This window comes from Lepisma saccharinum, chromosome 13, assembly GCF_977018435.1.
Source record: "Lepisma saccharinum chromosome 13, izLepSacc3.1, whole genome shotgun sequence".
NCBI classification, from domain to species: Eukaryota; Metazoa; Arthropoda; class Insecta; order Zygentoma; family Lepismatidae; genus Lepisma; species Lepisma saccharinum.
The window spans coordinates 23,877,147-24,403,082 of NC_139241.1; the positions used below are offsets into that span (position 1 = coordinate 23,877,147).

Genomic DNA, 525,936 nt, shown 5'->3' on the forward strand with positions numbered 1-525,936 from the left:
ACTATCGTAACATAAAGTTATTAACCTGGAATAATTATTTTTTTTAAATGGGGAGTAACGCTGTGTTTCGAAAGAGTATAGGAAATAAGTTTAGGTATTCATTCATGCCTCTCTCTAGAATAGTCTTCTTATTTTGACTTAATACACGCTTATCAACGTTTCTAATTGAAATATTTTATTCCAAGCAAACAAGTATTTGCAACTGATTAAAAATTTTGCTTTTATTTTTTCGAGACATTCGAGACGAGACGAGACTTTTCAAGAGCCGTCCCGTCCCGTCTCGTGTCCCGTCCCGTGAGCAACACTAGTTCCACTGCAGGACCGGAACCTTTTTCTCCGCACAATTTAACTTCGGTACAAGTTGGCAATTATTTCATTGGGTAAAGTTCCTGGACCGTATTTAAATTGACTTGGAAAGAATGGTTCCTGGACCAAATTGAAATACTTTACAGAAAAAAAAATGTTATTTACGGTCCAGAACCCATTTACGCTTGCTGATTTTCTCTCCTGGATCGGACTTGAATTTATTTTAAAATCCTGGACCTTCAACAACCCTGCCACGGAGCCGGTTGAACAGGTTGAAAAAAAAATCCCGGTTCGAACCTGGTTCTCTCGCGTGGTAGTCAGACGCCATAACGACTGAGCTACCGCGGCTCTTAATTATTATGTAATTTGTACAAAACAGTATTTGATGCAGTCTTACAAACTGATGCCTCATAGGGGACGGAACGTGTCACGTGATCAACCTTCGATCTCGTCAGTGAAGCTACAGGGTTCAAGTCTAGGGTGTTCACTATGAGTGTTCTTTCATCGACTCTCAGCTAATTAGTGATTCATCAACACACTCCATGAGCTCTCGAGGCTAAATTTGTCACATTCTACTTTATCTCATACATAACCAAAGTCCTCTTTTCACATTAGTCAATGGAACTTTGAAACCGATCTTTCCCTGACCTTCACTTTACACAGCTGACGGAACAACTACACTCTTTCAAGTCATGATGACAGTTGAAATGCAATGCCATGGATGTATCACTTATATAACCTTGAAATACATCCGTTTGCGTTAATCAATATGCATCTATACTGTTACTGTTCATAAACCGTGTTTGTCAAGTACCTAACTTCTTGCATAATAATCAGTAGCAACTGAAATGTTGAGTTTTTTGTACAGTGTGATCCATGAGTATTACAGTACAAATTGTCCATCACCAAGTCCGTGCACTTTATATGACCAAATAAGAACTTCAAGTATTAAATGAAAACTCAAAATCAGCTGTTGACAACTTATACATCACCATACATAATAATCTATCGCTTAAAAACACATAGGATGTAAGAGAATAATTAATGAAAATAGTCATGGACAATTTGCGCAGTAATACTCATGGATCTCACTGTACACCTGGTTTAGGGAGAATATAAACTGTTCAGTTTTCTCAAGCCAAAACGTCAGTGGTGTATTCTGAAAATTTGACCTGATTTACCGCAACAGTTCTTATTTATTGTATATTTTTATTACACACCTCATCTAGATTAATTAGATGTAATAGCAATAAAATACCAATTCAGGCATGCAACTAAAACAAAAAACAGAAGTCCAACAATTTCAAATTTTCGGTAATTTCTATACTTTTCATTAAACCTTCATATTTACCTAAAATTGGACCTAGATGTTCCTGCACAAATGGAAATTTTCCATCGTGTAGCAACACTGCCTCTGCCGAGCGCGACACAGAAATCAAAGGAACAAGCCGTTTTCTCCTGCCAACACTGTTTCGAGATCGTCAGAAGGGTGCGATGGAGAACTATCAGTGGCGTACATGAACCAGCCTTCACGTTCTTTAAATAATGCACTTAAATTCTGGTTTGGAAACTTGTTTTAATAGTTTGCATAATGAGCAATTACGCATATATTAAAACTCAATATATAAAAATACATGAAAAAATGTTTTTTTCCGGCTGTAAACGAGCTGACGTGGAGAATATGCCACTGAGTGTCTTCTTCTAAAGGTTTCTAATGCAATTGTGTCATTTTGACAGCAGAAGTGTCGGTGTTTTCATTTTCTTGTTGTTGTCGAGTAGCCAGACCCTGTGGCTGAGTGATTAGCACATCGCGCTGCGACACCAGGGGTCCCGGGTTTGAATCCCGCTCGGGCTTGGTTGTTTGTGAATGTCCATTCATCGATTTCATCATTTCATCACTCCTCCCCATCTTCGCAAATTAGCCAAGAGGCACAAAACGCGAAGTGAAATAAAATAAATCAATCAATCAATTGTTGTCGAGTAGTTGATATCAAGCTATTATTTTTATGAGTAATCTCTCTTTGAATACTACCAGAAGATAAAAGTTCGTTGAGAGGGAATTCCAAATAATAAAAATTAAGCTGCAACAAATTAAAAAAATGTGTGCCTTTGCATAGACAGTCACTTATCCACGTGAGATGTCGATCTTAGAGCTGAAAATATCATTTTACAATCAGAGCCAGAGTGGCCCACCGGAACCAGCGCACCCTATCTTGTAGACTCGCATAAATATTAGCAACCTACTAAATTAATATTGCTGTCCACTTGGAAACAAACACATTTAGTAAATTAATTTTGTTGGTCGCTGAACTGGCAATGCAACAGTTTATGTAAGTTAAATGAAGTTTATGTGGGCTTTTTACTTTTAAAAAAGACTAAGTTTCTGACCAAGGCAGTTTGTTAAGATAAAAAACACTTAAAAGGTAACGTATCTTAACTTAGTGTTTTTAATATGGAAACAAGGCTTAATTATATTACAATTTAAAAAAAAATAAATTATTGTATATGTGTAAGTATCTATACATTTTATAATACATAAAACGAAATTATCATATCAACTGACGACCAAATGTAAATGTTTACCAATCGCAGCCATTCATTCAATTGAAGAACTATAATACACGCACATACCTCGCTCGTGTATAACTGGCGTAACTAAGACCGAAAAAAGTTGTTACCTTCATTAAAAAGTAGGAATTAGGTGAGGTGTTGACTATATTTTGAAAGAAATAGAAAAATCAAATTTAGTTAATCTTTATTCACAAATAGCTATATACACATTAACAATGATCGTTTGCCGAATAGCACTCAATCTGTGATGCAAGCATTCTTACTTCTCATTCGCCCGAGGCCAATATCCTGAAATAATGATAGTAACACAATACTACATGATACGTACTTGGTGCATGAACAAGAAATATAGTATATAGTGATTGATTGATCGATTAAATTCATTTATTTTACTTTGCTCTTGTGTCACTTCTGGCTAATTTGCGAAAACGGTGATGAGTGATGATGTGATGAAATTGATGAATGGACACTCACAAACATCCATGCCCATGCTGGGATTCGAACCCGGGACCTTTAGCGTCGTAGCGGGATGTACAAACCACTCCGCCACGGATATATATATATATATGTATAGATATACTATGGTGTAAATATAAAAATAATGAAACAAGGTAGAAGATGCTTCCAGAACATAATTTTCATAACGAGAGTTTGTCTATAAACTGATATCAAAGGATACGAATTTTTTTCTTAAAAGGTTTCAAAAAGTAACATTCTTAATGGGAAACGCTTGAATACATCAATATTAATTCATACACTGCACCTGTACAAGAAGCGATTTAAAATTTAATCTCTCACACTGCAACACACATGCTTATCTATTTTTCTTGCTGTTTGCGAGGATAAACAAAAAACCTTGAATGTCCTATCTAAGAGAAATACTTTCAAAAGGATGTGCAATTTTTTTTTCTAGCTGAATAGAAACTGTATTCAAATACTACGACGCAACCTACATACTTATTTTCTGATTTTTTCTTTCTTTCTCATTTCATTTTTATGTATTTGTATTTTCACCATTTTTATTTTTATAATTTCATTTATATAATACGAATTCAAATTATTTGGTCAATAGAAGTAATCTGGAGGTGAATAGTAAACGTTATACTATATATGGTGTTAATGGGTTCTTGTAACAGCGTTTCAGAAACGTAAGTTTAAGTGAATTCCATGGCTCGCATTAGATGGCAGAACTGCCTCGGGGCTGAGCCTCGCCCATGTAAACAGATAATTTGAACTTGAATTTGTCTGGAATACCTACATTTTGATTGAAATTCTTTTTAACCTAATATTTCTACATGTCATTTTTCCACCAGTTGCCATATATCTTTGTGCAAAACAACATTTTTCATGCAGCTATCAACGAATTATCTGTCCCTAAAAGTATATTATAAAATATTATTTACACTATGCAGGAAGACGGATGCACGTGTATATCTGAGAAACAAGGATATACGCTGGTGGTTCCTTCAGAAACACGACGTAACATTTTATTTGAGAACATAGAATGGTTTCTAACATCCACTGCCTTTAAAAGTTCTACATCGTTAGAGGATATGTAATGAAAAATCCAGTGCAGTGAGTGGTAGTTGCAACTGGTGTCACATAAAATGCATTAAGTGAAAGGAATGCGATACGAAAGGATACGCGAACTTGTTATGCTCCCGCCTAATTCAGAAATACGATATTAAAAATGTTAAATTTAAGAACAAATACTTTGATCATAATATAAAGTCAATTCTGTAATCATAACAAATGCTTACTGACTAAACTGTAAGTTTCCTTCCGGTTGCTGAATGTTAGTTATTTATAGATATTATGCTGCATACTAATAAACATATACTAATTGTTTCTGTTTTGTGCACTGTGGCAAGTATAATTGGAGTTGGATTTTTCGAGATGAATATTGTTATTACATGATTGAGTGTTTTCATTTAAGTGTAGATTTGTATGAAACTATTATCAGTAGAAGCTATATGTACGAGCTAGTGTGAATGCTTATGTACAGGGTTATTCAAAAATAAATTAATTGACACTTTGAAATGATTGTAACTTGTGTTGTTATTGGGACGTCCTAATATGTTATGTATGTATGTATGAAAATACTAACTAAAAGTTTTATTTCAGTGACGACCTGCAAGCGTAGTGCCTGCCAATGACACCACGTGACCACTTTTCAAAAAATGGCTGCTTCCCCGACGGAGAAGGTCTTTTGTGTTATGGAGTTTTGCAAGTCCGAGTACGTTACCGCAGCGCGTCGCAAATTTAGGACCGAATTTGAAATGGTTCTAAAGAGCACGCAATCAATCTAAGACGATTGGATAAGAACATTTAAAGAGACAGGATGTCTCTGTAAAGCTGAAACCAGTGGGAGGCCATTAACATCGGAAGAACGGGTAGAAGAGATCCGGGAAGCATTCCTCCGAAGTTCAAGAAAATCAACATCTCGTGCCATGCCAAGCTGAAGACCGCTAGGTGGAGCCTTTTTCAATTCGGTCCTGAATTTGTGACGAGCTGTGGTAGCGAACTGAGACTTGCCAAAATCCATAACACAAAAGGCCTTTTCTGTCGGGAAAGCAGACATTTTGGGAAAAGTGGGCACGTGGCGTCATTGACAGATACTACATTTGCAAGCGGTCACTGAAATAAAACTTTTTGTGTTACTATTTTCACATATAAATAAGATATTAGCACATCTCAATAACTACACAAGTTACATTCAATTCAAAGTGTGAATATATTTTTAATAGCGTTGTTTTTCATCCAATAACTTAAGGTTTATCCCACTTCTGAGAGGGTGTCAGAGTATGCTGGTAACCACGGCCATAAATTGGGACCTAATTTTGAGGGGGCAGAATCAGACTGGGCCTAATTTTGAGGGCGATGAAATCAAACTGGGCCTAATTTTGAGAGGGTAGAATCAGACTGGGCCTAATTTTGGGGGGGTAGAATCAAACTGGGCTTGATTTTGAGGGGGTACAATCAGACTGGTCCGAATTTTGAGGGGCTAGAATCAAACTGGGCCTAATTTTGAGGTGGGTAGAATCAAACTGGGCCTAATTTTGAGGGGGTAGAATCAAACTGGGCCTAATTTTGAGACGGTAAAATCAGACTGGTCCGAATTTTGAGGGTGTAGAATCAAACTGGGCCTAATTTTGAGGTGGGTAGAATCAAACTGGGCCTAATTTTGAGGGGGTAGAATCAAACTGGGCCTAATTTTGAGATGGGTAGAATCAAACTGGGCCTAATTCTGAGGTGGGTAGAATCAAACTGGGCCTAATTTTGGGGGGGTAGAATCAAACTGGGATTAATTTTGAGGGGGTAGAATCAAACTGGGCCTAATTTTGGGGGGGTAGAATCAAACTGGGCCTAATTTTGAGAGGGTAAAATCAGACTGGGCCTAATTTTGAGGGGGTAGAATCAAACCTGGGGCTGAAGTTTGGGGAAAGAGAATCGAAAAGTTTTCCATCCAATGAAAACAACATTCAGGATTATTTGCTAAATTACTGTGACGTTTGCGAAATCAGAAATATTATTCACTATTACTTTGTTCCTCAGGTCCCATAACTTTTAAATTTTAATAAACAAACCTGAAATTTTGGGGGGGCAAGTGCCTCCCCCTTGCCCCCGCCAAGTTACGCCTATGCTGGTAACGTCTTGTTGTTCTTGACAGGGAAGAGGCTGATAAAATCAAGTAACGAAACAAACTGTAAACGCATGAAAAGAGAAGTAGTATTTCACTCTTGCAAAGCCTGGAAGAATCCGTTGGGAAGGTACAGTCACCGCCAATAATATTGAGACACATAGATCCTGGCCTTCCTGCAATGCGTATGTGTGTATGTAGGGAATAGCAGAACTTTATATTGAAAAGTATCTTTTGAAGCCGGCTGATCGCCGTCGAATTGTGCAACACACACGCATTGCAGGGAAGCCAGTATTTTAGGATCTCTGTGTCCCATTTCTATTGCCTGTGACTGTACACCCGCCTATTTTGAATTATTACAAGGACTGAATTGATTGATTGATTGATTTAGTTTATTTTACTTCGCGTTTTGTGCCTCTTGGCTAATTTGCGAAGATGGGGATGAGTGATGAAATGATGAAATTGATGAATGGAGATTCACAAACAACCTAGCCCGAGCGGGATTCGAACCCGGAACCCTTGGCGTCGAAGAAGGACTGAAAAGAAGGAGTAAAGACATAGAGGAGCAGAATAACAAAACCTAATCTGAACTGAAAAAATCTTTGCATCTTGCTCGCGAAAATACTAACCTCATTAAAAAGCAGACAAGAAGTGTAGCAGCTTATCTTGGGGCAGATTACGCCTATTACTTGGACCTAGGATCGCGCGAATTTGAAGCGAAAATTTGCTCTTCCGTGCAGTGTGATCATGAAGTTTCCTCTCGCTTATTATATTATCACTTCAATTTATTATTACGTATATTCAACTAATAATAGCTACAAGCGGCTGTAAGTAGGCTATGATTCAAACCAAAGATTAGCCTCACGAATTGAAACCATCGCGTTCTTTAGAATGAAAAATATCTACTCTACATCTTATCTAATATCTAAACGTGAATCAAAAGCACGTGATCATCTCCGCTCCTCGCGGTGACAGCTTCAAGTCTGCATACTGCTACAATGCCGTACCGTACCGTTACCCATGAATAAACCTCGGATTTCAGATTTTTAACCTATTTTATTCCTTTGCAGATAAATAAGAAATGACAAGTTATGTCAGGGTTTCATTAAAAAACGTAACAACTGACGAAGATTTATTGTGTTTAAAGCAACCTATTTTGCTTGTCAGAACCTATTTTAGGTTTATGTGCCTAACTTAATACTTTTTAAATGTTTTTTATGTACTTTTTAAGATTTTATAGGATTTTTATATCTGACAGAGGCATTTACTCGTTTTGGTGACGAGACAATTCAATGACTGGTGTGTTTGGAACACGTTTTCTGTCGATTACTCCCCACCCCCTTACAAGTCAATGCTGTATCTTCAAAGCTCTAAACAAAGCAAAATGGCTGGCACCACTGTTATCTGCACACAGTGGCGGCGATTAGATGGGCCAGTACACCCCCCTATTGTTAGTAAACTGTCCTTGTCCCCCATCCTCCTTTACCAGTTTTGGCACCCAATCGCCTCTACTGCCTGCACAGTCCAAAGTGCAAACTTCTTATACGTATCGTCTTCCTCGCTTTCGCGTCAGTTCGGTCCTTTTGTGGTATTCACGCCCTGCGAAATAACGTTTCAGCATTAAATTTGCATCACTAACTATGTTTCTGTTGAAAGATAATTTTCATCATGTAAAATGATCCTCACACGCAAAAGGTGGAGTTTGACTATGATTCAGGGTGGACAATAGGACCATTATAAAATTCAAGAATATCTAATTCAAGGCGTACTTTTAAAAAATGCAAAGGTGCAGATGTTTTCTCTATACCGACCTTAGGTACGACTGACTCTCACCACCCACACACACAAATATTTATCAATATAAAGGGTATGTGTGATTCCAATGCACCCCAAAATGTACCTAATCAACTTCAAGATATCTAACAGCACTTTGTAATAATCTTTCTGTCAGATAGATTTTTCTGCAAAAGACACTGACAAAGTAAACGGATTGAGAGAATTCTGTTTTATTTTCCATGCAACTTTCTTTTTCAGCCTCGATATAAAATAAAAATGAAACCTAAACTGAGAGAAACTTGCCTCAGGGCATTTGTAAATATTTATACATTTATTGCGATTTGTATTAATTAATAACAAATTGGAATAGATGAAACATCTGCTTGTACCTTGTTTTCATTTTTATCAAAATTCACACATAATTCCCAGAACCAATAAATAATTCTTACATAATTCCAGGAGCCAGCAATTCACGTATATTTCCCAGAATTCAATGAATCCCAAGTGATATTGTGAAGCAAATTATACACACACAATTCGTTTTTCTTATCAACAAGTAACTTCTGCTAACAGCACAAGTATAGTATTACAATAATTTGTGGATAATTTTGAAAATGATGCAAAGAAAATGAAAATTTGGTTGTGCTAAAACTTCTTACGATTCTTTTGATTTTTTTAACGATTGTATCTAACAGTATTTTTCAGCAATCTTGTACCATTTAAGTTTTTTGGAATCTACTTTAGGATTTTTCGAGCTTAATTTATTATTTTTAGAATCTATTTCAGAATTTTTTTAAACATGTTTTACGATTTTTGAAGCCTATTTTAGGAACCTTAAAGCACACTTTTTAGAACCTTAAAATCCAAGGTCTACTCATGAATCAGATGTTGAGAGGCTTCCCCATTGCACGAACGCGACCGCCGAATCCTCCTTCCTCGCTCACTCCCACCTTTCCGTCACTCTCACAACGCTACAGTACCGCTGCTCGCTTTGCAGTTCACATGTGCATTCGGAAGCGCTGTTTCGCATGCACTGCTGGTTCATCAGACCTGACCAGGCTGAAGTATTTCTTACACTCTCTGTCCCTGGGGTGACCCTTTTCGAAGACACCTAAAGACCTCCCGTCCACGTAATACAACCTGGACTGCATTTTGCAGCCTAGCGAGGCTCTGGCGTCTGGACTCACTGGCAGTGTGTTTGTGTTTGTTCTTTCATCCATCTTATGTTATCATTCATGCTCATGTTCGCGATTAGCCAAGAGTGGCAGAAAAAGCGAAGCAAAATAAATAAAAATCATTCAATCAGCTCTCTCCTGAAAACACTTACAATATACATGCATGCCACAAGGAGGGATGCTTTCATCCCGATGGACAGGTCTTTGGAGAATTTGATGCTGAAGATGTCGCTGAGGGCCAGTGACTCGAACCTCCAGATCGCCTCTCCCACTGAAGTCTTGCTGTTTCTTGCGTAAATCTGCAAAGAGATATTCTTATAAGTAAGGATATTTCGTATAGATTTGTCGTCGTGATTTGGATTTAGGGGTTGTAGGATGGGGTTCGGTTTTGAAAACTCACATTACATACACTATCTGCGAGTATCATCCAGAAAATAACTAACATTTTTAAGTAAAACACAAACGACAAATAATGTGTGGAGGTGAATCCTTGGGTAATTACTTAATAATAAAAGCAAATCTTACAAACAGCAACAATAAAATATGTGAGGAAACTAGGAGTGACAAAGTCAGAAATCAAACAATTAGAGTAACGTTAAATACAAAACTAATGCATGACTCAGATGGTTTGGACACCAAGGCACAATATCAGAACGTCGAATACCTAAACAGGTATGGGAGGCAAGAATGGATATGAAGAGACCGAAAGGAAGACCACGTAGGACATGTAATGGGGATGTGAAAGATATCCTAAACAGGAGGAACATCTCTTGCAGTGAAGGAAGAAAGTCGGCATAATGTGATAACAGATGGTGAGCTCTCTGTAAAACCTCGATACCAATAAGCAGAAGAGGATTGGAATACAGTAAAACCTCGTTAATCCGGACTAATGGTTTGCCGGTTTAACGAAAGTCAGGACTAACTGAAATAACCTAAAACAATGCATTAAAACTCCGTTTATAGCAACAAAACACGTTTATTATGGTGTATTTAAAGGGCATAGGCTCAAATACACTATACAGTACAGTAAAATGTAAAGCAATACTGTAGTAGATACAATGCGGTACGTACAGTGGGATCCACTAGTAATTTTTGTCAAATTGTCCATGACTATTTTTATTAATTTTTCTCTAACATCCTATGTGTTTTTAAGCGATGGATTTTTATGTACGCTGGTGCAGAAGTTGCCAACAGCTTGTTTTGAGTTTCCTTTTAATTCTTGAAGCTCTTATTGGATCAAATAAAGTGCACGAACATGGTGATGGACAATTTGCACTGTAATCAGGGATGGCGCCACAAAAATTTCTGTGGCCACCCGATTGCCCACCCAATCAAATTCAATAAGTAGAGTGGGATCCATGAGTATTACCGTGAAAATTGTCCATGACTATTTTCATTACTTTTTCTCTTACATCCTGTGTGTTTTTAAGCGTTGGATTTTTATGTATGCTGGTGCAGAAGTTGTCAACAGCTTGTTTTGAGTTTTATTTTTAATTCTTGAAGCTCTTATTTGGTCAAATAAAGTGCACGAACATGGTGATGGACAATTTGCACGGTAATACTCATGGATCCCACTGTACATATACTTGGAGATATGTGAATAATTCGATAAATAAGTGTATTCTGGTGTTCATAACATGTATATTTTACTGTGAATATTATCTATGCTAGAAATATTCACATATTATCAACCCATAAAAAGCCAATTTTGTCATTAGAAAGTGAAAGTAAATACTAGAGCTATTGAAACAAAAACTGTGATCAAATGAAATGAATACTTCCATGATTAAAAGCAGTTAGTAGGCTTAGGAAAATTATGCAGGGTATGATCAAGATTAGGCTATATCAGAATTTAGGTCGAACTTGAGGACTGCAGCTCCGGGCCTCCACATACGTATATAAATCTCGGCCTGGGTATGGTTAAAATAATCTCTAAGTAAACAAATAAAATCATCATCTTAGCGTTACTTCCTCCGGCAACACAATACATTATTTTGACTTTTTAATTATTATTATTAGAATAATTTAATCAAGAAGACTTAGATGGGCAGGCCATGTGACACGAATGGCAGAGGAAAAAAAATAGTTTATAAGATTCTTGTTTGGAAACCTGATCGTAAGAGACCACCAGTAGGAAGGCCAAGATGAGGATGGAGGGATAACGTTGAGATGGACCTATAAGAAATCGGCAAGGATCGAAAACATTGGATTGAACTAGCCCCGAATAGGGACAGATGGAAGCAGTGGCGTACGCAAGGGGGGGTTACCGGGTTTAAACCCCCCCCCTTGAGCTCTTGAAATATTATGGAAAATGCTGTAGAAAAAATTAAAAATGGCTAATTTATCACAGTCAAAGATCTGCGACAGTAATAATAATAATAATAATAATAATAATAATAATTTGGATTATTATTCCCATGCAGCATGAAGAAAAACACAACATTCCAAACACAATCTAAGCGGCCGCAAAGTTCAATTTTGCAATTTTCTTTTGCAAAAAGTCGCGCAGTGACTCTTGCGAGAATTGTGAAAATTCCTTGCTTCGTCCTTATTGCAAACGTTCTTCCCGGTAATGATTTCACATCCCCTTGTGAACTCTCAAGTGATGCTGAGTTTACATCCACATCATTAAATAATGTCGAAGAAGTCTTTTGTGAATCACCTAGAAGGGATAAATGTGTTGGAATGTCTATAAACTTACTTTACAACGAAAACATAGACTCAGTGGAATTTAGCAACATGTATTCTCGCACTTCATCACCACCCTGGGTGAGTTCCATAGGTAAAGGTAATGTAAATTCCCCCGTGTATATAGCACCGTGCCATGAAGTCACACATAGTGGTGTGGTGGGCCCCAAAGATTCTTGATCTCGAACTATTTTGCAGGTGATGTGATCAGCACCATGCTCCGGCAGCCTTCATCCCCCAAGGTTGCTCTCAGATACCCATAGGCTGGGTGCGGAGACAAGGCTGGATAAATTCCAACCAATTCCGGGAATCGAACCCGGATATCCCACGAAGTTGTCAGACTAGACCAGCGCGGCTCCTTGAATTAGTTTCATATTTCGATTATTTCAATAAATTTAATATATTTGCTTGTTTTTATGGATTTTCTTCACACTTAAAATGTCTCACTTATCATATACAAATAACCGTTGACTAGACAATTATTTTGAAACAAAAGAATTGTAATTTTGTTCTATTTCTTTCATAAATAGCAGCTGCATTAGTAGTAATTAAACTAATTAATTAATTATAAGAATTATTAATTAATTTATTATTATTATTAATTATTTAAAGTATAATAAAACAATGGTAATGTGAATTTGTGGAAAGTTTTCGAGATAACACCCCCCTTGATGAAATCCTGCGTACGCTACTGGATGGAAGGCTTCTGTTGCTGAAGTCATAAACCATCGGGTTTAATTATGCTAGAGAGTATAATATAGTTTTAAATTAGCTCTGCATTAAAATTCCAGAAGTGTCCGTTTTTATTTCATTACAATTTTTATATACTTGTAATCTTCAAATATCAATATGGTATTCGAAATATCAACTTTATATTCATTTTACTAATAAGAAGGAATCATAATAATCATTACAATACTGAAGTGAATAAATTTTAATAAACCAGTTATGTATGGAAAAAGCCACAGAATTATTCAATTGCTAATGAGTGGCTCATCCAATTTAGAAATCCTCGTTCCATACATAAATTTTGCCACATGAATCAGCCGAAAATGTCAACAGAATCTGTAGATGCAGCTGAAGTAAAGAAAAAAGTTATGTCACGAAGTATCCAGAAGACGATTTTATTAGTTTGTTTTTAAATCCACTTTTATGCTCAGATAGGCTAATCGGGACTAAACCTACAGTTTAACATGGAACCAGTGTGCATTGTGCTTCCACCAGAGGAGGGTGGAGTCGAACACAGGACGTCTTCATTATAATGCGACAGCGTTATGCCTTTGGGGAAAAATATACAGAAAGAACTCGCACCAAACGTGGCATTTTATCACCACAGAAGGTGCGTCCATTTTAGGAGGGTGATTGCCTGAGACAAATATTTGAGACTTTCGGAAAACAACATCATTGTTCACGGAATTAGCTGCCTTGACTTGATCCACTAATGAAACGCTGTGCAATTGAAACTACCATCTCAACTTTCTAAGAGGTATGAACTAATGCAACTCCATTTTTGGAAGAGTGAGTTGTGGTTGATTTGTTATATTTAACCTTTAAACAGCCGAGCCGGTTTTCGAAAGTAACCCCTCTCTCGCCGCGGCCTTTGCGCGCTATTTTTAAATTATTACACGTATTTCAGAAAAACGTTATATCTCGGAGACTATTTGAGCAATCTACTTCCGATAACTTTTGTTTGAAAACAAAAACATCGGAGCACGCGACCGTGTACAATTTAGAAAGCCCAAGTGAGAAAAACGGGGTTGGGAGGGGCCAAGTCCCCAAATTTCAATGAAAAAATCGCGTTCGCCCCCCTCTTCTACCGTTATTTTGGAAAAAGGGTGCAAACTTTTGCATTGTTTTCAAAGAGTAGACCTTTTGCAACAAAGTGAAACTTGTTTCAAGTTCTAGTTCTCATACAAGCTGAAATATGACGCAATATGTACAATTTGCATTTTGGCTAAAAATAGCTAATTTGCATATTAGAGAAAAAGGGGGGGGGGTTCTTCCACATGGCATTTAAATGTCTTGTCTCAACATCTGTCAGCGTTTACAACCTCACATACAAGTATGAAGGTCCTAAAAGCACGTGAATGTTGTAATCGGCACCATGGGTCATATATGACCCATTGGCTGTTTAAAGGTTAAAATCATTTTTCTGCTAATTTTGATAATGACGACGATAAGGTTCAATGGTGATTAGATTAAAGTTACGAAGGGGCGAAAACAAACACAAGCTGACACTCAAAATACAAACCCTAATAAATTATTACTTTGACAGTGCTTTGACTCGTTGCCTGAAAAATCAAGTTTCCAGGGTGTGATGCACAGGATAGAGGTTGACATTCTAGTGTGTTCGAAATGGTCACGCCATGCAACCCAAGTCATTATGAAAAATAGATGAATTATTACTGGCACGGTGATCAACTTCGATGAATTCCTTGTGTCCTAAATCATTTTGTTACCTCAAAGAATATGTTCATGTAACCAACCATACGTGTATTGCTTCTCCTGCATTAGTAACATGACAGTTCAGAAAATGAATAGCAACTTAGCTAATAATCTCTTCAATTCTGAACAGATTTTTCGATCTTACCTGTTTGTGAGTGATATTCTGTCAAAATAGCCTTTCATTAGCCTAGGAATACTTCATGGACAATGAACAAAGAATTTGATTTCCGTGTGTGTTTGAAATAATTCCTAATAAGACGTTCATTTTAATACAAACACTCAGTGGCGGCGATTAGGAGGACCGGGAATTGGGGGATGCAGTTCCCTCGCCAAATTTTGCCACTTTTTGTCCCCGCACTATGGCCTCTTTATGCTAAGCCTTTTCTACCAAGAGAAAGTATATTGTCCTTGCTCATCAAATGTTGGCACCCAATCGCCGCTACTACAAACATTCAGATAGATTTCTCAGTTGTACAAACCTTGTAAGCTAAGAAAAGTGACCCCCAAGGAGTAAGAAAACTCAGTTAAAAACTCATACGATGAAAATACTATGCTCAGGAACATGCATTTAAATTACGAGAAACTTCACGATTGTTTACCATCGCACTTTCTATCATTGTCGCCGAATACATAAAATCAAATATGTGCATTGTATTTGCAACACAAGCTTAAACCTAATTCACATTTATTTCACTGTATTAACATGCATGGAAGAATGTGATTAGAATGTATGACTGGGGTATGGCTGCGCATGGGTAAACACTTCCTTGAAATAATTGTGTCCATCAGAGACAAAGCGAAAGGAAATGGAACAAGATGCGACAATGGATTAGAAAATAATAAAGAGGAAAACAAGAAAAAGAAAAGGAAAAGAAGTAAGAGGAAAATCGGGAGTGTAAGAGAGAGGGGATACATACGTCTTACATACACTTATAAACTATGTATTGTCTTACATTTATACTGCCCACCCTAATCTATCAATAAGGAGATTCTGCCCACCCTGTCGAAAATTTCTGGCGCCGCCCCTGACTGTAATACTCATGGATCCCACTGTACATACGCCATACCCATATTATGATGAATGATAATGTCATCAGTGGTTGACTGCCTTTTCTTTGGGAAGTTCTCCCATGGACGTTGGATTTTTAGCCGTTACGGAGCAATATGACGAATGCGATTGTTGACTTCTAGCCACATTTAAAACCTTACATTCTGCCTTTTTTTTTTTGTCCTTTTGCCTGTCCGAATTATCGGGGTCTGGATTAACAGGCTTTACTGTAAGTAAGTATGTTACGTTATTTTTTCTGCCAGTTTTGGTTAATCGCGAGTCTGAGTATGAGCGATTATTAGATGAAATGGAGGAAGGGACACTCCCAAAGAATGCCCATGCCTGCGCCAAGACTCGAACTTGGGATCTCTATCGCGAGATCGAAGATCGGCCACCGAAGAAAAGGTGATATGTGGCTGTTGCAAGATACTTCCTATCTCCATTTGGTATGAAATGGACTTCTTAAAATTAATATTATTAAATTAATGAAATTAAAGGACCCGTCCCAAAAATTTGTTTTATAAAAATAAACTCACATTATAAATGGCATCTTGGCAACAAAGGCAGCAGAGTGTCGCTGATTTGAGGGTGAATATCGTGTCCCCTTGCTCATTTTGAATGGTGTAGATTGGTCCCCTGATGGAGAATATGTTCTTGTTGACAACGGCCAGATGGTGTCTCGGTAAACTCTGGATCACAATTCGCTGGTGGAAGAAAACATAAACTACATTATGTTATTCGTAGATTCTCGGCTGAAAATTGAGAAATTCATAACAAATTATTTTATATATTTTTTTCACTATTTTCCTATCACAAAATACAACAATTAAGATGTGATTTTCTTTCAAATAGTAAAACAATTTAACAATATAAATTTCAATGAATCCCGTTTTTCAGAAATCAAATTGAGATGCTTGAAATTGTATTTATCTTAAAATGTTATTTAAGGTACCTTTATAAATATTAATTAATTAGTATCTGTAGAATTCAGTTCGTCTAAAGAATTCCAAAAAACATTTCAAAACCTTACAAAATGTAAAATACTACTGTTTGGTTCGAGAATTAATAAGACTTTCAACTTGCAGTCATTTCCATAAAATATTATAAATTGTGAGTTTTGCTACAGACGTATACTTGTTTGAAAAATATATTTTATCATTTATTATGAAACTTTACACTATTTGGAACATCACTGAGAATACCGGACATTGCCAGATGCCACCGTTTCTGAGATATACCACATTAAAAGTATTCAATATAGCGGACTCTTTTCTAGAAGGCCGCCGATAGCACGAAAATAGCCATTAGGTATTTCACAGAAAATATCTTAAATGGTATGAGAATTAATCCTGCCAAGTTCCCTGATTTTATCAAATGTAAATTATTCGTGACTTAGCCATCGGACTGTGATAAATACAGGCTTTTTGGGACTATCCTCCATTTGAAGACATATTTTATGCTACATATTTCATTAAAAGTAAACAAAAATTTATTTAGTTTTAAAGCTTATAAATTAGGCTACAACTTTATTCGAAACTACTTCCTGTCGCTTAATTTATTAAAAAGTTACAAGGTAAAAACTTTCCAATGCACAGAAAAATTATATTTTTTAAAGATTTTTTTGTCACGTGCCAGTTCCGACGGCACAATGAGAAATGCAAGGAATAAATGTTTCCCGAGAGCGACGATAGATGGCAGCACGCCATATAAAGAAGAGCAGAGTTCATTGTAGAAACTAGGAGCGGAGAAGATTATAGTAAATGCAAAATACATAAAGGAAGAGTATAAAAATTATAGATGGAGTGAATAAAATGTTGATGGCCAATTAAGGTAATTAAGAATATGCTCGTATATAAAACAATTATGAAAGTTAATAAGTGAGCAAATGAATTCAGAAATATATCCTTTTTTGATCCTAGTGATCAAAATTTGATTTAATACCTCTGACGAGGAGAAAATCGTCAGCTTTTGTGCTTGTCCATCCCTCGGTGGCGCTGTGTCCAATTAGACTCCCCGAAGCACTTACGGTTGCGCTCCTTATTAGACGCACTGGGCCATAGGCAGCGCTTGCTGTTAGCGATCCTGGGCTATTTCCCTTTGGTCGTTACATATTAGGTGGCGCTACTGTCAGTTTAGACGCCTCTAATTTTTCTGTAAGTATAGCTTGTGTTGTTTGTATAATGCCAAAGAAACGGGGAAAGCGAGCACACATGTGTAAAAAATAAGACTATGCTTTAAAAGGAAAGAAAATAGATTATAAGAAAGAAAATAAGAAGAAGCCTTTTCCCAAACTAGGAGAAGAAAAGAAGAAGAAGCCTTCTCTTAAATCAAAGAAAGAAAATAAATTAGAAGGAGGAAAAGAAGAAGAAGCCTTTTCCCAAAATAGAAGGAAGAAAAGAGGAAGAAACCTTTTCACTACTCAACGATAGAAAATAAGAAGAAACCTTTTCCCAAATCAAAGATAGGAAGGAAGAAGAAGCCTCTTCCCAAAATTAGGAGAAGAAAAGAAGAAGAAGCCTTTCTTATTGGAAGGATAATCTATTTCTATTTGAAGAAGATGAAAAAGAAGGTTTCCTTTCAATGATACGTATATATATACGTATATAGAAAGAATAATATAACCGATGTAATTTTTGAATCAACATATATATATTTCATTGTACAGTGTCTCTCAAAAGTTTTAGGACAACGACATTTTAAACTAGGCAACCCAATTTACACAAGCCGTTGGTGGGTTGCGTGCAGAGTTAGGCTCAATTTCAGGGTTGCCACGTGCACAATAGATATTTATAAAATACGCGAAAGAAATATAAACAATTATTATTGTATAAAATTATTAAAAATATCACTATTATATCGCAAATGACAAAATTCTTTCTGAAAGAAAAAAATAGGTTTTCTAGTATTTTATCGCTGATGAGTCTACAGTAAGGAAAAGAGGTGAGAGGAAACGAAAGGTTACAAAGGAGAGGAGAAAGAGAAAGCGAAAGGAGAAGAGGAAAAGTAGAGGAGAGAAGAAAGATAGGATAGACGAGGAGAGGAGATGTAGTGAGGAGAATGGAAAAAGATTCGAGGAGAGATGAGGAAAAAAGAACAAAGAAGAGAAAAGAGGAGAAAAACGAGAGGAGAGGAGAGGAGAGGAGGAGACGAGAAGAGGGAAGTGGAGAGTAGAGTAAAGGAGAGAAAAAGAGAAGAACGAAAAAAGAGAGTGCAGTGGAGTCGGAAATCTAAGACAGGAATGGAGATAAGAGGAGTGGAGAAGAGTGGGATGGAGATAAGATGCGAGAAAAGTAGGGAAGGCGATATGAGATAAAAGCAGAACAGAAAGAGGGGAGAGAAGAAGGAGAAGGAACTGGAGAGAAGAGGTAGTTGCAGAAAATATCGTCTGAGCGTCAAGAATGGATGCATTGGTCAAATTATCGACATGAAACATTCAATAACATTTTGAAATGTATTGCAGAATATATTAGATCGGTGCGAAATGCCTTTTGGCTGAGTTCAGAGCAAATTAAAATCTTCCATGTAATATCTTTGATTTTACCTGCGATTACACCACTAAAAAAATGAACGTAATTTTTAATATTTATAAGAATTATTCAATTTTTCTCCACTTCTCGGTTCGTTGAAATTGAGATCGTTAATTCCAAACTGAATCATTCCGTTTCACACGGCGTGGACAATGAACACAATGGGATATGTCTAAAACTTACGAAAATTTTCTGCCACCGGAAGGGTTCGAACCTACGACCATCAGATTGACAATCCTGAACGGTAGCCACTACCCTACAAGCTTCCGTTCCTTAAACCAGGTAGAAGAACCGCTACACCACGCCTTTACCTTCGAATGAAACAACAATTTTTTCTAAGTATTCTGTCCCTTTAATATTGTAAATGTCGTTTGGTATACGTGTAGTTGAACTTTTACTTTAATTTTGATTTGCTTTCTTGTAGTATAACCGATATCTTCGAGAAATAATTTTCGAAGTAATTAAAAACGAGAATATTGGTAGTTGTGAAAATGCGAGTTATTTCTTCTAACTTATTATTGTGATTAGACATTACTAATGGAAAATATCTAGAGGCTTGAACATTACAGGACGATGTTCTTTTCCTGTGATACTGTAACAGACAAAATGCTTGTTTACTGATGCAAGTCTTGTGTCCAGAACAGTCTTATGAAATGTATTTGCTGTTGCGTAAGGTAACACGAAATAATTACACCGTGTGCGAACTACCAAATCTGTGCAACGTTATACGTAAACAGGCGGAAAATTTTATTCATAAAATCATGTCAAATTTGACAGTATTAGTCAAGAGAGACTCGTGGGACACTGCCTTAAGGTGCTGGACTAAATCCTTCAAATTTTTCTTACTCGAAGAACAACAATTTCTAAGGAAGAGCAACAGTGATGATCTTTCTTATTTCTTTTAAATGCTTACACTTTCCTTTAATTGGGTTAAAAATAAATAAGAATATTGCTTGTATTTCTGTCATTGACGTAGACCAGAGAGAGAGACAGACAGACAGACAGATATTACAAAATAGTTCAAATAGTGCGAGCGCCATTAAAGAGTCATGATAATTCTATGTTGCGTACTTAGAATTATTCATACAATAAAGAACATGTCTAATTGTGAGTTAACAAGAAAACAATAATAAAGAGACGTTTTCGCATCACGATTGCAGTTCGAAAAAGTCGGGACAGGGATTGAAAGCAACGCACTGTCCTGACTAAATCGGTAAATCGGACGTCTGCTAGCCTTGCATCAATGATTATAAAACTAAAACCACCCAATATTGCAGCTTGAAGACTTTTGCGCAAGAAACAGATTCATTTATGCAAGAGCAAAATTGAAATTTTTACACATTTCAAAAATCGACGATGTTATTTTCGTATTTATTTATTTATAGGTTCACATTTAAATATTTTAGGGTTCGAGGGGGGGAGCATGGTCCACATGGACCCTCCCCTGGGTACTGACCTTACGTAGACAGTGGAAGAGAAATTTTGGAGAACCTTTCTATTAAATTTAGTATTTACATTCACCTTATGCTCAGATAGATTAAACCGTTTATTGACAATCGTGAACTTTTCGTTTAATAGATAATATTTGGTTTTAGACGACGGGAGAACATTGGTCGAATTTCCTTTCTTGCTCTTTTGAGAGAATATATACTTCTACAATAGCAATCGCGTTCGGAAACCGTTAAAAAAAATGACTTGGTTTTCAAAGGCAGACAAGCTTGGTAGTCTAGCTTGCTCGCGATCAAAGTGACTCACTCACGCTATTCAAGGCCGCTTCTTATCGCAAAACACTGTGCTTGGATGCACACTGTCTGCACCCAGCACGTTACAACTGACCAGAGTCGAATTTTAAAGAGAATCTGAAGAATGGTAGATTTCATCAGAAGCGGCTAGGTAGGCACCATCTCAACATGCAATAGTTTAAGTGATAATTCCTGACAAACAAAAAACCGTATTGAATAATTATTGGGATAGTAATACGTGTATCCGCTCCTTTTTAACAATGTAAGCTCGAAGACAATCTGTATTCCATTTGTTTATATTGGCAACTTGGTCAACCAGAGGTTATTTTATCGCCTTCGATAATCGAATTGTCTGATCGATTATTTTTTGTTTACCCAGGAACATACCCAATAGGAGATTTCATAGACCGGGTTACGCTACTCACTCGTAGCTCCCCAATTTCTTCTGGTGGGTTTCTACCGGTCCCATACACAAGCCGAGAACCTAGAGAGTGAGCATAGGCGGACTCGAATCCATGCCGTCCTGCAGTCGGAGTGCAAAGCACAGCTCCTTTGACCGCACGGTCACGGAGGAGGACTTTTCGTATCTTACCTTTGGCTAATCGCGACGATGAGGATGAATTATGAATAGAAAAATAAAGAAGGTCACGCACAAAGTAGAGGACGATCTTCAACCTCTTGGGATGACGAGTTCAAGCCCTTAATATGAGGATTTCAACCTTAGACGACCTCAATTTCAAAATTATAAACAAAATGCCTACTTACACTAAACTTCTCATCAAGGCCAAAATAGTTTGTAACTGTGAAACTACCCCTGAATACAAATTGACATTTTTTTTCCATGTGAGTAAGAATTCAATGTTTGGCATACAGACATAGATGATACCTTTTTGAGAAACAATTAACTGTACCCTGTCCCAGCATCTCTGGAGCAAAGCCGCGCATAGCGGAAGAGAAGTGGGGAGAGGGGATCGAGTGCACAGAGCGAATCAGTGCATGCTGATGGGAAGGCTGGTAACTGCAGTGGTTTTCCTCCCTCCACGCAATCCCATTCCTCTCACGTGTTCATCCCTGCTCAGATACTTTTTTTCGTTCACCTGCTCCAGAGATAAGTGGGACAGAGTGTAGTTCGCATACATGTAGCAAGTAAAGAAACTTATCCCAGAATGAAAATTCCACATAGTTTTAAAACGTTTGTTTAAGCAATGAATGACTGGAAACGGATCACACATAATTCCCTTGCCAAAATCTAGTGGTCGAAAATTAATTTCAAGACATTTCATATCTATTCACCATATTCCAAGTTATAAGGAACTATTTTGTAGATGTTCATGAAACCGTTATAAAATTACAAATAAAATATATTCACAAGCTTAGATATACTAATACCAAGAAAGAAATTCAGAGTTAAATTTCAAATGCATGTGAATAAAGTAATTCTAGAAGTACAGAGCTATATCTGAGTATTTAACTTCTTTTTTGCAGATAACGTTTACAATATTGAGGCGACAGAATAATTAGGAACTGTAGCTCCAAGAAAACAAAGGGCGTAGTGTATTGGTTAGAATTCTTGAAAACATTGCGGTCCCACGTTCGATCCTCCATACTAGATGTTCCTTAAAAAGGAATCCCTTCCATTAAACAAGAGCATGGTAACATTATTTGTAATAGCAGTATATAGTGGCTACATTGTTCTGCATATGAAATTTATAAAAAAAATAAACAAATAAATTAATTGACGCACGTTCAACGGCATATTTTTATATATAAGATCGTGAATTATGATACTCTAACGATAATTGTGTACTGCTTCAAAGACATTGACAAATATTAATGAAATAACTATTTATATGTGTGGCAATTCAGGACATGCTAATTTTACCCCTTTTCCCACTTGAGTTCAATGCAAGGATACCTCCGCAAATATCGAATGAAAAGTTCTCACCATGTGCAATTCTCCATTAAATGTTTTCGCCGAGTCGTACTACTTTCGTTTTCTTTGTTGCAAACAATACTTGTTTGCACGTTACATGCAGGAGAGTTACATCTACATTTCACATTGGTCAGCTCCTTCTACCTGGTTTAAGGAACGAAAGCTTGTAAGGTAGTGGCTACCGTTCAGGATTGTCAATCTGATGGTCGTAGGTTCGAACCCTTCCGGTGGCAGAAAATTTTCGTAAGTTTTAGACATATCCCATTGTGTTCATTGTCCACGCCGTGTGAAACGGAATGATTCAGTTTGGAATTAACGATCTCAATTTCAACGAACCGAGAAGTGGAGAAAAATTGAATAATTCTTATAAATATTAAAAATTACGTTCATTTTTTTAGTGGTGTAATCGCAGGTAAAATCAAAGATATTACATGGAAGATTTTAATTTGCTCTGAACTCAGCCAAAAGGCATTTCGCACCGATCTAATATATTCTGCAATACATTTCAAAATGTTATTGAATGTTTCATGTCGATAATTTGACCAATGCATCCATTCTTGACGCTCAGACGATATTTTCTGCAACTACCTCTTCTCTCCAGTTCCTTCTCCTTCTTCTCTCCCCTCTTTCTGTTCTGCTTTTATCTCATATCGCCTTCCCTACTTTTCTCGCATCTTATCTCCATCCCACTCTTCTCCACTCCTCTTATCTCCTTTCCTGTCTTAGATTTCCGACTCCACTGCACTCTTTTTTTTCGTTCTTCTCTTTTTCTCTCCTTTACTCTACTCTCCACTTCCCTCTTCTCGTCTCCTCCTCTCCTCTCCTCTCCTCTCGTTTTTCTCCTCTTTTCTCTTCTTTGTTCTTTTTTCCTCATCTCTCCTCGAATCTTTTTCCATTCTCCTCACTACATCTCCTCTCCTCGTCTATCCTATCTTTCTTCTCTCCTCTACTTTTCCTCTTCTCCTTTCGCTTTCTCTTTCTCCTCTCCTTTGTAACCTTTCGTTTCCTCTCACCTCTTTTCCTTACTGTAGACTCATCAGCGATAAAATACTAGAAAACCTATTTTTTTCTTTCAGAAAGAATTTTGTCATTTGCGATATAATAGTGATATTTTTAATAATTTTATACAATAATAATTGTTTATATTTCTTTCGCGTATTTTATAAATATCTATTGTGCACGTGGCAACCCTGAAATTGAGCCTAACTCTGCACGCAACCCACCAACGGCTTGTGTAAATTGGGTTGCCTAGTTTAAAATGTCGTTGTCCTAAAACTTTTGAGAGACACTGTACATACAAGCTTCGCTATATATTTTTCTCTGTATTGTGCACAGTTTTCAGAATATAGATCCGCATTTAACTATATCCTCTTGGCTATAAAACGTTTTCTATTTGGAATTCTCGTATAAAGAACTTATACCCTATGATTAAGATATTCCTATAGCCGTGGTAAATAACAATATTTAGTGCCATACCCGAGAGGGGGTAGCAATTTTTTAAATTACAGCTGCAGAACCACTGAAACTAGAGGAAAATGAAACAACCATTAGTTAGGCAGATATAGGTCAGGAACTGAGAGTCTGCGAATATTAGGTTTGGCGCGGGATGCCTAGGCTTGCGGGGGCTTCTTTTTCAATAAGCATAAGCCACACAATTTGGCTTATTCGAGTTTTAGTCTGGTTTCTTAGCCTAAACAGGGTCTTAAAACACATTATAAGCACAGAAGAAGTGCAAAAACTATGGCTGGGAAGTGCAGAGGTGCTGAGAAAAAGGGGGGGGGGGATCCTGGCACGCACCTGACCCTCAACGTAATTTAAAATTAGGACACCTTCCGTCATTTTTTTGGAGCCTGGATAAATATCACACATGGTAGTTTGGTTTAAACTTTAAAATGTAGATCCAATCCCGATTAGCCTTTCTGTGCATAAAGTGAACCGCAAAGCAAACTCGAAAGTTCTCGACAAAAGTCACCCTGCCGAGAACTATTACTGATGCAAATTAGATACTAAATATCTATTGATCGCAAGTCACTTTCAGCACACAATACCAGGACATTATTCTCTACCTATACTCTTTCCCCGGAATCTCTGTGCACGCTGCTGCAAAAGCTGGTAACTGTATTGGCTTTCATCCTCACGCGCTCATTGTTCGAGCCTTCTAAAGTCACTACTTGCGCCTGCGCGGAGACTTGCTTTCGTTCGCTAAGCTACAGAGATTCCCGGGACATAGTATATCTGTTTTATGTCTTGGCTTAATTTGCTCTCACCTCCTTGAAACACGTGACCTCTCGCCAGACCCGGAGGACTTCTCGTTCCGTCTCGTTCAGCACCCGGATGTCACTGGCGCAGCAGCAGCCGTACTCCACCTCCCCTCGGAACACTTCCTCCCCCAGCACGCTCATCACGTGGTACGTCGTCACTGCGAGAGACAACACTAACACTATTATAGTCTGCATTGCAATCGGCATTGGAGAAGGAGGGGGTCGAATCATTCCGTCGACTCCTCCATGAAATTTAATGTCGCTCATTTCAAGTTACAAAAGAAAAGAAGAAAGCTTGTCACTTTTTTAAATTTGATGTTTTATGTCCATTTATGCACAGATAGCCTAATCGGGACTGGACCTACAGTTTAAAGTAGGACACGGACCACTGTAAAATATGCCTCCAACATTTTTATTGTTAATAACAGAAATATTGCTCAATCAGTTATTCTAGTTTTTTTGGACTTTTAACCACTGTTATTTAAAAGAGATTTAACTACGTTTCGGAGGCAGATTGAGCCTCCGAAACGTAGGTACATCTCTTTTAAATAACAGTGGTTAAAAGTCCAAAAAACTAGAAGGAATAAATCACCACTGATTAGCTACAAAGAAGAATCAATCAGTTAGTATTAGAACAGAATAAAGTAAAATCTGCGTTAGACCGAAAAAAATAGTATGAAATGCATGAACCAGGTTATGTGTTTCCAATTCAACCATTTATTCCAAAGAAAAAATGCTTCCGTAACGAAGCGTAAGTCTGTACATTTTCTACAAGCTACAATCTGACCAAGGGTCGTTCACTTATTCTACTAGTCAGTTGTTCTCATTAGGCATGTCAAGAACGCAGAGTCAAATGTAAAGAGCAGTGGCGTAGCATGAGCATTTCGGGTGGAAACGCCAAGTCCGAAGGCAGGGTCGGCCCTTTTTTGCTTAATAATTTACTTATGGTATTAGTCGCCACAGGTATTGTTTATTTGAATAAAGTCATCTGGGTTTTCAATAAAACATCATCCATGCATGTTTTAGCTAGAAAATGAGATGCCTCACTATTAAGCCACAAATGTTTTGAACTCTGGTGTATTATACCTTTTTTATACCTTTCTGCATGACGCAAGTCATTAAAAACGTATCTGAATCACAAGCTCCTCTGAACAACAGTAGACGTCATTGTTGTGGGCGATCCAACTACTGATTGATTTGGATTATTTTTCTTCGCTTTTCTACCACTTTTGGTTAATCGCGAATATGAATATGAGTGATATTTATGAAGTTGATGAAGGGACACTCACAAAGAACACCCGTGCTAACGCCGGGATTCGAACCAGGCACCTCTGTCGTCTTGGCGCGCTGTGCAAAACACTCTGACACAGAGGTGGGCGGATGATCCAACTATCGTACACTCTACTGACGTAACAGTGCCGATTAGTAATTCAGACCACTGTTTATTGCATCTTGAGAATGCGGATAAACATTTTAAAATAATTTTGTCCAGACACCATTAGATGTGTGTTAAGAGTTTTCAACTGTATGCTAAACATTTCCATTGACACAATATTAAGCAGTTAGATAATAACGAAAAAATAATAATAATAAAAAGGATAGTTTTGCGGGTAAAATGGTAGAGCAGCCACAGGTTGAACTTCTACCACGAGGACTTCACCAAATTGTTTGACAAAAACTGTGTTGATGTTTTGTTTTTATGAACATCGCTGTTAGTGCGATAAATTATACAATGCAGTGGTCATTATGAAATGGTATATTTGAATTTGGCAAAGTTAAGTCAGTCAGTATTGCATATTGTAGCATCACACAGCACGAGCCCGAAGAAACGAGTAGGAATTCTGCTTCTATCGTCTGCGTCGGAAGAGGAGGAAGGGTTACATGAACCATAGAACCAATTACGTAGCTCGCTGCTACGTACGCCAGCGTCCGAGAGAGCATTGCGCGCGTGCTGTAGAGATCCAAGCCAAAAATCCTATTCTCTTTGATCCAAGCTTTCCTCCTGCGTCAGTCTAAAAATACAATGCCAAAAAATGCAAGAACTTGTATTTGTAATAATTTGATGTTTGTATTGTAGCCCCCGAAGTAAGGATTCATAGATAGTGTGTTGCAATGCAATGAAAAATAGTGGGAATGCAAAAATATGTGAAGTATTTTTCCAAATTTACTGAGTCACATGCCCTAGTTCGAACCTTCGTTAGGTATGGACATGTAATTATGTTTGTTCCATCCAATAGACCATTTCAACAGTTCTTAATTCACCCTCATTGTCGTACTTATACTCCCAGAGACCCAGAAGCAAAAAAAAGCGACAGAAAATAACCAAAATAAATAGATCTTAGGGTGAGATACAATATAACATCTGAAAATAGTAATAAAATATATTGTTAATAATAATAATAATACCCTAGCACAATTGGGTGGTGTTCTAGCATAATTTCACAGTTCGAACAGCACTTTTCGTAGTTGAGGGGTTGGCAACGCTGATTCGATTATTCCCTCCGTCCAGATAGGCAGCAAGGAATACAGTCCTTAAGCCAAACCTACCCTGCCGGCGTCCGGCCAGGAAAGGCATTGAAAAAAAATGTTAGAACGAGTGTTGTTATATGAAATTAGTCAAGTTTTACTTTATATTTACAGCATTTACACATTTTTAAAATTTTAAATCAGGGAACACCGAGCTTATGGGCGTACTATAACGCTACGCCACTGGTAAAGAGACTTCCTGGAGTGCTGGTGTAACAAACTGCTCACAGGTAAACAGGCTGTAATTTTGCTAAGATATAATAAGATATTTTTCTAAACTTGACGAATCGGCGTGGAGTAAGTATCTTTACACTTGACTCTGCATTCTTGACATGCCTTAGAAGAGCAACTGGCTGGTAGAATAAGTGAACGACCCTTGGTCAGATTGTAGCTTGTAGAAAATGTGCAGTATTACGCTTCGTTACGCGTCCCCAGTTTTAAAACTTCCAAAATATAGAGTTTTATGTGAAAGGCAAACGACATAACTGTTTAACTAAAATTTCCCCCAACTTTTAAAGCCTTTTCTTGGACAACGTATGTAAAAGTAAATTAAATACAATAACTTTAAATTTCAGGACAAAACATTTGTGCTGGATAATTCGCCAGGTGGTGGACCGAGTAGAAATGTCTCCCCAATTATATAATGCCATAATAATTACCTACATAATATTAATATTAAAAATAATAATTATTCAGAATTTGTATTATTTATTTTACAACAGTTGTTATTTTGTAAAAATCATTATTGTTATTATTTCTACTATTCAGTTTTATCAATGTTCTACAGGCTCATGGGTTCATGAAATTGCTGTCTGAATATAAGAGTTGTTTTCTTCTTGAGGTTTTTTCAAGGATATTTTCCCACTCAGACATACTTTTTGAGATATTACAAAAGAAAACCCTTGATATTGCTTACTGTGATAAAGAAATTGCAAAATTTCATCTTCTGCTTCCTTCACAACGAAATAATTTTGAAACAATATGGGAAAAGGTCAATATACAAGAGACAAATGAATTTCATAGAAAGAGGAAATGTATTGACAAATGTGAAATGAAGCGATTGTACTATGAGATTGTACGTAGATAACATATCCAATCAAATATCTGAAAGGTTTGGTTCTCTTGCTGAGCTCGAATTCATGACCCTTCTGAATGAAGAGAAATTTCCCTCATACAAATCTAGTTTTCCTGAAAATTTGTTAAATAAACTTAACGTCAGTCCATACAGCAAATTATTTGACTTTGTAAAGCTAAAGAATGAGTTGAATGCTCTCCATTCTTCCCCCGAGTTTGAAAATAAACCTCTACATGCACTAGTACCATATATGAACACGAACAATATTCATAACATTATGAGTGAAACTTGCAAGTTGGCTACACTCATTTTGTCAATACCAGCTTCAACTGCATCAGTGGAACGATCTTTTTCAACATTAAGAAGAATTAATAATTATATTAGAGCAATCCAATCGCAAGAAATATTAAGTGCTTTTGGTATATTATCCATTGAGATAGAGCTGCTTCTGAAAATTAAAGCATTGCCCTCATTTTACGAGGATGTTATAAGGGAATTTACCACTCAAAACAGAAGAGCAGAATTTACATTTAAATCGTTTTAATTGAGTCTGGTCTATTGTTCCTGAATCTCTGATTGTAATTTAGGTCTCTACTATAATGTTATTTGCATAAGCCAAACAAAACTAAATTGTGAATCTCCAATGTAAATATAAACTTTTTTTATAAATATCAAGTGATTTTATAATTTTATAAAGACTTCCACATGAGACATCAAACCTGGTGAGTTTTAAACTTTTATTATCCATATTTCATTACTTTATGCGTTATGCAATATTTAGTAATGTTAATGTGCAAATCGTCAAACATCGAACACGTAAAATGCTATCTCTCATTCCGTAATATATATGTTCTAAAAAATTTGTGTACAGCATGCCCTTTATGAAAATCCAGGATACGCCACTGATAAGATCAATATCTACAAAGAAGCCGTGCTACGATCAAGTTATGTTCATCTTGCGACCTTGTCGTATTGTTTACAGTTCCAAGGGGACACTTCCTTGCTGAACTTTGCCGGAAAGAGAATTTCGTTCGTCGTTTGTATGCAGATTTCGTTTTCGGCTCACCATAGTGGAAACAACAGATTATTTTATCTTCTACCTGGTTCAATTGTGAAATTTATGATTTTGCCATTTATTTATTGAAAAATTTTGGATACAGCACAAAGAGGATATTTTACACTAAAGTAGTCAGCAATGAAAATGTCCGCATTATAATCTACGCCAGTATTAAACGTCATAGAGTGGCTTACCTTCCATGCATTCTTCTCTCGCTTGCAATATCAACTTGTCTATGTGTTTCAGCGCCTCTAAGCCTGGCGGGGACTCAATCAGTTGCCCTTGAATAAAAAGAAACTTGAAAATTGTTTGTGTCATCGAAATGCTTGCGCACAGTATATTAGAAATTGATCTGGAAATGGAGATGCTGCTAAAATAAAGGCAAAATGATCATTCATCGAAAGTGAAAAACAGAGTTACTTGAAGCCTAAGGCTTGTTGAATAATGGAACGTGTGAAATGGACAGATAAAGTAAGAAAGAGTTGATATATTAAGAGCAATGATGGAAGTGATCAGGAAAATATTAAATTGGCTGACTAAGATATGCTGGAAAGAATGGTTAATGGGATAGTAGTCTGAGGAAGAAGAAGACATGAGCGACAGATGGTATTAAATGAAGTGTATAGTACGCCGATATAAAGCTTAGAGCGCCAAACCAGAAAGTCTGGAGGTTGCAGTGAAAAACCTGCCCCTTAGAACAGAGAACAATGAACGAAAGAGGAAACTATTTTTAAATTATTATATTTATATTATATTTATTTATTATATTTAGGGACCTTGATTTTTTGCAAACACGATAACACCAAAAAATGTTAATTACTGTAAAAAAGTGTTTATGTACGCGCAGTGGCATCTTCTAAACATATTTTTCATGCATTTGAAATCGCTAATTTCACATAAAATGCGAATTCTAGAAAAATGTAAGGGAAGGTTATCTGTTCACTCAATCAACGTTCGTTTAAATGTCGTCCACACGCTCAGCGCACGACACTTACAACACAGTTTTGGTTATTTGGACCCAAATGGAAAGGTCTGTTAGGACATCACAGGCGTTATAATCTGTGAGTAAAAGATTTGAAGCATAGTACATGGATTAGAAAGAGAGGAAAAACTAAGATTGACCTGGGCTGCTAGATACCTCAGCCGAACGAATAATCATCTGGTATTACATTTGAACAAAACTGAATAGGGGCATTCCAGCGTTACGTTTGTGACATTTTACACACAAAATTTCAGGTTCTAGACATGAGATCGTATTAAATTATTCATTATGAACTGATTTCATGATTTCACAGAATTATTAAGTACTCTGTGGTGTCTGCTAACAAATGAAAACAACTTGAGTATTATGGCAGAGGCTGAATGCACGAAAAGCATTAAAAATATGTTCGTTACTTGTGTGATGCTTTAAAAACGTAGCAAATGTTGACTTCATTTGTCTCTGAAGCATATAGGCTGCAGATGCTAGTAACTTTTATTGATGAATTATGCACATTATATGCATGCACAAACATCTAAATCGTAATGCAATTAAAAACAATAATAATTTCCATATTAATTCATGTTGATATTTACATAGAGTACAGAAGGCTGTTTCACGTTGATGGTAACGATTTCGATCACCAGCGAGCAGCACGTAGGCACAGCACAGAGCAGCCAGAGCCAGTAGGACGAAAGTACTGTGTGTTGACTTGCAAAGTCGATGGTTGGTGTGTGAGTGAGTGTTTATATGGCACCAAAAATTCCAGTCTTTTGGGAGGGGTACATCTGTGCCCTTTCCGACGTTGGTTATAGTTATAGCCAGATAATTAAACAGTGCCACATGAAAGCATTCCATGTGTCAAAAAAGGGCATCAATGCAGTGTTGAATCGCCATAAAGCTTGCACTGTACCTGTTGCTGGAACCAGTCAAAGTGGGCCTCGGACATATCGGAAGCCCAAGCGTTCCTCCGATGTTGTGCGGAAAGTGGATCCTTGGTGCGATGTGAAAACCCTGCAACGCAAAGAGTGATTGCACAGGCAGTACAATGTTTCCCTGCAACTGTAAATCGCATCATAGACCAAGATTTACAACTTGTGCGGAAGCACAAGGCTCAAGTTCACAAGTTGCGTGCCTCACATGTCCAAGAGAGGAAGACCAACAGTCGGAAGCTCTACGAACGCCATCTGGCAGGCGACCGCTGGAAGTCTGTGGTGTCCCTGGATGAAGCATGGGTGTATCCGTCGGGATGTGGTAAAAAAAAAAAAAGGGCCATCTACTATCGTCCACGTGATGCAAGAGGTTGATCTGAGTGGGTACGTGAATGTGCTGAAAGTTTTCCACGCTGGTTCATGGTTCTTGGTGGTTACTGCCATAACGGCAAACTTCCACTGCGCAGAGTGGAAAAAAGGCTAAAATAAATGCAGCCTATTACCAGACGAATATTTTGGAGCCACTTTACAGACATGATGTTCCTTCTCTCTATGGCAGCGATACATCTCGTGTTGTCATCCACCAGGACAAGGCTTCCAGTCATACGGCAAAGTCCACGCAGGCATACATGGATCGGTTGACACGTGAAACGGTCATTCATGCAATCCCCTTTACAGACATCCCTGTTAAATCCCCCGAAGCCTCTTCCATTGATTTTTGTGGGTTTCCGTTGTTGAAACGAACCTTGGGAAGCAGACGGCCCCGCACAATTGAGGGTCTTGGGAAAGCTTGTTAGGAGGAATATGATCGTTTGGACCAATGTGTTCTTCAACGCAGTCTCCTCCAATGGAAACTCCGCTGCAGGGCCATTGCTGCAAGACAGGGGTATCACGTGGAGCACCACCGCTCGTGGCGTTACGGTTTTTCTTAAGGTGAGGTGGGTTCTAACTTTGTTACCATGGACGTGAAACGACCTTCTGTAGGACCACTTTTCGTGGAATGCCAACACATTAACATATTTGAATACGTCATACTTTAAACTTACCGTATCAAAATTTTTAAAAATAGACACTGTAAAAAAGTTGGCTGGCGAAATGACGGTCTACGGGCGTCAATTTTTGCTGCCATCCAACTTAACGTAATAAAAATGATCTAGACCGTTTTTAAAGTTTTTTAACGTCCATTGCATACTCATTCAAGTTGATGCAATGGTAATGATACAGCGTTTAAAATATTATTTATATCGCGTGCAACAGTAATTTATATTCATCTGTACCTTCACGCTTGATAAAATATTCTAATTTAAATTAAAACCGGTTGCGTCCCTTTCTTGCTAATTAACAAAAAACTGATTTTTTGCTGTTAATATTTATCGATTGAAATATTGTAAATATTAGGGTATACTTGAGAGATATATTATTTACTTAATTTGCTGATTTACATCGCTTTTTAACTAGCCTTGTTCTGTAAATATTATGTTTGGAATATAATTCATAGCGTGTCATTTTCTATCATGTATTTACAAACTTATAATATAGTGAACAATAAAATTACTATTTCATGCAAAGTAGTATTATGCCAGATCCTCGTACGTAATCAAGCATTTCAAATGTCGTAAAGCTATAGAATTATCTTACCATTGAAACGTTTTAAGAAAGAATAAGAATAATCTATAATATATATATTGTTGAAGATAATACCGGTAAACGAGGAACTGTTCAAAAATATCATAGAGAAAATAAACTTCCAATTTATTATTGATACAACTAATTAAAGATTTATTAATTAAAGAATTAAATCTGTAGGTCGACCCCCTCCCCCTATAGATTGGCATTATTAATTTCAAATTACCAAAAAATATATTATTTTAATAGTCGATAGCAGAAATAGATTTCAGTTGATTAGTATTCTTGCAGAAACCCCAGGACAAACAAAAATAAAAATGTTAGCTTTAAAAATTCATTGTCAAATGCAGGTTAAAAGTTCATGTTTCATATTTTACCAATTAACCCAAAGATTTTAAGGCTCCACAAGCTTTAAAAATTGCAAGATTATACTTTTATGTGAGAGGTAACAGAATGTAAAGTTCATGATTAAAATTTCCACTCAACATAGAAAGTTCTTTTTTGAACGAAGTGTGTCAGAGTTGATAACAAAATAGCACGTCTGTGCATTTCAATATATTGGCTACGATGTGTGAAAATAAAAAGGAAAACAGCTGTGTGTATTCAATAATCTGGTTGATTGAGTAGAGAAGTCTTACCAATGACATAATAATAATAAAATTAATAATAATAATTTGGAAACATTAGTTACAGTAACTTTTAGATAATAATTATTACAATATATTTTTAATTATTATATTTTATAAACGTTTTGCCACCCACACAATATTTTCTCATACTCTAGTTAACCTTAGATTATCCAAGGGGAAAGGAGGGGTTGCTGCCAGGCTCAACACCTCTTGTTTTTCGAATTTTCAACTCTGGATATTTTTATTTAAATATTGAAAATAAATTATATTCTTTCCTAGTGTGTCCCCAATGTTTCTGTATTACTTTCGTTCATAAAATCATAATAGTAACGTTCATATGAGGCAAAAATGCATGGGGTGTGCCCATCAGCTCCCCTTTGGGATGCGTGTTCCTACACGACACTCATACCAGTAAGGGTGTGGAATTCAAGGGGTCCCGAGTTCGATGCACGGCGGAGGCACATAGTGGTTCGGATCCCACTTTTAACTATAGGTCCAGTTCCAATTAGCCTTACTGTGTATAAAGCGGACTTATATATATTAAATCAATCATAAAAGAGCGTAGAATCGTTTGATATTGATAGATTTTTTTTATTATTGTAATTACTACGTATATAACTGAACGTATACAAACAAAAAAGCATTGATGTAACATTAATAATGTTTTTCGGGGTTAAGAGAATGATCAAATATGTGCGTGACACTTATGCAATAATTGGTTCTTATCGTTTATTAATTATGGTACTTTTTGCAGTTAATATGTAACTATAACTACATAAAGAACAAAGCAAGCAGTGATTGAATTTTAGTGATAAAAGAATGTGTGGGTCTCTGAGGCTCCCCCCCCCCCCAGACAAGCAAATTTCTTACACAGAACGGGTAAGCTGAGGTTAGATAGGAAGCTTAGCACACGTCAACAAACAGTCTCAGTACTTGCCTTTGTCGACTTCATTTTGCTGTTTCATGCTTCCAAGCAAATTGTCTCCACTGAGTGTCGCATGCGTTTGAGCAGAGCTTTGTGGTGTTCGTTTCTCGACATGAGCGACCTAATTGTTTGTTGTTATCGACAGATCATTCCCTCGGTGAGTCGATAGAGTAGCCTGCGTCATGAACCAATCGTTAAAGGTACTTTCATGTGTGCGATATACGTGTGTGTATGTTTTCAACTCATATGCAGATTGGAGCAAGATGAATACGTATGCAAGCGGAAAAAACAAACCATTTAAGGCGATAAAAAGGTGAAACAGGAAATGAAGCATACAAAATTTTTAAAACATATTCGAATGAAATCAAACATTTATGTATAGTTATGAATATACGTGTAATTACACACACAGACAATATTATTTACACTTATATATACATATGGGCTTTTCCTGCGGTGTAGCGGCAACGTCGTCGGCTTGTAATCAAGAGAGTCTCGGAGTCGATACGCGATGGAGGAACATTGAACAGTGGTCAGATGCAGGGGCGGCGCCAGAAAATTTTGACCGGGTGGGCAGGATCCATATATTGATAAATTAGGGTGGGCAGATATTGATTTCGCAAACATGCCTTCTCTCTCTCTTCCCCTTTCCGATTTCGTTTGTATTTCTTTCCCAATTTCTTTTTGTTGGTGTACATTTTCTTATTCATCCATTGCATACATTTGCCCTCTGCTTTTGTTCCCCTTTCTCTCTCTCTCTCTCTCACTCACTCACACACACACACACAAATGCGCGTGTGCCCAATGCTTTCATAATTCTTCTAATCAGATTTCTCATCTGCTTTCTATCCACTCCACTCTAGAAAAGGTTAGCGAAGGGACTCGATGCCGTCACCTATTGAAAAAAAAAAATCACTTGGCACAGTCCAGGCTCGTAGCGAGGATTTTATTTCGGGGGGGCTCATCCCTCATCAGCAGCCTCCATCTAAAGTCGAAAAAGCTGGGAAGGTAGAAGCCCTGAAGATGAATTTCTCAGTATATTACAACTTATTATGCAATATGTTTAATCTTGATAAGGATGAAACGTCCCCCGGGCGTGTGTTCTTAGCCACTCTGGCTTTTGCACGTTCTCTCTGTAACCGACTACATAATGTTTACTATAATTCAGTCCAGTCTGCATAGCGGTATGCAAGAGTCGGTGTCATGAGACTAAATTGCTGTCAGGGTTCGGGTTTATGTTGCCAGATGAAATGATAGCCAAAGACTTGACCAGAGCGATACATAGGTTTGACTTTAACATATAAAATTTTATTCAACAAAAGTTCAGAAAGAAAACTTAGACTAATACAGAGAGGTTATGAGTTTAAATTAAGGTAACAGGACTTTAGACACAGAAATACAATGCATAAACTTAGTCCGTTCTCAATTTACTTTGATACATAGGGACCCAACGTTTACATATTAAACCTGTTACTAATCTATCTCCTAAAATAATATTCCTATTAGAGCATAAACTTCTACCTCGCGGTTGATAATGCGGGAAGAAAAAGGAAAGCTGATTAGTCACTTCTCTCACCTGAGGGTGGGTGGAGTGCGTTCTTAGCAGTGCCAAGTCCACTTCTCTCGTCCTAAGACGGAGCGTAACTTCTCTCATCCGAAGATGGAGCGAGGCTATCTCTCACCGGAAAGTGTAGCGGATTCTCTGACTAGTGGACAGAGTCCAACCTCTTATCTCTCGTCCGGAGACGGAGCTCAGCTTCTCTCATCCGAAGATGGAGCCCTTACTACTCTTGGTCTCTCGCTGGATATGGCGGAGTGAGTCTCCTTTGAGGTGCTTGGTCTGTCGCCGGAGCGAAGCGCACCTCCTCTCGCCCGAAAGCGGAGTCCTTCTCCCTTTTTGGTGCTTGGTCTCTCGCAGTAGCGGAGCACACCTTCTCTCGCCCGCAGGCGGAGTTTAACTAAATTGCCAGTTAAGCTTTTGCCTTTATATAGGGTCTGCGACGCTAGCGAAAACGGGTGGGGAAGAAATAAACTATTAAAAGTATATTCCTAAAGTAAGTTTTCCAAAATAGAGGTGGAACTCATTTTCTTAAATTTACACAATTCTCAATTTCTTAGATTCTTAGAAAGGTCATAAAAATAGAGGTGCGACTCGTACAATTTGTGACGAGACGGGTTCGTTACAAGGAAGTAAAATTAATTACCTATAGGCTTATTGGGGTTATTACTGAGTAAACAAAAAATAATCGATCAGACAATTCGATTATAGATGACGGGGAGAGAACTTCCGGTTTGGGCAATTTTCCAATGTAAACAAGTGGAATACAAATCGTTACCGAGCATATAAAAGATCGGATACAAAATGGATCACTTGAAATTTTTGAGTGATATAGAGAAACAAAGGTACCTAGAAAAGATTTGCAATTTCCCGGATCCTTTGGATGAAGATTTACGGAAAAATAGTAGTCTTTTCCAAGACAATGTTTATCTTCTACCAACAGTTTTTAAGTCTTCTGCAGGTTGAAATAAATCTTACATAAATTAGAAACATTGAAATACTTCAATTATACAACAGTAAAATGTATAATTTTCGACATTGTTTAATGAAACACAGCCACTTTAATTTTAGATTAATTTGATCATATGGCTTATCGAGAGCGTCGTCAGAATTTTTTTTAGGGGTAAAGGCCAGTAATAAATGTAGAATAGTAGAAATAATAATAATAATAATTACAACTGTTATAAATGTTATACAATAAATAATTACTAAACTAATGAAATAAACAAATTTTATTCGAAATTTATAATTATTATTATTATTATTATTATTATTTAATGATATTCGAGTGCATAACCAGCACAACAGTTACAATACTGAAATGCACAGTTATTGTATTTTATTATTAACTGTTGCAAGTGTCGTTCAAGAAAAGACTTTATTTTACTAATAAAGTTTGCATTGATACATTAAATTATAAAATTATAATTTTGGGAATTCTGGATGATTATAAACAGTTTCAATTTTTAAATATAGTCAACACATGTGCGTTAGACATTTATAATTTTCGAAACACGTAAAATATTTTCATTTGATTTACTTCGGTAATACAAACACACGCGTCATTCAGAGTGAATGACTTCAAAATAAACACGAATTCCTGATAATAAAATATGAGGGCACCTTTGATTTAAAAGAGAAAAAAAATGTTTTGTATCTCAACTGCATCAAATGTTTAATGCACATGTATTTTTGTGTGTGTGTGTTGGTGTGTGTGTGTGTGTGTGTGTGTGTGTGTGTGTGTGTGTGTGTGTGTGTGTCTGTGTGTGTGAACAATGAGCATTAACTAATAAAAATTCTTCATTCGTTGTAAGGCGGTAATGTATAGTTAGGCGGATAAGGATACACAGCCACCAGTCCACCTTCCCATTGCTTATAGTGGCACGTTTAAATTTCTGATTTCAAACGACAATAACGTTAACTATTGTAAAATGTTTTGTTGGTAAGAACAGCGAGACATTCCAGATGTGATTTATCGGCGATATTTATGAGGGGACAAGAGCTGAAAAATTCAAACAAATTCCGGGAATCGAACCCTGATCGCCCGCGTGGTTGTCAGACGCCCTACCAACCAGACCATCGAATCTCCTTGGATGAGTTCCATACTTTGATTACTTCAATTTATTATAATATATTTTCTTATTTTTATGGATTTTCTTCACACTTAAAATACCTCACCTCGTTGACTAGACAATTATTTCGTATCAAAGAAGCGAACGTGCTCATAGAATTTGTAAAAATCGAATGACTAGAAAGTAATTTCGTTTTATTGCTTTCATAAATACTATATTTATGTAGATCTCTACTACATAATAGTAGTAGTGGTATTAGTAGTATTATTTGTAGTAATTCAACTAATTAGTTAATTATAGTATTATTAATTAATTATGACTTTATTTATTTAATTAGAGTTTAATAAATCAACGTGAATTTGGAGAAAGCTTTAGAAATAACACTCCCCTTGATGAAATCCTGGTACGCTACTGCTTGCTTCCTAGTTAGAGTCCTGGACTCTGTAGTGTTTCTTTATCAATTTAATCTAATTATCATCCATCCTCATAGTTGCAATACATTATAATCGCGTCATGGTAAAAGCAAAACAAAATAAGAACCAAAACAATATTGTAAGATTACTGCAATGTCAGATCTACGTTGGAGAGGGATAACGTGAGCACAAAATCATTCTCAAACAGGCATTTGGGGAGAAGTGTGTAGAAAAACAACATGCTCCCGAAAGTTGCCAATCGACGTGTGGCATGACCTTCGGTACTGAAGTTGTGCGTTGAAAAAGTTTGCTTGAGGCTCTTCAAGCGTCTTACCACGAATGTCTCGGTGTAAGCAGCATTGCCAACTTATTTTCGGCTGTGCAAATTTTTTTCTACCATTACATTTGCGGCCGGGTGTACAATGGCCATTCTAGGTTAAGCACACACACTTTTGTCTGTTTTGGATGTTTATTGTTATCCTTTTTATACACGTGAATATAGGAAGGTGTCATGATTGACAAAATTGAGGCACGGAGCGTCATCAAATTCCTGCATCTCCAGGGGAAAGCAGCGAAGCAAATTCACGATGAGATGAAAGCAGTGTACAGGGAGGAAAGCCCATCCTATGAGATGGTTTCCAACCGGAAATGGCAGTTCCAAACCTGTCACATGCTAATTTCCGATGCCCCTAGGACAGGGAGACCGTGCTTCACAAATGATGCCACATTGATGGAGAAAGTGGAGAATATGATAATGGAAGATAGGAGGATCACCATTGAAAGTGGGATGGCTGTAATCGGTGTTAGTTATGGGTTCATCTGGAATATCATCCATCACCAGCTGCACCTTCATCAAGTGTCGGCACGGTGGATGCAACGATTGCTCCTCCCTCTCCAGAAGAGGACTATTGAGGAAACAGCACTAGAGATGTTAGGCCGCTGTGAGCTGGATGAAGAGTATTTTTTCAGCAGACTGGTTACAATGGACGAAAGCTGGATCTACCTTTATGACCCAGAAAGAAAGAGATGAGCAAGCAGTGGGAACACAGCTCCTCACCGCCCCTCAAAAAGGCAAGACTGCAAAGGTCAGTCGCTAAGGTGATGCTGTCCGTTTTCTGGGACTGTGAGGGAGTCATCCTGACGGACTACCTGCCACAGGGTCACACAATCACAAGTGACTATTATTGTGATCTCCTAGCTCGGTTACGTGAAGAATTGAAGGTGAAAAGGCGAAGAAAGCTCAGAAAAGGAGTGCTGCTATTGGCAGCAACGCACCAGCCCATTCTGCCCATGCATCCATTTCGAAAACAGTTCAATTAGGATACGAAATTTTGCCCCACATTCCATATTCCCCAGACCTGGCACCGAGTGACTTCTTCCTCTTTCCGGAAATGAAGCGTCCACTCAAAGGACGCCACTTTGACACGAGGGACGATGTCATTTCTGAGGTGGAACAGTGGATTCAGGCCCAAAATGCAGTGTTCTATAAAAACGGCTTACGCAAGGTGAAAGATCGCTGGCAGAAATGCATCATCGAGCATGGCGACTATGTGGAGAAGGCCTAATGCCACCATGATTTCGTACTTGTCCAAAGTTGTTTCCTTCCAGATGATTGCACGAACTTTTTTATAACCCCTCGTATATGCCATATGCATGTAAAGTATTGTTATCAATCTTGCCCCTCCCGAAATGTTTACATGAAGTTGGCACCCTCTGATTATTATCATACTATCGGAATTAAATACCCATTAACCAAAACTCTAGGATAAGAAAGCCTCGAAGTTCTTTTTCATATCATGTGGAAGCAATTTGTTTTATTTACGTGCTTGGTTCTTTTAGATATTTGTTCCATTCTGTATGATATTGTACCCCCACCTCGGAAAACGCGCACTTTGCCTATAGCCAGATATTGCACTACTTCTAAGCATAGAAGTATTAACTGGATCATGTTTTAAGTTTTAAACAAGAGATAAAATTGACAGGTATTATTCATCAAATATTTTCTAACGATTTTACTTATCTTTATCAGTAAATTAACGTAAATCTTAAAACAGCGAATGAGCGAATCTTCCTATAGGATAATTTCTAACACTTTCTAGTATCGACAATATTAATAAGAAACATGTGCACCGAATCAAGACAATCATATACCTTTTCTTATTGAAGAGTTCATATTTTCCTAAACACGTCTTGAATTTTTTCAGGTGAGCAGAGGAATTTTTGGGTGGGAGCTTCCCCTACCTCGCCCACCCGTCGCGTCGTCCCTGGTCAGATCCCACTTTAAACTATATGTCCAGTCCCAGTTAGTCTATTAGTTCATAAAGTGGACTTAAAACCACATACGCCCACACACATACACACAACAATACACAGATATTCATGCTTACATACAAACATATGGGGTGTCCTTCTGGTAAAGCTCCCAAAAGTCAACCACACTTTCGCGTAGTACGTCACTATTTATATTTTGAGCCTTGGCAACACTGATTGAAGTTAGGCGCGATTTGACGTTTGCACGGAATCGTCTGGCATTATTGACCATAACGTACTTCAAATGTTTTGTCAATAGCTTCATTTGTGTTGTTTATGTTGCCTTGGAGATTGCGCGACAACAATAAAATGGAATTAACTCGTGAACATTTTCGTGGGATGATTTTTTTACGATTTTCGACGTGGATTATCAAGACAAGAGTGCATCGATCAACTTACTTCCACATTTGGCGATGAAGCCCCATCCTTTGCCACTGTGAAACGCTGGTATAACGAATTTAATCGTGGCCGCCATTCGCTCAGAGACGAGATTCGCGAAGGTCGTCCAAAATCAGTTGTTGTTCAAGAAAACATTGATGATGTGCAAAACCTAATACTGCAAGATCGTCATGTGACATACTGTGAGATTGAGGCAACCATAGGCATTAGTTCCACCAGCATATATAAAATATTACATGATCATTTAGCTGTGAGAAAGGTATGTTCTCGTTGGATCCCACACAATTTGACAAAAACTCAAAATGACGCTCGCGTCCATTGGTGCAAACAAATGCTCAATAAATACAATCGTGGTGCTTCAAAAGATGTGTATAAGATTGTAACAGGTGACGAATCATGGATATATGCATATGAGCCGGAACGTAAACAGCAGTCGACTGTATGGGTGTTTCAAGATGAACCCAATCCAACAAAAGTTGTTCGCGCTCGAAGCACATCGAAACAAATTGTCGCTTGTTTTTTCGGGAAAACTGGTCATGTGGCAACTGTGCCTTTAGAGGAACGTAGAACGGTCAACTCTGAATGGTACACAACAATTTGTTTGCCAGAGGTCTTCGGTCAAATACGGAAAACAAACAAACGCCGTCGGATCATTCTTCATCAAGACAATGCCAGCTGTCACACATCTCGTCTAACAACCGACTTTATGAACAGTCAAAAAATCGAATTGATGGGTCATCCGCTGTACAGTCCTGATTTGGCACCCAATGACTTCTTCTTGTTCCCGAATGTCAAGAATAAATTGCGTGGACAACGATTTTCGTAGGCGAAAGACACCGTTGATGCGTTCAAAAACCATATAATGGAGGTGTCTCAAGAAGATTGGAAAAACTGCTTTGACAAATGGTTCGAACGAATGCAAAAGTGTATTGACCATAAAGGAGAATACTTCGAAAAACAATAAAGCAGTTTTCAATGCCAAATTCCTGTTTTTTCATTGTTAGGCTCAAAATATAAATAGTGACCCTCGTACACGCCGATAACTGCTTCTTGCAGGCCAACGAGGCTCTGGCGCCCCAGGATAATCCTTTGTGAAGTCGTGTCCTGTGTTTGTCCTTGTATGTGCGGAAGCCCCTCTTTACAGCCTCAGCTTTTATTAGTTGAGGATATTTTATCCTCGAAAGCAGTATAGTTATCGTCCTTTTTAAATAATGAATAAATGAGATTTATAATTGAGCAAGGAAATTTTAATGGACATCATTTATTTTCTTATCAGAGACTTGTCTTAATCAAAGGGCTTTCCCCATGCTGTGTGAAGGGCAAAAACATTATATGCGTGGATTGACATGTCAATAATATAAAACCAATCAACCAGTCAATCAATCAACATACATATGTGGCACATGTTCGAAATATTAAATCGAAATTCAGCTTGCATAAGAAGAAACAACTTGTAAACCTCTCTGTATTATCCTGGAAACTATGTTATATACAGTAGTAATGTTATTAATTATTACATGAAAATTACAACGCGAACGTCCAGCTTAGTAAACACGATACCAGATGCATTGAATAACAATGAGGCTTAAATCAATATACATTAGTAATCAAGTAAGTTCACGTTTACACATATGTACAAAACTCTTGCATACAATAAAGAGGTTCTTCATTAAATAAAAATATCCAAGCTTAGCTTTTATTAATACTTAAAATTCAATAAAAATACATTCAATACAGTGCATAATAACGTACAATTTGTATATCCCTATATTATGTTTCCCTTCTGCATTTTAATTCAAAACCTGAACATCACATTGAGGAAAATAATTTTTGAACTTTTTAAATTTGAATTTAAAATTTTGAATGCGTCAGCAGTTAGGCTATTTTGCACCCGTCACATTATACGGGACCCAGCCCCTTATCATAACAAAAATAAAATACGTTTCTGAGGATTCAAATATTCTTACCTTGGTTAATAGCTGACGCTGTAAGAAGGTACTCAGCACATATAAAGACAAAATACGGGACAACACACACACTACGAAGATTATACTGGCCGTAGGTCCAGTCGCCAGAGCCTCGTTAGTTTGCAAAATACAGTCCAGGATGTACTACGTGAAAGTGAGGTTGACAATTGGGTGTACTACATGGAAGCATCAGCCCTAACACCCCCACTGAGGAAAAGAGATTGAACAATCATAGTGATGGACAATTTGCCTCGTGGTCGAAAATCTTTTAATTTCGTAATGTGAAATTTAGTTGATAGGATGCTTCATCTAGTATTTTACGCTGATTTCAGATTTATCAAATTTATGATGAGGGCAGGGTTTTCCTTAGTACTGAACAACTATTATTATTAATCTTCTTTATATTTAGAGTCTAACATTTGTGCATAGTGGCAATGCCAACCGCCCTTTAAGGTACTACATACAATTTTTGAAACTAGGGAAAGATACTACTGCTATTTTTAAAGGAAGTTTATAACTACTATCACGATCACATTCCTCTTCTCAAACACTTCGAGTCACAGGGCTTCTTAGTGTTCCATTTATCCTTTTAAAACAGATTTTTATGTTATTGATTGTTGGATTTCTTTTGATGGAATATTTGTATGTATACTTATACATAATATTTAGAAAATAATTCAAATTATGTATTTTAAATACAAAATTATACCCGTGGTACATACGTACGTCATTGATCTAAAACTCTTAAGGCAACTAAATGTTTCTTGTCCAGCACCGTGACTGTGCCGTCTGGCGTTATTGCATTGGGCTCCGGTTACGAGACGCACGCAGGTTCGAGTCTCCTCACCAAGTACTATACCCGGGTCTCCCGAGTGGTACTCAGACTAGAAGGACTGCGCCACAGCGGCTTAAGGAAGTCGACACTGCATTCCTTCTGTGCAAATTATTTTTCAAAATATGAGAAAGAGAAAATGAGGTTCTCGGCGGACGACGCTCAGCACTCCTCCTCAAAGGCTTCCGTGGGAAGTGGTTAGTCTATTTTGAAAGATATAGCAATTAGAAAGTGAATATCCCAACTTTTTAAAAAATCGTTTCCGTTTCTTGACATAAGCCAACATTGCAAGCTGAGGCAAGAGACGACGCAGGTCTGGAACGAGCATTCTTTCACATGAGACACAGTAGCCGTCGTCTGTGCCTCTTCAGGTGCAGAACAGTTTCTGATCAAGATTCATTTGCAAATGCTGGCCGCTACTTTGGTCTTTGTAGGAATTATCTCTCCTTAGGAACCCCTGCAGTCAAAAAGGTCATTGGCAGTGCGAAAAGGACCCTGCCTGACAGCTTATTCTTATAATCTTGGAAATTCAGGTTCCTTCCCCTATTCACTTTGGGTCAGGTGCAGGGGTGCCAATCTCCCCAAATATCATGTCATGCGTCCTCCCCAAATCATATCATTCGCGCCCTCAAAACATATCGTAATCCCTACGAAGTACACAGTGTCCCACTCGTAAGGGGCCCCGGAAAAAGTGTTATAAAAATCTTAGTAAAACAGGATATGAAACCAAATTTGTACATGACATACCTTTATGGTTGAGAAATGAAGGTACATTACAAGAAGTGCTGGAATTGACCTCCCCCCACCTGTATACACAGTTCAACACGGCGCTGCATGTTCGTGAATGTTCTCACGTAACTCGCCGCTGAAAGGCCAGGGATATTGCAGTACACGTGGTACAGTGATGAAGCGTGGTTCCACTTGTCAGGATACGTGAACTCACAAAACACACACACGTTTATGGAGTAGTGACAACCAGCATGCAATCGTTGAGGAACCCCTTCATTCACAGAAGGTGGGCGTGTTCTGTTCATTATCACAGCGGCGCATCATCGGGCCAATTTTATTTGACACTACTGTCAACAGTGATGTGTACCAGTTATTGTTTCATTAATTTGTGAACCAGTTGAAGGATGAGCAACTGACACTTGGCTGGTACCAGCAAGATGGGGCAACATGCCACACGTCTCACGCGAGTATGGCTGCGGTGGAATAATTTTTCCCTGACCGAATGATTTCGAAAGGATTATGGCCCCCGAGGTCACCGGACTTGACCCCGACTGGGGTCACCTTAAAGATAGTGTGTACAAGAACAAACCACGCAACATCAACGAGTTACGTGAGAACATCCGCCGTGAAATCCAGGCAGTCACGCCGAATACTCTGGCAGCAACATTCACGAACATGCAGAGCAGTGTTGAACTGTGTATACAGGTGGGGGGAGGTCAATTCCAGCACTTCTTGTAATGTACCTTCATTTCTCAAACATAACGGTATGTCATGTACAAATTTGGTTTCATATCCTCTTTTATTAAGATTTTTATAACACTTTTTCCGGGGCCCCTTACGAGTGGGACACCCTGTATTTAATTACGACAGCGTGTCTACCGAAAGTAACTTTTTTCTTAGCTTTCTGTTACAAATGATGCACCTGCTTTAAATTAAGCAGTATACCAACACTATACATTATATATTAAGAAGTGATGTTATTAATAAATATCTTGAATATCACTTATCTATTTTAATGCAGCTATAGTATTAATCTTCACATTCACCTCAGCAAAGCGCCACACACGCATCCTCGTAATAGATTATTGCGATCGAAGCGAGAAAGAAAATTTTTACATCCATTCCTTTGCAGGCTTTCAAGAATATTAATTTCATGGGGTGTCAATACTTTCTTAGGATCCCGCGATATTTAATCTTTTCCACCTTCTCTTTTGACATGTTCAGGGTCGAAAATGTATGGATACCATATCGCTAAATACAGTCTCCAAACTTTAATGTTCGAACTCTCTCGCTGGACCCCGTGGCTGAGTGGTTAGCACATCGCGCTGCGACGCCAGGGATCCCGGGTTCGAATCCCGCTTGGGCATGGTTGTTTGTAAATGTCCATTCATCAATTTTATCATTTCATCACCTATCCCCATCTTCGCAAATTAGCCAAGAGGCACAAACCGCGAAGTAAATTAAAACAAACCAATCAATCAATCAATCGAACTCTCTCTTCACCACAGAAATCCCTTGACATTCTAAGATTTAACACTTTATCAAGAGCTTCATATCTCCCCCTTTAAATTTAATACTCAATCCTACCACCAATATTTCCATGCCAATTTTAGACTTACTGTTGATAGTGAAGAGTGGATATTGCCTCCTCCAAAAATTAATTCTCAGTCTCCACACCGGAATTCCCGCAACAGTCTAAGACAATGGTAATACGAAAGAATTGGATACATATCCTAAAATAGGTTCCAAAAACCCTAAAATAGTTTCTAAAGATCCTAAAATAGTTCCAAAAATCCTAAAATAGATGTTAAGTTAGGCTCCAAAAATCCTCAAGTAGGTTCAAAAAAACTTAAAATGGTTCAAAATTCCTGAAAAATACTGATTAGGTATAGTCACCGGCAATGAAAATGGGACACCTACATCCTGAAATATGCATAACGTTATGTGTGTTGCCTAACCCTATGCCGATGACAGAATTTACCATTGGAAATTTGCTTTGAAAATCCACTCTTCGCCGTATAGTTGGAAAACAATCGTTTTTCATGTTATCCACAGTCAAACTCCGCAATTTTATCTTTGAGCATGATCTTATATGCTGAAAATAATCTTTCAACAAAAACATAGTCATTGGTGCAAACTTCGATGCTGAAATGTTAGTTTGCAAGGAGTGAATGCCACAAGGCACTGAAGTGACGCAAAAGTGAGCAAGACCACACAGATCAGACCACTTTGGATTGTACAGGTAACAGTGGCACCAGACATTTTGTTTCGTTTAGAGCTTTGAAAATTCACCACGGAGTTGGAGGAAGGGAAATCGACAGAGAGTACGTTTCAAACACGTTCGTCATTGAATTTTGTTGTGACCAAACATATCAAATGCCTCTGTGTGACATAAAAATCCTGTAAAACCTTTAAAAATATATAAAAACCTAAAAGAAGGCTTGATTTAGGCGCATAAAGCTCAAATAGGCTCTAAAAAGCAAAATAGGCTTTTTAGGCACTATAAAACTTCATCAGTTGTGGCATTTTTCAACGAAACGCTGACATAACTTATTATTTCTTACATACCTGCAAAGGAAAAAAATAGGTTAAAACCTAAAATTCGAGGTCTAGTAATAAGGCGTGTTTTATCCAGCGTATATTGATACAATTATAGGTATAATTGTATCTTCTGCAAATATGTTGTATAAAGAAACAAACTGCCAAATTGTCCATAGTAGAATAGCTGCATTTTGAATAGCTGAAAATATAGGAAAAGTCACGTCCAAGATCACTGAAGATCTTCAGTCGCCTGATATAGAAGCAATAGACTGGTAAGTTGTACTTCTTTCCTTGCGTTTCATTGACTAATTTCTTTTGTGTGTTGAAGAACAGATAAGGATGAGACGAAGTACCGTCTCGATCAGTGGCGTAGCGGCCGCCCCCGCAATGCGGGGGCCCCGAGGTGTATGGGCCCCACAATGTGCTCCTGAAATATTATATAATAGTAGAAATTCCACAGATAGTGTCGCTTATAAAAAAAATCTATTTACGAAAGGAAACAGAAATTTGGTTCCCAGTAACATCATATGACGACGTCTGCGATAATAAGCAGTGGCGTATTGTCTCAGCCAGAGGGGTCCAGTAACTTGTAACGTGGGTACCCTCCGAAATGTAGAATTAATTTACTTGCTCCGCAGATAGCAATGGATAGGATAATATCCGTAATCGCATACCTTTATACGTAGCTACGCAGTTTGTCGTAAACGTAGTGTACTGTGTCAGTTGTCTACAGTTATGAATCCAGCAGATGGTATGAACCAGTCGATGTTTTATTACTACATAATAAGCATCAAACTTGGTAATTCATGACCCTTTACCGCTAATATTAGTTTTATACGTGATATTTAAAATGTAACTTCACACTAAATATTTTCAAGGGGGCGCAAGCCTTTTCATATTGAAATAAGAGCTGAATTGAATTTCCCACATTATCTACACCTGTTACGTTTTACTTCAAAGGTGCCCACAAACTCAATAGGAGGTCGAGTTCAGGGGCAGTTACCCCTTTACCCTAAGGACCATCCCCTACTCTGCCACGCAGGGTACACCATATGAGTTAAAGGTGGCTATTGTGTTATGTATCCAATGGGTCTGATGCGCGTGAGTGATTACGAATGTTATACAGAGATGGCAGCACAAGGTATGCAAGACAGAAGATTGCTGTAATATACATGAATGACAATGTAAATAAGCGCCAAAGTAAATTAGGAAGAATAACAATAATAGAATGTACAAGATAATAAAGAAAATGTATAAAGATGATAAATTAATAAAAATACCGGTAAAATGAAACATGTACTCATAGCTATGTAGGCTAAATATATACGAAGTTTAAAGTAGTGAAAGTACCCGATATAAATTCGAGTCTCCTAACAAATCTTGGATTTGTTGGATTACTACGATCCCCTTTGAGCAAGTTTCGATTACACCAGTGACGGCGCGTTTAAATCGTTTCCAACCAAGTCTACACTTTGTGGTATTTACCAGTGGCTGCGCGTTCTAGCCCCAGGGGAGGGGATTAGGATAATACCCAAAGCTAGAGGAAAGAGAGTGGGTGAAAAGGATAAAATAATACCTGAAACCTGCGGCGAAGACATTAATCCTCCAGCATAGCGTAACCCTCTAGAACTTGGTGTTAGTGTGAAAAAGTTAGGTGTTATAAGCTTACGAGAATCGAACTTGGTGATTACATAAGAATCAAAGCCCAGAAGGAAGTCCAGACTCAAATCCAGAACCAGAAGGAAGTCCAGAATGAAGTTAAGACCCAAATCCCGAACCAGAAGGAAGTAGGCCTACCGATCCAAAGGGAAGAAGACCATCACTGGTTGATGAAGGAAATAGAGTCATGAATCGTATAGAAAGAGATAATATATATATATATATATATATATATATATATATATATATAGCGGCTCAAGGGGTAGAGCCGCCGTGCCATGGCACTACGCTCAGAAGAAACGCATACGTCGCCAAGTAAAGTTAAATGAATACATTGATAGTTTACAGACAAGGAGATATGAATCTTGCAATCGGCCAAACTGACGTGACGACCGCCCCAACTTCCTCACTGCATCGCCAGCTGTTTCGTTCGTACCATCGCGAGGCAACAGTCCGTGCCGCCGAAGAACTGGCCTAGCCCACGGACCTAACAAAGCTGACACACGTGTAGAGGGTTGAAGAAGTCTCGGCGAGGAACATTTCCACCATGAGTCGAACAAAGTGGCAAGGGGCGGGGTTAGCCCATTAGAAACCGTGCCCGTCTTCGCCTGGCCTGGCGAGGGAACTTTCGCAGTATTGATACGACACAGTTGCCACTTTCAGAAAAAAGTCGCTAAATACGACTGGTTTGTAAGACTCGTTGGGGAAGTAATTTCTGCCTACTTTTGGAGAAACGAACCTAATACTTTTCCAAAGTTAAATGAACATTTTTGATAATAGATAGATGCACCAAGAGGGCCATCCAGACTTTTTTTAAAAATATTAAAGTAAAAAATCCTATGATGATGCGAGTTTCCTTTGGCATTTCGACAATTTCTTTTCATAACAAAGATATTTTCGACATCCAGTTAGAATACGTGTGCATGGGAGAGGAGAAGGTGATAGGATTTGTTTTTCCTTTCCTCTTGTAATTGTTATATTTTGAGGGAAGTGTCCTGTAGTGTATAAAGATAGGTTAGTGAGTGAAGATGAATCGGAATAGTACGTTATTACTTAAACACATGTTGTTTTCCACGTTACCAAACGAGGATAAACATCTTGGCCAATGGCGCAACCTCAAGGAGGGGGCGGGGACATTGCTTAGGTTTTGTTTTTCTATTTACTTGATCACGTTTGCACTACCCATAATAGTTGCCTCCGGCCGCCACTGTATATATATATATATATATATATATATATATATATATATATATGTGTGTGTGTGTGTGTGTGTGTGTGTGTGTGTGTGTGTGTCTCACCTATATATCGTTAATGTAAAGAGGTAAGATATAATATAATTTTATTAACTGTCTCCATTGGAAGGCTTGCTGTTTGGTTTCCTTTCTAAAAAGAACCCTACCCCCTGAAGATATTTAGCTGTGGTATAATATAAAAAAATGCACCCAAAGAGATGTTGCATATTAAGTCGCGCTCACAACGTTGAGCCTTACACGAATAGACGTTGCAATTATTTTGTGTAATTTTGTAAGTTCATTTTTCTTATATATTGAAATTTTGTGGACTATACCCTGTACCAGCTAACTGTAGAGCAGGTGAACGAGAACAAGTCTTTGGTCAAGTAGTGACGCGAGACGGCTCTACCAATGAACAGTGAGAGGAACGTGATTGCGTAGTGGGCGACTGGACTCTTTCTCTGCTTTGCTCTGGCTTTCACTACTCGATTTCCCTCCTTCTTCTCTGCCGTTATGCACGGCCCTGCTCTACAGTTAGTTGGGCCTGACAGGGTATAGCTAACTATTGTACGAGTACGTCCGTCCCACTCTGGCATCATACTTTTTCTGTCACTAAAGGAGCCCCCGTGTCAGCAGTAAGAATAAGCGTCAAATTTGCTCCTGCCACGTAATTCGTCTGCTAAGAGGGTGTTACAAATCTTAAGAACAGATGAAGACGAGCAAAATACAAGATTATGACTAGTGCGTATGAATGTACAAGAACTTTTTTAGAAAGCATTTACCGATATTATTTTCATGCTAACAGAACCTAACCTAACCTCGAGAGCATTTAGTTTTATTATTAGAAGAATGCAAAGGGACCTAAACCTGACTCGCGTTGAACAAAATCTTAAAACATTTTTGTGTAAGTAATCGCTAAAACTTCACAGTATGTGTTACAGACGTAATTGCATACATAGCATGATGAAATCACGATAAAACAAAGACCGAGTCTGCTGCCACGCGCAAGTATCTTTTGAGGTTACAGCAGAAAAAGAACGTGGCAGCAGACACTACCCAATAGGCCTTGCAGCCCCCCCCCCGCCCCCAGAGAACTGCGCTACGACACTGGGCTTTATATGTGTTTGTTGGATGATGTTTACGGTCCTCAGAATGCTCGTTATGTTCTAAGACCATCCACATTTAACTTTTCAGTTCTTAAAACTGGCTAAAACTTAGGTTAATTCCTACGATTACAGGACGTGAATGAACGAGAAATCACCTATGCCTAGGTCAGCGCTGGAATCTTGAACAAAAGTAACACACATACATTAAAACAAAAATAATTTTTATTAGTCAAGTCGGTATTATAAGCAGGAAAAGTTATATCATGCAGAAAAAATCACTTAAGGTGAAAATCGCCTGGGCCAAAAGACGGAGGGCGAAATGTCTGACTGGGGGCGCCCGCCCCCTGCCCCCTCTGGCGTAGTCAGTGAAGATAGTTTATTTAAATACGGCTGTAACTAAATGGGATTTTGGCCCAGCATAACATAGCATTTATTTATCTAGTTTTATTTTACTTTTTTTGCTGGGAAGTAGGATGATCGCAGTTGGGCGTCACTCTCTCCCTCCGCATGTGGTATTGTCACTGAATTTATCACAGAAAAAATGGAAGTGGGACTTCTACGTGCATATATATTTCTCTACTGAGCAGATAAGTAATGTACTGCACTTTGTCCTGTGTTAAAATTGAAAGTAATTATTCAAACAATGAGTAATCCTGTCTGTTTGTGACTCGGACGTCACCACAGCGAGCAGAGTTCACAGATGAAACTTCGAAAAATAATTTTGACATGTTCAAATAAGTTATTCTTTCGTATTTAGAGGTCAATGAATGCAACTGTGAGACTGCAGGTAAGCTTAATCTATACAGTGAGTTTGTTAATTTTCGTGTTTTGTTTTTTAATGCCTACCATTTACATATCACGCTGTATAAAAATTTGCTTCACAAAAGCTATCAGCTGTAGTGATGGGTTCAAGCCGTTCATTTGTGCGAGTCGACTCATGAGCGCTCGCTCACTGAGAAGAGTCGTTCAAATGAGTCGTTCAAAAGAGTCGCCAAGCTTATTTTTCTCGAAACACATGCCTGAAGAGGGGGAAGGGGGTAGGAGGTGTTGAAGCAGATGATTGTATTTAAGTAAACGAACACAACGTACGTCCTTCAAGATTAATAAATTGTATTGCATTTTTGTGTATATGTGTGTGCGTGTAGCCGACTAGATGGCCAAGATTCTGAAGTAATCGACATTTGATCTTGCCACAGAAGTTCCCGGGTTCTAGTCCCGGTCTGGTCAAGCCGTCAAGGATATTCTTTACGAGTGTCCCTTCATCTGTATCATCACGCATCATCCTCATCGTCGCGATTACTTAAAATTTGAAGAAAAGCGGCATAAAATAAGAAAAATACAAATACGATTCTGTATGTGTATGGATATACATATATGTGTAAACAGTAAACACACACACACACAAACAAAATTTATTGCACATACTTGTTTTCATTACTCTGCCTCATGAGTGAGATTTTCTATATTTGTATCTTGTTTCAGTTTACATTTCATGCTGCGGATAATGCAAATTATGCAGTACGATAGCATACACAGAAATGCTATATAATTATATCAACCTTTTATTAGTAATAACGTGCATTTACATATTCTTCCTTTTTTTCATTCGATCACTGGTTTTAATATCGCAACAAATGTGAGAAAGCGAGTCAACAAAATGCACTCCAGATCTGCGCTGCGACACATCATCGCTCGTTCACGACTCTTAAAACAGCACGAAGAGTCACAGCACAGTCCCACGACTCTTTCCCCATCATTCGTTCACGACTCTCGAGACGGCACGAAGAGTCATTAAGCACCTTAACGACTCGCTCGCCTTAGCGACTCTTCTGCTCACTCATCGTTCACGACTCTCGAGACGGCACGAAGAGTCGTGGAGCACCTTAACGACTCGCTCGCCTTAGCGACTCTTCTGCTCACTCATCGTTCGCTCGCGAGTCGCGAGCTCTCTTACACAAGGCGCGGCGGCGGCAGTCTCGCCAGCAGACTGGATCTACAGTTTAAAGTAGGATCCACCCGCTCGCTCTCCGCGGATGGCTAACAGCTGTGTTTAAGAAATATAAATCGCTCTTGAACATTATCCATGTCCATCCCATATCCATAGCTTTTTGTTGTTCTACAGTCATTCAATATAAGTTTCTGCCAATATCATAATGTATGATCGAATTTCTATAAAGCGGGCCAAATTATACGTATGTATTTTTTTTTAATGTTGCTTTCTACTAGTAAAACACCTTAACACGTAGGCTCACCGCAGATGGCCAACAGCTGTTTATATCACTCGTGAACATGACCCATGTCCATCTTACGTAGTTGTTCCTAATTCTGCAGTCATTCAATAAAAGCTTTTTTGCAGTATCATGTACGATGAGATTTATGATTAAACTTCTATATTTATTCTTTAATGCTGTTTTCATTAGTAAAATATTTACACGTTAATGTTAATGAAATATTTCACGTCATATGAAAACGATTTTGTCAGACAATGTTTAAAGTCCACTTTTATGCTCCAATAGGCTAATCGGGTCTCCCCGATGGCGTAGTGATAACGTCGCCGGTAATCAAGGGGTACCGTGTTCAATACAAAGTGGAGGTTCGGATCCTCCTTTAAACTGTAGGTCCAGTCCCGACTATCCTATCTGCACATAAAGGCTAATCGGAATATTGTAATCAAGAGGTCTGTGCCTAACACCTTCTCAAAATTTTTACAAGACTCCCCTAATATTTTTTACTAACATTTAATTTCTTCTAATTTTAGCGCCAATGGTTTGGCCGAACTTGAAACTACAGGACAAATTTGTTGGCTGTTCTTCGCTGCCCGTCATGGGCTGAGGTTGCGCGCTCTCTCTCTGCAAACAACACTCGCGAGTCGACTCTTTCCTTCGTTCAAAGAGTCGCTAAGGTGTGCCACGACTCTTTGAACGAAGGAAAGAGTCGACTCGCGAGCATGCTCCTTCCCCTCTCATCGTACACGGCACGTTTCAGCCAGCTTTACGGGAAAAGGAACAGAGAGGACCCCCCCCCCTCCCTCTCCTCTCCAGTCCCCATTTGCTGCCGCAGAATCGACTTGCTTTCTTTCAAAAATTTCGGCCGCCAGGCGAGTATACACTTGCGCATGCGCCTTCCTCGCAAAATTCGTGGAAAGGAGAGGGAATAATGGAATAATAGTTGCTTGGCGGGCGGAGGAGTCGTGGCACACATACGACTCTTTGAACGTGTCGTTCAATTCTGGTGAACGAGTCGTTCACCGCTCACAAGAGAGAGTCGTTACTTTTGAACGACTCGTTCACGAACGACCCATCACTAATCAGCTGATTCATTCATCAGAAACAGAATCCACATCCAACAGGTGTGTTTGTGTTAGGTTTTTAACCTGAATCACATGGTGGAGAGAAGTTGACCAGGTAAAGTGACAATGATTTATTAACAATTAATATATTTTGCTCACTGGAAAGTCTAATTAGAGTCTCACATGTGTAAAAATTACAAATTCGTCTCTTGCTGTAAGTGCAATTTTTTTTTCTACTATTGGTTGACATCTACTTACTTAGTTCGTGTTCCTAAAAAAAATTGCACTTACAGCACGTCACACGTGTCCACAAATGATATATTTTTCTCCTCTGATGAATTGTAACAAAGAAGCAGGGCATTTGGTAGACCCAACATTTCTTAAGCAATAGGGAAAATGCCATTTTCAAAGCAGTATGAATAAAAAACAATACTTTTTTAAAAAGCTTGTTCATATTATTTCGAAAATAAGAAACACACTTTTAAAATCTCGATCAACTTAGATTTAAGAACAAAAATGTAAAATTTTGAAATTTGTTTATGAATTTATTTATTTCTTTGGACAGGACATGAATTTATGGTAACAATTCGTTATATCGGAGACACATTTCTTCATTTTTTACAGAAGAAACTACAGAACGAGTTTACAATACCGGACCACTCCAATTTCTATGAAATTTCGCCTACTCAGTAATTCTGAACTCCTAATGACGAATCTGCATGTAATAATTGGCGGTCGAGTATGGAAATCGAGGAAAAAACTAAATAAACTATGTTTTCTTAACATAACGTAACCATACCATAAGAACAGGGCTCCACGGAACACGCCATTTTCCCAGAATGGGTGTCACTTATCGCACAACACTTTAGCAACAGTGTGTTCTGACATCAGGGGAGAGAGCTTCTTCATGTTAGGCAAGACAAGGTATAATTCTCTTAGCGAAAATATTAATTTTTCTTTGTATTTATGCTAATGGAACCTAACCTAACCTCGTAGGCATTCCTCGTCTGACGTCAATATTCAAGGTAGCCAGATTGTTGTGCGTAAAGGAAGACCATTAATGAATTGCGAAAGAAAGATCGTTCTGAATTGCTGTGTATGGAGAATCACTGTGGTAAATCACAAGGTTATTTTACAAGTTATACACATAAATGTATAATTTTAACAAGTGACCGCCAAATATGAACTACAGATACGTCATGAGGACACCGAAATTAGTAAGTAGGCAAAATTTTATAGAAATTGGAGAGTGGTCCGCTATTGTAAACACATGCTGAAACTACTTACGGAAATGAGTTTCTCCAATCTTTCCAACGTTCGTGGAGGTATTTTCTTTCATCCTGGAATCTATTTGACCGAGAAATATCTCACCGACGCACAATTGCCATTGCTTTCATTTGCTTCCCCTATGTGAAGGGCATGCTGCGCACGTTTGATGATGTAACCCCCCTATTAGTGTTTCCAACCCCTTTTTTTAAACCATGCTTGCATAACCTAACCGGAAATGGTTCGTGGGGCTATCCGTGAATGGTTCGTGGGACAGTCCGTGGATGGTTTGTGTTTCCAACTCCCCCTTTTTTTTTAACTATGCTTGCCTAACCTAACCATATCAGAAATGATTTGTGGGGCTATCCGTCAGCTACCCGTGCAATTAAATATTAAGTATCCCCGAAATGCCTGAAAGTCGTGCTAATAAAATATGTGATAATTCAATTTTCCTGGATAAAGACATTGACAAAATTATTCAAAGCATGAAAAACAAATGGTCCTATGGTGTGGACAAAATACGTGCTGCCATTGTAAAATGGAGTAAAATACATTTGTATGTATTGCACAACTTCATCATACACTAGAAAGTTTTCCTTTCAAAAAAGTAGTTTCTCTGTGGCTCTAAAACAAACAGAATTTAAGCCAGTGTATAAGAAAGGAACTTGTTGTCAAATTTAGCTGCTCTTTCACGTTACAAATATTGGAACGACTTAAGATGACCGGACCCCTCTCCGATTTTCTTCATATTTGGCATACTCACTAATTGAGGCCTCCTAATCACAAATCTGAAGTTAAAAGTTGTCAGAAAAGTCTAGAAATTGCAAAATAAGCTAAAATAAGGCATTACTTTTTGGAATGGAAACAGTCTATTTTTGTGAATTTTTTGTTTCGTTTCACAAGGAAATACATATATTCCTGATACTACTATGACACTAAATTTTAACTATGTTTGCCTAACCTAACCACATGTCAATGGTTTGTGGGGCTAGCACCAATGGTTCGTGGGGCTATAGCCTGACAAGTTAAGTCCCGATATGCGCAGATCGCTGCGGAGCACTTCCTATTACGTCATCCTCCCCACCCCTCTTCTACGTACTGGTCTGGCCTTGAGACTACGAGTGGTGCCAACTCAGCAAAATTAAGCTAAAACAAATATGACAAACTCTTTTTACTGTGTAAAACTCATATCAGTTTATCAGTGGTTCATTTGATTTAATCCGGTCTTTGAAAATGCGTGCAGTGCGGTGGGGGTTATTTTATTTATGGTACAACAATCACTACAAGAAGGCAATCTGATAACACGCTTGCCTGTGTTCTTTTTTAAAGCATTGAAATGTTCTTGCTCTTTACTCTTGGCTGCCGGGTCCAACGAAATCCACAATCTGCTCTGGAAAGTCCCTTAGAGGACAGGCCAGAGAAATTGTTTACAATGTTGCAACATATTTGCAAAATCAGAAGGAGTTACATAAACTTAAGTATAATGTTGTAGAGTCCACAAGTACCGGGAGTATCTAAATGGATGGTTTCTCAAGGTTTAAAAGAATTGGATTGGATTGATTTGTTGTTTTAAGTCCACTTTATGCACAGTAAGGCTAATCTGGACTGGACGTACAGTTTAAAGTGGGATCTAAACCACTATGTGCCACCACTGCACCATCGGGGAGTTCAAGTTTTAAAAGAAGAAAAAGAGTCGTTGGCGAAAGGTGAGCTGAAGTTCTGTACTCCGACAGGTAGAAAACAGCCCAGGAAAAAGCGAATACAAATTTCGTTGAAAATCCTCAGACCATTCCGCTCCCTCCAGGTTGCAACATTTTGAACCAACGTTGCTGCGGAGAATGGATTTGGGAAATGTGGTGTGAACTGCGCAACAGCTATTTGCATCGTCTTGTTTTTAAACTTGTCAAGTTATAGCGTCAATGGTTCGCAATTATTTTGCAATTTCTAGACGTTTCAGACAAATTTTAACTTCAGATTTGTCATTAGCAGGTCTCAATTAGTAAGTATGTCAAATATGAAGAAAATTGGAGAGGGGATCATCTTAAGTCATACCCAAATATTAAAGTTAGCAATTTTAGGGTCGCAAAGTAACTGAAATGTAACTGTTGAAATGTTACTTCTATTGGAAAATAGTAACTGTGTGACAGTTATAGCTACCTGATTTCAAAAGTAACTAGTTACTTCCAAACACTAATATTGGCCCAAGTTCCTTTTGTTTTATTGTGATTTCATCATGCTACGAATGTAATTTTTACATGGTTAGAGTTTGATTTATGTCTGTTAACACATACTGCGAAGTTTTAGCTATTATTTAAGATTTTGTTCAATATATGCTTTCGTAGTTAGGTTAAGCAGGACAGGTTTGGTTCTCTTAGCATTAAGACAAAAGTCCCTCCCTAAATGCATTATTCTAAGATTCTGATTTGCTTCTACATTCATTCCCACTAGTCCACGTTACTTACTATAGCTTGTCAACGGAGAATGACTTGTCCATGGGAAGCGCACATGTCTGTGTAAGGTAATTTTTAAGTTGTTTTTTTCTCCCAACATATAGCATTTTTTTTTAAATCCAAACAGTGCTCATTACTTTAAGGAAGGTTCAAATTTCATGTGACAATGATTTCCAAAATTATATGATAATTAGTCTTTCTGTTAGGAGTATTTGAAAAAAAATAATCATAAAACAATTGGAACTGTTAAGTACCCTGATGTTTTCACTGTTAACCTATGGCATATTATTTTGGGATAACTCCCCTATCAATAACTAAATATAAGTTTGGAGTCAAAATGAAATATTCTTGCAGAGCATTTTTCAGGGACAAGCATTCTGCTGTTGCCTTTCCAGGGTAAAGTGATTGATTGAATTAGGTTATCTTACATCACTTTTCTGCCACTTTTGGCCAATTGCAGCAATACAGATGAGTGATTTGATGAAAATGATGAGGGACTCTCCAAAGCAGGGACTCAAACCTGGGACCACTGGCATTGTAGCATGCTGTGCTAACCACAGAGGTTGATACCTTTCCTGGGGGGAAAAGTGTGTGTCAGAGCCTTTATGCTCCAAGTCCTGATTGTTTAATTATGGTGCACATTCATTTTTTACATGCTGTGATTTCTTATTATGTCTGTTAGCACATACTTCTATTTGATTTTTGTTTCCAAGCAGTCATTTGTGTACTGTCATCTTGGATATGAACTGCTACTGCTATCTACTTGGAAGTATTTTTCACTAAGTATGCTTTCATTGTTAGGTTAGGTGGGTAAGGTTTAGGGTTCTTAGTATTGGTGTGCGGGATCCCAAAAAGTTTCCCCTCCATCCCTACTTTTTGGGATCTTTCACAGTTGGGAAATTCAAAAATGTAAATTTTTAAAAGTTGTAAATTCTTGATGCTTTCTACATTGTAAGTGTCTGAAGCTTCTCAGAAATTGTTAGTTTTATTCCAGAAATGCAAAAACAATCACTCAAGGTAATTCAAGATTTACAGAGCATCAGGAAATTTAGAACATTTCTTTTACTGAAAATTTCCCAACTTAGTTGGGAAGTTTTCAAAATTTTCCCATCTTGAATGTCGGGATTCTAAAAATTCCCGTCTCGACGAAAAAATTTCTGTCCCGCACACCCCTAGTTCTTAGCATTAGTAAAATATCCTTAAATACTTTCATTGTTAGGTTAGGTAGGCCAAGTTTAGGGCTCTTAACATGAAATGTTACTCGATAGCTTTCTGTGTGTGTACTTGTAAGAACCCATTAATATCATTAATGTTCTGATGTTTTGTATTTACAGCCAACATAACACATTGCTCACAATGATCCTGAAGCTTTACTCATTCGCTATTCTTGTCCTGGATACAGTGAGCTGCATTGTGAGATTTATTTTTATTCTCCTTGAATCACTGTTCCGGGTTGTTCTTCCGCCAAGGGAAAAATCTCTTATAGGAGAAGTAGTATTGGTGAGTTAAGGATGTTTTTTCTTCTATAAAATTTTGTGTCTGTGAAAACTTTCCAAACTTGTATACCAGATATTATGATGTAGCAGATTTGAATCTAGGGGTTTTATTATTTTGCTCTTTTTGTTTTTGAAATTGCATGGATTATGTCAGTCAAATTGTTTGCTTACTATGAGAACTGTTGGCAGCTTTAACTGTTTTAAGCATGTACTTAATTATACTTGTTTTTTTCGTTATGAATTCTTCTAGTTTATGCTAGTAAGTATTTAATCATATGCCTCATATGAATTGAGAGCATCTCAAGATGTCAAGATGGGAACTTTTCAAGTGCAGGTTATTCAAACTTGCCGTGATGTACAAAAAAATTGTGGCTCAAGAACTAATTGTCATAGAGAGATTAAATTAGTTTTTTAGTGACAGCTTATGGCAGAGGTAAAATTTATACCTTGTACCTTCCAACAATGAAAGTCAAAGGAAGAGGAAGAACAACAACATTGAAATTTTTCCAATGGAACAAGGTGAATGATAAATGTAGTATGTAACAGTGGTACATTCCTTCAACCATGCAGAGTTTTGTTGAAAAGAGGCTGACACCTTTTGGGGAAGAAAATAGTGTAAGTGCGACTGTATTGGTACAGAAATCACTTCCAAAGTTTTGCTTCTGGTGTAAATACCACACATGACTTTCAAGAAATTACATTTTAATTGCTGCTTCTCAGCCATCCTCATCATGTTTCCACACTTTGGAAACTGGCTTCCCATTTCGCGACTAAACTTTAAACATATGTGGGTTGTAAGTTTAATAGTGGCAACACTGCTGTATATATGCCATGAAATGGAACTGGTGTTTTTTGCTTACACCACACGTTAGTTTGATACTTAACCTGCCTCCCAGTAAATGGACTCTTCCTTCCAACACTGGGCGCACGTGCCTGTGACTTGAGTTGCAAAAGAAGAGGCAACACTTTCTGCTGAATCCTCCCATCATTTTGCAGGACAATGCTCGGGTGCAATTTGTGACTTTATGTGGCTGGCAAGTGGCCTACAATCCCCCATACTTCCCGGACTCAAAACCCCTGTGACTTTGATTTGGTCCTTATGATGAAATAATCACTTGGTGGAATTCACTTCCGAACTGTTCCATAGATTTTTCAGGCAATAGATCACTCAATTCAAACCATCAACAGAACAGGCGCTGCTACAGATATATTACGACTTCCAAGTCGCTGGCAATGGTTGTACACAATGTTGGTGACTTCATCAAAGGGCTGTGAGCATATGGAAGTGTGCATGGCTTTCACTGGAAAATGAACGTGAATCAAAAACTCAGAAACTTATTTATATTATTAGAAGAGCATTGTGGGAACATGATACTTCAGGTTGAATGAGTTTTTTTTTTTTTTTTTTGTGAGTTGGGGGCCAACATGCCTGATTTGTCTCCCCTGGAAAAAATCTTGCAGATGTCGATGTAGAGGCAAGAATTAATGTCTGAATGTCTGCTGTGAAACTTTTTTTGTTGCTCTAGTATTATACGGACTACCTCATTTGTCTACGTTAAATTATATCCCCCTCGCAAACCTGAGTCATTCGGTTAGGTTAGGTTCCATAAGTGGGAACCGTATATGGCGGAATATGATTTGGAGGTAGTCCGTATTATACTAAAGTACCCTTTTTTTAAATTAGCACCCATTTTTTATTTTTTAAATTTTTTTCGTATGTAGATTTCCTAAACAAATGGATGTTATGGTTCTACTATCCCAACTGTTTATCATCCATGTTGGAAGATAATGACAGCGTCTTGAACAAATGTTTTTAGCTTTTTGAGAAGAGTGAGTCTCTTATACTGTACCTGAGGAAGTTTTTGGTTTTTCCTTTTTAATAGGTTCGTATACATCTTATTGATGTCATGGTAGACTTGTAATCAAGGGGTTCAATACCCAGTGGAAACACATTGCACAGTGGTTCAGATTCCACTTTCAACTGTAGATCCAGTCCCAATTAGCCTCTCTGTGCATAAATTTGACTTAAAAAGAACAGCAGTAGCATCTTGTGCATGTCCGTTTACAATATAAGGATTTTGGATAAGAAGATTTTCCTTGTACACTTTGAATGGCGAGAGTGGCACATGACTGCCTAGTTTAAAAACATTTTTATTCTTAAAGACTAGACCTCTCAAACAAGGAGGATTTCAAAATGTTTTAAGTCATTCTTTCCCAACACCTTTGCCTTGTTGGTGAAACAAATATGCTTGTTGAGTTGTGATGGAAGGAAACAGGGGAGGGGGTATGTGGCTGTTCTTTAAAGAGCATATCCTCCAAATAGGATTACCTAAAAAAATTTAACCATTTGTTTATTTTTGGGTAGGGGGTTAGGGGTTGTAGACAAACTGTACCCCCTCGAGAATTACATTGAATTTCTGTTTAGTTTACAGATTTTGATGTTTTACTTAATATAAAATTGGTTCCGGCATTAGGAAAACACAAATAATGGAGATATTTGATCCCACTGTATGGCCCGTGTGAGTAAAAACTTGCAATTTCAGATTATATTCACCGCTTTTTGGTAATGAAAACTGTTTGTATACACACTAAAATAGCGAAGTAACATGTCGAAAATAACTATCAGTACCAAACCTAGCAATCATAACCTAACTGCATACAATTATAGATGATGTTGTGAAATGTCATTTGTGCGAAGCCTTTGGGCTACGTGGTTACAATGACACATTTCCGAGAGCTAAAATCATCTGAAAATGTTCATAAATAACAATAAGAGGGTCAAGGGTACAGGGAGTTATTTGAAATTTGAAGTTTCATGTTTTCAAATAATAATTGTGAATAACAAACAGTGTGATTCAATTAGTGTAAGCTTACTTGAGCATTCTGCAAGGACAATTTTATTTATGTGTTTTCTTTGTTGACACTTCATACATATTGAATTGTTGGTTTATTAACCACTGTTTTGGTTTCTGTTTGTACCTATGTTTCATATACTGGTTCTGTCTCTGTCTTGAGTTGTGCATTGTCTCTAACTTGTCATCTGTATGTGCTTGGAAAGGACGTCAATATGCAGTTACAGTGTAAGTCCTTCCTCAAACACATCCTGTGTTCTGATACCACTGACAGATGGCAAGTGAGAGACAAACACCCATACACAACCCTACTGTCTGGCACCTTTATTTTCTCCAGATATGCTTTACAGTTTAGTCTTGTGAAATGATTCTTGAAGCTTTCCTGGTGGCAAATGATGATGAGGTTTTCTCAGGATCTCTACCCATTACTGCCCAAATTATTTTTTTCTTTAATTTTTCCTATTTTATTGTTTTATTCACTTGAAAAGCACTTTCATAAAATGAACAAATATGTTTTGCATTCACAGTTTTCTCATAATGTGCCATCTTCAAATGAGGATGCTGGGCGGATATGAGATAAAAATTGTCATTTAGCAGATTTTTCTAAAAATATGAGTTACAAGTATTTAATTATTTTCATTGAACTTTGCAAAAACAGTGTAGTGTTTTCATAAATTTTGTTTCACATCTTTAATGTATTATCTTCCTTCTTCTCACTTTGTTTAATTTGAATGGTACGGTACAAAACACTTTTCCACAGAGTAATATTGCACTTCTTACAATATGTATGTGGTTTGGCATTACAAACCCGGTTTGCACATCTTCTTTGCTTGCTGCGATGAGTGAATAAATGTTGCATTCCTTCTAGCCTTTATGTCTGGAATCAGCACATACGGTGGATGAAGTTAAAGCATGTCCAGGTTGTGCTCTTGAGGAATATCCTAACTTTAGGTAAGGTACCGTTATAGCTCGTCTGAATTCCAAAAGGTCCATAAATTCTCTTCCATGACCTCTTATATAAAATCCAGGCATTGACTAAAGCCATAGGCGTAGCTAGAACTTTATATTTGGGTGTGCACAAAGAAAAAAAAAAAATGAGGTCTTGTACCTTTTTAATAGCATATTTTGCAACACAATCACTTGGCTCTTTAACTGCACTGATGTTTGTAAAGGAATATAAATTCACTAAATGACAGTGTTGAAAATTTCTGAATATATGTAGTAGAAAAAATCAAATTGCATAGAAATTACACCCACTCAAAATGTTCATAAATGTTACAAACAAATACATCAAAATTCACGTCATCTATAACAAGAGATGTCTGTCAAAAGGTACAATGTTCTTATACTCATCAATAACTTCATTTACATCAATAGACTAAGCTTTTTCCTGTTCCACAAATAGCAAGAGCAGGGCTTCCAATCTATCCTGTTTCTGAGTTGCTCTTAATTTAGTTTTAACTTGGGTAAGCCTAGAGAAAGCTCTCTCACACGTGCAGCTTTTGTGACAGGTATAGAAGAAACGCGCTGCAGTACAGAGTAGAATGCAGTAAATATCTTCTTTCTCCAATGACATCAAAAAATTGAAAATCCATAGACACCCGTTTGATGAGCGATAATGCACACGTTTGTACCAAGTAATGACATTTTCAACTTCTTACAAACTGCTGCTTATTTTCTCTCTTATTGAAATATCTGTATTTAATTCTCTTTGATAAAGCAACCGATTAGGGTGTGCCTAGGCTCGGTACCCTACATTTCTCAGAAGAAGAAGTAAATCACGGCCTGTAAAGAAGTTGTCAAAATAAATACTGTGCCTAGGCACACCCGGCACACCCCGTAGCTACGCCTATGACTAAAGCCATATCATGCAGTCGAGTAAAAAGGCACCAGTACCATTTATTTCCTCTTACGCTATACTTATTGCATACTTTCCCACCAGCCAATCAGGATGTTCTACTCCACCCATGTGTGTGTTGTATGATTTCAGAACTTTCGGTTGTGTTATACCGAATTTCTGTCTCATGGCTCTGTTCCACTTTGATGGTTCAATTATGTCACAGTTGGTGGCTATGATCACACATTTGTTGTTGTTCCATCGCAGAAATAAAATTTCACCACATGTATCGAATCTGTAGTCGTAAGTTTCTTTTGAGAGTTCTTGACTTGGTGTTAGAGGACAGTCACCACATCTATTATCCCTAACTGTTCCTGTTGCTCGGTACCCTAGATTTCTCAGAAGAAGAAGTAAATCACGGCCTGTAAAGAAGTTGTCAAAGTAAATACTGTGGCTGCAGATGAGACACAATCCATCATTTGTAAAACCACACTTGACCCAAGGGCAATGTCATCTCTTCCAGTATTCATCACTTTCTTACCACAGTAGATATTAAAATTGAAACAATAACCACTTGTTCCACAGAGAGCTCAAAATTTGTACCTGAACCTTATTGGCTTTCCTCTAATAAATTGCTTCAGTCTGTTATGCCCAACGTACTTTACAATCATCTCGTCTATAGACAAGCATTCTTCAAACACACCATATTGCTGAAATACAGAATTCATCATATTAATCAATGGTCACACTTTGAATCTTGGGTCATTTTTGTTTGCTTCAGTCAAACTGTTATCTTGAAAATGAATCAGAAAAGTTCAGTTTCAGAAAAGTTTTTCTTGACATAGACTCTTTCACAACGTCAACACCTAAATCTTCTTCCTCTGACCAGTAAAATCATTCTGACGGAATCTTGTGATATCCCGAAAATAACAATATGACAATGAACACTCTCACATCATTGAACATTTTGTAAGTTCTTTTGCGACACTGCATATCTTACTGTTTCCTTCACTATATGTTCCCAAACACCTTCCATTTGCTGTTCAAAGAGTTCATTTGGTGTCAATGGCAAAACACAGTTTCTCATTTCCTGTTCAGATATATTTACTTCATTACCACGAGGTGTCAGCTTTGTGTAATTTGAATGCATTTTCTTCCAGTTACTGCTTTCTTCACAATGTTTCCTCTTCTTAGATTTACCCTGAGCTGCCTTCTTGTGACTCAACATAGCAACAGCCGAAGATTGAGTCTTTTCTCCATTCTGTGATGTTGATTGTGAAATTCCTGCGACATTACAAATCTCTTCTGCATATTCTTCCTTTGAAGTCGATGACACACATTGAATTTCTAATGATCCTGGAACATGATTTACTTCAACTTCAGCGAAGCATTCATCTGGGCCTTCTTCCTCATCAGTCAAACTGTCTACATCAGGTGGACACAAAACTTCATCAATATTATCACAATATTAATCACCAACAGTTTCTTGAAACCCAGGATCCTCAAATATAATTGCTATTTCCTTGAGTGTTAGAGCACAAACCTTCTTGCACGACATGTTGGCACAATATGACTTCACAAGGAAACAAACTCAAGTATTGGCAACAGTGTTTTAAACAGTCATTGGTATTTCAACTTGAATTCTTTATGACAATTGAAGTAGTGTCTTTGTAGTGCCGCAAAATAATACAAAGACAGAAAAGATCGATAACAATGGAAGTAAACAAATCATGCTACGCGAGGATGGAAGGAAATCTTTTGGTGTATTTTTATACCCTTTCTGCCCAGGGTCCTCATTTGAGAACACTTATTTTTAACATCATATAGAAATATAGAAATATTTTGCACCATTCAGAAAACATAGTTAAACCTAAGTTTGGGCTATTCTCTGTTAATACCGTTAGTTTTTCAATTAACAGGATTTACATGACAGAGTAAAGAAATATTATGTAATAGGTTACAAATTGATGGGTTGCCACATTCTGCTTAATATTTTATAATATTAATATTATAATATTTATAATATTATATTTATAATATAATATTTAGAAATTGAGGAATCATATATACGTACATTATACTAAGAGTGCAATTTACATTAAAAGGTAGTAATTTATGGAAAAAAATAGCATAGAAACTCGTCAACATTTTTTGATGTAAGTGTCTTCATATGAGATAGGTGGGCATTAATTGGTTAAATCCCTGAAGATGAGAGTGACATTAACTATCAAAAGCTTGGAAGCATATCTGGAAATCACCTGGTTGATAAGTTGTGAAAACCTTTCCATTTGTGTCTTGTGTCCTGCATCAAAGAGGAATTTGAGAAAAATAAATAAATGTCCTATATGTTCGCCATTGCATAATTTGCATTGACTTCTTTCAATGAAAAAAATAGATGATCTGAAAAAAAAGAGAAATACTTTGATAAAAATTGGTTCCTTGGAGAAGTATTCTTGAAAGTATGGCTCTGTTCAGTCAGTTTGGTTAGAAAACAAACTCCTGACCCTATCTTGACTTCTAGATTTTTGGCATTTGGAACAGTTGCACAATGATCAAATCATCTTGTATTAAAAGAATTGCTTAATTCTATAAAAAAAAAAATGTCAAATTTCTTGAGTGCAAGTTTCATTTGCCAGCCTTTGGAGCAGATTGGTTAGCATACCACATTATGACGTAGAGGTCCCAGGTTCAAATTCCAGCCTGGGTGTGGGTGTTGTTTGTGAGTGTCCCTTCATTATATTATCACTTATCCTAATCTTCATGATTAGCCCAAAGTGGCAGAAAAGGGATATAAATTAAACCCAATCAATGAATACAAGTTTCATTCCAGAAATTGTAAAAAGGATCACTTCAGGGATAGATAGTGTGTAGAATTGAATATATTTCTCAGTGTCTCATAATCTTCAACATTTCCTGTGTTAAAAACTTCCTGCCTTTTTACTGTACCAAACACATGGATTTTTTTTTTATTTTCAATACTAACCAAAACATTCTATTCTGCAAATTCCTACTCGAAACACTTCCATGTAGTATTGATTTTAGTTACAGTAAGAAGCTGGGTTCCATGTAATGTTATGGGTGCAAATAACTTAAGTATTGATGCCCCAAAATTTAATTTCAATCAATCAAGACATACTTGAAACGCATATCACAGTGTTATTTATTTATTGCTAATATTTAGGGGCATGCATATTTCGTTTTTGACAAAAAAACAAAATTTGAAAAAACACATTGTAGCGTTAAATTTTTCATGTTTTTGAAAGGTGTGAGATGCATTTTGTGACCATGTTTTGTCACGAAATAATGCGAAATGAACTGCAAAAAGCGAAATTAACTCTTAAACACGAAATTCAGGGTTTATTCACCGCCGCAACACCCTCTGAGGTCGGAATTATCCTGAGAGTTATGCAATTCCCGGAAAATTTGTTAATTCTGCTGTTAATATTGGAGAAGCAAAAGTGGACTCCTTTACACAGAAATAAACGTAATACTCTGATAACTACATAAATGTGCTATTAGAAGTGAAATGTTAATTCTGTGGAATAAGTATAGTTTTTAAATCAAATTTAGGATTATATTCACAATTTTAAAACCAAAATGTATTTTTATATACCACTTTTCATCCAATTTTTCACCGCTATAACACCGATATTTGATTTTATTTACCGCTTTTGAACCCGAAATTCACTCCATTTTTGTACCGAAATTTTGTTTTTTTATTTACCAAAAATATGTGCCTCTACTAATATTTCAATAATATATTATGTGTACTGTAAATGTGATTTTGTATTACATTTTGGGACATTTGTGTTCTTTAACTCCACGATTATCCTTTAGGTGACAGGAGCTGGCCATGGCATTGGCAAACAGCTGGCATTGCAGTTTGCTTCACTGGGATCAGTGGTTGTCTGTCTGGACATAAACCAACCTGAGAATGAGAGAACGGTGGAGGAAATCAAGGAAGCAGGTGGAAGAGCTTACTGCTTTAAATGTGATGTTTCAAACAGGAATGAAGTGCTTCAAGTTGCCAAGCAGATGGAGTCGTGCTGCGGTGATGTTACCATGATTGTTAACAATGCAGGGATAATGCCGTGCCACAATTTGCTTGCTCACAATTCTCAGGAAATTCAAAGAACCTTCGAAATAAATGTATTGTCACACTTTTGGGTAAGTTAAAAATAATTTCAAAGTTATTGTCATTTTACATGTGTTTTTGTGTAATAGTATTAATATATTCCACAAATATTTGTTACATTGTTAGATAAAATACACTGTTTTCTAATAGTACTCTTTGCTATTTCTGCCACAATGTTTTAACTCTTGTAACTCGTATAACCTGAGAATTTGACCTGGTTTACCACAACAATTCTTATTTATTGCATACATTTATTAGGGACGAGCTGATTGAAATTTTGGCTGATACCAATAAAGTACTGATATAAAATTTACCGATATCGATAATCTGTATTCTACTGATTCAATATAAAATTCCAAATGGTCCTTGAAGAACCTGAATGGATCATTGACCTCCTTGATAAGTGGGTGTTTTGAGGTCACTGCAGTGCAAAAGAAATTGTATATTTAGACATTTATTTTTTAAAAAAGTAGAGCATCCATAAAAATTACAACAAAATGGTTGAATTTATTAAACTAGAAGATATTTATGGATATATTGGATCAGTGAAATAATATAGGTAATTTTACTGGCATACTGATACACTCATGTGCCTATATCGGCCTGTTTCGAAAGAGTACAGATTAATCTCTCCCATCCCTAATATTTATTAACCCCTTGCCCCGATCTAAGTTATATTAGGAATTAAAACTCCAATGCAGGCATGCAAGTAAAACAAACAGGAGTCCAACAACTTCAAGTTTTCTGGATATTTCATTATTTTTTCAAAAAAATCCCTTTTCATCAATAATTGGACCTGTATTTTCCATCATTAATGGAAATTTTCCTTCATGTAGCAACACTGCCTCTGCCAAGCACAGACACAGAAAAAGACAAGCAGTGTTCTCTCACCAACGCTGTTTCCAGTGGTGGAACTGACCACGCAGGCTGCCCACTTTTTCTTCGGCTCCCTTGCCCTCCCCACGTACAATCACGGTCATCAGAAGTGTGTGATGGAGAAGGATCAGTGACATAAGTAAACAAGTCTTTGGGTGCTTTAAATAATTTACTTAAATTTGGCTTTAAAAGCTTATTTTAATGAGTGATTTCCCATATATTAAAACCAAGTGTACAAAAAATACATGAGAAAAGTTTGTTTACCTATTGTACCTGTGACATGGTTACATAGATGGTACGGAACTGTCGCATCATTTATAACTCTTTCCTTAGTAAACATTCATGTTTAGTATATTGAAACATAGCATCATCCAAATATGTTATGTGCAGCCTGCTCACTAGGTCCAGAGGGAATTTGAAGAACTTCACCTGAATTCCACATCAGACTCAGCAGAATATTTGGATTTTTTCCATAGTAGTCATGCATGTCTGATGGATTCCACCTCTTTCGATCATTTTTTTTCAATTACATAGACTTCAGAAATACATTAGTATGAAATACCTGCATTGTATTCTTTTAGAGTGAATATAATGTTATTGATAGCCAATCATCATACATGTTTTATCTTACTCTATGCTTCAGGTTTAGGAATAGAGCCAGCTTTAATAATAATAATAATATTATAAAAAGAGCTTCCTACAGTTTTTAACACACACCATGTCCTTGGAATGGAAGACTTCAGTAACTTTAAAACTCCTTGTAACTTATTTTTCTTATTTCTGCCCATCTGTACTTTACGTTCTCCTCTATGCGCTATTACTAGGGGACCTTGATTTTTTTGGCAAAGACGATATAACACCAAATGATGATAGTTGTAGCAAGAACATTGTTTATATGACAGTAGAAAACTTCTTCGGTCACGTGCTGGCAACATATTTGTTAATACATGAAAATAAAACACAAACAGCACGATGAAAAACACTTAGGAGTTCTTCCGAACTTTCAACTCCTTCACGGAGTCATCTTCAGGGCTTGTCGAGGGAAGACTGAGTATGTATGTGCAGGGACATGTTCTAAACACCTACCATCACCAAGAGCCATATCATCAGTATTTGTTGTGTGCAAAATGTTTTGAGTCATTGACCAAAGTGTTGCGGTTTTGGCAGGTATCGAGTGCTCACCTACAGTCACGTTGGAACAATATCATTGGTTATTTGTTGCACAATAAATGTTTGCTTTAACATGCAAAGTATGGTTCTGGTGGAGATCAAGTGTACACCTAGCATCACAAAAATCATTTTCTCACATGAAATAATGAAAATTGACTTCCTCAAAAATAGATTCCATGGTATTAAACATAGGTGTGCACAGACCCTCTGATTAGCGGGGTAGGGGGCAAAAAAGCCTTGATGAATTTTCAGTTGGGAAAGAGAAAACTAATTTTATTGCATTAATGCATACATACATAAACTTACATATATACATAATCAATTCATATGCCCCATAACAAACGAACAGCAAAAATGATATAAATTGTCTCTCAAATGTGCGCGAAGCGAGCAAGAAATTTTTCGAAAGGGGGTGGGGGGCAGGGGGTACACATACTTTTTTTAGTAGTCAGGCCTCATCTTGCTATCTATTCCTGCTTGAGACACTCTTTTGGGGGAGAGATACTGGATCAAAAGGAAGGGTTATGACCCCTATCACCCTCCCCACCCCCTAGGGCACGCCACTGTATCCACTTCATTAACAATTAAAATCTAACAAGGGCCAGGCAATAGCCCTTTGTTCAAAGAATAGTGGTAGAATTCATATTGGTATGTTAGAATACTTTGTTTTAAAAATTTATGTAATCTGAAAATTTCCGTAAACTATTCAGCGAAAGCTGTACCAATGTGCCAAAATTCCGCAACAAAAGAGTTAATAGAACAATAAAAGTGTGCTAGAAGAAAAAACATTTTCTTAAAAAGATATTACCGAAAATCAAGGTCTCCAGGTAGCACCACATCTGTACCATCTGTACAAGTTGCACATGCTATTAACTGATTCTGACTGTAATGAATTTGAAATAATTGCAGTATCTGGATCATAATCCTCATTTTAAGATCCTCAAGTATTTAACATGAGTACCATGAGCAACAGATGTAATAAAGTAATCTAAAATAATGTTGAAAGGCACAAATTGTGAAATTTTCACATACGGGGCATAAAAAGTTGTACAACATGTTTATTCATATTACATTTCTTCAGTCAATATTGAATACATATCAAAATGATTCTGTTTTTAAAATATATGTAAGCAAGTGAAGTAAATTTACTTATTGGCAAATATTAGCAAGAATTACATGAAAATGAAAAATAATATGGTTCTAGTGAATATATCAGGCTGTTCAGTCACATGCACTGGATTGTAGCATCCCCGTTGAAAGTCAGTTGGGTGGTTTCAAACCAGAACTACCCATGACTACAAGCACATGCAGATCTCAGAACATTTAATGTAAAGGGCAAAAACTATGATGAAACTTGTTCAGAAGAGCTTTCTTACATATCTTATGTTTTAAAAGATCAACAGTGTTATTTAGTTACATCTAAGGAAGGCAACAGCAGTATCCGAAATAACTATTTCAGCACTTAACAAAACTGTTTTTATGAAACAAACATTTATGTAATGCAAACATATTCACACAAATTATTTTATAAAGTTGTGTCTGAAATACCATATCATTTGCATAAAAAGTCAAGTTTATAAATATGAAGGAGTTGTACTTGTGATACACTGTTTCAAATTTGGGGGCTTAAAGGGGTGACCTTCTCTGCAGACCCTCAAATGTAAACCTATTTTCTACACGTTACACTCTTGGCTGAATTTTTGCAAGTTAACAGGGCTCTGGTGCATAGACCCACAGTCAGTACAATAATCTGTGGAAGTTGTGTTGTCTACATGTGTTTGTCTCTTTATCCACCTTATCATGGCACCATTCATCCCCATTTTTGCACATGGGAAACATGACAAAAAAAAGTGATGTAAAATAAGAAATGATATCAACAGTTGCAGTGCCTAGTTCCACTAGTTTCCCATATCCTTCTTCTACACTATTGTGACAATTTTTTTTATTAGTATAACGTAGGCCTCATTAAGTTCTGTGAATGATGATGTAACTATTTGGTTGCTGCGTTTATCCAGTCAACTACAAAAGAGAGTACTTTTTCAGGTTTTGGAGGCCTTCCTTCCAAAAATGATTGAACGCAACCATGGGCATGTTGTAGCCATTTCGTCTGGTGCTGGCTTATGTGGAACACCAAATCTTGTGCCGTATTCCGCTTCAAAGTATGCAGTAAGAGGTAGAGTGGATTTTTTATCTCTTGCTTCATTTTAATTAATTACACTTCTTGTGTTGTTCTTAAATATTTGAATGCATAATTGCAGTAAATGTGATTTTTGCACTTTTACAAACCTTTACATTTTTACGAAAGTAATACAGTATTTTTTTACTATTTTGTCTCTCTTTTAATTATAATGTTGTTCAGATTTTTTCAGACATATTTATTCTTTTGTATATGGTGTAGCATGTATTATATTGTATGTGTTGTATTGAAGTGTGTTATTATTTATTGGCTTTTTCTTTTTAACTGTCGGGGTGTAAGGGATGCTCCTTCCATGTAGTGCACCCAATAGTCAACCTCACTTCCACATGGTACACCCTGGACTGCAGACTAACGAGGCTCTGGCAACTGGCCCCATGGCCAGTATAATTTTGTTTGTGTTGTCCTGTTTTTTGTCCTTGTGTGCGTGTGTGTGTGCTGAGTGCCCCTTTACAGCCTCAGTTTTTAACGAAAGTCAGGAGATTTTAAGATTTTAGTTATGTAACGTTAGAGTTGTTATGTGTAACGATAAGGGGCTGGACCCTGTATAATGTGACAGGTGCAAAATAGCCTTAGTGCTGACGCACCCAAAATTTTAAATTCAAATTCAAATTTTTAACTGTCTTTATTTTCAAATTATAGAATCTTTGTTAAGTTATCCTTCAGATGAAAATGCATGGGATGCTTATGTTTCTCCCACTCATTTTATGTCTTTCAACTGATCTTTCAATTACACTACTCAATAAGCTGGAAGCCACAGAGATGGAGAACATGAATATAGACTGGAAAGATGTAAAATGCTCTTAGTTTCTTTGATGCAGGATTGGGGGAGTTAGGATGCACTGGCATTACATAATGATAAATGTGCATTCTACATCGTGGCTGTCCAGTTTAAGTCACAAACTTTGGCCTCCGGTTACAGAATGTGTGCAGGTTCGAGTCTCCTTGGGGTGGAAGCATATCCACTTTTCTTCTGAGATCTCAGCCTGTGTGGGGGACCAATGACCACCCACCGTTGTGAGGAAATGGGGAAGCTGCAAATGAGTAGAGTAACCCGGTCACAGAAATCTACAACAATGACAGAGGGTTCGTCGTTCTGACCAGACATCACCCTGTAACTGGTTGGATGGTCTCCCACCTCCAGCCAGCCCCCGTGGTGGAGTGGCTAGCACATCACGCTACGATGCTAGGGGTCCTGGGTTTGAATCCCGGCCTGGGCGTGGATGTTTGTGAGTGTCCATTCATCAATTTCATCATGTCATCACTCACCTGACATCTCCATCTTCGCAAATTAGCCAAAACTGGCACAAAAAGCGAAGCAAAATAAAGCAAATCGTCATAAAAAAAAAATCTCCCACCTCAGCAGGTGAGAAGGAGGCTAGCAGTTAGTTAATAGGCCCTGGCCCTAATATGCTATTATTATTAAGCTAAATGTGCAAGTCTTTATTTTGGGTGCATGCTTTGGCACCTCATCCACCTGACGTAAGTGAGAAGGCTGTGTCCCCACATCACTTTTTGTTCTGTTGCTCATGAAACTGTAGTGTAATTCTCAAGGCATCCAAGTGCTCAATGATCTATACTTCCCACACCACCAGTTACATATTCACTTGAATTGGAGGAGGGAATGTAGAGTGGGCTTAAAGCAAAAACTAAATGGACATCCTCATTGCTGGAGTGGTAAGAATAACATGGTATGAAACTGGAAACCCCTGGTTTAAATCCTGGCTACAGCATTAATGTATCGAGATTCACTTCATCTGTTTATTGCTCATCCTCATCATTGAATATTATTAATCATTAACCCAAGAGGTAGAAAAGTGACGTAAAATATGTGAAAACCAAAAGAAAGATGAATATCTGATATGATCTCATGCAATCTTCTTGTCAACAGTGTGAGATGTGTTTTATAAAGTTGGGGATGTTAATCAGCAAATGTTTGCCTCTGAGAAGTAAGTAAATGCAAATTACAAGCTTCTAATGGAAAATTAGTGAAGCTGTTGTGTGTGTAGTGGAAGTAATTACAACTTTAATGTAGAATTTGAATTTTACTTTGATCTTTAACAATAACATATTTTCCTGAAAGCAATGTTCTTATGTAATCATTGTATCTTTCAGGTTTGATGGAGGCTTTGTCAGAAGAATTGCGACAAGACTGTAGGAAGCTGGACATAAAATTCACTTGTGTTTTTCCATTCCTTGTGGATACCGGTTTGGTTCAAAATCCAAAGTTAAGGTATGTTATTTTTGCCTTAAAAACAAATTATTATGTACACCATGCCCATAAAGTCAGGTAATACTTTTCCTAATTCATTACACAAAGAGTACAAATGATTCAGCTTCCACATATATATTACATGAAAGATAAACTCACCATGAGTAACTCGACAAATGTCTACATGGTAATGAAACTCAATGCCATGGACTTTCCAGTATATCTTTTGTTACAATATGAACAGCTTCATGTATCCTACACTTGAGTTCCTGTACATTTTGAGGTATAAGTGGCACGAACACACAATCTTAGATGTAGCTACAGAGAAAAAGTCACAGGGAGTCAAATCTGATGACCTTGGGGGCCACCAATCCAGCATCGAAGCTTGATTGATTGATTTAGTTTATTTCACTTCACTCTTCTGTCACGTTTTGGCTTATCGTCAAGATGAGTGGTGATATGATGAAATTGATGAAGGAACACTCGCAAAGAACACCCATACCCAGCCAGAATGTGAACCTGGGAACCCTGGATTTGTAGTGCACTGTGCCATGGAGAAAAAATTCTGTTCAGGTAATGAGAAATGCCATGGAGCGCCATCCTTCAGGAAAAGGAAATTATTGGAATCTTCTTGCATATGCGGCAACAATTGTCCCTGCAACATATTCAGGTATGAATATCCAGCAACAGTCTTTTTTGGGAACGTTAATCGTCCATAAAATATTTGGTGTTGCAATGTGGAGAAAACATTCACTGCAGATGAATCTCGCTCACATTCAATGATTTCATTACGGTTTCAGTTACCCCAAATTTGACAGTCATGTCTGTTGACTACCATTTGTGTGAAATGTTGCTTAGTCACTGTAAACTAAGTGATTCACAAATCTTCTTCTTCCATCCATTGTTACACTTGCACACAAAACTGGAAATGCTTTTGTTTGTCCCATTGTTTTAACTGGTGCAACAGACACAATTTACACGGCTTTACAAAAAGTTTTTTGCACACCATCTTGCACACTGTCATTTGTGGCATTTGGAGCTCGCGGGAAGCTCTACGAACTAATTTTTTCAGGCTCCTTATGGATATGTCTCAGACTTGGTTAACATTCTCTTCACTTATGCTAGGATGGTATACTCCTTTTCTGAAGATCCAATCAACCAGTATTCACAAATTTATTACACTAGGCCTAAATGGCCTTCCCTACTTGCTGCTGCTTTAACATATTTAGCTCAGAAATTCTGTTGCACCTTTGTAGCATTTGTCTTTTTATCGGCCCTCCCCGATTGCATAGTAGTAAAGTTGTCTCCTTGTTATCAAGGGGTCCCAGGTTCAATAGCCAGTGGAGGCACATAGTGGTTTAGATCCCACTTCAAACTGTAGATACAGTCTCAAGTTGCCTTTCTGTGCATAAAGTGGACTTAAATCAACAATTCAATTTTTTTTTTATCGAATTCCACCACACTGCATTGGAGGTCACTAAATTTACAGGAATGCCAACTGTGGCAAATGGAGAAGCTGGAAGTAAAACCCAATCAGAACTATTTGAGTTTCTCTTTCATATGACATGCACATGAGAGCTGTATTGTTTGTTGTTTTTATGTGATAAACTAAGAAAACTGCCGAAGCCGAAGCATGTTTTTTCTCTTCGCGAAAGGTGTAATTGTTTTACTTTTTTTTGTTGTTTTTTTTTTGTTATATTTGTGTACTTGAACACCGTATATGTGGAGAACAGTTTTCTAGTGGGTCAGTGTTGAGTTTTGACACTCTATTTTATGGATGGAATTTAGGAAATAGGAGCTATTTATTTCCTGCAGCTAGCATTGTGCCTGGACTACCTGCAGCCATGACGCGGCCACCGACCCAAGGGGACCAACCACGAGATAAGCAAACTGTTGCAAAGCACTTTCACCTGCTCTGCCTCACGCTCATGTGCGGCGACATCCACTTGAACCCCGGCCCCTCAAAACAAAATGAAACTGCTGTCTGTGTTTATCATCAGAACATACAGAGCATAAAAAACAAGCTTTCTGATTGTGCTATTAACTTAAGTGAGTTAATTGGTAATGACTGCTTAGTATTCACTGAGATCCGGCTAAATGACTATTTAGATGACACTGAATTTCCATTCACCAAATATTTCAACATTTTTAGAAATGATCGACCAAATAAACGTGGCGGAGATTTTATGATCTGTGTAAATATGAAATAGAACAGTAAACACTGTAGTGATCTGAATCGTGTTTGCAAAATTATTTGGGTGCAGGTCAATATTCATAAAGGAAAGAAACTTCTTCTTGGTTCATATTATCACCCGCACAAAAACTCTCCCCTCCATATCCTCGAAGCTTGCAGGGATTCAGTGTTGGCATCTATGAAATGTGGAAATGTTGTGTTATGTGGCGATTTCAATCTCTCCATCGAGTGGGAAAATCCAACAACTGGAATCATAAATTGCTCAAGTGATCAGTGGTTTCTCGACACTTTCATACATGGCATGGGGTTGAAGCAGCATAATATGCACAAAATGCGTGGAGAAAGCAATTTGGACTATGTGCTGGCAACACTGTGTGAACTAGAAATAATGCCTCAAATTAATTTGCTGCCCTTGGACCATGCCTCTCTCGATGTTGCTGTGTGCCTCTCCTCCTCAGAAGGTCAAAAACCTCCCATCCCCAGAACTGTCCTCTCCGTCAGTGCAAAAACCCCCCTGGAACGACGTCCGGCGAGCATTCTATGCCTATCCCTGATTTCTGCTGGAAGGGGAAGAGGTCAACGACACCGTGGAAATGTTCCTGGAAGCCCTGCATGCTGTAATAAAGGACTTTGTGCCTACAAAGGAAGCGCGTTCTGCAAGATCCAATTTGGTTCGACAACAAGCTTATCCGTACTTTGGAAAATAAAAAGCTGGCCTGGAACTTGTAGAAGCAGTATCCAAATAAACATACCCACAAAACTTTTTGTGATATTTGGAGACATTCAAAAAACTTATTCAAGACAAGGTATACTGAATATGTAAATAACATAACAGCCGAGAGTGTTGCTGAACCGAAGAAGTTCTACTCATTATTAAATTTGAGGAAGCAAAACCCTCATGTGCCTATGGAAATTGCAAATAATTCTGACACCGCTGTGGGAGTCGAGAGAGCACAACTTTTTAACAATTTTTTTCATGAAAATTTCTCCTCGGAGACAGTTTTCGAACCTCTTCCTCATGTAAAGTCTGTTAGTTCCCACACACTCTCTTCGATTAAAACCTCCTCTCAAGAAGTCAAATCTCTCCTCACCTCTTTGCCGTTGCTCCGTTTCTTAGGCCCCGATGAAGCTCCGTTTCTTAGGCCCCGATGAAATTCGGACAATTTTCCTTCGCAACTGCTGACTCCCTGGCTCACCCTCTGTGTCTCTTACTAAACAAGTTCTTTTATGCAGGTGTGTTTCCTGAACTGTTCAAAGCGTGCCAATGTTGTACCGATCTATAAATCTGGAGACAAACATTCAGTAAAATCTTACCAACATATCTCTTTTGTCACCTCTCTCTATCATCTGTGAGAAAATAATCAAACACAGGTTGCGGAAGTTCACATCTCCCCTTATAAATACTGCTCAGCATGGTTTTCTTCCAGGCAGCTCAATCTATGGGTATTACTTTCTCATGCTACTCAGTCTATCTCAAACAATTCTCAGCTTGATGTTATATATTTGGACATATCAAAAGCCTTCGATAAAATACAATCCAGATTTCACATCCATGGCAAACTTCTATCTTTGCTAAAAGACTATCTGCATGCATGAGAGCAGCGTATTATCCTCTCTGGCTCCTCTTCCAGCTTTCTACCCATCTTGTTCCCAGGGGAGTGTCTTAGGCCCACTTTTGTTCCTTCTTTACATCGATGATCTGCCCAACAGACTGTCTTCTCTTCCCTTAAATGTACTTCTATTTGCCGATGACTGTAAACTCTTGAAAGAAATTTCATCTGAACGCGATTCACTAATCCTACAACAAGCTGTTACAGAACTACTTTTGTGGTGTCGCCAGTGGAAACTTGAATTGAATCCTCAGAAATGCTCCTGCCTCACCATTTCCTGCAAAAGGAACAAAGTGTTCTCCTTTTATACTCTCGAAAACAGTCCAATCAAAAAGGTTTCCTCTCAAAAAGATCTTGGTGTTATCATCAACGAAAAAGCTAAACTTGAATGACCACATTACATATACTACTAAACGAGCCATGCGTCTCCTTGGCATTCTGTATAGGTTCCCTGAAATCCAAAACCAATCAGCCATTAGCATATTTTTCAAATCCTTCATATCTCCCATTCTTGAATACTGCTCTCCCATCTGGATTATGTCTTCTAAAACTTATCTTTCCAGGCGTGATTCTGTCCTCAGCTTTTTTCCTTGCCATTGCTCGCCATAGAATACCTTCTCTCAGACACCTCCATAAAACAAATATTATGTCTATTTTGAACATCCAGTCACCACACACTCATCACGAACTAACAGACATGAAATTTTTGCATAAAATCATTAATGGCAAAATTAAAATCGAATTCCTTGTCAACCAATTTCATCTACCAAGTACCCGCATGGCCAACCTGCAACGTAAAGCTCTTTCACATTCCTGCTACAAGGCTCTCTCCTACAGCGGTCTCTTTACTATAGGCTCCCCCACTTATATAATAACCTGCCTGTAAATGTTGATATTTTCTTGTCAGAACACAGTTTCCGACAATCACTAAGAATGTACATGTAACAATTTATTTCTTTTCGTCTGCCATCTTGTATTGTCTTGTTTTGTTATTTTTTTCTTGTTGCTACAGTTTCTGTACAAAATGGTCTTTCAGTACTGTATCTGAAACTTGAAGTAAATAAATAAATAAATGCCATTTTATACTAATACTGATAACATTGCCAATATTTTTGCAGATTTGCACACACACTGATACTTGAAAACTGTAACAATTCAAAGTAGTTCAGAAGATTTAAAAAAATACTGAAACAGAACTGGTGAGGGTGTATTAGATGTCAATTACACGGTTGTTTATGTATGTTAAATCTCCATGTGCTCCTTTGAATTGTTTACAATTTTTAAACTTTAAATCTTAATCAGTAGTAAATTATGGATGGGTCTATATGAATTTTTTGCAGATTCCAATAAAGTACAGATACCGATAACCAATCTCATATAGAATTCCAAATGATCCTTGAAGAACCTGAATGGTTCATTGACCTCAGTGGAAAAGAAGTAGGGCATGGAGATTTTCCATAAAAATTAAACAAAAATGGCAAAATTTTGCACTAAATTATAAGATTTAATAATGATGTCATTATTATTATTATTGGTACGTTTATCTTGGTACTTGCCCCCCCTCCAACAAAAATTCATGGTTGCACCTCTGGTATTATATTTTTCCCCAAATTTTGTCTGACAAAATGGGGGGGGATGTTCTACCTTTTGGGGGCAGCGTGTCATGGGCCTTGGTGGGGGGGGGGGGATGGGCACCCCTGATTTGATTCATTCTCTTGGGAATATAAAACTTCCGATGGAATAGAAAAAGATGTCAACGGGAAGAGGGCAGGTTGAAGATGCATTTCACCAGCAGAAAAGTTGAAACTTCCATTTCATTAGTCGTAACTTGATTCCTCATAAGGAATACATGGGATTCCGAAAATTCTTATTCACCTTATTTTCCAAACATCGTATCCAGCTTAATAATCAACATAAAAAAATGTGGATACACCCAGGTTATTTTTAGTAGCAGTGCCCATTCGGCCGATATTGAAATAAATGCACATTTGGTGCATAACTGTATCTCCTCCCCTTAAAGTGTTGCTTTTTACTTGTTATTACATGTAAAATTTAAACGTGTCAAAAAAATGCAATGGTTGAGTTAGCCCTTTTTCTAATATCCCATGGTGACAGTAGGGAAACTAGACTTTTTCAAATGCCACTTATTTATAATAGTAACACTTTCAAATATGTAATACTGGCAGATGTATACTAATGACCCCCCAAAAATAAACGTTTCCTCAATGGAAATAATGGCATGGAAGATATGCATCTCCCATTTATCTGCTAAAATGTTAAAAATGTGTTTCAGCAAAGAAACAATGATTGTTAGCAAACTATAGTATTATATTCAGTTGTCTGAAACATTAACGTATGAAGCATCAAACCTTGTAAGGTGATAATTCAATATTTTGATCTACATTTCCCTTGAAGTGATTCTCATGATGTCCCTGGTACAATACTCTGTGGGGGCACATAGTGGTTCACATTGAACTTTACACTGTAGGTCCAGTCCGAATTACCCTCTTTGTGCTTCAAACAAAGACATACAGTCCATCACAAAAAATAGCACCACTGTGTTTGTACTCTGGTATGAATTATGTGATCTTCCAGCAACTGGACGATATAGAAAAAAATGTATTTTGTTCCGAGCCTGTGAACCGGACAAGAGCAAGGGTGGAGCCATGGTGCTATTTTTTGGTGACGGACTGTAAGTCTAATAGGCAAAATTATTTGAAGGAATAGTATTTCGTGTGTTGAGCAAAATTGGTTAAAGATTCATTCAGAACTGTCTACAAAAAACTCGTCATTTCTAGGGGTGGGAACAGCTGACATGTACACCAAAATTTATCAAATAAATTCTATTGAACACTACAATGTTTCTTCTTTTCTGTTATCCACACATTTAGCAGAAAGGAATTTGTATAACTTTTTCACATGCAAATACCATGTAGAAATAACAATAATAATAATAGTAACAGTCTGGCTCTATGTCCGAGCACATTAAGTTTGTTTAATGTGATTTATTTTACTTTACTTTTGGTTAATCTTGAAGAGATTATGAAGGGGACAAACACACAAGCCCCATGGAAGATTTAACATGCCTCTATTTGAAAATTGTTGAATGCCGTAAAATACATGTTTCTTCACTTGCACAGTTTTTCATGTGTCTCAGTTGCATAACAGCAGTTCATGAAAATGTGCTTGTACTGTACAGCAACTGTAATATGTTGGTATAACACATGTTTTTCACATATCAAAATATCTTTGACATGTGTTTTTTTACATATGTTCATCCAGAATTCATCCGCATGTACATACACCGTACACTTTTCTCTCCAGACCATGTACAGCCTGTGTTTGTGATTTCTAACATTGTATTTTACAGTGGAAGCCAGTAGGCCAATTTCAGTCATTTACAGATGTCTGTCTTGACATTTGACTATTTTTCCCTACTAGTGGGTCATGTCAGAGCCTCACTACTGTAAAAAATGCAGTCCAGGGTGTACTATGTGGAAGGAAGGTTGACATGTAGGCGTCTTCAAAAAAGTCTTATTTTTTAAATGCCATTTACCCCTTACACCCCAGAGCACAGTAAGTGGTTGAGTCTTGAGCTCGCCACCGAAGTTGTTTTTTTTGGGTTTTTTTTTTGCTTTGACCTGGGTTTGCCTTGCATGTCCCTTTCTCAATTTCATTGTCACAATTAGCCTAAAGTCCTCCCCAATGGTCCAGTGGTAGCGTCGTTGCCTTGTAATCAAGGGGTCCTGGGTTCAATACCCAGTGGAGGCACATAATGGTTCGGATTCCACTTTAAACTGTAGGTCCAGTCCTGATAGCCTTACTGAGCACAAAGTGGACTTAAAACACTAATTCAATCAATCAATCAACAATTAGCCTAAAGTGGCAGTAAGCAATGCTATATTACAAGTAATAATAGTAGTAATCACCACCACCACTTGATACCATCTTTAGAATTGTAGCCAGAAAGGAGATCATTTGGCAAGACTTGCAAAAATTTCCACAATCCATGAAAACCATGTCCAAATCTAGTGATTTTTTAATTTTATTTCTAGAGCAAATTAACCCCCTCGAAAAATAAATTTATCTTAAAATAATGTCCCTGTCTTTTCCATTGGTTGCATTGAATGTTCGCAACCAAATCTGCATTTGGTTCGTCACATTTTGCATCGTGTGTTTTGAACAGAATTAAATCAAATGCCGAGCTTAATTTTTCAGTTGCTCAGTTTCTCAAAATTGGAGAATAACTGGGAAAAGCCAAAGTTGCTTTTGGTCATACCTGAAAGCAATTTATAAGAATACATGCTTACTTTCCTAGAAGAATATGGTCGGGTACCCATGCTATCCCTCTTTCAATTTTTTAGCACTATTTTCGTATTGCACTCCAGCTGTTGTTCTTATTGCTCAATTAAATTTCACCCTTGTGTTAGGAGATAATTGTACTTGTATGTATTGAAGTAACTTAGTCTCACTACACTCACAGGTTTCCCAAACTGCTTGGTGCTGTCTCAGCTGAAGAAGGTGCAAGGCAGATTATAGCAGCTGTCAGAAGAAACTACAAGGAGATTAGCATTCCGTCCTTTCTGTTACCTATGTACAAATTCATCAGGTAAGCCAAGTTAATAGTGACGTAATAATAATTTAAATTATTTTTTAAATATCATGGACATTTACTAGGGCTCAGGTGATTCTTGTACCAATGGAATTTGAGGGCAACTGTTGTAATTTAGAAGAGAATCTAGCAAAGCTACTTTTAAAATGTAGCTTCATGATCACTGGAAATTGATTATTCAAATGTAGCTCGGGAAATAGTGTGTTTGTGAGTTAACCCTAGCTTACCTGAGGGTGGGGAGGCTGTAAGACCCACCACCTCTACTTTTCCTATATTTCAACTATGAAAATTTTTGTAAAAAGAAAATGAAAATAAATTACATTGTTCTCTAAAGTATTCCCAATATTTTTGTGTTACTTTTGTTCACAAAAACTTAAATATAATGTAAATAGGAGGCAAAATGCACTTGGTGGGCCTATCAGGCACCATCTTTGAATGTGTGTAATTCAAGATGCTTATGTGATTGCCAGTGTACAATTAGCTGCTAACTATGTAATTTTTGTAATTATTATAATTTATAAACAACTGCACATATATGATGAACGAAGAAACAGTGATTGAATAAGGAAATAGTTGATTGAATTTTTGTGAAAAATAAAAGTGTGGGCTATTGAGCCGTTCCCCTCAGGTAAGTAAGTTTATCATGTGGCACGGATAAGCTAGAGCTAATGCAAAAATTAATAATTTCAAAAGTGTTTGTGACCTGTGGTACCTATTTGAGTAGTTTGAACATGTAGCCATGTTTGTGCACCTTTGTGTAAAAACTATGGGTCGAGTCACCTGAGACACCTGTGCTATTTCACGGGAGCTGCACATGCCATTTTCCTACATGTACTTTAAGGTCTACTCATTCAGTTCTTCATGATGTCTATTTTGTGGCAAATTTTCCAGGTCATGATCCCTTGTTTCAGACTTTAAATACCACCAAAGTCCATTTGGAGATGTTCACATCACTGAATGCTGTACACAGTTCTATAGCAGCATTCTGCAGCTGTGCTCCAGTCTTGAATTCATAGAGCAGTATGGCTCGTTGGGAGTGTTCAATTTCCGGCAGTGTTCCATTTTCGACTGGTCATTTTTCACAAGCCTCAACGTGGAATACTATGCAGAAGGAGCCATAGGTTCCACTCCTCTCACCAAGCCCACCATGCATGTCTCAGAAGGACTCGTGGAATGTTGGATAGCTTGTTGTGTCATTACTCTCTTCCCAACATGATGGAAAACTTCCTTCGAAATGAAAGCATGGATCAAAAGCTCAATGTAGAAAACAATGCAAATTAAACAACATTAGTCTGCACTGAATTGACTACCGTATTCACCTTTAGCAGCCAGCTAGTACACATGTGTACAACTGCCAGTATTCAGCTCATGCGTCTGGTACATGTGGCAGCAAAAATAATGTGCTATTTCTTGTAAACTGCACGTAATATTTCTTTTCTGTCTTTATTGTTCATTTGTGTATATATGACGGTATCACATACTTGAATTACGAAACAGTACATACATTATTACTATAATAAGAAGCAAAGTGTGAAGGCTATAATTCCTCAACCTCTGCTTTTTGCTGATATAAAGGTTGTGTCACGGGAAACAGATGGTTTTCATATAGATCATTCGAAGCAGGGAGAGGGGGTAGAGATGGAAGTTGGATGGCATTGAACGTGCTCGGCCATGCCATTTTTGGCTAGGTCCAGATAAACTCAGCTCGGCATGGCGGAGTACGTGCAATGTCAGTTGCAATCATGGTGCTGTGGACATTTAAGCATCGTTTGTTTGCATACAACAGTTTCGTGAAAAGTGGAGAATGGATCAATGGCACTCAATATTGAAACGACACTGAAAGAGCCGTTGTGTTTCAATAATCGACTCACCACTTTTCATGAAACTGTTGTTTGTGAACACACGATTCTCTAAAGACCATGGTGCCGTGATTGTGACTGGCATTGCATGTACTGCTGCCACGCCAAGCTCAGATCAGCAGAGCCAATCTGAACAGAGCCAAAAATGGCATGGCTGAGCGAGTTCAATGCCACCCCACCCTACTTCCATCTCTACCCCCTCTCCCTAATTCGAATTTTCCATTTGAGAATCATGCATTTTCCATGATGCACCCTGTATTTCACTTTTACATGTAATAATAACAAATGAATGCCTTAAATGTTCGACAGATAGTTAAATGCAGGAGGAAATGCCCAATTTACAAAATTTCTCAAAATTTACAACATTTAAAAATATTTCACAATTTCAGTTCTTCTCAAAGAGTGGTATTTTGTAATGCTTCCCTGGAAATTTGGTCCATCCAGCATCCATAGGGCTTGATGCTAGAAATGAAATTCCAGATTTTTTCCGTTCTCATATATTATTTTTCCCCCCAACCAAGTATCAATCTATTTTCAAAGCAACTTCACTTGGTTGTAGGAATGTGCCACTGCTACATACTACAGGGTGGTCCAAAAGTATGGAGACACTCAAATAAAAGTTGAATGACATAATCTTCTGCAAAAATAACACTGTAGGTTTGTAATATGGTGGGGGAAAATATTATAGGGCATTTGATGATGACTGCTGCCATCTTGAATTCAACTCCAAAATTTTAAATGGAAACAATAGCTTGTGACACCTCAATTGAATAGGATATTTTCTTATGAGTTCAATGATATGCTTATTCTTGCTCTTGCACAAACTGTGACAAAGTTATTAACTTTTCTTTGTTGTTGTCACCCCAAAAAAGGCTAGTCATGAACTCAAGACCATTCAGGTTTAAATGATGTGTTCAATGTGCTGACCACTGACTAACAATGAACTGTTAAAGCCAGTCTCGATCCCCATTTGTGCAATTGCTTAAATTTGTCTGCAGTAATGCTGGCAAATGTGTCAATGATTCGTTGCTTAAGGTTTTCCACATCCCGAATTTTCAGTGAATATACCATGGCCTTGAAATGTCCCCACAGGTAGAAATCTAGCAGGGTGAGGTCTTGGGGAACAGGGTGGCTACTCCACAGCACCTCGCCTACCAATCCTAGTGTTGGGAAACTGCACGTGCATGCACTGACAAACACGATTGCCATAATGAGGAGGAACACTGTCATGCTGGCAAAAATCAGGGAATGACCCATCCTAAGACAACAGATATGGCAAAATATTCTCTTCTAGGATTTGACGATACTCCACCTTTAAGGGCCCATTTAAGGGCTCACAACATGGGTATCCCACACACCACACCACACCTTTCAGTGAACACATGCGTCATAGCAAGATGGGTTACTGTCCGATCAATATTGGATGTTCTGCTTGTTCACCTTGCCAGACACATAAAAGTTTGCCTCATCAGCAAAGGTAAAATGGGTTTTTTGCCATATTTGCTCCATGACCCATTCTGCAAATTCCACAAAGGCGATCAGGATCATCTTCTGATAGGTGATGGATAAGTTCCAGCTTATAGGGGTGCCACTTATGCATGCTCAAAATCTGCATAGTGGACATGAGGCTAACATTGTTTTCCTGGGCTACACTACGAGTGCTTAGTTTCGGACACTGTTGCTTCATCCGCCGACATGCATGCCCTGTCTGATTTAGGTTTATCATCCACAGACTGTGTTTTCCAAAATCTGGCAACCACCTCACTGACGGTACCATGGTGGATCAGTACGATGCATTCTGCCTGCTTCAAAGCCATGCTGTGTTTATTGTGCAACAATAAAGTAAACAAAGAAAAGTTAATAAGTTCATCACAGTTGGTGCTAGAGCAACAATAAGCATACCATTAAACTCTGGAGAAAAATTCCTATTCGATTCACAAGCCATGGTTTCCATTTAAAATTTTGAAGTTGAATTCAAGATGGTGGCCATCATCATTACATACCCTACAACATTCCTCCCCTCACTGCTATTGCAAACCTACAGTCTTAGTTTTGCGGAACAGTATGTCATTCAATTTTTAATTTGGTGTCTTCATACTTTTGGACCACTCTGTACATTTTTTTTTTTTCACTTTAGTCTATTGTGGTAGCCATAGGAACATGCTGAATTGCTCAGTAACATTTTTGTAAAAATATATTTTCTTCCTCTAACTTTCATTTCTGGGAGGTACAGTGTATGAATTTCACCTCGGCTGATAGTTCTCGACATTCATTTTTTTGTACAACACTGCAAGTTTGAAGAACACAGACTTGAATAGTTCCATCCCGAGAGGCTTATGTGGACTTACAGCTCCTGTATTCCATCAGTTTGATAATATGAAAGTAAACTGGTCAAATATGCAAACATTCTTGATTTTGCCCTAACTGGAGATATGATTACAATGATTAGAGCTCTTGCCACGAAAACAGTGAAGGTCACGCCACCCACCTACAGTGTTGCCAATAAGCAACAATTTCAACCGACAAAATCAACCTCATACGTAAACCTGCAAAGTGTCGATTGAGCAGCTTAGAACAAGTGTGGCAACCCTGGAGAGCCAGGGGGGTGGAGGAGACAAGGGGAAGCTTTAACATTGACTGGACTGTTTTTGTGGCGAGAGCTATAGCTACCTTATCCAATCATTAACTTGATAATATCCTGTACTCGCAAGAACTGGAGCTCAGGTTAAAACTGAAAATTTGCTTAGACCATGAATAGTCTAGTTCCACTTTTAGTATATATTTGTTTCACTCATATTTGCTTTTTACTTGTTTTTTTCTTTCTAGAGTGTTTCCTCACAAAACTTTGGAATTGACTGTGGATTACATGGACTCGACCATGAATAGCCATGAATGATGATTATGAACTTATTGCCAAATGTTATTGACTTTGCTCAAGGGGAAACTATAATGAGAAATTGAAAATATGTTTAATTTGAATCTTATTAACTTTTGTAATTATTTTTGTACATTTTATATAATAGTATCATGAACCAGTATATTTTTTCTATACGTTTTGATTTTTTTTTAAATAGTACTTCCTATTTTGCTATCCAAGTTTCTGTTCTTGGATGAATGAATGAATACTAGTAATGAAGGTGTTTGTGAAGAATGTTTATATGGTTCTTATTTCAAGAATAACTCATTCCAATGGCAGAATATTGTTAGTGCTATCTGTTATGATCTATTAAATGAGACTAATTTAATTAACGTGCTGAAGATAGAGCATTAGTGTAGTGTCACACAGTTTTGAGAAAAATTGTGATTATAAATCTAACTTTAAAAAGCTTTACTTTGAGATAACATAAGACTGATGTAAACTAATGTAGTGTGATGGATCGTGATATAATATACATAATGTGATTCAATTCAGTAAGGATAATGGAGATAGATATTTTGTAATGTTTATTATGTGCAATAATTTACCGACATACTGTCAATTGAACTGTCAATAGCAGGTACAGAGTATCAAATGCATCAATATTGCTATTGTATGAATGTAAATAAAAATATTCTTCTTTTGTAATTCAAATGTTGGTTATCTGAACATATGTATTCATTTTTAAGCAAATGTTTCATTTTATAGCATATTATAGCATATACAAGGGTTGGATAAAAAGTAATGGCAACACTGGTATAATTGGTACTTGACTGTATTGGCAGAGGAGCACGTGTTACATTCCTTCAAAGTAATCGCCCCTCATCTCTACGACCTTCTGTCACACGTATGGAAGGCGTCGTACACCATCAGCACGTCCATCTCTGTCGATGTCCCGCAGTGACCGCCCTATAGCACGTATGATGGCTTCGCGCGTGTCGTAGTGCTTCCCGTCCAGTGGTTCCTTCATTTTGACAAAACGGTCGTAATCACACGGTCTCATACCGGTGAATACGGCGGATGTTCCAGTACCTCCCACTACCAGTTATGCAGGAGCGCCGTCACATTGTTCACAGTGTGACACCTTGCATTGTCAAGCAGGATGATGGGACACCGTGCCGTCGCTTCCTTCTTAATGCGAGACGAAGGTGGTGTTGCAAGAAGGTGCAGAAGTAGGCTGCGTTGACCGTCTGCCTGAGAGACGTTGTTATTCTTGCCTAAACATATTGTTAGGGCGCTTGCACTCTTGTCCTCTGCTTCAGAGCACTGCTGTATTTGACTGAATAACATACAATCGCTCCCACTCACTATACTTCCTCGTCTTGACATTCCTTTATCAGCCACGAAACGCTTGTGGCGCTGTGACTCACCCCTTTCACGGGACAGCAGTGTTGCCATTACTTTTTATCCAACCCTTGTAATTATGTAACAATTCTGTGTAAAGTTGTTTTTTTTTTTTCCACCAAAGAGACATGGAATTGTTTGATTTGTGCTACTTAGCATGACTTTTCTGCCACTTTTAGCTAATCATATTGATGAGGATGAGTGATGATATGATGAAATTGATGAAGGGACGCGCTCACAAAGAACATCCATGCCTAGTCTGGGATTCGAAAGTGGGACCCCGGCATCATAGTACTTGCTAACCACTCCACCACAGAAGTCGGCATGTGGAATTGTTACACAGCATGTTCTGCTTAGAGGGATCAAGAAATAAATGCTCACCTTTTGTTAACAAAGGAAGATATGATTTTCATTTTATAAGATACAGGAGCTCTCAGAGTTTATATACCAATAGTGAATATACGTGCTTGCACATGTATGCCAACGTGTGATGTGGGAACGAGCCTGGCACTATTCAGTAGAGCAACACACAGGCGACGCTAAGAATTTGGACCATTTAGATGTCTGCAGGGCAACTCAAGGTGTACCCACAGTGTTTCATTGACCATTTTCTTAAAGTCTTAGGGTTTCTACATCAAGGTATGTAAAAAGGTGTGTTAATAAACCATTATTTAACCTTCCAATGACCAATTATTTCTCGATCCCTCTAAGTAGAACATGCTGTGTAATTGTATAAGAAGAAAATTTTATCACGGTTTTTTAAAATTGTTTCTTTCAACTTTTTGGGAACAAGAAACAGTAACATTTGAACTGGTAAAAGGCTCAGATTCATTTTGTATCAATGAGGACTACTTCCTTGCACTACCTGGTTAATAACCTGAGTAGTAGGAAGACTTCATATCATTCCTTATTGATTAACATCAAGCCATTCTATTACAAATACAACCGAAGATATGTGTCAGAAATTGATTTTTTCTTTCCATGCTTCTGTGATCTTCAAAACTTTCTAATCATTTGAAGAGGTTTTCTTGGGCAATCAACCAAGTGATTACTCTAATCTTCAGGGATTGATAAGCTCGGAAATCACCATGAAAGCTTCAAGAATTGTTTTTCATCATTTCTTATGTGGCATGATAGTGGAATATCTTGTTCAAAGTCTTATAAGAAAAAGAGAAATCATGAAATGTTCAAGTTAACCAGTGGGGCTATTGTGACTGCTAGCTTAGTAGTAGTCATTGAAATTTAGTTAGTATCAAAGTTGAACGAATTGTTGACAAAATCTATGATAAACTGAATTTCCTAGTATGGGGATAGCTAACTAGTACACAAGCCAATTGCAGCAGTGGGACCTTTTATATTTATCAGGGCAACAAGGTGAAAAAAAACTGAAAATGTAGTCCGGAAATCTTTTACAACATTTTGCTACATTCAGTCGATAAAGATTCAGTGTATAATTGGGAATATGTAAATATCGTGGTTCGCTGTGTAAACGTTTTGAAAACTAGGCTTAATCAGTAATGAATCAAGGTCTTTGGCATTCAAGTTCAATCCTTGGTTGAGCATCACATTTCACTAAGCTTTCAATAAGTTTACACAATCTAATTTGCAATATTAATTTTCGAAGTGCTTAAAATTCTTGCTTGAAAGGAAGCTGTGAATAATTTCAAGTGAGTGAAAAATATGAATTTAATTTTTTTAAATTTTACTCGAAATGCCCACAGATCCACATTGAACTGCACTTTAACTTCTTTGTATGATCTCATTGTTACAAAACACGAGATATGAAATAGTTTTTTGTGTTCTTGTATCTTTACCTTTTTTTTTGTCAAATTAAAAGAACACTGGCAGAATAATACAGTGAACCTTTGATGATTTTACGTTTTACCACATTGTCTTCATGGTTCCAATAAAGCAAAAAGTTACAAAATTTTGCAAGATGTTATAGTTTCCCTCAATTTAAAGGTTTTCACCTCCCCCCCCCCCCAAAAAAAATTGAAATAGAGGTTTCACTGTATCATGTTTTCAAGAGTTGAATTAGTACCACCAGTTTACTCAATAAATCCCACTGATCAGAGCTACCATCAGGGGTGTGCAATGCATGCTGGCATTGTGAAAGCCCAATCGCATTCGGAAAGAAAGAGGAAGGAAAAAATAATGAAGAAACATGCTTTAATGATACAGCTTCATACATTATTTGTAATAATATTCAAGTGAAGAGAAAATTTCCAGAGCACAATTGAATCACTCTTCATTTCCAATTTTTTGACAATTGGAGAACTTGGGGCAAGTTGACAAATTCCATTTTTCTTGGCAATAGTGTGCGATAGATAGGCGCAACAAAATTCCGAAGTTTGCAGATGTCATGGCAATCAGGAAAGGAAGCTCTTGATTGACTAAGTACTCAACTCCTTGCATGTAAGGAAATGTAAATTATGTATTATCTTTATCCATTTTCAGGCTATATATTTCTGGAAACATTAATGTTACACTACTAAAACAGATAAATATATTTTTCAAGCAGAACCTATTGGACCACAGTATAGGATATTGGAAAATTTAGTCTCTTGATAGATAAATGGCAATATGGTGAAAGTAGACTTTGTTGGGGAAAGATGGCAAACCAGTAATTTTTCTTCTGCATGAAGACTGTATACAGTGTTCACATTTGAATGGTGCCATGATCAGTGTTTGGGTACAAAGGTGATTTATTCATTTGTGACATGTTTTGAGCTACACGTGAATGTGTGTGTAAGACGGTGATCATATGATTGTGGTGATTTTCTGCCGCAAATAACAATTGTTATGCTTCGAAAAAACATCACAACTTCCCATTGCTTTGCCTTGCCTTAGTTGCGTATTCTGTACGTCAATCATCTAGAACTTGCGTTTTACACGTATAGATGGCAGCACCATTGCCTACGGTGCTGCAATGAACTTTTTCAAATTCAACTCAAAACAACTCTCGCTCTCTCTCTCACCAGCTGCTTTCGGCAAGAACAGAAGTACAACAAAGTCTAATTAGACACACTCATCACCTTGGTGCCCACGGACACTAAGCTTTAACTTTGTGCTAGTAATTGTTAACTCAATATGCTACGTTGTTGTTCGTAAAATGTATTTAGCGTGATCTTATGTTGCGAGAGATATTTTAAGGGTACACGTACAAGTGGAATGGCCGTTACTGCTTGTTTCGCTACACGAAGTGTGAGATGCATGAGGAGGATTGGACTACATGTTCATGTGCAGATACGGTACTGCGCTATGCTACAGTGTTAAGTACCTTCGAGCAAACAAGCCAAGTAAATTGAATTTAAGTAGAGTTCACAGTAATATGGATCAGTTAATTGTCCTACTTGAGTTTTCCTTAACGCACCCAGCACATTGGATTTGATAACGAGGATTTGACGCGGACGACCAAGAGAGGAGTAACAGGAGGTCGATAACCTTCGAACCCCTATCCATTCTCAAAACTGAGGAAGTAACTCGTGCCTCCATTCCTGACCTATTTTTCACAGATTATGCATGGGCAGAAATAACAGGTATGTGTGAAACTCTCCAATTAAATGACCACCACGCCAAAATTGCCTATACTCAAAAATGTGCTTTTGCATCAACAGATGAATAAGCTGCAACAGCAATGTAAGAATTATACTCCGTTGCAATTGGTGAATTAGATTTGCGTACAGCAGATACAAATAATTAGTATTGCAATTATAACTCTAGAACATTAAAAATTGGGCTTGGCGATGAACTAATTAGAAAAATGACATGACAAACGAGTGGTTAAAACTTGGGATAAACTATAAACATGGCCATATTTAGAGGGGGGGGGGTTCTAGGGTTCAAACTCCCCCCTTAACCTCTTAACTGGGTAATTTCCTCGTCGAAAGCCCAATCTGCCCTGGGGATTTTTGTTGATAAATTGATGAATTTCGTAAACCAATATTTGAGTTAATATTTCTGTGCTCCATGGCATACCATTTAGGTATTGTTTATTCTTTTATTGGTCCTTCTTGTACTTTTTACAATATGCGAGATTTACAACTACAATATATCTCGGATTTCCTCAGCAGGAAAAACACGCCGTCGCTTCCGATTTGCCTGAGCCATTATTGCATACGCGATAGAACTGAACGTCGGGCTGTGTTCGTTGCTTCCCGCTAACTCTAACGGTTACAACAGTCTGGAAGTCAGAGCCATCTGGTGAAACAAAGAAGAAAGTAATTGTACGAAGTATCTCGTCATACACAACAGATATCAGCAGTAAGAACATGAGAACGTAGTATCTCGTCATGCCCATTATAAATCAGTAGAGCCAGAACGGAGTATTACGTCATACCCAGTTAAGAGGTTAACTTCTGACATGTTGGATTAATGGAAGTTCAGAAACCAAAATCTGTAACAAATTTTCAATTTTTTTTTCGAAGCATCAAAAAAATACATGGAGACAATGTTGAAACGATCGAGCTAGAATTTTCATACATTTGGAATTCTGAAACTTGAGTGAAACAGGATTTATTCTCAGAATCGTAGCCCACCCGCGACCCCTCCATTATCACTTCTGCTGTCATCTTTCCAGTGTTGCTCCTGCGTCACAAGGAACATAGACTGAAGATTCCCTTATGATTGTCCCAAAATTCCCTTTTTCAGCTTTTAAATTCCCTGTCCGATAAAGTCGAAAATCCCCCTTGATAGGAGTTCAAACCTAGGATCTCCAGTTTTCTAGCACATTTAGTTCGCGATTGAGGTTACAATCCATGCACCAGGCTAAGTTTTTAAAAAGAGTAACTGGTTCCGCACTTTTCAAAATTCCAAAAAAATAATTTTAAAGTCAAACCACAAAAGCTTTATGACTAAAATTTCCATCTAACTTTTAAAGCCTTTTTCTTGAAGGTATCTAAAGTTTAATGACGAAGTATAATAATTGTGCATTTCAGTGCACACTGTATGAAACGTAAAAAAAAGAAAAGAAAAGAAACTTGTGCTGGATATTCACTCATCTGCTGGATTGAGTAAGCCCCCTCAAGAATATAACAATAATATAATAATTATTATTATTAGTATTATTATTATGGAATAAAATTGTTTTATTATTATGAAATTTTAATTATTATTGTACAATTATTGTTATTATTTCTATTATTCAAATTTCTGGCGACGCCCATGGGAACAATTATGAATGAACCCCCCGATTTTTTTTTCCTGCCTAGTGCCATGACTATAAAAGATTGATTGATTGATTTATTAGCATCCATTCAACTTTTACAAAGTTTGGAATTGTCACATTGAACATGTACAAACAGAATACATCTATAAAACTATAAGCATAATGCATAGTATAAATTACAAGAGATAAAATAGAATTTGTGTTTGTTTCATCATCTACGATATTATACAAGAGCATGAAATAGTCACCTATAATTACATCTAGATAAATGGAGCCAAATTGCAATCAAAGTTACAAAAGAAAATAAACTATAAGTACCAATTATAGTGCATTAGGTTTCATTTTATATTATTATTGTTGTTCCTGCCACGTACGGTATCGATGTACTCTTGTACTGTATAAAAACAATGTTCCCTTAGGAATATTTTTAGATTTAACTTGTACGAGGTGTGGCAATGAAGTTTCCGGACTCATGCTGTAACTCTTTTATTGAAAAAAAATCAAACAATCGAAATATTATACGAGGGTCGCTATTTATATTTTGAGCCTTGGCAACACTGATTGAAGTTAGGCGCGATTTGACGTTTGCACGGAATCGTATGGCATTATTGACCATAACGTACTTCAAATGTTTTGTCAATAGCTTGATTTGTGTTGTTTATGTTGCCTTGGAGATTGCGCGACAACAATAAAATGGAATTAACTCGTGAACATTTTCGTGGGATGATTTTTTACGATTTACAACGTGGATTATCAAGACAAGAGTGCATCGATCAACTTACTTCCACATTTGGCGATGAAGCCCCATCCTTTGCCACTGTGAAACGCTGGTATAACGAATTTAATCGTGGCCGCCATTCGCTCACCGACGAGATTCGCGAAGGTCGTCCAAAATCAGTTGTTGTTCAAGAAAACAAAACCTAATACTGCAAGATCGTCATGTGACATACTGTGAGATTGAGGCAACCATAGGCATTAGTTCCACCAGCACATATAAAATATTACATGATCATTTAGCTGTGAGAAAGGTATGTTCTCGTTGGATCCCACACAATTTGACAAAAACTCAAAAAGACGCTCTCGTCAATTGGTGCAAACAAATGCTCAATAAATACAATCGTGGTGCTTCAAAAGATGTATATAAGATTGTAACAGGTGACGAATCATGGATATATGCATATGAGCCGGAACGTAAACAGCAGTCGACTGTATGGGTGTTTCAAGATGAACCCAATCCAACAAAAGTTGTTCGCGCTCGAAGCACATCGAAACAAATGGTCGCCTGTTTTTTCGGGAAAACTGGTCATGTGGCAACTGTACCTTTAGAGGAACGTAGAATGGTCAACTCTGAATGGTACACAACAATTTGTTTGCCAGAGGTCTTCGGTCAAATACGGAAAACAAACAAACGCTGTCGGATCATTCTTCATCAAGACAATGCCAGCTGTCACACATCTCGTCTAACAACCGACTTTATGAGCAGTCAAAAAATCGAATTGATGGGTCATCTGCCGTACAGTCCTGATTTGGCACCCAATGACTTCTTCTTGTTCCCGAATGTCAAGAATAAATTGCGTGGACAACGATTTTCGTCGGCGGAAGACACCGTTGATGCATTCAAGAACCATATTATGGAGGTGTCTCAAGAAGATTGGAAAAACTGCTTTGACAAATGGTTCGAACGAATGCAAAAGTGTATTGACCATAAAGGAGAATACTTCGAAAAACAATAAAGCAGTTTTCAATGCCAAATTCCTGTTTTTTCATTGTTAGGCTCAAAATATAAATAGTGACCCTCGTACCCTTCAATGTAGTCTCCTCCGGGATCCTGCTCCACAAGGATCTCCCACTGCTAGAAGCAGTGTTGGATGTCATATTTTGATATGCAGTTCAAGAGTCCCGTCGCTTTGCCTTTCACCGCGTCCACAGACTCGAACCAATTTCCTTTTAGTGCAGACTTGACTTCTGAGAAGAGAAAAAGTCGCACGGGGCTAGGTCCGGCAAGTAGGCTGGATATTCCAACACTGGAAAGTTGTGTTTTACCAAAAACGTCTTCACAGATAGCACGTTGTGAATTGGCATGTTGTCCTGATGAAGAATGCATGAGCCATTCTTCCACATGTCTGGTCTACTTCTTCTCACATGCCACAAAGGATCCCCAAAACATTCTTACAATACAACCAACTGATTGACAGTCTGACCTTCAGGCGCCCAATGAACGACCAATTTTAGAGACCTTCTTGATACTGAATTCAGTTTTTGATGTGCAAAGGCGGGCTGATCGTGATCGTCCTCGACGCCTTCTCTACTCTTTTTTAACTTCTAAAACTACTCGATAGCTCATGTGCGAAAAAGAGTCTGAAGCACCTCCACCATGTTGTAATCCCTCTTTACCAGGGATTCTTCAATAACACATTTAGGTAGAGCTTCAATATACTTGTGGTTGAACCTGCTTCGACTGATAGAAAGGAGATATGGATGATTGAATTTAGGTTATTCACGCTTGTTCATACCTGGTAGATGAATGATGTTTCTTGTCCAGATGCTTCTTGCTGACCGTATTGTGACTGACGCCAAGGTTCGATACCGTGACCCTTGGCTAACTCTTCCGAGCAATCATGCACGAATGGCTGCGAGGCTTATGCAGCCGTAAACTTCGTACACCGTTGTTGTAGTTCAGTTCGTTGTAAAGTGAATGAGTAAAATAAGAGAAATGAGAGCGAGCTTGCTTTTATAATATTTTGCCTCGAAAGGTTATTACACCTTTCGAACACGCTGGATCAAGTTAGATCCACGTATTTACCTCTCAGTCAAAGCTCTGAGGAAAATAACGATGCGTGCACATTCTTGAGATTGCTTGGTGGTCGGACAATTCCAGTGAATGAACATGCATAAAATAATCTCTTGACGAGGTTTTCTCGTACTTTTAATCATCACATCTCTACATTCCCCTTGTTAAGTAAATCGATCCATTCTGTCGATGGTCGATCAACCATGTCAGATAGGATTAGATTTAAAATTATAATTTATTAAAATTCCAAAAAGAAGTAAAACACCAAAACACACCAAAGATATTCATATCACCAAGCACCGTTGAACAAAACACGTAGAAAAATTTAAACTGTAGGGTAAAGCCTCTCGTGTACTCAAATATGTGGAGCACTAACGAGCAAAGTTCTGAGGCATATGAATTAGTTGAGTCGTATTTATGTATGAAGTAGTTTTGAATAAAACACGAAGACACTAAAACGGCCGGAAAACACGTAACATAACACATCGAAGATAACTCTCCACAACACACGTGGGTTTGTTGATATTTTACACATTCCAAAGCATGCACTGAAAGCCAAGCCCATTGCGGGACAGAGCATCGAGCGACGGTCACTATTCGCGATTAAAATTACCACCTGAGCGCTAGTGCTGCTTCCAATATGGCCGCTCTACGTGGGATAGATCTTTGTTTACATTCAGTAGCAGTAGCCTACGTAATAGCAGCGTGCTGTCATTGCTGGTACGGAAGAAACGTTTAAATTACGCGTTATATTTAAATATTGCGAATGCGATGTGCATTCTTATTCTTATTCTTATTCTTCTTATTCTTTATTTCCGTTGACCTATGTCCATAGGTATGGAAATCGTCACATAACAATACATACAGTAATAAAATATTAATACAATTTTAGACAAGGATTACAGTAATGATTTTAAGAACTACTACATGAAGGAAATCCAAATACACTAATAAAAATATTAAAACAATTATAGACAAGAATTACAGCAATGATTTGAAGAACTTCTGCATAAGGAAATCTAAATAGAGGAAGAATACACTATTGGAGTAAAATTACATACAATATTTAAGGCGAGCACAATAATAAGCAAAGATTTTTTTTTTTAGTGTAAAAATAAGATGTAAAAGTAACTATGTAACTTATACAACATGGAAGAATGCAATATCTATACAGAACCGATTAATGATTATTTTGGCACAATAATAGCATATAGTGAATACTTCATACGTGATAATATAAATAGTATAATTCCATTTTCTGTACAACCGAACCCTCTTTGTTGACAATTTATGTAATTTAATATTTACAAATTTAGAAATTCATTTATTGAATAAAAACAATGTCGTAATAAGAATTTTGTTAATTCCCTCTTAAATTGAGTAGTTGATTCCATTGTTTTCATGTGATCAGGTAATTTATTATACAGGTGGATACCTACGAATTTAGGACCTTTTTCAAGGAGAGTGGTATTAAGAGTTTGTATAACCAGATTGTGATTTTTTCTTGTGTTGTATTGATGTACTTCCTTGATACGTTTGGAGAAACTAGACATATCTTGTTTTACATAGCACAGTAAATGTAATATATATAGGCAAGGTAATGGTAGAATGCCAAGATCCCTGAAAATTTTCCTACATGGTTCATTTATTTTCTTTCCTGCCATAATTCGTACTACTCTCTTCTGCGAAATAAAAATTTTTGCACTGTTTCTAGCATTCCCCCAAAATACAATTCCGTATGTTAGTTGTGACTGGAAAAGACTGAAATATGTTATTCTTATTGTCTCCCTGTTTATTATGTTTCTTAAGGTTCGTATACCATATATGGTTTTGCTTAATTTCCCTGCTAGGTGCTCTATATGTATGTCCCAGTTCAGATTTTCCTGTATCCAAATACCCAGGAATTTTATGGAATTTGTATATTTGACGTGTTCATTTTCTATTTTTATTACTGGTTCTTCATTGTTCTTATTTCTTGAATGATGGAATTTTATTGCTAAAGTTTTGTTTTTATTTATCCTCAACTTATTTGTGGGGAACCATTTGCAGAGTTCGTTTGAGGTGTTTTTTATATTTGAATTTAGAATTTGTTCATTTTTGCCAGTTATCACAATGCTCGTGTCATCTGCATATAAGGTAGTTTTAACTGAGGGTAAGTTTGAAGGCAGGTCATTTATGTATATGGTAAATAGTACTGGCCCTAGAATAGAGCCTTGAGGAACACCGCATGTCACTTCTTCTAACCTAGAGATATGGGAAGATGCATTGGTATTTGTCCCTTCTACATGTAAGATCTCTACAGCTTGACTGCGATTTTGCAGGTAAGATCTAAACCAGGTGTTTACTATACCCCTTATTCCATAGTGATTTAATTTTTTCAGAAGTTGGTCATGCGATACTGTGTCAAAAGCTTTTGATAAATCAAGAAAGAGACCTACACACTGTTCCCTATTGTCCAGGAGTTGTCTGACATGTTCGATGTATTCAAATATTGCTGTAGTTGTTGATTTGCCTTTACGGAAACCATGTTGTGATTTAGATATTATGTTGTTTTTATTTAAGAAGGTTGTAATTTGTTTGTTCATTGCAATTTCCATGATTTTTGAGAAGGGTGAAAGCAGAGCTATGGGCCTGTAATTATCTACACTACGCTTATCCCCTTTTTTATACACAGGTTTGATTTTTGCTTGTTTTAGTTTATCTGGGAACACACCAGTAACAAAGGATAAGTTCACTAGATAACATAATGGGTGTAGGATATGTGTGTGACATTTCTTTATAATTGAGGATGGAATTTCATCCAAGCCAGTTGACCATTTGTTCTTCATTTTTAAGATGATGTCTGTCAGTTCCTCAACAGAAACTGGGCGTAGAAACATTGATGCACTATGTGTATTCATTTTAACCTTACCAGAGTTTTGATTGGTTTTGACTTTATCCTTATTTACATTGATTAGGTATTTATTAAAAAAGTTTGCCACTACAAAAGGATCGCTTACGTTTGTGTCATTTTGATTAAGTGTGATGTTCTCTAGTTTTTTGCAATTTCCCTGCAGTTCTTTTTTTATTATGCCCCACATTGCTCTGGATTTATTTGAAGAGTCTGAAATTAGTTTCCCATTATGCCCTTTTTTTGCAGCTTGTAACACGCGTTTATATGTTGACTTGTATTTCTTGAAGTATTCTTCAAAATCAATTGTTACCGCTGTGCTTTTCCTAGCCCTGTTTAGGAATCTCATTCTATCACTAGCTATCTTTATTCCTTTAGTGATCCAAGGTTTCTCTTTCTGTGTTGCCCCTTTAACTTCCTTCTTCGGGAAGGCTACATCAAAATAGTAAGAAAATATGCAATGAAATTTGTCGAAAGCATCATTTACTGTGCTACACTCATATATATGTTTCCAATCTTCATTGCTGAGTAAGTGATTGAAGTAAGTTGTATTTTCATCATTAAAAACTCTTTCGGTAGTATAATCATTTATTTGTTTAACATTGCTATTGCTTTGTGAAAATGGCGTTGAAAGTGAGAAAGACTGTGCAAAGTGATCTGAAAATCCAGTGTCAAAAACCTCTACTGTGCATTGGTCGACTAGTGTGTTCAATAGAATTTGGTCTAGAGCACTTTTTGTATTTTTTGTTACTCTGGTAGGTACTTTAACCATTGCTTCTAGGTTGAACATGTTAAGAAGCATGTTTAATTCATGATTTACATTCTTTTTTAGAAAATCAACATTTAGATCACCTATCACTGCTACCTTTTTGTTGGACTGCTGAAAGTGATTTAGAATAACTTCCATGTTACTGACAAATATATTCAAATCACTATCTGGCGTTCTGTATACACATATGACTATATATTTTAGTTCTGGCAATTCGATAATGCATGATTCAAAGTGTTTTTCAATATTGAGGTGAGCAAACTTTTTGCATTCCTCTACTGCGATATCAATTTTACTATATATGCATGCACCACCTCTCCTGAATTTACTTCTTGAAAAGTTTGAAGTTAAAATGAAGTTTGGAAAATTTACACAACATATTTCATCATGTTTTAGCCAATGCTCAGTGAAACAGATGATGTTTTTATCTGCTAACTTATCAGCTAGGAGTGTTTCTACCATTAGTTTTTTTTCAGTGTTTAGTCCTTGGATGTTTTGATGGAATATATTCAGGGATATTGATCCTCTACCATTTCTTACCGAATTACAGTTTCTCTTAACATTCCTCTTACACATAATTTTCTTATCTACATTTGAATTTACAACTTGAAGGTTTTGGTGAGAATTATTTAAGGTTTCTGACTTCCTATAACTTACCATATTATCCATACAGCCCACTGATCCAATTACATTCCCCATAAAAAATTACTGTCATGCATTGACGGGACTTTCCTTTCCCTTGTAGATTTACGACGGGTATCTTCAATACTTCTATTTGCAATTTCACTAGTCAAACTTTCCTTTGATTCACTATCATCTTGACTGTTTTTAGCATTTTGCTTGATTTCGTTACCACTATTTACTACTTCCTGATTTACTTCTGTGATATCTTGAAGTAAGGATTGTGCCAAGGGTAAATTCTTAGTCTTCTCAGTAGGATTTGGAGCCGGAAGAACTATGGCATTTTTCCAGGAACTATTTCGAAGGTGAAGCTGTGCTGAGAGCGAAGCATTTAATTATGATAATAAAAATAACACGGAAAACGCACACGAAACTAATGTATACGCACTGGTTTTTCAAAGCAGTGCTGTTTCATCTGCACTGCACCTCGGTTGTAACTGCCTAACTGGGGCTCTCAGAAATGATTTGAAAATAAAGCAATTCACCTGTATTGCAAAGCTTGGGAGGAAATAAATGAAAACATGCTGTTTCAGTTTTTTTCCCCAAAGAGGCAGGCTGGTTTAATAACAACACCGGATAATGATAATAATAATAACAACAATTTCATTGAGGTTATTTTCAGTCTTCACTGAAAATTATCATACTGAATGAAACAGCAACATTAGCATGTCAATTATGTTTTTCTGACTTACCTTTATGATTACGGACATTAATTAATTCTCAAACTATTTTCATCTTTGCACTTAATCGACTTGCACCTGTTCCAAATTACACACATAATACATTGTTTCCGAAAAAAATGTTATATTCATAAAGAACAATTCAAAACTTACTTTCATGGCAATAAAATCATCTTTCCGAAAGATTATTTCGGAAAATGGAGTGAACAGACTCGTACATTCTTCGTAATTTCCTTGCCGCATTTCAGTTATGCCAATCTTGTCAATCAGTTGTTTTCTCTGATTTATCTAAACATTTCATTTTGTTGATTCCACGGGGTGGAAAACACATGTAAGCTTTTTACTTGTCCTGAACCACAAAACGATTTAGAGCAAAAAACATGCATTTCTCGTTTTCGTTAGTACTTGTACACTTTGGCTCGTCTTCTGCACGCGTGTGTATGTAAAGTTCTTAATACGAAAAACTAGAACTATGACAACGATAACTTGCAGCCAAATTTAAACCAGAGAAATTTAAAATATCTGCAAATTACAAACTGGAATTGCGTTTTCAAAGTCTGAAACTACTGTCTTACAAACTATTTCGTCATTCTTCCTCCAGATAAAACTTTCCAAAAAAATTTTTGCATGTGGAACTTTGATCCGTAAATTATTGTACAGTAAATATATATATGAAGAAGGTTTTGTATTCTTTCGAATTTAGAGTAAGTTTCAAATGCAGAGTAAAAGTTTATCTAAATTGTATATTGCTTCTTTCACTTGATAATTTGAAAAATAAAGTTACATTATGGAGAACGGTAAAGATTGGATTTTAAGTATATCAGTATAATTTTAATACTTTCTGATGTTATGTAAAATTTGAAATGTCCTTGGAAATGATTGCAATGTTCTGAATGAATAAGAAGGTACGATTCAGTCAGAAAACTAAATATTAGGATTTTGTACTGGGTTGTGTTAAATGTTGTAAATAGATTATACCGGACTACTATCGGATTAAAATTATGGATATTCAAGTTTGGACTTCAATTAAAAGTTAACCTGCATTAGTGATAAGAGCTTTCGAAATGATTGATTTAATAGTTAATTGGTTCTAATGTAGCCATTATGTAAAATTCATACATCCACAACCCGAAATCCGGACAGTCGGGCCGACCTGCGTGCGAAGTGATTAGCATAGCGTGCTAAAACGCCGGGTGTCCTGGGTTCGAATCCCGGCCATGGCGTAGAAGTTTTTTTGTGAGTTGCCGTTCAACAATTTCATCTAATACGCATTCTTCATTATTGTTGCAATTATCCAAGTATCAGAAAGCGACGAATAATAACAAAATTAATCAGTCAATCAACGGACACTCGGTTCTAGGATCAGATCCAGGTATCCGGTTCCGGTTAATCCGAACTATATATTGTTTGCCATCTCTAATATATACGTATGTAATCATGTATTATTTATACGCGGATCTTCCCGATGCCGTAGTGGTTACGTGCTTCTTTGAAGTTGAAGTTGAAGTTAAAATTTTGGGAGCGTCAGCACTTAGGCTATTTTGTTCCCGTCACATTATACGGGGGCCAGCCCCTTATCATCACAAATAACAACTCTAACGTTGAATAACTAAAAATCTTAAAATGTTCTGACTTATGTTAAAAGCTGAGGCTGTAAATGGGCACTCAGCACACACAAGGACAAAAAACAGGACAACACACACAAAATTATACTGGCCATAGTGCCAGTCGCCAGAGCCTCGTTAGTCTTTAGTCCAGGGTGCACTACGTGGAAGTGAGGTTGACTCTTGGGCGCCTACGTGGAAGGTACCCCTTACACCCCACGTGCTTCTTTGGTATAGCTAAATGAGCGATAGGTGATGATATGCTTTATGGAAGTTTCCTGTTGGGAATGCTTCCCTGATGGCACAGTGGAAACGTTATCACCTTGTAATCAAAGGGGCCCCAGGTTAAATACCTGGCGGAGGCACTAGTGGTTCAGATCCAGTCTGGATTAGCTTGTCTCTGTGCATAAAGTGGACTCAAAACAAAACATAGGAAAGACACCTAGTTGGGAGGATGGATTCTCCTGCTCCTCCATTCCCCACACTGCTCATCATCATCATTCACCATTCTTCCTCATTCTCACAATTAGCCAAAAGTGGCAGAAAGCGACTCTAGATAAGATAATAACAAAATAAACCATTCATCCTCATTGTCATGATTAGCAAAAGGTACAGAAAAGCGACGTAAAAGTAGAAGAATTACATACATTTGGAAACTGTATATTAACTAAAGAAAATTATCGTTTCTGTAGAAAAGTCAATATCTCGTACATACTTTTTACAATATCATAAAATATATTGAGGAAAGCGGAGTGTAAACTCGAGTGTTGTAAACGTACTGCAATTTTAAAATTTCTGAAAAAATATTATATCGAAAATAATTGTAATTCCAGGAAGTGTATTTCTATTATTCTTGTAACAATAATTTCTTGCTGGTGAGATCCTATATACTAACAATGATTAATGCTGAACCATTGATCGCTGGCACTATTGCTTTGTCATTGTAGTGGAGACTGGATCGCTCTTTTTTGCGCTGCAAGTTGTGTTTTACACAGAGATTAATGACATTTACTTGCCTCTTACACCATGGATATCAACAGGATTTGTTCCTGGGGTGGCGCAAATGAGGCCTTTTTTTAGGTCGAGGCATGTCTCTACCCAAAGTAGCGATGCAGCTAAAAAAAAATAGCCGTTAGCCAGAATATATTCACATATGCCAGTTCAGTTTAGTTATCTGGATATTAGATTTATTTTATACTAATGAAATATATTACGCAGATACCTATAATCTGCGATATCAAGATATTTATAATCTAGATTATTCGTATTTCCATGTCTTTATGAACCTCCTCCAAAGGTAAACGTTATTGTCGATTTTTTTTTTAACGCTTTGGTCACTTTCAAAAGTTTCCTCATAATGAAGAGAAGAAATGTAGCTGTAGCGAAATTTTCGCTACAACTACAGGAATTTTGTAGCTTCGCTACAGCTACAGCTACAATTTTCAAAATGTAGCGCCGCTATAGCTATCGCTACAAATTTTGTAGCTAGCTACAGTAGCGACGCTACAAGTAGCGCGCTACTTCCGACCACTACATCTACACAACTAATATAGAAGCTGCTAATTTCTATACGCACAGATTTCGACCATAAGATTAAAACCTTCCTGCACTTGCTTTCACAAAGAAGCAAGTTTTACCACCCAGCATGTGAGCACATGTTCAATGCTTTGCTCTGGCCCAACACCACATTTCTATCTTCATAATTCCTAAAAACATGATGTTTATTGTATGTTTAATACAAGCTGTTACAAAAATTCTTAACAACTTTCGTCATTTATTAACTTGGAACACTTGTGCGAATTTTACTTGCACATTTCTCGCATGCTTTGCCCTGGCCCAACACCTACATGTATGTTTACATTACTACCTGAATAATTCTGGAAGAAATGTTGTTTATTGTGTATTTAACACAACCTACATAATTTTTGAAGCAATGCTGTTTATTGTGTGTTTAACACAATCTGTTGGCAATTTTGCTACGACCTTTTGAAAAAAAGAATGAAAAAGAAAACATTCCTATTCTAGTTTTGTTCTGAATAGGTTTTGCAAAAAAAAAAAAACAATTCTGCTGTGTTATACTAATTGATGTTCCTATGAAAATCTGCAATACTTACTCAAAGAACAAGCATGCTGCATAATCTCCTCTTTCTCTCCAATTATATTACAATTGCCACACTTGAACATCACGCACGTTTCGCTTACGCTCATCCTAACAGCACAGTCACAGCATAGAAATAGAAAGCGCTTTCTGAATCAATACGTCTTCCCGCGTTTCTGCAACTAGCAGACGATTTCAACGCAACTAACTTGGCTCAGAGCTCGTGCATTTAGTGAATCTCGTTCTTGCACAAAACGCACGGAATGCGACTTTTGGGACAGCATAAAGAACCTCACGAGACGCACGGAAGCACTTATGGAACGGCCAGTTACCATAACTCGTTTAACGCGTTAGACTCTTGCGATTTTCGGAACGTTCCCATTGTTTGCTTGTTGATCGCTTAGCCGCCATATTGTATTTAAAATGGCGGAGTTCATATTTTTAAATCTCTTTTTTCTTGGATATTTCTCCACCGATTTCAATCTATCTTTTTTTGTTTGAATGCTCTAAACAAGACCTTCAATTGTTATTCTTATCATTTTTCCTTAAAATGAATAATAATACTGGAAATTTCCATAAATTTCATAAAGTGCGCAGGTTTTAAATCGCTTGTATTTTTTTTGTTTGAAGGTTGGCAACACTGTTCTCATTTTCGTTATCTATTACACTGGTCAACAAGATTTTGCTTATCATTGTTTTGTGATGAATTCTTATAGATTTCGACCCACTAAACACTAATGCGGCAACGATTTTGTCGAAATATCAACATTTTGAAAGATATTAGCATGTTTTGTTCTCTCGCATTGCTGCCTTAGCCACAGCAATATGGGTGTATTTATTCTTACAGTCGCTAGATGGAAGCACGGTTGCTGTTGATTTTAACTCGTGTAAAGGTTCGAAACTCCCCCTTCATGTCTACCCCGTCTGTGTGGTTTATCTATTTTTTTGTGTGTGTTTTTATCGGTGCGTAGTAAATTTGAAGAGTACAAGCGCTCACCTGAATTCCTACTTTGGCCTTGTGGTTGTGTGTTTCAAGGTTGTTTCTTCGCCACCATGTCTACTACTTCAGTCTGGGTGTGTGTTAATCTGCGTTAAGTTCATTTGCTTTGTTATGGAGCAGCATGTCAGCGGGTCGGAAGTGCAAATTACATGCAGACTCGTTCTGCTATGTATGTGGATAGTATATTTGGCGCAAGCAAGTTAAACATGTCATTGTACCAGGGACAAAATTTTGTGAAGCCTATAAAGAGTACTTTGGAATGGCTGTTGGTGATCTGGACAAACCATGAGCTCCACATGTTACGTGTGGTAACTGCAGGTAGACGATGGAACATTGGTTGTGTGGTAGCAGGAAAGGCATGCCATTTGCGATTCTGCGAGTGTGGAGGGAACCTACAAATCATCATGATGATTGTTACTTTTGCCACATTTCAAGAGAGGGAAGAACAGGCGTCAGCTACAGTACCTTGACATACCATCCTCCCGAGCACCTGTTCCTGACAGTGAAGATCTTCCTATACCATCGCCTCCAATCCAAACCACGTTTGCGGAAGAAGGTAGTGATTTGGACAGTTCTGGTGACCATGTTACTGATGATGAGGATAGCAAGAAACCTCATTTACTGAACCAGAAAGAGCTAGATGACCTTATTCGAGACCTGAATTTACCAAAAAATAAGTCTGAACTTTTAGCTTCACGGCTGAAGGAATGGAACTTGCTAGTTCCTTCCTGTAGAATAACAAAATTCAAAAAGAGACACCATTTTTTTTATTATTATTATTATTAAGAGTCGCTGTGCTACTGTTCTAATATAAGTGGTCTCTTTAGTGCAATTGGCTTTCAGTACGAACCAATTCCAGTCGCGTACTCCATCCGCTCGAAGGAAAGTTACTCAAGTGGGAAGTTGATGTTGGAGAAAATCCAATATGCTTAACACCAGTGGGACATAGCCTATGTGGTGATTTAAAAATAATTGGTTTTCTTCTTGGGTTACAAAGTGGGTATACAAAGTATTCTTGTTTTCTCTGTCTCTCGGACAGTACAAGCAAACTGTGTGGCCTGAAAGAACAGAGCTCATCCCAGGAAAACACAATGTGATAAGCGCAGCTTAAGTGCCCAGAGAGAAGATTCTCCTATTAACGCAACACATTAAATGGAGGTTGGCAAAACAATTTGTGACAGCATTGGATAGTGAGTCAGCTGCTCTACAGTACATAAAAAAAATCCTGTCAGAGGCAAAAATTGTGGGTGGCATTTTTACAGGACCACAGATTTGTTTTATGCTAAATAGTAATGAACTTAAACAAAATGTGACCGAGCTGGAAAGAAATGCTTGGAAGGCCTCCCACAACTTCGTGAAGGGATTTCTGGTCCACAACAGAAGTGAAGCTCTTGACGATCAAGTGAAGACACTAAATGATAGATATAGAGCACTGGGCTGTAGAATATCTGTAAAATTACACATACTTCATTCGCATCTTGATTTCTTTTGGCAGAATTTGGGAGAGATAAGCGAAGAACACGGCTAACGTTTTCATAAGAACATTCAATTCATGGAAGGCAGATACCAGGGAAGATGGGACTGTGCCATGATGGGTGATTACATTTGGGGATTAGTTCGTGACGAAGGGGAAGGGAGTGTTTCCCAAAAAAGACCACGAACAACAAATATTTACTCTTGAGCATGTTGTCACATAAGGTGTTCTAAATGAAGGGACTGATGAGTAATATTATTGTATTTTGTTCATTTCATTGTATTGCTTTAGCTATTTTTCATTGTTATACTGTTCATTATATATGTAATTTACTGGGTACTGACTGTACTGTGTTTGTAATTTTATGTTTTTCTACATAATACATATGACATATAGGCTACACGTTGCACTTTGAATAAGAAATAATAAGCGACCCATATTATCCGAAAAACTGACATTACAGCAAAACCAATGTCATATTCGTGTTCAGCGGGTCCAAATTATGAAAATAAGACTGAAAAATTTACATAAGCAGAAAGTTCATGAAAATTTGTAGACCAGTGTTATCATTCCAATCTATGAGACACTGTCAGTAACAGGTCCACCGTTGCCTCTTGTGTGGCCAGCTTTAATTCTTATTTTATTTTGAGGCATTAACCGTAGGGTAAATATGATGTAGTATAACCCATGACCAAGTCTCTAGTAACTATTTTCCCTGCATGCAAAAATGTTTGCTCGCCCCTGCTGTAAACTGTAATGGAAGTGTTGTAGTTTTTCTGATTCGATCAATGGGTTCCCTGTCACTTTTCATATATCCATTGTCTATAGTATCAAGTAACCCTTCGGTCGACAAAACTTTAATCTGTAATAGTGGAAGAGGCTCTTTTAACACGCAGTCTGAGAGAAGCGGAAGTTGGTGTGAAATTTTCTGTCGACGATTATTTTCCTGATGATACCGCTCCGCATTTGGTTCCATATTTTCTACGGGTGTGCGGGACAGAATTTTTTGGGTCGGGACGGGATCAGTAGGGGAAATTTTTTTCAATCCCGACATTCGGGACGGGAAAAATTCGCAACTTCCCGACAAAGTCGGGAAATTTTCGAGACGGGAAATGTTCGAAATTTCCTGAAGCTCTGAAAATCTCGAATTCTACACGCCATTTTCACTTTAAGTGATTGTTTTGGCATTTCTGGTACAAAAACTAACCATGTCCGACCAGTTCCAGACATTTACAATGCAAAAAACGTCGAGAATTAATGACTTTTTAAAATTACCAGTCGGTATTCCCCGACTGCTCGGGATCGGGACGGGAATTTTTTTTTCCGATCCCGGTCCCGACTTTTCGGGATCCCGCACACCCCTAATATTTTCATTCAGAGGATGACACCAGAATCGTTTGGTTTGGTTTGAGTTGGTGTTTTAAGTCCACTTTATGCACAGTAAGGCTAATCGGGACTGGACCTACAGTTTAAAGTGGGATCCGAACCACTTGTACCTCCACCGGGTATAGAACCCGGGACCCCTTGATTACAAGGCAATGACGCTACCACAGCGCCATGGGAGAGGCTCTAACACCAGAATCGTGAATTGAGAATCGTGACTTGATATTAATGAGGTTGTAACAAACTTTGGATCTGCATTTCTTTTTAAGACTTTACTTGTAGTATGGCATACTGGCAGTACATGAAAGCAGGGAGTTCAGAGGCAACATGTGCTGATAAATTCTGCATTAAAATGTGCAATGGGACGACTCTTTGGGTGTTTTCTTATCCACAGCCACCCACATCTCTTCAAACACTAGAAACATTGTATAAGGGATAGATATGAGTCACCACCACATCATTATCAGTGGGTAAATTCGTTTGACTTAAGCACTGAAATCGTGTGATGAACATGTGAAATGATTTTGTCATTAGCCTCTTCATGGTAGCTAGCGTCATCACCTTGTAATCAAGGGGTCCTGTGTTTGATACCCGGTGGAGGCACATAGTGGTTCGCATCCCACTTTAAACTGTAGGTCCAGTCCAGATTAGCCTTTCTGTGCATAAAGTGGACTTAAAACAAGAGTTCAATTCAATTCAATTCTTCATGGTAGCACTTTAAATCAGGCTACTCATTCAACACAGCTTTGCCATAACTATGCACACAAAATTCATCATTATGGTGCACGCTCAGATCAATTACTGTTCTGAACTTATGAAGTGAAAACTCTTGGAGCCATGTTTGAACATTGTGGATGCCCATATGTTGATTTTTGCTAATCGCGATGGTGAGGATGAGTGACAAGATGACGAAATTCATGAAGGAACACTCGCAAATAACATTTATACCCAGGCTGGGATTCGAACTCCTGACACTGACGTTTTAGCGTGCTTTGATAACCACTCTGCTGAGGAGGCCGTCACAGATGCACATACATGTCATGCTTACTGGAAATGGTGTTTATCATTAGGAATATTCAGATCAATAGGATCAATTTTCCCATCGCTGATCTGTCCCCTTAGTTGAGAACAAAAACCAAGTCTCTGCATATATTATGTATCAATGTATCGAAATTTCCAAAGGTGCCGAGATTATTGGATTTTTTGTTACCTTTCTATCTTGAGCATAAAGTCAACTACTACTGTAGTATCAAATACGTATGCTGAAAGGTCCATTGGAGTTTATTTACTAAGTAACATTTCATGTTCATGCACGAGGTCGGACTTAAATCAGAAAAAAAAAGTTTGTGTTAGCTCGTATGAAAGTAGGGATTAAGTGTCCCATTTCTTTAGCTATCTCTATGTCAGTCTGTGCACTGACACACTGTTTTTCTACTGCTTCCTTCCTTCTGGTGATGTCAATAAATCCTCCGTTACTTCTAGGCGGCTCATAATTTTGCTCCAGAACTTTATCCATGACCACACTACTAAAGTGTCTACCTGAAGTGGAGACAACAAACCAAACCGCAGAGTAACTATTTGTGTAACTCCAGGAAGCTTTCAGCCAACATCGAGCAATCTTGAACAAGCAAATTATCTCATCATTGAGTAGGTAATCTTGCCAAACCAATAGAAAATTGCCATTTATATTTCAACAAAACTTACATAAAGCTTCCACTTTTTATATCGTACACAGCATGTTACATCTAAACACTTGAATGAATTGATCTTGTCTTGCAGCTTACTGCAGGGGTAGCTTTTCCTGGTAAAATCTTTTATAACTTTATGCAGTTTACTTATTTGAATTAAAGTAGGGCAAGTAGCTAATTGAACACTTGGTCACGGGTTATACTACATCCTATTTACCCTACGGTTAGTGCTTCAAAATAAAATCAGCATTCAAGCAGGCCATACAAGATGCAACGGTGGGAATGTTACTAACCGCAACCCATAGATTGGGCATCCCAGGCATACAGAATATGCTCTAATCCCTTATTTTCATTTGTGCCTATATGTCCATTAGGTACGAACTGAAAGCAGCCAATTTCGGCATTGGTACCACCAAAATGGTCGAGATCCGGAATTAGAACATGCTACATTTGGAGCACCCTGCACCATAAATGGCCTTTCCCTTTAAGTTGGACAAAAATGATTTATCTGATCTAAGAGACCACATAACCTTGCAGAGCTGGTAAATTTCTCACATACTGTAAATTTTCTACAATTTATTTATTTTTCAAATTTCTACCATTATCATTGATTTTAACGAAAAAGATATGAGAATAACAATTGAAGGTGTTATTTAGAGCATTCAAACAAAAAAGATAAATTGAAATTGGTCAAGAAATAGCAGAGAAACAAGCAATTTAAAAATATGAATTTTGCAATTTTAAATCCAATGTGGCGGCTAAGCGATCAAGAAGCGAACAATGTGACCATTTTTTTTATATACTAGGACTATCTATTAAATGTTTGGGAAGTCAAACTGAGGGTACATTTCAGTGCACACGAAGCCTCCATGACTGTTATGTGCGCTGAGTGCCCCTTTACAGCCTTTGCTTTTAACACAAGTCAGAATATTTTAGTCTATCGACATTACACTTATGTTAAATTAGTTACTTTTTAATTCAGATAAGGGTGACGGGTGCTAAATAGCCGAAATGCTGATGCACCTAAATTTTTTAATTCAATATTCAAATTCAAATTTAAAAGATCCAAGTAGCAGACTACAAATTTGATTATTTGTAAGTTTCCAGGAAAACAAAATTAAAACCCCCAATCCATAATAAGACCTGTTGTTACATATGGCTGTGAATTGATTGATTTGGTGTCTTAAGTCCACTTTAGGCATAGTAAGGCTAATTGGGACTGGACCTACAGTTTAAAGTGGGATCCGAACCACTATGTGCCTCCACCGGGAATCGAACCCGGGACCCTTTGATTACAAGGCGACAACGCTAATATGGCCGTGAAACCTGAGTGTTCAAATAAGATATAATTCGGAAACTGATGATATTTGAAAGACAGATACCGAGGAAAATATATGGCCCAACAAGACAGTCTAATAACATATGGTGAATAAAAACAAATGAAGAGCTTGATATTAATAAATATAAGAAGATTTACCCAAGCTCAAAGATTGAGCTGGTTGGGTCACATTGAAAGCATGCCTCCTGAGGAAAGAATTGTAAAGCAAATTTACAACTGGAGACCTATTGCTACAAGATCCCAAGGAAGGCACAATACGAGAGGGATAGATGACGTTAGAAATGACATGAGATGCATGAAGATCCAGAACTGAAAAAAACGTGTGTTGAATAGAGGTAATTGATAAATCTACAGAGGCCTGCATCTAGTGTAGTTCATCCTGTTATGGAAGGATGTAATTGAGCAGGCAAAAGCCCGTAAAGAGATAGCACCTTAGAAGAAGAAGGAAGTTTCCTAGTGAGGAACCATGAAGATAGTTGTTTAAGACCACATTTTCCCTACAAGAGACTCCCAATTTATACATATGAATCGTTGTCTAGCAACGAAATGTGAAGTGAATTATTTGGGACTATTCGTGTCCTACCAACAGACTTTCAACTCTTTTATTTCAATCTTGTCCATGAAGATAATTGCTTAAAAACACTCGTTTCCAAGCAACACACTATCAGTTTGTTTACTTGAATTTCTCCTAGCAACAAACTATGTAGTTAATTGTAAAGACCGTTCATATCCACGTAAGAGACACCAAGTTCAATTCTTTGAACCGTTACCTACCAATGAAATGTGTCTAAGGCTACGTGCTTATCAGTAAAAGACTAACCGCTCGTTTATTTGAGTCATTTCCTAGAAATGAAGTGTACAGATAATTGTGAGACTGCTAGTCTTTTAACAGTCATTTCCTACTATCTATACGACAACTAAAACTAACCAATAAACTAACACAAATTAATCCATAACTACTATTAACAAGTTTAATTAATTATCAATCATTTAAATGCACAGTAAATTTACAAGAAATCTTAAGACTTGTTCCGGTCACCAGAACGGTCTATTAAAATAATACAAACTAAAAATTATTAAATGTAGCTATGTATAGAATCTCCATGTATTTTCTTTTCTTTTTTAGTACTTGTATTTGTATTTTATGTATGAAAATAAAGACGAGAAGAAGTAGAATAAAAAGGCGGGGGAACCGTTTAAATTCAGGAAACTGACGTCCTGGTTTATTTAAAGGTACCAGGACATTAAGAGCATACCCTCGAAAGTACGCGGGTGGAGGCGGGCTACTTCGGGAGGTTTCCCCCCTTTAGATATGTATATGTGTTTCAAAAAGTATTATTTTATACTCACTCAATATGTTCTGCACTACTGTCTCCTTCATGTTCTAATTACGTATTATATCATGATTCATTCCATGAACTAGTGTATCTTGTATATCAATCAAATTCAGAAGGAAAAGCTTTGTAATGAGATGTAGTGAAAATGTGATCCAATGAAATGTATGATAAATTTATAAATGTATACATTCTAAAGGTCAATAAATTTGTCCGTGTACTTTAAAAAAAAAAGTCTTTTACAATTGTTTTTGCAGTTTATTGTTGGGGAACGATCTAAATAAAACAAATTTAAGTCTATAGCTGGGATATAAATTCTGTTTTTATGCTCACTGGTGCACATTTTTTATTTATATTTTGGCATTATTTAGTCAATACGTCTTGACTCTTTCTAGGGAACTTTCGTACAGATAAGTTCTCGTCGTTTTAATAGAATATACAAAAAGTGTCTTAAATGTTTATATTATATCAGATTTCTGCGAACAGGTGAAACTGCACTAGAGTTTCTCAATATAGCTTTTAAGAACATGTTCTTTTTGTTAGCGCTGAGAGTTGTTCATTTGGATGATGTATTATGATGTTTGAAAACGAATAAACATTTCCAAAACAAAAAATGAGAAAAAAGGATATAATTAATAGAAGAATTAAAATTCTGTCATATATGCCTGAAAAGCAAGGGTGAGTGCTGGATTCACTCATGAGGGTCACGACTGATGAAGTGAATAAGAAATCGCTACCAGGCTGATAGCAAGGTCTTTTAGGGAGGTGTCAAATCCGAATATGTACAGGGTGACCTGTAATTATTAGATGTATTCCCAGAAAGGGGTTAAAGTAGAGGCAATTTGCAATAAATTTGACCATATGATACCCCGTCCAATAATTAGTAGTTTTTGAGATAATCGAATTTCTACTGTTTTTTTTTGAAATGACAATTTTCCACATAAAAATGCGAATTGAGAAAAAACAGCTCATTGTATGGCACATATTTCAGCGTTTTCTGATAACTAACAAATAAGTGGTTTGTTGTAAAAGGTTTGTCCCAAATAGTGTTGTGCTATGCAAACTTCCTGATGTATTCAGGATATAGGAAGTTCCATCAGCCTATGGAGTCAGCTGTTTGCAATAGAGGTAGTAAAAATCACGATTTGGCATGGAGAAAGTCTCCATGGCCTTGGTGATATAGAGGTGAGACAGACTGAGAAGGGACTGACTTTTGATTTGGATTGAGGAGAGAGAGGAGCTTAGAGAAAGGAGTTGAGGGAAAGTGAGGAGAGTCCTGGTCAATAAGAACGCAGTCTAGAGAGGACTTAGTTTATTTTATTCTTCGAATTTATCATCACTCTTTAGATAGGCAAGTAATTATCCTAACCCAGCCATGATTCAGGTTGGAAGGTTCATAAAACCCCATGAGTGACCATTGTCTTTTCTAATTGTTAAGCTGTTTAGTTTTAGTTGTGTCTTTCGCACTGCCAAGTATTTGACTTGTCATGTTAATGACGAGTGCTCTCATCATTGAGGATGAAGAATGAATAAGTTACATCACCCATTGATTCATTGTGGGAGTGACTGGTTTTGATCCCATCATTCTGTAGAATGACACGTGGTTGTGATGCGGGTCTTTTCATTTTTTCGGAAATGAAAAGAGTTGCAGTTAATTATTGGAATTTTCATCTGTGTCCGTAATGATACGTGGATGGAGATGCTTAGGGCTTTCATTGATTTCTACGGAAATGAGATGGAAAATTATTAACCAGTTTTAAATTAACCCCACCCCAAAATTTTTGCTAACTTGTTTAGTTTTTTATATTATTAGTATGTCATTGCAACAATTATTTTGAGAATACACAAGGTTTAAAGTTTTTTTATTAATGAGGGGAGAAAATTTTATATATGCCATGATAGATGTCGAGCTTTCACCTTGCTGATGAACTCGACGAAACGTTGGATCAGTTGTTAGACATAGCGCGAGGGGCTGCGAGTATTAATTTATATGTTAGCGGTCCGACTGCAAGTTCAACCCCCAAGTTAAACGTAGCCCGATTTTAACTAGAAGCCTTCAGCGACAATTATTAGAGAAACAGGAACATTAAAGGCAATTAGAGCAACAATTTCAGGATTTTAGAGATTTAGGCCCAACACAGTTTGCAGCTATGGCTCAGTCTCAGTTTGTCCCCCCAACCATTTTAGAGGGTATCCCATTTCAAGGGATAGCCGGAGAAGATGTGTCAAAATTTTTAGATAAGGTAGACAGCCTTGCCATTTTAAATGGCTGGAACAATACCTAAAAACAGGAAATGTTCCCAGGCCTTTTAGCAGGGCCAGCTTTGCGATGGTATCAAGCTTGGAGAGATGTACAAGAGAATCAAGACAGTTCTTATGAGAACTTAAGGCAAAAAATTATGGATGAATTTACAGGGTCCTTAGATCAACTCTAGATCGAGGAACAAATAAGGTATAGATTACATAAAGAAACTGAGCCGGTTACAAACTATGTTAGGGACAAGCAATTATTATTACTCAAAGCAGATCCTAAAATAGGAGTCCAACAACAGATTAAACAAATCAATTTGGGATTACATGGGGATTATATGAAAGATATTCATCATAAGGAATATGAGTCAGTACATGGGTTGCTCAAGGACTTAAAGTCATTTGAAAAGCGTCAGTTCTTGATGAGGCAGCGCAAGTTGAAAAAGCTAAAGTGCAAAGATCAAAGGGATAGTTTATTCTTTCCTTTGAACAACGCACCAACACTCTTGCAACAGCAGCAGATTTTATTACATAACAATTTGGCTACTGCTGAGTCTACACAGCTGCGACTAACTTCAGATATTGATGCAAGATTTAATGCCTTGCAGAAGGAAGTAGAACAATTGAAATTGGCTAACAGCCCTCAAAGTAACCAGGTTCAGACCCAGGCTCAGGAAAGAGGTCTGGAAGCTGGATTAGCTACTCTTACTTTTAGACAAGATAGTATTGATAATCAAAAGCAGAACCCTAGCACCGACTCATCCGGACAGAGGCAATTTTGAGAACCGTATTATAGAGGCAATTACCAGTCAGGAAATAATTTTAGAGGTTTCTACCGAGGGAATAATAGACGACCGCAGTACAATAGGGAGTATAGAAATGCACGCCCTAACAATAATTCAGATCGCAATAGGCGATATGGCAATGCCCAACAATGGCGAGGACGTGGAAACTTCCGTGGACAGAACGCGCGGGGTTCCTCATCCTCAGCAGGTCGAGGCCAGGAAAGTAGGGAAGAGCAACGGGAAAAAACACACTGCTCTATTTGTAATTATCCCATTCACTCATCAGCCACTTGTTTTCAGAACGAGGAGGCTTTAAACGAGCGGTGACTGTCCATAGAAGAGACGTATGTGTAGATTTTGTAGGGAAACAAATATCAGTCTCTACTTTCCCCTATGAGGAACATATATATATTAATACAGCTATAGGGGGACAACGTCAGAGGTTTCTTGTGGATTCCGGGAGCCAAGTATCAGTTACTAGTGATCGGGGTATTCATTCAACTGGCAAACGTTTTAAAATTCATACGGCCATAAGGGGAGTAGCAAAGGAACAAATTGAAATTTGCAATAAACGGCCGCATTTTACACACCCTTTTCGGATGATTCCAAATTTTGAACATGGGACAATCTTGGTTAATGACTTTTAAGAGCTCATAAAGCAAATTTGGATTTTGAACAGAATCGACTCACGTTGAGGAGATTTGGAACTCCTCCCCGGAACAAGTTAAGGACGGAACACAGAAAAACCTTTGACGTATCCATAAAAGTTGATAGTCTCATCAGGGATTTATTTGTGCCAGAATTTGTAACTTCCAGACAAATTAGAATGAAACCTAGGTATCATTTGTGTATTCCTGTCAAATTGACAAATTCTAGAAATCAGAATTTAACTTATTTAGAACCAGATATACAGTTTCACATGGACAAGGGCTTAATGGTACCGCGAGCCATTGTAAATCCAGAGTCATTTTTAATTTGGATTACCAACCCAAATTCTTACAAAATTAAAATTAGGAAAGGGACACGCTTAGGTACTGCAGAGGCATGGCAAAATCCAGTCCCAGCCTCGCGTCATACTGCAGATGGCGAAGGACCTAACGTTATGGTGACCAATGAAACTGACACCATGACAAAAACAGTGCACGACATTACAAAATTTGATATCAACTCAGCACTACAACCTGATCAGAAGTTGCAACTTACACGATTATTAGAGAGGTATGTAGATGTGTTTTCATGGTCTGAGCAGGACATTGGTTGTGCCACAAATTATACGCATCGTATTAAGTTAAAGGACGATTCTGAATTTCACGTCCCAGCCTACCCTATCCCTGTACACCTGCGTTCGGAAATTAACCAGCAAATTTACAACTTGCTAGACGCAGAGGGCATCAGTCCTACAAACTCTCCCTACAATTCCCCAGTCCTTCTTGTTAAGAAGAAATCAGGAGTTTACCGCATGGTGCAGGATTTTCGATTACTCAATGCAAGGTCTGTTTTCGATGCAGTTTCGATAGGAAACATTTCGGAAATTTTACACAATATGGCCGATAACAGCTACTACTGAAGTGCAGACCTTAAAAAAGGATTTTTCCAGATTTCTTTAGCGGAAGAATAAAAAATACACTGCATTCACTATACCAGCTAAGGGACAATTTGCTATGAATTTTACACCTATGGGACATGTGACATCTCCTGCGGCAATGACCCAGGAGTGTCCAGCTCGATACAGCGGGTATGAATGCTAGCAATTTTGCCTTCTATATTGACGACACGTTTATATTTGCTAATACATTTAAGGATATGCTAGTGAATTTAGAAAAAAAAATGTTTAAATGTCTACGGTCTGCCGGATCAAAATTTACTGTGCCTAAATGTTGGATACTACGAGACAATTGCTTTAGGACATAATGTGGGCAAGTATGGCTATCGCATCAGCGACAGGATACTATCATCCATTAAGAATTATAAAATTCCTACCATCACAAAAGAGGTTAGAATGTTTTTAGGTCTTTGCAGCTATGTGAGGAAGTCCGTCATTTTTTTCTGACGTTGCATCGCCATTACAAGGTTTAATCCGTAAAGGTAAGAAATTTAAATGGGCTCCTGAACAACAGTCAGAGTTTGAGAAATTAATGGAAACTCATTACTGCACCTGTTTTGTTACCTTACAATCGAGCGAAAGACACCAAGGTTTCCACCGATGCGTCATCGCACGCTTTCAGTGGCGTGTTGATGCAGCCCAAGGCAGAAGGAGCGTACTTGCGGTGTGCATATTGTAGTAGAACATTGACGGACACTGAAAAGAGATTGAGTGTAATCGAACAAGAACCAACAGCAATTTTATATGCTTTAAAATCATTTAGGTTCTTTCTTGTGAGACGTCACTTCGATTTGCATACGGACAATAAAGCAATTACATACATCAGGACATCCCGTAATTTAAGCTCAAAGCTTCTTCGATGGAGTAATCTTTTGGAGGATTTTTCATTCACTCCTATGCATGTCAAAACAACAGAGAATATTGCCGATCCCCTTGGCAGAGAATGTGGAGAAAATATAGAAGATGGCAACATTGAAGAGGACATTCTCGAACCCAGGACACTTACACTTTTGGATGCAACCACAGATGTCGCGGAACACCAGAGGCAGTATTCCTTTTTGGCCCAATTATTAAAATTTTCGAGGACTCAGACAAGGACGATGGAACGCCACCTATATCCATCCAGAGGCAGGTATATTACTATTTATTGGAGGATGGTTTATTTTATAGGCAGGAGAAATTAGGAGCCACTACCAGGAAATTTTATGCATACCAATGACGTTACGTGATTCTGTGGTTGAAACACTCCACGCATCACCCATTGGAGGCTCTCATCTTGGATTTAGAAAATGTTACAACATCGCAATGCCAAGAATTTATTTTCCGAATATGAAACTATTTGTACAAAGGAAAATAAGGGAATGCATTACGTGCCAGCAGAATAAACGCCCTCCAGGTCCACCAGTAGGAGAACTTTGTACTTCTCCCGCACAGAAGCCGTTCCAGCGGATTTGCCTAAACTTTTCAGGTCCATATCCTCCTTCGTCAAACCTTCGTCACCGATCTATAATTGCCGCAACAGATTTTCGGACGCGTTATTTAATAGCCACACCAGTTTCGGATTGTACGGCCAGTACAGCAGGTGAATTTATGTACGAAGAGATAGTGTTACGCTATGGAACACCACAAGAAATACCGATCAGGGTTCAGCTTTCAAATCTAAGCTTTTTCAGGAACTTGGCAACAATCTGGGAATAACCATCAATTATTTGCCAGTAGGTTTACATAATTCCATAGGCCTCCAAGAGAGGAATCACGGCGTATTACAGAGCATAATGAAGTGCTATGTTAATTCTAAATACACTGATTGGGTGCAGTATTTACAACTAAGTGTGTTAAGCTATAATACTACAAAGAATCAGAATTTGCGGTATTCTATTTGGTACATGGATTTCAACCTACTTTGCCCTGGGAGCTTGCATTACACACACCAAGCTGTGAAAATGTGGAGAATGATGTACTTGAAAAAGCAAGAACCAATGCTACGGATAATTTGACAAAGAGACACGTTGAACTGAAGAAATATTATGATCGGAAGAGGAAACGGATCAAATTTCAACCAGGTGATCAAGTACGTATTAATCTCGTATAATTATTTCATAACAATCAACTGTGAAGATAATTCACACAAGGTTCCCTAATTTCGGATATATAAGTCCAGTAATGCACATACAGCATAATGACCAACTGTATTCTAAGTTACTAAGTACTAAGAGCTAAGTTCTAAGTTCTAATCCTATAAGTAACTGAATGGAGATAATCTAAGGCGCCATACTATAGAAGAATATAGTAAGACCATTTTACCTAACATTGGAAGAAGCGACACCATCAGCGTCAGACAGCAATTCCCTAGGACAGGATGCTGTCTCGATACTTGACCTAACCTTCAAGCACCCTTCTATATTCCATTGGCCATTTTCGCCTAAGTACATTTCCTACTGTCTTGCCCTACAGAGGACAAGCTATCAGGGCGATCATTATCTCATGCACGTGGAGGGGATGGGTGAACACATGTGCATGTAGAGACCTTGGGTGAGGACACTAGCGATTGCTATCTGACCTAATCTCCTCTAATGACAGATTAACTCACGCTTGCGTTTGCTAGGCCACATCCTGTTATTCAACTGTGATGTTTACCAAATGAGGGAAAAATGGTATCTCTCCTTTGACTTTTCCTAGAGGAAGTATCGGACTCGCTATCTCTGTGGCTTCTTTGGTAGAAAGCCTGGACAATAGGGATTTTTACTTAATGCAACTTGATGTTTGAGACTGGTGTCACTATTGCCAATACAATAAAGAATATTGCCCGTTACATAACTCCCCACCTTAACTTAGATGGTCTCCATCTAATGCCAGTTACGTCCTAAAATTCACCTGCCCTCGTATATGGCAAAAATTTTAAAAAAGAAAATAAAAAAAATAAATTAAAAATTGAAATAATAATGAGACTGAAATAACAAAACAAAACAACTGATAATGTATAAAACATAATTAAGTAAATAATATATAAAATATCTGAAATAATAATGAACTGAATATCAATTCTAGTGAATCATATAGAGGGCATATCATTTAAATTTATACACTACATAATCCTAACTATTTTTCCTAAAGTCCTAACTAATTATGTAACTATATTTGAAAAATTTGATCCTAACTAAATACTCATTAATATGTAATGAAAATGAATTTTCATTTAATCTATCAGGATAATAAGATCCTAAGATCCTAGTTACTTAACCCAGATAGTTATGATTAATACTTTAGTGCCTGTGTATAGTTACAGTACACTTCTTGAATTCATAATAAACATCGTACGTATGTGTTTCATCCTTGTTACCATTGTTGATTATGTCTACATGACAGTAGTAAGTTTCACATCTAAGTGTGTGTACTCCTTCTTCATTGCGCATAGGAGTTAATGAGTGTTCATTCGATTCATTAAATTGATTACAAATTACTCATTTCTCATTTCTTGAAGGAGTCCGTTTTATTCCTTATTCTTATATATCAGTAAATTGTATCCTGCGTATCCCTGCATGGAAAGTTCCAACTGGAGACTGCATTCAGCGGAATTGAAATATGTTTGTGTCACACAACAGGTTGTCACTGGGGATTGAAAGTATGCCTGGGTCGATTTGAGGTTGTCTGGATAGTACTGGGGACATTGGGAGGAAAATTTCACTTCACTGGAGATAGTACTGAAGTTGATGTCACTGGATAGAGTAAGTTTTTTCTAACCGGCGTCATTGGCTGGCTGACTCTCGAATATGGCAGCATCACCCACTCAAACATTGGAATGGAAATGGAATCTGTGAGTAAGAAGAATCTATGAGCAAGTTGGTTTTCCTTAGCCTTCCAAAATACATTCGTAGTTAGGTGTGCCTTCGGGGCCTCATATGAGGGTGGTCTCATAACGGTTGCTCTCATGGCAACTGGAACATTAACATTTCTATGTTTCCTAACATTTATGCGATATACAATCCAAAGAATAAGACTTAACAATACACAAGTTATGAGGGAGAGCCATATAGAATATGTAGACAATGTGGAATGTGATTTGTTACTCTCTGGAAGTTCTATGGCAGTCGAGATTCTACAGATAGGGGTGTCTTGTATATCTAAGGTAAATTCATAGCTCGTTCGATTAGTCTGGGAGTAATCTACCCAATTAATAGGTAATATCCTTGAAATTTGTGCTTTCGTAGGATTTGGAAGTATACATGGAAATTGAGCTTGATAACATGAATTAAAGATGCAAAGATTGCACTGACATCCTAATTGGATCACCAGTATTCCAAAAAGAGATTCTTGTTGAAAACGAAAAAGAATACTCTAACATTTTACATTAACTTCAACACTAGAAGGGATCAATAAAAGATAAGTGGAACATAAACAGAGTTGGGGAAATAATCCACGGATTTTCAATGCATTTCAAGGGACAGTATTTTACTTGATTAGGCACGTTATTTTGAATATTTGAAAGTATGCATCGATTCTCTGGGGTGTACATATCTCTAAAGGGAGTTATAAAACAGAGGCTGTCTTGAGAAACATCACGAAGAGGTTTCTATAATGTTTTACCTTTTATGTCATGTATAACGTTAGAAATGGATAGAGGTGTAATGCAAGTCTTATCGTAGTATTGGAAAGGTAGCGGTCTGAAATTATATGCAATATAATTTGCAAACTTGTTTACAAGTGGTACTTTAACAGCTACTAAAGCAGTTTTGGAACTGATATGGGGAACTATGGGGATATTATAATATTGTCCTAATTTACTCACAGGAATAGCTAGAGTATAGTTATAGGTATTTGTACTTCGGATTACAGTCTTTAAGTGATCTTGAAATAATTGAAATGGAATTAATATGGGATGTGGAATTTTACTTTTACAAGAGGAGGTAAGAACATGAAATAACTCGGGTACTTCCTTCAGGGTAAATCCTTAATGGTAACCCAATTTTGAGTTGGAAAGTATTGAATACGGTCGTAAATTTCATTAATGTCTGTGTCATTTAGAAATAAAGTCCTTATATGTGTTTTAGTGGCTCTAAAATAACTCCATCCTTGTACTGCTGGGTTGGTTAAAGTGGAAGTATTTCCTAGTGAAACAGGTAAATTTTCCCAATCTAGAAAGATTGAAGTGATAGGAGTATACTGCAATCGAAATATAAAGGTAACTGAAGTTTCATATAGAATGGGAGAGTCCACTCGTTTTTTATATAGGATGGAAGATATAAAAATGCTCATGGTCAGTGCATTAGTAGTCGCGGCGAGAGACATCATAAGGAGTAAACGTATGGTCAGTCATGCTGGCAGTCGAATGTGGATAAAAAGGTTCCTGATAGAAGTTGAATAGATTGAGAACTTGTTGCTGAAAACAGAGGTGGGTGTATTATATTGCAAGTATTATTTTCCCATCCAAAAGGGACTGCCAGGAATTCTTCTAATATTACATTTTCACCAATTCTCGTAATGGGGATTTTCAGATTAATTGCCACTTGCGTTGCTGTGAATAAGCCGTGGGCCAAGGACATGGTGTAATAATACTTCATTAATTTAGAAATTGGAACTTATAACTGGTAACATTTTTTTCTTAAGGTAAATTGCAAACGTCTTAAATCTCTTCTCAAAACTTGAGGTCTGATTAAAATTAAGGGAATTTTATTAGCAAAACATGAGGTTCATATTTCCTTTAATTCCGAATTTCTGGAGTTGTTTATAATGAGTTGGTGTAAGACAACTAATTAGTTCTGAAGATACATCCATAATTCTAGTTCGTAGGAGATTTATTTGTTTTTCCATGGTTACAAGTGTATCGTTTGTCTGACTAATGGATTCACGAATCTGAGTTCTTAGGACATGTAGTTGCTGGTGTTCTCCTTTTAAGCTTGAAGTAATTTTATGAAGTTCAGAATTAAGTGTTCGTTCGTTTACTAAGAGATGTTGGAATTGTTGTTCACTGACAATTCCACAACACCAACTTGAAAAGTTTCCAATGAAATTTAGACCTAAGCCTCTTTTAACTCTTCCAAAGTCATCTGTAGGAGTGGTGAATACCAATCCTGTGGTATTTAGATGCGTTAACATTAAAGATTGATAATCACTTACCAATATATCCAGTGTTTTGAATACCTCCATATCATGATATGCGTCAACCTGATTGATCTGTACCCCTTTGGTAGGGTCCAGTATTGGTGGGTTGATAACCATAGACGGCATGAGATCTTCGATGTATGTCAGAGGGACACTACCCTCGTACAATGTGACCTGCGGGAGCTGTTTCCAGTATGCTTCAGGCATCAATTTTATGGTCGGGCTAGACCACGTCTAGTCCAAAATGAAAAGTAACAGAAGGAGTGACACGGACATTTCTGGAACTAAAAACGTACGAGTGACAAAATTTCCACTACGAATCACTCCCCTTATCAGGTATTGCTTCGTCTCGAAGCAAAAACGGTAATCCCTGAAGAAAATTGATGAACATATAACTATACAGAGAAAATAACACAAGAATTCAAATAAACAGTAACACATGTAAAATGGAATAATCAACTTAACCTAAAGAATCTACTTATAATGGAGGCATAGGAAAAAGTTTATTCCTCATAAAGGCCGAGTCGGGCCTCCAGGTATAAGGATCAAAAATGTAGAATACCATCTGTCTAATCAAAGTGTATGTGTAGGATCCATAGGTCACATTCATTCTTGATGATTCGGTGAATACTTCGTCCGATAGACTGTGTAGTCTCGAAGCCAGTCCTCTCGCAAGGAGAGAGAGAGAAGGCGTGTTAATTCAAGTCTCAAAAATATAATTAGGTCAGAAATGACAATACATAGGAGGGGTTTCCTCGAGGTAAGACTATATCTAACACATTAAAACCTTCGTGAATATAGGGGTTGCGAGGTGCAACAAACATTATGGGAAAATCAAAGACCAGAAAATTGTAGAGGAGGGCCTCTACTTTACCATCGTAGGTAGGTGGAACAAACAATAGTTGAATATTTACCGCGTCTGTCATTCGTATTTGTTGCGGGGATGAAACAATATCTGGCAGGTCAAAATCAAAATCGTAAGGCGATGAATACCTTCATCCAAGCGCACATCAATATTAAATATTTCATTCCCTACTGGAGAATGAAGAAAGGGAATCGTAGAGAGACTGGAAATACTTCATCTGCTTCATCCATGTCTACATCCATTGTGAAGCTAACCTTTTTAATAAGCAAGGAAGTCCTATGTCTTATCAGCGATACGAAAATTGCAATCAAACTTTCAGTTCAATGAGTATTTCTCATAACATGTTGCTACAAAATCACGTAACTTTAAAAACGATGAAAACAAAAAGTACTCTTTTTCTGTCAAGTTAGCGTCGCAGGCTTGGACGTATTTAATGAACAAGAAAAGTTCACTTTGAATTGCGTCTTCACATACATAAGAGGCGATACTGCCTACTTCTAGCAAAGTAAAATTATCATATCCCAACCTGGTTATCCAAATTTCTATGTTAATGGCCATTACCTGAGCAGAGGGGAATTTAGTTTCAAATACTGACACTTAAAAGGATTACTTATTGAATACAGAATCTAACGCTACAGAGGCGTTTCTCATCAAGCTAATAGCAATACACAAATATAAACTCTCTGCAGAAAATATAGGTATGCTTGGAAATTGAAAATAACTTTATGGGATGTATAGGCCTATACAAAATGGTACTCGGGGATTGTGAGAAATGGAGATCTCATTTAAGAACTAGCCCATTGCAAGAATTCATCCAGTTCTTTCAGGAACTGTATTACATCGTCGTTAGTTTTAGAGTCGTATTAATAGGAAATTGTCTGTAAATGCCTGCTTTAATGTGAATGCTCACAAAGTTTCCTACAATTTCTGTGCAATCGTCAAAAAAATTCGTTGCTGTTTGTGTTTTGTACTTAAGCAAAAAATTCTGGTTGATTTTCTTAATTTTATGGGTTTGTAGCACTTTAGAGACTGTCACATTTAATTGGGTCGCTAATTCCTCGACAACTGACTGGAATTGAGGTCTATGAGACGTAATTAGCAATGCAACATCGTCTGCAATAATTTTACCGTGAGACATAAGGAGAGTCAAAATAAGCCAAAATACATTACATCTAATTTACTAACACACAATTAGAGTATAAGAAGTAACTGAGCATAATCTCTAATCTAGTATCATACAGCACGATTTGATAATAATGGGTAAAGAAAGCGATAGTTCGTCATCTGTAGGTAGGTTAGTCGTGTCTAACGAAAATTAGAATGTAGCATGCAAGGCTATGTACTTTTATCGTGTAGCAAGGCGCCAAAATAAATCCTATCCCACGGGGAAGACTTTTAACTAAGAAAGAAGCATAGTTTATCGATGTAATTAAAAGTCCTGCTGCTAGTAGCCGATCAGGCAAATGAAAGATAAATCACATTCGTACCTTCATTTTCTAATTCCGTGTTATATAGTATATTCGAAAATGTAAGTCCTGAAATAAAAAAAGACGAGGGGGATAAAGACAATTGCATGTATTTTCGTTTGGGTGCTTTATAGCGGTGAAATTGACGAAGTCTTCACGGCTCCTGCCGGAAGCAGATAAGTTTAGCTCGGTCGCTACATTCATCCGAGCTTTTTCAAAGGCCGGAGGAAAATTAGCCTGACACTGTTGTAAGTTGAAAGATTAAACGAATGGTTTCGGGTTGGAATTTTAGCTAGTTTTGCGTTCTTACTTTTTCTCATATACAGGGCCATTCAGCGAAAGATGAACAATTTTCAAGATTTATAGATTTCGTGTTAGGTGCTTGTAATTGGAAAGTGATAACACCTACCACGTAAGCTTCAAGAATCCGATGCGTATTTACACACGTATTTACACACGTATTTAATCCTTTTATGTCATATAAACTATATCTCGTGACCAAAATTTCTTCATTCGAGCTAGATTGACTCGTAAGACCTTTTTACCTTTGACTTTCTCTACGTCGTATACATTTCTACCATTGATAAGAATTATACGGTACGGACCGTCATATTTTCGCCTTAGCTTATCTGAAATATTTTTTCGAAAGTGATCGGTGTTTTTGTCTTTGGAGTTGCATTGAGGGCAATTTCTAGAGGAAATTGGGGGTTGCGCCCTAACATAATTTCATAGGCCGAAAAACCGATTCCCTCTAATGGACTATCATTATAAGCATATACACAAAGAACTAGATATGAGACCCAATCTTTTTTTTAGGAGATATACTTACTTATCATTGGCCACAGTTTGTTTAACTTTTCTACTTTCCCGTTTGTTTGAGGGTGGTAACCACTTGTATTCAGATGTTTATTTTTTAATTCTGCCACCACATTTTCGACCGGCGAAGCTTTATATACTTATCCACGGTCAGTTAGTATGGACCGGATGGGGTCAACAACTGTAAAAGATTTGTGAACAAAGCAGTTCGCGACTAGTTTAGCAGAAATGCTTTTCAGTGGTTGGGCCACGACCCATGAAGATAAGAGATCAACACCAAATGTAATATACTTTTTTCCACAACAAGAAGTGATCGGGCCAAAAATATCAGATGACCATCCCTCACCTACATTTCCCAGGAAGAGGGTGTAAAAAACCTTGTTGTTTTCCTGTGGGCGTATTCTTTTCTTGGCAAATTGGGCAAGAACGGACGTAATGAAGTACATCTTTACGAGCAGTTTTCCAGTAATAACGCTCAAATACCTTTTGAAGACTTTTGCTCTGTCCTGTATGACCTACAGTGTATGGACTGTCATGTACGTCTGACAAAACATCTGCTATCATATTTGTGGGAATAACTAGCAATTTCCGATTCTTATTTAACCTATATAGGACTCTTTAATCTAATGTATAGTATCTAACGCTTAGGTGGTCTGGATCGCGCGGTTTGAGTGAAATGGGGGCACGAAATTCGGGATCTGCTAATTGTTTTTCCTGATTTCTTCTTGTCGCTCATTAGGTTCAGAGTTCGATGGAACAAAAATGGAATAGTTGGTTTGTTCATCATCATCAAGCAATTCTACCATGTCTCCATTATCAACGTAATCTCTTTCTTCATCAGAGAGCTCGGTCACTGGCGATCGACTGACGCAATCTGGGACGCAATGTAAACGTCCTAGTTTGTGTCTTATCTGGAATCGAAATTCGGAAAGCCGTAAAGACCAACGCGATAAGCGTCCGGTTAAGTCTCGGCTACGCTGCTGCAAACACGCACCTGAATTATCGACCACGGCGGTGAAAAATGTGTCAGTCAAATACGGACGAATATGCATAACTGAGAAAACTATACAATACACTTCTTTTTCGAATATACTGTAATTCACTTGTGCGCCTGTGAACAAACGTGAACAGTAAGAAATCGGCTATACCAAAGTCTTCAAGCTATTATTAGGGTAACGTATGGGATGACAAAGGACAGATCCAAAACCTAATTTAGATGCATCACAGTGTAATTCTATGGGAAACTGTGGGTCAAAATGACGTAACACAGGGGCGGAAGAAAAGCACTGCTTTAATTTATTAAAAGCTGCCACCTGGGTTTCACCCATGCGGAATGGGGCCCCATTTTTGGTCAGGTCAGTTAGGGGTTTAACTTTTAAACTGAGAGAGTGAACGAAACACGTGAAAAATCCACAACATCCAAGGAAGCTGCGTACCCCTTTTAACGTAGTAGGAGGTGGAAGATCTAAACCGAATAGAGAAAGCTATCCTACACCCTTTATCTGCCATCCGCATTGCTCAGTGCAGTATGAAACCTAATCATGAGTCTATATTAATGTTAAGTTAGATATTTGTACCTGGCCCGTTGAGGGCTGTCACTACCATCAATAGTAATAATCGAGAGGGGCAAGTTACAGTTGGGAGCTGACAAGACTGCGAGGCTGAGGAATGCGAAACTGACCTGCCTGTTGTCGCAGTGTGCAGCCAGCTCGTCTTCCATTCAGGGTGGCAGCGGCATAAATAAAAAAGGAATGGTACGAAAACGCATTGCAAATGAATGGAACATATTACGTAGTAACAAGTGAAAGCAATACTAATAATGGAGTAAAACTTCACAAATCAATGAAATCTACTTCCAACGTGACTAAGAAAGTAAGGGTTTGTGCGTGCTTTTTGCGTATTTCCTAGTGCTTTGTTAATGCTTCTTTCCTGGACATGGATCAATTAATTTTAACTTATGCAGAGTAGTCCATTTTCTCTCTCGTTTGTATTTACATTTTGGTATGTAGCATCGCTTTTCTGCAACTTTCGGATTAAGGAATATGAAGTTGTAATGTCTGGGCTCCAGTGATTTATCCACCAACTACGCCCTAACATCCCACACAATTTTTATAAAAGGACAAATTTATGGTTGTTTTGGCTCTAAGTATACCTATTCACACCCATAAACACAAACTTACACCCCTCAAATAAAAAAATCTGAATAAACCTTTGTTCAGCCCCGAGCCGGCTTTTCCGCTTTTCCTTACGTGTTAATTCTATTGATAGTTAACCTTCACCGACCCAGTTGACTAGATATAGTCTGCTCTATACATATACATTTACTTATACACACACGCCAGAACATTCATTCGATTTTTAAAACAAATTTATTTCCGAAAACACGGAAGAAGTGTTCCTATGCCGTTTCTGGTCTTTGAGATGTCCCGAGGCTGGAGGTTCACCAATGATTCCGAACTTTTCCGAACGACAGACTGCACCTCACACTGTAAGTCGCGATTCCATTATCAGATTCTCACCCTTTCCTACAGGGACTTCTGCATGTCTGGCATAACTGAAAAATTGAACACCAAGTCAAAGCTACTATCCCCACACTTCCTCCCCGTTCACCCCGAACCTCACCCCGCACTCGCAGTCTTCTCAGCTCCCAACTGTGCATCCCTATTTAAGATCGCCGCGTTCATGTTGAAACGATAGGTGGTGGATTGATGCCGGCCTTTTCATTATTTTTGAAATGTGAAGCGTCCTAGATTAGTTTTCTTGAACAGACATCGAAATTGCTTTGGGCTTGTAGAATTTTCAGTTACTTCACTTTGAAATAAATGAAAATTGAAATTCGTTAATGCCATGCTAGAATTGTTTCTCCGCGGAATTTTTTCTACTAACTGGGGGTTCTGCTTTTTAAAGAATGTATGTCACCATTGTTAGAAATGCTTTATGTCATTAATTGACTTAGAGGACGAGCTTGATACCACCTTAGATAGGCTCTTCATTCTACCCAATAATGCTGTTGGTACACCTTTCGATGTGGAGGGCTTACCTTGTGCCCCATCCACCCCAATCAGAAGTCCTCCATTAACTAGAAGTCGCGCACGCGCGAAGGCTAATATTCAAATTGATAATCGCCCCACAGTTCTTATCGATCCAGCCACCATGGCTCAAATACCTTTTGTTCATCCCCTCTTTTTCAAGAACATTCAGTTTCAGGGTGACTCGGGGGAGGATGTTACTTAATTCTTAGATCGTGTTGAAAGTGCGGCGATTTTGAATAATTGGGAAGAGACGAAAAAGAGACAAATGTTTCCGGCGTTGTTCAGTGGCCCAGCCCTACGCTGGTTTAATGCAATTAGCCAGCAACAAGGCGTCAATTTAGTTAGCTATGAGGACATCAAGAAAAAGCTAATTGATGAGTTCACAGGCTCCCTTGATCAGCTGCAGATCGAGGAGCAGATCAGATATCGGTTCCACAGGGACAATGAACCGGTATCATCTTACGTTAGGGATAAACAGACCCTCCTGTTTAAGATGGACCCTAACATGGCTGTGAATAAGCAGCTTAAGTATATCAACGCAGGTCTCCAACCGGAATTTATAAGAGAAATATACAAAAAAACAATATAACTCAGTCCCGGAGCTTTTGAAAGATCTTAGAGAATGTGAAAAAGCAAAGTTCCTTATGCACCGTAGAACAGTGCAAGAGCTCTTGCATACGGCTAAGAAGGAAACTCTTTTTCCGTCTCCGGCTGAGTTGCGCATTCCTCAACAAAACCCCGTAGTTAGCACTACGGCGGTTGTTCCGGAATCTACACCTAGCGCTAATCCAGAAATGACTAACCAGCTGCAAGCCTTACAAACTGAATTGGACTTTGTCAAAAGACAACAATCGTCTCTCCCTGCTTCAGAATCGTCCACTGTAGAAGCGTTGGCTAAGCAGGCCAGCAACCTAGCGTTAAAAGTCGAGGAAGTTACGCAGTCACATGATAATGACAATTTTCAAACTGTAGGCCAAAATTATTAAAGGGGTAATTTTAATCACAATCGGAGTTCAAATAACAACAGACGAGACTCTCAGGGCAGGGGAAGTAGAGGTTATCGTCCAAACAACGGCCGGTCTCAGAACCGTTCCAAATTTCAGTGTGGCCGGGGACGAAGGACACGAGCCCCCGCGGTCGTCCCGATCAAAGTTACCGGCGTGGCCCACAGCTTTGTTATAAATGTGGTTTTCCTAACCACCACCAAGAATTTTGTCTGCAAAATCCATCAGATTTAAACGCCAATTAGCCGCAAGTAATGGAGATATACCTGCGGACAGTAAAAAAATCTTAGTCTCTACTTTCCCGTCTGAAGACCTCATTTATGTAAGTGCCAATGTAAATGGGGAACGTCAAAGGTTTATTGTTGATTGTGGGTGCCAAATAAGTGTAACAAGTGACAAGGGTATTCCTGCCCATGCTAAGAGGTATAAAATCAACACTCTAGTTAAAGGTGTCACGAATAATTGTTTAACAATAAAATAAATTGTACTTTTAGATTTTTCTCTAAATGGATTTACATTTATTCACCCCTTCAGGGTGGTACAAGATTTTGGTCATCATACTATCCTTAGTAATGATTTTCTCAAAGCCCTAAATGCAAATTTACATTTTGAAAGTAATAAATTGGCTTTGAGCAGATTTGGCACTCCCCCACGCAATCGCATTCGGTTTGATTCGAAGAAAGCTTTTGATGTTTCTGTTAAATTGGCAGGATTGCTTGTACATACTATTGAACCTGAATATGTGGCATCTAAACGAATTGTTGTGAAACCAAGATCACATTTGTGCGCCCCTTTAGAATTAGTCAACACAGAATATCAGAATTTAAATTTACTAGAGCCGGATGCAAATTTTCTGGGTAAATCTGGCATAATGGTACCAAGGTCGATACTCAACTCTGCCACACAACTAATTTGGGTATCGAACCCTTTGAATTAGAGAATTGTAATTCGCAAAGGTACTCGGATCGGTGGCGCAGAGTCTTGTGAGCTGGCAAGGGTGGATCAGGAAAATAGTTCTGTAACAATCAATTTAACTAAAGAGCAACCAGAAAATAACGATATCCCACAAGTGGATATATCCAAATTTGACATTAATCCACAATTGGCGGAACATGAGAACTGTGTATGTGTCGACGGTGTCTGCTCGCTTGCACAGCACTTCCGAGTTACATAATTCAAACCTGGCGTGATTAAGGAATCAGTTGAACAGCGTAACAGATGCTGACACCTACAGCGAGTTTTAGGAAAGCAATACTACTCTAGCACAGATTTACGTTCAGGTTTTTACCAGATTCCACGAACAGAAGACAGTACACAGCGTTCTCTATTCCCAACCTAGGTCATTTTGAATTTAATGTTTTAAGTCAGGGTCATATTACATGTCCCGCAGCGATGAACAGGACAGTTCAACTCGCATGTAGCGGCATGCAAAGTGATAACTTCGCCTTTGACATGGATGATTTATTTACCTGGGGCCATACTTTTAATGAAATGTTGACAACACTCGAATAATTGTTTCACTGTCTACGAAACTCTGGATTAAAAATCTCTCCACAGAATTGCAAATTTGATTATTTTGTGATTCTCGCCCTTGGACATATGGTGGGGCGTTATGGCCTACGCTTGAGTGATCGTATTATTTCCTTTGTTAAGAATTACCTCACCCCCTCCACCACAAAACAAGCTAAACGATTTTTGGGTTTATGTTCATATGTCCATAGATACGTCCCATCTTTTTCAGAGAAGGCCCAACCTCTCCAGTCCCTCTTGGGCAAAGTCAAAAAATTTGTATGGGGGAAGACCAAGAAACAGATTTTACCAACTTAAAACACGCTTTAATAATTGCCCCCGTTTTGCTAACCTATGACCCTTCGAAAGAAACACGCGTTTACTGTGACACAAGTCTAAAAGTTCTTGGTGCTATTTTAACACAGCCAAATGCAAATAATGATTTCCTTTCTGCATCATATGCAAGTAGAACACTCAAAAAAGGAGAAGAAAAATTGTCCATCATGAAACTAGAAGTATCAGCGGTTCTGTATGCCTTCAAAACCTTTAGGTTCTATTTAATTGGTAAACACTTCGAACTTTTAACACACAATAAAGCAGTCACCTATTTGCGTACCACCCGTAACTTGAGTTCAAAGCTCTCGCGGTGGAGTACAGTGCTTGATTCATACGATTTCACGGTCATTCATTGTAGATCTACACAAAATATTTTCGACGCTATTAGCAGGGAGTGACCCAACCCTCCGAACGACGAATCGTTGAATTGGGCAAGCCTCGTATATTTCTTCTCCAGGATGAATCAATAGATGAGGGAAAACACCAGCGTGATGACTCATTTTTTTCAGGATTCATAAAAGTTTGGGAGGGTGCAGATGACCCCCAACCCCCCTTCGAAAGACAGGCTTTTTATTATGTGCTGGAAAATAGTCTTTTATACAGGAACCATCAGATGGGTGGGGAAGTGAGAAATTACTTTGTATAACTAAGTACTTACGTCATACTGCAGTAGAATAATTACATTCTCACCCGTGTGGTGGTGGTCATTTAGGGTTTACTAAAACATATTACAATGCGTTCAATCGCATATATTTTCCCTACATGAAACGCTTTATACAGGACAAATGTTGCCAGTGCTTATCTTGTCAACCAAACAATCGCCCTACAGGGTTGCCACAAGGCGAGCTAGATACCTTTTCGAGCTGTCACCCTCTTGAACGCCTAGCTATGGATTTCGTGGGTCCTTTCCCACCCAGTGGCCAAAATAAATGTAAATACATTTTATCCTACATGGACTTCGGTACCCGCTATATGCTTGCTCCTTCTGTTGTCGATACCACTACTCAAACGGCTGCTAACTTTCTCTACGAGCACATAATATTAAGATTTTGATACCCTAGAATTTTAAACTCTGATAGGGGTGGTTCATTTAATTCCTCTGTATTTAAAGAACTTAGTGCTAAACTCGGTATTCAGTTAAAGTATGTTACTGCGTATAATCACACCTTAGGCTTAGAAGAGAGAGGTCACTGGGTTATCCAGTAACCCAGTTTGTAACCCCACAACACGATGACTGGATTACCTATCTATAGCCAGCAGTGTTTACGTATAATATTACACGCGGGTATTCGAGTAGATTTGGCCCGTTTTACCTCATGCATGGGTTCGAAACCCGTCTGCCCTGGGAAAGTATGCTTCATGCAGATCCTTGCGAAAATAGTGCAAACACAGACAAACTTGAAAGGCTAAACAAGGCACGAGACGCGACTCATGAATATTTATGTAAACGATTTGAGTCCCAAAAGAAGTATTATGACAGGCGTCATCAAGCAAAAAGTTATACTCCTGATGAATTTGTTTTAATATATAACCCCACTCAGAAGGTAAATACGGCTAAGTGCTTTTCATGTGTTTATTCTGGGCCGGCGGTAATAATAAGAAAGAAAAATACCAATTCCTATTTAGTGGAATACAAAAATAAACGGAGCCAGATTGTGTCCGATTTAGTCGCGGTCCAAAGGTTAAAAGGCTATCACCGCCCTTCAGGGGGTGAGGAAGAAACGAATATTGTATCTCTTTAAGAGGAAGATTTCAAACCAGTGACCGCCCATAAGTATCCCAAAGCACATTTCGTAATTGTTTACTTTCTGTGTGGATCTTAATTTTCTCATTTTTTTATTTTATCTTATTTTTCGTTCCATCTCCCTAACGTATCAATAGGTGAATTCGTTTTCTCGCCAAAGTTATCAAACCTAATGTACGCACCATTGTTGTTTTCTTGTAGATGTAAAACTATTTTGTTAGGCAATTGCATGTTTTATATATGAAGTTATTTATAAATACGCTCTGAAATAAATACGCATTTCTTCCATCCAAGCATGAGTTATGAAAATAATTAAATATGTTGTCAGTGAGCTTATTTAGTTAATTAAAGCAACGAAAGTGCGGCACGAGCATCATCTAGTGTACATTCCTCTTTTCTTTGTGTATATTAAAACTACCGGTAGTTGTGTGAAAGACCCGTTATTATAGTTAATAACGTAAGAAATGTTAATGTCCCCATGACATTTAGTCTTAAATGTAGAAAGAAGTCTGCGTAAGCCGATTAAAATGAAGCAGAAAACCAAGTTCTCATTTAAACATGTCATTTGTGCTAGTAATAAGCAAGGTGTGAAGTTTAATGCATTTGACGAAATATATTATTTCTTGTTTATTTTCAGTTAAAATTATTCCCGGCTGACAGTTTGACTATTATCTTATTGACCCCTCCTTGAAAAGTTCCTATTTTACATTGCACTAATTTAGATGTTTCTAAAATTAAACTAGAAAACCCGAGAAATTTTAATTTAAATATATTCTCTGTAAAAAATATGTGATTTACTAAATTTATTAATTTGACATTTATTGGCCGAAAAGTAATTCATTTTTTAAAATAATGACTAAGAATAACAGTTGTGGTAATTTAAGCACGTTTAGGTTCAATAATTGCTACCTAATTAAACACGATGCAGTTCTTTCGATATTTATTACTTCTAATTTGCATGTCAAACCTCTAATCCGTTAAAGTTAGATGCTAAAACCTCATCTTGCTCTGTTCAAACTAATCCTGTTAAAGTAAAGACAGTTAAAGAAGTTACGGTGAAAACGCAAAACGTACTTGTGTCTCGAACCGAGGACCCCCAACCCCATTCTGAACCAATTGTCCCCTTCATTCAAAACATGTTTTATGACGACATATAATCAAGCTGCTTTTCCACGCACTCCCTATGCAGTTATGCAACCAAGTTCGTAGCAGCTTGGGGCGCAGAGCTAACTTACGCCCTTTTTTCTCTTTTCTCTCCTCTTTTACGTCTCTCGGAAATCAAGTTACATCAAGAAACAAAAGTTCATGAAAGGTACTCTCTTCCTCTTCTTATTTGCTCCTTGGCACCGCCTCCCTCGTTACCTGTCCTACGTTTCTATCGTCGTGTTCCTCGCAGAGGAAGAAAACGTTCCTGCTATTGGTCATCACTCACAGGAGCTCTGTCCATCCAGAACGGCCGCCATATACCTTCCCCCCCTTTCCCTCCGATTCAGATGAAACTTCCAGCAGAATTGAAAGATGTTTTTTTAGCTACAGTTCTCGAGTTAAAATTTTATGCTGAATTCACTTCTCTCGCAGTTCTCATCATCGAGGCCACTTCGGTGCTCAGTTTATGCTTCAGCTTCGCGCTAGCGGAAGAAGCATATCCTATTTCAGTCTCCGAGAGAGAGAATTTGATGACATCGTTCCTTTCATCAAGTGTCGGGATGGATGCGGAATTTGCTGCAGATGAACTTTAAACACAGGTGGCTTCGACACTAAATTTCTAGCCTCAAACCGAGGCGTTAATAAGAGCCTCTTCGAGGGCGCTTATTTATGCGATTTTTTCTCGTTCCTTCAGATTTTTCAAAAGTTTCACGAATGAAATTAATTACGTCTTACAGATTAATTCCGTGTTAATTTTTCGTAAAGTAGGTAATAGCGAGTTATTATGTCTATATTTTAATCTCCCACATGTCATAGAATCTAGTGGAAGCATATCATACGAGAGGAACGTGTGTGATAAGGAAATCGTCGCACAACATCAACCCGGCTGATTGTGACTGCCCACGCCAAATCCTATACATTTTCTACCGGACCGGTGTCATTATGTTTCGTTTACGGTTCCGTTTATATATTTTTTTGAATTCCCAATGCAACCATAGAGAGTAGTATTTTTTTGTTTACCCTGTTAGGCTAAAAACTCAAAGAACAGGATCTAGATGACTACAGTTGTCATGGGTTAAGTGTAATATCTTACGCCGCGAGCATTTATGCTAAGTGAAAAGAAAATACACGGCGGGTTTTAGCATGACGTAGAGTAGTTTTTTTCTCTTTTTTCTGTTTAACGGAATGCCTTAAATTTTTGTTTCGTTTTGTTCTCAGATCCGTAAATTATTTCAAAGATAACCACGAAATGTTTTCTAAATCAATAACCCAGATTAGTTTCACCTTTGAATTTACATTTTACATAAGAGAGACAAATGCGCACCCCTATTTTGCCAACGGTTTTATGGTAACCGATTTATCAATGAATAAACTATCTTATCATATGATTTCTCCCGATTGGCTCCGTGTTTTTCTGTGTCTTCATTCTGATTTTAAGGACACCTTATATATGACGGATCTTTGTCTCTTTTACGCTTTGACCAATGTCTACCTTGTTAATTATGATAATTATGATTTATCCACTCATTCCTTTCATATTTTGTTAGAAACTCCAAATTTACCTCTTACCGCTATTTCTCCCGTTTTTCGGACTATCAATGTTGGAACTTTTGTTGATAATAAATGGCTTCGGGTTAAGGTTCCCCAATAATCGTATAAAATAGAACATAATGGTCAACTCATCGTAGAAATTCTTGATAGTCATTGTAAATTTAATTCCTTTATTTACGTTTGTATTTATACGGAGCTCTCAATTCACGATAATATTAAATGCTTAACAAATATTGTATTTCATAATTCCACCATTTCCTGTTTAACCGAAATAAAATCCAACGTCGGGGGCCACCTCACGAAAGTTCGAACTCGAACAGGAGTGCTAGTTTCCGGAACAGGAAAATTCCTCCAAACACAAACTTTAAATGGCAATTGAAATACACACAGTACAATAACAGGGTCTGAAGGAACATCTTTTCTCTGTAATTATAACAATTTTGATCAATTGATTTTTGATGATAAAATCCGTTCAATTTCTCCCCTTTTTAATACCTCTGTTAATTTTTCAAATGTAATTCTTCCTGATTGGACTGACCTTCGTCTGGCCACGGAAAAATTGAATCAGTCAATCGCGAACGAACCAAAATTTCATGAAATATTTTTGTCCCATTTTCCCGTTACTGTTATCATATTACTAATTTGAAACTTAATTTTAACCGTTTATTTATGCTATACGTCAGGAGTATGCAGGCACAAATCAACCTTGACTCGTGAGAGTTGAACATGCGTCACTATGTTGCCTTGATCCATTCATCCATTTTATTATGTATATTTCGTTAATAATGATCCTACAACCTTAGTGACAATGAAGTTCGACCAGTCACAAATATAGGAGTGCGTTGTGAAAGAAGGAGAACACATGCATATCCTGAACATATTTTATTCAGCAGGCTACATGGAACAAAGGAAAACATAAATTTCCGCTGCAACGCAGCAATGTATGGTGTCCACACAAAATAAAACATTTTCGTCCATCTACACGTGACATTGAAGTTCGACCACTGTTAGAGGGAATCCTGTTTACCATGGTGTGATGCCGCCCCGTCGGCGAATAACTGTGGCAATGCGTCGGAGCATGCTGCGGACGAGTCGTTCAAGGTATTCCACATCGATGCGGTGCCATTCCTCCTGCAGGCAGGCGATAAGAGCAGCCACTGTCGTGGGTCCCCTCTGTTGCACACGTCGCTTAAGAACACGCCACACATTCTCAATGGGCGAGAGGTCGGGACTCGATGGTGGCCATGGCAGAGTTCGCACATGATGACGAGTCAACCATTCTCTTGTCAGCCGCGCTGTATGAGACCTGGCATTGTCGTGTTGAAAGATGAGACGCCGCCTGTGGAACAGGTGCCTTCGCACTGTGGGAAGATGCCGCTCCAGTATGCGTGTATAGGCGTGTGCATTCACAATGCCCCAACAGACGTGTAGTGGGCCAACCCCAGATGCCGTCATGCATCCCAATACCATCACTGACGCAGGTTTCTGTACCCGACGTGCATAACATTTTGCTTCATTCTGTTCCTCCTTCCGACAAATGACTGTTTTCCGTATTTTCCCGTACACAACATTGAAAATGGATTCGTCCGTCCACAAAACCCTGTTCCACTGCCGAAATGTCCATCCCCGGTACATTCGTGCCCACCGTAGTCGATTGCCTTTGTTCAACATGGAAAGGAAGGGTTTACGTTTTGCCTTGTACACTCGGTAACCGCATCGCTGTAGGTAACGGCGAATGGTTCTGGTTGACACTTCAATGTGAAAGCGTTCTCGAGTCCACAGTCGTAATTCGGCCACAGAAACATGATTGTTGGTCTGGATATAGCGCCTAAATATCCGTAGGTCACGCACGCTCAGCAGGCGTTTTCGACCGGGGGCCTTACCTGGCTCTGTAGTACCCGTATTTTGGTGGTGTTTGATGATGCAGTGGACGGTTGACTTGGGTAAGTTCAGTTGGCGCCCTATTTCCCGTTCACTGAGTCCATCCCGTTGCAACTCCACCTCTCTTCTCCTCACGGAGTTGTCAATAGGTTTGCCCCTGGCCATGGTGATGATGCACTGCGGTTCCTCGGTGCACAGCACGCGCTTATATACGGCGGACTCCCTTATCGTGTCCGTAATGTCATTCTTCCGTCGAATGCGCCACTATCTGGAATATCCGTATGGGTCTGGTACCTGGTCGAAGTTCAATGTCACGCGTATAGTTCCCCGTTTTCGTTCTTTACGTGACCTTGGGTGCAACATGCTGGGATCACGATTCTTGTCTGCTCACACGCCTCCTCTTACACACATGCGTCACTTCTGCGGGTCACCCATTCCACCGCCTATGCCTCTGTGCATTTAATCACGTATTCCTTTCTGGTCGAACTTCATTGTCACCAAGGTTGTAACTTCATTGGAACCATGTCATCTACTATTTACAATATCTTAAGAATCCAGAACTTACTTTTTGGCTTGGTCCGTTTTAACCGTTGTGACGTTACCAAATTTTGGGTTAATTATTTTCTTTTTCAGTTCCTTATTTTTACAATGCTTTGAATTTTCTCACATGACGTGTTACTGTTCTGATACCACGGGATATATTTTATACCATCCATATATAACTTTCTACACTGAGGTGCAAAAAAACGCAACACCTCAAAAATATTGATAAATATGATGACATATCAATTTTAACCGTTACTTTGTGCTTCTATGTAGGTTTTTATAACTTTAATTGACAACAATGTATACAAAGACAACTTAGCAGCAGAATAAGCTCAACAATGGCCAACAATGGTAACAAAGTGTATACGCAACCACAATGACATACACGATAAGCTGAATTCTTGTGCAATAAAATTTGTTCGTTTCAACAACAAAAGCAAATAAGCCATTATTGCCACTCACTGATTGTGTCTTCTTTCTTTGCATGTGAAATCCATCACTTGAAGTAAGTAAGATGCCATTAAGTACGGAGGACGCTACCAAAGCAGTTGCATTGGTAGAGGCTGGGCGCAGTTTGCGTTATGTTGGTCAAGTGTTGCGTACCACACCGTCCACAATTTCACGTACCATCCAGAGATACAGAGAACTTGGTACATACTCTAGACGACCGGATTCTGGACGGCGGCGGTCAACATCTGCAAGAGATGACCAGTTTTTGCGCCTTAAGGTTGTCCGTAAACGCCACATTACAGCAGTTGAAGTCAGAAATCAGTTTGAACAAGTGAGAGGTATGAATGTCAGCAAGTGGACTGTAAGAAGAAGGTTACATGATGCCAAACTCTTATCCAGGAGACCTGCTGCTGGCCCAGAACTGACAAGAAAACATCGAAAGAATCGCTTGCGTTTTGCAAGACACCATAGTGAATGACGAGCAGTGGGGAGCAGTTCTCTTCTCTGATGAGTCTCGATTTAGCCTTAGATCTCCAGATGGAAGAGAAAATGTTTGGAGAAGGACAGGAGAAAGGTATTTACCGTGCACATTTTCGTCAAGGACAGCATTCAACAGTGGCTTTGTGATGGTTTGGGCAGGGATATGCTTGACTGCACGAACAGACCTGGTTCTTGTGGTTGGTGGATCACTCACGGCACACTGCTACATTCAAGAAATCCTTGGAGATCATGTTATTCCCATTGCTCACTACATTGGTGAGAATTTCATGCTTATGCATGACAATGCTTGTCCTCATGTAGCACAATGTGTCAATTGTTACCTGAATGATGTTGGAATTGAAGTTATTGAGTCGCCGGCACGTAGTCCAGATCTCAACCCTATCGAGCACGTTTGGGACATTTTAGGGAGAAATCGTGCCCCAGAGACCCTGCAAGAGCTGCGAGAAGTCCTCAGACAGGAATGGGAGCGAATCAACCAGCAGGACATCGCTACCATCATAAGGAGTATGCCTCACAGGATGCATGCTGTAATTGATGGCAGAGGGGACAACACACGTTATTAAATATGATCGGAATAGTAAAAAAAATCTCGTGAAGTGGTACAGGGAGTCAGAATAATATGTTTGAGATCAAAGTGGAAGATAAATTTCCCAAAATCATGGGAAATGTTCAGTGTGCAAAATGACTGTACAGTTTACGTTACGTTACATTACGTTATTAATGGCGAGTTGGTTAAAGAAATTACTTTCTCTGTTAGAAATATAGTAGCAAGAAGAAAATACACAATTTTCTGAAAAACTTATAATTACAAGCATGTCATAAAGAGTTTGTATTAAATATATCACCTTGGCTGTAAAATTTTCAAGTGTTGCGTTTTTTTTGCACCTCAGTGTATATATTTATCAATATTAGTAGTGCTAACTTATCGTTTCTAAGTAGTACTTTGTAGGTATCCTCTTTTTTTATCAATTGAAAATCAGTTTTTGACATATTTTGACAATTTTTTGTCGATGTTTTAGCGTTTAGCGATGTTTTAGTACAAGTTTCAATGCACGACTTTTTTTTCCCACCTCGTACTTGTAGGTATATCACGATCTTACGTGATATAACTTAACCTATCCTTTTTTCTTACGATTTTTTTTTTTATTTTTACGATCTTCAGTGATATAACTTAACCTAAACTGCTTCCACTTACCGGCAGTTATTGCAGAAGTAAAGTTTTGCCGTTTACTCGTAATGCTACTGTTCGCTCGGAAAAAGCTTCTCTTCTGGTGGTGGCTAGCATCGAAAACGTGAGAGACAGCAAGTGATTTTCTACTCAAAACATTTTCAGTTTTTTTTTGTAGTGAGATTTGACCCAAATAACGAAATTGCGATGCACGGAAAAAAAATGACCACAATATATAGACGATAGCCCCGCCTGCTGAATGCAGTATTCAACAAACAATAGAAAAACGGTAAGACAAATCCAAACTTAGTTTTCTGCCGTCAAACAACGGCAGAGGGAAAAAAGGCTTGCTCTGCATGTGTTTTCTGGGTCGCGATAATTTTTCGCACCGACAAAGCATCCCGAGGAGAGTCGGTTCAACACGAATGAGCTTCGAGTCCGAGGGGAAGCCGATCCCAAACTCGACCGGCAAACGACAGCTCTAGCTGCTGCCGAAATATCCTATCATCTCCGCTCTCCACCCAGCACACATACGAGCTTCCGCGGTGATGTTTTCTAGGTCGAAGCAAATTTCTGCGCCGCGAGAGTTCCACGCGGATGAGCTTCGAGTCCGAGAGGAAGCCGCGACCGGAGAACGAGGCTTCAACTGCCGCCGATTGGACTCCCTCGCACTTTCTCTCTCTGCCTCCCGACCAGCAAAGCAGAGCCAGCAAGCAGCTTCCTCTCCTTTTCCAGTTTTTCTAGGTCGAGACAGAACAGCGGTCGGGGACGACATAAATACCGGCAGGCGACAGCACGAACCGCCGCCAATAGATCCCATGAATCTCTCGCACTTTCTGCATCGTGCTTGTTTCTCTGCGACCCAGTGAAACATTTGCACCGACGTGCGCAGTCGAGTCTCGATTGGTGTCAAGTGGATGAGCATCTCGAGCCCAACGCGGGGGAAAAAACAACACCGGCGGATGACAGCACGAACCGCCGCCGATAGATCCCATGATTCTCTCGCACTTTCTCTCCGACTCCAAACCTAAGCGCGCGGTGGAAAAATAAGTAACTGCAGAATTTTAGCTACGCTGATGAGTTGAAAGTAGGGAAGCTGATCCCAAAGGAGATCGGTGGACGGCGGCTCGGGTTGCCGGCGAAATAAACTTTTGATCCCCCCCGTACTTTCTTTTTTCCAGCTACCGTAGTTTGTTGCATATGGTGGATAAGACTAGAGGGTAGATGCGAGTCTGAGTGCAAGTTTCTCGGACCGTTTCTCGAATTGTCTCTCGGTTTGAAGTTCAAAAATAACCCTCGGCAGTGCACACAAGCTTTCCACCACAAATCAAGAACGTCAAGGGCGTAAACACCTACGGAAGCACCGGGGCCTTGTCGGAGAAGAAGTTAATGATGCACGTCATTTGGATGCCGCTGTTTATCCCGCCTCCACCTCGTTTTCGCGGACCATAGGCGGGGAGATAGCTTAGTAATAACAGTCATTTGCGGCAACCCTCTTTTTCCTTTAGCCGCCGCAGTTTTTTTTTTCACGCTCGGAGGGGAAAAGTTAGTTTCTTGTTACCGCCTCCGGGGCTGCAATCAAGAGATATTATATCTCTCTTAATCTCTTAATGAGGAAAATTGCAGGCACTGTGCCTGCTGTGTTTTTCTTCAAAAAAAAAATAATAGAGGGAATGGAGTTACCTTGAGCATACTATACGAATTTCTTTTTTTTATGCTGTATACTCAGAATACAGAGGCTATGCATAAAAGTAGTTTCAAATGCAATGCAAGCATGGAGAGAAAAAGAGCGTGAGTGGCGTGTATCTGTTAATATTATATTTTTTTAATGAAGGGGGGAGAGGATCGAAAAGAACTATACGACGATCCCCGATGCATACACACGCATATATGATATACGTACAATAACTGTAATATGAAAGCCTTTTTTTTCCCTTGATAATGACAATATTTAACCCCACTTTTCCACGCTTAGTCTGGTGTTCTCTCCCTCGAGTTCCCATACTACGTTTGCGGTTGCGACATGTATAGGACTTAATTTGAAATACCTGCACTCTGTATTGCCTCTTCCCCCAGCGTGTAATATACTATATGGTTGGAAATCAAATGTTATGTAGTGCATACCACACAAAAATAAATCAATATATCTAACAACTGCAATAACGAGGAGGGGCAAGGGAAGTGGGACTCTTTCTCCCGTTCATTTCGTCTTCGATGCGCAGTCGTTTCCACGTTCATACAACTGGAGAAGAAGGGCCGTGCGTGCAGTGTGGGGGGATTTGTCCCATAAGGTTTTTTTGAACAGCGATCGGAAAATAGTCGGGATTCCCTAGGGCGTATGTTTTTGAAGCGCAAACGCATGTCGGTCAAGCGATGGTACCTGAGATCCTTCGGGTAGAAAGAGATCACCAAGCAGGAGTAAGCGTTCGCCAAGTCCACGATGTCTTGATACCCCGAGAAATTCTATATAAAATAACATACCTGGAAATTATATTCACGTTAAGTTGAATTTTGATTTTTGTAATCACCCCGAGAAATTCTATATAAAATAACATACCTGAAAATTGTATTCACAGTAGATTGAATTCTTGAGTTTTGTATTCGCACCCAAGAAATTCTATATAAAATAACATACCTGAAAATTGTATCGCTATATATACTAGACTTTTTGATTTCTGTGATTTTGGAGAAAGCAATGGCATCCACCACCAGTTTCAATCGTAAAAATGATAAAACTGAATGTGTTACTTGTGGGAAGCTAATCTCAAGGAACAATTTATCGGTACACAGGGCAAGATGTAGCGAAACAGGTTCGAGAATTAATCGTTCGTTACCTTCTAAACCTTGTGCTCGATGCGAAAAGATGATTAGCATCACAAATTTAAGTAAACACCTCAAAATTTGCAAACCGGACCGGACAAGCATCGAAAAGGAAAATCGATAATTCAGAAACGGAAGCTTCCACTTCCAAGCAAACTAAATTATCTAATGAACGCAAACCAATTAGATCATTAAAAAAATTAAACCATTCAACAACCAACTCCAGGATTTTTCAATTAAGTCAGAACCAGGTCGTGACATCCTTAGTTTCTTGGATGAAACGAAAACATCTGTACTAAATATTTTAAAAGATAAACTTGAAAACAACTCTATAAAAGTATACGTTGTTCTGTATTCTGAATACGAGAAAGTTGATGGCACAACGAGTATTTTTTATCATCGTACAAAAAACCAGACTCTTTATTTTGCTGACGTCGAAAATTTAGACAACTTCTATTATAAAGTTACCAACGAGCTGGTTAAGAAACATGACGATTTCGAGGCTAAAGGGTCGGGATGGTCTCTGTGTGGAAGTCCTCACACGTTAACTGTTTACGTGAACCAATTCTCGCCTCTTCGTACATCCTGCTACGTTCCTCTTCCAGTGGATATTAAAAATAAAAAAGCTGTGCTGAACATTCAAAATATAGATGATAAATGTTTTCTTTGGTGTGTGTTGGCGGAACTTCACCCGATTCATTGGTCAAATAATCCAGAACAGGTTTATCATTACAAGCAGCATGAATCTGAACTGGAAAATGCAATGGCTGGCATCGAATACCCGGTGACCATTTCTGATATATCAAAATTCGAAACACGAGCACGAGATGCAGAAGGAAAACGCTTAATCATCAACGTGTATTCCTATACGTTGGATAAACATGTCGTGCATCCCGTCAGGATAAGCGATGTCGACGATGATGATGCTCGTGTGATTAATCTTCTTCTAATTATAAACCACAGTGTTCACCACTACACGCTAATTGTTCACTATCACGCTTGGTCAGAAGTCAATCAAGCAAATATGCACACCACATCGAAGTTTGCCCAAGGTGTTTGACCACGTTCGACGATAAAAAACAAGTCGATTATCGAAATTACACCGGACGTCAGATTGCTATCGATAAACTTGCCGAACATAAAATTTACTGCGGTGACAACAGACCGACTCGCATGTTGATGCCGAAATCAAAAGAGGTCGAAGAATTTAGGATGCATAAGGCATTGTTCGAACATCCCGCAATCATCGTTGCTGATTTTGAGTCTTTTCTCAAACCGTTGTCGTACTGTGAACCAGACCCCGAACTTTCTTCCACAACACCGTATCAGTTGCACGAAGCCTCGAGTTTCGGATATGTTGTTGTGCGACAGGATAGGATAGATGAACCGTATGTTTACCGAGGACCAGACGTAATCAAACATTTTTTTGAAAAGATGGTTGAAGAGGTTGAGACCATTGGCAGCCTCTTACGCGAATCGAAACCAATGCTTCCATTATCCAGCGATGAACTTCAATCTCACAATAACATTGAAACGTGTCCGGTGTGCGATCAACGTTTCAGCGACGAGAACCGGAAAGTATTTCACCATAATCACTTCACCGAAAACTACATCGGTGGAATCTGTAACACGTGTAATCTAAAGATCCAAAAACCTACGTTTGTCCCCATATACCTTCATAATGGCAGCGGTTACGACTTCCATCTCTTAATTCGGAATCTTGGATATGATAGACAACAATAAATATTCTAGCAGAGAATGAAGAAAGGTACATCAGTGTCAGCAAGCGAGTATTGATTCCGGGAACAAACGAAACTGTGGAGATGAGATTTTTAGATTCTTACAGATTTTTATCTGCGAGCTTGGACGCTCTTGCAAGCAAACTTTCGGCTGAACAATTTAGAATAACGAGAGCTAATTTTCCCACCGTAGACATAGAAATGATTAGACGTAAAGGTATTTATCCATAGGAATATGTTAGTGATAATTCTAAATTTAACGACGACACTCTTCCACCTCAAAAAGAATTTTACAGTCGACTCAGAGAGAAAGGAATCACGGACGATGAATACGAACACGCGCAACGGATGTGGGACAAATTAGGATGTAGGACACTCGGCGATTATCACGATGCCTACTTAAAACTGGACGTGACAATACTCGCGGATGTTTTTCAAGCATTCAGGAAAACGTCGGCGAATATTTACAAATTAGATCCTGCATATTTTTACGGTCTCTCGGGCTTAGCGTGGTCTGCCATGTTATTACAGACTAAAATAAAACTCGAATTGATACCGGACGTGGACATGTTATATTTTATCGAGAGGGGGATACGAGGTGGAATGGTGCAATGCGTACAGAGACATGCAAAAGCAAATAACGTTCACATGACAGAAGAATACGATCCTAATGAACAATCGAAATACCTATTTTATGTGGATGCAAATAATTTATACGGACATGCTATGATACAAAAACTTCCTTACGGCGGGTTCGAATGGGTGGATACCACTTCCATTAACATTAATAATTTCAACGACTGTGAATTTGGCTTGTTTTTTAGAGGTGGACCTCGAATTCCCCGACCATCTACACGATTTCTTCAAAGATCTACCTCCTGCACCCGAACTAAAATGTTCGCCTGATTCCAATCAACGTAAGCTTCTGTTAACATTGGATAGGAAAGAGAGATACGTTCTCCATTACAAAAATGTTCAATTCTTAATTGAGAAGGGAGTTCAAGTAATAAATGTGAGAAGAATAATGAAATTCAAACATTCCGAGTGGTTAAAACCTTACATTGAAAAAAATACGTATCATAGAACACGCGCCACGTCAGATTTAGATAAAGAATTTTTTAAACTCATGAATAATGCTGTTTACGGAAAAACAATGGAGAATGTCAGGAAGCACGTGGACGTGCGATTAGTTCCCGATTCAAATAAATGTAGAAAATTGATTGCATCGCCGACATTCAAATCACGAAATATATATGATGAAAACCTGACCCTGTTTGTGATGGATAAAAAAATAATCAAGTTCAACAAACCAATCTACGTGGGGGCGACGGTTTTGGATTTATCTAAACTGCATATGTTTGAATTTCATTATGACGTGATGAAACCCTTCTTCAATGATAAGATATCACTTTTGTACACGGACACCGACAGCTTCATTTACAGCATACAAACACCTAACCTCTATGAAGACATAAAAAATCCTTCCATGCTTGAGTATTTCGATACTTCTGCATATCCTCAACCAAACAGATTTGATCTCCCTTCCCGCAATAAAAAAGTGCTTGGTAAAATGAAGGATGAATGCAACGGAGAAATCATTCTGGAGTTCGCTCGCTTACGTTCCAAAATGTATGTGGTGAAAACAGAAACCAGCATCACCAAAAAAGCCAAAGGTGTTGGTAAAAATACCGTAAAAAACAAGCTTGTGTTCGAGGATTACATCAATTGCCTCTATTCACAGTCGAGGATTCTACGTTTGGAGACAAGGATACAAAGCGTAGACCACGTGCTTACCACAAACAAAGTTAAGAAAATTGCGCTGGATCCCGCTGACGATAAGAGGTATATCCTCGAGTGTGGGATCCATACTTTACCCTGGGGGCACTGCAGTAAAAGCGAGAAATGTGACGTGTGTGCACTCTAACCGCATAGCCATGAAGTTCGCTGCCTTTTTCCGTCTTGCCTTCTCCACAAACATAGAGAGGAGAAGAGGAAGCCCTCAGGCGATGAAAAAGTGGAAGTCGTTATTATCTCATTACGCTCGCTCCAACTCTTACCTTTTTTTCTACTTTTTTTCTTCATCATGATCTAATGACATAATTACATGTTCGAGTTTTGTGAATTGCATCGCTGAACTGTGGCACGCCATAGAAATTTTATTTAAAATAACTAGCAAAGAACAATGAATCTTTTTGGTTTCAAAAAACAGATCATCATGGAAACTGTACACCGCACGACAGATCATGAATTTCTACCTTCCATGTTATCTAAACTCAACGGCCTGTCGATCGTTCACCTCAACAGCATTTGGACGAAATTGGACGAGGACGTGGGCAAGATGTTTTACGTCTTCAACAACAATTTACATTTTTACGAAATTCCGATCGGTGGGAAACTTCAAATCATCGTGAATCCGCAGAACGCAGGCGAAATCAAAATTTCTACCGGCAAGAACATTTTTCGAATGAAGCACGACAAGGTACTTTCTAACATGGCGTACGATGTTTCAGCAGGAGATTGTTTATACGTGGAACTCCTCGGAGATTACGACAAACTCATTCCTCTCTTCGTACAATTACGAATCGTCTATCCTATTATTATTAACCGTTAACAAAATGCCTAACGACATTTTCGGCAACACCAAGCGTGTAGACCACGCAGAAGAGATTCTCATGCTGGACATTCGAGTTAAAAAGTTGAGGAGCGATTTGATCGCTTTGCAGGAGACCTTAAACAAAAGTTTAGAGTCGGAGATCGCTACGCTCCAAACGCAATGTCTCGATCCTATTCTGAAAATCGATTCCGAACTGAAAACGCTCATAAAAAATTATGTTGACGTACCTTCTTACGACAACGTTCAAAATATACAGTTGAGCGTGGATTCGCTTCAAAATGAATTGACCAAATTACAGCAATTTCAATCGAAAGATTTGGAAAAATTGAAACTTGAAATCGAAGAACGAACTTCCGCAATTGAAAAGAATTTCTCTGAACTTCAAACCGTCGTGAATGATATCGATGCAGAACGCTTGCATGTCGTCGTTTCCAAATTACAAGAAGAATTCACCAGCACGTTGGAAGAAATTAAATCCAAGTTACAAACTTTGGAAGATACCATGACGAACCTACCATCGTCAGACGAACTGCAGGTCATCAGTAAAGGCGTTGCGAACATAAAAATTCAATTGGAGGCTTATCAAGATTTCGAACACATTCAAACCACCATCGCTACGCTTCAGGCATCTCTGGAGTTGATCAACGAAGAAATTAAAAATATTCACGCTGAAGCAAGCGCGTTGACGAGTAGTCAAGACACGTTAAGCACGGTTCAGCAGAAGATCGAATATTTAGAAAATTTGAACGTCGAATCGAGCCTTGCTCATTTTCATCACGTACTCGACAACATACAGGGTGACTTGGAATCGTTACGGACGAGCGTGCCTTCGAAGGAAGATTTGGAAAAATTTAAAACGGCGGTGACGGCATTATCCGATTCGAGCGACATCAAAAGTTCATTGAGCGATCTCGAAAGTACGGTGGCCACCTCCTCACCTCCAAAGAATTACACGCTTTGAAAAGGAACATATCTCGAATGCTGAAACGACTAGAAACGGAAACGGCAAACGTGGAACAGATTCGAGATGAAATTACTTCGCTGGTGTCGACCTTGCCCACTTCGCAGAGCGTCACGGACCTTCACACGCAGTTTACAGAGATGCGAAGCATCGTGAACGATCTTACCGAGAAAAGCTCGAAATTGAATCAAGTTGAGAACCTTCAGAACATTGTCGTCAACATCAGAGATCAAGTTGGAGTGCTGGAATCCACGCAGGAATCGACGCTGGCCTCTTTCGGTGCCAAGTTGCAAGAACTGAACGAAAACTACAAGCAGTTGAACGTGGAAGTGAAAATCAAACCGTCAGTTTCTGCCGTAACGGATACCATAGTCGAGCATTTGTTGCCCATTGAAAATAAACTTGGACACGTTCACAGTAATTTGCTCAGCGTCGATACTAAAATCGCCAAATTGTTCACCTTGCAAGCCATCGAAATCAACAGCGTACCCAATCAACAGAGAATCTCCACGTTCGTCCAAGGTAACAAACTGTACATGTTACATCCTTATCATCCGTATTACAAGTTTCTCCTCGATGGCACGATTCAGATAAACGAATTTTCGTACTGGTCTCACGGCAGAAAAGCTAGCGTTCCCACCATGACGTTGATATAGAATCGTGGTGTCCAGAAAGCAGGAAACATTTCTCTGGCACGTTGGAACGAAACGCACAACATATATGAAATACACGAAGACGAAGATCTTACCGTTTTCGACGTGAGTGCCGGCGATAAGCTGATTATTCAAAACACGAGCGAGGTGCCACCCTCTTTGAATCCCATCACGCTCGTGCTTCTCTTCAAACGTAATCTCTAAAAATGTCTAGGCAAGCCATCGTCCAAGAATTGCATAAACCTGCACGCCGCAACTACGATCGTTTAGCGGTGGTAACAAAGGACATCGATGACCTCTGGCAAAGTGACCTCGTGGAGATGAGCAGCGGAAACTTAAAAAATGTACATAAATTGAACAAGGGCAACAAGTACCTCCTCACCGTCATAGACACATTTTCGAAATTCGCATGGGCTCTACCTTTGAAAGCCAAAACGGGAACATGCGTCACGGAAGCATTCAAATTAATTTTTCGCGAAAGCGGCAGACGACCACGGTTTTTGCAAACAGACAACGGTAAAGAATTTTACAACGCCGAATTCCAAAAGTTTATTCAAAAACATGACATTCGACATTATTCGACTTTTAGTCACATCAAAGCCAGCATCGTGGAAAGATTTAATCGAACCTTGAAAACACACATGTGGAAACGATTCACGCTTCGGGGAAATTACAAATGGGTCGACATCCTGCCGCAACTTGTCGACACCTATAATGATACGGTACACAGAACGATAGGCATGAAGCCAGCTGACGTTACGAAATCTGACGAGCAGCGTTTAATTTCTACAGCTTACTGTCCAAAGTACACTCCGACTACCAAGAAATCAAAATTCAAAATTGGAGACCAGGTGAGAATCAGCAAATTCAAACGCACCTTCGAGAAGGGATTCACAAAAAATTGGAGCACGGAACTTTTTACGGTGGTTCGAGTTCTACCCGGAAACCGACACACGTATATAATAAAAGATAGTAGCGGCGAGATTTTGAAAGGAAGATTTTACGAAGAGAAACTCTCTAAAACGAAACACCCCGACACGTACCTCATCGAGAAAGTATTGCGTAGGAAAGGTGACAAACTGTTTGTCAAATGGCTGGGACTTCCGGAAAAGAGTTGGATCGACGCAAACGAAGTGATCTTGTGAGTACGTGGAACGTGGTGAAGCGTCTACCGGATTCGGAAAGTCAAACGAAAAAAAAAGAACGGCGAGTTGCTTCCCAACAGCATCCGCTGTCTAATCGTAGGTCCTTCAGGGTGTGGGAAAACGACACTGCTCGTGGACAATTTTCTCCTCGCACCGAATTGGTTAGATTGGAAGAACAGGCAGCTGTACGTGTTCTCGAAAAGTTTGGAGCAATCCAAATACCAGCAACTGATGAAACTGTACGATGGTCTGGACATTGCAACGTTCGCTTCGGAAATAAAACCACTCGACGATTGTCGTGAAAATTCAGTCGTTGTGTTCGACGATGTCATCCTGGAAAATCAAAATGAAATTCGCAACTTTTTCACGCAAGGTCGTCACAAAGGAATGGATTGCTTTTACCTAGCTCAAACGTTTTCCAAAATTCCAAAACAGTTACTACGCGACAACGCTAATTTCATATGTTTGTTTCGTCAAGATCACACCAACCTCATGCACGCGTACGATGACTACGTAGGCGGAGACATGAACTACAATCAATTTTCGGAACGCTGCTCTTCTTGCTGGAACAGTGACGATTTCGGATTCGCGACGATCGACATGACGAGGAAACCCAACGACGGAAAATACAGAAACAAAATCAACGACTTTCTAAACGTTGCAACGTTGTGAGAAACGACGTGTATAAATAACGTTATGACGAAACGAAAAATTGAGGACGAAAATCTTACGCTTCGCGATTACCTCGCGAAACGCTTCAAAGGTTGGAAATCCGAGAATCGCGGATTCTACGAAGAGAAGAAACGTCAAGATCAACCTGTGATCGATGCCATAAGCGGTCTAGGTAAAGAAATTAAAAGTGTCACGGAACAAAATAAAAATTTGATCAACGAACTCGTACCACTCGCAGCTAAAAGTTAGGCTGTACCCACGCCCATTTCGAGCATTCCTTCGACGCCGTTCGATTTGAAGGAAGTACCACGACGTCAAGCCATAGGTAGCACATCGTCGTCTTCGGATAAGATCGAGTTGGGACCGTTGGCACGAGACTACCTGAGCACGGGGAAATTCGACAAGGATGAAGTGTTTGGATTGTATCCGAGCATGGAAACCAACGAGGGTGTGATTTGGAAGATTGGGAAATCGAAATTCACCTTCGAAGGCAACGACATTAAAGTTAATTTAGGCGATACGAATAGTTGGACCAGGTATCCGGGTACGGTGGGACTGTGGGAACTCGTTGCCAAAAAGCAGCCGAAAGATTACACCGACGAAGATTACCAGAGTTACAGGGAAATTCTAATCATGACGGATGCCATGTACCAGAACAACGATGCCTCGCAGAATAGGGTGAAATCGAGCAGCGGTGAGAAGTACAGGAATCTCATCAAACCGATATGGAACGAGGTGAAAAGTGGAAGCGGCGTCAAACGCTACAACACGTTACCCAAAGAATTCGTTTGGGTGGACGACGTGAGGAAGCTCGTGGACCGATTGTTAGTGATAGCCGGCGAAGAGAATGCAGGCAATCGTAATTTCTACAACGAGAAGGTTGGCATCGTGGACATGATCAGCGCCAAACTTTCCAACTTCATCGTGAACGACGACAAGGGCATAGGGTACCTCATCAAAATTATCAACACGCTGCCTCCGAGATTCTGGAACGTGGCCGAAGGAAAGGGACTCGTGAACGACATCATCAACAAGTTACCATTCGAGATGCATTTACCTGGCTACCAGTACTGCGGACCGGGTACCAAACTCGAGTAAAGGTTGGAGAGAGGAGACAAGGGTGTGATTCCGTGGGACGCTGCATGCAAAGATCACGACATCGCTTACAACACTCGCACCGATCTGGATGCACGTCACGAAGCAGACAAGAAATTGGAACATGCAGCTTTCGAAAGATTCGTCAGCAGAGACGCTTCTTTGGGTGAAAGAGTTGCAGCATTGGGCACCACCATCGCCATGAACGCGAAACAAAAATTTGGATGGGGTATATAAATAACATACAGTAAAAAAATAATAACAACATGTCTTGTATAGCATACAGTAAAAAAAATATGTTGCAGACTTGTATAACTGATTTGCCGTCCGAACTGCTATGTAAAATATTCAAACACAGTTTAAACTAAGATTGTGAGGATGTTGATAAACTTGTAATCATAGCAAAAACAACACCGAAATTTCGTATCCCTTGTGAAATGGTTGTCAAGGATTATCTTCGGGAGATCAGTGGCATGAGGTGCGGTGATCTCGACACTCTTCTTTCGGCGGCAAGGAAAAAATACAACGATAGGATGGACGAGCTTCACGAGGCGAGGCAGGGGAGAAGACGATACACCGATGATTGGCGCGAGTCTAAACAGGAGACCGATGAAATCATAGCGCACATCATCACGTTTTCCGAAGCACGAACTTTCTTCCTCTAACACACACAAAAAAAATCTTCGATACAAATCGTGAAAAAAATATACGTCAAAAAAAATGTACGTGTCAAAAAAAATATGAGACAAAAAAATATACGTCAAAAAAATGTACATGTCAAAAAAAAAGAATTGCCATGGAAAAATTTTTTATCGTCAAAAAAAATTTGCCTCGTCAAAAAAAAGTTGACGTGGACATCGTCAGAACAAAAGTTGCCTTATCGTAAAAATTTTTTATCGTCAAAAACAATTTGTCGACAAAAAAAAGTTGACGGAAAAATTATCACCGTCAGAAAAAAAAGTTGCCTTATCGTAAAAATTTTTTATCGTAAAAAAAAAATTGTCTCGTCAAAAAAAAGTTGACGTGGAAAAATTATCATCGTCAGAAAAAAGTTGCCTTATCGTAAAAATTTTTTATCGTCAAAAAAAATTTGTCATGCCAAAAAAAGTTGACGTGGAAAAATTATCACCGTCAGAAAAAAGTTGCCTTATCGTAAAAATTTTTTATCGTCAAAAAAAATTCTCGTCAAAAAAAGTTGACGTGGAAAAATTATCACCGTCAGAAAAAAGTTGCCTTATCGGAAACAATTTTTATCGTCCAAAAAAAAATTTGTCACGCCAAAAAAAACTTGACGTGGAAAAATTATCACCGTCAGAAAAAAGTTGCCTTATCGTAAAAAATTTTTATCGTCAAAAAAAAAGTTGTCAAAAAATATGCAACAAAAAAAAGTACGTGTCAAAAAAATGTACCTGTCAAAAAAAATGTGAAAAAAAATGTAGGTGTAAAAAAATATACGTGTCAAAAAAATTGTACGTGTCAAAAAAATATGACAAAAAAGTTGTCAAAAAATGTGCAACAAAAAAATGTACGTGTCCAAAAACGGTACGTCAAAAAAATATACGAGAAAAAATATACGTGTCAAAAAAATGTAGAAGACAAAAAATGTACGTGCCAAAAAAAATGTACAAGTAAAAAAAACTTGATATATAAATAACACACATCGTGAAAAAAAATCTACGAGATCAAAAAAAAATCTGCGGTATATAAATAACACACATTGTGAAAAATTAAAATTCTCTAACACACACACCCTGAAATTTCTCTTCGATATGACTGGAAAAAATGAGTGATCTCCAAGCATTAAAACAAATGCTAAATTCATCAGTTGAGTGTGTAAAAATTCAGGAATTGGAAGTGGACAAACCTTACACGATAACTTCCGGTTCAATTGTTTCTACCCAGTATGGTCCCAAGGTGCGTCTGTTGCTCAACGGACAATACAGTCTATCTTTACCAGATCGATACGCTATCATGTTATCCGACGAGAAGCTAGCTATTTTAATCGAGAACAAAACTCAAATCGTGTTCAAGGGGACAAAGGAACTTCTTGGTAAGAAAACGAAGCACGTAATAGAATTTGTGTAACGGCTGCGCGGAGTATATAAAATAACATACCTCGAAAAAAAAATTACACGAGAGGGAAACAAAAAAAAATCTCAGAACATTTATATAAATAACATACCGTGAAAAAAAAACGTGAAGCCCAAGGGTGTCGTGTACCAGATACCATATTCGAATCTGAAAACGCTGGGTGCTCTCGATGGGTTACTCACCAAGAAACAACGCGAGAAGAAACGTTCTTGCTTGTCGAAAGGACACGGAATGAAATTGCTGCTCAGCACTCCACAATTGAGACGGTTGCAGCGTTCGCGGAAACAACAAAAGACAGGGTGGTTCATATTCAGCATCCCGGCCATCCTGGCAGCATTGGGGGCCGTTGGAAGTTTGGCTGGGGGTAGCGCCGCCATCGCGAAAACCGTCATCGACTCGAAGAAGAACAAGGCGGAATTGGAAGAACAGAAACGTCACAATCTGGCCATGGAGAAGGAGGGGAAGGGCGTCATGAGGAAGTTTAAAAAATAGAAACAGCAGCACTCACCAACCGAGACATTGAATCTCTGATCAAACCGTTACAAATCAAACACTTCAGAGGAGTTTTCATGTCCGACTCGTTACCTTCAACCGTTAAAAATAGAGAATGTGGAGTAGTCAACTTGGACAGTCAAGAAAATCCAGGCACGCATTGGATATGTTACCACAAAAATGATAAAGCATTCGTTTTCGATTCTTTCGGAGGTGTTCCACCTACAAATTTAGTTCGTTATCTGAAAACGAACAAACCTATATACTACAACGACGAACGCATTCAAAATTTCGGAGACGTGAACTGCGGTCATCTCTGCCTCTCCATGCTCGCGTTTCTCTCTAAAATAAATAAGCCACAGGTGGAAGATTTCCAAAAAGCATTGTGGAACCTGAAACAGCATCACGATGGGCGTGTTCCATCTCACGAGCGATTCTTCGATCTTGAAACTCACGCTGCACGACGACATCGTCTATCCTAAATCCATAGCTCTGCGTGCATTCTACAGCATGTACCTCATACCTAACGTCACGTAGCACAACAACAAAATTAGCGTCGGAAGCGAACATATCGTCGTCACGCCAGGTCAATACAATCTTTCTACTTTGGAAGCTCAATTACCCAAAGGCACGTACCTTTCTCAAAATTCGGTCACGCACAGAGTGGAAATCGTATCGGCGACGGAGACCGTGGACCTGGGCAACATAGGAGAACATTTAGGTTTCGAGAACAACACCAAACTCGAAGCTGGCATCAAGCACACGGGAGCAAACATTTCTAAATTCTTGGCCATAGAGACTTTGAACGTTCACTGTAACGTGGCGGAAGGAATGATCACGAAATTTTCGGACGGATTAGGAAGTCACAAGCAGACGGGAATCATCACCACTTTCAAACCAAGTTCCGAATTCATGGAACCGATCATCTACACGCCCTCTTCGCCGATCTATTTTCCAGTATGTCGCAACCGCATAGACAACATAGAGTTGGTGGTCACGAACGAGAAAGGAGACGTGGTGGATTTCGCAGGTGCAACGACGACGGCCGTCGTGGAGATCAACGTATAATAAATAACACATAGTGAAAAAAAATGGAGCAAATCGAAAGTTACGAATTGCAATCTTTCCCTCCGAACCGTCGCACGTTCGCAAATTTGAACGAAGCGAACAGGGAGATCGAATACGACGTGGACGTAGGCGACGGGTTCGTTCATCCTCACAGAGCGGACTTTTACCTTCAATTCGACGTGGTGAAGAAGGAAAGCGGAGACGCGTTCCCCGCAGCAGCAAATTTGATACTCGTGGACAACTTCGTGCCTCACCTGTTCTCGCAGGTGGAGGTGAGGAAACACAACACCGTCATCGACAGAATCGATTATCCAGGCATCACGTCGACGACTCCAAGATCAAAAATGTTTATCTCAAGAATGGACGCAAAGAAGTGTTCCCGCGCGAGAATTACAACCTCGACATGACCAAAGATGATTATCTAAAACTTTACGAAGCTTACACCGCTTACAAGAGGGTAACAGAGGAAACGTCGACATGTACTACACACCCAACGAATTCAAAACCCACAGACCCATGTTCGTCATCAATACCACAAAAAGAAAGCAGGTGGTAGTCAACGATCGCACCAACATCAAGATCGTTTGCGAGTTCCACGACGCGCTGCCCGAGGACACCGTGTGCAGCGTCATCCTGGTCGCCGAGAAGTCTTTCATCCATGACGTGAAGAACGAGAGGGTCACGGAGCAGTTTTAAATTTAAAAAAATGGCTACATACTAAAAAAAAAAAAAAAAACATATCAACACATTTTTTAGGTTATATAAAATATGTGAAAACTTTAAAATACTGAAATATTAAAAACAAACGGAGTCCAATGTGAGTTAGTTCGGTGCGTAAAAGATCGTAAATAAAAAAATGATAGGATCACTGAAGATCGTAAAAATAAAAAAAAATCGTAAGAAAAAAGGATAGGTTAAGGTATATCACGTAAAATCGTGATATACCTACAAGTACGAGGTGGGAAAAAAAAGTTGTGCATTGAAACTTGTACTAAAACATCGCTAAACGCTAAAACATCGACAAGAAATTGTCAAAATATGTCAAAAACTGATTTTCAATTGATAAAAAAAGAGGATACCTACAAAGTACTACTTAGAAACGATAAGTTAGCACTACTAATATTTAATCCTAGATATTTTCGTTTATTTTATTGTCTCTTCTGTATTGTATATTGATCATATATCAACAAAGGGCATTAATGCCATGTCATAACTTTAGTTTTATTTTGCACATTATTCTATATTTTTGGGAGAAGCCAGGGGCTATATAATTTAGTCAATATATGTTTATTAATTTTCAAGAAGTCATATTTTCATTTTAATAGTGTTCCAGGGTTAAGGCGTTAAAGTACATTTTCCGCCTTTTTTTTTATTTAGCTTTCATTCCAATTTTGTTTTATGATTTTTATCACTTATTGGGCAGTTTAGTTTATTTTATTATATTTTACTTTACTCATGATTTTCACTTGCATATAAATGACGAATACTTTCCACATTTTTTATATATTTTAAATATTCACTGGCTGAGAGCAATGTAGTCTTTCCAATATCCTACCTGTTTTCTATCCTGTTCGGAAATTCTACGAGTTCCAAGAATTTCAACAGTAGTCCAGCAACTCTTTTGAGGCCGGAAGAAGAACGCCTCATTCCTGAAGGCTTTGGAGCTCTACAGCCTCCTTTGGATTCCAGCAGTGTATGTCACCGGTGTGAGAGCTGAAATCGCCAGAGATTTTCACCTCAAGACGCCCCTGCTGATGTTATGCATTTTCGATACTCACGGCAATCAGAACGACCTATCCCCTTTTGATCGTCTCCGCCTCTGTTCCTATTATCTACCAACAATTGGGACCAACGAAGCAGCAACGAAAATCCTACCCCACGTGACATCCCAGGAACATAGTCAAAACATCTGACGTAATTTCATCTTACAGAGCACCCCCCCCCCCCACGCATCTAACCCCCTTAAGAAGAAACATGAGCATCTTTCCTGTACTTCTTCCCTCTTTTGCTCCGTCCTGCCAGGGAGCATATCTTCACGACATATTGGAACTTTCCGGGTACAGTCAACGACCAAAATATGTTGAGACCTCAACCCTGTGGATCTGCAACCTGCCAGGCCACCTCTGAACAGTTTCACCCTAGCACTGGCCATGTTTAGTGTTAACTATCTGGAGTGGCTGAGGCGTCACAACCCCTGGTCACCTTGCATACTGTATGCAACGGCAGCCTTCCCTTCTCGTATGCAACCAGCAACATTTTCTCTCTCTCTCCAGTGTCTGGATAATATGTGTGATCGAAATATGGAATGTCGTGTTCTTTGAACTTTCGGGGGCCTGTCATAACCCCCCCCCCCCAGAGATCTCCATCGGACAACGCATATTTTGGGGCTTGCAAACGCTACTTGGAGTGGCTCTCATGGACTACCCTGTGTTCGTCCGTCCTACTACCAACGTGTTTTCATCTGCTGAACTGTATTCCTGAACTTTCCACACAGGGAATCGAACCCGGTCCCCCAGTGCAATTGCGTTCCGTCAAGGACCGTGCATCTCCCGGAACAGTGAATCGTACCCCAGGTTCGCTGTGTGTCTCGATTGCCCTGCCTTCTGACTCAACATGTTGTGCAACGAGGAATCTTATGTCTCTCGATATCCTAAATATAGTGTACTACGAACGTCAATGACAAGTGATAATTTCCGACACTATTATTTTATTTTATGTAACTTTTTTTCATGTAATAAAATACCTTTTAAATTTTGGTGAATGGCGGAAAGTTGACTTTAACATTTTAATGATTACAATTTCAATTTGGGAAATTGTTTTGCAAGGGGGGATCATAGCATATCCGTTCGGTTTTAGAAATATTGACCCTGGCAGACCTTGCCAGCTCTGCTCAGAAATGTGTAGGATAAGCCTTTTACAGGAAATGGTAAGAACACTGGCCTTTGGCTAGAGGTGACTAGAGGCCAAGCGAGGGTTTAAATAGGTGCGCATGAGAGCGACACGTGGTCTTTTACGTCATGTCACGCACTGTACATGTAAAAATAGCAAAAAAAATTAGGTTAAACAAATAATATAACCCACAACACTTGGAAAAGGGATAAACAAACAAAACACTGTTGAGATCGACCAAGTTGATCAAATTGCATTTCATAACTAACTAACTAACTCTCTAGCCTTCTTAAACCCGAAGGTTCATGGCTGCAGCAACACAGGCCTTCCATCTGTCCCTATCTTGAGCAAGATCTATATACTCTTTTCCATCCCTACCGATTTCCCTTAGGTCCATCTCGACGTTGTCCCTCCATCTTCGTCTTGGCCTTCCTACTGGTCTCTTACCATCAGGTTTCCCAACAAGAATCCTGAAAACTCCTCTTTCCTCTCCCATTCGTGCCACATGGCCTGCCCACCTAAGTCTTCTTGATTTAATTATTCTAATAATGTCTGGACATGAATACAAATTATGTAGTTCTAAATTATGTAACCTTCTCCACTCACCTGTCTCCTCATCCCTTTTAGGTCCAAATATTTTCCTAAGGATCCTATTTTCAAATACTCTCAATTTATGTTCCTCTTTCAATGTAAGGGACCAAGTTTCACACCCATATAATACTACAGGCAAAATTACGGTTTTGTATATTTTAACTTTTAGATTCTTAGATATTAAACGAGAAGACAAAAGTTTATGAAGAGAGAAGTAACATGCATTTCCTGAATTAAGCCTACTTTTTATTTCCTCTTTAATATAATTTTCATTTGTTAATATTACTCCTAAGTATTTGAATTTGGAAACTGTTTCAAACGAGTTGTTATCAATAATTAGATTTTGATTATTACCTAACACTTGGTTTCGGCCTGTAAGCATATATTTAGTTTTCTCTTTGTTAACTTCCAAACCTATCTCTTTAGCAGTTTTGAAAAACATTTTAGCATTATTCTTAATTGTATTCACATCATCCCCCAGTAAGTCTACATCATCTGCATATGCTAACAACTGAGTCACATCATTTAATTTTAGTCCTTCTTTAGTTTCGTTTACCTTCCTAACAGCATATTCTAAGGCAAAATTAAAGAGCAATGGAGATAATGCATCTCCTTGTTTTAACCCATCATGAATTGTAAATTTGTCAGACATATTAATACCCACACGAATTTTACTTTCTGTTTCACTGGTGCATATTTTTATCATACTAACAAGCTTCTTAGGTATTCCAAACTCTACTAATATATTATATAATTTATCTCTTTTGACCGAATCATATGCTTTTTTGAAATCAATGAATAGCTGATGGACATTTTGATTATATTCCCACTTTTTTTCAAGTGTCTGTCTGATGTGAAAAATTTGATCTGTAGTTGATCTGTTGCGTTTAAATCCACATTGATAATCACCTATAATTTCATTAGCATATGGGGTTAGTCTTGTTAAAAGAATGTTAGATAATATTTTATATGTTGTTGAGAGTAGAGAAATTCCACGGTAATTATTGCAGTTCATTTTATCACCTTTTTTAAACACAGGAACAATTATGGATTCTTTCCACTGTTGAGGGATTTCTTCTTTATTCCATATTAAACAAATTAATTTATGAATTTGACAAATTAATGAATTTCCACCATATTTAATTAACTCAGCTGGTATTAAATCAATGCCAGGTGCTTTGTTATTCTTTAGCCTTTTAATAGCATCTTTAACTTCAGTCAAGTTAGGTTCTGGGACTAAAGGTTCTGCTGTGTGTACTTCATTCACTTCTGCTTTATCTCCTACATGGACATTTAAAAGGTCATTAAAGTAGTTCTTCCATCTATTTAGAATATCGCTTGGGTCAGCTAGAAAATCACCGTCTTTATCTTTTATCAAGTTTACTTTAGGTTGCCACCCCTTTCTAAACTCATTTACACCTTTATATAAATCTCTGATATTTTTATTTTTGCTGTTTGTTTCAATTTCGTTAATTTTGCTTTTCAAGTAATCTCTTTTTTTACTTCTAAATGTGCGGTTAACTTCTCGCTTTATTCTATTATAATTGTTTAGATTTGTATCATCAGAGTTATTTAACCACCTAAGTCTAGCCTGATTTCTTATTTCTATTAGATTATGACATTCATTATCAAACCATGGCTTACTTTTTCTCGGTTTATGGTATCCTATACTTTCTTTAGCTGCTGATTCTATTGCATTACGTATGTGCTCCCAATTCTTATTTACGTCTGTTTCATTTATATTTTCATCATCATTTAAATCCTGCAAAACATCAAATCTATTTGACAGTTTAATTTGGCAATCTTTCTTAATTCTTTCATCAGTAAACTTTCCTGTATCAAATTTTAGAACTTTTAGATTTTGTTGCTTATGATTTATCACTGAGAGTCTTTCTCTTAATTTAGCAATTACTAAATAATGGTCACTGGCACAGTCAGCACCTCTATGTGTACGAACGTCAATTATACTAGTATGCCTTCTCTTATCAATGAGAATATGATCTATCTGATTATGAGTTTTACCATCTGGAGAAGACCAGGTATATTTATGGATATCTTTATGTTTAAAAGTGGTACTTTTCACAATTAAATTCTTTGAGGTTGCAAAAGTAATCAATCTTATACCATTATCATTACTTAATTCATGAAGACTTTCTTTACCAATCGTGGGTTTAAATGTCTCTTCTTTGCCAATCTGTGCATTACAGTCACCTAACAGAATTTTCATATCATACTGAGAAAATTTATCAAAGACCTGTTCTAACTCTGCATAAAAATCATCTTTAGTATTATCATCTTTATCTTCCGTTGGTGCATGTATGTTTATTAAAATAATTTTACACCACCTACCCTGTAAAACTGCATATGATATCCTATCATTAATAAATTCTATTGTTTTAAGAGCCGAGATAATTCTATTATTTATGAAAAAGCCTGTTCCAAAATTATGATTTTCAGTACCACCATAGAAAAAAGTATAATTTTTAGTTTTACAATTCCCTTCTCCTGGCCACCTAACTTCCTGGACAGCTATTACATCTAATTTATACTTGACTATCTCATTAACTGTACACTGAAATGCCCCAGGCCGGTAAAGGCTCAGAACATTCCAGGTGCCTAATTTAATATTTTTCTTATTCCTAACGTAGATCTTATCCTTAGTCCAGGGACCTCCCAAAGTAGTCCCCACCCGGAGATCCGAACGGGGGACTATTTTACCTCCGGAATATTTTACCTTGGGAACATCCATGGCCTTATATTGCTGATTCTTGACATGGCTTTTTACAGTGCAGAGTTGTCAGCTCTACGCCTAACCCCCAATATGAATGGAGGAACTACTACACAAGACAAACACAAACACATTAGACAGCACAACTACTACACAAGACACACACAAACACTTCACAACTATAACACAATATAAACACAAACACACCACAACTACTACACAAGACAAACACAAACAAATTAGACAGCACAACTACTACGCAAAACAAACCTACTAGACAGCACAACTACTACACAAACATACTAGACAGCACAACTACAACACAAGACAATCAAACATTTCAAAATAATTTTGTTTCAAATTATGTTTTGGATCACCCGCCTATCAAATCTATCTGTTCTCACATTTTTGGGCAAATTAATGTTTAACCCCTCCCATGTGACTACTAGGTTTATATGTGCTCAGTACTCTTAGTCAAATGTCATTAATAGGGGCAATCCTGGACGGCAAAAACGGCCGGAGTGTTGTGCTGATCACTTCGCCTCCAAAATGACCTTTCCCCCACATCCCGTAAATGGCACTGTGCTATATGCACTTGGAAATTTTCCTTTACCTAGGTTTTTACTACGAAATCTTAGAAGTTTGCAACCAGCATTCGAGGCTGCTGTGGATTTTGAGAAGAGGGTCGCAAATGAAAGAAGGGTCTGTTTGGGCGAGAAATTTTATGACGATTGTCGCCGTATGGCTAGAACAGGGCCGTAGTAAAGAATGGCAGTGACTACCTCCCGATAGTTTTGCGCAAGGATGAATGGAAGAGAACTCTTAGGGTAGGAATTTTGCAAGTTAAGATAGCTGGGATACGAGGCTGAAGTCTGACAACTTCATTTCGGACAACGTGTGACGTAACACTCAACCAACAACCTGTGAAAGTTTGTCGGCAGAGTTCAGTTCCACCCTGTATATAAGAAGAATATATATATATATATATACAAATGATGAAGGAGACAGTAAACACTTACCACACAAAGTGAAATAATTCTATATTTTGCAATCTGAGTCGCATTTTCAAGGTAGAAGAAAGAAAGATCGGCAAAAAATATATATATATAATATATATATTGGATAAAAGAAAGGAGGGCCAAAAGGGCTAAGTAAAAATCAAAGAAGGTAAAAGGAAACACTCACCGGACAGTAGAAAAATTCAAAATTTTCGCTAATTTCATAGCATCATCGGTGTGAGGAGAAATAGACGGAACCATATATATAATTATTATTATTTGCTTACCCTTTTTTTATTAGAGAAGCAGCAAATAAACAAAATACCTTTATACAAGCACAGAACATATAACTAGCAAAAGCATGATAAAATGTTTGGAAAAAATATGTCCTTGCATAATATGTAACAGATCTTTAATACATATTGTTCATAAATTCTTAGATATCAGCTTTTGAGTCAAAACAATTCAAACTACAGTATCTGTACACTTGTATTGCACATAAAAGCAAATTTTCAGGTTCAAATAATTTATTGATGTTTGTTACAGTAAATAAACTCATTTTTATCCTGTCAATTGCATTTCATACAAACACATAATAATAACCATGGAAATTCCATATTGAAAAAAATGAACTATTATTTATTCCAACTACTAACTGCTTTAAGGTTGAGTTAGTTCTTAAGAAAGAGTTATGTTTATATATTTATTAAGATTAATCTGACTTCAGTAGCATGCGATAGAATTCAGAAGAAATTCAGTTCAAGTGTGCTGTTTTCCAAAGAACTTCTAAATCACAGGAAATGTGGTGTCAAGAATTAAACTTCCTATGCTTTGATTCAATAAATTAATTTACAACGTATTGATTCTACAATATATACAAACTTACAAGGGGATACAATTCACCTATTGTCTTTATTTCCAAATTGGTTTCCCTTGAGATTCCGATTGAAACAAATTCACTCCGATACATTTTTTGGGCATCCAATATAATCCAATTCATTCCAATTAAAACCAATTCAATCCAATTGAAATTTCAATTGGAGCCAATATAAATTTACAGCTGGGTAGGGCCCCACACATCTCGATCTTGACCATTTTGGAGGTGAGATGATTAGCTTCGGCCGTCTTGCCCCAAGTAACCATTAATTTGAAGCTGGCTGATCCACGGAAGCTGCTTTACGGCGGGACACGGCCGGAACAATTCCGAGCTTAGATCATATACTTCCGAGTGTCATTTAGACGTCCTACCGACTGGATAGATCACCGCCGCTCTTGTTCTCCATTTAACATTCATCAATCATGAAGCCGAATTTCACAAGAAGGAACAATTTTAAATGTGGTGTCCATCAACTTCCGGTTCCAAAAATTCAGTTCATTGGCCATGCTCCAAATACCATCAACTACAATCAAGCCGAATTTCACTTCTCTATCTTAGGAAGTAACATTTGTCAACATTGGCCATTTTCCAATTAATATAAGCTATCATCCAACCGAATTTCACTCCTCTATCTTAAGAAGTACCATTTTTTAATATGGCGTCTATCAACTTCCGGTTTGCTTAAATCCAGTCCATTGGCCATGCTCCACATGCCATATGCTATCATCAAACCGAATTTCTCTCCTCTAACTTAAATAGTAACATTTTTCAATATGGCGTCCATCAACTTCCGGTTTTTCAAATAAATTATCATTGGAATTACCAATTAACATAAGCTACCACAAAACCGAATTTCACCCCTCTATTTTAACATGTAACATTTTTCAATATGGCGTCCATAAACATCCCATTATAGAGATCCAGTTCATTTGCCATGCTCAACTTACCATATGCTATCATCAAACAGAATTTCAATCCCCTAATTTAATATGTAACGTTTTTTAATATGTCGTCCATCAACTTCCGATCTTCTGAAATTCAGTTATTGGCCATGCTCCACTCACCATATGCTATAATCAAACCGAATTTTACTCCTATATCTTAAGAAGTAACATTTTACAATATAGCGTCCATCAACTTCCGATTTTCCAGAATCCAGTTCATTGGCCATGCTTCAATTAACATACCTACCACTAAAACGAATTTCACTTCTCTATCTTAAGAAGTAACATTTTTCAATATGGCGTCCATTAACTTCCGGTTTTACAAAATCCAGTTTTACAAAATCCAGTTAATTGGCCATGCTTCATTTATCATATGCCATAATCAAACCGAATTTCACTCCTCTATCTTAAGAAGTAACCTTTTTCAATATCCCATACAGCACACGAAGTCAGAATCATGTTTCTGAAAGGTTACGAAGTCTCATTTACACAACATACGTCAAAGTTTCCCTGTCGTGATTGCTTTAACGTTGCGTGGTGCTTTCACTTTTGGCGCTCGTTACATCTTACACAGGGATTTTTCGGCGTAGTTACGTGCGATAGCTGCCTCGTTGGTTCCCATCATCCACTGCGCCAAAGAAGTTGAACGACGCTGCGCACCGACGAAGCCAACAAAGATGAGTAACGTGGTTTGAGCTTCGTTTCATTGGACAATCGTCTTTGTAAAGGCAGAGGTAAGTGTATTAATATTTACTTTCTTAACAGTAGTCTTTTTTACGACGAAAATACAGAATTCCCAACATCAAATAAATTAAATATAGCCTACTATAATCAGTGGCGGCTCGTGGTGATCCAAAGTGGAGGGGCGATAGCTCACAAATTTGCTCTATTGATTTGCTTTATTTTACTTCGCCTTTTGTGCCACATTTGCCTAATTTGCGGAGATGGGGATGAGTGATATGATGAAATTGATGAATGGACAGTCACAAAATCCATGGCCAGGCCGGGATTCGAACACGGGATCCCTGGCGTCGTAGCGCGATGTGCTAACCACTCCGCCACAGGGGCCGGCTCAAATTTGCTCTACTAGTAATGCGAGTTTAAATGATGAATTTCGTATAACAGCCAACGTGATAAGAAATTGATACGTTCGTGTTTACCGAACATCATGTTTTACACGATTTAAATTAATAATTATTTAACAGTAATGCGAAGAAGATGGAAGAAGAAATAGAATTCTAACAGATTTAGTAGTTTAACAGAGGGGAAAATTCAGAAGAAGGGATATTAATTTTTACACAACTTGATAAGCACAATGACGAATATTTACGTGCATTGATCGTGAAAATTTCTAGTAAAAAGTTACACAGAAAATGTGACTAATTGATATGTGAAATAGGGCACCAAAATAAATATCTCACTGGAAAGGTGATATCTGCTTTATTAGAAGCTCTAAAGTAAAAACTTCAAACTTACAAGAAATCTTCAGACATGCTTGTAACTGAAATTTATCCTTCTGTCCTTCAACGCGAAATTTGCGAGTGAACTCACGACCTCCCTTCTTTGACACTTGTTCTAGATTCAAATTCGGACTTGATTTTTTGTTTATTTTTTCATCCAGACTTCTCAGACTTCTGGTAGAAAAACTTCGCACCAACAATTTCTCCACACTGTTCATCGCGACAAATGCACAACTACCGAAAAAGCTTCACTTCACTTTTCCATGGAAAAGGAAGAGTCGTTTTATTGCTTCGGGGTTGCCAGACAATTTTGCCAAATTTTAAGAAATGTGTAGTTTACAGGTTCCTGTAGCGACTCTTGGTGAGTTTAGATGACGAGTTTTTAATTTATTTAACATCCGCCTTGAAAAGAAATTGGAGAACTTTGTCACATTATCAGGATTTTTTTCAAACGTGCTAATCAAAACATGTATTTAAATCTACATGATGTACTCCACATCATTGTAATCCAAATGTACTTTTCACTAAATTCAGAAAAAATACAACGCATATAGCTACACGATAATTTTGCGTGTAACAAGAATCTATAGTCGACTTCCGTGGCTAGCATACCGCATTACAAAGCCAGGGCTCCTGGGTTCGAATCATCCCGGCATGGGTATGTGTGTTCTTTGTGAGTGCCCCTCTATCAATTTCATTATACCATCATCACTCATCCTCATCGTCGTGATTACCGAAAAGTAGCAAAAAGCGACGATAAATAACAAAAATCATGCAAGAGTCTGTACTTTTTCAGTTAGCGACATTTTCTTTCCTCGTTGGAAATTGTGTTATTTATTGCTCTACTCTTGTCATAAATGAATAAGATTATGGAATACAGAATATTTTTTTTTCAGCGGTTGGTAATTTAATTTCTTACGTTAACTTCATTGCTTCTGGCAACTCTTCATTGTTTACCGTTCTCCGGAGAGAGGGCCAGTTTTGCCTAGGGGGTGGGTTTCGGACGACAAACCCTCCGTCCTCCCAGCCAGAGATCCCGCGCGTGTTATTCCCTCAGTTCCCTCGCCTTTTACCCCACGCGATCGCGCCTGAGAATGCTCTACGTCTCGTACGGCGCCCCGCCAGATTTCCCTCGAAGTTCCGTATTCCCCCGCACGGTGGCGTGCAAACTTTGCAATTGTCGCGGAAGAATGAATACAGAACCGACTAACCAACGATCTATAAGCAATGGAATATTTGCAATTCAGACAATGTAAAAGCTAACATATAAATGTTAATGTAATGTTTGTTCACTTGCGGTTCCACATGGCAGTGCGGCGTCCGTATCGTCCTTATGACCGGCCGCCTCTGACTATAATTAATTCTGCTACCTCCATGATTTGAAACAAAGTCAGTTTCAGATTAGTGCGAAAAGTATGTTACTTTTATTGTGAAATTAAAGTGGTGTGCGTGTGAACATACATATATTAAAAAATATATATATACACACACAACAGAATTACTCACGTACCGTGTAATGTATTTCCTATTTCTACGTGCAACGTATTCAAGCATGTAGCGTTTGTTATCGTTCTGCCGAACGTAGCTGACTATCCCGGGACCGTTTACCCACTGTACCCCTCGAGAATTACGTCGAATTTTTTTTAATCCTCATATTTCAATGTTTTATGTAATGTAAAAGTGGTTCCAGCGTTAGGAAAGCACAAATAACGTATATACGAGGGTTGGAACTTAAATAGTGGCAACTATTTATTCACAACCGATACACAAGAGTTACATGTTTGTACCTGTTACTGTCCTTCAAAGTAGTCACCAGCGTTGTGTAGAACCCGTTGCCAGCGATGTTGAAGGCGTAGTATACCGTTAGCAGAACCTGTTCTGTTGATGGTGCGAATGGAGCGGTCTACTGCCTGTTGAATCTCTGGAACAGTTCTGAAGCGAATGCCACGAAGTGTTTCCTTCATCTTCGGAATCAAATCAAAGTCACAAGGACTTAAGTCCGGGGAGTATGGTGGATGGTACAGTACTTCCCAGACCCATCGACGGAACAGAGCAGCCACAGCTTGCGCTGTATGCGCCCGTGCATTGTCGTGCAAAATGATGGGTGGGTTGCGCAAAAAGTGTCGCCGCTTCTTTCGCAAAGCTGGTCGCAGTTGATGCTCCAAAAATGAACAGTAATACTGGGCATTGACAGTCTGCCGTGGAGGAACGTAATGCGTTAGGATAACACCATCACAGTCGTACACGAGAATCACCATAACTTTCACCACACTGGGGCTCTGGCGCACTTTCGACTTTCGCGGCGACCCATAATGACGCCATTCGTTGGATTGGCGTTTCAGTGTTGGCTCGTAAGATCTGGCCCATGTCTCATCCAGTGTTACGATACGGCGTAAGAAAGCCTCACCTTCGCGCTCATAGCGCTCCAAGTGCGTCTGAGCAGCATCGTAAAACGATCCATTTCTGAATTTCAACTCATGCGGAACCCATCGTGATGCAATTTTGCGCATGCCCAGGCGTTCCTTCAGGATGCGAAGCACAGTCGTATGCGCTAATCCGGTTTCGTGAGCGAGCTCACGAATCGTCATGCTTCGATCACTGTCCACTAACGCGGCAACAGCTTGCAATTCTTCTTCAGATACGCTAGGACGACCTGCCCGATGCATGTCTGCCACAGTTTGCCGACCTTCGTTGAAGGCTTTTACCCACCGTGCCACTGTACGGCGATGCCGATTCCCCGCACGCCTCTTGAAGCCCTTGATGACACTGTAGTGCTGTACGACCTCTGGCACATTCAATCTTGATCCAACTCCGTTGTTCCTGTTTGGAAAACATAGTGACCTTCACGTTAGACCGCTCGCTCACAAGTGACTGTGTTTCCCTCGCTTGTGCGCCTGCCTGTGACGTGGGACGGGCAAGTCCATTTGCTCGGAGGTAAGGTAGGTATGTCAACAACGTGTGCTATCAGCGCCACTACTACATTCCATTGCATAGTGTCTCCACAGCAGTGTTGCCACTATTTAAGTTCCAACCTTGTATTTAATACCATAGAATGGCACACGTAAGTTAAAATCTTCAATTTCTAAGTATATACCACTTTTTGTTGGTAAAAATTGTTTGTATGTACAGTAAAATAGCGAAAGAACGCGCCGGAAATGACTATCAGTACCAAACCTAACAATCCTAGTAAAATTATAGCTGCTTTTGCGGAAAGTCATTTTGGGTGATATATTCACTTGCGTGAAGCCTTCGGGCTGTTCTGCTTCACAGTAAAGTAACATGCTAAGGAAACAAACATACTTTACTTCACAATAACAAATTTCCGTGAGCTAAAATCAACTGAAAACGTTCATAAACAATGCAAGATATTTCACTTTCTTTTGGGGTACAGAGGGACAAGGGTACCACTATTGCAGTGAACATTTCCAGCGCACACAAATAAAATAACGTGGAAGAGTACTGCAAAGCGTTCCGTTGTGGACTGCTGCTGCTGCTAATGTCACTTGACGTTGGTATGAATAATTATTACAGACCTAAATGATTTCATTGTTAGGTTAGGCAGCTCAAATTTAGGACTGTTAGCATTAAAATTCTTCCGTAAATACTTTACAATGCCCGTGATGTAGGTAGGAAGGGGTATTACATTCCTAAATGCATTTGTTAGGTTAGGCAGGTCAGGTTTAGGGCTGTTGTGATAGCAATTCCATATGCTATCCTCATCACCTGGTGAAGAAGCTGTGGCCTAAATATACACCTTTTGGATTTATAGTATAACCCCCTCCCTAAATTTTGCACAAAACTTATCCTATTCTTTGAAAAAGAAAATTTTCTATCTTTCCTGTGTATAGTGAAGAGGTGTAGAATACCTTGTACCATATAAGTTGTTATGTTCCCAGCCTCTATCTAAAAATAGTCACGTTTCAACTAATTCATTCTGCGATATTGTTACAATATGTAAACTGAGGGCAGCACTATTGTCATGCAGTTTTTTTGAATTTTACACACTGGCTAGATAAGTAGATAGCAACAGCTATGCCTGCTTCGAGATATGTGCTGACATGTAACAAAAACCTTCTTTGCCCTTTTGTATGCATAAACCTGAGCTGCCTAACCTACTCATGTGTGCATCCTATCTATAGCAGAAATAAATATGTGAATAGTATAGGTAAGTCAAGTTTAGGTTATTTCTGCTATTGGATGCATACGTCAGTAGGTTAGGCAGGTCAGGTTTATACATACTGTATAAAAGGCCCAAAATGTTTTTTGTTAAATGTTCGCACATGTCTCCAAGCTGTTTTTCCCAACTCTGTTTTTGATTACATTGCTTGCAAAATAATTGTCACATTCTTTGCAAACTTATGCAATCAGACTTTGTTTTAAATATGGATGGGATCTAGAACATGCACGAAGTAAAATTGTAAATTATTTTTGAATCAGCTCCTTTGGTGGCAATAATAAAATTAGCCGTTGATAACACAAAATGTACATGACACTCTTAATCAAAATTCTGTTTAGTATACAATTATAGACAAAACAGACATGGTACTGGCTACCATAGCCCTCTGAAAGATACAGCATGCCATGACTTGCAGTAGTGTCACAGTGCTGTGACTGGTTACATGTATATTATTACAGGGTATGACTGAAGATGACCGGACCCCTCTCAGATTTTCTTCATATTTGGCATACTTACTAATTGAGGCCTGCTAATGACGAATCTGAAGTTAAAATTTGTCGGAAACGTCTAGAAATTGCAAAATAATTGCGAACCATTGACGTGTGGTTAGGTTAGTTCCGGTTAGGTTAGGCAAACATAGTTAAAATTTCGTGTCGTGGTAGTATCAGGATCTAGAAATTGCAAAATAATTGTGAACCATTGATGCTAGCCCCACGAACCATTGACGTGTGGTTAGGTTAGGCAAACATAGTTAAAATTTCGTGTCGTAGTAGTATCAGGAATATATATATTAGCTTGTGAAACAAAAAATTTCGCAAAAATAGACTGTTTTCATTCCGAAAACTAACGCCTTATTTTAGCTTATTTTGCAATTTCTAGACATTTCCGACAACTTTTAACTTCAGATTCGTGATTACGAGGCCTCAATTAGTGAGTATGCCAAATATGAAGAAAATCGGAGAAGGATCCGGTCATCTTCAGTCGTTCCTATTTCAGTGACCAACTGTGCCAGGTGATGAAGCTAATGCTTTTATTATTATTATTATTATTATTATTATTATTATTATTATTATTATTATTTAATCTAGTCTCATTATTCATTGTACTATGAGGAATGTAGTCAGCTTTTTCAATATTTTCACCATTAATCACCACTTGGGTATTTTTTTTCTGTGTCAAAACTTAATTTCTAATTTTATTTATTCTTTACTTGCACCAGTCGTTAAGTTACCCAGTTAGGCTTATCACTTTTAAGCAGAGAATGCATGTTTTTCTTTCATTGTATCTGGCAGTACCTGTTTTTAAATTTCGTGATATACATTTTGAGAGCCAAACCATAACTATTTTAAAAAAGTATGTTCTCTACTAATTTTTTTTTCTCAGTCTTTTGAGGATGGAGGTATGACTTATTTTCTGGTGAGGTTTGAGACGCCCTGTATACATAGGCATGTGGTTAAAATCAAGCCAAATTGTTCCAAGAAAGATCGGCAATCGAGGAGAGGAGAATATAAAAAAATTCAATCAGTTTTATTTGTTTTAAACATATGTGCAAGCATAGGTGCACCCAGGAATTTTTGTATGAGTGGGGTTGGGGGTTGTCAACCAAATGAAAATGTGAGTCTGCTAGTTTGGTGGACCTTCGTGGTACTGAATGGTTAATATGTAGTTATACGAGGTTCCCTATTTATATTTTGAGCCTAACAATGTAAAAACAATAATTTGGCATTGAAAACTGCTTTATTGTTTTTCGAAGTATTCTCCTTTATGGTCAATACACTTTTGCATTCGTTCGAACCATTTGTCAAAGCAGTTTTTCCAATCTTCTTGAGACACCTCCATAATATGGTTTTTGAACGCATCAACGGCGTCTTCCGCCGACGAAAATCGTTGTCCACGCAATTTATTCTTGACATTCGGGATCAAGAAGAAGTCATTGGGTGCCAAATCTGGACTGTACGGCGGATAACCCATCAATTCGATTTTTTGACTGTTCATAAAGTCGGTTGTTAGACGAGATGTGTGACAGCTGGCATTGTCTTGATGAAGAATGATCCGACGGCGTTTGTTTGTTTTCCGTATTTGACCGAAGACCTCTGGCAAACAAATTGTTTTGTACCATTCAGAGGTGACCGTTCTACGTTCCTCTAAAGGCACAGTTGCCACATGACCAGTTTTCCCGAAAAAAACAGGCGACCATTTGTTTCGATGTGCTTCGAGCGCGAACAACTTTTGTTGTATTGGGTTCATCTTGAAACACCCATACAGTCGACTGCTGTTTACGTTCCGGCTCATATGCATATATCCATGATTCGTCACCTGTTACAATCTTATATATCTTATCTTTTGAAGCACCACGATTGTATTTATTGAGCATTTGTTTGCACCAATTGACGCGAGCGTCTTTTTGAGTTTTTGTCAAATTGTGTGGGATCCAACGAGAACATACCTTTCTCACAGCTAAATGATCATGTGATATTTTATATATTCTGGTGGAACTAATGCCTATGGTTGCCTCAATCTCACAGTATGTCACATGACGATCTTGCAGTATTAGGTTTTGCAGAGCATCAATGTTTTCTTGAACAACAACAACTGATTTCGGACGACCTTCGCGAATCTCGTCGGTGAGCGAATGGCGGCCACGATTGAATTCGTTATACCAGCGTTTCACAGTGGCAAAGGATGGGGCTTCATCGCCAAATGTGGAAGTAAGTTGATCGATGCACTCTTGTCTTGATAATCCACGTCGAAAATCGTAACAAATCATCCATTTTATTGTTGTCGCGCAATCTCCAAGGCAACATAAACAACACAAATCAAGCTATTGACAAAACATTTGAAGTACGTTATGGTCAATAATGCCAGACGATTCCGTGCAAACGTCAAATCGCGCCTAACTTCAATCGGTGTTGCCTAGGCTCAAAATATAAATAGTGGCCCTCGTATAAATATCATAGCCAGGAACATGCCTCTTATAAAAAATAATTAAAAAATACACCTAACATAGTTCTTATTCTCAAGCAACAATTTTAGTGCTGAATGAATTGAAAGTCCATCAAAAGGGTGCTACGATTGATAAATGCTGCTGTGCTATTCCAGACAATTGAATCCTACTATTTCAAAATGCTACAAGGATGAATAATTTTCCAATATAAAATTGTGGGCGAAAAGTAATTTGCTGTAATGGTAATAATGGTCCCATGGTTGGCGGGGGGGGATAAATATTCAATTGCAATGTTATGGAGGAAATGAAACATTAACTCCAACCTTGCATGTGGGTTAGGTTCCACAACTACCCTTTTTATAGTCTACATTAATTCCACTATCAGTCACCCATCAAAATAATCCTGTCAGTTCATTACTGACTGTTGACTGTTGCATGTAATGGTTGTGTTCGGGCTGGGGTAGAATATAACAAATGTCCAAGGTTGCGTTATTGTTTCTGCAATTTGTCTTCTATGCACTACTGAGCATTTCACATGTTAATTCATAAGTAATTTATTTGACTACTCATCCACATCAGGAATCCAATTTAAATATAAATAAATTACTACTGATTTAATTCATAAAATTTCTTATTTTAGTAACTGTCCACCAACACTGGCCAAATGCTAGAGCAAGAAGTGTCTAATATGGCAGAAGTGGCGTGTGCGTGTCAAACTCAGAAACAAGAAACAAAACAAGTAAGTTATAATGATTTAATGGAAAGTGGGATAATTTGCATATTTTTACTCACAAAAGTCATGAAAAGCAATATACTGTTTCAGATTAACATATTTGCACTGCAGTTACAGAAACCTAACCACGAATTAGATATTTGCCAGGCTTGTGGTTGTGCTAGTTTTAAAGTGTAATCTACCATCACATTCCCCTTGATTTACAGTGAGAACATTGGCATCAGCAAGATATAGATATCTGCCATTGCTCCCATCAGCCATAGTTCCTCCCACCAGACAGCTTGCTAAAGGCACATATAGCAAGAAAACTTGGTGAAACTTTTTCCCTCCATATGGCAAGCATAAAAATCCATAAAAAAATTTAAAAAAACATTTTCGCAAACACCCCTCCGCCCTTGTTGTCTCATTGTCACCATGTTAAACTACATGAGCATCCCCCCAACTAACTCAAAGGCTCTATCAAACATCCCCCAGCTAACATTGTCCACTTCAAACTCAGAATCCAGAGACAATGAAATGCAAATTTCTTTTCAAAATCAGCCTTGAAAATGTTGGTTAAATTACATAGCAGACATATATTCACCTATGATTATTCCTGTGTGTGCTTTTGTGTGACTTTCGCACAGCATAAGAAAGTTTTGTTGCGGTTTGAAGTGTTTTTTTTGTTTAAGTTCACTTTATGCACAGATAAGCTAATCGGGTCTAGACCTACTGTTTAAAGTGGGAACCGAACTGCTAGGTGCCTCCACTGGAAATTGAACGTGGGACTTCTTAATTACAAGACAACGATGTTACCACTATGCCATCAGGGAGGCAATAAAGTGTTTGTGTTATCATTTTTTATGTGAGATGCAGAATTTTTTCCAACAATGGTTTTGGTTCTTTGAGAAATTGTACAAACATACAGAGCTCATAATTAATTTATTTTCTCCCTTTCCAAAATTGTGCCTATCGTATTCTTAAAGCACAAACATTAGAAAAAGAAGTCTCATTTTGGCACATCTATTCCCTTCCCTTAGATGTGGCACAGTGAGTTTGAGATGTTTGATTGAAGGAATTGCTGTAAAAGTTTTGATATAAATGTATAGAATAACTGTCATTCCATGTATGTTTTATAATGTCATAGAGTTGGAAGTGGTCGGAAAAACTGGCTTTTTGGGGAAAAAAACAAGTTTTCCTTCTCCATAGCTTTTTTTGGTTGAGCTTTTTCACAAAAGTGTCTCAAATCAATGAAAATACAGGAGTAGGCAGTACTTTTCCTGTTGCATGGTTTTCGTACATATCCCTACTGTAAAATAGGCACTCATTTCTAAATATAAAATACAATTTACAATATGAAATTCGTAGCTAGATATAAAGAGTGTTTTCAAAAAAGCTGCCTTTTTTGAATGGGCTGCTCTTTCAGAGTGTCATCTTCATATTTCGGTAGGCTTATTAAATATATCTATGTAGTATAAAAATATTCACATAACTAGAGTAGTTTTGTATGTGTTTTTAATGTAACCTAATAGTATGATGTGATTTCCAATGCTTGAATTTGTTATAGGATCATTTACATGAAGCAAAAAATAATATACTGCTCTATCTTTTGAGAATCTAGTATGAAATCTCTTTACATTAAAGTTTGTGTTCAGTAAAATACATTTGTATTCTGGCTTTCCAGTACATAATGTATAATTTGGTTAAATGGCGGCTAAACCTGGACACGGAGCAACTAGTGATGTAATTTTGCTACTTGTTGCAGTGGTTCTCACCTTTGAGATCACAGCCCACTAAATTTATTTCTTATAAGTCGATGCCCTGATCCCAAGAATTTCATTCATAAATACATTTCTGATCTTTAAAGTTTGTGTAAATTAACATTCACTCTCAATGAATATTCAATATTAATATATAAACTATGGCATAATCATAAAGAGTAATAAATAGTTCAATTATGTATAGGCTTGCTGTCAAATATGAAATTAGATTTAAATTAGTTGTCAACCCCTGGGTGCAACGGACCTTTTGTTGAAATGCACTGGCATTAAAACTGAAGCAGAAGCAAATAAGACTGACCACAAATGGCAAAAAAATATTTAAGAGATCGGGACTGGACCTACAGTTTGAAATTAGATCCAAAGCACTCTGCCTCCATTGAGGATTGAACCTCAGACCCCTTCTTATTACAAGGCAAGAGCATTTACTTTATTCCACTCCAGAAGCCCATTTATTATTATGAAAGGTTCCTTTTATAAAAAGCTGGCCTTTTTCCGACAACAGTACTTGCAAATTGTTCTCTCTGATTTGCAGGCTAAACTAAGTCTTAATCTCGGATGAAGTAGCTAATAATCTTGTTAATTATAGAGAATGAACATTCAGATCGAAGCAACGCATGGTAGTGGGGGTGTCACATTGAAACCATTTTATTTTTGAATCAGTGCTTTCTTTTCTGATTATATATGGCTAGTTATTTATTAATTATAATAATTACAGAAATTACTATCATGAATAAAAAATAATAGCCAATTATTACATGAGTGTGTCACATATATTTTATCATTCCCTAAAACTCGCAAAACCCATGACATTTTTATTAATGATTTTTTGTTTGTAGAAGTGCAGTTGTTTATTAAATATAATTATTACAATAATTACCATCATTACCAACTAATTGTACACTGGCACTGGTATGAGTGTCTCGAATGAGACGCATTCAAAGATTGCGCATGATATGTCCACCAAGTGCATTTTGCCTCCTAATTACATTACATTTATGTTTTTATGAGCAGAAGTAATACAGAAATATTGGGAACATTCCAGGGTACCATGTAATTTATTTTCAAACAGTTGAAAAATCTAAAAAATAAGAGGTGGTTGGACTGCAAGCCCCCTCCCCCTCTTCCTCGGTAAGCTAGGATTAAAATTGTAGCTGAACCACTATGCAATATGTGCCTACTGAGATTGGCCAATATATATCTTGCTACGTTCCCCGGATTATTCTCAATGGAACTACTTACGATTATTCCTCAACGGCGAGCCTGAGACTTATCAGCCTACCATGAAGCCCTCAGGTTGTGGGAAATCAGATAAGGATATGCTTACGTAAACATTACCAACTTGCACTCGCAATTAAACTCCTTATTAGAAACAAAATTGTATTAAATTCATAATTGTTCTTCACTACACAAATTATCACATTCACATTTCCAAAATCACGTCCATTATTCCAGCAACCTCCATAATAATCTCTCTCTCCTAACAACTCACAATCGAATGTTTTAAGGTTAGTCCATAACCGTAACAGACTACTCATTTGAACAAAACAAATTACGTCATAATAGACAATTAACATTTTAAACATATTAAACACTTAAAATGATACAATAAGTGGGTGCGTATCATGGCATCCTCCCACAAAGAAAAAGAAAATTAACAAAATGAAAATGGAGTAAATTTTCTTTTTCAAAACTCTAGGGCCATCCACTCAACTCAACAACTGCTTCTCAGTTTCTTGGAGTGTAGGACGGGGCAGACGTATTCCAAGTGGTAACATCTAATTGTTTAACACTAGTTTCTCCACTATCGAAATCTTCCGTCTGTGTAGCACTTTCTTTCCTCCTCCAATTGTAGTTACCTCTATACCGGTTATAGCGATGTGGGGAGAAATTATTATTACCATACGAACTTCTTCTTCGGAATGGCGTTCTTCTTTCTTCTCCAGAAGATCGCTGTGATCCCTCGCAGTTCCTTCTTCTGTAGAACCCACTTCTATTTTCTTCTCCTGAAGGATTGTTACTTTGTCGAGCGCTATCACTAAAGTTCTCATTATCAGATCTTCCGTTACCAGCAGACACTTTCGCTGAATTGGGTTGATTTCTGGAGAACGTCAATTGCCTAACTCTAGCTTGGTTGGTTCTTCTGTCCTCGAATCTCGGGTTTTCTGTCCTCCATCCCTCAAGTTGCTCCGAGGCTTCATATCTTCCCAAGAAGCTGGTAAGTTGATCCATGTTGCGTGGATCGCGAGTAAGTACCAACTGACGCACTCGCAGCGGAAGTTGACTAATAACCAAGTTCAGCGCTTCGCTTTGGTCAACGCTATCCACAAGATTGCAATAAGAGCCATATGTGTCCCAACAATATTCTTCAAGTGAGAGGCCACAGCTCCTCGAATACCGTTTGTTTCTCAGCGTCTGCATTTCCCTTTGCTTGGCATCAGCAGAGGCATATTGTTTTCTAAAGGCAGCACAAAAATGTTCAAAAGTCTTCCACTTCTTCTCATTTGCAACAAACCACGCCTTAGCCTTTCCTACCATAAGAGAGGGCAATAACTTCAATCTAAAAATCATAGGGACATTCATTAGATCCAGGTATGTTATTAGCTCTTTTAAATACCTCTCAGCAGAGACAGTATTAATCTCTCCAGCAAACTTTGAAAGAGCGTTAACATCAGACATGCGAAAAGATTTGTAGGAGCTATTCTTATAGGCATTGTCACGAGATATCTCATCCTGTACCAATCTCTCGGACTTTCCATTATTATGTCTCTTCCTGGGCTTTGTAATTTTCCTAGTTTTAGTTTCCTCAGAACTAGAGGAAACTGCAGAGCAAGAACTTGACGAGTAACGATTTCTTTTCCTCATCTTCCCCTTGGAATCACCTCTAGTTGTTGAACCATTCATTCCCGGTTGAAATACAGCTTCACCATTTTGAGAAGGTTCTAGAACCCGACAGCCTGCCATTAACATCTGTAGTTGATCGACCTGCCTATCTACAGATGCAACTTTCTCCGTAACTTCTTCAAGTTTCCTTTCTTGCCTTCTTTGATTTAGCTCTAAATTATCAAGTAATTCTGAGGAACCATGTGTTGCTTCTGGCCTTGCAATTATTTCAACACTCTCTATTCGTCCCCTCAATTTCTCAATTTCATTTTCCATTTCCTTTTCTTTAGCTTCTCTAGATGTTTTCTCCTGTGTCAAGTCTAAGTTCCACTTTTCATAATCCTCCTTTTGTTTTTCTTCCAGCTTTAGTATTAATTCAGCTACTTGCTGCCTCTCACACGCAATTTCCTTCCTCAGAGTCTCCTTAATTTCTCTACATTCCTTTCGCCCCTCTTCTATTCTAAATAATAATTCTTCCTTATCTTGGCTGAGCAGCTTCATCAATTCTCCTCTTTCTTCATTCCCTTTTCTTTCTTGTTCATTTCTTATCCTTTCCTGTTCCTCTTTATCTTCTCTTCTGATTCTTTCTTGTTCATTTCTTATCCTTTCCTGTTCCTCTTTATCTTCTCTTCTGATTCTTTCTTGTTCATTTCTTATCCTTTCCTGTTCCTCTTTATCTTCTCTTCTGATTCTTTCTTGTTCATTTCTTATCCTTTCCTGTTCCTCTTTATCTTCTCTTCTGATTCTTTCTTGTTCATTTCTTATCCTTTCCTGTTCCTCTTTATCTTCTTTTCTTCCCATTTCCATTTTCTCCATCAGAGTTTGAAACAACTGTTCCAAACAAGGACTTCCTTTGTTACCCTTCTCTTTACAAATAAGACATTTCAATTCTTCCCCTTATACTGCGATTTTGGCAAAGGATAACCAGCACAACGTAAATGGAAGCTTCTTTTACAATCGTTGCACTCAACCTCTTCATCATCAGCTTTCCCTTTATCGGAACAGCAACTTAAAGTATCCATTTTTAACTTACGACGATCACTTCTTAAATTATGCTTCTGCATACCCTACTCAAACACATTTATCGAGTCCCGCGTTGCGGCGCCAAAAAGTTTACACCTGCTACGTTCCCCGGATTATTCTCAATGGAACTACTTACGATTATTCCTCAACGGCGAGCCTGAGACTTATCAGCCTACCATGAAGCCCTCAGGTTGTGGGAAATCAGATAAGGATATGCTTACGTAAACATTACCAACTTGCACTCGCAATTAAACTCCTTATTAGAAACAAAATTGTATTAAATTCATAATTGTTCTTCACTACACAAATTATCACATTCACATTTCCAAAATCACGTCCATTATTCCAGCAACCTCCATAATAATCTCTCTCTCCTAACAACTCACAATCGAATGTTTTAAGGTTAGTCCATAACCGTAACAGACTACTCATTTGAACAAAACAAATTACGTCATAATAGACAATTAACATTTTAAACATATTAAACACTTAAAATGATACAATAAGTGGGTGCGTATCAATCTCTTGGCTGCTGCATCATGTAAATTTTTGTAGCTAGTTGTAAAATATGTGACTACAAACCTGTAAACTCATAACAGTAACTTCAAATGAAATAAGTTAGCTGCAATTGGTAAAAAGCCAAAATTTCTGTTGTTTTTTCTTTTAAAAAAGCCTGCTTTTTATCGAAAAAAGAAACAGTTCATTCAAAAAGCTAGCTTTTTTGCAACTCTATAATCTCACAAGAAAACTTGGCATGTTATGCAGTAGGTTGTTGCATAGCCCAGAATGCCAAAATTTCATCTTCAAACATTGGTCAAATCACAATTTCCCGATAATTTATCGATCAATTTTTACATTGTTGCAACGTTTTTATTTTCAAATTAAATGTCTTGCAAATTTGTGCAATATTCCTGATTGTTGATTGATTGAATTGGCTTATTTTACTTTGTATTTCTGCCACTTTTGACTAATCGCAAAGATGGGGATGCTGAAATTGATGAATGGACACTCACAAATACCTATCCCAGGCTTCGGTCCGGGACCCTTGGTATCATAGCATGTTGTGATAACTACTCCACTCCACCATGGAGGCAGATGGAGTATTCTTTCCGTGATGAAGTTGGTCTTTTTTGTTGATGAAAGTCATCTTTGTTTAGAAGCCCTAGTGTGGCATAGGTATTCTTTTGCAGATATTATCTTATCACACACAATATAGTTTAGAAATAAAATTGAAGTTAAGAATATTTTGTATATGGGAACTAGAAGTTAAAAAAATCTGGATTGTTGTTATTTTACTGATGCAAAATATTTTTTCTTTAAATGAAAGTTCTGACTAGAATGTTAATTCCGAATTGATGTTACACATGACTGTATTTCCTTTACAGGAAGGAACTGAATGTTATTCCACTCCAACATGAGGGTATATTGCAGAACCTGCAATGGAATTCTTCTGAACTACAGAAAAAATTGTACTTAAACAAAAAAATAAAAATAAAGGATATACGAGGGTTGTTCAAGTCAATTTTGGACTTTTTTTTTTAAGAAATAGAAGAAAAATTTCAAAGTGTGGTAACTGGATTTATTTTTCCACCTAACCTCCTGCTACAGTTATACACTTATCCCAGCGTTTAACTAACGCCTGAATGATTCAGCATAGAAAGATTTATCATTACGGCGGAACCATTGTAGGACAGCATTCTTCACTTCATCATCAGTGTTGAAATGTTTTCCTGCAAGGAATTCCTTCAGGGGTCCAAACAGGTGAAAATCACTTTGCTCTAAGTCAGGACTATAGGTGGTGGTAATATCCCCCAGCCGATTTCCTGGAATGTTTGGAATGTGCGTTGAGCGGTATGCGGTTGTGCATTGTCTTGCAAAAAGAGAACACCCTTTGTGATGAAACCCGGACGTTTCTTCCGTAAACTCTTATGCACATCACACAGAACACGGCACTAATACTCACTGTTGATAGTGACACCATGGGGTAAAAAATCAACGTGAATAATCCCCTGTTTATCCCAAAAGACACATTCCACGCGCTATATGTTCCCAGGAATGACTGCCGTGGGCTGTGATCCACCACGACAGGGATCGTCAGTAATAGAGATACGGCCATCTTTGAAGCGCTTACACCATTCAAATGTCTTACTGCAACAGAGTGTCTCATGACCGTACTGAGCCTGAAGTCTTCTGTAAATTTCAGCAGGTTTTCTGTCCTCGTTCACTAAAAACTTCATCATAACACGCTGTTCCATGTAGACGTTCACACTGTTGTCCGTCATCTTGAATAACTGTCTATGCAGAAGCGTGGGATATGAGCGCCGCCTACTAGTAACAGCACACAGTTGCCAGTTCCTACTGCATACAAAACCTCCAGCCTAGGCATCTATTTAAACCTGGAAACAAAAGTCCCCGATTGACTTGAACGACCCTCGTATTTTATGAAAAAATGTTTTTTTTTCATAATAACCATAACCATGTAATGTATGTGTAATTTTTGGACTTCAATGCTGACATGAATTGCTTGGTTGATTTGGTGTTTTAAGTTCACTTTATGCACAGTAAGTCTAATCGGGACTTGACCTACAGTTTAAAGTGGGGTGTGAACCACTATGTGCCTCCACCTGATATCAAACTTGGGATCCTTGATTACAAGGCAATGACGCTACCACTGTGCCATCGGTTAAGCCCTTGGACATGAATTGTGCCTGAGCACTCACTGGCATCATAACTGTGTCAAAGTATGTTTATTTATACAGTCATGGACATAAGTATTCATACAAAGGCATTGTCTGAATGAAACATGTTATTATACAAAGAAGATCGTAAAGGCAAGTCAGGTCTGTAGCACATATGCTCCATTGGAATGACAAGAATAGAAACGCAAGCAATTGTGTGCATACAATTGAAATTGTCTTGAGAAATGTGGGTAATCTGTAGATAAACTGCTTTCTGGATGGTCAAAAGTATTCATACGCCAGGTTAAAAACCCAAAAACGAGTTCGTGAAACAACGGTTTCCATCATTCAGTGCCAGATATTTGTTTACTGCACTTGCACCTGTGTAAGGAAGTGGTTGGTTTGGTGTTGGCGTGCTGCAGGAAGTCAAATGGGCCGCAAAGGGAAGGATACCACGATCGCAGAGAGGAGAATTATGATATCATTATACCACAATAAGAAATCATATTCTGAAATCACAGACATAGTTGGGAGAAGTCGTGCGACTGTGCAAAGTGTCATCAAACGATATAAAGACATAAAAGTGCTGATAAATAGGGAAAGGGTTGGGCGTCCTCAGAAACTTACTTCGAGAGAGAAACAAGGACTGTAGAGAATGATAAAAAAAATAACATCGTCAGCAGTGTCGGCACATGTTCACGAACACTTGGGAAAACAAGTGTCCTCAAGAAGTATTAGAAGGCTTTTCAACAGAGCTAGGGTACCTAAAAGGAAGCCATACATCAGTAAGAAGAAGAAGAAGGCCAGATTAACATTTGCAAAGGAGTATGTGAGTAAAAGTTTGGACTTCTGGGATAAAGTGTTGTATACGGACGAGAGTAAATTTAATATTATCCATAGTGATGGTAGAATATTGGTGTGGAGAAAGCCCAATACTGAGCCTGAGCCTCGGAATCTCTTGGCCACAGTTAAACATGGAGGTGGTGGCGTAATGGTCTGGGGCTGTATGTCATCCTCAGGTGTTGGAGAACTCGTCTTTATTGAGGGAACTATTGATAAAGTAATGTAAAGTGTTCCCCTGTGCATAGCACCACGCCATGAAGGCGTATAGGGAGTGTGGGGGTAACTCCCCACACTTTCTTGATCCGGTCGTGAGTGGGGGTGATGTGATCAGCATCACGCCCCTGACCGCCTTTACCCCCCAGGGTTTCCCCCAGGTACCCATGTTATTCGACGCTGGGTGCGCGCCGGGGCCGCTTCCACCGTTAGAAAAGTTCCCGGATTTGAACCGGCCGGGGATTGTACCCGGGACCTTTAACATGGTAGTCAGACGCGTTACCGACTGAGCTACCGCGGAACTATTGATAGGTTTGTCTATTTGGATATTCTGAAGCACAATTTGCAGCAGAGTATCGATCATTTGGGTCTTGGGAATGATTTTTACTTCCAGCAGGACAACGACCCTAAACATGCAGTTGAGATTGTCCGCCTTTGGTTCTTATATAGTACTGCCCACACACTCAAAACTCCACCTCAGTCCCCCGACCTTAACCCCATTGAACATCTTTGGAGCCATTTGCAAACCAGACTCCGAGAACATGACATAACAAGCAAGAATAGACTGAAAGAGGTCATTTTGCACGAGTGGCACAATATTACATCTGAAATAACCACGCCTCTTGTTCATTCTATGCAAAAGAGACTGACAACTGTTCTCCATAACAGAGGAATGCATATAAATTCTGACGACAAGGTATTTGTTTCTTTCTTTTCTTTAAAGTGAACTTTTATGTTGGTGTATGAATACTTTTGTCCAGCCAAAGAAGCGGGTATTGAGAATGTATTGTATTTTATTTTTCTACAAGCAGCATCTGATATTTATTTTTGTTGTCAATATATCGTTTGGTTCATACATGGTAAAGCATTAACAGTTTTGACTTCCTTATTGTTTTCCTAGCTGCTGCAATTCGTCCTTTCTTCCTTTCAGTTCCACTGCATGATTACTTTTGTCCATCACTGTATTTGTTTGGTTGTTATTGTTGCTTTAAACCCACTCTATACACAGATATGTACCTCCACTGTGTATCGAACTAGACACCCCTTGATTACAAGGCTCTCATTTATATGTCTTACAGTGTAGGCTCAAACCGGCCAAACATCATAACAATTGTCTGGCGTGTTCTTATTTTTGTAATGTTACTGCACAAAAATTTCTGAAGTTTAGCTTCTATCCATTTTGCATTTGTCTCTTGTGAACTGGTAGTTTTTCCCAGTTTTTTTTTATTTTTTTTTTTTACTGGTTCATTAACTGAATCTCTTTCATGGTCAATGTGTGTCTACATTCTCCAGTTATGTAAGTATAAGAGACATTCAGGTTACTTTAGGACCCTTTGAATGATCTCCAGAGGTATTTCAAGTTTACAGAATAATGCATAATACTTCACAATTAATATTATTAGAATGCAGACATGTCAAGAATTTCAAGTAGGTACGTACAAGGTTTTGATAAACTACAAACATGCAAGTGTGCTATTTAATTATTTTATTTGAGATGAAAGGCTGAAGTCACGTCTTGATTCTTTTGTAATTAACAGGAATATTACAAAACAGAACAATATGTTACACCAGATTATACCAGAATTTACACATGGTAATTTTTAGTATATGGAAGTTATATACTTTAAAACCTCATACTCAATTTGTAACATTTGAAATCTAATTTGGAATATTGCTGTGTAATACTGATAGTTTGACCACTGTGTAGGTTGAAAAACCATGAAAGTTGAACATATATGTTATCCCTGAGAAATGCAGACAGAATCGAATTTTCAGATGAATATGATTCTGCAAAATGTTTTACATCCTGCCAGCCTCTCATCAATTGGTAAAGGGGCTGGATAGCGACTGGAGCATGATGCTGATAACATCACTCAAATCCCATATTCTTCATGACATGGTGTTACAAACCAGGGAGAGCTTTATTATAGCATGTAAAACACTATTTTATACAAATTTGATGTTATTTTCGAATTTAGTGATTTAGTTGTCAATATTTCATTTTCACTACAGTTTCCTTTTCTTTTTTTCTTTTTAGCTCTACCTGTTATCTAATATTAATGAATTCATATCCAGTACTTTTATGCAGTTTTTCTCCCCTTATATTAATTGCGACAATTAAGATATGTGGTCAATTCATGAGAGGTAAAAAAAATACATTTAGATATCTTGCCTAAACCTAGTTTTCTAAGTAGAATCCTGTGAATTCTATTTTCAGGACATGATTTACAAGCGAATATTGTAATAACCTCCTCAAATATGCCATGCATAAATACATGCAATATAATCACAATGTAAAATACCATTGCAATAATGTAACTGAAATATTATGCAACCTAATGGAAATGTCTCTGTAATGTCGGTAATGTTACATTTACATGTTTCTGTAACATTATCAATGTTGTGTTATGTTCGCGGACATTTCCACATTACTGAAATTTACCCGAAACATTTCTCTAATGTTCTGCAACATTGCCGCAATGTTACAATGTTTCACGACTTATGTGTTGCTAATGTATCTGAAACCGTGTTGTGCTGTATGGGATGACGTCCATCAACTTCCGATTTTCCTAAATCCAGTTCATTGCCCATGCTCCAATTAACATAAGCTACCACTAAACCAAATTTAACTTCTCTATTTAAGAAGTAACATTTTTCAATATGGCGTATAACAACTTCCGGTTTTCTTAAATCCAGTCCATTGGCCATGCTCCACATACCATATGCTATCATCAAACCGAATTTCACTCCTCTAACTTAAGTAGTAACCTTTTTTCAATATGGCGTCCATCAACTTCCGGTTTTACAAAAAAAAAATATCATTGGGATTACCAATTAACATAAGCTACCACCAAACCGAATGTCACGCCTCTATCTTAAGAAGTAATATTTTTCAATCTGGCCTACATTAACTTCCAGTTTCCCTAACTCAGTTAAATGGTCATGTACAGTGTCTCTCAAAAGTTTTAGGACAACGACATTTTAAACTAGGCAACCCAATTTACACAAGGCGTTGGTGGGTTGCGTGTAGAGTTAGGCTCAATATCAGGGTTGCCACATGCACAATAGATATTTATAAAATACGCGAAAGGAATAAAAACAAGTAATATTGTATAAAATTATTAAAAATATCACTATTATATCACAAGTGACAAAATTCTTTCTGAAAGAAAAAAAAGGTTTTTTAGTATTTCATCGCTGATGAGTCTACAGAAAGGAAAAGAGGTGAGAGAAAACGAAAGGTGACAAAGGAGAGGAGAAAGAGAAAGCGAAAGGAGAAGAGGAAAAGCAGAGGAGAGAAGAAAGAGAGGATAGACGAGGAGAGGAGATGTGGTTGAGGAGAATGAAAAAAAATTCTAGGAGAGATGAGGAAAATGGAGCAAAGAAGAGAGAAGAGGAGACGAGAAGAGGGGAGTGGAGAGTAAAGTAAAGGAGAGAAAAAGAGAAGGACGAAAAGAAGAGGAGAAGAGTGCAGTGGAGTCGGAAATCTAAGACAGGAGAGGAGATACGAGGAGTGGAGAAGAGTGGGATGGAGATAAGATAAGTAGGGAAGGCGATATGAGATAAAAGCAGAGCGAGCAGAAGGAGGGGAGAGAAGAAGGAGAAGAGAAGAACAGAATGGACTGAAGAGAAGGGGTAGTTGAAGAAAATATCGTCTCGGCGTCAAGGATTGATGCATTGGTCAAATTATCGACTTGAAACATTCAATAACATTTTGAAATGTTTTGGAGAATGTATTAGATCGGTTCGAAATGCCTTTTGGCTTAGTTCAGAGCAAGGTAAAATCTTCCATGTAAGATCTTTGATTTTACCTGCGATTATACCACTGAAAACATGAATGTAATTTGAATATTTATAAGAATTATCCAATTTTTGTCCACTTCTCGGTTCGTTGAAATGAGATTTTGTAATTTAATATTTCCCCTCCCCCCATCGTTAATTCCAAACTGAATCATTCCGTTTCACACGGCGTGGACAATGAACACAATGGGATAGATCTAAAACTTACGAAAATTTTCTGCCACCGGAAGGGTTTGAACCTACGGCCATCAGATTGACAGTCCTGAACGGTACCCTAAAAGCTTTCGCTCCTGAAAGTAAGTAGAAGGAGCTGACCAATGTGAAATGTAGATGCAACTCTTCTCCTACATGTAATGTGCAAACAATACTTGTTTGTAACAAAGAAAACGAAGGTAGTACGACTCGGCGAAAACATTTAGTGGAGAATTGCACATGATGAAAACCTTTCATTCCATATTTGCGGAGGTATCCTTGCATTGAACTCGAGTGGGAAAAGGGGTAACATTAATATGTCCTGAATTGCCACAAATATAAATAGTTATTTCATTAATATTTGTCAATGTTTTTGAAGCAGTACCCAATTACCGTTAGAGTATCATAATTCACGATCTTATACATGAAAATATCCCTTTGAATGTGTGCCAATTCATTTCTTTGCTTATTTTTTTATAAATTCCATATGCAGAACAATATAGCCACTCTACACTGCTATTACAAATAATGTTACCATGCTCTTGTTTATAATAAAAGGGGAATTAAAAAAAGAACACCTAGTATGGAGGATCGAACCTGGGACCGCAATCAATGCTTTCAATAACTCTAACCAATACACTACGCCCTTTGTTTCCCTTGGAGCAACAGTTATTAATTATTCTGTCGCGTCAATATTGTAAACGTTATCCTGCAAAAAGAAGTTCAATACTCTGATATAGCTCTGTACTTCTAGAATTACTCTATACACATGCATTTGAAATTTAACTCTGAATTTATTTCTTCGTTGTTAGTATATCTAAGCTTGTGTATATACTTTATTTGTAATTTTATAGCGGTTACATATAGATCTACGAAATATTTCCTTATAATAACCTCCGGTTGACCAAGTTGCCAATATAAACAAATGGAATACAGATTGTCTTCGAGCTTACATTGTTAAAAACGAGCGGATAGACGTATTACTATCCCAATACTTATTCAATAAGATTTCTTGTTTGTCAGAAATTATGACTTAAACTATTGCATGTTGAGCTAGTGCCCACCTAGCCGCCTCTGATGAAAGCTATCATTCTTCAGATTCTCTTTCAAATTCGACTTTGGTCACTTGTAAATTGCTGGGTGCAGACGTTGTGCATCGACACACAGTGTTTTGCGATAAGAAGAGACCTTGAATAGCGTGAGTCAATTTGAACGAGAGCTAGCTACACTACCAAGCTTGTCTGCCTTTGAAAACCAAGTCATTTTTTTTCACGGTTTCCGAACGCGATTGCTATTGTAGAAGTATATATTCTCTCAAAAGGGCACGAAAGGAAATTTGACCAATATTCTCCCGTCGTTTAAAACCAAATATTATCTATTAAACGAAAAGTTCAAGATTGTCAATAAACGATTTAACCTATCTGAGCATAGGTTCGATCCCGGGTTCAGTCTCCGGGAATTTTCGGCCTGTATATAGAGCTGGTGGCAACCCACCATCGTGAGGAAATTGGGTAGCTCCGAGTGAGTGAGCGTAATCCGGTCGCGAAGTCCTACAACGGCTGGGGATCTGTCGGGCCGAGCACCCGTCCCCCTAGTCTGGCTGCAGATCTCCACGCCCCCCTGGTGGCCCGCGTGGGAGGGAGGCCATCAGTCGGTAGGTAAGCCTTGGCCCAATATTGGGCTGTAGGGCTATAGGAGTATTATTATTTAAATAATAAAATTTAATAGAAAGATTCTCCGAAATTTCTCTCCCATTGTCTACGCCAGGCCAGTACCCAGGGCTGGCATGGGGCCATGCCCGCCTCGAACCCTGAAAAAATATTTAAATGTGAACCTATCAATAACTACGAAAATAACATCGTCGATTTTAGAAATGTGTAAAAATTTCAATTTTGTTCTTACACAAATGAATCTGTCTCTTGCGCAAAAGTCTTCAGGCTGCAATATTGGGTAGTTTTAGTTTTATAATCATTGATGCAAGGCTACCAGACGTCCGATTCAGCGATTTTGTCAGGACAGTACGTTACTTTCAATCTCTGTCCCGACTTTTTCGAACTGCAATCGTGATGCGAGAATGTCTCTTTATTATTGCTTTTTCTTAACTCACAATTAGACATGTTCTTTATTGTAATAATAATTCCTAGTACGCAACATTTAATTTATAAATATATTGTTTTCTAAACATAGAATTATCATGACTTTTCAATGGCGCTCGCACTGTTTGAACTATTTCGTAATATCTGTCTCTCTCTCTTATATATACAAATTATGCATTTAATGCTACAAAGTTGGATCTCATCTCAAATGTGTAGGCCTATACAAGAAAAAAATACTTTGCAAGAAGCATGATACTGAAAATAAGATATTTTTAAAAAAAAATAAAGTCATAATTTTATTCATTTTTGTGTATTTTCCCCTAAACACGAAAAAATATATAGGTTTCTCTTTGTCACTACTTTTTGACATCTGAAGGTTTGCTATTGAATTGAAAGTTGGCGGCTATCGCAATTATGTTATGCATTAATCATATTCGTAATTGTCAAATTGAGCGGAAATAATGTAGTCTAAGTTCACATGTAACTCTTCACCTTGATAAAAAAGGTTGATCTCACCAGAGTTCGAACTCACGACACGAAGTTTCAGACTTCTAATTTAAAGAGTAAAACGGTACCTGTCAGCCCCACGACGCATGCGCTCTATGCACTTATTGTGTTCTGCAAGGAATCTCTCTCTTGCTTCCTGGGGAGAAGCCAGGTGCATCGGAAACGTGTGGCACCCTGGCTACAGCGCTAGAAGGCGAGAAGAGGAAGTTTCAATTAGATAATGTGTTGGCTGATTTGCTTTAGTTTATTTTACTTCACTATTCTGTTACTTTAAGCTAATCGCGATGATGAGGATGAATTGCAATAAGGTGAATGATTCAATCACAAACACAAATGAACAGCATACACGTGTTGGTCTGGAAGGGGAGCTAACGTGGCGTGCCTCCTCTTGTATGTCAACATAGAATCAGTGGCGTACGCAAGGGGGGGGTTACCGGGTTTAAACCCCCCCCCTTGAGCTTTTGAAATATTATGGAAAATGCTGTAGAAAAAAATTAAAAATGGCTAATTTATCACAGTCAAAGAACTGCGACAGTAATAATAATAATAATTTGAATTATTATTCCCATGCATCATGAAGAAAAACACAACATTCCAAACACAATGTAAGCGGCCGCAAAGTTCAATTTTGCATTTTTTTTTTTTTTGCAAAAAGTCGCGCAGTGACTCTCTCGAGAATTGTGAAAATTCCTTGCTTCGTCGCAGTGTGCCGACCTTATTGCAAACGTTCTTCCCGGTACTGATTTCACATCCCCTTGTGAACTCTCAAGTGATGCTGAGTCTACATCCGCATCATTAAATAATGTTGAAGAAGTGCTTTGTGAATCACCTAGAAGTGATAAATGTGTTGGAATGTCTATAAACTTACTTTTCAACGAAAACATAGACTCAGTGGAATTCAGCAACATGTATTCTCGCACTTCATCATCATCCTGGGTGAGTTCCATAGGTAAAGGTAATGTAAATTCCCCCGTGCATACAGCACCGTGCCATGAAGGCACACGTAGTGGTGTGGTGGGCCCCAAAGATTCTCGATCTCGAACTATTTTGCAGGTGATGTGAGCAGCACCATGCTCCGGCAGCCTTCATCCCCCAGGGTTGCTCTCAGGTACCCATTGCTATGAGGCTGTTGCGGAGACAAGGCTGGATAAATTCCAACCGATTCCGGGAATCGAACCCGGATATCCCACGAAGTTGTCAGACTAGACCAGCGCGGCTCCTTGAATGAGTTTCATATTTCGATTATTTCAATTTAATATATTTGCTTGTTTTTATTGATTTTCTTCACACTTAAAATGTCTCACTTATCATATACAAATAACCCTTGACTAGACAATTATTTTGTAACAAAGAAACAAAAGAAATGTAATTTTGTTCTATTTCTTTCATAAATAGCAGCTGCATTAGTAGTAATTATTAGTAGTAATTAAACTAATTAATTAATTAATTATAATTTATTTAATATTATTATTATTAATTAAAGTATAATAAAACAATGGTAATGTGAATTTGTAGAAAGTTTTCGAAATAACACCCCCCTTGATGAAATCCTGCGTACGCTACTGCATAGAATTATACATTTCACACAAAGGAAATCGGTCACAGTGTTCATTTGTGTAAAGGAGTACAGGGACATGATTACTGCAAAGTGAAAGAGTGTTTTTTGAGTGGGCAACACTATTATATGGGGATAACTTGCGTCGATTGCCACCCTTGAAAAACAAAATACGTGCTTCTCTCTCCTGCCAACGTCCATGAGCACAACACAAATCCCACAGAGAAGAATACTAACTGTGTTTCCAGACGTCAGAGCCTGGATTAGTACATTAAACGCCGATCATTCGTAAGAAGGAACTACATATTGCACGGAATATAAGTTTCGGAGATTACCTGTAAATCAATTTTCATTGATAAGTCACCAGAGATGTCAGGTTATAATGTGGGGTGATAAGAACATATTTGATCATCTTTTTAGACTGCAAACGCTGTCCTCTTATTATTGTTGTTATTATGTTGCATTCACGATTCAGGGACGTTTCTTCGTGCATTCTTCCTCGAAAATAGCATCATGAAAAATATGACAAAGAATGATTTATATGCTGAAAATAATTTAAATATCTAATTATCAATAAAATGAATTTACAATTGTTGTCTAAACATAACATCAATGATTTTCGTCTAATAATCGTAGTTGAAGATTATTTTCATCTGTTTTTAATAAAAACACCTTCAATCAGACAGACAGGAATGTCTTGACTTTACAATTAAACAGTAAATTCCTCCTCTCATTCAGGAATTCCTGATAAAGAATCGTGCGTGCAACCAGTCTGTCACTGTTTGTGTGTGTGGGGGGGGGTTATTATATAAATAAACACACACACATGCATTATCTATGAGAGAGAGAGAGAGAGAGAGAGAGAGAGAGAGTCGCGGTAGTTTAGTCGTTATGGCGTCTGACTGCCATGCGAGGGACCCAGGTTCGATCCCTGGCGGGGGAGTGACCGGGATTTATCCCACGTATTCAAGCGGGTGCAGCGCCCAGCTAGCGTTGTATGAAGTGGGTACCTGGGGAACTATGTGGGTTAAAGGGGAACAGTGGTATGGTGCCGTTCACATCACGCCCCCGCCTCCAGCCGTGTCAAGAAAGTGTAGGGCTTGCAAAGTCTTGATTATGTCAATAACCATTACAGATAAAATTTGTTAAACGAAAGGCGCCTGGGTTATGCAGAAGTTCAACTAGTTGCCATAAAGCACCTCCGCTGGGTGTATTCTCTACATCTGTCAGCTGTGGAACTCACAGCATGGGTACCATCTTGGAACTCACCTATGGAGAAGCGTGGTCTTCGATTGAAAGACCCTCTGCAGGTGGTCAACAGCGAAAGTTTGCCATTATATCTCGTTCAAAAAGAAGCCACAGAAGCATGGGATACGAGACCAAGGTGAATTCTAGCTACAGTTCGGGCCTCTTGCGACATGGATGATATCGATGCTATTCTCCTTACCTCAGGAGCTGTGCTTATGGCGATGACAAAAAACAGAATTGCGTCGACGAAATAGACATATTTTCCTTCGTATGTATGCAAAATTTGTATGTATTTCCAGATTGAATTATATATTTTAACATAACAAGTGGTATTTGTACCATCTTTCTGGATTTTGATTAATTTATTGATTTGTTTCTTTACGTCACTTTTCTGCCACTTTTGGATGAAGATGAGTGATGATACGATGAAACTGATGAAGTGACATTAAAAAAAGGGACACCCATTCCAAGACTGAGATTCGAACCCATGCCGTCGTAGTGTGCTCTGCTAAACATTCTGTCACGGAAGTCGGCTTTTCTGTTGTTTTTTTTCATCGAGTGAGGAGCTGTAAATGTGGGACAAACATTCAACCTTTGATTTCTCCTATAATCCGGTAATTGTTATTTGATTGTGGCATGTGCGTAGCCTTTCTTTCACTTCATGTAATTTAAGCTTCAAGATACACATTGAAGATAACTTTGTTCTTCACTGTTGCTCATTCTTGAAATAATGACTGATTGTTGTCATTCGCATTATCAATTTTAATGGGTCCCGGATTTCATACCTGGTGGAGGCACATAGTGGTTCACACTCTAAACTGTAGGTCCACTCCGATTAACCTTACTGTGCATAAAGTGGACCCAATGAATCAAACCTTAATTTATTGGATTATGAATTTTTCAATGTAGTTTAGCACATTATAATTTCATTATTTCAAGATTACTTCTTAAAATATAATAATATTGAGAAATTAATTTAGTATCATTACATATTTTACTACCAGGGACTTAAAAAATAAATAATAAATATCTGACAAATGAGGAATAATATGCTTATTTGACATGCTGAAGCAGGACCGTAGCTAGAATTGATCTCCAGAGTGGGCTTTGTAAACCAAGTCCATTTTTCAAAAGCGTAACATGTTAAATGAAGGTAAATTATGTGCGTGTGTATGTGGGGTGTCATTAAATTATATAAAATTTAGAAATATACAAAAACATCACTTGAAGTGTTAATTGACTGCTATTAAAATCATCTCTTACTACACAATCCATACTACTTTTAATGATACAGATATTTATAATCACACAAAAAATGTACATTCCACCTCTGCCCGAAGCAATGGAACACCCCTTCGTTCCCAAAACTTGGGATCTGTTGATCTTTAAAGCAGATGCGGAGGAAATTTACATCATGACATCGAAGTCACAAATTTTTGTCTAAAAGGAAGGTCGCAACAGAGGTAGCGAAGGTAATACACATAAATAATGCAACAGCTGCTGTTCATGTTATGTGAATTTATACTTCACCAAAGTTGTGAGCAAAATAATATGTGCTGTATACATTTTCACTCTTCACTGCAAACAAATTACAGAATATAATTTTACCTTCGATGGGGCTGATGGTAGTGCCAGGGGGGTCAGCCCGCTGGCCCCCGCCTGGATACGGGCCTGTTCTGAAGTATGTTTACAAATTTTTGTACATATTTCAGCGATTTTTCTACATATTTAACATGTTTTGGTTACTTAAAAATTCTAGTAATAATATATGTATTTTTATTTCTGTCATTTATGTGCAAACCGCACATAAATGGGGGGAAGAGGGGGGACAAGAGGGGGGACAAGTAAGCCTTTAGGAGCCTTCAGCCATTGACACGGAGTGTACGTATTTGCGTATGTAAAATAATAACTTAGTTACTCAGGGGTACAGAATCGAATACAATATATACAGGTAAAGGGGCATGACACCGTGCGATTAAGGCACATTAAGCGTATGTGACGGGGTTAGGCACCACATATTTTCTATGTCTAGCATCTTGTAGGTTATGTGATCAGTACCAGCCTGCGGCCGCCTTTGAGTCAGACTAGAATCAAATCAGGATAGAATTCCACGAGAAATGCAGTGGTGAAGGTTTCTTCAACATATCATTAATCAGGAAAGAGTTATGACTGCTTAATTGTAACACATACGTATATAATTTTCCCTTGAAAATTTTGAGTTGAATAAATTATGCTGGACGTCCGCTTGGTCCACACCAATGTGGTTCCCCCTAAGCCTAACCTGTTTCTATCATGACCAATTGTACCCAGCCTAACTCCTTTACTTTTTATAAGGGTGTTAAGGGACTTTTTAATCACCCTGTCCCTGTAGGCCCTTATATGTGACTTTGTCAACATGAGATGAAAAGGGGTGTAAGGGGTGACCTTCCATGTCGGCGCCCAAAAGTCAACTTCACTTCCACGTAGTATACACCCTGGACTGCATTTTGCAGACGAACGAGGATCTGGCGACTGGCACTATGGCCAGTATAATTTTTGTTTGTGTTGTCCTGTTTTTTGTCCTTATGTGTGCTGAGTGTCCCTTTACAGCCTCAGCTTTTAACGGAAGTCAGAATATTTTAGGATTTTATTTATTTATGCAGATTTAGAGTTTGTTATTTGTAACGATAAGGGGCTGGACCCGTATAATGTGACGGGTGCAAAATAGCCTAAGTGCTATTTTGCAACCAAAATTTTAAAAAAAAAATGAGATCAAGAATTACACATGTATGCGTGCGTGCGTGCGTTGAAAGTTACGGTCTCCTAAAACTTTTGGGTGCGTACGAAAATTACGGTGCGTATCATCCATAGCTCCCCAAATACTGTCGGATTTCTACGTTGCGTGCAAAATTTAATGACTTCGACGAGAAAGTTACGGCTGTGTATGGGTCGCTTTAGTGGTGATTACGCATAAATGCTCCAGGCAGGTTCATTACATAAACATTCTGCAACGTCCATGGAACAAGGTCAGTGCCAGATTTTCACGGAAGATATTTTTGTTTTTCAGCATGAGAATTCCTTGCCCTTGACAAGCACTATATTTATTTATTTATTCTTAAATTTTCCGGAGTCCCAGCGGCGGTTCGTGACTTTTCAAAGATGCGTGCTACAGATAGATGCTGTATCCTACATTTACAATGACCTTACACACACACATATACACATACATACACTCACTGGAACCGATAGTGTACCGATAGGGTGCTACAAGTTTACAGTGCCTTTCACGGCTGAGATTTCCGCGGAGCGCCGGCCATTACAACGGGCAGCTAGAGAGCATCTGCTGGCAAACTGGTTTAGTAGACGAAACGAACGGGAAAAATGGCCTAACCCCAGGGGCGGCGCCAGAAATTTTCGACCGGATGGGCAGAAGCTCCATAGTGATAGATTAGGGTGGGCAGTATAAATGTAAGACGTATGTATTCCCCTCTCTCTTACACTCCCGATTTTCCTCTTACTTCTTTTCCCTTTCCTTGTTTTCCTCTTTATTCTTTTCTAATCTATTCTCGCATCTTGTTCCATTTCCTTTCGTTTTATCTCTGATGGACACAATTATTTCAAGATAGTGTTTTTACCCATGCGCAGCCATGCCCCAGACATACATTCTAATCACATTCTTTCATGCATGTTAATACAGTGAAATAAATGTGAATTAGGTTTAAGCTTGTGTTGCAAATACAAGGCACATACTTGATTTTATGTATTCGGCGACAATGATAGAAAGTGCGATGGTAAACAATCGTGAAGTTTCTCGTAATGTAAATGCATGTTCCTGGGCATAGTATTTTCATCGTTTAAGTTTTTGACTGAAGGAGTTTTCTTACTCCTTGGGGTTACTTTTCTTAGCTTACAAGGTTTGTACAACTGACAAATCTATCTGAATGTTTGTAGTAGCTGCGATTGGGTGTCAACATTTCAGGGACAAGGGCAATATACGCAGGGGTGCCCATCCCCCTAAGGTCAATGGCGCATCCCCACAAAAATCATGTCCATGTCATGCGTCCCCACCCCCCAAATCATATCATTTGCGCCCTGAAACTATATCCGTAATCCATACACCGAAAGTAACTTTTTTTCTTAGCTTTTTGTTACAAATGATGCCTGCTTTAAAATAAGCAGTATACCAACGCTAAGCACTATATTTTAAGAAGTGATGTTACTCATGAATATGGAGAATATCACTCATGTCTTGTAATGCAGCTATACCATAAAAATTCACATCCACCTCAGTAAAGTGCCAAACACGCATTATTGTAACAAACACATTATTGCGAGCGAAGCAAGCAAGAACATTTTTACATCCATTTCTTTGCAGGCTTTCAAGAATATTAATTTAACGGGGTGTCAATACTTTCTTAGGATTCCGGGATATTTAGTCTTTTCCAACTTCTGTTTTGGCACGTTCGGGGTCGAAAACGTGTGGATACCATATCGTTAAATACAGTCTCCAAAATTTAATGTTCAAACTCTCTCTTCAGTACAGAAATCCCTTGACAATCTAAGATTTAACACTTTATCAAAAGCTTCCTATCTCCCCCTTTAAATTTAATACTCAATCCTACCACAAAAATGTTCATGCCAATTTTAGATTTACTGTTGATATTGAAGACTGGATATTGCCTCCTCCAAAAAATTAATTTTCAGTCTCCACACCAAAATTTCTGCAACATTCTAAGACAATAGTAATACCTACACAAGAATTGGATACCTTAATGCTCAATGCCCCTCTAACTAAAATACCCGCCATAATCTAAGACTTAGAGTTGAATACTGTCCCCGCCAACGTTTAATTCAGAATTCCCCCCAGAACCCACCTGTCAATTAAGGCCTTATATATAAGAGTTGGATATTTACTCCCTCCCCCCTCCTCGCACCTTCAATAATGACCTTAAAGGCTTTCTTTTCTTCATCTAATGGATTAAATATGGTGAATAAGGTGTAAAATTTTTACCTGTATTTTGGAAAAATATATAAATGTTCAATATTACATTATTTGAAGGGAAAAAATCCCCCAAAGAATCACGATGGCGCAGCCTGCGGCATAATCCCCCCTGTGGGCACCCATGAATATACGTTTTCTTGGTAGAAAAGGCTTAGCATAAAGAGGCCATAGTGCGGGGGAAAAGGTGGCAAAATGTGGCTGGGGAACTGCATCCCCCACTTCCCGCTCCTCCTAATCGCCGCCACTGAATATTTGGATTAAAATGAACGTCTTATTAGGAATGATTTAAAACACACACGGAAAACAAATTATTTGTTCATTGTCCGTTAAGTATCCCTAGGCTAATGAAAGGCTATTTTGACAAAATATCACTCGTCATAAGTAATAAACAAGTAAGATTGAGAAATCTGTTCAGAATTTAAGAGATTATTAGCTAAGTTGCTATTCGTTTTCTGAAAAACTGTCATATTACTAATGCGGGAGAAGCAATACACGTATGCTTACATGAACATATTTTTTGAGGTAACAAAATGATTTAGGACACAAGGAATTCATCGAAGTTGATCATCGTACCAGTAATACTTCATCTATTTTTCATTGGATTGTATGGCGTGACCATTTCGAACACACTAGAATGTCACCCTCTATCCTGTGCAGCATACCCTGCAAACTTTATTCCTTTAGGGCAACGAGTCCCTGGCGCCTGGGACCACTGTCAAAGTAATAATATATGAGGGTCTGTATTTTGAGTGTCAGCGTGTGTTTGTTTTCGCCCCTTCGTTACTTTCACCTAATCACCATTGAACCTTATAACATCGTCATTATTAAAATTAGCAGAAAAATGACTTACAATAAAACAAATCAACCACGACTTACTCTTCCAAAAATGGAGTTTCATTAGTTTATACCTCTTAGAAAGTTGAGGTGGTAATTTCAATAGCACAGCGTTTCATTAGTGGATCAAGGCAGCTAATTCCGTGAACAATGACGTTGTTTTCCGAAAGTCTCAAATATTTGTCTCAGGCAATCACCCTCTTAAAATAGACGCATCTTCTGTGGTCATAAAATGCCACGTTTGGTGCGAGTTCTTTCTGTATATTTTTCCCCAATGGCATAACGCTGTCGCATTATAATGAAGAGCTTCTTTGTTTGACTCCCCCCTCCTCTGGTGGAAGCACAATGCACACTGGTTCGGACTACACGTTAAACTGTAGGTTTAGTCCCGATTAGCCTATCTGAGGATGAAAGTGGGCTTAGAAACAAACTAACAAAATCTCTTCTGGACACTTCGTGACATAACTTGTTTTTCTTTACTTCACCTGTATCTACAGATTCTGTTGACTTTTTCGGCTGATTCATGTGGCAAAATTTATGTGTGGAACGAGGATTTCTAAATAGGATAAGCCACTCATTAGCAATTGAATAATTCTGTAGCTTTTTCCATATATAACTGATTTATTCAAATTTATTCACTTCGGTATTGTAGTGATTGTTGTGATTCCTTCTTATTAATAGAACGAATATAAAGTTGATATTTCGTATACCATATTGATATTTGATGACAGATATATAAAAATTGTAATGAAAAAAAAGGGACACTTCTGGAATTTCAATGCAGAGCTAAATAAAATTATATTATACTCTATAGCAGGCATGTCCAACTTCAATCAAGCAGTGATCTACTTTTTATTTTCACAACAGGCAGTGAGCTACTATTAATCTTTCATCTTTGTAAAAATTTGTACCTACTCAGCCACTATACATTATAGAATTTGAATTCAAATAACGTATATTCGTATAATTACAATAGATAAGATAACTGCGATCGACCAACAAACGCCCCTCGATCGACCGGTCAATCGCGATCGACGCGTTGGACATGCGTGTTCTATAGCATACTTAAACCCGAAGGTTTATGGCTGCAGCAACACAAGCCTTCCATCATCTGTCCCTATCCTGGGCAAGATCAATCCAATCTTTCCCATCCTTACCGATTTATTTTAGGTCCATCTCAACGTTATCCCTCCATCCTCGTCTTAGCCTTCCTACTGATCCCTTACCATCAGGTTTCCCAACAAGAATCCTGTAAACTATTCTTTCCTCTGCCATTCGTGTCACATGGCTTACCCATCTAACTAAGTCTTCTTGATTAAATTATTCTAATATTAATTAAAAAGTCGAAATAATTTATTGTGTTGCTGGTGGAAGTAACGCTAAGATGATGTTTAGATTTGTTTATTTGGAGTAGTGGAGGCCCGGAGCTGCAGCCCTCAAGTTCACCCGCAATTCTGATATAATCTTGATCATACCCTGCATAATTTTGAGCCTCCTAAGCCTACTAGCTGCTTTTAAACATAGAAGTATTCATTTGATCACAGTTTTTGTTTCAACAATGACAAAAGTGGCTTTTTATGGGTTGATAATATGTGAACATTTCCAGCATAGATAATATTCACAAGTAAAATATATATGCTATGAACACCAGGTTACACTTAAATATTTAATCATTCATATATCCCCGAGTATATGTACTTATTGAATTTGATTGGGTGGGCAATCGGGTGGGCACAGGAATTTTTGGGTGGGCGCTTGCCCACCCGTGCCCACCTCTGTCGCCGTCCCTGCCTAACCCGGAAATAATAGTAACACATAACTTTTATTGACCTTTAGAATGTATACACACACATATTCATACACATATACATACACATATACATATACATATACATATCTAAAGGGGGAAACCTCCCGAAGTAGCCCGCCTCCACCCGCGTACTTTCGAGGGTATGCTCTTAATGTCCTGGTACCTTTAAATAAACCAGGACGTCAGTTTCCTGGATTTAAACGGTTCCCCCGCCTTTTTATCCTACTTCTTCTCATCTTTATTTTCATACATAAAATACAATTACAAAAAAATAAAATAAAATCCATGGAGATTCTATACATAGCTACATTTAATAATTTTTAGTTTGTATTATTTTAATAGACCGTTCTGGTGACCGGAACCAGTCTTAAAGATTTCTTGGAAATTTACTGTGCATTTGTCTGATTGGTAGTTTATTAAACTTGTTAATAGTAGTTATGGATTAGTTTATGTTAGTTTATTGGTTAGTTTTAGTTATCGTATAGATAGTACTATAGGAAATGCTACGTACAGGAGGGACAACCATTCTGGTATCCAGAACTGTTTTAAGCTTGAGGGGAGAGTATGATGGGGTGAGAGCTTAGATTGGGGTGAATGATTACTTGGATTAGTCTGCACTGACGCAAGTTCCCTGTCTGGTTTCCAGATCATGCTTTATTGTAGTGTGTGGGGAGAATTTGCTATTTGGAAGTTAAATGCACTGAAATACTGGGCTAGTTCATTAATTTAGTGGATGTCGATTCCTAATATACACTTACTGTAAGAGGTTTTGTAGTTCCTTATTTATCTCGCCGTTGTTGCATTTATGTGTTGAGGACACACGCCCGATAAGATACCGGCGTCAGCACTCCGTGTCAACTTGGTTATGCGACATGAAGCTGACTCTGCATTCCACGGGAGCGACAGTGGCCGTGCGATGTTCAATGTCCGTGCAGACTGAGGCTGCTATGAGATCTCAGAATGAAATCACAGCCGCACAATTTAACGTGAATTAACGGGTACTAAGTTTTGATAGAATGCTAATTATGCGGAAACTGTAATTGTTAGATATGTAATAGATAAATAAATATGACATAAAATACGCAAATAATTATATGTAGACTTGATAATAATAATAATAATAAAAATTTAAAAAAAGGGAAAAGATAAACAAACTTTTATATTAGATTATATTAATTAATAATAAGTATATAAAATATATGTTCATGGTTTTTACTACACTTACATTGTTAAAAAATTAATTTTAATTTAATTTGTTTGTTCGAAATTTCCTTTTATATTAAGTCTCTTTGGTGCCTACTGGATTCCAGCAGATTCCAAGTCTAGCAATTTTCAAGTTAAATTTTTAAGAGTTTATGGCCCCTCATCTTGGATGTATTATTAAAGAAACTTTAGTCACGATTTAATGTGGGGTTCTGATATTACTTTTAAAGTTGTTGTTGTTTTTTTTTTTTCGTTATTATGCTATTGTATTATTTTATCCCTAGAGATGGTTTTTAGGTCATTTTCATCTTCGACGACTTCTCTCAGGGCAACCTTCATGGCTCTCTCCAGGCTGATTGGACGGGGGTAACCCTCTCCTGGCGGCGGCTCCTCGTCTCCCAGTGGACACTCTGAAGTTTCTCCTTCGGGTTGAATCTTCCGGTGCCGACTCTTCTTCTTCCTCTGGTATCTGCTCCCGACGCGATTGTGACGGTCTCCGGGGAGGGGGTGTGGGGACTTGGTTTCGTATCCTGCTGCTTCTGCGGGGCTCCTGTTGAGGAGGGGGGGCTGGTGGGCGCCGGGTTTCCGGTTCCGTCAGGTACCTCCGCAACTCGATATTGGACACTAAATCTGCGAGGTCGCATAACTTCTTTAAATGTTCGCTCCTTATCAGTTCGAAGATGTTGTTATTCGGCAGGTCTCTTCTGGCCAATATTATCTGTTCATCAGAGGCGGGGCAGGAAGAAACTCTATGTTCTGGCGTGTCTCTTTCCATCCGGCAGTCTCGGCATACGTCGGTTTCCCTTTTACCTATTTTTGTGAGGTAACTCCCGTATGGTCCGTGCCCTGTTAGAAGATGTATCAGCCCTCTGGATGGCGTGACGTCCCTGTTAAAAACGTTCTCCTGCGTGCAGGGGAGGAAGTTATACAGTCTTCTACCCTTCTCGCACTCGTCCCATTCTCGCTGCCAGTCTCGATGAATCTTCGCCTTGATCTCCTGGACGGTGGGGAGGAATTCTCCCATTTGTTCGGTTATCTCCCTCTCGTTCCCACGTTTGAAGTGATAAGTCATTGCCCTCAGCTTAATTTGATAATCAATTGGCAAAGTTCCCATCATGACAAACAGCGCTTCCGACGAAGTAGTTTTAAAAGCCCCGGTAACTCTGAGAATTACTTTCCTGTAAGAAGATCTTAGCTTACGAACGTACGTTATTTTATGCAATGACGACGAGGCCCACGCCGATGCCCCGTAAGTGATGATTGAAAAGTAGATGGACACTAGATAAGTTTTAATAACTGACGGAGGAAGTCTGTAGCTGTTGGATGCAATGGTAGCTATTTTGTTCATGAGAGCTTCCCCTTTGGAGGTTATGTTCTCAATGTGGCTTTTGAAAAGTAAGCCCTCTTCCAGCGTCACTCCCAAGTATTTAATCTCAGTTACCCTTTTTATCGATTTGCCTTTCATTCTTATTAATGGATTCCGATGTTGGCTAAATTTTCCTTTCAAAACTATGTATTTGGTCTTTGTGTCCGATAATTTTAATTTAGCTTTATTACACCATTGTGTCAATTTTTGTAACGCGGTGGTAGTATTTTTCTCGATTTCTGCTCTTGAGTTTCCTGTGGTGATAATTATCAGATCATCGGCGTAGGCTATGCACTTAACTACTTCCAGTGTTTATTGCAAGGTCTTGATGCAAGGTTCGAAGTTTACGTTCCATAGATGGGGTCCCAAAACGGAACCCTGTGGGCAACCCTTTGTCATTGTTTTAGCGATATCTTGGTCCGGAATATGTAGGGTGACTTTTCTATCCCTGAAATAGTCCTCCAGAATTCTATACAGGGTGCCCGGGCATTTCATTTCTCTGAGAGTACAGAGTAAGTGAGGCCACCACAGATTATCAAACGCCCCAGTTATATCCGCCAGTGTTGCCACCACGTATTTGTTTTCGTTCGAAGCGACCGTGTTTAATAAAGTATTTACTGCATCCTCCGTGCATCTCCCTTTTGTGAAACCGTATTGGAGTCCTGTATTTGGTTTCAAAGCAAGGAATTCTAATAATCTTTTTGTTATCATTTTTTCAAAGACCTTTCCCAGAACATTTATGAGACAGATTGGGCGGTACGATCTCGACTGCGTTTCGTCACGATCAGCATCCTTTTGTATTATAATAACGTTAGCCTCCTTCCAGGGCGTGGGAAATTTTTGAACTTCCAAGCATCTGTTAATGGAATGAGCTTCTGCGCCGCCATCTGGATTATTTCTGCTGGAATATTATCCGGACACGGCGATTTTTTTCTTTTCAACGTCATTATCTGGAGAGCTACTTCTTCCTCCGCGAAAGGCAGAATTGGATCGTTGTTGTAAGTCTCCTGGAGTTTCAATCTTGTATTTGTGTGGTAGTCGTCCTCATTCTCCATCGCATCGTCCGGCAGGAGTCCATGCAGTAATTGTTCTGCCGTCTCTCGCAAATCTATTGTGTGTGTTCCATCTTCCTTCTCTAGTGTTGAGAGAGCTTTTCCTAATTTAATTTTCCCAGACGCGATTTTATACGGCAGTCCCCATTTATCAATTGTTAATTTGTTTGTAACGAAATTTTTCCAGTGTTTACATTTGTAGGATCTTAGTTCATTTTCATATCTTTTTTTGGCCGCCCTGTATAATTCCAAGTTTTTAATTCTCATTTCATTAATGTTTGTTTTTTGATAAATTTTCCGTGTTTTTCTCATGAATGCTCTGAGCTTAGTTAGCTTCTTGTTCCACGGCTTGTTGTTATGTTTAATCTGTTTTTTAGGCGTTGCAATTTCTATTGCGTTTTGTATAGTTTCTGTCACCACTCTTGCCCATTCGTTTATCGTTTTCGTGGAGTCCGCCTGTTGGGGGAGGTGTATTGATTCAATTAAAAGTTGTTGATTTGTTCTTCCCCAGTCATATCTTATTTTTGGTGATCTTTCTTCTTCAGTTGAATTTTTGGATATTTTAAAAGTAATCACATTGTGATCGCTGGTAGTTTTCATGTCATTCACTTTCCATTCTTTTACTTTTCCCAGTAATCTATTGTTGGACAAAGTTACGTCGATGTTACTGGATGCCCCCGCCCTGCCTCTATAAGTTGGAGGATTGTCTGGTAGATTCTCCACAAACAGATTATTTCCTGCCACGAATTCCTCCACCAGCTCCCCGTTGGGATTCGTCTCACGCCCGTGCCACCACGGGGAGGAGGAATTCGCATCCATTGTTATTAGGAGACCTTTGTTGCTATAGACGTTGCACGCGTCGCCCATTTTTTCCAGAAACTGTTCGATATTATGGCTATATTGGCAATAGCAGTTTATAATTATGAATGATAAATTTTCCATGGATAATTCTACACAGTTAATGTGACTGGTAGAAAATTGAGCGATTTTAATTGGTACAATCTCTCTGTTTAGAATAACTATTGCAGATTTGGCATTTTGATGATGCATTATAATTCTCGCCCCTATCGGTGCAGATGGAATTTTGTTTTTAAAAATATATGGTTCCTGCAAGGCCAGAATATCCAGTTTTTTGTTTTTAGCGAAGTCAAAAATTTCCGCGGTTGACAGTTTTGCCCCCATTAGGTTTGCCTGTGCAACGCTTACGTACCTTTCCATTAAGGGTGTCTCGCTATCTGAAAGCACTGCGGCCATTCTGTTCTTGGGATGAACACCACCCTCCCGTGAGCCCTCGCGAAGTCTGAGTAAATTTCGTTTATATCCAGGGAGACGCCTCGGCGAGCAAAAACTTTTTCCAGCAATGATGATAATTCCTCCGTTTCAGTAGGAATATTGTTAGACTTTAGAGTTATCATGTCGACCGCCTCCGGGTACGGGAAGGTGATAGATTTTCCCTTTTCGTGCTTATTTCTAATCAAAATCCTCAAAGCCGTTACCAAATTTTCTTTTTCCTCGAGCCTGCTTAGTCTCAGCGCTTCTTCAAAGTTGTTGTAGATTTTTGCTGGATAATAAAACATCTTTTGTGCCAAATTGTGCGAAATGGTATAGTGAATAATACACTAAAAAGCCATCATCTAAATGTTTTAGGTAAAATCCGCCATCTTGGAAAATGGCGGCAAAAATTAACTTTAAAAATTAAACAATTATAGCTAATATCTTCAAAAAGGTGCATTGTACACAAAAAGTGAAGATAACCAAAATGAAATAGCAGAAAATTTGCTTAATTATTGTTTTTGTTTGATGGAGCCAGGCCCGTAGCCAGGCAGGGGCCATGAGGGCTGAGCCCCCCTGGAACTACCGTCAGCCCCCTTCACATTACGTAAAACTATTTTGTGTAATTTGTTAGCAGTGAAAAGTGAAAATGAAGACAGGAGATATTATTTTGCTCACAACTTTCGCGAAGGATAAATTCAGCGAGCGTGAACAGCAGCTATTTTTACATTCGTTCATCTTATTTTTAAGATGTCTTAAGTAGTGGCAAATATTTAGGAGATTCTCTTCTCTAGACTTCAAAAAGTTCTTTACAGGGCAGCTGTATCTTCGGGGTGATCCTTCCACATAGTACACCCAATTATCAACCTCACTTCCACGTAGTACACCCTGGACTGCTTTTTGCAGACTAACGAGGGTCTGGCGACTGGCACTATGGCCAGTATAATTCTGTGTGTTGTCCTGTTTGTTGTCCCTATGGTGCTGAGTGCCCCTTTACAGCCTCAGCTTTTAACCAGTCAGAATATTTTAAGATCTTATTTATGCGACACTATAGTTTTGTTATACTGTGTTATGGTAAGGGGCTGGACCCCGCATAACGTGACGAGTGCAAAATAACCTAAGTGCTGACGCACCCAAAATTTTAAATTCAAATTGAATCAAATCATCTGCACCTTCGTTGCCTCTGTTGCGACCTCCCATTCATACAGAAATCTGTGACTTTGATGTCATTATGCAAATTCCCTCCGCATCTGCGTCAAAGGGGAGATTTATTGTTTCGGCCAGGGAGTGGAATGTACGGTAGGCACTATGATTGAATATCGTCCATCTTTTATTGTGTAATATCTGCATCATCAAACGTATTATGGAGTGTGTAGTTAGGGATGATTTCAGTGGCAGCCAATTAACACCTCAAGTGATATTTTAAAAGATATAGAAAAATGTAGTATTTGTGTGATATTTCTAAACTGTATGTAACTTGATGACCCCCTCACACACATAATTTACCTTCATTTAACACTGTTAAACTTTTGAAAAATGGACTTGATTTACAAAGCCCCCCTCCTGATAACCCGCGAGTCCCCCCTAAAGAATTTGTAGATTTTTTCGTAGATACCTGGTGCTAACATGTTAAATTTCATCACTGCCTCTATATACAGACGTGCACTTGTAGCACAGATGTTGCATCTTATGCAGCAAAAGGAGAACATACGCGTAGCTGATGAAAACTCCACTTCCCAATACGCCCGGCTTTAATGAAATTTCGAAGACTATCGAGCATCCTTATGTATTGCAGCCACAGGCAGCAGTATCCTGTTATCTATCAGAGTTAAACCAAATGTAAATATAAATTTTTCATCCTCAGAGCTTGAACTTACATTAGAGTCTACTTCTGAATTGAGCAAGAAAACGATTAATGAACGTATCTCAGAAATATGTCCATTTGCAATGCACTTTGCTTCTTCAAGTAGCGCGTGCATATATTATGAAATAACCCCTTGTGACTATGACTATGGCCATGGACGTCCGCAGGATTTTTTCCAGGGAGGGGCAAGGTAGTTATTTTTTCCAGGGAGGTCAAACAAGGCACATTTTCTCCAAAAATAGTGTTGTTCCCTAAAAAACATTGCTTCATTTTGAATTTATGGTGTTCATGCAATAATTAACACATATCATTGTGGCTAAATTGAAATTATATGTGTGAAATATGAAATTTTTGGTTGACTTTCATGTTCCGGACGCCCATGGCTATGGCTTTTCCGAGACGATTTGATTTGTTTTAGTTTTTGTTACGTTGGTTTTCTGCCACTTTTGGCTAATCGCGAAGATAAGGACTGATGATGATATTGTGAGATAGATGAAAAGCAATGTGGGCGACAACACGAGCCCCACAGAGGATTATAGTGACTGTGAGTCCAGACGCCAGAGCCTCGCTAGTCTTCAAAATGCAGTCCCAGGTGTACTGGTTGGAAGTGAGGCGCTTTTCCGGTGGTCATAGGTTACCATACGTTTAACAGTATTACCTCCGTAAATGATCTCAAGGATTTGCTGCAGGCCGAATCTTGCATTAGATAACCAACACATCTCGGGAAACTCATATTGATATGAACATGTTCTTTGCTTATCTTGTTCTCTATACTCTGTCCCGGTTATCTCTGATGTAGACAAATGATTGATTTATTGATTGATTGATTTAGTTTATTTTACTTCGCATTTTGTTCCTCTTGGCTAATTTGCGAAGATGGGGATGAGTGATGAAATGATGAAATTGATGAATGGACATTCACAAACAACCAAGCCCGAGCGGGATTCGAACCCGGGACCATTGGCGTCGCAGCACGATGTGCTAACCACTCGGCCACAGGGTCCGGCAGCAGGCAAACGAAAACAAGCCTCTGCGCAAGTAGTGACGCGAGACGGCTCCACCAACGAACACGTGAGAAGGAACGGGATTGTGTGGAGGGGAAGAGTGACTGCAGTTACCAGCCCTCCCAGCAGCGTGCACTGCTTCGATCTGTCCACTTGATTTCCTCCCTCCTCTCTCTGTCACTCTACGCGGGCTTCCTCCACAGATAGACGGGACAAAGTATAGAATAGAAATTAGCTCAAAACTTGTTCCCTATTTCGGAAATTAATATTTCTTGAAACACCTTGAACACAAATTTCAATATTTTGATTGATTGATTGATTTGCTTCATTTTACTTGGCTTTTGTGCCACTTTTGGCTAATTGCGAAAATGAGAATGAGTGATGACATGATTAAATTAATGATTCGACACTCACAAACATCCACACCCAGGCCGGGATTCGAATCCTGCACCCCTGGCGTCGTAGCGCGATGTGATAACCACTCCGCCGCGGAGGCTGGCTCCCAATATTTAGAATATGACAGTTTCCTAATCACGAAAGAATCTTTTATATTGTTAAAATCTACTGGAACTTTTTGCATTTGACATATTCTCAAGGGATTTAATGTTGATGAATGGCTTTAGAGGAGGGGGTATGTACATCTTTCTAAAACATTGAAAGGGTACAGTGTAACATTAACCTCTCTGTTCCAGTGCCACTGTCCGACATTCAATAAAGATAGGGTAGTTTGACCCCTCTGAATCCCTGTTCCCCTAGGCTCCGGTCTAAGTGAAATCTGGCCCCTGTTGTGATCTGTTTCGTGCATATCACACTTAATTTTCCAGTAAACTCATATTTCCCTGTAGTTATTCTTCTGCATTACGAATTAATCTATCTTTATTTCGTAGCCGAAAATGTTGATTGTAATTTTTCTCTGTTAATTGACTTCTGCAAAATGTTTAATTTGTTGTACAAAATTGTACAAAGATATTATGCAAAATTCCTGCACTATTTATGTTTTATTGAATTCTCGAAAGTACGCAGTACTGTAGCATGTACTTGTAATGCTGCTTTTGATTTGGATTATTCTCGTACAAAAATGGTACAACATTGCTATAATGTTTTGCGATTTCGTACTACAAGTAACGCTTTTCTTTTATTCTTTCTATTAGAATACAATTGCTCTTGCACAAGAAGTAAATGAATAAACACTTCATCAACATTATAGGTAAGGAAAGCGCGAGGTCTAGTGTGATGGCACCCGTCGCCAGTGACGACGCCAGAGAGGTGGCAGGGGGGCGGGCGAGACACTTCGCCCCCCGTCCGCCCCCCTCCCCCAACTGAAGTTAATGAAATATCGAATAATAAGAGGTTCATTTCTAAGAGTATGGTGATTTTCACTATTTCTAAGTGGTGTATTTTGCATTATATCACTTTTCCTGCTTATAATACCAACCTGACTAACAAATATTGATTTGTTTTAGTACATTTTAATACTATATATACCTACTATTTGTGACTTTCGTTCAAGATTCGAGCGCCGACCTGGCTGTAGGCCATTTCTCATTCATTTATGTCCTTTAATCGTCGCGATTAAACTAAGTTTTAACCAGTTTTAAGAACTGAGAAAAACCTTGAATGTGGATGGTTTTAAAACATCACAAACATTCTGAGGACCTCAAAACATAATGTGTGGTACGAGCAAATTATTCTAATCGTTGGTCGTTAGTGACAACGTTATTTAGTAAAGTACATTGAAAGGTGATTCAAGATTTGGTTGCTGGGTTGATTTGGTGTTTTTAGCCCACTTTATGCACATTAAGGCTAATCGGGACTGGACCTACAGTTTAAAGTGCCTCCACCGGATATCGAACCCGGGACCAAAAGTGATCAAGAAAGCCGACACTACATGTCAGTTGTTGTGGATGCATCGCGGTTTCTTACTATTCAGGGACTTGAGTTTCGAATTAATGAGACTGATGCAAAACTTAACAAAGGAAGTTTCTTCGATACTCTTGAAGTTAATTTCAAAATGAGGAGATATTATTCGGAAATGTATTAAACTTGAACCTTAAAATGAAATTACACTCAAAATTATATTCAAAATAAATTAATCTGCGTAATGTCCACACTTATTCTCAGCAAAATGAACTACGAAGCAGAAGAGGCGAAAGTATTCGCACTGATGTCAGATGAAACAAAATACATTGCGAGATAGGAACAAGAAAGATATTTGTATCGCGGGCAGGTAAAATAACGCTTTTTAGGATGGGCCACTTTTCAATCATTAGAAGCAGGTTCGCTTTTTCTCGTACAGATCAAAATTGAAGAACTTCTTCCCAAGAATTCCATAGGTGCATGTAATTGCGTAGCACAAATATACGTTGAAGTGGTAGAATGAGAGGTGCACCAGGGTCAGAATATTTCTTGAATTATGAGATAACTGTAACCATTTTCAGATTTTTATTCCTGTGATAACATTTCCCTGAAAGATGAAACGCAGATTTTGCCCAAAACTCTTCAGCGTTACGAAGATGAAACGAAAGTGACTCTACTTAATGGATTTAGATTTCTTCGAAATACTAGGAAAGTATAAATTGGCATTTCACAAGGTTCACACTCTAGTTGTATTCTCTCCAATGCAGCATGTAAAAGAACTTTTTCGGGTTTGAAGCCTTTGAAATGCTTTTCTCGAAACAGGATGCCGGATGCCAGCTGCCTCATTTGTCTGTCCTTGCTATTGAGAAGAAATGTCAAGTCCTGGACGTACCAAAGGTGGGCAATGTGTTCTCCAGAGAACATACAGCAGAATTCTCCTACAGGAGAAATACACTTCACTAAGTGACTTTCGTTGTTTTTAACACTTACGGAGATTAATTTCATCCAACGTCATGTTTATTTTGCAAGATAATTAAACTCTTCGATTTTTTTTTCGTCATTTATATTATTATCTTATAACTTGAATATTTATATCAGTAGTTTTATCTCAAGAAAGACGATGAATTATGAAATTATAAATGTCTTCCAATACTGAAATAGGCCACTAGAAACAAAACAACTTGCGGCAGTTCGCACGAATAAAAAAATAATTAATGCCTTTATTAAAGCGAATCATGTGGAGATAAACTCGCAATCAAGATGTAAATTTAGGCAGTAAACGTCAACTCTGAATAGAGGACAATCACAAAACACCATAATGAATATAGCTAATAATAATAATAATTATTATATATATATATATATATTATTTATATATAGTGTTTTCGGGCGTTTCAATGTGACTGCTCCCCAACAATATTTGTCGCCCCCCTTCCACACACCACCAGTCACTTTTCCCTGGCGCCGTCACTGACCGTCGCACACGCCAAACGCTGGTTCTGATGCTGCCTGTGAAGCATTCCATATGAAAGAAGACAAACAAGGTTATTTTTATTTTTATTCAAAGTATCACTTATTATAATATACGAAATTAAAGAGGATACTATGCAAAATTTGGAATTATTCATAAAAACATTAGTTTCATGGCTTTTTAAATGCCATACCTACAGTAGTATTAAAATGCACAACATATGATCCATTAATATTATTTATAGTAGAAGTGAGATTTTATGTGTGGTGTTTCCACTCAATTTATTTTCATTATGACATAGTATTGTACCATAAGAAAACTAAATTAATTTTAATTTCATTCTAATTGTCTCATTTATTGTCTCTATATCTTAAGCTCTGAAGTATCCTACTTCATTTCTGAAACAAACCTTAGTTTGAAGAATCTATTTATGATCATTTTCATAGCATTTGCAATGTTCAATAATCCTACATGTGCATGATGTTACACCCGTCAAAAAAATTGTCACACTCGTCACAGGCAAAAGCTGTTTACAAAAAAAGTATGTAATAATATTTTTAGAAAACAAAAGCATCAAATGTTAAATAAAATTTGCTTTGTGAAAATAAAATACATTGCTTCAGCAAACCCATGTATTTCCCAGAGGAAGTTCCTAAAGCCATTTCTCAGAAGTATCACACCCGTCCCAATTACGAAAAATGTATTTTCTGTAACTGAGAATTGAGAAAGGGCAGGAATATTCTGAAATCAAATCACTTTCATCAAGATAAATGAAATTACATGAATTGATAGAATTACACATTTCAAGTTGCTAAGAAAATAATTAAACAACGCATGTGAATTTTTCTGAATTTCGCACCCGTCACAATGGAATTGTCCTGTACTGATCAGTACCAACCAACCATCTTCGACTCGCATCAAGAGACACGAGAGAGAGAGTCACAAAAACGAGGAAACGTGTTGCATCACCATGACACGGATACCTGACGTCACGCTTGTAGCGGCACGCGTGCCGTATCAGCGCTACAGCAAAAACCGTAATACGACGCTAGGGAGGAGGGGAGTAATTAATACCCTCACAAAGTTGTCTACATGTTCTCGAAATTGCTTACATGCAAACATTATATGTAAGAAACGTGTGCAATTATTTCTTGGGGCAAAAAATTCTCCTTCTGGTAAATTACATAAACTACATCAATGAGTCAATTCGAACAAACTCGCCTTATGCACATAAAGGCTAATCGGGACTGGAGTTACAGTTTAAAGTAGGATCAGAACCACTATGTGCTACCACCGGGTATCGAACCCGGTAACCCTTGATCACAAGTCTAGACGAACTGCCTCGACTAAATATGAACTTATAATGATTATAAAATTAAAATTTCCAAATGTTGCAGACTGAAGTTTTCTGAATCCTACTTCTATCCACAAACGAGCTTCTTTTTTTTTTTCAGGACAATATCGAAGTTCTTGCAGAACTGGAAAAATGCAGATATTCTCAAATACACTTGCTCTAATATGCAGCTCACTTTACCGAACGAGGTTCTCTAGTCTCAAAATAAATAATTAATAATGAGAAACATTCGGCTACAGGGTCTTGTAAATTGGTTGTAATATTGGACAGCAGCCTTTGCCAAGGTGAACGAGGTTGAAGGACAACCGGCCGCCGCTCTCCCAGTGGATTCTTCTTCCTGCATTTTCTGAGGTGCTACATTTACTTAAACCTAATTATTGTTGTGTTGCCTTCGCTACGCACGTTTGAGAAGCCGCTGTGACGAAGTTAAGGTAAGCGATTTAATTCATCAATACTTTTCCCAAATCAGGAAACGGATTTATATGTAAATACATACACGTATTTATGTATGAAGCTGAAATCAGTTACATGTTGTATTAACTTTGCTCATCATGGCATATAGACTCGAAATATTTAGTTCTTATTTTCCATATTTGTACATATTAGGTTTTGGCCCATATTTAACATGTTTAAGTTATTTTTACATATTATTTCCATATTTCACAGCATTTCCCAACATACACTCCATATTCACGTAATAACTGCATGTCCCCGTGTGGCCGAAAGAGTTGGGAGAATTTCTTGCGAATAACTGACAATGTCCGAAGAGACTTTAAACAAACGAAAGTCTACGAAATTTTTTATACCCTCCAATTGCGTTAATTAAAAGTTTTCTGGCGTCCGAACAATAATATGTGTGTGTATATGTATATACAATTTTACACCTTCTGTCTGTTTGCTTGTGCTATTGAAAAACACTAGAAATTCCTGTTTATTTATAAATGTTGTCAACAATAGAGAATTAGGGTTTATATTATTAAAAAGGTATTTTTTTACAATTTAAGTCCATATTTATCTCCATAATTTGGTAAAAATAACTTAATATAAATTTACATATTTAGTACATATAAATACGTTCCCTGCTGATAATATACAGTTTTATGCATATATTTATATATTCGATTCCCAGTGAAGGCACATGGCACAGTGGTTCGGATCTCACGGTATACTGTAGGTCCAGTCCCGATTAATCTATCTGTGAATAAAGTGAACTTAAAACAACAAATCAAACAATACAGGGTGTGCTAAAGGAAATTAAACAACGATTGGATGCTGAAATATCATAAAATCAGGTAACTTTCTATTATTAATACCACGGGGTATCAAGAAGTGATGCCTCCTGCCATCCCACATCTTTAATAATGCATCAATAATGATAAACTATACATCATAGTGAAGCCTGAAGCCTCTTCTACATATGCCTACTGTAACACATAATCACCGTTCAGTTCAATGCATGTACTCCAACGTTGAACCCAAGTGTCAAATCCATGTTGGCAAAACTCTGGAGATTGTCGTCTGCACCATCTCATCACTTTCTGCGTTGATCTTGCAGACTTGAGTTTTTGGGACGTGGAGAACCACTATGGCGCCATTGCATCGATTGCACTTTACTCTCTGGGTCATACATATACGCCCATGTTGCACCTACAGTGACCCAATCTTTGAAAAAGTCGTTCTGATGTGCTTCAAACGAAGCCAATAGCTCTTGCGACACTTCCTCACGCTTAGTGTGCATGTCTCGGTCAGTTCTTTGGGAACCCACTTAGCACACACTTTGTGGTATCCTAAGTCACAGACTAAGGCCTGAGAAGACCCACAAGACACGTTAAGTACGACTGCCAACTCCTCGATTGCGATGTGCCGATCCTGACGAATCAATTCATCTGCCCGGCGTTTATTGTGCTCCGTCAGTGATGTTGATTGATGTCCACTGCGCGGTTTATTTGCAATTTCCTTCATTGAACCTCTTCACCCAACATCTGACATTGCCCACGTCCACTACAGTGACCCCATAGACATGTGTTAACCTCCTATGAATTTCTACAGGGGGGCAACCCTCTTTGGCCAAGAACTCAATCACAGCTCTTTGTTTATGCCTCAAATCCATGTCTTCCTTCAGTCAATCTGAAACATAAAGTACACAACTGTTAGTGAAGATCTAATATATCACATAGTAATAACACATCAACAACGCACTACACATTACAAAAAATATACGAGGAGGCATTACTTTTTGATTCCTCCACGTATTACCTCGAAAGCGCTTAGCTTCTGAGCTAAAGCGCTTAGAATCTAGCCGGTATGTATGAAACCCAACACATCAAACGATCGCTCTGACGTAACTTCCACGGACGTGCGGCAGGGTTGCCACTAGCGTCTCTTGTTATGAGACACGACTTGAAAACAACATCTTTGGAGTCTTGCCTGTGCAAGATACAAAGTAATAATGCTACTTGCGATGTTGTAAGAAGTATTTACAGCATTTACAAACTGAACAAGACAAAGAATTTCCAATAATTGCAGACTGAAATTCAAAAGCGTGCATTCTAAAATGTCTCTATCGTATTAAGAGTATCACACAACACCAATAGCACTTGTAATCAAAGGGACCCGGGTTCGATACTCCGTGGCACAGTTGTTCTGATCCCATTTTAAACTCTAGGTTCACTTTCGATAGCCTTTCTGTACATAAACTGGACTTGAAACAGTAATTCAAATTTAGAATTTCAGTAATCGAAGAAGACACATGCGACAGATGTTGATGTAATCGACAAGCGAAGAAATGCAAACATAATGTGTTCGACGCATCCTTTCGAACACGCATATTGTAATTAACAATTAATTTATTTGAAAATTATACCGAAATATGTTAGCACAATTGTTAATCCAGATGATCACATAATTCAGGAGCAAAACTCCTTGCTGAAAAAAAAACGGTAACAACGAGTCCTGCAATCAAATTAAAACGTCGTTTGAATATTAATTTAATCCCACATTAAAACTAATACAGGTACTAAATCCTTATTAAGAACTAAAACCTAATAACAGGGTTCAATACCCGGTGAGACACATGGCACAGTGGTTCGGATCCCACTTTAAACTGTACGTCCAGTCCTGGTTGGGCTTTCTGTGCATAATGTGGACTTAAAGCAAAAACCAAAACTCAATTGCGTTAACACACCTTGTGTAATTAGCAATTATAGCATTACAATCTGCCTGTTCGAAACGATGAATCGAACACATTATGTTTGCATTTGTAGTCTATTACGTCAACATTTGTCACGTGTTATCTTGCCATTATTAGTATTGTACGACACTCGAAACCCGATGGATACATTTTAGAATGAACAGTCTTGAATTTCAATCCGCCTTTATTGAAAATTCTTTGTCTTGGCCTTCTTGAAAATACTATAAATGGTTCTTACAACATCGCAAGTACCATTATTACTCGTATTTTGTATCTTGCACAGGTAAGACTCCCAAGATGTTGTTTTCAACTCGTCTGTCTAGACAAGAAACTTCAGTGGCATTCCTGCCACACATCCTTGGAAATTACGTCAGAGCGATCATTTGCTGTGTTGGGTTACATACATAAAGATTAGATTTTAAGCGCTCATGGTGCAGAAACTAAAAAACTAAAGAGAAAATCACAAAACACATAGAGGGAACACAACAGAAAATCAGCAGAGGATTACACTGGCTGCGAATCCAAACGCCAGGGCCTCGTTAGTCTGGAAAATGCAGTCCAAGGTGTACTACGTGGAACGGAGATTGAAACTGATATTTGGGTCACACCCTTTACACCCGAAATGTAAAATGTAGTTTTAATGCCTAACTGTTCTATCTATGCTATTTAAATTGTTACTATTTTAAAATAATATTACATTTTTTTCCATTTTTCTACACAATATGATGCCTACACACAAGTGCAGGTAGCCTCGTGTAGTAACGCAACCTTTGAGGAAACACGCATTTAATTTCTCTATGCAGAAATCTGTTATAAGCGCTTGTCACGTGCACAGTCCCACTAATTACGTTACTCAATCGCCCTAGGTAGTAATTGCAGTGGACTGGGAGGCAGATTTTCACAAGAAAACAGTTTTCTCCTGACCCTTTGTTACTGTAAAACAAAAGGCAAATGAACAAAATACATTTTATGGCTTTTTTTAAAAAAAATCCGTCCGTAGGTCAAGGTGCATGAGAAAGGGAAAGAAACAAATTGTGAGAACCTGGTTTGTGGCTTCAGATTAGATTCAGTGCACACTAAGCAGCAGGTTTCGTAAAAGTTATTTTCAAAAGTAACTAGTTGCAGTAACAGTTACTCAGGAGTGGCAGAAGGAAGCAATTGCAACTGGGTGCGTATTTACAAAACATAAAGTGCAATGTTTTGGGTGCATGTTCTGAGTTAAACTATGACCGTGAGCTTGCAGTTAGGCTGATTGTTAACAACGGCTTCCCCTCACTTCGTCCCACTACAACCAAATCACTAACAACCAGGATTGTAGTCGAGGGTATATGCCGTAACCCTTTGGTTCATAGGCAGATCTAGATTTTCATGCGAGGGGAACAAAATATGCTGTAATTTTATAAAGTGTACTTGGAAATATTATGTACAGATTTTTGTAGACATTCAATCCAGCCTGAAACTTCTTATTTGTGTATTTCCATACACATTCACATTGTGGCAGGAATACGACGTTAAATAAGACATATCCCTAATCTACTCCATATATACACTATGTTGCCATTCGTCACCGGACACCCTTCAAAAAGTGCTTGGGATCGTCTGTACACGTCATACAACCTATAAAAGGCGTTGCCGGTTGAGAATACACTCATACCAGCTACAGCAGTCAATATGGACAGACGACGTGAACTGAGTGAGGCGGAAAGAGGGATGATCATTGGAGCCCACAGGTTTGGGCATTCGACCCGTGAGATTTCCAACAAATTTCAGATACCCCGGTCGACAGTGAGTGATGTTATCGTGAAGTAGAAGCGAGAGGGGGTCATGACATGCCGACCCAGACCCAGTAAACCAAAAATATTAACAGATCGTGACCGTCGATGCTTGAAAGGTGTGGTGAAGTCAAACCGGAAGGCGTCGTTTCAGATGGTGGCACAGGAGTTTCGATCGGCTTCCAGTAGTGCTGCAAGTGATCGTACTGTCCGCCGGGAGATCGTCGCACTTGGTTTTCATGGTCGCATAGCAGTTCACAAGCCGCATATAACAGCCCGCAATGCAACCCGTCGGTAACAGTGGTGCAAGGAACGCCGCCATTGGACTCTCGAACAATGGAAATCCATGCTATGGAGTGATGAATCGCACTACCAGATGTGGCGGTCCGATGGACATGTGTGGGTGTGGCGTATGCCCGGTGAACGCTGCTTACAGGACTGTATCGTACCCACAGTGAAATTCGGCGGAGGTGGCATCATGGTGTGGTCCTGCTTTTCGTGGTATGGTATTGGTCCTCTTGTTTTAGTTCGGGGAAACATGAATGCCGATGCGTACCAAAAAGTTCTGGACAATTTTGCACTACCGACATTGTGGGAACAATTCGGTATTGGCCCATACCTGTTTCAGCCCGACAATGCTCCATGTCATATGGCAGACATTATCAACACGTGGTTCGAGGACATGGGTGTGCAAAAACTTGATTGGCCAGCCAAAAGTCCAGATATCAACCCCATTGAACACCTTTGGGACGAGTTGGAGCATAGCTTGAGAGCCAGGCCATGCTGCCCAAAAAACCACCACTGAGCTGTTTGCCGCTTTGCAGGAGGAATGTGGAAAGATTCCCGTCGACAAGTATCGCAAATTGGTGGAAAGTCTTCCTCGAAGGGTTGCGGACGTCATTGCGGCAAAAGATGGCCCTACACGATACTGATGTGGTGCTGCGACCGGATTAACGTACTGGTATGGGGTGTCCGGTGACGAATGGCAACATAGTGTATATATATATATATATATATATATATATATATATATATATATATATATATATTAGGGTCGAACTGATAGCGATGCCGATACACTTACCGATACGCACAGATATTTGAAAATTGCAATAATTAAATATTTGTTAAAAAAATTGATCAGTATTGGTGTGTAAATATTCCTCTGCAACTTTATACATCAAATTACCAAGAAGTTTGGTTTAAAATATTCAAGAATTACATCAGAATATGAAAATAGATATTATGGGATTGCAAAATATAGTTTTCGTAAAAAATTGGTGCAAAATAAATAAAGTGTTCCCCTGTGCATAGCACCACGCCATGAAGGCGTATAGGGGGTGTGGGGGGTAACGCCTCACACTTTCTTGATCCGGTCGTGAGTGGGGGTGATGTGATCAGCACAGGGAATCAGCAACCCCCCAGGGTTTCCCCCAGGTACCCATGTTATTCGACGCTGGGTGGGCGCCGGGGCCGCTTCCACCGTTAGAAAAGTTCCCGGATTTGAACCGGCCGGGGATCGAACCCGGGACCTTGAGCATGGTAGTCAAACTTCAAATTTAGCACAATTTCCAGGATAATTTAGCTCTGCGAAAGTGTCGCGTGGCCTTTTTGCGGGCCCCGTGAAAGACCAAACTGCCGGAAAAGTATCGGCTGGCATCGGTAGATGAATTCCAACCGATAATTTCCGATACCATTACATCGGCATCGGTATCGGTTCAGTCCTAATATATACACACACACACACACACACACACACACACACACACACACACATCACACACTTGTATATGTGTCGAGAATAGGTTAGAGGGAGGTGGGAGCTCTTCCTACGCTACTGCACACTGTAACGCAAACTACGCCTTTGAAGGGAGCATCAGAAATCGTGTGTTAATTAAAGCATTTCATCTTACCTTGGCCGGTGAGATGTATAGCAATTAATACGCCAAGAACACAAAACCACCACGTACACGAAATTGTTCGCTCAACGTGTCTTCAACGTTCCCTAACACCATGTACTGTACAGTTCATTAGTTCCAGAGAGACTTGCTAGCCTGCACCATCTTACAGAAAAATTAATGGAAGAGAAAGAACCATGGGTTCCGTTCTGCCCCGTGGAAGGATTCCACCACGGGTTCCCCTAAGCTTGTAATTGTATTGTTTGCTTTATTTTCCGTGCACATACACCAACTGAGAGACTGTTCTCAATAATGAATAGTACAGTTTGGACAAACAACAAGTCAAATTAAAGGATAAACTTGATAACCACAAGTATGTAGTTGAATTTTAAGACTTGATTTTTAGAATAACCGGTACTTCCTGTGATTAAAAAATATTAATGGGAAGTGTGTATTTGGAAAGGTGTTGAAAGATTCTTGTGTATTTTGTCATTTTTAAAATAATAATAATTAAGGCTAACCGGACGGCATCAGCCGATACTAGTGGTATCAGTATCGGAAAGTATCGGTTGAATTTTACTTTCCGATGCTGGACCAAATTTTTCCGGCTTTTTGATCCTTTCGCGGAGTTTAATTATCCTGAAAATTATACAAAATTATAAGTATAAGTTTTCTGTCATTTTCTACCAATATTAAGTGGTAAAAAACTCTAGTTTGTGATTAGGCATAGCATAATTTTTCCATATTTTAAAGTAAAACTTTGGTAAATTGATTCTTATGGGAATACTCGCCCATTAATCAATATTTTGAACAACTTTCAAGTGTTACAACTTTTAAGCATTGGTATTGTTATCGGTGGGAATCTCTAAGTATATCGCTATCGGTATAGATATCGGTTGAAGTGGCATCGGCTCAGCTCTAATAATATTCTATTCTTATTTTTACAGATATTCATAACTAACTAACAAACTCTTAAGACCGAAGATTTATGGCTACAGCAATACAAACCTTCCATCTGTCCCTATTCTGGGCAAGATGAATCCTATCTTTTCCATCCTTACCGATTTTCTTTAAGTCCATCTCAACTTTATCCCCCCATATTTGTCTCGACCTTCCTACAGGTCTCTTACCAACAGGTTTCCCAACAAGAATCCTGTAAACTCTTCTTTCCTCTCACATTCGTGCCACATGACCTGCCCATCTAAATCTTCTTGATTTAATTATTCACAGCTATTCATTAAAACATTACAATACAATTTCATAACTTTATTTTTCATTTTTGAAATGCAGTTGGGTTTGGTTTTTCTTGTTATTTTTTCTTTTGTTTTGTTTTTATTTAAGTCCACTTATATACAGATAGGCTAATCGGGACTGGACTTACATTTTAAAGTGGGATCCGAACCATTATGTGCCTCCACTGAGTATCGAACCTGAAACACCTTGTTTGTAAGACGAAGACAGGAATGTAGTTGCGGGATGGGAGGTGATTTGTTGTTTTTCGTTCTTGAATATGTGATCACAGTCATTTTTAAAGAATCTTCCTACATAGCGCGCACAAAACATTCCAATGGAATGAATTAATGGTGACGTTATGAATGTGATGAAATTCATAATGAGATAACCTCAACGAGACAGTATTCTAACCTGCTACTTTTGGTATTGCTTTACGCTAACAGTTCCACTACTGGGGTCGGTCAGACGTGCTTCGATACAAAATGCATACTACAAGCTCCTGTTTATTCTTCTTGAAAAGACAGCAGCACATGATGCGCATGTGCGCACAGAGATTACCCAAACTACAGCGTCTTGAACCCGTAGTGTAGAAAACGACCCAAGAAACTGGTTCCCGAGACGGATGACAACATAGATGGCAGTGCGATCAGTATCGCGGTACTAATTTTCTTATGAAAGTAATGCGGCTTAGTTAGTTTTTGGAATATATTGTGTAGGTGTGTTTGCCTTGAAAGGCGGTAAATTAATTGATAGAAACAGTTATATTTGTTTAGTGATTTGCAGTCACCAAATAGCATTAATTGGGAAAGTAAAGTAAAATAAATTTAATAAATAAATAGCATGCGTAACACAAGAGAAAACATCGCAATGTGATTCGGTACGTCAGGTGTTGGATTGTGTACTAGAGTTTATTTTTCTATGTTATTAGAATATAATTAATATCCTGAGAGATATTTCGTACCGAGGCGACAAACCACAAGTGTAATCAAAGCAGCCAGCCTTTCGAACCGTAGGGACACAAGCTCTGACTAAACCGTTTCCTCAAAGAGATTTGTGACCAAAGCGGCACGCGACAAACGATTCGGAGAGTTTACACCAAAGCGACACGGGTCCTTCGGTTCAAGGCAACTTTCATACCGACGAAGCGACACGCGACACATGTCGCTTGGAAACGAGCTAATCAAGAGCAATATTTCACACCATAGCGGCATGACGGGCAGCACAGGTCAGAGTTCGGTTGGTGAAATCTTGAAGCGATAAGTGTCGCGTTCCGATTGACGCTTTGGTGTGAAATCTCCCTAAAGCAAGACACTCATTGCATCACCCATGCGCGAACAACAAACCACGGCAACACATTGCAAGCTATTGAAGAAATGGCCCAGTTTGAGCGACACGCAAGCGATAAAGTGACGCGTGCGGCTTATCGTGTCGCTTAGATCTGTTGTTGTAGCATGTGGTTTATCGTGTCGCCTAGATCTGTTGTTTGCACAATTAGCAGCAAACGCTTGCTAATGGACTAAAGGCACTTGTCGCTTGTTACTTAGTTGGGAACTCCCCCTGTAGCACGTCGCTTCGGTCTGAGTACCCTTCCTTTAAGGAGCTTTCCGACCGAAGTAACAAGTAGCACGCGAATACGACATAGTAACATGTGTTGAACGTGTCGTTTGCTGTTTGGACCCTCATGCGCAATGAATGCTATTTTACAGTCTGGAAGTGTCTGTGTCACTAGTCACATCAGTGTGAACATACCGTGTCCCTTGTCCCATTGGTTTCAAAGCAGTGACGTGCGGTGACGTCGACACTTGGGGTAGCAATGAGTGGCGTGTCCAATAGGTCATAATCCCCCCTCCCCTTTTAGGGCCCAGTATTCCTAAAAGAAGAATGTCAAATACAGGAAAAATTGCAAAGTTAGGAATGACTACAAAAAATTGTACACATAACTTCCACCCACTTTCGAAAATAAAAAACCACTTGATTTGACTACTGAGCCAGAGATGCGGGGTTTGAATCTCGGCTTGGCAATGGGTGATCTTTGTGTGTCCCTTCATCAATTTTATCGTATCGTCCTCGCGATTAGCCAAATATGGCGGAAAGCGAAGTAAAATAAACCAAATCAAACAATCAATCAATCAATGAATGATTTGATTTGATTCGCTTTTTTGACACATTTGGTTAATCGCGAAGATGATACGACAAAATTAATGAAGAGACAAACACAAAGAACACCCATGTCCAGGTAGGGGTTCGAACCCGGAACTCCTGGTGTTGTAGCGCGTTGTGGTAACCACTCCCCCACGATTGGTTGATATGATGGTGATTTGACGTTTTAAGTCCATTTTATACACAGAAAGGCTAATCGGAACTAGACCTATAGTTTAATGTGGGATCCGAACCACTATATGTCTCCATCGGGTACAGATCCGGGACCACTTGCACTCCCCCACGGAGGTCAGCCGACAACAAAAATGTGAGGAAGGCGCTAACCATTAGGATACGTGGGTATCGGTAAAGCAAACTGCATTTTTCCTGAGTAGTAATTTTCAATTTAATTTTTGAAATACCATCTTTATATATGATTAACGTTTTTTCAAAAATTTTGCATTGCTTGATTTCCCTAATTTCCCCATCTCACGATCTCGTTACTGAAGGACCCGGGCTCGAGCCCTGGGCCTTGCATGAGTGTTTCTTTGCAACCACTCTTCACCCGTTTAATTTAATCAACGTTCATCGTCATGACAGAAATTAGGTAAAGCGATGGAAGAGAGAAGAAAATACAAATAATTTCCTCCAGTGCATCTGCAGGGCACTGTGAAATCAGGAGCCTAGAATTCTCTGTTTATGATTGTCCCTCACGACTTTTCAAGCTCTTAGCTACTTATTGCGATTAAATCTACACAGCTAGAAAAAGCGATGGGTAACAAAACACACCTTTAAACAAACCTTTTTTCTACTTTCTTCAATGATATTCATTTGGCTTTTTGAGTTCTGGGATACATTTTTCATTTCTATTTTTTTCATTATTCACTGCAGGCAGAGTACAACACATAAGAACAAGAATGCACGGTCGTCACGAATTCCGGCCTGAATTGTTCTTTGTGAGGTCCGTTCATCAGTTTCATCATATCATCACTCATCCTTATTTTCGCGATAACCAAATGTGGCAGAAAAGCGAAGTGAAATAAACCAAACCAACAACAAGAAGTAGAACGCGCGTTCACTTGCCCAAATAAATACATCCGTATTTATGATTGTTTAGCTTATCCACTTTTTTTAATTGGAGGCCAAGAGATTAGTATGTTTAAATAAAACACTACTAAAACGAGAGCAAGAATGAGCGTGAGCAAATATTTGTTATTTAATCGTTATATATTCCATATTTAAAAAAAAGCATAACATTTTTGTCTGCACATAAGACGTTCCAATTGCATAAATAATAAAAGTACATCCCATATTATACATACAGATATTGTACATCGTGTAAAAAGTAGTGTTAATACAGAGAACAGAAGTACTGCAGAAATTTTTTTAGAGGTTTTACAAAGGAAGCGAAGGGAATCCAATACCCTATCTGTCCTATAGGAGATAGACTGGAGGACCTGAAAGCAAGGGCCTTTAAACCATTGGAGTGGGGTCGAGGGGGCAAGGGAGGCAGAGGCAGAAATCTTCCCTTACCCTTCAAAAACCCGTTTCTACCTGGAACTGTGAGGCGGAGAAAGAGCGAGCTAGACCGCTGAACGCACCGAGGGACGAGAAGCGCGTGAAAAAAAAGTGTTGCATATGAACTGTGGCTTCAACAAAACAATAAATATTGTGATTTGAAAATAATTAGACATTTGAGATTGATTGATCTATCTCTGCTAGACTAGCTACTCCTCAGTGCACGTCACTGTTTCAAAGTTTCCTTACACTCATGTCGATGGCACTAAGGGATTTTTATGGGTTTCCCCTTGTCGTTTCATGCAATCATCATTATCATCATCGCCACGATTAGTTTCAAAAGGAAGAAAAGAGACAGTCAATATAAAAAATACAAATGTTTCAGTGTGTATATGTATGTACGTATGATAATAATAATAATAATGAACGTAATTCATACACAAAAATTTAGTAACCAAGAGCATTCCACTCGTATATTTTGTCCCGTATTATTAATGAAAGTAACGATAACATTGACTGATTGATTGATTGAGTTTATTTTACTTCGCGTTTTGTGATTCTTGGCTAATTTGCGAAGATGGGGATGAGTGATGGAATTATGAAATTGATGAATGGACATTCACAAACAACCAAGCCCGACCGGGATTCGAACCCGGGATCCTTGGCGTCGCAGCGCGATGTGCTAACTACTTTCTTTTTTTTTATATAAAGAAATACCCCTTACACGGAGGTATCTCCCACCATTCACTCTTTTTCTCACTTTTAAACTTTTCAATTCTTACATTTTTCTTTGTTTCTTATCAACTGGACGAACACAAATACCCATGCCTTACCCGGGACTCGAACCCAGAACCCCTGACGTTGTAGTGCGCTCTGCTAACCACTTCGCCACGGAGGTCGACACCACTCGGCCACAGGGTCGGGCGAAAGTAACGATAACAGGGCGTGGTCGACTGTCTAGAATGTTCGTTAATATCTTCGCAACCACTGTACTAAATATCATAGCAATTATCACATTCATAGAAATGCTTGATGTAAAAGAATCTGACGTTGCAGCGAAAACTCCAGTTACTTCCATTATAAGCAGACTAATACCACGCAGCGGGACCGACACCAGCGCCTCTATCGGTATCATATCTGAGTGGAACCCGCCAGAGAGGCCAGCATAATGCAGTTTTCCACACTACGTATTCAAGCCGCTGTACCCAAACTAATATGGGGAACAGGATAATAAATTTAGCAGTTATTTTTTTTTCTTGCAATGTTAGATTTCTTAAACCGATTACGATCGTTGATTACATCACAGAGGAAAAAAAATTTACATAGTAGCCACATACAGATGGCCTTCAAAATAATGGCAACATCTTCCATGCATACAACTCGTCAATTCTTGCCAGAGGAATTTTGTACCATTCGTCATGCAGTTCAGCACCAGGGTGTCTACAGAAATGACAAATCCAAAATTCTTGCCTTTTTCATGACTTTTTCTTGACCTTTTATTCCCTTTTTCTTAACATTTGTTTAACCGCCCCCCACTTAGGTATGGTTGGAAATTAAGAAAATATATATTTTTATTGAATGTAAAAAGCCCTTCCACAAGGCCAGTTAAGATGAATACTGAAGCCGTACTTTAACAAAAGATTTAGACTAGCTTTAGCTAATTATTAATGCATGTAAGAATTAATGCTTCAGACTTCATCCTGGATGGGGAATGGCCACATTACTTTATTTAATATATTTACAAAACTTGAAACTTTCAAGAATGTAATTCTTAAACTACAACTCAATACAATTTTAGGCGGACCCTGTGGCCAAGTGGTTAGCACACCTCGCTGAGACGCCAATGGCCCGGGTACGAATCCCGCTCGGGCTTTTTTGAATGCGAATGTCCATTCATCAATTTCATCACTCATCCCCATCTTCGCAAGTTAGCCAAGAGACACAAAACGCGAAGTAAATCAACCAACCAATCAGCCAATCAATCAATCAACCAATCAATCAATCAATACAGTTTTAGATTTCCAAATATTCAATTTTCTCAAGTTCCACTACATGTATACAACAATGTGAATTAACACAAGCATAATTTCTTGACTTTTCTTGACTTACCTGTTGATTTCTTGACTTTTTTCACATATTTGACACCCTGAGCACTCAGTTTCGCCAGCGATGGTGGGGGAGGATATTTGCACCAGACTCTCTGCTCTTAAACTAACCACAGATGTTCCATAATGTTAAGGTCGGGAGACTGGGCAGGCCAGGGGAGGTGTTGAAGTTTATCCGCATGTTCGTCAAACCACAGCTGAACAGAGCCAGCAGTGTGAATTAGGGCATCGTCGTCTTGGAACACGGCGCTCGTGTTAGGGAACATCATCTGTACCATAGGATTAGTGTTGCCCACGGGACGAGACGGGACAGGCTTATAAAAATTCGAGACGAGACGAGATTGATCGTGTGTCATAAGACAAACGAATATTTTCGAGACGAGACAGCATTTCCACGAGACGAGCACGAGACGAGACAGGCCAAAGTCTCGTCTCGTGGGCAACACTACATAGGATGCACTTGGTCACCTGAAATGTCCACATAATCATTGGCCGTACATCGTCCGTTGAAATTAATAATACCAACAAACGGAATACCATAATATTGCGGCCCACAACATCACAGAGCCACCTGCTTGTTCAACGGTAGGACGGAGGCAGTCCGCCGCATATGCCTCTTTGGGTGTCCGCCATACATAAACCCGACCTATTGTGGGAAACAAGATGAGTGATCAATCCTTCCAGTGTGCCCGCATGAAGGGAGGGACGGGGAGGGTGGCACTTAGCCTCCCTGAGATTTCTGGAAACACTTAATGTAATTCGAATTATAAAATTGTAGCGATATTGTATTACAAAAATATTGTTTTATGTGACTATCAGGCTGTAACAGCAAATCTTATTATCATTACTTGAAGTAAGGTTACATTTAAGTTTGTAGTCTATTTTCCACTACCTAACTATAAAAAACAGCTTTTTGTCCTACATAAATTAATATGTTAAGTATATCTACAGTTATGCAAATTGTGTATGTATGTACTCGTATATATAAGGTACAGAATATGGAAATTACAAATGTATGTAGTCTTAAAAACATAAAAAAGAAAAGTAAATAAAGTTTAAACAGTTTTTCAAGTAATAGTAGTAGTAGGGCTATCATACGGTCCTGGTTTTCCCGGACATGTCCTCTTTTCGGACCCTGAAATTTGCGTCCTGCCGGGTTTTTACTTTCTGTTAAAATGTGCGGGTTTTTACTTTTATCCAATCATCATAGGTCAGAGATCACGAAGTCACAACTTTTCGAATCATTAAACGTCTGATGTTGGCAGTACTAGACGATGCGCTAAGCGTTAGTCATTTGTTGTTACAGTTTCAAGTTCCGGTTGACGTGATTTCCGCGTCATTCGTTTGTTCGTGTTTCGAAGTGGAAGCTACTAATATGCCTAAAAGAAAGTGCAAGTTTACTAATGAGTTACAAGAAAAGTATTCATGTTTTAGACGTGGTAGAGACGATTTTGAAGGCGAGTGTATGGTTTGTATGTGTCTGTGGCAAACAAAGGAGGACTAGACTTGCAAGCACAAGTGGAGTGCGAAAAGCACAAAAGAGCCGTCAGAGGTGAAGAAGCTTCATCTACAAAACTGACTCAGTTTTTCACGAAACCTGGCAGTGAACATAAAGATAAAGTAAGTGCTGCAGAAGGTTCTGTCGCGTTCCATACTGTTAAGCATCACAAATAACGAGGTACTGTGTTTCTATATATAAAAAAGACTAATCCAGAATACACAATCATAAGAATAGGTTAGTTCAATATAACAGGGTGGACGTCAATACTATAGTCAGGTTAGGTTAGTGGCAGTATAATATCACGGAGAATAATATTTTATTTAATGGTGATAAATTGTGTTATTTATGTAATGTTTTCGTGTTTTTGAATAAATTGATGATGTGTGTGGCTTTCGAAGAAAATGTCCTCTTTTTAGCATTTCAAAATATGGTAGCCCTAAGTAGTAGTAGTAATAATAAGAGCAATAATAATAACTATACTACTACTACTAATTATATAATAATTATAATAAAATGCAGCAACATAGAGGCAGTATAACTGATGAATAACAAAGAATTTACGGGAAAACAAACCAGGATAGTTCAATTACGAGGAAATAATACACCCTCCTCCACCGTTTGCTTGGATCTTTGAACATACTTCACTTTCTTTAAGAGTATAATATCGTTTAATAACGGCGATAGGATTTCTCCACACTAAAATTCTAGGTGCAAAAGCATTACAATATATGGGCATGGAGTCTGGAAGGGGAGGGGGGCAAGGATGGCCACACCTTAGTAAACGAGTGTCAACTTAAAACTACATATTTCACACGTATCCTATAATTTAATTTCAATCATAGTAATTTACATCAATTATTATAATGCGGATGCAGGAACTCGATAATTTCAAATTTAAGTGTTGTTTTTTGAGTGGATGACACTATAATCGGAGTAATAAATGTATCGTTTACCCCCTGGAAAAATACTTTACGACTGGCCGATTGACGCACGAATACATACTTCACCGCCAAGGAAGGGGGTCCGGATTCCCCCCCCCCCTCCCGAAAGACTAACTAAGTACTAAAATGTAATAATCAAAATAATGAAGTAATCAAATAGCTAAATTAAATAATAAAGATGTTATTTGTTTTTCAATAAATATTCAATGCTTGATCTATTTGACATTAATTTCCTTGCCAGAGCAGTTGTTTCCTTTTTACAAATTTTGCCGACCTTAGCTTTACGTAAGCTAGATAATGAATTCGTGCTGTTATATCGTTATCTTTATGCAGTGTTTTTAATTATTCCTGCAATAAAAATATAAGCTAATATTAATTAATTTGAATATTTTAATTAATACTATTATTAACTATAATTGTTTTAAATTATTTAATATAATTATTTTAATTAAACATTATTATATTATTATTATTTTGAGACACTATATATATACATGCCTGTACACCGCTAACTGCCGTCCTTTAGCGCAGTAACAAATGCTCAGTGTTGCCAGCCCACACAGATGTTTTGTTGCTGAACATGGTTGTTTCCATTATTTTTATAACTATTTGAAGTTGGATTCTTACGCAGTATTTAGTTGTCTTCCGCTTCCAGTGGAAGCTTATGAGGCTACAGCGACTCCCGAAATTTTGAGAAAATGAAAATTTTCGAACGAGAAACCAAAATGCTAAATATGAATTTCCCTTAAAAAAAAAAAAACACGATGAAAACGAAGGTTATAATCTCTAATTCCAAATCATTTTATGGTTTACGCTGTCACCATCTGAAAAGCAGCTATGTGATGTACACTTTTAAAATTTCAGACCCCTCCGAAAATAGAAACGCTGCATACACTAGTGGCTTCCGCAGAAAATAATGCAACACAAGCTTACACTATGTCCAAAAAATCTTGAACCAAGCGAACGAAAATAGCGAGTCCATTAATAGATCAATTTGGTTGAACTTTGTTTTCCTGCCACTTTTGTATAATCGCGACGATGAGAATGAATGTTGCTATGATCAGGCACGTAGTCAGAAGGAGGGCTAACGGGGCTTAAGCTTTCCCGAAATACTACAAATATCTAATTCAAATAGAGTCCGTCGACCCCACCCTCTGGATATTGACCTCTTTCAAGTTTTAAAAAGGCAGGTGTGTTATTTTTATTGTTAATTACAGACATAAAGTTATAACCAAAATAAAAACTGAATTGGATCGAATGAAGTTTAGTGTATAATAGAGAAAGCAGGTTATACATGTTTAATCCATATGTTAGTTATAATAGTGGGCTAAACAAAATTGTTTGTCGTATTTTTGTTGTTATGTTTCATCAGTAGAATAAATGGATCCACAGCTTCCGAAATTTATAGTTTTCTTTGTGAGATGTGACACAATTAAACTTTATAAGTAAAATTTACCCCTAACTTTTGGAACCTTTTTTAACAGAATGTGTAAAAGTTCATAACAAAATACAATAACTATGAACTTCAGTGCACTAACTGTACAAAATGTAAGAAATAATAGACAACATTTGTGTTGGATATTTACTCATAAGTGGATCAACTAGCAAAGTCTACATTTATATAATAATAATAATAATAACAATAAATTTGGATTAAATTGGTCTATTTTTAATAACTTATAATAGTTATTATTGTAAAATATAAATTATAACCGTGGTAATAATAATTATTGTCATTATTATTACTACTAATCAAGTTTTATCAATGGTCTGACTCCCTCTACAAATATTTCTGGGACGCCTGCGCTGATAAGGGATGAGCTTTTCCCCCCAAATAAAATTCTGGCTACGTGACTTACTATGATGAAACAGATGAAGGGACACTCACAAAGAACATCCATACTCAGGCCGCGATTCGAACCCGGTGCGTCGTAGCGCTCTGTGGTAATCACTCTGCCACGGAGGTCGGCAGTTAGAGAGTCGACAGAAGTAGGCCAATAACCGTGTGAAGCAACGGAACATTGAACATTGTTGCTGAAACCTCAAAAAAGAAGTACCACAGATTTCTTGTGAAAATATGTGCGCTATGTGATCCTGTAGTCCCTCAGTGCAATGTAATTTTCTAAAAATGAATTTTAGCCACAACCAAATTGTTAGCATTCTGCCCATTGTCTTCGATTCCCTGTGAGAGCCCCCAAAATTCTGCTGTTGGCCAATCATCTTGAGGACAATTGAAGAGTACTGGAGAATATCTGTAAGTCAAATTTTATCGATTAGCTATTATTGATAAATAGCTCTAGGAAAACTGGAGAATAATCTGCAAGTCCATAGAATATAGTGAAAAATTTCCCGGCCAATACGGTCACTGAAAGACACACGCGAACATCCAACCCTGATACGGTTCACAGCAAAATACGATTTGATTGATTGATTCATTTGGTGTTTTAAGTCCACTCTATGCACAGTAAGGCTAAGTGTGACTCGACCTACAGTTTAAAGTGAGATTAGAACCACTATGTGCCTCCACCAGTATCGAACACGGGACTGCTTACAGCAAAATACGAGGAAGGGTTATTCGTTCTTCAATCAATAACAATATTAATAATAACGTTGGGAAGGAATGCGTTTAAATACTGTATTTATTGGAATTCGTTCATAGCAGTTGTACTTTATTGTTCCAATTTAGTTATATTCTGATAATAATCTGCTATGTTCTTCACTCCTCAATATTTCCTAATATCGATATTGATTTGCAACATCTGTAACAATTCTGCCGTAGTGATATGCAAGAGTATTTTGATCATAGTGCTGATTAGCTAAGCTAGGTGAAATAAACGATGGATAATGAACTTATCATGTTTAAACTGGGTACTTACATATAGCTTACTGAAATTTACTAGGAAATATAGAATATAGATTTTTCCATGGTCAATCTTCAACTTACTCTAAAAAATTGCGTGTATCGCTGTATTTCGTAATGCAATCTCTACAACGTCACAAACTATGTTTTTACGTCACTATTTTAATGTGTAGCATCATGATAATCCGTGACAATTAAATATAAGGGAATTCATATGCTTCACCTACCAATTACGTTACATTTAGATTACATTACATAAGAAAATAAACGTATTATAAATTACAAAATATTTCACTTAGCTAAGGCATTTTCCTATTCTAAGGTCTTATCTCTTCCCTACCACGCAGGTTTGCACATGTTTCAGAACCTTGTGAAGAATTCTTGCAACCACTTTGTGCAAAATGAGCACTTTTCATTTTGTTTACTTTACTTCTGATGCCTCCCCGATGGCGCACTGGTAGCGTCGTCGCCTTGTAATCAAGAGGTCCAGAGTTCGATTCCCGTTGGAGGCACATAGTGGTTCGGATCCCACTTTAAACTGTAGGTTCAGCCCCGATTAGCCATAATGTGCATAATGTGGACTTAAAACACCAAATCAACAACAACCATGTTTTCCTTTGTTCCATAATAATTTTCATAAGTTATCATCTTCCACATCGGAGTTATTCTCGCCGCTGGCATCATCAGTTGGATGTGGAAAGGATTGTTCGAAAGTTTATTAAAAAAAGGTTTAAAAGCTTTTATAAAAGTTTTTGCGTTAGTTTTATATTTTGCTTAGTTTACGTCACTTTCCGGTTAATCGCGACGATGAGAATTATTGGTAAGCAGGTGATATGCGCAGACCGGGATTCGAAAACAAAACTTTTGGTAAATCGAGCACCCAACATACTAGGCCACTGAGGCAGCTGTTAGGTGTAAAAATCATATGTATATAAGATCATCACGAATCAGTACTTCTTCAAAATCGTATATTTTAAGAAAAAGAACACTAATCTGCACAAATCGTTGACAAATTCTGTGGAACATCTCTCCTATTGTGCGGGATAGATGAACTTGTAGCGATTACCTACCCAACGCCAACAAAGATGGATCCTTTTCCCAACGAGTAACAAGGAAAAACCTACGAATGTGTTCTTAATGATGGGACAAGAATAGACCTAAATACACTAATCCTGTGCATAAGTTTAAGCCTATGGTATAACAAGTGAGGAAAAATGCAGATAATTCCCTCACATGGCCTTGTAACACCTATAAACATTAATTCAACATGACGAAACTTCCGCTGTGGCTTATTTTGCCTCAGACTGACATAATGAATGACACTTTACGACAGAACGCTCTAGTGGCTACAGTGAAAACAACGGCGGCTGGGGCATCTCTCCGGGCAGAATTATCTTAGTGAGTATCGAAATTTCGAATTAGTTATCTTGTAAAAACAGTAAAGTGTGACTTGTCGTGTTTTCCTCCTGGATTGGAAACTTCAGTTGGGGGAGCTACTTGAATGGCTACTGTCTGGCTCCGGTATTCTAATCGTTTGATAGCTAACATCACTGTCTTCTTCAGGTTAGAAGATGATTGGTTGGTTGATTTGTTGTTTTAAGTCCACTTTATGCACAGTAAGGCTAATCGGGACTGGACCTACAGTTTAAAGTGGAATCCGAACCACTTGTGCCTCCAACGGGTATCGAACCCGGGACCCCTTGATTACAAGGCAAAGACGCTATGCTATCACTGCGCCATCGGAGAGGCCCCGGTTAGAAGATGAGAGTGACGTTAGCTCTCGGAAGCTTGGAAACTGTTCCAGAATGACCTGATCGATATGAAAATAATCTCCGTGTTTTAAAAAAAAAGTAAGGAATTTCGTTTGATTTGAGATATCACGTGCTCTCTCCCCAAAACAATGTTATATTGTTTACTATAATAATTATATTATTATACTATTATTTCAATATAAAAATATTTTATATATATATATATCATCTAATTACGTATTATAATCAGTAATAAAGTAGTCAAGAAGAGGTTTTTCACTTTATAAATCTCAAAGAGCTCTTTCATAAATCCGTACTTTTTCCTCTCTCGAGCAAAACCTCGATTACTAATGCAATCTTCTTCAACTTATAAGACTTATTTGTTTATTTACATTTATACACAGCAAGAATATTGTAGTATCATCGAAATCCCACCCACAATAAAGAGAAATGCAAACCGATTTATAGAGGAGCTCTGTGCAATTTATAAGATGATATTAATAGTAGGTTAATAACGGCAAACACGGGAAGGGGGGGGGGGTGCTGATAAGTATTTAGCCTTACCCAGAAGAAATTGAGCTAGGAGGCTGAAATTTGCAGGGTGTATTGATTATTTTTTTTTATTTCATTTATTTTACTTAGCTTCTTGTGCCACTTTTGGCTATTTTTTGAAGATGAGGATGAGTGATGATATGATGAAATTGATGAATGGAGACTCACACACATCCATGCCCAGGCCAGGATTCGAACTCGGGACCCCTGGCGTCGTAGCGCGATGTGCTAACCACTTCGCCACAGGGGCCGGCAGGGTGTATTGATTAATTCTTCTATATGTAATGGTGCAAAAATCGACTTTCTATGATTTTTTATGTTCTTCAGGTCCAAAGTGAAAATGGCAGCACCTGCACCTGCGTCATCATGTTGCAAATCGTTGTCCGTTTAGGTGGTTTTTTTAGATGGGGGAACAGATGATAGTCAGAAGGAGCCAGGTCAGCGAATAAGGTGGATGGGGGAACACTTGAAAGCATAAGGAGGTCTGTGTCGCCATTGTTTCACCTGCAGTGTGTAGCGAGGCATCCTCAAGCAACAGGATGACAGCTTTGGAGAGCTTTTGTGAAGGTGCTGCCATTTTCACTTTGGACCTGAAGAACAAAGGGAAGTTAAAATCACGAAAGTCGAATTTTACACCATTATATATAGAAGAATTGACCAGTACACCCTACAAATTTCAGCCTCCTAGCTCAATTTCTTCTGGGTAAGGGTCAATACTTATCAGCACCCCCTCGTAGTAATTATGAGAAGTACTTTTCGCCGATTAAGATTTATTACGAAAATTCGTTTTGACGATTTATCTTACAGTGAATCTAAAGTGATGACGAATACTCGGAGACTATAATGTTAGAGTTTCATCTTCATACACTTAATTATTTCTATGGAAATGAAACATCAAGTTACGTCAATTGCGCTAACACTGTCCAGATAGGCAATTGAAATTCCCCTTAAGGCTCTTTCGAATAAATTAGCCTGCGCACCCCTATGATTATCACCACTTGATAGACTCCAAATAGCCTACGTTTTCCTCACCATATTTTGAATGTGGTATTTGCAGAAGGTTCCTTGCTCCGATTCCTATCACCTTCAAGGGAATGTGTTCCAATTGTGGGCCAAAAATTCTTTGTAATTGAAGATATGGCCTTTAAACAAAGTATATGAGTTCTTCCTTTGGTTTTCTCTCAAAATCTTATCATGTCTTATTACGTTTTCCGATTTCTTTGTATGCTCTGTCCCGTGTATCTCTGGAGGAAGCCTGTGGCTAGCGGCAGAGAAAGGGGGTGGGGGCATCGAGTAGGCAGAGCAAAGGGTTGGTAACTGCAGTCGCATTCCCTCTCATCTGTTCATTGGTGGAGCCGTCTCGTGTCACTACTTGCGCAGACAATTGTTTTCGTTCGCTTGCTCCAGAGCCTGGACAGAGTATAGGATCGCACCCAAGTCATTTGAGCAAATAGCAAGCAGCCAATCTTGTGATTAGTTACGTAGAAAGGAAAGCATTGTTATTATTTATTTGTTTTTCGTTCGCTATATTGCCGATCTCAGTGTCCGAGTAGTTAGAACAGCGCGGTAAGACACCAGGGCTCTCGAGTTCGAATCAAGGTCTGAGTCACCAATGCGATCAAATGTTGTGTTGGGTTGCCGGCATTGAGGCGGCAAAACGACTGTAGCGCCGAAACGACGCACCAACGAGAAAAATGTTACTGAGAAAAGTTGTTTTGTTTTGATGTACTCTATACGTTTCTCTGGTCCGTGAGCATCATTAAAATGAGACCCTGTGTATATACCGTGCGTCCATTTCGATCTGCAGCCGAGAGATCGGGAGAAGCGTGGCGGGCGGCGCTGACGGAGGTGCCGACATTTGAGGCCTGTAATGCCCGCTTATTTTTATGGACGTATGCAGACATTTATATAAATATTGCAAAACAAGCACTAACCTGTTTATAAGAGTACGGTATTAATTTTAGTAGCTTAGTGGCTGAATGTGCCGATGATTTTGACACGCCCAGCTCTTGTGAAACACGGCGTAGAGGTTTGTTAAGAGAACGTTCTAAAGCTGCACCAATATCATCGAGTTTTGCTTCAGTTAGAATACGTCGTTTTTGCTTAGGCGTTTTAAAATTTAACGATCCAGTTTCTCGTAATTTAAGGACAAGATGTCTAACCGTATCTCTGTGTGGAGGTGAAACGCCTGGGAATTTATGTACAAATTGCCTACACACTTCTCGACACGAGTCTGTTTTCACGTACGTGTCATACATAAAAAATCTTTGTTCTAACGTGAACCTTGCGGCTGGCATTCCAATCGTCTCACTGACACAACACACATACACACTGCAATAACACAAACAAGTAACGGCAAGTAACCAAGAATAACACTCTTACGCACAGTACGAAATTAACACGCTCTTGGTTTACATCTGCCTGCCACTATATTCACAGCTCTGTAGTCGCGAAGGAACAAAAAACTTGAGCTAGGAGATTTCGGATTGCAAGGAAGCTCACGAACACCATTGGCTTTTAACGGTTCGTCTGCAGCGTAATCTTGATACAGTGTTGCACATTCGAAACCTCCAAACGATCCCCATCGACACAAAACTCTTTCAAGGATATAAACTTAAGCAGGACGTTACTGGTCAAAACTATGATTAAAATGTTTTACAGAGTATTATCTGTGGCTCTTAATATAATTTCTAAAGCGTATTTATTTGTGTATATAAGGGTGGAACTTGGAAGAATTACAGAAGAACTTTTGCGTGTTATAACACAGGTTAGTGCTCGTTTTGCAAGATGTCCACAAAAATAAGCGGGCATTACAGGCCTCAAATGTCGGCATCTCCGTCAGCGCCGCCCGCCACGTTTCTCCCGATCTCTCGGCGGCAGATCGAAATGAACGCACTGTATATACAAATCACTACTTTTATCGGGATTACCAAGGTTTTGTGGAATGGAGGGACGGCAAATAATAATAATAATAATAATAAGCACGACAACAAAAGTTCTTAACTTCACAACGATCCTAGGAGACCCTTCAAAATGGTGCATTTATTTTATATCGCGAGCGTTCTTAATCACCATTGTTAGGAATTTTTATCTTGCATGCTATCTGATGTGTTATCCAATATATATATATATAGCCCCAATCCCACTGACTCACTGACATAAATGTTCTCCATGAAGGAAGCCCCGGAGGCGAAAAATACCCGATTACGACCCCCCATGAAATCATCCCAAAAGGCCGAAAAAATTCAAATATCGCTCAATTAGCCCTTCCTTAAGGGTGAAAATTCCCTTTTCTCACGTCCTTAGCAACCGTTGCCACGGACCTTTTTTGCAGCACACATTGTTTCCTTCAATTCTTAATTGTCGAGATACATTATATTTCTCACAGATCAATAGCACACAGAAGAATGAACTCCTGGCTTCGAAAAGGTGCCTCAAACAAGGGTGACATCTGCGTCTTAAGGAGTCTCAGCCCAGATACAATTACGTTATACTCAATGCGTAAATATCTACATCGTGCTTGTTTTAACTAAATGTTTAGGGGGTATAATGACATGCAATTCCTTAGAGCTTGCCGTGCCTGTTGTTGTCCATGGAAACGGACGTTGCTAGGGAACTTAAATAATGTTTATTTTCACCCCGAAAACTACTGTAAGGGAATTATGCTAGGCTCTTCGAATTTCAAAATGCGAGCATCAGAATTTATTACAGAAGCAAGGTAGGCATTTTAGGGGAATGACGGAAAACAGTTATTATCCAATTACGTTCAAAAATGTGAAAATGACAAAAGAAGTAAATATAACATTTTCAATTTAGTGTCGCAATTTAATTCGTAAATGCAAAACATCCAACTAATTATCTTGAAACGGTTATTACTTACTCAGTTCATAATGAAGAAAATAGACAATAATAGTTTGAATATTTGTAAGTTATTAGAGCCCATACACACATAAAGTTACTTTCTAAACTTTTCAAAGTTATACATATGTTCCCCATCATCCAATACAACATGCAGACATTTTTCAAAGTCATTAAGATCATTGAGGAACCCATCTATAACGTGATTGCGCCCACAACGTGGCCGAAGATCAATGCGAGCGTACAAGACGTGGCCAAAGGCCACGTCGAAAGTACGCGAGTATATATATATAAAGCCCCAATCCCACCACTGACTGACTCACTGACATAAATGTTCTCCATGAAGGAAGCCCCGGAGGCGAAAAATGCCCGATTACGACCCCCCATGTAATCGTCCCTAAAGGCCGAGAAAATTAAAAAATCGCTCAATTGGCCCTTCCTTAAGGGTGAAAATTCCCTTTTATCACGTCCTTAGCAACCGTTACTACGGGCATTTCTTTCGAACACGTTGTTTCCTTCAATTCTTAATTGTCGAGATACATTATATTTCTCACAGATCAATAGCACACAGATGAATGAACTCATGGTTTTGAAAAGGTGCCTGAAACAAGGGTGACATCTACATAATAAGGAGTTTCAGCCCAGATACAATTACGTATATATTGTTATACTCAATGCGTAAATATCTACATCGTGCTTGTTTTAACTAAATGTTTAGGGGGTGTAATGACATGCAATTCCTTAGAGCTTGCCGTGCCTGTTGTCCATGGAAACGGACGTTGCTAGGGAACTTAAATAATGTTTATTTTCACCCCGGAAACTACTGTAAGGGAATTATGATAAGACTTTTCGAATTTCAAAACACGAGCATCAGAATTTATTACAGAGGCAAGGTAGGATGAGGGTAATGACGGAAAACAGTTATTATCCAATTACGTTCAAAAATGTGAAAATAACAAAATACGTAAATATTGCATTTTCAATTTAGTCGCTTTTCAATTCGTTTAAGCAAAACATCCAACTACTTATCTTGGAACGGTTATTACTTACTCAGTTCATTATTATTAAGAAATTAGACAATAATAGTTTGAATATTTATACCTTATCAGACCCCATACACAGAAAGAGTTACTTTCTAAACTTTTCAAACTTATACATATGTTCCTCATCATCTAATACAACATGCAGACATTTTCAAAGTCATTAAGGTCATTGAGGAACCCCATCTATAACGTGATTGCGTCCTCAACGTGGCCGAAGATCACGCATGCGAGCGTACAAGACTTGGCCAAAGGCCACGTCGAAAGTACGCGAATCACTTATATATTCTGTACTAATAATGAATCTAATGTCGTCAAATTCCTCTGAAAAGTTCATACTTTATATAGAAATCCCTTTTGGAATTAAATTCGGTTCTAATTTCCCTACAAAAAGGGAAAATTCCCTTCACGTTGCAACACTGCTCCAAAGTGCACTGTAATTGCACGGAGCATTCCATACTGTTCACATGTGGCGAATCAACAACAATAAAAAAATATCTAATATTGATGTCATTACTATTTAAAAACACTAAGTTGCTGACCAAGGCAGTTTATTAAGATAAAAACACTTAACAGGTAACGTTTCAACCCTGTATCAAGGTCAGCAACTTAGTGTTTTTAAATATGGAAACAATGCTTAATTATATTATCATTACTATTGTTAATTATCATGTGCAAAATGAATTAGCGATGTGGAAGAGCTATAACCATGACATAGAGGCTTAACATGTTTACGCAATAAGCAAATTACACGCTGAGAAAAGTTGTGTGCATGAGGCACTACACGCTAAACTTTAATGTTATAACATTATATCAAGTATACTCGTATTAAGTACAAGGACGAAGCAACACAAAAAAATCATATGACCTCTAAGAGCATAAAACTTAACATGCCTAACCTAATAAAAACAGTAGAACACAACACTCATTCCTTCACTGTAACATATCTCCGCAAGATAAAAACAATGGAAATGTAAAACTAATTCCTAAACCATGCAAAATTATCCACTTTCTCTCAAGGACTATACAGTCACGCAATCTTGGGATTTGGTTAATTAGTGTACCCATCATGCATGCGAGAGTTTTTCATCAACATAAAAAATGCCACTTCTTTGGAAATATTTATTTTAAGTTAATTAATTTCATGGAAGGCATCATTTTGCCTTGTACGTACAGTCACGGACACTTCTCGGTTGTAACGACCCCATTGAAGAAGCACTGAAGCAAGCCCTCGATGTCTGACCACCAAGCGCCTTGTGACTAGACAACCCAAACAGCATTGCAATTTTGCGGCTTGTATACCAGTCACGGGTATACATCTCTGTAAATTGAGTAGTGATGCCAAAGAGAAATACGAGATGAAGATTGTCGATCGTAATGTCTCGTGTTCTCGACATGGAATAATACTCGGTCCACGTTACGTTCCATCATTTAATGTTGTTTTGGGAACGAACCTGACGTACTTTGTTTATGTTTTCACTCCTTGCATTACACTAAGTTCCATATTTTACAATTATATTAATGCTTTGAACTAAAATAATACCTAGAACAACATCCAACACACGTTCACACCACTCTTGTCACACGCATGCACGTGAAAACACACAGCCAAAGCTAAGTTTTAACTTCCAAGTGAATGTCCAAATAACAGTAAATAGAGAAGCATGATGCGTGAAACATGGGATATTTCACAGAAAGAATGCGTCTATTTTTGACATACGTGGTTTCTATCAATAGACAATGAGACAATTATCAGTGAAATTAAGAAGCATTTGCTTTTTCAGGTGTTGAAGAAGGAAACAGACTGACTGGAGAAAAGAAAATGTAGTGTTATTGCTAGTGTGTTGGTTAGCGTGCAGAGCTTTCATTTTTATTTTGTTCTAGCAGTGAAGAAGTATATTATTGTATATTTGCTAGGCATTTTGACGAAAGGATACACATCAAATTTAATATTTTAATCTGTCGCCCTTTCATTCTTATAATAGGTTCTCTATCATATGGGATATAAGAAGGACGAGGGATATCTTCTCAATGGTTCCGTAGCTACGATTCTCCAGTCTCTTCCACCCACTTGTCTTATTTATTTACTTTCTTCATATCTACTCACAAAATACCACGAATCTAACGAAAACACACAGATATAGTTAGAACAAGAAACACACCTCTCATCGAAGGTTCAATGCTCGAGTCCAATAACTATAAAGCCCCAATCCCACCACTGACTGACTGACTCACTGACATAAATATTCTCCATGAAGAAAGCCCCGGAGGCCAAAAATGTCCGATTACGACCCCCCATGAAATCGTCCCAAAAGGCCGAGAAAATTTAAAAAATCGCTCAATTGGCCCTTCCTTAAGGGTGAAAATGCCCTTTTCACGTCCTTAGCAACCCGTTTCCTAGGGTTTTTTTTTTTTTTTGCTCACATTGTTTGCTACAATTCTTAATTGTCGAGATACATTATATTTCTCACAGATTAATAACATACAGATGAATCAACTTCTGGTTAGAAAAGGTGCTTTCAAACAAGGCTGACATCTACATAAGAACTAGATTCAGTCCAGATGTAATTAGATGCGAAAATATTATCTATATCGTGCTTGTTTTAACTAAATGTTTGGAGGTACAGTAGCGGCTCGTGCCTAAAATAACAGGTGAAGAAGTATATTTATAGGCAATGAAAACAAATAGTAAGTGCCAGTGCCCCCCCCCCCCCAATTTAAAACGCCTTTTTTGTCTTCATCCGTCCATCTGGAAAATGGTGTCTGCAACAAATTACACACTAAGTCATTTACTGGGTTCATTGTAGAAACCACAGCTCAACACATGAACACAACACACGATAGGAAACGCGAAACACACACGCGGAACAAGATCTCGCGAGAACGCGAAGATTTTGCCACAAGCACTGGATGCGATGTTTTCTCCGACGAGAGAACTGATTCACGTAGAGGGCGACACCATGTTCAAGGCCAACGCTAGGTGACGTCACCGTTGCCATGACAACCGGCTAAGTCTTCCGCAACCTAGCGGTGTTTGCTCTTGGGTTGGGACGAACTCAATACGTGCGTAGCGCCGAGCGGCGTGTTATTTGAGTATTATCGTGTGCGTTCTGCTGGGAAATAGTTTAATTTAATAAGCAAATGAAAAATGTCAATATTAATTTGAAAATTAGGTGAAAACATCTGCACTTGTTGCACTTGGCCAGCCGCCACTGGTATAATAACAAACAATTCTTTAGAGTTTGCCGAGCTTGTTGTTAACCATGGAATAAGGAAAGTTTATTTTCACCCCGAGAACTACTGTAAGGGAATTATGCTAGAGTTTTCGAATTTCAAAATGTGAGCATCAGAATTTATTACAGAGGAGAGGTAGAAAATGAATGAAGAAAATATTTATTTATTTCAATTATGTTTTAAAATGTAAAACTGACTACAGAAGTAAAATGTTACGTTTCAAATTTAGTGTCCCTATTGAATTCGTTTACATAAAACATATAACTAACTATCTTGAAACTGTTATTACTTATTCAGCTTATTATTTAGAAAACAGACAATAATATTTTGATTATTTGTTCCTTATTAGAGCGCAAACACACACAAATTTACGTTCAAAACTTTCCAAATAAGCGAACCACGTCGGCGAGCGCACGGAATGACGGAAGACAATTATTTTTAAATTACGTTTAAAAATGTAAAAATGTCTAAAGACGTAAATACTGCTATTCCAATATAGTGTTGCTATTCAATTCGTTTATATGAAATATCTAACTATTTTGAAACTGACAATATTTACCCAGTTTATTATTATGAAAATAGACAAAAATTGTTGAATATTTATATAATACTAGAGCACTTCCACACATAAAGTTACTTTCTAAGCTTTTCAAATAACCGAACTTATAAACATGTTCGTCTTCATCCAATACAACATGCAGACATTTTCAAAGTGATTAAGATCTATGAAGAACACCATCTATAACATGATTGCGCCCACAACGTGGCCGAAGGTCACGCATGCAAGCGTACAAGACGTGGCCAAGTGCCACGTCGAAAGTACGCGAGTCCGATAACTATAAAGCCCCAATCCCACCGCTGACTGACTGACTCACTGACATAAATGTTCTCCATGAAGGAAGCCCCGAAGGAGGAAACGATTACGATTCCCCATGAAATCGTCTCAAAAGGACGAGAAAATTAAAAAATCGCTCACTTTGCCCTTCCTTAAGGGTGAAAATGCCCTTTCTTCAAGTCCTTAGCAACCGTTGCCACGGGCATTTTTTGCATGACACATTGTTTCCTTCAATTCTTAATTGTTGAGATACATTATATTTCTCACAGATCAATAGCACACAGATGAATGAACTCATGGCTTTGAAAAGGTTGCTTCAAACAAGAGTGTCATCTACATAAGAACAAAAATTCAGTCCAGATACAATTACGTATACATTGGTATGTACTCAATGCGAAAATATTATCTACATCGTGCTTGTTTTAATTAAATGTTTAGAGGCATAATAACAAGCAATTCTTTAGAGCTTGCTGTGGTGGTTGTTGTCCATGGAAACGGACGTTGTTAGGGAACGAAAACTAAAACTAAAACCTGCTGGATTTTGCAGACAAAATTCTTGGTGGTGGTTAGGAAAACCACATTTATAACAAAGCTGTGGCCCACGCCGGTCACCTTGATCGGGACGACCGCGGGGGCCTGGTGCCCCTCTTTCCCGGCCACGCTGAAAATTGGAACGGTTCTGAGACCGGCCGTTGTTTTGACGGTAACCTCTACTTCTCCTGCCCTGAAAGCCTCGTCTGTTGTTATTTGAACCACGATTGTGATTAAAATTACCCCTTTAATAATTTTGGCCTACAGTTTGAAAATTGTCATTATCATGTGACTGCATAACTTCCTCGACTTTTAACGCTAGGTTGCTGACCTGCTTAGCCAACGCTTCTACAGTGGACGATTCTGAAGCAGGGAGAGACGTTTGTTGTCTTTTGACAAGGTCCAATTCAGCTTGCAAGGCTTGCAGCTGGTTAGCCATTTCTGGATTAGCCCTGGGGGCAGATTCCGGAACAACCGCCATAGGGCTAACTACGGGGTTCTGTTGAGGAATGCGCAACTCAGCAAGAGACGGAAAAGAGTTTCCTTCTGAGCCGTATGCAAGAGCTCTTGCACTGTTCTACGGCGCATAAGGAACTTCGCTTTTTCATATTTCTTAAGATCCTTCAAAAGTTCCGGGACTGGGTTATATTGCTTTTTGTATATTTCCCTTAAAAATTCCGGTTGGAGACCTGCGTTGATATACTTAAGCTGCTTATTCACAGCCATGTTAGGGTCCATCTTAAAAAGGAGTGTCTGTTTATCCCTAACGTAAGATGATACCGGTTCATTGTCCCTGTGGAACAGATATCTCATCTGCTCCTCGATCTGCAGCTGATCAAGGGAGCCTGTGAAATCTTCAATTAACTTTTTTCTTGACATCCTCATAGCTAACCATATTTACACCTTGTTGCTGGCTAATTGCAGAGGCAAACAGAACGGCTAAACGTTGAACACGCTGTGAAAACATTTTCTCATGCCAAAGCACCCAAGTGAATTTTTTAGGTTTTCAAATAATTATTTTACGCTGAATTTAATATCGTTACTTATTTCTTGCATCTTCATTGTTTGATATGTGTTAAGTACACATTAATTACTTTTTTTGATGTAAAATGCAAAATTCTTTCAATGAACATTAGCCACACGATGTGGAATTTCTAACTTAAAAACATTACAAACATGCAATTCATAATTGTAACCGCCCTCATAGTATTATTATATTAATTAATTAATATTAAACCCACATAATAAGTTGACCAGATTTTTAAAACAACAAAACGGGACAATTTTCATATTTTCCTTTTCGGAAAAACGGGACTTCGAAATGTCCACATTTTAACGAAAATAACTGTTTTTCATAAATACTTGTGTTTGATAATTAATTTTAAAAAATAAATACTGTGTAAATAACTCACATAATATGCACTGCACTCCAACCAAGCAGTTCTTTAGAATTTGAAGTCATTCATTGATACTTTACCGATGAATGGATCTTCTTCAGAACATTTATCTTTTCTAGTAATAACATTTTGTACAAGTTACACAAGTGTGATTAATGTTCACCTTTCTAGTTTCTAATCACCATAGTTTTCAAAGTTTGTATTGAACACAAACCATTCATGTAGGAACAGACTCGTTCAGTGGGGGCATTAGTAAACAGAGAAGAAACTCCAATATTTTAAGAAAATTGGAAATATGAAATAATCGCTAGGTGATGTTTTCTTCCAGCTTTCATTTTTCCAATAGTTCTGACGTTACGTAATAATTTTATGCCGATAAGTCGTTCTCATTTAAAGGGGGACATTTTGGAGTCCCGTTTGACGTTAGAAAAAATCGGGACAGAGACAAAAAAGGGACTGTCCCGGCTAATACGGGACATCTGGTCACCTTAACTCATAGCGCTAGAAATACTATGGCTCTGTGTGTGGGGAGGGGAAGCAAAAACATGACACATGGCTGGGTCTCCAATTTTTTAGTTACGACAGTGATTTTACGACATATGTGGTAGTTGGTGAGAGATGTGGGCGCCGAAAGTTGGGGTGGGTGTGTTGTAATGGGTGTCCGACCCCTCCGAGAGAACGTCTTTAATCCGCCACTGATGGAGTGTAACAATATCTAATTGTATCTGGACTGGATCTTCCCGTGTAGATGTCACCCTTGTTTGGGGCACATTTACTAACCAGGAGTTGATTCATCTGTTATTGATCTGTGAGAAATAATGTAGCATGATAATGAAGACATGAATCAAACAATGTGGACAAAAAAGTGCCCATGGAAACGGTTGCTAAGGACGTGAAAGAAGGGCATTTTCGACCTTAGAAAAGGGTCAAGTGAGCGATTTCTTAATTTTCTCGGCCTTTTGAGCAATTTCATGGGGGGTCGTAATTAGGTATTTTTGGCCTCCGGGGTCGTTCATGGAGAACATTTATGTCAGTGAGTGAGTGAGTGGTTTGATTGGGGCTTTATATATATTGGAGGACTCGTGCACTTTCGACCTGGCCTATGGCCACGTCTTGTGCGCTCGCCGACGTGACCTTCGGCCACATTTTGGTTTTCTCCATGCTCCTAACGTCTTTGAAAATGTCAGCTTGTAATATTGGAGGATGGAAACGAGTGAGTACATTCACTTATTTGAAAAGTTTAGAACGTAACGTTGTGTGTGTACGTGCTCTAATATTGTGCAAGTAATTTATGACGCTTGTGTGGTTAAGGCAACTAACTAACCCGGTAAGTTAATGATAGTTATTTGGAAGCGCGTGGTAAATATACCCCTGTTAGTGCCTATTCCAAACAAGGGTCACAAACACCTTTCGACGCTACGTTTCCGTTGAGTAAACAAGTTCCAAAACATGTAAACCATCAACAGAAAGGCAACGTCAGTAGTGCTTATTGGGCGTTTCAAAGTAGTACTTAGTAGGTATGGTCTTTTTTTACCAATTGAATATCACTTTTTGACATACTTTGACAATTTTTTGTCGATGTTTTAGCGTTTAGCGATGTTTTAGTACAAATTTTCACTATACTCATTTTTCCCCCACTCGTACTTGGTAGGTATATCACGATGTTACGTGATACAACTTAACCTATCCTTTTTTTACGATTATTTAATTTTTTTACGATCCTAAGTGATATAACTTAACCTATCATTTTTTTTATTTAGGTACTGTTTGAACGTTATTATTTGAGGATCATATTTTGTAGGTATTTTTTTCATCAATCGAATATAAGTTTTTGACATATTTTGACAATTTTTTGTCGATGTTATAGCGTTTAGCGATGTTTTAGTACAAATTTTCACTGCACTCATTTTTTTCCCCACTCGTACTTGGTAGGTATATCACGATGTTACGTGATATAACTTAACCTATCTTTTTTTTTTACGATTTTTTTAATTTTCTTACGATCCTAAGTGATATAACTTAACCTATCATTTTTTTTATTTACGCACCGAACTAACCTACAAGGGGGACTCCGTTTGTTTTAATATTTCAGTATTATAAGGTTTTCACAAATTTTATATAACCTAAAATGTGTTGGATGTTGATTTTTAGTATGTGGCAATTTTTTATGAATTTAAAACTGTTCCGTCACCCTCTCGTTCTTCACGTCGTAGGCGAAGGACTTCTCTGCAATCAGGATGACGCTGCATAGGGTATCCTCGGGCAGCGCGTCGTGGAACTCGCAGACGACCTTGATGTTGGTTCGATCGTTGACCACAACCTTCTTTCTCTTAGATGTGTTGATGACGGTCATGGGTCTCCGTGCTTTGAACTCGCTGGGCGTGTAGTACATGTCCACGCTTCCCTCGGTCACGCGTTTGTAAGCCGAGAACGCTTCGTAAAGTTTGAGGTAATCGTTTTTGGTCACGTCGAGGTTGTAATTCTCGCGCGGGAACACTTCGTTGCGTCCGTTCTTCAGATAAACGTTCTTGATCTTGCAGTCGTCGAACTTGCTGGAATCTTTTTCCTGATTCTTGTCCCTCCCGGTCTGAAAAAGCACTACGACGAAATCTGGCATGTCGAACTGTATGTTGTTGAACTGCGTCGTCACGTCGAATTCCATGTGACTTCCCGACGCCATTTTTTGCACGCACTGGTAACCGTGAAAGTGAATCAACACCTGCGGACTTTTTAAGATCTCCGCTTTGTACTTGAGGGCGTAGTTTGTTTCGTATTCCACCACCGGCATTCTCAATTCCATGCTCCGGATGATGCATTTTGCTGCTTCGGGTAAAGTGTTGGCTATCGGCGTGGTGCCGTCCGGACCCAAAGTAGCGTATCGCATCAGTGCGTCGTTGTCGTTGGGCGCTCTTCGAAACGTGACCCTCAGTCCTCCCTTCCACATGATCTCCTTGTAGTCCGAGAAGAAACCAGGCAGCAGACGCATGGGAAAGAGCACCGTGTGACTTCTCGTCGATATTTTGGCCCCGGCTTCGAATCCCCCGGCCTGGTAGTACGCTGCGTCCGTTTTGGATAATTTCAAAGTTCCCACCGCCGTCGACGTGATGCCTGGATAATCTATTCTGTCGATGACGGTGTTGTGTTTCCTCACCTCCACCTGCGAGAACAGGTGAGGCACGAAGTTGTCCACGAGTATCAAGTTTGCTGCTGCGGGAAACGCGTCTCCGCTTTCCTTCTTCACCACGTCGAATTGAAGGTAGAGGTCCGCTCTGTGAGGATGAATAAACCCGTCGCCTACGTCCACGTCGTATTCGATCTCCCTGTTCGCCTCGTTCAGATTGGCGAACGTGCGACGGTTGGGAGGGAAAGATTGCAATTCGTAACTTTCGATTTGCTCCATTTTACATGTATGGTTATTTATTATACGTTGATCTCCACGATGGCCGTCGTAGTGGCACCTGCGAAATCCACCACGTCTCCTTTCTCGTTCGTCACCACCAACTCTATGTCGTCTATGCGGTTGCGACATACTGGAAAATAGATCGGCGAAGAGGGCGTGTAGATGATCGGTTCCATGAACTCGGAACTTGGTTTGAAAGTGGCTATGATTCCCGTCTGCTTGTGACTTCCCAGTAAACCGTCCGAGGATTTCGTGATCATACCTTCGGCCACGTTGCAGTGTACGTTCAGAGTCTCTATGGCCAAGAATTTAGGAATGTTGGTTGCTACGTGCTTGATGCCAGCTTCGAGTTTGGTGTTGTTCTCGAAACCTAAAAGTTCTCCCATGGTGCCCAGATCCACGGTCTCCGTCGCGGATAGGATTTCCACTCTGTGCGTGACCGAATTTTGAGAAAGATATGTGCCTTTGTGTAATTGAGCTTGCAAAGTGGAAAGATTGTATTGGCCTGGCGTGACGACGATGTGTTCGCTTCCGACGCTAATTTTGTTGTTGTGCTGGGTGACGTTAGGTATGAGGTACATGCTGTAGAATGCACGCAGAGCCACGGATTTAGGATAGACGATGTCGTCGTGCAGCGTGAGTTTCAAGATTGAAGATTCGCTCGTGAGATGGAACACGCCCATCCTAGTGATGCTGTTTGAGGTTCCACAATGCTTTCTGGAAATCCTCGATCGTAGGGTTATTTATTTTAGAGAGAAACGCGAGCACGGAGAGGCAGAGATGACCGCAGTTCACGTCTCCGAAATCTTGAATGCGTTCGTCGTTGTAGTATATGGAGGTTTTGTTCGTTTTCAGATAATGAATTAAATTTGCAGGTGGAACACCTCCGAAAGAATCGAAAACGAATGCTTTATCATTGTCGTTTTTGTGGTAACATATCCAATGCGTGCCTGGATTTTCTTGACCGTCCAAGTTGACTACTCCGCATTCTTTTTTTTTCACGGTTGAAGGTAACGAGTCGGACATGAAAACTCCTCTGAAGTGTTTGATTTGTAACGGTTCGATCAGAGATTCAATGTCTCGGTTGGTGAGTGCTTCTGTTTCTTTTTTTTAAACTTTTTCATCACGCCCTTCCCCTTCTTCTCCATGGCCAGGTTGTGACGTTTCTGTTCTTCCAACTCGGCCTTGTTCTTCTTCGAGTCGATGACGGTTTTTGCGATGGCGGCACTTCCGCCGGCTAAACTTCCAACGGCCCCCAATGCTGCCAGGATGGCCGGGATGCTGAATATGAAACCTCCGACCTTTTGCTGTTTCCGCGAACGCTGCAATCTTTTCAATTGAGGTGTGCTGAGCAGCAATTTCATTCCGTGTCCTTTCGACAAGCAAGAACGTTTCTTCTCGCGTTGTTTCTTGGTGAGTAACCCATCGAGAGCACCTAGATTTTTTAGATTGGAGTATGGTATCTGGTACACGACACCCTTGGGCTTCATGTTGATGCTCTATGTGTTATTTTCACGGTATGTTATTTATATATATATTCTGAGATTTTTTCTTGTGTAGTTTTTTACGGTATGTTATTTATATATTTTCAAGGCCTCGCTGTCGTTACACAAATTCTATTACGTGCTTCGTTTTCTTGCCAAGAAGTTCCTTTGTCCCCTTGTACACGATTCGAGTTTTGTTCTCGATTAAAATAGATAGCTTCTCGTCGGATAACATGTTAGCGTATCGATCTGGTAAAAATAGACTGTATTGTGCGTTGAGCAACAGGCGTACCTTGGGACCATACTGGGTAGAAACAATTGAACCGGAAGTTATCGTGTAAGGTTTGTCGACTTCCAATTCCTGAATTTTTACATACTCGACTGACAAATTTAGCATTTGTTTTAATGCTTGGAGATCACTTATTTTTTCGGTCGTCATATCAAGAAAAATTTCAAAGTGTTAGAGAGAAATTTAATTGTTTTTCACGATGTGTGTTATTTATATATACCGAAGATTATTTTTTTTTCACGATGTGTGTTATTTATATATCAAGTTTTTTTTTGACACGTATATATATTATTATTTTTTAACAGAGGAAGAAAGTTCGTGCTTCGGAAAACGCGAGGATGTGCGTAGTGATATCTTTCCTCTCCTGCATAGACTTGTACCAATCATCAGTATACTGTCTTCTTTTCTGCATCGCCTCGTACAGTTCGTCCGACCTATCGTCCAATTTTTGCCCTGCAGCCAAAAGCAGAATGTTGAGATCACCGCACCTCAGGCCGCTGATCTCCCGAAGAAGGTCCTTGAGAACCATTTCACAAGGGATGCGAAATTCCGGCATTGTTCTTGCTATGTTTACAAGTTTATTAACATCTCCGTTAACTACCTTTTTGAATATTTTAGATAGTAGCTCGGGTGGCAAATTAGTTATGCAATCCATGTTGTTTTTTTACTGTATGTTATTTATATACCCCACCCCAATTTTTGTTTCGTGTTCATGGCGATGGTGGTGCCTAGTGCGGCGACCCGTTCACCCAACGATGCGTCTCTACTCACGAATCTTTCGAAAGCTGCGTGCTCTAACTTTCTGTCTGCTTCGTGACGTGCATCCAGATCCGTCTGCGTGGTGTTGTAGGCGATGTCGTGATCTTTGCATGCGGCGTCCAACGGATTCACACCCTTGTCTCCTCTCTCCAATCTTTTCTCGAGTTTGGTACCCGGTCCGCAGTACTGGTAGCCAGGTAAATGCATCTCGAAAGGTAACTTGTTGATGATGTCGTTCACGAGTCCCTTTCCTTCGGCCACGTTCCAGAATTTCGGAGGCAGCGTGTTGATGATTTTGATCAGGTAACCTATGCCCTTGTCGTCGTTCACGATGAAGTTGGAAAGTTTCGTGCTGATCATGTCCACGATGCCAACCTTCTCGTTGTAGAAATTACGGTTGCCTGCATTCTCTTCGCCGGCTATCACCAACAATCGGTCCACGAGTTTCCTAACGTCGTCCACCCAAACGAATTCTTTGGGTAACGTGTTGTAGCGTTTGACGCCGCTGCCTGTTTTGACCTGGTTCCAAATCGGTTTGATGAGATTCCTGTACTTCTCACCGCTGCTCGATTTCACCCTATTCTGCGAGGCATCGTTGTTCTGGTACAAGGCATCCGTCATGATCAGAATTTCCTTGTAACTCTGGTAATCTTCGTCGGTGTAATCTTTCGGCTGCTTTTTGGCGACGAGTTCCCACAGTCCCACCGTACCCGGATACCTGTTCCAACTATCCTTGTCGCCTAAATTGACTTTAATGTCGTTGCCTTCGAAGGTCACCTTCGATTTCCCAATCTTCCACACCACACCACCACCCTCGCTGGTTTCCATGCTGGGATACAATCCGAACACTTCATCCTTGTCGAATTTCCCCGTGCTCAGGTAGTCTCGTGCCAAAGGTCCCAACTCGATTTTATCCGAAGACGAGGACGTGCTACCAATAGCTCGACGTCGTGCCGGTGCATCCTTCAGTTCGAACGGCGTCGAAGGAATGCTCGAAATGGGTGTGGGTACAGCGTAACTTTTAGCTGCGAGCGGTACGAGTTCATTAATCAAATTTTTATTTTGTTCCGTGACACTTTTAATTTCTTTACCTAGACTGCTGATGGCATCGATCACGGGTTGATCCTGACGTTTCTTCTCTTCGTAGAATCCTCGATTCTCGGATTTCCAACCTTTGAAGCGTTTCGCGAGGTAATCGCGAAGCTTGAGATTTTCGTCTTCGATTTTTCGTTTCGTCATGACGTTATTTATATACGTCGTTTCTCACAACGTTGCAACGTTTAGAAAGTCGTTGATTTTGTTTCTGTATTTTCCGTCGTTGGGTTTCCTCGTCATGTCGATCGTCACAAATCCGAAATCGTCACCGTTCCAGCAAGTAGAGCAGCCTTCCGAAAATTGATTGTATTTCATGTCTCCGCCTACGTAGTCATCGTACGCGTGCTTGAGGTTGGTGTGATCTTGACGAAACAAACATATGAAATTGGCGTTGTCGCGCACTAACTGTTTTGGAATTTTGGAAAACGTTTGAGCTAGGTAAAAACAATCCATTCCTTTGTGACGACCTTGCGTGAAAAAGTTGCGAATTTCATTTTGATTTTCCAGGATGGCGTCGTCGAACACAACAACTGAATTTTCACGACAATCGTCGAGTGGTTTTATTTCCGAGGCAAACGTTGCAATGTCCAGACCATCGTACAGTTTCATCAGTTGCTGGTATTTGGATTGCTCCAAACTTTTCGAGAACACGTACAGGTGCCTGTTCTTCCAATCTAACCAATTCGGTGCGAGGAGAAAATTGTCCACGAGCAGTGTCGTTTTCCCACACCCCGAAGGACCTACGATCAGACAGCGGATGCTGTCGGGAAGTAACTCGCCGTTTTTTTTCTTTCTCGTTTGACTTTCCGGATCCGGTAGACGCTTCACCACGTTCCACGTACTCACAAGATCACTTCGTCCGCGTCGATCCAACTCTTTTCCGGAAGTCCCAACCATTTGACAAACAGTTTGTCACCTTTCCTACGCAATACTTTCTCGATGAGGTACGTGTCGGGGTGTTTTGTTTTAGAGAGTTCCTCTTCGTAAAATCTTCCTTTCAAAATCTCGTCGCTACTATCTTTTATTATATACGTGTGTCGGTTTCCAGGTAAAACTCGAACCACCGTAAAGAGTTCCGTGCTCCAATTTTTTGTGAATCCCTTCTCGAAGGTGCGTTTGAATTTGCTGATCCTCACCCGGTCTCCAATTTTGTATTTAGCTTTTTTTGTCGTGGGCGTGTACTTTGGGCAGTAAACAGTAGAAATTAAACGCTGCTCGTCGGACTTGGTAACGTCGGCTGGCTTCATACCTATCGTTCTGTGTACCGTATTATTATAGGTGTCGACGAGTTCCGGCAGGATGTCGACCCATTTGTAATTTCCCCGAAGCGTGAATCGTTTCCACATGTGTGTTTTCAAGGTTCGATTGAATCTTTCCACGATGCTGGCTTTGATGTGACTGAAGGTCGAATAATGTCGAATGCCATGTTTTTGAATAAACTTTTGGAATACGGCGTTGTAAAATTCTTTACCATTGTCCGTTTGCAGAAACCGTGGTCGTCTGCCACCGCTTTTGCGAAAAATTAATTTGAATGCTTCCGTGATGCACGTTCCCGTTTTCGCCTTCAAAGGTAGAGCCCATGCGAATTTCGAAAACGTGTCTATGACGGTGAGGAGGTACTTGTTGCCCTTGTTCAATTTATGTACGTTTTTCAAATTGCCGCTACTCATCTCCACGAGGTCACTTTGCCAGAGGTCGTCGATGCCCTTGGTTACCACAGCCAAACGTTCGTAGTTGCGGCGTGCAGGTTTATGCAATTCTTCGACGATGGCTTGCCTAGACATTTTTTGTTTAGAGATTACGTTTCAAGAGAAGCACAAGCGTGATAGGATTCAAAGAAGGTGGCACTTCGCTCGTGTTTTGAATGATCAGCTTATCGCCGGCACTCACGTCGAAAACAGTGAGATCTTCGTCTTTGTGTATTTCATATATGTTGCGCGTTTCGTTCCAACGTGCCAGAGGAATGTTTCCTGCTTTCTGGACACCACGATTCGATATCAAAGTCATGGTGGGAACGCTAGCTTTTCTGCCGTGAGACCAGTACGAAAATTCGTTTATCTGAATCGTGCCATCGAGGAGAAACTTGTAGTACGGATGATAAGGATGCAACATGTACAGTTTGTTACCTTCGACGAACGTGGAGATTCTTTGTTGATTGGGTACGCTGTTGATTTCGATGGCTTGCAGAGAATGCAGTTTAGCGAATTTAGTGTCGACGCTAACGAGGTTACTGTGAACTTGTCCGAGTTTATTTTCGATGGGCAGCAAATGCTCGACTATGGTATCCGTTACGGTAGAAAACGACGGTTTGATTTTCACTTCCACGTTCAACTGCTTGTAGTTTTCGTTGAGTTCTTGCAACTTGGCACCGAAAGAGGCCTGCGTCGATTCCTGCGTGGATTCCAGCACTCCAACTTGATCTCTGATGTTGACGACGATGCTCTGAAGGTTCTCGACTTGATTCAATTTCGAGCTCTTCTCGGTAAGATCGTTCACGATGCTTCGCATCTCTGTAAGCTGCGTGTGAAGGTCGACTACGCTCTGCGAAGTGGGCAGCGTCGACACCAGCGAACTAATTTCGTCTCGAATCTGTTCCACGTTCGCCGTTTCCGTTTCCAGTCGTTTCAGCATTCGAGATATGTTTCTTTTCAAAACGTGCAATTCTTTGGAGGTGGGGAGATTGGCCACTTTACTCTCGAGATCGCTCAATGAACTTTTGATGTCACCCGAATCGGATAGTGCCGTCACCGCCGTTTTTAATTTTTCCAAATCTTCGCTCGAAGGCACGCTCGTCCGTAACGATTCCAAGTCACCCTGTATGTTGTCGAGTACGTGATGAAAATGAGCGAGATTCGTTTCGACGTTCAAATTTTCTAAATATTCGATCTTCTGCTGAACCGTGCTCAACGTGTCTTGAATGCTCGTCAACGCTCTCGCTTCAGCGTGAATATTTTTAATTTCTTCGTTGATCAATTCCAAGGACGCCTGAAGCGTAGCGATGGTGGTTTGAATGTGTTCGAAATCTCGATAGGCCTCCAATTGAATTTTTATGTTCGCGACGCTTTTACCGATGACCTGCAGTTCGTCCGACGATGGTAGGTTCGTCATGGTATCTTCCAAAGTCTGCAACTTGGATTTAATTTCTTCCAACGTGCTGGTGAATTCTTCTTGTAATTTGGAAACAACGACATGCAAGCGTTCTACATCAATATCGTTCACGACGGTTTGAAGTTCAGAGAAATTCTTTTCTATTGCGGAAGTTCGTTCTTCGATTTCGAGTTCCAATTTTTCCAAATCTTCATTTTTCGATTGAAATTGCTGTAATTTGGCCAAATCATTTTGAAGCGAATCCACGCTCAACTGTATATTTTGAACGTTGTCGTAAGAAGGTACGTCGACATAATTTTTTATGAGCGTTTTCAGTTCGGAATCGATTTTCAGAATGGGGTCGAGACATTGCGTTTGGAGCGTAGCGATTTCCGACTCTAAACTTTTGTTTAAGGTTTCCTGCAAAGCGATCAAATCGGTCCTCAACTTCTTAACTCGAATGTCCAACATGAGAATCTCTTCTGCGTGGTCCACACGCTTGGTGTTGCCGAAAATATCGTTAGGCATTTTGTTAACGGTTATTTATAATAGGATAGACGATTCGTAATTCTACGAAGAGAGGAATAAGTTTGTCGTAATCTCCGAGGAGTTCTATGTAAAAATAATCTCCTGCAGACACATCGTACGTAATGTTAGAAAGCATCTTGTCGTGCTTGATTCGAAAAATGTTCTTGCCGGTAGAAATTTTGGTTTCGCCTGCGTTTTCCGGATTCACGGTGATTTGAAGTTTCCCGTCGATCGGAATTTCGTAGAAATGTAAATTGTTATTAAAAACATAAAACATCTTGCCCACATCGTCATTCAGTTTCGTCCAAATGCTGTTGAGGTGAATAATCAACAGACCGTTGAGTTTAGGTAACACGGAAGGTAAGACTTCATGATCTGGTATGGTTTCCATGATGATCTGTTTTTTGAAACCGAACAAGTTCATAGGCATGCTGGTTATTTAAGGATACGGTCAAAGTTTTATTTTGTAATGACAGTCAAAGTGTTTTTTTACTCAGTAACAAAATGTTTTTTTTTTCTTGAGTTAGTGAAAATTGTTGTGTGTGGTGGTGAGTGTTAATTATTTGCACTGTGCGCAATTCTTATTTATTTCTAAACGACGATGTCCCCACGGCAATGTGTGAATACCACACTCGAGAACGCACCTCTTGTCGTCATCGGGATCCAGCGCAATTTTTCTAATTTTGTTTGTTGTGATGATATGGTTGACGCTCTGGATTCTTTGTTCTTCTCTTAGAACCGACGACCTGGTCTTGAGGCAATCGATGTAATCGTGGAAGGTGAGTTTGTTCACCACCGTATTTTTGCCCACACCTTTTGCTTTCTTCGTGACACTACTCTCTGTTTTTATGGCATACATCTTCGAACGCAAACCCGCGAACTCGACAATAATATCACCGTTACATTCATCTTTCAGTTTACCTAGGACTTTTTTGTTGAGGGAAGGAATTCCAAATCTGTTGGGTTGAGGATACGCAGAAGTATCGAAATACTCAAGCATGGAAGGATTTTTTATGTCTTCATAGAGGTTAGGTGTTTGTATGCTGTAAATGAAGCTGTCGGTGTCCGTGTACAAAAGTGATATTTTATCATTGAAGAAGGGTTTCATCACGTCGTAATGAAATTCGAACATGTAAAGTTTCGACAAGTCGAGAACCGTTGCGCCAACGTAAATTGGTTTTCTGAATTTCATGAATTTTATATGTAGATTGAAAAGTGCCAAATTCTCGTTGTAAATTTTTCTCGACTTGAATCTAGGATCGGCTATCCACTTCCGACATTTATTCTTATCGGAAATTAATTTCACGTCTACGTGCTTTCTAACATTCTCCATGGTCTTCCCGTACACCGCATTGTTCATTAATTTAAAGAAGTCCTTGTCTAAATCGGAAGTGGCAGCTGTTCTATGTTGTGTGTTAGTTTCTATGTAAGGTCTTAACCACGTGGAATGTTTAAACTTTAGTATTCTTCTAACATTTACTATCTGAACACCCTTCCCAATCAAAAACCGGAGATTCTTGTAGTGGACGACGTATCTCTGTTTAGGGTCCAATGTTAACAAAAGCTTGTCTTGAACCGAGTCGGGTGGACATTTGATTTCGGGAGTCGGAGGCAAATCCGAAAACGTGTCGTGCAGGGGGTCGGAGAATTGGAGATCTACCTCTGCGAAGAAACCACACTCGCTATCGTCGAAATGAATAATGTCTATCGAAGTGGGATCTAACCATTCGAATCCCCCGTAAGGAAGTTTCTGAACCATGGCATGTCCGTAGAGATTATTAACGTCGGCGTAGAAGATGTAATTCGATGCTCGATTTGAATCGTAATCTTCTTTCATGTGTACGTTATTAGCTTTTGCATGTCTCTGTACGCATTGCACCATTCCACCTCGTATCCCTCTTTCGATGAATAGCAACATGTCAACGTCCGATATCAGTTCCAGCTTGACCTTTGTCTGGAATAACATTGCCGACCACGCTAATCCCGGTAGACTGTAGAAATATGCTGGATCTAATTTATAAATATTCGTTGCCGTTTTCCTGAACGCTTGAAAAACATCCGCGAGTATCGTCACATCCAATTTTAAGTATGCGTCGTGGTAGTCTCCGAGTGTCCTACATTCTAATTTCTCCCACATGAGTTGCGCGTGTTGGTATTCTTCTTCCGCGATTCCTTTCTCTCTGAGTCTGCTGTAAAATTCTCTTGGAAGTGGAAGAGCGTCGTCGTTAAATTTAGAACCATCACTAACATATTCGTAAGGATAAACCCCTTTACGTCTAACAAGTTCTATGTCTACGTTGGGAAAACTAGCTCTAGTTATTTTAAATTGATCGTCGGTGAGTTTGTTCGCTAAAGCATCCAGACTTGCAGAGAGAAATCTATACGAATCCAGGAAGCGCATCTCGATTGTATTTTTCGTTCCCGGAATCGACACTTGCTTGCTGAGACTAATGTAACGTTCTTCATTCTCGGCCAAGACACCTATACGTTTCGGATCGTAGCCAAGATGTCTCACCAGGTGGTGAAAATCATATCCGCTTCCGTTGTGAAAAAATATGGGGATGAATTTAGGTTTCTGGATTTTAAGATTGCACGTGTTGCAAATTCCACCTATGTAGTTTCCGCTGAAATAATCGTGGTGCAATATTTTTTTGTTCTCATCAGTAAAACTTTGATCACATACCAGACACACCTCAGTGGAATTGTAATTTTGAAGTTCATTTTCAGTTAAAGGTGCCATCGGTTTTGATGTAAGCAGTACGCTACCAATTACCTCAACCTCCTCCACCATTTTTTCCAGAAAGTGTTCGATTACATTTGGCCCGCGGTATATATATGCTTCATTTATTTTATCACGTCGCACAACAACATAGCCGAAACTATTAGGTTGATGAAGCTGGTACGGCGTTGTGGAGGAAATTTCAGGATCCGGTTCGCAGTAGGAGAGTGGTTTGAGGAACGCCTCGAAATCTGCGACGATGATTGCGGGATGTTCCAACAATGCCTTGTGCATTTTGAATTCTTCGACTTCGTTCGTTTCGGGCATCAACATTCTAGCCGGTCTGTTGTCGCCGCAATAAATTTTATGTTCGGCAAGTTTCTCCAGAGCAATTTGACGTCCGGTGTAATTTCGATAATCGAGTTGTTTTCGATCGTCGAACGTGGTTAGGCATCTCGGGCAAACTTCGATGCAATGTTCATGCTTGGTTGATTGACTTCTGACCAAACGTGATAGTGAACGAATTAGCGTATAGTGATGAACATCCTCGTTGGAAATTAGAAGGAGATTTATTACACAGGCATCGTCATCGTCGATATCGCTTATCCTGACAGGGTGCACGAGATATTTATCTGACGTGAAGGAATACACATTAATAGCGATGCGTTTTCCTGTACGATTTTCGAACTTTGTTATATCAAACAATGTCACCGGGTATTCGATGCCAGACATTACACTTTGAAAGTCGGTCTCGTATTGTTTGTAATGAGAAACCTGTTCTGGATTATTTGACCAATGAACAGGATGCAGTGCAGCCAACACACACTAGAGAAAACACTTGTTATCGCTGTTCTGTATATTTAACACAGCCCTCTTGTGTTGAATGTTCGGTGGAAGAGGAACGTAGCTGGAAGCGCGAAGAGGCGAGAATCGGTTCACGTAAACGCTTAACGTGTGAGGACTTCCACACAGAGACCATCCCGACCCTTTAGCCTCGAAATCGTCATGTTTGTTAACCAGCTCGTTGGAAAGATCAGAATAAAATTCGTCCAAATTTTCGACGTCCGCCAAATGAAGAGCCTGGTTTTTTGTACGATGATAAAAAATACTTGTTGTACCATCGACTTTTTCGTATTCGGAAAATAGATCAACGTATACTTTTATGGAATTATTTTCCAATTTATTTTTTAGAATATTTATCAAGGATGTTTTTGTTTCACGCAAGAAACTAAGAATGTCGCAGCCTGGTTCCGAAGTAAAAAAGAAATCCTGAATATGACGGTTGAATGCAGATCTAATTGGTTTGCGTTCATCAGATAATTTAACTTGTTTGGAAGTGGAAGCTTCCGTTTCTGAATTATCGATTTTCCTTTTCGATGTTCCTTGTTCGGTCGATGGTTTGCAAATTTTGAGATGTTTACTTAAATTTGTAATGCTAATCATCTTTCCGCATCGAGCACAAGGCTTAGAAGGCAAGGAACGGTTAATTCTCGAACCTGTTTCGCTACATCTTGCCCTGTGTACCGATAAATTGTTCCTTGAGATTAGCTTCCCACAAGTAACACATTCAGTTTTATCATTTTTACGATTGAAACTGGTGGTGGATGCCATTGCTTTCTCCAAAATCACAGAAATCAAAAAGTCTAGTATATAGCGACACAATTTTCAGGTATGTTATTTTATATAGAATTTCTTGGAGTGATTACAAAACTCAAAAATTCAATCTACTGTAAATAGAATTTCAGGTATGTTATTTATATAGAATTTCTTGTGTGCGAATACAAAAACTCAAGAATTCAATCTACTGTAAATACAAATTTCAGGTATGTTATTTTATATAGAATTTCTTGGGGTAATTACAAAACTCAAAAAATGAATCTACTGTGAATATAATTTTCAGGTATGTTATTTTATATAGAATTTCTTGGGGTAATTACAAAACTCAAAAAATGAATCTACTGTGAATATAATTTTCAGGTATGTTATTTTATATATAATTTTCACGGGGCGTTCAATATTGTCAACGGTATCATATTTGAGCACGCCGCTTGTCGCCTAAACACTACAGCTCACAGGTCGGTAAAATCTGACATGAAAGCAGATAATGCGTTTATGCCTTATTTATATATAATTTTCTCGGGGCGTTCAATATTGTCAACGGTATCATATTAGAGCACGTCGCTTGTCGCCTAAACACTACAGCTCACAGGTCGGGAAAATCTGACATGAAAGCAGATAATGCGTTTATGCCTTATTTATATATAATTTTCACGGGGGCGTTCAATATTGTCAACGGTATCATATTTGAGCACGTGGCTTGTCACCTAAACACTACAGCTCACAGGTCGGTAAAATCTGACATGAAAGCAGATAATACGTTTATGCCTTATTTATATATAATTTTCACGGGGGCGTTCAATATTGTCAACGGTATAATATTTGAGCACGTCGCTTGTCACCTAAACACTACAGCTCACAGGTCGGTAAAATCTGACATGAAAGCAGATAATACGTTTATGCCTTATTTATATATAATTTTCACGGGGGCGTTCAATATTGTCAACGGTATAATATTTGAGCACGTCGCTTGTCGCCTAAACACTACAGCTCACAGGTCGGTAAAATCTGACATGAAAGCAGATAATACGCTTATGCCTTATTTATATATAATTTTCACGGGGCGTTCAATATTGTCAACGGTATCATATTTGAGCACGTGGCTTGTCGCCTAAACACTACAGCTCACAGGTCGGGAAAATCTGACATGAAAGCAGATAATGCGTTTATGCCTTATTTATATATAATTTTCACGGGGCGTTCAATATTGTCAACGGTATCATATTTGAGCACGTCGCTTGTCGCCTAAACACTACAGCTCACAGGTCGGTAAAATCTGACATGAAAGCAGATAATACGCTTATGCCTTATTTATATATAATTTTCTCGGGGCGTTCAATATTGTCAACGGTATCATATTAGAGCACGTCGCTTGTCGCCTAAACACTACAGCTCACAGGTCGGTAAAATCTGACATGAAAGCAGATAATGCGTTTATGCCTTATTTATATATAATTTTCTCGGGGCGTTCAATATTGTCAACGGTATCATATTAGAGCACGTCGCTTGTCGCCTAAACACTACAGCTCACAGGTCGGGAAAATCTGACATGAAAGCAGATAATACGCTTATGCCTTATTTATATATAATTTTCACGGGGCGTTCAATATTGTCAACGGTATAATATTTGAGCACGTCGCTTGTCGCCTAAACACTACAGCTCACAGGTCGGTAAAATCTGACATGAAAGCAGATAATACGTTTATGCCTTATTTATATATAATTTTCACGGGGGCGTTCAATATTGTTAAGAGCGTTAGTTTTTGTAGAGCTCTCTTTTTCCATCTTTCCTCTATACAGTGAAGACACAATTAGCTAACCTAGCATACAACATACCTTCCTAATTAATATGGATATTGTCACACACTCCTCTTATTTTATACTGTTGTAAATAGAAAAGATTATGTACGGTAAATGTTTTGTACATTATAGGAAAAAAATGCAAAATATCCTCCAATTTTAATTCGAATCGAGTCGAATTTTTACATATTTCCACGCCGCCACATATTGTCCTATTTGCTTCTTTTACTTGCCTTGCTTAATTAACTCTCGCTAATTAGCATTTTTTTGGAAGAAGTCAACTAGAACAACATATGGCGGTATGAGAAATATGCAAATCAAAGAACATTTTAGCAATATATGGGCCCTAGCAATTAGCTTTCTCGACTAAGAGTACTCTTTCAAACGTCTTCTGCTGATCGTATTACTAAACGAGGACGTTTAAAATTTTTGGGTGTTGAAAAAGTTTGACCCTACTTTTTTATTTCTATTGTTTGCTAATAGATGGCGCTAATAGTACGCCCTCCCCTCCCCTCTCCCCTCTTCTCCTCTGCTGTATGACAAATAGCACAAACATAAAAATCAAGATTTTGGAGAGCAAAACATAAAATTTGTATGCATCTGGTGTCGAACCGGGAACTTTTATCTTTCGGGGAGTCAACATTATTTTTTACTCAGTCGTCATATAACATGAACGCACGCAAAGATTCACATGTGCTTTTATTATTTTGTGTTCGGTAAGTACAAGTATATTCTTACATAAATTATTGTTTAATTTAATAAATTGTAAACTCAAAACCTGCTAAACTAACACTCCTTCTGTGTTTCATTAAACTATTGAAAGCGAATGTTGCGTGCACGCGGAAATAGCACAGAAAAAAAAACCGGATGGAAGCAATTTAAAATCACTGGGGCAAGGTCAGTATTACGAGAGCGTAAAAAACACGTGCTTCCATTCAACTTCGAAAAATAAGAATGAATGTGTAATAACACTGGTATTATTTGTAATCACAGTGCTTACTCATGTATTTTGTTTAATATTTTATTTCAAATTCACTGTCAGAAACTAGTGTTGTTAGTTTCTGCATGTAGGTTTATTTACTCTGTTGGTTGTCACTGTCAAGTTTTTAGTATTCGTACAGCATAAAAAGCTATAACCCCCCTCTCAAAATATATACATTGTATACGCCAAGATGCGCAATAGCCTGGCAACACATCATGAAAAAACATGCCAAGAAGACCCAGTGGGTTTATAAGTCAGTGCTGCCAATTCCTATTTGTAGGTTAGCTTAGCCAGTGAAAGATCATATAGTAGAATTTTTGTAGAGTGGGTGTTTGCGAGTTCCACAACGCGCTGCCCGAGGATACCCTATGCAGCGTCATCCTGATTGCAGAGAAGTCCTTCGCCTACGACGTGAAGAACGAGAGGGTGACGGAACAGTTTTAAATTCATAAAAAATTGCCACATACTAAAAATCAACATCCAACACATTTTAGGTTATATAAAATTTGTGAAAACCTTATAATACTGAAATATTAAAACAAACGGAGTCCCCCTTGTAGGTTAGTTCGGTGCGTAAATAAAAAAAATGATAGGTTAAGTTATATCACTTAGGATCGTAAGAAAATTAAAAAAATCGTAAAAAAAAAAGATAGGTTAAGTTATATCACGTAACATCGTGATATACCTACCAAGTACGAGTGGGGAAAAAAATGAGTGCAGTGAAAATTTGTACTAAAACATCGCTAAACGCTATAACATCGACAAAAAATTGTCAAAATATGTCAAAAACTTATATTCGATTGATAAAAAAAAATACCTACAAAATATGATCCTCAAATAATAACGTTCAAACAGTACCTAAATAAAAAAAATGATAGGTTAAGTTATATCACTTAGGATCGTAAAAAAATTAAATAATCGTAAAAAAAGGATAGGTTAAGTTGTATCACGTAACATCATGATATACCTACCAAGTACGAGTGGGGGAAAAATGAGTATAGTGAAAATTTGTACTAAAACATCGCTAAACGCTAAAACATCGACAAAAAATTGTCAAAGTATGTCAAAAAGTGATATTCAATTGGTAAAAAAAGACCATACCTACTAAGTACTACTTTGAAACGCCCAATAAGCACTACTAACGTCGCGTTCCGCTAAATGCAGGAATCCGAGGAACGGTCAAAATCACGAAGATTCCGTTCCAATTACTACTATGCTTTTTTATGTTGTCAACAGCAATGTTCCTGTAACAAATGACGACGTCAAAAAAAATACTTATTCACTATTAACTCACTTAATACTAATTGACCAAACAGACTTGCATAATTTAATAACCATCGTAATCTTCAAAAGAAGCAAAGAAGAGGGGGGAGGGGGAGAGAACAGTCAAAAGGTGTAAAATGACTTAAACTATTCGAGGACAATATCCTGGTTCCTATTCAAGAAAACATATTTTATACATATATATATATATATATATATATATATATATATATATATATATATATATATATATTGCTTTTCATTCAATGTGTTCGATTTAACTCTAACGGAATGAAGCAAAAAGATAAAGGAAAGAAAACTTCAATTTTAACCTCCTATTTATTTCAACAATTTTAATCTGTCTTGACTTCCTAATAACACGTGAAACATTATTACATGACCCTCAACCTCTCATTTTTAAGAGGGGGAATATTCTTTACAAAAAAAAACGAGTACAAGGAACAAGTCCAATTGAAAATTCAACGTTTCTGTAACAAAAGGCAACGCAATGCCAATAACAATCTACGGAGGTATTCTGCAATAACAATGAATCCTTAACATCTACGTACAATCAAGCATAAGTACCCTACATGTACATATGTATACTTATTTATTGTGCATGGCTTTGAGGCTACTGCGTAAGGTGATCCGGGGATATGACTTATTAAAGTGGAAAAAAGGGGGGAGAATTAGAAAAAAGGGGCGCATTGTCATTTGACAAACTTGATTTTAAAACTGTTGCTTCCTGTCTTTCCGCAGGGTCTACACAGCAATTCCTTGCGTGAAAAAAAAAAAAAACAAATTTATTTTCTTTTGCCACAATCGATTATTCAGTCTCCAAAAGGGGCATGAGAATAGAGAGCTAATCGATCTTTCTTTGGGATTGAACGGTTATACGAAATATTGGAGTAGAAATGTCTAAGGCTTCGTGTTGGACGTACTTTCACTTGGTATCATTCTCAGTTCCGAAAATACATGCATAAATTATTAGAGTTCACTCTCCGAAAGCACTGTACCAATATATTCGGCACGTTAATTTACATCCAAGAGTCAAAAAGGGGGGGAGGCGGTAATGTGTTGGAGAAAAAACTCCGAACAAACAGCTCGCTGAATAATCACACAAAAGGGGGAGTAATTGTACAGTTCAAACAGGGCAAGTCGGTAACAGGATCAAAGAAATCTATAAACGTCCACTTTACCTTGAAGCAATCCTTCTGATGGTCCTTATCACAATCGCAAGCACATGGTATGGATCACGTAACTGCATTCGTGCGCCTCTTCACGACTCTAGAAATCGTGGCTTTCAAAGTTGTATTCCCATCTCACCATTGCAATGCGTGGGCGAAGGAATTGCGTACAGGCAAGGCGATCCTGCTCCGCTGCTAGTTGACTGTATGTGGCTGTTTCGAAGACCGGATGCGAACTGTGTTACTGACGATCGGGAATCGTGCAAGAAAAGGGGAAAGGGGGGAGGAGAGTATAGTTTAGCGTATCTACGACAGATGGCAACACCATCTAAATGCCGTAGCGCTATCGTATTTTGCGGAGGGGAGTTTATTTTCTCCGAAATAATCTCTATAGACGTACAAAAAGTACGAGTAATATTCCCAAATTGAATATATAATATTTTGAATGTTACAAACTCCCGGGCCCTGGGAAAAGAAGGAAAAAACTGCCCGCAAAATAAAGTAACAAGGAAATAATGGCCTAAACGACCAAGTAGCTTCAAAGTCTTACAAGACAAAAGTTGCACTTATGTTATGATAATATGCATAAAACAAACACCGTAATATATATATGTTATAAAATGACCATTTGCTCAGCTTCAACGCAAAGATACAGGTATGAGCAGAGAAATTACAAGTAAAATAGAAATACACACCAAATATGTACAATCCCCCAAAAGGAACCTGCAGGGAAAAAATTTCCTAAGCGTTTACGTATGGTGATTAGAACCAAAACATAATATAATTATCAAACTCAGAGTATAACACCCAAAATAGTTAGATTAATATTAATAGTGGCAAAAAGAAATCCATCAAGGTATAATAACATACCGGTTAAAAATGCCAACATAAATATCAACAAAGATAATATATCAAAGTCCACAAGACATATAATTTAACCTTAAACTCCATATTGGCCATCCCGGATCCAATATTACAAAGAGATCATACACAGGCAAAATTACCAAATTTATCACATTTAGATTAAATAGCAAAAGAGATGGCAAAAATGTTTTCCAAACTGGACGACGCCAGAACACAGAATCACTACCAGGCAAAGGCCTACACAAGAATTAAAGCGATGCACAACACTACGAAATGTTCCGAGGCGTAATACACACTCGTCGCAAGATGGTCACACTAGCAAGGATGCAACGGAATTCTCCCATGGCGTAATTGTAGTATAGAAGTAGCCTCGTGAAAATATGAAAAAAAAGAAAAGGAAAGGAATCAAAACAAGAATAATAAAGGTAGAAGTTAGAAAGAGAAACAGGAAAGTTAAGACTACATCCTACAAAAGGAAGGAAGAGAAGGAAGTAGCATCATTACAGAGCGCATGCATTACAAATACTTGTGATTAATCAAAATACCCAATCTATAGACAATAATAATTTTACATAATATCACTCCATAAACATTGTATTGAAAAATAGACACAGTTATAAGGATAATACACTTAACAACAACAATGCATATAAATATTACCATAACACCCTTACATCTAAGACAGTTCTTATGTTGACAATTTAAATAATAGAAAAAAAAAATGTTGATACATAAGTAGGTCTAGGGGGTAGGAGAATTATGTAGTGTCTGACCCACCTGTGTATGTGCCAAGACCACAGGTGACATAGGAGAGTCAAGGTTCCGTATAATATACGGTTTGAGATGAGTCACATGTGCCTTACGGATCAACTGTTGAGTATCGGGATCCACCAATAAGGCCGTCACCGGTGTTAACATTTTGAATATTTGTACGGGACCCGACCATCGTTCCTGAAGTTTAGAGGAAGTTTTATTAAAGGCGTTACTTAAGGGAAAAACACGGTATAGAACCATGTCCCCAGGTTTATAGGAAACCGGAACACGGGAAGGATCATATTTACGTCGGCGTGAATGCCAAGAACGCAGCAAGTGTTGGTAAGCCTCACCCCAAGCTTGTGCCCGATCTGAAGATGGGGGGGCCGCCAGTTCCTCCTCAGATTGTAAGTCCCAAAAAAAATTCAGAGGACCGTCAATTTCTCGGCCAAATATCAACCTCGCCGGCGTAGCGTGAGTAGCATCATGCATAGCTTTATTAAATGCAAAAGCAATACTACTTAAGTGGAGATCCCATTTGGAGTTATCTTTGGAGTGGGAACAAATTAAAGATGACTTAAGGTTACGAATAAATCGCTCTGCCAAGGAAGGATTAGGATAATAGGGACTGGTATATATATGGCGAACATTAGATTCAAATAGGAGATTATTAAACACTTGTGAACGAAAATAGGAAGCATTATCGGATACCAATTCACATGGAGCTCCAAAAGAAAGAAAAAGGGATTTCAATTTATCAACAATGGCGTGCGAAGTCGCCGAACGAAGGGGATAAAGGGAGACCCATTTGGAAAAGGCGTCCACAACCACCAAAATATATGTATGTCCACGATTGGAACGAACCAAGGGACCCACCAAATCAATATAAAGACGCCGCCAAGGGTGGCGTATTACTTCAGAAGAAAGTAAACCCTGTGGCCTACGAATAGCCAATTTGGCCTTTTCACAAACATCACATGAGCGCACATACTGTCGAATGTCAGCAAGATAATTAGGCCACCAGAAAAGCGCAGAAATCTTCTTTGTTGTTTTGTTAGCTCCGAGGTGAGAACCACCCACCGGAGTATCATGGTAATAACGACAAATAACGTTACGCAACAATGAAGGTATAACGACCTGAGAAGTGGTAGAACGTAGTGAAGAACGAACCAATAGATCCTGGAAAAGACCAAAATTAGGGACTGTTTTATTATCCCGGAGTTGTTCCATAATGGGACGTAATGTAGAGTCCTGCTCCTGAAGGGCAATAATATCGGCCTTGGTAAAAGGGATAATGCTAAGCTTAGGGGCGGCGCATGCCAAACTAGTAACAGAAGAGGGAGCTAAGACAAAATCTTCCGGAGAATGCATCCGTGATAAACAATCAGCAACAGGATTCTTGGACCAGGGAATATGTTCCACATTGTAAGAAAAACGAGATAAGTACAATAACCAACGTCCAAATTTACCGAATTGTTCGGGGTGTTTCAACAACCATGACAACGCCTGGTTATCTGTTTGAAGTGTAAAATGTTTGGAGGTTAAATACGTTTCAAATTTCTTAAATGCAAAGACAATAGCCGCACATTCAGCTTCATAAATTGATTGCCGACGTTCCTGAAGAGTGCGTTTGCGTGAAGCAAATGCAATTGGTCGTAAAAAACCTTCTGAATCACGCTGGTTCAAAGTAGCCCCCAAGGCTAAACTCGAAGCGTCCGTCTGAAGAACAAATTCTTGGGAAAAATCAGGCAAGGCCAATACAGTATGTTTCAAAAAGGCAGCTTTTAGGTCATCAAAACGGACCTGATCCTCTTGGGACCAGACAAAAGATAGATTCTTTTTGCGCTTATCAGTAAGGAAGCTAGTCCGTTCAGCGAACCGGGGAAGAAAACGGGAATAATATGAAAGAAGACCCATGACCTGCGCCACTCCTCGCTGGGATTTAGGGGGCGGTATATCTTGGATGGCGGAAATACGTTCTGGGTCCATAACCATTTGTTTATGGCGGATAATATATCCCAAGTACTTAATCTCCTTAGCCATCCAAGTAGATTTAACCGGGTTAACCGTAAGACCAGCTTCCCAAAGAGCCAGGAGTATCTCATTCAAATGCAAAAGATGGGACTGTTCATCCGGCGAAAACACCAACAAATCGTCCGCATACGTAAGGAGAAATTTATATTTAAATTTGCCCAGAACTTCATCCAGTACGCGGGACAACATTTGCGTACCCAAATTGATACCAAAGGGAACGCGCGTATATCGAAATTGACCAAAGGACGTCACAAATGCCGTTAAGTCCTTGCTCCTTTCGTCTAACCTAATCTGATGGAAGGACTGGCATAAATCAAGGCAGGAAAACACTGCCGCATTTTGCAAATGTTGGAATAATAGGTCGATACGGGGCTGTGGAAATTGATCATATGCAATTAATCGATTTAAGGATTGAAATGAACAAACCAAACGATGACCACCATTTTTCTTCGGCACCAAAAATGCCGGGCTGGCGTAAGGTGACCGACAAACCTCCACGATACCTTGGGACTGTAGCTCCTTAATTTGTGTGCGCATAATATCCGTTTGAACAGGGTTCAATTGGAAAGGCTTAGCCCGAAAGGGAATATCGGATACTAAAGGAATGGACACCGGAGGTAATGTACATTCACCCACCTTATCCGTAACGACGTCAGCAAAATTATATAATAAAGTTTGCAAATCAAGAGGAGATTGAAGGGAAGAAGAAGGGAGGGGCGGAGGTTCGCGACCAGAAACAGGAGGACTTTCTTTGGAAAAGGGAAATGACACATGATGGGGATTTTTATCCAATGAGAGACCCTGTTGAAAATAAGGGAAGGAAATAATCCAAGATTCCAAAGAAATGGTCGCCTTCGCATGAGAAAAAAAATCCATTCCCAAAATCAACGGATACGGTAACAAATCCACTATCCAAAAACACCATTTCCAGGATAAATGACCCAAACGGAGTGTAAGGTCAGTTCGAGAGTGCAAAGAAAAAACCCGACTTGTTACGTCCTTTAAATCCATCGTTGCGTCTTGATCAATAGAATAGCCACTTCTAATCTGTCCCAACAATGCCGAAGAAACAAGCGACACTGATGAAGCGGTATCGAGAAGTGCAACCGTCGGTTGATATCCTAACAGAACCTTAATCGTTGGGAACAAACAATTTTCGTTGGAAAAAGGGTGTTCTGTATGCAATTGAAGCGGATGAGCATCCACATCGACAGAACTCCGTAAGGATGGCTGAGGAGAGGGAACAGGATCATGTAACGAGGTATTTAAACTCGTTGATAACGGAGAATCCGTAACAACGTCTGGTGGTACCACCGAGGGAAGAAATGAAGGACAATCAGACTGTATTAAAGGCAAACAAGAGGAAGGGTGTGAGTACTCCTGTGGGGACTCCATGGAATGTGAAATTGAGGGCGGCGAACCTGCCAAGACCCTATGTTGAGGAACGTGAGGAGGGGGTCCACAAGGCCTATCCGAAGCATCCACGAAACCAGAAGAGGGGCACGTTTTTGTATGGGACTCGGAATACATGTGCGTATGCCATTTTAATTCAGGTTGAAACATTTGTTGAGCCAAGTTAAAAAATTCACGGATATTTTGAGGACGGGGATAACATAAAAGTAAGGAACGAGCTGGAAAATTCACCCCTTCTAGCAAAACCTCAAGTAAATGTTGTTCAGACCACTCAACGGCCAGCACCTGGGTAGCATCGTACACATCTCGGAGAAAGGAATACAAAGATTCATCCGGTTGTTGCATACGGTGAAGGATAGAAAATCGAAATGTTTGCATGTCTGAAGCAGGTATAAGTCGGAGCCAGATCAGTGTCAAAAATGAATGCCACGGCAACTTCTGTCGGAGACCTTCCATCCAACTTTCGCGAAGGGGATGTAAGGTAAATGGTAACGCCATTAGGAGGAGAGATTCAATATCCATCAAATCCAAGGCAATGATTTTATGGAGAAGGGTCAAAAAATTATATAATGGGGTAAGATCCTCACCGGTGATGGGAGACACTCCCTTAAACAGGAAGGATGCCGTCTGGAAACGAATTGTTTCTCGTAAAGGCGAGGAATTTTGTGGAAGAATGACACCTTGAAGGAAATCCAAGACAGAGGGAGAGGGGGGGGTAACGTTGAATATTCATACGGGGATGGTACATCAATAGTCATTATGTTAAAAAAAGGGGGGGAAAATACGAGAAAAATTAAGTAGGGAAAAAAAAATTGTGAGGGGGTTGTGAAAAAATTTCTTCTTTCTGCAAAGTTACTTGAAAAAAGGTAAAGTAAATTGCCAAACCAGCTCTGGTACCAAAACTTTATGACGCTTGTGTGGTTAAGGCAACTAACTAACCCGGTAAGTTAATGATAGTTATTTGGAAGCGCGTGGTAAATATACCCCTGTTAGTGCCTATTCCAAACAAGGGTCACAAACACCTTTCGACGCTACGTTTCCGTTGAGTAAACAAGTTCCAAAACATGTAAACCATCAACAGAAAGGCAACGTCGCGTTCCGCTAAATGCAGGAATCCGAGGAACGGTCAAAATCACGAAGATTCCGTTCCAATTACTACTATGCTTTTTTATGTTGTCAACAGCAATGTTCCTGTAACAAATGACGACGTCAAAAAAAATACTTATTCACTATTAACTCACTTAATACTAATTGACCAAACAGACTTGCATAATTTAATAACCATCGTAATCTTCAAAAGAAGCAAAGAAGAGGGGGGGAGGGGGAGAGAACAGTCAAAAGGTGTAAAATGACTTAAACTATTCGAGGACAATATCCTGGTTCCTATTCAAGAAAACATATTTTATACATATATATATATATATATATATATATATATATATATATATATATATATATATATATTGCTTTTCATTCAATGTGTTCGATTTAACTCTAACGGAATGAAGCAAAAAGATAAAGGAAAGAAAACTTCAATTTTAACCTCCTATTTATTTCAACAATTTTAATCTGTCTTGACTTCCTAATAACACGTGAAACATTATTACATGACCCTCAACCTCTCATTTTTAAGAGGGGGAATATTCTTTACAAAAAAAAACGAGTACAAGGAACAAGTCCAATTGAAAATTCAACGTTTCTGTAACAAAAGGCAACGCAATGCCAATAACAATCTACGGAGGTATTCTGCAATAACAATGAATCCTTAACATCTACGTACAATCAAGCATAAGTACCCTACATGTACATATGTATACTTATTTATTGTGCATGGCTTTGAGGCTACTGCGTAAGGTGTTCCGGGGATATGACTTATTAAAGTGGAAAAAAGGGGGGAGAATTAGAAAAAAGGGGCGCATTGTCATTTGACAAACTTGATTTTAAAACTGTTGCTTCCTGTCTTTCCGCAGGGTCTACACAGCAATTCCTTGCGTGAAAAAAAAAAAAAACAAATTTATTTTCTTTTGCCACAATCGATTATTCAGTCTCCAAAAGGGGCATGAGAATAGAGAGCTAATCGATCTTTCTTTGGGATTGAACGGTTATACGAAATATTGGAGTAGAAATGTCTAAGGCTTCGTGTTGGACGAACTTTCACTTGGTATCATTCTCAGTTCCGAAAATACATGCATAAATTATTAGAGTTCACTCTCCGAAAGCACTGTACCAATATATTCGGCACGTTAATTTACATCCAAGAGTCAAAAAGGGGGGGAGGCGGTAATGTGTTGGAGAAAAAACTCCGAACAAACAGCTCGCTGAATAATCACACAAAAGGGGGAGTAATTGTACAGTTCAAACAGGGCAAGTCGGTAACAGGATCAAAGAAATCTATAAACGTCCACTTTACCTTGAAGCAATCCTTCTGATGGTCCTTATCACAATCGCAAGCACATGGTATGGATCACGTAACTGCATTCGTGCGCCTCTTCACGACTCTAGAAATCGTGGCTTTCAAAGTTGTATTCCCATCTCACCATTGCAATGCGTGGGCGAAGGAATTGCGTACAGGCAAGGCGATCCTGCTCCGCTGCTAGTTGACTGTATGTGGCTGTTTCGAAGACCGGATGCGAACTGTGTTACTGACGATCGGGAATCGTGCAAGAAAAGGGGAAAGGGGGGAGGAGAGTATAGTTTAGCGTATCTACGACAGATGGCAACACCATCTAAATGCCGTAGCGCTATCGTATTTTGCGGAGGGGAGTTTATTTTCTCCGAAATAAACTCTATAGACGTACAAAAAGTACGAGTAATATTCCCAAATTGAATATATAATATTTGGAATGTTACAAATTATAATTTATTAATAATTAACTGGTAAATATTGTTAGTTTCAAAATATTTTACATAAACAAACTCAATAGCAACAACAAATTGGAAAAGCAACATTTATTTCTGTTGTCATTTTTAAATTCTTAAACATAATTTGAAAAAATAATTGTTTTCCCTCATTCTCCTAAAAATCCTACCTCTCCCCTGTAATAAATCGTAGCGTTCTACCCTGTGGAACTTGGGATCGAACCATTAATGTTGTAATTCACCCTTAAACTACAAGACTCGCTGGCAGCGATGGCCCTAAAAGGGCTAGACGTCAGGTACTAAACTAATAATTAATTCATATGATTGATGTTTTAAAACCTAATACTTTTGACGGAGAATGGCTACAGGTTACGGATAAGGGATGACTTACCCTGTTCGGTACGAGTTCCTCTCTCTCCTAGCCAGGGCCGCCGTTAGGGGTGTGCAACGTGTGCCACCGCACAGGGCCTCGCGTTTCCGAAGTATTTACGTATATAATATTATTGAATCTTTTATTCTCATTCATTTCTTGTTCAAGCGTGATTGCTTTAGAATAGAAGAAAAAATGAAAGGAAATCTATATTAGCGATAGGAACCGATTTGATTGATTGATTTGGTGTTTTAAGTCCACTTTATGCACAGTAAGGCTAATCGGGACTGGACCTACAGTTTAAAGTGGGATCCGAACCACTTGTGCCTCCACCGGGTATCGAACCCGGGACCCCTTGATTACAAGGCGACGACGCTACCACTGCGCCATCGGGAAGGCCAGGAACCGATTTAATTAAGCTTACGTAGTGCAGTGTAGAAAAAGGGAAACATAATTTTCCAACGCCGGCTGCAAGGTGCAAGCCTGCTGTGCCCTACTGAACGCACTTGCATTTCTTGTTTGTGACCACAACTTTCCTGTCGTAAACTATTGCTCGAGAGAGTACAGGAAGTATAACGTGATTCTTTGTGCTGAGCTGAGACCCTAAATTTTAGGGTGCACATGTTTGGACTCCCGCGTTTGGGTTTTACCAGTGACGTGCACGGAGGAGTAGCTAGTCTAGCAGAGATAGATCAATAAATCTCACATGTCGAATTATATTCAAATCACAATATTTATTGTCTTGTTAAAGCCAAAGTTCATATGCAACACTTTCATTTCCACACGCTTCTCGTCCATCGGTGTGATCAGCGGGCAAAGCTGGCTGGATACCCTAGCTCGCTCTTCTTCCGCCTGACCAGTTTCCAGGTAGAAACGGCCGTCCGAAAGAAAAGGAAGATTTCTGCCTCCACCTCCCTTGCTCCCTCGCCCCCCGCTGCAATGGTTGAAATCCCAAGCTTTCAGGTCCCCTAATCTATCTCCTATAGGACAGATAGGGGATTGGTTTCTCATAGATTTTTTTTGTAATTCCTCTAAAGAACTCAGGGTAAAATTTTCTGCTGTACTTATGTTCTCTGTATTTACACAACCTTTTACACGTTGTACAATATGTATGTATAATATGGGATGTAGTTTTATGATTTATGAAATGGGAACGTCTTATGTGCAGACAATAATCTTATGCTTTCTTTATTTTTTTATTTTTTCAAGTATGGAATATATAATGATTAAATTACAAATATGTGCTCGGGCTCTCTCTCACTCTCGTTTTAGTTGTGTTTTATTTAAATATACTAATCTCTTGGCCTCTAACAGTCATAAAAATGGATGTATTTATTTGGGCATATTGTTGTTGGTTTGGTTTATTTTACTTCGCTCTACTGCCACATTTGGTTATCGAGAAAATGAGGATATGTGATGATATAATGAAATTGATGAAGGGACCTTATATGAACAATCCAGGCCAAGTTTCGATCCCGTGATGAGTGCGCATTATTTTCCTATGTGTTGTACTCTGCAGTGAGTAATGAAATAATTTGGAAATAAAAATGTATCTCAGAACTCAAAAAGCCAAATGAATATAATTGAAGAAACTACAAAAAAGTGTGTTTTGTTACCTGATTTTGTTTCTGTGCACAAAGTGTACTTAAAACACCAAATCAACCAACCGTGGGGGGGGGGGGGGGTTATCACCGCGCGTTACGACACCAGGAGTTCCGAGTTTGAACCCCTACCTGGGCATGAGTGTTCTTCGTGTGTGTCCCTTCATTACTTTTATCGTATCATCTTCGCACCTAACCAAATGTGACAAAAAAGCGACGCCAAGTAACAAAAATGAAATCAAATAATTGATTGATTGCTTGATTTGGTTTATTTTACATCACTTTTCCGCCACTTTTGGCTAATCGCGAAGATGATACGATAAAATTGATGAAGGGAGACACACAAAGAATACCCATGGCCAAGCCGAGATTCGAACCCAGGATCTCTGGCTTAGTCAAATCAAATCATTTTTTTTATTTTCGAATGTGGGTGGGGGTTAGGTGTACTTTTTTATTACTTTCATCATTTTGCAATCTTTTCCTGTTATTGACATTGCGACTAAGCTGTAAAAAAAGGCCCATCTCATTGTAGTCACGCTCAAACTCTACTGCATAAAGCAGGATCTACTGTATACAGAGTACCAGTGAAAGTAAGCTGTTGTCCCAGTCCATTCTTCTAGGAAATTATTTTTACGAATTCAAAACAGAACTTAGATCTTTCCAATTTTATTTTTAACAATGCCAGAATATAGAATTCTAATAAACAAATAGTTTATATTTCCCTTTCTTTTTATATCAAATTCAAATAAATTAATATCCTAATACTTAATAGATTAATAATTGGGGGACAATACGTGAGTAGTGCATGCGGCCATACGACCGAGAATTATAGATTAGGTTCCTGGATACTGATGCTAATAATAATCTAATTATCAATTGAAAATAACAAATCTAATATTGAACAAATAAATAAATATTTAACTAAAGAATTAGAAGGAACCCCAATCTACTTACATCTCCCATCGGATAGCCACACTCACCATTCACGTGTACAGTAAGAGTCACTCCACTCTTTCCCCCTTAACGGATGCCTCCCGACTGAGCAGGCTTGATTCTTCCTCATGGCTCTGAGCATGCTAGCCAATCAAATTGAGGCAAGACGTCATACAATGATACCAACTCACTTCGTGGGCAGAGGGTTATAACATCCCCTCCCCCTAGTGTATAACAAACCTTAACCTCTGAACACAAACATCTTCAACAGCTTTCAAATCAATTACATTTACCAAATTACATTCATCATATTTTCATAGAAGTTGCTCTGGTTTATCCAGAATTTCAGGAATCATATCTACGAATTTCATTTTAAGTTGAAGGGTTGTCGACACAGGTTCCGCAGTAAAGTCCTGTAAAATAAAATCTGAACCAGAAACTGGAAATTCTATGACATACAAATTATTTTAGGTGCACCCTGTATATACTCTTTTACAATGATTTTCAATATGTTGAATTTTTACATACACACTCTCACAATTATCAAACACGTAACATTATCTTTAGTATTACAAAACATTCAAAAAACAATACAAAGAAAGGGATTACTCTAATAAACAATGAATGGTCGAGAGGCATAGTGACCTAGTTTCAATTCATGTTATCAACACACCTGGGCAAATATCTCTTCAACGAAGTTACATGACAACGTTTGTGCTTAGAAGGGTTGTTGACCTCCACTGCCAGCACACTGGCAGGAGTGAGGAATCGTATTATGTGATAAGGTCCCGAGTATTTTAGTTGCAGTGACCTTGTAGTCTGTTCGGGGCCAGAAGAAACAAGTTGAGATTTTATCAAGACAAGATCGCCTATTGCGAAGGGAACTCTCGTAAACTTACGTGAATAAAGGCGATTCCTTTTTTCCCAAGATTTCTGCATGTTTTCAAGAGCAGATTTCCATTTTAATTCTAGTTGTTCCTTTGACAATTGATCATTTTCTGAGTGTAATTGGCATCGAACCTCCAAGGGATCGAAAAATACACGCCCCATAAATAATTCTGACGGAGTGTTACCAGTAGCATAGTTTTCTGAACAATTAATAGAATACTGTATCTCTTTCAATCCTTTCATCCACTCATTTTGTCTGTCGTGAAAATACGCTCGAAGAGAAGTTTTTAAAACTTTAATATATCTCTCCGCTAAATTGCTCTGAGGATTATATTCGGTGCATGTAATATGTTTAATTCCAAAATTGTACAAAAAGGATGTGAAATATTGCGAGACAAAGTAAGAGGCATTGTCGCTAACCACTTCCATGCACAAACCGCTGTTCATAAACAACTCGTAAAGCTTATCAACTATAACTCTGGAGTTCAAAACTCTTAACCCTTCCAAATGAACAAATTTGGTTGCAGCATCAACTATTAATAAAAGATATTTACAATTCTTAGAACGTGGCAATGGCCCCACAATATCTACATGATATCTTTGGCTGGGTATCGTGATTACACGTGAACATAAAATGTTAACAGGATTCTCATTTCGTTCTTTAGCTTTCTGACACAAGTCGCAGGTTTGACAGAACTCTTTAACCATGGACTTCATATTGTCCCAGGTAAAATGTTTCTGTACTCTTTTCAAGGTTTTAAACCAACCACAATGTGCTCCACTATAAATATTGTTGTGAAAATACTGAATCAAGGATTTTTGAGTGTTACTAGGTACACAAATCCTATAAGGCATCCCCGATACTTTTGTTTTTTTGTACAAAACATCTTTGACCATTTTATAATCTTTTACATCTTTATTTTGTCGAATATTATCTATTATAGGTTTCAAGATTTCGTCTTTGTATTGTTCGTCCGACAAAATATTACTATACAAAGGATGAGACCACATTGTCAAATTGAGGTTTGTGAGCTCTTCCAAATCATGCGTCTCTGTGTCAAAATTCTTATTATCATACATCCTGGACAATAAATCGGAACATACGTTATTTTTAGCAGGAATATGTTCCATTTCGAAACTAAATGATAACAACTTTTCCAAATAACGAGCATATTTAGTGAACTTTGTTGCCCGCTTGATCATCCAAGCAACACTCATGCTATCTACTTGAATTTTAAATGGCCTAGCTCTCAAATAATAATGAAACTTATCCAAAGCTAACATTAGGCTCCATAATTCAATATCATATATCGTACGATTTTTATCTCGATCTTTCAAACGTTTCGAGTGAAAAAACACAGGACGTAAATTACCAAATTCGTCCTCTTGAAGCAGGATAGCTCCATAGCCTGTCAAACTACCGTCGGTTTGGACAACAAAATCTTTATTCATATCAGGCAATTTAAGTACAACATGTTGTTCAAAAAGAAGTTTAATATGATCCAGAGCGTTCTGTTCTAAAGATCCCCATTTAAACTTCACATTCTTTTTCTTTAAGTCATTAAGAGGGGCTACAACTTGTTGGAAATTAGGTATAAATTTCGCAAAATATTGCAAAAAGCCCAATAGTTTCATCAATGCTCTTAAATTTTTAGGAGGACTGATATTATGAATAGCTTCTACTCTTTTGGGTTCTAGTTGCAAGTTTCCCTGAGAAATTTTAAAACCTAGGAAAAATATTTCATCCTGCATGAATTGACTTTTAGAAGGTGAAATTGTAACACCATATTTACGTAATATCTCTAGTACAATTTTGAGATGTTTCAAATGACTGGCTTTATCTGGGCTAAAGATTATCAAATCATCACAATACCAAAATAAAAATTCTCCTTTAAGATGACCAAACATAGTTTGCATAACTCTCGCTAGTGCACTTGGACCTACGCTTAAACCAAATGGTAAGGTACGATACTGCCATTGTCCCGACTGTGAGACGAAGGCTGTTACTTTCTTACTTTCTTCATTAATTGGGATTTGATTGAATGCCCGTTTAAAATCAAGAACAGAAAAAACTGTGCCCTGACTTATTTTAGACAAACTTTCTTCCAAAACACATGGAGGATAAGCGTCAAACATAATATGTCGGTTAACCTCTGAATAATTTACGACAAGACGTTTGGTGTTGTTTTTAGAGTCAATCAGGAAACAAGGACTAGAATACGGGCTGTTAGAAGGTTCAATTACATTTTGGGCTAACAAGTCCGATATTATAGCTTCTAATTCTTTCTCCTTCTCGGCATTCAATAAATAAGGGCCTGATCTAACTGGCACATTATCTTTCATGTGAATATGGTACACAAAATCTTTTATAACGCCAATCTTATCACAAATGACATCACGAAATTGATTCTTACACTCACCAAGTTGATGTGCAAAATAGTTCTCGTCTTGCGATGTCACATCAGGAATAGTCTCCCGAGTAGGTGGATTCTTCCAATCTCCATCACTGGATCTATCACTGGATACAGCAGTCTTCTTGCCTAGTTGTCGTCCTGGTCCTCTTCTTGATGCATTTGAAGAAAACTTGTTAGGAGTACGATCATGGAAACGGGATTTTACTGTAGAAGTAGAGGGGGGATTTTCCTGAAAAACACGTCCAGTATTAAAAATGCTGTCACAGTTCCACATAATAGGAAATTTTTGAGGCAGGGTTTCAAATTCTAACAAGGCTTTGTCCATACGAAACACCATCTTCGTTCTAATATGAAACTTTACTCCCAATATCACATTTACAGGTAACGTCGGAGACACATACAGTTCCACTGGCCACGTGAGGGGCCCCAGTTGAACAGGCACACACACTACTTGCGTCAACTTTAACTGTTCATCGTTCCCTAGGATGACGTTTAGATTCTTTTCTCTTACTTCCACTTTACAAATTTGTTGAATGCGTTCTAAAAATCCTTGGCTTATAACATTTTCAGAACACCCTGTATCTAAACACAGCGGAGTTGGAATGTTAGCCAATTTTCCTTCGACAAACAATGCTTTTACTTTAACGGAAAGGTCTCTATTGTTATATTGAGGCATCATATAAGTGTTCTTATACTTAGAAAAACTTTGTTTTTGCTGTGGAACTACAGGAAGGCACTGATTGTTTCTTAATAAATTCCCAGTTTGTGTCTTACTAAAGTTCTTACATTCCATGAAATATTCACGACAAAGATAAGCATGTTTTTGAAATATCTTAAGTTTATTTCTCAACTCGTGAATTGAAGTAGGAGTGTTCGAAAATAACAATTGTTGAGACAGAGAGGGATGAAGTCTATCAATCATGAGTCCAACGAACTCTTCTTCTGAAAATTTCACTCGTAATATCTTGGCTCCTCTTAACCTAGTATCCAGGAAATCCACCGGGTCTTCTGAAATTTCTTGCTTTCTGAATACCTTTTCAGATATTAAACTATGCACACTTAGACTGTTGCAAAATTGTTTTACAATACTGTCTAGAATTACGTCCCACTTGGAACCTTGTTGAATATGTTGTAACCATATTTTACTAATTCTACCTTGAACCTTAACTATTACAGCAATCAAAATATCTTTTACCGGAAACATTTTCTTTTCTATAAGCATTTGAACGGAATACAAAAATCTAAAGATATTTTCAGCCTTTTCATCGTTCAAATTGGGAATATTTCGCAGAAAGTGATTCAAAGTATATTGTGCCATATTATTAGACAACTTATTCATAGCTCTTCCAGAGAATACGGAAGTACAGTTGGAATCGTCGTCAGAAGACGATTCAGCAGAAAAATCTATTAAATTCTGGGACGGTCTTTTATTCACCCAACATGGTTTATGGGGAAATCTACTATAAGTCTGTTTGACTGAAGTTTCCTCCTTTCGGACATCACCAAATTGCAAAGGAGGTTTTGGCAAGGCAGGTGAAAACGGGTTTAATGACTGACCTTCATAAAGTGTGGAACTTATAGGTAAGCCCTGGTACATAGTGCAGTCACCAGCAAGTGGCAGCAATGTGTCTGGCACACCAGTCAAGTCGACCGTGTGGAAGGGATTTCCGGTCGCATGACTCATCTTTAATGCTTTCGAACAACCAACTATCCACCTTCTGATTTTCAAATTTGATCAAACCAATCTGCAATTAAAGATACTATCAATTACAAATATTCGTAACAAAAATTTCCCAGAAGCAACAACCACGCTCTCTTGCGACTAAGCTGTAAAAAAAGGCCCATCTCATTGTAGTCACGCTCAAACTCTACTGCATAAAGCAGGATCTACTGTATACAGAGTACCAGTGAAAGTAAGCTGTTGTCCCAGTCCATTCTTCTAGGAAATTATTTTTACGAATTCAAAACAGAACTTAGATCTTTCCAATTTTATTTTTAACAATGCCAGAATATAGAATTCTAATAAACAAATAGTTTATATTTCCCTTTCTTTTTATATCAAATTCAAATAAATTAATATCCTAATACTTAATAGATTAATAATTGGGGGACAATACGTGAGTAGTGCATGCGGCCATACGACCGAGAATTATAGATTAGGTTCCTGGATACTGATGCTAATAATAATCTAATTATCAATTGAAAATAACAAATCTAATATTGAACAAATAAATAAATATTTAACTAAAGAATTAGAAGGAACCCCAATCTACTTACATCTCCCATCGGATAGCCACACTCACCATTCACGTGTACAGTAAGAGTCACTCCACTCTTTCCCCCTTAACGGATGCCTCCCGACTGAGCAGGCTTGATTCTTCCTCATGGCTCTGAGCATGCTAGCCAATCAAATTGAGGCAAGACGTCATACAATGATACCAACTCACTTCGTGGGCAGAGGGTTATAACATTCCTTTTTTTTAGGAATAGGGGTGTGATCCACACCAACCCCCCCCCCCCTTGAGTACACCACTGACTGCTACCCCAAGTGTCGACGTCACCGCACGTCACTGGGTTTTACGATCTGGTAAATAAATTGAGAAAATATGAAAAGAAGAGGATTGACCGTGACAGGGAAACTTGTCCGGAGTCGATATTCCCTTTTGTGTGAAAAACATCCGCAGCTGAAATCAAAATAAAGATCTGGAGATATTTTTACTTTTATTCCTCAAAAACTCTCCCAGAAAAGGGACGTTTACAGATTTGTATCAAAAAACTTTCGGTGGTTGGGAAGGTGAATTTGCAAAGGACACTCATCTTATGTAAACTACATGTTTAATGACACACACACTTGTTTACATCCATTAAACATTGCCTGTCACACAGATGATAAGAGATAAAACTGTAGACACAAAACAACTTCATACAGCCATACTTGCTGCGCACTCGAAGACAAGTGTTGCCAACACCTACTTGGCAAATATCAGAACAATGTCTTGGCCGCCATGTTGGGTCCAAGTACATGGTGGGGGTCAACAATTATGCAACAAATGATAATATTTTCATTGCTTCCTTTTCGTACTTAAAAGTCTTTCGGGTGGGAAGACGTCCTTCCTGTCCTTCAAAGTCGTATGATTCCCTGGACCCCCTAAATACATCCTTGGTTCAATACAAAACGAAAGAATTCGTAAATACAAAACAACAGAAAGTACTTCGTGTTTTGTCAAGGAAGAACGTTATTTTTTTCCGAATTGTATATTTGAACCGCAGGATCCGAAAATTAAAAGGACAAATACCATGATTCAAAAACAATGGATCCAGTGCTGCTCTTTTTCCAATTCTTTCTAGCACTAACCGTGAGTAAATTTGTGATTTTGCTTACTTATAATTTTTTCTAGGCACCATCACATTCATGTATTCTGTGCAAGTTGTGTTGCGATGCTCTTCAATACGTGTTTTTCTCTTAAGAACAAGAGCGTTGAATAGCCGGACCCTGTGTGGCCGAGTGGTTAGCACATCGCGCTGCGACGCCAAGGGTCCCGGGTTCGAATCCCTCTCTGGCTTGGTTGTTTGTGAATGTCCATTCATCAATTTCATCATTTCATCATTCATCCCCATCTTCGCAAATTAGCCAAGAGGCACAAAACGCGAATTAAAATAAACTAAATAAATCAAGAGCGTTGAATGCTTTACAGTGTTGGAAATAGCAGACACTCGAAGTCTCATCCTGATGACGCCACAGAGACCCTGCCGGGGCTGTAAACATGGGGTAAAAAAGGTGATCCCCTATGCTTAGCACTACGCCAAGAAGGCGTATAGGGGGTGTGGGGGTAACGCCCCACACTTTCTTAATCCGGTCGTGAGTGGGGGTGATGTGATCAGCATCACGCCCCTGACCGCCTTTACCCCCCAGGGTTTCACCCAGGTACCCATGTTATTCGACGCTGGGTGGACGCCGGGGCCGCTTCCAACGTTAGAAAAGTTCCCGGATTTCAACCGGCCGAGGATCGAACCCGGGACCTTTAGCATGGTAGTCATGTAAACATGGGGGCTGAAAAAAAGGCGAGTTATGACCAGACCTTCAAGAGCGGGGGAAACTACCGGTCTACGGATCTTGGTTAAAAGTCATATTACCACATCTGTCCGAACGTCGTGTGAACGAAATCATTCGAAGATTTGTTTCTCGAGATGCAATGTCCCAAGCTCCTATTTTTCCGCCATCTTTTGCTACTACTTCCTCTTTCTCCTCTTTTATCCCAGACCTTGTACCTTCTACAGCATGTTTGATTAAAGTTCACCATACAGTTTTCCTGAAATATTTGCCCTGCTACATGCACATAAATGTGTGTAAGAAGGAACTTAAGGTGATCTGGACTAAAATAATCCTAATTTATTTCTTCTGCAAATCTATGGAACGTAACGCGCTGAATAATTACAATATAGACTTTACGTGTAGAAATTGTCGTAACTGGTAAATTCACGATCAAGCCAAAATGTCCCTGTGCATAAGGCGACACCAAGCAAGACCATCTTGAGGTTCAGGCCACAGCGCTCAGTCAAGACGTCATCATCTGGAGGCGATCGTCTTAACGCTGTAAACCCCTTGTCGTAATTTTACCGTAGATAATTAAGGTATATTTATTTATTTTATGAAGTTAAAGTTTGACATTTACCCTCCCGACGAATATAGAAAAAAATGTATAATATTGAATATTTACACCAAAAGTTTCATTCAGGCCACCACAAAAATACCTACCATAGCACAAAGAAAGAGTTGATAACCGTTAGAAACTTCCTGGCGGAAAAATTTAAACATTGTAGGCCTATATCTTTGAAAAATATTATCGGGAATATTTATCAGCTACAGTAAAAGTCGTAACCGACTTAAACCTTTGTTACTTAACTTGTATCTTTTCGTAGGGACCGAATCACATGGAATTGCCCTAAACATTTCTCATTTTCAGCAACATCTTGAAGAAATGTGAACGTTACTCTTACCTTTTTCATCATAATTGCCTCTGCAATTGAGCACACAACACTTATACACCATACCTCTTGCACATTTAAGCATATTTACACGTCATATAAACTCGATTACAGTTCCTAAATTTGCATTACAATTCCATATTCACTAAAAAGGTCCAACATTGATTCCGAAGAAGCACATCAGACATGGCGGCTATCTCGCCTCCAGTTGATGACGCTTAGTCATGTGACAGGAGCAAGCCATGAGGCTTTCAGATTGAGAAGGTAATGCACCAAGCCTATGTTAATTCTGTAGCAAATGAACGATTCGATAATATTAGGCCTAAATGTGCTGGTAAGAAGCTTAGGTAAGAGTGAAATTAATTATGTGCTATGATTATCAATCAAGCGAGACGAAGCTCGAAAAATTTACGATTTAATTCAGTATGATGACTAGTGCCATCTAGCGTTCTTTTTCGGCAATCCACCAATCGAGATATTTCCTAACAGCAATTACACTCCATAATTCGTGAATACTCTAACTTTAGATGCATTCGACCTTTGGACGCGATATATTTATTTAGGTTTACCAGCATATACACATAATACGATTGAAATAAAAGCCATAGGACAATGCTTGTCATAATAGTGTCTGAATGTATTACGTATAACGTCGCTGGTACACTTTCGAAATTCGAATTTTGATAAATCAAGGAGCACCGCAGGACAAAGAAACGATTTTGTTAAATGCTCGCAAAGTCTCTATTCCATCGTGTGGCGTCCTGCTGCACGTACGTTTAGTACAAGCCCGTGTCACATAATAAGTGATATATTATTGTGTTCTCCAATTTCATCTTTATTAAACTGTAGAACAAAAAATAAAATAATAATTATTCTATTTGTTTTAAAAGGCTCGATGGGGGCCCACGGTCCCAAAACTTGAAACACAGCTTGCATCTCAGTTTTTTATAGCACTGTATAAAACACTACAACGTTTACTAAGCACACCAATCATTCTATAAGCTCTTGGGTATGTCATAAAATGCAACAATTATTTCATTCCAACTTTGCAAATGTATCAATAACTAAAAAAAAAGAAAAAAAGCCCTTGTCAAGGGCGTAGGAGAAGAATGATCGCCCCCTCAAACCTTAAATTCTCCCTTGCAGCAAACTACTAAGATTGATAGTTGTAGTTCGCCTAAATTGTTTTCGTCATCGCCCTGGTGGCGCTGGGGTATATGCCAATTGCTCTCTCTCCCTGTCTATGGCCTTTCCACAGTGACTGCGCATGAACGAAATGAATGAGGAGGCAGAGGTGGCGGGAATATTTTCTGGATCCTCTGTGAAGGGGCGGTCACCTCACTACTACTTTGATTCACCCTAGTAATATTATACTTCCCTTTAAATTCATTTCGTTATTATCTTTCGTCGCACCTTCGCCTTCCTTTGGCATTCTTATACTTGTTCGCTCCCTTATCATTCGTCGTTTCCTATCTTTCGTCGCCCCTTTCTTTCGTCATTCTTAACTTTGGTTCGCCCCCTTATCATTCGTCGCGTCACATCTTTCGTCGCCCCTATCTCTCGTCATTCTTATCTTTGTTCGCCCCCTGTCTCTCGTCGCCTTCGTTCTTCGTCATTCTTATCTTTGTTCGTCCCCTGTATCTCATCGCCCATTCTCATTCGTCGCCCTCTCCGTTATGCTTCCTGCTCCCCATAACGGTAGTTCTTCGTAAAATATTACAATATTTGCTTTATTGAATTTCAACCGTGCATATTATTGAAGAAATAAAATAAGGCAAGAAAAGATCTGTCGCCCCTCGGGTAGTGGCGCCCCCTCTCCGTCTCCCTATATTCCGCTATTTATGTTTCTTAATTGACACTATGTGTGTTATATTTCATTCTAACTGTGTAAAGTATTTATCAATTTGTGAAAAAATAAAATAAGTCCTCTGTGGAAGTCGCCCACGACGCCCCCTCAAGGGCCTCGGAGGAGGCGGTCGCCCCCTTTAATCCGCCCTTGCACTCAATGCGAAAATATCTACATCGTGGCTGTATTAAATAAATGTTTCGAGGTACAATAACAAAATAATTCTTTAGAGTTTTCCGTGCTTGTTCTTGACCATGGAAACGGACGTTGCTAGGGAACATAAACAAAGTTTAACTACTACTACTACTACTGTAAGTGAATTATGCTAGACTTTAGAATTTAAAAATATGAGCATCAGAATTTATTACCTCATATATGCAATTCTTATTCATAAAAAGGTAAAAAAAAAGAAGGTAAAGTGCTCCCCTGTGCTTAGCACCACCCCATGAAGGCGTATAGGGGGTGTGGGGGTAACGCCCCACACTTTCTTGATCCGGTCGTGAGTGGGGGTGACGTGATCAGTATCACTGAAAACACGCCCCGCCATGTTAATACGTCACGACTTAAAGAGAGCTCGTTTGTCGTCTGCTTCGAGCGTCCAGTTCCGGATGGGTAGCCCACGGTGTGCTAACATGTGCAGCAATCTTACAAATCTGTACTGATTTAAATAATGGGAGAAGGAGCGATAGTGGAAAGGAAAGCTATGCTTTGTAATGATCATTCTTCCATGAAATATCCCTGCTGCTCACGTGCAAGATAAATGGAAGGGTTCTGCTGGGTGCGTGTTCTCAGATCATGCGAAAAATATTGCTTGTAAAATTGGTTGCTGACCAAACTTTCAAAAATATATATATTTTAAACTTATATTTATCGAAATTTGCCGTAACCTATGTAGTGCAAAATAAGAATTTTCACATTCTTCACTTTATAAAGCCTATTTTACTTTATTTTCCATAAAGCAATTTCAGTTTATGTTTCATTTCTGTTGCACAAGTTATGATCAAATATTTTTGGGTAATTAAGAGAAAATACACTGAGAAGATTACATCAGTTGCACAGCACATATTAATACTTCGTTTATGTATAATTATTACAAGGAAATAATGTGTATAACCAAGGGCGTATTTAAGGGGCGTTCAACGGGTCCATCCCCCTTTGGTTCAGTAAAATTACCAGAGTTACCTGTTCATCCGCTTGTTCATAAAAAATTCTTCGGACTTATTTTATTATCTTAAATTAGAGACGTAGGACGGGATAAGAATGGGAAGGAAATTACGTAATTCCACACACCAGATGGGACTGCAGACCAAATGTCTGAAATTTCCTGATAGTTTTGGCATTTCTGCGATAAGAAACTGCATTGAGACTGTCAAATCAGTTATTTTCTCCCCTCGAGTCATCCTAAAGATATTTTGTTTTTAAAAACGCAGTGACACAAGATGAACAGAAAAGTATCAGTACTAGCGTGACTACATACACACAACTTTGTCGGGTACAGCACCCGCTGCTCCCCAACAAGCTTCCGGCCAGCAGTGTTCTGGATTTACACTTACGAAATAAAACCCTAATCATACCAAAAGTTCATCCATCCCACCCACCCCCACGTGAACTATATATACGCCCATGTGTATAGCAATATCCCATACTGAAATAGTACGATATATTTTGAATTTTGTACTGCGAAAAAAGCCGCCTCATCTCGTTACCCCGAACGCATTAATTGGTTGGTTCACAACTTCACCTCTAAGGATCCTATCGAGACGAGACATGGCAGCCTTGGTCTCGTTCTCGTTGAGAGTTGTAAATGTTTGTCTCGTGTTTATTTGTAAATGTCTCATTGACAGTCTCGTCTCAATTTATAAACATCCGTCGGTTTGGGAGAGCGATTCTCGTTCTCGTCTCAAGTCTCGAAAAATATAGAATTAACAACGCATGCAAAGGCTTATCATTATAAATACAAAAAAAAAAAAAAAAAAAACTTTCTTATATTTTTTGACTCCTCGTTTCGACGGTACGAGCCCTCGAAAACTGAATATTATCCTACTTATATAGCTATGTAAACCAAACCGCAGATTCAGAATTACCAGGAATGAACTGGCGTTGTAATTATTATACACAAAATTCATGATTTATCTGAAGAAGTCGCATGTTCCAGGTTTGACTCACTACCTGGGCATGACTGTTTCCTAGTGAGTGACATTTCATTGAACTGGAAATTGTTACATGGGAGGATGTGTGCTCGAGACTTTGGGGACAGCTAGGGGGATGCCTCTATTGTTAATGTTATTGTTGCTCACCAGACGAGACATTTTTCGTCTCGTCTCATAAACGGAGATGGGATAAGAATGTTTTCGAAATGAGATGGGACAGAAGAAAAAGTTCGTCTCGTATCGTGGCAGGTTTGGTGATACTTAGATTGTGCTTGTTGGTGGTTGTGTGTGTGTGGGGGGGAGGGTGTCTTCCTGCACCCCGACTTCGAATACTGCTTGTAGTCATTCATCTTCATTGTAGCGATTAGTCAAAAGTGGGAAGAAATGTTAGAGAAGATTCATTCTAAATTAACCATGCGTACTCATCGTTGCGGTTAAACAAAGTGACGGAAAAGCGACGGAAAAGTAGGCTAAATACAAAAATTTGCAATATATATATATATATTATCTGAAGAAAACTGTCATTTACTAAAGGAAATTTAAAAACTCCCCGTACCTTATTATACCGTATCACCTCTCATATTGCAGAAATCGGCGTGTAAACCACAGTGTTCTAAACGTATTATCTTAAAATTTGCGAAGAAAATATTATGACAAAAATAATTGTAATTCCAGAAAAGGCATTCCTATAACATTAAGTTCTTACCAGTCAGAACTAACCTATGTATTCGCAATGAACAAGGCTGTTCAAGTGTTCAGCCATTGACTCTTACAAGTTTTGCTTTGTCACCCTAATGGGAAAACCCTCTACCGAGTGGCTGAATTATAGTAAATACTGCTATACTGCTAGGGCATAATTCATCTCCAAGAAATGGAGCACAGAGTTTTGCACTGGAAGTTAAAAGATACTTGTTTTACACAGTAACAAGTGATTTTGCTGTCGCTTCCGCGGCTCATGCTAAGTTGACGGGACGAGCAGAAGCCCTGCGTGCACGCAGTTCTAAGTGATGACGTCAGAGGACCTCGTGTCTGTGGAGAGGACGTTTTCAAATCCGTGACGTAGGAGGTGAATTTCAGCGGTGTTTTGCACATCTCATGTGTAAAACGAATGGATTTAAAACGTTTTTCATAACAAAGTGGAAATGTCCAATGTGACGTTTTCCCCCTCTCTCCAGATGTTAATTTTCCTATCTGCTTTTTCCCTTTCATTGATAAAACTTTTAACTGATTCTCATGAACTACTGACACACCAATCTCATCAGCATTAAAAATTCTCGATGGTTTAAAAGAATATCTATTCATAAGTTCAGAGAGTTTGTCGATAAAATACCAACATGCTTCTTGTTGAATCCTATAGCCCGCTGCAAACTCGTGGACTCCTCATACCTCAAACTTAAATCGGGATGTCTCTGCATGAAAGAATAATAAAAATATTTCCCGGCTAGTTCTTTATTTCGGTTGAATTTATGATTCACTTTCAAGTGTTCTGCGAACTGAAATGCTACTTTCAAAAGTTCTTTCTTCTTGAGAGGCAGCAGCTGGCTGTCCAGATCTTTAACGAGACTATACAGTAACTCATCCTGTTCATCCTTAAAAGTGTTTTGAAATGTACCCATTGGCGGTTTTATTTTAATTTCTTTTAGCAAGGAAATAAATCTTGCCCTGCCCGGAAAACTGCTTACTTGCTTCTCTTGTACTCATCTCACCACCTATCACTTTATCAATTGCTGCTTTCATACTTCCCTCTGTCCATTTACCTCTCTTTTCGTCCATTTTTACCTGAAATAAATGAGAGAACTTCAAACTTCAAATGTTGCTGTCCGATATTGCCAGCCAACATCTTGTCCGATACCACCCGATCAATACGCGTCATAATAATGAGTAACGAAAGAATTTGTCTTGCAATGAAGGCAATGATATATTGCCAATTAGGATACAAAGCTACAACAAAAATGTGAAATTGCTTAAATTTATATTTCACTTACCTATATTTCCGTAACTAGCCTACAAAATTAAGTACGTGCAGCCACAAACAGCACAAAAACTACAAAACGTCGCACCACATGACCTTTCAACGTTCTGTCTCGGAATGTTGGCGCCACGCTTCCCTCACAAAGAACTATTCAGACGTGTCACAACAGTGTTGCTACCCTGTTCCGAAAATAGTGAACCATACACTGTCCGATACCATACGACGTCCGATACTATCCGACCTTCCCCTACCTCCCTGTTTCATCTTTCTCTGTCCTATTAGATTCAGAGTAGTAGAACTAAACATGTTGTAAATTGAGTACTGCAGTGTAGAAACAAACACAATATATCCCCAAAAAATTAGCGCAATTCAAACTGAACCTGTATACACATAAACAGTACTTTGCAAATTGTAGGTAAGCTTCTTCATCAACCACCTCTTTTCACTCATACTCTTCTAGCTTCCGGCAATTCCGGACGTGTACTAGGGTCCACGTTCGTCACCACCATATCATATCATAGGCGTACCTAAACCTTTTGATTTGAGTGCGCACAAAGTTAAAAATAAGAAAGAAATTAAATAGGTACAAGATCAAGCAAGGATTTTTTTCCTGTGTCCTCGCATGCTCTTTCCAAGGTATTTACGTATATTGTTAATTATACGGGAAAGAAACAAATAAATTATCTTTTTTAACCACGCTGGAGAATTGGTTCAGGTAACAACAAATGTAAGAATGAAATCTTTCAAACCTTTCCTCTTTATCGCTGTTTTATTTTCTTGGAATAATAACACTAAAAGGTTTTTGTTCAGATTAGTGCGTTTCAATACCACTGACAGCTCGTTCAAAAGACTCTTTCTAATAATACAACATAAGCAATATAAAAGGGAAAGCCCACCAAGATTGAATCATCATGCGTTCAGAAGAAGATTCACTACCTCACCCTTCCTAAAACTGCGTGGCAGAAGACATTCCTGAAAATTCCTTCCTCCCTTACTTTCCACATACCCAATAATTTATTCTTACATGAATGTCATTTGGTAACACCAATGACACAGAATACTACACTCTATCCATGCTGCATTGACAATCTTTCGACTTACTTGGTGCTCCTAAACTTTTACTCATGGGAGGGGAAAGAGGAGTTTACAGGATTCTTGTTGAGAAACCTGATGGTAAGAGACCAGTAGGAAGGCTTATGAATATGGAGGGATAACGTTGAGATGGACCTAAAGGAAATCGGTAAAGGTGGAAAAGATTGGATTGATCTTGCCCAGGATAGGGACAGATGGAAGGATTGTGTTGCTACAGCCATAAACCTTCGGGTTAAGAAGCCTAGAGAGTGACGGAATAGTTTGTCCCAAAATTTTACTTTTAATTTCTACACAAACGACACACCCCATAACTCCATGTGACGCATCACGTAAAACGTAAACATTATTCGAAATATAGGTGCTTGATTACTACTTATTGATGTGGAAAATACGAATACCTATACATACAGAATACATATTTCAACTATATATTTCAACTATTAAAATTAAATTACTAATGAGATAGCATTTAATATTTATGCCTTGAAGTGTGGGGTGTAAGGGGTGACGTGACCTTCCACGTAGTACATCCAAATGTCAACCTCACTTCCACGTTAGTACACCCTGGACTGAAGACTAACGAGGCTCTGGCGACTGGCCCCATGGCCTGTATAATTTTGTTTGTATTGTCCTGTTGTCCTTGTGTGTGCTGAGTGCCCGTTTACAGCCTCAGCTTTTAACTGAAGTCAGAAAATTTTAAGATTTTTAATTATGCAACGTTAGAGTTGTTCTTTGTAATGATAAGAGGCTGGTCCCCGTCTAATGTGACGGGAGCAAAATAGCCTAAGTGCTGACGCTCCCACAATTTTAAAATCAAGTTCAAGTTCAAGCCTTGAAGTGTATAAGGACGCCCCAATCAATAACCTGGAAATCATTGACTACAGGAAAATAAAAGAATTACTTGGTATAACTACTGTATTTAATATTTACAAGATGTAAGTATACAAATGGAGATTACACTGATGAGAACTAGATATAAACTTAAGCGCATTTTTGTTTCTCAGCTGTCTTTGTCCTTTCCCGGATGTAGAACACTTCCCTCCACTTCCGTTTGGCTTCACAGGGAAGGATTCTGGAAAGAGAAAACAAATTCTGAAATCTCGAAGCAGCTTTGTAAAGTTACCTCCAATCTTGAAATTGGTTAAAAAGTATAATGAACTAGTGGCAAAGATCCGGAGATTGATGTAAACAGTATGTCACTGCATTCATTCAAAAGAGCCCTACGTACTGCTACAGTGGAGAAAGAAGTGAGGAGTTCGTCTGTATAGTGAACTAGTGGCTACAAAGTAATATATGTATATGGCAGTGGTTCCGAAAGTGTCCGGGGCCTCCCCGATGGCTCAGTGGTAGCGTCGTAGCCTGGTAATCAAGGGGTCCCGGGTTCGATACCCGTTGGAGGCACATAGTGGTTCGGATCCCACTTTAAAGTAAGTCCAGTCCAGATTACCCTTCCTGTGCATAAAGTGGACTTAAAACACCAAATCAATCAATCAAACCAAAGTGTGCGCCGCAGCTGGCTTGCAGGGGCGTCGCGAAATGTTCCAATATTTTAACTGAAATTATATGATTGTTCCAAATATGTGCTTATTTAGTACTTTTTACACATACAAGTTTCGGAATTTGAAATAGATGTTAATTTTTTAACTTAAGACAAGCAACTAACTACACTAACTGAACGTTGTAAGTGTTAAATAGGTCTATATTCTGACTTGAGCGCAGGGAGAAAATCTTGAAGCACTAAGGGTGTCGTGAAATGAAAAAGTTTGGAAACCCCTGGTATATAGTAAAGTTTCCTTAATGTAGAAAATAGCATATATGTAGATCTCCATGAAACAATTCTGTGGAATCATCAAAGGCCTATGAAGGGGGAGGGGGGATTGATCCATGGTGTTTGAAGCCCCCGAAAGACTTACAAGTACTAAAATTAAATCTACTTATTTAGATTCTGTTGCAGGTTATTTATTTCCGCCTAAGTTACACGAAGGCAAGGGTTAGATTGGCATCATAACTAACTAACTCTCTAGCCTTCTTAAACCCGAAGGTTCATGGCTACAGCTAGTGTTGCCCACGGGACGAGACGGGACAGGCTTTTAAAAATTCGAGACGAGACGAGATTGATCATGTGTCCCTTTGACAAACGAATATTTTCGAGACGAGACAGCATTTCACAGCATTTCCACGAGACGAGACAGGCCAAAGTTTCGTCTCGTGGGCAACACTAGCTACAGCAACACAGGCCTTCCATCTGTCCTTATCCTGAGCAAGATCTATATACTCTTTTCCAACCCTACCAATTTCATTTAGGTCCATTTTAACATTATCCCTCCATCTTCGTCTTGGCCTTCCTACAGGTCTCTTATCATCAGGTTTCCCAACAAGAATCCTGTAAACTCCTCTTTCCTCTCCCATTCGTGCCACATGGCCTGCCCACCTAAGTCTTCTGTTGATTTAATCATTCTAATAATATCTGGACATGAATACAAATTAGGTACTTCTAAATTATGTAACCTTCATTGGTTACATAACATGCATACGTACATTCAACATACATATGATTGGCATCAAACGGTTTTCAATTAAAGTAAGTAAGATGATTTATGCACACTTCTACTTATAATAATATGCATTACATATTAATCAGGAACTTCACTTTTTCGCCAGATTTACTTATCGTCCTTTTTGTCGTTCAGTAAATATAAATTTTAAAATTCTTTGACATGAATTTCCTAGCAAGGAGAATTGTTTTATTCAAATGTTAGCGATCTTAACTACAGCTAAGTTACATAATGGTTTCGTGCTATTATAATCTCTATTTTTACCTATTTATGTAATAATGACAATACTAATTAATGTATGTATTTTAATACATAAAGACTGGGGTACATTTGAACACTACAAATTTTATTAATTTATTACATAGTTAAAACTGTTTTATTACTTTTTGACTGAAAAATAAACAAAAGCAGTCTTCAAGTACATGTGAACAATTTTGGATACAAAATGCATGAAGAGTGCAATGCATTTCGTGACTATCCATTAGTGAAATAGTTTGCTACACCTAGCAAGTTTCTTAATATGTTCAAGAAATTTTGTAAACAGAGTTTCTGTCATCTATGACATGGTGTTCACCATTTAAAATCGCGTGAAATGGATTAATTAATATTTTTATGATGAAATTTCTGGAACTTTGATCACTGTTCAAATGTGCTCTAAGGATGCTGTTTAGATGTACACCGAAAGTACTGATCAAATGTGCCGCACAGGGCTATGACAGACAAATCCACGCATCATAGGGGAAAAGCTAATAGACACATACGTTTCACAATAGTAGCACACGCACCTATCCATAAGCAATAATATTCTGTAACGAAACACGCCTCTTGGCCTTGCACGTGGTTGCTATCCTCTTGTGACTTTTGACGAGAAGAATTAATTTTCAAGGAATTAGGCACACGATCTCATCCTGAATGTTTAGGAATGGTTCGACTACCGGCTGACAGCACGTCTGCTGGGCTGTCATCTACTACCACTACCGTCAACTCAGCAAATTTCTTCGCTTTCCCGGGAAATTCAAGTTGCTTAAATCTCTGACACGTGTTCAAATGTGCCCCAGTCTCCCCTATAATCACTGCTACAAACAAGTGTTCTCTTGGATATGTCAATGTTTATTTCCATCGTTTCGAGGGCGTACTGCTCCCACCATGAGGATCATTCGTAGGCCTATCATCCAGGAACACCCCTTGCTTGTGTTATGTCGCCAGGAGAGCTTCATTCCCTAATCACTACTAATTGATCCGTATTTGGGGGGATACCTCACCTGGAAATGTTAATCCTGAGCAGCAAGTTCCTGGGCACTGTCATCACTTCCAGGTTCTGTCGTACTCCAGAGATTATCTCCTCGGCTGCGAAGTCCACGGAGCATGGAGGAACGCTGGAAGAAGAAGAGCAGAAGGTTTAACCAGAGTTGGTTCAGACTAGGATTGGACCATGGTGGGGTGGGGTGGGGCGTCAGGCCATTGATGACACTTGAATAGTGGGAAAAATAACTACAATAATCGTTAATATGAAATAATAACTATAATAAAGTAATAAAACCTATTTTATTCCGAATTATTATTGTTATTGTTAATATAATTATCATTATTTATTATAATAATAATTATTAATATATTGGTATTATATCATTAGGCAGAGATTTGTACTCGATCTACGTTACTGGTTAGCACATCGCGCTACGACGCCAGCGGTCCTGGGTTAGAATCCCGGCCTGGGCATGGATGTTTTTGAGTGTCAATTCATCCATTTCATCACATCATCACTCATCCCCATCTTCGCAAATTAGCCAAACGTGGCACAAAAAATCGAAGTAAAATAAAACAATTCAATCAATCGAACGATCTACCTTATGACTGATAATCCAGAACGAATGTTTTTCATTATTATTTACATTTCACAAATTTGGTGTAATAAAATGCAGTTATTCTATTTCAATATTAACTTTAACATGGTTTGTCAAAGAGAGACCCCTAAAACTTAGCAGAAAATTTTAGTCATAAAGTTAAGTTGTTTGATCTCTCTATATATCTATAAATCTAGCTTTTGGAATTTTGAAAACTGTGCAATTATTTATTCTATGGATAACATGGTAGAATGTGAATAAAACATTTTATACTATTATTTCGATATATCACAGATTTTCCTTTAGTTATTCTAATAGCTAAGTTTTTCTGTTATTAACAATAAAAATAACAAGCCTTCTTCTTTTCGTTAGCTTCAAATAAAATATGCCAATTTCCTGGAGGGCGAAGTCGACGAATCGGTTCAACCCCTATCACGACACCCATGTTGGATCGGAAAGGGCTGAATATTATCGATCCTGTAGGTCAGGTTGTATTGTACATCCGTTTTGAGGTTTTAAGTATTATATATATAATCTTCATCACAGGAGCAATACTGCCCGCCTCCGTGGTGGAGTGGTTAGCAGCACAGCGCGCGACGACGCCAGAGGTTCCGGTTTCGAATCCCGGCCTGGGCATGGATGTTGTTTGAGAGTGTCCCTTCATCAGTTTCGTTATATCATCAGTCATCCTCATCTTCGCGATGAGTGGAAAAGTGACAGAAAAGCAAAGAAAATAACCCAACCAATAAGAACAATATTAACTCATAAATCGGACTGCCATGCCTCAAGTTTTCTTTCCACCCAATCACGTTATTTAAAACATTTATTTAAGCAAATATATTTGTTTAAGCAATTCAACGCAACAGGTACATTACCCAGTTATGGCATTCTTACATTTTATTTTACATTATAAAATTTTCTTCGCTTATTATTGTGCTCGCCTTATATATTATATGAAATTTTATTCCTATGTAGAAATTCTTCAAATCATTTCTGAAATTCTTGTCTAAAATTGTATTAATATTTTATTACTGTATGTATTGTTATATGAGGATTTCCATACCTATGGACATAGGTCACCGAAAAGAAAGAATGTATTATTATTATTATTATTAAAATTCATTAGGACACAAGTCAATGCAATATACAGGATATACACAAATGAATGGTGTGGTTATAAATGTCAATAAAAAAAATATTTTTCAACTAACGTGGTTGCAGCAAACACTGTTAGAGACGGAAACTGTCCCAATTTTTTACATGCGAGTAAAAATTACAATTCTTGGATGTGGGCTCCTCTGGTCACACGACATACATCAACGCGATAATCAAATTCGTTCCAGACACGGTGTAACATGTCCACTGTAATGTCCTGCACTGCATACATTAAACCGATCACGAAGTTGCTGGATGGAAGTTGGCATTGGTTGTGCATAAACCCTGTCTTTAATAAACCCCCATAGATAGAAATCGCACTGCGTAAGATCCGGGAAACGAGGGGGCAAAGAGAGAATGTAATTCTTTTGTGGAAAATCCTTACGTGATGGAGGCCATATTGGAAATCAGCGTATCAAAAAGATTGTATTTTTAACTCACATATCAAAAACTGGGACAGTTTCCGACTCTAACAGTGTTTGCTGCAACCACGTAAGTTGAAAAATAAAACTTTTATTGACATTTATAACCGCACCATTCATTTGTGTACACCCTGTACATAGACAGAAACACACATGTAAAAACATATAAGCATCAGGTTCTCTTGTATTTTATGTATTTTAATGATGTCCTTCTCAATGTTGAGGTCGGGCAAAATAGGTCCACACTGTTGTCACTTATATTGATATCATTAAATGTTTTTCACATATTGCAAATTGGAGATACTGCCAGTGCATTGATTGTACTGCGTTGGAGGCTGAAGAGTTGCTTTCTCGGTTGTATCTTGCTTGAGGGGAGTAGAAAGCCAGCTGTGGCACAGCGAATGGAGCATCAATCTAATTATTTTGTATCTTACGAATGAAAGTTAGCTGATGTATGATTCGACTGCTGTTAAGTGATGTGAAGTTAAGACTTTCACGGGATTCCATTTCGGGGGTAACTGCCATCTAGTTTGTACATTGCGTGTCTCAAGAATTTAGTTTTAATTTTGTTCTATTTTATTTGCCTTGCTGGGTTTGAGTGCTTGGCATGTATTTCAAACTGACCATCAAATCGTTTGCTGTTGCCTTTCGATCATGGCTGCTTTACGGAAGATCGCAGACCACTTGACGATTCTGCTTATCTATTCTACCTCATAGATTATGAACGATATAATTACCTGCTCTCGATGTTTTCTAAGATGTCGCTCCTTGTGAGTGTGAGATAAGGATGCACACAGGTGACCTTCACGTTGTCTGTTTTTGCTGAGATTTCCTTTGCCAAGGAATCCATGAATCCTGTAAGAGAAAAATAATATGTAATTTCTCTGCAAGTTGAAGCTTTAGGAGGTAATAAAAGAAGGCTATTAAAGTAGATGACGCACATCGTTCTTCCATACCACTTGCATGTTACATCAAAACCTGAGATTTATACTTCATGAAAGAAAACTGCAGGCAATAACATTTGGAGGGTTGTAAACTTTATAAAAGTTAGGGTAAGTTTACAATGTGTAAACTCGATGTGTGTGTGTGTGTGTGTGTGTGTGTGTGTGTGTGTCTCAGGAGAGAGTGAGAAGAAATAGACAGTTTTCAAGTCCACTTTATGCACAAGTGGGCTAATCAGGACTCGTTGATCCCAAAAATTATATGCCCCAATCTTGAATCGAACCTGAAACCAGTTGAGTACAAGGTGACCACTCTTGAATCGCCATTTTGTGAACGCTTCGTTTACTTTGCTGAATAAGGTTGCGATATTACTGTTGGATGCAGTGCATAGTCCTAGGAACATTTCTATAGTCCTAGGAACATTTCTACTAAGTTCTTAAAGTTTGTTTGTGTTCAAAGAACTTCAATATCAACAGTCTTTGAGGTTGATTAGAAGAGTGTTCATATATATATATATATGTATATAAAAATCTCCAGGGGTTTATTTTTGGCGTACCGTCCAAGATCATCACCATACTCCCTATGAGGCTTGAAATTATTTCATATGCACGGCCAGGAATATGCATTTGGCAACATTGAGGGTAAAGGTATGACTCTCAAATATGGTAGGAAAATATTTTATATTAATTCCTCATTTTCTGAGAAACAATATTCTTGCAATTAACGTAGGGAGGTAGAAAACTTCCTACAGTGACTACACAAAAAACAAACTGCAACTATAGGCTGTAGCAAAAATAATGCATTAAACCAGAGTTGTTAAAGTTCGAGGAACCCGTAAATCCTAATGGGTTCTATTGGGTTCCGTTGCAGGACAGGAAACTTTTTTCTCGCACAATTTCAATTCGGTACAAATTACGTATTGTTCCATTTCATACGGAACTTGAACCCTATTTAAACTGATCCGGAAAAAAGGTTCTGGTCCGTATTTAAATTCAGTCAGAAAAAAATTTCCTGGACCGAATTGAAATTCTTTACCGATTTACGCTTGATGATTTTTTCTCCTGGACTGAAATTGAATTTTAAACTCCTTGACGTTTAACAACCCTGTATTAAACCTGGCATTCAAATACCTAATAGAATATTGAATGCTTTTCTGTCAACGAAATTCAAGGGAAATAAAGAAATTTTCCAACTTTCACTTTCCACGCTGTTCAAATGTCAAGCATTGAGATCGGGTCAAAGGCATGCTGCGTGGTGTGTAACACAATGTCTCAAGCAGCGTGTCTCGCTAGATGCACACAGAATGACAAGCAATGTCCCGTGCCGTGCTCCAATTAAGAATGAGGCAGATTGGTGGCTCCTCTTTGCGTTCAAGAAAATGTCGTAATCCTTGCTCAGTGTGACGAAACGACAACATGTTCGTACGAGCAAGGAAACTTTTCTTCTTTCTTAAATAATGGAGAAAGATCTTGTTATGATATTACTCTCAACGAGTAATACAGCAAAAGAGAAGTTCGTTCTCGGACTAATAATTTTGTGTTGTATTTGTCATTCTTATTTGTTTATTTTTGCTATTTCCGTTTTTATTTTCATATCATTATTTTCATTTTCCTTTCATTTTCTTTGCTTTACATAGAATTTTCTCCATTTCATTTTCTTCTATACTGCTTATAAATTAATTTCATTTCTTGTTCAATAAAAGGAATGGGCTCTGGTAGAGTGTGGATAATACGATGTTACGATGAAGGCATAAAAAATCCAAGTTTCCATCTGATAAGTGCTCAGATAAGTGGGTTTGTGAACGGAAACGATGCGACATTCTGAAGCTGAAGAGACTTGACCATTCCTTTAAATTGTAATTTCAATATTCTTAAACTATTTGTTTCCTAACAATGTAAGTACAATAGGCGTATTCATAATACTACCTCATTCATCAAATATACTGTGGTTTTCTGTTAATTTTTTTTTTTAGCCTCTTCCCTTTCTGTAATTCCAGGTAGTCTCAGTCACGTACAACTCGAATTATCGAAACTTTACTGTATTTCAATTTTCAACCTGAATGACTTAATTAATAAAAATACCAAAAGAGCATTAATTCAATTTACATTACAAGAGAAAACATGTAAAGATAACAAGAAAAATTAGACCAAGAAGCGTGGCTGCAAATTCATACACAACACCTTTCTAAAGCATGCTTGACTTGAATAAACTTATATTTCGTCTGATGGATCCTTGCATTGACTTGGTAATCTATGAAGCATGGTTAGTTTGGTGAGGTACAGCTTTCGCTTTGTAAGTGAAATGATGAGTGTTTCGCGTAAATTTTGAATGCACTCGCAGGTAAATTCCATTGGCAAAGCCCTCGCTTCTGTTATTTGGCTTCTTTATGTGGGAATATGTAATCTGCCAGTTTGTCTCTCTCGTGAGGAATGTGGATGTTTAACATTTTTAGAGGGATGGACTTTTGTGTTTTGTGGATGGAACGCGGTGACGAACAATGGACAATGGATCTAGATTTGGGGGAAACACCATCGACCAGATCGGAGAACAATATTCAATTTTAATTGAAACGAAAGATATGTAAGAAGTTGTGAGAACAAATATATATATATATTTTTTAATTTCAGTTAAACGTTAGAGCTCTCTTTTCTTCATCTTTCATTCGGACATTAAAATAGAGTCGAACATTTGAATTATAGTTGAAGTTTATAATGCACGTAAATGAAGTCACTTCCAATCAAAATATGGAAAGGAAAGTGCAATCCTTAATGCTACGAACTAAGAAAATCAAGACATATTCTCCCGTAGGTGAGCGAACATGCATAGCTAAAGTAGAAGAGTGCATGTATTGTTATTATAAACAAGTACCTTAATTAATACGTGCTTTACCCCTTTATTACTAAAATATTCACAGAATATTTTTACTATGTGAAATTCATTAAGTGATAATTTAATTATCACTTTTATTTCAGAAAGAGCCCAAGTTATCAACCGCAAAAAGACGAACAGCATGGACCATAAAGAAGTTTACGCCATCAGTGAAAAAGAAGGTATGTTGAAATATTGTCGTGTTTATTTCTATCCATCCTAAGAGCCTTGAAGAACTCTGGACAAGTTCATTTTCTTAGATTATGATGATATATTTTCAAATGTGGCGAAATCACATGCGTCCCTTGTAGTGGGCACGTTAGAACTAATTTCTGATTTACTGCTGGCTTGTGGAGGCCAGCAACCGCTACGAGGTGCGAGCTTCCCGTCTGTACACAACAGCTCAAGGCCAGTAAGCATCAGAGAAGTGAAATAACCCCTTCTTTACCTCCCGTTCCTTGTACCATGATTAAAATGTCACACTACACTTTAACTCAGCGAGAGGTTCCCCACTGAACGAACGCGACCGACGAAGCCTCTTGCCTTAATTTACGCACTCTTACAGAGCTCTACAGTATTGCTGCTCGCTCTGCAGTCCATACGAGAGTGCTCTTCCACAAACAGGGCTGCTTAGCTTCTCCGCCTGACTTTTCTTGTTTGTACCAAAAAAAATAAACTCAAATTAGTAGGGTTTCCATCTTTTGATATCCAAAGAATGGGTAAAGAATATCCACATGTTTCATTCACTATGTATCATGTAAAGTCACATGCATAATCTTGAACAAATTTACATTAAATTATAAATCAACTGGAGATGTATTCTTAAATAAGTTTCTCTTTGGCACCTGAAACATAGGATCGTCGGCTCATCCCCTATCGTGAGAAGGGGTGATGGATGGATAGCGATAAACTGATAGGTCCGGAGAATGCTGTTAGTACCCTGGCAGTGAATTCCCACTCCTGATGAAGTGCTGGATACCATGGCAACATAAGAACTTAGAAAGTTATTGCTTTAAACGGAGCTGAATAATTATTTGCCTTTGTAAACATTGCATATGATCATAGTGTATGTATTACAGAATATATTGTGCAGCAAGATACCGTAATTTAATCATTTATTCAATCATTAGCTTATTTATTCTTTATCTAAAAATTGTTCCGATGTGGGGAAAATCGAAGTCTGGCAACACTTTCTCTCGTTCAGCTACTAATGGTCATTAGCATCAATAGTTTTCTGGTTTCTAGAGCATCCAACAAGTGATACATGTGGGAAGGAAGGGTCGATGGATTTCCTTGGCAGTCCTCTCATTGACCTTATCCTCCATTCACACCCCATCCCACCCCTGAAAAAAGATTATCGATAAGTGCGTGGCTTACCTTACGAACTAACGTCAAAACGAGCTGCCTTAAGATAGACAACTGATTTAGTTAAATGTCATTTATCAATCTTTATAAACTTACTTTTTAATAATAACCCACTTACAGTAATTTACTTTTACGTATAATTTATAAGAAGGTAAAAAATAAAGCGTGTTTCCATATGAAATCGAAGTTGGCTGTTATTTTCTTAACCGACGGCCATCTCAAATTTTCAATACCATAAAATCCTAATATTCTTCATAACTTGAAATATGAAAATACAGAGGTAATATAATTCCAAGCGACCATTAAACACATCTGTGCATAAAGAGCGACATAAAGATCTAGAGACCATATCGGTAGCAACAATCTTGCCACCAAAAATTCCGGTGTGTTCCTTTATTGAGTGTCATTTGTATTCTGCATTTTTGTTATTTTACGTGGCCTTTGTGCCCCGTTTGAATATCGCGACGATAATGAGTGATGATTAAATATATCAAGGGACACATTAAGAACACCCATCTCCTTGCAGGGACTCGAACCCGGGAAAGAAAATCCACACTCGTCCACCTACAGTCGGATGTTTTGTGAGTGTCATATTACATAAATCATCATCGATCCTTATCGTCGCGATTAGCCTAAAAGAAGCAGAAAAGCGACTTAGTAAATTATAGAAAATGTGGAATCCACAAGAATCCCCCCAAAAAGCGAACTAGCCCTCGACAATGATGTTGATCTCTGCCTACATTTAATGTTGTTGGCATACACGTCCACAATAATTAGACGTGTCGTGCAACACTTCTAAGATTTAAGAGCCCGTATCACCGCTGGTGATGATACCTAAAAAATAGATTCTTGCGTCGACGTTCTGGGCTCGAACAGTCAAGTGTGTGGCATTTAAATTTTACCGAGTTAAAAATCAAATATGAAGTTAGTTATGTCGCGCAGCCTTTTTTTAAATACATTATTTATTACGTAGTTTTCCTTACCTCAATTTCGTAAAATTCACTTGCTCGCCAATTGTATGTAATAACTTAAATCAACATTTTAAAGCGCAAGAAAGCTTCAACTGTTCTTCTACAGCAAAGAAATGAAACTGATTTTACATAATTTTCTTTAGAATGTCTGTAGTTTTTCGACGTACAGAGCAATGTATGTAAATTTTAAGTTCGACTTTTCTAAGCTGGTCGCGCTAGCCGTTTCCCCCTCTGTACCGCTCGCGCTCAACCCCCCCCCCCCCCTCCACACTCCTCCGCCGTCTCTTTTTTCTTTCACAATCGGCCAGTCTTCCAAGAAAACCGCATGCTGAGAGCTTGGAAAAGAAAAAAAGAAGGCAGGGAAAGGTTTTGGGGGAGAATCAATGGTTTGGGCGATGCTTGTAAACAGTTCTTCACTATGCGATCCATGACAACAATGAAGGACGCGGAATTTCCCCAGTATATTGTTCACAAATGGGAAGGGCTGGTTGCACAGACTGAAGTACACCTTTACAAAAGATTTGCCTACAAAAGAGAAATTGTGCCAAATTATAACTTTTTTTTTTGTGAGAACACGAAAGTCCATTACCAAGGGATTTTTTTTTAGGGGGAAGGTGACTGTACCCAAAGTTTTTAGGTAAATATTGTGTAAATTCTACCTGGTGGTGGATTATCAACCAGTCACGCAAATGAATTACTTTTTAGCTGTCGATCATAAATAAGTTCAATGAACGTTCATTGTCAGTTTGAGATATTTCTGAGGGTCAATGGTAAAAAAAATACTTGATAATCTGTTATGGAAATAGTGCTATTTTTAAACATTTTGAACGTCCGTTCAATTTAATTTCGATTTGACTCCTTTCATGATTTGTAAGTAGGGGGATAAAATATATTTACTTAATACTTTACTGCGTTATTTTTTCACCAATTACATATATATATTACAGTCAGACCCAAGGATAAATCACAACATAATATAGTTCTGTGTCATCATATACAAAAGTACTTTTAGGCATAGGTCTTATGTAAAATAAAATACATTAATTATGTTGTTTTTTTCTTTTCCAAAGACATTATTTAGTGGAATAATATGACAGACTTACTATTGATAATGACCATACAAAACACACCATAAAAATTGCATTCACTTTCAACTTTCTGGGTCCGGCCACCGTGGGGGAGTGGTTAGAACATCGCGCTACGACGCCAGGGCTCCTGGGTTCGAATTCCGGCTTGGGCGCGTATGACTGTGAGTGTCCATTCATCAATTTCATCAATTCATCACTCGCCCCCATCTTCGCAAATTGGCCAAAAGTGGCACAAAAATCGAAGTAAAATGAAGCAAATCAATCAACTTTCTGGATATACGACAAATAACACTATGTAATGTAGGCCTAAGGAATTTTAAGCGTGCTCAGATCCTCCGATTATGGGGAGCAAGGGCCTTGATAAAAGTTAGCTTACGAAATAAAACCCTCATTCCATCTAACTGTTTTTATTACATTGATGGGCACAAAACACTGTCGTGTGTGTCCCGACGCACCTAAAATCACTTTATTAGATGAATTTCAACTTCAGTGGCACCATTGTTCTCTGCTGGCGCTTCATTTTCCATCTCTGTCAAAGACTAATTTACGTATAAACGTGGATTAGTACCACAAATTCAAAAGAACTACACATAATTTATTCATGTGCAATATATGGACAATTTATTCTGCAGACATATACAGATAATACAACTAAAGAATAAAATATGTGGAGGTGTTAATAAGAAATTTGCTTGTGGGAGAGTCCAATTACATACGAAGTAATACACTATCCTTCCCCTACGTAGTTACTTGGAACTTTCATCGGTTTGAAAATACGTAGTATTTACTTTTATTTCTATAAAAGCATAATGTTGTTTAAGAAGGGTTATAAGATTCCTCTGCACTAAATTTCTAAGTGAGACTATTAAGCAACTTCTCTCTCATCCCCTCATTTACGCAGCGTATGCAAAGAGTGTGAATACTTTTTTGCTGAAAATGGAAAATGAACGACAGCAAGAAACTAATGAAATACGTCTGTTTTTATGAACAGCTGCAGAATTATCTACAAACTTGTTGAAAATCACAATTTTGCTAGCTTGTACTCATTGGACAAAATACATAGAGCCAGGAACGGCGCTACAAAGAGGTTAGGGGGGTATGAAACCCTCACAACAGATCTAAGCTCCCTATAGCCGCCAGATTTTTATAATACGTTAGACTCCTTTCGATCGAAAATTAAAGAACTAGAAGCTATCTTACGTAATATTTTCCATTATAAAACTTCCCTTAGGCAAGGCCATTGCAATGTTCAAGTACATTTCCTGCTTTTATAAGATCGCAAGATTATTACAACGTGTTGTACGTAAAATCGTGGTTGGAGGTGGCAGCTGGATCGACAACGGACATTGATTATTTAATACGTACTAAGTGATTGTTAAATCACAAGTCTCCAAACTTGCCAAAAAAATTTGCAGATACTCTGCTGCCTATCTGGTAGGTAGATGTGTTCAGTGGCTGTGGGATTGCTGTTTGATTGTTGGAAGGTCAAACGATGATGATAATACGATGCCTACGAAGCTAAATGTTAACAATTATTATCCTATGTAAATCATATCACTATTTTTGGAACGAGTGTTAAAAAATATTTTTTATAAGTTGGAGGATGTTACCAATTCTATTGCGAAGGTAACACTGAGAGAACAAACATATTTTCAGTGCAAATTCACCTACACTATGGGACAAAAGCATTGACTCTATCAATATCACTGACATAAATCAATGGATACAGTTGCAGCTCTCGCACTGGGCAGAAGTGATTAGTATTGAAAATAACTACCAATAGTTTTATATGTGTTTCACATCTGATTCTTCTCCATGCAATAGTAATTGGCCACTCGGCATAAATTATTTTCCAACGTCATAAATAATAATTTATTAACATGTAAACCTAGGCTTTCAAGGAATAAAACTGCCCAAGCTTGCTGATTTTTGCACTGAAATGCAATGTTTAGTTGCACAAAGGCTATAGTGGAATTCGAGCCACTTAATTAAATGTGCCTAACCGTGGATCGAACTCGTGACCCCTCGATTACAAAGCATCATTATTACCGCTAACCGAGGCGGGGAGGTTCACTTATAATCTTTCTAATTCTTAACATTTTAGAGTTAGGTAGTTTCTGTAGTCTTTTAATTCCTTAATGTCGTATTTTTGCCTCTCAGATGTTTTCAATAACGATGTAACGATGAAAGGATTGAGAAAACATCGCTGACAATTATGTTCATTGCAAATACTCGAATGAGAAATTACAATCAGAAAAGCTGCCCCGTGGCGGAGTGGTTAGCACATCGCGCTACGACGCCAGACGTCCTGGGTTCAAATCCCAGCTTGGGTTGGTTGTCCCTTCATCAATTTCATCATATCATCACTCATCCCCCATCTTCGCAATTAGCCAAAAGTGACAGAAAAGCAGAAAAGCAATGTAAAGTAAACTAAATCAATCAATCACTACAAACCGGAAAATAAACTTGACGGTTCTTGAGATGTTGAACGTCCTCCAACTTTCAAAAATTCATTTTTCACACCTATTCCGGATATTGGAAACACCATTTGTAGAGGATAATGATTGTACACATTTTACTCTATATATAACCTATAGAACCAAATAACAATCTCACAGTCACTGAATAAATCCACCTACCAGGTAGGCAGCAAAATATCATGTCAATATCGTGACAAGTTTGGCGACTCATGATTTAACAATTTCTTAGTATCAAATGATCAGTGGTCATTGTTGATCCAGGCAGATAAGCAGTTGCCCTGCCCTTTCAAGATTTTAAAACACATCGTAATTAGGTAACATCTTCCTGAAGTAGAAAATGTACTTGAGCATTGTAATGAACTTTTATGAAAGTTTTGTCGAAATGCGTCTACTGTACAATAAAACAATATTATACTCTAAAAGGAAATGGCGCAACTATAAGGAGACGGGGGGGGGGGCATTGTCCTTTTTGCCTTTTTCCAACCTTGGACGGAAATCAATTATAGGGGGGGCATACATTGAAGTAAGAAGAAAGCAAGACTAGCAGAATCTACTAGTAGCAGGACAAAAGGATACTCAAGACGGAATTAGTTTTTACGTCCATCTTGCATTATTTCTTCCAGACGGCCAGGATCACCTGCAGGGGGCACAGAGGGGCAGTTGTCCCCTCGACTTTAAATTTTATACAAATAAAAATACATTTCGTAAAAGTTTCTTTCTCGCTTCGCTCGCGGTACCTATTTTTCTTGCAGTCTTGTCAACTTCCGAACCGTAGCTAGGAAGTAGCGGGAATTGGTCCTTGGAGCCGAACAATCTGATTGAGAAAAATTGTAAAAGAGAATACCATGTGCCCTATTAAATCAATACTGTTTTCAACTTTCAAATATTTAGATCGAAAAATTTTCTTGCTCGCTTCGCTCGCGGTTTGCCTGTTGCTGCTATAACAGTTTGGTTTGGAGGAAAACGAGCGCTCACATTTCAGAGACAATTTATATAATTTTTGCTGTTGGTTTGTTAAGGGGCGGATGAATAGATTACGTAATGTATTTAAATAATATGTTAATACCTAGGTATATATATATACTGTATATATAATATACACGCCCGCGCACTAATACACACATATATATATATATCGGATCAGTGCAAAAAACTAAAACAGTGAGATAAAATGAGTTTTTCTTTCCCGATCTGACTTAATTTTCAAGGTTTTTGCCCACCCCCCCTTATCAGAGGGTCTGCGCACGCCTATGATGTTGGTACCTTCTCCTAATAATAAAAACAAGTTAAAATAATAGTAATATTAAATTAATAATATTAAAATATTAATTAATATTGTTATCACATGAATGGGAAAAGACGGCATAAGAATAGGAATATAACAGCACGTATTCATTATCTAGCTCATGAATAGTTCAGATCGCTTCAATTTGTATAAAAACAACTGCCCTGGCAAGGTGATTGTGAAACAGATAAGGAATTGAATATTTATTGAATAACGAAAAAGGATGTTAGATCCATTTGACGAAAAGTAAAGCTCTTAATTTAATATTTAAGCATATTACTTAGGTAGTGGTTTGCATAAATCTTCTTTGATACAGTCATCCAAAGTTGTATAACCCCAATGTAATCCTTCCCTTACAATAAGTTTGACGGAAATACATCTCTCTCGATTATACGACAGATGCTAAACAAAACAAGCATATTTACATTATTTAATTTTAGTACTTCGTAAGTCTCTCGTGGAAGATTCTGACTCCCTGGACACCCCGATTCCCCTAAATAGTCATTGGCTCTATTACATGTAAGTTGTATTGCGACATTCGTCAATGTGTGTTTTTCTTCTTTCAGACACTCGGAAGAGTGTTGTCTTGTCACAGAAACCCCCTCGGAGTTATAAACGTGCGGGCTCAAAAGAAAGGTCTGTTATGGTCAGAGTCTGACCTGCCAGGCGGGGTGGGGGTGGTGGGTTAGTAGCGGACAGGGAACCTTGTCTTCTGTTTCTTTCGACAGAGCAACCCTCCCACCAGTAAAGTCTCCATAGGTCTCCCATGCAATGGATTTGCGTTCGAAGGGGGAAATGGAATCAATATTGGTAAGACTAGGAAGAAAATTTGACATCTGTCCGGTGCTTTTTTCGAGTGACGCTGATACGGGCTCTTAAGCTATCCACCGAGAACATTTACAGAAAAAATCTGAGGGTTTAAAGAAAAGCACACCCACAGAGAATTAAGAAATATAATAGAAAATTCACAAAACGGGAAGCACCGCAAATATTTATACTGGCTCTATCGTTGCACTCTCGCAATAACACCGAAGGACGGTGCCTTGGAGCTCAGCAAACAAAAATAAACGTCAACGTCAAATATGCATTTTTGTGATGTATTGAGACTTACAATAAATATCATTGTTCCCCTCCAATAAAAAATGCCCCGTCTACCATTTATGGCCGTAGACTGAAAATAATAGAACGGAGGTTCACCCATTTAACACCATGTTTAACATTTCTGCATATAGTCACTATATGTAGTACCACACAAGCATGTCTTTCATGGGGCCGAGTATAGATTAAATCTAAACATTACGTCAAAGGGAGAGGATCTGAGCGAAACACGCTTCTAAATACGAGGTCCCAGGTTTGAACTCTTGTCAAGGAGGATTTAAACATTTTCCAATTATTTAGAATTCGGAAAAGAACTTTTGTGGCAATCGTAAGTCAATTTGCAGTCTGAACCATTATCGACACTAGAAATAGGATGGCCAGAGGTGAACGTGGGTCATGGGTAGGCTGCAATTCCAAAAATGTAACCTATCTTACACACGTTCCAAACATTTTAAAATTCTATCTTGATTGTCCCACGAAAGGATTCTCTCAGTATTGTATCCCTGTTGTATTTTTGTAAAGCTTTGTAAAAGAATTGCCGATTTCAGTTTCTGAACTACCATTACTCTAGCAGGACAGAAGTTTCGGAAGAGTTTGAACCGTAATCCCCTCCCTCCTTCTAATCCACGTTAGCCTGCAATGTTAGGGGAAAGGTTAGGTTATATAATGTCATCTTTCATCCATCTTCCGCTAATTGCGACGACGAGAATGATAAGTTAGTTATGATATGATGAATTGATGAAGGGACACTCACAAAGAGCATCCATGACCAGGCAGGGGAATCGAACCCAGGTTACTAAGTTACTAATTACCGGAGCTTTGTACAGACGGAATCAAATGAAATGTACTTCCCTTTTCCTACGAACTCAGAAGCGAGTTGGAAACTCTTCATTGCTCCTTTATAGATAAGAAAGTGGGGGAGGGCAGTAGCAGACAAGGCCAGCACGCAAACTTGTTTCCAGCAAGCTTTCTGTTGGAGTCTTGGCAGTTTGTGGAAGGATTTTGTGTTCCTACCCCCCCCCCCCCGCCTCTCTCTCTCTCTCTTTCTCTCTCTTTTTGGATTGAAAAACAGGGTGCGACGATTATGCGATGAAATACGGTAATATATAACGATAAAGCTTTATTTGAAGATTGTAATAATAAAAACAACCCGTGGCGCAACAGTCCGTGAGGACCAGGTCCTACCTACCGACTGCCGACCTCACTTCCACCTGCCGAGGTGGGAATTATGGGGTGACGTTTGGTCAGCAAGACAAGCCTTCAGTCGTTGTAGGTTTCCGTGACCGCGTCACGCTACTCATTTGTAGCTCCCCAATTTCCTCAGGACGGTGGATGGCCACCGGTCCAATACACAAGACCAGGTGTCCCGGGTTTGAATCCCGGCCTGAGCATGGATATTTCTGAGTGTCCATTCATCAATTTCATTATATCATCACTTCCCCATTTTCGCAAATTAGCCAAAAGTGGCACAAAAAGCGAAGTGAAATTAAAGCAAATCAATCAATCAATTGTTAGGGCAGAACCATATATCACACAATACAGGTGAAATTGTTGTTGGTTGACGTGAATTTTTAATATGCCTAAACTCTTAAAATACTCTAATATCAGGTTTTCTGTTGCAATTATTATTTCAATTTTGAGGGCCTCCATGACCGAGTGCTTTGTATACTGCTCTATGAAACCGGAGACCCTATGTTCTATTGATTGATTGATTTGCTTTATTTTAATTCGCTTCTGGTGCCACTTTTGGCTAAACGCGATGATGAGGATGGTAGATGAAATGATGAAATTAATGAAGCGACACTCACAATGCCAAGGCCGGTCATTAAGCAAGCTGTGCTAACCACTCTACCACGGAGGCCGGAATCCTTTTTAATGTATAGGAAAAATCGTTCTATGACATCGAACTAAGAACAGTTAATATGCGTCACCTCGGAATTATTATATTTTAAATTTCGAACAATCAATTGAGATTTATTCTTAACCATTCTTTTGCCTACATCAAAACTTCGACACAATAAGATCAATTACACTAAGGACAACATCGTTAGAGTCTATGCTTTAAGTAATGATTAAGCACACGATGATGACGGAAAATAATTCACATGATTATAGCGATGCATTACATCAGCGAAACATTAATTTTCGGTCATGGTGATAAATTGGAAAAACGCAGGGACACAATAACGGATTTATTTATTTATTTTATTTCGCTTTTCTTCCACTTTTGGATAATGAAAGGTGTGTTAAGATGAAAGTTGTGAAAGGACAACTACAAACGTAGATGGATAGGACACAGTCCAAACCCCACAGACCATTATACTGACCTTATGTCTAGACGCCAGATCCTCGTTAGTGTGCAAAATGCACTCCATGGTCACAATGACGTAAGCATTCGTAGAATTGATTTGTATATTTTGTTTTTATTATTATTATTATTATTATTTTCGAAAAACGCGAGACAAACTATTGCGCATTAGGTGATATGCTCATTACTTCTCAGGAACACTCGCGGCCTTCAGCCAGTTTTATCCTTAAACAAAATTGCGGGTTAGGATGTTAACATACACTTCCAAGACAATATCCAAAGAATACTGTCACATACGCAGAATGTAAAACATTTTTATTTTCTCGTTTCAACTACATCCCTGGGGAGTAAAAACGGCTGGAGCGTGATGCTGATCATTGACCTCCAAAATGACCGAACTCGAGAATATGCGGCGCCCTACTGCCACATCCCCTAAATGTGCCTTCATGGCACGGTTCTATACGAACGACGAACTTTGCCTTACCTTTACTACTACTACCTACTCATGCCATGAATTTTTGTATTTTTGATCCTTCATTATGTCTCCATTGCTAACCTGGTTCATACCCAGTCACAACAGCAAATAGTCAATGCAATAAAATACGTCAAACTTAAAATGAAACAGGTGTTGGCGCGCGCACACACACACACATACAATCCAAAAAGAGAGAGAAAGAGAGAGAGAGAGAGGCGGGGGGGGGGGGTGGTAGGAACACAAAATCCTTCCACAAACTGCCAAGACTCCAACAGAAAGCTTGCTGGAAACAAGTTTCCGTGCTGGCCTTGTCTGCTACTGCCCTCCCCCACTTTCTTATCTACACAGGAGCAATGAAGAGTTTCCAACTCGCTTCTGAGTTGGTAGGAAAAGGGAAGTACATTTCATTTGATCCCGTCTGTACGTTAATATGAAGTAACGTATCACAGTTACCGTTACTTTGCTTCCAGAAAGAAACCGTTTCCGTTACTTCGCCATACAATTAACTGTTTATACAAGTATTAGCTGTTCTCTGTAGTGCAAATTTTCCCAGTTGAACTTTTCATACACAAGCACGGCATATTCTATTAACTACAGGGTGGCTCAATAAGTCACTTAACACCCCCAGTACAACGCCACTGCGGCATGGAACGTGAAAATGGCGATGACCAATCGTTGCCTGGCCAAGGGGGAACCACATTGACGTCACCCGCATGGTGGGCAGCCATCTTGATGCCAGCCATTTTGAATTCAACTTCAGAAATTTAAATGGGAAGGGGGTCGTGCGACATATCAAAGTGGGCTAGAATTTCACCAGGAAAACAACTGTGACATTTGTTTTCACCTAACTTTAATTGTTGCAGAGTTAACAATACCACAAAGTTATAACACATGCTCAATATGACGTCCCTCTTGCGCAACACACACGTGTTATAGTCTCTCCCATGACCTTACCACATTCTGAAGAACCTCATGAGTTATTGCAGTACAGGCATCCACAATGCGTGTGCGCAAGTGGGCCAGATCCATGATTTTCGTAGCATACACCATGACTTTCAGGTGTCTCCAGAGGTAAAAATCCAATGGTGTCAGATCAGGTGAGCGTGCAGGCCATTCCACAGTCCCTCGGCGACCAATCCAGTGGTGAGGGAATTGTCGATCCAGATACTGACGGACTATCATCCCATGGTGCGGTGGAGCACCATCTTGCTGGAACCATTCAGGATAGCTCCCATCCTCGGACAGTAAGGATGGTAAGATCTGCTCCCGTAGCAGAAGCAAGTAGCCCTCTGCATTTAAGTTGCCCTCAATGAAAAATGGACCAACAAGTCGGGAACCCCAAGTACCACACCACACCATTAGCTTTCCGCCTCCCGTCACCTTGCTGGGATCTGTCCAATGTGGATTTTCGGGTAAACAGTACCGCAGATTTTGCTTATTCACCTCTCCCGACACATAAAAATTAGGCGCATCACTGAACAGAATCTTGCTACCGACGGCAGGGTCACGTTGCAGTTGTGCTATAACCCACTCACAAAACTGCAAACGCCTAAGGTGCTGCTGCAGCAGTATCTTATACGGATGCCAGTGGTGGTCACGTACAATCCTTTGAATTGAACCCCTGCTGACACCGCTTTCCAGCGCCAGTCTCCGTGTGCTGCGGGTTGGGGACTTTGCAAATGATGCCAACAGCGCTACAGCAGTACCCTCATCCGTGGCTGTTTTCGGACGTCCATGTCGCGGCTTGTCATCCACAGATCCAGTATCTTGGAACTTTGCCAGCAACTGGCTGACGGCCACATGTGACACCGGTTGTCTTGCAGGATTGTGGTTATTGAAGTCTGCGGCAATGTCACGCGTACTTCTTTCCCCTGACATCAATATGATGGCAATCCGTTCCTCATGTGTTAGTGGCATTTTCGTTCAGATCAGTGAAAAAGGAAATATGCTACTCTTGACACGATCAATTCACATCATCACTCTTTTAAACTTTTATGTAAAGACAAAACACAATCGTGATTCCCATGCCAACCAATACTACAAGATATGTACATACCGGTAAGTCAATATCCGGACATTTTCAGTGATTGGTCTAACAATAAATACCACATAATCACATACTAACGATTATTTGAACAATAAACATTTAAGCAAAAAGGAAAGGACGTGTCACTCTCCCATGCAGAAATCGCCCTTAAATTTAAAGTTAGGTGAAAACAAATGTCACAGTTGTTTTCCTAGTGAAATTCTAGCCCATTTTGATATGTCGCACGACCCCCTTCCCATTTACATTTCTGAAGTTGAATTCAAGATGGCGGACATCAAGATGGCTGCCGACCATGCGGGTGACGTCAATGTGGTTCCCCCTTGGTCTGATAACGATTGGTCATCGCCATTTTCACGTTCCATGCCGCAGTGGCGTTGTACTGGGGGTGTTAAGTGACATATTGAGCCACCCTGTACAAGTATAACTCTTGTATGATCTTCATTTTTATGTACAAAGCTTTTTAGTTTTTGGACTGGAGGTTGACATTTCCGTGAAATTACCCTACTACGTTTATGAATTAATGGAAATAGAATTACAACTAGTCATGTAATATTGGTAACACGCTACTAACGAAAGTACGGGAAAATTATGCGTTGCTTGTGTTACGTTATTACCCTCCTGCGATAATTGCAATGCTCTAGGTCAGAAACGTGGAATGTTTATGCATAAATGAACATGGAAGTTGCAGAATCCTAAACAAAAGCCATGAATTAACTTTGCAGGAACGCTGGTAGCAATTTGTAAACCTTTGAAAGAAGAAAACGAACGGCGTGGCAGAAAAAACCCTCTCAGTTGCCAATAAGGAGTGCCAAGACTTTCACTTGCCGAAACGATGAGAGCCAAAGAAAAGCACTCCCATGTAGGACTCAAGAGACCTGCCACGGTACTTAAAGGCTTGTGCTGTTGCAACGTCACTGTCAATAAGAGGGACATTGGGTGAGGGGAAAGTAACACAAGCAAGGTGCAGGATATTGGTCCCCTAAGTGTCTCTTGTGGAGAAGACACTGTCAATGTAGACGTTGGAAGTTTTGGTGACTGAAATTGTATAGTTACATACATGTACTTCTTAATTCCAATTTTGAATATATGCGACATTTCTCGTTGAATTTCTAGTGTTTTATAAAATTTGGAGAACACATAGAGGCAACCTTTGCGAGGTTCTTTCAATTATTTATTTATTCCTGAATTATACCCTGTCCGAGATGTCTCTGGAGTAAGGACGCTCAATAGGTCAGAGAAGGGGAGAAAATCGAGTGGACAGAGCGAAGCAGTACACGCTGTTGCGAAGGCTGGCAACTGCAGTCGCTTTCCCCTCCACGCAATCCCATTCCCTCTCACGTGTACATTGGTGGAGCCGTCTCGGGTCACTACTTGTGCAGAGACTGGATTTCGTTTTCTTGCTCCAGAGATAGTTGGGACAGGGCATAACTGATTTTTCTTCTCCACATTATTATTTCCCGGCTGCAACTTAGAGATATTTTCGGCCTGTTGTGTGTATTAACTTTCCCAGTCGTAACATGAAATTATCCGTCAAGGGCGCCAAAAAGCGGGCCAGAGGGGACACTTGCTCCTCCTCGAGATATCTTCAGAAATTTCATGTAATTCCAAAGGAGAAATTGTACCGATATTATATTACAAATAATTTTGTTTTATATAATTTACACCCTGGGAGTTACAGCAATTAACTGGCATATCCAACAAAATAATGAGAAAACATTTTCTCCAGTCATTAGAACCACTCTGATGTTGATAATTTCTCGACATGGTAAAAATCTCAAATTCATCAACAAAGTGATAGATATTCATGGAAAGACGAATTCAGTATCTATTTAAGTAGAGGACTGAAAACTGAACTTGTCAAAAATGTCAAGGTATTTTTCAATTCAAATTCAATTTTGTGATTTGTATGGTCATGATAATACAATAATAGTAAAAGCTAAAATGTACGTTTCTATGGTTGAAGGCCAAGGTGTGAAATCTTATACTTCTAATATACGTAAGGCTTCCCTTAAGATAAAAGTAAAGCGTCCACAAGAAATATTCACTTTGACTTCATGTTTCTCCTCTCTTGCCCTATGTTTACCAGCCAGTCACCTAGAGAGAATACCAAATGCGAACACGATAACATATAATTCCTTTGCCTACCTGTGACTCCAAATTTGGACGTGCAGTATGGAATCATCTTTGGGAGTCCTGTGAGACCTGTCATTGATGAGATTCCCACGATGTGGCCGTGGTCCTTCTCAAGCATCCGTGGGAGAAAGGCTTGCACCGTCTGGAAGGGAAAGAACATTTCAATGCAAAATTCATTTCATGAGGGCAAGTAGTCGACTACAGTCGATGGTTTATCTTGATTTAGCTCCCACCAATAAGCGTTCTGTCGTCATTTGGTAGATCTTGCAAGTTGTCACGTGGGTGTTTCCACCCATTGGCTGGATCAAGTACATTGTTCTCTATCAGAAATCCCATCGTTCCATTTGTAAGGGTAATTTGGCCACTTCGTTGCCGCATAGCCAGTACAGGTGAAGGAGAAGTCAATGGATAATGGAAGAGAGAATGCTTTAATAACTCTTTGTCACTAAATTTACTTGGACACGCATTTAATTTGTTAGCAAAGACGCGCAGACGACAGATTTCTCAACGGCGGGATCTTGCGTCATCTATTCAAGCACTTTCCAAAATATGCGGGGCTGCATAACAGTAGCGTTACAGTTGGCTATGAGCATAATAATAACCCGTGGCAACAGCCCATTGAGGGCAGAGCCTACCTACCGACTGCCAGCTTCACTCCCATCTGATACTCACTCACTCACCCGAGGTAGGAGATCATCCGACCAGTTACGAGATGACGTGTGGTCAGCATGACGAACCCTCAGTCGTTGTTGTAGGTTTTCATAACTGTGTTAAGCTAATCATTCGTAACTCCCCAATTTCCACACGATGGTGGGTGGCCACCGGCTCCATACACAGGCCGAAATCTCAGGAGAAAAGTTGTTGCGCTTCCCCTAGGATACTCGAACCAGCGCCGGTCCAGTAGCCGGAGCCCAAAGCATGGCGCCTTAGACCGCACTGCCACGGTGTCTATGAACGCCAAATATGAGCCTACATTGGTGTCACCCAGTAAAAAACATAAGATCTTTTCAGCTTCAAGAGACTCTTCCTCATGTTAGATTGCATTTATCTTGGACAGGACTTTGCCGCCCCAGGAATGTTTCATTGACTGATTGATTGATTTAAATTAAAATTGTGGGTTGGACAGCGGTGAGGCCATTTGAACCCTTCACATAATATGATCATCCAGCCGTAGCTAAAATCAATATCTGTCTCCGAGGCTAAAAGCTTCTTGCCTAGTTAAAAGCTGAGTCTGTAAAGGGTCAATCAGCACATGTAAGGACAAAATAGAGGACAACACACAACCTTACATAGGGTTATACTGGCCGTAGGTCCAGACGCCAGGGCCTTGTTGGCCTGTAGTAACCACGGTGCACTACGTTGATGTGAGGTTGACCTTTTGGTGCCTTCTTAAAAGGTCACCCCCCTTCCCCCCAAAAATGTTTCATGTAACAAGGGATATTCTAATACCTTGACGAATATTAACCTTGTCAAGTTTACAGTTCAACCTTATTTCGTCTAACACGTGTCCTCCCACCTTGGCTAATGTTGACCTTCCGACAGAAAATATACGCTGCCTTATCGGCTGTCAGCCCTATGTTCTGGGGAACCTAGGCTTCGATGAAGCTATACAAGAACACACGAATGCAAAGTACACTGATTATTACGATGAAAGCATTTCCAAACGAGTTTCAAGAATAAGACAGAAAACAAGGGTTGCTTGTTTCCTCTCGCTCTTGGCTGCCTGGCAGCCATTTTTGATTGGTACACAGGAACTGTTGAGCTTTCATGAGCGCAGGAAGGAGTGCAATGTGGTTCTTACATGTTGATATCATAGAGTACTCGATCTTGGTAAACGAAAACTGTTAACTCAATGAAATAGTGAACCAGGATAGTCTATTTTTTACACGGACTTTTTTTGTTACCAGCATATTGTATCGAGAGAGTTAGATGGTGTAGAGAAAAGAAAAGCCACATTTCGGACATTACAGCAATTTACACATCTTGTAAAACACCATGGAATGCATAATGACGGAGAAAAATGAAATTCCCAAATGTAAAGACCTGGATAGTAAACAGAAAAATGATTGATTGATCTTTTATGAGCACTTCAGCACATAGGCAATTTGTGTCAGTCACACAATACGGGAATACGGCCTTTAATTTTAAGAAATGAGGGCGTGAACCTATTAAGAAAAGAAAACATGTATGTTCAAAACTTCCTTACTCAATGTCTAAGACCCACACTGTCATAGATTCCTTACTAACTGAAACCATACAATCTCGATATCCTAGTTAAAAGCTTGGGCTGTAAAGGAGCATAGGCGTGCGCAGACCCTTTGATTAGCGGGGGTGGCAAAACCCTTGACCAGTGTTCAGTCAGAGAAAGAAAAAGTCTTTCAATTTCATTGTTTTATTATATTTCTGCGTACGAAACACCGGAAAAAGGGGAGGGGATATAGATATAGTGTGTGTCCGGACCCACCGAACATAGCATTAGTGTAATTCTAGTTTTGATAAATGAAACTCGCATTTACTTGCCAAGTAAGAGAAAGCCGAATCTAAAAAAAATACAAATATTGGATAGCGTAAATACTAGAGTGCAGCATCGAGGCTTTTTTGCTCGATCATCTAATACTTCGCACGGATGACGCTAGATGGTTTACGGAATGGACAGTTTCTTCGCTCGAGCGAATAACGCTCGAACAGGCAAACGATCGGTATATGCTCGAAGCCCAGTAGTTCACATATAAGCGTAATTTGTCTGTGGCAGTGGGCTTTCAAATATGCTTCGTGAAGTGAAAGACGCAGTTAAATTGAAACTTATAAGTAAACAGTCATTGACTCCATGATAAAATGTAGTTTAGTCTATCTTGCCAATACATAGCTATATATGAAAATGAATAGATGATTGTGGGCTAAAACAGCCAGGACGGATTATACATATATATGTGTACAATGATTGTCATGTTCAAATGATATTTGATATTCTATATATTCGAGCGAATCACGCTCGAGCGTGGGAGATTCGATCGAATTTGAGAGAGCGAAAGTGGTCCAATGCAGTACTCTAGTAAATACCGTTGATCCAACATTAGAATGAAAATATCATATCTAGGTATAAGTACTACAATATAAAAGATGTTGCACTCGAGGGGTGATTTCCTTCTTCGGCTTGGACTGGTGGTGGTGGTATTTTGGTATCTGCTAGTTTCTTTACTCACACGATTCTCGTTACCGTACTTGCTGGTAGATTTTTGTTCCCACAAGGCATTGCGCAAATTAGACAAGTTAAAAATATGTCCAACATCGTATCAGATTAGCTAGTGAGTTTTTTCTTGCAATTGACAAAATTGAATGTTTAAGAATAAAAATAAATTGGCTTGAGAGAAAATATAGCAATCACGGTGTTCTCAATGTGCTTTTTAATGAACTCGGGTATATGCATGTGTATTCATACATGAGATTCGCAGGATTTATTCATAAAAAAACAAAAGATTGTTGTTCAAGTAAATATGCCAAACATTTAATACAGTGATAGTAATAAAGATTTTCATTATCGGCTAATCACGTCTGTCGTGTACAAATCTCATTGTAATGGATAAATTTCTAAATATTAATAAACACTGATTTTTGTAAAAATAAATCGTACAACCAACACTCAAAGACCACCGGCAAAAGCAGATTTTCTGGATTTTCCTTTTCCAAAGTCGGAGATTATCTTCATGTGACTAAATGATCGCTCTGATTGTTTTTTTACTATAGCATCGAGCAGAGAGGTACGTTGCAATTAGAACACGGTCTAGTTTCCCAAACCTGTCCTTCAGTCAACCTGGAAACTATTGTTTCTATCCTTGTAGCCAGTCTAGCATCAACAAGGGCACTCCACTTTTGTGTGATTCGGTCTTCAGATATTTTTCAGTTGTTACAAGAATTTTAAAGTTTAACGACTCAATTATGCTAAACATAAGGCTACCTAAGATAATCTAAATGGCTATTTGATGTAGATCGCATTTTAGAGAACGCTCTTTCACACGAACAACTTGTCACAGGAGAAACGGAAAAGATCTTCAGCACTTTTCAAAACAAATTTTATATGTTACAGTTAAGGTAGCATCAGAATCACTCGACCACCTAAGCCATTCCCCAGAGAATCGATTTTCACTTGCAGAGCTGTTTACGCATACAAGAGGAGCCAGCCCACCAGCCGCCACCAAGATGAACTTATTCCATATTAGAATAATTCCGACTTCCGTGGTATCAATGTTTTCTGCCCCCTCCTTTAATTCCCCCTCTCTGTGATTCAGAGTCTAACCGTGTATATTAAATTCTTACAGCAGATTCAAATCAACAACACACTAGCAATTTCCTATGAATTAACAATTTATTACACAGCCACTAAAGGTAACACAACGAACGAGTAAAGATTGTTCGAGTGTTAATAACAAGAAATTTGCTAGTGAACGAAGTGGCAGGAGCGTATATTCTAGGCTAGCTAGGCTATCTGCGAAGCCTGAAGTCTAGAGAATAAAATACAGGAGAAAATCGATCAGAAATTGTAAATAATATTATTCATATCAGTGAGATGATGATGCTGATTCTGGAGTTGGTAACCTGATTTCGTATGAGTTGGCAACCTGATTTCCTATGAGTTGGCAACTTGATTTCCTATGAGTTGGCAACCTGATTTCCTATGAGTTGGCAACCTGATTTCCTATGAGTTGGCAACCTGATTTCCTATGAGTTGGTAACCTGATTTCTTATGAGTTTGCAACCTGATTTCCTATGAGTTGGCAACCTGATTTCCTATGAGTTGGCAACCTGATTTCTTATGAGTTGGCAACCTGATTTCTTAGGAGTTGGTAAATTTATTTCTATTCATATCCTAGAACCACGTCACATAGTGAGATAGACCAGATCTTGTACTCAGTATACACCACTGTGAAGTGGGATAGCCCAATTATATAGGAAATAATACACCTTTCTCCCCTTAGTTGCTGGGAACGTTCATCGCCTTGGAAATACTTCATTTTCTTAAAGAGTATAAAATATCATTTAATAACGACAATAAGATTACACTACACTAAATTTCGAGGTGCAGATATGAGAGTCATAGACGTCCGGAAGGGGGGCAAGAAGGCCTCGTCCCCTCCTGGATAATGATTATCGACCTAAAAGTATATATTTCACACATGTAATTTGATTTCAGTCACAGTAATTTATATGAATGGTGATGCAGAATGTAATAACTTCAAATCAAGGGGTGTTTTTTGAGGGCGCAACACTATCATGGGGCTGATATGCCTCGTTTACCCTCCTAGAAAAAGTATCTTACTTGCCCCTCCGTGAAAAAAATATGCGAATGGTCATTGCTCTTCCTTGCCCCTCCGTGAGCACGCTTATGTAAAAGAGTAGCCTACTCAGTACAATCAAAGACATGCACAGGATCTTAAGGAGAAATGTACTGGAACAAGCTTCTGCGTCTGCAAGACTGAAGGTATCCGAGTGTACTACGTGCAAATTGAGCTTGACTTTTGATGCCTTCTCAAGATACATCCTTTACATCCCAGCAAGAGGAAACAAATTACAAAATGCATTTCAGAGCATATTTGGTCAGAAAATGTAAAAGAAGCATGAAAGTAGCCGTGCATAAACAATTACAAGCCCTTTGGAATAAAAAAACATGAACACTTAGTGAAAATGAAGGAATATTGAAACAACAAAAAGGAAATTCTTACACAAGTATATGGAGAAGTCCGGAACAAAGGAGGGTGAAGGCGAAAAACGTTCAAGAAATACATAAGATGGAGGAGTTCGTAATAGAAATATAAACAGCCGGTTTTAGAATATGTTAAGAGGTTGAAAGGAACGAGAATGTCGTACATCATAGTTAAAAAGCCACTCCGCAGACAGATAGAAGGAGTACGCGAAAATCAAAGACTTTACGTGTTGAACAAGTGGGAAACACAGGATGAGATGAAAGGCTCAGCATAGGAATGAATTGCCTGCCAAAATTCCCCAGGAGTTGTAGAACCTAGTGGGTGACATTGTAACAATGGAAGGCATACATAATATGGCATGCCACTCCGGTGTGAAATGTCACGTGTGTTTCTTTAGGTAGGTTTTCAAGTCACGCATTGAACTTGGTGTGTGGAGTGTAACCATGGAGTGAAGAAACAAGTTGATACAATGAAATTCACACTCACCCAAAACTGAGACAGAAGATTGACTTCGAACATCTTCCTTATGTAGGACTCCTGGATGTCGCACAGAGAAGCATGGGTAGTGTCGAACCATCCAGCATTGTTTACTAGGATTGTGACGTCACCTACTTCTTCCCTGACCTTCTGTGCCGCTTTGAAGATCTGTTCCCTGCTGGAGACATCGCACGTGTAACCAAACGCCTGCCTCGCTCTGCTTCGAAGCTCCTTCACCGTCGAGGAATTCGTGGCTTCGTTGATGTCCCAACAGACGACGGTGGCACCGCATTCGGAAAACTTATGAGCCAACGCCCGTCCGATCCCTTGACCAGCTCCCGTTACCTGCAAAGGATTGATTGATTGAGTCTGTGTTTTCAAGTCCACTTTATCACAGCTAATCAGGACTGGACCTACAGTTTAAAGTGGGATCCGAACCACTGTGCAATGTGTATCCACCAGTACCGGCTCGTGCCTAAAATAACAGGTGAAGAAGTACATCTATAGGCAATGAAAAACAAATAGTAAGTGTCAGTGGGCCCCCCACAATTTAAAACGTCTTTCTTGTCTTCATCCGTCCATCTGGAAAATGGTGTCTGCAACAAATTACACACTAAGTCATTTACTGGGTTCATTGTACAAACCACAGCTCAACATATGAACACAACACACGATAGGAAACGCGAAACACACACGCGGAACAAGATCTCGCGAGAACGCAACGATTTTGCCACAACCACTGGATGCAATGTTTTCTGTCGACGAGAGAACTGCTGCACCTAGATGGCGACACCCGTTCAATTCCAACGCTAGGTGACGTCACCGTTGCCATGACAACCGGCTAAAGTCTTCCGCAACCTGGCGGCGTCTGCTCTTGGTTTGTTTATGCTACGACGAACTCTTCACGAGCGTAGCGCCGAGCGGCGTATTATTTGAGTATTATCGTGTGCGTTTTGCTCGGAAATACGTAGTTTAATTTAACAAGCAAATGAAAAATATCCATATTAATTTGAAAATTAGGTGAAAACATCTGCACTTGTTGCACTTGGCCAGCCGCCACTGGTATCCACTGGCTATCGAAACCTGGACCCCTTAATTACAAGGCGTCAATGTTACCACTGCACTATCGGGGAGGCTCACCTGCAAAAGATACTTTTTTTTTCTTATTTCACAAAGGATGCCTCAAAAAGAATGTTGCGAAATATTGTCTAAAGAATAATAGGGAAGAATTGTGTATCCTCGGACGAAGGATAGAAGGGATAGCTCGTACAGAAGGTGGTTTGGGTAATTCCAAATAGCTAGAATGCCGGACCCTGTGGCCGAGTGGTTAGCACATCCCGCTGCGACGGCAAGGGTCCCGGGTTCGAATCCCGTTCGGGCTTGGTTGTTTGTGAATGTCCATTCATCATTTCATCACTCATCCCCATCTTCGCAAATTAACCAAGAGGCACAAAACGCGAAGTAAAATATACTAAATCAATCCATCAATCAATCAACCAAATAGGTAGAAGTACTTCATTATTTCCGAGTGTTTTTAGTCCACTGGGGACTCCAGAATATGCAATTTGATATGAAACACACAGATAACAGGTACGGAAATGTCATAATATCTCACTTTGAAAATTGATATCAGTGTCGGATCTGAAAATGATAAAGGTGGGACATGAGTAGTGGGTACCTGTGGTCGGGCAGAAGAAGTGTAGCTGCAGACAAAATTTATGAATTGAGATGCTGGTAGCGTTACTTGAATAATTGATATTTGTGTAGTTCTGTGATTGTCTGTTCCAATTATAAAAATATATACTAAAGACCTGGATATAGAGGGCTACTTGGGAACTACAGCCACGGACCTCCATCTGCTTGGATGTAAAAGATCATCCAATGGGGAAAAATGCTCTGAAAACGTCGATTTTTTAATAAAATATTTGAAATGTGAAAAATATAAAACATATGTAACTAACCTTCAGACATTACTTGGCCTAAAAGTTATAAATGAAATTGTATGTAGAGTTTCTCAAGATGTTGCTAGCCTTGGGCCTCTAGCCTACTCATATGAATCCTGGTCTGAATAACCATACAAAAATTCAAAGGGGAGTTAGTGCATTGAATGAAGCTGTGTATCAAGTATGGAAGAAAACTTCCTGATTTGGTTGAATCATTTTGTTAAATATATACAGCGTAGCTCAGTCGTTAGGGCGTCTGACTACCATGCGAGAGACCCAGGTTCGTTCCCCGGCGGGGGAGAACCGGCACTTTTTCAACCTGTTCAAGCGGCTCCGGCGCACACCCAGCGTTGTATAAAGTGGGTACCTGGAGGAAACTCTGGGGGGTAAAGGCGGCCAGGGGCGTGGTACTGATCACATCACATCACCCCCAGCTCGACCGAAATCAAGAAAGTATGAGGCCCTAACCCCACATCCCCTATACGCCTTCATGGCGTGGTTGAAAGCACATGGATGTTACTTACATGAACTTGGCAACCAACCCGGCGATGAGAATACATTTTCCCCCCGCTTGGAAAGAAACAGAGGAACGGCCAGTCGTGTTAGATTCTTGATGCATCGAATGGTTGCCAGGTGCATGTAAGTAACACTATTTTCATGAAAATTTCCAAGTTTATTTTTTAATGTTTTCCGTAATTGCATGATGTATACAGTTTCGAAACACACCTTTTGTGGCACTGAAACACCAGCAGTGTTGCCAATGCACAGTCTTAATTTCTAAAAACAACGATTTTTAATAGTTCCCCTTTAAAGACGCCTCATTCGATTGGCTATCTGTAGAAATGAACATTTATTTTATCATTGCCATAGATGTCGAGCTAATCCACCTAACCAAACTGAAAATTAACGACGGAATGTCCGTAAATGTGTGTTATGTGCCATTTTTCATGCATTGTAAAAAAATTCATTTACACTTCCTGTTACATCTGGTAACATTGCGTGGACACTAATGAAACCCAATCATTGTTCCTCGGTTTAGAAATATATGCATGAACAAGGCTTCAATTTGGTATAAGGATTATATGTGTTCCACTTCCGGTTCAAAAGTTGTACTATCCCCAACTCCGGGTTGCGTTGTAAATGGAACACCCAGTAGCAGGTTTGGTTTTGTCCGTGGATGCGAAATCTTGCTGCTTAGATGTAAGAAGTGAACTTCCCTACACAGGAATACAACCGTTAAATCTTGCAGAAGCATCTTTGAAGAAAATAATGCAAGCAAATATCAATGATAGAGTAGAGAAGAGTAAGACTGCGAACATATTTTTTCAGATGAAAATCATTCACGGTTGGCACCACTGCTCCACCATCTCTTTGCCAAGATGGAAGCTAGCTGTGGATCTTAGTGAAGACATGAAGACACGTTGGTAGTTCGTTGTGCTGAGAGAGGAAACCGAGAAGAATTTTAAGGTGTTTGCTATTTATTTTGATACTGAGTTTTTATAGAATTTCTTCACTGTAAATGTATAGATTATCACGATGTTGATTCATAGAGGCAGCTGTGTTAATGCCGAGTCCGCCTGTGTATTCGTTTTCATTGCATTGTGCAATGGCTCGACAGCATCACGTGTTTTGTTCCCGATTGTGGCACGGGGCAAGACTGCGCAATGAATTCCAGATGAACAGATGTTTTACAAATCTGCAGTAATTATTGAATAGATATAAATTTCAATCATGCAGTGTATTTAATATAGAAATCAATATTGAAAGTCCAATAATTTCTAGTATTGCTCTAGAATCTGGTGTCAGCACAGTTCCTTCTAAACCTCGAAGGCAATAAGTGTCAAGGGGAAAGGATCGGTTAAGAAAGTTGTTAGTGGAGAACGTGTACAAACCATCACTGCTGTATGTCGTATGAGCGCGTCAGGAAGTGTCATTCCTCCTGCATTCATCTTTCCACGGAAGAGAATGAAAGCAGAACTACTTGAAGTAGTACTGTTTTATGACATTGTAATGCAAAGGGTTTTGTAGGGAGAAATCCTGAAAATTTACCGTTGTGTGACTACAGTGTGCATCGTCAAATGTCGATATGTCAGCGACATTACAGATGCTAAGATTAAATAAATTGGCTGAATCATTCTGTATTCCTGTTTGTTTCCGGTTTTTCAAAACTACTGAAACATCATAGATAAAATGTGAGGCACTACACACCTACTACGTATATGCTATGTTAAGAAAACACAAGTTATATAATACGAGTAGAATAGAACAGTCTATTTAATTTCTACTGAGCGAGGTTCAGCCAAGGGCTGCTCTACCACCTAACTCAGGTCTAGGTATTACAAAGCAGGATCGATTTAAACTTTCACACTCAGAAAATAAATCAATTCATTCCGTATCAAGCATCACCATGGATACTACATTGTTGAAGCATTTTTTTTCTGTAAATGAAAGTCTCTTTTCGCCTCCCCGGTGGCGCAGCAGTAGCGTCGTTGCCTTGTAATCGAGAGGTCCCGGGTTCGATTCCCGGTGGAGGCACATAATTGTTCCGATCCTACCTTAAACTGTAGGTCCAGTCCCCGATTAACCTTACTGTGCATAAAGTAGACTTAAAACATCAACTCGATCAATCGGGATCGTGTTACATTAATATTTCAAGTTACTGTAGTATGTGACTACTTACAACAAAATTACAGAACCTACGGAAAATTAACAGAAATACATATAATCTATGTGAAAGACAAGCGCACCTTAGCTTGATGATTAATGATATCGTGACAAAGAATTCGGGTTTAGTTCCTAGACATGATTCATATTTTATACATATTTCCTTTTTACAAAGCGTGGGCAGGCTTATCTAAGAATGAGGAATGAATATAATGAACAAGACTTACCAGGACAACTTCCCCTTTCACAGACTTCTCTGCTGGAGGCATGAAGTGGTTGAATACGGCTTTCAGAATGTAAAACGCCGTCACGAGGAGAGCTAGAAGCACATCCTTCGCTGCTTGAATCCTCTCAAAGAGGCTGAGTTCGATTCTGGACGACACCATGGCTCATTAGTTCCTGTCAAAAATGAGGACGAATGAAACTCTTCATTAAGATCATTATATCACTAGCTATGTATTTGTATGCATTTTTTAATCTTCTTCTTTTATCTGAACTGGATTAAAATATTGTCATCAAACACTTACTTCTGTAAATGCATTTATACACAGCAAGCCCTGAGATTTTTATGAAGTTCCTATGCTTCTAACTAGTGATTGGTACATATATTGGTAAACGTTTGCACTAAACCTGTTTGTGAACAGGGCTAACGAGGTCGTGGCGACCGTTGTATCGTTGCACGGAAAATAGTAAAACAACTAAATGTTGCTAACATGCTTAGATACACTTCCTATGGAAAAGTATGTATTTTTATAATGAATGAATGATCTCCAAAGGCAACATGCACAAGCGTAAAGGAATAGATTGCATTTCATCAAATCCTGGCTGAAAACACACTGAAAGTTCCGAGGTTAAAAAATGTCACCGCTTCCTTCCATATCTCCATGTCAGTGAAAGCGAAGATGAACGAATATAACTTCTCGCATCCAGAAGTCCGGACACCTTCAGCGGAATAATTTCGCCTCAGTGGACCTGCAGCTCAAGGACACATTTATTGTATTTGTCACATTTCTTCCATTTTATGTTAATCGCGACGATGAAAGTGAATGATAATTCGATGAAACTGGTAATGGTACACCTGCAAAGACACACATGCTGAGGCCAAATCTAAAATCTTTGGTGACGAGATTGAGTCGACCACGCGTCGTGAATTACGCCACTGACATAAGGAGAGACAGAGAAAGAGAGAGAGAGAGATAAAAGTGCATATGGAGAGAAGAGAGAGAGAGAAAGGACGAGAACTAAATAAAAGAAGAGAAAATTAATGAAAATGAGAGAGAGAAAGAGAGATAGATAGAAGCAGACTGGAAAGAAGTATAGAAAACAGGCAAAATGAGTAAGAGAGATAGAAAAAGAGAGAGAAGTAGAGAGAAACAGGAAAAATAAAAAATAAAGATAAAGACAGACGAAAGAGAGAAGTAGAGGGAAACAGGCAAAAAGAGAAAATGAGAGAAGGATATGAGCAGACAAAAAGAGGTAGGTAGAGAGAAATAGATAGAAAGATAAAAGAGATTGAGAAAGATAGAAGCAGGAAAAGCGAGACTGGAGAGAAAGAAGCGAAAATAGAGAGAGAAAGATAGAAACAGACAAAAAGAAAGAAGTTGAATGATATGTGTAAGAAGAGAAAGAGATAGAAAGTAGCAAACTTAAATGGGAAAGTTGAGAGAAAAAGACAAAAGGAGAGAGAAGGATAGAAGCCGATAGAAAGAGATATGTGGAGAGAAATAGGCAGAAAAGAAAGATAGAAACAGAGAAATGCTAAAGGTAGAGAGGATGAGTGAGAGGGAGAAAAGTTAGAGATGAAAGGGTGAAAAGGAAAAGTGCAAAAGAGCGAGAAAGTTTTACCAGCCATAGCTTCCGAAGTAGAGTCCACCTGGAAATATTCCCTCCTTTCTCCAGCCCATCGCATGACATTGTCTTACTTGGCTCCTGTAACCTACACGGAGAGCGACTAAAGCTTCTTGCACAAGGAATTGCACAAGACATGTATCATTAAAAAGTGAAAATTCTGTGCTGTGTGCAATACGTAATTAAGCATAATTAGAAGAATACACGAAAATTAGGGTGACAATAATTGCAAGTTTATGTCTAAAAATTGCAATCATGACAAATTTCTAAACTGTCGTAACAGCTTTCTAAGCAATTTTTAAGAGTAAAAAGAAAAGTGTTCGTTATAGGTGGGAATCTTGTTACTGGAAATGAACTTAAAAATTGGCATTATTTTCAGTTCAACTGGGGTTAACATAATCGACAGAAGAGATATGGCACACCGGTAGTCCAGTTTGTGGGATATAATCATTCACTGTTAGAAGTCACCATAAAATTTGCAGTATTTTGCAATAGGCTGCTGTTAATTTACAAAAACCAGACACAACGATTTTTTTTTAAAAAAAATGATATTTTATCATCCATAAACTTTATAAATTACAGCTGGGTGCACCATAAATACATATATTTTTAAAAGTGAATCATTAAAATGACATTAATTAGAGTTGCTCGGTCACTACATAGCAATGCAATGCAATAGCAATAGTGGCTGTTAATATTTTACAATAAATCATTGTAATTTCTTTGCAGTATAGGTGGCGGCGGAAATGGAATGTCCCAGTAGCCTACGTCATTTGCTAAGTCAACTTTTAGTATTCACACACGCACACAACTAGAAAATGTCAGCAAAAACTATGGAATTGTCCAAATTTCGGGTCAAAAATAGTCTTTAAAGTAACAATTGCTATTCCTTACGTTTCGCATAGGAGAAAACGTCGTCTCCCAGCTTATTTCTTTCATGTAAGCCGGTAAACATTAGTTGCAAAAAAAAAAAACAAAAAAAACGCGACAATTCTTTCAAGAATAGGATTTTAATGCAATGTTAATTGTAAAATTGTAATTTAGTAGAAATAAATTATATTAACGAAAGAAGAATTTTAGATAACTGTAAGAAAAAGTATATACATGAAGCATGTTTCCTAAGTTATATCTAGAACAAAATTACTGTAATAGTAACTTACAGTTACACTTTAAGACTGCACTAAAGGCGATTTTGTCGTAATTTTTCGAGAACAGGTGGCAGCGCCGTTGTTACGGCAAGCGAGTACAGTGGGATCCATGAGTATTATCGTGCAAATTGTCCATGACTATTTTCATTAATTTTTCGCTGGTGCAGAAGTTGTCAATAGCAGGTTTTGAGTTTTATTTTAATTCTTGAAGCTCTTATTGGGTCAAATAAAGTGCATGAACATGGTGATGGACAATTTGCACGGTAATACTCATGGATCCCACTGTACCATGTTGCTAAATCTACCCAGGGAGGTATATACAGGTTGGTCGATCGTTGGTATTTAAAGATGGAAGATGACGTCACTTTTTTAGTGGGATTTTAAAGACTTAATAGATGGCAGGAGTGTATTGGTTATCATGGGAATCCAAAACATTAAGGAAAAATCATTGTAATGTATTGTAATTTTATTTTAATATTTCGAAAGCAGGATAGAAAATATATAGATCCGTGTGGTTAATTCATTCACGAAACGGACTAAATAAGAAAATTGATTGATATAATTGAAAATATTTTGATATTTTGAAGCAACTTGACTACGAGATAGTGATGAAACGTACAGACAGAGGCGCCAATTTTCGAACAACATTCTGTGGACTCAAACAATTGAGTTATAAGTTCACAAAAAAAAATTCTCAAAAATTATTTTTTCCTCATGATATTAATGCACACCAAGAATCCATCCTTACTTGTTTTTTGTGAAAAAAAATATTTACTGATTTCAATAAGCCCTCACGATAAAAAATATATAATAATAATATGACAATTTATTGGAAGGTTCGGCCCAACGGACACATACAAGTACGCCAGCAGGACAATGTGCTTACTGCTGTCAAAATAACTCACCCACTTTAAATAACATGCCAGTTGGCAATATTTGAATGATAGTTACTCTTCAATGGACCTATTAAATTTACATCGCCAACTAAATTGTGTCTTCCTCTAATTAATATACATATGTTCGTAATTCATTCGAGTCATATTCAAAATGTAGGACATTCATGACTTCCTATTTCTTTCTTCCCGGACACAGGACATATGTCTAACATGTTGGAACAAAGACGATGCGTATGTTGGATTGCTTTCACAGATTACCTCACGCAATAAATAAAAGAGATTTTATGAAACGAGGAAAGAGAATAGAGAAATAATGCATCACATATTACACAAGAAATGAAAGTAGTTCCTGTTCGAGGAGGAGAACAGAAGGTCAGTAACAAGGGAATCAGGAACAGGTTTCTCTCTCTCTGAGTCACGGAGGAGGGGAACCGGTCTCTGTCGAGTCCAGCTTCCTCAAGAAGCATATGGGGTTTATGTAACAGGAAAGAGTCTATAGATACGTTTCCTTTCGATTGAGGGAAAGTTCATTCCACGAACCTTCCAAAAATGCATCGCTGCATCTTTACATGCACAAGACATGATAGAGTTCATAAAATGCCCCTGGGCATGTATTAAGAACAGATGTTCTGTGTGTTGTTGATACGTATTCTTTCGGTACTTCGCATTGATCTACAGTTTCCATCGTAGCCGCCCTCCGTAGTGTAGTGGTTAGCACAGCGTTTTATGATGCCAGAGGGTCCCGGATTCGAATTCTTGTCTGTGGATGTAATTTGTAGGTTCACTTCATCCTCATCGTCGCGATTAGCCAAAAAATGGAGAAACGCAACGTAAATTACCTTATTCATAATTCACAAGTTTATATCGTCTACGTAGATTATGAAAATTACTAAAACTATAATGCACTATGTTGTTTTGAATAAAAATCATCATTTTCAATAATGCCATTCACAGACACTTCTGGGCTGAATTCAATAGTACTGTTACAAGCCAAAAGTGTCCGTGACTGTACGTAGCTGAAAACAGCCCTGTTTGCAACAAAATGCATACTCTCTTTAAGACTCAACTGCACGGAAATTAAAATAAAAATATAACAGGCCTTCGTAACAGAGTGGTTATCTTACCAAGCTGCGACACCAGATGTCACAGGATCAAACCCTGGGCAACTGCTTGCATCCAGGGTTGTTAAAGGTCTAGGAATTTTAAAAAAATTCAATTCCGGTCCAGGAGAGAAAATCAGCGAGCGTAAATGGGTTCTGGACCGCAAAAAACGTTTATATCTGTAAAGTATTTCAATTCGGACCAGGAACATTTTTTCCCGATCAATTTAAATACGGTCCAGGAACCTTTTTTTCTGAATGAATTTAAATACGGTCCAGGAACCTTTTTTCTGAATGAATTTAAATACGGTTCAGGAACCTTTTTTCTGAATGAATTTAAATACGGTCCAGGAACCTTTTTTCTGAATGAATTTAAATACGGTTCAGGAACCTTTTTTCTGAATGAATTTAAATACGGTCCAGGAACCTTTTTTTCTGAATGAATTTAAATACGGTCCAGGAACCTTTTTTTCTGAATGAATTTAAATACGGTCCAGGAACCTTTTTTCTGAATGAATTTAAATACGGTCCAGGAACCTTTTTTCTGAATGAATTTAAATACGGTCCAGGAACCTTTTTTTCTGAATGAATTTAAATACGCTTCTGGTACCTTTTTTTCTGAACGAATTTATTAAATACGATCCAGGAAACTTTTTTTCTGAATGAATTTAAATACGGTCCAGGAACCTTTTTTTCTGAATGAATTTAAATACGATCCAGGAAACTTTTTTTCTGAATGAATTTAAATACGATCCAGGAAACTTTTTTTCTGAATGAATTTAAATACGATCCAGGAAACTTTTTTTCTGAATGAATTTAAATACGGTCCAGGAACTTTTTTCTGAATGAATTTAAATACGGTCCAGGAACCTTTTTTTCTGAATGAATTTAAATACGGTCCAGGAACTTTTTTCTGAATGAATTTAAATACGGTCCAGGAACCTTTTTTCTGAATGAATTTAAATACGGTCCAGCAACTTTTTTCTGAATGAATTTAAATACGGTCCAGGAACCTTTTTTTCTGAATGAATTTAAATACGGTCCAGGAACCTTTTTTCTGAATGAATTTAAATACGGTCCAGGAACCTTTTTTTCTGAACGAATTTAAATACGGTCCAGCAACTTTTTTCTGAATGAATTTAAATACGGTCCAGGAACCTTTTTTTCTGAATGAATTTAAATACGGTCCAGGAACCTTTTTTCTGAATGAATTTAAATACGGTCCAGGAACCTTTTTTTCTGAATGAATTTAAATACGGTCCAGGAACTTTTTTTTCTGAATGAATTTAAATACGGTCCAGGAACTTTTTTCTGAATGAATTTAAATACGGTCCAGGAACTTTTTTCTGAATGAATTTAAATACGGTCCAGGAACCTTTTTTTCTGAATGAATTTAAATACGGTCCAGGAACCTTTTTTTCTGAATGAATTTAAATACGGTCCAGGAACCTTTTTTTCTGAATGAATTTAAATACGGTCCAGGAACTTTTTTCTGAATGAATTTAAATACGGTCCAGGAACCTTTTTTTCTGAACGAATTTAAATACGGTCCAGCAACTTTTTTCTGAATGAATTTAAATACGGTCCAGGAACCTTTTTTTCTGAATGAATTTAAATACGGTCCAGGAACCTTTTTTCTGAATGAATTTAAATACGGTCCAGGAACCTTTTTTTCTGAATGAATTTAAATACGGTCCAGGAACTTTTTTTTCTGAATGAATTTAAATACGGTCCAGGAACTTTTTTCTGAATGAATTTAAATACGGTCCAGGAACTTTTTTCTGAATGAATTTAAATACGGTCCAGGAACCTTTTTTTCTGAATGAATTTAAATACGGTCCAGCAACTTTTTTCTGAATGAATTAAAATACGGTCCAGGAACCTTTTTTTCTGAATGAATTTAAATACGGTCCAGGAACTTTTTTCTGAATAAATTTAAATACGGTCCACATACCTTTCTTTCTGAATGAATTTAAATACGGTCCAGGTACCTTTTTTTCTGAATGAATTTAAATACGGTCCAGGTACCATTTTTTCTGAATGAATTTAAATACGGTCCAGGTACCTTTTTTTCTGAATGAATTTAAATACGGTCCAGGAACTTTTCTCTGAATGAATTTAAATACGGTCCAGGAACCTTTTTTTCTGAATGAATTTAAATAAGATCCAGGAAACTTTTTTCTGAATGAATTTAAATACGATCCAGGAAACTTTTTTTCTGAATGAATTTAAATACGGTCTAGGAACCTTTTTTTCTGAATGAATTTAAATACGATCCAGGAAACTTTTTTTCTGAATGAATTTAAATACGATCCAGGAAACTTTTTTTCTGAATGAATTTAAATACGATCCAGGAAACTTTTTTTCTGAATGAATTTAAATACGGTCCAGGAAACTTTTTTCTGAATGAATTTAAATCCGATCCAGGAAACTTTTTTTCTGAATGAATTTAAATACGGTCCAGGAAACTTTTTTTCTGAATGAATTTAAATACGATCCAGGAAACTTTTTTTCTGAATGAATTTAAATACGGTCCAGGAACATTTTTTTCTGAATGAATTTAAATACGGTCCATGTACTTTTCTTTCTGAATGAATTTAAATACGGTCCAGGTACCTTTTTTTCTGAATGACTTTAAATACGGTCCAGGTACCTTTTTTTCTGAATGAATTTAAATACGGTCAAGGAACTTTTTTCTGAATGAATTTAAATACGATCCAGGAAACTTTTTTTCTGAATGAATTTAAATACGGTCCAGGAACCTTTTTCTGAATGAATTTAAATACGGTCCATGTACCTTTCTTTCTGAATGAATTTAAATACGGTCCAGGTACCTTTTTTTCTGAATGAATTTAAATACGGTCCAGGAACTTTTTTCTGAATGAATTTAAATACGATCCAGGAAACTTTTTTTCTGAATGAATTTAAATACGGTCCAGGAACTTTTTTCTGAATGAATTTAAATACGATCCAGGAAACTTTTTTTCTGAATGAATTTAAATACGATCCAGGAACCTTTTTTTCTGAATGAATTTAAATACGGTTCAGGAAACTTTTTTTCTGAATGAATTTAAATACGATCGAGGAAACTTTTTTTCTGAATGAATTTAAATACGGTCCAGGAAACTTTTTTCTGAATGAATTTAAATAAGATCCAGGAAACTTTTTTTCTGAATGAATTTAAATACGATCCAGGAAACTTTTTCTGAATGAATTTAAATACGTTCCAGGAAACTTTTTTTCTGAATGAATTTAAATACGATCCAGGAAACTTTTTTTCTGAATGAATTTAAATACGGTCCAGGAAACTTTTTCTGAATGAATTTATATACGATCCAGGAAACTTTTTTTCTGAATGAATTTAAATACGGTCCAGGAACCTTTTTTTCTGAATGAATTTAAATACGATCCAGGAAACTTTTTTGCTGAATGAATTTAAATACGGTCCAGGAACCTTTTTTTCTGAATGAATTTAAATACGGTCCAGGAACCTTTTTTTCTGAATGAATTTAAATACGGTCCATGTACCTTTCTTTCTGAATGAATTTAAATACGGTCCAGGTACCTTTTTTTCTGAATGAATTTAAATACGGTCCAGGTACCTTTTTTTCTGAATGAATTTAAATACGGTCCAGGAACTTTTTCTGAATGAATTTAAATACGGTCCAGGAACCTTTTTTTCTGAATGAATTTAAATACGATCCAGGAAACTTTTTTTCTGAATGAATTTAAATACGGTCCAGGAAACTTTTTTTCTGAATGAATTTAAATACGGTCCAGGAACTTTTTCTGAATGAATTTAAATACGGTCCAGGAACTTTTTTCTGAATGAATTTAAATACGGTCCAGGAACCTTTTTTTCTGAATGAATTTAAATACGGTCCAGCAACTTTTTTCTGAATGAATTAAAATACGGTCCAGGAACCTTTTTTTCTGAATGAATTTAAATACGGTCCAGGAACTTTTTTCTGAATAAATTTAAATACGGTCCACATACCTTTCTTTCTGAATGAATTTAAATACGGTCCAGGTACCTTTTTTTCTGAATGAATTCAAATACGGTCCAGGTACCATTTTTTCTGAATGAATTTAAATACGGTCCAGGTACCTTTTTTTCTGAATGAATTTAAATACGGTCCAGGAACTTTTCTCTGAATGAATTTAAATACGGTCCAGGAACCTTTTTTTCTGAATGAATTTAAATAAGATCCAGGAAACTTTTTTCTGAATGAATTTAAATACGATCCAGGAAACTTTTTTTCTGAATGAATTTAAATACGGTCTAGGAACCTTTTTTTCTGAATGAATTTAAATACGATCCAGGAAACTTTTTTTCTGAATGAATTTAAATACGATCCAGGAAACTTTTTTTCTGAATGAATTTAAATACGATCCAGGAAACTTTTTTTCTGAATGAATTTAAATACGGTCCAGGAAACTTTTTTCTGAATGAATTTAAATCCGATCCAGGAAACTTTTTTTCTGAATGAATTTAAATACGGTCCAGGAAACTTTTTTCTGAATGAATTTAAATACGATCCAGGAAACTTTTTTTCTGAATGAATTTAAATACGGTCCAGGAACATTTTTTTCTGAATGAATTTAAATACGGTCCATGTACTTTTCTTTCTGAATGAATTTAAATACGGTCCAGGTACCTTTTTTTCTGAATGACTTTAAATACGGTCCAGGTACCTTTTTTTCTGAATGAATTTAAATACGGTCAAGGAACTTTTTTCTGAATGAATTTAAATACGATCCAGGAAACTTTTTTTTCTGAATGAATTTAAATACGGTCCAGGAACCTTTCTCTGAATGAATTTAAATACGGTCCATGTACCTTTCTTTCTGAATGAATTTAAATACGGTCCAGGTACCTTTTTTTCTGAATGAATTTAAATACGGTCCAGGAACTTTTTTCTGAATGAATTTAAATACGATCCAGGAAACTTTTTTTCTGAATGAATTTAAATACGGTCCAGGAACTTTTTTCTGAATGAATTTAAATACGATCCAGGAAACTTTTTTTCTGAATGAATTTAAATACGATCCAGGAACCTTTTTTTCTGAATGAATTTAAATACGGTCCAGGAAACTTTTTTTCTGAATGAATTTAAATACGATCGAGGAAACTTTTTTTCTGAATGAATTTAAATACGGTCCAGGAAACTTTTTTCTGAATGAATTTAAATAAGATCCAGGAAACTTTTTTTCTGAATGAATTTAAATACGATCCAGGAAACTTTTTCTGAATGAATTTAAATACGTTCCAGGAAACTTTTTTTCTGAATGAATTTAAATACGATCCAGGAAACTTTTTTTCTGAATGAATTTAAATACGGTCCAGGAAACTTTTTCTGAATGAATTTATATACGATCCAGGAAACTTTTTTTCTGAATGAATTTAAATACGGTCCAGGAACCTTTTTTTCTGAATGAATTTAAATACGATCCAGGAAACTTTTTTGCTGAATGAATTTAAATACGGTCCAGGAACCTTTTTTTCTGAATGAATTTAAATACGGTCCAGGAACCTTTTTTTCTGAATGAATTTAAATACGGTCCATGTACCTTTCTTTCTGAATGAATTTAAATACGGTCCAGGTACCTTTTTTTCTGAATGAATTTAAATACGGTCCAGGTACCTTTTTTTCTGAATGAATTTAAATACGGTCCAGGAACTTTTTCTGAATGAATTTAAATACGGTCCAGGAACCTTTTTTTCTGAATGAATTTAAATACGATCCAGGAAACTTTTTTTCTGAATGAATTTAAATACGGTCCAGGAAACTTTTTTTCTGAATGAATTTAAATACGATCCAGGAAACTTTTTTTCTGAATGAATTTAAATACGGTCCAGGAACCTTTTTTTCTGAATGAATTAAAATACGATCCAGGAAACTTTTTTTCTGAATGAATTTAAATATGGTCCAGGAAACTTTTTTTCTGAATGAATTTAAATACGATCCAGGAAACTTTTTTTCTGAATGAATTTAAATACGGTCCAGGAACCTTTTTTTCTGAATGAATTTAAATACGATCCAGGAAACTTTTTTTCTGAATGAATTTAAATACGGTCCAGGAAACTTTTTTTCTGAATGAATTTAAATACGATCCAGGAAACTTTTTTTCTGAATGAATTTAAATACGGTCCAGGAAACTTTTTTTCTGAATGAATTTAAATAGGATCCAGGCAACTTTTTTTCTGAATGAATTTAAATACGGTCCAGGAACCTTTTTTTCTGAATGAATTTAAATACGATCCAGGAAACTTTTTTTCTGAATGAATTTAAATACGGTCCAGGAACCTTTTTTTCTGAATGAATTTAAATACGATCCAGGAAACTTTTTCTGAATGAATTTAAATACGGTCCAGGAAACGTTTTTTCTGAATGAATTTAAATACGATCCAGGAAACATTTTTTTCTGAATGAATTTAAATACGGTCGAGGAACCTTTTTTTCTGAATGAATTTAAATACGGTCCAGGAACCTTTTTTTCTGAATGAATTTAAATACGATCCAGGAAACTTTTTTTCTGAATGAATTTAAATACGGTCCAGGAAACTTTTTTTCTGAATGAATTTAAATACGATCCAGGAAACTTTTTTTCTGAATGAATTTAAATACGGTCCAGGAAACTTTTTTTCTGAATGAATTTAAATAGGATCCAGGAAACTTTTTTTCTGAATGAATTTAAATACGGTCCAGGAACCTTTTTTCTGAATGAATTTAAATACGATCCAAGAAACTTTTTTTCTGAATGAATTTAAATACGGTCCAGGAACCTTTTTTTCTGAATGAATTTAAATACGATCCAGGAAACTTTTTTTCTGAATGAATTTAAATACGGTCCAGGAAACGTTTTTTCTGAATGAATTTAAATACGATCCAGGAAACATTTTTTTCTGAATGAATTTAAATACGGTCCAGGAACCTTTTTTTCTGAATGAATTTAAATACGATCCAGGAAACTTTTTTTCTGAATGAATTTAAATACGGTCCAGGAAACTTTTTTTCTGAATGAATTTAAATACGATCCAGGAACCTTTTTTTCTGAATGAATTTAAATACGGTCCATGTACCTTTCTTTCTGAATGAATTTAAATACGGTCCAGGTACCTTTCTTTCTGAATGAATTTAAATACGGTCCAGGTACCTTTTTTCTGAATGAATTTAAATACGGTCCAGGAACTTTTTTCTGAATGAATTTAAATACGGTCCAGGAACCTTTTTTTCTGAATGAATTTAAATACGATCCAGGAAACTTTTTTTCTGAATGAATTTAAATACGGTCCAGGAAACTTTTTTTCTGAATGAATTTATATACGATCCAGGAAACTTTTTTTCTGAATGAATTTAAATACGGTCCAGGAACATTTTTTTCTGAATGAATTTAAATAGGATCCAGGAAACTTTTTTTCTGAATGAATTTAAATATGGTCCAGGAAATTTTTTTCTGAATGAATTTAAATACGATCCAGGAAACTTTTTTTCTGAATGAATTTAAATACGGTCCAGGAACCTTTTTTTCTGAATGAATTTAAATACGGTCCAGGAACCTTTTTTTCTGAATGAATTTAAATACGGTCCAGGTACCTTTCTTTCTGAATGAATTTAAATACGGTCCAGGTACCTTTTTTCTGAATGAATTTAAATACGGTCCAGGAACCTTTTTTTCTGAATGAATTTAAATACGATCCAGGATACTTTTTTTCTGAATGAATTTAAATACGGTCCAGGAAACGTTTTTTCTGAATGAATTTAAATACGATCCAGGAAACATTTTTTTCTGAATGAATTTAAATACGGTCCAGGAACCTTTTTTTCTGAATGAATTTAAATACGGTCCAGGAACCTTTTTTTCTGAATGAATTTAAATACGATCCAGGAAACTTTTTTTCTGAATGAATTTAAATACGGTCCAGGAAACTTTTTTTCTGAATGAATTTAAATACGATCCAGGAACCTTTTTTTCTGAATGAATTTAAATATGGTCCAGGAACCTTTTTTTCTGAATGAATTTAAATACGGTCCAGGTACCTTTCTTTCTGAATGAATTTAAATACGGTCCAGGTACCTTTTTTCTGAATGAATTTAAATACGGTCCAGGAACTTTTTTCTGAATGAATTTAAATACGGTCCAGGAACCTTTTTTTCTGAATGAATTTAAATACGATCCAGGAAACTTTTTTTCTGAATGAATTTAAATACGGTCCAGGAAACTTTTTTTCTGAATGAATTTATATACGATCCAGGAAACTTTTTTTCTGAATGAATTTAAATACGGTCCAGGAACATTTTTTTCTGAATGAATTTAAATAGGATCCAGGAAACTTTTTTTCTGAATGAATTTAAATATGGTCCAGGAAATTTTTTTCTGAATGAATTTAAATACGATCCAGGAAACTTTTTTTCTGAATGAATTTAAATACGGTCCAGGAACCTTTTTTTCTGAATGAATTTAAATACGGTCCAGGAACCTTTTTTTCTGAATGAATTTAAATACGGTCCAGGTACCTTTCTTTCTGAATGAATTTAAATACGGTCCAGGTACCTTTTTTCTGAATGAATTTAAATACGGTCCAGGAACCTTTTTTTCCGAATGAATTTAAATACGGTCCAGGAACTTTTTTCTGAATGAATTTAAATACGATCCAGGAACCTTTTTTTCTGAATGAATTTAAATACGGTCCAGGAAACGTTTTTCTGAATGATTTAAATACGATCCAGGAAACTTTTTTCTGAATGAATTTGAATACGGTCCAGGTACTTTTTTTCTGAATGAATTTAAATACGATCCAGGAAACTTTTTTTCTGAATGAATTTAAATACGGTCCAGGAAACTTTTTTCTGAATGATTTAAATACGATCCAGGAAACTTTTTTCTGAATGAATTTGAATACGGTCCAGGTACTTTTTTTCTGAATGAATTTAAATACGGTCCAGGAAACTTTTTTCTGAATGAATTTAAATACGGTCCGGGAACATTTTTCCCGGATGAATTCAAATACGGTTCGGGCGGGAACCTTTTTCCCGAAACAATTTAAATTCCATGTAGGAACCTTTATTCCAGGATCAATTAAAATACGATCCAGTAACCTTTTCTTAATGAAACAATACGCAACTTGGACCGAATTTAAATTGTGCGAGAAAAAAAGGTTCTGGCACTGCAGAGGAACCCAATAGAACCCATTGGAATTTATGGCTTCCTGAACCTTTAACAACCCTTCTTGCATCAGTGTGCGAATTAACGGGGGGATGCCAGGGGTTCCCCCCTCCCCCACAAGCAATTTTATCCTCGGCGAAATAAACTTATTTTTATCACTGCCGGGAATGTTTCTATCCGCCTCAGTTTATTTTTCTGGCTAGTAACATATACAATTTGTATAACCCCTCAAATTCTACCCTCCGAAGTGAAATTACTACGCCAGTGAACTTAATTCGCAAAGTGGCTTGCATCAACGTGTAATCACGACTGAAGTTCAGACTCGATGGACATGTCGGTTTCGGCCTACTGCTTGTCACGCTTCAACATAACTTCTAGTGCGACGCAATATAAGTGGTGAATCCAGAAGTTACAGTTTTGAGGGGCGAATTTCAGTCGGATACCTCACCTAACCGGAGAATCAATTCTAACATGCACTTGGACTGTTGTATGTGAACAATATATCGTACTGCACGCAGGAACCAAGCACACTTCCATGTTTTAGAGATTGGAGTGTAGTTTTGCAAAATTAGGGGTCCAGCATTGAAGTGGATTGTTATTATTGTATGTCGTTATCATAATTCTACACGTTGGTACGGCAAACTCAACGCTCAGATGTGAGGAGTAACGTGAATAACCAAAGAAAACAAAAACCTAGTCTCTGTTCGATTCCCTTCGGAGGAACATTGAATAGTGGTTCGGACCCAAATTTAAACTGCAGATTAACTTATCGTGAGCATAAAGCGAACTTAAATCAAAATTTAAATATATTCTCTAGCCTGTTAAACTTGGCGATAAGACAAAATTCCTTCAGAAATATTAGGCACAATAATATATCCAAAAACCTGGTATGGGTGATCGCCCGTATCGCGCCCTCTCCCTGGATCCGCTCCTGGTTGAATGCTGGAATATGTAGTTATTATTGTATGTTGTTAGAATTGCATAATATTGCATTGCCACGGTAAACTGAAGGGGATGCCGGGCTCGATTTCCCAGAGGGAGCACATTGTATGGTTCGGATTCCAAATTCAAGCTCGGAGTGGTCCCAGGTTCGAATCCTAACCTGGGCTTGGGTGTTCTTTACGAGTGTCCCTTCATCAATTTCATCATATCATCATCATTGTCGCGATTAGCCAAAAGTGAAAGAAAACCCGAAGCAAAATAAACTAAATCAATCAATCAATACAAATATGAACTAAAGGTCCACTTCCCACTAGCCTTACCTTTAGCATAAAGTGGGTTTAAACTAAACTTTAAAAATCACCTTCCATCCTGTTAAACTTAGTGAGAAAAGACAGAACATTGAGTCTTCAAAAATATTAGGCAAAAAGGTAAAAAAAAAAAAGGTAAAGTGTTCCCCTGTGCATAGCACCACGCCATGAAGGCGTATAGGGGGTGTGGGGGTAACGCATATATTTTAAAAAGGAACAAAAATAAACGGACAGTTGGGTGGGGCGATCGCCTCTTTAACTCTCACCGTGGATCCGCCTTCATAATCTTGTGCTCATTTTAAAAAAATACTTGTTCCGTAGTTTTTTCTGGAATATCTGAGAATCCTAACTTGACAGAAATGTGTTAGTATTGTGAAGAAAAATTTAAGGCATTTCCTTCAACAATTGGAATTGTAATTTCACTTACGTAACGCTCATTGTTAAGCTCACAATTGTCGCAATCACTAAGATACTGAGGAATTATTTTCTGACGGGGCTGGAAATGGAAAAGTAGATATTACTGTTGCTTTCTAGGCAGGAGGTACGTTACACATTAAAGTATCACAATTATAACTTTTCACCTTCGTTTTAAAAGTTGTATAAGGAGAAAATTGGTAAACGAGGGTAATTTTAAGTGGCGTTTGCATTTACAACTGTTCTTTTTTTGAGTTCTTTATTGCTTTGATTTTAAAATTTTGATTTTATGAAAAATTTCGAGATGGGTTGTATTCCATCAGCTCCACCTCTCCTGCATATGACAGTGGTAGCCATGTTGTTAATATCGATTACGTTGTCTCCGTGTATTACAAACCCTACATATTTACTACTTTCCAATTTTGTCGGTATTGCTGCAACAACTATTTTTCGTCGTCTTCTTCCGCTAAGTGAACCAAACCCAACAAGCGTAACCTAACAACGAACGCATTCCACAGACTCCACAAAGCTACCAGCCAATGATAATGCTCAAAACAGTTGTTGTAGCAATCACAACTTTCCAATTTATTATTCTTTTGGCATTCCCTAGTAAATTGAATCCTTTAACTTCTCGTCTCATACTTTCATTAAAGTCTTTGTTTAAAGTCCACTTTATGCACAGATAGGCTAATCGTGACTGGACCTACAGTCTAAAGTGGGATCCTAACTAGCACGTTCCTCCACAGGGTACCGAACCCGGGAATCCTTGATTACAAGATGACAACATTAACAATTCACCATCGAGAACGCCCTTGTCTTTTGCAATTTCTAGCCAAAGTTGTTGAGTTCAGGTACTATTATATTGTTCCAACATGTTGATTAATATCTTCCACTTTCTTCAATACATTATTGACTTCTTATTGAATTCTGTTGTCCGTTCTGGTCTTATAATATTACGACTTCGATGTGGAAGTATTCTGAATGGATCATTGCAACAGTGTCGTGTGATATGGAGCCAACAATTCCTAATTCGGCAGTTTGTAACCACAAGCAAAAGATGAAAGCTTGTGAAAGCGATTTGTTCGGAGAATGAGTAACTCTGTGGTCATCGTTTTTCCCTTCACGAGAAAGGAACGTGTCGTGTACACTGTACAAGCATGTTCATTTCGTAGTGAATTACTTGAAACATTGACTTTTGTTGCTCATGAAAGCAAAAGAGTCGTGAGCTGTTCTAGAAGAGCAGTCTTTGTAAATAACGAGGTCTGTTCACACTAGGCTGGTTGGGCATGTTTATGGCGTGCGCAACAATGTACGTTATTATTTCTCGTACAACAATAGTATAGTTGCTATATAAACCTGAAGAAGTTTTTATTTTGACGCATGTGGATCGTAAGGGTACTCATGCGATAGAAAAGAACGGTCTTCACTGAGAAGAGAATGAAGAGCTTTTCTTGCTAGTAGATTCATATTGAAGTTAAATGAAGATGGCACTGTACAGCAGGATAGGCAGAGAGTAGAATTCTCCAGTATTATTTGTGGAAATGACATTGTGTATGTGCAGCCCCAGATTTATACATGTGGAAGTCCAAGACTAACATTATCGTCAGCTCCCTCACATGCAATTTGAGTTATAACTTTTAGGAAAAGTTAAATCATTTTAATTATATTTTTTCATATATTATTTTTATTCAGTCTATGCAGGACTCCTTGGCTACGAGGGCAGGTATCTCAGGATCGAATCCCGGCCTGAGCATGGGTAGGCTTGCCAATCCTCCCGGGATGACCGGGAGTCTCCCGGAATCGAACTCCCTGCCCCTGTCTTCCGGAATCAAACTCCCTGTCCCTGTCTCCCGGATTCAAACTCCCTGTCCATGTCTCCCTGAATCAAACTCCCTGTCTCTCTCTCTCCCGGAATCGACATCCCTGTCCCGGTCTCCCGGACTATTTTTTTTATATCCAAGAATGACGATTTTTAATTGTCTTTTCATTTTCTTTTGGTGCGCATTTGCCGAGAGATGAAATTTGTTATTGCAAAGCAAACAATTAAACCGTACAATAATATTTTGAAGACTCGTGATCGGGAAAAATGAGTAATTGTTTAAATAAGAGATAGAACGCGGAAGTGGAAACTTTAACCTTCCGGCACTCCCGCTTAATTCTGTCACATGAGTACTCGCTAGTTGTATTTTTTACAACACTCACTATTACAATATTCTCATTTGCGTAATATCAATTGTAATTCTTCAATAAAAGTTTTTTTTTAATTTTCTTAATATTTATCAATGCTTTCTACACTAATTCTATCAATCATGAATACTAGTAATCATTGAATAAAATCAAAAGATGAAACAAAATATACTGTAAAATCTTTCAGACAAGTTTTAGGCAAGATATTTCTAATCTCTACTGAAGTACAACAGAGACACATTCACTGCTTCATTCTTCTGTTGCAACTAAACGAGTGACTAATAAAACCACATATTTAGCAGTAACTATGAGGAAGGACCAACAAATGAATATGTTGGTGGAATCCATTGTTGGTGACCAAGCTTTTCATTTTACTTTAAAAAATTATGGGCGCTATTCAACGGATGTTTACATTTCTGTGCTTCCTTGGCGCTGGCGGGGACTGCACTTCCGGTTTTGAAAAGAATAACATTTAATTCAAGGGTGTCTTCCGAAAAGGCGACAATATTTATGTGGCTTTTGGTTTCAACATGAGATAGGGAAGAAACAATTGTTCTCAGGTATCTATGAATCGTTTTCAGACAGACCCGATGCGGAAAAATCAGTGGATTTAGACAGTAAAGCGAAAAGATTGGACCCAAACACGAGGGAGTAGGCTCTGCGGTCGGCACTTCATCAAATCAAAGGAAGATATTTTACGTGTTTCGAAAATTGTAATTGTCTAACGCACATGTGTTGACTAAAGTTAAAAGTTGGAACTATTTATAATCATAATATAACGCATATGCCTTTTGGTTGTTGATAAGCGATCTCTCAACGCGCATCTGTAGGTCAGTCGTCGACCCCTCCTCCCCCTCCCTGGAAATTGGCATCCTTCATTTCAAGTTGCAAGAAAGCAGAAAGTTTGTTATTTTTATTGTTAATAACAGAAATAAAGTTCACTTGGTTAGTACAGAGTAATCAATGTAAAATATGCATTAGATCGAAAAAAGAATGAAAAATACAAGAACCAGGTTATATTCTCATATTCTACAATTTAATCCAAAGAATAAATATGATTCCACAGTTTTCAGAATTCGAAAAATTATAATTTTTAGATTACATCATACAATATATACTTTGTGAGTATGTTTTCTAACTTCTAAAGTCCTTTCTTGAACGACACTTGCAAAAGTTAATAACAAAATACAATAACTGTGCATTCAGTGTAGTAACTATGAAATGTAAAAGTATTAATGGAAAATAGTTGTGCTGGATATTCACTCGGCTTGTGGATCGAATAGCATGATAATAATGAACAACACCAATAATAATAAAATTCCAAAAAAACTTTATTTAATTAGGTATATATTATTAGTGTATAACAATAATTTTAACCGTAGTATTTATTATTATATCTTTTACTGTTGTAATCGAAGTATTTCGATGTTTATAATTAATGGAAGCTTCATTTCAACCTGGAGAAGTCTTTTCAAAAACGAAACTGATGGTAGAAGATCAACATTGCCTTGAAAAATATTAGTATTGTTCCTTATATCTGCATCCATAGGATCCGGAAAATTGCCAATGCTTTGTTTCTCTATATCACTCAAAAATTTCAAGTGATCCATTTTGTTTCCGATCGTTTATAAGAAAATAAGCTCGGTGACGAACTGTATTCCACTTGTTTACATTGGAAAATTCGCCAAACCGGAAGTTCTTTCCCCGCCATCAATAATCGAATTGTCCGATCGATCATTTTTTGTTTACTCAGGAATAACCCCCATACATTGTTGTACTTTTTACAACAATGCAAGTGCCGGAAGGTACACATTGTTACGTCAAAGTATCGAAATTTCTTTAGGCTATTTCCCACCATCCAATTTTGCTTCTTCATCACATGAATTTCTTTCGCAGAATGCAGAATTAATGCGTTTTAGTTTCCGTGGTGTTGTCATTGCCAATTCACGTACTACTGCAGTTTGGCAACACTCTTGAACTTGGCTCCCAGAGTAACTTCCTGGAACAGTCCATGAACACTATGTTCGTTCAGCCGTTATTTGAAATTTATCCACTGTTGACTTTTTATAGTGACTAATGCTACCGTTGACGGAAGTGTTCTCGGATACGAAGTATTTCTATATGTATACATAAATACGTATTTCTAAAAATGTGTCATAAATATATTAAATGGGTGTGTCCAAACTCCCCAGAAACTATTTTTGACTTTTTGGAGGAAGAAAATAACAAAATAAGATTCCAAGATATGTATTTTATTTTGGTTTCATCACATCCAAATCTAATGCACAAGATTTAGAATCTCCTTCCTCCTGTAATGTGTTGAGTGAAATAATTTATGATTTTTTTGTTAAGTGAACAAGAATACTTCAGAAATGACATTCTCGCTATAAAACCAGGCCCGTAGCTAGGCAGGGGCCTGGAACTGCCATCAGACCTTCCTCCCCCGGAACTGCCGTCAGCCCCCTTGGCATTAGGTAAAACTATTTTGTGTAATTTGTTTGCAGTGAAGAGTGAAAATGTAGACAGCAGATATTATTTTGATCACATCTTTGGTGAAGGATAAATTCACAGAACATGAACAACATTTGTTCATCTTATTTATAAGGAGAAGTCAAGTATCGGCAAGTATTTAGAACATTCTCTTCTCTAGACTCTAGAAAGTTCTTTCACAGGGAAGATTCTATATCTGTACCTTCGCTGCCCCTCTTGCAATATGTGACTTTAAAGTCATCATCCATATGCCTTTCACATCTGCGTCAAAAATGTTCTTGTGTTTTGGGACAATTTCGTGGAGGGTCGTAATGGAGCATTTTCTGCCTCCGGGGCTTCCTTCATGAAGAATATTTATGTCAGTGAGTCAGTCAATGGTAGAATTAGGGCTTTGGAGCGAATTTACAATACCGGACACCTCCCCGATTTTTGTAATATTTCGCATACTCACTAATTGAGGCCTCCTAATTACGAATTTGAAGTTAAAATTTGGGGGTCACCTGTAGAAATTACAAAATAAGAGTGTCCGTGATCGCAACCGACAATGCACGATTGCTCATTATTTATATCAAGATTTTGGGTTTCCAATACTTAAGGAACTAAATATATATTTCTGACATTACTACGACCCCAAATTTTAACTATGCTTGCCTAACCTAACCATACCGTGAATGGTTCGTGGGGCTATCCGTCAATGGTTTTTGGGGCTACCCGTGCATTGTTTTACGACCCCAAATTTTAACTATGTGTGCTTAATCTAACCTAACCTTACCGAGAATGGTCAGTGGGGCTATCCGTGAATAGTTTTGCGCTAATGGCCCGACCCTGTGGCCGAGTGGTTAGCACATCGCGCTGCGACGCCAAGGGTCCCGGGTTTGAATCCCGGTCGGGCTTGGTTGTTTGTGAATGTCCATCATCAATTTCATCATTTCATCACTCATCCCCATCTTCGCAAATTAGCCAAGAAGCACAAAACGCGAAGTAAAATAAACTAAATCAATCAATCAATCAATTTTGCGCTAATTGTGATAACGAACCGATAAAAAATCTTGTTTTCGTAGCACTTTAACGGCAAACGTTCTTCATCGAAGACGCCATTTTCGTATCCTGCAATTTTACTATCGATGCATTGTTGCCAAACTTACCACATTCTCTTCCGCCAATCTTACACGATCCATGCTCTCCAAGCATGAAATCAACAGTGTGGCAAATATTTGCGAACGTTAATTGTTCATATCAACAAATATGGTTACTTGTATACGGAGAATCATTGCGAGAATAGAAAAGCTTATTTTACAACTTCTACACGTTAATGAATAATTTCTACACGTCACCCCAACACGTTAACCTCAGATAAATCATCGCGACTAATTATTTCGTGCGGACCTCGAACCCGGGATCTTTCTTGGGCAGATTGAAAGTGAACTTCACAACGCTGTGAAGTGCGCATGGAAGAGACCGATCGCGGTCTCCTCTCGTGGTAGTAATATTGGTTTCCTTCTAAATTACTCATCTTTGCTTTGTTTTTTCAAAATTAAGCACCATACGCTTGAATGGCAAAAATATGGCAAAACTTATTTTTTAAGGTTTACTAATCGGAACTAGATCTAGAGTTTAAAGTGTGAGTGGGACATTGTGCCTCGATGCGACTATAATTGAGGACGAGGAAGTATTTTTTATTTTTATTTATTTTGCTCCGCCTTTCCATCTATCTGGGCTAGTTGTGACAATGAGAATGAATTGTTACTTGTTGAAATATGGGGTGTTCAAAAATTTACCCAATCTTCTGGGGAAATGCATGTACTTGATTTCTCCTTTCTTCTACAACTTACTTGAAAGAGTGTTTTCCAGGGCGACTGATCTCAAGAAGGTTGTGGCCAACTGGTTTTATAGATTTTTGGGGGGGATACCTGAAGATGTCGAATGCACACAATTTTCAGGAATTATAAGTGAACATTCAGAACTGCGTGAATGGAATTTCGCTGTAAACGTTGGAAAGGATGTACAAGAGCATACTTCGCAGTGTCTACTTGTGCGAAACAGAGAACATTAGGCAATTCCAGCACTTACTGCAAAATAAATTGTTTTATATGAAAGAACATACATTTTTAAAAAAAAAAAGTCTAGCCTTCATCCAGGATTTGAACCTAGGATGAGAAAGAAAATAGTTCACTTTATGCTTGAATAGGCTAATCGAGACTGAGCCTACAGTTGATAGTGGAAATCGGAATCACGGCGCAATGTGCCTTTACCGGGGTCAAACTCGGGGCCTCTTGCTTACAACTGTAGAGTGAAAGCGATAACACTATCCAGAGACTTCTTGGGATGAGGAAGACTTCACTGAGAAATGACTTCATTAATGATAGAAGGGAAGGCCGATGGCTTCATCCTCTACCAACGGACTGCTCGATGACTGGCCTTGCACAGAATTACCCGCTTTAACGATTCGTAGCTAGAACCGCCAAACACAGATATTAAACACGATAAACAAGTAATATAGTCACATACGCATGCTCATCTGACGAGGATTCCCGGTGCCGTCAGCGTTCCGTGAGAGCGCAGGCAGACAACAGCGAAGAACAGGTATCGCAAAGGACCTTGTACTCACCTCAGGTAACTGTAGCGATCAGCTGTAACAGACAACGAAGCATTCAAGACTGAGGCCCTTTCACTCTCGTACCAAGAAGCGGCGACCAAGGGAAAAGAGAGGAAAAACAAGCGAACGGCTGTGAACTACAGTTCTAACTCTCTCTGTCTCTCTCTTCTCTCCTGGAAGGTAAAAACGCTGTGACACACTTACGGGCCATGACGTGCATTCAGGACACGCTAGACACGTGACCCTTAAAAAAAACATGAAGAGATCACATTTATTTCTCTCCCCCGCTCTTCTTTCCTCCTTTCTCCGAGGAAGGACGCGGAAAGACTTTGAACTTGGGGAATGCCCTCGGAAGAAATACCAAACCAGAACGTGTGCCTTCATAAAGTCCGGTTAGCACTTGTGAACCGAATTGTAAACAAACAAAAGCATGTAGTACGTAGTACATCTGCTGTGTGTGCTTAATTTAATCAATTTAATGAAACAAAAGTATGTTTTAGTACTACGTTGTAGACTTATTAATCCAAGATTCAGTTCATTACTTTTGTGACTAATATTAGGTAACGTTTATCGTGTATTTTAGTAGACTACTTTTCCATTAATTGAGTTAATTTGCTGACGCAATTTTAGTTCACCACCTTTTCGACTAATTTAAATCGAAATTTTAGTCGACCTTAGTTATTGCTTGATATTTAGTGTAGTTTAACCACAGATTTAGTTGATTATTTTTATCCGCAACTTACTTTGCCTTCGGCTGATGATAAGCAAGATGCTGGTCGACATATTTTTACTATTAATCGAAGTTTAATTGGTATCGATATCGCTTGATTGATTGATGTTCCTAAAAATTTGTAGTCTACATTTCACAAACAATAATCTCAAAAGATTTACTTTACACATTTTACAGGAATATTTAGTTGACTGATTGATTGAATGAAAGGTTTTGTGTGCGTCTGCATTTTAGGCCATTTTGCACTCTTCGATGTATGTTGGGTAACATCCCCTTACCTAAAATTCTAACTTTAAAAACTTCAAACAAGGGGTTTAGAAAGCCCTTTGGGAAGAAGTAAAAGTGGAAGGTTGTAATGGAACTTGCACAAGACACACACAACACATTATAAAGTCAGAATATACTAAAAGCTTTCTCAAAGACAGTGGAAGACACCAGCTCTAAAAACATTTCATTAAACACAGTTGCCATCGCCCAACAGGGATGACAAGCAGCTGGGAAGATTAAAAGTCTGTCCGAGGGAAGCAAAATCGGCACATTCAAAAATAATATGGCGAATACTTAAAACGACATTAAAAACTAGCGTTGCCCACGAGACGAGACTTTGACCTGTCTCGTCTCGTGGGAATGCTGTGAAATGCTGTCTCGTCTCGAAAATATTCGTTTGCCTCAGGACACATGATCAATCTCGTCTCGTCTCGAATTTTTAAAAGCCTGTCCCGTCTCGTCCCGTCGGCAACACTATTAAAAACACGACACATCGGAGGGTCCATCCCTTGCAGCAAGTGACCATAGGTTAGACGGCTGTGTCCAATACGCAGCCGGGTAAGGATGGACGGGACGAGGAACGCCATGCACCTATGGTGGGCTTAACAGCGTGAATCTATTTAATGGCATAGAAAAGTATTGTCGAAGAGTTAGTGTAGCCTACTCAGTATTTTTTTTTCGAATTAGTCAACTGTTTGGTCGGCTATTTTTTGGACGGATTTTATTCAATCTTAAAATTTTAATTTACACCAAATGACAATTACTAGATGATAATTAACAATGCCGTGAATACATATAGGCCTATGCTACATCTATATTTTGTATGTATCTGAAAACAGTCCTATTAACAACAGAAATTCATATTCTCTTTCAAGATATGACTATTTGAAAAATGTAAAATGTAGTCGGCCTCCGTAGCAGAGTGAATGGGTGTACCATTGTGTTTGTCTCATCATCATCATCATTATTTCATTATTCATCCTCATGTCTACCAATTGATAGAATCTTTCATTTGTTACTTGGTGAGAAATTGTTTGAAATTGTACAGTGTCTCTCAAAAGTTTTAGGACAACGACATTTTAAACTAGGCAACCCAATTTTCACAAGGCGTTGGTGGGTTGCATGTAGAGTTAGGTTCAATTTCAGGGTTGCCACATACACATTAGGTATTTATAAAATACGCGAAAGAAAGATATCCAAATATTATTGCATAAAACTAGAAAAAAATCAGTATTACATTTGTTGCAATACTCTCAGAAAGAAACAACGTCGATTTTCTAGTATTTCATTGTTGATAAGTCTACACAAAGGAAAAGTGGAGAGAGGAAACGAAAGGGAAGAAACGAGAGGAGAAAAGAGAAAGCAATAGGAGAAGAGGAAAAGTAAAGAAGGGAAGAAAATAGAGGACGGAGGAAGTGGATAGGAGAAGTAATAAGGAGAAAGGAAAAAGATGCGAGGGGAGATGTGGAAAATGGAGCAAAGAGGAGAGAAGAGAAGAAGGAAAGCAAGGTGATGGAAGAGGAGGAAAGGAGTTTGGAGAGGAGAGGAGGAGACGAGAAGAGGGGAGTGGAGAGTAGAGTAAAAGAGAGAAAGAGAGAAGAACGAAAAGATGAGGGGAACAGTGCCGTGGAGTCGGAAATATAAGACAGGACAGGAGATAAGAGGAGTGGAGAAGAGTGGGATGGAGACAAGAGGCGAGAAAAGTAGGGAAGGCGGTATGAGATAAAAATAGAGGAGAAGGACGGGAGGGAAGAAGGAGAAGTAGAAGGAGAAGTTAAGAACAGAAGGGACTGGAGACGAGAGGAGAGAAGGGGTAGTTGCAGAAAATACGTCTCGGCGTCAAGAACTGATGCATTGATAAAATTATCGACATGAAACATTCATTAACATTTTATAATGTATTGGAGAATGTATTAGATCGGTGCGAAATTCCTTTTGGCCGAGTTCAGAGCAAGATAAAATTTTCCACGTAAGATCTTTGATTTTACCTGCGATTATACCACTAAAAACATGAAGGTAATTTTCATATTTATAAGAATTATCCAATTTTTCTCCTCTTCTCGGTTCGTTGAAATTGAGATTTTGTTATTTAACATTTCCCCTCCCCCCATCGTTAATTTCAAACTGAATCATTCCGTTTCATACGGCGTGGACAATGAACGCAATGGGATATGTCTAAAACGTACGAAAAGTTTCTGCCACCGGAGGGGTTTGAACCTACGACCATCAAATTATCAATCCTTAACGGTAACCACTGCCCCACAAGCTTTCACTCCTGAACACAGCTAGAAGGAGCTGACCAATGTGAAATGCAGATGCAACCCCCCTCCTACATGTCATGTGCAAAGAATACTTGTTTGTAACAAAGAAAACGAAGGCAATACGACTCGGCGAAAACATTTAATGGAGAATTGCACATGATGGTAACTTTTCAGTCGATGTTTGTGAAGGTATCTTTGCATTGAACTCGAGTGGAAAAAGGGGTAATATTAGTGTGTCCTGGTTGATTGATTGATTTAGTTTATTTTACTTCGCGTTTTGTGCCTCTTGGCTAATTTGCGAAGATGGGAATGAGTGATGAAATGATGAAATTGATGAATGGACATTCACAAACAACCAAGCCCGACCGGGATTCGAACTCGGCACCCTTGGCGTCGCCGCATAGTGTGTCCTGAATTGCCACAAATATAAATGGTTATTTCATTAATATTTGTCAATGTCTTTGAAGCAGACCACAATTATCGTTAGAGTATCATAAGTCAAGATCTGATACTTGAAAATATCCTTTTGTTCGTGTGTCAATTCATTTATTTGTTTATTTTTTTTAGTAAATTCCAGTTTTAGAACAATCTAGCCACTATACACTATTATTTCAAACAATGTTGCCATGCTCTTGTTCAATAGAAGGATAAATATTTTTAAAAAGAAAAAGAAAGAACACCTCGTATGGGGGATCGAACCTAGGACCGCTTACAATACTCTCAAGAACTCTAACCAATACATTACTTTCTTAATTATTCTGTCGCCTCAATATTGTAAACGTTATCCTGCAAGGAAAAAAAAAGTTCAATACTCTCATATTGCTCTGTACGTGTATAATTACTTTATACACATGCATTTGAAATCTTACTCTGAATTTATTTCTTCGTATTAGTATATCTAAGGTTGTGAATATATTTTATTTGTAATTTTATAACGGTTACATGAACATCTACGAAATAGTTCCTTATAACTTGGTATCTGTAAAGAGATACATTCAAGTTTTCAAATGATTTTAGACCACTAGATTTTGGCAAGGGATTAGGCCTATGAGTGATCCGTGTCCAGTCATCATTGCTGAAACAAACGTTTGAAAACTCTGTGGAATTTTCATTCTGAGATAAGTTGCCTTATTTGCTACATGTATGCGAACTACACTCTGTCCCACTTATCTCTGGAGCAGGTGAACGAAACAAGTATCTGAGCAGCGATGAACATATGAGAGGAACGGAATTGCATGGAGGGAGGAGATCCACTGCAGTTACCAGCCTTTCCAGCAGCGTGTACTGCCTCGCTCTGTCCACTCGATCCGCCTTCCCCTCTTTCCCCTTCTCTTCTGCAATGCGCGGCTTTGCACCTAGACATTCTGGGACAGAGCACAGTTAATTGTTTTCGCAAGAAGTATCTATGTGTGCCACACATTTAATTCTTTCTTACATGAAAAAAAATGTTGTCAATTTGCATTGAGGGGGTAGTTTCACAGTTACAAACTATTTTGGCCTTGATAAGAAGTTTAGTGTAAATAGTAATTTTGTTTATATTTTTTAAAAATAATTTAGGTCTATGGTTGAAATCCTCATATTTAGGGCTTGAACTCGTCACCTAAGAGGTTAAGGACTCGGTCCTGTTCTTTGTGATTCCTGGCAAACAAAAATGCTTATTGAATGAATATTCGGATAGTAATATAGTATGCTTTATCGTGTAACATGTAAGATACCTACTGGGATTACCGCGTAGTAGGGCAACCGATCCATGAAAAACAAAATATAATTGAATGGTTTGTTTAATATAGATAAATATTTTTTTATTAATTTTTCCTCATTCCCTTGTTTTTCTTATTTTAATAATAACAATAACGCATGGCTCAACAGCTCTCGCAGGGCCTTGGCCTATCTCCCGACTGCCAGTCTCCCTCCCACAATCCTTCCAGTGATCTTCAATCAGATGGGGTGACGTGGGGTCAGCACGTCGAACCCTCAACCATTATGGTGGTTATTCACCTGATGTTTACATTTTCGTTCCTTTTCGGTACGGTCGGGACCCTACTTCTGGTTTTGAAAGATTAACATGGATTATAAAGATGTTAGGGTAATATCTTGCAGAAAAGACGACAATCATTGCGTGGCTGTTGGTTGCAATATGAGGTCCAGAACGAATAATTTTTCTTAAGTATCTGTGAATCTTTTTTCGACAGAAGACCAGATACGAAAACTCAGTGGATTCAGGCAGTAATGTAAAAAGGCTGTGAACCACGACATGAGAAAGTAGGCCTTAGACACGTCACTTCATCGCCGTTAAATAAACCCGATGAAATATTTAAGTGTTTTTAAATTATAATTTTCTAATGCACATATGTTGGCATAACAAATTTAAAAGATGTAAATTTTTACAACCATGCATGTTATTATCTGTGGAAGAAAGAACAATTAAGAGAGCTGTGTTCTAGTGGATACACAATGTCGAAAAATTATCCATTCTGATATAATCAGAGTACATTTCAGTTTTTTTTGTTTTAAGTACACTTTATGCACAGTAAGGCTATTCGGGACTCAACCTAGAGTTTAAGCCACATTGTGCCTCCACCAGATATCGAATCCTGGGACACCTTGATTACACGGCAGCGACGTTACAGCTACGCCATCGGGAGGCTTCGGAGTATTTGAATGTTTGTAAATAATGTAAGCTTTATTTCAACCTGCCGAATCATCCAACTTCCTGCATATTCGTATCATGTGTGGAATTGCCTGTTTTTTTTTTCGTTTTCGTGGAATTAAAAATCAACTGGCATAGCTATATATGTTAATGATTAATTAGAATGATAATTATAAAGAATGAGAAGTGGCCAAACATAAATTAGAATGAACTTAAAATACACGTTTATGTAAAAATTGATCTGTGGTTTTATTAATGAGAAATAAAATGTGCACTTTATAACTATTAGGCTAAGTAGAATATCTTTGTTTTTCATCGGTGTATTTAATCTTCCTTTTACCTTTAAGAATTTATTATTATTTACTTCTTTTTTAATATATAAAATCTGTAGCTTAATTTATAAGCGAATGAACTTTCTTTTTTAATGTATATACCAACGAAACCATTGGGTTCGATACCCGGTGGAGGCACATAGTGGTTCAGATTCCACTTTAAACTGTAGATCCAGTCCCTATTAGCCTTACTGTGCACAAAGTGAACTTGAAACATCAACTAAAAAAAAAAAAAGGAACCATTGGTAGAGGATCAACATTGTCTCAGTAAAGATTTCTATTGTTCCATAAATCTTCATTCAATGTCTCCGGGAACTGGTCAATTTCTTCGAGGTACGAAGAAGAAATTGTATCTTTAATTCTCTGACACTTAAAAATTTCAAGTGATCCATTTTGAATCCGCTCCTTTATAACAACGTAAGCTCGAAGACAATCTGTATTCCACTAGCTTATATTGGAAACTTTGTCAAACCGGAAGTTTTTTTATCGCCTTCGATAATCGAATTGTCTGATGGACTATTTTTTGTTTACCCAGGAACATCCCCCTTAGGAGATTTACGAGACCGGGTTACGCTACTCACTCGTAGCTCCCCAATTTCCTCACGATGGTGGGTTGCCACCAGTCCTATATACAGGCCGAGAACCCAGAGACTGAACCGCGGCGGACTCGAACACATGCCGTCCCGCAGTCGGAGTCCAAAGCACAGCGCCTTAGACCGCACGATCACGGTGGACTTTTCTTATTTTACTTTTGGCTAATCGCGAGGATGAGGATAACTAATGAATAAAAAAATAAAAAGAAGGTCACGCACAAAGACAGGACCAGAGGTCCTTAACCTCTTAGGTGACGAGTTCAAGCCCTAAATATGAGGATTTCAACCATAGACCTAAAATATTTTTAAAAAATATAAACAAAATTACTATTTACACTAAACTTCTTATCAAGGCCAAAATAGTTTGTAACTGTGAAACTACCCCCTCAATGCAAATTGACAACATTTTTTTTCATGTGAGAAAGAATTAAATGTGTGGCACACATAGATACTTCTTGCGAAAACAATTAACTGTGCTCTGTCCCAGCATGTCTAGGTGCAAAGCCGCGCATAGCAGAAGAGAAGGGGAAAGAGGGGAAGGGGGATCGAGTGGACAGAGCGAGGCAGTACACGCTGCTGGAAAGGCTGGTAACTGCAGTGGATCTCCTCCCTCCATGCAATTCCGTTCCTCTCATATGTTCATCGCTGCTCAGATACTTGTTTCGTTCACCTGCTCCAGAGATAAGTGGGACAGAGTGTAGTTCGCATACATGTAGCAAATAAGGCAACTTATCTCAGAATGAAAATTCCACAGAGTTTTCAAACGTTTTTTTCAGCAATGATGACTGGACACGGATCACTCAGAGGCCTAATCCCTTGCCAAAATCTAGTGGTCTAAAATCATTTGAAAACTTGAATGTATCTCTTTACAGATACCAAGTTATAAGGAACTATTTCGTAGATGTTCATGTAACCGTTATAAAATTACAAATAAAATATATTCACAACCTTAGATATACTAATACGAAGAAATAAATTCAGAGTAAGATTTCAAATGCATGTGTATAAAGTAATTATACAAGTACAGAGCAATATGAGAGTATTGAACTTTTTTTTCCCCTTGCAGGATAACGTTTACAATATTGAGGCGACAGAATAATTAAGAAAGTAGTGTATTGGTTAGAGTTCTTGAGAGTATTGTAAGCGGTCCTAGGTTCGATCCCCCATACGAGGTGTTCTTTCTTTTTCTTTTTAAAAATATTTATCCTTCTATTAAACAAGAGCATGGCAACATTGTTTGTAATAATAGTGTATAGTGGCTAGATTGTTCTAAAACTGGAATTTACTAAAAAAAATAAACAAATAAATGAATTGACACACGAACAAAATGATATTTTCACGTATCAGATCTTGACTTATGATACTCTAACGATAACTGTGGTCTGCTTCAAAGACATTGACAAATATTAATGAAATAACCATTTATATTTGTGGCAATTCAGGACACACTATGCTGCGACGCCAAGGGTGCCGGGTTCGAATCCCGGTCGGGCTTGGTTGTTTGTGAATGTCCATTCATCAATTTCATCATTTCATCACTCATTCCCATCTTCGCAAATTAGCCAAGAGGCACAAAACGCGAAGTAAAATAAACTAAATCAATCAATCAACCAGGACACACTAATATTACCCCTTTTTCCACTCGAGTTCAATGCAAAGATACCTTCACAAACATCGACTGAAAAGTTACCATCATGTGCAATTCTCCATTAAATGTTTTCGCCGAGTCGTATTGCCTTCGTTTTCTTTGTTACAAACAAGTATTCTTTGCACATGACATGTAGGAGGGGGGTTGCATCTGCATTTCACATTGGTCAGCTCCTTCTAGCTGTGTTCAGGAGTGAAAGCTTGTGGGGCAGTGGTTACCGTTAAGGATTGATAATTTGATGGTCGTAGGTTCAAACCCCTCCGGTGGCAGAAACTTTTCGTACGTTTTAGACATATCCCATTGCGTTCATTGTCCACGCCGTATGAAACGGAATGATTCAGTTTGAAATTAACGATGGGGGGAGGGGAAATGTTAAATAACAAAATCTCAATTTCAACGAACCGAGAAGAGGAGAAAAATTGGATAATTCTTATAAATATGAAAATTACCTTCATGTTTTTAGTGGTATAATCGCAGGCAAAATCAAAGATCTTACGTGGAAAATTTTATCTTGCTCTGAACTCGGCCAAAAGGAATTTCGCACCGATCTAATACATTCTCCAATACATTATAAAATGTTAATGAATGTTTCATGTCGATAATTTTATCAATGCATCAGTTCTTGACGCCGAGACGTATTTTCTGCAACTACCCCTTCTCTCCTCTCGTCTCCAGTCCCTTCTGTTCTTAACTTCTTCTTCCCTCCCGTCCTTCTCCTCTATTTTTATCTCATACCGCCTTCCCTACTTTTCTCGCCTCTTGTCTCCATCCCACTCTTCTCCACTCCTCTTATCTCCTGTCCTGTCTTATATTTCCGACTCCACGGCACTGTTCTCCTCATCTTTTCGTTCTTCTCTCTTTCTCTATTTTACTCTACTCTCCACTCCCCTCTTCTCGTCTCCTCCTCTCCTCTCCAAACTCCTTTCCTCCTCTTCCATCACCTCGCTTTCCTTCCTCTCTTCTCTCCTCTTTGCTCCATTTTCCACATCTCTCCTCGCATCTTTTTCCTTTCTCCTTATTACTTCTCCAATCCACTTCCTCCGTCCTCTATTTTCTTCCCTTCTTTACTTTTCCTCTTCTCCTATTGCTTTCTCTTTTCTTCTCTCGATTCTTCCCTTTCGTTTCCTCTCTCCACTTTTCCTTTGTGTAGACTCATCAACAATGAAATACTAGAAAATCGACGTTGTTTCTTTCTGAGAGTATTGCAACAAATGTAATACTGATTTTTTTCTAGTTTTATGCAATAATATTTGGATATCTTTCTTTCGCGTATTTTATAAATACCTAATGTGCATGTGGCAACCCTGAAATTGAGCCTAACTCTACATGCAACCCACCAATGCCTTGAGTAAATTGGGTTGCCTAGTTTAAAATGTCGTTGTCCTAAAACTTTTGAGAGACACTGTACGTACGTACGTAGTAGGACTATGTCCCTGGCACGCTGATGAACAGTCTAGAAGGTACGAACTCTTGTAGTAGATCTTAAAATGAAACTTTATTGTTCCTGGAAATTTACTTTTCAACACTAAGAACAAGGAGCTTATTATACAACGAGGAAATGTGTTCACGAAACGTCCAAGAGAATTATTAAAGGTTCTGTATCTTGTTATGAAATGAAATTGAGCAGAATGATGTAACACGGCACAAAAGAAATTCCTTTTTAAAAAAAAGTTGATTACCGTGTGGCTACTGCACGAGGAAGTTGTCGAAGATCGTGCGTATTGTTTTTGTGCAGAGGCTTTCAATATTTTCAGCAAGAGATCGGCCATGTTTTTATTAGGTAATCCAGAAATGCGAACATTGCATTTTCTTTCTGATACGTAATGTTGATAACTTGACCTGAACCAGTCACAAAAGTAGTCTTCTATACTTTGTGATTTCGCAATTAAAGTTGTGGCAGTCTGATTTGTGTATATAACGATAACATAATGGAGCTAAACGTGTTTGTGGCTTTCAGATGCGAGTATTAACAGTTGCAGTTGCCTGATGATGGCACATAAGGGAATAGTGTACCTATCTTGCCATTTTGCAAACCTAGGAGTTCATAGGTTCAAATCTCGGGTAATGCATTAGTATTTCTGATTATCCTTTCTTCCATTGTCTCCTGTTTCTCATAGTAGCTTATTAGCGTAAGATATCAGATTTCTGAGTCTTCTGTTCCTGTCACCAAGTGTGTGCCCAGATAAAATATATGTGGAAAACCGTTAATTGTCATGTTCAATTATTATTTACACTTCGAAGACATTTCGTGATCTTTATTTATACTTATTTTTAATTACACTGGTAGCAGGTTATTAGTGCAATTAATGCAGTTTCATTCATCTGTATTTGCTTTAAACTATTGCTTCAATTTGTAGTGTTTGATTCATACTTTAAAAAAACAGTGATTGCTTCCACGATTAGACGGTATTCTTTGCTTTCTCTTCACACATATACTTGTACTGTATTTCTTGAAGTATTAAAGCAACTATAAAAGCAAGAGGCTGATTGCTAAGCAAATACCTGACTTGCTTATCTAATTAGTATAGGTGACGAAGAAGTATTTTTTCTTGGAATCTAGAACACTTTCAGGTTACAAGGAGGTATTTAGTAGAGACCACAGCCCGGAATAGCTTCCTCTTGTGTGTTACTTCATATCTGCTGAACTCGCTCAGATAGTATTTCTTCCTGTAATTATTTGACAAGGAATGAATATGCTTGTCTGAATTTTGCGTTTGTACATAATGTTGTAGTGGCTGAATCTGAAAGCAAAGTTGCTACAGGAGAACGTTAAGCATAAATTAAAATGGATAGAGTAACAGACGATGTTTTGAGACGTCCACTTAGCAAGAGAAGTCTGCGGAAATCATTGGTCGAGAGAAGACGCAGAATTGGAGATCATATCCTGAGAAATGAAGGTAGAATGAAGAGGTGGCTGAAGGAAAACAGGGAGTTGAAGGGGAAAAAACACATTGGCAGGCCCACGGTGACACTATCCAAGATGAGATTTGCGATAGCTACAGGGGAAGAAAAAAGGTAAGAATAGCATAATACTCGTGTAATAGAATTTTGCAGCCCCTTTCGGTAAATACAAAGAGATAGGAAACAAGGAACAAACAAAATGAGAAGAGCAAAAGGAAATATGAAGCGAGCAGGGAGTTGGTTGGGGAAGGAATGGCAAAAAAGGAAATTATGCATACGCCTCAGCGTTAACAACTTAAGAACAAGATATCTAAGATTTCGATTTTAGATTCGATGAAGACGGGTTTATATACTTAAGGGATTATTCTATTTCGACCAAATTTTTGTGCTAAAAGGCTTCCCCATTTATTTTGTGAAGGAAATAATTTAATTAACTTTAACTGTGTCAAGAGTGTTTTGATGCTTCTCTCCCCTTATATCATTACATCAGTTTGTTCAAGACAGCAAATTCTAAGACAAGTTTCCAAGTACATAAAGAAATAAAGCTAACTAAATAAATAAAGAGTAGTAGTAGTTGATTAGTTTTATCCCTCTGCTTCGTATAGCTTTTGTTTCTCCGTCTGTTTCTATATCTTTCTCTGTTGCTCTGCCCTCATATCTGTTTCTTTTCTTCTTCCTGCATCTATTTCTATCCTCTATCCTTATTTCTCTTTCTTCCTCTGATCCTCCCTTCATTTTATTGTCTTGCCCAGTATCTGTAGTGTAAAGGGGTGACCCTTTAACCAGACTCCCAAATGTCAACTTTACTTCCACGTAGTACAACCTGGACTTAATTTTGTAGACAAAAGAGGCTATGACGTCTGAACCCATGGCCAGTATAATACTCTATCGTATTTGTGTTTTGTGCTGTCCATGTGTGTTCGTGATTGCTTTTTCATCTAGTTAATAAATAAATCGAATCAGTCACTCAATTTTTCCCTATTTCTGTATTTCCATTGAACAATAACGAAAATGAATGGCAATCATATGAGTGAATTAAAGGAACACACAAATTCCCCCGAAGATTCTTCTGACTTTGAATCCGGGTGCCTGAGCCTCGTTAGCCTGCAAGAATATAGTTTCCTCTACGTACCAAGTGAAAGAGAGGTTGACATTGAATAGTTACGAAAGCACACCTTATGCGATCGCTACATGAATGTCACAAAGCAAATTATGGCGTGATTTAGACTAGAAGTCATTGCACGACTACCCAGAACTTTTTCACCCTTCGTCACCTTCATGGAAGACGACGATCTCTCCACCGATGGTCTCAGGTTGGGTCCTGGCGTGAGCATAGTTGTTTAAATGTGAGTGACACTCAATTTTATCTAATTGTCATTCATCCTAATTGTCGCAATTAGTCTAAAGAGGTCAAAATAAAAATAGCAGAAGCAAGGGCAGGTTTTCGCCCCTCAAATTCCCATTTTCAGCCTGATTAAGCCTACTGCACCACCTGAAAATGCTGTCCGCCAGCGTCTGTCTATTGCAGATACGCTACGTCTGGATTGATAGATTTTATTTACTTTAGTTAGCTTTTCTGCCACTTTTGGATAACCGCGAAGATGAGGATGAGTAATCATGACACTCACAGGCCGATATTCGAACCCAGGCGCTGTGCTAACCACTCCGCCGCGGAGGCGGTCACCAGGTCTGGTGAGAGACCTTGGAAAGTATACAAGTTCTTCCAATCCCTGGTTATTTCGACTGGAAGAGCCTGAATGACTGGTAGTGTCACAGCTTGATAGTAATACATGCATAGAAATCATATAGTATGCTAGAAATAAACAGTACACTGTACATTCAGGATATTCAAAATCTTACCCGCACTGCACTTTGCTCGAGTTTGAGTTTTTTCTAAATTCACTTTATGCCCAGACAAGCGGGACTGAACCAATAGTTTAACCACTATGTGCATCCACCTGGTATCTAACCCAATACCTCCTGATTCCAGGACACAAAACATTTAAAAAATATTTTTTACTACATTTGTGTTATGAATTTACATGAATGTGTGTATTTTTCTAATAAAAGAAGTTAATATTCTGTAGATTTCAACTACTTATGTTTTAGAAAGCAAGTTGGATTATTAGTAAATTATATTTGTCCTTTAAATGTTATTTAAGATATCTTTCTAAATATAAACTTAATATGTAAAAAAAGTAGAAGTAATAAATAAATGAAAGAGCTCAGTACGTCTGAAATTTACATGAAGTCTTCTAACAGAAGTTTCTTAGCCTTACAATATATAAAATAGTAACATTTGTTTGAAGATTATTAACTCTATCAGATAGCAACAATACTCATAAAATGTTATGTTTCATAAAAATGTGATGTGAATCTTCACCTCGTACACCTTAGACTTGTTATAGCCGCAGGCAAAAAGGTCTAAAGAGATCAGGTCGAATGACGTGCATGATGCACGAGGTTCTAACAGGGCAGATCAAAATTGAGGTTATCCTTAGAATAAGAAAATTCAACATGTATATATATTTTTAAAACATATGTAGGAAAGTTTATGATTTGGTGTTCACGTCATGCTGCAATATCAGGCGGGGTACATATTTCCTTAGTAATTCATTTACTTTAGTCACTTTTCCTATTGGGTACACCACATTTGATCCGTTGGATGTAAATCTAAAGCTAAATGTTCAGTAAAGCTAAAAAGAAGTGGCTTCAGTAAACACGCTGTCATTATTAAATAATAATAATAATCCTTAGCGCGACAGCCCATGAAGGGCCTTGGCTTACCTACCGACTGCCGGTCTCCCTCCCACACTTTCCTTCGTCACCTCTAAGCCTGGAGATCTTTAACCAGTATTGGAATAGTCGGGGGGTCGGCCCGACGTATCCCCAGCCGTTATAGTAGGTCGTCTCGACCGGCATTCTTAAATACATTATGATAATTATGACATGGTCTGGGGGGATGCGCCATCGATCTTGGGTGGGGGATGGGAACTCCTGCTCTGTTGAGGTCTGGTTTTTCTAAACTCCCATGTGAAGTTCACCCACATCTGTTCATACGTTATATAAAGCAGACGGGCAGAAACAACGACTGCTCTTTCTTCTACTGTTCACACGAAGCACCTCCTCCGACGAAATAAAATTCTGGCTATGGGTCTGGTTCAAGCTGTTTAACGTCACTTGCAAGAAGAATGTATTGCCTCGCGTTATCACTAAAAGTGTATAGCGAATTTATAATCATCCTGATAATTCAATCCCATCCTCCTAGGTGAAAAAAATTATCCAAGAGAAGTTGAATTTTATAAACATAAAATTGGGGACTTAATAGAATGCGATAGGCGCCAAAATAAAATTTTAGTCGCCATTTGCGAATTGCAACAGCTAGTTTTCAACGCTTTGTTAGACAGTTGCAGTTGCACCGTGCGAGTTATGTTCGGATGTTCATTCACCTTCACTTTTATTGCTCTTCACTTCAGATCTGTGAGAATAATCGGCGAAACACGAATTGTGAAAGTTGCGACTTTGTTTCGAATTGTGCTGCCGCAGAAAATGCAGCACGCTCTTCTTTTCTCACGTCTAACCGAAGTGAGCAGCCGAACAAAGGAAGGGCGAGAAACTGAGCACTTTTATAGCTCTCCGTCAGAGGGCATTGTCGCTCTGTTGGTACGGCACCAGAAAGATAAGCGAGCAGGAACTTTTCAATGATCAGACAATAGCCCGCCCGTTGGCCCAGGATTCCTAATAAAACAATACAAACTCAATTGCAGGAAGAGATAACCAGTGTGCGTATTAACGGGGGGAGGGTTATGCCGGGGATTTCCCCCCGGGAGAAGAATTTTTTGATAATCCGTCGTTTAATCCCCGCCAAATAAAATGAATTGAAGTATATAGTATACCATTTCTTAACTATCGAGCCAACGGCACCCGCAGGATTTTTTTTCTCAGGGGGACAGAGGAAGATTTCTTATTTTGCCCCTCAGTCACAGAACTTGTATTCTACTTTATTATTATTATTATTATTATTATACAGATCATAAAATTGAAATTGAGTGAAAATACCTTGGCGCTGTTGGCAGATTACGACTTGAATCGTCTATTCAAATAGAAACTGGATTTGCCTTCCTTTCTTTCCATAAATATCAGTCAACACTGAAAAAATAATTCTGAGAAAAAGTTATTTAACCTTTAAAAAAAATGCATCCACTTCGCATCGGAAGTTTTATAATAAACTCCCAGACTAGTGCAGTTGTTCTGTCCTTCGTTAAATCGTTGCGTGAGAACCAGACGGACGTAACTCCAATTTATCAATTTACGGGAGAGACGAAATTATCTTAGGAACATGTCTTAAAAAGATTCAATAAATTGGACTCCACATTGCTGCTAAGGATTAGAAGTGGAGAAATGGAGCAGTTTATTTTTAACATAACTGAAATCCACATTTTGGAGTTACGTTCCTCTGTTTCTCATACGACGAAACAAACCACAAAAATTTGCCGCCATTGCAAGTCAGCTTGGAGGTAGATAACATTTCTCGTTGCACGCTGTCATTGAGTTGAATGGTGAATGAAAATTCGTTCAAGTTTTCGGTGTTACTAGTTCAATAGCATGATTTTCGTAGAATATAAATATACTGTTTCTAAATTACGTGTAAATGTTATCATAAGATTTAATGTTCTAGGTTAGAACCATTGTTCTAACGTACTTAGAAGTGCAAAGCAATAATTTAGTTTTCTAACTGGTAACATATACAAATTTGCATACCAAAAAAACTATTCCCCCAGAAATGAAATCACAAATAATATTCTGAGCGGGAATTCCCCCAAAGCAAAAACTTTAACTAGAACACTGGAGATAACAAAATATAAGACAGGCTACTAAATGAAAAGGACATATCCATCCCTTTACCGCCGTACTCCTCTAACAAAATCCAGAGTATTCAACCAGCGATGTTATTCGATCTAATAATCTCTCTCATTACTCATTACATACAAGTTGCACAACTCAATATTTGGCATTATAATACGGGGCGCAGTTAGAGAACGTGAGGCCCTGTGCGAACTATTCCCGCGTGGACCTAATAGTTTGAAGAGTGAAAATCTATATCAATTCCTCGTAAAAGTCTAACCTACAACGAACATTGTTATTACAATACCCATTCAACACAAGGATTTACCGTGACATTTGGTACCGTGGAGAGGGCATCAAGACTAATAGCTTTTCTTAATAATTTGACTGGGGTCCCGGGTTCGAATCCCGGCCTGGACCTGGGTACTTGAGAGTGTCCATTCATCAATTTCATCATATCATCACTCATCTCCATCTTCGCAAATTAGCCAAAAGTGGCACAAAAGGCGAAGTAAAATAAAGCAAATCAAAATTTAAGAAAAATCAAAATCAATAATTTGATGCTACTTTAGGCTCTGTTTCAGCTACACAAGCCTTCGAAAAACAATATTTTATCCTGCGTGTATGTAACCAAGCAGGACAGATTCATCATGGCAACATACTAATGACATACTCTATGGAAGCGGAATCGTGCTAGAAGAGGAGAATGAAATTCCCGATTTTAACCTTTTCGTTCAATTCACGTATTGTTGCTTATCGTTTTCATTTAATTTGACTGTATGTACGGATTGGCAAATCTGAACTGGACGTACAGTTTAGTGGGATCCGAACCACTGTGACATGTGGCTCCACCGGGTATCGAACCCAGAACCCCATCATTACAAGGTGACGACGTTATCACAAGGCTATCGGGAACACCCTTTTGCTTATCGTGTTTGATACCATTGCAGTAGAGGGTTGCTAAGTTTTATTCTGTTTATTCAAATCTTGAGAACGATAGTAGGGGCTGTCTGCCCGTAGCGTATTTTGTCGCTTTCCAGTAGAAAAAAACGCAAGTGGCAACCATGAACGTGATGCACGGCGGAAACATACAGGATAAAAATACAGATTTTAGTTTGTTCGTAGATTCCAAGCAACGAACAGAAGGTTATCAGAAAAATATGTTTTGTTTGTATTTATGTCCTCTGCTCAAGGGCGCCCGCAGGGAAGGGGCAGGGGGGGGCACTTCTCCCCCTTGAGATTTCTGGAAAGAGTTTATGAAATTCGAATGGTGAAATTGTAGTGATATTTTATAACAAAACAATATTGATTTCTATGACCTAGAGGAAGTAACTCACAGCAACTATTATTATTATTATTATTATTATTATTATTATTACCATTATTATTTTGAAGTAAGTTTACATTTAAGCTTACAGTGTGTTTTACACTGATTATCTAATTATAAAAACAGCTTTTTGTCCTACATGAATTAATCCCTACAGTTATGCAAATTAAAAATGAATGTAATTTTAAAAGAACATAAGTAGTAGTGGTAATAACAATAATAATAGTAGTAGTAATAATAATCATAACTGCAAAATAATAGCAATAATAATAATAATAAAGGTTTCTATAAATGCCCTCTCTGAGATAAAATCCTGCGGGCGCACTTGCCGCTGCTATGACATACTATGCATGCTATGAAAGGTTGTTGGAGGTTTACAGCGACGTCATGTTATCCATATATGTATATAAGCTGCGGATTTGCTTCACACTCAAGGAAATATGCCGACCGGGACAAGTTTCCCTGCCACGGTCTATCCTCCTCTTGCAGTCTTTCTCAATTTAGATCCATCGTAAATCCCATATTCTCCTATTAGGGGTCTCTCGGTTTCAACACAAAGAATCACGACGGTGCCTGTACTTTCTCGAAAAATAGAGTTTATGACAGGAAATCGGTAGAAGGTTGGTGTCACAAACAAGAAATTCAACTGTGTCACTTTTTTCAGTGGAGGCTTGGTGTCCCTGTTTGAAACTTCGATATACTTTTCTTGTAGTATATGTATATGCAATGTAGGCTAATTTTCTTTTCTTTTTATCGTAATGTGATCACATTTTCACAAGAATGAATGTGAGTAAAAGACCCAGAACAGTAGCGGTGATTGGGTTCCACAACTGGGAGGGCAAAGTGACAAAACTTGGGAGGCAAGGACAGTTTACTTTCTCTTTGTGGATAAGGTTTAGCATAGTGCGGGGGCAAAAGTGGCAAAAAGTGGGGGGCAATTGCCCCATGCCCTCCTAACCATCGCCTCTGACCCAGAATATTATATAAATATCTGGAAGCGCAAGGACCCCGCAAATGTTCTGTGCGGTGGCACGCGACAGACACCCCTTAGGGCAGCCCTGAATGCATTTCCGGTAAATGGTGCAATATTCGTGTTCAGAGCGTAACTCCATGGAATAACCATTCTTAGAAAAAGGTGCATGTGTGACAATTGATACAAGGAATTAATGAGAAACCAAATATTTCAATCTTTGTAGAAAGCGAAATCCATTAAACTTTGTCACGTTTATAAAAATAGAGAAAATACAAATATAGTGCAATGTTCTTAATGTTGTGCACTGAGCATTTTACCAATGGTGAATGCTTTCCCAATGGCGAAGTGGTAGCGACGTCGCCTTGTAATAAAGAGGTCCCAGTTCGATTCCTGGTGGAGGCACGTTGCACAGTGCTACCAAACTCACTTTATACTGTTTGTGCAGTCCCAATTATCCCAATTAACCTATGTGAGCATAAAATGCTGTTAAACTTTGCCAAATTTAGCAACGGTACAGTTTACTTCAGAGGGAGTTATTTTGCTGAATTGATTCATTGATTTGGTTCATTTTTCTTCGTTTTTCTGCCACTTTTTGGATAGGGTACAGGGGGGACAGATGGCGCACATTTTCAGTCAACGTAAAAAAGCTGTTAATTTATGTTTTTATTTATTTTCAATGCACTTTACATCATGTAAATGTACGATGGCAAAGTTCTGTATCACCATGTAGCGACAATATGCACGTAAAAAATAGTAGCCTTTAGCCACCTGTCTCAGATGGGTGGGACAGATGGCGCAGTGGGAATGCAATCTGTATACAACAGTTTAGCGCCTCACAAATTCTTCTTGACAGCCCGTAGTTCTATTTTTTCACTCTTCCACACGCAGAGCACTTATCGGGATAATCTGAACAAGTTTCAGGAAACCAGTTCGTTCATTTCATGCATTGTATCCAGTCTGCTGTGGGTGTTAACTCTTGGTGCAGTTGTAGGCACTCATTCATTTTCATTTCCGGTAACAGATTCGTTGAGGTCACAGAACATAAGCGAAGATGAGTTCAATACCGGGTGGAGGCACAAGTGGTTCGGATCCCACTTTAAACTGTAGGTCCAGTCCCGCCTTCCTGCGAATAACGTGGAACTAAAAACGGAACTCAAATTTAATAAGCGAAGGTAAACATGAGTCGGTAGCCTTAAATCCGGCAATTCCATAAGTTCTTAGAAAGAAGTCGCCTTCGCAGGTAGACTCTGGTTTGTGGAATTGTCGACTTTTATCCCGCACTTTCATCTTCTCGTTAATCATACGCTGTGCAGATGTCTGATGTCTTCCTCCGTCCAAGATGCTCGTTCCGTTGTTCTCTGGCGCGTTCTGATCATATTTCTGTAAAAAAGTGGAAAGAGTAAAGGCTGAGGTAATGAAACGAATGGAACATTTGGTTTATGAGTAATAAAACGATTGTATCAGACTCCGTAGCAGATTACTGATCTTGTAATTTTTTTTGTAAATAAAAAAGGTGCCGCCATCTTGCCCCACAACGTCGAGATGAATGTTTTTACAAAATCTCACCAGATGGCAACACTGACCTGAATATACAAAACAACTATGGAAGCTTCCCAAAAATGCGTTTGAAAATTTCTTTATTGCTTCCTATGTGAGATCTATGATGGTTACAAAATAGTAGTAATAAAGTAATTTCACTTAATAGCTATGTCCTGACGACTTAAAAGCCTTGTAAAATCTCTGCTATCTGATTTATAGGGAACACAACGCTCACTCGTTCATCCTATTGTCTCTTCTTCAAAACTGTGGAATAGTGGCGCCAACGGCCTGCTCTTTCTCTGATAAACACGTGATGCGCCATCTCTCCCCCCGCGCTATCTGTCCGCCCTTTACCCTAATCGTGAAAATGAGGATGAGTGATAATTTGAATGGTTGGTTGAATTTAGAATTTTGGGTGCGTCAGCACTTAGGCTATTTTGAATATGATGCGGGGTCCAGCCCCTTTCCTTATCTAAAATATAATAACACAACTTTAATGTCAGAGACTAAAATATTCTGACTTAAGTAAAAAGCTGAGGCTGTAAGAGGCACTCAGCACACTGTTAAAAATGGTTTAGTCAATAGTGACTAAATCGATATATTCGCGGGGATTTTAGTCAAAATTGAAGATGCCGTTTTCTGAAGTGAGTAATATAGCATACTCAGTCATTATCACGTCGATTTAGTCATTTGTGTAGAATATTTTATTTTAGGTTTTGCAATCTGATTGAATTCGAAATCACCCAGAGAAAATGTTTTCATCCATTCTTCAGTTGAAGCAGATATTTTTTGTGCGTACTGTCAATAGAAAGAGAGAACTATTTTTTCTCTCGCTGCAGCTTTGTTTCTGTGCGCCCTTCATTGCGCGAAAGGATACTACCACCATGGACGTGATGTTGTGCAGGCTTCCTTGGTGCATGCTAAAGTTGACGGAAAATGTTTGTCGCGTCGTGCCTTTCTTACAATTTTACAACCAAACCGTATACAAGGAACTTCGAGAGAAATTCCATTGAAGAAGATGAGATTGCCTTCTGTAGAAATTTTTTCAGGATCGTCTCTGAATTTAGAACGTAAGTACTTTTCGATTTTGAAATCTTGGTTTGTTGTGTACTCGAATATGGCGACCACATTTCTCGGCCAGTGAAGCGTATTTTAATCACTGCCTTGTAAAACTCGAGAGAAATCAAACTCCATTTTTTTTAGTAAGTACATTTGTACATTTTTTGCTGGTTTGCTGCAGAAGAAAAATGAACTTGTTCAAACGTAGCAACAAGGAGCATTACCGTCATGCTCAAAAATATTCTCCGACTTACCTCTACTTTTTATCACGAAGATTGCCGTGTTTAAGCAGATTGCATATATATATTTCGTTTTCAATAAGTTCAGCTGTAAAGTAATGATATCCTAGAACAAAGTATTTTACGAATGTTTGTGTATTAATAATTTTTCACTACATTTAAGCACTACATAATGTTTCCACACAGGTACTACCGGTATACATTCTATATAATTTGTGTGTGTGTGTAGTGGTAAAAGTGTTAAGAATGTTTTGTGTGTGAACTGTTTGTGTATTCATAACATTTCACTACCTTTAAGCACTACATAATTTTCCCACACAGATACTACATAACATTATTCATAAAATGTGTTTTAGTGAGAAAAGTCACCAAAAGCATTTGATTCCTTGTAATCGTGTAGCAAACCAGCACAAACTTGTAAAAAAATATTTAACACAGAGACTTTAACCTGATCACTTTGATGGTCATGTATCATACACACTTTTCTATGTATTTTGAACAATTTTCTCTGTAAAATACTGATTTTATTACCACTTAGAACATTATTGGAGCTCTCCATTTTAACAGGATTATGGGTTGAGAAGTATGAGGGTGTATGGAGAATATGCATGTTTAGCATAACATTCTATGAAGCTAGAATCCCAGGTTCGAACACTGTGTTAGACATGTATATACCAACTTTTCATGCTATACCTATTACGAAGAGCTTCCATCAGTATAGTTTTTCCACTGAATGTTTTGCTATGCAAAAGGAGGGAGATATATCTAACCTGGAATATGCATGTTTATAGTATGAGGAGCTGCATGCATGCATGTATGTTATGTGACATCCACACTACACAAATTTATATAACACTAGCTGACATAACTGTGTTTTGATATCTACATCATAAAAATGTGTTTACATCTAAGTTTTTATTTTTTCTTAAAATTTGAGGTCATTACAATAATGAGAAGAAGACACATTCACAACGTTAATTTTTCTTAGCAAGCAGCAAATATTTTTCATACATTGATTGTTTTATTTTACTGCATGTCGTTACTGCTAATCAAGGTGTTGATCTGCCTGCAAATAATAACCATTTGTAGTAGTATTGGTGCTCTTCCTTTTAAAGGGTATATTGGCTGGGGAGTATGAGAGTGTATAGTCTTAATGTGTTGCTTATTATGAGAATTGTTGCCTAACCTGGAATATACATGTTTAGTAAATGAGGGACTACATGTCTGTATGTTATATGCCATCCGCACAGTACAAATTTAAACAACGCTGGTTGACACAACTGCATTTGAATCTACATACTGAAATATGGGTTTACTTCAGTTTTATTGATTTAGTTTTGAAATTTGACACCATTGCAATAAAGAGAGAGCACTTTGTTCACAGTACAAGAAATATTATGTTTCACAATTTTAATTTTTCTCAACAAGGGGCAATTTTTTTTCATGTACTGTACAATTCATACATTCTTTATTTCACAACATATTGTTAGTTCTAAACAAGGTGTTGATCTGTATGGATAGTTTGTCTATTTGTGAAGAAAATGTTCTACATTTTCCCCTTCATTTTATTTCATGCTTTGATGCATGAAGTTGACTTTAAATTTAATTTAAAAGGAATGTTGCTCATGTTTAGAATATAATATCTCCCTTCTTCCAATTGCATAGCAAGACACTCAGGGGAAAAACTGCACTGATGGAAACTTTGTAACAGATATACTTAGAATCAGAATCATGTTCTTTAAAAATTTTGAATGTTCAAAATGCTATGGAAAGTTGGTATATATATGTCTTAACCAGTGTTCAAACCTGGGATTCATGGCTTCCCACCACATTATGCTAACCACTCCCACAAACAGGCTAATTTCACAGATATAATGAGGTATAATTTTCTTCTCTCCTGTACTATAACAAGCTGAGAAGTAAAATCATTATCACAAACACTCATGTAATGGTAGTTATGTATAATGTAAATAATATATATTTACACTTTTAACTCACAATAGAACTGAACTGGGAACAAAGTAGGTTTATGGTAAGTATAAAAAAGTATGCATCTTAACTAAGGCTGAGCCGATACCACTTTGAACTGATGCCGATACTCTCACCGATTCCCACCGATACTTGAAAATTGTAATAATTAAAAGTTACTTAGAAATTTCATTAACAATAGTGTATAAGTATTCCATTCTAATTATATACATCAATTAATAAATATATTTGCCTTAAAATACACAAAAATTATATTAGAATATTGATTTTAGATGTTATGTCATAAAAAAAATTAAGTTTTTCACACAAAGCTGCTGAAAACTAAAGAGAAACTTCTAATTTTGCATAATACCTAGACAGGCCCCACAACATAGTTATGTTGGATATATTTGCTGGCACTATGTTTAAAAAAGTGAGCTAATTGCTGTCATAAATACATAGTAAATTCAACACTAATGATGTAACTCACAGTTGTAACATTTGTATGCCTTTACATGATATCTTTTGAAAATGGCATGAAGGTATCCTCGTATCGAAACAGAGGGGGCCAAATACCTACCAATCAGTGGGATCATATCACTTGCCACAGAACAATTTGAAGTTTGCATTGCTAGTAGTAAGTGTCTTGTTGCCAGGAATATGATGCATATTTTAAATCCCAGTGACTGGTATGTTGTGTCATATGATTATAAGAGCTATCCAGGGCTGGTGACCTTTGATATAGTCCAGAATAAAATAGAAGTCTCCATTATGAATAGAGCTGGCTTATACTTTCAGTGGCCTCTGCCAAAGGACCAGATTTTTTTTTGGTGGTGGGGGGGGAGGCTTATCTTGTGTAATGGTCAATAGCACAGGACATTTTACATTGAATGAAGATATTTAAACAGTTGACGTGTGGTGCAAGTTTGCTTATTCAGATTTGTAATATGTGTTTCCATGTTACAAAAGTCACATAATTTGTGTGTGTGTGTAAATTAACTACAATAATTTGCTGAATTTGTAGGATCTGATATTTTGTCATTTCAGTCTTCAGTTGTTCAGTGCACAGCAAAAAAAAAATATTTATTAGATTTATAAAATAGGCACCATTGTTTTTCTCACATTGACGTTTTTTTGTTTCACTATGTGTGGCAAATATGTTACATTTACAAAAGGAGTGAGCATTATATTTTACTTAAACATCTCACACCAAGCACTATGTCCAATACTTACTATGAGCTATCTAGGTGTCTGTACTTTTCATATCCATGCTGTGCATATGCCATAATATACTGGTCGGGTACCTTAGTTCACTACCTTAGTCACTTTGGAATGACCCTGAATGGATTGATGAAGAAAGAGATGCAACAAATATTCTTACAAAATTTTTTAATTGTATGATGAAGAAACATTCTTGTAGAAACGTTCAATTTATACCTTCAGTTTGGTTCCTACATTTTAACACAATCTCTTTGGAACATTATGATTTGGTTTGGTGTTTTAAGTCCACTTTATGCACAGTAAGGCTAATCGGGACTGGACCTACAATTTAAAGTGGGATCCGAACCACTATGTGCCTCCACCAGGTATAGGACTCTGGGCCCCTTGATTACAAGGTGACGACGCTACCACTGCACCATTGGGAAGACACTCTTTGGAATATAACTAGTGGGATGGAATATTGACAATTTTTTAATTCTACATCAGTTTTGAATAAGAAATACATGTAATTAGGATTTTTTTTGTTATCATCCAAGTAATGGTTCAGTTTGGGTTCCTGCATAGCCAAATCGTTATGGCTCATAAATGATTTTAGTACAAACAGAAGTTCAATTTCCATTAGAGCCCCCCCAGATAGTTTGTGAGTGCCAGCATTGTGAAAAGAAATAGCTGAATCCAATTGGAAGCTACATAACAATGTCACTGGAAATATACGTGCACACTACATGTCACGCAATGGAAGTCCACTGACAGGCTCTTTCATAGCTCCGACATACCATGTCGTGCATGTTTGTGAATCTCTAAGATTATTTAGTTTTGTATTTCTTCGTTTTCTGTTAATTTGTTTCTTTTTCTTCTTTATCAGATGGATCAGATGTGTGCAATAACATTTTTACTTTCAGTATCAAACTACAAATGCCATTATTTTTGTCTTTTTCTATGTTGACAAACGTTCAATCAACAATGATTTTAAGCACACCTTATGCAGAGATAGGATAATTGGGACTGGTCAAGCCGTTTAAATTACAATTCAATTTACAGCACTGTGTCCTGCTGGGAATCAAATCCAGAGATAACAGGAATCAGAACAATTATGTGGCTCCATGGGGGAGTTACAATAGGTGAATTGAATAATACTCAATATGATTGATTTGTGAATCATTTAGTTGTGAATTATGCTTTTATAGGGTCAAATAAAACTGAGTATTTATGTCCTTCAAAATGAGACAGCAATGCAAGTTATGTTGATTATTGTGTTGCAAATTGAATTGCATCGGAAGCATGTTGAAACGTTTCACTTTACTAGTGAAGAATAGTTCAAATACGAATGTGTTTCATGGTTTTCAAAAGTCTGCCAAACAGTCTTGCACCTTTTAAAACTGACAGTGTCAAAAATCATTATATTTATATATTGTGAGTAAAAAGGGTTTGAAAAACTTGTTTTGCTGAATTGAAGTACCATATACAGTATATCTACTGCAGTGTATAACCGGGAATTATATAAAAAAAATTGTACACTGTCTTATATTAAAAAATTGTGGGTTTCTTATTTAGGGTACTGTATTCTTCAAAATTAGGGATAAACACATTTTTGTTTTGTGTCAATTATTATACATGTTAGATGTTAATGAAAGTATTATTTTTATAAGCAATAGAAATCAGCTTCATGTGGTACACTGTAGATCATGTTTTGCTCTTTGTGGTAAATAGCAGCAAAGTTGAGAAAATGTCTCATTTACAGCAATATATTTGTATAGACATGTTTTTCCATTTTAATATTCACTAAATGTTTCTTCATGTGGTATGTTTTTCTTTTTCAGGATAAAATTGCCTTATCCAGTCACCTGAAGAGGACATGTGTTGGGATGAAACTGAATGAATAATAAGAATGAACTTAAGGTGATTGCCAGCTGCTTTTTTGTTTGAAATATTGACATGACTTAAGTGGCTAGGCTTTGCTGCATCTTTTGTGGAGGTGAATCTTTGAACAAGTGATTACAGGTGTGGCTTAGATTTTCTTTTGCTATGGAACATATATTAGGGTGTGGTAGTGTATGTGGATCACCATCTTACATGTATTTTCTTCAGTTTTTAACATCTGAAAAATGTAGCATGGTAAGGTAAAAATATACTTTGGATAGGCATTCATATAGAAACCAGTGTGTAGCATCAATAAATGGTTATTCATAGTCATAAAATTCCTTTCACACAGCTTGCATCTAGCTTACCTGAGGGTGGGGGGAAGTCTGCCAGGCCCACCCAGTGGCGGAGAAGTTACAGTTCGAGGGGCAAATTTCAGTCGAGTACCTCATCTGACCGAGAATAAGTTCTAACAACACTTGCACTGTTTTACATAAATAATATAGACTACTGTGGACAGGAACCAAGCAGACTTCCATGGTCTAGTGATTAGCATATTGTTTTGCAAAAATAAGAGTCCAGGGCGGGGAAAAATTATTATTGAGATTGCTATTTGCTTTAAGTCCACTTTATGCACAAATATGCTTATAGGGACTGGAGTTGAAGTTTAAACTATTGTAGAATCCAAATCAAAATATTCCTCCACCAGGTATCGAACCTAGGACCCTTTTATAATTCTTTCCATTGCCATTGTAAACTGAATGATCAGACATGAGAAGTAATGTGAATAACCATTGAAAACAAAAACTTATTTTCTCAAGGGGTCACCTTTTAAGGCACATTCCACAATGGTTTGGATCCAAATTTAAACTGCGGATCCAGTTTCGATTAGTCTGTCATGAGCATACAGTAGGTTTAAACTTTGTGATGAAGCACAGAACATTTTGGTCTTCAAAAAATATTAGGAATAATAATATACAAGAACTGGCAATTGGGAGGGGTGAATGCCCCAATCGCTCTCCCTGTGGGTGCGTGCCTAGACCCACCATTTCTTGTTTTTCTATTTTTATAATGCCAGTATTTTTAGTAAAAGTTGAAAATAAATCATACTGTTCCCTAGGGTGTTCCCAATGTTTATGTATTATTTTTGTTCATAATGTCATAAAGTAACTCGTATTGGAGGAAAAATTCAACGGGTGGACCTGTGAATGCCCCCACCCTCTTGCACATGGCAGTGACAGTGTACAAGTGGTTGGTAATTTTTGTAATTATTATAGTTACTATATAGACATTAATATGATTTTTTGAAGTTTAGTGAATGATAAAATATGTGTACATTCATTAAATGATTGGTTCTTGTTTTTTTATTAATGATAGTAATTCTTTAATTGTTATAGTATAACAGCATCTATGTAAACAACAATGAACTCAGTGATTCAATAATATAATGGCTTGGAGTTTAGAGCTAAGAAAAGTGTAGGCCTCTGAGTCTACCGCTGGGGTGTACGGAAAGAAAATCTGATAAGAATTTTAAAAAATCTAAATACAGTAAACACCTGATATAACCTGACCTGCTAAAGGGTACAAATCAAATTGAGTATAAGGAAGTATCATAATGATGTTCACAGCAGGGAGTAGGCTTATAAGTCCAGGTCAGCACTACAGCAGGACCAGTGAAAGTCACAAAAAAAATGTTAACATTTTCATAAAATAATATATTCAAAATATTTGCTTGTTTGAACTAGTTGCAGGCCAATATTTTTTTTCATTTTCTTTCATAGTATAAAAAAATATTGATTTTCTTGACCTAGTTTTACAATGCTATTTTAGTGTGGTTTTTCCATTTTAATGATTTGGTTTTATTTTTATTTATCTTTATACTTTAGCCTACATAGACATTTTAACACAAGCAACTTCTTGAGTTATTTAAATGTAGCCTACGTATTAGTAAGAAAACATACTTTTTATCCATAAGGTCATTTTCAACTTCCTTCATGTCACAGTGTTGTTTTTAATGTTTGAACCATGTTGCAACTATAAAATGAAACACATTGTGGCTGGGTATAGAGCATATTAACAACAACATATATTTTTTGGTCAGTCTCATGTTTGAATTGAGAATTTGTGGTCTGCTATTGTTACTTATTGAGCAGTTTGTTATGTGAGAGTTCCAATAAATAAATTTCAAAATGAATTGTCCATTTGTTTTGATTCACAGTTTTTTCTTCCAATCCTTCAGTTATTTACGTAATGATTTTAATATAATTTTTAATTCCAAGAATAATTCCAAAATACACCTAGTTTGTTATTTATAAGTCATAAGCAGTGATTCTCTTCTTTGTGTGTGTGGTGGATAATTTATTTCCCTTATTGAGAATGATTTTGGTCATTTTTCTAAGGTATGTGCTTCAAGAACATGTATTTGTTCTACCTAACCTACCTAACAAATGCCTCTTGGGTTAAGCTGGATGAGAATGAATGTCGGATTGATGTATGAGGCATGTACCATGCATCCATGTCTTATACAGGGTCCAAATAAACTTGAGACCTCATAGCTCTTTTGGCACATATCACTGACCAGTTAGCCAATTTGAAGCCAACCTATCTTCTTTTCTGAATTAAATTTTCAGAATATTTATGCAGAATTTTTACTGTCATAGAATGTAGTTCGTATAAGGAAATTGAGACACTTGACTTTTTTTTTTTACAAATGCATATATTTCCAATTGATGGTGTAATGCTTGTTAATTCTAACAACATTTGTACTTGGTGCAGAGTCTGAAGGAAACCTTGCTAGAAGGTTGAAACGTTACGTTTAGTTTATGTTTTATAATAAAATAAATTACTGCCTTGGTCAGCATATTGAGTTTTTGTTAATTCTGTGTTAAATTGAGGAAACTACTATATATTCTCTGCACATGCTTCTTCTAGATGTATATCTATCTATCTATCTGAGGTAAGATAATTTTTTTCAATTACTGCAAAGTTGTCCAGGAACCCTTTTTTTCAGCGTGAAAAAATATTATTACTACAGAATTTTAGTGTCATGCTCAGGGATCCATACTTTTTTCATGTTCCATTGTTTAGTCTCAATCTTGAAATAAACTTGTCATTTTTCAAGCAAATGGTCACAAATACAGGTAACTTGATAAATGACAAATTTATTTTAATCTTGGAAAGTAGTTTCTCTTTAATTTTGACTAAGTTCTACCTCAAGCTAGAGAAGCAATACTTATTCAATTTTGACCAAATTTAAATAAAAAATGAATAAACTGACCTCAGCCTTGAGAAGCAGTAATTATTCAGTTTTGACTAAATTTTAGTCAAAAAATGAATAAACTGACCTCAGCCTTGAGAAGCAGTAATTATTCCATGTTGACTAAATTTTAGTCAAAAAATGAATAAATCCACTTCAGCCTTGAGAAGCAGTAATTATTCAATTTTTAACTAAATTTTAGTCAAAAAATGAATAAATCCACTTCAGCCTTGAGAAGCAGTAATTATTCAGTTTTGACGAAATTTTAGTCAAAAAATGAATAACTTGATTTCTCACTTGAGTAAATTATCTTTGAACTTGAGAAGTAGTGCTTCTTCAATTTTGACTAAATGTTATTCAAAACACGAGTAAATTATCTTTGAACTTGAGAAGTAGTACTTCTTCAATTTTGACTAAATGTTATTCAAAACATGAGTAAATTATCTTTGAACTTGAGTAGTAGTTCTTCTCGAAAAATGACTAAATGTTCTTCAAGTTTTGACTAAGAAATACAGTCAAATCAATTGACTAAATGCTAGTATTCACTTTTGACGCAAATTTAGTCGGTGCTAGTTTCAGTACTGGATTTAGTCAAAAGTGACTAAATTTTACTCGTTTTTGACTAAGTCGTTTTCACAGTGCACAAACAAGAACAAAACACAGGACAACACACACATACTCCTACGAAGATTGTACTGGCCGTAGGTCCAGTCGACAGAGCCTCGTTAGTTTGCCAAATGCAGTTCAGGGTGTACTACGTGGAAGTGTGGTTGACAATTGGGTGTACTGCGTGGAAGAGTAACCCCTTACACCCCAGTGATCATTTCATGAAATTGATGAAGTGACACTCACAAAGAACACCCATGCCCAGAATTCGAATCCGGGACGCCTGACTTCGTAGCACATGCATGTGTAGTGCCACTCCACCACGAAGGTCGGTAGGACGACCCTGCTGTACGCAAACGTCAAAGTTCGGTGATCACTTATTGAATAAGTGCGAAAGCCTATGGTAAAGAGAGCATTGGGGAAGAGAGAGCTTCATAGTGACATTGTGGAAGAGCTTTATGTTGCGTGTTGGCCGTGTCGGTACTCGAAAATATAATTGATTAATTAGAAATGCGGTTTTAATTTTACCATTCATGATTTTATATAAAGCTGGCCAGTTTGTAGATAGACTAAGAACAAGTATGAAGTAACAGCTACATAAATCTAACGTTTGCTAGTGCAGATTCATTCTTCAAGTCTCTATTATCAACATATTTCGTCTTAGAAATTTCAGTTCTGTGTATAAGCTCTAGAAGTACACGTGATACCCTGATTTTCCACATTTGTCTACTGTTGCTGTTGAACTACTACAAATACTAACCTGATACATACATAGATCAAAATGCAAAGCCGCAGCAGAAGCTGCTGCAAGATCTTGCAAATTGTCCTAGATAGCGTCCTCGCTGTGCCGCTAAAAGTAAAAGTTGGTATTTGACCGTGTCAATTTGAGTTGCCCAACTGCCATTGAAACCAGGGCAATACTCTTGATATTTCTCATGACTGGGCGATGTAGTCTGAATATACTGAAACAATTTTTCTTGTGTCGACAAGGGATAAAGGAAGTTCTATTGTTGTGTTGCGTACAGAAGAGGGTTATTATTAGGTGTGAGTCTGTGAGAATGGCGGCCGATTCAACATTTTCAACTGGAGCAAACTGTTTGTCTTCCGTCCGAAACGACTTCAACAGCGGTGTTACCTCAAATTCTGTAACTTTGAATATGGGTAAGTTGTAAGAAAGTAGCTCTCTAAGTATTGGATATGGTTAATCTTATTTTTCAGTCTGAATTTTTAGCGCGGCTTTAATCGCGACGATGAAAATAATTGGTCCGAGTTTTTCCGGCTTTGTTCCCGCATAAAGCGGCTCTGGGGCTTATCCAGCCTCAAATCAATGGGTACCTGGGGGAACCCTTGGGGGAAAGTTTAAGGTGGCCGGAGCGCGTTGCTGAGCATATCACCTCTAAAGTGGCCGAGATCGAGAATGTGTGGGGTGCCCTACCCCAAATTTGCGTCATAACACGGTGGTATATGCACGGCGAAATTTACCATTTTGAAACACCTTGTCACATTTTAGCCATTTCATTTGTAGCTATTTTAAAAGCATCGTGTAGGCTACAGCTTCGATTTATTCTTCCTATTTGTTGTTTGAAAATGCAATTATGTAGGGAATTGTCAGTGACTTTTAGTTCGAATCAGGTGAACAGAAGATGGAGATGCTAAGAGGGTACTTTCAAAAACCTCCTACAAGAAGGATAGCCTTGAATTATACAAAAAATGATTGTCTGCGAAAGTGGGTAATATGATTACTAAGCATGAATACTCTCCAGATGGTGAGCGAGTTCTGAGAAAGAAGAATGAATAGACACTTTCTGGTATCCTTGCGTCAGTCGCCAAATGGGAATTGCCACAACGAAAAGAAATATGTCCATTCTGTGTTGATAAATTATCTGACAAGAGATTCCTCGAACAGATTCTTTGAAAGTTTCATCAAAAGAAGCAACTGTCATTGCTACAATCTCAAACCAAGTTGGAGCCAGAAAATGTCACTGCTTTTTCAAGATACCTCTTGCCGGGCCCTGTGGCCGAGTTGGTAGCACATCGCGCTGCGACGCCAAAGGTCCCGGGTTCGAATCCCGCTCGGGCTTGGTTGTTTGTGAATGTCCATTCATCAATTTCTTCATTTCATCACTCATCCCCATCTTCGCAAATTAGCCAAGAGGCACAAAACGCGAAGTAAAATAAACTAAATCAATCAAGATACCTCTTCTCGTCATAACACATAAGAGTTTACTGTCGTTTGAGTCCCTAAAGTAATTTATATTATATAAAGCGTCACATTATGTTTTTGCATTGTGGCTTTGTCACTCGGAAGGTTTTTAGAAAATAAATTGAAAAAAACAACTTAGTGTCAAAATCATCTCACATCCTGAATAGTTCTAAATTGTCCATGAAAGCCAAGTTTTAACAATAACATCAATAAAGGAAACAATAAGGCAAGCTTTACCATTTTAATAAAATGTTGGTGCTCATGCACAAAACTTTCTGCAGACTAATCTCCAAATAGTGTGAAAGTCACCTCATTTGCAGCTATTAATTACATTTGACAGTATAGTTAATAAATAAAATTTAATTAACTAAATAATTTGGACTAATTATAGGGACTATTCTGAACATTACATAGGCCTAAACCAAGTGTGAAATAGAATTTTAATCTTCACCAGTGCAGTGTGGTTAAACCAGGCGCTGGTTTGAAATAATACCTTTGAACGGAAATACTTCAGATGGATTTTTATAGAATTTAAAAGTTAATTACATAAGCGTAAGATGCTGTTTCTCTCATTATTTTAAACATCCACACTAAAATTATGTGTCTTGTTAATTCTGTCGGGCAGGACAGGAGTAATTATGACGGTTTGGCATTTTTGTTGAAGATTCGGCTATATTTGTCGCCTTTCTAGTTTTGTTATTTGTGCCCTCTTTTCTCTGTCTTGGTTTGCTTTGTTTTGACATTTCCCCCTTTCGTACTAATGTCGTGCTCAGTGGCGGCGATTGGGTTCCAAAACCGGGAGGCATGGTGCCAAAACTGGTGGGCAAATACAGTATATTTTCCTTTGTAGATAAGATTTAGCATAGTGCGGAGGCAAAAGTGGCGAAAATTGGGGGCGCAACTGCACCCCTCGCCGCCGCTGGTCGTGCTAATTGACATTGTATTACATTGCAGAACTTATACAGAATTAGGCAAAGTAGCTAGACCTGATCATTTCTATTCTATTACATATATTTGTTTTGTATTTCTTCTGCTCTTGTCCGAAGTGGTTTATTCAATTTATTTGTTGTATATTGAACCTGGTATTGCGATGGTCACCCATCCGAACACTGTCCAACAAAGGCGCTGCGTGACTTCTGTTACGCGGTTGCAGTATGTATTATCTTATGCGACTTGTTGCTTCGCATATTTGTTATGTTTAAGTTAATATAGTCTCGGTATTTTATAAAACCACCTTCTAGGATCCCGTTGTCCGATGACTGGGTTGATATGATGTGGCTGTTACACGTCCAAAACTTGATCCTTTCGCGTTGCATGTAGTCGTTCAACGTTTCTTGGTGCATTATTTCGCAAATTTGCGTGTTGAGAACAAATCGATCGCAACAGATATGATTCCTAACGACAATGTGGTCTTGAAATCTAAATGTCCTTTTATTGTTAACGATCGCGACAGATTAAAACAATGAAATATTGTTTAAAGTCAAATTCAGAGTGCCAATTGTTAATAATATCATAGCAGCAAAATTTGAGCAACTGACGAAGTAAGAAATCTAAGAAGACATTTGTAAGTACATGATAGTTTATTTGTATATAAGTACGTAATTCATTAATAAGAAACAATAACCAGCTTGGAGTTTAGCAGTAACTTAGTGTTCAGCACAATTTGAGTTAGGTAAATAGCAGTGTGATGTAAATAGTACGTTTACTGAGCATAGTACGTTTGAACATGCGTTCAAAAATTCTAAGGTTGATGGGATGCCTGTCCAGGTATGGTGTGAAGGCCATCCTTCAGTTCTCTGTTGTTGTTGTTTTTGTTTTTTTTGTTTTTTTCAGTTTGTAATAACCTTGTAGAGTTTCAAATCTTCGTACGTACGTATATTAAACAGTTATTTGCTTTCGCTACCTGGCCGACCTAATTCTCTGGAACCACACTGTGGGGTTGTGAGCGACCCCGCTGTTTATTTTAAATGTTTCTGTGCATGCACAATTTTGTCTTAAAGCGTTGTCTACCTGTGTACCTTCAGTGTTGTGGGACTTTCCCCACCCCCCCACCCCAAACGATCGTTTTCTTTGAAGTGCTACAAATAAAAGACGGGTGATTCGATGGTGACGAAATTTTAATACCGTGCAGGGCAGAAAATGTTTAAACATAATTCTTAATTTTCAGATTTCTAAAATTGATGAAAAAACCTTTGTGGAACAACTTCTCTTTTTTGTATTGGGTAGCCCTACAAAAACAATATTTGTATTATTTTGAAGCTCTTTGCATCTGTTCTTTAAAATCCATTATCATTGTCAATTTACATTGCCAAACTGATTTCATACAGATGTTTATTTAACAAAGTAAAGATGTTAGTGGAACATGGCAACACCGGACGCACTGAGTCGCAGTGACAGCCCGAAATTTCCATGGTTCAACAGACATCGTCTATCTATAATTTTTAATCCAATAGTAAGTTACCATTACTTGAAAAGTTAACTGTTATTAGAGGAAACACCCTCGCACATATCACCCCAGTTGCAACGGCCCTAAAGACTTAGTTCTGCAGGGGAGAGCCGATCCATGCAGTATTTTGTGTTTCTTTTAAGTCCACTTTTATGCACAGATGAGATAATCGGAACTGGTTCTACAGTTTGAACTGGGGTATGAACCACTACTTGCTTCCCGGATATCGAACCCGGTGACCCTCGATTGTAAGGCGACAACGTTGCCCTACGCTATCGGGGAAGCCCATCATGCAGTCTGTCATTCAATGGTCGAATATATCCCTTGAATACTTCATATACGCATTATTCCGAAATTTTCACATAAGTAATATTACTCAAAATGAATAGATTCCATCGGGCTATCGACCAGGTGAGTTGTCAAAAATATTCCAAGCTTTCGAGAGATAACATCACTCTCATCTTCAGGGTTGAAGTTAACCCTTCAATGGTACTTCAATATTACTAAAGAGTCTCGCCAAATTTTTTTCTTGGAAATATTAGTCTTCAAATATTTTCACGCTTGGAGCATTTAAAATTATACAAGAACTTCTTCTTTTTTTTTCTATCTCACTGTTTTGTTGAGTGATTGGTTGAATTAAAATTGGTGGGTGCGTTGGCACATATGGCCATTTTTCACCCTTCAATGTGCACGGCTCTTATGTAAACTTTTAACTTAAAAGTTTAAAACAAGGGGTGTAAGAAGCTCTTTGAGAAAGGTTAAAAATGCAAGGTTGTAGAGGGGGCTGCACAAGGCAAACTCAACACATTAAAAAGTAAAAAGCTAAAGACATTTGTTAGAACAGTCGTCATCACTGTGCGAAATGAGCTTTTTGCTTTGGGGATGCCCATTCAGTGGCGTATTTGTGGTTTCATTTTCGGATGTACGTATTTGGGGGGCTATGTAAATTTGTATACATGTTACTAATCAGTAAAATTCACTATTGCCTTGAGGTTCTATGTACCTTAGACCCTTGATTCTAACCTAGGTCATTAAGTCATATCATCATATTTACATTTTACATTCTAAGAAACCCAAACTCATACACAAAAAGAGCTATCGAACTAATAGCACTGAAAGGTGACCAAATTTCTCGTATTGCCAAGTTCAAACATAAGGTCAGTCTAACCTAACTACCTACAAGTTTCTTGTGAACACTTTAATAGATGCAAAATATGAGCAATACGCCATGAAAACGTGAGTGCAAAGCATCCTCTCGATGAGGTTGGTCACTGCAGAATGGCGTCCTTCTATAATCCACATGGCTGCATACTTTTCGGCAGGGAAATCTTTGATAACTTGACTATTGATGGACACTAATGACTTATCAATTGAAGGGTTCGGGTGTAAAAATGGTAAGTGACATTTTGGTCATTTCTGAGTTCATTAAGAGAAAGGGTTATTAGAAGCTGCGGTGTAGATAAATTGTTTTCGTGCTGTGTTTACCAATTTCAGAAGGGTTCACTGAGTCCAATGCAAATTGTAGGACATGACAAACTCACTCGAAAATTGAAGGATGGCACATTTTACTTTGTAACTCAAAAATTACCAAAATGTCACTTACCATGTTTTACACCCGAGTCCTTCAATTGTGTTTGTTACGTAATTAAGAAATGGTACATTCCTTCAATTCCATTTTCTTTGAGGGGATAAAAACATCCCTGAGAGGGATATTTTTCCTTGCCGGGAAAAAATATTCTGGGGGGATCTCCAGCATCCCCCTCCCGTTAATTCGCACGCTGGTCGTCATCTACCAAGAGAGATGACAAAACAGTTGGTAAGATGAGAAGTCTGCCTGAGGAAAACAAAGTCGTCATATTCAAAACGAATATGCCTGACACTCAAAACACCACATGTACGAAACAGGGACATATGTAGAGTATGTCCAGATTCATCGAAAATCACTGTATTAGAATAATTCCAACTTCAGTGGCACCAACCTTCTTTGACCCCTTTTATTCCCCTCTCCTTGGTTCAGAGACTAATTTACATATAACCATGGTTTCGTACTGCATATTCAAGATAACTAAACATACTTGATTTATTTCCAATGAATGGACAATTCATTCTGCAGACGCATAGAGGTAACACAACTAACGAATGAAGTATGTGGGAGCGTTAATAACAAGAAATTCACAAGAGAACAGAGTTGAATAGATCAATTATAAGGAACATAATGCACTCCCTCCCTCTCCGCAGTTGCTTAGACCTTTGGTCGGCTTGAAAATACATAATTTTTGTTTAAGAGTTTAAAATAGTGACAAGATTCCTCTACACTAAATTTCTAAGTGAGAGCAAATGCCACTCTTGCCCCCCCCCCCCGCCTGTGCGGACGCCTATATGTAGGTGACTCTGCTGTCGCTTTTGGATAATCGTGAATGGTGAGAAGATGACATAAGCGAAGAAACTAACACACATGGACAGGTGCAGACCAGAACACACGACGCAGAGAGGATTGTACTTCGCTGTAAAACCTGGCGCCTCGCGTGACTGAAAAAAAAATGCTTTCAGGCTTATTGCGTGGAAGAGAGATTGATTGGTATGATCTGGGGAGTAACCAGGATTCTTTTTCGGCTCGTAACAGTTCTCGAAGTGGAAGGAAATGCGGGGGATAGTATCCCCCAGCTAGGACGAATCACGCAAACCATTCCCCCAAACTGTTCCTTTATGCATATGTTAAAATATTGCAGCATCCTAGAGCTGGCCCCAAAGACTCAAGCAAATATTCCCCACTTATAGATCTACCAACTTATTTGAAACCCTGGGCAGAAACAAGTGGCGCTAGTGTCGAATGTTTAGGAGGGGAGCTCGGGAACTCTGGGGCAAGGGAAGGGATGGCAGAAACACGTGTTTTCCCCCCTGTGTTGCCAAATCTAGAAGTGGGCGTGTGCCGTGAAAGGTTTGCAAGTAAACAAATACGTTTCTAGACGTGGTAATTCAAATAACATAGCATAAGAGAGAGGAGGGAGGGGGACACTAAAGTTAAAAACGCCAGCTGTCTCGCAGAAGGATATCAACAATTTAAACACATAAGATTAATATTCTAAATTATGTAAACTATAAAAAAAATATATGTAAAAAAAAAAGAAAAAAGCATGAATCCAAGTTTCATCAATGTAAACAACAGACCTCCCTTCGTTGCGGAATCTGTTGATCGCACGAAGATATCTTGCTCTCCAAACCACAATGTTGCTTCGTTCAACCAGAGCTAAGCGAGAGTTTCTACATTTTTTTAAATTTAAAGCCTATTTGTTTCATAATTTTCCGTAATGTTTCTCGCCCCCCATGATAATTAATTTCTTCCTTAGCAATAGCTAAAAGTTTCAATATTGTAGGAACTTCTCTTTTCACTACGTACATTTCATGGACAATTTCTGGTCAGGGGTTTGCAAATCTTTTTTCTCTCTTTTCAGTTTTTTAAGCAATGACTCCGACCGTCCCGTTAGATATTTTGATTTGATTTGATTTAGTTTATTTTACTTCACGTTTTGTGCCTCTTGGCTAATTTGCGAAGATTGGGATGAGTGATGAAATTGATGAAAGGACATTCACAAACAACCAAGCCCGACCGGGATTCGAACCCGGGAACCTTGGCGTCGCAGCGCCCGTTAGATATACTGCTCTCTTTAGGGGTTGATCGCGAGGATAATTCCACCCTTCTCTTTTCTCTTCTTCACACTTCTCGATGATTCGTAGTAGCAAATTTCGCTCACTGCTGTGCACAACTTTCGACACTTTACACTTACTCAAAAACACGTCTACGCACATCAACAACACTCCTCGAATTCTTGAAGAGAGTAAAATTAGCAACACTGTGTCAGCGGAAGTGGGAAGGTCCTTGCCTGACCAGCGCCAGAGCAAACACCGGGGATGAAAGAAGGGGGTGGGGGAGGCTGGTTAGTTCGCATATTTTCCGAGGTTTCAGAAAGCTTGGTGGATCTATAGTAGTGTCCTCGAAAGTTGCCAGATCAATTGTATTTACTGCATTCATAAAATAATAGATTTGAATTAATCATTGGTACGGTTATATGTTGTTATGCTTTTTTTGCTCTGGAGAGAGTAACCTGTCTTGGCTCGACCTGTTACGTATTTTCCTTACTTCCCAGGCAAATAAGTTGCATTTACACAATCAAAACTAACAAAACGGTTCGATCGAATTAAATACATAGAATAACTACCATATTCTTTACCATTTATATTAGAGGAAAACTCAGTTATTTTATCTCAATGATACCCAGACGTTCAGTTTAAAAAATATACAAAAATACTTATTTATTTCGTGAATTAAATATATACAAAGAATTACATAAGAAATAACCCCCACATTAAAAAATGACACGATCCAATTAATTAAATACTCTATCTGAGGAAATAAAGGAGTGATTTCTTTCAGTGGCTCGAAATCAAGTGTCTTTAAAAACAATAATAATATCTTCCAGAAACTGAACGTTGGTCTGTCGTCAAACGATTCAGAATAAATTCGTGGACTCTCAATACGCTATCGGCCGCTAGCCAGGAAGCTAGCCACAGCCACTAAACGAAAATAACTATATTCTCCAGGAACTGAACGTTTGCTTGTCGCCAAACGATTCAAAAATAATTACGTAGACTGCTTGTGCATGATCGGCCGCTAGCCATGAAGCTAGCCACAACCTCTGTATACCGAATGCTACGCCCCGGAGATGGTAACACCAGTCCGGCTTATGCCAGGGTAAAGCATGAAACACTCATGGCAATTAAACCTGAACAACATTAAAGGTTGAGAAAGGAAACATCATAATTTCCCACTACAGAAAAGTAATCCTTAATATATTCTGAAAAAACACGTTATATATACAATTCACACACTTAATCAATTCTTTACAATTTCTATATATCGTTTCGTGTTCCAAATTTCCTTCTATAAACTTCTTTGATTACAATCTTCTTCTTCTTTGATTACCGGCTTCTTCTTCTTTGACTCCAGGCCTTTTCTTCTGTGACTACAGGTTTCTTCTTCTGTAGCAACCTTCTATATTCATATATGTATATATTTCTTCTTAGACTACAAACTTATATATATATCTTCTTTGGCTGCAAACTTCTTCTTGGACTACAACCTTATATATATATATATTTCTTCTTTGGCTACAAGCTTCTTCTATATTTATCTCCTTTTAAGCATCTACCCAAAATCTAAAAACCCCTCCTTCGGGTCGCTGCTGGAAGCACTGCGCCACCACCTAACTCAACCAAAGGGGCAATCGAAGGACGCTGCCAATACCGCACTCGACCTCGACTCGGAGCTGCAATAAAATGCGCTACACGAAAGTGCTTGGGGGCTGCCGAGCACTTGGCGCCACCACAGGACAAAACATCCCAAAAGGTCTAACGGAAAAGCTCGTTCCAGTTAAACAATAAGGACCCAGAATCATACTTGTCATTTGGCATCTTTACTTTTCCTGTCAACCCATATATGATGTTAATGGCAATCCTTTATTTCTGACGCCTCGATTCAATTCAATATTGTTGCACATTCACCGATTAAAACATTTATAACCATCTTAACTATTTACAATTACTTTCATACGTTTTCCTCGCGCGTTATTCCAATAATCAGCGCTCTTTCATCTTTTACTGCGAGCTGCCATCTGTCGTCCACTGTATAACTAATCTTTGCATTAGGGTACATAACACGACGTCGAGAGAACCTTCCCCAAAGGGCTCGCGGGGGTGAATGGCGCCCGACCTAAGTCAACCGGCAACCACACCAAAAGGCGCAGACTTCGCCTGAGACACTAATGTACTCCCAAAGTACATTATAGCTCATGTCCGGTGTTTTGCCTATATGTCAAATCACAAACCCTGACACCTTCTGTAAACAAAACCACCTGCATGCAGATAGTATTGCAAACTCATAGAAGTAAAATAATCCACACGAAAATCCAGCGTTGTTACAGGATTCATTACGTAAGGTAAAACAATGGCAAATTTGTAGTATGGGATACGCTGCCGCAAATGACGTCTCACTTTAAACCCAATGCTCTTTCTTTTTTTACTTATTGCTTCACCTTTATGGTTAACTCTTTGCACCAGTAATCATTTCCCATAAATTTGGCTTCTTTCTTTGAATATATTTTACTTGCATTTTTTACACAAAATGATATAACATGGTAATGTATATTTCTAAGGATGATAGGATAGGAGTGTATTTGAAATTTGTTTGTAGATTTTATGTAAATTGTATCTTATGTAAATAAAATATAATGTATATTTCTAAGGATGATAGGATAGGAGTGTATTTGAAATTTGTTTGTAGATTTTATGTAAATTGTATCTTATGTAAATAAAATATATAATGGGCATAAACAGCCATATGCATTGCTGTAAGTCCAATAAATATATTGATGATGATCAAAACAAGACAAAAAGTTCGTAAATTTATTGCGGTTGGAAACTTTGACAAGCATCCTAATAACGATTTTTGTTCCGCCAAATATAGTGCACTTCGTAAAATAACTTGGTGACATGGCAAGGCAAGATAAGTGTGAACATTTTGTAGTAATGTAACTTTCAATGAGCTTAGAGATTTGTGTACATAATGATATTTAATAACATTGGTTATTTTCTAAAAATGATCATGTGAACAGCAAGGAAGTAGTGCAACTTAGTAATATTGCCTGACTTAGCCTTAGAAAAATAACATGCCGAGTTCTATGCGTGAGGGAAAGTCTCCGTGTTCTCCGAGCTTGTTTTCAAAACACCAGCAAGGACAGCCTTTGCAAAGGGGTGAGAAACAGATTCTACTCAATATTTATGTAACGTTCTGTCAGTAGCATCCTGAGAACCAGTAAATGAAGTGGTTAAGTTGGTATCCCAGTGCAGTGGTGTGTCAGTGTTTGCAGTTTTAAGGGTTATGAAAGAGAGAATGACCGGGTTTGATAATGAATGTCATAATCTAATAGAAATAAGAAATCAGGCTAGACTTAGGTGGTTAAATAACTCTGATGATACAAATCTAAACAATTATAATAGAATAAAGCGAGAAGTTAACCGCACGTTTAGAAGTAAAAAAAGAGATTACTTGAAAAGCAAAATTAACGAAATTGAAACAAACAGCAAAAATAAAAATATCAGAGATTTATATAAAGGTGTAAATGAGTTTAGAAAGGGGTGGCAACCTAAAGTAAACTTGATAAAAGATAAAGATGGTGATCTTCTAGCTGACCCAAAAGATATTCTAAATAGATGGAAGAACTACTTTAATGACCTTTTAAATGTTCATATAGGAGATAAATCAGAAGTAAATGGAGTACACACAGCAGAACCTTTAGTTCCAGAACCTAACTTGACTGAAGTTAAAGATGCTATTAAAAGGCTAAAGAATAACAAAGCACCTGGCATTGATTTAATACCAGCTGAGTTAATTAAATATGGTGGAAATTCATTAATATGTCAAATTCATAAATTAATTTGTTTAATATGGAATAAAGAAGAAATCCCTCAACAGTGGAAAGAATCCATAATTGTTCCTGTGTTTAAAAAAGGTGATAAAATGAACTGCAATAATTACCGTGGAATTTCTCTACTCTCAACAACATATAAAATATTGTCTAACATTATTTTAACAAGACTAACCCCATATGCTAATGAAATTATAGGTGATTATCAATGTGGATTTAAACGTAACAGATCAACTACAGATCAAATTTTTCACATCAGACAGACACTTGAAAAAAAATGGGAATATAATCAAAATGTCCATCAGCTATTCATTGATTTCAAAAAAGCATATGATTCGGTCAAAAGAGATAAATTATATAATATATTAGTAGAGTTTGGAATACCTAAGAAGCTTGTTAGTATGATAAAAGTATGCACCAGTGAAACAGAAAGTAAAATTCGTGTGGGTATTAATATGTCTGACAAATTTACAATTCATGATGGGTTAAAACAAGGAGATGCATTATCTCCATTGCTCTTTAATTTTGCCTTAGAATATGCTGTTAGGAAGGTAAAAGAGACTAAAGAAGGACTAAAATTAAATGGTGTGACTCAGTTGTTAGCATATGCAGATGATGTAGACTTACTGGGGGATGATGTGAATACAATTAAGAATAATGCTAAAATATTTTTCAAAACTGCTAAAGAGATAGGTTTGGAAGTTAACAAAGACAAAACTAAATATATGCTTACAGGCCGAAACCAAGTGTTATGTAATAATCAAAATCTAATTATTGATAACAACTCGTTTGAACCAGTCTCCAAGTTCAAATACTTAGGAGTAATATTAACAAATGAAAATTATATTAAAGAGGAAATAAAAAGTAGGCTTAATTCAGGAAATGCATGTTACTACTCTCTTCATAAACTTTTGTCTTCTCGTTTAATATCTAAGAAACTAAAAGTTAAAATATATAAAACAGTAATTTTGCCTGTAGTATTATATGGATGTGAAACTTGGTCCCTTACATTGAAAGAGGAACAGAAATTGAGGGTATTTGAAAATAAGATCCTTAGGAAAATCTTTGGACCTAAAAGGGATGAGGAGACAGGTGAGTGGAGAAGATTACATAATTTAGAACTACATAATTTGTATTCATGTCCAGATATTATTAGAATAATTAAATCAAGAAGACTTAGGTGGGCAGGCCATGTGGCACGAATGGGAGAGGAAAGAGGAGTTTACAGGATTCTTGTTGGGAAACCTGATGGTAAGAGACCTGTAGGAAGACCAAGACGAAGATGGAGGGACAACATTGAGATGGACCTAAGAGAAATCGGTAGGGATGGAAAAGAGTATATAGATCTTGCTGAAGATAGGGAAAGATGGAAGGCCTGTGTTGCTGCAGCCATGAACCTTCGGGTTTAAGAAGGCTAGGGAGTTAGTTAGTTAGTTAGTTAGTTAGAATGACCGGGAGAGTAACAATGTATGCGGCTGCATATTCGTCTGATGTTTTGAGAACGGGTTCTCACATTCAGAGGCTCTTATATAAAATGAATAGGTGCGGCGAACTATGAGTGTAACAGCAGATGATTGCGGTCATGGATCAGCTGACGCGGAGTGATACATCGAATCGGTGAGACCGTTTGTTTACAGAAGGTCTCAGGGATGGTGATTTAGACCTTAAAATTCTTCCGCCCAGAGTTGGACTTGGAAATTATATTTTTGCCTTTTCTGTCGAAAGTTAGGGAGGGTCACGTGAACCGCTGAACCAATCGGCTTTGACCAGTTGCCGTGGTGAGGGGGACTTCTCGTGGTATTCTGCGTTGCCAAGTGTATGCCTGACAGCAAAAGTTCGGCGTTATTGTGCGGTTTGTTTGTGCTTTTTTTCGTATCTGTGATTTTTATACTGAAAGATGATGAGCCTAACGCGAATACACCGGCGAAATCGGAAGAAAAAAAAAGTTGTCTGGCGTGGTATTCCTCTGCGTGGCCAGACTCGCGAATTAGTATGTGCAGTGCGAGTTTATTTTGAAAATGAAAGAGATAATAATGGTCCCTTGATTCCGTTTAAAAAAAAGTGATTGGGAGAACAGCAGCTGCTCTGGGAATTATCAGAACGTCCATGATGTCCATCGGGAAGGAAAAGTCCCGCTTAATAGAGACAGACGCATCATAACATGCTATAGTACCACTGGAGTAAGCAGGTTTTTTTTCGGAGGGTTTGAATTGTAAATGTGGATGTTACAAAGTTGCATTTTTTCCCGTTGGGCGGAATAAGTAATAAAACATTTCATAATTATTAGAGTTGAACGGATATCCACAACCATGCTGATTCTCTTACCTATCTCACCGATACCCTTGTTTGAAAATGACGCGTATTAATTAAAAGCTGTTCAAAATATTGACAAATATTAGTGTGTAAGTAAATACTTCCAATTGTGTGTATCAATTTATTAGGGTTGTGCTTTAAACGTAAGAATTACATCAAATTCTGAAAATACTATTACGTAATCACAAAATACACTTTTACATACAACATTGGTTCAAAATAACGGAAACTTGGAATTATGCATAAATTCAAGGACACCCTGAAAGTGCTTGCTGCATATTTGCAAGCCTCGCGAAAGATTAAAATGTTGGAAAAGTATCGGCCGGTGTCGGTAAATATAATCCAACCGATATCTTCCGATACTGATACCACGGTTAAAAGTTGTTTAAAGACAAAAATGATATTTGGGAGGTTGATTTAATTATATTAAAATGGCATTGCAAAAGAGGCCTAAAGGTGGAAATGAACGTGTGTTTGCTATAATAATTTTCCTCAACAAACGAGAACATTTCACGAAATGTACACCATGCATAACTTAACTTACTGTGCCATGGCAATTAAATAATATGTAGATATTGCAAGTCACATGTGAATGGGGCATTGCAAACAAGAAATCTACTGTTTCCAAATAATCACTGACAAAAAAAGAAGGCACGTAAAATGTTTACCAGTATGATTACCGTTCATGCATGTGTTTCTGACGTTTCTGAATGGTTGTGTTTTTATTTCGTACAAATATTTTTCAAAGAAAAAATATGTATAATACAATACGATATTTTATATTTGATTTATCATAAATGGTAAAAAGGACAAGTACACTGTTAGACAGTATCCTCAAAACTTGTACGAACGTACCGTGCAAAGAATAATTTCCGAATGCGTGGTACTGTGTTTTAGAAACAAATATGCATACTTTTACAATGTTCATGCACGAAACTATATTACCAGAAACAGCTTAGGATTAAGCCTTTTTCTTAATAAAACATACATGTGTAGTACGGGACTTTACATTATGTTTGGTTATTCATTATGTGATGAAATTGTAGTCATTCAGAAAATGTACCTTGTACATGGAACGGTTGATTAATATGATATTTGACATTTGATTTATCAAAAACTGGTAAAAAACAAGTGCACTTCCAATCAATTTACAATTCACTATTTGATATCGCTGTGTAGACAACAATGAAATTAATATAAACTATAAAGGATGGATAATATTGAGTAATCGGAACTCGACGTGCCATTTTAACTGGCGAGCAAAACGAAATATGCCACGAGAAGTAACTGGACCCTAAAATTTGATCGCAGTGCAGATGTTCATACGAACAGTCTCCACAATACCCTAGATAGAATTCTAACCCTCCGCAATAATTCCGAGTTTTCGGCTCATCGCCCCCCCCCCCTCGAAAGAGAGTACACCCCCAAAAAGGCCAAGCACGGCGAAGTCGGTTGCCGCGGTGTAGCAAGCGAATGCGTGGGTCTCCGCCTCCCTGCCTCTGCCTGAAATGCGAGCGAGCGAAGGGTGCATGTTGACAGGAAAAGATGTCCTGTACGACTGGACAAAAAAAAAATCAGTCTCTCAGACGTTTGGCAACACCGCTATTCCCGCCTCCCCACTAGCACAACTGAAGACGAAAAGTCAGGGTTTCCTCAAGTCCAAACTCTAGCCGGAGCGACTTTAGGTGTAATCTTCCCCTCAGAATAGATCAAGTCAAGCCGGATTTTTTGGGGAAGCCTCTATTTTCCATGCAGGCATGCACTAGTATGCAACTTTACCTACGTAGGACATCGGTATTAATCTACTCTGGTTTCAATCTTGGGAAAGAAGATTTTCACCAGTGGTCGAAAATTAGATAGACGGAAAAAAACTGCAAGAAAACAAAATAGATAAAGATGGAAAGCTCCCGAGGATAAAATTCTGCAAGCAGACAAAACCTCGGCTGTGTCTTGAATACTTTAGCTTTAGCTAGATTATGGTGTGCGAAATAAACCCACGTCGAAGGGGGGGTAAAAACACACACCCTATTGGAACGTACCTATCCTTACGTGGGAAGATGGAATCGGGATTTAAGGCAGGTAGGTAAAGCCCGAAGACTATCTGCAAATTTGTGTGTAAGTAGGACCTACGCATTCAGAATTACAACCTTGTTTGATAAGTCAACGAAAATAATTTTGAAGTCGACCGAAAAAAATCCGCATCGGAATTTGCCACCAAAGACCTCCGCGTGAAGGAGGAGGAAGTCGATGTTTGGGAAGTCAGTCCGTTAGAGACAACTCGTCTGCTTCTCCGAGCATTGTTACGTTTGCTTCAGATCGGGGTTTAAGACAGCATTGACATTTCATTGCCTTAGGGGCGAGTGACTTCTCGTCGAGGCTAATCCGAAATGGCCGAAGCCCGTCGAGTCTGTGTCACACACGCAGAACAACTCCCGAGGGATGCGTGCGTGACACTGCTCTCCTGGACGGGGGAACCATCCATAGATACCCATGCCGACTCGGGGAAATTATCACCCCTCAGCTGACACGACAGAACACATGGTCCCCTACGCCCGAAGGCGCGCAGAAGAGCGGTGCTACCGTGGGTCACTACTCCCCAGCAGACCTTGGGTGGATCGGCCCTTTCGACGGCCACCAACCCTGTCGGTTTTGATTAGCCTTTGCTATCCCTGTCCCTTTCCTCTGCATCCGCTCCTTTGCCCAGGTCCACGCCCTCCATTTTCCCCCGGTTGAGGATTTGGTTGTCAGTTTTTCCAGAAACTCCTCCTTCTAAAATGGAGAGGGCGAAACTCTATCCCCGGCTGCACTTGGACCCATTTATTTTTCTTCCGTAAGGAAAATCGAAGTTTTGGGCTTATTGCGGCCCTAAAAAAGGACAGCAATAGCCATAGAGCGACGTGTGCTCTCTGCCCTAAGAAGGACATCCGGCACTTAAGACATTTTCGTTGGACAAATTGTTCTTTCATCGGAGTTTCTCACTGACTTTGGCAATCCTTAGAAGAAAAAACCGCAGTACTGGAGTTTTTTTGGGTACCAAGCTTATTTGCAACAGGGGAGCCGACATCCAGGGAAGGCTGGAGCTTCAGAGTTACCTCGTCGAACGAGAACGAGAACGTACGCCCGGGATACGTAATTTTGAATTGGGCTGTGCGCTTTGTTGTCACCGTTTGGTTCCACGGACGCCCCCCCCCCCCCCCACCTCCGCGAAAGGTGTTGAAGCATGGGCCGCCGAAGTTCCACGATGCAAGATTGCCGCCGATTCCGGCCGACTACTGCCTCCCATCCCGGAATTTCGGTGTTCTCGCTCTCACCAGTCCATCGACGCCGATCCTCGCTATTCCGCCGGATCCTTTATATAGGCCCTCCGAAGAATGACCAGTAAACTGAAAATTTCCACCCTCAATGGCTTAGAGGAAAAAAGGATTTTAAAATTAACAGCCTTCCGCAATTCTGCTTCCAGTCACGTAGGCCGAGCCACTTGTAAGTTTGACTTTAAAACTGCATAAAGAAAGGGGTTACATTGGTATTGAATAGCCATCATATTTAACATGCATAAAAACTAATAGAAAAAAAGGATCATGTACTGATTCTATTATTACAATGTAAATATTTAATAGACTTTTAATTGAATGAGTCACACGAACAGCGTTGTAATCAAAATTTTTGCCGGCACAGATGGCAGAGACTTTAAGATGAAAATAGTGTTTTCGATCTTGGTAATATAGTAGCGACACGTTGATGGAAGAGTTATCTGCATCGTAGAACTTCCTGTTTGAGGAGAAACGTATAAGAGAAAGCAACAGGGCCATTTGTTTAGCTGTTTGTGTGGCATTTGGTTTTGTTAGTGCCACCGCTTCAATTGTTATTTATTGTTCCCGTTAGGTTTTCTTACAAACGCATTTAACTCTTCTGATGTGATATATGCACAGTTCTCATTGTGCATTAGCCCATTAAAGTAAGTATTCTTCACCCAGCAATATCTGACACATGGTGTAGAATGATCTCTCTGAGCATTGGCGTACTCAGGGGTAGTTGGTGGGGCTACAGGCCCTCCAGAAATTTTAGAAAAATCAAAATTTTGAAATGACAACAATAAAGAACTTAAGAATAACCGAAATGGTAAATGCAACCTCCCCTTTTAAATTATTTCCGATTACCATTTTTGTCCTTTATCAACTTTTAAAGCGAAGGCTAAAAATAGTAATTACGAAATATTTTATAGTGTATTCCATTCCTACTTAGAACGCAGGTATGTGATTTCGCCTTTCATAATTCCAGTCCATCACGAAAAAGTTGTGAAATTCTCGTTACACTCAACCAAACTCTTGTATCACATTAGTTGCTTGCTCTTGTTGGGATTATCCAAATTGTTGATTACTTCCAAACCAAACTATCGGCACTGTGTGTGTATAGAGTCTCTCGCAAACGTCGATAATCATGTCAATACTGGGGGGGGGACCACAAACTTCACAAGGGGATGCCATAGGCATTAATATTTTAAAGCTGGCCCCTACATATGATATGTCAATTAATTATATTAAGTGAAATTAGATATAATTACATACCTGTCATTTTAAAACTTTGCTCGGGATGACCTGAGAATGGGTCACAAATTATACACTCTTTGTTCGAATAATGGGGAAGAGTAACCGGAAATCCATCATGTGATTTACCATTATTAGCATTTCTTTCAATAGACCATCTTCTTCAATATGTCGTAGTTTCTTAGAAAAGAAAGAAAATAATGTTTGCTCTTTGGACATTGTATTTCGGTAATACTAACAAACATAGTAACATTTCTTTCGATAAAACTGCAAAGCAAGTCAATTTAATTCTTTCATTATTTTGACATTTTATTATTACGGAAAAGGCAGGAAAAAGTATATTCTACGTTAAATTAAATTGATTGAAAGAACATGGTTTCTAAATATCTTAGCTATTGCCCGAATGCTCTGTCAGGTTATTGAAATTTTCGGGGTGATTCCCCCAAGGACCACTCCCTGAATCACTAGGCATGACAGTTGTTTCTAGAACTCAATCACTAACGAAAATAACCCCCAACACTGTCTACTTCTTTTCAATCTCCTATTCTATACATATTTTTTTCGATATCATTGTGATTGCCTTTCAAAGTATATTCTACGTTAAATTAAATTGATTGAAAGAACATGGTTTCTAAATATCTTAGCTATTGCCCGAATGCTCTGTCAGGTTATTGAAATTTTCGGGGTGATTCCCCCAAGGACCACTCCCTGAATCACTAGGCATGACAGTTGTTTCTAGAACTCAATCACTAACGAAAATAACCCCCAACACTGTCTACTTCTTTTCAATCTCCTATTCTATACATATTTTTTTCGATATCATTGTGATTGCCTTTCTTGTTTTTCTCTCACGCAGCACAAAGCATTGAGGAACATTCGTCGTCGCAAATGCATCGCCCGAAAGGTTTTCTTTTCTTCTGCAAAATCCTGTGGGACCTCATCGCGACATCCGTGATGACGTTTTTCTACGTCATGAGTTCAATGTTCTGGTCCATATTCCCTGTTCCGCAGAAGTCAGTGAAGGGAAAAATAGTGTTGGTAAGTCATTTCCATTCTATTTCTTCCTTTGTTGTTTTTCATATCCCTCAGTTGTGCTGGGAACAGCGTGTTGTCTTGAAATTACATTAGCTACGTTACTGTAACGTTGTACAAAATCTGTAATGATAGAAGTGAAACTGTTCCTCTGCATTGTACCGTGCTCTGAAGGCACACATTATTGACTTGGTCCACGGAAGAATGGATGTGTTCAACACCTTCAGGTACTCATTGATTAGAGACTGGAGGAACCCCAGAGCTCTTTGTGCAGGGAATCCACCCCCAACTGTTTTCTGTTTTAATCATAGGCAAATTATCTTCACACTGCTCTCAGTTTCCGGTTGTCACTTCTTCCTCGTCTTCAGGCGGTTTCACTCTCATGTCGTTAAGTGCTCATACCTCCACGCAAGGTCGGAGAACACGATCGGCCTCTGTCTTCGGTCGCCAGCTCGTCTTCTGCCTCTATTCACCAGCTTGTCTTCCTCTTCATGATTTCTCTACCTCCAGTCATCTGTTTCGTCTCCCCTTCACACCTCATCTGCCACAGGCCGTAATTTTTTCTCTTTGTTACGTAGACTGTCTCCATTGGACAGTATTCCGTTGTTTTCATATGGCATCTGTACCAGATAATTTAATTACCCTCATATTTACGAGACCTCTGCTTTCTGTCGCAGATGGTAGAAGTTGAGAAATAGATAAAGAATTTAAGAAGATATACTGTGAACAAGGCTAGTTGGAGATGGTTTGTGTTTTGTCTTTATTGATTGTCGTTCATGTACAGTTTTTGAACAGTTCGATGTAAAACGTGGCAATATTCAAATCTATATTGAAAGGTTTGACCAATTTTGTTTGGCAAATAATATTGCAGCAGATAAAAGAGTTTGTACATTAATTTCCGTAGCTGGTGGAAGAGTATACGATATACTAAGCGATTTAGTTGCACCAGCAAAAGTTTCACAAAAGACATATGAAGATTTATGTGCTTTATTGGTAACTCATTTCAGGCCTAAAGAAATGTCATAGCTGAAATGTATAAGTTTCATTTGTTGAGACAAGAGGAAGGGCAAACGCTATCTGGATTTGTAATAAGATTGAAGCATCAAGCAGCTAATTGTTCATTTGATACGTTTCTTATTGAAATGATGAGAGACCAATTAGTTTTTGGCAAATGTAGTGAAGTAACAATAAATAAATTATTAGCTGGACCAGAGCTTGATTTTGTGAAAGCAGTATTTTTATCATCAACCATGGAAACGGTAGAGCAAGATGTGAGGTTGTTTTATGAAAAAGATAAGACGGTATTTAGTAATGTATATCATGTACATAAAGATAGAACAGTTAGTCAGTAAAGTAAGAAAGCGGCTTTTAAATGTACAAGATGTTATAACGTTCATGATAAATACAAATGTCAGCTTGGAATGTACATTGTTTTAAATGTGGATTAAAAGGTCATTTTCAGCAGTGCTGTAAGAATAAAAATAGCAACATTATTAGAAATAAATCTGCAACTAGGGTTAAATCAGAGGTTGATACATCTATGAAAAGTTTATTTTTAAAGAATGTAGATGTGGAAGCTGATATACCAGAGTACGTTAATAAGAAAAGTAGGTTAGACGTAGTGAAGCTTAATAGTAATTCAAGTGATCCTTCACATGAGAATAACCTACATAAAAATAAATTATTTGTACAGAAATCGGAGGTTGAAGTGAATAGCGCTAAAAGTGAAGCTGATAATTGTTTGGTTTAGGTTGATGTGCAACGAAAAAGAAGTCTAATTCGATGTAGATACTGTTGCAGCAGTATCTGTTTGGGTTGAGGAATTCCATACAACGAATTTTAGGAACATTCCAGTTATAAAGAGTGTTCTCACTTTAAATAATGCAGATGGAAGACCATTACCAATAGTAGGGAGAGTTATGCTGGATGTGGAATTACAAAATGGAGGATTAAAAATGCCCTTGTACATTTCCCGAAATAAATTAAAAACACCTAATTTAGGAAGGACCTGGTTGGATAAATTATTTCCAGAATGGAAATCTTGCTTTCAGTTAAGGATTTCTAGGGACAATTGTTTGTTAACAGTATCGAAGCAACTAACTTTGAATAATCAGAAAGTTGAATATTTAATAAATAATTACAATGAAGTTATTCTGGTAATATTTGTGAGCCTATTAAGCAATTTAAAGCTACAATACCAATCAAGGAGGAAGCAGTTCCAATATTCAAAAAACATATGAGGTTCCATGCAGTTTACAACCGAAAGTAAAGGTTGAATTGGATAATTTAGTTCATTTGGGAGTTTTGTCACCTATTCAGTATTCTGATTGGGGTACACCTTTAGTGGGAGTATAGAAAAATAAAGGTAATATGTGGCTGTTTTCTGATTTTAAAGTAACCGTCAATAAAGTGGTAGAAAAAGTAACATCCTTTGCCACGATTGGATGATTTACTTAATTGTTTAGTGAATGCAGACACATATGTAGTGTTGGACCTGAGTAAAGCATATCTTCAACTATTACTCGACGAGAGTGCTAAAAAGTTATTACTTATAACAGGTTACCAATGGGTTTAAGTTGCAGTGCACAGATTTTTCAATGAACAATGGATCAAGTACTGGTAGATTATACATTTGCAAAGTATTACCTAGATGATTTGATTATAACAGGCCGTGGAGAAGAAGAATGTTTCAATAACACAAAACTAGTTTTGGACAGGCTGACACATTACAATATAAAAGTTGATTTCGATAAATGTCAGTTCTTCAAAAAAGAGGTAGACTGTTTAGGTACAGGATATCTAGTAATGGTTTTCAACCTTTAATCAAGAATAAGACCGCAATATTGAATTGTCCAGAGCCAACAAACGTTAAAGAGTAGAAGTCATATTTAGGAATGATTTAATTTTATCATAGAAATATGCCAGAGTTTGCTATGAATATAATACATCTTTATGGATTATTGCTAAAGAAAGGAGCAGTGTGGTCGTGGACAGATCGACATAAAGAGGAATTTCTTGAATCCAAAGAAGCATTGCGAAAAGCTGAGATATTAACTCCATACAATCCAGATCAAGATATTGGACTGTTAGTAGACGGAAGTGGTGTAGGAGTTGGGGCTCAAATCTGTAATAAGAATGAGGGTTGATTAAAAACAATGAGTGCACTTCGGCGACAGTAGCGCCTTCAGAGAGAAAATTTCAGTCAATTTGAAAGGGAAGCGTTAGCTTTAGTGACGGGCACTAAAAAAATTTCATAAATATCTTTATGGAAAACATTTCATAGTTTATGATGATTCTTTACCGGTAAAATATAATTTTTTGCTAGACAGCAGCAACTCCATCGTTAGCATGTTCACGTTTACAGATATGGACCCTGCTGTTATCACAATACTCATACACACAAAACGTGTAGATGTAGCAATTTTTTTTATCGAGATTGCCAATAGAGGAAGACACAGGGGATGCAGATGAATCTTTAAATTTTATTGACACCTTTGAAATGGAACGTCTATTGTTAGATAACATAGTAATGAAAACAAAAGAAGATGACATTTTACAAAAAGTTATAAAGTGGGTTGATGTTGGGTGGTCTAATTCACTTCCAAAAGAGTTTCAAAACACTGTGATCATACATTATTATAAAAGGAAGAATGAAAATAACACACAATTAATAAATGATGCCTTATGTGGGGAAGACGTATAATAATTCCGAAAGAATGCAGAGAAACAGTGTTAAAGCTGTTACATGCAAAACATGTGGGTACACCTAAAATCAAAATGATGGCTAGAGAGTGTTACTTGTGGCCTTTAATATATGAAGATCTTGACAGATTGGGAAATGAATGTCTACAATGCAATACTTTTCAAAGAGGTGCCTCAAGAAACAAATATGTCGGGTGGAAACAAACAGAGATTCTTTTTCAGATAATACATGTGGCTTTTTTTAATACAGAGGAAGGAAATTTTTGCTATGCATTGATAGTTGCTCTAGATGGACAGAAATGTGGCAACGAATACGACAACGGGAGAAGAAACTATAGAATGTTTAAACAGAAATTTCCAGATGTTTGGGCATCCTTCTGGTATTGTGTCAGATAATGGACCACCTTTCAGGAATAATAAATTTGAAAAGCATGGAATAAGATTGATACATTCACCACCTTGGAATCCGGAAAGTAACGGTTTAGTGGAAAGGTGGGTGCAGACTGTTAAAGGTTTATTAATGAAAAAATATTTTCAAAGTAGAAATGAGGGACGTAGAATTGTCTGGGAAAAAAATGATATAATACATAGTATTTTACACTATGTAAGATTTTCGAAGTGGCAACGATTAGGAATGTCTTCAGCTGAAAGAGTTATGGGTTATCAGCCGAGAAGTATATTCAACTTTACAAATTGCCAAATAGATGAAAAGATAAGCAATAATAAATATGAGGCAGAATCTTGGATGCCTAGATCAGAAGAGATAGTTTGGATAAAAAAAATTCCATTCTTAGTGCCTAAATTTATAAAAGCTCAGATTATTAAGAGAGTAGGAATGAAACTCAGAAATGGATTGACAAAAAGAGTGCACAGACATCAAGTGGGAAAGCTTAAGAACAACTGTAAAGGTCACAGATTGGAGGTTGAGAAGAAAGAAGAGGAGTTGGATGATTTTTGGACGTTTTCAAGGTATAGAGAGGCAGCACCAGGACCTAGGGAACCAGCGACAGATGTATCTACACAAATGAGGAAGATAGAGAAGAGAAAATTTCGAAGATCTTCAAGATACAAGAAAGAACCGGATAGACTTCAACTTACCTTTGGTAACAAGACCTATGAATTATTTTTTTTTGTTAGAGGGGGAGAATTGGTAGAAGTTGAGAAATAGATAAAGAATTTAAGAAGATATACTGTGAACAAGGTTAGTTGGAGATAGATTGTGTGTTGTCTTTATTGAATGTCTTTCATGTAGTTTTTAAAAATGAAATTATAAGTTAAACAAATATTGTTATATTGGTTAACGTGTTGCCTAATTGAAGATTATTACAGCAGACAGTTCAAAATAAGTTGCCCGCTTTGCATGATCTGTCTCTAGTCGCCATTTCTACGAGTATCTCGTCTCCACATAGCTTCTGTCTCTGTCGATAGGCTTGCCCTTGACGTGACACTGGTTCCGCCTCCTGTAGTCGGTCTATTCGCCGCTTTGCCCTCGTCTTCACACAACCCCTCTCTCTGTTCATCGCTTTACATTCGTCTTGCTACAACCCCTGTCTCTGGTCGAAAGTTCATAAACGTATTTACAACGTCTCTGTCTCCAGTTGCTGTTCGCTATATCTTTACACGACCTTTTCTTATTTAAGCCATTTTTTTCACGTGATCTGTGACCAGTTCCTTCATGTCTTAGCACCACTTCTGCCTCAGGAAACCAGTTCGCCTTCCTCTTCACATGGTCTTAGATTTTCATCACTCCGTCGACTTCACACTCCTCTGCATCCGGTTGATACTTGTCCTCCTCTTCCCACAGCCTCTTTGTTTTCAGTTTTTCGTTGTTTTCACAAGGCATATGTTTCCTCTGGTTTATTTACCTTCATCTCTGCAATGTCTCTGCCTCCAATCACCAGCTTACCTTCGTCATCACACGACCTCTCACTCCGGTCGCCAGTCAATTGGCCTTCGACTTGAAATGGTATTTACTTCTGGCAGCCAAATCGCAGTCGTCATCGCCTGTTTCCGATCATCAGTTCGCCTTTGCCTTTAAAGGAATCCTGTTTCCTTTCGAGATTTCGACCTAGATATAAACCGGCAGCAGCTAAGAGTCGCCGGTTTGCCCTCGGCTCCAGACTGGCTTCTGTCTCTGGTTGTCAGATCATCTTCGCCTTTGCAGGACTTCCCTTTTGGGCTCCAGCGCATCCTCATCACCGCCTTGACGAACTATTCCGTCACCAGCTTGACTTCGGCCATTGCTTCCGCCAGTCATTTGGCATTCGTTTATATGCGGCGTACATATCCGATTGAAACTATGTATTTTGTATCACACAACCTCTGTCTCCGTTTGCCAGTTCATCTTACATCGTATGATACAGTACGAAACTTTCCTATGAGTTTGTTCTGCATATTTTAGTGATGGTATGTAGAAGTAAGACTGTTGTATACGTGTAATTTATAAAAACTCTACACAGAGGTATATCAAAAAGGGGTTAATTTTCCCATTTCGTCGTGCCTTTTAGGAGAATACAACGAGTTTGTTTATTAAAATTAAGCAGTAATATCCTAAAAATAAAGCCGCGGTAGCTCAGTCGTTGTCGACCTCCCTGGCGAAGTGGTTAGCAGAGCGCGCTTCAACACCAGGGGTTCTGGGTTCGAGTCCCGGGTAAGGCATGGGTATTTGTGTTTGTCAAGATGATAAGAAACTGAGAAGCTGTAACAATTGAAAAGTGTAAAAGTGAGAAAAAGTGTGAATGGTGGGGGATACCTCCGTGTAGGGGGTATTTGCCTTAAGAAAAAGTCGTTAGGGCGTCTGGCTACCATGCGAGAGGCCCGGGTTCGATCCTGGCGAGGGAGGACAGTGATTTTTCCACGTGTTCAAGCAGCTCCGGCGCCCACCCAGCGTCGTATAAAGTGAGTACCTGGAGAAAACTCTGGGGGATAAGGGCGACCAGGGGCGTTGTGCTGATCACATCACCCCCAGCTTCGGCCGAGATCAAGATAGTGTGGGGCCCTAACTCCACACCCCTATACACCTTCATGGCGTGATGCAAAACACAGGGGAGCACTTTACCTTTTTTATCCTAAAAATATAACCTTATCTTGTACAAATAGAGGTGGCATCATTTGTGGGTCTGTATGGGGCATAGTCCATTCAAAATCAAGGTGCCCATATGCTTGCCCATCAAATGTGAGAGGTGAACTTAGCGATAAAAGTAATACGACAATGTGTTGATAGTGATGAATGTAGCGGGAACTTTCCTTGTTAGGATCAAGTAATAACAATATGAATATCAAAATACCAAAATGTGGCCCACTCGAATATTTGAGTCATTCAGTGGCCCATCCACATAACTGCAAGTAAATATCTTGATTTTTACATATTAGTGTGGAAATCTGAATGACCGAAAATGTTTGATAAAGTTAAAAAATTGTGGCAAGTAGTGACGTCACCACCGCCGATATAGTTTATTGTTGTCATTACCTTTTCTCGCAGGTAACCGGGGCCGGCCAGGGCCTGGGAAGGGAGATGGCTCTGAAGTTCTCCGAGACGGGCGCCGTGGTGGTGTGCTGGGACCTCAACAAGGAGACCAACGACGCCACGGTGGCGGCCATCAAGCAGATGGGCGGCTCCTCCCACGGCTACGCCTGCGACGTCTCGGACAGGGCCCAAGTGATGGCGGTCGCGGCGAAGGTGCAGGAGGAGGTTGGGGAGGTCAACATCCTGGTCAACAACGCAGGGATCGTGCCCTTGCAGCTGGATTCCGTGCTGGAGGTCAAGGAGGAGTATATCAGGAAGACAATGGACGTCAACGTCGTGTCTCATTTCTGGGTAAGACCTTGCACGTTCTCTTGGTCCTTTGGCATTCTACGGCTGCATTTCAAGGAAGAAGTAGGCTACTGGCAGGTTGCAAAATCCTACTCAGGGGGTTGTTGGTGGTGTAGAGGGATTCCTTCCCATCCAATGTCTTGGTCTAAAAAATCATTTTACCAAAAAAATTCGGGGAAAATTGTTGTTATAACAAACAAGATAACCAATTTGTTTCTACTTCAAATGTTCTCTACAAAGGAAAATCTCTCTCTCTCTCTCTCTCCCTCTCTCTTTCTCTGTGGCGGGGTCCGCGTTCAATAACCAGTGGAGGCACACAGTGGTTCGGATCCCACTTTCAACTGTAGCTCCAGTCGCGATTAGCCTTATTGTGCATTAAGTGGACTTAAAACATCAACTCAATCAATCAATAACATTTTCAGATCTACACCAATAACAATATATGCACAATGCTTTCCTCAGGCAGACTTTTCACCTTCCCAACTGTTTGCCATCCCTGTTTGGATGTGACGACAAAGTTTTAACAAACTTTTTTAGCTTTTTACGATGCTGGTCTCTTCCACGGTCTGTGAGGAAGTTTTTAGTTGATTCTTACTTTTTAATGTGTTGTGTTTGTCTTGTGCAAGTCCCTATACACTCTTACACTTTTAACCTTCCTCTTATACCCCTTGATTTAAACTTTTAAATAAGAAGTTTAGCCAAGTGGATATTTCCCCGTGTACATTGAAGAGTGCGAAATGGCCATATGTGTTGATGCACCCAACAATTTTAATTCAATTACGCAAGTAAAACGAGAATGCAAGACAAGTACAGGCATGAATAATTTAATAATTATATATATATATAATTAAATATATGTTGAGTTGAGTTGTTGTTTTAAGTACGCTTTATGCACAGATAGGCTAATAGGGAGTGAATATACAGTTTAAAGTATGTGCTTCCACGGGGTATCAAACTCGAGATCCCTTGACTACAATCCGACGACATTACCACTATGCCGTCGGGCCCTAATGAATTAGATACGTACTGTATATGTATTTACATATTTAGTAATACTACTTTTATATAATAACATAATACATACTATATAATTCACACAAAAACATACACACATACTATATATATATACACGGTGAGTCACCTAAAATTACCACCGAAAATATTTCGTGAACAACATTGAATATTGAAAAACTGCTTTCGCAGATATATAGGTATGAGATTGGCTCATGAAATTAGTGGACACAATACGTTAAGCTACGTAAGGAAGTACGATTTTCAAAACAAACTTAGTTTTTTATGGATAGCCCATTTTATTTTCAGCTCATTTGAAAGAACGGAAAATTTCATTAAGAATGGCGTTTGTTAGATTGTAATACGCCAAATATTTTTCAAGTAATTGTAACGTGAAGTTGAAGCTTGAAACAAACATTCTCACAAGTTGATTCGTGTGTCGTAACATGCATATCCCCCCTTTGACGCCATGGAAATTTGTTACGTTCCAACAACTGAGGGTTACGATAAAATGTGTTGTTTGTAAATTATCTAAATTATCTAAAAGGTTCTGGTGCATCTTTCTGAGTTAACAAATATTTGTTAATTAAAAAGTATAAAATTTAAACTTTCTGCCATCAGTTACATGCATAAATGTTAGTACATTAACATTTTTCTAATTTTTATTTGGTGTTCATTCTTTTACGTCATAATTTTTAGTACATTGGAACAATAAACTTTTCTCGTTTGGTCGACAAATCATTAAGTTACTATTAAACTTTGCACCTTTTTCAAATTGATTTACCAAATGTATCAAATAAAGCAGGGCATAACAAAATACACTGTTTAACCAAACGTTTGTGATAGTGTAGTTACGTCAGAACTGTTGCTGAGAAAACAGGATTTTCAAACTCTGAAAAGGCCGAGATGATACTTATCTATGGCGAGTGTAGAAAAGTGCAGCACAAGCGTGCAGGCCGTATGCAAGACGGCATAATGTATTGGGTTACCAATACATTTAACATCATTATGAACACAAAAACGAGTACGAGTATTCTTAGAGGAGTGATAGTATTTCTTCTGGACCCGAGGCTGAAGTGCACACCCATAAAACCAGACCACCAGCCGCCACTGGGTACATATGGAGCAGTGACGTGCGGTGACATTTTCCGTTGGGGAAGGAGATCCCAAAAAATTAAGAAAACCAAAAATTCATTTTTTCTACATGGTACGTTATACTGAAAAACGAACATTCTACGTCTCTGGTACTTCAAGACGGTCTTCAATCACCGAGTATTTGAAAGGGAAAGGTGAATGTCCTTGCGCATTTGTTCATTTATTCGAACCTCATTTCGTCTGTTGTCAAACGTATTTAATGCAACAGACGAACGCAGATGATTGAAAGAGTTTTCACGAATTTCACATATTGGAATATTCACAAATCCTCTTTGGCTTCACGTAGTTACTCCCATAGAAAATAGTAAACAATGACAGTACTAAAGATTTTGAAGCTTTCGGTTTCCACACAGCCACTCAAACTTCCGAAAAACAAACAAAACAAACAGAAATTCACACACCCGAGAAACTTTTAACTTCGCAAAGCGCTTGGAAAAAAAAAACGTGAACGCGGCCAGCGAGTGTTACCAAACTCCATTTGGCGGAGTCTATGTGATGTTTTAATAGACCGAACGCTCTGTAACTTTCATATTCACATAGAATATATCATACGAATATCAGCAATCATATTTTTGTGTTTCTCGTGTGCTTTTAAACTTTATGGTTTATTTAAATATATTAAAATTGTAACTTGATAGGTTGATATGCTATAACGCTGGCGTGGACGCTTAATCATGCAATTCGCAACACTGAGGACATAAGTGGGCTTCACCGATGGCACCCGACTATCTTTCATCTTTTACCGATTGGAATACAAAGTTTCCCGCCACATAAAACAGCCGCCCATTGGCTGATTCAAGGTCGCGTGTTTCTCTTGGGGATTCTTGCTGGCGCTGACTACAAGCAGGCCAGGGTGATGTGTCGCAGGGCAGATTTTGTCAACACGCCAGGAGAGGGTGTGGATGGTACCATATCGGAAAAGATCGAACATTTCAGGCCTACGGCGGGTTGATTCTGTTTTGGTAACAGGGAAAAAATAATGAACAACTAAAAGTTAAAGAAGTAATTTTGTAACCTTAATGCTGTGGGCCAGAACTGCTGGAATTGCTATACTGGAGTGCACGCGCTTGATATGGTGTGACATACCAACATGAAAACAGTTCGAAGGAATGTTAGTTATTCCGCCTCAGTTACACAGGAAAAAATGTACATGCGGAGAGAAATACCAGTGTGAAAACAATTTGATTGAATTTTTGTTATCCCCACTGGGTTATACAGGTAACAAAGCTTCATGTGGAGTGAAATACCAATATGAAAACAACTTTATTGATTCTTTGTAATCCCAACTGGGTTTTACAGGGAACAAAGGTACATGTGGAGTTTAATACCAATATGAAAACAATTTCATTTAATTTTTGTTATCCCCACTAAGTTATACAGTTATCGAAGGTACACATTGAGTGAAATATCAATATGAAAACAGGTTAATTGAATTTTTGTTATTTCCACTGGGTTATAAAGGTAGCAAAGGTACACATGTAGTGAAATACCAATATGAAAACAGGTTCATTGAATTTCTGTTATCCCCACTGGGTTATAAAGGTAACAAAGGTAAACGTGGAGTGAAATAACAATATGAAAACAATTTGATAGAATTTTTGTTTTCCCCTTTGTGTTTACAGGTAACAAAGATACACGTAGAGTGACATACCAATATGAAAAAAATGATTGAATTTATTTTATCCTCTGTTGGTTTACAGATAACAAAGGTACAGGTGGAGTAAAATACCAATATAGAAACAATTTGATTGAATTCTTGTTATCCCCACTGGGTTCTACATCAAACAAAGGTACACGTGGATTGAAATACCAACACGAAGTTCAAATAATTTGGTTGCTTTTTTAACCCACTGAGTTATACAGGTAACAAAGGTACATGTGTAGTGAAATACCAATATGAAAAGAATTTTATTGAATTTTTGTTATCTATACTGGGTTATACTCGAAACAAAGCTTCATGCGGAGTGATAAACCAATTAGAAAAATATTTCATTGATTCTTTGTAATCCACATTGTGTTATACAGAAAACAAAAGTACGTATGGAGCGAAATACCAATATAAAAACAATTTTATTGATTCTTTGTAATCCCAACTGGGTTTTACAGGAAACAAAGGTACATGTGGAGTTTAATACCAATATGAAAACAATTTTATTGAATTTTTGTTATCCCCACAAACTTATACAGTTATCAAAGTATAACACCATTAAGCCTTGTTTCAATGCTATGAAAAACTCAATATGCTGACAAAGACAGAAATTTATTTTATTATAAAACATAAACTAAACGTAACGTTTCAACCTTCTAGCAAGGTCTTCTTCAGATTCTGCATTTGTACTTGGTGCAGAGTGTGAAGAAGACCTTGCTAGAAGGTTGAAACGTTACGTTTAGTTTAAGTTTTATAATAAAATAAATTTCTCCCTTGGTCAGCATATTGAGTTTTTCAGTTATCAAAGGTGCACGTTGAGTGAAATACGATTATGAAAACAAGTTCATTGAATTTTTGTTATCCCCACTGGGTTATAAAGGTAACAAAGGTACACATGTAGTGAAATACCATTATGAAAACAGGTTAATTGAATTTCTGTTATCCCCACTGGGTTATAAAGGTAGCAAAGGTACACATGTAGTGAAATACCAACATGAAAACAGATTCATTGAATTTCTGTTATCCCCACTGGGTTATAAAGGTAACAAAGGTAAAGGTGGAGTGAAATAACAATATGAAAACAATTTGATTGAATTTTTGTTTTCCCCACTGTGTTATACAGGTAACAAAAATACACGTAGAGTGACATACCAATATAAAAGAAATTGATTGAATTTATTTTATCCCCAGTGGGTTCACAGATAACAAAGGTACAGGTGGTGTAAAATACCAATATTGAAACAATTTGATTGAATTCTTGTTATCCCCACTAGGTTCTACATGAAACAAAGGTACACGTGGATTGAAATACCAATACGAAACTAAGACAATTTGGTTGATTTTTTAAACCCACTGAGTTATAGAGGTATCAAAGGTACATCTGGAGTGAAATACCAATATAAAAACAATTTGACTGAATTTTGGTTATCATCATTGAGTCATACAGGTAACAAAGATATACGTGGAGTGAAATGTCAATATGAGACTTTTTTTAAAATTTTTGTTATCTCCGCTGAGTTATACAGGTAACAACGTTACACGTGGAGTGAAATTCCAATAAGAAAACAATTTGATTGATTTTTGGTTATCCCAACTAAGTTATACAGGTAACAAAGATACACGTGGAGTGAAATATCAATATGAAAACAATTGGCGGAATTTTTGTTATCCCCATTAGGTTATACAGGTAAGAAAGGTACACGTTGAGTGAAATACCAACATGAAAACAATTTGACTGTTTTCGTTATCTCCTCTGGGTTATACAGGTAACAAAAGTTCATGTGGAGGGAAATACCAATATGAAAACAATTTGATTGGGTTTTTATTATCACCACTGAGTCATACAAGAAACAAAGGTACACGTGGAATGAAATTCCAATATGATACTTTTTTTTATTTTTTGTTATCCCGCTGAGTTATAAGGTAACAAAGGTACATGTGGAGTGAAATAGCAATATGAAAACAATTTGATTGAATTTTTGTTATCCCCACTGGATTATGCAGGTAACAACGGTACACGTGGAGTGAAATAACAATATTTAAATCAATTTGACTGAATTTTGGTTATCCCCACTGGGTTATGCAGGTCACAAAGGTACTCGTTGAGTGAAGTACCAATATGAAAACAATTTGACTGAATTTTTGTTATCCCTATTATGTTTTACAGGTAGAAAAGTACACGTTGAGTGAAAAACCAATATGATAACAATTTACTAAATTTTGGTTATCCCACTGAGTTATGAACCTAACAAAGGTACACGGGGAGTGAAATACAAATATGAGAACAATTTGGTTGATTTTTTATCCCCACTGGATTATACAGGTAACAAAGGTACATGTGGACGGAAAAAGCAATATGAAAACAATTTGATTGCATTTTTGTTATCACCACTGCGTTATACGGGTAACAAAGCTACACGTGTGGTGAAATTCCAAAATGAGATTTTTTAATTCTTGTTAGCCCCACTGGGTTATGCAGGTAACAAAGGTACACGTGGAGTGAGATACCAATATGAAAACAATTTGATTGAATTTTTGTTATCCCCACTGGGTTATACAGGTAACAAAGGTATACGTGGAGTGAAATACCAATTTTAAAATAATTTGGTTGAATTTTTGTTATCCCCACTCGGTTATAGAGGTAACAAAGGTACATGTGGGGTGAAATACCAATATCATTTGTTTGCTCAGAAACGAAACAGTGGTAAACACAGAACAACAGGAAGTACTTTGTGTTTTTGTGTTTTGTAAAGATGAAAAAAAAGAGGCGATTGGGTGCCAAAACTGGGTGGCCCACCGCTTGAAGAAGAACTGATGATGTTAAAAATCCCCCTCCCTATAGCAGCCATTAGGGAAACAGGATTTTTTTTTTTAATTTAACCGTTCTGCGCATTGATTGCACACCAGTTAATACGGCGACTACACTGTAATCGCCGCCACTGTTTGTGAAGCAAGAACATTTTTTTCCGAATTGGATATTTCAACGGCAGGATTCAAGAGAATGAAAAGGAGAAATACCATGAAGCAAACTCAATGGCTCCAGAGCTGCTCTTTTTATTGTTTTTACGGCATTAACCGTCGGAAAACTTAACTTTTGCTTACTTTTTTTTTCCATGCACAATTACATTTATGGATTCTCCCTAAGTTGCGTTGCCATGCCCTTTAATATCTCTTTTTCCCCTTAAATACAAGAGCGTTGTGTGCTTTACAATACTGGATATACGAGACACTAGGAGAAGTTTCATCCTGTAGATGTCACAGAAACCCTGCCGCGGTTGTAAACATACGGGCTGAAAAAAGGCGTGTTATGACCAGATCTTCAAGAGCGGGGGGAACTATAGTGGTCGACGGACCTTGCTTTAAACTGTAGGTCCAGTCCCGATTAGCCTTAACCCATTAATGCCGAAACAGCATTTCAAGTATTTTTTTTTCAAAATCTTTTTTGAAATGTCATAGTTGAGGTCCAAATAAGGTGAAAAAAAAATATTTTTTTTTGTTAAAACTAATTTTACATCATTACAGACTGGCAGATTTTCCTGCCACCAGGCATTTAAGATAAGAATTTCAACTACTTTTTAACTGTCTTTGTGATTATTTTGTTTTTTATTTAGTTACTTAACAATAATTTTTAATACATTGGTATCTATAGCATAGCCTATTTATATTAAATATATACAAACACAGAAACATGCAATAGTTCCAAAAATGTACTCTAAATAAATTTCTCAAAGTTACATATTTTAGCACGTAGTTCAAAAGGAAGCAGAATTTTCAATCAATCTCTTGAACATCAGTTAAAATCTGCTGCATAATGCGTCCCAAGCCTTGAAGTATTCAGGACGGAGAACAGATTTACATTTACCACAATTGCATGTAGTACGTCCTGAACATTTCATACATCTTGAATTAGATATATTGCTCTTCACAATCCAATGTCCAGCGTTATCATAGAGTGCATGCTGTATCTCTTTTCTCAAAAATAGTGATCGGGTAACACTTCTTGCTACTCCAACTGCTTGAGGAGTAGGTTTTACTTTGTAGTAACAATCATTGGTTCGTTTTCATATTATGACCAAAATGTAGGTGGCACATTATGCGATCAAATATATCCCGTCCCATGGCACCATATATAATTTCATTGTGTATATCTAATGCATCACTCCAATGCATATGGCGGTTTGGTAAACTACAATACTCAGAAGCAAAAAGCATTCTAATGAAGATTAGATTATTTTATATTGTTATTGGCTTAGTACGTAGATTTTTCTGAATTGCATAACCTTGAGTTTGTTCCACAATAATATCAACAAAATGTACTGTTAACATCAATTGGATGAAATCCAGAGATGGTCCAAGTGTACTTTCATAATCCACAGCAGTTGGAGAGAACGAGGGATGAAAATTTCGTACTTTGCTTTCAACATGCATCTTATGCCTTTGTTTCTTTCTTCTTGCATTTATGCTTTTCAGGTTGTGAATCTCCATTACCAGGATTCGTCAAACTCCCTGCGTATCTCTGGGACAGTACATCTCCTTTTGTTTGGAGACTTCTCCTCGGCAGGTGTTCCGGTAGCTCTTCTGTTTAGTGTGTTTTATCCGAGTCAACATCTGTATCAGGGTCTTTAACTGGCTGCAGAAGAGCAATACTACAGCCATTTAAGTGGCGTACCCATGATTTTCGAAAGGGGGGATTAAGTATACATTTTTAAGCAATCAGCCCTCATTTTGCCATCATTTCCTGCTTTTGAAATCCTTTATTTAGGAATACTTGGCCAAAGGAGGTGTTATGACCCCCCACCAACCCCCCTTCCTTAGGCACGCCACTGAGTCATTTGTCTCCTCATCTGAGTCTTCCGTCAGCAGGTCATAAATGTCATTGAGAGAGAACCTGTAAGAACAAGTAGGAAGTGTAACTTGTCTTTGTACATATTATTGTTTACATACTTTCATGTAATATAATGGAATAATAGTAATACTATAATAATAAAGCCGGACCCTGTGGCTGAGTGGTTAGCACATCGCGATGCTCATCCCCATCTTCGCAAATTAGCCAAGAGGCACAAAACGCGAATTAAAATAAAATCAATCAATCAATCAATCATATAATAATAAAAGTTTAACATTACTATTGAATCATTGTGGTTTTGAGGACTAAGATGCAAACTGTAAACAGCAATTAAATTTCAGAATTGGGGGACTGCGGAAAATGATGTATTTGTACTGTACATTTGCCTTTGTGCTAAACGAATATCTACTGCAATACGAAGGAAAGGAAAATGTGGCAGAAACAAGATGCGAAGAAAGGAAATTACCGAAGCAGAGGCGGCAATTTGGTTCCAAAACCGGGAAACAAAATGACAAAACTAGGGGGTGTCAAAGATAGTATATTCCCCTTTGTAGATAAGGTTTTGCATAGTGCGGGGGTAAAAGTGGCGAAAAGTGAAGGGGCAACTGTCCCCCCTCGCGCCCCCCTAATCGCCGCCACTGGACAAACAAACATCCCTTTACATGATAGATGTTAAATATTATTCTGTAAAGCACAAGTTTGTAGAAATTTGCAGTACCAAAAACATAATAGGAATGGGGCCACCGAAAATTTCTGGCAGGATTTCCTGCCATCGGCATTAATGGGTTGCATAAAGTGAAATCAAAACACAAAATCAACCAACCAATGAACTAAATGTAAACACTGGCAATGGTCATCATACATATGATGTCTAAGATTTCTTATGGTTTTTGTTGTATCACATACATACAACAAAAATAGCAACTTATCCAATACGCTAACCTGAGGAACTCCAGATTCTAAAAAATTCAATGAGACGTTTCAGACGTCCTTACCTACGTAGAACTGTTAGCGAAAAATGCTAGCTCGACCAGGACTCATGAACTTAACTTAACTTGAACTTAACTTTAAATACACATTTGAAATGTTCTAGACCATCAACTTTGGGGGGCTGAGACCGCTAAACCATCAACTTTGGGGGGGCTATGACCAGAGACAGCAAAACACATGACTTATTACTATATACTAAGTATGTAATTATGAGTATTGTTAAAATTTTTACTAAAAAGAGTTTCAAAAGACGATGTGCATGAACTAGGTAGTTCCAGCTACAAATGGCTCTCATATGACATTTAGAACGAGATCATTGATATATTAGGAAGATCTGTTTTGCGCTCCGTGGTAGCAGATATTAAAAGTCGGGAATATTTTGCTATTATGGTTGACGAAACTTGACATCCATCCATGGACAATTAATATTCTGCATTCGAACTGTGAATAAAAATTTTGATATTTTTGAGGAATTCATGGACTTTTATGAGATTCCGAACACTGAGGCCAAAACTTAAAAAAGGGAGAGAGTGAGTCATTCATTAATTTATTTCAGTGATCAGAGTGTTAGTAGTGCATTGCAATTCAGGACTGGTGAAATGAACATGTAAGTCTCTTCAAAGAGCATTTTGAAAATTTTATGGAACACTTATTGTTGTTGTCGGCCCCCGTGGCGGTGTGGTTAGCACATCGCGCTACGACGCCAGGGGTCCCGGGTTCGAATTCTGGCCTGGGCATGGATGTTTGTGAGTGTCCATTCATCAATTTCATCATATCATCACTCAAATTAGCCAAAAGTGGCACAAAAAGCGAAGTAAAATAAATTAAATCAATTCAAACCAAAACTTATTGTTGTTATTTTAGGGTACTATAGAATTTTAAAAAGCATTTCTGGTGTTTAATTGTGGATTAAAATCCTGGCCCTAATAGCAATAATATATATAACCCAGATTATACTCTACTTGTTTTAACAGAGTTTCTTACTTTGGTCTCCTCGGAAAATGAAGAAAAATTGGCACCTGTGGTATACATGGAGCGAGTTATGGTTTTACAGTAAACGTAGCAACATTTTTTTTAATCTTGTGACTATGTGTTCCTTTATATACAAATTATGACCTTAGAAATTTGTTGCTGTGTTGGGTCTAGTAAGATATTTATTTACCTACGAATTATGTGACATTAAGTGTGTGCTCTGAGCGACTGCACCTGAAACTTAGAATAGTTTTCATTACAAATTGTAACACACGCTCCAAAACTCGTATATTTATATTTATATTACAGACTACTCAAGCCTTCTTACCAGCCATGGTGCAGAAGAACGAAGGACACATTGTGGCGATATCTTCCATGGCAGGGCTGCTTCCAGCTATTAACATGATTCCATATTCAACTTCAAAATTTGCAGTCACAGGTGAGGCAACGTGTATTTGAAGAACCGTTTCTTAGTTATGTTTTGATATTTAACAGGCGATTGTTTTCATTGTTGTTATTTGTTGAGGTTAAGTAATGGTAGAAACCATAAAATTTAGGATTGTGTTTGTCCAAGGTGAAAATTTATTTTAAAATTACGTTTATCATACAGAAGAAAAACATGTTTCTACAAATGTGTGGCACATAATAATATTTCCATCGGTTCTACTTTTTAGGTTTTTTGGATTGTCTAGCCCTCGAAGTGTATCAGAAAAGTCCAAAGATTCAATGCACCTGCGTCCATCCTTATTTTATAAATACTCGCCGTGAAATTTCAAACATCAACGACCTCATGTAAGTGATTTCACCGTATGTATTACACTAATGTTTTCCTCGGTCAAAAACCATACAGGTTATTGAAAAACCTTTGCTTTACCTAATGTAGACGGTTGTTTCCTGCAGCCGAAATGTCTTGGCCGGTTTTAGTTCGAATGGTGTTGGTTAATATTTCAAGACAATGCATGATTTTTTGGCACACACTAGAAGTGTTTCTAATACAACTTTTAATTCTAAATTCAAGTACTCAAATTCGTTACCCATAGATTTAATTTCATTAAACTTATTTTATGTGTCTGCAGGGTTTTTTGTTTTCTCGGAGAGGGACAAGCAAGGTATTTTTCCAAGAGGCAAACAAGGCACATTTTTCTTCATAATAACGTTGTCCCCTAAAAAGAGAGAGAAAAAGAACACTCCTTCGGTTTGAAGTTTTCATGTTCGTGATCCTGCAACGCCCTTAAAATTATTAATAATATACAGGGGACGACAAAAATATGGAAACACCACAACACCGGAACGGTTGATATCGACGCAATTTTTCCACTTAAAATCGGACGCGGTGCGACATTCTTTTGTTTTGCGTCGGACTGGTAGGAGTCGACAGTTGCGCTGTACATAGCATGCAGTGCAGTTAATACTGAATCATGTCCGAGCTGACAGTGTTTCAAAGATCGCAGGCGCTTCTTAGCCATGTTATTTGGCGTATCGAGAGGGACTCTATCCAAGATCATGATGACATAATAGTGTGTCCGGAAATACATCATGAGATAAACACCTGCGTGGACGAAAATGTACACTGAGTGACAGAGACAGACAGACACTGAGGAGGATTGTGACCATATTTTGCATGAAGAATGGTGCAAAATCCCATTATCCACCATCCAGAACTTGTATTTGTCTGTTCCTCGGAGCATGCAGGCCGTTTTGGAAGCTAAAGGCGGTCCTGTACCTTATTAGCTACAGCATTCCGGATTTTGTTCGCAGGTGTTTCCATGTATTTTCGTCCATCCACTGTATATTACTGTGACTGAAATGAAATTATATGTGTAATATATATAAATCTTGATTGACTTGGTTGCCTCCCCTTCCGGACGTTCACGTTGATGTTGCGACAAGCTGCTTAACAATTCTTCTGTGTTCCGTCTCCTTACATTTACACCCCCCATATATATATATATATATATATATATATATCAATGATCCCTCTTGGAACAGAGGGAACAGGCTGTTCCCTTCTACTTATCGCCCTTTTTAGGTATTTAAATTATCTATAATAAAATAATAAGAACACTTCTTTCTTTCGAAATCAACACGCCGAAGAAAAACTTTCACCGTGACTGGACGTTTGTTTACTTCACCTACCCTCGTCGTCCCACCCTCTGCTGTCTGACTCCGAGTATTTCCGACCACGCGCGAAGGTAAACGATCGTCATGGTGGCACGGAAGCTGAACACACTGTTCCCTACGAGAGACATCAGGGGGTGCTATTCCGGTTTCCCACGCTACGGCGGCGCGTGAAGGTGTTCTGGTAGAGTGACGTCAAAAAGGGTACTTCTCAGCTGCGGGCCCCATAATAACATGTATAATCATGAGGCGATTATAACTCTTTGGAAGCAATGTTTATAGCATGTAGTTCTTCTTCTCTGCTTTCCCGTACCTTTTCAAGTTAACTGTGGATGGCATACGAACAAGTTCATGCTGAATTCAGCAAAAAGGAAATGCATGTTTCTGGTTCTTTAACGCTATTTTTCTATACTTCTACAGTAGTGGTAGTGGGCGGTTTCTGCGCCCGAAAATGGGGCTCGGTGGGGCTCGCCAAACCTCAAAAACTCACTTTCTCTCCACGTTCCGCGCCTTATTTATTGCGCTGACGATGTTTCACAGCGTAGAAAACAGCACCAAAACATCAAAAACTCACTTTGATTATTTGGAGCTCACCAAAACCTCAAAAACTTATTTTTATTAATTGAGGTTCACCAAACCTCAAAAACTCTTATTTTCTCTCTATGTTCAGCGCCTTTATTCGTTGCGCTGACACAACGTGATGAGTAAATAATACAGTCTCTCATCCTTGAAGGATGAATGCACCTTATCGTAATTTTCCAAGTCTTGGTCAAATGTTTGTATATCGTGACCTTTGTAAACCTATTTTTTTCGGGAACGATGTGTCAAAACCTCAAAAACTCATTTTCTCTTCACGTTCCGCGCCTCATTTATTGCGCTGACGATGTTTCACAGCGAAGAAAACAGCACCAAAACATCAAAAACTTATTTTGACCATTTGGAGCTCACCAAAACCTCATAAAAACTTATTTTTATTAATTGAGGTTCACCAAACCTCAAAAACTCTTATTTTCTCTCCACGTTCAGCGCCTTCATTTGTTGCGCTGACACAACGTGATGAGTAAATAATACAGTCTCTCATCCTTGAAGGATGAATGCACCTTATTGTAATTTTCCAAGTCTTGGTCAAATGTTTGTATATCGTGACCTTTGTAAACCTACTTTTTTCGGGAACGATGTGTCAAAACCTCAAAAACTCATTTTCTCTTCACGTTCCGCGCCTCATTTATTGCGCTGACGATGTTTCACAGCGAAGAAAACAGCACCAAAACATCAAAAACTCACTTTGACCATTTGGAACTCACCAAAACCTCAAAAACTCATTTTTATTAATTGAGGTTCACCAAAACCTCAAAAACTTATTTTCTCTCCATGTTCCGCGCCTTTATTCGTTGCGCTGACACAGCGTGATGAGTAAATAATGCACTCTCTCATCCTCGAAGGATGAATGCATTTTATTGTAATTTTCCAAGTCCCGGTCAAATGTTTGTATATTGTGATTTTTGTAAACCTCTCTCTCGGGAACGATGTGTCAAAACTTCAAAAACTTATTTTCTCTTTATGTTCCGCGCCTTATTTATTGCGCTGACGATGTTTCACAGCGAAGAAAACAGCACCAAAACATCAAAAACTCATTTTGACTATTTGGAGCTCACCAAAACCTCATAAAAACTTATTTTTATTAATTGCGGTTCACCAAACCTCAAAAAAAAACTTATTTTCTCTCCATGTTCCGCGCCTTTATTCGTTGCGCTGACACAGCGTGATGAGTAAATAATGCACTCTCTCATCCTTGAAGGATGAATGCACCTTATTGTAATTTTCCAAGTCCTGGTCAAATGTTTGTATATCGTGACCTTTGTAAACCTCTCTCGGGGGAACGATGTGCCACACACACACACACACACACGCTTCCTCTTGTATTGTGACGCAAGCAAACAGACAAAATAATAATAATTGTTGTTTTTTAGGATTCCTGGCCCCCATAACCCCGCCAGGGTGCGTGGTGCCCAACCAAAAAAGTAAAGGTTTTCCCGTACGGCCTTCGAACGTAAAATTGATTGACGTGGGGGCGAATCTCTTCGGGGATGTTTTTCAATTTGACCTGCGAGAACAGGTGAGGCACGAAGTTGTCCATGAGTATCAAATTTGCTGCTGTGGGGAACGCGTCTCCGCTTTCCTTCTTCACCACGTCGAATTCAAGGTAGAGGTCCGCTCTGTGAGGATGAACGAACCCGCCCCCTATGTCCACGTCGTATTCGATCTCTCTGTTCGCTTCGTTCAAATTTCCGAACATAGGTTCTATTCATATTTTACTTACGTATAGGCGTACGTGATGAATCCGAAAACAGATTTTTTCTAAGTCTTGCCGTTTCCAAGATAACCCTATTTCCGGTCGCTATTTTCGATTTCCGAACATAGGTTCTATTCATATTTTACTCACGTATAGGCGTACGTGATGAATCAGCAAACATATTTTTTCTAAGTCTTGCCGTTTCCAAGATAACCCCACTTCCGGTCGCTATTTTCGATTTCCGAGCATAGGTTCTATTCATATTTTACTCACGTATAGGCGTACGTGACGAATCCGCAAACAGATTTCTCCTAAGTCTTACCGTTTCCAAGATAACGCCACTTCCGGTCGCCATTTTGGATTTCCGAGCATAGGTTCTATTCATACTTTTTCTCACATATAGGCGTACGTGATGAATCCGCAAACAGATTTCTCCTAAGTCTTACCGTTTCCAAGATAACGCCACTTCCGGTCGCCATTTTGGATTTCCGAACATAGGTTCTATTCATACTTTTTCTCACGTATAGGTGTACATGATGAATCACCAAACAGATTTTTCCTAAGTCTTACCGTTTCCAAGATAACTCCACTTCCGGTCGCCATTTTGAATTTCCGAGCATAGGTTCTATTCATATTTTTTCTCACATATAGGTGTACATGACGAATCCGCAAACAGATTCTTGCTAAGTCTTACCGTTTCCAAGATAACCCCATTTCCGGTCGCCATTTTGGATTTCCGAGCACAGGTTCTATTCATACTTTTTCTCACGTATAGGTGTACGTGATGAATCACCAAACAGATTTTTCATAAGTCATGAATTGGAGGGTTCTATGACAACCTATATTAATTCTCGTAAGAGAACAGAACGTGTCCTACGGGGCAAGTTAAGGGGCATGTGCATGGCCAAAGGGGAAGTTCCTTTGCGCGCTCAAGCATGATTTAATTTTATTATATTTTCAGATTGACCACAAAACAAGGTGTTGACAGGCAGTGTGTATATATATTGTAAGAAGATGTTTCATTATCAACCTCTACTTCTTGCAGTACAACCTGGACACAGCGTTGCAGGTTAACAAAGGACCTTTGGTCAGTATATATTTTTTTTCTTAAAACTGTTCGGTTACTCGCTCGTTCCTGACATCATACACAAAAGTTTTCTCCGCGATGAGGATGACGCTACACAGAGTGTCGGCAGGCAAGGCATCGTGGAACTCGCACACAATCTTGATGTTGGTGCGATCGTTAACAACCACCTGCTTTCTTTTAGATGTGTTGATGACGAACATGGGTCTGCGAGCTATGAACTCGTTTGGATTGTAGTACACGTCCACGTTACCGGAAGTCACTCGTTTGTAAGCTGTGTACGCCTCGTACAGTTTCAGGTAGTCCTCTTCTGCGATGTTTAGGTTGTAGTTCTCACGTGGGAAAACTTCGTTCCTGCCATTTTTGAGGTAAATGTTCTTAATCTTGCAGTTGTCGAACTGGCTTGAATTTTTCTCCTGATTGTTACCCCTTCCTGTCTGGAAGAGTACGGCTGCAAACTCGGGCATGTCGTACCGAATGTTGTTGAATTGCGTGGTTACGTCAAATTCGAAATGATTGCCGGAAGCAGGTTTTTGCACACACTGGTAGCCATAAAACTGAATGGACACTTGAGGATTCTTCAGGATGTCGGCTTTGTACTTGAGAGCATAGTTTGATTCGTATTCTACCACTGGCACGCGCAGCTCCATGGACCTTACAATACACTTGGCAGCGTCGGGTAGTGTGTTGGGAAGCAAGGTAGTCCCGTCCGGGCCCAAAGTGCTGTATCGCATCAGTGCGTCGTTGTCGTTGGCGGCTCTGCGAAAAGTAACCCGCAAACCACCCTTCCACATGATCTCCTTGTAGTCCGAGAAGAAACCGGGCAGCAGACGCATGGGAAACAGTACTGTGTGACTTTGAGTTTTGATTTTTGTACCTGCTTCGAATCCCCCTGCCTGGTAGTATGCTGCATCGGTCTTGGAGAGTTTCAGTGTTCCCACGGCAGTCGAGGTAATCCCGGGGTAACGTTGCAACGTTTAGAAAGTCGTTAATTTTGTTTTTGTATTTTCCGTCGTTGGGTTTCCTCGTCATGTCGATCGTCGCGAATCCGAAATCGACACTGTTCCAGCAAGAAGAGCAGCGTTCCGAAAATTGATTGATCAACAGGCCGTTGAGTTTAGTTCGAGAAAAACGAGGTTTTCGGATTGTACCCAACCATGGAACTCAACGAGGGCGTGGTTTGGAAAATCGGAAAATCAAAAGTCACGTTCGAGGGTGACAACGTGAAAGTCAATTTGGGTGAGAAAAACAGCTGGAACAGGTATCCCGGCACGGTTGGACTGTGGGAACTCATCACCAAAAAAAGCATCCAAGAGATTACACAGACGAAGATTGCCAAAGTTACAAGAAAATTTTGATCATGACGGATGCCTTGTACCAAAACAACGACGCTACGCAGAATCGCGTCAAATCTAGCAGCGGCGAAAAATACAAGAACCTCATCAAGCCGATATGGAACCAGGTCAAAACAGGCAGCGGCGTCAAACTCTACAACAACCTGCCCAAAGAGTTTGTGTGGGTTGACGACGTGCGCAAGCTCATAGACAGGTTGTTGGTTATTGCAGGAGAGGAGAATGCAGGCAACAGCAACTTTCGCAACGAGAAGGTAGGAATTGTGGACATGGTTAGCTCCAAGCTTGCCAACTTCATTGTGAATGACGACAAAGGCATAGGGTACCTCATCAAAATCATCAACACCCTACCTCCGAAATTTTGGAACGTGGCCGAAGGTCGAGGTCTCGTGAACGACATCATCAACAAGCTACCCTTCAAGATGCACTTGCCAGGTTACCAGTACCGCGGTCCCGGTACCAAACTCGAACAGCGACTAAAGAGAGGCGACAAGGGTGTGAATCCCCTGGATGCTGCATGCAAGGATCACGATATTGCCTACAATACCAATACCGATCTCGATGTACGTCATAATGCTGACAGAAAGTTAGAGCACGCAGCTTTCGGGAGACTCGTCAGCAGAGACGTCTCGCTGGGCGAACGGGTCGCCGCATTAGGTACGACCATCGCCATGAACACAAAACAAAAAAAATTGGGGTGGGGTCTATAAATAACAACCTACCCGAACTGCTCTGTAAAAAATAATCAAAATATGATCACCAAATCCTCTGACGGCATCCCAGGGAGTCACAAGCAGACAGGTATTATCGTTACGTTCAAACCAAACTCTGAGTTCATGGGGCCAATTATCTACACACCCTCCCCACCGATATACTTTCCTGTATATCGTAATCGCATAGACAACATAGAATTAGCAGTGACAAATAAAAAGGGGGAGGTGGTTGATTTTGCACGAGCCGCGACCACTGCCGAATCGAGAGATAGAATACGATGTGGACGTCGGGGATGGATTCATTCACCCTCACAGAGCTGATTTGTACGTCAAGTTTGATGTAGTGAAGAGAGACAACGGCGAAGCATTTCTTGCCAACGCAAACCTAAGACTCGTTGATAATTTTGTGCCGTACCTATTCTCACAGGTGGAAGTTAGAAAGCACGGCACCGTCATCGATAGGGTTGACTACCCCGGGATTACCTCGACTGCCGTGGGAACACTGAAACTCTCCAAGACCGATGCAGCATACTACCAGGCAGGGGGATTCGAAGCAGGTACAAAAATCAAAACTCAAAGTCACACAGTACTGTTTCCCATGCGTCTGCTGCCCGGTTTCTTCTCGGACTACAAAGAGATCATGTGGAAGGGTGGTTTGCGGGTTACTTTTCGCAGAGCCGCCAACGACAACGACGCACTGATGCGATACAGCACTTTGGGCCCGGACGGGACTACCTTGCTTCCCAACACACTACCCGACGCTGCCAAGTGTATTGTAAGGTCCATGGAGCTGCGCGTGCCAGTGGTAGAATACGAATCAAACTATGCTCTCAAGTACAAAGCCGACATCCTGAAGAATCCTCAAGTGTCCATTCAGTTTTATGGCTACCAGTGTGTGCAAAAACCTGCTTCCGGCAATCATTTCGAATTTGACGTAACCACGCAATTCAACAACATTCGGTACGACATGCCCGAGTTTGCAGCCGTACTCTTCCAGACAGGAAGGGGTAACAATCAGGAGAAAAATTCAAGCCAGTTCGACAACTGCAAGATTAAGAACATTTACCTCAAAAATGGCAGGAACGAAGTTTTCCCACGTGAGAACTACAACCTAAACATCGCAGAAGAGGACTACCTGAAACTGTACGAGGCGTACACAGCTTACAAACGAGTGACTTCCGGTAACGTGGACGTGTACTACAATCCAAACGAGTTCATAGCTCGCAGACCCATGTTCGTCATCAACACATCTAAAAGAAAGCAGGTGGTTGTTAACGATCGCACCAACATCAAGATTGTGTGCGAGTTCCACGATGCCTTGCCTGCCGACACTCTGTGTAGCGTCATCCTCATCGCGGAGAAAACTTTTGTGTATGATGTCAGGAACGAGCGAGTAACCGAACAGTTTTAAGAAAAAAAATATATACTGACCAAAGGTCCTTTGTTAACCTGCAACGCTGTGTCCAGGTTGTACTGCAAGAAGTAGAGGTTGATAATGAAACATCTTCTTACAATATATATACACACTGCCTGTCAACACCTTGTTTTGTGGTCAATCTGAAAATATAATAAAATTAAATCATGCTTGAGCGCGCAAAGGAACTTCCCCTTTGGCCATGCACATGCCCCTTAACTTGCCCCGTAGGACACGTTCTGTTCTCTTACGAGAATTAATATAGGTTGTCATAGAACCCTCCAATTCATGACTTATGAAAAATCTGTTTGGTGATTCATCACGTACACCTATACGTGAGAAAAAGTATGAATAGAACCTGTGCTCGGAAATCCAAAATGGCGACCGGAAATGGGGTTATCTTGGAAACGGTAAGACTTAGCAAGAATCTGTTTGCGGATTCGTCATGTACACCTATATGTGAGAAAAAATATGAATAGAACCTATGCTCGGAAATTCAAAATGGCGACCGGAAGTGGAGTTATCTTGGAAACGGTAAGACTTAGGAAAAATCTGTTTGGTGATTCATCATGTACACCTATACGTGAGAAAAAGTATGAATAGAACCTATGTTCGGAAATCCAAAATGGCGACCGGAAGTGGCGTTATCTTGGAAACGGTAAGACTTAGGAGAAATCTGTTTGCGGATTCATCACGTACGCCTATATGTGAGAAAAAGTATGAATAGAACCTATGCTCGGAAATCCAAAATGGCGACCGGAAGTGGCGTTATCTTGGAAACGGTAAGACTTAGGAGAAATCTGTTTGCGGATTCGTCACGTACGCCTATACGTGAGTAAAATATGAATAGAACCTATGCTCGGAAATCGAAAATAGCGACCGGAAGTGGGGTTATCTTGGAAACGGCAAGACTTAGAAAAAATATGTTTGCTGATTCATCACGTACGCCTATACGTGAGTAAAATATGAATAGAACCTATGTTCGGAAATCGAAAATAGCGACCGGAAATAGGGTTATCTTGGAAACGGCAAGACTTAGAAAAAATCTGTTTTCGGATTCATCACGTACGCCTATACGTAAGTAAAATATGAATAGAACCTATGTTCGGAAATTTGAACGAAGCGAACAGAGAGATCGAATACGACGTGGACATAGGGGGCGGGTTCGTTCATCCTCACAGAGCGGACCTCTACCTTGAATTCGACGTGGTGAAGAAGGAAAGCGGAGACGCGTTCCCCACAGCAGCAAATTTGATACTCATGGACAACTTCGTGCCTCACCTGTTCTCGCAGGTCAAATTGAAAAACATCCCCGAAGAGATTCGCCCCCACGTCAATCAATTTTACGTTCGAAGGCCGTACGGGAAAACCTTTACTTTTTTGGTTGGGCACCACGCACCCTGGCGGGGTTATGGGGGCCAGGAATCCTAAAAAACAACAATTATTATTATTTTGTCTGTTTGCTTGCGTCACAATACAAGAGGAAGCGTGTGTGTGTGTGTGTGTGTGGCACATCGTTCCCCCGAGAGAGGTTTACAAAGGTCACGATATACAAACATTTGACCAGGACTTGGAAAATTACAATAAGGTGCATTCATCCTTCAAGGATGAGAGAGTGCATTATTTACTCATCACGCTGTGTCAGCGCAACGAATAAAGGCGCGGAACATGGAGAGAAAATAAGTTTTTTTTTGAGGTTTGGTGAACCGCAATTAATAAAAATAAGTTTTTATGAGGTTTTGGTGAGCTCCAAATAGTCAAAATGAGTTTTTGATGTTTTGGTGCTGTTTTCTTCGCTGTGAAACATCGTCAGCGCAATAAATAAGGCGCGGAACATAAAGAGAAAATAAGTTTTTGAAGTTTTGACACATCGTTCCCGAGAGAGAGGTTTACAAAAATCACAATATACAAACATTTGACCGGGACTTGGAAAATTACAATAAAATGCATTCATCCTTCGAGGATGAGAGAGTGCATTATTTACTCATCACGCTGTGTCAGCGCAACGAATAAAGGCGCGGAACATGGAGAGAAAATAAGTTTTTGAGGTTTTGGTGAACCTCAATTAATAAAAATGAGTTTTTGAGGTTTTGGTGAGTTCCAAATGGTCAAAGTGAGTTTTTGATGTTTTGGTGCTGTTTTCTTCGCTGTGAAACATCGTCAGCGCAATAAATGAGGCGCGGAACGTGAAGAGAAAATGAGTTTTTGAGGTTTTGACACATCGTTCCCGAAAAAAGTAGGTTTACAAAGGTCACGATATACAAACATTTGACCAAGACTTGGAAAATTACAATAAGGTGCATTCATCCTTCAAGGATGAGAGACTGTATTATTTACTCATCACGTTGTGTCAGCGCAACAAATGAAGGCGCTGAACGTGGAGAGAAAATAAGAGTTTTTGAGGTTTGGTGAACCTCAATTAATAAAAATAAGTTTTTATGAGGTTTTGGTGAGCTCCAAATGGTCAAAATAAGTTTTTGATGTTTTGGTGCTGTTTTCTTCGCTGTGAAACATCGTCAGCGCAATAAATGAGGCGCGGAACGTGAAGAGAAAATGAGTTTTTGAGGTTTTGACACATCGTTCCCGAAAAAAATAAGTTTACAAAGGTCACGATATACAAACATTTGACCAAGACTTGGAAAATTACGATAAGGTGCATTCATCCTTCAAGGATGAGAGACTGTATTATTTACTCATCACGTTGTGTCAGCGCAACGAATAAAGGCGCTGAACATAGAGAGAAAATAAGAGTTTTTGAGGTTTGGTGAACCTCAATTAATAAAAATAAGTTTTTGAGGTTTTGGTGAGCTCCAAATAATCAAAGTGAGTTTTTGATGTTTTGGTGCTGTTTTCTACGCTGTGAAACATCGTCAGCGCAATAAATAAGGCGCGGAACATGGAGAGAAAGTGAGTTTTTGAGGTTTGGCGAGCCCCACCGAGCCCCACCTAGCCCCATTTTCGGGCGCAGAAACCGCCCACTACCACTACTTTCTACACGCAACAATAAGTTCGTTGATTGGTTGATTTGGTGATTTAAGTCCACTTTATGCACAATTTGGCTAATCGGGACTGGACCTACAGGTTAAAGTGGAATCCGAACTACTTTGTGCCTCCACCGAGTATCGACCCCGGACCCCTTCATTACAAGGCACAGCGATTTAGTTAAATGATTATTAGATGAGGGTCTCATTTTGAGAAGAGCACAATAGATAGAACACCCGAAAAATCATAAAGTGAACCAATTTTAAAGGCATGTATGTGTGCTGGAGAGGGGTGAGGGTAGAGTCTCGTGGGCATATTTTCGTGCAAGTAGATGACTAACTTAATTAATTATACCATGGACATAATTGCAACAGGGTCGAGAGAGAGAGAGAGTAAGATTGGACGGAATGGATTAAGTAAGTTCCTCTACATGTATGTAACCGGTCTCCATGATAGCATAACGCTTTAGGAAGCCAGAAGCCCCAGTTCGAACCATAGTAAGACATATAGCAATGTTTGTCTCATTTTCCACTTCATTAGTTCATCATTCATCCTCATCGTAACGATCAACCCAAGAGGTAGAAATTCGCCTTTAAATAAAGGACACATACATACATATTGATTTATTATTAGTTCGCTTTTCTGCTACTTCTAAATAATCGCGAAGATGAGGATGAATGATGATAAGATGAGGTGGTTGAAGGGACAATCATATACATGTAAAGCCAACACAATACGAGCCCCACCAAGGATTTTACTGGCCAAGAGACCAGACGCCAGAGCCTCGCTACTCCCAAGAATGGAGTACAGGGTGTGTATATATTGTATTGTGTGTGTGTGTGTGTGCGTGTGGAAGCATGTGCCGCTTCCACGGTATAGTGATTAACAAATCACATTGCTAAACCAAGACAGAGGCTAGGCCTGTTGTTTATGTATTTATTTGACGTCACTTTTCTACGACTTTTGGTTAATCGCGGCAATGAGAGTAGTTATGTACCCCCGTTGAGGACGATAAATCAATTGATTGGAAAAGATCGATCAAAGATCAATTGATGATGTAGGTGTGTGGGCAAGCAAGTGTATTGTTTTGCGTGATGACGTCATAAAGGGGCGTGGCTTATTTTGTGAGGATGATTTTGATTGGTGCGTGGGCGGAGTTTTGTTTTGTGTGTAGGATTTTGATTGATTGAGGAGGAAATGTAGTGGCTTCCGGTGACGGTTTCTTGGAATTGGAGTACGTGTTTCCGGTGTCTGAGGAAAGATGGCGTTTATGAGTTTGAAATTCTGCGAACAGTGATACGTTTTTCCGTTGTTTGAGGAGAGATGGCGTTGATGAGTTATTATGGGGAGGAGGGAACTGTTTATATCGGAATAGGGATTTTCCCTGATTAGCTGAGAGAATTGTGACGTCATAAATTGGGCGTGCGCGCCGTTTTTCTTCGAATTGTGATATGTGTTTCCTGTTTTTGAGTTGGCGTTGATGATTTTGAAATTCTGAGAATTGGGAGGGGGAATGAGATAAGAATGTGCGTTTAATTAGGGAAATAGGATGGTAATTGGCGTTGATGAAATTGTGATGGGGGAAGTAGGAAATTCGGCGACGGTTGGTTGCTTGGAATTGTGATTTTTGTCGGTCGTTAATTGAAAAGGACGGGAAGGAGTGTTGTGGTGGAGATAGGGGTTTCCGATTGTTATGGTATTCTTGGAACGGTTGAGTGATATGTGCGGAGTGTTTGTCGGGCTGAAGATATGGGTTTCCGGCTGTTAATGGGTCTATGGCGGTTGAAGAAGAGAAGGGAAACGGTTGGGCGTAATCTTCTAGGAATTGTGCCTGTTTGAAATATGTTTAACGGAAAACGTGATATTGGAAAAAAAGGTACAAATAGAAGGGATAAAAGATAATAGGATCTGGTAACGGTTCTTGTGTGGGGAAATGTTTGTTAGTTTTTTGTAGGTAAGAAATGTGGTATCTGTTGAAAATAAGGAGGATAAAAAGAGGAATAGGTGAAGATGGGGTTCGATAAGAGAGGAAAATAATATATTCAAAAATATGAATTATTTGTAGGAATCTCGAATGGGTTATGTAACACTCAGGATAAAAAGAATTGGAGGAATATTTACCATTACGGTTATATACATTTTGGGATAAAAGATAAGATGAATAAATGGGGGTGCGACAAGAAAATAATATATGAGGGTTGTTCTCAAACGGGGGAATTGCTGTCAATATTATTATATAGTTGTGGAAGTAATTATTGAGGGACATACTACATTTTCGGAAAGGAGTTAAAGTTCAGGGGTATACCAAAAATTTTGGCAAAGGGCAAGGGTGTTATTGGGGGATTTAAAATATTGTGTGGCGGCGGAGATGTTTGAGAATGTTATGTGATATTGAGAGGTGTGTGGATATTAAACACCACCAAGTTTGAATTTGATGTTTTCCATGTGCACACACGATTTCGTAAGAATTATGCAATTCAGTTAAGGATACAGCTATTTAACATATAAAAGGTGTCATAATAAATGTTTAAAGAGTCCCTGTTATATCCATAAAATGGTACGAAAATTTCCATAATATGTTCCAAACAGCAAACATCTTTTGTACATTCCAATAACACCCAGAAAATGTTTAAAAAAAACAAGTTTTATTCATATCTAAATCGTGTCCAGATAAGATCCAAATGTAGTCTAAAATGTATTTTTTGTATCCACACAATATCCAAAGTACGTACAAAAATGTCTAACTAAAGTATATTGTCAAGATAAAGTCCACTTGGTGTACAAAACATTCCAAATATGATCTCGAATTGCCCATAACACATCCAATTCTGGATATCCCCTGGGCCTGTCCCAATTACCCTATATGTGCATAAAACTGAAATTAAACAGCAATCGGTCCTAAAATAGACCCCGGTCCCAATCACCCTAAATATGCATGAAGTGAAGGTGGACACATTGGTCAACATATTCAGCTTTATTATTGAAAGGAAAAGAAATGCGTCAATATTCGGTGATTTTGTAGAAAACATACAGAGAGCGCAATATGTACGTTCGCATTTGTCGTTAAGAATTTGTTTCGCCTACCCACCTTTTGTCATTTGTGGCCCCGCACTATGCTAAACCTCACCTGCAAGGGAAAAGTAAACTGTCTTTGCCCCTCTAGTTTGGATGCCCTCCAGTTTTGGAACCTATTCGTCGCCACTGCGAAAAACCTATACTAAAGTACCCGTATTTTAACAAAGAATGTGTAAAGTAATAAAAGAGTTTGTACATACAAGTAAATGTTATTATTGTATCGAAATAAATAGATGTAATATACGTACAAAATTATCTCCCTCCATCAATACAACACTGTACCAGTAAAGACGACGTTACGGAAGAATGAAAACTTTGCAGTGATGGTCACAACACATACATATCAGTTCTGTGTAGGGTTTGGTCATTAACAGAACGGATGCAACTTCCTTGCTGATTATGCATGCCAGAGATAACCAACCACAACTTCCTTTTTGAGTCTGCGGGCAAGAGATAATTTTAATTTCGGTGTAGGGTTTAGACATTATCGGAACGGATGCAACTTCCTTGCTGGCCATGTACTGTTGAAGCGTCGCCAGAGAAGGAAAACTTTGTAATGGTTACAACACATATGTTCGATGTAGACTAATTAGCAGCGGTTATCGTTATCATATAACGATTTCCGTCGGGAATGCGAATTCGATAGAGGTCTATTCATAGAAGCACGACTTCCTTGTTACATCCTGCCACAGATTCACTGGTGTTAAAAATTAAACATTCACAACCGAAAAATGGAGAACGTGCCTGTGAAAACAATTTAGCTAACCGGGGGCTTTTAGTACAGGGCCTACAGTTTTAAAATGTGGTACCGAACACGCCCAAATCTGTAATTAGTTTTAGGATAGACAGGACCGGGGTCCCTTATCTGCAATTAGTTTTACTCGGGGACAAACAGAGTCGGAACAGGGGTTCTTTGAAACTTGAGTACGGGACCTACAGTTTTAGAAAGGGGTTCCAAACGCACAGATTCCGAATGTATAATTACTTTTGAGGCAAAGAGGATTGGAGCTGGGGCTTTATCTGCAGTAAGTTTTACTGTGGGTCAAACAAGGTCGAAAAAGGGGGTTCTTTGAAACATGAGTACAGGGCCTACAGTCTTAAAAGTGGGGTATGTGTAGATTCCGAATGTACAATTACTTTTACTCTGGGGCAGACAGGACCCTAACTGAAGGCCCTTTGAAACTTGAGGTCTTGGGAAAATAGGGCCGTAACTAAGGTTCCCTTTGAAACTTGAGGTCTAGGGCAAACAGGGCCGTAACTAAGGGACCCTTCGAAACTTGAGGTCCAGGGCAAACAGGGCCGTAACTGAGGGAACTCTTATTTCACTTTTATAAAAATGTCGACTTTTTCCAAAAAAATGTCAACCTTTTTCCAAAAAAATTTCGACTTTTTTTAAAAAAATTTCAACCTTTTTCAAAAAAAATTCAACTTTATCAAAAAACTTCAACTTTTTTCAAAAAAATTCTACTTTTTTCAAAATTTTTTAAAACTTTTTTCAAAATTTTTAAACTTTTTTTTAAAAATAACTTTTTTAAAAATTCAACTTTTTGTCAAAAAAATTTAAACTCTTTTCAAAAATCTGGAGGCTTTACCGATTCCGGTCACGACGAACCGCGATCGATTGTAACTTGCTCCTCCAGCTACCTCGGAACAGACCCGGTGAGCTCTGCGAAATTTTCTGCGCCTTCAACGCCTAGCTCATAGTGATGGTAAGCATTTCGCAAAGCCTCCCATGTCGTATCACATGTTTATGTGTGAATTAATATATGACAGCGATTACAGTCTGTGTAAAATATAACTAACATATTAATCTATCTATTTTCAGATGCCAACACTCCCGCTGAAGTTCAGTTTATTGTACGGTGGTGTAAAAGAGGAGAAAACATAAGTGAAACGGGAAATGTTTATAAACATACGAGGGTATAATAGAAAAGGTGGTACCTTCTCGGTGTCCGATCGATTGATCAAGTGACGGATTGAACCGATATTGCAAATCCGTTTTATGCACTACGGCTAATCGAAACATAAATATATGAGGGCGTGGTAGAAAATGTGGTATTTTCTTGAAGGTCCGATCGAATGACAAATTGAACCGATGTTTCAAATTTGTGTTATGCACAGAGACTAATCGGAACAGAAATATAGGAGGGCATTGTAAAAATGTGGTATTTTTTGAGGGGCCGACCGAATAACGGATTGAACCGTTGTTTCAAATCCGTTTTACACACTGAGGCTAAATGTAACACAAATATACGAGGTTATGGTAGAAAATATGGTACCTTCTAGAGTTATTTTGACCGTAGACACCTTCCATATACTCTATGGAAAGGTCTTTATGTGCAGATTCCGAATCTACAATTGCCTAGTTCAATTAGGACCGGCTGGACAGCCCTTTAAAAATTTCCGGACAGGTTTTTCAACTTTTCAAATTTACCTACAACAACGAACTGACAATAAACATCACCCACGATTACTATGTAATATTATACAATTAATTGTCATCTCAGCTCGTTATGACAATGGGGGCCGCCATCTTGGTCGTCATGTTGGTTTTTGTTATTTTTACCGTAGACCACCGTCCATATACTCTATGGAAAGGTCTTGACGTACAGATTCCGAATCTACAATTGCCTTTCACTCTAGTTCAATTAGGGTCGGCTGGACAGCCCTTTAAAATTTTCCGGACAGGTTTTTCAACTTTTCAAATTTACCTACAACATCGAACTGACAATAAACATCACCCACGATTACTATGTAATATTATACAATTAATTGTCATCTCAGCTCGTTATGACAATGGGGGCCGCCATCTTGGCTGCCATGTTGGATTTTGTTATTCTTACCGTAGACCACCGTCCATATACTCTATGGAAAGGTCTTGACGTACAGATTCCGAATCTACAATTGCCTTTCACTCTAGTTCAATTAGGGCCGGCTGGACAGCCCTTTAAAGTTTTCCGGACAGGTTTTTCAACTTTTCAAATTTACCTACAACAACGAGCTGACAATAAACATCACCCACGATTACTATGTAATATTATACAATTAAGATACCCGGTGGAGGCACAAGTGGTTCGGATCCCACTTTAAACTGTAGGATCAGTCCCAATTAGCCTTACTGTGCATAAAGTGGACTTAAAACACCAAATCAACCAACCAACAGTCACAATTAGCCTTACTGTGCATAAAGTGGACTTAAAACACCAAGTCAATCAATCTTTACCACTATTCCTTTACCTTCGCGATAATATAAAAGTGGTAAAACATAGATCACATGACATCACAAACTATACCTTATCTAAAAAATTCATATGCGTCCTTTTGCAATTTCTTTCCCAGTATGGCGTGCCAATACTCCATTTGTTATTTTGACCGTAGACCACCGTCCATATACTCTATGGAAAGGTCTTGACGTACAGATTCCGAATCTACAATTGCCTTTCACTCTAGTTCAATTAGGGCCAGCTGGACAGCCCTTTAAAGTTTTCCGGACAGGTTTTTCAACTTTTCAAATTTACCTACAACAACGAGCTGACAATAAACATCACCCACGATTACTATGTAATATTATACAATTAAGATACCCGGTGGAGGCACAAGTGGTTCGGATCCCACTTTAAACTGTAGGTCCCCTTACTGTGCATAAAGTGGACTTAAACACCAAATCAACCAACCAACAGTCACAATTAGCCTTACTGTGCATAAAGTGGACTTAAAACACCAAGTCAATCAATCTTTACCACTATTCCTTTACCTTCGCGATAATATAAAAGTGGTAAAACATAGATCACATGACATCACAAACTATACCTTATCTAAAAAATTCATATGCGTCTTTTTGCAATTTCTTTCCCAGTATGCCAATACTCCATTTGTTATTTTGACCGTAGACCACCGTCCATATACTCTATGGAAAAGTCTTGACGTACAGATTCCGAAATTTACAATTGCCTTTCACTCTAGTTCAATTAGGGCCGGCTGGACAGCCCTTTAAAATTTTCCGGAGAGGTTTTTAAACTTTTCAAATTTACCTACAACAACGAACTGACAATAAACATCACCCACGATTACTATGTAATATTATACAATTAATTGTCATCTCAGCTCGTTATGACAATGAGGGAAGCCATCTTGGCCGCCATCATGGCTTTTGTTATTTTTACCGTAGACCACCGTCCATATACTCTATGGAAAGGTCTTGACGTACAGATTCCGAATCTACAATTGCCTTTCACTCTAGTTCAATTAGGGCCGACTGGACAGTCCTTTAAAATTTTCCGGACGGGTTTTTCAACTTTTCAAATTTACCTATCCTATGCCTCTCAAAACACTACTTCGATAAAAGTTGGAAACAACCGCCTACGCGCCGAAAACATTCGCTTTCTCTGATCGCCTCGAACGCGTTTTGAGAGGCATAAGATAGAAGCTATTCGAGGCAATAACGCGTTCGAGGCAATAAGATAAAGCGAATTTTTAAGGCGCGTAGGCGGTTGTTTCCAACTTTTAAATGTTTATATTGCGTAAGGAATGTGCTATCAGATTAAAATGTGAAGGTACGTGCCAGAAATCCGATGAACAACGTGCACTTTCGGCGACATGGGTCATCGCCGAAGTGCGTAAAGCTTGCAGTTTAGGCTACATAGTGTTGTCGGATGTGTGAAAGTATAAAACATCCATATACGACCCTGTCATAAAACTGGAGGACTTTTTGCTGGTTATGTCAACACCTTCTTGAAAATAAAACAGGAAGCGAACGGCTGGCCTTCATGGTGTCAGAACGACGAGGATAAGAAGAAGTACATACCGAAATATTTCGTTAAGAAGGTTATTCTATTGGAAGAAAACAGTATCGAAGTCAATCCTGGAAAACGTACTCTGGCTAAACTCTGCCTTAATATTTTATGGGGCATGTTCTGCTAACGGGACAACCTTTCTCAGACAGCCATCCTCAAGGAATTGAAAGATTTTCTTGATAAAATGACTGACCCAAATATAATGATCGGAGGAGTCGTATTCATCAATCAGGACACCGTTTTAGTGAACTGGAAATATGTTGAAGAGGCTGTCAGTCTGAACAGGAAAATAGATGTTCCTATCGCAGCCACGAGAGCTGCGACAAAGCAACAAAAGACAACACGAATCATTTGTCGAGCAGATAACTGAACAATAAACTGACTCTCGAAGACAAATTTGAAAAGGTCACGGTGTCCCTATTTCGAGACTCGATGGAGCATTCGCATGCGAACTTCTCAAATTCGCCTCATATACCTATTTCATATTTTGATAAGAAAAAACCGTTGTAACAATTTGGCGGGGGGGGGGGGGTGTTTAATGGTGGTAGTGGGAAAATGTTGAGAATGAAAGAGATTATATTTTTTACTGCACTTTTGCGTTTTCTTTTCCATTCGATTCACACAGATCTGCGATAAAGCAATTGAACACAACGCAAAACCTTTGATTAGCAGAAAACTGAACAGTAAAAGAACTTTTGACTACAAGTTTGAAAATATTAAAGGGATCCGTGGTTCGATAATCGATGACATTCGCCTACGGACATCTCATATTCCCCTTATATGTATTTTTCGTACCTTGATAAGAAAAACCGTTGGAACAATCTGGAGGACTTAATAGTAAATAGGGAAAAAAGTTGGGAATGAATGGAAGTAAGAAATGGGCGTGTGTTGAATTTGATCAGAGAACAAACTTTTTATAATATTGAGCATGAATTATTACCGAAAACGTTCCAGGGCGAATTATGTTTTTGGAAATTGAACAGTTTCTACACGTCATGTGATATATTGTTACAAATCGGATGATTGGTAATTGAAAAATGTGTCAAGACGGATTTGTTATCACTTAAGTGTTATTTGGTGAAATATGGAGTGTTGGCACGCCATACTGGGAAAGAAATTGCAAAAGGACGCATATGAATTTTTTAGATAAGGTATAGTTTGTGATGTCATGTGATCTATGTTTTACCACTTTTATATTATCGCGAAGGTAAAGGAATAGTGGTAAAGATTCATTGAATTGGTGTTTTAAGTCCACTTTATGCACAGTAAGGCTAATTGGGACTGGACTTACAGTTTAAAGTGGGATCCGAACCAGTATGTGCTTCCACCGGGAATCGAAACCGGGACCCTTTTATTACAAGACGACGAAGCTGTTGCCACTACGCAACCGGGGAGGCAAATAGTGGCGAAGAATATAAGTATAGGTAATGTTACTTTCGTCACGTTATGATCAAGGTGGTCCCTTCTTCGATACCCGATGGTGACACCCAACAGCGCTAATAGCTTCTATCTTATGCCTCTCAAAACGCGTTCGAGGCGATAAGAGAAAGCGAATGTTTTAGGCGCGTAGGCGGTTGTTTCCAACTTTTATCGAAGTAGTGTTTTGAGAGGCATAAGATAGGTAAATTTGAAAAGTTGAAAAACCTGTCCGGAAAATTTTAAAGGGCTGTCCAGCTGGCCCTAATTGAACTAGAGTGAAAGGCAATTGTAAATTTCGGAATCTGTACGTCAAGACCTTTCCATAGAGTATATGGACGGTGGTCTACGGTCAAAATAACAAATGGAGTATTGGCACGCCATACTGGGAAAGAAATTGCAAAAGAACGCATATGAATTTTTTAGATAAGGTATAGTTTATGATGTCATGTGATCTATGTTTTACCACTTTTATATTATCGTTAAGGTAAAGGAATAGTGGTAAAGATTGATTGACTTGGTGTTTTAAGTCCACTTTATGCACAGTAAGGCTAATTGTGACTGTTGGTTGGTTGATTTGGTGTTTTAAGTCCACTTTATGCACAGTAAGGCTAATTGGGACTGGACCTACAGTTTAAAGTGGGATCCGAACCACTTGTGCCTCCACCGGGTATCTTAATTGTATAATATTACATAGTAATCGTGGTCAGCTCGTTGTTGTAGGTAAATTTGAAAAGTTGAAAAACCTGTCCGGAAAATTTTAAAGGGCTGTCCAGCCGGCCCTAATTGAACTAGAGTGAAAGGCAATTGTAAATTTCGGAATCTGTACGTCAAGACCTTTCCATAGAGTATATGGACGGTGGTCTACGGTCAAAATAACAAATGCAGTATTGGCACGCCATACTGGGAAAGAAATTGCAAAAGGACGCATATGAATTTTTGTGATGTCATGTGATCTATGTTTTACCACTTTTATATTATCGCGAAGGTAAAAGAATAGTGGTAAAGATTAATTGACTTGGTGTTTTAAGTCCAATTTATGCACAGTAAGGCTAATTGTGACTGTTGGTTGGTTGATTTGGTGTTTTAAGTTTACTTTATGCACAGTAAGGCTAATTGTGACTGGACCTACAGTTTAAAGTGGGATCCGAACCACTTGTGCCTCCACCGGGTATCGAACCCGGGACCCCGTGATTACAAGGCGCCGACGCTGCCACTGCGCCATCGGGGAGGCGCTAATTGGGACTGGACTTACAGTTTAAAGTGGGATCTGAACCAGTATGTGCTTTCACCGGGTATTGACACCGGGACCCTTTTATTACAAGACGACGAAGCTGTTGCCACTACGCAATCGGGGAGGCCAAAAGTGGCGAAGAACATAAGTATAGGTAATGTTACTTTCGTCACGTTATGATCAAGGTGGTCCCTTCTTCGATACCCGATGGTGACGCCCAACAGCGCTAATAGCTTCTATTTTATGCCTCTCAAAACACGTTCGAGGCGATAATGGAAAGCGAATGTTTTATGCGCGTAGGCGGTTGTTTCCAACTTTTATCAAAGTAGTGTTTTGAGAGACATAAGATAGGTAAATTTGAAAAGTTGAAAAACCTGTCCGGAAAATTTTAAAGGACTGTCCAGCCGGCCCTAATTGAACTAGAGTGAAAGGCAATTGTAGATTCGGAACCTGTACGTCAAGACCTTTCCATAGAGTATATGGACGGTGGTCTACGGTAAAAATAACAAAAACCAAGATGTCGGCCAAGATGGAGGCCTCCATTGTCATAACGAGCTGAGATGACAATTAATTGTATAATATTACATAGTAATCGTGGGTGATGTTTATTGTCAGCTCGTTGTTGTAGGTAAATTTGAAAAGTTGAAAAACCTGTCCGGAAAACTTTAAAGGGCTGTCCAGCCGGCCTTAATTGAACTAGAGTGAAAGGCAATTGTAGATTCGGAATCTGTACGTCAAGACCTTTACATAGAGTATATGGACGGTGGTCTATGGTAAAAATAACAAAAACCAACATGGCGGCCAAGATGGCGGCCCCCATTGTCATAACGAGCTGAGATGACAATTAATTGTATAATATTACATAGTAATCGTGGGTGATGTTTATTGTCAGCTCGTTGTTGTAGGTAAATTTGAAAAGTTGAAAAACCTGTCCGGAAAACTTTAAAGGGCTGTCCAGCCGGCCCTAATTGAACTAGAGTGAAAGGCAATTGTAGATTCGGAATCTGTACGTCAAGACCTTTACATAGAGTATATGGACGGTGGTCTATGGTAAAAATAACAAAAACCAACATGGCGGACAAGATGGCGGCCCCCATTGTCATAACGAGCTGAGATGACAATTATTTGTATAATATTACATAGTAATCGTGGGTGATGTTTATTGTCAGTTCGTTGTTGTAGGTAAATTTGAAAAGTTGAAAAACCTGTCCGGAAAACTTTAAAGTGCTGTCCAGCCGGCCCTAATTGAACTAGAGTGAAAGGCAATTGTAGATTCGGAATCTGTACGTCAAGACCTTTCCATAGAGTATATGGACGGTGGTCTACGGTAAAAATAACAAAAACCAACATGGCGGCCAAAATGGCGGCCCTCATTGTCATGGTGAGCTGAGATGACAATTAATTGTATAATATTACATAGTAATCGTAGGTGATGTTTATTGTCAGCTAGTTGTTGTAGGTAAATTTGAAAACTTGAAAAACCTGTCCGGAAACTTTTAAAGGGCTGTCCAGCCGGTCCTAATTGAACTAGGCAATTGTAGATTCGGAATCTGCACATCAAAACCTTTCCATAGAGTATATGGAAGGTGTCTACGGTCAAAATAACAAATGCAGTATTGGCACGCCATACTGGGAAAGAAATTGCAAAAGGACGCATATGAATTTTTGTGATGTCATGTGATCTATGTTTTACCACTTTTATATTATCGCGAAGGTAAAAGAATAGTGGTAAAGATTAATTGACTTGGTGTTTTAAGTCCACTTTATGCACAGTAAGGCTAATTGTGACTGTTGGTTGGTTGATTTGGTGTTTTAAGTCCACTTTATGCACAGTAAGGCTAATTGTGACTGGACCTACAGTTTAAAGTGGGATCCGAACCACTTGTGCCTCCACCGGGTATCGAACCCGGGACCCCGTGATTACAAGGCGCCGACGCTGCCACTGCGCCATCGGGGAGGCGCTAATTGGGACTGGACTTACAGTTTAAAGTGGGATCCGAACCAGTATGTGCTTCCACCGGGTATTGACACCGGGACCCTTTTATTACAAGACGACGAAGCTGTTGCCACTACGCAATCGGGGAGGCCAAAAGTGGCGAAGAACATAAGTATAGGTAATGTTACTTTCGTCACGTTATGATCAAGGTGGTCCCTTCTTCGATACCCGATGGTGACGCCCAACAGCGCTAATAGCTTCTATTTTATGCCTCTCAAAACGCGTTCGAGGCGATAATGGAAAGCGAATGTTTTATGCGCGTAGGCGGTTGTTTCCAACTTTTATCAAAGTAGTGTTTTGAGAGACATAAGATAGGTAAATTTGAAAAGTTGAAAAACCTGTCCGGAAAATTTTAAAGGACTGTCCAGCCGGCCCTAATTGAACTAGAGTGAAAGGCAATTGTAGATTCGGAACCTGTACGTCAAGACCTTTACATAGAGTATATGGACGGTGGTCTATGGTAAAAATAACAAAAACCAACATGGCGGCCAAGATGGAGGCCCCCATTGTCATAACAAGCTGAGATGACAATTAATTGTATAATATTACATAGTAATCGTGGGTGATGTTTATTGTCAGCTCGTTGTTGTAGGTAAATTTGAAAAGTTGAAAAACCTGTCCGGAAAACTTTAAAGGGCTGTCCAGCCGGCCCTAATTGAACTAGAGTGAAAGGCAATTGTAGATTCGGAATCTGTACGTCAAGACCTTTCCATAGAGTATATGGACAGTGGTCTATGGTAAAAATAACAAAAACCAACATGGCGGCCAAAATGGCGGCCCTCATTGTCATGGTGAGCTGAGATGACAATTGATTGTATAATATTACATAGTAATCGTGGGTGATGTTTATTGTCAGCTAGTTGTTGTAGGTAAATTTGAAAAGTTGAAAAACCTGTCCGGAAACTTTTAAAGGGCTGTCCAGCCGGTCCTAATTGAACTAGGCAATTGTAGATTCGGAATCTGCACATCAAAACCTTTCCATAGAGTATATGGAAGGTGTCTACGGTCAAAATAACTCTAGAAGGTACCATATTTTCTACCATATCCTCGTATATTTCTGTTACATTTAGCCTCAGTGTGTAAAACGAATTTGAAACAACGGTTCAATCCGTTATTCGGTCGGCCCCTCAAAAAATACCACATTTTTACAATGCCCTCCTATATTTCTGTTCCGATTAGTCTCTGTGCATAACACAAATTTGAAACATCGGTTCAATTTGTCATTCGATCGGACCTTCAAGAAAATACCACATTTTCTACCACGCCCTCATATATTTATGTTTCGATTAGCCGTAGTGCATAAAACGGATTTGCAATATCGGTTCAATCCGTCACTTGATCAATCGATCGGACACCGAGAAGGTACCACCTTTTCTATTATACCCTCGTATGTTTATAAACATTTCCCGTTTCACTTATGTTTTCTCCTCTTTTACACCACCGTACAATAAACTGAACTTCAGCGGGAGTGTTGGCATCTGAAAATAGATAGATTAATATGTTAGTTATATTTTACACAGACTGTAATCCCAAGGAGCAAGTTTTTTGAAAAAGTTGAATTTTTTTTTGAAAAAGGTTGAATCTTTTTAAAAAAAAGTCGAAATTTTTTTGGAAAAAGGTTGACATTTTTTTTGGAAAAAGTCGACATTTTTAAAAAAGTGAAATAAGAGTTCCCTCAGTTACGGCCCTGTTTGCCCTGGACCTCAAGTTTCGAAGGGTCCCTTAGTTACGGCCCTGTTTGCCCTAGACCTCAAGTTTCTAAGGGAATCTTAGTTACGGCCCTATTTTCCCCAGACCTCAAGTTTCAAAGGGCCTTCAGTTAGGGCCCTGTCTGCCCCAGAGTAAAAGTAATTGTACATTCGGAATCTACACATACCCCACTTTTAAGACTGTAGGCCCTGTACTCATGTTTCAAAGAACCCCCTTTTTCGACCTTGTTTGACCCACAGTAAAACTTACTGCAGATAAAGCCCCAGCTCCAATCCTCTTTGCCTCAAAAGTAATTATACATTCGGAATCTGTGCGTTTGGAACCCCTTTCTAAAACTGTAGGTCCCGTACTCAAGTTTCAAAGAACCCCTGTTCCGACTCTGTTTGTCCCCGAGTAAAACTAATTGCAGATAAGGGACCCCGGTCCTGTCTATCCTAAAACTAATTACAGATTTGGGCGTGTTCGGTACCACATTTTAAAACTGTAGGCCCTGTACTAAAAGCCCCCGGTTAGCTAAATTGTTTTCACAGGCACGTTCTCCATTTTTCGGTTGTGAATGTTTAATTTTTAACACCAGTGAATCTGTGGCAGGATGTAACAAGGAAGTCGTGCTTCTATGAATAGACCTCTATCGAATTCGCATTCCCGACGGAAATCGTTATATGATAACGATAACCGCTGCTAATTAGTCTACATCGAACATATGTGTTGTAACCATTACAAAGTTTTCCTTCTCTGGCGACGCTTCAACAGTACATGGCCAGCAAGGAAGTTGCATCCGTTCCGATAATGTCTAAACCCTACACCGAAATTAAAATTATCTCTTGCCCGCAGACTCAAAAAGGAAGTTGTGGTTGGTTATCTCTGGCATGCATAATCAGCAAGGAAGTTGCATCCGTTCTGTTAATGACCAAACCCTACACAGAACTGATATGTATGTGTTGTGACCATCACTGCAAAGTTTTCATTCTTCCGTAACGTCGTCTTTACTGGTACAGTGTTGTATTGATGGAGGGAGATAATTTTGTACGTATATTACATCTATTTATTTCGATACAATAATAACATTTACTTGTATGTACAAACTCTTTTATTACTTTACACATTCTTTGTTAAAATACGGGTACTTTAGTATAGGTTTTTCGCAGTGGCGACGAATAGGTTCCAAAACTGGAGGGCATCCAAACTAGAGGGGCAAAGACAGTTTACTTTTCCCTTGCAGGTGAGGTTTAGCATAGTGCGGGGCCACAAATGACAAAAGGTGGGTAGGCGAAACAAATTCTTAACGACAAATGCGAACGTACATATTACGCTCTCTGTATGTTTTCTACAAAATCACCGAATACTGACGCATTTCTTTTCCTTTCAATAATAAAGCTGAATATGTTGACCAATGTGTCCACCTTCACTTCATGCATATTTAGGGTGATTGGGACCGGGGTCTATTTTAGGACCGATTGCTGTTTAATTTCAGTTTTATGCACATATAGGGTAATTGGGACAGGCCCAGGGGATATCCAGAATTGGATGTGTTATGGGCAATTCGAGATCATATTTGGAATGTTTTGTACACCAAGTGGACTTTATCTTGACAATATACTTTAGTTAGACATTTTTGTACGTACTTTGGATATTGTGTGGATACAAAAAATACATTTTAGACTACATTTGGATCTTATCTGGACACGATTTAGATATGAATAAAACTTGTTTTTTTTAACATTTTCTGGGTGTTATTGGAATGTACAAAAGATGTTTGCTGTTTGGTACATATTATGGAAATTTTCGTACCATTTTATGGATATAACAGGGACTCTTTAAACATTTATTATGACACCTTTTATATGTTAAATAGCTGTATCCTTAACTGAATTGCATAATTCTTACGAAATCGTGTGTGCACATGGAAAACATCAAATTCAAACTTGGTGGTGTTTAATATCCACACACCTCTCAATATCACATAACATTCTCAAACATCTCCGCCGCCACACAATATTTTAAATCCCCCAATAACACCCTTGCCCTTTGCCAAAATTTTTGGTATAACCCTGAACTTTAACTCCTTTCCGAAAATGTAGTATGTCCCTCAATAATTACTTCCACAACTATATAATAATATTGACAGCAATTTCCCCCGTTTGAGAACAACCCTCATATATTATTTTCTTGTCGCACCCCCATTTATTCATCTTATCTTTTATCCCAAAATTTATATAACCGTAATGGTAAATATTCCTCCAATTCTTTTTATCCTGAGTGTTACATAACCCATTCGAGATTCCTACAAATAATTCATATTTTTGAATATATTATTTTCCTCTCTTATCGAACCCCATCTTCACCTATTCCTCTTTTTATCCTCCTTATTTTCAACAGATACCACATTTCTTACCTACAAAAAACTAACAAACATTTCCCCACACAAGAACCGTTACCAGATCCTATTATCTTTTAAAAAAAAAAAAAAAGTAAAGTGTTCCCCTGTGCATAGCACCACGCCATGAAGGCGTATAGGGGGTGTGGGGGTAACGCCCCACACTTTCTTGATCCGGTCGTGACTGGGGGTGATGTGATCAGCATCACGCCCCTGACCGCCTTTACCCCCCAGGGTTTCCCCCAGGTACCCATGTTATTCGACGCTGGGTGGGCGCCGGGGCCGCTTTCACCGTTAGAAAAGTTCCCGGATTTGAACCGGCCGGGGATCGAACCCGGGACCTTGAGCATGGTAGTCAGACGCGTTACCGACTGAGCCACCGCGGCCACCTAATATCTTTTATCCCTTCTATTTGTACCTTTTTTTCCAATATCACGTTTTCCGTTAAACATATTTCAAACAGGCACAATTCCTAGAAGATTACGCCCAACCGTTTCCCTTCTCTTCTTCAACCGTCATAGACCCATTAACAGCCGGAAACCCATATCTTCAGCCCGACAAACACTCCGCACATATCACTCAACCGTTCCAAGAATACCATAACAATCGGAAACCCCTATCTCCACCACAACACTCCTTCCCGTCCTTTTCAATTAACGACCGACAAAAATCACAATTCCAAGCAACCAACCGTCGCCGAATTTCCTACTTCCCCCATCACAATTTCATCAACGCCAATTACCATCCTATTTCCCTAATTAAACGCACATTCTTATCTCATTCCCCCTCCCAATTCTCAGAATTTCAAAATCATCAACGCCACCTCAAAAACAGGAAACACATATCACAATTCGAAGAAAAACGGCGCGCACGCCCAATTTATGACGTCACAATTCTCTCAGCTAATCAGGGAAAATCCCTATTCCGATATAAACAGTTCCCTCCTCCCCATAATAACTCATCAACGCCATCTCTCCTCAAACAACGGAAACACGTATCACTATTCGCAGAATTTCAAACTCATAAACGCCATCTTTCCTCAGACACCGGAAACACGTACTCCAATTCCAAGAAACCGTCACCGGAAGCCACTACATTTCCTCCTCAATCAATCAAAATCCTACACACAAAACAAAACTCCGCCCACGCACCAATCAAAATCATCCTCACAAAATAAGCCACGCCCCTTTATGACGTCATCACGCAAAACAATACACTTGCTTGCCCACACACCTACATCATCAATTGATCTTTGATCGATCTTTTCCAATCAATTGATTTATCGTCCTCAACGGGGGTACATAACTACTATGAGTGATGCTCGCATGAATTGATGAAAGGGCAGTCACAAAGAATATATGCCCACGACGTGATTCGAACTAGGGGAACTTACTGACGGGATCCAAAGTTGACCACATTGACCATCGAGCTGGCAAGAATTTATTTGTGATTCATCCACAAAAGGGGGTGGGGGGTAATCTTTTATTGAGGGATTACGTTTTCCCACGACACTATATTTATTTATTTATTTATTTATTTATTGAGAAAATTTCAGATACAGCACGTAGCCATTTTACACTGAAATCAGTAACAATGAAAATAACAAAAATAACAAAAATAAAAATAGCAAAATAAGACAAAATATTAATATAAATAAGTCAAGATAGCACAATTAAATATTATTTAGCAACATATCTTCTGATGGTTGACCGAAAGGCATATTCTGTGGAAAATACATCAGCACTTGATGGGAGGTCGTTATATTGAGTGGGAAGTCTGTGGAAGAGCGATCTTTTTTGAATTTCCAGTCTTGGCTTTTTTGTGTAAAATAGATTTGTGTTGCGTGTTGAGCGCATAGGCACTCGAAAGTGGAATTCCTGGAGGAGTGTGTTGCAACGGATTTTGCCATTGACAATTTTGTAAAGATACCTAAAATCGTTCAGTAAACGGCGCTGATAGGGAGTCTGTAGGTTTAGAAAGGCCAGGAGATGTAGTGTTGGAAAGTTGCGTAATGAGGGAACCCTGTAACGAACTATAGCCAGGAAAAAGTTAAGAACAGAATCAATTCTGGAGAGCTGAGTGGGACATGCCATGGACCAGACGGGAGAGCAGTATTCTATTATTGGTGTACAAGTATTATAGTACAAGGTGAAGGCTGAGATGTCACTAATTTCGGTGAAACGGTATCCTTTTACAATTTCTAAAAAGCATATTTTAATTTTTCAAAAATAAAATATATTTCAGTTATGGTTTTCTAAACACAAATCAGTTTAGATACAATATTTCTGCAGTTTTTCTATAGTTTGTTGGCAGTTACCAGGGAAATGTTGATTTGAATAACTTTGCCATCACTGGCGTACGCAGGAATTTTTTCGGGGGGCTGAACTTCTGAACTTGGATGGTGCATTGGTGCGTTCGGTGGCGCAGGAACATTTTTCATCTGCGGTACGTACAAAATTCGTTTTTCATATATATTGTATATAATGATAATGTATATATTGGGGATAGAGAATTCCTTTTTAGAAGAACAGACAAGGTATTCTGTTTTTTTAATCCAAAGTTTACGTAAACACATTTTATTTCTTTATTTATTATTATTTTTATTAGAATTTATGGCAATTTTAAAGACAGATAATTTAAACATTTAAAGCTCAAGACCTCGTTTTGGGCTCATTTCGAATATGATGAAACGGAAAATCAGAAGTTCGTCATTGGAAACTAGTGAACAAACATGAATATATGCAATAAATGGGAACATTTGGAGTGTAGAGGTTTGACTGTAATGCACTGGGTAATATTTTGTTCTTCTAATGAAAGATATTTCTGTAAATCTTGTAAACCAGATTTTGATCCATTTTTGTTAAAATCTTATACAAGTACAGTGAATCCCAATTTGGACAAGATTATTGCTGCATTTCAAGTTACCGTTACCCAAAGTTTGCAGCAAAATAATGAAAATCTTCAAGAAAAGTTGGAACAGAACATTCGCTGTGAATTGCACAAAATAATGAAATGTTGCAAAAGGATTTGCAACAAAATAATAAAAATCTAGAAGAGAAGTTTCAAACCATTCGAAATGAATTACAGCAGCATAATGTTAGGTTTAACGGCCGGCTTGATCATATTGAACATTCGTTACAAGATGTTGCCCAAACTTGTCAAAATGTTAGCAGTGAGTTGAGGTATAAATTGGATGAAGGTATTAGTACAATGAATGTCGAAGTTTCAGATATTCAAGAACAAATGAAGAGTCATCACGGAAAGTTGGCAAAGTTGGAAGTCTGCAATGAGGAAATTATGGAGAAATTTACTCAACATGAGGTTAGGTTTGAAACATCATATGCGGATTTAGATAGAATGAAGGTGGTTCAGACTGCTACATGTAGCTCTGAAACCTTGATAAATAACCTTAGAGATGGGGTTATTTCTTTGGAGCAAGGCAATGCCATCAAAACAGAGTTGCTAACCAAACTTTGAATAGAAGAGAAGAACTGAGCGAAGAGGATGGAAATAGAAAACAAACTGAGCCTGTGGCTTGTCAAAGAAATAACACAAATTCAAATCGAAGGTCACAAAATGTTAAATTTCGGGCTAGTGCTCGAAGTGACAAACGTGGTGTTGGTTCTTCCGGTTATGATTCATCTGATATTGATGTACCTGCAATTACTAAACGTAAATCAGGTCAGGCGTTACCCCCACACTCCCTATACGCCTTCATGGCCTGGTGCTAAGGACAGGGGAGCACTTTACCTTTTTTTAACCTTAAATCAGGTCAGAACGCTACTTGTTTAGGAACTGATTTTACCTATAGGCTTTCCAATACATCTTATTTGTGGGATCCTCATCGAATCACCTGCTCATTTCGCTACACATCCGTTGACCAATAAGGACTTCTCACTTTCGGAGAATACATGTAGAGTGCATTACAATGAACCTTGTTCTACTAACCATTATGGTTGTGGAGGTCCTCTGAAAGCCAGTTTTCATAATGAAGCTCAATGTTGTACAACGAAAGCTTATTCAAATAATCCAATTTCACAAATGCATCTTGCATCTTCAGCATACATCTTTATATGAGAAACCAATATATACTGTGGCTGGTAATACAAATGCTACAACTTCAATTAGTCCGATGTTTTGTAATCAAAATTACATTCCCAGAAATGACATTTTGAATGAGCCAATTAACATTGCTTCTAGGAATTCTGAGTCTCCAAATTTTGGATCAAACGAGTTTTGTTTTGTGTGCAGAATTTAATACAAATATTTCTGCAGGAAACCCATTTGGAGAATGCACGGATAAAGTTATTCGTGTAAATGAGCTAAGCCAGTTACCATGTTTTGGAGGTGACGTCTCGAAACAATCAGCTAGGGAGTTTATAGACCAGCTGACAACAATGTTAAATTTGATCTTTTACAATTTGTATCTTTTCAATATCGCCTGCAAGTTATTCACAAATGTTTCTACAATACTGCAGCGTATTGGTTCAATAGTGAAAGGCGGAATTTCTTATCATATGATGATTTTGTATGCAAGTTTCTCGACCAATTTGTTTCGAATGATTTGTTAGAGAGACAACTGGCAGTTTTGCTTTCTCGTAAATACAATACATCTTCTTTTTTATCATTAGAAGAGTACGCATTGAAGGTATATTCATCTTATTGCAACCTTGTAGAAAAGTCTAACCAAGCTGAAATAATAAGAGTAATTCTGAAGCAATTGCCAGAACAGTTTCTAAGAATGTGGGTTGTCACGAAATTTCCAACCTTAAACAATTAACACAAAAACTCAGGACAATAGACTTATATTCTACCTATAAAATCAAATTTTTGTCACTACCTGGTGATTATATAAGCGGGGAGTGCAACTCGAATAAGTTCGAAAAATCTAGGCATTTTGTAAGACAAGTGTCTGTGGAAAATAAGTCATGCAGTGATTCGTCTACTCAAACTGTAGCGTCAGAGAGATGTATGGGCCAACCAGCTGTTAGGAATCTCAGAAACAACTATAGGCAATCTGGAGCTAACCAAGGGAGGTTTAGGTGACAAGTTAACGATCGAAGTTTGTACTTTCATAATAACAATCGAAGAACAACCACTCAAAGGAACGCTAGTAATGGCAATATTACAGATGCACCTAGATACAGAAATAGCAGATTTCAAAGTCCGACCAATACAGAATTGCGAGGTGACTAACTCAGAGATTTCAGCAAGGAACAACGAAAGTTTCTGAAATGGAATGAATTGCAATGACATTAGTTTAAATCAAGAATGTTCCTCAGTAACTAATGTTACTAGACTAGTTGTTAAACAACTAAGGTGGGGAAATGCGCTCCAATTCGCCCTGCCAGAGGATGACCACATGGAGCTTACTTGTAATTATGATCCTTACCTTTTGCATGTTAAGTCTTGTCTTGGTGACTTTAATAGGGTTAACTATTTAGGCGTTGATAGAGAAGAAGTTTTACCTGTTGCATTTTTATTGAAGTGGTTTGATTCAGAGCCTGATTGGACTGTTACAGATAAAGGAACTCCTACACCTTTACTTGAAGCACCAGAAATACAGGGAAGAATTTGTGACTTGTTTCTAAATTGTTGAATTGACACTGGTAGTCAATGAAATTTGTTGGATTACAAGGTTTGGATCACTCTAAGTTCTATATTGCCAAGTATAAATCTGAAACCAATACAAGGAATTCAGTTGGCTTGTTTCGCTGGTGAGCAACGTATAAAAGTTGTAGGTTTTAAATATGTCGTCATGCAGTTAGGAGATTAATTTTTCTACGTGGGTTTATATATAGTTAAACAATTTCATGCCGATTTGATCTTGAGAGCACCATTTTTGTGGCAGTACAAGGCTATAATTAATTATCCTATGTCTAGTGATGAACTAATTCATTCAAGTGGTAAGGAAGTATCAGCTCATTTTGTTCCGAGTTTCACAAATAATACTTGCTCGTTAAATTCGGTAACTGGATCTTGTTAAACTTTGACATTTGAATATTCTCATGTGGATGATTCTGCTTATCTAGCTTCTGAAGAAGACATCCATAAGAAAGTTTATGGCAACGAATATTGTGAAGCTGGAGTTGCTGATAATTTATTTAATTCATTGCTGAAGTATCAAGATGTGTATCAACCAAAGGCAGCCAAAGTGGAATCTTATGACATACAACGAATGAACTTATAGTGGAATCTACGTACCCTATTCTATTCGCTACGCGAGATGACATGGAGAAAGAATTAATGAAATGGAAAACATGGGGAGTAATTCATGAAAGTACTTCTCCATACCGGAACCCTCACCACATAGTTCCAAAGGCAGGTGGATTGTGGCGTCCTGTTGTTGATTTTAGGAAGATGAATGAACATGTAATTTCACCCATGACACAGGTTGAACTTATATCTGAACTTTTGCCTAGGTTGAGAGGCGCAAAATTCTTTTCGACGATTGACCTAACTTGTGGATATTTTCAAATACCATTGACACCTAGATCTTTTAAGTTCATAGCTTTCTCATATCGTGGTATTTTAATGGAATTTCATTTTTGCCTTTTGGTATTAAGAGTGCTGTTAGTGTTTTTGTCGACAGAATGCATAAAGTGTTTGGCAATGATACCAGTTCATTTCATATAGTGTATGTGCATGATATTCTCATATTTTCATCATCACTGCAAAGTCATTTATAACATTTGGACTATGTGTTGAAAACTTTGAAAGAAGTAAATATGTATCGAAGTGCACATTTTGTAAAACTGAAGTGAAATTTGTTGGACACATAGTATCAGGTGAAACCAGATAGATCCAGAAAGAAATCTAGCAATAACTAAATATCCTACTCCAACAAACAGAAAGGCGTTAAGAAAATGTTTAGGAATGGTAAATTGGAGGAGAAAATTTGTGGATAAGTTTGCAATGATTGCTGCTTCTTTATACGATTTACTTAGAACGAATAAGAAATGGGAATGGAATGAAGCACATCTCCAGGCATTTAAACGTCTGAAGGAATTGCCTTTGTCTCCGGAGATGTTAGCTCAACCTGACTTGAACAACACTTTCCATGTAAATACTGATGGCAGTAAAATAGGAATCGGTGGAGTCTTATAGCAATATTCTGACGATGGTGAAACTTTGATTATCCAATATGCGAGCAGAGTCTTGCGAGGTTCAGAATTAACATATTCTGTGCATGAAATAGAATGTCTTGCCATCCTTTTTTTCCGTGGAAAAAATTCAATATGTATATTAGACAGACCATATGTAATACACTGTGACTATCAATCACTTTCTTCGTTAAATTCAGCAAGATCGTTAAATCAAAGGCTTAATAGATGGGCTTTGAAATTGCAAAATTATGATTATACAATTCAGCATGTTAGTGGTTCTGCAAATACGGCCGCGGACGCGTTAAGTAGATATCCAATTAAGTCACAAAACAATTTGTTTCCTTCCACTTTACATGTAAACTGCACAGATATTGATTTACTTGAAAAAGAAAACATTTTGTATTGGATGAAAGTACAACAAAAAGATGAATTATGTCAACGTATAATTTCTATGTTAAGCAAAGGTGAAGACCATTTTGAGATTAAGGGAATATTTAAAATACATAAAATTATATTGTTTTGTAGATCTGCCAACTCGAATCATTGGAGAGTTTTTGTACCTGAAGCAGCTGTCAAGAAAGTTTTATATGATCAACATGATTTAGCTGGACATTTTGGGTTTTCTAAGCTTTATAAGAAGTGTTCTAAATTCTATTTCTGGCCTAAAATGAGAGGAAGTGTAAAGGTATATTTAAGTGATTGTGTGGAATGTGAAAGGACGAAATAAAAAAACACAACATATTACCAAAGAGGAGCTTCACGTGATTTATTTAAATTACATCAGTTCTTATCTTTAGACTTGATTTGTCCATTGCCATTATCTCAAGGATGCCAACATATTCTGACTATTGTGGAATTGACCAGCAAATATGTTATCGCTTGTCCTCTCAGGAAGGCAACAACTCGAGAAATTATCAACAGAATTAACTTAGGTTATTTCCATCATTATCCTATGTGTACAGTTATGTTAACGGATAATGGATCACAATTTAAATTTAAATTTAAATTTTAAATTTAAATCCAATGAATGGGAAAATTTTTTGAAGTCAATTGGTGTAAAGCATATTCTCACTTCACCATATTCGTCTCATGAGAATCCAATTGAGAGACATAATAAAGAGATCATTCGTTTGCTTAGACTCTTTTGTAAAACCAACCATACATCTTGGTCCAAAGTTTTAACAAATGTTATAAAATTACTAAATCACTCATATAACGAGGTTGTTGATTTCACCCCGGCTGAAATTTTTCTACACGAGGAAGTTCAGGATAAAATAACTTCTGTTATTGACTGGCCTGAAGAGATGAAAGAATTGTCTTGGACAGCTAAATACATTCAGTTAATTGAAACAACGAAACGTTTAAAATCCAGAAAGAAGACTCATTCAAACGCAGAAACCCCTACAATTATTCAAGGTGATTTGGTTATGGTTAGGATTCATGCAAGACGTTCTGCCTTGAACAAAACTACCCATAAATTTTATGACTTATATGTGTGGCCATTTTTGGTGGAGAAAGTGAAGAACAATTTTGTGAACTTGGTGTCTTTAGATGGACAGCAGATAAAGTGAGACACAATTTTAAAAATATCAAACCCTTCGACTGTTCATTGGAGAAGAAACACGAGTTGTTGTTGAATGTTAACAAATAGGTGCGCAAGGGTAACAACGTAGTTTCGAATTGATTGTCATTCTTTGAAAGATTTGTTATAGTATTAAATGTTGTTTTGAATGTTGAATATTTGAAAGTTATGTAACTGTTCGATGTATATATTTAAGATCTTGTATCTTTTAAGCCACCAAAGTATGATGGCTATATTTTCTTCATCCCAGGAAGGGAGGTTATTGTGACTGTCATCTTCTATAACATTCACAATTAAGTTGTATTAATGATAAAAACCTTTGATAAGAAGAAAGAAATTTCATTAATACGGTTACTGTTCTAATGATGTATTATGGGATATAGTGTAATATACCAATTTGTAAGTAGATTTCTGTATTTTATTTCTTAAAACAAATAATATATTTGTACTAGTTGCTAATTCAAAAACTAACAGCAACAATACATAAATACGTTGCTTACGTTACGCAATTTATAGCGACTGTGTACAGTCACGCTATATCATATTTGCTTTAACATTGGCATTGTCATAATTTTAACGTGCATCATGTATGTCACTTCTGACAATTTGTAACATGTGTATCGTATGTTTATTTGGTTCATTTCAACGAGGGTTGAATTTTACTTTATCTACTGTATTATATTACGACAAGTATGGGAGGGGAGGGGGCAAGTGCAGGTCACCTGTTCCCCTGCCTGATTTAGCACCGCATGCCGATATATATATAGTGTATTTGTGTATGATTCTAGTTTATAACCATAATTGTGATACGAAGAAAGTAGTCGTTCTTCCCAACTAATGCCTCTCTGTGTCTGCCTCCAGGATTCCCAGCATGTCGATGAGATTCGCCGCCAAGAAGATTGTATCCGGGGTGCTGAAAGACCAGCGCCGAGTGGTGGTGCCCTCTTCCATGGGTACTGCCTCTACTTTGTACAGGTGAGTTTCAGAAAAGCCTTCCAAACAATAGCCGCAGACTTTCAGGAGCACTTCCTCCCCCCACCTAACTTCTGTCTAGCAAGCTAACGAGGCCCAGAAGCCTGGCCTCACAGCAAGTATAATCCTCTTTGGGACTTGCGTCTTGTTTGGTCCTGTGTTTGTTATGGTCCGTTCATCATGTCATAACCATTCATCTCCAACGTCGCGATTACAAAAGCGGCAAAAAAAGACGGAAAATCAATCAATCAATCACCCCCTCCCCCAAATAAAGGGCCAGGGGGGAAACATGCAAGTCAATTTCATGTCGTAAGCAAGGTGGTGGTGTCATTTCATGCAATGTGGATGCTTGCGGTAGGTTTTCTTTCGTTTCATACATTTTACACTTCAATACATCAAAGCATGTGTTCTTTGTACTTTTCCCTTTACATGTTCAGTAACATTTTGCAATTAAAAATTCATTCATTTATTTTTAATATCACTGATTTCAAGATGGCGGACATTATTTTTTTATGGCGCGCGTCATTTTCTCCATTCTTATGCATCATCGGTAACTCTTTTTATCTCAGCTCTGGTAAGACCTAGGACAATGAGACGAAATCTGTGATGTTAAGCACTCTATTAGCAACAATTATATGTGTGTATAATATTATAAATATTATTCCTTCATAATAAATTTCAAGGTCAAAATTGTCTATCCAAATCAATCAAAATGTCGTTTTTGGATATTTTTTTAGGGAGAAGGCAGTTTGTTTCACACTTCAATTTTATTTTTCAATTATCTGTGTACCAATAGTGTATGTCAAAATTATTTGAAGCTTGAGACTAATAATTTTCTTTCTACAGGGTCATAAACATGTAGTTTTTGATAAGAAATTCCAAGTTCAGGGCTAAATATCTCTGGTGCGCAGTTGTTTAGAAATCTGAAATTTGTACACAATACAGTACTGTATGGTAAGTAACTTTAGTTAAAGTTTTTAGTTTGAGATTCAGTTGCTTTAAGAGATACGGTCATGCAAAACTCATGAAAAAAATCAATAATTCGCATTAAATAAGGTATGACTAATTTAATTATCTTGCGTTAAAATTCTGGAAACTGTAATTTGGGATGTAAATAAACAACATTACAATCCTGAAAAGGATCTGCAGTAAAGTATAGCTATATGCGAGGGTGTGCTGAAAAGTATTTCTCGAAAGAGAATAGCTGCAGAGTTCAATGTGCCCAGGCGTCTGGTAAGCTTGACGAGAGAGCTAGTGAAAGATCAAGTCATTCCACCAGAACTAGGAAAGAGACATGGTGATGTCATTGAACCAGAGACTGTAAATAAAGTCTGTGAATTTTACAAAACTGATGATTTCAATCGAATCTGTCCAGGCAAGAATGATTGTTTATCTGTAAAAATATATAATATTAAAGTTCATAAGCAAAAGCGGCTCATTCTTTGCAATCTGAATGAACTGTTTGTGGAGTTCAAAAAAAGAAACGCAGGAGTCCGTAAAACTGGAAGGCCAAAATTTAAAAGCAATTAACAGCGTAATTTTCAGTAAATAGCTAACAATAAGCATTTGTAATCTCAATATGACTTGTAATATTGTGTTTATATGTTTCTAATATTCGTACACTACAAGAGAAATAATTATTCAATGCAAGCAATACCTACATCCAAGAAAAAATTGTAATCTCAATTTAAAATATTTTATACGAGGGTATGTTGAAAAGTAATGCCTCCTAATTTATTGGAAAACTGTTGAATTTATTTGAATAAAAGAAATGCGGGTAACTTTCTAAAACTTTATTCTCCATATCTACACAATATACGTATTTTCCACATAATTTCTCTGGCGATCAATACACGTCTGCTAACGACAGTACAGTTTATTAATGCTGTCACTGTAGAATTGTTGATCTTCATTGCGAAGCTACAGCCTCACTTCTGTTCGCACTGCATCATCAGAATCAGAGTGAACTATTCTTAAGTGATCTTTAAGTAGGGTGGCCATAATATTTTGACCAAAAAAGGGACATCACAAGAAGGTCAGTTTACCCCCTCCCCCTCTTGAGAAATCGGTTACGCCTAATTATAAAATTATTGTTATTTTTTACGTATTTTTATTTTTTATTAAAATATGGGTCACAAACTAAACAACAAATGAAATATGATCTCCGTTGTCAAATGGTATTTATTATACAGGGTCATCGAAAAAGGTATCCGTGATTTCAGTTGTAATTTGTATGATCAAAAAGCAAGCGATCTCTTTAAAATCAAGAAGCAACTGTACAACAAGTGTACGAGTTTTGTTATTTATCATTGTGTTGACCTTGAAGTCGCTAGAAGCATGCGCAGACGCTATCGCGCCGCACGCCGCCTGTTTCACTAATCAGTCATTCACTGCAATATTGGCGAGTGTACAGCAGAAAGCGCAGTGTGTGTTGTGGTACGCTGAATTCAAATCGATTGTTACATTACAGCGTCTGTTTGGGCGTACCTGCTACACAGATCGACCTTCAGACAAAACCATTGTTCTTTGGTATAATCAGTTTAAGGAAACTGGAAGCGTGAACATTAACAAATCTCCAGGCCGACCGCCAACATCGGAAGAGAAAGTGGAGCGTTTGAGACAATCATGTTTTCGCAACCCTAAAAAGTTCATCGTTCGACGAAGTTTAGAACTTGGTATCCCTAAAACAACTATTCATAATGTGCTTCATAAACGTCTGAGACTTCATGCTTATAAAATCCAGCTAAGACATGAAATTAAGGAAACTGACTGACCGAAAAGCGTCGAATTTGCTGTGATGATGCTGAATGTGATGGACGACGATGAAAGTTACCTTAACCGAATTGTTTTTAGTGATGAAGCAACCTTTAACATTAACGGATGTGTTAACCGTCACAATTGTCGAATATAGGAGCCTCAGCAACCTAATGAAGTTTTCCAGTACGTTTGTGGTTCGCCTAAGCTAAATGTGTGGTGTTGACTAATGCACGATGGTTTTGTAGGCCCATTCTTTTTGCCGAGAACACGATTACATGTGACACTTACCTGGATATGCTCAACCTTTATGTTTTCACACAAATTGATGACATTGAAAGAGAAAAGGGAATAAGTGTAATTTTTCAGCAAGATGGAGCGCCACCTCATTACAGTCTCGTTGTACGAGAAGCTCTCAATAACAGGTTCCCTGGTCGTTGGATTGGAAGGAAAGGTTATGTTTTGTGGCCACCTAGAAGCCCCGATCTGACTCCTCTGGACTTTTTCTTTTGGGGTTGTCTCAAAAACATTGTTTACGCTGAAAAAATACGAGACCTGCACCATTTAAGAGAAAGAATCAACGCCGCGATAACAACTGTGACTCCGGACATGCTTCAGCGTACATGGCCGGAGATTGACTATCGCTTAGATGTTTGCCGAGCAACTGGGGGAGCTCACATCGAAACTTTGTAGGTAATGTAAAAATCTTGAATGTTTTCTGCATCTTTTGGTAATTTACGTTTGCTATAAGTTTAGGTATGTCATTTTGAAATCACGGACACATTTTTCGATGACCCCGTATTATAATCTCATTATGACTTGCATAGTGTTTCTGGTCCCTTTTGTTCAACCTTTGGTTAGGCTCAAGCTGAAGTTGAGGAATGCCAGAAGTATTTTTCAGAAGAAGCAATGGTCTTGAAAACAACTTTATTCTTCAGCAACTCTTCATAAAACTCGCCACCTATCGGACACACAACGCAAGATTTGTCTCTGCAGTTTGTGTCGAGACGTAGGAATTTAAATTATTGTTGTAGATCCGTATTGAAACTACACATACAGTTCTTGGCCACATTCTCGACGACAATGGAACATTTTGATTGTTATGAAGTGCTTGAAACGCAGTCCAGCTGTTTTGCCACTGTGTTGCTGTGACGCTGATTTAAAAATTCCATAATATTTTCTCTCTTTTTTTGCTGGAGATGTCTCTCTAATTCAGATTTATTTTTCAAGCTAACTCCTAGACTTTTATAAAACGGGACTCGCGCACTTTCGGCGTGGCCATTGGCCACGTCTTGTACGCTCGCATGCTTGACCTTCGGCCACGTTGTGGGCGCAATCATGTTATAGATGGGGTTCCTCAATGATCTCAATGATTTTGAAGATGCGTGCATGTTGTATTGGATGAAGGGAAACAACACTTCTGTGTGTATGTGCTCTAATATTTTACAAATATTTAACACATATTATTGTCTAGTTTCATAATAATATACTTGGTACATATGGTCCGTTTCAAAATATTTAGATATTTCATATAAACGAATTAAATAGCGACATGTCTCGTGCGCTCGCCGACGTGGTTCGCTTATTTGAAAAGTCTTGAACATAACGTTATGTGTGTTCGGTCTCCTGTTTGCTTTCTTAATAATAAGCTGGGTAAGTAAAAACCGTTTCAAGTTAGTTAGTTGGATGTTTTCTGTAAACGGATTCAATAGGGACACTAAATTGGAAAAGCAATATTTACGTATTGTGTCATTTTCACAAGTTAAAACTTAATTGAAAAATAATTGTTTTCCGTCATTCCCCTCGAATTCCACCTCTCCTCTGTAATAAATTATGAGGCTCATATTTTGAAATTCGAACAGTCTAGCATAATTCACTTAGTAGTTTCTGGGATGAAAATAAAGTTCCCTAGCAACGTCTGTTGCCATGGTCAACAACAAGCAAGTTAAGCACTGAAGAATTGTTCGTCATTATACCTCCAAACATTTAGTTAAAGCAACATGATGTAGATATTATCGCATTGAGTATACCAATATTTAATTGCATCTGGACTGAAACATCTTCATATGTAGATGTCAATCTTGTTTGAAGCACCTTCTCAAAACCAAGAGTGTGTGTGATCTGTGAGAAATAATGTAGCTTCACAATAAAGACTTGAATCAAACAAGATAGTTAGTGTTGCTCACGGGACGGGACAAGCCTTTTGAAATTCGAGACGGGACGAGACGGAATGCCTTTCTCGTCTCGTTTTCGAGACGAGACACGAGCTTTTGAAAAGTCTCGTCTCGTCTCGAATGTCTCGAAAAAATAAAAGCAAAATTTTTAATCAGTTTCAAATACTTGTTTGCTGGGAATAAAGTATTTCAATTAGAAACGTTGATAAGCGTGTATTAAGTCAAAATAAGAAGTCTCTTCTAGAGAGAGGCATGAATGAATAACTAAACTTATTTCCTATACTCTTTCGAAACACAGCGTTACTCCCCATTTTTTTAAAAAAAAAACTTCCAGGTTAATAACTTTATGTTACGATAGTACTCCAGATACTAATACAATTCTGAATAACATCAAGTAAAAGGGCAGGTAGAGAAGGTGGAAGGAGGGTCCAAAAAATCGTGGAATGTCTGCGTCCGACGTTTATCTTGTAAAAATAGTCTCAGCTCTATAGGTTGGAAAGATAAACGGACCGACGGATATGGTTTATTTTTATTATTTAATTTTTACATGAAAGGGTGTACAGAAGTGATTGTTATTAGGAAGTAGGAAAAGCATTGTAGGAAACATGCAGTACAAATTGATAAGGAGTTGTTAGGAAAGTTATTAAGGAGTCCAAGTTATAAGCACGACTAAGAGAAGGAGATAATTAGGAACAAATAATCTTGCATTATCCCACTCCGAACAGCTGAGAGCTAAAGAGGAGGAGAAAATACGGGAAATATGGAAAGAAGTAATTTGGTGATTTTAGTGTTTACAGGGAACCACGACAAGATTTTACCACATGATTATTTGCACGGGTTGCGAAATTATTAGAATGTTATGGAAACTTCGGATATGTCTTTGTTGAGAAAATTCTTGTTGTTTCCCTCAGGCATTCTACAGGTGGTTGGATTCGATTTTTTTATGTCCGTTTGAAGATTATTTCCAATGGATTTTTTTTTTTTATTTCTTTATTTCTTATTTAAGGAGAATACTATTCCTTGGATTGTAATAACGAAATACTGAGGCTGATATAGAATATAATTCAAATGAAGGAAGTGCACTAAGTTCTGTATAATCGTCGTAGAAGGAAACTTTGTTCTATGGGGACTCCCCGATGGTACAGTGGTAGCATCGTCGCCTTGTAATCAAGGGGTCCCGGGTTCGATACCCGATGAAGGCACATTGTGATTTGAACCCCACTTTAAACTATGGGTCCAGTCCCGATTAGCCTTTCTTTAAATCAGATGATGGAACGTTGTAGCTGTTCTTTTTATTCTGTAAATTTAGCCTTCAAGTTTATGAGAAAAATACATGTAGTATCTACTGTCTACATTTTCACTCGTTATTAAACACATTTCAGAAAGTCGTTTTATCGAACTTCAGAGGGAAGCTGACAGAAATGTCAGGGTGGCGGGAGCTTGTTTACGACCAAGGTGTATTCCGAGACTATTTTTCGCCGTTCCCCACTGACAAAGGTTTCGCTTTGAACAATGGACACCGTTGCTTCAGGGGGCAAACACCAAACATAGGGGGAGGTTGACCTGCAGTAGCGGGTACGTGCCATAAATCCAGGCCTAAAGTAGGGATAAAAGTTCATGCAAGGGAGGGGCAATAAAAATTCTGTAATTTGGTTTGCTTGCTGACAGGAAGTTTTTCAGGAAAAGCTGAAAAGAAAAACGGCAGACTTTGAATGAAAGAGGAACAGTGAACACAAGTTATTTGTATTATTCGCCGACATACAAGCTTCCATTTCGAAGGTGAGGCTATCAGCAGCGAAGTTATTAGAGGGTTGGAAGCAGTGACGACGCCAGAGGGGCAGGGGGACGCCCTATGTCAGACACTTCGCCCCCCCACCCGGGGCCACCAACTGAAGTTAATTAAATATCGAATAATAAGAGACTTCATTTATAAGAGTATGACTATTTTCACCTTTTCAAAGTGGTGTATTCTGCATGATATCACTTTCCTGCTTATAATACCAACTTGATTCACAAATATTATTTTGTTTAGTGTATATATATATATATATATATATATATATATATATATAGCTATGTGTATGTGACTTTCGTTCAAGATTCGAGCGCCGACCCGGGCATAGGTGATTTCTCATTCATTTATGTCCTGTAATAGCCGAGATTAACCTAAGTTTTACCCAGTCTTAAGAACTGGGGAAAATTGTTGAATGTGGATGATTTTGAAACATCATGAATATTTTCAGGACTACAAGACATCATCTGTAGTACGGGCAAATTATTCTAATCGTGGTCGTTAGTGACAACGCTAATTATTAAAATACATTCAATGTTGATTCAAGATTTGGTTGGTTGGTTGATTTGGAGTTTAAAGTCCACTTTAAGCACAGTAAGGCTAATCAGGACTGGACTTATAGTTTAAAGTGCCTCCACTGGGTATCAAACCCAGGACCAAAGGTGGTCGGAGAAAAACCGACACTACATGTCATTTGTTGTGGATTCATCGCGGTTTCTTACTATTCAGGGACTTGAATTTCGAGATGATGAGTCTGAGGCAAACCTTATCCCGGGCAGGTAAAAGAACGCTTATTAGGATTTGCCACTCTTCAATCATCAGATGCAGTTTCGCTCTTTCTCGTACATATCAAAATCAAAGAACTTCTTCCCACGAACTCCATAAGTGCCTGTAATTGGATAGCACAGACATACGTTGGAGTGGTAGAGTAAGAGTAAGTATTGCCAGGGTCAGAATATTTCTTGAATTATGAGATAACTGTAACATTTGTCTGATTTTTTTATCCTGTGATAACATTTCCCTCAAAGGTGAAACACAAATTTTGCCCAAAACTCTTCATCGTTACGAAGATGGTTGTCCTTAAAATATTTGAAAAGGCTTGCTCGAAACAGGATGCTGGATGCAAACTGCCTCATTTGGCTGTTCTTGCCATTGAGAAGAAATGTCAAGTCCTGGACGTACCAAAGGTGCGCAATGTGTTCTCCAAAGCACATAGAGCAGAATTTTCCTACAGGAGAATTGCACTTCACTAAGTGCCTCACATTGTTTCTAATACTTAAGAAGATTCATTTCTTCCAACGTCACATTTATTTTGCAAGAAAATTAAACTCTTAGAAGCATTATTTTCATCATTTATATTATTATCTTATAACTTAAATATTTGAATCAGTAGTTTCATCTCAAGAAAGACGATGAATTATAAAATTATGAATGTCTTTCAATACTGAAATAGGCCACGAGAGACAATGCAACTTACCAATAAAAAAGAATTAATGTCTTTATTAAAATGAATCATGTGGAGATAAACTCGTAATCAAGAAGTAAATTTAGGCAGTAAACGTCTACTCTAAATAAAAGACAAACACAAAACACCATACATGAATATAATAATAATTATAATAATAATAATAATTATTATTATTATAATTATTATTATATATGTATATATGTGTAGTGTTTTCGGGCGTTTTAATGTGACTGCCCCCTTACAATATTTTGTTGCCAGGCTTCCCCCCTCCCCAGTCAAATTTCCCTGGCGCCGTCACTGGTTGGAAGTAAATTTATTAGGACGAGGAAAGTAACATTAGCTGTTGACAGCGTTGCACCAAAGGACGTGATATGTGCTACTGTTTGTATAAATGATAGGAAATTTAAGCAAAAAATTATAATTGTTGAGACTTGAGAGTTGTTTCCTTCATTTGATCTTAGGAAGAGGTTTTCTGAGACAGAGTGGGATTATTTTACACATACATGGGAAAGGGTGGTTGTTTAAAAGTTCAGATAAAACGAGAATTTAGCCTTACTGTTATGAAAAGAAATAACGCAGTACGGGGAAATAATAACTTCACATTTTTCGCACCTGGTGGGATGCAACACAAGAGTATTGCAGGAAGTCTATGAACGAGGATGAAGAAGGATATGTGAAATTTGACTTACCTGCGGGTGAAATAGTTTATTCTAATATTCTTAAGGTTGATATATATATATTTTTTAAGTCCAGTTGATTCGCAAATAGGCTAAATCGCGAACCGACCTACAGTTTAAAGTGCGATCCGATCCACTTTGTTACTCCATTGAGTATCGACGCGAGCACCCTTCATTACAAGACCTCGACGTTATTACTAAGCCATCGGGAGGCACCCAATTTACACAAATATGTTGATTCCAATAAAACTTTAAATGCATAATCTGATAATGATGCACTTTGGGTGCATCTAAACATATTTTTTTCAACTATAGCATGTCTAAAAGAATCATTGAAGTTGGGATTTTTATAACTTCAGAAGGCACGGCTCTGTAAACGTGCGATATAAACTTAATGCAGGTTTGCCTTCCATACGTGGTGGTTTTGTCACGTTTCTTCGCTTCGTAAAACATACACTTTTGCAGGAAAGGCTTCTTGCATCCTCCTGGAGCCTTGCTCTAGCTAAACAAAAAATATATTTGTTTAGCATAATCGAGGGTTACATATTCCTGCCGAACTTACTTGAAAACAAGGATTCTATTGGGATCATACTGCTTTGAATGACAGTATGAAGTTTTATGTACGCTACTACTTATAATAATGAGCATAAAATATTCATCAGGAACTTTATTTTTCGTCAACTGGATGTAACATCTTTTTTTGTTATTCAGCAAATATTCAATTCATCAACATTTTTGACAATAATTTTCTTGCCAGGACAGCTGTTTTTATGCAGATTTTGACGATCTTAACTACACGTAAGCTAGATATTAGCTAATATTCGTGCTGTTATATTACTATTCTTCTACCATCTTTGTAACATGTCCTTAACTACACGTAAGCTAAATATTAGCTAATATTCGTGCTGTTATATTACTATTCTTCTACCATCTTTGTAACATGTCATGCAATAACAATAATAGAATTGATTAATTTACATATTCAAGTGAATAGACCTATGAATTATATTAATGCATTAATTTAAACATTTGCTTAATTGTTGTCGTTAATGTTATTATTATCACTTTTTCTGAAACACTTGGCTCAGACACCCTCCCCCGACATATATTTCTAGATGCGTGCCTGCCGAAGGATAAATTAGATCAAGCGGTGGTGGTACCGGACTTAGAGGCTAAAGGGAAAACAAAGAAGTATGTGCGTCATAAGCTGGGCATAAGAAACAGCACAATATCACAAAGAAACACTTTTTGAAACTTATGGCATAGAAGATGTTTAACAATATTAAGAACAATAAATGCTTGCTATTTGTAATATACTAAATATTGAAATTTTAAATAGTCTTTTGTGTTCGTACTACACATTTAAAAACTTTTTTGTTGCTCCCCAGCGCCAAGCTTAGAATTTAAAGAAAAAATGTACATTTTCATAGTGCACGGAAGTTCAACATTCAGGAAGAAAGAAGGTCTATTGGAAAACATTTCAAGACTTCCAAAAGGTATAGCAGTAATGAAAAAGAGCACTCACTTATACCGTGTTTGTTACAACCTATCCGGCATCCCGCGGTAGCTGATCGCTGGCTTTTCTAGCATAAACCAAGCAGTGTTGCTGCTGAAGACCGCCTGAACTCCGTGCTGGGGAAAGCCAAAGCCAGGCAGCAAATTAAAATACGCAACGTGGCAACAACGTCTACGTAAGCTCCTCTCTTCTGGCTTCCATTCGCTCCTCGCTGCCCAGCAGACGACTTTTTTCTCGATTCTCATTGGCACCAAAACTGTCGAGCGATCGCTAGCGCGGGAAGCGGGACAGGTTCTAACAAACTTGGTATAAATGTACGATGGATAGACAGTTGTATGAAGCGAGAAAAACCACGAAGTAGATTTCATAAGATACCTAGCAATCAGTAACCAACAAACTGCATTTTTAATATTAATGTCCTCATGATTAACGAACCTTATTTATTCTCACCACGCAATGGGTAAAATATTTGGAGCTTTATCCCACTTTTCGGAAAAATATTTCGTGTTTCTGCTACTTTTGACTTTTGATGGCATGATATCCCGGATCACTTTTACGAGACGAGACGGGACAAAACGAGACGAGACGAGACAGAACCCTTCGAGACGGTACACGAGACGGGACAAACGAATATTTTCGAGACGAGACACGAGACGAGACATCATTTTCACGAGACGGGACGGGACAGACCAAAGTCTCGTCTCGTCTCTTCTCGTGGGCAACACTAAAGATAGTTAGTTGGATGTTTTGTATAAACGAATTCAATACCGAAACTAAATCGTAAAAGCATTATTTTACGTATCTTGTCATTTTCACATTTTTGAACGTAAATGAAAAATAATTGCTTTCCGTCATTTCCTTCGAATTCCTACCTCTGTAATAAATTCTGACGCCCATATTTTGATATTCGAAAATTTGGCATAATTCACTTACAGTAGTTTCCGGGGTGTAAATAAACTTTCTTTAAGTTCCCTAGTATCCATTTTTAAGATAACATATACTGCACAAACCTTGAAACCTAACTTACGTTGAAGGTAATTCTAGTTATATCTAACATACTATCCATCTATATACTTCTAATAAACTTGCTATCCATCAATGTTCATTTGTTTTCTCAAAAATAAAATTAAAAAACATATATTATATTCTTTTGACAGATACAGCCCATAATGTTCTATGGTATATTGTTAGAATCTCTTATTGTGCACAAGAATCATTTTTAAACAACATGAGCCACAATCTTAGTTTTCATCTGATAGTCAATTCCCCTCACAAAATTTATTTTCCGTAGGGTATGGACAGTTGATACGAGTCATATTTTACGTGACGTCACTACTGAAAAATATGACATTAAGGTAACATTTTCAACGTCTGCTTCCAAGTTTAATTACAGGTATGGCTAACACAATTCATTAAAATAACCATGATTTTTCGAATTTTGAGTACTAATTAAGTAAGTTATTCATGACTGTTTATGTTATCTCTGGACTAAATCTTCTTATGTCACTTTTGTCTGATGCATGTTTTCTAACTAGGAATTTAATCATATGTGATGATCATTATCTCGAGGATAATAAAAAAACTTTTGGAAGGCACTAAAAACTCTCAACTAAGCACCGAAAGATACAAAGTGCAAGTCATTTTAATTGTTATTATTTTCTTGGGCACCATGTGTCGCCTCAGTCGAATATGACCGTGTACATTTTTAATCTAGCATTGCAACATCTGAGCTTGCATTAACCAGTGCGATTCATAAAAAATCGAAAAATATGCAGGAGATTTGTTGTTATTTTAGATATCAAGGTTAACTATTTTCAAAATTAGTTTGCAATTAGAAAAATATTTAAAGAAGGTATGTGAATTTCAAATTTAATTATTGTATGTAGAAGTCGTTAAAGCCCTGAGAGAAAATTGACGGATTTCTAGCTCCTGGACGAAAAACAGAATTTGCTTGGTAGTATGAAACTGGCATTTTCACCATTTGAAAAAGGCTAAGTGAGCGTCTCGTGCTCTCGCCGACGTGGATCGCTTATTTGAAAAGTTTTCAACGTAATATTACGTGTGTTTGGGCTCTAATATGGTACACATATTGTCTATTTTCTTAATAATGAACTAAGTAAGTAATAACCGTTTCAAGCTTAGTTAGTTGGATGTTTTGTATAAACGAATTCAATAGCGACACTAAATCGGAATAGCAATATTTTACGTCTCTTGTCATTTTCGCATTTTTAAACGTAATCGAATTCCTACCTCTCCTTAGTAATAAATTCTGACGCTCATATTTTGAAATTCGAAAAGTCTAGCATAATTAACTTACACTAGTTTTCGAGGTTAAAATAAACTTTCATTAAGTTCCCTAGCAACGTCCGTTTCTATGGTCAACAACAAGCACGGTAAGCTCTAAAGAATTGCTTGTCATTATACCTCTAAACATTTAGTTGAAACGACCACGATGTAGATATTCTCTCATTGAGTATACCAATATACATATACGTAATTGTATCTGGACTGAATCTTCTTCTTATGTAGATGTCATCCTTGTTTGAGGCACCTTTTCAAAACCAGGAGTTCATTCATCTGTGTGTGATCTGTGAGAAATATAATGTTAAGAATTAAAGGAAACAATGTGAGCAAAAAGAAAAGCCATGGGAACGGTTGCTAAGGACGTGAATAAATGGCATTTTCACCCTTAAGAAAGGGCCAATTGAACGATTTTTTAATTTTCTCGGCTTTTTGGGACAATTTCATGCGGGGTCGTAATCGGGAATTTTTTGCCTCCGGGGCTTCCTTCATGGAGAACATTTATGCCAGTGAGTGGTGGGATTGGGGCTATATATATATATATATTGGACAAATAGTTTTTAAATAATATCAACGGGACGACAGTGACATGCCTCTGAAACGGGACTGTCCCAGTCAAAACGGTACGTAGGGTCACCCTATCTTCAGGTTTTGGAACGCATCATTTTCGCTGAAGCAACTGTTGGATAATGTCCCGTCCTTTCTGTTTCATGTCAGGAGTGAGCTCCCAAAGCACCCACCATGCACAAAGTTTCCGGTATCCCAGATCTGCAATTATCGTGATATGCCACACTTGAATTCAAGCAATGCCTGGATTATGCGATGGTTCACTCTAATGAGTTCATCGATACGATTCCGATGATCTCCATCACTTGCAGTACGAGGCCTTCCACTCCATTCTTCACATACGTTGAGAGTTCTTCGCTCGGGTTTCCATTACGAGCATGAACAGTGCAACGTCGCACATTACTGGTATCTACACATTCCACCCCTTAGAAAGCCTTCATTCTCAGATGAATGTCAATTGGGGGCACATTTTCTGTGATTAGAAACTCGATCACTGCACGCTGCTTCAGGCGCTCCACCGACATTGCATTATCACATGCTGCTATTTTCCTCGCTATGGTTCAGCACACCCTGGGGATAAATGTTTGAAACCTTCACTGGAGAAGCGGGAAAATTTGACAAGTAAAATGCACGGTTGCTCAAAATCCAAAATGCGTTTACACAGTAACAAACTATAGGAGGCATTACTTTTCAGCACGCCCTCGTATATAAACTTTATTGCAGATCCATTTCAGAATTGTAATGTTATTCATTTACATTCCAAATTACAGTTCGCAGAATTTTAACACAAAATATATTAATAAGATATGAAATTAGTCATACCAGAGGGTCATACCTTATTTAATGCGAATTATTGAATTCTTCATGAGTTTTGAATAACCGTATCTCTTAAACCAATTGAATCTCAAAGTAAGAATTTTAACTAAAGTTACTTACCATACAGTACTGTATTGTGTACAAATTTCAGATTTCTAAACAACTGCCCACCAGAGATATTTAACCCTGAACAGTGTTGTCCACGGGACGAGACGGGACAGGCTTTTAAAAATTCGAGACGAGACGAGATTGATCATGTGTCCCGAGACAAACTAATATTTTCGAGACGAGACAGCATTTCCAGGAGACGAGACAGGCCAAAGTCTCGTCTCGTGGGCAACACTAGCCCTGAACTTTGAATGTTTTATCGAAAAGTACATGGTTTATGACCCTGTTGAAAGAAAATTATTAAAGTCTCAAGCTTCAAATAATTGTGACATACACTATTGGTACACAGATAATTGCAAAAAAATTGAAGTGTGAAACAAACTGCCTTGCCCCTAAAAAAAAATATCCGAAAATTGATTTTGTGAGTGATTTGGATACACAATTTTGACCTTAAAATTTATTATGAAGGAATAATATTTGGAATATTATACACAAGTATAATTGTAGCTTATAATATGCTTAACATTACAGATTTTATCTCATTGTCCTAAGACTTACCAGAGCTGTTAATAAAAAAGTTATAGATGATGTTTACGAATGGAGAAAATGATGCGTGCCATGATAAAAATAATGTCCGCCATCTTGAAATCAGTGATAGTAAAAATGAACTAACAGTGCTTCTGAACTGTCAACATATGAGGCTCACATCACACAAAATTTATACTTTTAAAAAATGGTCAAGAAACCAGTATTTTTTTTCTGTACCACTTGATATGGATTGACTGACCCGTAGGTAGCAAGTTAGTAAGTTGTTGGTTGAAATTCTTCTAATGTGTGGAGATACGTGCATAAAATCATTTTAAAATGCTATGTGATTTATATGGCGAAGAACATGTGTTATAACGCGGGGAAATCAACGTTTCGTCAGTTTTATATACTGATCGTATTTGGCACTGCAGTTGAAGAGCAAACATTGCCAAACTTTTCCGGTGGCGGCGTCACCCCTTTTGTGTCCCTAAAGAATTTCGCTCGTCATTTGGTGGCCCCAAGCTTTACATTGGTGCGCGATGGAATGGCTATTCAAACGTTATTTTCAACGAAGGCAAGAATTTCTCGCATAAATCGATAATAAAAACGGGTTAAGTAAAGCTTTAAAATTATGTAGCAAGTCAAAAGTTTCCGAAAATTACATTCTTCTGAACCTAAGAATTAATATATTAAAGTGCAACGCCAGAGAAGCTCAAACGTGCTAAATGTAGTATATTGTTTATGCACAAGGAGCACTAAACTTGACGTCATTTGGGTTTTCCCTAGCTGCCATGAGTCGATAATACAAAAGTTGAGATTTTTACACTACCCTTTATGTTGTTTTTTTTATTGAGAGTGTGTGTAATTGAACGGCGAGAGTAGGGATAGGAAACTCACAAAATTGCAAACAAAAATGTATTAAGTGCGTAAGCACATGATATTTATTATTATACACTATGACACTATGTCCTATCCGATAACTTAATATTAACGTATGTTTTCATTGTGTTAAGCAGACATTTTCCCCTTGTATTTTCGTCCTTTTTTTTTGTAACACAAATTTTAAAATTATAATTCCTGTAAGTAAGAATGCTCTAGAGGTTGCGAGACATGAAACAGAAGATAAAATATTTTTTGTAATAACTATTCTTCTCGATAGATGTGCATATGTAAAACTTTGGACCATATTTACTAGCCATGTGGAAATGCATGATATCACGTAAAAAGTAGTCAGTTATTTATTAATAACAAGTATAAGAATATAAAAGTACATTCGCGCGGAATTATTATGAATTACTCTTTACCGGATTCACAATAATAAATCAATTAAAGTGTGGAAACTGCAAGTGACGTAAACAAGTGCTGTGTAAATTTTAAGTCTTTTTTGAGTTCCGATATCATTTCTGTTGTTGACGATCGTCTTTTCAAAAAATTACCTTTACAGCCCTAATTAATCAACTATCATGTTCGGACATAATTTCTGAGGTTAAGCTGAAATTAAATTTGCAATTTAATGTAATAGCAGCATGTATTTAAATGGGAGAACAATTGCCCATCAAAAGCGTGGAGGATACAACATGGGTCCTACACCTACAATAGTTTGCTTTGACCAGTCCCATTCGAAACACTTTCACTTCCAGTCCACGACTTGAAGACCGCACTGCAAGGCCATACTTGGAAAATGTTCGCTTCAAGTACAGTCGTGCACCTTTCGGACACGGCCTATATAGACCCACCCAGTGGCAGCACTGCCGAAGCAAATATAGCTTTAAATATAGCGTTTCAAATATTCTGTTCATTTGCCATTATTGTTGATCTCTTTGATTTCCATTTTGGCTTCATTCAAGAAAAAGATATTGTATATAAAATATATACACACATAATTTCGCAGTATACAGGTTAACGAAGTTAGTAATAAATTGTGTTTTATTCAGCGTAGTATTGATACACTTGTATTTTGAATTGCATATTCTGCAAATATGCTGTAGCTATAAAGAAACAAACTGCCAGAGTACTAACTGAGGCAAGTGTACACCTCCAAGAGGTGAGCATGACTAGTAGTCTTACTGAAAAGAGAAGACTGCTGTTAAGGCGGACACAGATAGTAGTCCCAGGAGGTGCACAGCACATTTTGGTCAACGTTGAACCTCAATGGTGTTGATTAGAAGCATTTTTCCCTGTGTTGACTAAAATGAGTTTTGAATTGTTGTTGGTTGTGACAAGTTGTGTCGCCCCTGTCAACACATGCCTTTTAAACACTAAACTATTCAGTCTATGTTATAAAAATCTATGTTGTTATGAATTAATGTTGAATCTTTTCTCTAAAGATTGTTAGATTTCTTGCCATAAAAATGTTATTGTTAATGTTACAATAGGTAAGGAATTGTTTAACTTAAATATAAAAAAATGCTGAAACTATGGAAAGATAAAACAACTATGTAGTAACCATGGTAAATTGTAAACAAAATTATGATATAAAAGAGCTAGACTTTTGTAAGCATAGTGGACATTCTCCTGGTTGCCAAAAGGCTGATGGTTCAGGGGTCGTTGGGTAATATCTTGCTTCAATCTTCGGATTGGCTTGTGTACTTGTACTCCATTTGGCAGATATTCCACAAACCCAACTCTGAATAAGGCGTTCTCCTGCATCATCAAAAGACCAGGGTTATAAACTTCGGTACAACTAATAGGTTTAGGCCTACAAGTTATACCGGGTGAATTGCCTGTTTGAAAAGTGTTTTGTATATCATCGGAAGTTTAAATAAATCTCCGAGTAAAAGATCTGGATGATCTTTCATTTCAAACCTACATAGGTGATAATTAAAAACAAATCCACGCAAGGGTTTGGTCCTACTAGCCCTAAGAAGCCTTTGAGAAGTCTGATAAAAGGGTTATAACCAGAGTTACATAAAGCCCTAAAGGCAGAAGGTGCGTGTCAAAGTGACAAAAATGGAAGTAATACAAACATATTACAATTTAGTAAAAAATTACTACTCCCGTTTCAAGTAGATACATGCATGTAGGAAGGTATGTGCGGCTGATTATAGACAAAGGGCCGCTATTCTCTTTATATTGAGGGCCTCCCCTATAGCGGGTTCGATTCCCAGTGAAGGCACATTGTGGTTCGGATCCCACTTTAAACTGTAGGTCCCGTCTCGATTACCAATACTGTGCATAAAGTGGACTTAAAACATCAACTCGATTAGTCAATCAATCAATCTCTTTATATCGATTGATCAATTTGGCTTATTTTACATCGCTCTTCTGCCACTCTTGGCTAATTGTGAAGATGAAAATGAGTGATGATATGATGAAATTGATGAAGGAAAGACTGACGAAGAACACCCATGCGTAGTCCGGGATTCCAACCTGGGACCCCTGGTGTAGTAGCTCGCTTTGCTAACCACACTATTATTGTTATATGTATAAAGGGAAGCCCCTAAGTGGCAGCTTCCCCCGTTACTCTTTTTCTCATATCACATTTTACTCAATTCCCTCTATAATTTCTTTCCAGACAAACAACACAAACATCCATATCCTAAACGGGAATCGAACCCGGGACCTCTGCCATCGTAGCGCGCAATGCTGACCACTGCGCCACGGAGGATGAAAAGAATGGCTCCTTTAGTATGAAAAGAATAGTGTTTTGTTATTAAACGACCCCTCCTTCCTTTTTCCGTACATTCCTCCTGTTGCCGGACCCTGTGGCTTAGTGGTTAGCACATCGCGCTCCGACGCCAGGAGTCCCGGGTTCGAATCCCGCTCGGGCATGGTTGTTTATGAATGTCCATTCATCAATTTCATCACTCACCCCCATCTTCGAAAATTAGCCAAGACGCACAAAACGCGAAGTACAATAAAATCGATCAATCAGTCAATCATTCCTCCTGTTAAGGTAAATTTTGGGATGAATTTGCTATCATTTTTGTTTTCTTTGAGCATAACATTTCCGAAATGTGTTGAATCTCGACCTTTCTCTCGTTTCAGATTCCTTCCTTGGAAGTCCTTTGCCATGTTTCACAGGATGGCCGTTCAGAAGTGAGATGCTGGAATTGTGGAACTTACTAGTTCACTGTATTTTCACAATTCTCCAATGTCACGAATCGCAGCATTGGAGGCGTTCATCCGAACAGGTTACATTATTCACCATACAATATTACTCGGACGTTATCCATTATCCGATCATGTACTTCATCAATTCTTCATCATCGTCGCGATAAATCTAGTGAAGAAAAACAGTGATATAAATGAGTACGTAAAATGATATTTTTTTAAAAAAAAAAAAGTGGCAGCACATACCTAACCTACTACAATTGTTAAACAATTGGTTTCCTAAAACATTTGCACATTTTTGCAACCATCTTCTGGATTCCAAAATTTTAAGCATATTTGAAAGCAGCAATATTTGTTAAAATTACAATTGACTCAAATATTTGATCTTTTTGATGTAAGTTGTGACATTTTGCGATGTTAAGTTAAGAGCATTGAAAGATCCAGAGCTATTCCTAAGTGAGCAAAAATATTCACTAATTGATTCATTGATTGATTGGATGTTTTAAGTCCAATTTATGCACAGTAAGGCTAACAGGGACTGGATCTACAGTTTAAAGTGGAATTCAAACCACTATGTGCCTCAACCGGGTATCGAACCCGGGACCCCTTAATGTTCACTAATGTTTGAGTAAATTTATTTATCTGTGTGTGTCGTACTTCGCTGAACGTTGACATGTGAATATTCTACAAGAGGAAGTACAATGTTGTTCCTTCATTAAATGTCGCTTATTTACAGTCAGAAGAAGAATTGGCTATGTTACTCAAAAAACAACGCGTCACCGTTAGTTTATTCAGAATGTAACATGTTACTTTGTCATCCAATAAAAATACCATAACATTTGTTATACATATGTTTCCATGTTTTCCCAGTGTAACTTTTCATGCACAAGTTTAAAAGAGCAAAGCAAACTACGTTTCCAGATCTGAATGTATGAAGATAATGTAAGTAAGGTAGCGCTACTACTTCTAGTGTAATTTCGGTAACACGTTACTAACGTAAGTACACAAAAGCAACGTGTTACAAGTGTCGAAAAGTAAAGCATTACCAAGTAACGTCTTACTTCCTGGGTAGTTGTAGTAGAGTGAAATAAATATGTGTGTGTACTAGGGCGACCATAATATTTTGACCCAATTGTTATTATTAAGGTATTATTAAGGTTATTCCACCACCCCCTTAAGAATCTTCAGAGATAACTTAGCACACTCCAGAAGTCCCGCGTTCGAATCCCGGCCTGGGCATGCTTGTTCCTTGTAAGCGTTCCTTCTTGAATTGCATCATAACATCACTCATTCTGATCGTCACGATTAGTCAAAATGGGCAGAAAAGCGACGTAAAATAACCTAATTCAATCTATCTGGAACAAGAGAATGAAAACAAGTCTCTGCACAAGTAGTGACTCGAGAGGGCACGAACAATGAACGCCTGAGAGGGGAAGTGAGAGAAAACGTCTGCAGTTCCAGCCGTTTGTAGCAGCGTTCACTGCTTTCTTCTGCCCACTTGCTTTCTACCCATCTCTACCGTTATGCGGGGCCTTGTTCCAGAGATAACCCTGACAGATTGTACAAAATATTAAAATATTAATGTACGTCGATGGTGTCAATGTTTACTATCCAATCAGAACAATGGAGAATAGACAATTGTTTTAGGCTACAGGAAGACTTAAGCGTTCGATCAATATTATTATTCATTATCAATTATATTATTCTATTATATTATCTTACCAAATCATGAGCTTTTTCCCTTTCTATAGTTTCAGTTTTGTTTTAAGTCCACTTTTATATACAGATAGGCTAATTGGGATGGGATCTACAGTTTAAAGTGGGATCCGAACCACTATGTGCCTCCACCGGATATCGAACCAGTTATCCCTCGATTTCAAGGCGACGACGCTACCATTGCCGCATAGGAGAGGGAACCACATACAAAGTACCGTGGAATAAAAACGATTTTTCGAATTAAAATCATTCAAGCAAAGCTAACTGCTTGTTATATTATTATTTTTTGAATGTAATATACAGTATATATATGTGCGTGTGTGTGTGTAATAATAATCGTATGTATTACGCATATGATAAATAAATTATATATATATATATATATATATATATATATATATGAATATGCAGTAAAACATCTTTAATCCGGACCCGATAAGCCGGACTTAGCTTAATCCGGATAGGCAAAAGGTATAAGGCAAAAAAAAGAAGAAGCAGAATGCAAGGTTTTAAATGTGGCTAGAAGTCAACGAGAGAACTTTCCAAAGATAAGGCAGTGAACCACTGATGAAATTATGTTTCCCGCAGACTTTGTACTGTACTGTATAGTGTATTTAGGCCTAGGCCCTTTAAATACACCATAATAAACGTGTTTTGTTGCTATGAACGGAGTTTTAATGCACTTTCTACTGTTTTTTAAGGTTATGTTAGTTAATCCAGACTTTAGTTAAACCGGTCATATTATCGCCCCCATTAGTCCGTATTAACGAGGTTTTACTGTGTATATATATAGGGTGTCATGTTAATGGCACCCACGGATCACAGAACATATAGAGAACATCAAGACAAACAACTTTTCTCCGTAACATTTTTCTCGTTGGTGCGTGGTTTTTGCACTACAGTCGTTAAAAAAAATCCCGTTTTGCCGCCTGAATGCTGGCAACCCAACATAACATTTAAACGCATCTGTGACTTCATTTTTTGCGGCGAAACAGTACAAGGCAGTGTTGCAAGAAACACACAAATTTTGGGGAAAATGACAGAATATCAAGCACATTATGAGCTATAAAACGAAGATAGAAACGCGTCCAGTAGACCGAACATCTAGGGAAGCGACCAACCCCGTTTGGTAGCTAAGAAGTACATCAATTGTTTTTTTTCCTTGCTCGTGACGTATCCTGGGAACAAATCTTCACATACGAGAAGTGTGTAATGCTCGGCTTAAACAAAGATTCATGGATGAAAAAGTTAATTGTATGTTAATTGATCGTAATGGACATTGAAATCGAAGTTGAAATTTGACAAATTTTCTTTCACGTGATTAAATTGCTTGGTATATTTGATACTGAAAATTGTGAATATTTGTAGTGATGCATTCTGTGGGAACGTTTCGTATTTCAGAGCATTTATGGATTAATTAGCTAGGGACAGAAGGGATATGCACAATGTCTGATCCGTCGTGCACTCTACTTCATAAAAACCCACACTTTTCTTGATTCTAAGATCAGACAATTATCTGATACGAAATGTAGGACCACGCTTTTGCATTGAAGCATGCATTTCTACATGTCTGTGAACTTACTTACACAAGATTTGAAAGAACAGGGTTGCAATATGAACGTATAATAAACAACGAACACAGATACTCGAAACAACTGTGAGAAACAAAGAAATAGCAAAGAGTTCATTCACGTACTTAATGTTAATAGAAAAAATGTATATTTTCACCAGATCTGATACATACTTACAGATTCAATATGGATTTAACACTGCTGGATTTTAAACATACTGACAAATGGATGAAGGGAAAATGGCAGATTTTCAAAATCGTTTCAAAAAACTGTTCCTATTTTGGGTCGGGTGAGAATACGCACACTTTAATAATAAAAAATAATTATTGTGTTCTTTCCCTGTCCGATCTGTTACGCAAATCTTTGGAGATGTATATCTTGTAACATACAGGGTCTGTCCTTAAGGTAGTAGGACTGAGTGAATTAAAAAAATATATATTGACAGAAATAATACGTACGCTTAATATTCTTCGAAATATAATCCTCCTGCATCAACACACCGCTGCCAGCGGGATTTCCAGTTTGTATACGCTTCCTGGAAGGCGGAAACTGGAATGCTGTTCAGCTCCCTCGTCACGGCCTGTTGTAATGCTTCCACCGAGCCGTGATGATGTCCTTTCAGGGTGGTTTTGAGGCGGGAAAGAGGAAAAAGTCTGGTGGGGCAATGTCGGGACTGTAGGGTGGCTGAGGCAAGGTTGCAACGCTGTGTTGGGCCAGATACGCCGCCACTCGGAAGGCTGTGTGGCTCGGCGCATTGTCATGATGCAGTCGCCAGGAGTTGGCGATGGCTGGGCGGACGCGGACGATGCGTTTCCTCAGCCGTTCCAGGACCTCGAGATAAAAATCTGCATTGACAGTCTGTCCGTGGGGAACAAATTCCCTGTGGATCATTCCTTGTGAATCGAAAAAGCAAATGAGCATGCTTTTCACTTTTGACTTCGTCATGCGCGCCTTTTTGGGGCGTGGGGAATTTCGGGTGTGCCATTCCGCGCTTTGACGTTTGGTCGCAGGGTCATACTCAAACGTCCATGTCTCGTCCCCAGTTAATACATTGTCTAAAAAGTTTGGATTTTCACTCACTTCTTCGAGAAAGTCCTGGCAGATCCGTTTGCGAACGTCTTTTTGCTCGCCTGTCAGCACTCGCGGCACCAAATTTGCGCAAATTTTCCTCATTTGCAAATTTTCGTGCACAATTTCATGAACTTGGGTTTTAGCAATGCCAAGTTCATCGGCAATCATGCGAACAGTTAATCTTCGGTCACTGTCCAGCAAATTCTTCACTCTTGCAACATTTTCCTCAGTTTTGGAGCTCGAAGGTCGTCCTGACCGTGCGGCGTCTTCAACTTCCTCTCTCCCCTCCCGAAACAGCTTGTCCCACTCAAAAACACTCGATCTTCCAATGGCGTTATCACCGTAAGCCGTCTTGATCATTTCATGTGTCTCTTTACCAGTTCTACCGAGCTTCACGCAAAATTTGATGGCGTAACGCTGTTACAAAAGTTTGGCCATGACGCAGCGTGACGAGGGGCATTCGCAGAGGCAGAAGAAGCTCATGATGACTCTAGAGCCAAAACAGGATTATGTCATATATTACAAAAACCTCCAGTTCCTAATGAATCATGGTGTTCAAGTGACCAAAGTTGGCAAAGTCTTAAGGTTCAGGCACTCAAGATGGTTGAAGCCATACATTGATACAAACACAGAGCTTCGAACATCTGCAATGAGCCAATTTGATAAGACCTTGTTTAAATTGATGGTAAATTCAGTGTATGGCAAAACCATAGAAAATGTCAGAAACATACTGATATTAAATTAATTACTGACACCAGCCTGAGCAAAAAATTGGCAAAGCCTAATTTCAATTATAGAAGAATTTATGATGAAAATATGGCACTCTTCAACATGAAAAAAACAAAGATTAAGTTTGATAAGCCTATTTATGTAGGGGCTGTGATATTAGAATTGGCCAAATTACACATCCTGGAGCTCTATTATGATGTATTGAAGCCTTTTTATGGTGATTGTGTAAAACTGATGTACATGGACACAGATAGCTTTATTCTTGATATTCAGACAGAAGATGTCTATCAAGATATGTCACAGCCTGCATTGCTTGAATATTTTGATACCAGTGAACATACAAAGATTCAACCTCACAACAAAAAAGGTGCCTGGCAAGTTAAAAGATGAGACACTTGGTAATGTTATTGTGGCATTTGCTGGGTTAAGGGCCAAGATGTACAGTTTTGAAACATATAGTGGCGTTGTTGCCAAAAAGGCCAAGGGCATTGGCAGAGTAACTGTGGACAAAGAGCTTGAATTTGAAGATTACAAAAAATTGTCTCAAAACCCAGAGTTTAATCAGAACATCAGAATGCAGAATCCAGAGTGTGGATCACTTGTTGACTACAAATGTTGTAAGAAAAGTGGCTCTGGACCCACATGATGATAAGAGATGCATTTTATCATGTGACATACATACTCTACCATGGGGTCATTGTGATTTGAAAAGTGACAAACAATGCCCAAACACAGAACATGATTTGAAATAAATAAACATGCCTATGAACTTATTTGGGTTCAAAAAACAGGCTATTATGGACCTGCCAACACCAGCACCCTCTTCTGATATACAATCTATGATATCTAAACTAAGTGGTTTGTTAATTATTCATCTGAACAGCATACTTACAGATGTTGATGATAAAACAGGTAAAATATTGTATATATTTAACAATAATTTAAATCATTACCAATTACCTGTAGGTGGTCAATTACAATTTATTACAACCCCCGAGGGTAATGTCAAGGTTTCAATAGGGAGAAATATTTATAGAATTAAGCACTCAAACATGATTTCTGGCACTGTATATACTGTTTCTGCTGGTGACTGCTTATATATTGATGTCCCAGGATCCTATGACAAGCTTATACCTTTTTTTATAGAATTAAGAATTAGATATTTTATAATAAATAACCACTAAAACAAAATGCCTAATGATATATTTGGCCATACAAGGCATGAAGATCACAGTGATGAGATTCTGATGCTTGATGTCAGAGTCAAAAAATTAAGAAGTGATTTACAAACTTTACAAACCACACTCAATGCCAGTCTTCAACTAGAAATTACAAATTTACAATCACAATGCATGGACCCTCTTCTTAAAATTGATTCAGAACTTAAATTGCTGCTTCAAAAATATACTGACTTGGCTACATTACATAATTTTCAAAATTTAGAGGAAGCTGTAGCAGCTCTTCAAGCCAAATTTAAGACTCAGGCTACCAACTCTGAGCAATTGAAACAACAATTGGAAGAACAGATTAATAATGTCCAGACACAGCTCCAAATAATTGTCAAAAGCATAAAGTCACAAGAAGATTTTGATCTAGCGATTTCCACTCTAAAAGAACAGATTCAATCACTACAGATACCTAATCTGGACCCTCTGAACAATGCCATAGCTGAGGTTAAAGAAAAATTGAGACACTTGAAAATTTTATGAACAACTTGCCATCTTCTGATGCTTTGAGTGCTATAACTCGTAGTGTTGCCAACATCAAGCTGCAACTTGAAACATATGAAGATTTTGGAAAAAATCAGAGCACCATAAGCCATCTTGAGGGTACAATAGCAGCAGTGCAAAGTGATCTGACAAATGTACAAGAAACTCTAGAATCTCGCCTGCCTGGTATTGTAAACACCCTTGTCAGTGTCCAGCAACAGATCACAAAACTTGAAAACCTCAACACTGAATCTGAGCGATCTCATTTTCATCACTTGATCGATGATATCCAAACAAAGCTTGAAATTTTACAACAATCAGCACCTACTCAGGCAGACATAACCCTGCTTCAAGATGCTATGCGTAGTGTGGCTGATGCTTCTGAATTAAATGATGTGAAATTGGTACTTGAATCTTTGCAAAATACTGTATCAAATCTGCCTACATCACATGAACTTAAAAATATTAAGAGGTCTGTGAATCGCATATTGAAATCATAAGATATCAAGAATATCCAGACAGAGATCAAACAACTTACTCAGACAGTGGCCACTCTTCCAACTAATCAACATATTAATGAACTGCATGCCCTGTTTGAGGATATCAGAAGACAAGTCCATGATCTTACAGCTCAAAATTCAAAATTGGCAGTTGTTGAAAATCTACAGCAAATTGTAGCCAACATCAAGCAACAGCTAGGAAGCATGGAATCCAACCAAGCAAATGCTTTGTCTGCTTTTGCCACCCAGCTTCAAGAGATTGTGCAACAATACAAAAAACTTGTTGTGGACATAAGGATCAAGCCAGGCCATGATGATGTTGTTAGGACTATCAATGAGCACCTTGAATCTGTAACAAGTAGATTGCTTACAGCAGAAAAAGAAATAACTGGCCTAATCGAGAATCCTAAACATACAGTAATTCTTGAATTGTACAGTATCCCCAACAAAGAATATGACTCACCATTTACACCAGGTGGCAAAATATATATGCTGTCCCCTGCACAATTTTATTACCAGTTTTTTGTTGGGGACACACTTTGACCAATCAAGATCAAATATTGGCTACAACCACAGGCACACCACTACCCTACCTTATCAATAACAAATGCTGACAACAAACCAAAGTTCACCAGTGTAGAGTTAGAGGATTTTACAGACCCCAATACATTAGAGACATCTTATGCTGAAGATGATGGTTCTCTGGAATTTCATATACAAATAGGAGACACATTATATTTAGAAAATCCTGTAGTATCAGCTGCTGAACATCCCATAGTTGCAATATTCTTGTTTACATACTATGTCTAGACAAATTATTGTTGATGAATTACACAGACAAGCCAGACATAATTATAAGAGACTGCCAGTGGTTACAAAAGGCACAGATGATTTATGGCAGTGGGACTTGGTTGAGATGGCAAGTGGACAGCTGAAAAACTTAGACAAGATCAACAAGGGCTACAAGTATCTACTCACTGTCACAGACACATTTTCAAAATATGCCTGGGCTGTGCCACTCAAATCCAAGACTGGAAAATGTGTTACAGAAGCCTTCAGGACAATCATCAATCAGAGTGGAAGATCACCGCGCTATTTGCAAACAGATAATGGCAAAGAATTCTATAATTCGGTGTTCCAACAATTTATTAAAAGTCAGTGAATACAACATTACTCGAGTTACAGTGATCTCAAGGCCTCTATTGTTGAAAGATTCAACAAAACCCTAAAAAATCATATGTATAAACAATTTACACTTCAAGGTAATTATAAATGGCTTAATATTCTTCCAGAACTTCTACATAAATATAACAACTCGGTCCATTCCACAATCAACATGAAGCCCTCTGAGGTAACTTCATCTGATGAGCAAAAATTGATCAGTACTGTTTATTATCCTAGATACCAGCCAACAACAAGAAAAGCCAAATACAAGGTAGGTGATCAAGTAAGAATCAGCAAATATAAGCACATATTCAAAAGAGGCTTTACCAGAAACTGGAGCACTGAATTATTTACAGTGGTTCAAGTTAAACCTGGGACCCGATACACATATATAATAAAAGATCACCGAGGAGAATTTCTCAAAGGCAGGTTTCATGAAGAAGAACTCAGCAAAACCAAGCAGCCTGACACATATCTCATAGAAAAAATCATCCGCAGAAAAGGCAACAAGATACTTGTCAAATGGCTAGGACTCCCAGAACACAGCTGGATCGAGGAGACAAAGTGATACTATGAACACCTGGGATGTTATAAAGAGGCTACCAGATCCTGAACAGCAGATTAAGAAAAATGGAATGCTGCTGCCTGATAATATTAGATGTCTTATTGTTGGGCCATCGGCTTGTGGTAAAACTACACTAATGATTGATAATTTTTTATTGGCACCCAACTGGTTAGACTGGAAACACAATTGATATCACAAGGAAACCCAATAGTGGCAAATACAGAAATAAAATCAACAATTTTCTAGACATTGAAACATATATAAATAACCATGAAAAGGCCAATCATTGATGATCTTAAATTAAGAGATTATCTTGTAAAAAGATTTAAGGGATGGAAATCAGAGAACCGAGGGATCTATGAACAACACAAGCAAACAGAACAGCCTATTATTGATGCTATTAGTGAACTAGTTAAAAATATCAAAACTGTTACAGAGCAAAATCAAAATTTGATCACAGAGCTTGTACCTGTAGCTGCTAGGAACATATTAGATTATCCAATCACCCCACTTTCTAGTATTCATACACCTAGTCCTGTTGCTCCTCGAAGAATTGAAGCTACTCAGGATCCTATTGAATTGGGTCTTCTTGCTCAAAAATATTTAAGCACACCTAAAGACAACAAAGATGAGGTCTTTGGCTTATATGCTGACACAGAGGTTGATGGTAGCATCATACATAGAATTGGCAATTTTAGAGTAACATTTATGGGAGATGATCTAATTGTATATTCAGAATCTCATCTTGGAGAAAAAGGTGCTTTTGTTAAGTACCCTGGCACACCTGGATTGTGGGAACTGATGACTAGGAAGAGACCTGGCAGCTATACAGATCAAGATTATGAGCATTACAAAGAAATATTAATAAAATCAGATGCTCTATACCAGAACAATGATCCCACACAAGAAAGAGTCAAGTCTAGCAGTGGAGCAAAATACAACAACTTAATCAAGCCCATATGGTCACAGATCAAGACGGGTAGTGGAATCAAACAATACAACACCCTGCCTAAAGAATTTGTCTGGGTTGATGATGTCAGGAAACTTGTAGATAGGTTGCTGGTGATAGCTGGGGAGGAAAATGCTGGCAACCACAATTTTTACAATGAAAAGGTTGGAATTATGGACATGATAAGCACCAAATTGTCTAATTTTATAGTGAATGACACTAAGGGGATTGGATATCTTATAAAAATTATTAATACTCTACCCCCCAAATTTTGGAATATCTCTGAGGGTCGGGGGCTGGTTAATGACATCATAAACAAGCTGCCATTTGAACTACACATACCAGGCTATCAGTATTGTGGTCCAGGCACAAAACTAAACCATAGATTAAACAGAGGTGATCCTGGTGTTAATCCTCTAGATGCTGCTTGTAGAGACCATGACATAGCATACAACACACATTCTGATCTTGATAGGCGACATGTTGCAGACAAAAAATTAGAAGAGGCTGCATTTGGTAGATTTGTAAGCAAAGATGCTTCTTTAATAGAGAGAATAGCAGCATTGGGGACCACCATAGCTATAAACACCAAACAAAAACTGGGGTGGGGGTTGTGATAAATTAAATAAATTTAAGCAACTTAATTAAGCTATGTAATCCCAGAATATGTATATAATAAACCTAGGATGAAGGCCAAGGGTGTTATGTATCAGATACCTTATGCAGGTCTTAAAACTATTGATAGCCTTTTAACCAAAAAGCAGCGTAAGGAAAAAAATTCTTGTCTTGCCAAGGGCCATGGTATGAAATTATTACTTAGTACCTCTCAATTAAAAAAATTACAGCAATCCAGGAAAAAATCACATGTAGGTGGCTTTATATTTAGTATCCCGGCCATCTTAGCAGCTTTGGGAGCTGTGGGGAGCTTGGCTGGGGGATCAGCTGCTCTAGCAAAAACAGTAATAGATGCCAAGAAGAATAAGGCAGAATTAGATGAATTGAAGCGACATAATCTGGCCATGGAAATACAAGGCAAAGGTGTTAAGAGAGCCATGAATAAGTTTAAAAAAAACAAGAGCCGCTTACAAACCAAGATATTGAAGCTTTAATCAAGCCACTGGGCATCAAAAATTTTAGAGGTGTATACATGTCTGATTCTTTACCAGAACAACCACTCAACAAAGAGTGTGGCATTGTTAATTTGGATAAGTACAAAAATCAGGGCACTCACTGGATCTGTTATCTTAAATATTTAAAAGATGAGGCATTTGTGTTTGATTCATTTGGAGGTGTTCCACCTGAAAATTAGTAAAATATCTAAAATCACCTAATCTTTATTACAATAATGCCCGTGTTCAAAATTTCAAAGATGTTAATTGTGGACATCTGTGTTTATCTGTTCTTAGATATATGTCTCAAATAAATAAACCATCAATTGAAGATTTTCAAAAGGCCCTGTGGTATCTGAAACATCATGGGAGTATTCCATCTCACCAGCCAAAATTCAATATTGAAACTTGGATTACATGATGATATAGTGTATCCCAAAACAATAGCTCTCAGAGCATTTTATGGCATGTACTTGATCCCTAATATTACACACCACAACAACACAATTGCAGTTGGTGATCAAAAAATTGTCATCACTCCAGGCCAATATAATCTGTCTACTCTAAATGCTCAGTTACACAGAGGTATAGTGTTAACTCAAAATTCTGTCACTCACAGGGTAGAGATTGTGTCTGCTACAGAAACAGTGGATCTGGGCACTTTAGGAGAGCTGTTAGGCTTTGAGAACAACACAAAACTTGAACCAGCCATTAAACACACTGCTATTAATATACCTAAATTCTTAGCTATAGAAACTCTGAATATTCACTGTAATGTGGCCGAGGGTATGATCACCAAATCAAATGGCATAGGCACTCACAAACAAACTGGCATCATTGCAACATTCAAACCTAACTCAGAATTTATGGAACCGATCATATACACTCCATCACCAACATTATATTTTCCTGTGTGCCATAATAGAATAGATTACATTGAGTTGATGGTCACTAATGAAAAAGAAGAATTAGTTGAATTTGCTGGAGCCACAAAAACTGCAATCATAGAAATTAATATTTAAATAAAAATACATACAAAAAAAATGGAAAATATTGAGAGTTATGAGCTACAATCATTCCCCCCAAACAGGAGGACCTTTGCAAATTTAAATCAACCCAACACAGAGATTGAGGTTGATCTTGATGTAGGAGATGGCTTTATACACCCTCACAGAGCAGATCTGTATATCAAGTTTGATGTTGTAAAGCTCGATGGTACAGATTATCCGGCAAATTCAAATATAAGATTGGTAGACAATTTTGTGCCACATTTGTTCTCTGAAATTGAGATCAGAAAACATGGTGTTGTTATAAACAGAGTAGATTACCCTGGTATTACCTCTTCAGCTTTGGCCACACTAAAATTATCCAAAACCGAGGCATCATACTACAAAATAGGTGGATTTGAGGCTGGTGATAAAATTATATCTAAAAGCCACACAGTACTGTTTCCTATGCGCCTGTTGCCAGGATTCTTCTCAGATTACAAAGATATTATGTGGAAGGGTGGTTTAAGAATCACATTTAGAAGAGCTGCCAATGATAATAATGCTTTGATGAGGTACAGTACATTAAACTCTACCGGGGCAGCTCTGCCTAATACCCTACCTGATGAAGGCAAGTGCATTATTCAGACTATGGAGCTAAGAATTCCAGTTGTTGAATATGAAGCCAGTTATGCTCTTAAATACAAAGCAGATATCCTAAAAAATCCACAGGTGCCTTTACAATTTTATACATATCAATGTGAGCAGGAGCCTGCCACTGGTAGCTATTATGAGTTTGATGCTACAAATTCATTCTCCAGTATACAATATGACATGCCAGATTTTGTGGTGGTACTGTTTCAAACTGGAAGACACAATAACCAGGAAAAAAATTCAAGTAAATTTGATAACTGCAACATCAAGAACATATATCTTAAAAATGGCAGAAATGAGGTGTTTCCTAGAGAAAATTATAATTTAAACATGTCCAAGGATGATTTCCTTAAATTATATGAAGCATTTACAGCATACAAAAGGGTCACTACTGGCAATACTGACATGTATTACACACCAGATGAATTCAAAGCACAGAGACCCATGTTTGTCATCAACACTTCAAAAAGAAAAAAGTTGTGGTTAATGACAGGACAAACATTAAAATTATCTGTGAATTCCACGAAACACTCCCTGATGACACCATATGTAGTGTTATTCTTATAGGTGAAAAATCGTATGTTTATGATGTAAGAAATGAAAGAGTCACAGAGCAATTCTAGAAAGCCTCTGCACAATGCATTGTCTTAGTACTAGATATGCAAGTTGGGCCTGGTGCCCAATTAAAATATTCGGGTTAACATATTAATACTCTGAACTGACTGTCAAGTATTACACTAGAAGCAACAAGCTCATATGAGCATTTTTGGCTTAGTTTTAAGTGTAGCCATAACAATATCAAGAGGTGCATATTTTTGACAAGCTTATGGACAACAATCTCACAGATGTAGCTTTTGCACACATGGCCAAATCAATCTGTTGAGGATTCTTCATTTGTACACTAGAATTCAGGATTCTTGGGATTTTGACAGAGTAGCACACTGTAAGCAATAAGATCATATGGACAACTTGACATAATTTTAAGTGTAACCAACTCTGTCTGTTGAGGGTTCTTCATTTGTACACTAAGATTCAAGATTCTTGGGATTGACAGCATAGCACACCTGAGCAATTGGGGCATATGGGCATCTTGACATAGTTTTAAGTGTAGCCAAATCCGGCTTTTTAATCATATGGGCTCTTCATTTGTTGTCCTTATAATATCACAAATACAACTACTACACCACATCATGGTAAAATTACTATATGCGATAGATGTCTGAAAACATTTTATGGAAGGGGTAAAATATCAAGCGAACAACAATTAGAGCAACATATTAGAAATTGTAATACTCATCCTCATGTAACTTACAAATTTCCAAAGAAAATTATCAAATTTTCTATTTTTAAGGAAATGCTAAAACATCCATTTAAAATCTCTGCTGCTTTAGAAACAATACAAAAACTAATAGCAAACAACTTTAACCAAGATTCAATTACATCATATACAAGTCATATAGCTAAGCATGAAGCTTGTAGTTTTCGACTAAAATTAATAAATACTTATGGGATCCAGATACCAGATAACTTAAGAGAACCGTTTATATATCGAGGTGAAGATGCAGCCAAAAAAATTATTGAAACACTTCGAGAGTGGGTAAAATTTTTTGCTCCATTCTTACATACAGAAAAACCAAAGAAGGATCTTACACCAGAACAACAGGAATATAATAATGTCATACAATGTGTGTACTGTAAAAGTAATTTTGATTTACAGTAGATAATAAAAGAATTCTACACCACAACCATTTTAATGGAGAATATATCCATACGATTTGTAATTCATGTAACTTGAAAATAGAAAAACATATTTTATTCCAGTAATTATTCGAAACACATTCGTAATTATTTGAAACACATTTATTTATTAAAAAATTAGATTATGATGCAGAGAATATTAATATTATATCACAGACTAAAGAAAAATATATTATTGTAGAGAAAACTATCAGATTAGAAAATAAAAGAACAGTTGTTCTTAAATTTTTGGATTCATATCAGTTTCTTTCCAGCAGTTTAGCTACTCTGGTCAAACAATTAACCGAAGACAAATTTATTTATACAAAAGAAGAATTTGGGCAATATGATATAAATTTGCTAATGAGAAAAGGAGTCTACCCCTATCAATACATGCATGATTTTGAAAAATTTGAAGAGACACAGTTACCACCGAGAGAAGCATTTTATAACCATCTTCAAGATAAAGAATGTAGCAAGGAAGATTATCAACTTGCACACACAATTTGGGACATCCTAGGTTGTGAAACAATGGGAGATTATCATGATTATTATTTGAAATTAGATGTTCTCTTGTTGGCTGATGTGTTCGATACTTTTCGAAAAAAATGTTTTGAAAAATATAATTTGGATCCTGTTTTTATGTGTACAACACCTGGTTTATCTTGGCAAACTTTGCTTTTAAATACTGGAGTTGAAATTGGTCTTCTCGAAGATACTGAACAGTTTACATTTGTTGAATCTGCTATACGTGGTGGTATAGTACAGTGTCCTTTAAGATATATATAAAAGCAAACAATAAATATTTATCTGATTATGATGCTAATAAAAAATCTAAATATATTTACTATATTGATATGAACAATTTATATGGGTATGTTATGACTCAATCACACCCAATTGGTAATTACGAATGGATGACCCACGAAGAACTTGAAGACAGGGATTTCTTTAAATGGCCTGAAGATCATCCAAAAGGTTGTCTATTGGAAGTTGATATGCTAGACCCACCATGGTGTCATCGGAAACACCATGGATTAGCTATGGCACCAGTATCTCAAAAGGTTCCAGGTACAGAAGAAACAAAATTAATGTTAACATTCGAAAACAAAAATAATTATATACTTCATTATCGACTGTTACAATATTACGAAAAGCAAGGTATAATATTTACAAAAATTCATAGGGGTTTAAAATTTGATCAAACAAAATCTTTAGTTCAATATATTGTGAAAAATACAAACAATCGAATACAAACAAATTCTAAATTTTTGAAAGATCTTTATAAATTAATAATTTATGCCATATATGGAAAATTTTTAGACAACAAAAAAAATAGATTGAGGTGTAGTTTGGTGACCAATTTGAAAAAAAAAAACCTTTTGAAACTTATTGCTGATCCTACATACAAAAGTTTTATAGAAATTACTGAAAATATGACTCTTATTGAAAGAAGTAACACCGATGTAGTGTGTGATGTGCCAATAGCTGTGGGTGTTACAATTCTTGAATTATCTAAATTAGAAATGTATAAATGTATAATGTGATGCAAGCTAGATACGAAAACATAAAAGTAGCATACATGGATACTGATAGTTTTATATATGAAATAGAAACAGAGGATTTGTACAAAGATTTACTAGATATGAAAGAATATTTTGATTTTAGTAACTATCCAAAAGATTGTCCATTATATAATTTATTATACAGTGTTGATAACAAGATGATCCCTTGGAAAATGAAAGATGAAGCAGCAGGATCTATAAAATCAGAATTTGCTGGACTCAGAGCAAAAATGTATTGTGTCAAAATAGATGAAAAAGAAGAAATTAAAAAAGCTAAGGGTGTGAAACGACCAAATATAGTAAGACTGACAATGGATGATTTTAAAAATTGTTTATTTGAAAATAAAAATGAAAAAAATTAATGTCTGCATATTATCTTACCAACAAAAATCATGATGTTTATACTACAATAAAAAATAAAATAGCCCTCGATGGCCATGACAATAAATTAGATATATTAGATTGTAACATCCATACTAGAGAATATGGACACTATGAAAATGTTGACACAAAACATTGTAATAAATGTAAATTTAAAAGTTGATAAAAAATATTTATATTTATATTTAATTTCTTTAAAGTTATATATATTTTTTCATATATTTGTATCGAGCCTAAGGCTCTAAAGTAAATAATAAAATAATAAAATTCTATATTCTATTCTATTCTATTTAAAATTGTTCTATCACTCTCTCATTCTTTACGTCATATACATATGACTTCTCTACTATTAATATAGCACTACATGTAGTATTTTCTGGTAAAGTTTCATGAAATTCACATATCAATTTTATATTAGTTCGATCATTTATAACTACCAATTTTCTTTTTGACGCATTTATTAAAAACATTGGTCTGTGAATTATGAACTCATCTGGATTATAATACATGCCTATGTTTCCTTCAGTTACTCGGTTAAAAGCACTAAATGCTTCATATAACTTCAAATAATCTTGTTCTGCAATGTTTAAATTATAATTTTCACGAGGGAACACCTCATTTCTGCCATTCTTCAGATACACGTTTTTAATTTTACAATTATCAAACTGGCTATCTTTTTCCTGAATGTCATCTCTCCCTGTCTGAAACAATACAGCTACGAACTCTGGCATATCGTATTGTAGAGATTGGAACTGATTAGTAATGTCAAATTCAAAAAAATTACCATCCACAGGCTTCTGAATGCATTGATAAGTATAAAATTAAATCGGAATTTGAGGATTTTTCAAAATGTTGGCTTTGTATTTGCGAGCATAATTGGACTCATATTCAACTATAGGAATTCGTAACTCCATAGACTGGATCACACATTTCGCAGCTTCAGGTAAACTAGCCTCATTAGCTGTTCCATCTGCATTTAAAGTTTTGTATCTCATGATGGCATTATGATCATTGGGTGCTCTGCGAAATATGACACTCAAACCACCTTTCCACATAATTTCTTTATAATCAGAGAAAAATCCAAATAGCAATCTCATGGGGAACAGTACTGTGTGACATTTTCTTGAATTTTTGTTCCAGCTTCGAACCCACCAACTTTATAATATGCACTCTCTGATTTGGACAGTTTCAATGTCCCCACTGTAGTGGATGTAATTCCAGGGCAATCAATCCTGTCTATGACTGTACCATGCTTCCTAATTTCAATTTGAGAGAATAAGAATGGAACAAAATTATCTATAAGTTTTATATTAGCCCCGGGGAGGGGATATTCTTCACCATTACTTTGTTTTACAATATAAAATTTTATATGCAGATCTGATCTATGTGGATGAATGAACCCATCCCCCACCGTGATGTCATACTGTATCTCTTTGTTGGGCTGATTCAAATTTGCAAATGTCCTGCTGTTTGGTGGGAAGGACTGTAATTCATAACTATCGATATTTTCCATTTGGTATTAATTTATATATTTTAAATATTAATTTCTATTATTGCAGTGCTATTAGCACCAGCAAAATCGACGATCTCATTTTTCTCATTTGTAATTGTTATCTCTATGTAATTAACTTTATCAATAGAAACAGTCAAATAGACTGGTGGGATTGGGGAATAGAAGATGGGTTCCATAAATTCTGAATTTATTTTAAATGTAGCAATGATACCAGTTTCTTTGTGGCTACCAATCGAATTTTCTTCTGCTTTGATAATCATACCTTTGGCAATGTTGCAGTGAATATTTAATGTCTCTATAGCTAAGAATTTTCGTATAAATTTACCTATGTGCCTAACACCTGGTTCTTATTTGCTATTGTTCTCGAATCCTAGAAGTTCCCCCATGGTAGATAAGTCCACTGTTTCATTGGTAGACACAATCTCCACTCTGTGTGTTACAGAATTTTGAGATAGTAATACAGTGTTTGGAAGTTCAGATTGTAAAGTAGATAAGTTATACTGTCCGGGAGGAATAATAATTTTTTTCATTACCTACTAATATAGTATTGTTGTAGGTAGTTACATTCGGAATCAGATATATGCTGTAGCATGAACTCACAGCTATGGATTTTGGATAGATAATATCATCGTGAAGATGTAGTTTCAAGACCGAAGACTCGCTGGAGAGATGAAAAATTCCCATATTTAATATATAATACAGCTTTTTGAAAATCTTTTAATTTGATGTTTGGTATTTTATTTAATATTCTGAGCATCGTAATGCAAACATGGCTACATATAATTTGATCGAAATCTTGAATACGATCGTCGTTGTAATAAACCTTAACATGTTTAAGTAACGAATTAATTCTGTAGGGGGTACCCCTCCGAAAGAATCGAAAATAAAAGCATTGTCATTTTGTTTATAATAGCATATCCAGTGGGTACCGATGTTTTCGGACTTATCCAAATTGACCATGCCACATTCTCGAGAATAGGGATTACCTTTAGGGAGAAAATCAGACATGAAAACCCCCCTGAAGTGTTTAATTTTAAAAATTTTAACTAAAGATTCAATGTCTTGGTTCGTGAGTGCTTCTTCTTTTTTTTAATTTTCTGAGTGATCTGGACTTCACACCACTACCTAATATTTTTTCTCCATAGCAAGATTATGACGCTTCTGCTCTTCTAGTTCTGCCTTATTTTCTTTCGAATCAATTACAGTTTTGGCAATAGCAGAACTACCCCCAGCTAAGCTCCCAACTGCCCCCAAAGCGGCCAAGATGGCTGGAATGCTGAATATGAATCCACCACTATGTGTTTTCTTTCTTGTATTTTGCCATTTTTTTAATTGTTGCGTACTGAGTAATAATTTCCATCCATTTCCTTTGGCTATACATTGTCTCTTCTTTTCTTGTTGAATTTATTTTTAAATTTTTAAAATTGTGATATGGTATTTGGTACACAACTCCTTTTGGCTTCATGTTGTTATTATTTATTATTATTATTTTTCAGGGTATTTATATTATATATTTAATTATATTACATACCCCACCCTAATTTTTGTTTTGTATTCATAGCAATAGTTGTACCCAATGCTGTTATTCGTTCACCCAAAGAAGCATCTCTGCTGGTGAATCTTCCAAATGCAGTCTCTATTAATTTTTGATCAGCCACATGACGATCATCCAGATCTTTGTGTGTGTTGTATGCAATGTCATGTTATTTACAAGCTGCATCGAGAGGATTAATACCCCTGTCTCCTCTTTCTAACCTTTTTCAAGTTTTGTCCCCGGACCACAGTATTGGTAACCAGGTACGTGTAATTCGAATGGAAGTTTATTAATAATATCATTCACCAAACCTCGACCGCCTGATATATTCCAGAATTTAGGAGGTAAAGTATTGATAATTTTAATTAAGTATCCTATACCTTTGGCATCGTTTACAATAAAATGAGCTAATTTATTGCTAATGATGTCTACAATACCCATTTTCTCGTTGTAAAAATTATTGTTCCCAGCATTTTTTTCCCAGCAATCTATCTATGAGTTTTCTAACATCGTTTACCCACACAAATTCTTTAGGTAAAGTATTGTATTGTTTTATACCACTACCGGTTTTGAGTTGGTTCGAGATGGGGTTGATCAGATTTTTGTATTTATCAACACTGCTCGATTTCACTCGCTTCTGACTGGCATCATTATTTTGGTACAGAGCATCAGAGAGTGTCAAAATTTCAGAGTAACTTTGATAATCATCTTCTGTAAAATTTTTTGGTTGTTTCTTGGTGATGAGCTCCCATAGCACAACAGTACCAGGATATCTGGACCAGCTGTTTCTCCCACCCAAATTAATTTTTATGTTATCCCCTTCGAATGTTACTTTAGATTTGCCAATTTTCCATACTACGCCTTCATTTGGTTCCATAGTCGGATACAATCCAAATACTTCATCTTTTTCGAATTTTCCAGTACTCAGGTAATCCCTTGCCAGGGGACCCAACTCAATTTTCTCTGCTTCTTCTATAGCCGCTTTAGCAGGTGCTTCCTTGAGTATCAGGGGTGTGTGGATGCTGGATAATGGCGTAGGTGGAAAATCTGAATACATTTTAGCAGTAAGAGGTACCAATTCATTGATGAGACTTTTATTTTGTTCTGCCAAACCCTTAATCTCTTTACCAAGACCACTGATCTCATCGATAATTGGTTGGTCTTGACGTTTGTGTTGTTCGTAAAAACCTCGATTCTCTGATTTCCAAACCTTTGAAACGTTTGGACAAGTACTCTCGTAATTTCGAATTATCTTCATTTTTGTGTTTTGTCATATTTATTTATTGATTAATGGTTATTTTATATCGTTTCAACGTTCAAAAAGTCGTTGATTTTATCTCTGAATTTACCATTGTTAGGTTTACGAGTCATGTCGATAGTGACAAATCCAAAATCGTCGCTGTTCCAAAAAGATGAACAGAATTTTGAAAATTGGTTGTAATTTAAGTCTCCTCCCACATAATCATCGTATACATGTTTCAAATTAGTATGATCTTGACGAAACAAACAGATTAAGTTTGTATTATCTCGTAGTAATTGTTTTGGAATTTTGGAATAAGTTTGAGCTAAATAGAAGCAGTCTATTTCTTTGTGACGACCCTGAGTAAAGAAATTTGTAATTTCATTCTGATTTTCCAGAATAACATCATCAAACACCACAACAGAATTTTTCAAACATTGGTCGAGAGGTTTTATTGTTGATGCAAATGCAGCTATGCCCAGTCCCTCGTACAGCTTCATCAGTTGTTGGTATTTCGGTTGTTCTAAACTCTTTGAGAATACATACAAGTGTCTATTTTTTCAATCTAGCCAATTGGGGGCAAGCAAGAAATTATCAACCAGCAAAGTGGTTTTTCCACAACCGGATGGGCCTGCAATGAGGCATCTTATGTCATCAGGTAACAACTCTCCATTTTTTATTAGTTTCCACTACATCTGGTAAACGCTGTACCACATTCCATGTTGGTGTCAAAGAATCACCTGGTTTGCTTCTATCCAACTTTTGTCTGGCAGACCTAACCATTTCACATACAATTTGTTATTTTTATTCTTCAATATTTTCTCGATTAGATATGTATCTCGATATTTTGTTTTACTGAGTTCCTCTTCATAGAATCTCCCTTTCAATATTTTGTTATGATTATCTTTAATGATATATGTATTTCTATTCCCTGGCAAAACTTGAACCACTGAGAATAACTCCGTACTCCAATTTTTAGAGAATTTCTTCTCAAATAAATGTTTATATTTACTGACTCTTACCTGATCCCCTATTTTAAACTTTGGTTTCTTGGTAGTGTATGTATATTTTTGAGAATAAACAGTAAAAATCAATCGTTGCTCATCAGACTTGGTTACCTCAGCAGGTTTCATGTGAATAGTACTGTGTACTGTATTGTTATAATTATGAACTAGCTCGGGTAAAATTTGCATCCACTAATAATTGCCCTGTACAGTAAATTGTCTCCACATGCGATTTTTTAATGTTCTGTTGAATTGTTCCACTATACTAGCTTTCAGATCACTGTATGTAGAATAATGTTTAATATTATGTTGTTGCATTAACGTAGGAAATGCAGAATTGTAAAATTCTTTCCCTCTGTCTGTCTGTAAATATTATGGTATCCTTCCCTCACTAAATATCAACTTAAAAGCCTCGGTAACACACGTACTAGTCTTGGATTTTAGAGGAACAGCCCATGCATATTTGCTAAAGGTATCAATAACTGTAAGCATATATTTGTAACCATGATTTATCTTATCCACATTTTTTATAGTCCCTGTAGCCATCTCAATCAGATCAGCCTGAAACAAATCATTCACACCTTTCGTTACTACACTCAGTCGTTTGTAGTTACGACGAGCTGGTCTGTGTAATTCATTAACTATATCTTGTCTTGACATCGGATTCTGTAAGAAAATATGACATAAAATGGATTATTCTCGGGGTATAATTGTTTCACCTCAAATAATAATTTGTCATTAGCTTGCACAGGGAAAACAGATAATTCTTGATCCTCATGTATTTTATATTTCTTTCCAAATTCGTCCAAATATGCAACAGGTATCTGTAGTGCTCTGTAGACGCCATCATTCTCTGTATGGTGAAATTTGGCACTTCCACATGCTTTCCCTTCTTCATATAGCCAAATTTTAAAAATTTAATTTCACCATCAAGGAAAAATTCATGAGACTGAATTGTAAGTGACTGTAAGGGTACATTTTGTAAACATTTCCTGCATTAACATAAGTCCAGTGACCTCGTACATTTGGTACACTCTCAAGCCTAACTATCTCAACAGTGAAAAATTGACGTAATTCGAGATCGTCTAATCTGCTTAATACCGTTTCTTGATATTCGTTTATGGCTCGTACCACTTCATCGTAGCTGGGTTTGATTTTCACATCCACATACAATTGTTTAAATTGTTCTTTGAGATCGTGAAGTTCTGATGTGAAACCTGATAAAGCAGATTCTTGGCTTGTTTCGAGGGTAGCAATTTGTTCTCTAATATTGGAATTAATCTCCAGTAAACTTTCTACAAGTTTCAATTGAGTGCTCTGGTTTGTAAGATCGAAAACCTGCCTTCTGATTTCTACAAACAATGCATGTAATTCATTCAAAATCTGATTGGTAGGCAAAGTAGCAATAGTGTCTTGAATTATGGCAATAACCGCTTGAATATTCTTAATGTCCTCCGACTTCAATATTCTATTTACTGCTCTTTTTACAGACCTCCTCTCCTGGGAAGTGGGTAAATTGGATACTGTGTTTTGAAGTGAGGTTAAAGCTTCCTTAACTACATCTAATTCTGTAGCATCTGCTACACTGGTTAAGGCATTTTTAACTTGCTGTATGTCATCTTGCGTAGGGGTAGACTGTTGCAGTGTTTGCAATTTGTTCTGTATGTCGTCTATGAGATGGTGAAAATGAGATAGTTCAGATTCAGTGTTGAGATTCTCTAATTTTGTGATCTGTCGTTGAATTACATTTAAAGATTCGGTTATGCTTGGCAACTTAAAGTACAGAGTTTCCTGTACATTCGTCAATTCGTTTCTTATGGTTGTCAAAGTATCTTCAATATGAGCTATGGTACCCTGTATCTTTCCAAAATCTTCGTAAGTTTCTAATTGCAATTTGATGCTGGCAACACTGCGAGCGATGGCATTTAATTCGGAAGATGAAGGTAAATTATTGATAAAGTCTTGTAATGTTTGTAGTTTGGATTGAACTTCTGTTATTGCTGCATGTAATTGGTCTGTTTGCAGTTCGGATTTAATATATTCCAGTGAGGGAATTTCAAAAGATAAAAATTGGTCCCGTAATTCAAGAATGCTTGCATTGAGCAGTTCATATTGCTCTTGAGTCTTGATAGTTTCAATTATGGAATGTAGTTCGGTACGAATAGTATTCGCTTGGTTATTGAGTTCTTGCTTTAGATGTTCCGAAGTAGTTGTTTGAATTTGACGGAATTTCTCAAGATCATTTTTTAATTTAGCTAAATTCTCTTTTAAATTTTCAACATTATCGAGAGACGGTAAATTAGTATATTTTTGAAGTAACGAGTTGAGATCCCCATCAATTTTTACTATGGGATTAATTTTTTCAGACTGTAGATTGGAAATTTCAGCATGTAAGCTTACATTCAAAGAATTTTGTAATATTAATAACTCAGATTTAAATTTCTTAAGACGTTCGCCTAATCTGGCAATATCGCTGGAATTATCTGGTATTTCCTGTCGTCTTCTGTTTCCAAATATGTCCATTTTGTTTTGTTTATTTATTTATGTTTTATTTTTTATGTATTATTTTATTTTTGTTTCGGTATTTATATATTCATAAGAAGATATATTATTCTTATTTCGATGAAGATGAGAATTAGTTTATCATAATCGCCAATTATTTCAGCATAATGAAAATCACCTGCTTCCACATCATATATTGTGTTGGGAATCATATTATTGTGTTTAATCCTGTATAAATTTCGACCTATGTGTACAACTGCTACATTGGATGGAGAGATACTTATTTGAATCTTTCCTGTCACAGGGATTTCATATGATGGATGGTTGTTTTTAAAAACATATAATTGCTTTCCGGTATTCTCATCAACTTCGTACCATATAATATTAAGTTGAATAATTACCAACCCTCTCAATTTACGATGAAGATCGGAAATAACTTGCATGCTACTGTCTGAACTTCTCTCTATTTGGGGAGTATGTTGCTTCTTATAGACAAATACATTCATTGGCATTTTTTCTTTTGGGATATTTTTATCATTTTAATATATTATAATTTTTTTACTAATTCTTAAGATATAAAATATTTTTTATGATAAGCTATGTCGACTTTGGTCTCATTTTAAAGAGTACGTTGAGACGAAGCGAATAAAAAAACCGTACCATTCTAAGTTGCATAGTTCTCGAGATATGAGTGTTTTAATAATTTGCAAATGAACACTGGGTCAAGAAAACTGTAAGACAAAATCTATTTCTTATTGTCTTTCTTTATTACACGCAAAGAAACAGAGAACAATCTTTATTCCAAGTTGAATCCGTTTAGCGTGTCATGTCACGAACTGCCATCGATCCCCTGTTCGCACACTACATATGTCAGTGTTACACGCTAACATTGATTTTCTATTCGCTCAACATGACCTCGCCATACATTCATTCATTCAGCTTTTGTGTCTCTGATTTTTTAGGAGGAGAAAAAAGAGAGGGAGAGGGAGGGGTTAACATTCCTCCCCAAAACAGTATCTATTAACATAATTTTCCCTAACTGGTCAATATCTCCACCTTGCAATAAATCATGTGACCTTAAGCAACCTGCACAAACAAAAACATGCTTCCCTCGGTAACCTTTGGCTTTTCCGAACAACACTGTTTTGCAAATCAATAATATTTCTAACAGGTCATTGCCTTGTTGTTCCTACATACACCTGCATATTACAGAGCCTCCGAAGAGAGAAATGTTATTTTTTACACAGTATTGCCATCTAGTAGCAAATAATTGTACTTGGAGAAACATGAAAGCAGAATAGAAGCATGCGTGCGTGTGTGTGTGTGTGTGTATGTAAGTGCTCGCCATCTAGTTGTAATAGAGAGTACTAATATAGCTTTCATAACTGAGCATGCGTAACTTTCTCCGAACTAGTAACATTTAGCAATGCCTCAATGTTTGTACATACACTTGCATATTACACTTTTCCAGAAGAGGAAAGGGGGGTTACTAACAAATAGAAGTAAGTATGTGTGTGTAAGTGCTCGCCATCTAGTTGCAAAAAAAGTACTTGTCAGACACAAGTTTCATTACCTAATGTTTTATAACATGTTCAAGCAGTGACAGGATTTAGCTGAAAACCATAATAGAGCGCTCTTAAGTTGACGTAGCTAAGTTTTGGGCCCCCCAATGTTACTAGAATATCTTAAACTTGTATTTTTCTTGTACCGCCATTATGTCGTGGATTAGTTATAAGCACAAACAGTGTGAAAAACAATGTCATAACACTGGAGGATATGAGAATATGCAAGTACACGATATCTTCGGTTCAAATATAAATTGACCGAATGTATACTGGGGTATTTTGCAATTTTTTTTAAAATTGACTCATGTGAGTTAATTATTTTTTACAGTTAAAAAAAGTAATGTATTTCGCTTTAGTTATTTGAAAAAGTGAAATTTATGAAATTAGGTGTCATAGGGGGAAATTATCTAAATCTTAGAATTTTTATACAATAAAATTGGAATTTAAGCTCTTGCGTAAAACAAATTTTCAGTTTTTTAAACTTGGAAAATAAGCTAAAATCATGATTTTCAGTTAAATTACACTAAGAGAGCTCACTATGATATTGTTAGATTTTGGGGGGGTGGCCGCTCCGTTTCTAACTACTGTATTCAAAATGATAATTCACAATAACTGTAATATTTTATTTATTTATTTTATTCTTGTGCATGACTTTCTCGGAAGCTAGGACGTTTAGAGTCCGCCACTGGTGTACGTAGAGGGGAACTGATGGGGCTATAGTCCCTTCCAGAATTTTGATTGATTGATTTCGTTTATTTTACTTTGCTTTCTTCCACTTTGGGCTAATTGCGAAGGTGGAGATGAGTCATGATATGATGAAATTGATGAATGGACGGACACTCACAAACAACCTTGCCTAAGACCCCTGGACCCCTGGTATCGTAGCGCGATGTGCTAAACATTCCGCCAAGGGGGCCGGCTCCGAAATTTTGAGGAAATTAAAAAAAAGAAAGTGATAAATGCAAAGTCCCCTTAAAATGACACCAGATAACCAACCATTCTTGTCTTTGAACAACTTTTAAAATGAAATATTTTAATGTTGAATCCTGCCTCCTAGAATTACATCTTTACAATTCCAGCCCTTCCGACAAAATCATAGTAGGCTCCGCACATAGTATTCTGCATTGAAATAGAAACTATACACATTTTAGCATGTTCTATATTGCTAAGTCCTTCTTCGTGGCCGTGCGGTCTTAGGCGCTGTGGTTTGGACTTCGACTGCGAAACGGCATGGGTTTGAGTCCGCCTGGGTTCAGTGTCTGGGCTTTCGGCCTGTGTATAGGACCGGTGGCAACCCACCATCATGAGGAAATTGGGAAGCTACGAGTGAGTAGTGAAACCTGGTCTCAGATATATCCTACAGGGTTCGACGTGATGACCGCACATCACCCCATTACTGGTTGAAGATTTCCGTACCTCTTAGGTAGTATTGTGGAGGGAGACTGCCAGCCGAGAGATAAGCCAAGGCCATTCGAGGGCTGTCGCGCCATGGGTTATTAATCATTATTATTTATATTGCTAGGATCTTTACGCTTGCAAGCACGAATTCACTGGTCACAAAGGAGACGAATCTTTTGGAATATTTCTGTACGAAATGTTTGTTGTTTGTATCTTTGGACCTCAAAGGCAGAAACTAGTAGTATTATAACGTAACCATGTTAACAAAACAGCGTAGTGTATTTATAAGCACAATACAATTTTTCTTACGTGTAAAAACTGCTTACGAATCGTTGATATGGAATATGCTGCTTGAAAACTGTAAAACATCACAAACTTTCCTAATTCAGTTCAATCACAATTTTGAAAGTCTTATATGTCGAAAGAAACAAATTAAACGCTCTTTTATGACGCACAGAAAATAAGTAAAAACATTAGTAATGTATTTTTCCTCAGTTGAAAGATTGAGTTCGAAGACATCATTGTTTCTTGAGAAATGATGAGGAAATTTCACAATACGTAATGTTATACTTTTCACAATTCAATTAATATTGATCATTTTAAAATGGATTGTACTTAATAATCATGATACAAATTATTCATAAATTATCACTTAATTATTTCTACCAGTTTTCACTAAAATAAACACATATTTAAATTTTTCCAATTAAGTTAATCAGAAGATGTTTCATGGAAATAAGGAGTGTCTCAGAAATACTTTCGCTTTTGAATCCGCCCTCTGGGGCAATTCGCACATTACGAAGAAATGGGGTAGATCGCAAACGCTTGGCAACATTGTCAATATTTAGTTGCCATTGAGTAAGTGCTTTACGGTCAGCAACGTGCTTTCTGTGTTCGTGCGTTTTATAAAAATAATGATTCTTATGTTGTTGTGCGTCGTTTGTACCGGCATCATTATAACCTGGCAGGAATGGGAGACGTCCCAAGCGCAAATTTATTTAAATATTGGGTGAGAAAGTTTGAAAACACTGGAAGCACTATGAACCGCTCGGACGTCCAAGGTCATCAATCGAACAGAAACCTTGACTGTGTGCGCCAGTCTGTTAGTGAGGATACTCGCCAATCGTTAAGACTGCGTGCAGCTTCTTTAAGTCGACAGTTCATCGCATTATTCGCAAGGATATGCATTTCAACTCATACAAAATTGTTATTACACAAGAATTAAAACAACAAGATCCGGCCAATAGATTACAGTTCTGTAGAACAATGATTGATCGCTTCAATGGTTACAATAACCTTAACTGGCCACCAAATAAGTCCCGATTTGAACCCAGCAGATTTTTCTCATGGGGTTACCTTAAGAGTAGGGAAGGTCGATTGGGGAACATCATTTGGGGCTCGTGGGGCTCGCAGTGTTGTCAACCCATAGCCTTTTACGATGTATGTTAACCTCACTGGCAGTGTTGCCAACTCGGTGTAGCCTTTTACGATGTATATTTTAAAAAGCTGTGGCCTTTTACGATGTATGTTAACCTTACTGGCAGTTGCCAATTCGTAGACGTTTACGATGTATATTTTGATGACCCACAGCCGTTTACGGTGTATGTTAACCTCACTGGCAGTTGCCAATTCGTAGCCGTTTACGATGTATATTTTGATGACCCACAGCCGTTTACGGTGTATGTTAACCTCACTGACAGCGTTGCCAACTCGTAGCTGTTTACGATGTATATTTGCCGGGTCATGTTACCCTAGCATCCGGATCAGTGTTGGCGAGTTATGTACTGTTTTCCACTCTAATCTAAATTAACATCGTACTCTATTATGACCCTATCTAACCTAAATGGATGGCATCTTACTTTTTTTTATGACTTGAACTACGTTACCCTGGCAACCTGCCCGCTCACGTTACCGTAGGAACCGAATCAGTGTGTTGTCGTTGCCTACGACCCAATCTAACCTAAAATGGATGGCATCTAACCTTATCGCGATATGGCTCGTCTCTAACTTCTCGGATGTTTAGCAGTTGGCGAAAATTTGCACGCACCCCTAACCACAGCGTTGCCAACTTACTCTCGTAATGTTTCAACTCGCGTGCATAACAATAACCTTGCCTATGAACTTGTTCGGGTTCAAAAAGCAGCCTGTTATGGAAGCATCGAGTCAGGCTGCATCGCCAAGCTTCGACCTGTTGCCGTCCATGTTGTCCAAACTCAACGGACTGTTAAGGGCATGCGATACAGTTTCCACGGGAGTCTTCCCAAGTCCTTCCGTCCGTGGCAGTGTGCCAACTTAGTTCTCTTGGAGTCAGATTTTGTTCTTTCGTGCACTCGTTCGGCTGTAAATTGGGACGCCCACCCCCCGTGCCCCACTATGATGCCATCACTGATTTCGGCCCACATAGACCAACATTTGTCATACTTATACATTTTGCACGTGACGTGATATTATTATATTGGCTGCGTCGCCCCACTCCCTCTTATTTCCCCAGCTACTTCTTTATAGCGCAATATTTAACGTCAAATTGATATAATATTGTTATCGGGGAATTCTTTATTTTCCATTTCATACCACCATCGGTGGATTATTGAGATGAGCGATGCCGCCTTATCTAGATGTTGAAAACTAAGAATAAATTGTCATAATTTAGAGTTAACTAACATTACCCAAGAAGGCACTTTATCCAACTTCGAAAATCTAGCTAAATGAAACTCAGATTTAACTCCATTTAAGGTGAAATTTAGTTATTTTATGCGCATCAGGTTTGGTAACACTGCCAGGAAGTAAGGAGGAAAGCATTGATCCTATGGGAGTATGATTTGATTCGTTCTCTTGGGAATATAAAACTTCCGATGCAATAGAAGGAGATGTCAACGGGAAGAAGGCAGTTTGAAGATGAATTGCACTAGCGGAAATGTCGAAACTTCCACTTCGTTAGCCGTAACTTCATGTTGAAGTTGATTTCCCATAAGGAATACATGGGATTCCGAAAATTATTATTCATCATATTTTTCAAACATATTGCACAGCTTAATAATCAACATAAAAAAATGTTTCCACTTGCAACATGGAGAGAAATTCATACTCTTGGATACACCCAGGGTTTTTTTAGTAGCTGTGCCCATACGGGCGATATTGAAATAAATGCACAATTGGTGCGTAACTGTATCTCCTTCCCTAAATCATTCACCTGAACGAAATACGACGACGACGTTGGAAAAACGTTTTATATCTTCAACAACAACATAAATTTCTACAAAACTTCCAATCAGCGGCAAACGTCAGATAATTGCGAATCCGGAGAATGTGGGTGAAGTCAAGGTTTCCTTTGGCAAGAATATTTATCGCATCCAGCACAATAGGATGGACAGCACAACCACGTACGACGTGTCTGCCGAAAATTGTCGAGCTTCTGGGTGATTACGAGAAACTCATCCCTTTCTTCATCGAGTTGCGGATCACCTACCCTATAATAAATAAGCATAGTAGCAATGGCTAACGACATCTTCGGCTACACGATACGCGACGACCACGGGGACGAGCTTCTCATGCTCAACGTCAGGGTCAAATTGAGGAGCGACCTACAGGGTCTGCAGTCCACGCTCAACTCCAGTCTCCAGACCGAGATAGCTACCCTGCAGTCTCAGTGCCTGAACCCTATCCTCAAGTCAAATCCCTGCTGCAAAAGTACACCGACCTCGCGTATATTGACAATCTTGGGAACTTGGAGGTGAGCGTCGGCAAGTTGGAACACGAACTCAAGGCACAGACCAACGACGTGGAACAACTGAAACATTGATTAGAGGATCAAACAAGCAGCACCCAGCCCGAACTGCAATCTATTGTTCAGAAGATCAAAACTCAGGATGATTACGCCGATTTACGCGAGCAGTTTCAATCCTTGGAAATTCCCACGCTGGAAAACATTAAGTTGGAACTTCGAATGGATGCCTTGCACACCGCTATCGCTGAGGTCCAAGCCAAACTTCGAACGCTGGAAAGCTTCATAGACAACCTGCCGTCGTCAGGCGAACTGAATGCCATCGCTCGCAGCGTAGGCAATATTAAACTCCAGCTTGAAACTTTCGAGGATTTCGGGAAGATTCATGGTACCGTAGCTCACATCGAGGATACCTTGGCAACCATGAGAAGCGATCTCTCGAACGTCCAGGAAGCTCTGGAATCGAAATTGCCCTTCAATGCAGAAACTGTGGCCACGGTTCAACAGCAGATCTCCAAGTTGGAAAGTCTGAACACCGAATCCGAACTTTTGCGTTCCCACCACCTGATAGACGACATACAGAACAAGTTGGAAACCGTGCAGCGATCGACGCCCACCCAGGATGACGTGGCACAACTTCAAAATGCCATGCGTACCGTGGCGGATGCCACAGAACTGGATGCTGTGAAAAAGGCTCTGGAGTCGCTTCAAATACGGTGGCCACCATGCCAACGTCTCAGGAACTGAAAGCTGTAAAGCGGGCCGTAAACCGAATACTCAAATCCGACAACGTAAACATCCAAGCTGAAATCGCTCAACTTCGGGACACGGTTGTCGCTTTGCCCAGCAACCAGAACGTAGCCGACCTCCACGTGCTGTTTGCTGAGATCAGGACACAAGTGCTTGACCTCGCTACCCAAACTTCCAAGTTGAGTCTCGTGGAAAGCTTCCAGCAGATCTTTGCAAATGTCAAGTTCCAGATCAGCACAGTCAAAGCGAATCACGAATCGGCCTTGTAAAGTTTCGGCACCACACTACATGAATTGAAAGAGCAATTCAAGCAACTGTACATCGACGTAAGGATCAAAACCCGGTTACGACGAGAGTAGGGGCAAATAGAGAGTACTGAATCTTCTTTTGAGGCTCGTGAGGCTCGATCGCCTTAATGGATTTCTCTCGTAAGGCGCGTGTTGCCAACTCCTTACCCGAAAAAATCACCAAGGTTGTGGCGCTCGTCGTAGCCTTTTATGATGTATATTTTGAGGGGTAGAGTTGGCAACACTGTGGGTTTACTGTAGCTTTTTATGAGGGGGGGGTTTATTGCCCCCTGTTTACATCTGGCAACACTACCGTAGATTTTTTGACAGTGTTGTTAACCTACTGGGTTTTTTCACTGTAAATTTTCATCAAAGGACCTGAGGGGTCCATGTATTTTTTATGTCTGGCAATACTGTTGGGGGCCTAGTGTTGGCGACACTGTAGGTTTACTGTAGCCTTTTATGAGGGGGGGGTCTATTGCCCTCTGTTTACATCTGGCAATTTTATTGGATGTTTTGTTTGAGGCTTGTGTTTTGCCAACCCATCCGAAGAAAATTCCACTATATGATCTTTCACTGGCTAAGCTAACCTACAAATAGGAATTGGCAACACTGACGAGTCTTGAATTATTATTTGAGGCTCGTCGGTGTTGCCTACCCACTCTACAAAAATTCTACTATATGATATTTTGAAACTTTTGAATGCAACTTATCGTAATTTTCCAACTGTGGGACCAAATGTTTATATATCGTGACCTTTGTAAACTTTTTTCGGGGACAATGTGTCGCACACACACACGTGCGCGCGCGTGCCTGTATTGTGACGCAAGCAAACAAAAAAAAACTTTGCGTGTCATTACAAAAAAAAACTTTGACCGTATTCTTAAATAACTAACAAAGACAATGAATCTTTTTGGCTTCCGCAAACGGATCAACATGGAGACTGCACCGCCAAATTCCAATAACCTCTTACCTTCCGTATTATCTAAACTCAATGGTTTACTGATTGTTCATCTCAACAGCATTTGGACGAAACTGAATGACGATGTGGGCAAGATGTTTTATGTTTTTAATAACAATTTACATTTTTACGAAATTCCGATCGACGGGAAACTTCAAATCACCGTGAATCCGGAAAACGCAGGCGAAATCAAAATTTCTACCGGCAAGAATATTTTTCGAATCAAGCACGACAAGATGCTTTCTAACATTACGTACGATGTTTCTGCAGGAGATTATCTTTACATGGAACTTCTCGGAGATTACGACAAACTCATTCCTCTTTTTGTAGAATTACGAATCGTCTATCCTATTATAAATAACCGTTAACCAAAAATGCCTAACGACATTTTCGGCAACACCAAGCGTGTAGACCACGCAGAAGAGATTGTCATGTTGGACATTCGAGTTAAGAAGTTGAGGACCGATTTGATCGCTTTGCAGGAGACCTTAAACAAAAGTTTAGAGTCGGAAATCGCCACGCTCCAAACGCAATGTCTCGACCCTATTCTGAAAATCGATTCCGAACTGAAGACGCTGATAAAAAATTATGTCGACGTACCTTCTTACGACAGCGTTCAAAATATACAATTGAGCGTGGATTCGCTTCAAAATGATTTGGCCAAATTACAGCAATTTCAATCGAAAAATGAAGATTTGGAAAAATTGAAACTCGAAATCGAAGAACGAACTTCCGCAATAGAAAAGAATTTCTCCGAACTTCAAACCGTCGTGAACGATATAGACGCAGAACGCTTGCATGTCGTCGTTTCCAAATTACAAGAAGAATTCACCAGCACGTTGGAAGAAATTAAATCCAAGTTGCAGATTTTGGAAGATACCATGACGAACCTACCATCGTCAGACGAACTGCAGGTCATCGGTAAAAGCGTCGCGAACATAAAAATTCAATTGGAGGCGTATCGAGATTTCGAACACATTCAAACCACCATCGCTACGCTTCAGGCGTCTCTGGAATTGATCAACGAAGAAATTAAAAATATTCACGCTGAAGCGAGAGCGTTGACGAGCATTCAAGACACGTTGAGCGCGGTTCAGCAGAAGATCGAATATTTAGAAAATTTGAACGTCGAAACAAATCTCGCTCATTTTCATCACGTACTCGACAACATACAGGGTGACTTGGAATCGTTACGGACGAGCGTGCCTTCGAGCGAAGATTTGGAAAAATTGAAAACGGCGGTGACGGCACTATCCGATTCGAGCGACATCAAAAGTTCGTTGAGCGAACTCGAGAGTAGGGTGGCCAATCTCCCCACCTCCAAAGAATTGCACGCTTTGAAAAGAAACATATCTCGAATGCTGAAACGACTAGAAACGGAAACGGCGAACGTGGAACAGATTCGAGACGAAATTAGTTCGCTGGTGTCGACGCTGCCCACTTCGCAGAGCGTCGCCGACCTTCACACGCAGTTTACAGAGATGCGAAGCATCGTGAACGATCTTACCGAGAAGAGCTCGAAATTGAATCAAGTCGAGAACCTTCAGAACATTGTTGTCAACGTCAGAGATCAAGTTGGAGTGCTGGAATCCACGCAGGAATCGACGCTGGCCTCTTTCGGTGCCAAGTTGCAAGAACTCAACGAAAACTACAAGCAGTTGAACGTGGAAGTGAAAATCAAACCGTCGTTTTCTACCGTAACGGATACCATAATCGAACATTTGCTGCCCATCGAAAATAAACTCGGACAAGTTCACAGTAATCTCGTCACCTTCGACACTAAATTCGCCAAATTGTTCACCTTGCAAGCCATCGAAATCAACAGCGTACCCAATCAACAGAGAATCTCCACGTTCGTCGAAGGTAACAAACTGTACATGTTACATCCTTATCATCCGTACTACAAGTTTCTCCTCGATGGAACAATTCAGATAAACGAATTTTCGTACTGGTCTCACGGCAGAAAAGCTAGCGTTCCCACCATGACTTTGATATCGAATCGTGGTGTCCAGAAAGCGGAAACATTCCTCTGGCACGTTGGAACGAAACGCGCAACATATATGAAATACACGAAGACGAAGATCTCACCGTTTTCGACGTGAGTGCCGGCGATAAGCTGATCATTCAAAACACGAGCGAAGTGCCACCCTCTTTGAATCCCATCACGCTGGTGCTTCTCTTGAAACGTAATCTCTAAAAAAAATGTCTAGGCAGGCCATCGTTGAAGAATTGCACAAACCTGCACGCCGTAACTACGAACGTTTGGCTGTGATAACCAAGGGCATCGACGACCTCTGGCAAAGCGACCTCGTGGAGATGAGTAGCGGCAATTTAAAAAACATACATAAATTGAACAAGGGCAACAAGTACCTTCTCACCGTCATAGACACGTTTTCGAAATTCGCATGGGCTCTACCTTTGAAGGCGAAAACGGGATCGTGTGTCACGGAAGCATTCAAATTAATTTTTCGCGAAAGCGGCGGCAGACGACCACGGTTTCTGCAAACGGACAAGGGGAAGGAATTTTACAACGCCGTATTCCAAAAGTTTATTCAAAAACATGGCATTCTATATTATTCGACCTTCAGTCACATCAAAGCCAGCATCGTGGAAAGATTCAATCGAACCTTGAAAACACACATGTGGAAACGATTCACGCTTCGGGGAAATTACAAATGGGTCGACATCCTGCCGGAACTCGTCGACACCTATAATGATACGGTACACAGAACGATAGGCATGAAGCCAGCCGACGTTACCAAGTCCGACGAGCAGCGTTTAATTTCTACAGTTTACTGTCCAAAATACACACCCACGACAAAAAAAGCTAAATACAAAATTGGAGACCGGGTGAGGATCAGCAAATTCAAACGCACCTTCGAGAAGGGATTCACAAAAAATTGGAGCACGGAACTTTTTACCGTGGTTCGAGTTTTACCTGGAAACCGACACACGTATATAATAAAAGATAGTAGCGGCGAGATTACGGTCCAGGAACCTTTTTTCAATGAAACAATACACAACTTGGACCGAATTTAAATTGTGCAAGATAAAAGTTTCCGGTCCTGCATCGAAACCCAATAGAACCCATTAGAATTTATAAGTACCTGGATCTAAAACAACCCTGGTCATTAGTATGTATTATTCTAAGTCGTTGCTTCGCAATCTGAGACTTGTGAAACACATGTAATTTGATCAGTTCATTTTCGATTGATCGATATGGTTTATTTTAATTCGCTTTTCTGCCTGTTTTGGCTAATCGCAAAGATGAGAATGAGCGATGATATGATGATTTTGATGAAGGGACACTCACAAAGAACACTCATGCTCAGGCTGGGATTCGAACCCGGAACCTCTGGCGTTGTGCTAACCACTCCGCCACAGAGGTCGGCCAGTTCATTTTATAGTCAAATATACGCTATATAAAGAAACGCGTAGTGAGAACTTTGATTATTATGTCATATTTACTTTTATGAAATAACAACATCAATGATATTGCAAGAAAATATTCAGCTTTTAAAGGATGGAAAAAACGAATATTAGGTAAAGTGTAAGGTGGGTGTCACTTTTCCCTGCTGTTGAAAGAGTGCAAAAATATTCGTGACATTAAAATAATATTTCCTGACACAATCTAAATTACCTAAAATTTAAATTCGGTTTTTGGAAATAAGTTAAAGTGAAGGTTACTTGTGACATTTGCACTCACATAATATGGCGATATATATCTTAGAATAGCAAGAAAGATTAAAATTCTGTGCTTCAAACTATAGATATCCTTAGTTATGATTGTCATGTTAAACAATAGATTAGGAGATTGCTTTCGTTGCTTAAAAGTAGGAGGAATTTATTGAAAAAATCATCAGAATTATCTGTGAGTAAAGTGTTTGTAGTTTTTTTAATATTGATTAAATTATGAGTAATGGCAAAATGTGTTGCCCTTTTTGCGGTGTCCTCTTTTTTAGGGCTTTGTCCTCCTTTTTCGCCATGATCTGTCCTCTTTTTTTAATGTGTGTGTCTGGTCGCCCTAGTTATGTTGTACAATTAAAGTGACGAAGATAATCAGAATCAGAAAAATACAAAAAAACGCTACCGGATTCGATCTTACAACCTTCAGATTGTGAAGCAAGAACGATATCACTGGACTAATTTGTCACTTCAAAGTACGTGAGTTATGAATCGAATATATTGCTACTTTTTACTGTTTTTAGGTTTGAACTTTATACTGCTTTAACAACTTATAATTGCTTTTCAGTTTAAAAACTTGTCATTGCACGTTATTTTGTTTAACGTGTAGCACTAATTGTGTAATAGAGCAGCACAAAATATTCATTCTGGCAATCTGAAATGCTGAAGCGTGGCCTCGGATTGCACATTAGATAGCTTACATTTCTATGTGAAAATAAGCCATTTCAACACCCTTGAAGTGAAAACCTCTAAAGATTTTTAGTAATTACGAACCATAAATGAACTGTCACATCAATATATAAGCATTTCTGGGCTCCATTTCAAGTTTTCACTTTGTGCTCTTTTTTGATATGTGGATTTATGTGAACTTTCGGGGGTTAGATTCACTTGATCCCACGCTTCGTCATCAGATCGCATGCATTTTGAGTAAACAAGCTTACGACCCAACCTTATATAATTCTAATAACTTGGTAGCGACGGCCTACCAGCCAGAAAACCAGCAGTCATCCCAGGGGAAGGGGGAAGTGAACCAACGATATGAAATATGTTAGAAAAACAAGTTATTCAAAATGAAGTGGCAATATCGAATTTTGTATCTTAGAGTAGCTACATGTCCAATACAATCATCAACAATAAATTTAATTCGGCTTACAGTTTACATCTGGCTGTTTACGCCCAGCTACATATCAAATATTTGCAAATCACGTTGCAAGGTTGATTTCTACAGGTTTGTGTTCTGATACATGCGTTACGGTAATGTGGTGCTGATAACGGAAGTCTCCGAAGTTCCCGTTGTTACATTATGGCTAAAACACGTACAACCTGAGTAACAACCGAATCATGAATCACCAACGAATATACTTCCATGTTCACAGTTGCAAACTATTACGTGTGTATCCGGTGCGTAGATAAACATAGTCTTCGGAGAGCTTGTTTTACTACTACTTATATCCCTTTATTTTCAACCATTTTTGTCCCTTGCCGCATAATGCCGTGATAGTACATTACATTATGTGTTACTTACCTTTGGAATTTTGAGTTCTTTCATTTCTATTTTGTCAAGTGTTCAGTGTGTCATGGAGTACTGTACCAGTATCAGAAGGATGAATTGGATAGACTAAATTGTAGATGCCAACTTGCCAACGAGATTTGCAAATAATTATTGATATGTAAGCTATTTTCATTAATTTCTCTCTTACATCGTCTGTGTTTTTAAGCGATGGATTTTTATGTATGCTGGTGCAGAAGTTGTCAATAGCTTGTATTGAGTTTTCTTTTAATTCTTGAAGCTCTTATTGGGTCAATATAAAGTGCACGAATATGGTGATGGACAATTTGCAAGTTAATACTCATGGATCCCATTCAGGGCTGCCCATTCAGGGCTGCCGTTAGGGGTGTGCGACTCCTGCCACCGCACAGGGCCTCGCGCTTTGAGGGGCCTCGCACTTCTAGATCGGTAATTCGTTTATTTCTTGTGCTTGCAAGCAAAATTTCATTCGAATAGAGGGAAGAGAAGGAAGAAAAACGTAATTCCTGTGAAACGAGAAATTCCACCATAATAAAGTTGAATTTCTGGTAACGGACAAGTGTCCATTCTTGTCAAGCCATCAGTCAGAATTTTAAAAAAGTTGAAAAGAAGAGTCGGCATAGGCTCCGAAGGTCTGCTGGGCTCTTTTCAATCCCCCGTGTTGACACCCGCAGCAAGGTTTCTCTGACGGTAAGATGAAACTGTTTTCCGAGTGTTTGATACTCCAGTAGTGCAAAGCAAGTAAAGCTCTCGTTTTAGAAAGTAATGAGTGTGGGTGGGGATTTGTAGGCACTATAAACTCCTAAAGAAAGTAGGCAAATGGGTACCACGATGATAAAAAGTAGTGTTGCCCACGAGACGAAACGAGACGAGACTTTGGTCTGTCCCGTCCCGTCTCGTGAAAATGCTGTCTCGTCTCGTGTCTCGTCTCGAAAATATTCGTTTGTCCCGTCTCGTGTCCCGTCTCGAAGGGTTCTGTCTCGTCTCGTCTCGTCCCGTCTCGTTTTGTCTCGTCTCGTCTCGTAAAAGTGATCCGGGAAATCATGCCAACAAAAGTCAAAAGTAGCAGAAACACAATATTTTTCCGGAAAGTGGGATAAAGCTCCAAATAGTTTACCAATTGCGTGGTGAGAATAAATAAGGTTCGTTAATCACGAGGACATTAATATTAAAAATGCAGTTTGTTGGTTACTGATTGCTAGGTATCTTATGAAATCTACCTTGTGTTTTTTCTCGCTTCCATACAACTGTCTATGCATCGTACACAAGTGAGTGCTCTTTTTCATTACTGCTATACCTTTTGGAAGTTTTGAAATGTTTTCCACTAGACCTTCTTTCTTTCTGAATGTCGAACTTCCGTGCACTATGAAAATGTACATTTTTTCTTTAAATTCTAAGCTTAGCGCTGGGAGCAACAAGAAAGTTTTTAAATGTGTAGTACGAACACAAAAGACTATTTAAAATTTCAATACTTAGTATATTACAAATAGAAAGCATTTATTGTTCTTAATATTGTTTAACATCTTCTATGATATAAGTTTCCAAAAGTGTTTATTTGTGATATTGTGCTGTCTCTTACGCTCAGCTTATGACGCACATACTTTGTTTTCCCTTTAGCCTCTAAGTCAGGTACCACCACCGCTTGATCTAATTTATCCTTCGGCAGGCACGCATCTAGAAATATATGTCGGGGAAGGTGTCCGAGCCAAGTGTTTCAGAAAAAAATATAATAATAACATTAACGACAACAATTAAGCAAATGTTTAAATTACTACATTAATATAATTCATAGGTCTATTCACTTGAAAATGTAAATTAATTAATTCTATTATTGTTATTACATGCAATGTTACAAAGATGGTACAACGATAGTAATGTAACAGCACGAATATTAGCTAATATCTAGCTTACGTGTAGTTAAGATCGCCAAAATTTGCATAAAAACAGCTGTCCTGGCTAGGAAATTAATGTAAAAAAAGGTGATGAATTGAAGATTTGCTGAATAACAAAAAAGGATGTTAAATCCAGTTTACGAAAAAAAAAGTTCCTAATTAATATTTCTGTACATAAATCTTCATTGATACTGTCATGCAAAGCCGTATGATCCCAATATAATCCTTGCTTTCTAGTAAGTTCGGCAGGAATATGTAACCCTCAATTATGCTAAACAAATATATTTTTTTGTTTAGCAAGAGCAAGGCCCCAGGAGGATGCAAGAAGCCTTTCCTGCAAAAGTGTAAGTTTTAAGAAGCGAAGAAACGAAACAAAACCACTACGTATGGAAGGCAAACCTGCATTAAGTTTATATCGCACGTTTTCAGAGCCGTGCCTCCTGAAGTTATAAAAATCCCAACTTGATTGATTCTTTTAGACATGCTATAGTTGAAAAAAATATGTTTAGATGCACCCAAAGTGCATCATTATCAGATTATGCATTTAACGTTTTATTGGAATCAACATATTTGTGTAAATTGGGTGCCTCCCGATGGCTTAGTAATAACGTCGAAGTCTTGTAATGAAGGGTCCTCGCGTCGATACTCAATGGAGGCACAAAGTGGATCGGATCGCACTTTAAACTGTAGGTCGGTTCGCGATTTAGCCTATTTGCGAATCAACTGGACTTAAAAAATATATATATATCAACCTTAAGAATATTAGAATAAACTATTTCACCCGCAGGTAAGTCAAATTTCACATATCCTTCTTCATCCTCGTTCATAGACTTCCTGCAATACTCTTGTGTTGCATCCCACCAGGTGCGAAAAATGTGAAGTTATTATTTCCCCGTACTGCGTTATTTCTTTTCATAACAGTAAGGCTAAATTCTCGTTTTATCTGAACTTTTAAACAACCACCCTTTCCCATGTATGTGTAAAATAATCCCACTCTGTCTCAGAAAACCTCTTCCTAAGATCAAATGAAGGAAACAACTCTCAAGTCTCAACAATTATAATTTTTTGCTTAAATTTCCTTTCATTTATACAAACTGTAGCACATATCACGTCCTTTGGTGCAACGCTGTCAACAGCTAATGTTACTTTCCTCGTCCTAATAAATTTACTTCCAACCAGTGACGGCGCCAGGGAAATGTGACTGGGGGGCGGGGGGCGGAAGGCTGGCAACAAAATATTGTAAGGGGGCAGTCACATTAAAACGCCCGAAAACATTACACATATATACATATATAATAATACTTATATTAATAATAATTATTATTATTATTATTATAATTATTATTATATTCATGTATGGTGTTTTGTGTTTGTCTTTTATTTAGAGTGGACGTTTACTGCCTAAATTTACTTCTTGATTACGAGTTTATCTCCACATGATTCGTTTTAATAAAGACATTAATTCTTTTTTATTGGTAAGTTGCGTTGTCTCTAGTGGCCTATTTCAGTATTGGAAGACATTCATAATTTTATAATTCATCGTCTTTCTTGAGATGAAACTACTGATATAAATATTTAAGTTATAAGATAATAATATAAATGACGAAAAAATGCTTCGAAGAGTTTAATTTTCTTGGAAAATAAACTTTACGTTGGAAGAAATTAATCTTCTTAAGTATTAGAAACAATGTGAGGCACTTAGTGAAGTGCAATTCTCCCGTAGGAAAATTCTGCTCTATGTGCTTTGGAGAACACATTGCCCACCTTGGTACGTCCAGGACTTGACATTTCTTTTCAATGGCAAGAACAGCCAAATGAGGCAGTTTGCATCCAGCATCCTGTTTCGAGCAAGCCTTTTCAAAGATTTTAAGGACAACCATCTTCGTAACGCTGAAGAGTTTTGGGCAAAATTTGTGTTTCACCTTTCAGGGAAATGTTATCACAGGATAAAAAATCAGACAAAGGTTTCAGTTATCTCATAATTCAAGAAATATTCTGACCCTGGCATTACTTACTCATACTCTACCATTCCAACGTATGTCTGTGCTATCCAATTACAGGCACTTATGGAGTTCGTGGGAAGAAGTTCTTTGATTTTGATATGTACGAGAAAGAGCAAACCTGCATCTAATGATTGAAGAGTGGCAAATCCTAATATGCGTTCTTTTACTTGCCCGATATATGTTTTGAATCGAATTTTAAGTGTAATTTGCATTTTAAGGTTCACGTTCAATACATTTCCAAATAGTATCGAAGAAATTCCCTTTGTTAAGGTTTCTTCAGACTCATCATCTCGAAATTCAAGTCCCTGAATAGTAAGAAACCGCGATGAATCCACAACTGACATGTAGTGTCGGGATTTCTTCGATCACCTTTGGTCCTGGGTTCGATACCCAGTGGAGGCACTTTAAACTATAAGTCCAGTCCTGATTAGCCTTACTGTGCTTAAAGTGGACTTTAAACTCCAAATCAACCAACCAACCAAATCTTGAATCAACATTGAATGTATTTTAATAATTAGCGTTGTCACTAACGACCACGATTAGAATAATTTGCCCGTACTACAGATGATGTCTTGTGGTCCTGAAAATATTCGTGATGTTTTAAAATCATCCACATTCAACACTTTTTCCCAGTTCTTAAGACTGGTTAAAACTTAGGTTAATCTCGGCTATTACAGGAAAAAAATGAATGAGAAATCACCTATGCCCAGGTCGGCGCTCGAATCTTTGACGAAGCAAATTAATATTTGTTAATCAAGTTGGTATTATAAGCAGGAAAGTGATATCATGCAGAATACACCACTTTGAAAAGGTGAAAATCGTCATACTCTTATAAATGAACTCTCTTATTATTCGATGGTGGGGGGGGGGGCGAACTGTCTGACATGGGGCGTCCCCCTGCCCCTCTGGCGTCGTCACTGCTTCCAACCCTCTAATAACTTCGCTGCTGATAGCCTCACCTTCGAAATGGAAGCTCGTGTGTCGGCGAATAATACAAATAACTTGTGTTCACTGTCCCTCTTTCATACAAAGTCTGCCGTTTTCCTTTTCAGTTTTTCCTGCAAAACGTCGTCAGCAATTTTTATTGCCCCTCCCTTGCATCAACCTTTATTCCTACACCAGGCCTGGATTTATGGAAGTTACCCGCTCCTGCAGGTCAACCTCGCCCCTATGTTTGGTGATTGCCCCCAGAAGCAACCGTGTCCATTGTTCAAAGCGAAACCTCTGTCAGTGGGGAACGGCGAAAAATAGTCTCGGAATACACCCTGTCCATAAACATGTTCCCGCCACCCTGACATTGCTGTCAGCTTCCCTCTGAAATTTGATAAAACTACTTTGTGAAATTTGTTTTCAAGGCTAAATTCACAGAATTAAAATAACAGCTACACATTCCATAATCTGATTTACAGAAAGGCTAATCGGGACTGGACCCACAGTTTAAAGTGGGATTCAAATCACTATGTGCCTTCACCGGGTATCACACCCGGGACCCCTTGATTACAAGGCGAAGACGCTAACACTGAACCATCGGGGAGTCCCCTCGTTCCCATCTACGGCGATTATACAGAACTTTGTGCTCTTCTTCATTTGAAATGTATTCTATATCAGACTCGGTATTTCGTTATTACAATCCAAGGAATAGTATTCTCCTTAAATAAGAAATAAATAAATGAAAAAAGCATTGGAAATAATCTTCAAACGGACGTAAAGAAATCGAATCCAACCACCTGTAGATTGCCTGAGGGAAAGAACAAGAATTTTCTGAACAAAGACATTTCCGAAATTTCCATAACATTCTAATAATTTCGCAACCCGTGCAAATAATCATGTGGTAAAATCTTGTCATGGTTCCCTGTAAACACTAAAATCACCAAATTAGTTTTTTCCAAATTTCCCGTATTTTCTTCTCCTCTTTAGCTCTCAGCTGTTCGGAGTGGGATAATGCAAGATTATTTGTCCCTAATTATCTCCTTCTCTTAGGCTTGCTAATATCTTGAATTCCTTAAAAACTTTCCCAACAACTCCTTATCAATTTGTACTGCCATGTTTCCTACAATGTTTTTCCTACATCCTAATAACTTCACTTCTGTACACCCTTTGATGTAAAAATTAAATAATAATAATAATAAACCCTATTCGTCGGTCCGTTTATCTTTCCAACCTATAAAGCTGAGACTATTTTTACAAGATAAATCTCGGACTCAGACACTCCACGATGTTTTGTTCCCTTCTTCCACCTTCTCTACCTGCCCTTTTACTTGATGTTATTCAGAATTGTATTAGTATCTGGAGTACTATCGTAACATAAATTATTAACCTGGAATAAATTGAAAAAAAATGGGGAGTAACGTTGTGATTCGAAAGAGTATAGAAAATAAGTTTAGGTATTCAATTCATTCATTACTCTCTCTAGAATAGTCTTCTTTTGACTTAAAACACGCTTATCAACGTTTCTAATTGAAATACTTTATTCCAAGCAAACAAGTATTTGCAACTGATTAAAAATTTTGCTTTTATTTTTTCGAGAAATTCGAGACAAGACGAGACTTTTCAAAAGCCGTCCCGTCCCGTCTCGTGTCTCGTCTCGAAAACGAGACGAGAAAAGCATTCCGTCTCGTCCCGTCTAGAATTTCAAAAGGCTTGTCCCGTCTCGAGTCTCGTCTCGAAAACGAGACGAGACACGAGACGAGACGGGACATGTCCCGTCCCGTGAGCAACACTAATAAAAAGACGCACTTTTCTGTTCTTTGGGCTAATTTTGACGACGATGGTAGATGATATTAGCATACCTAAGTGAATAGGGCTCCCTCGTATGTCGTAACATAGTGGTAAGCGCTCTAGTCTTGGAGCAAGCTGTCCCGGTCCCTGTGGGAACCCCTACAATTTTGGATTGAACCAGCATCACGAGAACAATTGAGGAGCTGATGTGGTAATCTCCAAAGCCAGAAAACAGTGGTGATGGGACTCGATGCGCAGACCACGGGCCACTCAAAGAAACGTTGCTTGGCACACCCTGGCCCTCAGAGGGCTGGAGTTGTTTTGTAGAAGCATTAATGTGAAGAACTTCTAAATTATGGATACGTTTAGTGCTTTTGCATCATTAATATCATCCCAGTTTTTATTTCTACGATTCAAATATCGAGTTCTTAAAAAAATGCTCTCGATTTTTTTTTCTTGGAACCATGTCATCTTCATAATATTTATTCTTCAGAATCCAACTTACTTACTTCCTTACTCCACGGCTCTACAGCCCATTCAGGGCTTTGGCCTCCTTGGTGATAGCTGCCCACTCATCTCGGTTCTTCGCTCTAGTTCTCCATCCTCTTATGCCCATTCGTTTGAGGTCTTCTTCTGCCTGGTCGAGCCATCTCTTCCTGAGTCTGCCTACACTCCTATTGCCTTCCTGTTTCCCTTGGTAGATCTTATATACCGATCTGTCTGGTTACATCCTTTCTACGTGTCCCAGCCAGCTAAGGCGTTCGGATCTTATTTCACTTGTTATTCTTGGGTTCTGGTAAAGTGTTGCTAGTTCTTCGTTTGTCCTAATTCTCCAGATGCCATGTTAATTGATTGGTCCACATATCTTACGTAAAACCTTCCTCTCCCATATATCTAGCCTTTCTTCATCCTTTCTTGTCAGACACAAGGTTTCCGAGAATCCAAGCATAATAGCAAATTCGTTTGCTCTATTAGTGTTTCCCCGCGAAACTTTGTGAATTTAGTTTAACAACTTGTCATAATTTGTAATAGTCGAGTAGATGAAGAGACAAGGCCATCATCTACACCATTAATTGGTTAATACATTGGTTTTAAATCATACATGACTTTGTCTATCTGTCTACATTACTCGTGGCGCGAGGTAATTTGTGCGCTTAACATTCAGTTTCCTCTTTTTCAAAATTAAAATTCTCCATTCCACAAAGTTTGCAAGAAACGTTTATCTAGGTCATTCTTATATCCCTCGTAACATAGTGGTAAGCGCTCTAGCTTTGGAGCGAGCGATCCCGGTTCCGGTGGGAACCCCCAAAATCTGGTAAGAAAGTCAGTCATTGTGGTTTTAAGACATGAGCCCACCTTAGTGGTCAAGGTAGCTGAGCGGTCAACCCCACCGAAAGTTCCTGGTTCAAATCCTGGCCTGGGCTTCAGTGTTTAATTTCATTTCATTGTGAGTATCCATAAATTTATGGGCATGGGTGTTTCTTCTTGAGTGTTCCTTCTTCAATTTCATCTAACCATCATTCATGCACATCGTTACAATTTGCTTACAGGGGCAGAAAAGTGACGCAAAATAAGGAAAGTAGGAATAAATAAACATACGTTTGAGAACAGTCATATTTCTGGCTCAATCAATCATTTACCTCTTACTTATGACTGCACAGCACTTAGTTTGCAACATTTTTATTCATTCTGTTTTCATTTGGGGTTTTCGAGGTGAGCAATTCGCAACACAGGATTGGCGTCCATCTTTATTTAGTCCCTTATAGGGTAATATTCGAAGCACTTCAGAATCCCCATAGCACTCTCGTGAAAAAATAAATGGCAAATTTACAATTTCCGATCTCAAAATAAGATTTCGCTACTTCTTGTCGGATGGAAACACTGAAAACAAGTATCAGGTTTTCTACATTATATTAGTAGTTTCAACATATACATGCGGACAGATTTATATCTCAGAAGAAACAAACGAATATA

The 525,936-nt window shown here is 38.2% G+C and overlaps 7 protein-coding genes across 12 annotated transcripts; 4 read left to right on the top strand and 3 right to left on the bottom strand.

The window, feature by feature from the left end:
- Window positions 1-3,061: 3,061 nt before the first annotated feature.
- LOC145996899 (phospholipid scramblase 1-like) lies at window positions 3,062-34,993 on the bottom strand. 2 transcript variants are annotated; one of them, XM_083133458.1, is made up of 6 exons: window positions 34,874-34,993; window positions 29,965-30,051; window positions 25,119-25,270; window positions 16,186-16,353; window positions 9,621-9,767; window positions 3,062-3,165 (listed from the first exon to the last, which is right to left on the bottom strand). In XM_083133458.1, exons 1-6 carry the CDS (start codon window positions 34,899-34,901, stop codon window positions 3,115-3,117), a joined length of 633 nt encoding a protein of 210 aa, XP_082989584.1. In that variant the 5' UTR covers window positions 34,902-34,993; the 3' UTR covers window positions 3,062-3,114. The 2 variants fall into 2 exon arrangements, with proteins under 2 accessions (XP_082989584.1, XP_082989585.1); XM_083133459.1 differs by lacking the exon at window positions 34,874-34,993 and adding an exon at window positions 33,237-33,304.
- A 4,422-nt stretch (window positions 34,994-39,415) lies between these two features.
- On the top strand, window positions 39,416-39,934 carry LOC145996727 (protein GVQW3-like). The gene has a single exon (XM_083133254.1). The coding sequence runs from the start codon at window positions 39,416-39,418 to the stop codon at window positions 39,932-39,934; it is 519 nt and encodes a 172-aa protein (XP_082989380.1).
- A 12,426-nt stretch (window positions 39,935-52,360) lies between these two features.
- On the top strand, window positions 52,361-89,276 carry LOC145996900 (17-beta-hydroxysteroid dehydrogenase 13-like). 2 transcript variants are annotated; one of them, XM_083133462.1, is made up of 7 exons: window positions 52,361-52,466; window positions 60,019-60,184; window positions 68,707-69,036; window positions 73,094-73,223; window positions 75,360-75,477; window positions 83,744-83,869; window positions 88,558-89,276. In XM_083133462.1, the coding sequence occupies exons 2-7, from the start codon at window positions 60,041-60,043 to the stop codon at window positions 88,625-88,627; spliced, it is 918 nt and encodes a 305-aa protein (XP_082989588.1). In that variant the 5' UTR covers window positions 52,361-52,466; window positions 60,019-60,040; the 3' UTR covers window positions 88,628-89,276. The 2 variants fall into 2 exon arrangements, with proteins under 2 accessions (XP_082989588.1, XP_082989586.1); XM_083133460.1 differs by lacking the exon at window positions 52,361-52,466 and adding an exon at window positions 55,004-55,083.
- Window positions 89,277-142,037: 52,761 nt separating this feature from the next.
- Window positions 142,038-142,451, top strand: LOC145996728 (uncharacterized). The gene has a single exon (XM_083133255.1). The coding sequence runs from the start codon at window positions 142,038-142,040 to the stop codon at window positions 142,449-142,451; it is 414 nt and encodes a 137-aa protein (XP_082989381.1).
- Window positions 142,452-171,269: 28,818 nt separating this feature from the next.
- On the bottom strand, window positions 171,270-172,145 carry LOC145996729 (histone-lysine N-methyltransferase SETMAR-like). Its single transcript, XM_083133256.1, has one exon. The coding sequence runs from the start codon at window positions 172,143-172,145 to the stop codon at window positions 171,270-171,272; it is 876 nt and encodes a 291-aa protein (XP_082989382.1).
- A 64,531-nt stretch (window positions 172,146-236,676) lies between these two features.
- Window positions 236,677-480,044, top strand: LOC145996901 (estradiol 17-beta-dehydrogenase 11-like). Of its 2 annotated transcripts, none has more exons than XM_083133463.1 (8): window positions 236,677-236,752; window positions 304,828-304,905; window positions 403,972-404,153; window positions 411,331-411,666; window positions 422,595-422,724; window positions 422,960-423,077; window positions 460,392-460,505; window positions 479,191-480,044. In XM_083133463.1, exons 2-8 carry the CDS (start codon window positions 304,866-304,868, stop codon window positions 479,243-479,245), a joined length of 975 nt encoding a protein of 324 aa, XP_082989589.1. In that variant the 5' UTR covers window positions 236,677-236,752; window positions 304,828-304,865; the 3' UTR covers window positions 479,246-480,044. The 2 variants fall into 2 exon arrangements, with proteins under 2 accessions (XP_082989589.1, XP_082989590.1); XM_083133464.1 differs by lacking the exon at window positions 236,677-236,752 and adding an exon at window positions 243,731-243,811.
- On the bottom strand, window positions 295,857-353,971 carry LOC145996902 (estradiol 17-beta-dehydrogenase 11-like). 3 transcript variants are annotated; one of them, XM_083133465.1, is made up of 7 exons: window positions 353,866-353,971; window positions 330,984-331,155; window positions 326,159-326,494; window positions 319,986-320,115; window positions 301,651-301,768; window positions 298,755-298,868; window positions 295,857-296,009 (listed from the first exon to the last, which is right to left on the bottom strand). In XM_083133465.1, the coding sequence occupies exons 2-7, from the start codon at window positions 331,140-331,142 to the stop codon at window positions 295,919-295,921; spliced, it is 948 nt and encodes a 315-aa protein (XP_082989591.1). In that variant the 5' UTR covers window positions 331,143-331,155; window positions 353,866-353,971; the 3' UTR covers window positions 295,857-295,918. The 3 variants fall into 3 exon arrangements, with proteins under 3 accessions (XP_082989591.1, XP_082989592.1, XP_082989593.1); XM_083133466.1 differs by lacking the exon at window positions 353,866-353,971 and adding an exon at window positions 353,766-353,829; XM_083133467.1 differs by lacking the exon at window positions 353,866-353,971 and adding an exon at window positions 332,602-332,626.
- Window positions 480,045-525,936: the final 45,892 nt, after the last annotated feature.

What these genes read in the sequence shown, in the direction of transcription:
- LOC145996899 (XM_083133458.1), bottom strand. Translation starts at nt 34,901, where the DNA reads ATGAAACAGCAAAATGAAGTCGACAAAG. An exon ending in AGGTCACGTGTTTCAAGGAG is followed by an intron (nt 16,354 to 25,118) that starts GTGAGAGCAAAT and finishes TTCTTCCACCAG; the next exon opens with CGAATTGTGATCCAGAGTTT. An exon ending in TTGTGGCATGCATGTATATT is followed by an intron (nt 3,166 to 9,620) that starts GTAAGTGTTTTC and finishes TCATTATTTCAG; the next exon opens with GATATTGGCCTCGGGCGAAT.
- LOC145996727 (XM_083133254.1), top strand. Translation starts at nt 39,416, where the DNA reads ATGATTGACAAAATTGAGGCACGGAGCGTCATCAAATTCCTGCATCTC.
- LOC145996900 (XM_083133462.1), top strand. Translation starts at nt 60,041, where the DNA reads ATGATCCTGAAGCTTTACTCATTCGCTATTCTTGTCCTGGATACAGTG. An exon ending in ATGTATTGTCACACTTTTGG is followed by an intron (nt 69,037 to 73,093) that starts GTAAGTTAAAAA and finishes GTACTTTTTCAG; the next exon opens with GTTTTGGAGGCCTTCCTTCC. An exon ending in TTCAAAGTATGCAGTAAGAG is followed by an intron (nt 73,224 to 75,359) that starts GTAGAGTGGATT and finishes TGTATCTTTCAG; the next exon opens with GTTTGATGGAGGCTTTGTCA.
- LOC145996728 (XM_083133255.1), top strand. Translation starts at nt 142,038, where the DNA reads ATGCCATTAAGTACGGAGGACGCTACCAAAGCAGTTGCATTGGTAGAG.
- LOC145996729 (XM_083133256.1), bottom strand. Translation starts at nt 172,145, where the DNA reads ATGCATCGGGCAGGTCGTCCTAGCGTATCTGAAGAAGAATTGCAAGCT.
- LOC145996901 (XM_083133463.1), top strand. Translation starts at nt 304,866, where the DNA reads ATGGACCATAAAGAAGTTTACGCCATCAGTGAAAAAGAAG. An exon ending in ACGTCGTGTCTCATTTCTGG is followed by an intron (nt 411,667 to 422,594) that starts GTAAGACCTTGC and finishes TTTATATTACAG; the next exon opens with ACTACTCAAGCCTTCTTACC. An exon ending in ACTGCCTCTACTTTGTACAG is followed by an intron (nt 460,506 to 479,190) that starts GTGAGTTTCAGA and finishes CTCTCGTTTCAG; the next exon opens with ATTCCTTCCTTGGAAGTCCT.
- LOC145996902 (XM_083133465.1), bottom strand. Translation starts at nt 331,142, where the DNA reads ATGGTGTCGTCCAGAATCGAACTCAGCCTCTTTGAGAGGATTCAAGCA. An exon ending in ATCTTCTGTCTCAGTTTTGG is followed by an intron (nt 320,116 to 326,158) that starts GTGAGTGTGAAT and finishes TTTCCCTTCCAG; the next exon opens with ACGGTGCAAGCCTTTCTCCC. An exon ending in CTCAGGATTAACATTTCCAG is followed by an intron (nt 296,010 to 298,754) that starts GTGAGGTATCCC and finishes TTCTCTTTCCAG; the next exon opens with AATCCTTCCCTGTGAAGCCA.